This window comes from Talpa occidentalis, unplaced genomic scaffold (genome assembly GCF_014898055.3).
Source record: "Talpa occidentalis isolate TD23 unplaced genomic scaffold, MPIMG_talOcc4v2.1 talOcc4.3, whole genome shotgun sequence".
Classification (NCBI taxonomy): domain Eukaryota; kingdom Metazoa; phylum Chordata; class Mammalia; order Eulipotyphla; family Talpidae; genus Talpa; species Talpa occidentalis.
Window position 1 is genome coordinate 62,688,391 of NW_023603184.1, and position 576,716 is coordinate 63,265,106.

The 576,716-nt window shown below is 43.1% G+C and overlaps 4 protein-coding genes, 1 long non-coding RNA gene, 1 other non-coding gene and 1 pseudogene across 8 annotated transcripts; 4 read left to right on the top strand and 3 right to left on the bottom strand.

Annotated features, from left to right (window-relative positions):
* Positions 1-84,980: 84,980 nt before the first annotated feature.
* TSN (translin) lies at positions 84,981-93,125 on the bottom strand. Of its 2 annotated transcripts, XM_037523195.2 has the most exons (6): positions 92,950-93,124; positions 91,748-91,841; positions 89,482-89,578; positions 87,198-87,313; positions 85,751-85,830; positions 84,981-85,664 (listed from the first exon to the last, which is right to left on the bottom strand). In XM_037523195.2, the coding sequence occupies exons 1-6, from the start codon at positions 93,013-93,015 to the stop codon at positions 85,431-85,433; spliced, it is 687 nt and encodes a 228-aa protein (XP_037379092.1). In that variant the 5' UTR covers positions 93,016-93,124; the 3' UTR covers positions 84,981-85,430. The 2 variants fall into 2 exon arrangements, with proteins under 2 accessions (XP_037379092.1, XP_037379093.1); XM_037523196.2 differs by lacking the exon at positions 85,751-85,830 and having other exon boundaries at positions 85,591-85,664; positions 92,950-93,125.
* A 3,653-nt stretch (positions 93,126-96,778) lies between these two features.
* NIFK (nucleolar protein interacting with the FHA domain of MKI67) lies at positions 96,779-105,740 on the top strand. The gene is made up of 7 exons (XM_037523197.2): positions 96,779-96,926; positions 97,577-97,714; positions 99,792-99,900; positions 101,827-102,038; positions 103,275-103,340; positions 103,459-103,527; positions 104,003-105,740. The coding sequence occupies exons 1-7, from the start codon at positions 96,816-96,818 to the stop codon at positions 104,189-104,191; spliced, it is 894 nt and encodes a 297-aa protein (XP_037379094.1). The 5' UTR covers positions 96,779-96,815; the 3' UTR covers positions 104,192-105,740.
* Positions 105,741-108,241: 2,501 nt separating this feature from the next.
* LOC119255093 (ubiquitin-conjugating enzyme E2 variant 1-like) lies at positions 108,242-110,383 on the top strand (annotated as a pseudogene).
* Positions 110,384-162,396: 52,013 nt separating this feature from the next.
* On the top strand, positions 162,397-417,484 carry CLASP1 (cytoplasmic linker associated protein 1). The gene is made up of 39 exons (XM_054699624.1): positions 162,397-162,495; positions 196,227-196,706; positions 245,988-246,066; positions 247,558-247,661; positions 248,509-248,600; positions 249,624-249,699; positions 257,243-257,340; positions 272,348-272,415; positions 309,462-309,614; positions 312,653-312,726; positions 313,516-313,608; positions 314,516-314,661; positions 315,491-315,626; positions 316,588-316,658; positions 321,434-321,493; positions 324,209-324,286; positions 325,670-325,837; positions 326,408-326,457; positions 327,145-327,315; positions 339,989-340,096; positions 342,255-342,281; positions 343,762-343,929; positions 349,450-349,557; positions 357,224-357,327; positions 359,177-359,200; positions 360,537-360,781; positions 362,181-362,244; positions 364,661-364,824; positions 367,989-368,067; positions 369,297-369,440; positions 378,433-378,576; positions 379,096-379,202; positions 387,547-387,697; positions 391,475-391,721; positions 393,901-394,091; positions 395,736-395,864; positions 408,641-408,847; positions 410,219-410,335; positions 414,256-417,484. Exons 2-39 carry the CDS (start codon positions 196,512-196,514, stop codon positions 414,340-414,342), a joined length of 4,527 nt encoding a protein of 1,508 aa, XP_054555599.1. The 5' UTR covers positions 162,397-162,495; positions 196,227-196,511; the 3' UTR covers positions 414,343-417,484.
* LOC119256458 (U4atac minor spliceosomal RNA) lies at positions 245,306-245,430 on the bottom strand. Its single transcript, XR_005127788.1, has one exon. It is a non-coding gene; the product is annotated as a U4atac minor spliceosomal RNA (small nuclear RNA).
* LOC129146618 (uncharacterized) lies at positions 387,081-404,697 on the bottom strand. The gene is made up of 3 exons (XR_008553529.1): positions 404,624-404,697; positions 403,262-403,376; positions 387,081-387,424 (listed from the first exon to the last, which is right to left on the bottom strand). It is a non-coding gene; the product is annotated as an uncharacterized LOC129146618 (long non-coding RNA).
* Positions 417,485-450,774: 33,290 nt separating the features above from the next.
* TFCP2L1 (transcription factor CP2 like 1) lies at positions 450,775-510,972 on the top strand. Of its 2 annotated transcripts, XM_037523215.2 has the most exons (16): positions 450,775-450,880; positions 451,536-451,565; positions 454,713-454,864; positions 483,166-483,242; positions 483,761-483,866; positions 484,516-484,622; positions 485,738-485,890; positions 489,051-489,161; positions 491,347-491,438; positions 493,191-493,239; positions 493,326-493,419; positions 495,258-495,348; positions 495,866-495,969; positions 499,384-499,526; positions 503,915-503,966; positions 504,786-510,972. In XM_037523215.2, the coding sequence occupies exons 1-16, from the start codon at positions 450,819-450,821 to the stop codon at positions 504,830-504,832; spliced, it is 1,470 nt and encodes a 489-aa protein (XP_037379112.1). In that variant the 5' UTR covers positions 450,775-450,818; the 3' UTR covers positions 504,833-510,972. The 2 variants fall into 2 exon arrangements, with proteins under 2 accessions (XP_037379112.1, XP_037379113.1); XM_037523216.2 differs by lacking the exon at positions 451,536-451,565.
* Positions 510,973-576,716: the final 65,744 nt, after the last annotated feature.

Below are 576,716 nucleotides of genomic sequence, written 5' to 3' on the forward strand. Positions count from 1 at the left end.
ATGCCACCAGCAGAATACATTAATCACCAATAGTGCAACAGTGTGGCTGGTGGAGCTGGAGGAGTCCTGGGGCCAGAGGAGGGTTGCAGGGCAGGCTGCAGTCTGCGCAGAGAGGAGAGGCTGTTCCAGCAAGACAAATACAGAGGCTTTAACATTAGTCTGCAAATATTTTGCCCTTTGGTACTGTTTCTTTTTATTCCATTGAGTTGTCAAAAGTTTTTAAGAAAATTGTTTTGCTTTACCATTGGTTTACAACAATATATAAATTCCTGGAGTACCACTGCTCACCTCAACCTGGGCATATGCCTTTCCACACCCACCACCAAAGCTCGCGCACCCTTCACACCACCAGACTGACCACCTCTACCTTTGCCTCCTGTCTTCCTTCCCCTGTCCCTATGGTAACCACCATTTCTCAGTCTACGAGTCATTTTTGTTGTGTTCGGTTATTTTGTTTGCTTTGTATTTATATGCCACATAGAAGAGAAACCATCCAGTAATTATTTTTCACTTTCTGACTTATTTTAGCACATCCCCTATGTTTCCATCCATATATTGCAAATGACTTGAGCTCATCTTTTTTGCTAGCTAAGTAGTATTTCATGAGTCTAAATACCACAACACCTTTTGTCTTTATTAAATTTATTTATTTCTTACATCGTTGTTAATTTTTGCACAGTATTTGATTTCTCTCCTCAGGAATAGTCCCCATAGATCTTTCACAACCATAGCACCTATAATCCATCACCATAGTTCTTTGTGATTTTCCTCCCCTGTTTTGACCCTGCTCCATTCCTCCCCGCTGCTGTATGCTTCAGATCTATGCTCACCTTGCAAGTTTTGTTCTTTTTCTTGAAACTTTGTTTGGTTTCTCTATATTCCACAAACAAGTGACAGCATCCAATATTTATCTTTTCCCTTCTGACTTCGGCTAGCATAATCCCTCCCAACTCCATCCATGTTGCCACATAGGGCATGAGTTTATCTTTTTTGATTGCTGAGCAGTATTCCATTGTACTACCACAACTTCTTTATCTAGAGAGCTGTCGATAGGGGTTTGGGCTGTTTTCCATATTTTGTTTATTGTGAATAGTGCTGCAGTGAACATGGGGATGCGCAGATATTTCTGAACTGGTGTTTTCATATTCATCAAATAAATACCTGATATTGCTGGATCTTATGCTACTTCTACTTTCAGTTTTTTAAGGAATCTCCACACCTTTCCTCTGATGTTTTTAATTGAACTTCTCTTCCCTGTTACAGCTTCAGTTCCTTCTCCTGGACTCTGGGGTTTATTTTAAAGTCTGAACTCCTGAGTCCACTATGAGCCGGTCACCTCTTGATGGGAAGTGGGAAGAGGGGCTTGTATTAATTCTAGCACATGTCCCCATAAAAGCTCACTGCTGCCTCCCATCATCACGCATCACTCCCCTTCTAAGATAGCTGAGCTAACATCCCTCTGACTTCCCACTGCATGGCCTAAAGTTCCTGGCAACTTGAGTGAACAATTCCTGATACTACCAGTCTTCATGGGATTAATAAAACCATGCCTCACTGCATGATTCCTGCTGGAAAATGCAATGTAAACCGGACTGTGGCTTTGAAAGCACAGCCCTGATATCTTAGTGTTAACTGAATGGTCAACTTCAGAATTCCTGGAAGAAGTTTACTTTGGTGACAAGAAAACTGTGGTTTGCTTTGGCACAGCCTACTGGGGAAACTAGGTGGAAAGTAAAAGCAATCTACTTGCTAGGGCCTTTATAGACTCTTTCAATCTTCACAACAAGCCTGCAAGTTAGATAAAATTATCCATGTTGTACATTATTAGAAATAGATTCAGAGTAATTAAATGGTTTGTGCTAATTCATATTATGAATTTATATTCTGTTGGGTTATAGCTTCAGGTCTGTCTGATTCCCAAAACTATATTCGTTTTATTTTGTTATGATCAAGCTACAACTCATCCGACCTTATCTTTGATATTATCATTACTTATTATAAACCTTTCTGCTGAAGAAATCAATTAAAAAATGGTGATTATTATTATACTACCAGGGATTTTTCTTCTGGGCTGAAAGCTATGCCAGGAACTCCACTTGCATTATTGTTAAACATCAAAAAAGAAACCTGTCAGGGAGTGACCATTATTCCTGTTTTACTGCCATAGAAACTGAGGATTAATTCATGAGGTTGAGCTAGGTTCTGCTTCTATAGCAAATAAGCCCAAAATCTCAATAGCTTCCCCAAATCAACATTTATTCCTCATTCATGCTCACGTCCAAGAGATTTTACTCTCAAGGAACCAGGTGGATGGAGGCTCTGCCATCTTGTAAATTCACCATCTAGAATGTTGGCTGCTTCATCATCATGTCAGCAAGAGTCAAGCACAGCAAGCACACCTGTTCAGCACAGAAGGACTATAATGCCCACCAAAATGGCAGGAAATCAACCAGGATATGTGCAGGAGCACATAGATATTTAGTGGGCAATAAATGTCACAGCCACAGTCTCAATTAGGTTAAGAACATGTGTTAAAACCCCAGCACTGGGACTTGACACTGGTCTATGTCACTGGTGACTCACTGTGGAATCCAGAAAAGCAACTGCTCTAAATCCATCATAATTGCTGTGTGGAGTCAGTCCTACATTCCATTCAATTTGGGGTTTAGTGTCTAAAAGGAATACCCGGGTTGCAGGAGCTATAAATGTCCTTGCTGATGTCAATCATAGACTCATAAGGTCCCACAGACCTCCTGATTTCCCTCAACTCTCCAGCATGATGCTCACTCCTTTGCAGATTTATCCCAGCTTCTGTGGAACTGCATTTATTTCTGGCTTGTGTTGCCTCTGCAAGCAAAAAGTTTTATGCTGCTTGTCTCTTTATTTGTCTGTTTATATATCACCAATTCTACAAAGATTTGCCATAGCATAACAAAAAATGCATAGAAAATAAGTTTCGAAAAGCAAATATGTGAGAAAATCAGGGTTGAGAAAAGTAAAGATGGGAAAAATAAGATGAAGGTATCTAACACAGAGCAGACTGTTGGGTTCTATGCACTTTCTTGGGGCAATTCAAACATGTTTTCCTGAGCTTCTATGAGGCTCTAAAAAAGAAAGAGTGAAACTTGAAAGACATTTCTCTAAAGAGGAAATGCAAATGGCCAACAGGAATATGAAAAAATGTTCAACATCCCTGATAATCAGGGAAATGCAAATTAAAACCACATTGAGATACCACCTTACACCAGTGAGAATGACACATATCAAAAAACAAGCAACAACAAATGTTGGGGATGTGGTGAAAAAGGAACTCTCCTACATTGTTGGTGGGAGTGCAAACTGGTCCAACCACTATGGAGAGCTGTCTGGAGGTTCCTCAGTCTACTAAAATGGAGCTACCATATGACCAGGCAATTCCACTCCTAGGGATCTACCCAAAGAACACAGTAACATTGATTCAAAAGAGCACCTGTACACCTATGTTTATTGCAGCTCTATTTAAATAGGTAAAACCTGGAAACAACCCAAACGCCCAAAAATAGATGACTGGATCAAGAAGATGTGGGATAGTGCCTCCCCGGTACAGCTGTGGGATAGTGCCTCCCCGGTACAGTGGCACAGCTGTTGAGCGCTGGGTTGCGAAGCTGCCCACGGCCTCTGCAGCACCGGTTCGATCCCCGGCTGCTCCCCAGCCACCGGAGGAGGGTCCCACATGGCGCGCAGACCTCTCCTGCAGCCCGCTGCTCCCCTCAGCAGTGTACTTCGGTCCTTCTGCCTGCTCTGCTCCCTGCTCTGGCTCTGGTGAATTCTCTCACCCTCCCGCGCTTCTGACTGTACCCAGTGCATGTATAAACAAAAAAAACAAACAAACAAACAAAAAAAAAAAAAAAAGAAGATGTGGCATATATACACAATGGAATACTATTCAGCAATCAAAAAAGATAAACTCATGCCATTTGCAACAATGTGGATGGAACTAGAAGGAATTATGCTCAGTGAAATAAGCCAGAAGGAAAAAGAAAAATATCGGATGGTTTCACTTATAGCAGGAACATAGGGGAACCAAATAAGACATCAGTGTAAAAAAAAAATAATAACAGGACAAAACACAACAAAGCAAAAACAGACCATTATAAATGAGAGCCATCCTGCAGGGGAGGAGGCGGGAGAGGGATCAGAGGGAGGGAGGGAGGAGCACAGGGGACTGAGGTGATGGTGCACGGGTGCCTTGGGGAAGGAAACTCTATGGGGACTACACCTGAGGGGGTGGGGAAGCAAATATTGTTTAAAAATTAACAATGATGTAAAAATTTTTAAAAATTAATATTAAAAAAAATTTTTTAATGAGGATTCATTGGGAGCTTAAAAAAACTTGAAAAAAAAGACCCTACATAATCCACAAATACCCATAAGATAAAAATTCAGCCAAATACTCAGGAGTACCTCAACTTGTCCCAATACTCACACTTGAGAGAAATCTACCCCATGAAACCACCCAGAGAGAATATAACATTAGAGTGTATGTGGAGGAGGGGAGACTTTAAAAGCAATTCCATAAAATAAGTAATAATAACAAAACAAGAGCTCTGAACAAAACTGTGAATGGTGATGAGAACAGAGAGGACATGTGTTGACTGGGGTTAGAAAACATCCTCCAAGGACAGGAAGGAATCCCTTCCACCAGACGAGGGAAGCACCTGGAAAAAGACGTCAGAGAAGAAAGAAGAAACCAATGGAAACCTCAAGAAAATTTCAATAATGTAAATTTAAGAAAGTTTAACTTTATGATTTTAATAACTTAAATCATCCTATTGATGGACCAGGAATGAGTTTAGCTGCTTGAGAGATTCAGTTTGAAAATTAAAGGCAAGATAATATGGTGGTGTTTCAGGGCAGCCCTGATATGAAACGAGTTGCCTGACTGGGGGTCCTCACCCGCGTGATTAAAGGGGACTTCCTAATGCTAAACTGCAGACACACACAAAAGGTTGACAAAAGGTTTATTTATAAGGGAAGGGGAAATGAGGAAAGAATAACTCAGGGGGAAAAAGAGAGAGATAAATTCATAAATGCATCCCACCCTCTCCACTGACCTGACTCCCAATGACCCACGAGAGCTGGTGAAATGTCAAGCGCCATGAGGCCAAGAGGGCAACCCTAGCTCTTGTATGCATAAATAAATAAATCTTTAAATAAAAAAGCAAACAATGAGATCCTCTCCCAAACTCACATCCAGGGTTGCTCCCCCCTCACTATGCAGAAACCTGGAGCCTTGTTCTCTAGAGATGATAAAACAGCCTCTGGACCAAGGGTAGCAGGGTAGTCCAGGGTGGGGAAACTATTTTTGAAAGAAGTGGTTCTAGTACACTTCTTTTTAATACAATGTATTTATTTATACATATAAGAGCTGGGGTATAGACCAGAGGTGAAGGAGGGTGAGAGGATTCACCAGAGACAGAATGGGGAGCAGGACAGGCCAACTGACTGAAAACACTGCTGAGGGGAGCAGCGGGCAAGGCAGGAGAGGTCTGCTGCACCATGTGGGTATCTCCCTGGCCAGCCGGGGATCGAATTCATGCTGCAGGGACTGCGGATAGCTTTGTAGTGCTGTGCTTAACCCCTTGTGCCACCAGGGAGGCCCTCAAGTACACTCTTGCAAGTAGAAACTTCAAGGTTTGCAGAGAGGTGTCAGCTATGTGCAGAGACTGGAAAGAAAATTGCCAAAAGAAATTCCCAAAGATGCTGACATTAGACAGTGCCCAGTGGCCTAGTATAGTCAGATTAGCCAATGTTGAATACCACTCACCATGTCCTAACTACCTATCAGTCTCACAGCCCCACCACTGATTGTGAGTGAGCAGTAAAGGATTACCAGACAGCTGAGGAAAGCATCCAGCCTGAATGCCAGACACCAGAACAAACACAGAAAAGCTATTGTAAGAAACACCACCAGGCAAGAGAAGATAATATGAAAGCAGGTATCATTTATAGGCCCAGAAAAATAAAATTTTGTGTCAAAGAAACAAGAAGAAAGGGGTTTTTTTTTAAGCTATTCAAAAAACAAAGAGAGCTTTTAGGAATTAAAAATATTAAAACAGACATAAGAAAATCAATAGAAGAGCTAGAATATAAAGTTAAGGGAATACCCCAGTAAGAGTAAAAAGATAGAAACTAACAGATGTAAAAATACTAGGATGTTAAAATGAGCACATGTCAAAGCCTTTACTAATTTATTCATTAATGAGGAAACATTAGGATGGTTTAATGGAGAAATCAAAGAGCAGACACAGAAATAGTCACAGGAAATCAGACAGGAATGTGTTAATAGACGCAAAACATCTTGGGGAGAAAGAAGGATCTAGTTTGTATCTCTGTGGAAAAAAATGATTTGCATTACTCTCAGGTCCTTACAGAAGGGTAACATAGATGAAAGACAATGAAAGGTCAGGGTCCTTTCTAGAATCAGATAATCCAGAAAAATAAACTAAATAGGACACTCAATACTTTTTCCTGACTGAGAGAAAAGAAAATTAGAAGACCAATCCAGGATAAGCAACATTCAAACAACATAAATCCCAGACAGAAAGAACAAAGACAACAGTAGGGAAAATTATCAAAGAAATAATTCAAGAAACTGTCTCAGAACTAAAAAATTAAAAGGCTTAGTCTTCTATACACTATCAAAACTCATAAAACATTTTGTGTTTGCATTTGTCGTATACATTCAGTAAAGTTCACATTATTTTTTTTTTACTTTTTTTTTTTTGTGGGACCTTCACTGGCGGCCCCGGGAACGAACTGGCACTGCAGAGGCTGCGGGCAGCCCCACAGCCCAGCGCTCAACCGCTGCGCCACCAGGGGAGGCCCTCACATTATTTTTTTTTAAAGACCTGTCATAGTGAATGAACCAAAAACACACATGTATCATGAAATGTTAAATTTATGGATTCAAAGATTCTGGAAGCTTTTGGTGAATAAAAATCTCGTGTAAAAAAAATCTTTAAATATCAGTTTCAAACTTTTCAACAGGTAGAAGATAATAAAATAATGCCTTCAAAATTATGAGAGAAGGGCCTCCCTGGTGGTGCAACGTGTTAAGCACTGCACAATGAAGCAATCCACAGCCTCTGCAGCATGAGTTCGATCCCTGGCTGGCCAGGGAGCTACCCACATGGTGCAGCAGACCCCTCCTGATTCACCCGCTGCTCCCCTCAGCAGTGTTTCGATCAGTCTGCCTGTTCTGTTCCCCACTCTGTCTCTGGTGAGTCCTCTCACCCCCTGTGTCTCTGGCCTGTACTCCAGCTCTTGTATGCATAAATAAATAAATCTTTAAAAAATTATGAAAGAAAATTATTTTCAATAAAAATTCCATATGTGTTTGCTTCAGCAGCACATATGCTAAAAATTCTATACTCAACTGTCATAAATATATACAAGGTCCCCTCCCCTCCCAAAAAATGTCATACCCCCTTGTACCATTTCTCAGGAAGCTAATGGAGGTTGTGTTCTACCAAATTAAGTCAGAACACATAGAGAACAGGCTTGGGACCAGCACTGAAAAGAGGTAGGAGAATTCCATGGGTGATAGTGAGGAGACACTTCACAATGATGCTGTACACCAGGTGTCAAAAGCAACAAGTGCCCATGGGAATAGACGGGCAGTCCCCCAGGACAAAGTATTTCCAGGAAAAAAAAAAAAAAACACAGGTAGGAGGGCTGATTATTCGTCTGAACATCTAAAAAGAAATTTAGAAAATTGGCAGAGTTTTAAAGTTGAACAAAAGATGAACAATAGTCAACTAAGCAAGCAAACCACAAACAAGACCATTTCTAGCTCTAAGGGAAAAAGCAAAAGCAAACCAGGAAAGTAAATTTATTGTACTGTTTGATCAGTTCTAGACATCTTGACATTTGTAATGAAAATTCCAAATGATGATGTCAGTGAAATTCTAAAATAATTATATTAGGGACATGGGAGATATGAGAGTGGGGGATATGTTTGTATGCTAGGATCAAAGAGTCAAACCTTATCTTCCACAATGAAAAGTTAATAGATACCTTGAAGAGTTTTTAAATCAAAAAGCAACAATAGCAGTTTGTTATTCAGTGATGTGGTAGTAGCACCAAAAAAAAATGGCTACAAGAGTTTGGAATATTCACATATTCAGGGAACAAACAGAGGGGGCTCAGTATTCTAGGAAAAAAGCTGTTTTTCTTGAAGATCACTGGTCTTTTCAAGTTGTGTACTTGTACAACTTTGATAAATATAATTTTTCAAAATGAAGGAAGCTGTTTTTCTAAGTTTTCCACACCAGGAAAAACAGAATTTCCTGTTGTTGATTCCAAACATCCATCCACCAAGTTTCCAGAGGCACTCAGCCTTCATACTCCAGAGTATCCCCAAGCCATAGCTGGCCAAAAGCTGTCATGTCCCAAACAGGCAAAATAACCAGTTCTCTGAAATTTTGCCTTTAATAATACAAGGCACAAGCCCCTTTGGGTGGGAAGTAGCCTGATGTGTGATTCAGAACATCAATATTTCATTTCCCATTCATCAATCATTCACCACCTGCCGGCAAACAGTGCCTTCCAGGAGGTGTCTCCTGGTCTCCATCCAGCACCAGAACCATCAATATTTTATGACTGGGAGATGCAGTTGCTACACAGGCACATTATCCCTGCCTAGGCAGCACACAGAGAAAGCACTTCCCTTCTTCAGGCAACTCTGGTTAGCACAGGAAAGGCAATACCCTCACAAGCTCCAAACCCCCTCCTCAGTGAGCCCCAGAATCTGAACACCACTGGGACAAAAGCAGGGATACACACCCTCTGAGGTGCTCAGGGCAGTTCTACACCCCTCGTAGTGCTGTCCAACTAAAACATCATCCTCTCTCTGACCCCAGGCCCCAATCAAGATATAAACTGAAATTCTGGTTAATTTCTTTCATTCATCCAAAAGCATTTACTGAAGATCAGCAATATGCCAGCACCCAGAGAGGACTTGGGAATATGAGTATATTTGACATAAGCCTGTCTTCATGGCAAGAATGGTGACTCATCTCATTATCTGACCATTGTGTACCAGCCACTGTCCTGAGATTGTTACACAGGCCACCTGCAGTTTTTATATCAAGTTAAAGGTTATTAATTAAATTTCAAGGTAAATAATTAGTCTTCGGTAAAGACTTAATTTTTTCCTATCAAGTGTTTTGATAAATAATTTACAGCAATACACAACATCCATTTAAGTAATACGATTCCAGCTGACACAACCACAATCAAGGTCCAGGATAGTTTCATCCAAAAGAGGAAAATAAAAGATTCCTCATGTCATTATAGTCCACCTCTCCCACCTTTGTCCTCAGGTTATCACCGTCTGCCTTTTGTCCCTCTAAATTAGGTTGCGTTTTATATTAAAGGAATCATACAGAAAGAACACTTTTGTGTCTGGCTTCTTTCACTCAGCACGATTTTGACATTCATCCATGTTACATGTCAGTGGTTCATTCTTATTATTGCTAAGTGTTTGCCAATGTGCGGAGAGACCACTTCTTGAAGAAAGCTCAGACAGTTTCCAGATTTTAACTATGGCAAATAAAAATGGGAGCAATCATGTCCCAACTCTGTGTGTGGACATGGGTTTCATTTTCTTTGGTAAATATCTAGAAGTAGAATGGCTGAGCTAAGGTTTTCCTTTAAGTATTTTTTTAATCATAAGACATATGATTCTTTTAGGCTTTGTTTTTATTTAGGCAGCACAGGTTTCTACACCTCAACACCTCAACAACTATAAATACCACACCATGCCCACCACAACGTTCTAGCTACCATTCACCTCATCAACCCCTATACTTGTTCTACCCACCCCCACTTCTTTCCCTCGGGTAATCACCGTTCTGACGTCAGCTGTTAAAATTTTATTTTTTCTGTTCTGTTTATTTGCTTATTTCTTTATATTTCACATGTGAGTGAATTCAAACAGTATTTGTCTTTCTCTTTCTGAGTTATTTCACTTAGAAAAATGCCCTCATTTCACCCATGTTGTCACGAGTGGTGAGATTTCATCTTTATTTTTTTTTAAAGATTTATTTATGCATACAACAGCTGGGGTACAGTCCAGAGGTGGGAGCAGGGGTGAAAAGATTCTCCAGAGACATAGCAGGGAACAGAACAGGCAGATTGACCAAAGTACACTGCTGAAGGAAGCAGTGGGCGAGTCAGGAGAGGTCTGCTGCGCCATGTGGGTTGCTCCCTGGCCACCTGGGGATCGAATTCGTGCTGCAGAGGCTGCGGTTAGCTTCATAGGTTGCATCTTAACCCCTTGCACCACACCAAGGAGGCCCCGAGATTTCATCTTTAAAGATGACCAGCATTTCATTGTGTATATAAACTGCATCTTCCTCATCCAGTCATCTATCAATGGACCCTTTCTTTCTAACAGTGCACAAGGGTTTCCCTTTCTCCATACCATCACCAACACTTGTTGTTACTAGTCTTTTTGATGTAAGTCATTCTCCCAGTAGTAAGGTAGTATCTCATTGTGGTTTGATTTGCATTTCCCTAATGATAATTGACAAAGAGCACCCCTTCATATGTCTATTGATCATCTGTTTATCTTCTTCTATGAAAAGCTTATTTAGATTTCTTCCCATATTTTCATTCTAATTGTTTCTTGTTGTTTTTATGTTGGATAAGTTATTCATATATTTTGGATATTAACCCCTTTTCTGACCCATGATTTATAAAGTCTTCTCTAATTCTGTAGGTTGCCTTTTTCTTCCAGGGATGGTTTCTCTTATTGCGTAGAAATGTTTAACTTTGATATTGTCCAATTTGGTTTTTTTTTTCCTTTTGTTTCCCTTGCTGTTAGAGATGAATCTACAAAGGCATCCATAAGGTCAGTGTCAAAGAGCCTATCACCTATGTTTTCTTCTATGTCTCTATGGTTAGTCTTTAATTCCTTTTGAGTTAACTTTTACATATGGTGAAAGATAGTGGTCTAGTTTCATTCTTTTGCTCGTAGTAGTGGACATATAGGCATTGCAAGATTAATAACAAACTATTAAGGAACAAAAATAAACAACTCCATATGCAAGCCTGAATGTCATTTGTTGTTATAATAATGTCTATTGACATCATCAAGGAATACATGAATCCACATAAATAAATTTCCTACAAGCTGACACTTGCCATTTCAACCTTTTGCCCTTAAATTCTCTTAAGTAGTACATGTTTTTTATATTATCAGAAATTTTAGCCTTCCTAATCATCTGGAAAAGACTTGGAAGCTTCACTGCCCTACTAAAGTGTAGCCTGACCATGTTACAACTTAGGACTCAGAATCACTGTGCTGGCTGCCCAGCGTTGTCCATTTAACATGGCTAGTGAGAGTTTGCTTCCACACGAAGGAGCTCAGGTGGCTGCATAGGTCTGTCTGTTGCTTTAAAAAGTCCTACTTCTGATGTGTTCAAAATCCTCAGTTCTCTCAATCATCAATAAACCTATATAGTCAGAGACAGAGAGACAGACAGAGAAGGCGAGAGAGACAGAGAGAGAGAGATTTCTGCTAGGCTATGCCTAAATCTTCAAGGAGTCTAAGAAAGCAAATCAGTGAAAAGAAATATCTGCACTCACGCACAAAGATTTTTTTTAAAGATTGATTTATTTATTATACAAGCACTGGATACAGTCAGAAGCACAGGAGGGTGAGAGAATTCACCAGAGCCAGAGTGGGGAACAGAACAGGCAGACTGACAAAATACACTGCTGAGGGGAGCAGTGGGCGCAGCAGGAGAGGTCTGCGCGCCATGTGGGACCTCTTGCCCGGCGGCCGGGGATGCACCAGGATATTTTTTAAAGGATGTTCACAGTAATTCCATAGAGGTGGGAGTAAGCAAAATGTTTATTAATAAGGAAATTTACACACATGATCAATACTAAATCAGAAATTTTAACTGAGATGCCAAGAGATCATTGCTATTGCATAACCAGGAAAGAAGAATCATCAAAATAGATATATCTCAGACACTCACACCTCTCTCCAAACACTAAGGGAATATAAAGAGACTGAAAGAAGGATTTTGTGAGGAAGATATTTGGAGAGGCATTGAAGTCTAGGAGACAGACCCACACCCAAGGAAAGGGGAGTTCTACTTCCTCACCCTAGAAGTAAGTTCCAGAGAAAAGAAGTTCAGAGTGAACATTCTGAAAGCTTGGTAGGTGTCCCAGAGCTCAGGAAGCACATTCTAAATCCTTCCCAGAAATTGAGAAGACAAAAGTTGGCAATCAGCTGAAGATTGGGGAGGTGGCTGCATTGGGCTGCCAATGCTTCCAGTCATGGCAAGCAACGGATGTACAAGGACTTTGTGGGAGCTGGAAAGGGGCCATCTGAGAGACAAAGCAGCTCAGAGAATCTCATGAAAGGACAGTGGGTCTCTAACAACCCAGGTGGCAGGGACTTCTAGAAATGGGGACATAGATGTGGGAGAGCAGCCAAGAAATCCTACCCCTTGCCTCTGTCAGAGTGTTACAGTTGGAGGAGCCCAGGTCAGCTAGTCCAGAGCCACTGTGAGAGAGTGGATTCAGCAGCAGAACTTCATGTGCTTCCTCACACCTCTCATAGGAGCCCGGAATGAGATGAGCAAGAAAGAAAGAAAGAAAATGACCCCTCCCCTCTCACCCCCCCTCTCCAGAAATTAACCCAAGCCACACTCTGGTGGAAGTAGGAGACTGAAAAGATTTAGGAATCTACATGTTGGCCCATGCATTCAAATTGCTGAATCAAGACTGTTTTGCTGTTTCAAGTGACCTAGGAATGATTAGGCTAGATTTGGAACTGCTGAGATTTCGATGTAAGCCATGGAAAGAAACACTCCACTAGGAACATTTTAAGAGACAGTGGAAAATGAAATGAAGGTGCATTCTAATTCCATCCCTCTGGTCATGCTGGTTCAACATACTGCTTACATGCTATGGACTGGTAAGCAGTGCCTTAAAAGAATGAGTACCAGCATGGAAGACTTTAAGGCATATTATTATGTGGACAGAAAGTAAGTTGTAGGGCATCCCTGGTGGCTCAAGGGGTTGAGCACAGCACTGTGAGGCTGTCCGCAGCCACTATAGCACAAGTTCGAGCTCCAGCCAGCCAAGGAGGTACCCACATGGCGCAGCAGACTCTCCTGACTTACCTGCTGCTCCCCTCAGCAGTGTGTTTCAGTCCATGTGCCTGTTCTGTGCCCTGCTATCTCTCTGGTGAATCTTCTAACCCCCTGCATCTCTGGCCTGTACCCCATTTCTTATATGCATAAATAAATCCTTTTAAAAAAAAGAAAGAGCGGCCTCCCCTGGTGGTGCAGGCAGTTGAGCGTCGCGCTGTGAAGCTGTCCACAGCCTCTGCAGCGCTGGTTCAATTCCGGCCGGCCGGCGAGGGTCCCACATGGTGCGGCAGACCTCTCCTGTCTCGCCTGCTGCTCCCCTCAGCAGTGCATTTCATCAGTCTGCCTGTTCTGTTCCCCGCTCTGTCTCTGGCGAATCCTCTCACTCTCCTGCCCATCTGGCCTGTACCCCGGTTCTTGAATAAATAAATAAATCTTTAAAAAGAAAGAAAGTTGTAAAACAATCTGTATGTGTGTCCATGCATATATGTGTGAGAGAGAGACCAAGATTCTGCTCCCTCATCCCTTTTGCTCAATTCCATCATCACTGGGATAGATGTGTTTTAGTTCAACACCACACTGAACTTGAATTTGAAAGGCACTTGTTAGATCTGCCTGACATGTAGGTCTTTTCTCTGAGGATGAGATGGATGTAATCCACCATTACCACCCAAGGCAGAAGGCAGGAACTTATCTCCCAGCCTTCATCATAGTGTTGGTCGCAGATGGAGCATCCTAGTTAAGGGCAGGAAATAAATTGTGCAGGTAGGATTTTTGAGCACTCCACCAAGTGGACTGGGCTGAAAGACACTTCAATAGGAACAGCAAGAAAATATTTTGCACCATTCTCTGGACTTGGACTTTTGGGATCAATTACTTAATACCAATGAATCAGGGTTGGGGGAGCAGGCTCAGAGTCTGAGAACCCCAGGTGAGTTCTTTCTCATTTCTTGTCTTTGGCAAGGAAAGAATTCAACATTGAGACCAAAGTTACAGAAAAGCAAGAGATTTATTGATAGATAGAAAGGACAGGAAAACTCTCCAATCTAGAGGTGTCCCAAGTGGGTAGCCACTGAGGGCGCAAGAAACAGGTGCTATAAGGGTACAGTGGGCAAGGAGTGGGGATTTGGCCGACCACAGTCTCCACATTGTTTCTCTTGCTGATTGGCTGACCCCTGTGGGGTCTCCTAGACTACAGAGCTCCGCTGCGTCTGTGGGGTTCTCTAGGCTACCAAGGCCCACTGAGTTTGCCCACATTACCTAACTTATCTTTCCAAAACTACCTTTGGTCCATTGCTGTAGCATTGTGTTATTGTGTTGGTGTTCCGAACGTCCCACTCTTTATTGAGTTGGTGAGGCAAGGAGGCATCCTCCTGGTACGGGGTTGTTCTCCAGTCAGACTGATAAATGGACTTGGGGCTTGGGGCAACCTATTCCTAACTGACTGGCTGCACCCATTTCCTAACTTCCTCCTTCAATAATAAATGTGGTCCTCCTACATATTCACTTCCTACAAGCACTTGGGAGAAAAACCAACTTTCCAGTGGGAATTTCAGGAAGGATTGTGCAAGTAGGCAGTAGAATGGGGCTGGATGAGCCAAGGAAAGAACACAAGGGGCACTTTCACTCTCAGCCCTATGGAGGTGGTGATATAAGATTTATAGCATACATGTGAGCATATGTTGCTTGTGCAGTTTTATCACATGTCAAATTTTAATCAACAAATTGGAGCCTGCAAGCTCCTTCCAAGGCTGTCCTCTAGCATTTAGGGGCTGAGCATTTACTTCCAATCAAGCAAGGTTCAAATTTTCAGGTATCTCCGAGTTCACAGCTGTGTTTCAGCAGACTGAGTCCAGGAGAAATCTGACTTGGCAGTTACTGGGGCATTGCTGTGCAGCGCATTTGTACCAGGGAGCAAGTGTGCTGGAGGCACCTGCCAAGAAGAAGCAGGAAGCAAAGAAGCTGCCACCATCTCCTTTGAATTAGGCCCTTCTGGCACTCTGGGCCCCACTTTCAGAATCAAACAGCATTAAAGACTATGGGGGATCCAAATCCTCTCTTCGCTCTGGAAAGAGACTGGGCCCTGGGAAAGAAGCCCTCTCTTCCCCTGGTACTTTCACAATCAATAAGTAAATTCTGTTGAAATTGAAAGACCTTCCCTGGTGAAGGCACCACTCAGCCTTCCCAATGAATGTTCAATATATCTGACTGTTGAATTAATTCCACAGCACCCAGCACCAGCACTGAGTGGCAGGTCATTCAATCTCTTTGATTAAATCCCATTCTAACGTCCTGTATCTCAGAGAAACAAGTGGGACTGCTCTAACTTATATTAATCATAGAAAATCATGCATTTAATGAAGGGTACAATTTAAAGATCATTCAAGTCATGAAAAACCATTAAAATGGTTCACTCATTGTGGAAAACCATCTGACAGTTCAACTAAAGGTTAAATATACAGTTATCTTAAACCTAGCCATTCCTTTCCTAGGTTATATACCCAAAGGAAATTAAAACACATATTCACACAAATACTTTCCACTGAATATTCACAGCAACATTCTTTTGGTATTTTTTTAATTTTTTTTATTTTTATATTCCCCATACAATTGCACCCACCCCTTATTTTGACCCCAACCCCTCCTTTCTCCGCACCCCCCCATAGTGTGTCTCTGGTTCATAGTTGTTTGTTGATTTTGATTTTTTCTTTATTATAGTTATTCTTTTTCCTGATCCCTTATTTAGGTTTTCTAGATTCCTGCTATGAGTGAGACCATCCGGTATTTTTCTTTATCTTTCTGGCTTATTTCGCTGAGCATGATCCCTTCCCGCTCCATCCATGTTGCTGCAAACTGCATGTGTTTATCTTTTTTGATAGCACAGCAACATTATTTATATCAATCAAAAAGTGGAACGACTCGAATGTCCAACAAATAATAAGTGGATAAACAAAATGTGATTCCGCACAATGGAATATTATTCAACCATAAAAAGGGATACATTACTTATGCCTACTACAAAGTGGCTAAATCTGGAAAACGTGCTGAGTGAAAGAAGTCAGTAACAAAAGTCACATATTATTTGAGTTTGTTTGTGAAATATCCAAGATAGACAAATTCATAGACAGAAACATAATGGTTGGCAGAGGAAGAAAGAACTGGGAGGACTGGGGGATGATGACCAAAATGTCAGGAGTCTGTTTAGTGAACAATAAAAAAATGTTCTAAGAGTGACTATGGTGATGGTGCCACAATTCTTCAAATATACTAAAAATCATTGAATTGCACACGTTAAATAAATGAATTTTATGATATGTGAATTATATCTCAATAAAATTTGTTTAAAAGGAGAGAGTAAGTTCCAGCTTACTCACCTACAAGATGTTTTCCCTTAGGTAACAGTTAGGATGAAACCCAAGAGTTTTGCCATTCATGCATTCATTCAGTGACCATGTAGGAGGCTCCCACCAGGCAAAGTTCTGGTGCTGCACACAGCAATGAAAAGGATAAACAAAACAAACACTGTGAAGATTCGTCCTGTTGGGGAAGGAGGAGTTGAGAAAAAATGTGATAAATAATGTAGAGAAAAGTAAATAGGCCAAGCAGAGAGGGGCAAAAGCGGGTGTGGTGGCATTACTAGTTCCAAGTTGTCTGGAATTTTCCAGACAAGATGGCACTCAGAGTCCTGAATGGAATAGCCCATGCAGGTGTCTAAAGAAAAAGAAATTGCAATGGGGAATAGCAAGCATTGTTCCTCAAGTGGGAGCATATATCCTCATTTTGATGTAAGGTCGTTGAGGTAAATGATGTAAAATATACATAAATAAATTTTAAAAAATAAAGATCGTTGAGGTTAAGAGAGGTTAAATTATATGCTCAATCAGTGGTAATCTGATAAATGAGCCCAGTTACCGTTTAGGGGTGTGTAGGGGCAGGACTGGACACAGTGCAGGTTTTCTGATCCATGCAGACCGGGTAAAGGAGTCAGAGTCCTTAGTGGGTTTTTGCAGGTCTTTTATTGGGGTTCACCAGGCATATGGCAGGCTGGGGGGCTGGGAGGCTGGCAGTCCTCCCAGCCCCCAGCAAATTTTCACTCTATATGGGCTCTCCGGTCATCTCTCTCTCTCTCGGCTTCTCTGTCGGCTTTTTCTGCTTCTTCTCAGCTTCTGCTGGCGTCCTCATGACGCCGCCCTTAAAAGCAGTCTTAGCCCAGGTGAATCCCATCTACCTAGGCCCACACCCTACTCCAGGTGCCCGCCATCAGGCATGCATTCAGGACCGCAAGGATCCATCATCTATCCTGATGGTGGGAGGGCAGAAAAGCCTGACATTTTCTTTACCCTACAGGGTGGTTTGAATTCAATCCACCAAACCAAAGAGAATATTTTTCTTTTCTTCTCTCTTTCCCTTTCTCTCTCCCTTTTTCCCGTTCCTCAAGAAGCATTTGTTCATTAATCCTGATAAAGAAAGGGAGGACAATGAAAGATCAGGTTTGCTGCTAACACTTTTTCAGAGCATCTGACCTCAAAGGCACAAAAGAAAGGTCCTGATCTAATTATGGCATGTGAGCTCCTCCCCGATGATCTCCCAGCTGCCTTGATTGAAGGCTCATTACACCCTAGGGCACAGACTGTTTGAAATTTCAACACCAGGAATATACACCGATTGTTTGAAGATTCTTTGTTTCCCAAAATGGATTCACTTCAACATGACAGTTAGCAAAATTTGCCATAAGAATTCGTTTTACTACACAAATCAATTAACATGCAACATTTCCAGGAATATATGTTGAACCATATATTTGTGTCCCAGCTCATGTGTCAACATGAGGTGGCTTGGTTTGGTTTTGAGTTTAGAGAAGAGTTCTGATGCTGCTCTAAAATTTTCAAACTGTGAAACTTCTGGATCCCCATGTCTTCCTCTGTAAAGTGGGAGCTCTATAACCACTTCATGACACTCTCATGAAGACAGACATAAGCTTCTGTAAGTAAAAAGGGCTTTCCCTTATTGAGTTACTGTGTGCAAGACCCTGCTCACAACAGCACTTTGCCTTCGTTAAATCACATTATTCTGCTAACAGCCCTGCAAGGATATGGTACTGAGACCCTCATTTTATAGACAAGAAGCCGATGACTCCCCTCCAGTGGAGTCACCAGAGTGGATTATGGGGACCTAAGGAAAGAAAAGGACACAGATGGTAGTGATAGGGGCATTATTACAAGAGGAATTATTATTACTGCTCATTATTACAAGAGGAATGGGCACAGAGAAAGTCTTCTCAAAGCTCAAGTGTTTATTTTACCCTAAAAGTTTATGTGGGAAGAAAAGGTAAATATATACAGAGAAAAATAGATTACTGGTAGCCTGAGACTAAGGATTAACTGTGTAGATAGGCTTGAGGAATTTTATCAGGAGGAATGGAAAATTCCAGATTTGGGTTATGGCAATAGTTGCACAACTCAGTAAATTTACTAAAAATATTGAATCATATGCTTGAATGAACTGTATATCATATATGTTTTTTAAGTTTGCATGGAATGAAAAAGCAAACCTGGGGGGTTAGAGGGTATTTTTAAAACGTGGGAAAATTCTTTTGTTGCTTCATCCCTTAAGAGATGGGCTCCCTGTCCTCTCTCATTGAATCCAGACAGCTTTCTGATTGTGTTGACCAGTAGAAGATGGTGGAAGTGACACTATGTGACTCCCACCTTGTTCACAGGGATACCCCTTAGTGGCCACCAGGCTGTGAGGAAGTCTGAGCAGACATTCCAGGCAATAATTCCAACTGAACCAGCATTCAGGTCCTCCCCTCATAGACTCTAAGGGAAGAAGCCTCCAGATGGTTGCAAAATTCAGTCATCTCTCTTCCCAGCTGAAGTCCAAGACATTATGGACCTGTCCTTGCAGTGTCCCTTTTGAATTCCTCACCTACAATCTGTAGAATCTTGTTCGTGACTTATGACTGGTATTGGGCAGTAACAGCAGAGCTGCACATGGGCTGGATGGAGTCCCTGCAGCTGGGCCAGCATGTCCATCTTCATCACTGACAACATCAGGCAGAATCCTGGCCTAGCAGCCAGGGCAACAGGTGCTCCAGCCTCCCCCGAGAGGGGTTCCTTGTATACCTGCCATCCAATTATTTGTAAGACCTAAAAGACATTGGCCATTCTTGACTTGCCAATGAGTATCCCCATTTCCTTCCCTACAACTCCTTTAGCTACAAGTGGAATGAAACAGTCAACTTCACAATAAAGGACCTTGTGGCCATATACCAGGGACTGGGACATAGAGATGAATAAGCGGTGATCCTTACTTTTGAAGAGCTCACAGTCTAGATCATCTTTCTAATTATTATTTTTCTTTTAATATCCATCTTCCCCACTGGACTGTAAACTCCTTAAGGAATAGGGATTCTCTTACTCGCTTAGTTATCCCCAGTAGGCACTTGATAAATACTGAGTGATTGAATTAAATTCACAAGTGATAAGCTCTTCGTGGAGGTTTATACAAGACCCAGTGCAAATTATGGATTATGTCGCTGCTAAAGGCAACAGAAACCAGTGGAAGGGGGTTCGGAGGCGAAACGAAATACCTCAAATATGTGCAATCACACTGTTCCTTTCCAGGACCAATGGGTCACTTCTGCTCTAAACTCACTCATTTAGAAAGTCTACAAGACGCCTGGGCTCTGCTTCATACCCTTTGTGACCTAGAGAAATAAACCCGACCCACCTGGACACAGGTGGTACTGAAAACAATTCATGCTTTCTTACACAAATTCAAGGAACAGAGCCACAAAACCAAGAATTTATCTCCTAATTATTACTTACTTACAACAAATCTTTAAGTAAATATACTTTTTTTCTCATTCTAAAATTCCAAGTGTTTTAAGGTTCGTGAGAGCCCCTTTCAGTTTAACCTCCCAGAACTAACTCGAATTTATGAATTTATAATCCTCAATCCCCAGCCACAATCTCATAAAACTGAAGCCGCTTTATGCTGGCAGTCTGAGCTCTGATCGCCAGCTGTTGGCTCTCCTCCTGCCCTTCGATCATTTTTGGTTTTGTACCGAATTTTATAGACCTTGTCGAGATCAGAAATGAAGACTGAGGCCTCAAAGGTGAAGAAGAGACTCACATCTGTAGTCCTGTAAACTAGCACTCAGCCAAGGAGGTTCCCTGGGGTAGACGTAGTGGGGGAGGGAGGGAGTGTCCTGCATTTGAAAAGGAATCCTGAGGCAATTCTACCTGGTCCTAAGCTGACTCCAGCAGCAAATATACCAGCGCATCCTCCACCAGCCTGCGCTCCTTTGCCTTGCACCATTCGGTATATCTTCCTGCTATAATTAGATCACTGGAGACCTAGCCAATGAAAAAAAGAGATTTACTCCGGCTTCCTCTCCCTCCCCAGCGCTTCCAGGACTCTAGTTTGCTTCTTAATCCCCCAAATCAGGCCCCCCACCCTCTGGGCTCAGAGGGGAAAAAGCAGGGCCAGGAGATATTTCCTGCTGAAGAGCAGCCCCGGCTCTCCACTAGTGGCTCTAAAGGGGAAAATCTTTCTTATTTTGATGACTTTTTTCTTTTTCCTATTCTACATTTTTTGTAAATTTATCTCCTGAAAGAATTGTCAAATGGGTATTTGGGAAACTTAAGGAGAAGTTTAAAGAATCCTATACTCAGGTATGTAGTCCTGGTAAAATTCCCACCACCAATTAATCTGTGAACCATCACCCTAGTCCCCTTGTGTTCTTCCTGCCCCTCCACCCCCTGTTTTGATCCCTCTCCGTCCCCCTCCCCTGCAGAATGTCTCTGATTTATAGTTGCCTACTCGTTTTTTTTGGTTTTTTTTCTTCTTGATCCCTTATTTGGTTTCCCTATCAAGCAAGATGACAAGGGCCATCATGCACCTAATAAATAATCATAAAGTCATCTCCTGCTTCTCACAGCCCCAACCATATCCAACCATTTTAAGTGGCTCTAAAGCTGGATCCCAGGTATGACAACAACCCTGAAGCCAAAACCACAAACAGAAGGCAAAACAGTAAGGCGAGGAAACAACTATGTGAACAAGTGATTGTCACCTCTGGCTCCCAAAACTGTTTCTGCTCCTCCTAAAACCTTTGTTTCCACATATATATAAATGGGACCTACTTCCCCCCCGCATCCTGTCACCCATCCAGACCCTTGACTACAGAGATCTTGATCCCCAGCAGAGGTTACCATGAAGACCCCAAGCTGCCATCATGTAAGAGGAGGCCGAAAGAGGAAAGGTGGAGGGAAGGAGGGCGTATGCTGGCATCCCAGGTCACCTGGCAGTGGATGAACCTCAAAGAAAGCAAAGGGGAGACTCAGAGTTTGGGTAAGCTGGGAACATTCTCCAGTTTCCAGTTTGAGTGTAACATGACAGCGAAAACTTGAGAGTAACAGTCAAGAAGGTAGATGGAAGTGCAACCTGATGCCAGCAGGGAGAGAGTAGCTCAGAACAATTGTTCATCTCCAGGAAACTCTTTCCAGAAATCTCTTTCCAGAAATAATTTCAAAGTTCAGCTTTTTTAAAAAGTGAACATAAGAGCTTAATGATACATAATTTATGAAGAGCAATTTTGCAGTATGCAGCAAAAGCCTTTAAAATATGTATATACTTTGACCCAGCAATTTTACTTCCAAGAGTTTATCCCAAATATATAGTGATACCAAATGCAATCTAGGGACCTTGTTTGACTTCCGCTTCAAACACATTAACTAAAAAGTCATTCACGAAACAAGAAAGTTTGGATTTTGGCTAACTATTTGATGATGTTCAGAAATTATGATTAATGTTTTATTAACTAAACTCCACACTTTATTCATTTGCCTTGGTTTCTCCATTTAATATTAATTTTATTGTTAATGGTGTCTAAATGGGCCAAATGTAAAATTTACTATCTTAACCACTTTACCGTTCAGTGGAATTAAGAACATTCATGTTGTCATGGGTCCATCACCCCACATCCATCGCCAAACCTCTTTACCCCTTGCAAAACTGAAACTCCTGACCCACAGTTCCCCTTCCTCCAGCCCCTGAAAACCACGATTCTACTTCCTGTGTCTATGACTATGACAACTCTAGGTACTATGTGGACTCAAACTGTATTTTTCCTTTTGTGACTAGTTTATTTCTTTTATCATAGTGTCTTCAAGTTTGTGTTCAAAGAGAGAGAGAGGAGGGAAGAAAGGCTATTCCTAATAAAACATATAATAATAAGACAAATTTAATAACATTCTTTAAAGTTACCCAATCCCTTGTGGGCAAATCCCCAGCCAAACAGGCTCTGTCCAAAGTAGAGCAGCTGACTCGAAAGTTTGCCACAAGTCTAAGACACCTTCCAGAGGGGTACAACAAGAAAGGTGTTAGGGGGTAAAATAAAAATAATGCAAATAAGTAAATAAAGGGAGTTAAGCAGGTCCCAGAGAGCTAGGACGGAAGGGGATCTGAAATTCAAAATGTACCATGTTGTCCACCAGGAGTTCAAGAAAATAGCTGTTGGGCCTCCCTGGTGGTGCATGGGATTAAGACGCAACCTATGAAGCAATCCGCTGCCTCTGCACCACGAGTTCAATCCCCAGCCGGCCAGAGAGAAACCCACAGCATACAGCAGACCACTCCTGTCTCACCCGCTGCTCCCCTCAGCAGTGTATTTCAGTCAGTCTGCCTGTTCTGCTCCCCGCTCTGTCTCTGGTGAATCCTCTCACCCGCTCCCCACACCTCTGGCCTGTACCCCAGTTCTTGTCTGCATGAATAAATAAATCTTTAAAAAAAAAAAAGGTAATAGCTACCACCACCTCTGCTAAGGACCAGTAGCAGACATACGCAAGTGTCTCCCCCAAACATTTCTCCCAAATGTCTCCCCTCCAAGTGTCTCTCTCCCACGTTTCCCCCGGCCGTTGCTCCACCTCCAGGATATATACCCACCTCACTCCTTCTCAGCTGCTGTGAACATGAGTACACAAATATCTCTTTGAAACCCTGCTCTCAATTCTTTTGAGAAAAATTGTTTTTATAGATTGATAATGGAATTGTGGTCATGTTACTATTAAAAAGAGAGATGCATTCTTAAGTACTTGTGTTAAAATTGATAGGACAGCTTAGATTTCCATTAAATCTAGTACAGGCAGGAGAAGGTATAAATGAAAGATTGAATATTTTCATAATTATTGAAATGGGGGCGGGAGGAGAGGTAAGAGAAAATTCACCACTCTAGTTTCTATTTTAGAATTTCTTTGAAATTTTTCATTAAAAAAAATAGTTTTAAAGCAAACATGGTAATGGGTGCAAAGATGTATATTCATAGCAAAATAAAACACCAACTAAATGTACAATAATAGAGGTTTGTTAAATAAATTATGATACATTTGTATTATAGAATACACAAAACAGCTTTTCAAAACAATTTTATTGAAGTCTATGTTACTTACAGGGATATATTTTTGTAATATATTGTAAAATATTTAAAAGCAAGCCTATAAAATTATGTGCAGTATATTTCTACTTTTGTTAAAAACAAACATTTTTGTGCAAAAGGGGCTAGTCAAAATGTGATTACCTTGGGATTAAGGGTAATCTTTTCCTTTGTCTACTGGCATTTTCTGACTTTTCTGCAATGAACATGAATCACTTGTTTAGAGAAAAATATTTTTAAAAGAAAGCATGACACCTGCACTCTTGACCACCAAGACCATTTGACCAGTTTCTCTTCCTTTGTCCATGTGTATGATCTTTTTGTGAGTGTTTTAAGGCTCCTTAAGTGACTACCATTTACTGAATATCAGGAAATCAATAGATGGTGGTTGGGTGATGACTACGATCCTAAACTAAAAGATTGTTCTTTTATTCATAAACAATCGCAATAGGAACTGTTAGCAAATCAAAGCCATAGTCCTAAAACTGACAAGTCAATCACTGTCTTAGTCAAGACCCTTTGGTTAGTTACACAAGCCACTTCTGAAGAACTTGAGTTAGTTATTCTGCAAGTGCATTCCCTGAGATATCTGTGTAGACAAAACTGTGGTCATTAATTACTAAAACATTTGCTTCCCCTCATTCTCTCATGAGCAAATAGTGGAATTTTGCAAAGTCTACTTATTTTATGTATGGACATTGTAATGACCTGACTGAAGAGGTGGGGGCAATGGAAAGAGAGTCACTCAGTTATCAATAAAAAATAACCATTTGTGTACAAAGACACTGATAAACTGGCATGCAGAAGGCCGAGACAGACAAAAGCTGACTGTGCAGAGAGACCCTACCTCAATTAACATAGGTGCAAGGTGAAGTAATTGTCCCAATGGGAGTTGTTAGAGTTATGGCCAGTGGAAAGAAGTGCCACCTGGAGGAAATGGCATTGAATCCTCACTGTGATTTGGGCAAGAGAAGGACTTACACGGCAATGGAGGGAGGACATTTGTGATGGATGGGTAAAACCAGCAAGGGAGGAAGAAAGAACAACCAGTGCACCAGAAACAGCAGAGACCCATTCTCTGTGGCTTGAGTGTAGAATCTGGGAAGAGGGATAAGGGGCTTGTAGTGTTGTGTCCTGGAGATCAACTGCAGTGAGCCTTGACTATTAGGATTTTGGTATCAAAAGAGGACCATTCAAGGGCCTGATGAAAGCAATGGCTGTATTACAGGTTCAGTTCCTCTGTTCCAGACCATTACATTAAGCAAGTCACAGGAATATTTTTGGTTTCCCAATACATGTAACAGTTACATTTACACTGTCCCATAATCAATAGTGCAATAACATTATATTTACTGTATATAAAATATATACACATACCTTTAATTAATTGTAACACAAAGACAGGAATGAAGTTATATTGTTGGAAAAATGGTGCCAATAGACTTGCTTAATGCAGATTTGCCACCAACATTGAATTTGTGAAAAGTATGGTATCTGTGAATTGCAGTAAAGCAAAGCACAATAAAGGAAGGTGTGCCTGTAAAGTATATTCCTGAGTTCTGGGAGTCATGCTAGCAAATTATCCAACCTAGTGGTGGTGGTATATCTGAGGAGGTGTGAACCTATTCCCCTAAATCACATAGTAAATTAATGTTATCTCAAAAAAAAATTTTTTAAGGAAATGAGACAGGTACTACATAGCAGAAAATGAAAATAAATATCAATGAAGGCCCTTGAAATTCTCGGGATAGAAGGAACATACCTTAACATGATAAAAGCCATATACGACAAACCCACTACCAATATTATTCTCAATGGCGAAAAGCTGAAGGCCTTTCCTTTAAGATCAGAAACAAGACAAGGATGTCCTCTCTCACCACTGCTCTTCAGTGTAATACTGGAGGTCCTAGCCAGGGCGATAAGACAAGAGAAACACATACATGGAATCCAGATAGGGAAAGAAGAAGTAAAACTATCACTGTTTGCAGACGATATGATAATATACACAGGGAACCCTAAAAACTCCACAGGAAAACTACTCAAAATAATCAACCAGTTCAGTTAAGTGGCAGGATACAAAATCAACACGTAAAAATCAGTAGCCTTCCTATACACAATCAATCTGAAGAAGAAGAAATCAAGAAAACCATTCCTTTTATAATTGAAATCAAAAAAAAAATCAAATACTTGGGAATAAACCTAACAAAAGAAGTGAAAGACCTATCCAAATGAAATTCTTCCAAAAACACATTTTGCCTCAGGAGGAGGCAGCCAGGAGCAGGCCGGCCCCTGGCATCTGAAATGGGGACAATTTTGTGGGATTGAGCTCTTAACCTGTGGGGTCTGCAATAATTCCAGGAGTTAGTTTCAGAACTCAGTGGAATTGCTGGGCATGCAGTTGGTGTCGAAGAATTGCAGCATGAGTGGGGGGCAGGGAGGGAAACACATTTGTGTCAGAAGTGGGGTCACTCCACTTGTTGCCCTACAGCCTAGCTAATAGTGAAGGAAGTGGAATGGAGGGGGAAGTGGCACACTGTGCTGTGTTGATGGTGTGGAAGGAAATGGGGTGCAGATTCAGCCTTTCCTTATACTTGGGGTGACAGCGGGCAGGTTCGTGGTTGCTGTGGGCCTCACTTGTACAATGAAGAACTGAGGCCCAGCATCTCAGCAGACCCTTCACATTTAAAATGGGTTAGTTCCAGTCTTTGATTTTATGAAGCTTTGGAACTCGGGTCATTGTGAATGTCCCCCATTTATAGGATTGTATTTGATGAGCTGGTATCTGTGCCCAATAACTTAACGAAGGGGAAAAAGGACAACTGGGGACCTCCCTGCTGGTGCAGGGGGTTGAGCGCAGTGCTGTGAAGCTGTCCGCAGCCTCTGCAGCGCGGGTTCGATTCCCGGCCGGCCAGGGAGACTCCCACATGGCGTGGCAGACCTCTCCTCTCTCGTCCGCTGCTCCCCTCCGCAGTGTATTTCAGTCAATTCCCCTGTTCTGTTCCCTGCTCTGTCTCTGGTGAATCCTCTCACCCTCCCGCACATCTGGCCTATACCCCAGCTCTTGTATAAAAATAAATAAATCTTTAAAAAAAAAAAAAAAAAAAACAATTGATTTCTTGCCCAAAATCCAATTTTGAAAAAAATTACTAACAGTTTTTGAAACCACATAAACTTTTTAAAGAACTGTATTCAAATAGGGGGATCTTTTTCTCCTAAGGATGCCCAATATCTACTGGCTTTTCTTTTCTCCAGGCCAACTTCCTCTCATATGCTGCCCCTATATTTTCAGGCCTCTAATCTGGGAATTCTCTTGTCAGTTGTCCCCGCCGTGGCTCCCAAGGCTTCTGAGTTCAGAATAACCTGTGACTTTAACAAAGGCGCTGTTGGTCTCACTCTTTTGGATAATTAATAAAGTGGCTCAGGAAAGCAGGGGACCCTTGCCGCACCCAGCATGATGGATGACTGTTGACCCTCACCCTTTGCTGCTGTTCCTCTAAGTTTCTAACCATAAGATCGTACTCCTCCCGGAATCAATTGATCCATCATTTTTCAGGCAACTTCGAGAAGAGGCTCACCTTCCCAGCTGCATCTTTTTTCACCTGCACCAGTGTTCACTAGATCTCCCAGCACCTTCCTCAGGACAGTCTCTGTCCTGCCCTCAGACTTCTAAGGGTCTAGCCACTACCAGCTGGCCGGTTTGGAAAACTCCACTTGCCATTTTGCAGCAATAACCAGTTGTCTTCTCCCTTCGTCATCTGTCAGAAAAACCCACAGTCCATGCCAGAGCACTGGGTCTCCCTGCATCTCAGAGTGCCCCATGTAGCAGTGTGCACCAGAGACACAGCATGGACCAGAGTGACACTGACTGAGTGTGAGACTGGGCAGGAATGATAGCTGTGGCCCATGGGACTGACACCATGGTATTTGGAGTGTACTTTTATTTTATTTTGTTTTGTTTTGTTTTGTTTTGTTTTGTTTTGTTTTGTTTTGTTTTGTTTTGGCAGTATCAGTGTATAATATCATAAGTGATTCAGAGGTACAGAGTCACACCTCTTCGACGTGTCACCACACATCTACCACCAAGGCACTCAGTCCACAGTCCACCATGGCCCATTGGGACCCTCCAAACCCTGCTCTCCACCCTCCCCCTCTGGATGCTTTCATCTGCAGATTTCTGGGTTTGTTATTGGTTTGGTTTTGACTGAACCTTTATTTTGTGTCTCTGTGACACCATCTAATATTTGTCTTTCTCTTTCTGACTTATTTCACTTAGCATTTCCATCTATGCTGTCATGATTGGCAAGAGTTCAACTTCTCCTATCACTGCATAGTATTCTGTTGGTATATGGACCCATCCATCTTCTTAACCCACTCGTCTGTCCTCGGATACTTGGGTTGTTTCCATAACTTGGCTATTGTAAATAGTGCTGCAGTGAACATAGGAATGTGGGTATTCCTTCTAATTCATGAACACCGACGTGTTTTAGTGCCACAGTTCAAAAAGCCCTCTTGCCAGAGGACATCGGACCATCAGACTGGGAGTGTTCAGAGAAGGGGACAGCCAGCTCTACCTGCATTCCCCTCAGGAGACATGCTCCAGGAACCGGCCAAGGCATTCACCTGCCAAAAGGAGCACCTGCCTGATTTGCCCAAAGTCCAAGGGGGCAAGTGGGCAAGAACTGAACAAGCCTCTTACACCCCAGTGATGTCATCCTGAATTCCAGCATAGTTACATTAGGTGGTTACAAAGCTGCCAACAGCCAGGAAGTTCCCCTAGATTTTGAGGGAGGGGTTGTCCTCTACTCACCATGGGCTTCTCCTGCAGACTGAATTATAAGAGAATGACCAGCTATCACACAGCCCCAGCCATGCTGCCACTTGGGTTTGCATAATCTGTAACCTCCTAAATTTGGGTGCACAGAAGAATCTGAGCAGAGTAGGCCAAATTATGGCCAGCATCCAAGAGGCAGGAGGGGACACTGCATGTTCAAAGAGACTGAACCGTCTCGAAAGCCAGGTGTACACAGGTAAATACACCTACACTTGTGTGTGCGCAAGCACACACACAGGCTCTGCAGGGTATCCAGCTCTGCAGTCCTGTAGCATTAATTATCCTGTTCACTAGTCTAGTAGCCTTCTCACTCCACCATCCCTCAGCCCAGCTGTCAGCCCCAGGTGAACAAAAGATGGAAACTTCCTCTTGGATCCCCAGATGTCCTCAACTCCCTGGCTCCAACAGAGTCTGGAGTGATAGTGAGATGAACTGAGGCTTCAGGCACAGTGGCCTTTAGCCTTTCCTGCTCTCAACTCCCTGAATATTTGCTCCTTGGGGGAACACAACTTGTATGTCCCAACTGGGCTTCCTGCTGGCAGTACAGAGCTGCATGGACCCAAGTACACAGGGCAGCATACTGACAAAGGCAGCACAGCCTTGGAGAACAGACAGAGCTGGTTCAATCCTTAGATGAGTTTCTGAAGCTCTGAGCCTCAGCTTTATATATAAATATAATTTATATGCATATATAAATGTATATAAAATACATTGTGAAATATAATTTATATGTATATATAATTTACATGTACAGTTAGCTTTCTCCTCTCAGATGGATTCCCCATAGAATTCCCACCACCAAGCCTCAGCTTCTTAGCTGCAAAATGGGGTAGTGTTAAGATCATCTATCTTCCAGGGTTCTTGGAAGGACGTGAAAACACAGCACAACCCAGGACTTACTAAGTTCTGAGTAAGTGGCATTTATAGTTGCCACCATGATCCTCTCTTGGGATACACTTCCTGCAGTGTCCTATTCGACCACCCAACTCACTGTATGATACCATTTCATCCTCATCCCACGGACCACTTCCTTGGGGACAAGTCGGATGATCTCAGATGCTCTAGATTTCTGGGAAGCTTAGAGTTACAGATTTATCAAATGAAAATACAGGATGCTTAGTTACCTGTGAGTTTCAGGTAAGTGTCAAATAATTTTTTAGTATAAGTATATATTCCAAAGATTGCATGGTACATACTTATATTACTAGAAAAAGTATTTGTCATTTATCTGAATTTCCAAGATATCTGAGAGCTCTGTGATTTCTTGGCGACCCTAGTGAAGCTGTCATTTGATGAGATCTGACATTTGTCAGGCCAGTCCTATCTCATTTTGAAGCTCTGACCTATTCTCCATGACAAAAGCTTTCTAAAGTGATGGTGAGCAGTTTCCCAGCTCTCTAACTGGCTTAGTGAGGAATCTCAGTGCATTAAGGCATAAACAACCTTTCATCTTCCCAGTAGCTGCCACCTGCTGGGCTCACTCACAACCTCACTCCCATTTCCCGCTGGGGAGCAGCTTGCATAATGACACTGCAGTTGGATTCCATAATTCTGTGTCATTTTCAGTTAATTAAAGCAATCTCATTCTGGCTTTTAAGGTTCAGTCCTATTCCTTTTAGAACTTCAGGATCATTTTCTATTCAAAGCACTCCTTGCCCCTCCAGCTCAGGCCAAGTTCCTTGAGCTGGGGAGGGCAGGGGAAGAAATAAGGTGCTGACCTCAGTCTCCCCTTCCTGCTGTTCATCCCTCTCGGTCTAAGGTAGGAGAAGGCAGGACCACAGAGTCCCTGAATGACCCAGAGAGCTGCAGTCTGAGCTTAACTAAATGTTGCCCCAGTTAGGTAATGTGGAGCTTTTGTGAGCGGTACCCTATTTTCCTGCTGAACCCCAACTCTAAGTCTATCTCCCTCCATATTCATCTGATGACACCTCCAACTTGCACAACAAAAGCCCTGCAAGCCAAGTCCCTTCCATCCACTCCCACTAGATGAGCAGACAGACTAGGCAGGATCCAGCTCCCATTACCTCCCTGGCACTGGCAGTGGTCTTTGCTCCTGTCCACTGGGCACGCCCCTTCCGTCCACAAACTGCCATCTCTCTAGTCCAACAGCATCAGACACTATCATGGGTCAGGGTTCCCAGAAGCAGACTCTGAGATGAGGGTTTGTGAACAAATGAATTCTCAAGGAATATTCTTGGAGAAGCCTATTAGGGAGGGGAGGTGGAGAGTCAAACAGGGAAGGGGAACAGGCAAAAAATGTGTTATTTCACCTCGTGGGAGCTTTAGGGCCAGCAAATTAAGACTTGGAGAGTCAAGGCCAGCCCACCACCATATTATTTGGTCCACAAGTTGAGAATGGTTTTTGGATTTTTATTTGTAAAATGTAAAAAATGTAAAAAAAAAGTGTAGCCTCATTTGATTTTGTCTCTAGACCTGCAAAGTCTAGAATAGGTACTATCCCCTCCTTTACAGAAGTTTGCTAATATTGGGTCATATGGTTGAATCCTGGTTTGACAAACTGGCTATAAAATTTGTTTTGGGGGGCCTCCCTGGTGGCACAAAGGGTTAAAACACAACCTATGAAGCTATCCGCAACCTCTGCAGCATGAGTTTGATCCCCAGCCGGCCAAGGAGCAACCCACAGGGTGCAGCAACTGTCTCGCCCGCTGCTCACCTCAGCAGTGTATTTCAGTCAATCTGCCTGTTCTGTTCCCCACTCTGTCTCTGGTGAATCCTCTCACCCCCCACACCTCTGGCCTGTACCCCAGCTCTTGTATGCATAAATAAATAAATCTTTTTTAAAAAATTGGGGGGGATAATACAGAATTTTTAACCATGAATGGATATTAGATAATTTGTTAGAGATATAGGCTTAATTACTCAGGGTTGAAATGTCATAATGATTGTAATTTACTTTAAATACTCCACTAAAGTAGATGAGGCAAATATGATAAAATGGTGATGGATGGTGACGGATTTCATTAGACTGTTCTTTATATGGTTGAACGTTTTATAATTAAAAATTGACATTAATGGAGATTGTCCTCTTTTTCCCCCTCCATATCTAATCCATCATCTTAGTCTTGCCTATTTTAATCCTAAATTGCTCTCATATGTGTCGCTCTCCTTCATTCCAACTGCTATAGTTTCAGCCCAGACCATGATCAAAGACCACAGTACCACTCTACTTGAGAACTAAACAACAAACAGCCCTACCTGTGATTCCTCCTTTCAGTTGTTACTCCTTAAGTGGTTGCTACATTAGTTACTATGCTAAGACTGGGGGATACAGTAGTAACTATGGAAGAGTTGTGATCTACCTAGGAATCCCAATCCTCAGAAACCCACAACTAACCACCACTCACCACAACCACACATGATCATGATGATAACCCTGGGTCATCAAGAAAAGGCTTCATTATACTCAAAATATCCTCTGTGGAAAGACAGGAACTTGCACTTCTCACTCCAGGAAGAGTTACATGAAAATACTTTCATTTCTTTTTTAACTTTGGCTGTGGAAAGTGGTTCCTTCATTTTCCTGAAGTCATTCTGCCAGGACTGAGCCCTCAGGTTTCCCCCTGCCGCATCCCCTCCATGTCTGGTGCTCCCCAGCATACACCATGGTGCTACAAAGTGGTGCTAATTTTACAAGCTGGATTTCTGGAAAGGGAAAGAAAAGTTCCCATGGTGTAAATATTCCTATTTGCACCTAGCTACCGAAGTGATGTCTCCCAACACAAAGCTGGGAGGAGATAACAGCACAGCATTTCTAGTGCACAGTCACAAAAGACGGAAATCACCTGCAGAGCACAAGTAGTAGCAAAGTGTAGTAAAATAATAAGTGATGAGTTTTTTGAGTATTTATTAAAAATGTAGTTCATGTAACTGAAGTTTATATAACTTGATTTGTACTAAAGGCTGAATTTAACAATTGACTTGAGGATTCCTGAAAGTGTAACAATTGGTTCCCTACAGCTGGTGGATCCTGCTCCTATGCCCCCTAAGTCCTATCCAGAGACTCATCAAGGCACAAACTGAATGGTATGGCATGGAATTGACCTGACCTGAGTTCATTTGAACTAAGTCATCTAAAGTCAGCACCTCCACCTCCTGAATCAGAGCCAAGCCGAGGAGTATTAAGAGCGTGAGCCTCTCACCACCAGCGTCTCTTGGCAAGTTCCCTGATCTCTGCAGGCCCCTCCTCTGCAGCTTGCAGGCACACTGGGCCTGGCAGGGCGGTGTGAAGGAGCAGCTGGAGTGGCACACAGGAGCTATGCAGACACTAGCCCTCCTGCTATACAGTGCTCCTAAAAAGTCTTGGGTTCTGCAAAATTGCACACTAAAAAATTTTAAAGCAAAGCTTATGAGAAAAATAGGATTCAGAGAGGCCACTCAAAACCTAGAAGTCATCGTAACCAGAGCACTAATAAAAACAATAATGGCCTAATAAAAATACCCACAGTTAAATCCCCAGCTGGCATGTGCAGCCAACATCACTGTAACAGATTCCTCATACCCTGAAGCCCTGGGGCTAAAGCATCCACCTTCCATCAATGACCAGTTGCATCAGAATCAAACATCTGACGCAGGGTGTGGCCAGCTTGTCCATCATTTTTGACACAATAAGAGATGTGTTCTCAGTTTTATCTCAGCTGCCTTCATAACTTCACCTGGGAAGCTCTGTTTACCCTGGGAAGCGCAGGTTGCTGTCACTAATTGCACCAAAGGAAACTCTTCTGCAGGATTTTCGGGGGCAGGGGTTCTTAAGTCCTTCTTGTACTTTTACGACTCTCTTCTTCATCCTAAGAAAGCTTGCCCACCCCACTTCCTCAACATTTAACAGGCTAAGAACAAATGAATATGAGCTCATACATTTCACTGATTTCCCTTACATACCAAACTCATGGGAATTAATTCCGATCACAGGAACAGATATTAAAGCAGAACTTGCTTCAGCTATGGCTTAGAAATAGTTAATAAATGAAAATCATCCCCCCTCCTCAAAAGCCACACAATTGCTACAGAGCCCTTGAGAGGAGGGAGGCCAGGGCTTCAGGAATTATGGGAGCTAAAACATAGCCTTCTTTACTTAGCGAGATTCATACCTCATTAAGCAAACTAAATTTAGAATTGCACATTTCTTCAGGGTAAACACTTTCTGTGCACCTGCTTGGCATAAAGAAAGAAAAATGAGTCATTTTTTTTTGCAAGAAGGGGATACTCGGCACCATTTCCATGTAGACTCCCCAAACACACCCCTTCCACAGTGGCAATTCTCCCACTGACCAAGAAAAACATAAAGGCACAATACAGAGACCCAAACTTTACATCTTTAAGACTTAATAAAGGTCCCCAGTGCTTTCCAGAGATTTTTCCATCTGTAGATTTGTATGTTGTAGAACCATTTCTTCTCTTCATTATTCAATTTAATAAACATTCTTTGAGTGATTACTGTGCTAGAAGCTGGAAACCCAAGAAAGAGACCCTGTTTAGAAAGACTGGGATTTGTGTAATCCATTTTTCAGAAGATTTTCATTCACTTTTTTTACACTTTGGCTACAGGATGTGATGAACTCCTGGGATATTTTTCAAAGGACTTAGACCCAAGATTCCCTGGCCTCAAAAAGAATAAGGGAGACAGACACAGAAGAGAATTACCAAGCAGAAACATTCAACGATAGGCAGATAGAAAAGTAGGACAGAGGAGGGGCAGCTTTGTGCCCTCCGGCTATGTTGGTGACAGTACTGGGTGGTGGCAGATTCTTCACAAGCACAGCAATGAGAAACAGCCTCATTATTCTAGCAGCTCACCTCCATCTCCTGTGGTTAGTAAATGGGGTGCATTCTCATTCTCTCTTGGGGCACAGATCTCGGCCAAGCACCTGGGAAATAAGTGTGGCTCCGGAAAAGCATTGTATATGGCCCGGTGCAGGCAGCAGGGAGAGGAGATAGAGGTCTTTAGATGAGCAAACTTATGTCCCTGGGACAGAATCTTGAATCAAATTTCAAGGTCTCCGAGGGATCTAGTCTGAGGTACATGGCCTAACCTCCAGGGTCCTGGGCCTCTGTAGCCTTGTCTCTCATCTAAACCCTTCACAACCAAAGTTCTCCCCACCTACAAATGCTACTGTCCATTCCCAGAATGAACCACATCACCACACCTATGCCCACACTTCTCCCTCCGCCGTAAAGTCCTTTCCACTTGGCAAACACTGCAGAGCTTAAAAACTCTCCCAGAAGCTTGAGTCCCTCTCAGCCACTCCTCTCAGGAAAATTGTCTGTCAGCCACCAGGTCTCTCCTTGCTTTCTATCCTGTCCCTGTGTAGACCATGAAACCTCTGAGGGCCTTCACAGGTCTTTTTCGACTTTTGATTACAGAACCATGTATAGTAAAATGTAGAAAAGGTGCTCATGTTTTTGCTGAATGGATGGACTCACTCCTCACCCCCACCAGGGCTTCCTAACTCTACAGGAACATGGGAGGGGCCTGGCCAGCTCATCCACAACTGTGTCTGTGTGTGTGTATGTGTGTGTGTGTGTATGTGTACACACTTTCTTAGGCCTCTTTCAACTTCTGCTGCATCCAAGTTTCCTACTCCTTCATAGTCACTTTCCTCCAAGACCAACGAAAGCAACTCTTTCTACCTAAAGTGTGAAAGGCTATCAGTGCACATATTCTTACCCAGATGCATCCTCATGGGACCTTTGCCCAGAGGACTTTCCACAAGCATATGTGAAATGTGAGGTCCTTTGAATTGGAACCAAGAGATAGCTGACTGCAATTCTTATTTCCTTCCCTGTTTACAGGGAGTGAACAGGCTGCTTCCTGCAGCTGGTGGAATCTGGACATATGCTAAGAGCCATGGGAGAAAAAGTGCAGGTATTTTTTCTGGGCAATTAGAGTGTTTGGGGATTAAGATAGCACCTGTTGAATGATGAATGTTAAATGTTCCCTCTAGGAGTCAATGGAAGATCAAACAAAGATGATGTTAATGGCTTCCAGATCCAAGAAGACAAGAGATTTCTCCAGTGCCTGGGGAAACAACAGGACTACTTCCAGGGATTTTCAGTGAGAAAACCTGCAGATGCAATGTTTAATATTGGTTTTTTAAAATAATTGACCTTCTCTCTACCCATTACAAAAATGTATGAGTAAGAAGTTTAGAGCTCCCTAGCAGGACTGAGATCCCTGAGAAAAAACAATGGAAATAAAACAAAATGCCCCCAAATGATAACCTGGGGAGCTGGTGTCAAGGCATAATTCAGGAAGGCGATGGCAGGAATTTCAAATTGTGCCAGGATTAGGAGATACATGTTGTGTATGTCATAGACTCATAAATTCATGGAGTCAGGGATCCTGTCTTTCTGATTCATCACTAGCATGGCACCTGGCACACAGAAGGTTCTCCTTTTATCTATTAGTTAAATTAACTCATAAACTCCAAGTGATTGTTTGCCTATTTCACCTCTAAAGAAAGTTATTTCTGGGTCCTCCCTGGTGGCACAGGGGTTAAAGTCTCATTGCTATCAAGCTATCACCAGCCACTGCAGTGTGAGTTCAATCCCCTGCCAGGAAGCTGACCCACATGGCGCAGCAGACCTCTCCTGTTTGCCCTGCTGCTCCCTTCAGCAGTGTATTTCAGTAGATCTGCCTGTTCTGCTCCCCACTCTGTCTCTGGTGAATCTTCTCACCCCTTTTACCTCTGGCCTACATCCCAGTTCTTGCATAAATGCATAAATAAATCTCTGGGAAAAAAAGAAAGTTATTTCTAGCTGTAGGCAATGAGGTAGGGAGACGAGTGGACACTGTCATGGGCCTGTGGAAGGGAGTCCTCTGGTTTGGTTCCTTCCATATGGGAAGTTCGTACACATTGAGTGGCTTCAGACCTGGACAGTTCTGAAAGTATTGGATAAGGGTGCCTGCCCAATGCCCAGCCCCTCAAGGTCAGAACCAAGGACAAAGATGTCATAGACAAAGAAGAGGGGAGAAATATTCTAAATTGATAACAGGACCCCCATCGATGTTCATTTTATGACTACTTAAGAGTGGCAACACTCTTTCTGAAATATTTATCCAAGAACCAATCAAAGAACAGGAAGAACCCCCTAGTATAAAATACCGAGAAATGCTGGATAAATTTAATAACTCTCGTTTAAATCAGAGCCGCTAAAGTAGGAATGGAACTCCACAGAGGCCAGAAAGGAGATGAATTGCTGCTATCACAACCTGATCAGAAGGATGGGGCAAGGGAGGGTTTGGGAACTATCAAAACCTAGAGGGTCTGGAGTCTGCTATCTATAAGAGTGGAGTCTGAAAAAGAGAGAGAAAACTAGGAGAAAAAAATCTCACCAACTCAGGTTAATGATTTAAAAAAATCTTAGCTCAGATTTAAGGTGGACAAAAAAATAACGATAGATGATTGATAGATAAATAGATGGATAGATAGTAGATAATTAATGAGAAAGAGAAAAAAATCATAATAACAAACCTGACTTTGCATGGATTTGGGCCTCAAATTTATGCAACTGAAGTTAGTCTAGAAACCCCCAAGGTAAAAAAAGTAACACAAAATTTGATTCTGAGCTAATGATGCCCTGGGGGACTTGGCAGACACAGTTACTCTAGAGTTGGCTATATTAGTGGAAGACCTAATATTATAAACATGCCCATTTTCTCCAAGTGGTTTCATAGATTCAATGCAGTCTTAAACTTCTAGCAGGTGTTTTTGTGAAAATTGATAAGCTAATTTTAAAATGCAGACAGAAATGCAAAATGTCATAAATAACCAAACACATTTGAAAAAGAACAAAACTGAAAGTCTTACACTATAGAGATCAAGACATTTTATAAAGCCATACCTATTAAGACAATGCTATACTGGTACAAGGATGGCAAATAGACCAATGGGGAAAAATACAAAGCCCCAAATGAAACAGAATCCCCACATATACAGTTACCCAATTTATGCTGAAGGTGTCATAGCAGTACAAAAGTGAATCTTGACTCCTATGGCACACCATACCCAAAAAGCAATTCTGAATGCATTGTAGATCTTAAGTGTGAAAGGTAAAATACTTGTAAGAAATAATATAGGAGAATGCTGTATTATATGTAGAGGATTCTTTTTTCCCCCAAAAGGACAAGTTTATTATAAAAGGAAAAACAAAGGACATTTGCATAGACACAAGCGAGCAGAAAGGGCTGTGCCGAAAGGGATAGATTTTAAAAAAGAGAGATACGCATGGCCGCAGGAAGCAGACTTGAGGAAACCGGCCTCTGCTGAGGGAGGTCAGTGAAGAGAAGCCCCAGTATGGTACAAGTTATGGGCAGGCAGGAGAGCGGTTGCCCTGCAGAGGAACAGAGCGTTGGTTAAAAGGAGCACCTGCATGGGCTCAGGCGGACAGAAGAACTGTTGTTGGATTCTTTGAGATAGACAAAGATTTCATAAGCCAGAGTGGGATTGGTACAGCTCCTTTGGATAATTGTGTTTACAGAAGGAAAAAGTAAGTTTCACTTACAGGTGAAATATAGAGAAACCTAACAAAAAATTAGTCGGCCATAGCTCTGAGACATTCAGCAGAAGAGGTGGAGGAAGAGGGGCCAAAACAGGGGAGGAAAGAGCTCAGGGGACTATGGTGATGGATCAGGGCTGCTAAGGCAGTGGGAGAATGCTCATTCAGGGGTTCTCACACTGCAGACCCTAGACCAGCTGTATCAGCACCACCTGGGAACTTAGAGACCCAGCTCCCAGGTTCTCCCTCCAACCTACAGAGCCAGAAGCTGTGCGGGTATTTTCAGAGGGACTCCCAGTGGTCCCAATGCACTAAAGTGTAACAGTTATTTTTAAATCAATAAATCTTGATGCTTTGTGTGTTTTTCCTTAGATTTTATTTTAAAACGTTTCTGTCAGTATCAAGCAGTTACTGTGATTGTAGTGATTTCGTAAAAGACCAAAATGTGTGATAAGGAAAATAATGATCTCCCATTTTCCTACCAGTCAGATATTATCAGAAAGACTTTGGAAGGTCTATTTTAAGTGGTTACAGAAGGGAGGGGGGTGGGAAATTGGGTAAAAGGGGTCAATTGCATGGTGAAGGATAGAATTAAGCTTTTAGTCATGAACTTTTTTTTTAAAGATTTATTTATTTTTGCACACAAGAGCTGGGGCACAGGCCAGAGATGGGGGTGGGGGCGGTGAGAGGATCCACTAGAGACAGAGTGAGGACCAGAACAGGCAGACTGACCGAAATACACTGCTGAGGGGGGCAGCGGGCGAGACAGGAGAGGTCTGCTTGCCATGTGGGTTTCTCTCTGGCCGGCCGGGGATCGAACTCGTGCTGCAGAGGCTGCAGATTGCTTCATAGTGTAGGGCTTAACCCCTTGCGCCACCAGGGAGGCCCATTAGTCATGAACTTAATGTTGAACATGCAGGTACTGATTTATAATGATGCACATTTGAAACTAATATAATGTTATAATGCAATGTTATATCAACAAAAAATTTTAAAATGAATGTTTTAAAGAGAAAAGTGGGCACATCTTCCATGAACCTCACTTAACCTGGCAGTGGATTATCCAGCATCTCCTCTTCTCTTGCCTTGTGAGAGACTCTTGTCTCCCAAATATGCTTGTAAGCTTCTAGACAGCAAGAGCTGAGTCTGCACTAATAGAACCATAAGGACCCAGGCTGGGGAATCCTCTGGACAGAGCTATGTGCCAAACTTCTCATTTTAAAGATGACATAGCAGAAGCCCCCAAAGCTACATAATTCAAACAGTAAATGCAGAATAGTAGACAAAACCCAGATGCCCAAAGCTCTCCCTGCTATAGAACAACCCCGATATATAACGGGTTGCCTGACTGTGGGTCCTCACCCACGCTTAAAGGGGACTTACTAATGCTAAACTGCAGACACACACAAAAGGTTGATAAAAGGTTTATTGACAAGGGAAGGGGGAACGGGGAAATGAATAACTCAGAGAGAAAAAGAGAGAGACAAATTCGTAAATGCATCCTACCCACTCCGCTGACCTGGAATCCCAATGGCCCGCCGAGCTGGCGAAAACCGGAGCAGGCCTCCCGGCCAAGAGAGCGACCCCCGCCACATGGCCAGTTAAATATTCAAACCAAGAAGCTAGTTGCTTAACTCCTCGCAGCCCTCCCTTTGGTGATCCAGGGATCTGTAGTTCCCAGTGTCTTGATGGCGTGGGGGTGGGGTCCACAAAGCCTATATGGAGTTTGCTCATGACATCCTTGCCCCCTAACATCCCCAGTACAAGTGCCATGTGGCAGATACCAGCTAATGCTTCACTTAAAACAGTGTCACTGCACTACCCACTACCCTGGGCCTTCCCAACATGGCACCATGATACAGGCCAGCAAGGTGCTCTACAACTGGCCAAGAACAGTGTCCAAATAGTTGACAAGTCTTTGTCTGAGTTCTTCACCCACACGCACAACTGCAAGACTACACAGGTTCAAAGAACAGCAATAATGGGATTTATTTAACAAACCAGGGAAAACAAAGAGTCTGTGAGGCCACAAATGGCCACTTACCTCACCCGAAGCCATGTCCAGTGTTTCAAAGTCCTAAACACAAACGTTCCCGAGATGGCATCTTCCCATCACTGCAGGCCTGGGGCACATGACAGCCAGACTACAGGCCGGGATCCAACTCACAGAGACAGCAGAAGACACAGCAGGAGATGCTCATGGAGCTGCCGAGATGTCCCAGCACAGCACCAGACAAGCGACACTCAAAACAGCAGCTGCAGCAGCCAAACAACCTGACAAATGGCCACACTCATGCAGTTCAGTGAGGCACCAGATCAGGATCTTCGCCTTCCCTGCCAGGCAGTAACAGCAGCGAAACCGCAAACAGTGTCAGTCGCTCAGGTACTTGCAAAGCCTCAGAACTCTTCCTCTTTGAGGTTGGCTGCTGCAAGCCTCTCCACGTCCTTCAGAGGCCCGCAACAGCTTTCTGGAAGGTCAGCATGGTGAGGGCAGAAGTGGCTGACCCTGGAATTGCCGAAGATTTTAAAACACAGAAATCCCAAAAACTGAATCCCGACAGCTGAAAGCTAGGATCTGCTTCTGCAGCCCCTTGTATTTCTTATCAGCATCTCCACCTCCACTGATATTTTGTTTGTGTTTCCCCTGGGGCTATCCTTCCTCACCAGTACCCCCCTCCAGGGGTGGGTGTTCTAATAGCTTGCCAGTTGTTCTAATAGTTTGCCAGATCTGCAAAGCCTGGGTTTTGGTAGCAGCCCCCTGAGTACAAGGCAACCTGCCCCGTAACAGACTTCAGCTTCAGCCACGCGGGATGATACTCCACCTACATCAAGACTCAGCTGCCCTGAAATACACCAGACCCAGTGGCCTTGAGCCATGATGTACCTTGGTGGTGTTCTCAGAGTTTAAGGATAAACGTATTGTAGGGTAAAGAAAATGTCAGGCTTTTCTGCCCTTCCGCCATCAGGATAGATGATGGATCCTTGTCCTGAATGCATGCCTGATGGCGGGCACCTGGAATAGGGTGTGGGCATAGGTAGATGGGATTCAGCTGAGTTAAGACTGTGCTTTTAAGGGCGGCGTCACGGGGACGCCAGCAGCAGCAGCAGCAGCAGCAGCAGCAGCAGCAGCAGCAGAACCTGAAGGAGAAGCATGAGCAGAAGCAGAGAAGGCCAGAGAGCCCAGATAGAGTGAGGATTTGCTGGGGGCTGGGAGGACTGCCAGCCTCCCAGCACCCCTGCCTGCCATGTACCCGCTGAACCACAATAAAGACCTGCAAAAACCCACTAAGGACTCTGACTCCTTTACCCGGTCTGCATGGGATCAGAAAACCTGCACTGTGGCCAGTCCTGCCCTTTACACGTATGTTTCTCCTGCATGAATAACGGTGAGAGCTGAAGGAGAAACAGAGGGCAGGCTGTAATCATTTTATCTCATTTACAATTATCCGAAATCTAACACTATAAGACACTGAACCAAAAAGTGCTTTAATTTTCCTTGACTGGAAGCTGGCAGATCCCTAGCTGTGTCAAAAAGTACTTTAACTGCTCTGAACTTCCATGAAAGAGAACTGTTTTCTCAACTGTGGGATCCTGGTACTTACAGGTGTGGCCAGCCTCAGAGGCAGAGGTGAGCATCCAAGAAAGGGTGGGAAATCAGCCATTAGTAAAGACGCTGGGTGCCTGGTCCCTTGGGATGTTTTACAGAATTATCCATGTGGTGTCATTATCTATCCATTTCCTGCCTAGTGCTTCAGGGCTTCAGCTTGGGTCCCTGGGAGTGGACGGGCCCTTCCAGTCAGTGGGAAAAGAATGCAACGCCTCCAGTGTGGCGCCATGTTCAACACTGACCACACCCAGAAGCAGAGGTAGTGGATGCAGGAAGAGGCACAGGTTAAAGCTGTGTTGTAGGAGTGATGTAAAATCATGGGAACCATCCCCAGGTTAAGAGAAGTGTGTCCCACCTCTGTGAGCCTCCCCACCCCCAAACTACTGCTCCCCCTCCAGTCAATGGTCACTCCCTCTCATGCCCCGGGGTGGTGGGGGGGGTGTAGGGTAAAGAAAATGTCAGGCTTTTCTGCCCTTCCGCCATCAGGATAGATGATGGATCCTTGTCCTGAATGCATGCCTGATGGCGGGCACCTGGAGTAGGGTGTGGGCATAGGTAGATAGGATTCAGCTGAGCTAAGACTGTGCTTTTAAGGGCGGCGTCAGGGGGACGCCAGGAGCAGTAGAAGCAGCAGCAGAAGCAGAAAGAGAAGCCCGAAGCAGAAGCAGAGAACGCCAGAGAGCCCAGATAGAGTGAAGATTTGCTGGGGGCTGGGAGGACTGCCAGCCTCCCAGCACTCCAGCACCACTGCCTGCCACGTACCCACTGAACCCCAATAAAAGACCTGCAAAAAACCACTGAGGACTCTGACTCCTCCTTTACCCGGTCTGCATGGGATCAGAAAACCTGCCCCGTGTCCGCTCCTGCCTCTACAGGGTGTAACTCCATCATAGCCATAACTCGTTAACAGGAATAGTTGGCTTGAAAGTATCCCATATTGATATGAGCTTCCCCCATCTCTCAATCCCAGGGACCCAGGACAGTTGGAAGACAACACTGAGTCAAAAGGATCTGGGTTTAGTCCCCTTGTAACAGGGTGGTCCCCAGGAAAGGGGGAGGTTCCTTGCCCCACCCAAGGGAGAGTGGAGCTGAGCAGGAAGAGGAGAAGCTGCAGAAGAGACTAAGGAAGGAAGCAGGATGGAGCCAGGAGACCTGGAGGAGGCGCATGGAGCCTAGAGACACGTAAAGAAACTGCGCTTGTCTTTTGGTCGTAGACTGGGTGACACAGATGTGGGTGAGACCCATGGGGAGGTGAAAATGGCAGTTTTTATCTTGATGTTGATTTTGCTCTTTTCCTTCCGGGCTTGTCTGGTTATTTCTGACCCTTTGCTGTGGGTCCCCACTGGAAGATGCTTTAGACTTGTGGCAGGCTTTGGGGCTTTGCTCTGGGCCAATCCCATTTGGATGGACTTTTACCCACGAGGGGACGGGTAACTTTGAGTGCTTCATTTAGAAACTAGACTCTTTGCCTTACCTGTATTGTTTCCTAGTTTTATTAAAGTTCCTTCCCATTAAAGTCTTATATGTTTTGTGTTGATGCGGCGGATGGCAGAACCCATTTAAAATAGGCAGGTTTGCAGGGTTTGGGCTGACCCTCTCCCTGTCCTATAGCACCCTTCCTGTAGGCCTTATTTGCAGCAGCTAGCAAATAAGTCCCCTATTGAAGCTCAGTATCCAGTGGTAGAATGAGAATATCACTGGCCCAGCCTCGCAGGTTGAAGTTAAATAAAATTGTATTTTAAAGCACCCTGCACCCAGCCTGGCCCATGGCAAACACTCAGTAAATGTTAACAATTATTAATAGGAGTTATTAAGAGTTCGACAAATGTTTGTTACTGTTGCTGCTGTGGCTGCGGGCGTCTACCAAACAGGAGCAAATTACAGAGCATATCTGAAGGGGCAAACCTCCACAGGAATCAATAAAATCACACTTAAAGAGCAGCCCCAGCACTATCCCAAATGGGGACTTGGTGCAAATTAGAAAAAGATTCCCACAAGACACTTTAAGGCTATCAGCCCAAAAGTTGTTCTAATCGCTTGCCAGATCTGCAAAGCCTGGGTTTCAGAAGCAGCCCCCTGAGTACAAGGCAGCTGCCCCTGCAGATAACCTCTGGGCAAGTTCACAGTCAGGAAACAAGGGTGGGGCCTGGGGAGTAGTTTCCAGCAAGCTGCTGGGGGCAACCAGGAGCACAGGCTCTGCGCAGAACCTGCCCAAGGAGCCCTGAGGGCATCTCCCAGCCCCTCAATAGGTGATTTTGTACTGTTTGACTTGGGCCACCGTAACTTGGAGTGAAAGAAAAAGGAAATGCAGGTATTCTGAATTTTCTTACCAAATATTCTATACATTTCTCTCTTTAATAGAAACAAGGACTTGCTGGTCCAAGAAAAATAGTGAAATAAGCTAACACAAAAGTCTTCTACTACACGTCCACAAATAAATCGAATCTCTAGATGAAACAATACTATATTTTTTAATAAATTATTTTTTAACTTCTCCCGTAAGTCAGATACAACAGTCCCAAATGGTGCCAGGAGGGTGTGTACTAATGAGAGGTAAGGTACCATCCCTGAGGACAGGACAAGGAAAGAACCCCCTCCTCCTGTAAAGATCTAAATACCCCATGATGAGAAAAACACCCACCACGTGAGCAGAGGTAGGTGGCAGAGGCCCAAATCCTTTCTGTCCACTACACCCACATAATGGCCTCTTTTCCTGTTGAAGTGCCAGGTGTAAATAGAACACCATTTGGGGGAGCGAGGGAGAAGGGATTGAAATAGAGCATATGCAGATTTCCCAAGCTGTCCCTGCAGTCATTCTGCACACTGCCCCTTTCCACCTCCCCCGTGGAAGAGGGCTTTAATGAGCATTATCTCTGCCAAAAGGAAGGCAGGAGCCACACACTAAGGGAAGCTTAAAGGCAGCCCTAATCAACAATCTCCCTACCACCAGCCCATGGCAGCCTGAAATTTACCAACAAAAATTCGTTGTCTTGGGTGAAGCATCTGAAGGGCAAATGGAATACAAATATCTAATCCTTACGTTGTGCACTGTAGGGTAAGTGAAAAAGCATCAGGCTTTTCTGCCCTCCAGCCATTAGGATTGATGATGGATCCTTGCAGTCCTGAATGCATGCCTGATGGTGGGCACCTGGAGTGCCCTGGCGTGGTCCCTGGTCTGGGCACCTGGTGTGGGCATTTGTAGATAGGATTCACCTGGGCTAAAACTGGGCTTATAAGGGCTGCGTCACGGGGATGCCAGGAGGAAGAACCACGGGAAGAAGAACCATAAGAGAAGCAAAGAGAATGTGAGAGAAGGTCAGAGAGCCCAGAGTGAAGACTTGCTGGGGGCTGGGAGGCCTGCCAGCCTCCCAACCCCTCAGTACCCCTGCTTGCTGTGTACCTGATAGATCCCAATTGTTGGGTAAGGAAAAATGTCAGGCTTTTCTGCCCTCCCGCCATCAGGATAGGTGATGGATCCTTGTGGTCCTGAATGCATGTCTGATGGGGACACCTGGAATAGGGTGTGGGCCTAGGTAGATGGGATTCACCTGGGCTAAGACTGGGCTTTAAAGGACGGCGTCACGGGGACTCCAGCAGAAGCCGAAAGAGAAGCCGAGAGAGAAGAGAAGCAGAAGCCGAGACAAGGCCGGAGAGTGAAGACCTACTGGGGGCTGGGAGGTCTGCCAGCCTCCTGGCCCCCCAGCACCCCTGCCTGCTGTGTACCTGGTAATCTCAATAAAAACCTGCAAAACTACTAAAGACTCTGACTCCTCCTTTACCCGGTCTGCTGGATCAGAAAACCTGCACTGTGTCCTGTCCAGCCCATACATCAATAAAAGACTGCAAAAGCCACTGAGGGCTCCAGGACTCTCTCCTTCACCCCATCTGCTCGGGTCATAGAGAACCGGCTCTGTCCCTTACCTGCCGCTACAGCACCTATCTGGAGAGTAGGGGTGGGCTAAACAGTGTTCTGAACTGCCCTTGGGTTCTTTAGCAGCAGCAGGAGGGTGGAGGGGCATGGGAGGAGGCAGGAGAGGGCTGAGGCCAGTTCTGCAGGTTTTCCCACCTGACCCAGGCCTGTGAAACAGACACACCTTGGGAACCCTTGAAAGTGAGAGCCAGGGAGAGGCGTTATGAAGTCAAGGCCCAGAGTAAATCAGGAAAGAGAAAATTAAGAGGATCAATAAAAGAGTTTAATGAAACATAAACAGGTTCAGGGAGGACTTAAATAAATTCATGGCCAATCCATAGCAGGTTGTTAAGAAGCATCCCTGGCTCTTGGAGGTTGATGTTGTGGAAAACAGCCATGCCCTCCTCGCGGGCGTCCCCAGAGCTCAGCCAGAGGCCCGATTCCTGGGTCCAGAAACTCTGCGCTGAGCTCAAGATGGGGGAAGGAGGAAGTCTCTTGTTTGTTTGTAAATGTAGATGCATAAGTGGAGATGAGAGGCCTCCTCAAAATATTGCAAGGCCAGCAACCCTTGTCATGGCTCAGGTTACTGAGGATGCTGACATGGGGGAGCAGAGCCTGAACCTGTCCTGGCACACTTGTGATTGGCATCATGGCCTCAGCCCAGGAGGCAGATGGCAGATGTATGGCCTCTCAGTGACCCTAGGTGATCCCTCTACCCACAGCTCAGCTGCCCCTCTCATGGGGATGCAAAGGACAAACCAGAAACCTTCTGTTTACACTGACCAGTAGACATTTCACTTTCTGAGTGCCCGGTCCCCCAACACTAACAGAGGTGTTGGATGTGGGACTAGGGCAGAGGAGAGAAGCTTGGTCTTCCCAAGTAAATGTTTCTTTGGCCTTTCTGATCATTCCTCAGCCAGTTCAGGCTGCAGCAGCACAACTTCAGGTCACTCTGATCCCACGTAGATGTGGTTAGGCTCAATGATAAACAGCCCCAAGTTCCATCTCAGAGCTGGGGCAGAGGGTGCTTTGAGGCTGGAAGCATGGGCTGTCCCCTCTCCCCTGCCCTTGGCATGAGGAGCCAGAATAAGGAAAATGGCCCTTGTATAGGCAATTCCCTTTCTCAGCCACTGTTTTCTTCCACACCTCCCTTTCTTGTGGTGGAAGACACACACTATATGGAGGACTTGTTCTGTCCTGTCTCCAAGGCACAGGCAACCACAGAGGGCCTGCCACATCTTCTCCCCTCAGCCCCTGCTAGAAAGTTCATTCTCCAATCCTTTCAAGGAAAAGACTTTATCCCCAGGGCAAGCCAGGGTGACCCACGTCTCCTCCCTTAGCTAATCTCCACGTACGGAAACTTCCAGGTCCCTTCATGGTCCTCCCAGAACCAAGAAATACTGGTGGGAGGCTGCCCAGCTGCCCCCTGACAAGGGGGTGGGCACCTTACAGGTCTCCCTGCAAGCACTTCCCAGGACACCTCAGGAGGGAACCAGCCATGAGTACTAGTGTTGTAGAAATAAATTCTACTTTTATCCAGGCAGAGGATGAGCAAGCGGTACTTCAGGAATGGTGAGGTCAGGAGAAGCTTTATGACTCATGCATGAGGTCCCAGACCTGGGTAGCCCCATAAGGTCTGAGCACCCATTTAAAGACCAAGGGTTCCTTTTATACACAACTGCGTCCATGTCTGTTACATGGATAGCATTGTTTTCCAGCAGGCACAACCACTTGCGGCAAAGTCCCCAGACAAGGGGGCAAGGCAAGGGGGGAAAGATGCAGGCATTCGGGGATGGCCTTGGAGAGAGAGACCAGCTAGTTGGCGGCTCGACTCTGTAGATAAGAGTGCTGAGGCCCTGGCCATGAATCTTGACAGGGAAGGAGCTGTAAGTAAGCAAACTTGTTGCTGATGCCTGCATTGCAATGTTCATTGCACCTGGGCTGCAAGTTCTGCTGGAATCTTTATTCTATTCATTTGCTCAGTAATATATTTTCGCTTCAGTAGAAGACTAGCCCGTTACCCCCAGTGACCCTCAAAACCCACAGACAATTCTCTGGAGGCCTCTCCTCCAGTGGAATAGAGTGCTTGCTCCCCTACACACACACACACACGCACACACAAACACACACACACACATGCACACGCACTGCTTTGACTGGAATTAGGAGAGAGGAGAAGCAAAAATCCCTCCCCAACAAGGAAATGAGGAGAAAGTGTGCTCACTGCTTCCTAACTCTGCTCCACTCAGGAGACAAGTCCCTTCATCCCCTGGTACACCTCTCAAAGGCAGAGGAGAATTACTGGAAGGCAGCACTCCAAATGCAGAATGTGGAAGGCGCAGCGCTTCTGTCGTCAGCGTCAGCCATGGCTAGGTACAAGCACTGGGCTGAGTCAGGGAAGGGAAACAGAAACTGGGATTTGGCATCTTCATCAGATGTTGCCCCCAAGCCCACAGTACCCTGTAACCACTCCCCCAGGCTGGGGGCTCAGTGACCAAAAGTCTTTGCCCCATAAGGAGCCACTGGGTTCAAGTTGCCAGGCCATAATGGCTTCAGCCCATTTCAGATGAGGAACGGAGAGGTGGGTCAACCAGGCAATGGCCTGAAGGCTTGCACAGAGGAGCCAGCCCAGTGGGTGCCCTGTCACCAACAGAGACTGGAGATCAACCCCGCCGCCTCCTCCCACTGTGCTCACCTCCCTGCACTGCTCTCGTGGACTCTGGGACAGGAAAAACCCACTTACAGAACCTCAAGCAGCTTCACTCCTGCTATGGAACTGCAGGGAAGTTCTAGCCAACTAGAATCTACAGCCCCCGCCTGTTGGGACAGGTGACTATGGCCCAGTTTCCCTGGTTTAGCCCCATCCCCAGGGAACCACCTGCAAATGCAGGGAGAGTCTCTCGAGTCTTCACTTGCTTCTGAGGCTTTTGTCTCTTCTCTCCACCAGATTCCTCAACCCAGGTCTCTGTCACTACCTGACTCCAATATCCAGCTGGTACCAGCTCTTGGCCAACACAGACTTCTGTGAAGTCACGTACTCCCCCACAGACACCTGGCAACCTCTCTCCCCATTTCTGAGTTCAAGCTCAAGCTGAGAGAAAGAATCCAATGGATCCGCCTCAGCCCTTCATGACAGCAACAATCCTTCTCATTCTCTGATAACAGGGTTGCGGGCAGGAGCTATTCCTGGAACAGAGGTGAGGCGTGTGTCTCGCAGCTGGCATTTCCAACACACCTGAAGATTGTTCTTCAGTTTCAAGGAGATGGAGAACATGACTCCTAGTACCAAACCTGGTGCCTGCCTTGTCTCCCTCCCCCTCACCTGCCCAGCTTTCCATGGTGTGGCACCATCACTGGTGACCCTGCCCCCCAGTGTGCCCTCCACTTTCCCTCCCCCACCTGGGCCTCCTCACAGCCCTCACTGCTCAGCAGTGCTGGACCCTAAGAAAAGCAGTGAGCTGCAAAACTGGCGGTGTGCAGGCAGCACCTCCTGCGTCGCTCAGGAAATGCCAGACGCTACCAGCTTTGAGATGTGCCCAACTGAGCCACAGAGGCCTAATCCTCTCCCAATTGGCAGGAGGGCAGAGGGTGGTCTAATGTACCATTTTTCTATTTCCTGTCTCTCCCCAAAACCTCCCTCTTGTCACAATGTTTCTGAATCATCCCCAAAGTTTGCCTCTTCTCCCTGGTGGTGGCCAGGTGGGAGACAGGCAGATGACAAAGCAGAGAAAGGACAGAAGGAATGTGGTGAGAGTAGGGAGTGGAGATGGCTTGTGACTTTCTCAAAACGGTTCAGTCATGGTTTTCTCTGGCCCTGTGGGTTTGAGCATAAGCAACAGGAGACCAGCTCTCCCCCCATGAGAGCAACATTGCCTGGAGCTTCTGGAGCTGAATCCTGGCTTCTAGACAGACCCACATCCCAGTGGGGAGCCCTCCAGCAAGTTACATAAACCCCTGAGCCCTGTGTCCTCATCTGTAAAAAGGGGTAACTGTGTATCTAGCTCACACTACTGAGGCAAGCTCTAAGCAAAGAGCTGTATGGACAGAATCTGGCACAGAAACTGACATTCACTAAGCACTTGACACTTGAAGCCATTATCCACTCTATCAGAGAAAAGGAGCTCCATCATTCGCCCTGTCTCTTGACAAGCCTGCACTATGCCTGCACTGCCCCGTGCTGTTACAGGCTCAGGCCAGTCAGCTGGAGAGGCTGTGTGAAGCGAGACTGTTTCCTCATCCTGTCTGTTAATACTCCAGTCATCTACAAAAGGTAAGAAAAGATTGCTTTATTGGACAGCTCTGTCCTTTTTTGCCCCTCTCTCTTTGCCCCAAGGAACTTTCTGGTCTTTGCAAGCCAGGGTTTGTGCATTCTCCAATTCATTTCCTAGTGCTGCACCCAGTTCTGGAGAGTAGGCTCACCGAACATCTGAAGATTTGCATTTTCTTTATTGCTTCGCCTCTTCCTTCTCTGTTTTTCATATTCCTCTCCTCTTTTTGAGTCTCGCTTAAAGAGAAAACTTGAGTCTTATGAGCACGGCTGGCCCTTCACCATCACTGAGCACCTGCGTGTCAGGATACCATAACCTGATGTCACTCAAACCTCCCGGCATCAGGTGTCACTCGCACGGGGCTGAGTGCAATTAGAAGCCAGCGTGTGGATATCCTGCAGCAGGGGGTGCGGGAATGGGGGCTAGATGGAGGTACGAGGCAACTCCACCCTGGGCCCCCATTCCCCTGGCCTTTGTTGAAACCCCAACTTTTCTCCCTTAGCATCCCATTCGTTGGGAGGATGTCCTCCCTTTCTTCAGGGCACACACACCAGGCCGGGCCAGGAGGACAGCATTTACTGTGGGCAGCACTTTCAGGCCATGAGTCCATGGTCACTTCCTTATTGAGCCAGAGGCACCGGCCACTCAGTTCTATGTAAAGACAGCCGAGGCCACGTAGACCTCAAGCAAGAGAGAGGAAAGGAGAAGGAAGAAAGGAAGCAGAGAGAACTGAAGCGAGGCTCCTGGCAGCTAATGTCAAAAATTTACAGAAGGTGCGTACACCTGCAATTCTCCCTTGCCCCAGGGGTCAGGCGAGAATAAAGGTATCTGACCTGGGCCTGTCACATATGTAGCCCCCCTCCCCCCAGCAACATTCCAGCACTCCTGGGCCCCATCCAGAGCCCTACTGCTATTTGGTTTGTTTGACAAACATTCAGCAGGGGCCAACACTGCAATGGTCCCTGCAGTCCTGCCCCACCTCTGTCAGCTTCGTGGGCAGCAATGGAAACAGATACAACTGGGAGTCCTCAAGTCTGACTCGTCAGCAATTACCCTGGAGTGGCCAGGCTTGTCCAGAGCACAGACTTGGCTGGGTGATGGTGGCCTCTGAGAAGATGGAAGAGGGGCCCTGGACTGGGTTATAGGAACAGAAGTTGGAGCCGTGTTTCTGGGCAGATCCACGGAAGTTATGGAGAAGTTTCTAACAGAAAACCTTCCGGGACTGGAAACTTTGCAAAGTCTTGTTTAGGAGATCCAGAATGAAAACCTGTACCAGCACTACCCCAACGCCAAGATGCCTGAATTAGAACCTTATAGACTAAGCTGAGCACAGGGAGAAGGGGTGACGCTAATGCCAGCTCTTTGGGCGCAGGAGCCGGATGGCCCCCTCACAGGCAAGCACAATCCTGTTATTCCTTTGTTCAGTGTTACTTGATTTGTTGGCTTGCTTTCATTCTCTTTCCTCTCCCATTTTTGGCTTCCTCGTTAACATCATGTTCTACTTAGGATTATGTGCTTCAGATGCTTAGGGAAAGGCCAAGAAGTTCTAGCAGGATGTGGGTTTTGAAGCATCTCAGAAAGCAGCCGGGACCTTTAAACCAGGTTAATCGTTTGTGTCGAGTGCCACCTTTTGATCATTTCTTAAAACTGCAACTGATGGCTCCTCTGATGGGCCTACATGCTGATGTTTTTTTCTTTACTTCTAGTTTAGGGGAAAGGCCTGCCTAACTTATGAAAATGTCTGAATTGTAGCCCATTTGTGAGTAAAATAATGTTTCAATATTTTAAAGAGTTTACAGTAACAATTATTGGATCAGGATCAGGACCCTGTCTGTTCTAGGACCCTCTGAAAATGTTCTTCATAGCAGAGATTCAACGAGTAGCTAAAATCTAGTTTTTGCCAAAACCCAAATAAAATCAGTTTTGCATGGATAAATAACTCTGTTTTTTACCCTTTAGAAAAACTCAGTGGTGCACCTTTCCAGATCAGCTCTTTTCAAGGCCCCCACACTCACTGTTCTGGCCTTTTGTATACTGTCAGCCCCTCCCTATCTGAAACTTCCTGCCTTGGGCTGCCAGAGCAAAAAGCACATCTCCTCCTGCTCTGAGCTCCTTGCTTCTGTGACTGCAGGCATGTCCCGTTCCTGTGTTGCCTCTGGCTTTTCGTACCAAAATGTAATTCCTTTGCAAAATTCCCACCTCTCACCAGAACCATGAACTCAGACAGCCCAGACCAGACCCAACAATGTCACTCCTAGGAAATACATGAGCATGAAATAGTATTGCGTAAATTTAATCATATAGTGTTTTTAATAGCAAATTATTGGTGATAATCTAATAATTGCCTCTCAACAAGAGAATATAGATCTTACAATTGAAAATTAAGTAGCCATAAAAATGATTTGGAATGACCTTCAAGGTATATTGTTACATGGAAAAAAGTATACATAGCATACTAGCATATATAAATATATACATATATACATATACATAAATATACATATAAATATACACATACATATAAATATATACATATACATTTATACATGTAATATATGCAATCAAATGTTTCTCGAAGAATACATAAGAAATAAATAGTGGAGCCTTTAGGGAGAGGAACTAAGTGACTTGACAGGAATGAGAGGGTGATATCTGTATCTTTTAATTTTAAACCAACTTATTTTAAATGAATGTATTTACTTTTTTCCAAAAATGAATATATAAACAAATGGTATCTGTCACATAGAAATTGGCCAGGAGCTGAAAGGGAAGGATTCCGTGGTAGGCCATAAACAGAAAATGAATGATACATTTTTTCAGACAGATTAGCAAATTTCGTGCAATTTTGTCCTTGCTTCTTTTGTTATTGCAACAGGGTGGTCCCCAGGAAAGGGGGAGGTTCCCTGCCCCACCCAAGGGAGGGTGGAGCTGAGCAGGAAGAGGAGAAGCTGCAGAAGAGACTGAGGAAGGAAGGAAGCAGGATGGAGCCAGGAGACCTGGAGGAGGCGCATGGAGCCTAGAGACACGTGAAGAATCTGCGCTTGTCTTTTGGTCGTGGACTGGGTGACACAGATGTGGGTGAGACCCATGGGGAGGTGACAATGGCAGCTTTTATCTTGATGTTGATTTTGCTCTTTTCCTTCCGGGCTTGTCCGGTTGTTTGTGACCCTTTTCTGTGGGTCCCCACTGGAAGATGCTTTAGACTTGTAGCAGGCTTTGGGGCCTTGTTCTGGGCCAATCCCATTTGGATGGACTTTTACCCACGAGGGGATGGGTAACTTTGGGTGCTTCATTTAGAAACTAGACTCTTTGCCTTACCTGTATTGTTTCCTAGTTTTATTAAAGTTCCTTCCCATTAAAGTCTCCTATGTTTTGTGTTGATGCGGCGGATGGCAGAACCCATGTAGAATAGGCAGGTTTGCGGGGTTTGGGCTGCCCCTCTCCCTGTCCTGTAACAATTCCAGAACTTTTAGTACTGTTGGAACATTGCAAGTGTGTGTCAATCATGCTGAGGTATTTAGCTGGTAATACCAAAAATGCTAAGAAGTGGTTCCTGCCTCCAAGGTATTCACAGTTTCCTGAGGTCAAGAAATACTTGCAGTTAATAAATTTAGGTTACCTATTCTGTGCAATAAATTATCACAAAACAGTGACTTAAAACCTAATAATGGTAGGTGCACTATGATGGTAATACTCGATGGGGATACCCCAATATTACTGTTAAAAATATTTTTTTTTAAACCAGTCATTTATCAAGATTCTCTTGGGCCTTCCTGGTGTCCTAGCGATTAAGTCTTAGCGTTATCACTGCTATGGGCCTGAGTTTGATCCCCGGCCAGGGAAATAACCCACACATTATGCAGCAGACCTCTCCTGTCTCACCAGCTGTTCCCCATAGCAGTGTTTTTCAGTAGACCTACCTGTTCTTGTCCCCACTCTGTTTCTGGTGAATCCTCTCACCCACCCCACTTCTGGCCTACATCCAATAAAAAAAAAAAAAAAAGATTCTCTTAAGTCTCATGAGTTAACTGGGGACAGCTGGGAGGTTGTAATTCTGGATTTCACATGGCTGCTCTCTGAGGGTAGCTGCAGGAGCAGGGGGAGCCATCTGGAGGCACAAGGGACTGGACGCCAGACATGAATTTTCCACTCATGGGCCTGACTCCTTGGCCCTTGCTGATCCCATTCACTCTCTGTGAAACCCCTCCCGTTATAGTTGGCTTCCTCACAGCATGGCTGTAATAGATGGCAAATGGCTTCTCCCAGAAGCTGCAAGGCTTCCCATGAGGAGTCAGAAAACCAGTCCGGATTCCCAGGGATGGGATGACCCAGGCCATGAATCCTGCAAGGCACAGGTCATGTGGGGTTATTTTTGGTGATAGCCACCACAGTCTAAGGTAAAGACAAGTTCAGAATGGAACAGGAGTCCAGACCTTGATCCTGACTGACAGACTGTCCCAGAGTTTATGCCAAAACCCTTTCATGCTTTTGGAAAAAAAGGGTTTTTGGGGAGAGTTGTTAGTCATGAGTTTTGCTATGAGTTATTAGTCATAGCAAAATTGCAAGCCTAGAAAGGTGAGGAAACTAATCATAAAGATTATAAACTTTGTTTCTCATTTAAAGTATTCAAATGACACCTGGCCAAAAAAAAAACACCTGGCTAAAATCAACACATAATGAAACTGACTTTATCCAGCTCAAAACTGTGGAGTTTCTGGAATGTGAAGGCAGATGAAATCCAAGAAGCACCACTTTAGAGGAGGACACACAACCAGAAAGTGGCGGGGCCGAGAAGCAAAGCTTTTTAGCTCCAGAGACCCTGCATTTCACTATGATGCTATTTGACTCAAGGAAAGTCTTTTACTTGAGGCTCCTTAACTTCCTCATCTCTAAAATGGTGCTTTTCTTCATATGTAGGATATAATAGCACCTACCTATATTAGTTTCCTGTTGCAGCTGGAATCACAAATCTATTAGCCTAAAGCAACAAATATTATTTCACTTGTTGTGCAGGTCAGACATTTGGAAGGTGCCCTGTGGTCAAGACCAGGCATCTCCAGGGCTGTTGCTCCTGCTGGCTATAGGCAGAAGCCCTGCCTTGACATACTAGGTACCACTACCCAGCCCCTCCTCCATCTTCAGAGCCAGCGGTGTATCAGCTTCTCGTCTCCCTGACCTTCTGCTCCCCTCTTATAAAGAACCTTGTGGTTGCATTGAGCCCAATCCGATAATCCAGGATAATCTCCACATCTCAAAATCTTTAATTTAATTACATCTGCAGAGTCCCATTTGCCATGTAAGTTTACAAGTTCTCAGGTTCCAGGGATTAGTACATGAACCTCTTGGGGAGAGCCATTTTCAGGCTAAGAAGGTTGTTACAGCATAAATGAGTGAGCTGTTACCAATAAAATTCTCACATGTGCACTAAGCGATGTACCTAAATTGGACCCTGAGCCAAAGAGAAGCTCAGGATGTCTAAAGATCTATAAATCCCAAAGTAAGGGGGAATCCAGTTGGGAAAAATGTCTTCCCTGGCTCTGTAATAGATCCAGCACTGCCCACCTGGATTCCTTAGTTAGAAAGAACCCAGTATTTATAAGTCATTTGGTTTTTATCTCGATCAAGAAAATAACACAACACTGGAATTCTGGAATAGCCAGAGTGGAGGGACTTCCTTAAGAAGTACAGATAAACAATTAGCCCCCTAGAAGATGCTTTATGATCTTTGAATTATAGAAGTAAAGGAGAGACTCAGTTTTTACTGGGCCCAGTTCTTTCTGTGAAGCAGAAAGGCAGTTGAGCTGTAAACATAAATAGAATCACAAGTCATATCCGCCTCTCCTAGTCAGTAGGGGAGGTTCTACCATCTTTTGAAAGGGCAAGCTTATGGGAAAGTTATTCTTTATAAGAATAACCCAATAGGGGCATCCCTGGTGGCTCAGAAGTTAAAGTCTCAGTGCTATCAAGCTATCAAGCTATCACCAGCCACTGTGGCATGAGTTCACTACCCAGCCAGGGAGCTAACCCACATGGCACCGCAGACATCTCCTCTCTTGCCCGCCGCTCCCCTCAGCAGTGTATTTCAGTAGATCCGCCTATTCTGCTCCCCACTCTCTCTGGTGAATCCTCTCACCGCACCCCCATACCTCTGGTTTACAACCCAGATCTTATATGCATGAATAAATCTTTTTTAAAAAAAAAAAAAGAAAGCAGACTTTTAGTATGACAGAATTTTTAATAGAATTGGTGTGCAGAGAGAGAGAGAAAAAAGAGGAAAGAATTTCCCAATCAAAACTTACTTTCCATTCCCTTGTGGACAAATGCCCAATCAAGCAAGCTCAGCCTAAGCAGGACAACTGAGGCCCAGAAGCTTGCCACAAATCTAAGGTACCTTCTGGAAAAGAGCCATAAGAAAGTGGTTAGGCAGATCCCAGAGAGCTGGGACAGAAGTAGACTCAAAATTTAAAATATACTACGTCAAAACAACAGCTGCCATTGTCTCTGCCAAGGACCAGGAGCAGCCTACCCATCTGTCTCTCACCCATGTCTCTTCCAAGCATCTCCACATGCTTCCCCTCCAGGTATCCCCTTCCAGCAGTATCAGGATGCAAGTCAAAGCCAGAAATGCAAGAGAGCAAGAGCAACCATGTGTTCACTTATTAGCCAAGCATGGTTGCTTAACTCTGCCCCTACTTCCCAGTGTTCCTGTTTAGAAAGTCAGGTTCATGGCGTGCTGGGAGTTGTAATCCTTGGCTCCTGAGACCTCATTGGCAAATGCCATTCACTGGCTCAGAGTTTGCCCCTTACTGTTCTTCTAACAGGAGAGAGAAAGAAAGAAAATCCAAAAACTGCCACCAAATAGCCCAAGAGCAAAGGGATTCAATCACAAGGAAAGAAAAGCATCATTAAAAGCTATAATTTTTGGCTTTCAAGAAATTATACACACTTGAAAAAGTGTGTTGAACTTATGACTTCTTGGGGGAAAAATAAAGTTTTCTGAAGGACTATGAGATAATTTTATAGGAAAATTGAGTTTCTTAAATGTCAAGAGAAGTGATTAAAATATTTGACTTCGCCCTGAAAATACGTCAGCATCTGGCCTGGAAGATTTTCATCAAGTTGCTGACAGTGAATTTGGCTTCAGCTGAAATGGGCAGATAAAACCCAGGTCCCTCATGGCGTCAAGCTGGCAGCTGATCAAGCAGCAGAATGATGTCACCTACCTCAGGTGTCACCTTTCTCAGGCCTCCATCCTGCTCTCTCTCTTGTCACCCCACACGAGCGCTCACCTTTCTTCCTCACATGGAGAACAAACAATTTAGATGAAATCCACACTGAAAATGCTCTCTCTACATTTGCGTTGCATGGGTTTCTTTAATTTTAAGGTTAATATATGTCTATTCCAAACAGTTCAATAATATGAGACTGGTGGAGTGGCCTGGTGTCAGGGGGTGGAGTTCAGCCTCTTGTCTGCACAAGGAGGGATACACCTGCAGAGTGCCTTGGTCTGAACTCAGCCTCTGCCTTCCTGAGGATGGGGGGCTGCCTAGGAACGGGGCAGAGCAGAGCCTTTAAGAGGGAGTGATGCACATGTGGGCTTGCTCTCCCTTTCCTCAGAGCTGCTGTGGAAGGCAGCTTTTCAGCTGTCCTTCATGCACCCCCAGCCCTGCCTCAGCAGCAGAAGGCCGCTGCCGAACCCTGCTGGCTCCTGTAGCTGCAACTCCGCGTTGTGTACCATTGATTGATAACTGAAACTTCTCCCTCTCTTTCTCTTAGCAGGAGGGATGTCCTGAGCAAACTCCACACAGGTTCTGTGGACTCCACCCCCACTCCAGACCAAAGCCATCAAGACACGGGAAGGGAGGGTTGCTGGGAACTAAGGGTAGAGTTAAGCAGCCAGGTTTGGTATAAAACCAGACATGTGGGCCTTGGGGAGCCTCAGCCTCTTGGCTCTTGACTTGACTCTTGGCTTTGCGCCAGCTTCAGCATGCCATTGGGATTCCATCAGTGGAACTGGTAGGACGCATTCACCAATTTATTTTCCTCTCTTTTTCCCTGAGTTATTCATTTCTTCATTTCCCCTTCCTTTGTAAATAAACCCTTATTAACCTTTTTGTGTGTGCCTGCAGCTGAGTCATATTACAAGTCCCTTTAAGCACACAGGTGAGGACCCACAGTCAGGCAATCCATTTCATATCGGTGTTGCCCTGTAACATTTCTGCCGTGTTGTTTAGAATAAATCAGGTTTCTTTCTGTACTAAAGTCTCATTTGTTTTCATTTGTAGTGGCAGGTAGCCAGACCCAGAACTTAAGAGAGAGGTTCTGATCCATGACAGTTTTTCAGACCTTTTTCCTGATTAACACCAGCAAGGTATTTCCTTAGCATTACAAAGAATGTATTTTCCACCCCAAATAGGGCACAGTATTCAATACAGTGAAATGGTAAAGACATACTTCCCAAAGTGTGCCCCTAGTCCACGAATGCATGAGAGGTTTTTTCCCAAAAAAAAAAAAAAAGGACGCGAAAGGGGACCCTTGCCTATTATACCCACTTCCCAGATGCATAAGGAGTACTAGCATACCTAAGACTCAGAAATTGCAGTAAGTAAATAAATACATTTTATTTAAACAAGTATTACCCAAAAATTATATCCTGAAAACCCAGAATCCCATGGAACATACTTTAGAAAATGCTACATTTTTGATAAAATTAGAAGAAAAAAAAAGAGGACTACCTCCTGTGACAATTATTAGATATCCTTTTTCTAGGTTTTTCTTTTTTAGCCAATACCATAACACATAAAATAGAAATAAAAACTGGAACTTTCAGAATGGCAGAAGAGAATGACATTGTTGGCGGATGTTTTACTTATCTACAAATTACAAAAGAATAAGTTCTAAAACTATTAAAATCAGTAAGAACTCAGCAAAGTAGCTAGGGTAAAAACCATATATTCAAAATAATTGATTTTCCATAGCTTGACAATAACCAGAAAAGTTAAGATATTTAATAATAATAACAATTTTTTTATTATCTGGACATGGTTTTGATGAAAAAAACATTGACATTTCCATTAGGAAGATGACTTTGAGTAAGGCCCAAAAAGGTAATGTTTAAATAAAGGAATTAATAATAGTGTGAATTTAAGGCAGAAGTAAAAAAGCTATGGACAAATTGACCTTTCACTTGAAAAATGTGCCTCTGCTTTCTGGCATCCAAGTACATTTCAGTGGATCCGCTTGTTCTACTCTCTACTGTTTCTGGTGAATCCTCTCACTCCCCACACCTCTGACCTATACCCCAGCTCTTGTATGCATAAATAAATAAATAAATATTTTTTATAAAATAACAGGGCTCTGCACAGACAGTTTCATTAAATGTGGCTGGTGCACCTGTCAAAAAAATAAAATAAAATAACAGAAGTTGATTTTCTCTTAATACAGGAGGCTGAAGTCTAAGATCAGGGTTTGTTTTTTGCTGAGATGTTCACATCTCTTTCTTGTGTGCACAGGACCTTGGTGTCTCTTTGCATATCCAAATTTCCTCTTATAAGGACACCACTTAGACTGGATTAAAGCCCACCCATATGACCTCATTTAACCTTAATTATATCTTTAAAGGTTCTACCTCCAAATGCAGTCACATTCTGAGACACTAGGGCATTATAATTTCAACATTGAACTCGGTAGCATCATAATCCAGTCCACAAGACTCACAAAAAGCCAACCTTAAAATAAGGAGTTGCCTGTCTCATAGAATGAAATCTAGCAGTAGTTGCCCGGGGCTAGTGCTCAAAACTGTTTGTTCTGTTTTCCTGCCCTCCACCCTAATTTGGTTTTCAACCTCAAATTCACAGCTGCACTTTGACTCCAGGTGTGAGAAGCAGATGCAATGGGCCCAAGGCTATGCTGGTTAGCTCAGACCCCTTGACGTTTTCCCAGAAGTACCACCAGGTGACTTCTACTGCCACCTGTAGTGAGAATAGTGTCACTTGGCCAGCCTGAGCTGGAAGGGAGCCTGGCAAGATAAGCATTTTTCACTGTGTTCATTGCTGATAAGAATATCTGATAAGAATCTGCTCTCAGCCAAATGATTCCACCTGTCATTCCCCTCAACACACACACACCAGATACACACTCCCCATGTCTCCTCCTCTCTGTATTTTATACAGGATTTCTCACCATCTGACACAATATACATTTTACATATTTGTTTTTCCTCTCCCTCAACTCAAATAGAAGTTCCATGAGGGCAAGAATTTTGTTTGTTTTCTCCACTACTATGCCCAGCTCCTGGCACATAGTAGATGTTCAGTAAACATTATATGTGAATCTGTGACATTAATTCCCAATACAGTATTAGCTGAATACTGATAAAGCCTACACACTGTGTCCCTAGGGCCGTTTAATATAGCAATCCAGTAACTGGGAGCAACTTGAAGACTCAGTTTTTAAATGATAGAATCTCAGGCGAATTGGAACACTCTCATGGGAGATACAGGAGAGCAGACAGAACTTCCTGGTCCACCTCCAGTCACCCCATGGAATGGGTTATTTGCTCCATAGAGGTGGATTCATGGGAAATGTGTGCGGGGAGTTGAGTGAGGTGGGCCAGGGGGAGTTGGGACCCAAGCCCAGCCTTCTTGAGCCCTTGGGGTGGGGGAGGGGGTGGCTACCCTGCTTATCTCTCCAGAGCTCGCTAGCCCCACCCGCAACCCCAAGTCCACAGCTAGCAAGCCTCTGCATGGTGACTGCCTGAGACGTCATTCTGGGGGAGTTTATGGTGTTATTAATATGGAAATATGCAATAGTGCTGCGGCAAGCAGCTCACCCCTTTATTAATAACAGTTATTCACAGCCCAGGAGTCAAAGGCATTTCTGCTTGGGTGCTCATTAAAACTGGCCCCATAAAGAATAGGGGAAAGGTAATAAATCAGCCCCGCATACAACTGGCTTGTGTCCCTGGAGTTAGGGGTCCACACTACCGGCAAGCAGGGTGATCACCAGAGAATCTAGCTTCAGGTGCTGCTCAGAGCAGTTCCCTGCACAGGCTGCCCCACCAAGACCTCTGTGCCACCCTGGCCCTCACCCCACCCTGAGGAGGCAGATCTAGGCCTAGGGTCATCCTCTCAGATACTCTCCAACAAACAAGGGGTGAGGAATTCAGAGTGAAACGGAGCCACCTCAGAAACCCCAAATCCCACCAGTCTGCCCTGGCCTGCCCACAAAATCCAGTGATCCCTAAATTAGGAGTGCCTGTGCTCCTAGAAGAGTAAACAATGATTCAATACATGCTTCTTGAGGAAAAATGGGGGGGAGTGTATTGCCTCAAATTCTCTACAGCTAAAGAAATAAATAATACCCAAACGGGACAAAGATGTTGTTCGTTAGTTTTTATGATTTTCATCACATTTCACTCCAAACATATGGAGTCTTAACTCTGTATTATAACATGTTTACTGTTATTATTACTATAACTGTAATCAGAGGGGATTCTCTAGGTTTTCTCACTAGTAAAATAAAAATGCTGGTATCTTATCTAACCAAAGGGCCGTGGAAACAAAACCCTTTTTAAATTCGCTTTCAAAGCCATGAGCATACTTTACACCATCTCAGGCAAGATTACTTAGAGTATAATCAAAAAATGCATTAACATTTCCAAATGATAGTCAGCCATGACTTTCAGTCATCTATGGCTAAATGACAAAATATCCCAAGACTTGTTGGCTTGAAACAATGATTTGTTTGGTGTCACAGTTTTACAGTTGAATGCGTTTGGCTTCTTTACATAGCAACTGGATCCTAAGATGACCCATTGGGAGCTGCCAGGCCTCAAGGCCAAAGAGTCACACTGTGTCACCACCACATCCCACTGGTCAAGGGAAGTCCGAGGACAAAGCTGGATTCAAGATAAGAGGAACAGACTCCCTGTCTTGATGGGAGAGGTGGCATGAGCTCCCAGGGACAAAGAGTTGGCACTGTCTTGGCTGGGCATCTGCCACAGCAGCATAGAGAGGAGACCCACTTGTCAACGAGTGACCCAGTGCTCACCACCTACCAATACGGGCCTTGACTTTCTCACTATTAAAATAAAGATGTTAGTGTCTTATCTGACCAAAGGGCGCTGGAAACAAAAGCCATGAGTATACTTTCCACTATCTTACAAATGCTTACAATTAATAATGTTTTTAATTTATTCTTTGAACTTCAAGACATAAAAAATAATGGGGGGCCTCCCTGGTGGTGCAAGGGGTGGTACATAGTACACAGTACTATGAAGCTATCTACAACCATTGCAGCATGAATTCATTCCCTGGCCAGGCAGGTGATCTACATGGTGCAGCAGACCTCTCCTGTCTCACCTGCTGCTCCCCTCAGCAGTGTATTTCAGTAGATCTGCCTGTTCTGCTCCCCGCTCTGTCTCTGGTGAATCCTCTCACCCTCTGCACCTCTGACCTGTACCCCAGTTCTCATATGCATAAATAAATAAATCTTTGGGGGAAAAAATGATGGAAATTTCTTCCCTCTACTGCCAGGCCTTAAGTTTTAAAAGTTATGGTTAGAGATCTTTTACTTCCACTGTGAGCACAGAACCACCAGAAATAGCTGAATTTATTCCTCAGATTTCTCTTGGCCTTTTCTGTCTCAAAGGAAAGAGAAAAATCTAGACCAAGAGTCAAATATAAAGAAACTTCTACAGTATTTCAGTGGGAAAGTTTGAGACTAACAAGTGAAAGAAAAAATGTCATCCAACCGGAAGAAGAGAGATAACACGTGTTTGTTGAGCCAAAATAGACACGAATTACAGGAGAAGAGAGGAGTCTCCTTGACCCACCCAACTAAGAAAGTCATTCCTTGAAAAGTGTCCCTGTACTGTCCCAAGTGTACAACAACAACAAAATATTGCATTTCAAGAAAGGGAAAAATTATCACAAATATGAATTCCTTTATCCAACATACCAAATAGCATTGAAAAATTTATCCATGAAGCCAGCTAAACACTCCTTGAAAATTCCAGAATTTACTCACGTATATCACTAGTCTCATACTCCTCTGTACCATTTGCTTGAGTTTTGTTTGTTTTTTTGTTTTTTTTTTCTTTGCTTTATCTTCACATAAAATGTCATCAGAGCACATAATAAATTTGATTTGCAAATACAATGTGTCTCACACCAGTAACCCAGGCCATCTGCACACCAGCATCTCGACCTGCTCTGAATACATCTCCAGAACAACACCTGGAAGAGCTTGTTAACACAGGACTCATGGAGACAACCAAAGAATGCGTTATGAATAACTGAACTCACTATGAAATAGCAATTCCATGAAACAGAGCATTGGAGGAGACTAAATATAAAGCAGGATCTGATCATTTTCAGGTTTTCTACTAGAGGAAGCACTATAAACCCTAAACTGAGCCATTCTGTTCCTTTCCGCCTCTTCCTCACAAGGATGTAGCTTCCTTTTATTTATTTATTTGTTTGTTTTTTAAAGATTTATTTATTTATTTATTATACAAGAACCAGGGTACAGGGCCTCCCCGGTGGCACAGCGGTTGAGTGCTGGGTTGTGAAGCTGCCCGAAGCCTCCGCAGCGCCAGTTCAATCCCCAGCTGCTCCCCGGCCACTAGAGGAGGGTCCCACATGGCGCGCAGACCCCTCCTGCCGCCCGCTGCTCCCCTCAGCAGTGTACTTCAGTCCTTCTGCCTGCTCTGCTCCCCGCTCTGGCTCTGGTGAATTCTCTCACCCTCCCGCGCTTCTGACTGTACCCAGTGCTTGTATAAATAAATCTTTAAAAATAAATAAATAAATAAATAAATAAATAAATAAATAAATAAATAAATGATTAAAAAAAAAAAGAACCTGGGTACAGGCCAGATGTGCAGGAGGGTGAGAGGATTCACCAGAGACAGAGTGGGGAACAGAACAGGTAGACTGACTGAAATACACTGCTGAGGGGAGTAGCAGGCAAGACAGGTGCGGTCAGCCGCACCATGTGGGACCTTTGCCTGGCCGGCCGGGATCAAACCAGCACTGCAGAGGCGGTGGACAGCTTCATAGCGCTGTGCTCAACTGCCTTTTTAAAAAAAAAAAAAAGAAAAGAAAAAGAATTACTTTGTATATATTCTACATCATTCTTTTTAGGTATAGTCTCTGCAAAATTCCCATTACCAATTCACCCAAGCACCATCACCATAGTCCCTTGTAAGAACACATTCCATCCCGTTTTGATTTTTTCCCTCACCCTCCCCTGCAGAGTGTCTCTGATTAACAGTTGCCTGTTAATTTTGTTTTTTGATTTATTATAATTTTTTTTTTTTTCCTGAGTATTGGGAGCCGCGCTACTCATGTCGTCTGACAAAAGTCCAGGCATGGGGCAGATTTCTGAAAAATCAGGAATCTCGTTAGCTGACTCCAAGATTCTCCTCAGTTGTTTATGGCTAGTTTCTGCCATTGCTAAAATACACATTTAAAAGTAAAACTGCAAATACTGATCAATTACTAAATAACCAATTTGATGACAAATGGCACTGCATGATACAAATACTACATTTTTTATAGGATTAGTAGTTCTCTGCCAAAAGGCAGCAATTCAACATTTGGCCTTACATTAACAAGTAAAAAAAACTTCTGGGAACAAAAGGCTGTAAACATTTCTTGGCCAAAGTCCTTAAGAAAATTCCTGTTAAGCCAGGAGACCCATAGCCAGCTCCTGCTAAATTTTTCCTGTTTGTTTAGGGCTAATTCCCCTGGATGTAACAATTGATATGGTAGCTGTTAGAGTGCATTCGAAAATAGTCAACAACAATTTTGTTACTGGTTAAGCTAATAGACATGGCAGCACAAATAATGCATTTGGAAATAGTCAATGTTACAACTACTGATATGTCACATATTAAACATTTCGAAAACCAAAAGCTATAACCATGTCCGGCCCTGTCCCTGATGAAATATTTGTAGTTCCTTAAAATGACAACCAGCAATCTCACAGAGAATGGAAATTTCCCGTGATCTTCAAGTTAGATACAGAAACTAGGCCGACTAGATAAGTAGAGGAGTGATAGGTAGAAAACTCTTGTTAGATGAGGAAACTTCCTCCCTTAATCGAGAGCTGGGGGCTAGGGAAGAGTCAGTGCAGCTTGCCTGGCATTGACGCCCTCCAGGCCCTTGGTTCCTTAATATCAAATCAATATTAAAACAATATACTATAGATGATGATTTCTTTGTAATAGCCTTCTTTTTTTTGCTTTAATCATTTGGTTATATGCCAGCCTAAACTTCATAGCTTATTTAGAAAATATCCCTTTGTCTCCCTTCCCCCAGGTAACCTCTTGCCCTTTGTTTTCCTCTAGCCCATAGTAAATCGTTCACCATGGCAAACTTAGAAATGTTAGTTACAGACACATAGGCTTTTTGCTAGTAATATAGTAACTGTTGGGTTGTTTAAAGTAAATAACTATTTTTTTTAAAGATTTATTTATTTATTTATGTATACAAGCACTGGGTACAGTCAGAAGCACGGGAGGGTGAGAGATTTCACCAGAGCCAGAGTGGGGAGCAGAGCAGGCAGAAGGACCAACGAAGTACACTGCTGAGGGGAGCAGCGGGCAGCAGGAGAGGTCTGCGCGCCATGTGGGACCCTCGCCTGGTGGCCGGGGATCAAACTGGCGCTGCAGAGGCTGCAGGCAGCTTTGCAACCCAGCGCTCAACCACTGCGCCACCGGGGAGGCCCTAAATAACTATTTTGAAAATGTTTAGCAACTGTGCCTTCTTTAAGACAAAAAATAATAAATGTCATAACCTCTTGCAGGATGGCAAACAGACCTTTGGCTGCTCTTGAAAAAACGTGATGATTGTTATCTTCCTACCTTAATGCATATACTTGTGCACTCACGATTTGCTTAGTATAAATAAAGGACTGCGGAGACCCTCAGCAGGATGATGTCAGCACCCTGATCAAGTGTCCGCATCTCCTCATTCCCCTTCCCCTTCCCTTATCATTCTCTACAATTGCGCCGACGCCTTCCCATCCTTCAGGAACCCCTGACACCCAGACTGCTGCGGCTGGCTCGCAACACCTGAGCCCTTATTTGGTTCCTACATTCCTCCTATAAGTGAAACCATTTGAAATTTTCTTTTCACATCTGGATTATTTCACTGAGCATGATCCCTTCCAGCTCCATCCCTGTTGCTGCAAATGGCATGAGTTTGTCTTTTTTGATTGCTGAATAGTATTCCTTTGTGTATATATACAACCTCTTCTTGATCCAGTCATCTATTTTGGGGTATCTGGATTGTTTCCGTATCTTGGATGTAGCTACCTTTTAAATCACATTATTACTTGCCAGAAATCTCCATCAAGCGAAATGCAAACATTCACATATCAAGTCTATGCAGTTGCTAAAATACTAAGGGTTGCTTTGTCCAATGCAAACTACTACCACTCTGTACGTCCCTGGAAATGGCTTCCCACTCAATTCTGCAGCTTCATCATCACTTCGTGTTCACACTTATTAAAACAGAGGGAGAGTTTTAAGTCTCATCTTTTTTTCTGGCCAAAAGGAAATTGCACGTTAAGGTTCAAGGTAAAGCTGCTTACATGTCTTGCACTCTGTTACCATCTTCCAACCACTGTCACCACTTCCAAGGTCATCCTGGGGATACCTTGATCAAAGTTTCTCAAGCTCTCATGGAATGCATTTATAACCTCTGTCAGAAAGACCACAAAAGCACTCAAAGTTCACGTCACAGAATTTTCTTAGAGCTGGCAGAGACTCTAAAGATCAGTTCCAGACCTCTCAATGAGGAAACTGAAAACTAGAGAGAAAAGTTAACTTATTCATGTTTGCACAGATGAAAATGAGTGTAGGGCCTCCCTGGTGGCGCAGGGGTTAAAGTCTCAGTGCTATCCAGCCACTGTGGCAGGAGTTCAATCCCCTGCCAGCTAACCCACATGGTACAACAGACCTCTCCTGTCTCACCCACTGGTCCCCTCAGCAGTGTATTTCAATCATTCCTCCTGTTCTGTTCCCCACTCTCTCTCTTTTGAGTCCTCTCACCTCAGTTCTTGTATGCAGGAATAAAAATAAATCTTTTTTAAAAAGAAAAGAAAATGAGTATAACTTGAGCCTCCTAACTCTTTGAAGTCTCACATAGAACCTATTGATTCCAAACTAGCCACAAAGAGTTGGCAGTGAGTAGGGATCACTCTCTTCTACTGCGCCCACTTAGCCTATGCCTCCCATATCTCCCTGCCTTCTGAGTATCCCTTTGGATCTCTTCCCTGGGCATGGGAAGTATATCCCCAGGACACTAATGGAAGTGTCCACAGGCAGGGCAGCCTTGTGGGAGTGTGATGCATGCAGTCAGTCAGGATCATGTGCTTGGATGTGCCCCATGCTTGGTTTAAAGTTCCAGTGTCACCATCCTGATATTAGTATTTTTCGGACATTTGGCATTGGGTCCCGAAAATTACATAGCTACTCCCAGGGTACATATCAGTGAAACAGTCAACTCTGGTTAGCTAGCCAGAGACATAATGCCTAAAACTCTCCCTTGAATCTTCTGTGTAGGCAGAACAAGGAGCAGTTACAAAACTACAGTGACCTCACCCACATTTCTCCTTCAAGGAGAAGGAACAAGGGGATCAATAAGAATCATTGCCAAGTGTCTCCTTTCCTGTGCTGTGGGTGTAGATGAACAACCCTACTCCCTGGGCCCCAAATACCTATCTGTGAATATACAGCGAGTGCATCCTTGGGCTAATTAATCTTTCTAATCACCTATTTTTCTTCTTTCTAATTACAAAAGAAATTATTTAAAAAATGAAAAATGCAGAAAAATTGAAAAAAAAATCCTATAATCTAAGTACCGTCATTGTCAACGCTTTATGGTTTTCCTGCCTTTCTTCTTTTATGACTACGTTTCACTTTTTCAATATGTAAGAAAAACTCACCCCCTAAAAAAGGGTAGTGGTAATCTTTGGGACCTGCTACTGTTAGTCTAGAAAACCAATTGGAGCAGAGATATTGGAGAAAAAAAGAAGACAAAAGAACTTGGGCACTACCCATCCACCATGGTTCTTGGAGCCTTGCTGTGTCTGAATAGAGAAGAGTTCTATCAACTTAATATTTCAGGAGGCAGTTAAAATGGCAAAGTGAAGTTTAATAAGGATCAAAGAATTGCAGTTCAGTTTACACAGATTCAGGTAGACAACCTAGAATGTGTCCCAAGGAGACATCAAATTGGAAGTTTTATCAGTGGAAAAGAGTAAGATGAGGTGAATGGTTAAAGAGTCGATTAGTATTAACAATGATGAAAGAGGGGCCTCCCTGGTGGCACAGCAGGTTGAGTGCAGTGCTGTGAAGCTGTCCACAGCCTCTGCGGAGCGGGTTCGATTCCAGGCTGGCCAGGGAGCAACCCACATGGCACAGCAGACCTCTCCTGTCTCACCCGCTGCTCCCCTCAGCAGTGTACTTGGTCAATCAGTCTGTTCTGTTCCTCGCTCTGTCTCTGCTGAATCTTCTCACCCTCCCGCGCATCTGGCCTGTACCTGGGTTCTTGTATAAAATAAATAAATATTTTTTTAAAAAAACAATGATGAAAGGATTAAAAAGGAAACTGACTGATTCTATACTTTGGTTTTAAGTTCATAATCATCAGTTCTTTTGATCTGGATGCTTCCTCAAACAATTGTTTGCTTCACAGTTTCTCAAAACAATAAAACAATTGCTGCAGCCCAGTCCAAAGGTGTCTCTCTTGCCCAGGTCAAAGGAGACAGGTGAAGCAATTTCCCTGTAACTTTTTTTTTTTTTAGAGGCATGTTTATTTATTTTATTTATTTGTTTGTTTGTTTTTTGTTTATACATGCACTGGGTACAGTCAGAAGCGCGGGAGGGTGAGAGAATTCACCAGAGCCAGAGCAGGAGCAGAACAGGCAGAAGGAACGAAGTACACTGCTGAGGGGAGCAGCGGGCGGCAGGAGAGGTCTGCGCGCCATGTGGGACCCTCCTCCGGTGGCCAGGGAGCAACCGGGGATTGAACCGGCGTCGCCGAGGCTGTGGGCAGGTTCGCAACCCAGCGCTCAACCTCTGCGCCACCGGGGAGGCCCTCCCTGTAACTTTTAAATGGCTTTGCATTTGAATGGCTCCATCTTCAAAATAGCTTCACAGATGTTAAGTTCACAACCCCGACAAGCAGCCAAGTCCCAGTAGGGGACAAAGGCTCTTCTCTCCACCCCAGCAGCACCCTGCTCCAAAAGCTCCCACCACAGAAAGGCAAGTGGGAAGAAAAAAATCTTCAGTTTGGGGAGAGAAATTGTCAGTGGTAGACATGGGCTAGTAGTACATTCCTTCAAACTACAGCCTTTCTAGATTAACAGAAAGGTGGGAGTTTCTAAAACTAGCCTCCCTCCAAGACTAGAAGTAGGGACTTTCACGGCGGCTGGTGGGAGTGGTACCAGGCCGGGTGAGGAATACCCCATGAGCCCCAAACCTGCCTGATCTAAATAGGTTCTGCCATCTGCTGCTTCAAGGCATAAGACCTTTAATGGAAAGGAACTTTAATATAATTACTGTGCAATAAAGAGAAGGCAAAGAACATAGTTTCTAAATCCAGCACCCAAAGCCAGCCATCCCCTCGTGGGTAAGTGCCAGCCAAACAGGGTTTGCCCAAAGCAGAGCCAAAGCCAGCCATCCCCTCGTGGGTAAGTGCCAGCCAAACAGGGTTTGCCCAAAGCAGAGCCACTGAGACCCAAAAGCCTGACACAAGTCTAAGGCACCTCCCGGGTGGAACCCATGGGAAAGGGGCAGAAGTGGTCTTGCACGTCTGGGGTAAAAGGAGCAAAATCAAAATTGAGATGAAAGCTGCCAACATCACCTCCCCATGGGTCTCTCACCCGCAACTGTGTCACCCACCCAGTCAACAACCAAAAGGCAAGCGCAGTTTCTTCACATGTCTCTCAGCTCCATGTGCCTCCTTCAGGTCTCCTGGCTCCATCCACCTTCCTTTCTCCCTCAGTCTCCTCTGCAGCTTCTCCTCCTCCCTGCTCAGCTACACCCTCCCTTGGGTGGGCCAGGGAATCTAGAACCTCCCCTTTAGGAAGGAACTGTCTGTGTCCACTATACCAGATGAACCGCAGGCAGATGGCACCTGGGGAATAACAGAGTAGGCGTCACTGAATGTCCTGTTTTGTCATGCAACATTATATCGTGATTTTGTACCTTATGATTAAATCTCTCATAAATTTTCTAATTTTCTGGCACTTCATTAAATATCTTTGTAATTAAAATTTATCAATATTTAAGATTATTCTCTTAAGCTATAATGCCGAGGTGAGGGGGTAAACAGATTTAAATTATTATATATATCTAGGATGCTTCAATATATTGCTTCCCAAATCCCAACCTTTTGCAATCCATGCCATTAGATGATAGCCCTCTACATGGGAAGAAATATATAGAGGGGCCTCCCTGGTGGCGCAAGAGGTTAAGATGCAGCACTGGCCAGGGAGGTGACCCATATGGCACAGCAGACCTCTCCTGAATTGCCCGCTGTTCCCCTCAGCAGTGTATTTCAGTAGATATGTCTATTCTGCTCCCCACTCTGTCTCTGGTGAATCCTCTCACCCCCATACCTCTGGCCTGTACCCAGTTCTTACATGCATAAATAAATAATTTTTTTTTTAAAGATTTGTTTTATGCAAGCATTGGGTATGGTTAGAAATGCGGGAGGGTGAGAGAATTCACCAGAGCCAGAGCGGGGAGCAGAGCAGGCAGAAGGACCGAAGTACACTGCTGAGGGGAGCAGCGGGCGGCAGGAGAGGTCTGCGTGCCATGTGAGACCCTCCTCCGGTGGCCGGGGAGCAGCCGGGGATTGAACCGGCACTGCAGAGGCTGCGGGCAGCTTCGCAACCCAGCGCTCAACCGCTGCGCCACCGGGGAGGCCCAATAAATAAATCTTTTTTAAAAAAAGAAATATATAGATATGTAATGTTTGTGCAGCATCCAAATCTCCCAGTACTCTCCCCCACCCCCCAATCCAAGTCAATGGCACATGGTGAACTTGGCTACAATTTCTCCACCCACTTCCCTTTCATTCCTGCCCAGTTCTCTGGTTTCTTCAGGGTGTTACTCAGTAGACTTTCTGTTTAGGTTAGCCAAATCTGTTCCTGATGCTTCCATCAGGAAGGAACTGTCCTACTGGGCTGCCATTCCTCTCCGGTGGCCCTCACAGTTCTGTCTGTCACCTAATGGTGTTAGCTAGCACAGCATTTTAATTTGAATTAGTCACCAATATTTAAAACTTGGTAGCTGCCCTCAAGAATGAGGAGACCTGGTGATTTTGGGCTCCTACAACCACATGGTGACAGCCATCTAGACACAGCGTGTGCTCTGCAGTTGCCTCCAGACCCTTTCACTCTTGTCCCTTCCAGGGGACAAGGCTGGGGCCATCTCCCCACTGCCCAGTGACCACAGCTCCATGGCCTCCCTGATGGGGGGAGCTGTGGGACTGACTGGAATCCAGGCCTAGGAAGATGCGAAAGAGTCAGTCTCGTCTGTATTTACATGTTTTGTAGTCTACTTTTTTCACTTACCCATCATCACAGAAGCAATTAGAAATGAAGGAATGCAACCAAAATGCAATCAGCATTATCCCAATGGGAAATTAAGCCATAGCCAGAGGCTGAAATACTGTTAAGCCAACCCTTGTCCAGTACATCTCCTTACCTAACATAAAAAGACTGGTTCCCATAGCAACTATGCCCTGGGGCTTGGTTGGTAGTTCTGTTGCTGGTACTGGCCACTCTTTAGAAATGGGTGGGGGGAGCTACAGTCAAGCAGCAAATGTTGGCTACAAATGTTAAAATCTTGGGTTTTTTGTTAGTTCCTTTTTGTGGGCAGCTTTATGTTTGATTGAGTAAGCAGCGGTTTCCGAATTTTGACCTGGATTTGGGGTGTAGGAAAGGCTAGCTAACCCCACCAGAACATGAGTCCCTGTCTTCTCCCCTGTGTGTGTGGGAGCAGCCTTTCCTCTATCATTTTTGAGTAGCTGCCCACACTTGCATCACAGTCATCTTCCATTAAAGTATTGAACATCTACCATGAACAACAGACTCAGTCCCTTGTGGAGTTAAATTGTCACAATGGCACTGTGAAGGGGAACTCCAAGTGCTGTGAAAAGTATAAGGGAAAGCTTAATTTATAATGGAAGATCCTAGAAGTTCTCTGTAAGGAAGGGCCACTTGTGCTGAGAACAGAAGATGAAGTTAGAAAATGAGCATTTCAGGCAGAAGAGCAAATCCCAAAGTACATGAAACATGCTGCATTCTAGGACTGAACAGCCACCGTGAAGCACAGTCAAGGAGAGAGAGGCAGGGCCAGTTTTATGTGGCTTCATAGCCTAGGCAGTGATACTATCCTAAAGGCAATGGAGGGCCTCCCTGGTGGCACAAGGGGTTAAAACGCAAACTATGAAGCTGTCCAAAGCCACTGTAGTACGAGTTCGATCCCCGGGCAGGAAGTAACCCACATGGCGCAGCAGACCTCTCCTGACTCGCCCACTGCTCCCCTCAGCAGTGTATTTCAGTCGATCCCCCATTCTGTTCCCCGCTCTGTCTCTGGTGAATCCTCTCACCTTCCCACACCTTTGGCCTATACCCAAGTTCTTGTATGCATAAATACATAAATATTTTTAAAAAAATAAAGGCGGTGCAGATGCATTCAAGGATTTCAAACACAGTTGCTAAATGGAAAAGAGATCATGGCAGAACTAAGCAAGCAGTGGAAGGCAAGGCGAAGAGAAGATTCATCTCAAGATTTGAGATAATTATTTATGTGGATTTGACAAGCCTCTGCGACAGGAGTAGGGGGCAAGGGAAAAAGCGTTTGAGCTGACTCACTGTAATTAATAGGGGAAAAAAGGCAGAACGCTCTTATATATAAAAAAGATGCTCTACCAGCCTCACAACAAGTGAAATAAAAATTAAAACACAGGGAAATTCCATTTGCCACTTAGCAAATTAACAATCCAGAAACTTAAAACACAATAACGATAAGACTATGAAGAAATAGAAATTTTCTTGCACTGATAATGGGATACAAAATGGTTCAATTTCTGTAGAGGAGAATTTGGCAATATCTGGCAAAATTACATATGCACTTGTCCTTTGCACCAGGTATCCTACTTTTATCCCAAAGAAACACCACAAAAATGAAAAACAAAAATCTTTACACAGAAATCTTTTTTTTTTTTTTTATATATAGAGGCATGTTTTCTTTGTTTGTTTGTTTGTTTGTTTGTTTGTTTTGTTTATACACGCACTGGGTACAGTCAGAAGCGCGGGAGGGTGAGAGAATTCACCAGAGCCAGAGCGGGGAGCAGAGCAGGCAGAAGGACCGAAGTACACTGCTGAGGGGAGCAGCGGGCGGCAGGAGAGGTCTGCGCGCCATGTGGGACCCTCCTCCAGTGGTCGGGGAGCAGCCGGGGATCGAACCGGCGCTGCAGAGGCCGCGGGCAGCTTCGCAACCCAGAGCTCAACCGCTGCGCCACCGGGGAGGCCCTACACAGAAATCTTTACACAAAAATCTTTATAGCAAAAGACAAAAATTTTGAACATCCATCAACAGAGATTTAGTTGAACTGACTACAGGATATACAGTGGAGTGCTACTCAGTTGTAAAAAGGAATAAGGACCATCTCTAATACTAATGCGGAGTAATCTTGCTAAGAAAGAAGGTGCAAAGTACAAAAAGATAAAACAGCAAGCTATATTTTCTGTAAAAATAGATTTGTTTATTTACGTTTACTTATATTTTCCAAAAGAAATACAGATGTAGGGCCTCCCTGGTGGTGCAAGGGGTTAAGCACCGCTCTATGAAGCAATCCACAGGCTCTGCAGCACGAGTTCAAGCCCCGGCCAGCCAGGGAGCTACCCACATGGCGCAGCAGACCTCTCCTGTCTCGCCCGCTGCTCCCCTCAGCAGTGTGTTTCAGTAGATCCATCTGTTGTGCTCACCACTCTGGAGAAACCTCTCACCCCCCACACCTCTGCCCTGTACCCCAGTTCTCATAGGCATAAACAAATAAATCTTTTTAAAAAATGAGAAAAGTGGGGTGGGTTATCCTAATTGCTGAGCTGGGGAGCTTCCTATAACATCCATTCACTTTTCTGAAAAATGATCTTTAAAGGGAAAGAATCAAACAGTTGTCGGCCCGTCATGTAAAAACTACTTCAGGTGCAATCTCTACCGAGGTTCTTTTTTATTTTTACTGCCCCAGTCAGTGAAAGGGAAATGTTACTGAGGCTCCAGCGAGGGAACCAAGTTGATGTGGCTGCACTTCCTTCAGCAGCTGACTGTGCCGGGTGCAGAGAAGTATAAACTATCAGCAGCCCTGGCAGCATGAGTTCAATCCCTGGCCAGGGAGCTGACCCCCAGAGTGCAGCAGACCTCTCCAGTCTCGCCCACTGCTCCCCTCAGCGTGTACTTTGGTCAATCTGCCTGTTCTGTTCCCCCCTCTGTCTCTGTGTCTCTGATAAATCTTCTCACCCCCTGCACCTCTGGCCCACACCCCAGTTCTTGTATGCATAAATAAATAAATCTTTTTTTTAAAAAAGTAAGTTGTGGGCCTTCCCGGTGGCACAGTGGGTTGAGTGCAGCGCTGTGAAGCTGTCTGCAGCCTCCACAGCACTGGTTCGATCCTGGCTGGCCAAGAAAATTCCCACATGGCACGGCAGACCTCTCCTGTCTTGCCCGCTGCTCCCCTCAGCAGTGTATTTCAGTGAGTCTGCCTGTTCTGTTCCCCACTCTGTCTCTGGTGAATCCTTTCACCTCCCACACCTCTGGCCTGTATCCCAGCTCTTGTATAAAAGTAAATAAATCTTTAAGAATAAAAAATATGGGGCTTCCCCGGTGGCGCAGCGGTTGAGCGCTGGGTTACGAAGCTGCCCGCGGCCTCTGCCGCGCCGGTTCGATCCCTGGCTGCTCCCCGGCCACTGGAGGAAGGTCCCACATGGCGCGCAGACCTCTCCTGCCGCCCGCTGCTCCCCTCAGCAGTGTACTTCGGTCCTTCTGCCTGCTCTGCTCCCCGCTCTGGCTCTGGTGAATTCTCTCACCCTCCCGCGCTTCTGACTGTACCCAGTGCATGTATAGACAAACAAACAAACAAATAAATAAATGGATAAAACATGCCTCTATTTAAAAAAAAAAAAAAAAGAATAAAAAATATGGGCCTCCCCGGTGGCGCAGCGGTTGAGCGCTGGGTTGCGAAGCTGCCCGCAGCTGCTGCAGCGCTGGTTCAATCCCCGGCTGCTCCCCGGCCACCGGAGGAGGGTCCCACATGGTGCGCAGATCTCTCCTGCCGCCCGCTGCTCCCCTCAGCAGTGTACTTCGGTCCTTCTGCCTGCTCTGTTCCCCGCTCTGGCTCTGGTGAATTCTCTCACCCTCCCGCGCTTCTGACTGTACCCAGTGCTTGTATAAATAAATAAAAATTTTTAAAAATTACAAATAGGATACTTACATTTACATTTAAAAATGTTTAAAGTATTATTATTTTTTAATTTTCATATTTGGATTTTTATAATGACCATTATTACTGATGTAATTTTTTTTAAGATTTATTTATTTTTATACAAGAGCTGGGGTACAGGCCAGAGGCACAGGAGGGCGAGAGGATTCACCAGAGACAGAGTGGGGAGCAGAACAGACAGACTGACTGAAATACATGCGGAGGGGAGCAGCGGGCGAGACAGGAGAGGTCTGCCGCGCCATGTGGGTAGCTCCCTGGCCAGGAATTGAACTCATGACATAGAGGCTGGCAATAGGCTGACAGTGCAATAGACTCCCTGTGCCACCAGGGAGACTCAGTTTCCTTTTTTTTTTTTCAATTTACTGATTTTCTATTGTTTTTTAAAGTTGTGAGAATTCTTCTAAAAACGATAAGACAAAAAATGTTTGTTGTAGGAGTCCCCTTGTATGAGGCACCTAGAGTGGTCAAGTTCTTGGAGAAGAAGGTAGAGGTGTGGTTGCAGGAGGAGAGTTGGGGAGGGGTTGTCAGTGTTTAATGGGTGCAGTTTCAGGTGGGGAAGATGGAAAAGTTCTGGAGATGGATGGTGGTGATAACTGGCTGGCCAAGTGTACAGTACACTTCACTGTACAGTGAACTGTACAGTGAACTGTACAGCAGTGAAAGTGCATTTAATGCCACAGAACTGTACACTTGGAAATGGTTAGAATGGGCAATGTTATTGTTTATTTAAACACAATTTAAAACACACACACAATTTAAAAAGAACTGTAGTCCATAATCTTTTGAATAGCTTCAGCAAGCAGTTCCGACTTTCCAAATAAAATTCTTTTTTATGTTATGGCTTACAATTCTTCCATCTAAAGTCTTCTAAGCTTAACGAGTTACCAGATGGCCAACCTGCAGAATGCACACCAGCGTGTCATAGATGCGAATAATCTTTTAAGTTATGTGGACTTTTCCCATAGATTTCCCAGTAAATGGGAACAACGACCGCCCCAAGCTGCTGGATATATATAAGCAGAGTCTCAAAATATGCACGTGACTCCTTCCCAATGTCTCCAGTGCAGTGCCACGGTCAGCGCCAATCTAGAGCCTGAAAGGCTCACATTTTCTGATCTGATTCTGCCACCCATCTTTTCTGAGGGCAGAGGAACCTTCTGCAACTCCCTGGGGTCTCCTACCCAGCCCCTTCCTATCCATCTTCAAAACAACAGCCCACCCAACAATCCACCATGACTGCAGGAGAACAGAAAAGGCAAAAGGGGAGGGGAAGAGGGAAGAAATCAGGGTCCCCAGAAGCCAGCCCATGACTGTATTTGCTCTCTGCTTACAGAAAGGTGTTTGACATTTCAGGAGTTAGCATCCTATTTTATCTGTTCACCACAGACTAATATGTCCACAAAGAGTAACACTTTTTCCCTCGCTGAGATAAAATTTGCATTATGTACTTCATCTACTCATTCAAATCTAAAAATATTTGCTGAGCCTTTTTTACATGCCAGACATTGGAGTACGAGGCTGGCATTTAATGATGAGCAAGATGCAAGCCCACCTGCAAAGAGCTCAGACCTGGTGGGGGATGGAGACAAGCAAACAGGAAGTGTTAACACAATCACAGCTCCATTGCGCTCCTGTGCAGGGTGCCATGGTGCTGGGGGAGGGGCCTAGAGGCGACTGTGCACCTGGCTCCCTCAGCACGAAGCAATTAGCTGGTGACTGAGCTCATCCTCTGCTCAGCCCATCTCAAAATGGCCTTCTATATTGCTTTCTTGCTGATATGGAAGAATTTTCCATACAAATCTGAAATTACTTAGGTATTTTCATATATTCTTTTTTTTTAAAGTTTTATTTATTTATTTATACAAGCACTGGGTACAGTCAGAAGCGCGGGAGGGTGAGAGAATTCACCAGAGCCAGAGCGGGGAGCAGAGCAGGCAGAAGGACCGAAGTACACTGCTGAGGGGAGCAGCGGGCGGCAGGAGAGGTCTGCACACCATGTGGGACCCTCCTCCAGTGGCCGGGGAGCAGCCGGGGATCGAACCGGCGCTGCAGAGGCCGCGGGCAGCTTCACAACCCAGCCACTGCGGAGGTCCACTTTTGATATATTCTTTACCACATTTCAAGTGTCACATTATCTGCTTCAGCACACAGTTGCTCAGCCTTGGCACTACTGACATTCAGAACTGTGTAGAGCTACTCTCATCTTATAGGATGTTCAGCAGCTTCCCTGGATCCTACCCACTAGATGCCAGTACCACTCCCATTCCCCCATGGTGATGAACGTTTCCTGATGAGTACCAGTGTCTCCAGGGAGAAAGAACAGCTCCCAGTTGAAAATCACTGCTATTTTGTTACTCACAGATTAGAGGAGTCCCTAAGGCCTCTGAATGTTTCCCTTTCTGAATGTCAAGATAAGCCACACTCCTGAGTGGTTATCAGACTTTGGATTACAACCTCCTTTAGCTGTGCTTCCAAAAGCACAGTGAGTTGAGTCCAGGGTTAAGCAGGGGGTCATAGGCAAGGAGGCAAAGAGAAGCACTACTGTCAAAAACCTAAAACCTCAGATGCTGGTCTTGTTAGGGGGAAAAGGATGTCCCAAAGCTAATTCCATACAGGTTTTGTGGACTCCACCCCCACCTCAGGCCAAAGCCAAAGACACTGGGAACTCCAAATCCCATCACCACCAAAGGGAAGGTGGCTGGGACCTGAGGGTGGGGTTAAGCAGCCAGGTTGGTATAAAGCCAGACACATGGGCTTTGGAGCGGTCCCCCATTTTGGCTCTCCGCCAACTCGCAGCATCCGGCCAGCTCTGAGAGTGACTTTGGGTTTCCAGGTCGGCAGATCGGGTAGGACGCGTTAAAGACTTTATTTCCCTATTTTCTCCCTGAGTTGTACATTTTCCTTATTTCCTTTTCCCTTGTAAATAAACCTTTTATTAACCTTTTGTGTGTGTCTGTAGTGGAGTATTAATAAGTCCCTTTTAAGCGCGCGGGTGAGGACCCAAAGCCAGGCAACCCGCTCAATATCGGGGCTGCCCTCTAACAGTCTGAGCACATATACCAGTTCATTAGGGCACACGTGGTCTTTGCGGGTCTCAAAATCAGCATTTACCACAATCTTGTGGCACAGAGAACTGGACAGATTTTAAAGGAAGGACAGTTTGGAGACAGGAGACTAATGCGCTCTTGTAACAGGCTGGTCATAAGTGCTGGCTTTCTAATCTAGGAGTGTGGTGGAGTAGACTCAAAGTAGGAAAAAGGTACAAGAGATATCCAGGAAGCGTAGTCTACTTTGAACAGGTGTACGGCAGAGACAATAAAGAAAGAACCCAAGCTGGCTTCCCAGGTGTTGAGACTCAAGGGCTGAGGCAGAGGGTGGCATGGGAGGGCTTGGACTAGTCAGGCAGAGCTGGGTCAAAACTGTGGACTGGCTGGAGGCCGGCAAGCAGTGTCCCCTGTGTTCCTTCTCTAGAAAGAGATAATGACCAACACAAACACTGTGAGGCAGATTAAATGAAATCCTGCATGTAATCCCCAGCTCAGTATCTAGCATTTGGTGCTTTTCCCCACAGAGCCCTGGAGAGAAATCAGAATAAGCAATTTGGGAAGTTAAATAAAAAAACCAAAACTGATCTTGCCATTATGATATAATTCTCATATGATGCATCTTTTTAAAGGGTACAGTTCACAACTTTTTAGTATATTCACCTGGTTAGACAATAGTCATCCCTAATTCCAGAGTTTTTATCACTCCAAAAAGGAACTCCATACCCATTAGCAGCAATTCCTCATTCCACACCCACCCCATCCCAAGGCAACCACTCAACTACTTTGTCACTATAGATTTCCATAGATTTCCATATTCTGAACTTTCATATAATCAAATTATGTAATGTTTTCTTTTGTGTTTTTTTTTCCACTTCCCACATTTTCAAGGTTCACCCATACCATAGCATGTACCTGTACTTACCTTTTTTTTTTTTAAAGAGGCACGTATTTTATTTATTTATTTATTTATTTGTTTGTTTATACATGCACTGAGTACAGTCAGAAGTGCGGGAGGGTGAGAGAATTCACCAGAGCCAGAGCAGGGAGCAGAACAGGCAGAAGGACCGAAGTACACTGCTGAGGGGAGCAGCGGGCGGCAGGAGAGGTCTGCGCGCCATGTGGGACCCTCCTCCGGTGTCCGGGGAGCAGCCGGGGATTGAACCAGCGCCGTGGAGGTCGCGGAGAGCTTCGCAACCCAGCGCTCAACCGCTGCGCCACCGGGGAGGCCCTGTACTTACTTTTTATTGCCAAATAATTTCCCATTGTGTGGATGTAACACTTCACTATCCATTCATTAGTTAATGGACATTTAGATTGTTTGCAATCCACTCTTTGGCTAGACAAATATATTGCATGAACATTCATGCACAAGTCTTCATGTTTTCAACTCTCTACAGTGTATACCCAGAAGCCATACGGCAATTCTATGAGCTTTTTTTTTTTCCAAAGATTTATTTATACAAGAACGGGGGCAGAGGCCAGACTCGCGGGATGGTGAGAGGATTCACCAGAGTGGGTAACAGGACAGGCAGACTGACGAAGTACACTGCTGAGGGGAGCAGCGGGCGAGACAGGAGAGGTCTGCCGCGCCATGTGGGACCCTCACCAGCTGACCAGGACCGAACCAGCACTGCAGAGGCTGCGGACAGCTTCACAGCTCTGCGCTCAACCACCTGCGCACCAGGGGAGGCCCTTTATGGGCTTTTTAAAAAAGATTTATTAAAAAAAATAATAAAAAAGATTTATTTATGCATACAAGAACTGGGGTACAGGCCAGAAGTGTGGGGACTGAGAGGAGTCACCAGAGACAGAGTGGGGAGCAGACCAGGCAGACTGACTGAAATACACTGCTGAGGGGAGCTGTGGGCGATTCAGGAGAGGTCTGCTGCCCATGTGGGTCACCTCCCTAGCAGGCCAGGGATCGAACTCATACTGCAGTGGCTACAGATAGCTTCAGAGTGCTGTCTTAACCCCTTGTGCCACCAGAGAGGCCCCTCTATGTTTTTTTTTTTGAGGACTTGTCAGGATGTTTTTCAAAGCAGCACAGCAGGTTTTGAAACTTTGATGCTGAGGTGTCAAAGTGGTGATCAGAATTCTAGAGAAAGATGACCAGCTTGCAAGTGGATGATAGCAGAGAGAAGACAAGTTACGAAGTGAAACCCCTGGGAAAATTTTCTCTTTCATTTGTCAGAGCCTCAAACTCCTGAGGTGTCACATAGAATGTGTCACAGCAAGTTGGTGTGATGAATGTGAAAATTTTTTGACAAAGCAGAAAGTGGCATAAAATTTTTTTTCTAATTTCATAAAAATCCACTTTTATTGTTTCTTTTAATATGTCAGCTTTGTACAAAAGGTAATGTAAAATGTGCTGTAAAAGTTAGAAAAGGCATGAATGTAGAAGCTGGGCCTCTACATGGAGCTTGCTGAGAAGCTTGGGTGATGTTATCCATCTGTCCTTACGTGGAAGACGCGCAGGAAGAAAACATTCACTTTGGGGCTAGTGAAATGAGAATACTTCTGATCAAAAGTGAGTAGTAGAATTCACACTACCTCAATATAGTTTTGTTCGTTTAAGTCACCAGTATATTTAGGATAAACTGCAAAGCAAAAAATATATATATGCATCTTTAAAAATCTTTCACAATTTACCAATTTTCTACAATGATTGTATTTTATAATCACAGAAGTAACACATAAAAAATAGAAAAATATGTAAAATATATCATAAAGCAATGGTTTGCACATTTGTATCTTCCACTTATTGTCTCCATAGCCACTATCATACCTTTGACAGGCCACCAGGCAGGATAATTGTATTCCCTCCCGCCAATCTGTATAAGATTAGAATTAAAGTCAGGGTTCTTCTGGAGTTATCTCAAAAAAATCCTTGTGCCAAATTTATTTCCTTTTGTTTTTCCTCAGTGAGGGTCTTTTGAAACTGTATTTCTGGACTATTTTCAGTTCGAGGAAAGGTTTAAGCTGCTTGATAACACAGGCAGGCCCCAGCCCAAGAACACAAGTAGCCCCTTGGCCAGTTTTGTTGCACAAGCTGCATTCACGTCTTACACTCTGTGGGCTGGGACTGCAGTAGGCATCAAAGCCTCACACAACCCTCCTGGGCAGTCGCCTGCTGCTTCCTTACTAATGCCCACCAACCTGGTAGGTCCCAGGCTCTGCAAGGCAGTTAAAGAGAACCACAAGCTACGCTTCTGGTTCACTGTTTTTCTTCTTGAGAACCCTAAAGTTAACTTCTGGATGCAAAGGAATGAAGCCTTGAAGTTTATTGATTATACTTAACAATTTGGTAAAGTGTATTAGGTTCTGAAAAAAGTTTGATTGTAGTCTTTTTCAACACAGATTATGGATGTTTGTCTCAGTAGTTGTATGGGTTTTGGAGTTAAATAGCTGCTTACTAAAGCAAAGAGCCCAATCCACTGACCCTGCTCCCCAAACCACGCCTTTGTGATTAAAACAATCTCGCAGTCCCTTCCGCCTGAAAGTAAAACACCTTGCTCTTTGAATTCCCCAATCGTGAAGAATCATCTGGCTTCTCTTCAATTATCAGGGTGAGCAAAAAGTTTGTCAGTAAAAGGTTTGAAAACAGGGACATAGCCCAGCTGAAGGAGAGCCTTTACTGACTTCTGGTCTCACTGCAGGTCCAGCTGGTACATCCACGTAGCGAGGCCAGCGTTCTGTCACTGAAACACAGGCTGAAATGCATGAACACAGAACTCCAGCCAGAGCAGATGGCTGTGGGTAAATGTTAATTAATATTAAATGACACCAGATGATCACAAGTAACTGATATAATGGACAGAGTAAATAAGAAAAAAAATGACAAGGGCAGTAACTAAGAGCTCAAATTTCTTGTCTGGGGAATTCGACATCATTTTCATAGATTTTCCTTCAGTCAGGACATTCATGTTTTAAGAAAGGACTGCGATAGTGGCGGGAGGAAGCGGCGCACGTACAATTCCGTCAGTCCAGCTCCTGTTTTGACAAACCTGAACCAGAGGTAATGAAACGAGCCACTGTCTCCTCCCCCATCTGCTCCTCCACGTCTTCAGTCACCTTCACCGGCTCTGCAGGTCAAGTACCAGTATGATTTCTCCACTGTGCTTCCACACCCCCTACTTCAAAAAGCTTTTCTATGGTCAAATTCAAGTATCCCCGATATATTTTAAATATACATATTTTAAACCTCTCACCCAAAAAAGCTTTTTAAAGACTCCACTCCCCGGGCCCCTGTAACAATTCCCTGTTCTCTGTCAACTTCTTTATTCCTCCAGTAACTCATAGACTCTTCTCAGTCTAACTCACTAAAACATGCTCTTACCCAGAGTTTTGTCTTCAGCAATTTATCTTTTGTAAAATCCTGGAGATCTTCCTTCTAAGACCTACCACACGTAAACTAAAACTTCCCAAAGTCATGTCCACTGTAGCTCTCAGCTTTCCTTATATCCAAAGTCCTATTGTCCACCTAGTTGCTCCACAAGTATAAAGCCAATACATCCCAAAGCAATGGCCTCATCCACCCATCCCCCTCCAGAAACGTGCTTCCTCCTACAATCACATACCTTGGTTAAGAAAACCTAAATATACTCCGTCATCCAGACCAGAAACCTGACAGTTGATTCCTCCTTCTCCCTACCCCATCTCATTTAACCAACCGGTGTGGTCAATTTCACCTCCCATACATGTTCATTGCTTTGTTTGGAAGAGGGAAGAGAGTTTATTTTTATTTGTTTAATGCTTAATACAGTGGATGCTAAGAAAGAAATTATTTCAGGCTCAGGGAAGTATTCTGATCTCCGGCATGACAATGACAATGATGCCCTACCTCAAGGACAAATGGTTTGGGCAATACCAAGAAATGAGCAAGCTGTAACTTCTGAGCACAAAAACTGCTATTAGCAACTTGTACACTTGTCTCATCTTTTTAGCCACTTGCTAAAGGTCTCAAAACACTACCAAAGCAGCTTTAATTCTTTATTAAAATTTCTCACCAAGCATTTCTTGTATAATTCAAATTTGAGACAAACCTTATATTGTATTTATGTGGTTCGCTGTTTATTCTAAATAAAGCTTTAAGAAGCATCCACTAATTCAGCTCTACTTTCTGTAATCTGATCATTTTCTAAAACTAAGAAATTCTGGTGTAATAAAACCAGAGTCAAGATTTCTGAACATATTCAAATACTTTTAATTTCCCAGTCAAGGTAGATTACACAAGTATTACCTGCACTTACAGTAAAGAATTCTGAGTGATTCCTATTTTTTAATTGTTGTTAACTATCACAATAGCAGTATATGCCTATAACCCCAGTCTTCATCAGCCTCAATTTATTCTCCATATAGAAGAGCTCTTGTGGTAGCAGACTAAATTAAAAGCAGACCAAAAAAAAAAAAAATTTTATTGCTTTACAAGCCAGCAACAAACACATTTAAAATATTGTAAGTATGACACTTATAAATTCTCACATGGAGTTATGAGACCCGAACGTGCTCCACTTAAAATGCAATTGTTGAAACTGAAATTCACAATTTCTGCCAAGAACTTTAATATTCTACAGCAGATCAATATTTAGAGGCAAAGAAAACTACTATCAAACTTACTGCATAGTCTAACCACATAATTAAAGTATTTTATCTAGGCAGTACTATTACTGCTCATTTTAGATGACTGTCTCAGCTACTTTGAGACCCTAACACATCTTTTCTCTGTCTACAAACTCTTCTGCAGAGAGAGCTGCCAAGAAATTTATTCTAAAATCCAACAATGTCTCAATTCTACTTCCTTCATGATGGAAAGTATAGTCTGTCCTTAACTCAGCCTAATAAAAGTTCTGATGGCAATGTCAAATACTCCTCCATACAAATAGGAAGCCCAAACCAGCATCAGGCATGAAAGGGTGGTACTGCTATATAACTGATTATTTTGGAGACGTAGCACCTTCTGTTCTGTGAGCTCCAGAACCCTGGATAAGTCACCATTTTAATAAGTGCAATTCAATAGCAAAAGTCACGTTATCGGTATACTTAGTACTTCCTGAAACCAGAGAGAGGAGGGAGGGTGTCAACAGATTAACATGACTTTACCAAAATTGTAACTCTAAATCTCAATTGTTGGGATAGCCATCAACAACCTGAAATTGCATATTCTTAAAAAAAAAAAAAAAAAAAATCACCCGATCAGCTGATTTTTCTTAATCTAAGACTGTATCTTTTCTCCTGACAAAACACAGCATTTTTCACACAGAACCCACTAGTCAGGATATTGCTAATTAACTCAACTGGGTTGCTTTATATTCCCAGACCTAGGCAGCTGCTAGGAAAAAGCTTTCATAGCTTAGAAATATCACATTGTTTTGGTTCAAGATGTGTGTGAAGACAATTTTTAATTGCTGCAGTTGCAGAAAGTTAAGGCAACGTCAGAAAACAGAGGTGTTTTAAAAACATTAAGCCCCTTTCCACCTTGTAAATAGAGCCAAACAAGATTATTACTAAATCCCCTACTACAAAATCTTCCCAAAATAATGTTGAATTTGACTTTGCAGTTTAATTTTTACATTTTGGTGGCAGTGAGAGACTCCTGGGGTTGTAACTTCTTTGCAAAATATTTCAACATCTGATTTACTCACAAGACTTAAAATTAGGAAGGAAAATATAAAATAAGTAGTCCTTTGCTTGGCAACCATCCCTTTTAATTATGTAATTTTATACTGTAACCAGGTCACACCTGGGTATGGATGGCTAATTTGGATATAGAAAACATCAAGGATAGCTCTGGAAGAATCACAAACAAGACAATAAACTGTCAATCAGTACATCAACAGCATTAGGGTAAGCATGAAAAAGATTTTACCAAGAGATTGACATTTACACTTCTGACAGAACTGAAATACACTAAAGTACAGAGCAAATTCACTGAATAAAGAAAAATCTGTCCTTGTAAAGGCTATTCTTGTACCCTTCCCAAAAGTGTTTCAATTCTGATACTCACACCACACAACTGGTTAAGAAAGTAAAGCGAGCGCGGTGTTTAGCAACGGGCATCCTAACTACTGTGAGAGGCACAGTGCTCACCCTCACTGGCAACCACAGGGGTCAGCAGGGTCAGGTACAGGGAGAGCCTATTTCTCTACACAAGCTGCTGCTGTCTCCTTATTGAAGCCACGGATGGACAGATCATAGACCACCTCCTCTACTTTCTTCACGTCGTACTTCAAGCCATCATAGCGCTTTCTCAGAGAGTCGTTTTTCAAGTTGAGAAGGCGGAAACCAGAATCCAGCTCATTGATGAAGGTGGAGATATGAAGGGGTCGGGAGTAGTCTCCAGCAGTCACACTGTTGACAGACAGCCTTGACTGCACAGGAAAAAGAAGAGAGCATGCATTTGAAAAACTCATAGTGATCAGAAAAAAAGCAAATAGCAAATTATTGAGCTTCTTACCAATTCACTAGCAAGAATTAGAACTCCTGAGAGATAATCTTCAACATCCAGATGAAATCCTTTCTCCCGATCTGGCTCAACTAAAATATATATATCAATGTGAAAATGAGCTCATGATATGAGTGCAATGAAAGCCTAAAAAGGTAAAATTTTTATATACACAAGTAAAATTTCTCTCACTGTTGAAAAAAGATAAACCATGTTAATGTGCTGTCACATCTGTGGAATTTTTGGGCTCCTAACAAAGTTCAAATTTTCCTTCCATTCTTTTCTCAAAAAACATTATCAGAGGTACCTAGTTTTGTCAGAGATTATCTTTGTTTTTCAAACATGCATACTGGGGCCTCACTGGTGGCGCAGGGGTTAAAGACAGCTCTATCAAGGTATTGGCAGCCACTGCAGCCCAAGTTCGATCCCTGGGCAGGGAACTAACCCACATGGAGCTGCAGACCTCTCCTGTCTCGCCCGCTGCTCCCCCCAGCAGTGTGTTTCAGTGGATCTGCCTGTTCTGCTCCCCACTATGTCTCTGGTGAATCCTCTCATCCCCACATCTCTGGCCTATACCCCAGCAGTTCTTGTACAAACAAATAAATCTTTAAAAAAAAAAAAAAAAGAACATGCATACTGAAGCATTTAAGGGAAAAGCCATGCTATCTGAAACTGACCTTCAAACGGTTCACATGCACTGAACACATAATAAAATTAAGCAGGTGTTGTACAATATTAATGAGTGCTGAATAAAAGCAGGACATAAACTTTTTCAGTGTGCACTCTGTCAACTTTTCTACAGGCTTAAAATTATTTCAATGTCTAGTTTATCTTAATTATGTTCATTGAAGCAACAATGGGTTATAAGTAAATTAAATTTTAAAAACTAAACAGGGTCCTGCCTGGTGGCACGAGGGGTTAAGCACCGCACTAGGAAGCGATCCGCGGCCCCCGTGCACAAGTTCAATCCCTGGGCGGCCAGAGAGCAACCCACATGGCGAAGCAGACCTCTCCTCTCTCGCCCGCTGCTCCCCTCAGCAGTGTATTTCAGTCAGTCTGTCCTGTTCCCTACTTTGTCTCTGGTGAATCCTCCCTCCCCCCACACCTCTGGCTGTACCCCAGCTCTTGTATGCATAAATAAGTAAATCTTAAAAAAAAATAAAAATAAAAACTAAAGAAATACCCAAAGTGAAGCTATACTCCTAAAATGTATTTTAAACCACTAGTAACTCAATTTACGCATTAAAGTTCTTTTTTATTTAATAATTGAATTTAAAAATAAAACCTGAAGCACAAAGAGCAAGTGACAGCACATTGTAATTTTTGCACTTTCAAGTAGCTGATTTTCCATTTAGTTCCCCTTTATTTTAATAAGCAGAGAGAACAAGCACTAGTCCTCCCACCAAAAATTAAGCTCCTATGCCTGATTCTGCTGATCAACATTAATAAAGACACTCACTGCCAAGAATTTCTGTAACTGCTTCTCGTGTCACTAGTGTTTCTGATTCCAAGTACACAACAAATGCTGCCAAGAAGACCAAGCGCTGCAACACAAACCTCCAGTGCTCATGGAATCTGCATGGAAAGAAGGCTAGGTTGAGGGATTAGAGGCTCTAGGAAAGAAAAGTTGACTACAGTCATGTTCAAACATTTTAGAAAAAGAGTCATTTTTCAAATGAAATCTTACATGAAACCTCAATAAACAAGCCAAGTAAGAATAATAATTTATTTAAATATGTTAGTTGTAGTATATATTTTGCAAATTCAAATATATAACATTTACTTTGTAAAGTATGACCAATTCTGATGACTCAAAAATTTACAAAGATTATTAAGAATGACAAGAGCAATTGTGCTTTAGAATTTAACTGATAAAAACAACAAAGAGGGCCTCCCCAGTGGCGCAGCGGTTGAGTGCTGGGTTGCTGCGAAGCTGCCCGTAGCCTCTGCAGCACTGGTTCGATCCCCGGCTGCTCCCCAGCCACTGGAGGAGGGTCCCGCATGGCGCGCAGACCTCTCCTGCCACCCGCTGCTCCCCTCAGCAGTGTACTTCGGTCCTTCTGCCTGCTCTGCTCCCTGCTCTGGCTCTGGTGAATTCTCTCACCCTCCCACGCTTCTGACTGTACCCAGTGCTTGTATAAATAAATAAATCTTTAAAAAAAAAAAAAAATGAAGAACAATTCTGAGGAACAATAATTTCTGAGAAAATTAACTTACAACTGAAGACTGATGAGAACTGTCACTGTACATCAGCCTCAAGATCAACACTTCTATATTTAGAATTGAGTGTAGGATACAGAGAACCCTTGTTCACACACGTAAACAACAACCGCCAAAATAGCTAAACAGATGGACTTAAAACCTCAGGACACTGCAATTAAACTGAGCTAGAGGTTTTACGAACTCTGTTTATGCTATACAGAGTTTTCCAATGTGTCAACAAATTAAAAAGAATGTCTGAACACAATGCAGACAAAATAAAATCTGAGGGTCAAATCAGCCAGAATGCAGCCAAGACATGACCACCAAACCACATATTTCTGAAGACCCTGCCACATCTATTGTCATAGTTCTCTACGCTTCAATTGCTACTGTACAAGAGAGCAGCAAATCTTTCCCAAAAAGAGCAAGATAGTATAAGCATTTTAGGCTTTGCAGGTCACTTTCAGTCTTCGTCACATGTTCTTAAACGTGTTGTATGTTTCTCTTTTTTCAACCTTTAAGTTTTTCTTGTGAAGTTATACTACCCAATGACCCATGTACACATGCTAGCCATTTACTGCCCCATCTGTATCTTAAAAGAACACTTCTTAAAAAACAGAAAATAAGTCAAAATTCTACATTCTTATTTACAAGATTTCATCAACACTCAGGTATAGTTTTTCCCAGTTTAATATCTATGAAACCAAAAACCACCTTATAATTTGTATTTCACAATTAAGATTGGCAATAATTTTTCTTCCCTACCATACATAAAAGAATGGTGATTCAATGCGATAGGGCATAAAATTTTACCAAGATATGTTATTGGGCAGTGAAATTCAAGCTTTTTTTTTTTTAAAGAGGCATGTATTTATTTATTATTTATTTATTCATTTGTTTGTACATGCACTGGGTACAGTCAGAAGCGCGGGAGGGTGAGAGAATTCACCAGAGCCAGAGTGGGGAGCAGAGAAGGCAGAAGGGCCGAAGTACACTGCTGAGGGGAGCAGCGGGCGGCAGGAGAGGCCTGCGCGCCATGTGGGACCCTCCTTCAGTGGCCGGGGAGCAGCCGGGGATCGAACCGGCTCCGCACAGGCTGCGGGCAGCTTCGCAACCCAGCACTCAACTGCTGCGCCACCAGGGAGGCCCGAAATTCAAGCTTTGATATAAAACTCAACTCATTATATACAATGCCACTAATTCCATAACCTTAGTAGCACAGATACATTCTTATAAGGAACTGGAACATACTCAAAAGATTTTCTACATTTTGACCTTCACACAGCAGATATTTCCTTGATTACTTTTCCAATGCAAAAACTACACTAGTTCCATAAGAAAATTTTGATGGTAACAAGAAAAAAATTACCAATTCTGTCACCAGTGAAATACCTAACTACATTAAAAGTTTTGATTCTTTTCCTTTTTGTTGTTTCTTCTACATAGATTTATACCTAGCTTTATTTAAGTAATTATTCAATACATACCATTTTTCTTCTGCCTTGTTAACATTATAAAATAGTGTTGCTTTTCTTACAAACCTGTAATACTGTTCAGCAGGGAACTTGGTCTTCAAAGATGTTAGATGTGTTTTTACTGTACCAAAATGTTCTCGAGCTTTCAAACATCTCTTTGGAACTGATCATAAAAAGATAATCAAATGTAATCATGAAAGACCAATTTCAAATACAGTTCTTACTTAATAACCTATGCAGTATACCCGAAATACATCAACTTAAAAACAAAACAAAACTCTTGAGCAAATATGAGAACATAACTTTTCAACAGGGCTTTCAAGATATGGTCTCTAATTTCCCTATTAACCAACACTGAAAAATAAACTAGCTTGCTTAAAGGGAAAATGTTAGAAAATACTTCATGTCATAAATAACCTAATCATAAAGGACTAGGCACCAAGTATCATTTTGATTCCATCTTCAAAGAATGAGTAAATCTGGACTGCTTCTAAGCTCTCATATTTGGTGAGAAAGAAGTTTTATCAACTATTCTCAATTAAGCTAACAAAACTCCATATTGAAAAAATAACTTGCTTTTGACACCTTTTAATTATAGTCTTTATTCAAAAACAACTTTCAACTCTTTTTAGTTGTACTGCCTCTATGTCACATCTTGAATAAAGGGTCAATGTCTGAACTTACCTTATTTGATCCCCTTTCAATAGAGACTATAAACATATGTAGAATAGTTTAACCTAACCATTTGTATCTATAAACGCAGACTGAGGCAGATTCATTTAATAAAAGGTTGGGTTAAAAAATAACCTAATGGAGAGCCTCCCCTGTGGCGCAGTGGGTTGAGCGCAGCGCTGTGAAGCTGCCCGCAGCCTCTGCAGTTTGGGTTCGATTCCCAAACAGCCAGGGAAATACCCACATGGCACAGCAGACCTCTCTTGTCTCACCTACTGCTCCCCTCAGCGATGTTTTCGGTCCTTCTTCCTGTTCTACTCCCCGCTCTGTCTCTGGTGAATTCTCTCACCCTCCCGCGCTTCTGGCCTGTACCCCAGTTCTTGTATAAATAAATAAATCTTTAAAAAAAAAAACCTAATAGGGGGCCTCCCTGGTGGCGCAGCGCTTGAGCACTGGGTTGCGAAGCTGCCCGCAGCCTCTGCAGCGCTGGTAAGATCCCCGGCTGCTCCCCGGCCACCGGGGGAGGGTCCCACATGGCGCGCAGACCTCTCCTGCTGCCCGCTGCTCCCCTCAGCAGTGTACTTCAGTCAGCCTGCTCTGCTCCCTGCTCTGGCTCTCACAGTCCCGTGCTTCTGACTGTACCCAGTGGTTGTATAAAAAAAAAAAAAAAAAAAATCTTTAAAAAAAAGAAAACCTAATGGGGCCTCCCCTGTTGGCGCAGCGCTCAACCACCTGAGCCACCAGGGGAGGCCCTATGCATAAATAAATCTTTAAAAAAAGAAGTTGCTAGATACACAGAAGAGCTATGAAACTACATTACCATTAACTACTGCATTACCATCAGTAAAATTCCATAGAAAACTACTGTACTTAAATGATACTATCTCCCAGTAGAAAAATCAACCAAAAGTAACATAATACTGGGCCTCCCCTGGAGGCGCAACGGTTGGGTGCTGGGCTGGGAAGCTGCCCGCAGCCTCTGCAGACCTGGTTCAATCCCTGGCCACCGGGGAGGGTCCCACATGGCACGACAGACCTCTCCTGTCGTTCCCGCTGCTCCCCTCAGCAGTGTTTCGTCAGTCTGCCTGTTCTGCGACCCGCTCTGGTGAATTCTCTCACCTTCCCGCGCTAATGACTGTACCCAGAGCTTGTACAAATAAATATATCTTTAAAAAAAAAGTTACACAAAACTGTAAAACAATAAAATGATCAACTGACCTATGTATCCAATTTTTACTCACCATAAAGCATGAGACATTTTTTATTAATAAGATGACACATTTAATGTGTCTTTTTAAAAAATTTTTTATAGATTTATTTATTTATACATACAGGAACTGGGGTACAGGCCAGAGATGTGGGGGGTGAGGGGATTCCCCAGAGACAGAGTGGGGAACAGAACAGGCAGACTGACTGAAATACACTGCTGAGGGGAGCAGCGAATGAGAAGAGAGGTCTGCTGCGCCATGTGGGTTGCTCCCTGGCCAGCCAGCGATCAAACTCATGCTGCAGAGGCTGCGGATTGCTACACAGTGCGGTGCTTGCTTAACCCCTTAAGCTACCAGGGAAGCCCTAACGTGTCTTTTGAATGGAAGTTAACTCTAGAAATGAGAAGTCATTAAGTTGGATAAAAACTTCAAAATCAAAACAAAGAACTTACTGTCCTGAAATCCAGCACCCTGATGGACCCCTTGCAGTAGAGTTAAAATCTCCCGAGCTGTTTGTTCTAAGCTCTGAACAACTTTTCGGATTTCCTACAAAGAAATAAAAATCACAGTGTCATATAAATTCAACCTAGTTATTATTATAGCTTTGAATCAAATACACTTGATTGCACAATTAATCTATGACACCGAGGTTCAAAACCCTCGCAATCTTTACAGGGATTGAATTGGTACACAACATATCTACATCTGAATTGATTTTCCTACTTACTTCCTCTGTGAGAGACCTTCACACTAAATAAAAGGCACTAAATAAAAGGTCTTAAGACTTCTCCTTCCAGTACCCCTCAAAGGATAAAAGTCACTCATTCACCCCAAAATTCAATGGTATAAAAACTAAAGATGAAGTATCTGAATGCAATGTGTAAACAAAGGAATGAAATGCAATACAAGGGTTAGGCCTTTTTTCATTCACTCCTTTAACAAAGCACATTTACGTGCTAAGCATTGTTTAAATAGTTGCAACCCAACAAACAGTACTTTCCTTCTTGCAATTTTGGGTACAATCTTAACAGCACACAGTTCTCTTAAATATTAATGTCCTACTAGAAAACATTTAGATTGTTAGGTCAAGGAAATGAATATGTGATTACCAGAAACAGCATTGTAGGAAAAGCCAAAGAGTACAGTCAAAACCCCTGAGTCAGGAAACTATTTGGGCAACTGGAGACACGAAAGGGAAGCAAACTGAACTTTTATAAACAGAAAATAACGTAAAATGACATTGGAAAGCGACACGGAGACCTGCGGGACCACAGTCAAGGCTGAGTTTTTGTATCCACTTTGGAATGAGACCCCACGAGAGGCCGCACGTGCTTCTAAGACGCCAATAATACACGAAAAGCGCGTGGGTTGAGTCCCAAGCGCCAACCTAGTCTCTGACATCAACAAAAGCTTGAGAAAACCGACGAGCAAAGGCGGTGGGCAATGCCCAGGAGCGAGCCCCAAACACATGAATGAGGGGGTGGGGCGCAGAGTCGGGAACAGAGAGAGGAAGCCCCGAAACTGACTCCAGCAGGAAGCAGCCCACCCACGCAGGCGTCCCCATGGCGAGCGCCTGAACCCCACAGGGCCGGGGGGGGGGGGGCGGCCCGCTAGGAAAGGACAAGGCCAGGGGGCGGGGGGAGCGGAGGCTCGCCTCTCGGATGTCCTGCTCGGCAGCCAGAAAGCCCTGCAGCTCCACGAAGATCTCGCTCACGGACATGGCGCCGGCTCCGCAGCAATCGGCCCGCGGGAGAGGGTGGTCAGCGAAGCGCGCGCCTGGACCAGCAGCGCACTCGGTCGCTACGCCCGCCGCCGCCGCCGTGCCCAGCAGGTCCTTCGCTACGGCAGGCGCTGGGGTCCTCCGGTGCCCGCGGCGCGCACAAGCCGGGCTGCCCGCCGCGCCGCCTACGCCGTCGCCGCTCCTGACGCCAGACGCGCGCCTGAGGGGGCGGGGCTTGATTGGCGCTCCCGGGACAGGCAGAGCGCGGAACAGCCTGCGCGGGGGCCTGGGAGCGCGTGGGCGAGGGGCGGGGCCGGGCGCGGAGCTGGTGCGACCCGGCGCGGCTGCGAGGGTGTGTTTTATACAATAGCAGCGTGGGGAGTTGGGGGATTGGGGGGGGGGGCCTGGTGGCCCCCGGGTGGCCCCCTGGCTCCCCGCTGATGGCCCCCTGGTGGCGCAAGGGGTTAAGCAACACTGTGAAGCTGTCCGCAGCCTCTGCAGCCCTAGTTCGATCCCCGGCCCCGCCAGGGAGCTACCCACTTGGTGAGGCAGACCTCTCCTGATTCGCCCTCCGCTCCCGTCAGCAGTGCATTTCAGTCAGTCTGCCTGGTCTGCTCCCCTCTGGTGAATCCGAAACCCCCCCACACACACACACACACCCCGCATCTCTGGCCTGTACTCCAGCTCTTACATGCATAAATAAATAAATCTTTAAAAAAAATTAAATAATAGCAGTGCAGGGCGTATGGCGGCGGAGGGGAATGCCCCTTTACCAAAGAGTACGCGAAAGTAGCCAAGTGCATTTATGGGAGGCTATGGAGAGATTGCAGTCTGTTTAAAGATGTCGGGGGGGGGGCGGGGGGGGCGGTGGGCCTCCCCGGTGGCACAGCGGTTGAGCACTGGGTTGCGAAGCTGCCCACAGCCTCCGCAGCGCCGGTTCGATCCCCAGCTGCTCCCCAGCCACCAGAGGAGGGTCCCACGTGGCGCGCAGACCTCTCCTGCCGCCCGCTGCTCCCCTCAGCAGTGTACCGCGGTCCTTCTGCCTGCTCTGCTCCCCGCTCTGGCTCTGGTGAATTCTCTCACCCTCCTGTGCTTCTGACTGTACCCAGTGCTTGTATAAATAAATAAATATATAAATCTTAAAAAAAAAAATAAAACTTCCAGAAGATTTAAAAAATAAAGAAAGAAAGAAAGATAGGAGGGTGAACATGGATGGAGCTGGAAAGGATCATGCTCAGCGAAATAAGCCAGAAAGATAAAGAAAAATACCGGATGGTCTCACTCATAGCAGGAATCTAGAAAACCTAAATAAGGGACCAGGAAAAAGAATAACTATAAGAAAGTAAAAATCAAAATCAAACAACTATGAACCAGAGACACACTATGGGGGGGAGGCGGGGAAAGGAGGGCTTGGGGCAAAATAAGGGGGTTGCAATTGTATGGGGAATATAAAAATTTTAAAAATAAAAAATAAAGATGGGGGTGTAAAACAGTGCGTTTGTGATTGCAAAAGCTACGAGAGCAAAATGTAAGTGAGATTGTGGATGAGGGATTGGAACAAAAATTTTGTACCCTTTTTGTATATTTTTAAATTAAGTTAAATTTTTAAGGGTGTATTACTGTGGGAAGTTTTATCTCCACTCACTTTTTTCACCAGTTCTCTCTTGAAGCAAGCACTGTAGCTGTTTCTTGTTTGTCCTTGCAGTTACTCCTTAATCCATCTTCCAAATACCTGTGTGTGTGTGTGTGTGTGTGTGTGTGCGTGTTCGCACGCGCGCTCAGAGCATGCACTTCCCAAATGATATTAAAGGATTGCTTGTGTCAACTCAATGATAATTTGATGTTTGCTTTGTGCTGGACATAATTCTAAAGTGTTACAGGAAAGATCGTATTTTATCTCTTCAATACTTCTGTGAGATTGATATTTTATAAATGAAGTGACTATGGTCAGAGATTATCTTGCCTATATTCATTTACACATAGTAGATGTTAAAGCTGGGAACCAAAAGCTTTGTCTTAATCGCGGTGTTATTATCATCTTTCCACTAGGTGACAGTAAGTTGCAAGGGGCTTGAAATACCTGACCTAATGAACCCTTAAAACCCTGTGATGTGGTGCCTCCCTGGTGGCCCAGGCAGTTGAGCGCAGCACTGTAAAGCTGTCCACAGCCTCTGCAACATGGGTTCGAGCCCGTGATGAGTGTCTGCCTCCACTTTGTATTTCCATGGCAATTGCAGAGGCACATATAAGCCACTAGAGAGCAGTTGTCCACTTTTCTGTTTGGAGGATAAGTTACAGGGACAAGAGTAGGTGGGGTGACATCAGTGTGCTATTGCTGCACTTCCAGGAAGAAATGGTAGTGACTTCAACATGGGTGGTGACAATGGATAAGTGTGGTTGCTCCTGAAGGCCTGTGTCTCACCAATTTTTGAACTAGTGGAAGCCATGAGTGGAGACATATAAAGAACAGGTACCCCCCCCCACAAGATGTCCAGAACACCTTCCAAAGATTTGTTACTTTGGCATGTGGATTATTTCAAGTTAATGTCAATTGATACCCTGCAGGCTCAAGAGATATCTTTCAGTACTCTCTTAACTACCTAGAAGCATGAAAATTAGCGATGTTATCTCCATAGATTTAGGATTATCTACAGAAATAATATTTCTAGCAGAAATATTTCTGTATGGCAGGGTCTCTCTTTTAAGTCACAGGTCCTATCCCATTCCTTAGCTCAGGACAAATACCCTTATTTGGCCTGTGCCTTCTTTCATGTGCTAAGGACGCTGCTTGCACTATCATAACCATGTACTTGGTAGGCTTCTAGGACCTCACATGTTCTTTCTCAATTCAAATGCCCCCACCTCTAGGAAGCCCTCCTTGGCCACCAAGTGTGCCTCTACTGTACAAGGCTTTTTCTTTTCTCTTTTTTTAAAACTTTATTTTATTTATGCATATAAGAACTGTGGTGTAGGCCAGAGGTGGCAAGAGGGGGTGAGAGGATTCACCAGAGACACAGTGGGGAACAGAACAGGTGGCTTTACTGACTTCACTGCTGAGGGCAACAGCAGACGAGACAGCAGTTGTGCCATGTGGGTTAGCTTCCTGGCTGGGGATAGCTTGATAGCGCTGAGACTTTAATCCCTGGGCCACCAGGGAGGCCCATTTTTCTTTTCTCATAGCACAAATTCCACCCACAATGTCATTTATACAGGCCTATAGTCTGCTAGTTCTCTAGGGGCAGCAGCACAGGGATACACAGTAAGGGCTCTAAGCAACAAATGAAAGGAGAGAAAAAAAAGAATTGAATGGTTAGCAAGACTTCAAGGCCACCGTTTATTTTTTTAACACTCCCGCCTTGATATTGTCCATGATACGAGAGGCTGATGGGAAAGCAAGACAACACAGGGGCCTGCCAACAGGGGGCGCCGGAGTCATGTCGACCCGACCGAGGCCGCCGTCCCCTCCACCCAAGCCCCGCCCCCAAGCCGCGCCCCGCCCCCAGCATCACGGCTTCTCTGGCCCCGCCCCCAGCATCATCGCGCCTCTGGCCTCGCCCCCAGCATCACCGCACCTCTGTCCCCGCCCCCAGCATCAAGGCTCCTCCAGCCCCGTCCCCAGCATCACACCTCCCCTGGCCCCGCCCCCAGCATCACGGCTCCTCTGGCCCCGCCCCCAGCATCACGGCTCCTCTGGCCCCGCCCCCAACATCACGGCTCCTCCGGCCCCGCCCGGCACCCGCCTCGTCCGGAGCCGCGACTTCCGCTTCCGGGCGGGCCGCGTGGCGTCACCGGCTGTCGGCATGGCGGTCTTCTCTGGCCCTGCCAAGCCGCTCCTGTCCCTGAACCCGCAGCAGGATGCCAAGTTTCAGAAGGACGTGGCCCAGGTGCGCCGACGCCGGCGCGCCGCCCAGGTGAGTGGGGTGGCCGTGGGCTGGGCCCGGCCGCGGGGTCCCCTCCAGCCCTCGCCGCCCGCCGGCCCGCCCGGGGCCCGCTCACACCCGGCCGGCCCGCCGGCCTCGGGGTCCTCGTGCGCGACAGGCGGAGTGTCGGGGGGGGGGGTGCGCGAGGCAGGAGAGGGGCTCGCACACCGCCCTGAACCCCAGGTGAGCGCTCACGCCCCGCTGCCGGCGGCTCGGGAGACCTGCCCGAGGTGTTCCTGAGGGTTTTAAAAGACAGTGTCTGCTGTGCTCCCTTCGCCTCCCGTGGCCCGGGAGTGTAAGTGACGGTGGGGACAGCGGGGCCCGCCCTGGGGCAGGGGACTGTTGGGTGAGTCCCTGCGCGTGAAGGGGGTCGGCGTGCAGCATTGGGGGGACGTTTGTGGGGAATTGTGTCGTTACTGGACACTCACATCTGCGGGCACGAAGACAGTCTGCTGCCCGGCCTTTGTCCCCCTGGGGAGATGGGCATTAAGCAGCTGCATTTTTAGTGAACTGTGCTAACTGGAAATAGGGAGCGGGTTCTTGATCTTTTGTCTTGCACTGAGAGAGAGGAGTTTTTCAAGTCTTCTTGTAATGTGGTTATTTTTATTTTAAAAAAATTCACCTCGTCTTCATGTGTCTAGCGACAGGAAAAAGAAAAACTGACTCCTGGAGTAATCTTTGTGGGCCACTTACCTCCAGCGCTTTATGAGACCCAGATCCAAGCATATTTCTCCCAGTTTGGCACTGTTACAAGATACAAACTGTCCAGAAGTAAAAAGGTAAGGTTTGTTTCATTTTTTAAAAATTAATGGCTTATTTATCTGTTATTGCTGATCACATTTCACTCCAGAAAGGGGGGTGTGGGTGAGGTTTAAAACCTTGAATCACCCACAGGTGTATAATCGGTATCACTGTAAATGTTAGCTTTTTTTTTTTAATTGCCTCAAATCCTTAAACCTCTGGTGTAGGCATCCTTATACTAGCAAAAGTTTCTATAGTAAACAGTTACAAATGAGGACACTGGAACCCCGGTTTAATACCTGACTGAGATTACTGGTTGTTTGACCTTGCATAAGTGATATAACCTCTCAGTGCTGCGGTTTTCTGGTTTGTAAAATAGCATTAATATAAAGTTCTTTGAACAGAGCCCAGTGTCATACAGTAAATATATATACCTCCTAATAAACAAAGGTCAGAATTAGAGGGGTGGTGTACTTTATTTTCTTCCCAGGCACATGCACTTCTATAGGTTGTAAACCATAGTCATTGCTACAGTCTTTTTTCTTTTTTTAAAGATTTATTTATTTATGCACACAAGAGCTGGGATGCAGGCCAAAGATGCAGGGGTGAGAGGATCCACCAGAGACAGAGTAGGGAACAGAACAGGCAGACTGACTGAAATACACTGCTGAGGGGGGCAGCAGGCAAGACAGGAGAGGTTTGCCTCGCCATGTGGGTAGCTCCCTGGCCGGCCGGGGATTGAATTCATGTTGCAGAGGCTGTGGACTGCTTCATAGTGCGGTGCTTAACCCCACCCCCCACCCCCGCGCCACCAGGGAGGCCCTACAGTCTTTTTTTCTTGACACAACTTTTCCCCTTCCCTACTTAAGTTTTAATAGAGCCAAGTTAAATTTTACATTTGATTTGGCATGTAAGAGGATAAGAGTGTGCAGCCATCATCTGCTTGTTACCAAACCTACTGCTATTGTTAAAGTGACATTTCAGGGCTTCCCTGGTGGCGCAAGGGGTAAAGACACAGCACTATGAAGCAATCCGAAGTTTCTGCACCATGAGTTCAATCCCCAGCCAGGGAACAACCCACATGGCGCAGCAGACCTCTCCTGACACACCCACTCCTCTTTTCAGCAGTGTATTTCAGTAGATCCTCTGTTCTGTTTCCCACTCTGTCTGTGGTGAATCCTCTCACCCCATACACCTCTGGCCTATACCACAGTTTTTGTATGCATAAATAAATCTTTAAAAAAAATAAAGTGACATTTCAACATTAACGGGAATTTTAAATTTTGAAGCTTCTGGTATTCTGTCTTAACCAAGTAACATTTTCTTTGTATTGCTCCCCCTTTTTTTCCATTTGTCTATTTATATTGGTTGCTTTATTATATGGGTGAAACATTTCAGAAAACCGGAAGTATACTAGAGAATGATTTCATGACTACTCAGGTGTCTACCACTCACCGTTATTCATATTTTGTTCCTTAAGAAATAAATGATAGGCCTCCCTGGTGGCATAGAGGTTAAGTCTCAGCGCTGTCAAGCTATCGCCAGCCACCTCAGCACGAGTTTGATCCCAGCCAAGAAGCTGACCCACATATGAAACAGCAGATCTCTCCTGTCTCGCCCGCTCCTCCCCTCAGTAGTGAATTTCAGTAAATCCGCCTGTTCTCCTCCCCACTCTGTCTCTGGTGAATCCTCTCACCCCCTGCACCTCTGCCCTGTACCCCAGTTCTTATATGCATAAATAAAAATAAATCTTTTAAAAAATGAGATTTTTTAAAAAAGAAATGATAGGTACATTTGAGGAGCTTTTTGGACCCTTTTCATGTCCTTGCTTGCCTACAATGATATTTGTTTTAAATCTGTGTTAATTACATAATCATTATGCAACTTAATGTTTTCATTAAATGTAAGGTATTATGTAATTAAAACACCAGGAATACCTCAAATCCAGTGGCATGTACAGATCTTTTCTTTTCCCATAACAGTTCCCCATACTGTGAGTTGAAGGTGGATTTAAGGTATCATAATGTTATTCAATAGTGGTGCTAATATTTGGCACTGAGAGGCACAATAGAATTTAATTATTCTACTTTTTTTGTGGTGGATTTTCCATTGCAGACTGGAAACAGCAAAGGCTATGCCTTTGTGGAATTTGAATCTGAAGATGTTGCCAAAATAGTTGCAAAAACAATGAACAACTACCTTTTTGGCGAAAGACTCTTAAAATGTAAGTACTGTTCTTTTCTATAGGATTGCATAGATGCCTACTGCTGAGGGACAGCCAGGGAATGAAAGACTGATTACTTAGTTACTGGGACACGCTATTTCATCTCAAGGATGATTCTCTTAAGGCGTGGTACAAAGATTTAAGAGCATTTTCCAGACAGAGTCTAATTGGAATTTTTAAATCTTTCAGAGAGAGAGCAGTTTTTGTGCTGAGATGGAATTAGTTAAGCCATCCTTAATGGTATGTGGAAGGGTTCCCTGAGGAAGTATCATTTAAAGAGAAACCTGAAGATTAAACAGTGAGCCAGGTAAAGGAAACAGGAGTGGAGGTTGAAACCATTGCTGCTGAGGGGGATAGCAACTGCATAAGTCAAGGTCACTAACGGCGTTTGCCTATAAAGAACTGAGAATGGCAAGAGATGAAGGAGCAGAAATTGAAGGGAAAGTGCTGTTAAGAGTTCATTTGGGGGCCTCCCCGGTGGCGCAGCGGTTGAGTGCAGGGTTGCGAAGTTGGCCGCAGCCTCTGCAGCACCGGTTCGATCCCCGGCTGCTCCCCGGCCACCGGAGGAGGGTCCCACATGGTGTGCAGACCTCTCCTGCCGCCCGCTGCTCCCCTCAGCAGTGTACTTCGGTCCTTCTGCCTGCTCTGCTCCCCGCTCGGGCTCTGGTGAATTCTCTCACCCTCCCGCGCTTCTGACTGTACCCAGTGCTTGTATAAATAAATAAATCTTAAAAAAAAAAAAAAAATATCATTTAAAAAAAAAATTTAAAAAAAAAAAAAGTTCATTTGGCAGAAGCTAGAGCTGCCAACTTTGTATTCCCAGGCCGTCCCTATCAGGAACCCAGGGTCCTCCAGAGATAGTTAAATATCAGGCCTTTCTGTGTCTGTGATAGATGCGACCATCCCAGGTGCTGAGTCACACACATCTGCTTAAGCAGCTGATGAGTTGTCCGTGGAGATCTCTAGTTCTGTTGCTGTGAGAGAGAATCCCAGTAGCTTCACTGGAGTCATGGGTTCATTTACACATTAAAAACAGTTTTTGCCAGGAGGAGTAGGTGAAGTATGCCTTGCCAGGGAACCGCCCTAGCCCTGTAAGACCTAGGCTGTGCTGTGTCTGATTTTTGAAAGATTAACACAGAGTTCTAAGCTCTGATGAGTGAGATTAGCTTTAACATCTTCAAATTTTTTATCTTTTTGTGGAAGTAGTTTATTTTGGAGGTAATCCCAGGGAAATAACTTACAGGGAGTGGAGAAGTAAGACGGGGTGGGGGAGGAAGTCAGTATGAGTTTGTTGGTAAGCAAGTTAGTGCTTAGGCAACTGGTTTCCTTGCTACTAGGTAATAGTGGGAGACAGAATTATTCCAGCTACTTGGCAAGGAAACCTGCGGCATCTGTCTACCAAATTTCAGTCCATCATAGCTTGAAGGTTGGTTCTAGGGTTTTTACCTTTGTATATGAGTCAGATATGTTTCCATAATCAGAAAAGACCCTAGGGCAGACAGATGCAGATAAGCAGTAAGCTGCCTTAGACCAGTAGCTGCCTGGAGGACATGAGCTGGAAGGTGGTCTGTCTGCTCTTGGAGATAACCCGGTATAAGTAGGGATCCTTTTAGCTGCAGGACCCCCAGAGACTTGATGCCACCAAGCCTGTCCTCTGTGCTTATTTTGTTCACTTATCACCTGCTCCTGGAATTTTTTGAGCACATAGTAGGTATTAACAGTCACTTCTTGACTGTTAATTGACTATAATTGACTGTTAATTGACTATAATTTTACTTTGGGGATCAGCTTTATTCTTTCAGGTGTCATGATGTAAATGGAATACATCTTGAGTATGATACGTTAAGTGACGCTGGGGAAATTCTGAAGTTAACATTAAAATCTTCCCACTTGGTTGAAACTTTTTGTTGTTTTTGTTATATATAGGTAACTTTATACCTCCTGAACAAGTACATGGAGAGCTTTTTAAAGATTGGAACATCCCATTTCGACCCCCATCATTTCCAGCAGTGAAACGGTATAATCAGAATCGGACACTTCTTCAAAAGCTACGGATGGAGGAACGATTTAAAAAAAAAGAACAGTTACTCAGGAAGAGATTAGCTAAAAAAGGAATTGATTATGATTTTCCTTCATTGGTAAGTATTCCTTCATTAAATGTTTTCTTGGTGGTGGGTTTTCTGCCACATTATTTGTAACATGTATATTTTATTGGGTTGTTGGAAAAGTCCTGACACATTTTTTTCTGTTTTTTCTTTTTTTTAAATAAGATTGATTTATGCATACAAGAACTGGGGTATGAGGCCTCCCTAGTGGCTAAGGGGTTAAGCACCACTCTGTGAAGCAATCTGCAGAGGTGTCATGAGTTCGATCTGTGAAGCAATCTGCAGAGGTGTCATGAGTTCGATCCCTGGCCGGCGCAGGAGCAACCCACATGGCGAAGCAGACCTCTCTTGTCTCGCCCGCTGCTCCCCTCAGCAGTGTATTTCAGTCAGTCTGCCTGTTCAGCTCCCCACTCTGTCTCTGGTGAATCCTCTCACCCCACCCCACCCCCCGCATCTCTGCCTGTACCCCAGCTCTTATATGCATAAATAAATAAATTTTAAAAAAATAAATAAGAACTGGGGTGTAAGCCAAAGTTCCTGGGGGTGAGAGGATTCACCAGAAACAGTGGGGAGCAGAACAGGCAGATTGACTGAAATACACTGCTGAGGGGAGCAGCGGGCGAGACAGGAAAGGTCTACTGCACCATGTGGGTAGCTCCCTGGACGGCAGGGGATCAAACTCGAGCTGCAGTGGCTGGCAATAGCTTGATAGTGCTGTCTTTAACCCTGTACCACCAAGGAGGCCCTTTTTCTGTTTTTCAAAGAAAAAATGTGTCACCACCTTTTCCGACAGCCCAGTATATATAAGGGATCCAACCCAATGCTTGTCACATACTAGGTTTGACTAAATTTTTGACACACTGAATTGTTGGTTTTTCCTCAGTTTGTCAGAGAAGATCCTATTATCTCCATTGTACAGAAAGAAAATTCCTGAAAGGGATTAGCTGGTTAGCAAAACTTTTATGATTTTTTAAAAATTATTGGTGTTAAACCACTGTTTAACAAAAACTATAATGTCTTTAGATTACTATTGAAGGTGTCATACCAGAATTATGATGGTCAGTTTATTACATGCTATCAGTAAATGTCAAGGCTGTACATAACTCAATTATACACAAATAGTGTATTTGTGGATTTTGCTTTTTAAGTGGTGTGTCATTTAGGAGGATTTACTGATAGTGTGTCTAGAGTCTAAAGGTAAGTTTAAAAATTAATAATTTGTGACTGCCAAATTAATAACAGTTAATAACTTCTTTGTGTTTATCTAAGATTTTACATAAAAAGGAAGCAGATGCTTCAAAGCCTCGTCGTCGTAAGAGAACTACAAAGAGCCAGGTAAAATTTTTCTCATATTACATGCCAAATGTTAAGGAAAGGTAAATGGGAAAATATATTCAAGATTATTGTAGCTGTTAAGTAGCAGATTGATAACATCTTCTAAAATTTATTGAAGGTTTTACCTAAGAAGACAGAAGAAGTTTTGGACACTCCCAACACTCCTGAGAAGACTGTGGATAGCCAGGTAAAATTGTGCTCAACATTCTTGAAATGGTATTATAATTTGAAAAAAGAAAAGTAATTTCTGCTATTGTTACTTTGTTAAAATTTCATATTTAATCTGGTGATTTTTCGTAAACCCTTACTGGTGGTTTAGCAGATGTGAGTTTAGCAAAATTACTGTGCCCCTGTTGAAATTTTTACCCTTTCAGCAAAGTGACTGAGTGAGGAAGAAATGAGGCTAGTATTTTTATAAATGTAAGGTTTGAGTTTTCTACCTAATGCTCTATAATGGAACATATTATATTGCGAATGATTGTGAATCTTCATGTTAAGTTTGACGAGCACTTCGTCTCCACTGTGTGTAATGTATCACTGAAAGATGGAAACAGACCTAAAATAACATGGTCCAGCTTGTGTAAAAAGAGAGGATGTACTTTGGGAGGCAGTAGTGTAAAGTTGTTCCTAATATCTTATAATCTCTCATTTGTTGAATCCAGGGCCCCACACCAGTTTGTACTCCAACATTTTTGGAGAAACGAAAATCTGAAGTGGCTAAAATGAATGATGATGATAAAGATGATGAAATAGTTTTCAAGCAGCCCCTAGGTGCTGTAAAAGAAGAAACACCAGAAACGCAAACACCAACACGTTCTAAGAAAAAGAGGCGAAGAAAAAACAATCAGTGATTCTGAAAGTATTATGTATGATATTTCTTGTAGAAAACATGGTTTTATTACGATTTTTTGTATTTTAGTTGGATAGAGTGGAATGAAACTTTGATAGATACTTTGAAAGAAAAACTATTGGTTCAAGTCAGTAAGGACTCCAGTCAGTAACTGCCCTTGCTGAAATAGAGGGTGCACACCAGCTTGCAGTAGCCAAACTCAAGCTGCCTCTTCATCCTGGTGCCTTCTGCTTTTCTTTGCCTATTTCATAGCTGTCTTTAGTTACTCCACCTGGATAGAAGGGTCACCATTGATTATGGGTTTAAGCTCTAGATACAGCCTTTGTTAAATAAAACCTTGCCTGACCAACACATGATTCTCTGTTTTAGACTGTACACATTTAACACAGGCGGGTTAGACTTGAATATCAGGTGGTTGAAACGAAGTTACACGGAGAGTGAGAAGCTAGTATAAATATTAACACGGATTTATGTGTCTGTGACCATTTCTACCAATGTTCAACTTGTTAATGTGAGGTTGCTATGGATGAATAGCTACCATTTTGTGTCAGTAATTATTCCATTGATGTGGAATTGTATTTCAATATTCAGTGAATAGTAAATAAACACCCACACAACTTACTGGTATGCAAATGGGACTTAGGTACCTTGTACGATAGGTTTTTGCCTTCTCAGCTATTCACTTTTCAACCTCAAAATGTAGTTTTATACTAGCTAATTTAGATTGATTAAAAATACTTATTGCCACCAAATACTTTTTCATTCAGTATTTGTTAAGTCTTTTAATACAACGTACTGGGCTATGTGTTCTGATACGAAGTGGAATTTAAGTGTATGAAGAGTACGTTTTACCTCTAAAATTACCTAATGCCAAATATGCTCACTATTTGTTGAATGAATAACAGAATTGCCCCTCAACCCATTTTGAACTTTATGGATCTGCTGTACCTTTGGTTTCCCCATTTGGGAAAGCTTCAGGTAAGTTTATCAATACAGTTCTGTTTTGTCTTCTGGAGGGGCAAAATATATATATTAAGATGAGCTGAATGTTCCCCTCCCTTGCCTACCATCTGCCCACCCACCCTACTTCAGCATAGTGCCATCATTAATGTGTAGATTTTTTTAATGGACCTGGAGCTGTGAGGTGATTTCATCTTTAGTATATCATGGCAGTGGATATTTTATGAGGAATAGAGTTGACAAAGAATTTTTCTGTGAAGCAGATTTTAAGAGAATTGAAAGTAGTACATGTTTGATTTTCAGATTTTCAAGGGGAAAAATCAGGCTGGAATCACCTCAGCCAATAAAAGGAAATGTTAGTAGTAATATGGAGCAAACAAGGTGAATAGAGGGTACAATTAAAAGTTGAACAGTCAGTATGACCACAGCTACATAAAAATACATTTTTTAAAAAATGGAAGATAAAAATACTAATGTAAAAGTATAAGAATGTTGCTATTACATTCTTTTTTCTAGAGGCATGTCTTATTTATTTATTTATTATTTGTTTGGTTGGTTGGTTTATACATGCACTGGGTACAGTCAGAAGCGCGGGAGGGTGAGAGAATTCACCAGAGCCAGAGCGGGGAGCAGAGCAGGCAGAAGGAGCGAAGTACACTGCTGAGGGGAGCAGCGGGCGGCAGGAGAGGTCTGCTCACCATGTGGGACCCTCCTCCGGTGGCCGGGGAGCAGCCGGGGATCAAACTGGCTGCAGAGGCTGCAGGCAGCTTCGCAACCCAGCGCTCAACCGCTGCGCCACCGGGGAGGCCCTGCTATTACATTCTTTTTTTTTTTTTTTTAAAGATTTATTTATTTGTTTATACAAACACTGGATACAGTCAGAAGCGCGGGAGGGTGAGAGAATTCACCAGAGCCAGAGCGGGGAGCAGAGCAGGCAGAAGGACCGAAGTACACTGCTGAGGGGAGCAGTGGGCCGCAGGAGAGGTCTGCGCACCATGTGGGACCCTCCTCCGGTGCTTCGCAACCCAGCGCTCAACCGCTGCGCTACCGGGGAGACCCCCTGCTATTACATTCTAATCTATGTCCTTGCATCCTGCATCCACGGATGCAACCAACCAAATATATGTACTAGGAAAAAAATGGTTGGATCTGTATTGAAGGAATACAAAATTTTTCTTATTCCCTAGACAATAGAGAGTAAGAACAATTTACATAGCATTTACATTGTATTAGATATAAAAATCTAGAGATGGGGCCTTCCCAGTGGCGTTGTGGGTTGAGCGCAGTGCTGTGAAGCTGTACGCAGCCTCTGCAGCGCGAGTTCAATTCCTGGCCAGCCGGGGAGATCCCCACATGGTGCGGCAGACCTCTCTTGTCTCACCTGCAGTGTTTTCGGTCATCTACCTGTTCTCCCCACTCTGGTGAATTCTCTCACCCTCCCATGCCTCTGGCCTATACCCCAGTTCCTGTGCAAATAAATAAATGTTTAAAAAAAAAAAAAGAGATGATCTAAAGTCTATGGGAGAGTGTGTATAGGTTATATGCAAATGCCATACTGCTTTATTAAAAGACTTGAGCAGCAGATTTTGGTATCCATGATGGCCCCAGGCCCAATCCCCTGCATATACCAAGAGGCAACAATATAGAAGAGAGGCTATGCAGGAAATAAACAAGGCGAATGAGTTTCAATTTTTTTCTTGATCCTTGATGAGTTAATGTGTTATTAAACATTGCTTAGTTGATTTTTCAGGAAGTCAATGCCAAGTTTGATGTGTTAGAATAATCAGCTCGTTCAGCTTGCCCAGAACCTTTCTGGTACTCACACTGGAAGTCCATTGTTCTGAAAACCTCATTCTAGGGTAACCAATATGGTTTATCCCCCTACAAGTGGCTGAAGAATTAGTTTCTATGTAATCTGTGTAGCTCTACTATAAAAAATATTTTCAAAATTGAGAAGAAATTAGTTCAGTACAAGCTGAAGTGGTATCTTCCACAATATGCCACTAGTGATGGTGTTTATGTTGAAACACAAAAAGGTTTAGCAAGACCCATTTGCAATTTGTGAAAATATGAGGTGTTTATTCAATGTAGTAGTAGTATCAGTAGTACTTAGCAAAAAATATATGAACCACTTATGTGTTACTGAACCAGTAATGTCACTGGTATGCTTTATTTGTTATGGACTTAGCCATCATCAGTGCCATGAAGTCTTGACAAATATAGAAGCTAAATACCCTGACTTGCCCTGCCACACAGCAATTTGATGGCTTGTCAGTTGTAAAGTTTTTTGAGTTTTTTTGTGAGTTCAGGGCCAAGATGGCAAATTTCTCAATGAAAAGAACCTCCCTCATTATCAACACTGAGGGAGGATGAGGGGAAGAGGAGGAAACAGGTGAGAGGCGGACAGGGTAGGGAGGAAGGAGGAGAGAACGATGGACTATGGTGGAGGACAGTGGTGGTCACATCTGTGGGGAGAAATCCTATATTGTGCAGTCAAATGCTCTACCACTGAGCTATACCCCCGCGCAATCCTATATTGTGAAAAAACAACCAAGGATGTTTTTAAAATAAATAATTTGGGCCTCCCTGGTGGCGCAAGGGGTTGAGTGCAGCACTGAAGCTGTCCACAGCCTCTGCAGCTTGAGTTTGATCCCCAGCCAGCCAGGGAGCTACCCAGATGGTGCGGCAGACCTCGCCTGCCTCACCCGCTGCTTCCCTCAGCAGTGTATTTCACTCAGTCCTCCTGCTCCCCACTCTGTCTCTGGTGAATTCTCTCACCCCCTGCACCTCTGGCCTGTACCCCAGTTCTTGTATACATAAATAAATAAACCTTAAAAAAAAATAATTTGACGGGCAAAAAAGATGAAATCTTGCCATTTATACAACATGGATGGAACTGGAGTGGAAGATACTAAGTGAAATAAGAAAGACAAATACTGGATGATTTCATTTATAGGTGGAATATAAGAGAGCACACAAAAGGAAAACAAACTAAATATTGAGCTGCAGAAGTGAGACAGCTGAAAGGGAGGGTAGGGAACAGGGTGGAAAGGTGGGAGAGTCCAAAGGACTAGGGTTGCCGCTGTCCATGATGGGTGCCTTGGAGGGTGCGGCAGCATATACATGAAGAGGTGGGATCTCATTTGTGAATCATACAGAGTTGTAAACCAATGTTATCTTAATAAAATATTTTTAAAAATCAACACTAAGTGGCTTTGGGAATTAGCTTTTGCTGTAAACTTCATGTTTCTTATGAAGTCAATTCAGTTAGAATTATAAGTTAAAGCACCTCAAGGCCTCACTGGAGGCACAGGGGTTAAAGTCAGCGCTATCAAGCTATCACCAGCCACTGCAGCATGAGTTCAATCCCCAGCCAGGGAGATACCCACATGGCACAGCAGACCTCTCCTGATTCTCCCCCTGCTCCCCTCAGCAGTGTATTTCAGTAGATCAGCCTATTCTGCTCCCCACTCTGCCTCTGGTGAATTCTCTCACCTACTACACCTCTGGCCTACACCCCAGTTCTTGTATGCATAAATAAAAGATTTTTTTTTAAAGCACCCCTTACATGGTGCTGAAGTCATTCTAATGACCACTAACATATGAATATATTTTATATATTGCCATGCTGTTAAAAGTTCAAGAAGTGAGATCTCCATAACCCACACAATTTTGCAGCAGATATATTTTACAGTCTCAAACTACAGTTCAGCAGTGTTTTTCAGACCCTCCATACAAGTGCAAAAGAAATTTCCATATTTTGAAAGCCATTTACGTGGATTTATATCACTTCCACCCATTTTCAGCTGAGAGTACAATGTAATGAATGACTTGCTAAAGGGCAAAGACCATGATGGAGCTAATATCGTACAAATAACTTCCCAGTGAGACATTTACTCACAATCATGTTGGGGGATTCGTGTCAGTATTTGACAGTACCTATCTGTGTGAAAAGACATTTCAGAAGATGAAGTACAATCAGATTACAGATCAACATTGACAAATTGAACACTGGGGCAGTGCATGGGAGGGAAGGAGCAAGCAAGAGTTCCATTCTTTCATGCTCACATTTGAAATAACAAAACAACAAAACACTAGGTGGCGATAGATCCCAGGTATTTAAATCCTACATTCAACTCACTTCACTTAGAGGTGGCAAAAATGCAAAATTGTTAAAGGAATTTATCCCCTAATGTTAACATGTTTTTAAAAGACCTCTTTGCGAAGCATCATTTACACACACACAGAACATCAATTTCTCAACAAGTAGAGGGCAGAAATTGTCTCTATGCAATGACTTGAGCAACTGGATGCTTAATAAAATCCTTTGGATAATTATTGTTGAAAAATATATTTGCCAAAGAATTTCAGATCACCAGCAGTAGAACAAACCAATGAAATGAATCATGAGTTTTTAGCTTGTGAAATTTCACGTAGTTATAATTAAGTATACCTTAAAGCAATAATTATGGGCAAATAGTTTTATAATTTGGTGTTCTCCAGTATATATTAGAAATTGGAGGCGCAATAAGATTTATTTACTTATATAAGAACTGGGGTACAGGCGAGAGGTGCCGGAGGGTGAAAGAATTCGCCAGAGACAGATCAGGGAACAGAACAGGCAGACGGACCGAAAGCACTCCTGAGGGGAGCAGCGGGCGAGACAGGAGAGGTCTGCCGCGCCATGTGCATTTCTCCCTGGCTGTCCGGGAATCAAACCGGCACTGCAGAGGCTGTGGACAGTCACAGCACTGTGCTCAACCCGCTGCACCACCAGGGAGGCCCTAAAGGTTCAATTTATAAAGAAAATTTCAGCCAGTCTTCAAGGGACAGTGACGCAAGATGGCAGCCACTATGGGCTTGGACAGTTTATGAACACTGAATATACAGCCTTAGAATATAGACCTAACTACTTAGAAGCACCCCCCTTTGTAAAATTTGTAACCAGAGTTAATATGAGAGAAGTTAATAGTTGTAATGAGTGGTGGACCCCAGAGCCGTATCAGTATTAGTAAAATGGTAGAATTCATACGGTGTCAAAGTTGTCCTATAAGAGCTGTGGGGCCTAATGATGTCAAAGAAAACATGAGACTCCCTCAGCCCCTGGAAGGACAGCGTTACAGCAATTAAGCAAAGAGAAAAACCACTGATCCTCCTCTTCACACCCCACATTCAATTTAAGCAGTCTTCATCTTCCACAGTAGAAACTCTTCTAGTTATGTCTTAGCTTGAAGTCCCGAAATGTAAGCTGCCATCTAAAGGCAGTTTCCTTTATTTATTTTTAATTTTTTTAAAGATTTTATTTATGCATACGAGAACTGGGGTACAGGCCAGAAGTGTGGGGGGTGAGAGGATTCGCCAGAGACAGAGTGGAGAACAGAACAGGTAGATTGACTGAAATACACTGCTGAGGGGAGCAGCGGGGTCTGCTGCACCATGTGGGTAGCTCCCTGGCCAGGAATGGAACTCGTGCTGCAGAGACTGCGGACAGCTTCATGGGTTGCGTCAACCCCTTGTGCCACCAGGGAGGCCCAAGGCAATATATCATAAGATATTATAAATGATAGTAATTTTTATTCATTTGAAATACAAAAATTTTAATATTTAAGTTCTATTACAACAAAAATAATGATACTAGCAATAATAATATGTAAAAAGAAAATGTCACACAAGAGAACTTTGCTTTAAACGAACATAATTGCTCTAAACACAATCTTTTTTTTAATTGATTAAACTTTTTTATTTTCTTACACATTGTTGTTCATTTTGTACAATGTTTGATTTCTCCCCTCAGTGTAGTCCCCCTAAATCTCCCACCACCACATTACCCGTGAACCATCATCATAGTCCCCTATGCTCTTCCCTCCCCTATTTTGACCCCTTTCGCTCCCTCCCTTGCTGTATGCCTCAGATCTATAGTTTGCCTGCAAGTTTTGTCTTTTTTTTTTTAATCTTTTGCTTGGTTTCCTATATTCCTCCTAAAAGTGAAACCAGCCAATATTTTTCTTTTACCTTTGGACTTATTTCACTGAGCATAAACTCTTCTAGCTCTATCCATGTTGCTGCAAATGACCTGAATGTATTGTTTTTGATGCTGAATAATTGCATCTTCTTGATCTACTCCTGTATTTTTAGGCATTTAAGTTGTTTCCATATCTTGGCTATTGTAAATAGTGCTATAGCAAACATAGGAGTGCCGGTTTCCTTTCGAATTTTTGTATCCTTCAGAGGTATACATAGATGTGGAATTGCTGGGTCATATGACATACATCCAGTATCTCGGTGGCCTATGCAGAATCTACTTGTGCTAACAGAAAGAAGGAAATAAATTTGTAGCAGAAATATGGAAGTTACTTTTCTGTGCTGATAAGTGGCCAGTTTTAGAATCTTCCTAGTTATAAATAAATACTGTCAACTCTAGGATGCCCAGGAAAAGAAATTCAGACATTTGATACTTTCCAAACATAGTTTCCATAGCAAATGTCCTCTGAGTAATGCTGTTAGCCTCTGGCAGCTTCATTCACAGGTTCTCCTACATGCTGGGGGTATGCTAAGAGGAAGTGATCTAATAGCAACTTGGGATAAAGCAGGGTTTTTGCAAGAGAAACCAAAGAAAAGATCTGAATTATCCATCCTAAACAGAAAAGATTCAGATGTTTTTTGGCCATGATACAGGGTAATCATTGGCAAGGATTTTCTTCTGAAGGAATGTCTCAAATTTTCTTGTTTCTGCTTGAACACTCAGATGACAAATATTGTGACTTTTTAAAATTAGCTTTCTAAAAAAAATAATCACTGCCAGTGCATACCCAGTATAATAAAAAATGCAAACAAGTAATTTAATTACTGAAAACTGTATAACTTTCCTACCTTGCAAATTTGTACTCAGCTAGTTGTTTGATTTGATGTTAACATAGAAGCAGATGTACAAAGGCACAATTTCCTGGTCTGGCTCATTGTGTAGGATTTTCTGGTGGCTTTTTCCTTTTCCTTTTCCTTTTTCAGTGTAACTGATTACATTGAAATAAATTATACACATGAATTTATTAAATAAATTATATACATTAGTTTATTACATTAATAGGTAATATATGCAATAGCTACAACAATTCCTAACGTCCTCAAAGTTATGAGTGAAAAGTCAGTCTCTGGAGTGTCAATTCAGTTAGAATTACAAGTCAAAGCACCTCTTAAGGTCTCATTGGAAGCACAGGAGTTAAAGTCAGCACGATCAAGCTATCACCAGCCACTGCAGCATGACTTTGATCCCCGGCCAGGGAGCTACCCACATGGTGAAGCAGACCTTTCCTGATTCTCCTGCTGCTCCCCTCAGCAGTGTACTTTGTCAGTCTGCCTGTTCTGTTCCCTGCTCTGTCTCTGGTGACTCCTCTCACCCTCCCGCGCATCTAGCCTGTACCCCAGTCTTGTATAAATAAATAAATTTTAAACAAACAAATAAGTAAATCTTTTTTAAAAAAAAAGTAAGTTCTTCTCTAACCTTGAAATTCTATAATTATCATTTTAGTTTAAGTAAGTTGGTATATCTTCAAATCAAACAAACAATGAATAAAATCAAGTTAAAGTGGTCCCCTCATCAGAGGTGACTTGATACCTCCCATATTGCAAAACACAGATAGGAAGTAGGGAGCCCTCCAGCTGTTTCTGGAAACTATTACTGCCCTCATTATTCCCGGAGTCATTAACACTGCTTAGAGACTCTTTTTTTTTTTTTTAAGGTTTATTTATTATTATACAAGAGCTGGGGTACAGGCCTGAGGCGCGGGAGGGTAAGAGGATTCACCAGAGACAGAGTGGGGAGCAGAGGAGGCAGATCTACTGAAATGCACTGCTGAGGGGAGCAGCAGGTGAGACAGGAGAGGTCTGCCACGCCATGTGGGAATCTCCCTGGCCAGCTGGGAATCAAACCCACACCACAGAGGCTGTGGACTGCTTCACAGAGCTGCGCTCAACCCGCAACACCACCAGGACTTAGAGACTCTTACTTGAAGATTGCAGTTTAGATTCTAACCCAGGTTAGTCTGATTCCAACATCTTTCTAATTACATTTTTTTCTTTTTAGAGCAAACTGTTTCAGCACTAAAACTTCTGGAAATTACAAATCGGCTTCCATGTTCATCTTTTGCTCTGATTTAGAAAAATTTGACACTGTTGTGGATGTTATTTTTAGTCACCTCCAAATATTTTTGTACCGCTGATTGGTCTGAAAAGCATCATTCCTATAATCAATAATTATGTATTTGAGAATTTCATGGACAGATTGAGAAAGAGGATTCCACTGGCAGGAAAAAAGCAACAAGGACCTACATTCTGGAAGAATGTATTTGTATTGCTGATTATTCAGGTAGCCTGTCTCCAGCCTCCCTTGCAGTGCCTGGAACAAACACTTGTGTGACACAAATCACCCCTCCCATTTGAGTCACTGGCCTGCCCTCCCCCAGGCCTCCCTGGCCTGACCTGTAGTTACTGTTCTTACTCTCTTTTGGGAGTTCTACGACATGCTGTGACTTTGATCGTGGTCATTGATCAATGGTGTATCAGTTAATGGGCTGAATGTTCTCTTTCTTTTTTTTTTAAAGATTTATTTATTTATACAAGCACTGGGTACAGTCAGAAGCGCAGGAGGGTGAGAGGATTCACCAAAGCCAGAGCAGGGAGCAGAACAGACAGACTGACGAAATACACTGCTGAGGGGAGCAGCAGGCGCAGCAGGAGATCTCTGCGCACCATGTGGGACCCTTGTCAGTGGCCGGGGATCGAACCGGCGCTGCAGAGGCTGAGGGCAGCTTCACAGCCCAGAGCTCAACAGCTGCGCCACTGGGGAGGCCAATGAATGTTCTCTTTCTTAATGATGCATAAAATAATGGCATGTCTTACAATCTGCAAATGTCTCCAATTCAATGAACTGTGACAGAAGCCACGAGCAAGTTATCCACTCAGGGCTGCAAGGCTGCTGTGAGTTTCCCTTCCCACATGCCCCATGGCTTACTGATTCTGTGTCTTTCATCTTAGCTCCCAGCACACCATTCCCCCACCCCATCAATAATAGCTATTTATTATTTTTTTCTTATTTCTTCTATTGGTACAAATGAAATATTTCTTAATAACTCATTTTTCCTTTTTTTTTTTTTTGGAAAATGGCCCTCTGTAAACCAAAGGCATTGTCATCGATTTGTTTTTTTTTTAATATTTATTTTATTTATTTATACAAGAACAGTGATACAGGCCAGATTCACGGAAGGGTGAGAGGATTCACCAGGACAAAGCAGGGAACAGAACAGGCAGACTGACAAAATACAGTGCTGAGGGGAGAAGCGGGTGAGATACGAGAGGTCTGTTTTGCCATGTGGGTAGCTCCCTGGCCTGGGCTTGAACTCATGTGCAGTGGCTGTGGACTGCTTCATAGGTTGTGTCTTAACCCCTTGCACCACCAGGGAGGCTCTGATTTGTTTTCTTAATTCCTCCCTCCCACCCCCAAGCAATTCCAGCCCTTGCACAGTGTAAGCGTGCCTGTCGGATTAAGGAAAGGAAGCACCTTGTTAGCTAGTCTCTGACGTCCTTCTTGCTGTAACTTCTGGAGTTCTTCATTTAAATCCCCCAGCCAGAATTTGAATCACTGGAAGGGAAGTTCTGACTCAGCAGCCTGCCCTGTGAGGAGGACTCTGAGACCACACTGGCTGAGCGCTCTGTGCTATCTTGGCTTGGGGTAGAATCTCGCTCTGGTGACACCCCTTGCCACCCAGGTCTCCCCCAGTCACAGATTGGTGCTAACCTCCAGAAGCACGTAACTCTGAAGTGCACATACTAGGAATATAGAAAAGTGAGTAGTGATTAGCCCTGCTGTTGACTGTTGACAGATATGCAGAACTGGACTTTATTTGACTTTGTGCCACCCACTCTGCTCTTCCACACTCAGCAATTAGGTGCCAGAACTGCTACCCAGGTAAAAGCCAGCAAGCAAGTGGCCTTTAACAATAGCATAAGGAGAGCAATGCCCAATATGCTGAGATACCTGGGAGGGAGTGCAGCAGAGGAGGAGATTGTCCACAGTGCAGTGGGGCACGGGGAGACCTTGACTCAAACACTGAAAGCCAATGTGCCTGGAAATAATTAAGAAGCAGAAAAAGGACTGTGGCAGGTTCCATTGATTTTGCTTGCCAAGCGCCCTTACCTTATGTGCCAGCACCCCCACTTTTACTTCTTCCCACTCACAATCCATGTGATGTGAGCAGAATGATTTTAGCCCAAGGTCTTGCAGGTGGTCTCAAGTCCCAAGCCGCAGGGACAGGCCTGGGCAGAACTGCACACGCTTTCCGGACTCCTGCTCCTATGACTTCACATAAGCATGCTTCCCCTGGGCCTCTGAACTCTCAGCCCACAATCCCTGCCGCCACTACCATGCAGCCCCAAGCAAAGAACCAAGAGATGGAAGGTCATTTGTTGGGACCTCTGGTTCCAGCCAAGCTGACATGCCTGGACTTTTCAGTAAGGTGTGCCAATAACTTTCCTGTTTCCCCCTTAGCAGGCCGCCTGCTAGGCCATTTTGAACTATGTTTTTGTCACAGTCAAAAACATCCAACTACAAGCAAGTTTTTTTTTTTTTAACTGACAGATTTGAAGGAATAGCAGACTTCAAAGACTATAATCTTCACAAAGAAGGCATTTAGAATGGTACTGTCAGAGATGGACGCCAGAGCAGAGCTAGGAAAGAACCAATCTTTCAATGCATCCCCTGGTCCTGCTGGGCAGACATGCCTGGAAGGCAGGGGCCATGGGGGCTGAAAGAACATTCCTCTCATCCCAGTGAATTCAGGATATAGAAACAACACTCTGTGTGTCCTGTTAGCAGGTGCTGTTGCTTTCAAACTGCTTCCAAAAGTCTCAGCAAGCTGAGAGCCTGTGGGGGGTGGTTGACACACCTGTTTTACTAGTCAAATGCAAGGAAACCCATATATACTCTGGCCACCCCCAGTGTGGCCAATGGGGGGACCCCCTTCACATTGTAAACATGTCTTGCATAATTTCACCTCTCTTTTTCTAGTTAAACATTACCCACAGCTGCCTGCTAGATGGAAAAAATGGCCAACAAATCACCAAGTCGGTATGTGTCAGTGAAGAATTTCCAACTAACCAGTAGGGGTATTGACCCTTCCTTTAAACAGGCCGGGGATGGAAACCCATAAAAGTCACTGTGCAGAGGGTATGGAGTTGCAATTAAATGTTCCTTCCAGATGCTACATAGGTCAGGAAGCCAGAACTTTCTCTGATGTTATAACACTCTCACATGCTTTCAGTAGCAGATCTTTTAAGCAGACAACATAGGCCCAGTGGCAAAGTTTTTTATTTTTTTTCTTCCAAAAGGCATTTTTTCAGACAAGATTAAAAATTTGTTCTACTTTCCAAAGTGCATTGAAGTTTCCGAGCTATGCCTCAACATAACAAAATGTCAACACAGAAACAGGTGTCAAATTACATACCAGGTACTGGGAGACACTTCAATGTACTTATCTCAGATATGGATCCATTAAACACAAATGTGCTCTCTTTTATTATATTTTATTTTTTATTTTTTTAAAGATTTATTTATTTATTTATTTATCATTCATTTATTTATACAAGCACTGGGTACAGTCAGAAGCACGGGAGGGTGAGAGAATTCACCAGAGCCAGAGTGGGCAGCAGAGCAGGCAGAGGACCGAAGTACACTGCTGAGGGGAGCAGCAGGCGGCAGGAGAGGTCTGGGCGCCATGTGGGACCCTCCTCCGGTGGAGTAGCCAGGGATCGAACCGGCTCTGCAGAGGCTTCGGGCATCTTCGCAACCCAGCGCTCAACCGCTGCGCCACCGGGAAAGCCCCTCTTTTATTATATTTTAAATGCAAAAGTATTACACAGATAAGCAAACTTAGGCTCAGGTAGGCTAAGCAGCTAGTTGAAGGACGCAGAGTTTGATTGTAGGGGAAAGGGTATTCGCTGAGTCTGTTAGACCAAATTCCCTGAAATGTGTCTGTCCACCTTCTACACCTCCAACCTCATAAATGAAGGAATCACAAAATTTTAATTTTAAGTAAGGAACAAAACTCTAAATCGCTTTGCCCCTTCTTGGTAGTCTAAAAGCACTTACTGTCTTTGTCCTTCATTTTTTTACCTTTAAAAATCAGCATTAGGGGCCTCCCCGGTGGTGCAGCGGTTGAGCGCTGGGTTGCAAAGCTGCCCGCAGCCTCTGCAGCGCCGGTTCAATCCCTGGCTGCTCCCCGGCCACCGGAAGAGGGTCCCACATGGCGCGCAGACCTCTCCTGCCGCCCCGCTGCTCCCCTCAGCAGTGTACTTCGGTCCTTCTGCCTGCTCTGCTCCCCGCTCTGGCTCTGGTGAATTCTCTCACCCTCCCGCACTTCTGACTGTACCCAGTGCTTTGTATCAATCAATCAATCAATAAATCTTTAAAAAAAAAAAAAGTTCAGTTTAAAAAAAAAATCAGCATTAGTGAAATATAATTTATATAAAGTTTACTTTATTTAAAAAAAATTAAGTATACAGTTGAATGACTCTTCACAAATGCAAAGACTTCTGCAAACAGCCCCACAATCAAGATACAGAATATTTCATCACCCCAAAAGTTCCCTCATGCTCCTGTACCACCGAGCTCCTCTGGTCACCCCTGGCTGCAGGCAACCACAGATCTCCTCTCTGATCCATCACTTGCCTGGGCTTTATTTTCATATGCATGAAATCACGTACCCATTTTTATCTGTTTCTTTCACAGAATGCAATGCATTTGAGATCATGTGGGTCTCAGGAGTTTGTCCTCATTGCTGGGTAGTGTTCCGCTGTGTGAATGCAGCACAGTTTGTTCCACTACCAGCTGATGGACATGTGGATTGTTTCTATTTTATACTATCATCAAGCAAACTACTCTAAACATTCATTACAAGGCTTTGGATGAATGTATGTTTTCATTTCTCTTGGGTAAATATCTAAGAATGGGGTCTCTCCGGCATAGGAGTGTGCTTTAACATTATAGGACCCTTCCAAACTGTTTCCAAAACAGTTTCGTATTCCATGGCCAATGCATGAGAGTCCCAGTTACTCCACATCCTTGCCAATACCTGGTAGAGCCAGTCTTTTACATTGTAGCTGTCCTCATGGGTATTTAGAGATAACACATTGTTTTAATTTCTGCTCATTTTCACAGTGAATCAGAGGCTAGTGAGTCAGAGCTGGGCATGGGAGGTGGGGGGGGAGACAACTCTTAATGATCCAAACAGAAATAGCTGGAGAGTGGGCCTCCCCAGTGGTACAGCAGTTGAGCGCTGGGTTGTGAAGCTGCCTGCAGCCTCTTCAGTGCCGGTTCGATCCCCGGCTGCCGGGTGAGGGTCCCACATGGCCTGCAGACATCTCCTGCCACCCGCTGCTTCCCTCAGCAGTGTACTTCATTAGTCTGCCTGTTCTGTTCCCCGCCTTGGCTCTGGTAAATTCTCTCACCCTCCTGCTTCTGACTGTACCCAATGTTTATATAAATAAATAAATCTTATTTTAAAAAAAAGAAAAAGTTCAAGAGTTTCATCAAATATATGTAGTTGTAAAATCACCATCATTTCAAATAAGTTCTCTTTGCCCCCTAGCAAATGATGCCCTTCTACTCTGCACCCTGGGAAGCCACTGATCAGCTAGTTTTTCTATAAATCATATAAATGGAATGAGATAGCACAGTCTTCTGTGTCTAGCTTCTTTTATTTAGCATAATGCTTTCATGCATTATCAATAATTCATTCCATTTAATTGCTAAGCAGAAGCCTACAATTTGCTCACCAGCTGATGGACATTTGTTTTGTTGTGTGGCTATCATGAATAAAAATTTTCTCTGGAAAACAAGTACAAGTCTTTGTGTGAACACATTATCATTTCTCTTGGGTAAATACTCTGAAGTAGGATTGCTGGGTTAAATGGTAAGTATATGTTTAACTTTTAAGAAACTGCCAGACTATTTTCCAAAGCAGATGAACCATTTTGTATTTCTACCCAAAATGGATGAAAATACCAGTTCCTCCACATCCAGACCAACAACTGTCATGCTAGTCTTCTGATGATGGTCTTTTCAGGTTGTGTCTTAATAAAATCTTTCTTTCTGCAAAAAGACAATGGATTGAAAGTAGTGGCTTTCTGGTGGTTCAAGGGGTTAAGCGCCAGCACTATGAGGTTATCCTCAGTTACTTCAGCACAAGTTTGATCCCCAGCCAGGGAGCTACCCACATGGATCAGCACACCTCTCCTGTCTTGCCTGCTGCTCTCCTCAGCAGTGTATTTCAATGGCTCTGTCTGTTTTACTCCCCACTCTCTCTCTGGTGAATCCTCTCACTGCCCGCACCTCTGGCCTACACCCCAGCTCTTGTATGCATAAATAAAATAAATCTTTAAAAAATATATGGCACACAAACATTTTGGTTCCCAGTACTTATAAGAGTTATGTTTACATTTTGCTGTAGCCTATTGAGGGTGTAATAATATTGTGTCTTTAAAAACAATGCACACAGGGCCTCCCTGGTTGTGCAGGGAGTAAAGACAGCCCTATCAAGCCACTGCAGCACGATTTCAATCCTCAGCAGGCCAGGGAGCAACACCCATGGTGCAACGGACCTCTCCTGCCTTGTCCGCTGCTCCCCTCAGCAGTGTGTTTCAGTAGTTCTGCTTGTTCTGCTCCCCGCTCTCTCTGGTGAATCCTCTTACCCCCTGCACCTCTGGCTTATACCCCAGTTCTTGTATACACAAATAAATCTTTTAAAAAAAAATGCACATACCTTAATTAAATGTGACAAGGTCACATGAAGTGAGCACGTGCTAGTGGAAAAACAATGCTGTGAGACTTGCTCCACACAGGGCTGCCACAAACCTTCAATTTGTAAAAGCACAATATGTGTGAATCACAATAAAATTAAACACGATCAAATGAGATATGCAATTTATGAAATGGCTGATCTTGAAGGGCACCATCTTGTCCAGTGGCACAGACTACTCCCCACTCAAGTTGCTCATAAGTTTAGTGAGTAGGGAATGGACACGCAGGACAACCGTGTTTCTCTAACATTCTTAGAGTGTTTCTCTAACAACCGTGTTTCTCTAACACTCTCTAACACTAACACTATCGATGTGTAGCTTCTTCCTGAGTGGGCCTAACACATGCAAAAGGGCAGCCAGATAGCCAACATGACCGCAGCTCTGTGGGACAAGGTGAAATTCATTGCTCTGACTTTGTAAGGAGTCATTGGCAGAGTTTCTGTCTTCCAGGATTCCAGTAGGACATGCTGCTAAGACTGAGATTCTGAGTGGGCTCTGTCCCCAGCTGTCTCCCAGAGGGTGCGCAAGCACCGGTTTTCACCCTCACTGTCAGAACATACTGAAATGGGGGTCCCCGAGAAAAGTGCTCTGTGAAGACTGAGTCATTATAAAAGTATGCTGATCGACCGCACGCTCCTGCTCACCAAATTTGTCAAGAGGCCAATCTGCTGTAAGCCTCCCAGGGAGAAATACTCATTTATTGGTAGAACAGAAAGTGGTGCTTTGGCTGGAACCACTTTGCCTTCAACAGCAACTTTTGAATCCCTTTGTCTGGTGCATGAAATCAGTTCCCAGAACACAGGGGTTATTAATAACTGTGGGACATTTTCCCAGTCTCCAGATCAATTGGCAGAAGCCTCTGCTTACTTTCTTCTGGATGCTTCTATTATTTAAGGCTGGGAATCTCCTCCTCCTTGAAACTAGTAGTTTTTTTTTACCCCATCTGGGAATTGTACAGCACCCCCCAACTCCTAACCCACCAATCTGAATCACCCGGGAGGTATTGCCCTCTCTTACACCTTCCTGCTGGCCATGCGCCGAGCTGGCGTCCTGCTTTGCTGAGGTGCTCCTGCAGCCTCCAGTGGAGTGAAGTGTTTCTCTCTTGCCACTAGCTCCTCCCTGCTAAATGCAGTCCTGAGTGTTGACAGAGATCCTGGAGCCTGCCTGATTTAGAATGAAGTCACTTTGAGCTGACTCCTCTCCTGTGTTCAGTGGAAGCCCCAGCATCAGCTGCTGGGCAGGTGCTAAGCAAGGCCCAGATCTTAACAGGGGGATATTGGGGTGAGCACTTCTCCTGGAGGAGATCTGATCCAGCTGCCCCCAGGCAGGGAGAGTATCATCAATGGAGGTCGTCTTCCAGAGCTGCCCTCAGCTCTCCTCTTCCTCTTCACCCTTCTTAGGGGCCTCACCAAATCCTTGGCTTCCCAAGATCTCACTCAGGAAACTGCTAATCCTGGGATTGTCCTGCTCCAAGCAAAACCCCACCCACCTCTGCTGGTCATGTGACCAGAGTTGGCGCCCTGCACACTGAACCTGCTCAGCTCAGTAGGACCAACGGGACCTGAGTCACCGCCTTGCCCCATACCTGCCACCTGATCCATGACAAAACTACAGCAAGAACACCTACCCCCTGAGGATTGGAGACCGTGGGAGCGCAGCACACAATAGGTACACACTAAGGACCACCAAGAGGTGACGTCATCCTCCCCACGTACTTCACTTCCTGCCTCAGCCACTGAGCATCTGTCTCAGTCACTGAGCTTGAATGAAGGCAGCTTCCTCAGACACCCTTCACTGCTCTGTTTTTTTCTTTAGTGGTAAAATATGTATAATGTGAAACTTAAATTTTAACTAAATGTATTCACACGGCTGTGCAACCCCCAGAATCACTCCTCCCAGGCCTGGCGCCACCGTTTCACCTTTTCGTCTCTATAAATTTAACAACTCTAGGTGCCTCATGTAAGAGGAATCATAGGTGCTTGAGTCATGTTCCCCGCAATCATGACCTCCAGGTCAGCAGAGCACACCAACCTCAAGTGTCATTTGTGTGGCCTGCACCAGAGTCCTTCCTCTTTAAAGCTGACAGACATTTCATTGTACCTACAGACCACATTTCAAAAATCCATTCACTGCTCTGTTTTTGGAAGGTTTTTTTGGAGAGGTTTTTACCGTTTTAAAACCCACACATTTACAGACAAGTATGCAGTGAAATCTGGTGTCCACCTAGCCCAGGACCTAGGGTGTTGCTCAGCCCCCTGATTTCCCTCATCAGTCACCTTCCAACTTACCTTCCCTTCTCACCCCACTTCCCAGCCCTCACTTCTGTCCTGATACTTTCCGAGTTCTCACTGGTTTCTCCATCCAGACTCTGCCTTCTGGAATGTCCTGCATTTGTAGCCAAAGGGAATGTCCGAAGACGAACCCTTACCCTCATGCACCCAGGCATGGCCTTGGAGACTCTCCACTGGCTGGTCCCAGCTGACCCCATGACCCGGTGCATGCCCCCGTCACCAGGGTAACTTCTTCCCCAAAATTCCTGGAGAGACTTTCTTTCTCATAAGTCAGCACAAACATCTCCTTCCTGAGAAAATTCTCAGAGCTTCTGATTTCTCTCTGTCTCTCCTTTGTTCTCCTACACAGTGACCCTCTTCTGACTCAGCTCTGGAGTCACTTGTTTACTCTCCAATCTCTCCCAAGATAAGTAAGCTCCTGGAAGGAAGAAAAGGAAGCTCATTCATTTTTGAGTATCCCTAGGGCTGGCCAATGCCCTGCATAGAGGAAGGGCAATCAAGCATTTGTGGAATGGAGAGGAAAGCGCAGTGGATGACTCCTTCACACAGCCTTGGGTGCAGACACTGGTCTGTAGGAAGATGCTTCTCAGAGTCTCAGTTTCTTCAGAGCTCAGGATAATGTTTTCTCATTACTGAGAGGACTCAATCAATGTAAGTTAAGCACAGGTGGTGTTTAATAAACGTGGGTCATTCTGGAGGCAGCAGGACCGGCTCGTAGGTGCCAGGTGTCTGTGACACTTACCCACCAGGACAAATGGACTCTGGTGCAGTGCCAAATGTCCACTTTCCTCATAACTGAAGGAAGGGACGCTGGCAGCTTTGGATGAGGGAGGCCAGTCCTAGCAAGAGGGAAGGAGGGAGAGTGAGTGCTCCAGTGGTGGCCCCAGTCCTGGATATTGCCTTGGGGGTTTCCAAAGATGCAAAAGCCCCCTGTGGAATTTGGTTTAGGGGCAAAGTCATATGCTGAGGTCTGCATACAAACTGCAACCCAAACTCTCCTCCCTCTGCTTCCCCCTTCTCCCTCCTTTCTAACCACCTCCTGTGGTACTTTCTGTCAGGCCCAGAGCAGAATAAGAGACAGCTGCAGCTGCCTTGACAGAAGGAAGGCATAACCAGAGGTCTTGCCCAGAGGATGGGGTGTGAACAAACTACCCCTGGACCCCCGGGACCCCTGGACTCCAGTTTCCCACTGCCATAATGCTTGGTTCACTGTGGCTTCACTTCTACATGGAAGAGTTCTTCTGGTGCTTTCTCACTTGACTGGGCAGCCTGAGAGGCCTCGGTTCAAGGCTGCTCCTTTATCCATTTACCTCTTCACCACCAAATATTTCTGAAATAGCTACAAAGTGTCAGGTGCCATTCTAGGGGGTGTAACTTGTTTTTATACAGACTTGCAACCACTTCTGTTGTCAGATCCATCCCATTCTCCCCCTAATCTATCCATTCCTGTTCCTGAGACTGGACGCTCAGACTACTACAGCCTCCCAACCCTGCAAAGTCGAGTTTTCCACTTCTGTATGTAATTCTACTTTTCTCTTTTCTCTTGCTTTTTGGCTACCTAAATTTTTGGGACCTCTCTAATTTATTGTATTCTCACCTTTGTTTCTTCACTTTTTGCATTCCTGCCAGTTTTGAGCCTTTTCATTAACTTTTAGTGGAGATAGGTTTTAATGTCCTAGCTCCCACACATAACTACAATTACCTTTTGATTTAATTTTCACTTGAAATATTTTTTACAATAATGTATGAATTTTGAATGTTTTCAATTATAAAGTAGTATTTATTTGATTTAGAAATTTGGGAAAATATAAAAGCATAAAGAAGAATATAAAAATCACTCATTATCCCAGGAATCCAAAAATAGCCACTTAATATTTTGCTGTATATCTATTCTTTTTTATAAAAGATTTATTTATTTAGGCATACAAGAACTAGAGTGTAAGCCAGAGGTGCAGGGGGTGAGAGGATTCACCAGAGACAGAGTGGGGAGCAGAACAGGCAGACTGACTGAAATACACTGCTGAGGGGAGCAGCGGCCTAGACAGGAGAGGTCTGCTGCCTGCACCATGTGGATTGCTCCCTGGCCAGCAGGGGATCGAACTTGTGCTTCAATGGCTGGCAATAGCTTGATAGCACTGTGTCTTTAACACTTGCACCACCAGGGAGGCCCCTGTTTATCTATTCTTTAAAGGGGAAATAAAAGCAACTTCTTACCTGTTTTCTTGAAGTTCATGCTAACACTTGCAGGCTGCTGACTCCATTGAAGGCTTTTGTTGGGCGGCACTTGCCAAGACTCTTTTTGGGATACCCCAATATTCATTACTGATATGGGTATCTCTTCTACTCATATGTCCTTATTAGGCACCCACACCCCTCACCTAGCCATTTCCTTCAGTCCTCACTACCCAGTTCCATGGGGATGTTCATCGTAAAGCCATTTGCAAGTCAAAACCGTGGTTTCCATCTGTAGTACCTGAAGGAGGATGATAAGAGAACCTAGAGGGTCCCCTTTCTCCAGCCCTGTCATCTCCAGAGAACATTCTGCCAGGTTGTGAAAGAACCAAGACAGTGTCTGCAATGACCTTGTTGCTTTCCAAGGTCTCCTGCAGTGAGGAGGTGTCTGACCTAGGAGATCCCTGACAGGGGACTTCCTCTGGGAATGGCTGGGCAGGGATGGGGTGGGGGACGACGACACTGTATTGTAAATTGGCATCTGTTTGATATACCAAAACAAAATGACCTATCTCTGAGCCTTACTTAGCACACTCAAGTTCTGAGTTTAGAACTTGGACCAAAAGGGATGTGTTCATGCCAAAGATCAAATAAATGCAAATGAGAAAAACAATGAGACACATTCTCCCACCCTCCATTAATAAATTGCAGACATTTTCTTTTTTTTTTCTTTTTTAAAGATTTATTCATTTATTTTACACAAGGACTGGGGTACAGACCAGATGTGTGCGAGGGTGAGAGGATTCACCGGAGACAGAGCGGAGAACAGAACAGGCAGATCGACTGAAATACACTGCTGAGGGGAGCAGCAGGCGAGACAGGAGAGGTCTGCTGTGCCATGTGGGACCCTCGCCAGCCGGCTGGGATAGAACCGGCCCTGCAGAGGCTGCAGATAGCCTCACAGCGCAGTGCTCAACCACCTGCGCCACCAGGGGAGGCCATCTTTTTTTTTTTTTTTTAAAGATTTATTTATTTATGCGCACAAGAGCTGGGGTACAGGCCAGAGATGTGGGGGGGGGGGTGAGAGGACCCACCAGAGACAGAGTGGGGAGCAGAACAGGCAGACTGACTGAAATACACTGCTGAGGGAAGCAGCAGGCGAGACAGGAGAGGTCTGCTGTGCCATGTGGGTTTCTCCCTGGCCGGCCAGGCACCGAACTCATGCTACAGAGGCTGCGATTGCTTCATAGTAAGGTACTTAATCCCTTGCACCACCAGGGAGGCCCAATTGCAGATATTTTCGAAGAGAATCATGGATCAAACAGGGACTTGTGTGACTGGTAGGGGGGTCCAGTGGCTAAATGCTTTTAGAAAGTAATTTCTCATTAGCATCAAGAGCTTCATAATGTTTACACCTTTTGATTTAGTAGTTTTACTTTTCAGAATCTAAACTAAGAGAAGAATTCTCAATGTAACAAAAGTTTTCTCCACCAAAATAGTAATTGCTACTTTATAAGTAATGTCGAATGGGAACAATCTAAATACCCAAGAAGAGAATTGTGTACATAGAATTGTACCCATGAAGTTTACTATTATATGATCAAATGATTGCTGTTGAAATAAGTGAACATATCCAAACCAAAAGTTACTACAGTTTGATGATGATTGTGTCAATATTTTAGTGATGTATACACCGAGAAAGGAAGAAAATACACTCATATTTTAATACTTTTTGTTTTTGTTTTTTTGTTTTGTTTTTTTTTTTTAAAGATTTATTTATTTATTTTTATACAAGAACTGGGGTACAGGTCAGAAGCACGGGAGGTTGAGAGGATTCACCGGAGCCAGAGCGGGGAGCAGAGCAGGCAGACTGATGAAATACACTGCTGATCGGGGAGCAGCAGGTGCGGCAGGAGAGGTCTGTTGCACCATGTGGGGGTCTCCCTGGCCAGTGGGGAATTGAACCGGTGCTGCAGAGGCTGCGGACAGCTTCGCAGCATGGCGCTCAACTGCTGCGACACCTGGGAGGCCCTACTATTTATTTTTGGATAATGAAACAGATAAGATTTTTTTTTCTTACTTTTCCAAATTTTCCAAATTTTTCTTATCCAGTATTACTTTATAATTGAAAAAACAACAATAAACCTTTTTTTAAGGAAAAATATAAGCCAGCTGTTCTTATTAGTCAGTCCTTCTGTTTGTTTGGATTACAGGTTTTTTTTTAGAAAAGGGATAAACTTGAATTCTAAATTTTGAAATTATTATTTTACTGGTGAGAAAACTGAAGTTTAAAAAGGGCTATGGCTTTGCCTCCACCCTGCCTCCTGACCCTTTGTCTGTTCCCCTGTCACACAGCCTCAGAGAAAGAGTGGGCATCGTGGGCATGACTGGTTACATATAACCTCTCAGTAAGGCAGAGAGGAGATCAAACTGGTGCTGGGGCATGACAGGCTCTCCACATGCTTGTGGATAGAGGGCAGGAGTGGATGAGGAGGCTCACCCAGGCCCTCTGGTCCCAGTTCAGACCCTCTGGTCCCAGAACTGCCTGTGTCCTGACCCCCTCTCCTCATTGCAGCCCGACCTCCACTCCTCCACCCCGCCTCCGGGCACTTGCATTCACTGGATGTCCTACTGGGAACGCTCTGCCTTCAGCCCACAGAGCTCTGTACCCGGTTACCTCAAGCCTAGCCTCCAGGCCAGGATACAACCCCAGTCCCTCCTCAGAGGAGTCTTCCCTGCCCTCTGTAGAGAGGAAGAGAGGAATCTTCTCCCACTACTCTGGTTCGTCTCAGCCGGGTTAAACAAGTGAATTAATATCAGACCAATTAAGAGAAAAGAACAAATTTTTTTTAATTATATATATATTTATATATATATTTACATCATTCTTCATTTTTGCACAATGTGTGCATATTCATCTCGGTTACAGTCCCCACCCACCTTGTTTTTTTTTTTTTAAAGATTTATTTATTGATTGATTGATTGATTTATGCATACATACATACAAGCACTGGGTACAGTCAGAAGCGCGGGAGGGTGAGAGAATTCACCAGAGCCAGAGCGGGGAGCAGAGCAGGCAGAAGGACCGAAGTACACTGCTGAGGGGAGCAGCGGGCGGCAGGAGAGGTCTGCGCGCCATGTGGGACCATCCTGCGGTGGCCGGGGAGCAGCCGGGGATCTAACCGGCACTGCAGAGGCTGTGGGCAGCTTCGCAACCCAGCGCTCAACCGCTGTGCCACCGGGGAGGCCCACCACCCACCTTGTTTTGATACTACTCCCTCCTCCCCCCGCCCCCCACACCTCGTAGTGCGTCTGGTTTATAGTTGCTTGTTGATTTTGATTTTTACTTTATTGTAATTAGTCTTTTTCCTGGTCCCTTATTTAGATTTTCTAAAGTCCTCCTATGACTGAGACCATCCGGTATTTTTCCTTTTCTTTCTGGCTTATTTCGCTGAGCATGATCCCTTCCAGCTCCATCCATGTTGCTGCAAATTGCATGAGTTTATCTTTTTTGATTGCTGAGTAATATTCCATGGTGTATATGTACCACATCTTCTTGATCCAGTCATCTATTTTGGGGCATTTGGGTTGTTTCCACAGCTTAGCTATTGTAAAGAGTGCTGCCATAAACATAGGGGTGCAGGTGCCCTTTGGAATTAATGTTTCTGTGTCCTTTGGGTAAATACCTAGGAGTGGAATTGCTGGATCATATGGAAGCGCCATCTTTAGCAGGTTGAGGAATCTCCACACAACTCTCCATAGTGGTTGGACCAGTTTGCACTCCCACCAACAGTGCAGGAGAGTTCCTTTTTCTCCACATCCTCCCCAACATTTGTTGTTGCTAGTTTTTTTAATATGTGCCATTCTCACAGGTGTGAGATGGTATCTCATGGTAGTTTTGATTTGTATTTCCCTGATTGCAAGTGATGTTTTTCATATGCCTGTTGGCCATTTGCTTTTCCTCTTTGGAGAAGTTTCTTTTTAGCTCTTCTGCCCATTTTTTGACTGGATTATTTGCTTTGTTTTTTAAGAACAAAAATTTTTAATTAATTAATTTTTCTGACATTCTTATTCATTTTTGTGCAACAAATGAATAAATCCCCATAAATCTCCCACCACCTTATCACCAGTGAACCATCACCCATGGAGGTGTATATGCAAGAATGGGATGGGGCCTGGGCCTTCGGGAGAGAGGAGGGGGACTCACATGGTAAGGAGTGGGTGATTTACACGACACAGGTTAGGTGCTCTGTGATTACATGTTTGCTCTGCCACAGAGATAGGATTTTCTGTTAGAAAGGTGGTTTCTGGTAAGAACCTCAATTCTGGGTATCCTCAATTTTCATTTTTCTAGGTAGTTAAGGGGGTGGTAAAATGTTTCTAATGTACTTGTAGGACCTTGGTTAGTTTCAGCTCAAAATCATCATTCCAAAGTTGCATGTACTGGGAAGTCGTGTCACAGACATCTGGGGAAGGCCTATCCCTCACCACCAGAGCAGTTTGTGCTCTGTTCCTTTCCTGCAAAGAAGGATCACCACTGTGATTAAATAGCCATCTACCTATTGTATGTTAAGGGCTGCCTCCTCCTCCAGTCCACGGGACTCTGACCCTGTGGCCACAAACTGAACTGGTATTGGGAGCACATGAAAAGAATAAATGAAAAGGGAAGTTTTCTGCCAGCTTAGCCAGAGCATAGGGGCTGTGGGTTCCTTCTCTTGGCTTCTAGGAACCCTCTACTCCATGGCACTGGGAAAAAAATGTGCTTTTCTCTTATTTTGTAAAGTTTTCACTCATTCAGTAAGTATTTATTGAGCTCTTGATCTATGCCAAGCACTATTCTGGCATCCGGGTGTCCTATCAGCAGTGAGCATAACATCACACTTCTGCTGCCATGAGATGACATTTTCTATTGAGGGTGACAGACGTTGAGGAAACCATGCTGTGGGCTGGGGTGGAGCAGGAGGGGTTTGGGGAGGAGTAGAGTAGGGGTGCAATTTTAAGTAGAATGGTTGGGAAATGGCTTCATGAGAGGCTGAGAGTTGAGCAAGGACCTGCGTGAGGTAACAGAACAAACTGTGTGGTAATCTGGTGAAGGAGTTTGCCAGATAAAATGCAGAACCCCTAGGTAATTTTGAATTTGTAATAAACATTAAATACTTTTTTAGTGTATGTCCCCAGTATTACATGGAAGGTTCATACTAAACATTATTCTTTAGTGACATGAAATTCAAATATTTGCATGAAATATTTTACTTATTATAATAAGAAAGTGTAACTATTATAATTTGAAAAGCATCAAACAGGCCCTCCCTGTTAAGGGGTTAAGTCTCCGGGCTATCAATGGTATGGCCTCAGTTCCATCCCCAGCCAGGGAGCTATCCACATGGCACAGCAGACCTCTCCTCACTCACCCGCTGCTCCCCTCAGCAGTGTATTTCAGTCAGTCTGCCTGTTCTGTTCCCCGCTCTGTCTGTTGAATCCGCTCATCCCCTGTACCACTGGCCTACACCCCAGTTCCTCTATGCAAAAAAAAAAAAAAAAAAAAAAATCTGGAAAAAAAAGAAAGGCATCAAATAAATTTTGAGCTAAATGACCAGGAAACATTCTCTAAAGATCTTTCAGCCCAAATACAAATTTAAAAAACACCCCCCCCCACAACAGAACACCCTCTGAGGTAACTTCCTACTTCCTGGATATCGCCCTCTTTCTCCTCCTCTTTTCTTTTTTCCTTCTTTCTTTCTTTTTTAAAAAAGATTTATATATTTATGCATAGAAGAATTGGGGTACAGGCCAGAGGTGTGAGGGGTGAGAGGAGTCACCAGCGACAGAGTGGGGAGCAGAACAGGCAGATTGACTGAAACACACTGCTGAGGGGAGCAGTGGGCGAGTCAGGAGAGGTCTGCTGTGCCATGTGGGTAGCTCCCTGGCCGGGGATTGAACTCATGCTGCAGAGGCTGTGGACAGCTTCATAGTGAAGAGACTTAACCCCTTGCACCACCACAGAGGCCCATCTCCTCCTCTTGCACATGTGTATACATGTGTATTGGTTTCCTAGGGCTACCATGAAAACGTTCCACCGAGGTTTCTTCTCTCACAGTTCTGGGAGCTAGAAGTTCAAGATCAGGGTGCCACCAGGACCATGTTCTCTCTGAAGGCCTCTTCCTGCTCTGTCAGCTCCAGGCACTTCTCAATTTGTAGCAGCATAGCTTCTTTCTGTGACTCCTTCTTCATGTCCCATTCTTGTTCTCTCTGTGTATGCCTGACCAAGTTTCTCTCATCTAAAAAGGACCCTAGTCATTAGATTCAGGTGTAACCTGAAGGATAGGTCACCACTCAAAAAGTTCAGACAGGTTTTTTTCAAGTTGTCCAGAGCAGACTTTTCCCAATATATCTTGCCTTGACATGTGGAACTCAGGTCAATCAAGAGTCTGAAGAGAAACTGCTACCATTACCTTGAAGAAAAATATTATCCAGGCTAAAAAGTGTCATCTCTTTTTTTTAAAAAGATTTATTTATTTATGCATACGAGAACTTTGGTGTAGGCTAGAGGTGCGGGGGTTGGGGGGGTGAGAGGATTCACCAGAGACAGAGTGGAGAACAGAACAGAAAGATGGACTGAAATCCACTGCTGAGGGGAGCAGCGGGGAGACAGGAGAGGTCTGCTGCACCATGTGGGTCACCTCCCTAACCAAGAATTGAACTCATATTGCAGTGGCTGGCAATAGCTGGATAGCACTGAGACTTTAACCCTTGTGCCACCAGGGAGGCCCCCAATTGTTATCTCTTTTAATAACCTTTTTCTCAGAGAAATCTATGTTATGAAAGGGCCAACATCTAGAACACCTGGTTTTGTCATCCACTACTTATAATGTGAGACACTCCGCCCCCTTTGGTGCTCCAGATCTCCATCCCATTCATCAGTTCAAGGATATAAATCCTTCATCTGTCCCATTTACTCTAGAATTCGTAACCGTGAAAATTCTTCATTTGTGTGTAATTAAGTTCGCTTATTTTTTTCCCTCCTACTAATGTGTCTGATGTTAATTTGTTTGCTCCACCTGCAAAAGAAGCCAGAGGGGTGGGATAATTTATTCTCTGTGCCCTACAACCCTAACCCAGTGTGACTTCATCTTACCTTGACTACATCTGAACAACCCTATTTCCAAATCAGGTCACATTCACAGGTACTGGAGTTAGGACTTTGGCATTTCTTTTTGTGGGACACACTCAGTTTATAGCACTTAGCTTCAAGGATTCCAAACCATTCTTGGTTGTTTTTTTTCTTTTGTGTTTTGGTTCCTTAACAATTACTTTATAATATACACAGTGGATGTCCACAATCGGGAAAGGAAATAGAATATAAACCACCCACAGGGCCAACTGCTCAATAACCAGTTCATAAGGCCACTGGTGAAGAGACAGATGTGTAAATAAGTGAATGTTACTGGCTATTGGTTTGAGGCAGAATTTGTCTGCAAGATTTTTCTGTGTGATGTTCTACCCTACCCCCAAAATGCCCTTAGGATATTGAGATAGTAGTGCCAGGGTAAGTGTCATAAAGGGAATAGGAAGAAAGGGGAAGGAATTTTCCACAGTTAAAAAAATAACTGTGTGCAGTGGTTGGGGAGGGGGAGGACTAGGGGTTCTCTGAGAAACAAGGGCTGGGTCCTGGGGAGGCGGCTAGGTTTGGAGGAAGACCTCTGGCTGGTTCTAGGTCAAACAAATACTTGTCCAAGAAGCAACATAGCCTGTTCCAAAGGGACCCTTGCAGAAAGACACCAGGAGTATTCCTCGTATGGTCACTTAGTGATGCATCATTAGCTCATTTCTTCTTTGTGAAAATGTCACAGAGTTTAACAATCACTCACACTTAGGTGTGCTACTTAGGGTAGCACACCTGGCCCATATGGTATAGGTTGTGGGACCACCTTTCTTTATTCAGTCCTTTGTTTACTCAAACATTGTTAAGTAACACATGACAGCCGTGCGTGAACTGATCCCCAAAAGGGAATTCTCACGTGTGTAAAAGGAAAATGGCAACAGTGCCAGCTGCCGTGAATGCGGTGTCACCGCTCTGGGTGCTAGTCAGTCAGTTAAAATTGATAAGGACAAAAACTTTGAGTGAACCGGGGCCCGGGAACAACAGATGGCAGGACTTGCTTTAGCCGCCTGTGTGCAGAATGTGGGTTTACACTGTTGTCCAGGATGCCAGTTTTCAGTGTTCACTTATCTTTCTACCAGATAAGCCTAGCCTTTAAAACCCCTGGTATTTCTCTCTCAGGGAAGTGCTCAATGAGTTTCTTCTCTGGTGTTCCCTCACCAGGCATGCTAATAGATTCATCTTTGTAATCCCTTCACCTCTTTGGTCTTTATTTTCTTCTTTGGTCACCTGGAGGTCCTACCAAAATTGCCCTGTTAGGGACTCCCTTGTGGTGCAAGGGTTTAAGTTTCAGCACTATGAAGCAATTAGCAGCCACTGCAGCAAAAGTTCCATTCTCCGGCCAGGGAGCAGCCCACATGGCGCAGCAGACCTCTGTTGTCTCCCGGCTGCTCCCCTTAGCAGTGTATTTCACTCAGTCTGCCTGGTCTGCGCCCTGCTCTGTCTCTGGTGAATCCTCTCGCCCCCTGCACCTCTGGCCTACACCCCAGCTCTTATATGGATAAATAAAATAAATCTTTTAGAAAAAAACAAAACAAAATTGTCTTGATAAAGTTCATTCCCTAGGGCTGGTGTTTTTGGACTTTTGATCCAGAACATGAACTTTTGGAGACTTCTGAGCTCAAGATTGGTCTTGGGTGTGGTCTCAACCTGACTGGCAATCTTTATTTTTTTTTAATCAAGTGTGTCCTAGTTACCACCTCTTGTGACATTTTGTAACTCCAGCAGGCTCCTGTGAGACTGTTTTTACTCTTGAGTTGTGTCAATTGAGCTTCCAGACCTGGTTTTGTCATCTGTGATTTTCTTCAGCAGAGTAGTAACCACTGCATTTTTCTGAGACTGCCCAAGTCTGTTTTTCAGTTGCAGAAGGTATCCCTTCTGTCTGTTCTGTGTCAAATTGAGAAATACCATGAGAGAAAAACTTCATACCATTCCTCCCAAAGGAAAGGAGTCAGTCTGTGGCCAGCAGCCCTTTGCGTGAGGCACGTAGCCTGTCCTCATGTGTGTACCCAAGGATCATCCAGTGTAGCCAGACAGCCTTAGCCTTAGGAGAAATTTCATGAGTTAGAGTACACGATTCTTAAATTCTGTGGGGGAACTCATGTGCTAACTACTGGCATACAGAAAGTTATGAGTCTATATGCTAATAAAAAAAAAACAAAAACTGGAGAATTTCCAGAAGAAAAACTTTATTTCCAATGTAGTAAATGTTTCGGGTCTTCTTATTTACTTATTTATTTATTTTAAAGATTTATTTATTTATGCATACAAGAACAGGGTTTGTGCAAGCCAGAGATGCGGGGAGTGAGAGAATTCACCAGAGGAAAGTGGGGAGCAGAACAAAAGGATATACTGAAATGCACTGGTGAGGGGAGCAGTGGGGGAGGCAGGAGAGGTCTGCTGGCGCAGGGGTTAAAGTCAGCGCTATCAAGTTATCAAGCTATCACCAGTCACTACAGCACCAGTTCGATCCCCTGCCAGCCAGGGAGCAACCCACATGGTGTTTGGGTCTTCTAAGGCAATCTTTCCTACTGAGATGCTGCTCAAAATGGAAACAAAGATTTTGGTTAATGACTTTCATTATTATGTTACCAATAGAATATTGTGTCTCAAATAACACCATGGAAACACAATGGAAAGTGTTAACAGTTACATAAATATAAAAAAGGGGAAATTTCTAATCAAGGTAAATTCTTGGGAAAAAGCACTTTTTGATGATGCCCTCCTATTTTATCACAGTATAGAAATACTCATAATATTCTAGTTTATGGCAGAATTGATTTTCTCATAAGAGGCCTAATCAGTGCAAGCTACATATTTCCTTTCTTGGCTTTATTGGTGTTAAGCTAACATTGTTTTTAAAAATCTTCAAAAATGTGAAAATGTAGGGTCTCCCTGGCGGCACAAGAGGTTAAGATGTAACCTATGAAGCTGTCTGCAGCCTCTGCAACACAAGTTTGATCCCCTGGCAGGCCAGGGAGCAACCCACATGGTGCAGCAGACCTCTCCTGACTCCCCCGCTGCTCCCCTCAGCATTGTACTTGTGTTAATCTGCCTGTTCTGTCCACCACTCTGTCTCTGGTGAATTTTGTCCTATCTGTGGTAAATTCTACTCTTTGTTTGTTTGTTTTTAAATTTTTTTAAAAAGATTTATTTATTTTTATATAATAGCTGGGGTACAGGCCAGAGGTGTGGGAAGGTGAGAGGACTCACCAGAGACAGAGTGGGGAGCAGAACAGGCAGAATGACTGAAACACACTGCTGAGGGGAGCAGCGGGTGAGACAGGAGAGGCCTGCCACACCATGTGGGGTCTCCCTGGCCATCCAGGAGTGGAAGCCGCGGGGCAGAGGTGGTGGACAGCTTCACAGAGCTGTGCCCAACCCTCTGCACCTCTGCGGAGGCCCTCTACTCTTTCATTTGTAACACTGTTTATTAATGTTTTCTCTTCTTTTTTTTTTTGTTAGTCTAACTAGAGATTTGTCTATTTTGTTGTTTTCTCTAAGAACCAGCTTAGTTTCATCAGTTTTTTTTTTTTTGTATAGTATTTCTGATCTCTATTTTATTTCTTTCCACTCTTATTTTATTATTTCCTTCCTGTTACTAACTTTGGGTCTTGTTTGTCCTGCTTTTTCAAGTTGCTTTAAGTATGATATTAGATTGTGTACTTGGGATTTTTCTTGTGGGCTCTATTGCACTTATTTTCCCCTTTAAGACTGCTTTTGCTGTGTCTCACAGTTTCTGGTAGCTTGTATCATCATTTTCATTCATCTCAAGGTATTTTTTAATTTGTTTTGCTTTCATCTTTTAACCAGTTGCTACTAAGCAGCATGTTATTTAGTCTCCAGATGTACATACTTCTCCTGTTTTGTTTTTTGTTGTTGTTGATTTTTAATTTTATGGCATGAATGGGTCACTGCCTATTCTGTTCCTCACTCTGTCTCAGGTAGTCCTCTCACCCCCTGCACATCTGGCCTGTACGCCCCAGTTCTTGTGTGCATAAATAAATAAATCTTTTTTTTTTTAAAGTACTTTAAATATCTCCTTCCATTTCCTTCATGTTTGTAATGTTTCTACTGAAAATTGCCTACAGTCTGATTTGTGGTCCCTTATAGGCTACCCTTTTTTCTCTTAAAGTTCTTTTTTTTAAAGATTGATTGATTGATTGATTGATTGATTGATTGATTTATACATACAAGCGCTGGGTACAGTCAGAAGCGCGGGAGGGTGAGAGAATTCACCAGAGCCAGAGCGGGGAGCAGAACAGGCAGAAGGACCAAAGTACACTGCTGAGGGGAGCAGCGGGCGTGGCAGGAGAGGTCTGCACACCATGTGGGACCCTCTTTCAGTGGCCGGGGAGCAGCCGGGGATCGAACCGGTGCTGCAGAGTCTGCGGGCACCTTCGCAACCCAGCGCTCAACCGCTGCGCCAACGGGGAGGCCCTTTTCTCTTAAAGTTTTTAATATTCTGTCCTTATTGTCACTGGTTTTCAGCAACGTTATTATTATGTTTTTTTTTTCTTTGAAGATTTATTTCACTTATTTATACATACAAAAACTGAGATGCAGGCCAGGGGTAAGAGGATCCACCAGAGACAGAGTGGGGAGCAGAGCAGGCAGATCCACTGAAACACACTGCAGAGGGGAGCAGTGCGCAAGACAGGTGAGGTCTGCTGTGCCACATGGGTTAACTACCTGGGGGATCGAAATCATACTGCAGAAGCTGGTGATAGCTTGACAGCTCCAAGACCTTAATTATGATATAATTATAATAGTATATAATCATATAAAATATTATATTATATAAATATTATTATATAGTATATTATATTTATAATATAAATATCATATTCATAAATATAATAAATATTATATTTCTTGATGTGTCTGCCTGGTATGATTTTGTTTGGAACACTTTGTTTGCAACCTGGATCACAATATTTGGTTCATTTCTCCAGACTGAGCTGGTTTTCAGATCATTTCTTTAAATAAATTATCTGTGCCTTTCTCCTTTTCTCCTTCATGGACCCACATTATATGGTTTGTACATTACTTCCCCGCCCCTTTTTTAAAAGATTTATTTATTTATTTATTTATTTATTTATTTATACAAGCACTGGGTACAGTCAGAGCGCAGGAGGGTGAGAGAATTCACCAGAGCCAGAGCAGGGAACAGAACAGGCAGACTGACAAAATACACTGCTGAGGGGAGCAGTGGGCATGGCAGGAGAGGTCTGTTGCGCCATGTGGGACTCTTGCTGGTGGCCGGGGATCGAACCGGCGCTGCAAAGGCTTCGGGCAGCTTTGCAGCCCAGCGCTCAACTGCCTGCACCACCAGGGGAGGCCCGATGGGTGTTATATCTTAATAGAACTTTCTACTTCCTTCCATTCTGTGAAATTATCCAGAGCCATTTAGTCTTATCAACCACACTTTGGTTTCTGTATTTTTCCCCTTACATTTTTGCCTCTGGCCCTTTCTAACAAGCTACAGATCAAAGATTGAATTTTCTGGAAGACACATCAAAGTCTCAAAGTATTTACCAGGTAGTGTTGGTTATGGATACTATAGGGAAAGAAATGACAGATTTAGTCATAGCAGTATAAAAAGCATTAACACAGACATGTGGCTGTCAGACTGTTCAAATAGTTAATTCAGGATTTTCAGCATCTTTCTCATCAGAGCAGAGGGCTTTATAGAAATAGGGTGCTTAATATAAGCTCTTTGGATCAAATGCCAAACCTGCAAATAGGGTACTAATTTATATTTTAATTTGTTAACTACCTTTAATCACAAAATATATTGCTTTTGTTAAATGACCATTCTAATTCTCCTAGTTCTAGGATAAACTTTATACAGATGACACATTTGTTGATTTCAGTAAGGCCATGACTAATTTAGGAAATTCAACTAGTTTTATCACCCATTCTCTGGGATAATTGGGTGGTCCTTCTACTCAAGTTTTCTGCTAAAAATTCTACTGGCTCCAATTATTTTTTTAAAAAGATTTATTTATGCATACAAGAACTGGGGTACAGGCCAGAGGTGTGGGAGGGTGAGAGGACTCACCAGAGACAGAACGGGGAACAGAACAGGCAGATTTACTGAAATACACTGCTGAGGGGAGCAGCGGGCAAGACAGGAGAGGTCTGCTGCGCAATGTGAGATTCTCGCCAGCCGGCTAGGATTGAACCCGTGCTGTAGAGGCAGGGGACAGCTTCACAGTGTGGCACTCAACCTGCTGTGCCACATGGGAGACCCTGGCTCCAATTATGATGAGATTCAGCCATCAAAATTAAATTTTGCTTCTGATTGGCTTACCATTAATAACCTCATTTGTGAAAATTATGCCATCCAGAATGACAGGTTTTCTGTGAAGCCATACCACCTAAAATTTTGCTGCTGGTATCACAACAGAGGAAATAATTATAGCACTCATTGTCTTGGCTAAGTAATCAAGGAAAATCTTTCTGTTGCTTTCTGTTGCAGTCTGAGTCATATTTGGTTATAACAGCTCTCGGACACCAGATAAGTACATTTATACAATTTGCCAAAATTAGAGGTTGCAGCTTTCATGACTTTATGTATTTATGCCACTGTACTATCACCCCATATTTGAGCCTTGGAGAGAAGAAGAGGTGCGCTATTTGGGAAAGGGCCATATGCTTTTATTGAAATTTATTTATTTATTTAAAGATTTATTTTTTATTTATACAAGAACCAGGGTACAGGCCAGATGCATGGGAGGGTGAGAGGATTCCCCAGAGCCAGAGTGGGGAGCAGAACAGGCAGACGGACTAAAATACACTGCTGAGGGGAGCAGCAGGCAAGACAGGAGAGGTCTGCTCACCATGTGGGTTGCTCCGAGGCTGGCGGGGATGGAACCGGCACTGCAGAGGCTGCAGACAACTTCACAGTGCTGCGCTCAACCTACTGCGCCACCAGGGAGGCCCCTGAAATTTTTTTAAAACAAGATTTATTTATTTATGCATACAAGAGTTGGGGTACAGGCCAGAGGTGTGGAGTTGTGTGAGAGGATTCACCAGACACAGAGTGGGGAACAGAACAGGCAGATTGACCAAAGTACACTGCTGAGGGGAGCAGTGGGCGAGTCAGGAGAGGTCTGCCGTGCCATGTGGGTTGCTCCCTGGCTGGGGATCGAACTCATGCTGCAGTGGCTGCGGTCAGCTTCACAGGTTGTGTCTTAACACGGAAGGCCCTGGGCCATATGCTTTTAAGGACTTTTACTGCCTCTAACTGTCCCAATGATCAGCCTCTCATCTATGTACCTGGGGATACTGGGTTCATTATCTGTGTGGAGTTTCTCCCTTTGGCTTAGGATCCCTGATTTAGGATGTTGTATTTTAAACTGTCCTTTACAGTGGCAGTGATACAAGTGAAGCAATGTATACTGTGTCTATTCTACAGACTGTGTCTATGGTACTAACAAACCCATCCATCCTGCTTGCTACGATAGTACTACTCAACAGACTCAGTTAACACTGACAAAGTTATGTACTTTTTGAGTAATGGCTAACACCTTTTACATTTGAGGAGGTGCTTCAAGATAAGATAGTGTTTTCTTACAAACATCAAGTGGATAACCACGTGACTTCTTGCATGGTAAATTCTTTGAGACTTCAATGTTTCTTCCAGAAAATTCAATCTTTGATCTGTAGTTGCAGCCTGAACCAGGGGGCAAGCCAGATTGGATCACCTGTATCTCCTCATGGAACAGGCTATTATTTGCTCCTGAGGCTGTGATGTTTGCAATACCTGCCTTACCCCCAGGGCCAAAACTGAGATGACTGAATATTCTTGCTAACCAAAATGTAAGCACCTGGACCTTAGTAACAGGAGCAAGCGCCCCAGGGTAAAGTGTTGTACTTCAAAAGCAGGGAAATTAATTCCGGGCTCATGGTTCTGTGTCAATGATAATCTTTACCCAGCTCTGCATAGTGTGCAGCCATAGCCTAGAAAGTGAGGCTGGCACTAGACTGAGGCAGTCTGCCTGAGGACATGTGTAGGGGCTGGAATGACACAGGGCAGGTTTTCTGATCCAGCAGACCGGGTAAAGGAGGAGTCCTGGAGCCCTTGGTGGCTTTTGCAGGCTTTTATTGGGATTTAAGAGTACATGGCAGGTAAGGAGCTGGGGAGCTGGGAGGTTGGGCTTCTCTCACGTTCTCTCTGCTCTTCTCGTGGCTCTCTCTCTCTCAGTTTCTGCTTATCTGCTTCTTTCTCAGCTTCTGCTGGCGTCCCTGTGACGCCACCCTTAAGAGCCCAGTCTTAGCCCAGGTGAATCCCATCTACCTATGCCCACACCCTACTCCAGGTGCCCGCCATCAGGCATGCATTCAGGACCGCAGGGTTCTGTCATCTATCCTAATGGCAGGAGGGCAGAAAAGCCTGATACTTTTTACCTTACCCTACAACATGGCATCAGGGAGGGCTCACTGTGGTTCCCCACCACACAGCCTGGGTATCTGCAGCACAGTGGAAAGCTGGAACACCTGATGCTCAGCGGAGGTGACCTTGCAGTGTCCTATAGCCCTGCTTCCTTTCTATCTATGGTCCCTTGCTGGCACCAGTGCCCTGGCCACCTTAACAGATGCAACAGCAGCAGCCAGTGAACACACACCCGGAGGCCCTGGGGAAAAACCTAGCATGACACCCAGATTTCTTCTAAGGTGGTTGTAGGGTAAGGAAAAATGTCAGGCTTTTCTGCCCTCCTGCCATGAGGATAGATGATGGATCCTTGCGGTCCTGAATGCATGCCTGATGGCGGGCACCTGGAGTAGGGTGTGGGCCTAGGTAGATGGGATTCACCTGGGCTAAGACTGGGCTTTTTTTTTTTAAAGATTTATTTATTTTTATACAAGAATTGGGGTTACAGGCCAGAGATGTGGGGGTGGGGTGAGAGGATTCACCAGAGACAGAGCAGGGAACAGAACAGGCAGACTGATGAAATACACTGCTGAGGGGAGCAGCGGGAGAGACAGGAGAGGTCTGTCCCGCCATGTGGGTTTCTCCCTGGCGGGCCGGGAATTGAACTTGTGCTGCAGTGGCTGCGGATTGTTTTATAGGTTGCGTCTTAACCCCTGCGCCACCAGGGAGGCCCAAGACTGGGCTTTTAAGGGTGGCATCACGGGGACACCAACAGAAGCAGAAGCAGAGAACGCCAGAGAGCCCAGAGAGAGTGCAGATTTGCTGGGGGCTGGGAGGACTGCCAGCCTCCCGGCCCCCCAGTACCCCTACCTGCCACGTACCCGCTGAACCCCAATAAAAACCTGCAAAACCACTGAGGAGGGCCTCCCCGGTGGCGCAGCGGTTGAGCACTGGGTTGCGAAGCTGCCCGCGGCCTCTGCGGTGCTGGTTCGATCCCCGGCTGCTCCCCGGCCACCGGAGGAGGGTCCCACATGGCGCGCAGACCTCTCCTGCTGCCCGCTGCTGCCCTCAGCAGTGTACTTCGGTCCTTCTGCCTGCTCTGCTCCCCGCTCTGGCTCTGGTGAATTCTCTCACCCTCCCGTGCTTCTGACTGTACCCAGTGCATGTATAAACAAACAAATAAATGAATAAAATACATGCCTCTAAAAAAAAAAAAAAAAAAAAAAAAAAAAAGAAAAAAAAAAAAAAACCACTGAGGACTCTGACTCCTCCTTTACCCAGTCTGCATGGGATCAGAAAACCTGCCCTGTGGTCCTTCCTGCCCTTTACAATTGGCGTAAGTTGGCAAGATCCATGCAGACGGGTATTGGAGCCCTCCGAAGACCTGGAGGGACTAAGGAGTGACAGTGTTTGACTGTGACGAAGCTGGAGGCGCTATGGCGGCACAGAAGGTGGACACCTTCCGGCAGCTGCGGGATGAGACCTCAGCTGGAGGAGGAGATGCCCGGGAGGACCAGCCAATGACCCCTGAGGCAGCAGAATCATCGGCGAAAAGTGGACCACGATTCAGAGCTTGCCAGTGCTGATGAAGGGAGAGGCCAATGGACTTCGACTGCTGGACATGGATTGATGAACTTGGACTGACAATCCCACCAGAAGGCGGAGGCCCTTGCAGGTTGATATGTTTTGGGATCCTGGGGGTGGAACAGTTTTGTTTGTAAACCCCAGGAGATGGGAATCTGGGGGTGGCCAGTGGGTCTTGATGGCCAAAAGCAGCCTGTGTATGCCCAGCAGCCAGGTGGAGAAGAAAAGCCAACTGAGAAGGCAAAAGCTGGTGCTGATGCTAAGTGGAGAAGCCCTGAGTGGCTGTTAAGCACTCTGAGTATGCTGAAGACCTGTGAGTCTCGTAAAATCACCTGGGGTGATGCCCTGCTCATTCTTGAGTGAGGAACCCGTCCTTGGGGGACAGGTGGGGAACGTGGCTTAGGGTGGAGCCCAAGCCGCATGTAGAGTTTGGATCCCCAACCCATGTGCTTGTGCAGTGGGTTGGCCTGAGTGCAGGGGTCTGCGAGTCACATTGGTGGCTATGAAGGCTAGTGTTGGAGCGACTGCAGACAGAAACCCTGAGGGTTGGCGCTTACCCCCAACAGAATAGAATCGCCAATCCCAGAGCGAGTGCATCCTAGGGGTGGATGCTGTGTGTGGCTTGTAGCCGAGACTACAGCCAGAGAAGGCCAGGAAGCCTGACGGCTCCTGGTGTGTTATAGTAGATGCCGTGAGTGATTCCCCTCCCTCGTATGAGCAGTGCCTTCGGCAGCAGATTTGGTGGCTCATCTGCTGGTACCAATAATAGTCTTTTGCACTAGGTTGGGGCCCTGCCTGGATTTATTTGTGTTCTGTTGTATTTTGTTATATTGCGATGTATTTGCTTTTGTGGGCCATGGCTGCATTGTTTGTGTTTGCTAAGAGACAAAATTGTACATATGAAGACTATATGGCAGAAAACCCTGAGGGGGTGGACTGTAGGGTAAGGAAAAATGTCAGGCTTTTCTGCCTTCCCGCCATCAGGATAGATGATGGATCCTTGTCCTGAATGCATGCCTGATGGCGGGCACCTGGACTAGGGTGTAGGCATAGGTAGATGGGATTCACCTGGGCTAAGACTGGGTTTTTAAGGGCGGCGTCACGGGGACGCCAGCAGAAGCAGAAGCAGAGAACGCCAGAGAGCCCAGAGAGAGTGCAGATTTGCTGGGGGCTGGGAGGACTGCCAGCCTCCCGGCCCCCCAGCACCCCTGCCTGCCACGTACCCGCTGAACCCCAATAAAAACCCGCAAAACCACTGAGGACTCTGACTCCTCCTTTACCCGGTCTGCATGGGATCAGAAAACCTGCCCTGGGTCCTTCCTGCCCTTTACAGTGGTATAAACCTAATTTACAAAGATTCGCATAAACCTATTTACATTTAACAATCGTTAATAAATTGGCACATGTGCTTCCTCTTTTTTGTTGTCAAGGTAGTTACTGAGCCATGAGGTTGCTACCCAATAGAGAGCTTGACACCATGGCATCAGATTTTGAGAAAAGAAGCTGTACTGAAAATTGATGGCAAGGATGTGGGAGATAAACTCATATCTACCTCCCCAATTAAGAAAGGGAATGAGGACCTCCCTGGAGGCACAAGGGGTTAAGAGGCAACTTATGAAGCAATCCACAGCCACTGCAACGTAAGTTCGATCTCTGGCCAGGGAGCTACCCACATGGCACTGCAGACCTGTCTGGTCTCGCCCGCTGCTCCCCTCAGCAGTGTATTTCAGTCAATCTTCCTGTTCTGTTCCCCACTCTCTCTCTGGTGAATCCTCTCACCCCCCCAACACCTCTGGCCTGTACCCCAGTTCTTGTATGCATAAATAATAAATAAATCTTTAAAAAAAATGAAAGGGAATGAGGACTTGGCTGTCATGGTGAATTCAGGACTGTTCTTTATACCTGAAGCAACATGAAGAGACCTTTCTGCAAATAACTAGAGTTTTGAATTTGTTGGGGGTCTTCTTGCCTCTGGGTTGCCCCCTCCTCTGGTTTGCAATCTCCCAGCTCTAGCTTGCCTTGTTGCTCAGCTCCAGGTTATTTGATAAGCTTTCAGGCTCTACTATGTCTATAAAATCAAGTCTCTGAGAAAAATTTAGATAAGATTTTCTCCCCCTCTTGTTTGTGCTATTAGGATCTGAAAGCAAGCTAATGATTCAGCGTTATAGTATTTTAAGATAAATTACAGGCATACTGTTTTTAACCTTGAGATAGTCCAGTGAGCATCTCCAAAAAAAAAAAAAAAAGGTATTTTCCTACATAAGCATAATACCATTTATTACAATGATATTTAACACAAATTCTTATTTAGTCTACTGTAACATCTCCCAAATGGTTTCTATGGTTGTTTCTTAAAAGTCCAATATGTGTCCAATCAAGGACATATATTACCTTGCTAGAACTCTTAAGCTTCTATCAATCAAAACACTCTGCTTCTCATTTGCCCATGACAATTTCTTGTTGAACGGGTCAGGTAAGTTATCTTGGAGAATGCCTCAAATTCTAGATTCATCTCCTTGTTAAGTCTTTATACTGTTTATCTTTTCCTCTCTTTTTCTATTTCCCATGAATTGGAAGTTATGTCTAAGTCTTGGTTGGAACTAATTTAAATATTTTGACAAGAATCATTTATAGGTGATGCTGTTATTTCAAACCTATCACACCAGGAGGGACACTGTGGGTGGTTGCTGCCCTATTAGCAATGCTGAGTGATTGTGTTGTTAAGTGGTAACAGCATCCACAGAGCAATTATGTTAATGTTGGGATAGTAGTTATGCACCTACAAGCATAAAGTTCACCATCAGACTTTCCACTAACTAATGGTCTTGGCATCTTCTATAGTTGTCTGGGTCAACTATTTCATGAGGGGTTCATAAAACAAAACTTTTTCATTCTATGATGTGTCTGATATTTATTGGTTAGCATTCTTCTCTAAAGAAGACCTTCCCCTCATCACTTGAATATGTCTCATTTCTCTGAAATCCATTTCTTACTGGACAGTGAGAATCCATTTTTTACTGGACAGTGGATAAATAATTTAATTCCTAATAATGGGTTAGTGAAAAGGTTTTGACTGGCAGAAGCTCCCTTGCTCCTTTCTCTTTTTGACATAAAGTTGTCTTTGAAAGATTCTTTACTTTTTTTTTAAACACAAGTTTTCCCAGTCTTACCATGTATATTTCCTGCTCCAAACTTGGAGTCAGCCATTTTTCTAAGAGTCCCCGGTTCCTTTTCATAAGGACTGGTATTTAGAGATCACTAGGTAAAGCGGCTTGCTTGGATCATCACTCTTTTGGGACACTCATTTAATCTCCAAATAAGAACAACAATATTAGCTTTTGTTTACTTAGTGTTGCCTACACAAAAGGCATTCTGCATACATTAATGCAACCAGTTTATCAAGAAGTGTCAGGTCACTAAAACATACAAATGATGTGATTTAATTTCTTGTATCATCTCCACCTTCAATTGTACCCAGGCAAGTTTTCCTTTCCCATGCCTAAATGACATTAGAGGCACATATTATTGCACTATCATGGCTTTCAGTTAGTAAAACAATCCAGTTTAGTTATTTATTGTTTATATGCAAATCAAAGTAATCTCCCTTTCTTCAGAAGAGGCTGCAGAGATCTGTGTGTGCCCTGCTGCGCTACTAACTGGCCCCAACCATTTGTCCTACATCGAATTTCTAGCTCTTTGGGTACTGAAGAATGAAAACAGATGTTGAAAAAGTGCAAATGTCTTTTGTCTTTTGAAGTGCTTTATTTCTTTACTGATACATAGTCCACATTCCATAACTCTCCATTTCAAAGTGTACAATTATTTTTAGTATATTCACAAAGTTTTGCAACATTCACCACTGATTCCAGAACATTTTCCTAAGCCTAAAAAAGGAAGCCCTATCTGCTCACCAATATCTCTTCATCCTTCCATTCTCCTTCTGCAACAGGGTGGTCCCCAGGAAAGGGGGAGGTTCCCTGCCCCACCCAAGGGAGGGTGGAGCTGAGCAGGGAGAGAAGAAGCTGCAGAAGAGACTGAGGAAGGAAGCAGGATGGAGCCAGGAGACCTGGAGGAGGCGCATGGAGCCTAGAGACACGTGAAGAAACTGCACTTGTCTTTTGGTTGTGGACTGGGTGACACAGATGTGGGTGAGACCCATGGGGAGGTGACAATGGCAGCTTTTATCTTGATGTTGATTTTGCTCCTTTCCTTCCGGGCTTGTCTGGTTGTTTCTGGCCCTTTTCTGTGGGTCCCCACTGGAAGATGCTTTAGACTTGTGGCAGGCTTTGGGGCCTTGCTCTGGGCCAGTCCCATTTGGATGGACTTTTACCCACGAGGGGACGGGTAACTTTGGGTGCTTCATTTAGAAACTAGACTCTGCCTTACCTGTATTGTTTCCTAGTTTTATTAAAATTCCTTCCCCTTAAAGTCTCCTATGTTTTCTGTTGATGCGGCGGATGGCAGAACCCATTTAGAATAGGCAGGTTTGCGGGGTTTGGGCTGCCCCTCTCCCTGTCCTATAACACTTCTATCTCAGCTATAGGCTAATTTAGTTTCTGTCTCTATGGATTTGCCTATTCTGGATATCACACATAAGTGGAACATACAATACAACCTTTTAATTCTGCCAGCTTTCACTTCATATAATGTTTCCAAGGCTAATTATTCGTGGTTGAACATTTCATTGTCTCAAAACATCACATTTTATTACTCCATTCCCCAGCTGATAGACATTTCTTGGCCATTATGAATAATGCTGTTATGAATCTTTGTGTACAAGATTTTATGTAGATATAGGCTTTAAATTTTCTTGGGCATATACCAAAGAATTCCTGGACCACAGGCTAACTATACACTTAGCTTTTTATGAAACTTTCAAACTGTTTTTCTTAACAACTACATCATTTTATATATCCAGGATCATTCCATAATCCAAGGTCATGGACATGAAGACTTGATCTTTTATTTTTTTAAAGATTTATTTATTTATTTATACAAGCACTGGGTACAGTCAGAAGTGCGGGAGGGTGAGAAAATTCACCAGAGCCAGAGCAGGGAGCAGAACAAGAAAAGTGACGAAACGCACTGCTGAGGGGAGCAGGAGAGGTCTGCGCACCATGTAGGACCCTTGCCAGTAGATGGGGATCGAACCGGTGCTGTAGAGGCTGCGGGCAGCTTCACAGCCCAGCGCTCAACCATTGCGCCACCAGGGGAAGCCTAAGACTTGATCTTTTTTTTTGTTTTGCAGAGTTTTATCATTAAAATCTTACATTTAAGTCAGTGATACATTTTGTATCCTTTTAAAAATCTTCAATAGACTTTTTTTTTTGAGCAGTTCTAGTTTCTAACCAATTTTTATATATGGTGTGAATTAGGTGTCTAACTTCATTCTTTTACATGGAATGATCATTTATTGAGAGGACCATTCTTCTTCCCATTGAATTGTATTAGCACCCTTGTCAAAAACCAACTGAGCATAGACTCCATCTTGACTCTCAAGTCTATTCCATTGGTCTATATAACGATCCTTAGGCCAGCACCACAATGTTTTGATTGTTGTGGCTTTGTACTAAGTTTTAAAATCAGGAAGTATGAATCCTCCAACTTTGATCTTTTTTCCCAAGTTAATTTTGCACTTTTCTTGGCCCCTTACATCTCCATAGGAATTTTCGGACCAGCTTGTTAACTTCTACAAACAAGTCAGAGAGGGGTTTGATAGGGATTGCCTTTAATCTTTAGATCAAGTTGGAGAGTGTCTTAAGAATATAAAGCTTTATGGTATATGGACATGTGATGTCTTTCCATTTATTTAGATCTTCCTTGATTTCTTTCAACAATGTTCAATTGTTCCATTGTTCATTGTTCCATTGTTCCATTGATTACTGACTACTTTATTCTTTTTGATGCCTTATAAGTGGAATTCTATTCATAACTTCATTTTCAGAGCAAATGTCCTTTTACTTCACTGGGAGCAATTGGAATCCTATGCTGGTTGTTAATGCATAAAAAATTATAAACTGGGGCCTCCCCTGTGGCACAGCGGTTGAGCGCTGGGTTGCGGAAGCTGCCCGCAGCCTCTGCAGGGCCGGTTCGATCCCCGGCTGCTCCCCGGCCACCGGAGGAAGGTCCCACATGGCGCACAGACCTCTCCTGCCGCGCAGACGTCTCCTGCCACCCGCTGCTCCCCTCAGCAGTGTACTTCGGTCCTTCTGCTCCCGGCTCTGGCTCTGGCGAATTCTCTCACTCTCCCAAGCTTCTGACTGTACCCAGTGCTTGCATACATAAAAAAATAAATCTTTAAAAAAAATTATAAACTGGAAATATACAAGCAAGTGTGGCTCACAAGCTGTTGGTAATTTTTTAGATCACCTAAATTAAGATGTGCATACACAAAGATCATGTAAATGTCACTAGAGAATCTTTTTGCACATGCACTTCAGAAGAGGGTTTTATAAAAATGCTTATAATAGCAAGGTTGAAAAATAACAGTAAACCAAACCAAGCAAAAACCTTGGAAAGTCCTTAGGTGTCTGTTGATAGGAGATGAGATGATGTTAAAACATTCATACAGAACACCGGAGTAGTTTAAATGAACTGGAGCTATCCTATTTGTCCACAGCATAAATCTCAAAAACTTAGCATTGATTGAGAAAAAAAAAAAACTGAAAGAGAACAAACTGCAGAAAAATATAAACAATAAACGTTTACATAAAACTTAAAATATGAAAATACTAAATATCACTTAAGGATACATCCACATATAGGAAAAATACAAAGCAGGTCTGGAAATACAAGAGGGTGGTGGAACTACACAAATAATTCATCCTAGTTTCTATTTTTTATTTGCCTGAAATACTTCATTAAAGCAGTGTTGTGCAAGAATTCCAAATTCAATTTTCTATATTCTCTTTTTTTCAGTTCTAATTTCAGCTTACTGCTTCGATTTAAAAAGGTTGTCTGCTTTTAGCCTAGTGACACAATCAGTTTTTAAGTTAACCTCATGACTAAGGTACTCTCTTATCTTGGAAAGACAAATACTGCTTCCAGGCAGCAAGTTTGTACAGGTAATCTTCCCACTCTACAACCAGCATTTTCTTTTTAAAACATTACTACGTGCTTAATTTCCAGATGGGGCATTCGTGAACTACATATAGGATACCTTTTTGAACATGGATTCAAAGTGTGGGTTTTCAAATCCTGAAATAGAGTCAGGATAATCCAGTTCAAGTTTTCAACCTGTCACTAAAAAGGATAAGAGAGCTTAAGTGAATCCCTTAACTGCTTGCCTTCCGTTTTCTTACGATCAAAATAAGGCTGTGGATTAAGTCATCTTGAAGGTACTTTCTTGATACAGCTTTCCATCATTCTAAGACAGAATCTGAGGCACTGTCAAAAAAATTCCTTGATTTGATTTTGAAATGTTTCTCTTCTAGTAATTCCATAAAACTGTTTGGATAAATATTATTGATCTGAAATCTTTGGGCAACTTTTAGGGGTTTATTTTTCACATGCCCAAATTGAATACACAATTTACTCAATTTACTTAATTTACTCAACCTGCCAATACACAAATGCCTTGGCGGCTCATCCAGGTAGAAAAGGATAGTATTGTCTTTGTAACTTAAACCAGCACTTGTCTGGTAAATCCCTTGAAGTGACTGGCAGTCTCTTTGAGGTAAAAGTTTCCTACTTTTCCTTTGCTTGTCACAAAGAGGAATCAAATTTATCTCAAGAGGTGTGGTACAATTTTTTTTTTAAGAGGCATGTATTTTTATTTATTCATTTGTTTATATTTATTTTTGTTTGTTTGTTTATACATGCACTGGGTACGGTCAGAAGCGCGGGAGGGTGAGAGAATTCACCAGAGCCAAAGTGGGGAGCAGAGCAGGCAGAAGGACAGAAGTACACTGCTGAGGGGAGCAGCGGGCGGCAGGAGAGGTCTGCGCGCCATGTGGGACCCTCCTCCAGTGGCTGGGGAGCAGCCGGGGATCGAACCGGCGCCTCCGAGGCCGCGGGCAGCTTCGCAACCCAGCGCTCAACCGCTGCGCCACCGGGGAGGCCCGGTGTGGTACAATTTTTGCTGAAATTGAGATATTATGCCATCAGCACACAAAAAGTACCCATTGATAAGAAAAGTATAGTCTTGTTTTTGAATCTAAATAAATCTAAAATATTAAATTCAGTGGGAGTATGAGCATCTAGTCAAACCTGCTGGTTTCAAGAGTTGGCAACTACCTGATGTAGTCAGGAACTACAGGTTGAAAGCAACTACAGTTTAATTCACCTGGTATTTCAATTCAAAAGAAAGGAGATGGACAAGTAAATTTAAATATTACACAGTTAATAGCAGGGAGGGTGCCTAATCCCAGATGACTCAGTTCTCAGTGCAGTGTGCTAAATGATGGAGAGAAATGCAGTGTGGTCTCATTCTGAGAGAAGACTTTACCAGGGAAGTTAGATCACTAAATTATGCATGAGAAAGGGTCAATTTTGGGAATTGATAAAGTCAAAATACATTTGATGGTATTAGTTGAGTGACTGCACAGGCTAATATTGTGTGCTCTATGCTTTTAAAGGAGACACAACAATAACGAAAACTAGAAAACATGGCACAAAGCAGGTAGATTATGTGAAAAGAAGAAAAAGTGCTTGAGTTCTGCAAACAGAAGGCAAGAGAATTTAATGCAGGAAGAGGAAACTAAGACTAGCTAGGAAATATGGCAAATACAAATCTTAGTTTAAAAACGTGCTGATTTTGTAATGCATCATTTAATATACTAAATTGCATGTTGGCAGGGTGACACACCCCACCTTTATTTCAAGTACTTGATTATATAATTAATGTGGCAAAAACAAATACAGAAGAGAGACAATTGTGCAGTTCTGGAGTAGTAAAGATACCCATGCATGACAATTAGATATTACCCTGAGATTTACAACAGCGCAATTATTTAATCCTTAAAGTGTACAAATATAGATAAGGAGCTATTATTTTTACTAAGGCAGGATTGGTCTGTGTGTGTGTGTGTGTGTGTGTGTGTGTGTGTGTGTGTGTTAGTCCACATGTCAAAACATGTTTGCTTTTGGAAATATTCTTTCTACAACTCTAATGGGCCTTGTTAAAATGGAAAGACTTAGAGTTGCTTGAAACTATGAGAATAAATAAACTCTGTCCAAGTGGGAACTAGTCTAACTCATTTAGTTCTAAAGTCTGAATAATGGGGTTTCTGTTTTATTTGATTTAGCTGAAGAACATTACCTTCATTCTTCCTCAGCTTTCATTAGTCCACCTCACCAGTTAAGTGCACCCTTTTTATGTTTCAGCACAGCAGTGACTGTATATTCCAGTAATTTCTGTTTCCTCTACTGACTTCCTTGAGTGTAAAAATTCTATCTTCTCAGTTATGCATACCAGGTGAAGTTCTGGTAAAGGAGACTATCAGATAATGTATAAATGAAAGTAACTAAATCCCCCTTCACTTGGTTTTGAATACCTCTCAATGGTTCTTTGCATTTGGAGAGGTTGACTGGGTCATTGACACAAGAGTCCAACTGTGAATTGGCATGGAACAATCAACCTTGCTTGAGAGACCTCCCTGATGGCAGTTCAAGAGGAAAGTCCCAAACTAAAATTCTTTATCAGGTTACTTATTTTGGCTTTTGACTTTTAGGTGAAGGAAAAGTCTTCAAAAAACCTGAACTGATTCAGATTATGATGCAGTGGGCAACACACCATATTTAAAGGGCTATTTGATCACCTGTTTTGCATCAGAACTGTCCATAGAACCTCCTGGACCTGTCAGGCTCATGGTCAGAACACTGACTTTAATTCTGTCTTTGTTACTGAGAAGTGGGTTTTTTCACTATGAATTTCACTAGTTGTGACAACATTGTAAACTAGAACTCTCCCCATCCATTAAAGATGAGGTGACTGACCTTGGTGCTTATGATGAGGCTAAGTGACTTGTCTGGGTCACATAGTGGGTTGACAGTTGTGAGGGAACCCCTAACTCTACCAGTTCTCCAGTAACTGCCACTCTCATTTTTTAAAAAGATTTATTTATTTATGCATACAAGAGCTGGGGTACAGGCCAGAGATGCAGTGGGTGAGAGGATTCACCAGAGGCAGAATGGGGAACAGAACAGGCAGATTGAAGTACACTGCTGAGGGGAGCAGTGGGTGATTCTGGAGAGGTCTGCTGTGCCATATGGGTTGCTTCCTGGCCAGCCAGGGATCAAACTCATGCTGCAGAGGCTGAGGATTGCTTCATAGTGTGGTGCTTAACCCCTTGCACCAGGGAGGCCCTGCCACTCTCATTTTTAAAGAGGGACACACCGGTGGCCTAGCACCTTGCCACATGAGGAAACCCATGAGTGGTAAGCCATTGTATTGTCTCATTCAGTGGGTGATTCTTTCCAGGTAAGTCAAGTAATGAGAGTAATTGTGCTCCAGGGAGTGGTTCTGTACAAGATTTAGCAATCTAGTTTCTAATCTCCTGTTTTCATCATATACAAGATGTTCTCTGCCTTTGCTTACACATTTAAGTAACACGCACCACTTCTCCAGCAAAGAAACTACCTGTTCCAGTAGTACAAGCCACATGGACTAATACACAGATGTTGATAGTAGGCACTGCTACTCTTTTTCTTGAATTTTAGTATCTATCAGCATAAAATGCCTTGTTTTTCACTGACCCTCTAATCTAGATTATTAATGATTAGGTAAAGTTAGCTAGTTAGATGTAAGTACCTATTATGGAAGTATTTAGGCTAACCTATGTTGGAAAATTCTGCCTAACTGAATCATAGGAAGAGAAAGAAATCTTACCCAGTGTTTTGTGATTTGATAGGGCTTGCTACCAAATCCTTTAAGAGTGACTTTTAAAAAACTATAAATATCTATGTTCATACAATAAAATGAACAATAGATATAAGAAACAATGACCAATACATTTACCACCCATTTACTGCTTGTTAATATTTTGATATATTTGCTTACATAAAGTTTTCTGTGTCCCAGCTGAATTCCCTATGTGAACTGATATTTAGGTCAGACACCAATCAGTTGCTGAGTAAAATAATCAGAAAGCAGGTAAAAACAGGTGGCAGCGAAGATACTAATAAAAACATTATCTTTAAAAATGGGGGGGGAGGCAAGAAAAGGCAAAAAAATCATAAAACTTGTGTGCCTTTAGAGTGTAATCTTTTACTCTGATCAGCTGAGAGCAGGCACAGGTAGATCTAGAATGTAAGAATCAAAACTTTTGGCCTAATCACCCTGCTTTTATGATGCTTTTAACTGACTTGTTAATATAAATTACTGAATGTAATAATTGGTAAACATTGGCATTGAAATGAACATGCCTGGTATGAAATGGGAAGAACATTTAGCAGATCCTTTATAACCCACTCAAGTGATATTTACGAAAAACTAAATTCACTACTTAAGTGCTTAAGCTAGAGAATGTGAAAATAGCAAAAAACCTTAGAGGTCCTGGATAGTTTATTCTCATTTCTTTAGTTCGAAAACTGAGGTCCAGAGAGGGAAGAAGAGGGCCTCCCTGGTAGTGCAAGTTGTTAAGATGCAGCACAATGAAGCTATCTGCAGCCACTACAGCACAAGTTTGATTCCTGGCCGGGGAGCTGACCCACGTGGCACAGCAGACCTCTCCTGACTTGCCCTCTGCTCCCCTCAGCAGTTTATTTCAGTCACCCTGCCTGTTCTGTTCCCCACTCTGTCTCTGGTGAATCCTCTCACCCCCCATACCTCTGGCCTGTACCCCAGTTCTTGTATGCATAAATAAATAAATAAATAAATAAATAAATCTAAAAACAAAAAAACAAAAAAAAACCCCCAAAAAACAAAGAGGGAAGAAAATTTGCCAAGGAGATTCAGCTACTTTGTGATTGAGTTGGGACTAGACCCTGTTTCCTGACCCCATGGTTCTAAAAATAATGTAGAATGCAGTGCCCATGATTATCAAAGAGAATTTCCAAAAGATCTCACATACTCTGGATGACTGGTGCCCACTTATTCTGTCTTCAACTGGACTACTGAATTTGCAATAGAGAAATGAGGCAATGATCATCAATGACTGCCAACTTCACAAAATGAGATAATTGGAAATTATGTGCCTCATGACAGAGGTATGAAATAGCTTTGCCAAAAAAAAAAAAAATCTGATTCATAATGAAGCATATAGCATTACTGAATTTGTAGGCGTAGCAGAAGAACGTATTAGAAACTCCCAGGATATAATCAGAAAACTCTATAATGCAGGAGATCTATAGGACCAAGAACTTGGTTTGTTCAGTAACATTAGGAAAAATGACACTGAGGATGGCCTCCCTGGTGGTGCAGGGGTTAAAGATACACTGCTATCAAGCTATCTCGAGCCATGGTGACAAGAGTCCCATTCCCAGCCAGGGAGCTGAACCACATGGCCCAGCAGACCTCTCCTGTCTCACCGGCTGCTCCCCTCTGCAGTGTATTTAAGTAGATCTGCCTGTTCTGCTCCCCACTCTGTCTCTGGTGAAACTTCTCGTCCCCATGCCTCTGGTCTATAACTCAGTTCTTGTATGCATAAATAAATAAAATAAATCCTAAAAAAAAGAAAAAAATTTCATTTACAAAAAGAAAATATATTGCAACAGATTTAACAAATAAAGAGCAGAACATACACTACAAAAACTAAAATATCTCTGAAAATAACTAAAGATGATCTAAATAAATGGAAAGACATTCCATATTCTTTTTTTAAGAGGATTTATTTATTTATTACTTTTTAAAGATTTATTTATTTATGCATACAAGAAGTGGCCAGAGGTCTGGGAGTTGAGAGATTCACCAGAGACAAAGTGGGGAGCAGAACAGGCAGATGTACTGAAATACACTGCTGAAGGGAGCAGTGGGCAAGACAAGAGAGGTGTGCGGTGCCATGTGGGATTTTTGCCAGCCAGGGCCAGGATCAAATCGGCATTGCAGAGGCTGCTGACAATTTCACAGCGCTGTGCTCAAACGCCTGCGGCACCAGGGGTGGCCCCACAGTGGTTTCTTACATAACAAAAACACAGTTACAAAAGAAAGAAAAAGATCACTTATAATAAATTCAAATTAAAAACTTTTATCCTTTGAAGGACATCATCGAAAAAGTAAAAAACAACTCACTAAATGGAAGAAAATATTTGCAAGTCACATATCTAGTAAGGGACTAAAATCCAGAATATATAAAGAACTTTTACAATTGAAAAATAAGAGATAACAGAATTAAAGAATGGCAAAGGAACTGAACAAACATTGCTCTAATGAAATACACAAGATGGCCAATAAGCACGTGAAAAGATATTTGATATCATTAGTCATCGGGGATATGCAGATCAAAACTGTAGTGAAATACCACTTCATACATGGTAGGATAGGTCTAATAAAAGAGATAACAAGGTGAAGAGGTGGAGAAATTGGGATCCTCATACACTGATGGTGGAATGTAAAATGGCAACTTTACTTCAAAACATTGGTCATGGGCCTCCCCGGTGGCACAGCGGTTGAGTGCTGGGTTGCGAAGCTGCCTGCGGCCTCTGCAGTGCCGGTTCGATCCCCGGCTGCTCCCCGGCCACCGGAGGAGGGTCCCACATGGTGTGCAGACCTCTCCTGCTGCCCGCTGCTCCCCTCAGCAGTGTACTTCGGTCCTTCTGCCTGCTCTGCTCCCCGCTCTGGCTCTGGTGAATTCTCTCACCCTCCCGCGCTTCTCACTGTACCCAGTGCTTGTATAAATAAACAAACAAACAAACAAATAAATAAATAAATCTTAAAAAAACAAAAAAAATATTGGTCATTACTAAAAAGATCGAACATACAGTTACCATGTGATCCTGCAGTTCCACTCCTAATTATCTGCCCAAGACAATGGAAAACATATGTCCACAAAAATGCTGTAATAGAATATTCATAGTGTCATTCGCAATGCCAAAACACTTTTGGGAACAACTCAATTTCCATCAATTAGTGAATGCATAAACACAATGCAGGATATATACATTCAATGGGATCTTATTTGACAATAAGTAGGAATGAGGTACTGTAACATCCTATAATACAGATGAACCCTAAAACATGCTCAGTGAAAGAAGGCAGTCATATACAGTAATGTATGATTCTATTTATTTGAAATGTCCAGAATAGACAAATTCATGAACACAAAAATGTAGCTTAATATTTGCCTGAGGCTGGTGGCTTTCGGGGAAAGGGGTAGCAACTATTAATGGGTATGTGATTTCTCATTGGGATGGTGAAATGTTCTAACTTGGATTGTGATGACTGCACAGTTCTTTGAATGTACTCACCATGATTGAGTTGTATAATTCAAATAGATGAATTATGATAAATTTAGTAGCAAATTATGAAACAATAAGGAAAATTTGAGAATTGACAGAGTAGATGATAGTAGGAAATATTAATATTTTAGGTTGGATAGTAGTATTGAAGTTACATTTATAAAAATGATCTTTTAGAAATACTAAAATATTTATGGACAAACTGAAAACTATTTTTTTAACTCTCCCTATCTGTTGAAGTATCACCCCAATTCCTGCCCCCTACTTTTACAACCAGGCTCCTCTTCTAAATGATCTAGCCTCCTGATTCTTCTGCTAGTTTTCCTTTAAACCATCCTAATAAGGCTTTCATTTTGACCATTCCAAAGTTTTAGTTAAAGGTCAATTATGGTCCATTAACAATTGACTTGAGGGCCTCCCCTGGTGGCCCCGGTGGTTGAGCACTGCACTGTGAAGCTGTCCGCAGCCTCTGCAGTGCCAGTTTCATCCTGGCCGGCAGGCGAGGGTCCCACATGGCCCAGCAGACATCTCCTGCCGCGCCCGCTGCCCCCCTCATCAGTGTATTTCGTCAGTTTGCCTGTTCTGTTACCACTCTGTCTCTGGTGAATCTTCTCACCCTCCTGCACATCTGGCCCATATCCCGGTTCTTGTATAAATAAATAAATAAAATCTTAAAAAAAATAAAAACAAACAGATAAACAAAAAAACAATTGACTTGATTGCTCTTCCTGGTCTCCTACCACCTGAGTGGCTGTGTCTTCTAATCTCCTTTGCTGATTTCATTACCATCTTCGTATCGGGAAACCAGGATTCAGTTCTTAATGTTTTCCTTAGATGATAACATGACTGTAAATATTCTCTAAGTGCTGAAGTCTTTGAAATTTACATATCCAGCCTGAAACTGTCTTCTGAATTCCGGACTCATATGTATATAGCTGCCTTCTTGTTATTGCCTTGTATTAATAGGAATTTCACACGTAACCTGCAGAATTGAATTTATTTCTTCCCATTCCCAACCTGCTCCTCCAAGTCTTTTCCATTTCAGTAAAAGAAACTCCATTCTTCAAATTGCTCAGGTCAAAAATCTTGGTGTTATCCTTGACTCTCCTCTTTTTCTCACACCCTTTATCAATGAAATTCATCAAATCCTGTGTGCCCTCCTATCTGAATGTATCCAGGTCTCACCCCTGCACTCCTTGCACTTTCCTCACTTGGAGTATTGCAAGTCCCACCTCCCCCTACCTTTCTCCTCTAATCTATTCTCAAAACAGAAGCCAAAGTGATTCTTTTTTTTTTTTTTTTTTAAAGATTTATTTATTTATTTATACCAGCACTGGGTACAGTCAGAAGTGCAGGAGGGTGAGAGAATTCACCAGAGCCAGAGCGGGGAGCAGAACAGGCAGAAGGACTGAAGTACACTGCTGAGGGGAGCAGCGGGCAGCAGGAGAGGTCTGCGCACTGTGTGGGACCCTCGCCCAGTGGCCGGGGATAAAAGTCAAATCATGTAACTCCTCTGCTCAAAACCTTCCAGAGGCTTCTTATCTCACTCAGTAAAAGTCAAAGTGCTCACCATGCCCAGCAAGTCTTTACACAATTTGGCACCGTTACTCTGACCTCTTTTCCTACTTTTTCCCCTTCAATACTCTGCTTTTGCTGTTCTGGCCTCCTTTCTGTTCTTAGAATGTAGTAGATGTCCTCCTTCCTCAGGATGATTTCTGCCCTCAGCATTCTACCTGGCATACTCTTCTCCCAGGTAAAGGACATTTCTTTCTTCCTTCCCTCCTTTAGGTCTTTTGCTTAAAGTTGGCTTCTAAATGCTGCCCATCCCCACCTATTTAAACAGAAATCTCTTTCCACCTTCAGTGCTTCCTGTTCCCTCTCACTGTTTCATTTTTCCTACAGCACTTATTTGGACATAGCACATATTGTAATTACTTTATTTTATGTCTCCTCTAAGAATACTATTTTTCCTGCTTTGCTGAGTTTGGTACATATTTGGTTTACAATCTTTTTAAGTTTATAAATGCCACATATAACATTGTCTGTCTCATTGCTTAACCAACACTTTAATGGAGGTAAATGATTAAATTGCTCTCAGACCTTAAAGAACTCAAAAAAAAAAAAAAAACAAAAAAAAAACCACAAACCTTTTTTCTGAGGCTTGTATATACAAATTAGTAATAGCGACAAACTTGAGCTGAGCTCCAGGGCTATCTAGAAACTGAAAACAGAGAAAGAAGTGGCTTTCCAGAGGAGAGGCAACTTAAAGAAATTGGATATTGGTCCTGGGCTACCATTATAGACAAAGTCTTTTCTAATTGGTTTGGCTAGATTAATGGACTCATTCGGTCCTATGGCTACTGTTAGAAGAATATGCTTCTTTTAGTCTTTGGTTCTTGCTTCTGAAATTACTTAGTTCCCCCACTCCTTTTGTTTTTAAAGATTTATTTATTTATGCATACAAGAACTGGGTTACAGGCCAGAAGTGTGGAGGGGGGAGGAAAGGATTCACCAGACAGAGTGGGGAACAGAACAGGCAGACTGACTGAAACACACTGCAGAGGGGAGCAGTGGGGGAGTCAGGAGGTCTGCTGCGCCATGTGTGTAGCTCTCTGGCCGGGTATCGAACTTATGCTGCAGTGGCTCTATAGTGCTGATAGCTTCTTAGTGCTGCATCTTAACCCCTGCACCACCAGGGAGCCCCCCCCCCACCTTCTTCCCCCCAAAGGATGTAGAATTCAAGGGATATCAAATCCATGGGACTGGCTTACAGAATGGTGACCTTGGGTCTCCTCACTCACTGAGGTCCAAAGTTACTCTCATTCTCCTTAAACATTACAGGGATCTGAATGTTGCAAATTCAGAGTCTCTCTCTTAGGCCAAGACAGAATTGCATTCCTCATATCTGCAGGTAGGAACTATACTCATGTTCAGCAGGGAAGTAGCTACAGAAGACTGAGACCACAGATCCTTTACTGTTCAAAGAGGATGAAAGATATTTCAGGGGGAATGAGACAGGAAGGTTCTCAGGACAGAGACAGAGGGACAGGACTCAAGGACAAAACTTTGCTCTTCCCATTGTTTTCATCTTACTGGTAAACAAGAGCTTAAATAAATACAGATGGGGCCAAAATCTCCGAGTAAGGAGTGAGATAAATTGCAGCCCTCACCTCCTAACCCATCCAGCAACTCTGGAAAAACATCTGTGCACATTCCAGGACAAGATGACCCAAACTCTACTTGTTTAACCTCCCTCTAACTTGGTTAACCTCTGGGGTCATGTTATGTCTCAAATCTTGCTAAACAAAAAACTGGTCAGACCCAGTTCTGGACTCCATCTGTGAACCCCCTCACAAAAAATACACATATATCTGCAGGCTCAAGGCCCAAGGCTTGCTTCTCTCTTGATCTGTTTGCATTCCTTCTTGAGTGTATACTACTGCTTTACATTTTTTAGTATATGTGCTGCCGAAGCGAGCACACTACTGCTTTACATTTAAGACTATTTCTAACTCACTTACTCTGATGAGTTCTTTCTTGTGCCTACGTCAGGAACCTCGGCAGTGAACCTGTCATCCCCAACTCAGCACTGGCTTCTTCGGAGTTTGGGCATGCGTCTGAGGAAGTGGAGACTGAATAGAAACTTTGTCCGCTCAGAATACGGTATCTATCTTTGTAATGGAATCCACAGCAGAGTGGGAATTCTGGGGTGATTGAGGTTTCTAATGCAGCCTTGTACAGATCAACCATATGGCATTTGTCATTTTTTTCCTTACTAGCCCTCAATTTCTTCATCGGCCAAAAGATCAATGCTTTAAATGACCTTGCAGGATTTTTGTAAAATGCAAAGTGTGACTTACTAATTTCTCTATTACATACAAAACTTACCTGGCATTTAATTTTTTTTTTTTTTTTTAAAGATTACACTACTGAGGGGAGCAGCGTGGGAGACAGGAGAGGTCTGCTGTGCTATGTGGGTTGCTCCCTGGCTGGCCGGGGATTGAACTTCATAGTGCGTTGCTTAACCCCTAGCGCCACCAGGGAGGCCCAGCATTTGTATTTTTTTAAAGGCAATGTACAGATCTGGAATCAAATCCGAGAATCCTTTTATTTTTTAAAAAAAGATTTATTTATTTATGCATACAAGAGCTTTGCTGTAGGGCAGAGGTGCCGGAGAGGGGCCGTGAGAGAATTCACCAGAGTGGCGAGCAGAATATGCATAGTGACTAAAATACACTGCTGAAGGGACAGCGGGCGAGACAGGAGAGATCTGCTGCACCATGTGGGTTAGTTCCCTGGCTGGGGATTGAACTTGCTGCAGTGGCTGCCAGCTGCTTCATAGTGCTGACTTAACCCCTTGTGCTACCAGGGAGGCCCAGGGTCCTTTAAATGACCTTAGAAGATACTGTTTTGCCAAGTTCTTACAACATATCAGCACTTGAACAGTGAAAGCTTTAGATGTCAGTCTATTCATTCTCCTGTGAAAATGCACGCTTACATGTGAATTGCTTTCTTTCAATATCCTTTGTCCAAACCAGTGAATAGTCAGTGCCCACGGATGCCTAGCTCCCATGGGATTGTTTCTGAATCACTTGTGGTATGTGTGGTTAATGACTTCCCCTTAGTCAACAGAATAACAGGGAACCTTGAGTTTTCCCACCCATAAAATGTGACAAATGACAAGTGCTGTGTTTATTTTGATGGAATGAAAATGTAACGTTAATTTACATAAAGCAGTACTATGATGTCTGACATATCTTAAAAGTCTCCATAAATGCTTTATGCAGATGGAGTATGCACTGCACTTCCACTGCGAGGGTCACTTTCTAAAAGTTTATTCACCACGTACTAGAAACCCTACGCTTTTCTCTAGTTGGTTTCAAAGCCTTCTCCATCCTATTGAAAACAGGGTCTTAAAAGAGATGACTGTACCCGCTGTACAGCATTATTCATAACTGTCCAAAGATGGAAGCAACCCAAGTGTCCTTGATTGTATACACATAAAATGGAGCGTTAATGAGCATTAAAAAGGAAATTCTGACACGTGGTGCAACCTTGGAGACATTGCACTAAGTGAAATAAACGCTTACAAAAAGACAAATAATGTATAATTCCACTTATATGAGGCACCTGAGTAGTCAAATTCATCGAGACACAAAGCAGAATGGTTGCTGCCAGGAGTTGGGGGAAGGAGAGACGGGCGGGCCCTCGCCCGGGCCACGGCACGAGTGCCGCAAGACAGAAGAATTCTCAAAGGATACTGAAAGAAAGCCATTCACATGCAGGCGTGCATTTTCACAGGAGAATGAACAGACTGACATCTAAAGCTTTCAGTGTTCAAGCGCTGATATGTTGTAATGCACTTTCCTCATCTGTGCACTTGGAACACGGCGACCCGGGAAAGTGGTGCCACGCGCATTTAACCACAATTCAAAAACTTACCCTATTTATCAAACCCACAGTCCACTCTGCGCGGGCTCGCCGCTCCCCGCCCGCGGCCCCCCGAGGTCAGGTCCGAGCTCGCGGCGCGCCCGCTCCCTCCGCCGGCCACGCCCGGGGCGCCGGGTTCGGCCCGAGTCCGCCGGTGAGAACCGAGCGCACCGGGCGCTGCTCACTCCGCGCGGCCGTCGCTGACCCGCGGGGCAGCCCCTCCTGCGCTCCGCGGCGAGCTCGGCCTTCCCCCTCCCGCACGCCCGCCGCGGCGCGGAGCCAGCGAGGGGCCGGACGGGGCGCTGCTCGCGGAGGCGTCCGCACGGAGGGGTCTCGGGGGGCCGCCCCCAGGAGGCCCGGCCGGAGCGGCCCCACAGCGCACAGAGCCGTCGAGAAGCCGCGCTTCCGGCTCCGGGACCGGCTCCCGGACGGGCGGGAGCGGGGCGCGGACGCCGCCCGGTACGGGAAGTCGCAGGGCACATTTCCTGCAAGCGCTTCGCCGGCGGGGGCGGGGCTTGCGTGACCCAGAAGTGAAAGGCCTTCCCCCGTGTGGGCTCGCGACGGAAGGAAGTGTGGTCGGCCGGCCTCATCCCGCTTTCCCGCCTCCTCAGCGCGCCTCACTGCAGTGCCACCCTGCTGGCGCGCCACTCCTCCTTGCCCGCGTCTGAACCGTGCCGCTCCTCGGGCCCAAGCCCTCCTAGACCCTGCTCGTAAAGAGTCTTTACTCTACGGGTCCCCATCGGAGTCAAATGACGTCCTCCGCGCAGGCGAAAGCCCCAGGGACCGGCGGCTCCTGGAAGCCGGCTCAGCCGGGCCAGCGCCTGCGCGGGGCGTTACCCTAGAGAGGCAGCGGCCGCTCTGGTTTCGCTCCCCCTCTCTATGGTCCGGCCGGGTCGGTGGCGGCAAGGGGCGTTACCATAGAGAGGCAGCGGCCGCTCTGGCTTCGCTCCCCCTCTCTATGGTCCGGCCGGGTCGGTGGCGGCAAGGGGAAAAAGGGAAACCGCACTGCGCAGGCGCCCTAGGCGGCTACCTTTTTTTTTTTTTTTTTTTTTTTTTTTTTTTTAATCCCCGCACCGAGCGCTTAACCTCATTGGGGTGGAGAAGGCGGCGGTCCGTCCGCAGCGGCAGCAGTAGCGAATAATACGGCGGTAAGTCCCGCGCGGGGGGAGCCGATCGCGGCTCCGGCGTCCCCAGGCCTGCGCCCCGCTCCTGCGGCGGCGGGCGCGGGGTCCGGGGGGGGCGACGTCCCGCGCTGTCATCGGCTCTGGGGCGCACTCGGGGGGAGGGGGCGGCCTTGGGGGGGCGGCGGGGAGCGGGACGGGGGGCTGTTTTCCAGCCCGCGGCTCGCGGGTCCCAGGCTGCTCTGCAGGGAGCGCGGGGGAGGGAGGCGTGGGGTCCGCCGGCTTTGTGGGCTCCCCCCGACCCCACCCGGCCCCTCCCGACCCGGGGCTCCCGGCCGGGGGCAGCCGGGGTCGCGCCTGAGGAGCCGGATCGCCGGGGCGGGGGCGAAGGGGGACCCGCAACTAGTCGCGAGTGCTGGGCGTGGAGAGAGATCGGAGGGTCGGGGGGCGCGGGGGGCCGGGGCCGGGGGGCGGACTCCGGGCCTCACACAAAGCTGGCCCGGCGGGGCGCGGGGGGCGCGGAGGCCCGGGCCTCGGGGCGCTGGGGGACCCGGGGAGGCCGGCCGGCGCGCAGGGAGCCCAGTGCAGCCTCCCCAACTTGCCTTTGTTGTTGGGGTTTGCAGAGGCGCCCGCGGGGCCGGCACAATGCAGCGATCGAATTTTGCTTTCCATTTCCAGCCGCTCAGATAAGTGTGGGGTTTTCCAGAGCCCAACTTATTACATAATGCTTTTAAAATAGTTAGGTTTATATCCGAAAATTAAACAAAACATGAGGTGCACCCGCGAAGCGTGCGGTGTCTCCCCGGGCGAGCTTCTCTGCGGAGGGGTCGGGGCCCGCTCGCCGGGTGCTGGCCCTCCAGGAGCTGCAGGCGCTTTCAACTTGGTGCTTTGATTTGGGGATGGGGCGGTGAGAGCTCCAGAGGCTCCTCACCCTTTGGGAGGCACTGGTGCTGGAGGCGCAGGACGGGGAAACGTTTGCACGCTGCCATGTGCCTTTCCCGGGGTGGATTTTGGCTTTGGGAATTGTTATTGTTGTTGTTATTGTTACTCCTGTGACATTTACTGAGGCCTGGGTATGAGGGACCCTGCTGTGTGGGCTCCTTCCTTTTGCTCCTCCAGCGTGTGGGAGAATAGAAACATGGATGCAGATATGAAAAATATCACCAGTGTCCCAGAGTTAGAGGGTTATTTATCTTATCCATTTGCTAAGAAAGATTTAAATTTTGGTGAACTCACTGCTGATTCATCTTTGTAAAATTGTGTGATTGCATCCCTTTTAAAAGCACTTGTTACTCAGATCTGGTTTTATAATAATTCAGAGTTTATTGGCTAATGTTAGCAGTGTTTTAGATTTTGAAAGTTTTATCAAGGAGTTTTCAGCCTTTGTAGTCTCTCAACTACGGTTCACTAAAGTCGACTCCTTTGAGGAGACCGATGGGGGCGGAGATGCGGAATATTCTATCATCATGTTACCATTTAAGCTGTAAATGCTTGAAAGACCTTAGTGAAATTTACACCTTAAATTAGTGTTTGAACTGAAACTCTGATAATGTGTCTGCCGTTTGGTCACAGATTGAAATTTCTATAAGAAGAGGTAAGCAGTTTTTTTACAAATAGGAAGCAAAAATCTGAAGCTTGGTGTGTTATGCTTCAGTAACTACTGCGATAGAATCTCTTAGTGTAGTTCAGATGATGGGACTTGCTTTTTATAGAGCAAGATTTCAGATCCTTAAAATAGTTTGACAAGGATGTTGGGAAATGATTGGCCAGCAGAACATTTCAGTTTATCATTCAAATGTGTTATATTTTGTTCATTGGCTTGGGATTTAAGAGTTTCTGCTTCAGCCTTTTGTTACTTCTATTATTCTATTTTTTTAGGTAATTTTTGATTATAAGTTGAGTGAGGTAGTTTCTTGGACCTGAGAGTTATTGATTGGGTTCTCTTTATTCTTAATCTTCTACTTAAAGTTGTAGTTTCTTAAGATAATAATAGTGTTTTTTATTTCTCAGTACTCATCATAAATAAGGGATTGCAAATATTAAGCTCAGAGCTATTATTTAAAACTGTCAGTTTTGCTAACTCCAAGTAGGATTGTCAAATTTAGTAGAAAGAGTGGACAGTAGCAAAAAATAACAATTGTTTAAAAACAATCATTTAAAAGATTTCTTAAAAGATGAGGGAAAGATCTAGGAGTTTTAGAAACTAAGCAAGAAGAAATCATTGATGTTATAGTATTTGGTTTATAATCTGCAATTAAAAAAAGTAAATTAACCTTTCTTTCCTCAGTGCTAGTAGGGCACCATCTCTAAAGTCTGTGTGTGTTTGACTAAGTAACCTCTAAAGCCTTTTCTTTTTAGCACCAGAATTTACTCATTGTTTCTAGCCAATTTGTCATCACCCCAGGGCTTTCTAGCCTCTCCAGCTTAGACCGTTACTGTCATTCTTTGGAAGGCTTTTCCTTCCCACATTCTTAGGTCAGCCTCAACCTGGTTCCCTCCATGGACCCCTAAAGTTTAAGTTCAGTTGTGTGCAAATGATGGCATTTCTTGCATAACATCTTTGTCATTCCCTCTTGTTTCCTACCTGCAAGTCTCTGCCTCACTGCTTGCGGTTCGCTCTTTATTACTGCCCTCATGGGAAGATTGACTCCTGCACATTTACTCTTCTCTGAATCCTTGAGGGAACTGGGAGTTGGTTGAACACTCTTTGGTCTCCTCTGTTGCTTATTATTTGGGACTTTGTTAGTCAATGTAGAGTGATGAAAGAAACAAATGCCATAACTTTGAATAATAGAATATGAACGTTGGAAGAGCTCCAGAGGCCCCATAGTCCAACATTCTATAGGAGAGAGAAGTCTCTCCTAGATTCTGGTCATCAATCTCTAATTGCAGACTTGTTTCTCGGCTACTGGGTAGATCTAGGATCCTAGTAGGGTATTTCAGACCATCAGAATCTTCCCCTTCCCTTTTACCTGTTGATTTTAGTCTTGCCACATGACACAACACGAATTGTCTGTTTCTTCTCTACATAATAGTCTTTCATTTCCTAGGGCAGTTATCAGATCATTTCTGGATTTATTGATTAATTCATGTCTTAAAATCCTCCCTTAATTAGGCATCAGGTACCATGAAGGTACAGTTGAAAAGACTTATGATCCCTACACTTTCGGGGTTCATAGTCTAATAGGGGAGACATGAATTGATGTGATAATGCTGAAAGTATATAATCAGCCCTAGATCCTTTGTCCCCTTCTGATTTAATATGATTTCACCATGCTTACTTTACAAAATCTGTTTTGCTAGTGACCTTTAAATGTAATATCTGAGATAAAACAGAATTTGCTATGACCTCACCAGAGTATGCAGCCATTGTCTTAGATTAGGAAACTATCAATGAATTTCAGACTTTGTTGTGCAGTTTGGATCTGTCACTTACAAGCCCTGTGACTTTGGGGCAGAGGCCACTTTGATGATCTCTTTGTTTTTTAATGTTCTCATCTATAAAATGAGAGTTAAGGGAACGTTAATGGTAGTATCTACTTAGAGGGTGTTCTCAGAATTAAATAAGATAATATATGTAAAATGCTGAGAAAAGTGACTGGCATGTAGTAAATTATACTTGGCATCCCTACCATGTATTCATGGTAGGAGTTAATATAAATGGCATGGTAGGAATTAATAATGATGTAGTAGTAGCAGCAGCAGCAGCAGCAATCAGTCATCAGAATCACTTAGGGAGCTTATTATACAGATGTTCTGGCCTTATTCCTGTTTACCCCGAGATTTGGGGCAGTTAAGGTTGCATGGAGCTCGGGCAGCCACAGTTTTTTTTTTTTTTTTTTTTTTTTTAATTTTATTTTTATATTCCCCATACAATTGCAACCCCCTTATTTTGACCCCCATCCCTCCTTTCCCCGCCTCCCTCCCCCCCATAGTGTGTCTCTGGTTCATAGTTGTTTGTTGATTTTGATTTTTTTCCTTCCTATAGTTATTCTTTTTCCTGGTCCCTTATTTAAGTTTTCTAGATTCCTGCTATGAGTGAGACCATCGGTATTTTTCTTTTTCTTTCTGGCTTATTTCGCTGAGCATGATCCCTTCCAGCTCCATCCATGTTGCTGGGCAGCCACAGTTTTAATCCCTAGGTGAATCTTAAAAATTCAAAGTTTGAGAGCTTTGTACTCTATATTAATTTTCTCAGTGATTGCATTTACTCCTACAAATTAAAAAAATTACCAAGTAAAGATAGATTCTTCTTCCAAGATTTGAACAAATGCAGAGAAAGGGAAAGGTATGACCTCATGTCTCAGGCCCCTTGGGAGACATACACACTTACCAGTTTGGAATGTATCTTGAACACTGTTACTCTCCTTTGTAGACATATGTACATACACCACACACAAACACACATATTTGTTTTCTTGGTATGAGGACATTGATTATAGCTTTATTTGTAGAAATGAGAAATTGAACCAATCATTTAAAATCATGTTCTTAATATTTAAGAATATGAAAAATGTGATCTGTGTAAGTAGGAAAAAAACTAGATTAAATTATAGCACATGTAATTTTGTTGGAAAGTACAAAACATAACTCTATGCACATAAATTTTAAAGGCTATAAGATATAGAAGTGCTAATGGCACTTCTGCATTAAAATTTGATTTATTTTGTTTCTTTGTAGTTTTCTCCCCTTTTTCTCAATAAACATGCATTAATGTTATATTCAGAAAAAACAAATATTACACATTTTAAAATTATCAGAATTGTAAGACATTAAATGGGTCTGATAAGATATATGTAAAAGCAAACTATTGCTATAAGGCTATATGAATGTCTGCAATATAAGTCATGTTTAATCCCATCCCCACCCTTATCAAAGCACTTTTACGTCCATGATCTTATTTGCACCCCTTCAGAGTCCTCTGAACTAGGCAGGGGAGATACTATCATCATCCAATCAGTTTACAGATGAGAAATGAAGACCTGCAAGTTAAATCCTAATATGTGCTAGAACTAGCATGAGAATTCTCAGGTTAATGTTCTTTTCATATTAAGCCTCTTAGCTACAAAATTTTGTTGGTTTATATTAAAGTTACGGTTCATGAACTCTTCTGATCTTTTTGCCATATTAATAGCTGCCAGAACAGATTTCCTCCTATCTGTTGTGTTTATACTTGCTTTTAAAGAAATGTAAATTCAGTGGTTAATAGTTACATAGATCTGTTAATCAAGATTTATCTTTTTGTGAAAAAAAATCTAGAATTGACCTGCTGGCCCTCTAGAATTGACTCTGCATGACCTGTTTGGATGAGTTTATCTTCTACAGGATAGCTGGCTCAGTTACTTTCCACCTGTCTTTAACTTGTTCAGTTAACTTTGCAAGCATAATTAAAAGGCATAAAATTACTTATAATCACATTACAATGAGATAACAATGTATAGGAAATTGGGAGTCTAGAGGAAGACATCCCACATCAAACCTTCCTAATAGAAGCTCTTATTTCTTGATGTATCACCCTTGAGGCTGTCTATATGTCCATACTTTCTATTGAGTAATTTTAGGTCTTATATATTTTATGAATGGTTTCCATGTAACTACATAGTATGCATCTTTTTAATTTTTAATAGCTTTATTATGAGTTGAAAGGGCAAATTTGGGAAACTGGGATCTTTGACATGAATGTGTTTTGTTGTTTTTTTGATAGTATATAGACTGTTGATACAACAGGGACTTTCTTTTTGCATGTAGTTTCTTTTCTGTTGTTTCCTCAGGGTAAATTAAAAGGGAAATTATTGGTTGACTTCTGATACATATTGCCTACTTGCTGACCAAAAAGTTATGCCACTTAATTATTTCCTTTGCAATCTAAGAATGAACCAGTTTCACAAAATTTTGCGAACTTCTGATAATTTAAGTGTATTTTTTGTTACTGTGCGAGGTATAGAATGGTACATTATTTGTATTTTTCATTTCTTTGTATTTTTAAGAATAAGCAATAATGAAGGACTTTCAGTTGAATATTACATACAGGTGCTCTTTTTTCTTTTTTAGGTTGCTGCTTCTGACCTCCATCGCAAAAGTCACTGCTTTTCTAGATAGACATGGAGGAAAAGGCAGCCTTTGCTTTGTAGGACATACCGTCTATTTGTTAACATTAGAATGTAATCTTAATAACATTTTTGCCACCTACCTTCAAGTATTTCTTTAAACATTAGGGCTCAAGGGCCCTACTTGAAATTTATTAGTTATGGGAATGTCTGGTGTTAGAGGTGAGGCGTCTGTAACAGATTTCTCAAGTGATTCTGAGGCCACCAAAGTTTGAGAGCTGGGGTCCACCTGGGGTCCACCTTTGAGTGGATTTTCAAGTTGATTCCTTTACTGTGTGTCTTTTCTGTGGGTTGAGTCAGACTTTGTTATGAACAGTTTCTCAGACATGCTAACAGAGGCCGGTTGTATTGAGAGAATGAATTGTGCAGCAAGGCCCTTCCTAATGGAGAGGAGCTGAGTTCATTCTAGAGACAATAAGCCAGTCTTTCTATGAGTAGTTGAACTGCATAAAAACATTTTCTTCTCTGAAGTCTTCACATGGTACCATGACCCTGTTTTAACTTGTGATAAGTCACAGTTCTCCAGACCCAAGCTGTGTCCCTGCTCAGCCTTTGTGTGACACAAGGGTGGAAATTAGACCTTTTGTCCCAGTAGCAATAGCTATCACAGATGGAACACCTAACATTTGCCAGGCACTATCCTGGGTGCTGTAGGTATACTTTCAGCAACATTTAAGTCAGATGCTATTTTCATTTGAAAATGAGAGAAAATGGAGGCTTAGAGAAGTGGCACAGTTGTCTACAGCTTATAGTTACAAAGTAGCAGCGTTTGACTTTTAGATTCTTTAGCTTCCTTTCCATTAGTTTTTGTTTTTGCCAGCACAGGTTATTCTTTCTTCATCAAAAGTCAGTGGCTGCTTTGGGAGAAAGTATGCACCTGGCATCTTGGCAGCATGTGAAGATACAAACTAAGCGCTAGGATTTCCATCAGGGTTAGATCAGGTGTGACAGTCCATTTCAGAATTTGATCCCTAACTGGAAATCTATCCTTGGGAAGCATAGAACATTAAAGAGCTGATAGAAACTTTTACATTTAGTTTTTATTGTGACAAGAGATATAACATTAAAAATACCATTTTCAGTAGAAATTCAGTGGCATTAATTACTTTTACACTGTTGTGCAACTGTCACCACATTCTGCTTCCAAAACGTTTTCGTCACCACAAACAGAAACTCTGTTAAGTAATAAATCTGCGTTTGTCCCTCACCCTAGCTCCTGGTAACTCTAATCTGTTTTCTGTGTCTATGAAGTTGCCTATTCTAGATATTTCATATAAGTAGAATCATACAATATTTGTCCTTTTTTCACCAATTAACTTTACTTACACAGTGTTTTCAAGGTTCAGTCATGTAGCATGTAAGGAATTTGATTTATTTTTAATTGCTGAATAGTATTTCATTACGGATGTACAGTAATCCTTTTTCTGCTGCTTTATTTTCCATGGTTCAGTTGCCACAGTCAACAATCACAGTTTAATAATGTGTATAAAAAGGTATTTGAAGAAACCATATTCACAAAAATTCTATTATAGTATATTGTAAAAATTGTTCTATTTTTTAAGTTGTTGTTAATCTCTTACTGTGCCTAATTTAGAAATTAAACTTTATCAGGAGCGTGTATATGTAGAGGGAAAGAAACATAATTCATGTAGGGTTCGGTACTGTCTGCAGTTTCAGGCATCCACTTGGGGTCTTGGAATATATCCCCTATTGAGCAGGGAGGACTGCTGCACACCTTTTGTTTATCCATTAATCTGTTGATCATATGGTTTCCACTTTTTTAAAAAATTAATGATTTATTTTATTTATGCATACAAGAACTGGGGTGTAGGTCAGAGGTGTGGGGGAGGAGGTGAGAGGATGCACCAGAGTGGGGAGCAGAACAGGTGGCTCTACTGAAAGACACTGTTAAGAGGAGCAGGGGGCGAGGCAGGAGAGGTCTGCTGTGCTGTGTGGGTTAGCTCCCTGGCTGGGATTAGAACTCATGCTGCAGTGGTTGGGGATAGCCTGACAGCCCTGAGACTTTACCCCTGCACCACCAGGGAGGCCCTATGGTTTACACTTTTTGACTGTTGTAGATAATGCTGTGAGGAGCATTGATTTATACATTTCTGCTTCAGTCTCTTTGCAAGTCTGTGGGATATATAGCGAGGGGGGTGGAATTGCTGGGTCATGTGGTAATTCTTTGTTTAGGTTTTTGAGAAACTGCCAAACTTCTGCATTGTCTATACCCAATAGTAACGTCAGAGGTTTTTTTTTTTTTTAATGTCAGAGGGTTTTAATTTCAGAGGATTTTAATTTCTCCATACCCCTGGCAACACTTGTTATTTTCTGTTTTTTTTTTTTTTCAATTATTATCATCCTAGTAGGTATGAAGTAGTTTTTCATTGTGTTTTGATTTGCATTCCCCTATGACTAAGGTGTTTAGTATCTTTTCATGTGATTATTGCCCATTTGTATGTCTTTGAAGAAGTAACTATTCTTTTGTCCATTTTAAAATTGGCTTGTCTCTCTGCTGTTTAGTTTTAATATTAAACTCTTACCAGATATAATTGCAAACATTTTCTCTTGCACAGTAAAAAAAAAATTAAAGGTCCACTTGGTTTTTTCCAAGTGATTCAGGAATTGGGCATCATCCTATCTAGCAAATAGAAAGGAGCTCCCTCTTTTGCTTTTTGTAGGTCATCTTTTTATTTTCTTGATAATGTCATTTGATGCACGGAAGTTTTTACCCTCGATAAGTCCAAGTTTTTCTTTTGTGCTCATGTTTTGGTATCATATCTAAGAATCTGTTGTCAAATCCAATGTTGTGAAGATTTGCTCCCGTGTGTTCTTCTTAGAGTCTTACAGTTTTGACTCTTACTTTCAGATTGTTGATCCATTTCGAGTTAATTTTTATTTATGGTGTGGGGTCGGAATACTACTTTATTGTTTTACATGTGGATATCCAATTTTGCCAACACCATTTGTGGAATAACAGGCAGTTTGTTTTTTTTAAAGATTTATTTATTTATGCATACAAGAACTGGGGTAAGGGCCAGAGGTGTGTGTGTGGGGGCGGGGTGAGAGGATTCACCAGAGACAGAGTGGAGAGCAGAACAGGCAGACTAAGTGAAATACACTGCTAAGGGGAACAGTGGGAGAGGTCTGCAGCACCATGTGGGTTTCCCCCTGGCCGGGGATCGAACTCATGCTGCAGTGACTTGCGTCTTAACCCCTTGCGCCACCAGGGAGGCCCATGATATCAGTCTTTACTTACTTATTTGCGGTGTCACTTATGGCATTCATATTTTACTTTGGGTTTTTGACTCGGCTGTCTACCATCCTCAACCTCACTCTCTCCCCTTGTATTGTTTTCTTTCCTTAATACAAGATAGGTGGATTGCTGCACCTCCCCCTGCAGTGACCTTTAGGGTTAACATTCCCTAGGTCCGGCTGGGCAACCAGCGCGCAGGGGAAGAACAGCAAAACCCTACATACCTGTTGCACCTCCCCCCGCAGTGACCTTTAGGAATGGCTTTCGCCACGGTCCCTAGGTCCGGCTGGGCAACCAGCACGCAGGGGGAGAACAGCATAACACCCTGAAGCAGAGGAAGCACAGCGGAAGTTCCCTGAAAAGACAGAAGCTTATCAAAAGATAAGGAACCAGGATAAGGTCACCAGGAACCACTACAATGCTAAAAATCTTATCCCGTCTTTCTAGAACTACAAACTTTAATCCCTTATTTATCTTTCTAAACTTCCTTCTTTCTTCTACAAAAGTCATTGCTTGTTATGTAGATCACCTCCCTGATGGTGATAGACTGAGCCCATGAGCAAGCTGATTTCATTGATATTCATTGTCCCTGTGCCTTTGGAAAACATATATATTGGTCACAAACTCAAAGAAAATTACACTCAGATTTTCACTCTTGAAGTGTGTCTGTTTGTCATTTCTTTCACCGACGCCCTGACCACCCTGCACGCTTCTCTCAACCCTGAGGTGGCCTCATCGTCTACTGCTGTGCTGGTCCACGGCAGTGGATGTTTAGTGTGTGTGTGTAGCTCTGCTGCTGGATACTTAATAAATATTATTGCCTTTCCTTTCTTTTAATTTTGTATAATTGTTTTAAGTGGTTTGTGTTCTAAAGTAGTTTATAATGACTTTCCCAATTTCCAACACTTTCATCCCTTTCATCACTTCAGTGCCCAGTCTAGTACCAGGCAAATGATGTACTTAGTTTAGATTGATTGAATTATGAAGGTAAACATAGTTCGTTATGAATATGTTTGGGCAATTACAGAAAATTCTTCTTAAAAGATTGCAGAGTTCTTCAACATTTTAAACTCACCTCCTTCTAAGTAATTTTCTCGAATATGGGGATTGATAGTATTTAGGTATTTAGGTCTTTCAAATGTTTTAGGAATTTTTTTTTTATAGGACCTAAAACATTTTGATAAGCCCCACTTAGGTTGCATAACATGGAGCCCCTATTATGAGTAAATGAAAAAAATTTAACTTGTCATTTAGTTATGAACTTCACTCACTTTACATATAATTTTATATATCTATAATCTGCCTTTCCATTTTTGACAGATGCTTTTAGTTTTAAAAATTATTTGGAGTTTGTACAACAGTGTATATTACTTTTCTAACAAAATGTTAAATATTATTATCAAATTCTTTTTTAGTTCTTTTGCCTAGAAGTCCCAAAAGTTAACTAGCAAAGGAGTATGTGATCTTTCTCAGTCTGTATTATCAGATTTCCCTCCATCACACTCTTTAGTGTTCAGTTAGAGTCTAATGTTACTTGTCCTAAGTGATCAGAACTCCCCTGGGAGTCATTTTGTAATCTATGGTCCAGATGTCAGTAAAAGGAAGGCTCAGCTTGAAGGTTGGCCTTTTGGTTTTGTTTTCCATTCGGTTTTAACTTCTAAGTAGATATTTCTAAGTATCTTGTTTTATGAGCACTTTTATCATCTGATATGCCGGTTATTCATTCATTGCTTATCTTTACTTACAGATCCTTACTTAAAATGAAAACAAAGAAAGGGATTTTTATTTCTTTTATTTTTTACGTCCAAGCACCATAACAACATCCGATTGGTCAGAACAAATACAGTGTTTCAGATGCTTTCAAAAATAATTGTCAGCTAGCAAGGTGACTCAACAAGAACTTGAACTCTCTTAGTAGGAATAAGAGATGAAGATTATTTTCTTTCTCTGTCTCTGAATTGATTTATGGAGAAGTTGGGCCTGGTATATATCAAAATCTGTAACTGTGTTTGTATATATTTTATCTAAAAAGTTTAAGTATTTTTGTCATTTAATGTATAACTTCAGACATAAGATTCCATTCTGAGGAAGATGGCCCTTTGAAAAGAAATGCTTGCAGTGCTACATTGCCCTTTGTGGAGCTGATTTGGGCTAATGGGTATATGGTATTTTAGCCTGTTTCGGGTAGAGTTTATCTGTTGGGAGTGATGGGCATGCCAAATGGATTTCCTGTGGCCCGTGACAGCATTTTAAAAGTGAACATCATGGGAAAAGCTTTCCATTTTCTCATTCATTTCAGAACTTGGAGTAGATTTTTGAAATTGCCAGAGGACTGTTTATTTGGTCGCTGTAAAGATACTTAACTGGATTACATAGTGTTGATTTTATGGAATCATGAAAGAATGATTAAGTACTGGAAAATAAGGAACATCTCTTTGATTACTAGACCTCTTTTGCATTGGGATGGGTGACTGCAGGGGATACAGAAAGGGGTATACATAGGTGTTAATAAGAAATGGACCAAATACACAGAACCTTTGAGGAAAATTGCAGTCTTTAAAATGAGAGAGTTAGTCTAGGTATACCTGGGGAATTAGTAAAATGCTCTAGCTATATGCATTGATTAGAATCTTCATTCAGCAAACTATATGATCATGCCTCAGAACAGGAAGAGGCTTTCAGTTTTGCCTCTCAGTGCTCAGCTCTCAGCTCTCCCAAAGAGCTCTATCTAAAAGGAAGGAAGACAAGAGAGAGTTATGATTCTTGTGTAAAGTGACTGATGTGGGCAGACTGAAGAGAAAACATTTCTTAATGTGTGGTGTGTGTGTAGGGGGGAGAGAGAAGTATCTCCTTTCTATTTGACCTGGAAGGTGTGAGCCCCTGAACCAGGTACCCGCCCCCTGATTGTGTATTCTGGGTCCTATTTGTTGCCTTCCATTTATGCGAGAGCTGTGTTGGCTGGAGCCTTAGCTTGTTACCATGGACCATGTGACTGGGGACCTAGGATGACTCTTGGCCATATTAACATTATGTTCTAATTTTGTGAAGTGGCCGCAGACAAGAGTGGCCTTGCTGAGAGAAGTCTGTGTGAAAGTCACCTCTTGTAGAGAGCCCTAGGTCTTGATAAAACCAAGGTTCTTCTATTTTCAGATCTTTACTTCATGGTTTCATCAACTGATCAGTGATAAAGTTTGGGATATTGGTGGGGTTATGTATTGTCCTTTGGGGAAACTGGTGCTTTTGAGATTATTCCTGGATAGTTATGACATACACACACACGCACACACACACATGCACACATGTATATATACTTTCTATTATAGTCATAAGCTTATTATATGTATTATTACCTGTAGAATTTTTTTTTAAAGCTACCTGGGGTATATCTTTATATCCTTTTTATTATGAATGAGCTTAATTCTGCTGTTGTAGATGAAGATTTTTTTCGTCTTGTATAAATTACATAGAAAGGAGAAATGGAAATACATTAAATTTTTTATTATAAAATATTTAATTTTTGAACAGGTAATGCTTATACCTGATTCCCCTTAATTGCCATCCATGCAGTTTTCCTCTCGGGAGAAACCAGTGTTATTAACTATATGCGAGAAAAGTGCACGTATTGTCACCTCCCTACCTGTATTTGGTTACTGATGTTCGCCCAGTATAGACCACCTTGCCTTCTTTCATTCTTTTTTTACTTAAGATACCTTGGAAATCAGTCTATGTCAGTAGATTAAAGGCTTCCTAATTTTTTTTTTTAATAAAAAAGGGATGGCTGAATAGTATGCTGTTGTCTGGCATACCATAATTTAGCTGACTTTCCATTGTAAAATATTTAGCTTATTTTAGTCTTTTGAGTTATAAACAATGCACAAGTTAGTCTAAAATAATTTAGTTTGCACATTTATGAGTAAATAAATACCTGTAAATTGACATTTTATGTTGAAAATTATGCCTTTAAAATTTTGAGAGATAATGGCTGCGAGGCTGCCCGCAGCCTCTGCAGCGCCAGTTCCATCCCTGGCCACCGGCGAGGGTCCCACATGGCGCGCAGACCTCTCCTGCCACGCCCTCTGCTCCTCTCAGCAGTGTATTTTGTTGGTCTGCCTATTCTGTTCCTTGCTCTGGCTCTGGTGAATTCTCTCACCCTCCCGCGCTTCTGACTGTACCCAGTGCTGGTATAAATAAATAAATAAATAAATCTTTAAAAATTTTTTTTTTGGAGAGATATTGCTAAATTATCCACCTTAAGAGGTTTTAACAAAATCCACCTTGCAATATGAGAATCCTGTAATGAATACGTTTTTAAAATGTAGTTTCATGAAAGTATATGACCCAGTATTGTCATTGCCTTTTTTGATTTAAAACGTGACTATAGTTCAGTGATTGAAAACTTGTCTTCTTCTTGTTAATTTTTCTAATTTTGACCATAAGAATTCCTTAACTGGAAGAGAGGTTCAGAAGTAAATTTTGTTTCCTTATAGGTGTCATTATTGCTGCCTTTTAGAGATGAATACTAGGGGTAGACTGTTAGCCGAGTAATTGGCTCTTTTATATTATTCAATTTTTGGTATAGTAACTGATGATGGGAATGCTATCAGGATTTTAATTCTATTCAACTTTGCAAACAACTTTTTGCTATTTATTGGATACAGTATAGTTTTACTTGAAAAAATATTAATATACTTTTCAGTGTTTTAAAATTTTCATTTCTTTTAAGTAGATACTGTTTAAAACGTTTAAAATGTATACAAGGTCTTCCAGATAATTTTGTGCATATACAAGCGTGTTAGTACCACTATTATTTTTATGTGCTATTTTTTATTATATATGCAAAACATTTTCATTGTAGAAAATACAATGTTAGCATTTTGGTTTATTTCCTTCCATACTTTTCCCATGCATAAAGAATGTAAGTGAGTACTTTTAATTTTATAAATAAAATGACATCATAAATATGCTCTTTCCTTCTCTCCGTCTTCCCTCCCTTTCCTTCTCCCTTTCATTTCCTTTTCTTTCTTTCAATTGCTTATAACTATCTTTCCAGTTCAGTAAGAACCTGTTTTTACTTCGTTCTCAGTGACCGCATGGTATGCCGTTGTTTGGGTGTATGTAACTTCTTTCCCAGTTCTTGAACATTTAGGATTATTTTCATTACTAATATCTTATGAATAGCCGCAAAAGACAAATATATAGACTTATATAAATATATATGTATGACAAATTACTTCCTTAGATAAATTCTTCGAACTGGACTTGTTGGATCAAAAAATATATTTAAAAGTTATTGATAGATGTTGCCAATTTGTCCTACTTAGGAATATTATTCTCATCAACAGTGTATTCAGGCCTGTATTTTTTATTTTATTCAGTTACTTTCTTAAGTGTTCTTTTTGTTTAAATGTAGGGCTAGAGTGAGAGGTCTGATGGTATTTTAAAGGGAGCCATATTAGTGATGACTAGGAATAGTCAATTTTGGAAAAATATTGAAGAATTTGCAAGTCAGTTTGGAAACTGAGCATCTGTATGTACAATTCAGTATATACTGACATCATTAAAGTACTGATCTCTTTCTGTGCTTTTCTTTTGGAAATTTTCCCTGGAATCCATAAAATATGAATATAAAAATATCATTTTAGTAATAGCGTTCTGTTATAGTTGATGTGAGAAATATGGCAAAATTTCCTACCTTGATCTATTGCAGTGGAATAGATTGTTTATCTTTCTCTCCCTGGTGAACCTGGAGAATATTTTCTAATTTTCCTTGTGATTTCCTCTTTTACCCATTGATGATTTAGGAGTGTATTTCCACGTGTTTGTGAATTTCCCATATTTCCTTCCATTACTAAATATTAACAATTATTCCATTGTAGTCAGAGAAAATACTTTATATGATTATGAATCATTTAATTTTTTTTTAAAGATTTATTTATTTATACAAGAGCTGAGGTACAGGCCAGAGGTGTGGGAGGGTGAGAGGATTCACCAGAGACAGAGTGGGGAGCAGAACAGGCAGACGGACCGGAAGCACTGCTGACTAGAGCAGCAGGCAAGACAGGAGAGGTCTGCCGCACCATGTTGGTATCTCCCTGGCTGGCCAGGAATCGAACATGCGCTGCGGAGGCTGTGGACAGCTTTATAGCACTGAACTCAACCCGCTGCGCCCCCGGGGAGGCCGGTATCATTTAATTTTAATGTGTCATTTAACTTAAGTAAGACTTGTTTTATGATATAGCATATCATGCATCCTGGAGAATGTTCTGTATGTACTTGAGAACAGTGTGTATTCTACTGTTATTGGGTGCAGTGTTCTATAGATCTGTGTCCCTTAATGAGTTAAAAGAATCTGTCTGCATCTGGACCACATTTAGGAAAAAAATTGTTTTAGTTACCTAATCTTAAATTTTTCATGTTGTCCCCCCACATTTTATATTGATTACTTACTCCATATGTATTTAAAAATTTAAATCAGGACATTTCATTAAAAGTGAGTATCTCAGTTTCTAGAACTGTATTAGGAGTCGGTTTATAACTGTGAAATCTGATGAAAAGGTAAGCAGAAAGATCGTATATGTTAGTGTGAGAGATTTCCTAACAGGTCTCTGGAACATGAAAGTCCCCAATCTTAGGTGAATAAGAAGAGGGGAGAACACTTGAGATGTCATTTGATAGCTTGACAGCTGACACGGCCATCCCAAATTTCCCAAGGGAGCTGGGTCACACCCGGTTGAAAAAAAGAAAACCATAATAAGCACTGGTTATTTAATGTGAAGATAAAAGGTATAGGAAGGCTTTGGATAAAAAAAGCAGGGAGAATTTTTCTCTGTGAATAAATCAGGTTCTATAGAGAGGTAATGCAACAAATTTAAAATTTGACTTCATTTTCAACAATTTATGCAATTATAAGCATGGCTGTGTTACATTTGAAACAGTACTTTCCATTCACTAAGTGGTTATAGAAATGCTACTTCCTTTATCCCCCCACAGTACCATTATGAGATTGTTATACATTCTTTATAAAAAAAGAAACAGATTCAGAAGAAGAATGACTTTCAGGGGTGCACAGAAGGTTATGAAGTATAACCTGAGGTTCCAACTCCAAATCCAGGGTTATTTTGCACCATTTCACACTGCTGCTTCTCATCAGCAATACACACAGGTTGTGTATGTATACACATTAGATGTGTATGTATAGTTTTGAAAAATATCTAAAACGCAAGTACATATTTACCATTGTTAATGTTCCCCAAATAAGAACAAAGAGCCTAAATAGAGAGCAGCGTGTAAGTACCTGGTGCTGCACCACATTTGAGGAAGTGTCCCATGCAGAGCAGATGAAATGGAAGAACCAAGAGCATTTCCATTAGTAACCCTACAAGAGTAATCAACAATCTTTAGTTCTGAGGGTTTGGTTGTTCCCTCAGATACTGATGGCAAGCCAAAGACATGGATCATGAAGAGAGAAAAAAGGGTAATGAAAGGAAAAGGAGGAGCAGAGCATCAGGAAAGAATCAGGGAAAACACATAAACACATACACATAGACACATATGTGTAAGCAAAGGGGAACTTGGATGAGGGGTAAACAGCAGCTCTCTGTATTATTTTTGCAACTACTGCGATTCTATAATTATTCCAAAATTAAAAGAAAAAGAAAGCAAGGAAATACACATGATGTGGACAAGGTCTTGGATCTAGTTTCCTAAGTTCACTGACTAGCCACTGTGCCAGCCAATCTGCCAGGCATTGCCTTTAGTGATCTCTAGGATCAAAGAAGATTGGCTAGGGAAAAGAGGGGGCAAGACTCAAGTTGCTAAAATCAGGAATTAAAGAGAAGACCCTACTACCGACCTTAGCAGAAATAAAGAGTATAAAGAATAACTAGGAACAATTACATATAAGCCAACAAATTAGATAACTTAGATGGAATATATGCATTAGTAGGAAGACACTACAGAGATGGACTCAAGAAGAAATAGGAAAGTCTGAATAAACAAGAGGTTGAATTAACAATCAAAAAACATCACAAAGAAAAGGCCAGCCTCAGACCACTTCACATTTGGTGACTCTACCAAATGCATACTATTAAACTATTTCAGAATGAAAAATAACATCCTTACTGTTACCAAACCTTACAAATATATCATGAGAAAAACAAATAACAGATTCCTATTCTTTTTGGATATAGATATAAAAAATCTTGAACAAAATATTAGCAAACTGAATCTAGCACTCTATCAGAAGGGTATACACTATGACCAGGGAGCATTTATCTCTGGTCAGGAATGTAAGGTTGGTTTACTGTCTGAAAAATCAATATAATACACCATATTAATAGACTTAAGGACAAGAACCACATTATCATTGCAATAGCTACAGAAACAACATTTGGCATAATTCAATGTCTTTTCATGACAAAATACTCAGTAGACTAGGAAGAGAAGGGAGATTCCTCTATGTGACAATCAATGAATGGCCATAGCTAGTGTCATACTTTGGTAATAAAGGTTGAATGCGTTCTCCTAATTTTGTGCCAGTTCTAATAAATAAGGTACTGGATATTGTAACCAGTGCAGTTAGGCAAGAAAAAGAAAATAAAGGCAACCGGATTGGAAAAGAAGTATGACATTTACAGATGACATGATCTTGAATATAGGCCATACTAAAAAACTGTCAGAACTAATGAATTCATCAAGTTTACAGGATACAAGAGTCAGCTGTGTTGTTGTATACTTGTAGTGTATAATCCAAAATGAAACTAAGAACACAGTTCCATTCACTGTAGCATCAAAAAAATAAAAAACTTAGGGCCTCCCCGGTGGCGCAGCGGTTGAGCGCTGGGTTGCGAAGCTGCTCGCAACCTCTGCTGCGCTGGTTCGATCCCCGGCTGCTCCCCGGCCACCGGAGGAGGGTCCCACATGGCGCGCAGACCTCTCCTGCCGCCCGCTGCTCCCCTCAGCAGTGTACTTCGGTCCTTCTGCCTGCTCTGCTCCCCACTCTGGCTCTGGTGAATTCTCTCACCCTCCCGCGCTTCTGACTGTACCCAGCGCTTGTATGTATGTATGTATCAATCAATCAATCAATCAATAAATAAATCTTTAAAAAAAAATAAAAAACTTAGAATAATGTTAACAAACAAGTATAACATTTATACTCAAAAAACATTGAACAAAATGACAGACATCCTATGTTGATGAATCAGATGATAATACTTCCCAAATTGATCTACAGAGTCAACATCCCTGTTAAAATCCCAGCTGCCTGTTTTATAGAATTTTACAAGCTAATTTTAAAATTCATATGGAAATCAAGTGATCTAGGATAGCTAAGGTGGTCTTAAGAATAGCAAAGTTGAAGGACTTTTTTTGGTAACCTAACTACAAAGTTGCAGTAATCATTACAGTCAGGATAGACTTATAAAGTGGTAGATAGATTTAAGTCCAGAAATAAACCCTTATATTTATTATCCGTTGATTTTCAGCAAGAGTGAAGACAATTCAATGGGAAAAGAATAGTCTTTCCAACAAATGGTGCTGGGACAAGTGGCTATCTATTGATAAATGCTGAAGAATGAATTCAGACCCTTTCCTCATTCTTACATACAAATTAACGTTGTGTTCATCACAGACCTGAATGTAAGATCTGAAACTGTAAAGGTCTTAGAAGAAAACATAGATGTAGATCTTCATGACCTTAGATTAACCAGTAGTTTTTTTGTTTGTTTTTATTGTGCTAAAATAAGCAATGATTTCTTTGGTGTGCCATTTAAAACACAAGCAACAAAAGAAGAAATACATGAATTGGATGTCATTAAAATTTAGAAATTTATCTTTCAAATAATACTATTTAAGAAAATGAAAGCACAGCCCACACAATGAGAATACTTACACATCATATATCTGATAAAGGACTTTAAACCAGAATAAAAAAAATCTTAAACAATGAAAAGATAGTCCATTAAAAATAAACAAAGGATTTATTAGACATTTCTCTAAGATGATGCCCAAATGGCCAAACAAGTCCATGAAAAGAGATTCAACATCCTTAGTCATAGAGATGTGCAAATTGAAACCATAGTATCATGCCACTCCACACCCACTGGAATGACTAATAAAAAAGATGGACAATAATAAGTGTTTGTGAAGATAGAGATAAATTGGAACCCTCACATATTGCTGGTCGGAATGTAAAATGGTGTAGGCCTTTGTTAAATTTGGCAGTACTTCAAAAGGTTAAACATAGAGTTGCCATATCTTATATTATAGTTTATACTCCTATTTGTGTACAAAGAAAATTGAAAACATGTCCATGTAAAAACTTGTTCAGTCACCATTATTTATAATAGCCCAAAAGTAGAAACAGTTTAAATATTCATCAGTAGATAAATGCATGGACATAATGTGGTAGGTAGAGCAAGACAATATATTATACAGCCACAAGAAGGAGTAATGTGCTCCATGCTCTACTATGGGTACACACTGAAAATAAGATGCGAAGTGAAAGAAGGCACGCATGAAAAACTACATACTTTATGCCTGCTTATATAAAATGTCCAAAATAGGTAGATCTTTCTGCCAGAAAGTAGATTATTGGTTTTCATGAGTTTAGGGATGAAGGGTTGAGTAACTGCTAAAAGATACAGTTTCATTTTGGGGTAATAAAAATTTCACTAATTATATAGTGTGGTTGTACAACTTTGTAGGTATAATAAAAATGGTTGAATTATATGTACTTTGAAAGGATGATAATTATATGTGAATTCTATTTCAATAAAGCTGTTACTAGACATTCATGGAAGGAGTTGTCCAGGCTTAGTGATCTGTTTTTCATTAGAAAATAGACAAGTGAAAAAAATGGTGTTTGACTAAGGCTGTGAAACTATAAATGCAGCTCTCTGACAAATACAATAGAAGTAAGTGTTGCTAGACTGAGTGGAAATTTAAATCCCCTTTTTCTAGATGAGCTGACTGTTGGTCACACCCTGTCTATAACAGGTTGGGCTTCACTCCAACCTAATGGGCTGTTCTCTGTTGAGGTCTCTGGTCTCCATGGATCCTTGCTTGGGAAACTAATCTATGTTATTCTCTCCTGTCTGGAGTTGCTGCATTGATAATGTAACAATTTGGTATACTGATCGTAACACCATCACCACCATGTACTGTTAAGTATTCTGCACTGGGAGAAGAAACGTGAGTGGTGAATACAGTAAGATGTCTTTTTCAGTTTGGGTCTAGCAGTTCTTGTGTCAGTAGAATGATTAAATAACTGCTTTTCTATTTCAAGACTTTCAAAATCTTTCTTCTTTTTAAGAAACTATGAAAAGTCAAAATTATTAGAGTAGAGAAACTTATGAACTTATTACTGAGAGACTGAGCTTCAATATTATACATACTTGGTTTTATTGTGTACTTTTGTCCTCATGTATTATATACACATGTATACATACATATATAATGCATTTTCACATGCTGATTTGCTTAGCTAACCATTTCATTACAGTTATTTCTTCATATTTTTTCATCACATAGACATACTCTTTTTTTTTTAAAGATTTATTTATTTGTTTGTTTGTTTGTTTATTTATTTATTTATTTATACAAGCACTGGGTACAGTCTGAAGCACGGGAGGGTGAGAGAATTCACCAGAGCCAGAGCGGGGAGCAGAGAAAGCAGAAGGACTGAAGTACACTGCTGAGGGGAGCAGCGGGCAGCAGGAGAGGTCTGCGCGCCATGTGGGACTCTCCTCCAGTGGCCGGGGAGCAGCCGGGGATCGAACTAGCGCTCAACCGCTGCGCCACCGGGGAGGCCCACATAGACATACTCTTTACGATTCTTTGAATATGTTTAAAAGATGTTTTGGGTTTTTTTCTCCCAAACAATTTTATAAGTTTTTTTTTAATAAGTTTTTTTTTTTTTTTAAGATTTGTTTATTTATTTATTTATACAAGCACTGGGGGTACAGTCAGAAGCATGGGAGGGTGAGAGAATTCACCAGAGCCAGAGCGGAGAGCAGAACAGGCAGACTGACTAAGTACACTGCTGAGGGGAGCAGCGGGCGGCAGGAGAGGTCTGCGCGCCATGTGGGACCCTCCTCTGGTGGAGTAGCCAGGGATCGAACCGGCGCTGCAGAGGCTGTGGGCAGCTTTGCAACACAGCGCTCAACCGCTGCGCCACGGAGGAGACCTGTCCCAAACAATTTTAAACATATAAAAGTAATGAGAACAGGGTAACAAACCCGCCCGTGTGTACTTATCACTGAGCTTCAGCCCTGAGCATGCGCATTTTTTTTCATCTTTAAGGAAGTTTTGAGGAATAGACAAACAAAGAAACAGTTCTTAACCATTTTTTTTATAAACTTGACCACAGTGGAAGCAAAAATAAAATTAATATTGTGTTTACATTCAGTTTACATTTAGAGCAAAAATATTTAGTACATCTAAAGGATTTAAAAATGAATTACTTTATTAAAATATTAGTGAAGGCTTGAATTAACATTATAAATATCTTTCACCTGCACAATATTTTCTTAAATGTACAGCAGCCCTTTTTTTGGTGCTTATTTGTCTTTATCAGCAAGTAGGTTTTCATAGAGTATTTGTGGCTGATCCAATAATAACTTTTCTTAGGAATTTATACATTCTTCTTGATTTATACTTCATTAACAGTTACACATTTCATTTCATTCCATTCCATAATACAAGGGAAAATATTGAAGGGGAGTGCCTGTTTTTTTGAGTAATATCTTTCTATTTGGAATTATGAAGGTAACATTCGTTATAGAAAACACTTAGAAAAGCAGAAAAATCTGTACCCAAAGAAAAATCTAATCTTACCAAAATTAACCAACATAATGCTTTTTTTGCTATTTATGTGACCTGTCCTCTAATCCAATATAATGAACCTTCTTATTCATTTTGGGGCATTTACATTATACATTATGGGGGGTGTGTATGTGTGTGTGTGTGTGTGTGTGTGTGAGAGAGAGTGAGTGATGGAGTTACTGTAGATGACAGGCAGAGAGAGAGGTAGAGAGAGAAAGAAAGGAGGAGAAAGAAGTTTGGACTTTTTCCGTTACTGCTGAATATTCTTGTTATCACTTGAATAATTCCAGATTTTATTTTATTTTATTTTTTTTTAAGATTTATTTATTTATTTATGCAAGCACTGGGTACAGTCAGAAGCGTGGGACGGTGAGAGAATTCACCAGAGCCAGAGGAGGGAACAGAACAGGCAGAAGGACCGAAGTACACTGCTGAGGGGAGCAGCGGGTGGCAGGAGAGGTCTGCGTGCCATGTGGGACCCTCCCTGGTGGCCGGGGATCGAACCTGCGCTGCAGGGGCCCCGGGCAGCTTCATAGCCCAGCGCTCAACCGCTGCGCCACCGGGGAGGCCCTAATTCCAGATTTTAATGATCTTTCTGATGTAAAGAATTATATGGCCCTGCACAGTCTCCGGACTCTGCTGTTGAAAGATCGAGCTCTTTGAAGGCCACAGTGCTGGTGACTTATGGTGCTAGAAATCAACTGTTGGGCTTTGTGGGCCCTTTGTCCAGTCTCTCTGCCCTGTGCCTGACTACTTATTTCCAGACTTTTTTGAGAATGAGAATTCTTTTTAGTGTCTAGCATCACAGAGCTGTACATAAGTGGCATGTCTAGTATCAGTTAATTGAGAAAAATGGCAGCTGAAAATAAGAATTTAGAAATTCTTTCTACATTATCTTTGCATTTAAAAATTCATAACTGCCTTTACATAAGTTTAAAAAATATGGATATAAATACTGACCCAGTTCACGGATAATGCTTGGAATAGTTCTCAGACATCCTATTAATAACTACACTGTCACCCCAAGAGTTGGGGTCAGAAGTGTTTCCTGTGCTCCGGTTTCCAGTGCTCCAAGTTGCCTTCCTCTGAAGGGTCCCAGTCTCTTGTATGTCTGCTTTGCCCATGTGTCTGTGTGTTCCTTTTACCTGGAATTATTTTCTTTGCACTCTTTATATCCTTCCTATATTCTGTTATTTCCACTCCCCAGGAAGAAATTGAACTCAATTAATGATTGCGAGTGACTGTTCATCTTTTGATTTTCAACTTAAGCAGACTTCATTCATCCAACAAGTATTTCTCGGTTGCTGTTTGTAACAGACATGGTTATAGGCATTAGCTGAACAAAATAAACTAGTTCCCCATCCTCATAATTGCTGACAGTCCTGTGGGAAAATCAGACATAAATAGATAAGAAACATGGGCTAGAATTAGTGCTTGTTGTAAGTGCTTTGAAGGAAGAGAACAGGATGCAGTGACAAGGCATCCTGTCCCTTCTGCCTCACCCCCATCCCCAGTGCTCTTTGAGGAACTTGCTAAAGAGGTAACATATAAACTGAAGGAAACAACTATGGCATCGTAGGCATATGGAAGAGTGTTTCAGGCAGAAGGAACAGCAAGAGCCAAGATCCTGAAGTATTAATAGTTCAAGTTCAGAACCAAAGTTAGGAGCCATTTTATAGGCAGTTTTAAAATTTATGGGAATGAATGCTTTGGACAGAGCCCACCAACAGAAGTTAGAAACCAAGTAAAGATGGTTACGGAAACTTGAGTAAATGCAGCCAGAGAAATAGCAGGAAGACATGATCATTTGTTTTCATGGAAATTTTTGAAGAAGGAAGGAACATCAACTGCGGAATGCTGCTGAGAGGAGGAGTTAATGAAGTACAGAAAAATATTCCTTGGATTTGCTGGCATCACTGGCGAACCTGAGAAGAGCAGCTTTAGTGTGGGGTGGCAGGGGAAGCCGTAGGATGAACAGGAAGTCCATCCATTGGTGCAGACAGCTGTTTACAGAAGCTTCACTGTTAGTGCTGTCATTGATGAAAGGCATGTGAACACTGGAGGGGAGCTTTTGCAGATAGAGGATTTAGAGGAAGTTTATAAGCCACTGGGCACAGTCTTTGGAGAAGGATAGCTGGCTGATGGTGGAGAGCAGACAGCTGAAAAGCCAAACGTCTGAGGAGCTGAAAATGAGAGTGCTTTCTTCATGATCAGAGGAGGGAGACAGATGTGGGTGTGGCATGATGTGGTGGTGGAAGATCGAGATGCTCTGATACTGCGTACTTTATCAGCCAAGTGGGAGGTTAGAGTATTAGGAGAGTTGCAGGGTAGATGGGTGTTTGAGCCTTTTGGAGAGAAGGGCAAGCAGACTCACTCGAGAACTTGAGTTGGAAAGTGGGGTGGTATTCAAGGCCTTTTTGAGGTTTGAGATTATCAGTATAAAGTGAGACTGTGTGTGTGTGTGTGTGTGTACGTGTGTGTACATGCCTACATGTCTTCCCTTTAGCATGATAGACTGTTGTAGGTATGGAGAAAGCAGCTGACTGTGTTGTGTTCTTCCAAGGTTTGGGTTTTACTAGGCAACTCTTACAGAGAAAGAAAGTGGAGGGTAGTTTCAGGCTATTACCACTCCCATGGAATTTAATCCAAATTAAAAGGAAAGTGAAAAAGAGAAGGAATTTATGGAATCGAGGAGGTGGGGTGATGTGCTGGAACAGGAGCTCGAAGTCCTCAGTTGTGGTTGGAATGGGGGATTGCAGAACACATCCAGGAACTGAGAGGAAGTAAGAGAAAGGAGGGTGCTGATGCTTAGTCCTCGAGAGTGGACCACTGAAAGGTTAAGGCGTGAGGAAGTGGAAGGGAAAAGTGTTGTTTGCTATGTGAATGTCTCAGCCACGAAGGAAAAGGAGCGATGATTGAAAGGAGGAGACTCTTGGGGGACTGGAGTCTGAGCCTGCGGTCAAGAGGAGTGAGCTGCGGGCTGGAGGGAGTGCCTGCATGGTGTGGCTCAGCGCCCCAGCCTTGCAATTCCCGGTGAAGCCTTGCTGGGTTCTTGCAGCTGCACTTTTTCTTTCTCTGCCACCTGTAGCACCTGCAGACCTCTGGTTTACATGTCCCCATGCAATTGCAACTGCTTACATTTCAGTCTCTCCCTTTTTCTGGGCAACAGCTTCCTTGCCTTCTTGTAATTTCCAGTGGTTAACATAATACAGCACTTGTCACATCATAGGCAGAGTGAATATTTGTTCAATGAGTGTGTGCCTGGGCTTAAAAGTGAGTGGGGCTGTGGGAAGGAAAACAGGAAAGGAAAGAACAGAAGGAGCATGTAGAGTAAGAATATAGACATTGCTGGCAGAGCTTCTGTCTTTATTTCAGACCATACGATAATTACAGAAATGGTTACAATGTGAAAAAGATCATCTTATTGATGGAAATGCCACTTTTGATTTTATTTAAATAAATTCTGATATTTGGTTTCCAAAGTTGGCTTTCAAAATACCATGCCTGGGCCTCCCCAGTGGCGCAGTGGTTGAGCTCTGGGTTGCAAAGCTGCCCGCAGCCTCTGCAGCGCCGGTTCGATCCCCGGCTGCTCCCCGGCCACCGGAGGAGGGTCCCACACAGTGCGCAGACCTCTCCTGCCGCCCGCTGCTCCCCTCAGCAGTGTACTTCGGTCCTTCTGCCTGTTCTGCTCCCCGCTCTGGCTCTGGTGAATTCTCTCACCCTCCCGTGCTTCTGACTGTACTCAGCACTTGTATAAATAAATAAATAAATAAATCTTAAAAAAAAAAAAAAAATACCGTGCCTGCTCTCTGTGTATTTTCTGGGGAGATTTTTGATTTGGTTATTGTTGAACTGGTGCAGGTAATTTAAAATGTACTTCTTGATACTATAATGTAGAATATTGTTCTGTTGAAGCTTCCTGAGTACTTTGTGACTTGATTTCTTGTTTTTTAATCCTCTACTCTTGTGCCCATAATGCTATAGGTATTTAACATTTTCATATTTCAGTTATTAAGCACCTGTGCTTTGAACTCTAATATGTCTGGTATATAGTGTTGTAGTCTAATGGCAAGAATACAGACTTTGGGGCTAGGTAGATCTGGGTTTGAATTACTGCATGACAGTTACAACTTTAAAACCCAGTGAGGTTGTTCTATTTTTTTTTTTTAATTTATTATTTATTTGTTTGTTTGTTTATACATGCACTGGATACAGTCAGAAGCGCGGGAGGGTGAGAGAATTCACCAAAGCCAGAGCGGGGAGCAGAACAGGCAGAAGGACCAAAGTACACTGCTGAGGGGAGCAGCGGGCGGCAGGAGAGGTCTGCGCGCCATGTGGGACCCTCCACCAGTGGCCGGGGAGCAGCCGGGAATCGAACCGGCGCCGCAGAGGCCGCGGGCAGCTTCGCAACCCAGCGCTCAACCGCTGCGCCACCGGGGAGGCCCTGTTCTATTTTTTTTTTAAGTTAACCTTTCTGGGCTCCATTCCTTATCTTCAAAATGGAAATAACAGTGCTTGTCTATCTTACAGGTATATGTTAGTGTTTCTGCTACACTTCTTCTCTCAACCATTTGTTAAGTTCTCTCTTCCCTTACTTATCTCCTCTACTTAGTACCATAACTGATGGGCACACATCCTGTCTGCGTTTTAAGACAAAGCTCAGTCTGATTCTTGTTTGTATCATTTTACCTTTGTCATTCCAGGCCTTCTTGATCCATTTCTTCTCTGCATTACCATAGTACTTATTCATACTCTTTTATTTGGCAGGTGCAAAATTCTGCCAGTAAAATCTACTAGTCATTCATGCCATGTTTGTGTTGAAATCTTACATTGACAGATTTATTCATTCTACAAATATTCATGGAAAGCATGTGAGTTAATTGAAAAAAAATTTTTCAAACTATTTTGTAGCTCCTCTTATTCATTGGTAGTATCTAGTCTCTCATTTTTAAAATCTGGATGGACCTTGTGACTTTCTTTGACCAACAGAATGTGGCAGAAATGATCTGCATGTTCTGGATACCAGGCCTTTCAGAGGTCTGGCAGCTTCCCCCTGTGTCATCTCAGGTTGCCCAAGCCACTCTATAATGAACTGCAGGCTGTGTTACCAAATGGTTAGCGAGCATGTGTGACAAGACGCCCGGCCCACAGCCAGCATCAATGCCACAGATGTGGGACGATGCCATGGCAGACTCTCCAGACGCAGTCAGGCTGCCAGATGACAACAGCTGCATGAATAATCCTGGGCGAGATTAGCAGAACCTCCTCTCTGAGCCCAGCCAACCCAAAGACTTATGGGAAATATTAACTCATTGCTGTGTTAAGCTACTAAGTAAAAGTGACTCTCATTTGAATTTCACTTATGGAGAAGTCTGGTAGACTTAAGAAGTTGCTGAGTCTAGGGTTGGTTCTGTTTCCTATGCCCATCTTGCATTGTTTATACTCCTCTATTCTTGTATACCTCGGTGCTGCAGAGTGGTTATAATAAGTAAAAGGATATAATGATAGGAGCTTCTAAAAAAAAAATCCTTGCAAGCCCCTTTCCATCCCTAACCTTATTTAATATTTGTGGAGTGAATATCCTTCCCACTGCCATTCAGGAAGTGGCAGAGTCAGAACTTGGTGGCTGGAATTCTCAATTTTATTGTTCTTTTCATTAGATCAGAGTATCTTATTGTGTGTTTGTTCATTCTTATTGAAGCTGGTATTTTTAAACTTCTTCCTGTTGGCCTGCAGCAGAGTTGGGCTATTGTTCTGGTAAAGGCTGCTCTGTGAATTTCTACTTTCCAGGGTGCTGTAAAGGAGAGTGACTAGGATCATTGTCTTAGCCTCTTATGTTGTGCCCTTGTACACTACGCTGTTGTGACAGGAAAAGGTTGAGATGCTTGGAACCTAACTACTGTGGTGGGAACAGACAACATTAATCTTGAAGAATGGGAGGGTGTATTGCTGGTTTAGTTGGCACATTTCAGAAATACCTGAAATATGTCCCCTTTTCCTGGTGACTGACACAGTAAAAGGGTGAGCCCCAGGGAGCAGGTTCCCTGCTCCACCCAAAGGAGGGTGAGCTGCGCAGGAAGGAGAAGTGAAAGAAGGCAGAAGAAAGGAAGAAGATCAAGAAGACTTGGAGGAAGCACTTGGAGCACAGAGGCATGTGAAGAAGCTGTGCTTGCTTCATGGCCTTGGACTTGTACCAGGGACTTGGGGGACAGGGATGGAGACATTTGAAAGAGACAGAGATGTGGGTGAGAAACCCGTGGGGAGGCTGACAATGGCAGCCTTTACCATGACTTGTGTTTTGATTTTGCTCCTTTTGTACCAGACTTGCCTGGTCCTTTTGCCCCTTTTCTGTGGGTCCCCACCATAAGGTGCTTTAGATTGTAGCAAGCTTTTGGGCCCCAGCGGTTCTGCTTTGGCCCAACCCTGTTTGCCTGGGCATTTACTCATAAGAAGATAGGTAACTTTGGTTGTTTCATGTAAGAACTAAAATTTTAGCTATTCTTTTGCTTCTTTTCTCTCCATTGCATGCTAATAATATTTAAGTTTCTTTCTGTTGAAGGTCTTACACAGTGGAGTATGTTTTATCTTGATGCGACAGATGGCAGAACCTGTTTGGAGCAGGCAGGTTTTGGGGTCCTGAGATGCCCCTCCTTCTACCCTGTAGCAGTGCAGCTACATTCAGTGTGCTTCATAACTTTCAGAGTGAAATCTTGCTAAAGGAGAATAGTAGCCTGATAAGAAGAGCAGAGGTGCTCAACAAAACTAATTGTCAGGGAAATACAAATCAAAATCACAGCGAGATAGCGCCTCATACTTGTAAGAATAGCTGTTAATAAGAGACAAAAAATAACAAATGTTGACAAGGATATGGAGAAAGGGAACTCTGGTGTGCTTTTTGGGAATGTAAATTGGTATAGTCACTATAGAAAATAGTATGAAGGTTCCTCAAAAATTGATCATGTCTCTGCTCTAGGGTCCATCAATTCCATTTCTGGGTATTTATTCAAAGGAAATGAAAACACTTGTCAAAAAGGTACCGCACCCCCATGTTCATTACAGCATTATTTCTAATAGCCAAGACATGGAAGCAATTGAAGTTTTCATCTGTGGATGAATGGATAAAGAAGTGTGGCTCCTGGAGTAGGAAAGCATGAAAAAAAGAGAGAAAATTTGGAAACACATGTATAGGAATATTAGCCATAAAAAGAAGGAAGCCCTGCCATTTGTGTCAACATGGATGGACCTTGAAGGCATCGTGCTAAGCAAATGATGAGAAAAAAACAAATACTATATGATTTCACTTGCATGTGAAATCTGAAAAGAAATCAAACTCATATAGAAAACAAATTGTGGTTACTAGAGGTAGTGGGGATGGGTGAAACAGGTGAAAGTAACCAAAAGGTAGAAACTTAAAAAAAAGAGAAAGGATGCTGGATATTCTAACCTCATCTACTGTTTCTTCTACATGCATACCTAGTTTTAGTGCACTTTGCTTTATTGTGCTTCACAGATAATATGTTTTTCACAAGTTGAAGTTTTGTGGCACAAAAGTTAGGAGTTGAAGGCTCAGATGGCAGTTAGCATTTTCTAGCTATAAAGTATGTTGAAATTATGTTCATTGTTTTTTAGACATATGCTATTGTGCACTTAATAGGTTATAGTATAGTATAATCATAACTTTTATACCTACAGGGAAACAAATAAAAAAAAGTGTGACTAGCAGTATTGTGATGCTATATTAGACTAGCTTTATTGTAGGAACCAAACCTGTCAGTTTGGTTAGGAATCATATCTTCAAGATGTACCTGTACATTTTTTAATAGTTCTCTTATTATTTTGGAAAATTTGTGAAAGTTGAACCATTTTTTTTACTTAGAAATAGTGTTACTTTCTGAGTAATTTTTCTTTAGCGCTGCTGTAAGATACGCCTCTGTGTGATGCCAGTCTTTTCAATGATGGTTGCAGAATTGAAGCTGGGATTGTAAGCATGCCCTGTACTAGTCTGTACGCTCACTGCAGGCAGGGACTGACTCCTGTTTATTCTGTGTCTATGCCTTTATAATGCTTTATACATGACAAGACTGTGACTGCAGGTTCCAGGTTAACTTCAGCCCTCACTTTCCTTGATGCAGTCTTCCTTAGAGAGGCTGGGTGGGATGTGGGTGAAGACAGTTTTAGGTCTTCCCCCATCAAGTCCTCTTCCTTGTTCCTATTCCAAGTCCTCCAAGTCCGCTTCTTGTTTATTTTCTTTATGTGTTTTTAAATATGAAATTTTTAATATAACTCTTGCTATATGAGCTTTTACTTGTATTTTTTGCTGGTTTGCTTTTGATTTCTCTTTCTGAGTTAGTTGTTCATCTTAGGGAACAACTCCTGAGGGCTATAGGGGGAGCATGCACTTGGTTGTTGGATAGCTAAAAATACTCTGAAAGAATGCTCGGGAAGGGGACTCCCTGTTGGTGCAAGGGGTTAAGAAGCAACCTATGAAGCTATCTGCAGCCATTGCAGCACGAGTTTGATCACCAGCCTGGGAGCTACCCACATGGCACAGCAGACCTCTCCTGTCTCACCCACTGCTCCCCTCAGCAGTGTATTTCAATCAGTCTGCCTGTTCTGCTTCCCACTGTGTCTCTGGTGAATCCTCTAATCCCCCACACCTCTGGCCTGTACCCCTGTTCTTGTATGCATAAGTAAATAAATCTTTAAAAAAAAATGAACGCTCAGGAAATGAGTGCCATTATTTGCTTTTAAGAGGGAACCTAGATGTCTGGGGGTCAAGTCAAGAGTGAGATTGTCTTATTCTTTGTGCCTTGTGATATTCCCTGATGACACTATGAAAAAATAGATGGCAAAAATGATCAAAAGTATGGGGAAAAGGTAAAAATATTCCAGGTTAGTAGGAATAAGTGAGGATAAGGGATGTCATCAGCTTTTTTTTTTTTTTTTTTTTTTTTTTTTTTAATTAAGAAGAAAAAGAGAAAAGAGAGGACTCAGTCTGCTCAGTCTGCTTAATTGCCCAGGGAACTTCCAGCATCTTTTTATCTTTGGGTTTCCCACATAAGTTTGTGACCTCCTTTTGAGAATGCAAAGCCTTTATTGCACAATTACTTTCAGTAAGCATGTGCTCATTTATTAGGAATCTTATACAATTCCAACTGAAGGGGAGGCTTTTATATAATAGGGGTTTTTGAAATCATAGTAGAGAAACTTGAACAAATGGGATCTTTCCCGTGTTGACTTAATGAATGGAGACTTTGCTCTCTGCCCTGTGCTTCCTAGCTAGGCACGAAGTGTGACCTCCTTTCCTTGAGTCAGAACAGAACTAGGCCAGATGTGTAATAACAGGAGTTTCAAGGTGGGGAAAGGAAACTGTTGGCCATACAAACTTGGAAAATTACTTACCCTTCCTTCACCTGTTTCCTCATCTGTAAGATAGCAATGTGTTAATAGCTATTTATGGAGTTGGTTGGAGAATTAGACAGTTTATATAGATCATCTAGCATACAGCCTGACACCTAGTGTCGCGGCTTAAAAATGGTGTTATTATCATCATTATTATTAGTTAGTGTCTGTTGATTTTGGGTTCCTTAAATAAGAGAATGGATGATATGTGATTCTTTCCATTGAGAATGAGCTAGATGTGTAGGGGAAGGAGTGTACCAGTTATGTGGTGATGTATAACAAGCCACTGCAAACTTGGTGGCTTAAAACAGCAGTGAAGGAGGATTTCTCATAATTCTGTGGCTTGGCTGGGTGGTTTTCTGCTGGTCTCCTTATACTTATTTGGATAGCTGCAATCAGATGGTGACCGAATGGCCGAATGGTCTCAGCTGGCCGCACTGGCTGGTCTGGCAGTGGGAACTTGCTGATTCTCCTCCACATGGCTTCTCATATCTCAGGAGGCTGGACCAGCTTTCTTACAGCCTGGCAGTCCCCAGGTAGCCTTCTCAGAGGGCAGGCTCCAGAGCTTGCTAGCAGATCTCTTCTTGCCTTGTGGTTGCTGGTTTCCCACTGGACAAAGCCAGTCACAGGGCCCACAAGGTCCATGGAGTGGAGTAAGGCTCTGCGTTGGTCAGGGTAGAGTAGCAAAGCATTTGTGGCCATTTTTTATCCACAGTAAGCTCAATTGGGCCCAGAAAGAGTCTCATGGCTTCTCCTCTTTTCCTGTATCATGGGTATCTTCGTTAATCCAGCCTGTCAGCTGGTTAAGGAGTTGGAAATATCATGTTGGGACTAAACATTACTCTGAAGGGTAATAGCTGCTTTGATGTCTTTTGAATATCTTTCTTGTGAAGGAGAGACTAGTTCCAGTGGAAATGACTGGAACACATCTATCTCCTTCATTTAAGGAAGGATTGTTATTTGAGATAGCGAGTCTTCTAGAATGCCTTCTAGCTCCCAGTTGCTGCATTGTTAGAAGTAGTAAAGCTAATGATGGGTAGATGGGTAATCTTGTGCCTCGGGCTTATCCTTGTTGACTGATTTCTGTTGGTTTCAAAAATATCATTGTAGAATTCAGAAAGAACATTGCTCTTTTATGCTGAGATTAGGGATGGGGCGAAAGAATTGCTTGCTTAGGCTGGAAGAATTACTCTGCGTTGAACTTTAGTTTTGCTTAATTTATAAATTCAGATGTACCTGCTGGAACTCCTCAGGGTTGGGATTTATTGTTAATGTACAAAACATTTCTATTTAGTGCAGTGTCAGGCAGGTAGGTAGATGTGGGTCTGCTTAGGCTAATGAAAGGAGCTGAGAGAAGAAATTGAAGTAAGAAGTACATCTGTACAGTTGTACCAGCAGTTGTCATTTTTCTGATTAGCTTGCGCAGTTTGACAGATGAAAACGATTTTGGTACCTTTCCCATATCACGTTTTCCCCCTATCCTAACGTGACTTTGACACCTCCCGATTTTATACCAGGCCCAAATGGTGCACTGTCAGCTAGTATTCTAGGGTCAGAATTTGATCCTGATGGCTTTTGTCCTTTCTTCACTCTCTTTGTTGGGGGCAGGAGGAGGCAGCAGCAAGGGCTCCTCCTCACCCCGTCTTACAGCTGCTGAGCTGGAAGCTTGATGAAGGCGCTGCCTGGGACTTTATTCATGTTACCAAGGCAGCGTTTGGGTCAGCGGTGTTTCTGTGGAATCTGCCCCATCTATAGCACCTGGTTTTTTCAGAAAACTGAGTGTGAGGCCCGTTGGTTACATTACTCCGGTGATTCCCACACGGGTTAGTGTTAGGTTTTTGGTGGGATGCAGGATTTGAGTTATAAATAAATATGCTAGCTAAAGCAGAAGACGAAGATTGCTTTCCCTACTGGCACACTTATGAGCTGGGAAGTTGTGATAAACATTAACTCACCAACTCTCATTGACTCTTTGCTTTGGGCGTCGATGTTTCCTGATTAAAAATAATAATTACATTCTTCTGATATGGTTGCCAAGCATTCATGCTTCTCACTCCACTTGTGATTATAAAGGATTCTGCAGAGTGAATTGCTTTGTGGTTGATCTGATGTTTTATAACATTCGAGTGTTACATTATCTGTGCTGATTTGTCTCTCTCTTCTCTTTTCAGAATGGACTGCTGAATTATGAAGTATTTCAGAGCCAATAGTAGAACATCACTCTGCCACTCACTCCTTTATCTCCTACTAGTTATTTAAATTGGACTTTTAATATCCTACCAGCTGCTCTTCAGACACACATGGTGCATTGTTGCCATTCCCCGGATTGTATCTTTGAAACACAGACTCTTAGTAACCTTCAGCGAACAAAGAGGCAACCTCCTGGGTAATTTTACTGGGAGGGTGTCACCTTGACTGCCCTCTAGCTTTTGCTGGAACTGGATTTGAATTCCACCATGGAGCCTCGCATGGAGTCCTGCCTGGCACAGGTGTTGCAGAAGGATGTGGGGAAACGACTGCAGGTTGGCCAAGAACTTATAGACTATTTTTCAGACAAACAGAAGTCTGCTGACCTTGAACATGACCAGACCATGTTAGATAAACTTGTGGATGGACTTGCTACCTCTTGGGTGAATTCTAGCAATTACAAGGTAAGCTGTGCTTTAGAAGGCCATTGTAGGTGTCTGGGCTGCCTTGGATCAAAATTGATCCGTAGGGAACAAATCCTTTGTGAGCAGTCAGCATGATTCCTTGGCTTTCAATAAGAATCTCAGTCAGAATGTGACATTTGGACTTTTCATTCTAGAGTGAGCAAGTAGAGTTTTCTTTGATTTTTCTTGGAGGTCAAAAAATCCTTATTCTTAGGACTCGGACAGAAGGCCAAGTGGACAAACAGTTGCAAAGTTTGCAAGCATCTGCAGCCTTGAAGTTAAAGTGAATGTTGTGTCTTACAGTAAATGGGTTATGAGACATTGGTGGTGCCCCTTCATGAATGAATGAAAAGTGTCTACTGACTTTCTCTGGGGATAGAATTGGGAATGGAATGTGGAGCATTTTACCTTCAAATTTTGAAGTCAACCGAGGTGCCTGGCCAGATATAGTGTGGGATCTCAAGGCCTCTTCTGTGACCTGTGTGAAATACCTGGAGGCCATCCTTTAGGTTCTAAAGATCAAGGCTCTGTAGGATCTAAAGATCTTGGTGGATGGGAGCACCAGGCGGGGTCCCATGGCCCAAATGAGTTGTGAAGTTTGACCATTTTACCATTGAAGGGCTGAGCGCTATGAATAAAACTGAACTTAAAGAAGTGTTGTTCTCTTTCCTTGACTCTCATCCCTTGCGCCCTCCCCCACTGCCCCTTTTAAGAGGCTGGACCCTTTGGATCAAAGTCGAGGTGGAAAGAAGAGTGGGAAGTTTGCCTGACCACAAATAAATGTGGTGTAGGTACTGTGAGAGGTGCTTACAGGAACCCCATCTTTGTGTTTCTTTCTTTGATCCAGTCTACAGAGATTGCTTGGGACTTGGAAGCAGATACAAGACACCTTTGTTTGCTCTAGTATAGACTCTATTTTCTAAATATGTTAAACCTCATCTGAGAATTAGCAGGCTTTATTTGTTAAGGATGTTATTTAGTACCCTAGTATTTTACTTACAATTGGATTTATCCACCTGTCTGTGAAAGCTGAGCTTAAATTCTGTTTGTTCCTTTGCCGAATGAAGTTAGCTAGTACTTCTTATGATCTTGGCACTGGTGCTGGATGGTGGGAGTGGCATTTTCAAGGGCTGTGAAGTGACCTTGTCTCTGTTAGAGTCACGGCCCCACCACTCCCGTACGTACATCAGGATGCTCTGGCGAAGAGTAACCGAAATGGGCTCAATTGACTTAAAGTCACTATAGGGAGATTTATTATTCTCTTTAAATTTAAGAATTCCAAAGTAAGAAAGGCAGTTACAGGGAAGAAGAGGGCTTGTGTTTTTTGCTTAGAAGAAAACCTTTTTCAGAAGCTTCCCGACAGACTTTTCTGAATATGATGCTTGTCAGAATGGCTTCGCTTGCCCACCTCGGACTCACTGGAAAATTGACAGGTGCCTGTGATTCCTAAACCTTCTTGAAGAAGGGGTTCAACTTCCCCTGAATGGTGTATGAAGGAGGGGGACACTTGAGCAATGTCAGACTCCTGTTAGGGAGGGGGAGGTTAAGGATGGGGCTGAGGTAAGATGTTAAATAAGTAACCGACACTGGTTGACCTTTCCTGACTTCTCAAGCTTTAGTTTCTCCATCTGTAATGTTGGGGTAATCAAAATGATAAGCACTAAATAAGACAGTGTGTATAAAGTTACACTCTAAGTGCCACCGAGTAAGCACTTAGACATTAGCAGTCTTTATCAACGCTTGGTTCCTGTCTTCAAGGAGTTCGTAGTCTGTGGGTGGAGGAAACTGATAAACAAGTGGTTACAATACAGTATAGTGAGCAGTAACAGTCACAGTTCTGTGGGAAGGCAAAAGAAGAATAGTAGTAATACTGCTTCGAAGAATCCAAGGTCTGGAAGACAGGATAATTTTTCACAGAATAGCACGTTCAGAGTTACAAAGGATTGAAAGATTAAGACTTGATCCTTCAGTGAAGTCACTTCTAAGACAAAGAAATTTCTTAGAGAAATTTTCTAAGTCATTTCTTCTGCAAAGAAAAGTGAGGAAGACAGAACTTGTGGGACTTGCTTGTAGCCACTGGCAAGTCGCTTTACCTGTGCGTGCTGTGCAGGTTGGCTTGATAATTGCTTGGGAGGTGTCAAGTTCTTTTATCTCCTATGACAATATATTTGGCTTGGCAGTCAGGGCCATGTTTTGTGGTTCTAATCTTACACTTCGCTGAGATACTCCTTCCCCTCCTCCTGTTTCTTATGAGCTCTGTAAGTGTGGTAACAACTTGCTTTCTTTACACCTGGGGCTCAGAGCTGGAATGTAGTAGGTTCTCAACAAATATTGCTTATCTGGAAACTTACCTTTTAGGGCCCTCACCTCCATTTTTTTCTTTTTCTAAATTGTATATCAAGTTTTCTCATTGAGAGCCTGAGGCCTATTTTAGGTTTTATTTGGCATGTTTTGTATTTTATGGATTGAAGGGATTCACTTTATATTAAACAAAATTTTGGGCCTGGCTTTTAAACATTATTTAAATTAAGGACTAAAATGGTAAGAGTATATAAAGGAAATTATTTGTCCTTCCAAAACAATACTACTTGGGTATTGTTTTTCTTTTTCTTTCTTTTTTTTTTTTTTTAAAGATTTATTTATTTATTTATACAAGCACTGGGTACAGTCAGAAGCACGGGAGGGTGAGAGAATTCACCAGAGCCAGAGCAGGGAACAGAACAGGCAGACGGATGAAGTACACTGCTGAGGGGAGCAGCTGGCGGCAGGAGAGGTCTGCGCGCCATGTGGGACCCTTGTGGGCAGCTGGGGATTGAACAGGCGCTGCAGAGGTTGCGGGCAGCTTCGCAACCCAGCGCTCAACTGCTGTGCCACCGGGGAGGCCCTGTTATTCTTTTTCTTAACAGAATGTAGGTGAATGCCAGCACAATGTCTTATTTAAAAACATATTTAATAGGGCCTCCCCTGGTGGCGCAACGGTTGGGCGCTGGGCTGCGAGGCTGCCCACGGCCTCTTCAGTGCCGGTTTGATCCCTGGCTGCGGGTGAGGGTCCCACGTGGCGCGCAGATCTCTCCTGCCGCCAGCTGCTCCCCTCAGCAGTGTATTTTGTCAGTCTGCCTGCTCTGTTCCCCGCTCTGGCTCTGGTGAATTCTCTCGCCCTCCCGTGCTTCTGACTGTACCGAGTGCTTGTATAAATAAATAAATTAAAAAAAAAAACCAAGTTTAATTACTTGAAAAAAAAATAAAAACATTTGATTGGAGTGTGAGTCACCTTACATTTGATTCTTTCCTGACATGGTAGACAAATTTGTATTTGATATTAATTACAGTTTAATAGCTACCATGTATTGCTTGCTATGTGTTAGGGATTTTATCTGTCTTAATCTTAATATTCATAATACCTCTGCAAAGTAGATGATGATAGCCTTATGTTACACATGAGGTATAACCAAAATTACCAGGAATTATGAGGTAATTTCTATTAGTGATTATGAAACTGGGATTTAAATAAAAGTCTTTCTCATTTCCTAGCCAGCGCGCCTTCTGTAAGGCAGGGATCATCAAACTTATTAAATGGCATGTGGTGAAAATTCTAGACTGGCTAGGCCATACTGTCTCCTTGTAGATACTCAGCTTGCAGAAGCAGCAATAGACAACATTTATATAAATAAATGGGTATGGCCTGTTCTACAAACATTTAATGTATAGAAACAAGTGGAGGGCTAGTTTGGCCCATGGGCTGTGCTCTAAAATATTGTAATACATAAACATAATAGATAGTCGGTGGTGGGACCATTTGCCATTCTGGGGGGAAGAGCAAGCCTTGTAATTTGCATATATTTGGGAATGAGGAGTTCATTCATTTAGATTAAATAGAATGTAACTTGTTTCGGAGCACCATATATGATGTTTCAGGAAAACTTGTCCTTTTTCAGCTGACTCATCTGGACTCGTGTTAGGGCCAGTTTGCATTCTGTTAGCCTTCCATCGATCATCCACTATCAGCTGATTTTGGACTTCTTTGCATAATAAAAGTCATGGTGGGGATTGAGTAATTGCTTATTTAAATAATGCCCAGAATACAACAGGGTTACTTTTGGGGGGTGCTCTTCAAACCTCCCATAGGCTCAGAGGAATGCTGGAAGGATTTAGCAGGTGTTCAGAGTTCTCACAATGACTGTGGGAGACTTGGAAGGAAACTAAAGACTATTTCACAAAGCTGCTGCTGCTTTTTTTTAAAAAGATTTATTTATTTATGCATACAAGAACTGGAAAACAGGCCAGGGGTGAGAGGATTTACCAGGGACAGAGTGGGGAGCAGAACAGGCAGATTGACAGAAATACACTGCTGAGGGGAGCAGTGGGCGAGTCAGGAGAGGTCTGCTGCGCCATGTGAGTAGCTCCCTGGCTGGGGATTGACCTCGTGCTGCAGTGGCTGCGGATAGCTTCATAGGTTGTGTCTTTTTTTTTTTTTTTAAAGATTTATTTATTTATACAAATATGGGGGTACAGGCCAGAGGCATGGGAGGGTGAGAGAATTCACCAGAGACAGAGCGGGGAGCAGAAGAGGCAGATGGACCGAAGGCACTGCTGAGGGGAGCGGCAGGCGAGGCAGGAGAGGTCTGCTGCACCATGTGGGTATCTCCCTGGCCAGCTGGGAATCGAACCGGCACTGCAGAGGCTGCGGACAGCTTCACAGCGTGGCGCTTAACCCACTACGCCACCTGGGAGGCCTCACGACGCTTCTTTTCTAGGTTAATCAGACATTAAAAGTAAAAATACAGCTAAACTTTTGAGTCTGGTTGTTCCCATTGATTTGGTCTCCTTGTATCCTTGAAGGGAAGAATGGTGGAGTAGATTCCTCCACATACCTCCTGCCTCTTGGTCCGCCTTTTCCCTTTAGGTGAGAAGGGGTAAAAGGCAAGAGATCTGAGCTGGAGAGGCTGCCTGTGCTATGGCAGCTGGAGGGAATGGATGGAGACTTACGTATTTATGCTGTACGGCTTTTCCAGGGAATCTGTGTGATCTTTATTTGGCCAAACAGCACCGCACATATCCCCATGGTCAAGCACTCTGCACATGTAGTGGACTTAGTGGAGGTAAAGAATTCTACTGGGGAGTCAGGTGCTTTTCTTTCTCTGCACTTCTAAAATCCAAAAATTCTGAAACTTAATGTTTTTCATAACTCATTTGTCATTTGACCTGATGTGAACATAGAGTCTTTATTTACCTGCTTAGGGCATGTTTCACTGCAAAAATATTAATATGTTTGATTGTAGGTTGCAGCCCCTGACTCTGATCAAGCCATATATACGTGTATGTGTGTGTGTCAATGTGCACAGTTTACTGTTCTAAAACCTGAAAAATTCTGTATTCCAGAATGTACATCTGGCTTCCAGAGTTTTGGATAAGTGATTGTGGACCTGCATTTAATATTGCAGCATAATAATCATAGCCCATAGTTAGGGGACATTTGCTATGTGCCAGAAATTGTGCTAACTATACATTCATTTTTAACCTAGTTACCATATGGGGGAGATAATGTTATCCTCATTTTATAGATGAGGAGACTGGTGGTCAAATTAAGCAAGTAACTTATTCTGGACAACAGAGGTAGTGATTAAGGTTTATGGAACTGGAACCCAAGTGTTTATGTAACAACTGAAGTCAATGAAGCACTTAGGTTATGCCAGGTACTTCAGGGAGGCTGGGTAGACGGTAGGGGAAGGATAGGCCAGTCCCCTCTTCCTAGCAGTGCCTGGCCAGCACTGAGGTAGTCTAGCTCCATTTAAACCTAATTTGTGTGCACTTTGTCCCTGTGCAGCATTGTCGCAAGGGCCATGCTGCCTTGATTTGAAATTTATACCTTCCCCACTAACCTAGGGCTTCTTTGTCTCTGCCCTAATGGTCTTTGTGGTCTAATTGGGGGGACAGGTAGTAATGTGTATGGTGGACTATCTGAAGTGTAAGATAGGTAATAATTATTAATTGCTTCATAGGCGTGTCTGTAAATGCTGTAGAGAAGAAAACAAATGTTAGGTTATACTTAGGAGTCTTGACAGGAGAGGCTTTGTCAGAGTGGGTAGAAGAATTAAATAGGGCCTTGAAGAAGGAAAAGAATTTGAAAAGTTTTCAAAGAAACCTCACTTCCTGTCTTGTTACTCCCGATTTCTGTAGACTGCAGAATCAGTCTCTCCTTAGGATCCTTTATAGAGTACAGTGTTACCCCTGCCCTGGATCAAGTGAACTTTGTGTGGGAGGGGAAGGTGTTGACAGATAAGGGAGGGCCGGCTCCTTTTCCTTGCCTATCTCCCAAACCCTGGCTTTCATTGAGGTTTTTGTTTCTCCCCTTGTGTCCTTGACAGAGGAGCCAGAAAAGATTATTGGATTCAGATTAAATGACTTCTGTTTCTTTTTCTGGCGATCTGCTTGGTGCTGCCATCAAGTGCTGAATCCTTTTGGGGTTGTTCATCACTCCCAGGTTTTCCCTGCAGTGTTATTCTGGAGCTTGCAGGAGATGACCTTTTCTGGGTGTAATTTAAAAAAGACAGGTCTCGCTATTGTAAGTAGAAAAACTACAGTGAGCAGTACCAAGCAAAAGCAAAAAACCTCAGGAAAGGTTATTTCAAGAAAGCTTATAGGATTGTTGGGTAGACATGGTGTCCTTGATGTATGTAATTAATGATGTTTCTTTCTAAATGTGTGTATGCAAGGGAAGCAACATATATTGGAAAGAATTCAAATTTGAGTATTAATAATTTAGTTTTATGTTCTGGCTCTGCCACTTAGCTCTTTGAACAGGTAACTTTCCTCACCTGTAAAATGGGTGTGATGATGTTATTAAAAGGAGTGAGTCAGTGTATATAAGGTGGCAGTGTACTACTTAGCGTATAGCATGTGGTCGGGAAGTATGTAGTTTTGGGGCAAAATGGTAACAAGAGTCGTAGAAAGTTCATTTTACGTGGGGTTGCATGCCTTTGTAGGCCTTGTAGGCCTGTGCCCTCGAATGGAGGGAGACCTTGGATCGTTTGTAATTAGATATTAATCCTGGAGTTGTGTGTTCATTGTTGATAAGAAAAGTTCTTGAGCAGGGCAGTAGCTGGCTGAGAATTTAACTGTAGCTTTAAAATCTACTGGTAAAAGCCAACACATTGATTGAGGACCTCGTTTTAGGAGGGGTTTGCTTGTTCTTTATAACACTTTCTTATACTTCACCTTGTTTCAGAAAGCTACAGTTTAAGTGAGGATACATGTAGTAAAAACAAGGAATTGAATGTCAGAGCTAAAAGAAAAAAAGTAGCTGGGGTGAGAACAAGAGTAAACAGCCAGGCTGAAAGTACATGATAGCTATTGTGTACTAATGGCTACCATTTATTAAGCACTCGTGTGCCAGAAGCTGCTAACTGCTTTGCATTCATTGCCTCCCTTAATCATGAGGTACAGGTACTAGATGGTAAACCTTGTGATTATTCCCATTTTACAGCTGGGGAAATCGCCTAAGAGAAATTAAGAAACCTGCCCAAGGTTACACAAATTTTAATCTGGATAGTCTGACTATATCTGCAGCAATGTGCAACACTACTATTCTTACAATGTTGCAAGAATATTAATAGCCTATTTATTATAGAAAAGAGGGTAAGGATACACTCCACTGTTAATGTTTACTGTCGTAAGAAAGAAACAACTCATTTTGTATTTTAATAAATATTTAAGATCAATGTATTTAAAACAGTTCTTTGTTCCTGCTAGAATCATGACCATATGTACTGTTCATAATTTTTATTTTGGAAAATATTGAGACCTACAAGAAAGGGCAGGGAATTTTCATGCATGTTTCACCCCAGGTGTTTACAGTTTACACATTTGTTATTGTTCTTTTTCTATGCATGTTATTGTTTGTGAACTCTTTGGATGTAAACTGTAGACACAGTGCTTCGTTGCTCTGAAACACTGAGTGTAATTTCCTAAAAACAAGGACAGTGACTTACGTAATTGTAGCACAGTTATCTAAAGAGAATACTTATATCTAACCTATGTACCATGCTCACAAGTCACCTGTTGTTCTCCTAGTGCTCTCCTAGTAGAGAAGTATTTTTCTTCTGGTCGTGATGCAATCCAGGGCCGTAGGCTGGTTCATTTCTCACCTGTGCAATCTCCTTTAATCTGGAGTAGTTCCTCATCTGTCTTTCTTTCCTTACCTTCCTTGGCTTAGTGCTTCTGAAGAGGGCAGTTCATTTGTTTTCTATAATCCTTCAATTAGAGTTTATTTGATGTTTTTCATGATTAGATTAAGGCTGTGCATTTTGGGCAGGAATATCTTGGAAGTGATGTATCCTCAGGGCATCATATCAGGAAGCCCAGGGGACCTCCTGGCCCACCTGTAGAAAGAAGTATTTGCCAGGTTGCTTCAGAAAGTTGCTATTTTTTCCTGTTGTAATTAATGGGCATCTTAGGGGGAGATGCTTTGAGATTATATAAATAATCTGTTTCTCATCAAATTCTCACCTACTAGTTTTAGCTCCATGGATGATTCTTGCCTAAAACAGTTACTACTCTTTTGACTGCCGAGGGGTGGCTTTCTAATTCCATCATTTCTTCTTTATTAGTTGGCTCCCTGTGTCATCCATCCATCTGTCTGTCTGTTTACCCTCCCTGCCCTCCTTCCTTCCCTCCTATCCTCTAATTGGATTATTGGGTTTTTGCTGGCTTAGTCCCTCCCCAACCACTGCCACATCATCCTTACACCTGTTTGACCCATTTCTGTCTTAACTTCAGAAACCTCACTTCATCAGTGCAACTCCATATACTTTTGAAATGTGTATCTTATGTCTGGTTTTATTTTTAGCGGGAAAGATCTTTAATTCATGTGGGGGGGAGAGAGAGAGAGAGAGAAAGAGAGAGAGAGAGAGAGAGAGAGAGAGAGAGAGAGAGAGAGAGAAAGGATATTCCTAATAAAACTCCCAACATTACCCATCCCCTTATGTGCAAATGCCCAAGCAAATAGGCTTGGCCCAAAGTGGGGTGGCCAAGGCCCCAAAGCTTCCACAAACCTAAACCTTCTTCTGCCAGAAAACCACAAGAAGGGGGCTAGGCAGGGCCCACATTGCTGGGACGGAAGGAAAGACCTGGAATTCAGATGCACCATGCAGTCTACCATGAGGTCAGGTTAACAGCTGCCACTGTCTCTGCCAGGGAGCGGGAGCAGCCTCCACAGATGTCTCTCACCCACGTGTCTCTTCCAAATCTCTCCTCCAGGTGTCTCTACATGTCTATTTGTGTAAGAGGAATGAATTGTATATTTTGATAGTTACCCCAAAAGGAACTACTGAGAAGAAAGAAAAGAATGGCCTAAAATTCAGCATTTGGGTATGTTTATATTTGTAAAGAATGTGAGGCAACCTAATAATGTAGTGAACAGATAATAAAATAATGCAGTGAGCTTTAATTTGGTGTCTGGGCTTCCTAGCAGATGAAGTACACATGGAGAGATGTGGGCCATGCATTTCTATTATAATAGAATGGCCAGAGAAAGGCAGATGGTAGCGGAATGTCTTGCTGGATTGAGCAGGATGTTAAAAAAAGACATGGAAGGAAGGGAAAAGTGGAGTTTGGAGACAGGTGGCATAGAAGACAGTACTTAGTGAGGTCTAGGTTGCTCAGCTGTACTGTTTATATAGCAGAGCTCACCAGCTTGAGCTTTGGCCTAAGGGAGGAGTTGTCACCCAGATCAGGTGAAAAGAAAACCAAGAGCTGGCAGACACCACTGAGTTATCTGTTCAGTAAACAAGGTAGAACAAGAGTCTGTGACAGAGATCATGGCCAAGAAACCAGAGAAACTGGATGCAAGTCTTCAAGCAGAGAGTGGGAGGTCAGGCTTGGGGAATTATCTGGGCTGTTGCGGTTTTTTACATGTGTGCCAAGTAGATGGGCGGCAATAGATGGGAAGGATATTCTTTGTGCCAGGTTTGTTGACCATGAGAATATCTCTTTGTTTAATTATTCTTAAAGACTTTGTGGAAGGGATGGCCCTTAGGACTCTTGGATGAGGGAGGAGAAACCGCTTAGCAGACACCACAATGGATGATGTTGTAGGCCTCATAAACAGAGGTAATGCTCTGAGATAAGCAGGCTGGTACACCAGTGAGGCAGAGGAGCCTGCAGGGGCAGTGGAGAGAGACTACCTGTGGGACATTGGAACAGTCTGGGAATGTTTAGCCACATTTCTTTATCTGCACTTGGTTGCTTAACGTTCTGGATGGTTTAGTTTTTGTCATAAACATCACTGACCCAGTAAGAGCTATTGAAGAACCCCAGGAAAGCACAGCACGGGAGTGTTGGTGCTGAAGATTCCTTGCGGCCTTAGGGATCTGATGAAGGTGGTGTGGACATGGGAGGGTGAGGAAGAAGCAAACAGGAGTAACCTGGTATGAGGGAAGAGGGGAGTGGGTTTTGTTATTAGTTTATATGTAGGAAGAACTAACATGTATTTGAGAATTCTTGTTTTAAGATTTCAGGCTGCAGGATACAGTTATTGGACATGAATAGCTTTGTAAAAGAGATGGCCAAATTTTTTTCCTGAAGGATGCCTTTGTTTTTAGTTTAGAGACAGCATTTAATGAAAAGCTATCAATAATTTTGATGAGCACTCAGAAATATAACTATGGGGATATTCTTCGAGGGTCCTAAGCCTTATGTGCTTGGTGATTTATTATACATATCTTGGGAACAGCCTTTTCAAACAGTTCTTGAGGCTGCCTAATTGAAGTATTTTTGCAAATGCTGATTTAAAAATTTTGCTTTTTTATTATAGTATAAGTGATATGTGTCTGTTGGATACAAACACAAACTAGCAAACCTTTTGATAAAGTTAAAGTGAAAAAATTGAAAGCCACTCAGGCTTTTGCCCTGCGATAACAACTTTTTAATATTATATCTGCAGAAAAAAGATGGAAAGTGGGCCTCCCCGGTGGTGCAGCGATTGAGCGCTGGGTTGCGAAGCTGCCCGCAGCCTCTGCAGTGCCGGTTCGATCCCCGGCTGCTGGGTGAGGGTCCCACGTGGTGTGCAGACCTGTCCTGCCGCCCGCTGCTCCCCTCAGCAGTGTACTTCATCAGTCTGCCTGCTCTGCTCCCCGCTCTGGCTCTGGTGAATTCTCTCACCCTCCTGCACTTCTGACTACCCAGTGCCCGTATAAATAAATAAATAAATCTTTTAAAAAAAAAAGGTTGAAAGCATATTTATGTTAGATTGATCATACTCCCCCCCCCTGCTATTTTGTCAGCTGGTTTGTTATTTTTTGTGACATGCATGTCATGATTACTTTTTTTTTTTAAATAGAGGCATGTTTCATTTATTTTATTATTTATTTTATTTGTTTGTTTGTTTTTATTTATACATGCACTGGGTACAGTCAGAAGCGCGGGAGGGTGTGAGAATTCACCAGAGCCAGAGCGGGGAGCAGAGCAGGCAGAAGGACCGAAGTACGCTGCTGAGGGGAGCAGCGAGCGGCAGGAGAGGTCTGTGTGCCATGTGGGACCCTCCTCCAGTGGCCGGGGAGCAGCCGGGGATCGAACCGGCGCCGCACAGGCCGCGGGCAGCTTCGCAACCCAGCGCTCAACCGCTGCGCCACTGGGGAGGCCCTGTCATGATTACTTTTTCCAAATTAATAATTGGATTACTTACAACATGATATAATATGATTTTAATATATTCTTTCCTTCTGGGAATGTTTAGCCAACATTTCTTTATTGTAGTAGGTTGCTAACATTCTGACTGCTTTAGTTTTTTGTCATAAGCATCATTGCCCTGAACATCCTGCACATACACAGGACCATGACTTTGTGTGTGTGCATGTGTGTGTGTGCGTGTGTGTGCACATGTGTGCTATAAACCCTGGAAGGTTGAGCTGCTGGGCTGGAGCTGGCAGGTTGCCCGCCTGTCAGTGGTACATGGACACCTTTTTATCATCCCTGGGTGGTGTTATTTCTCTGAATATTTTTCCTTTTGGATGGACAAGAAATATCTCTGTGTTGCTAGAGCACTATTGGAGAATCTTTCCTCCGCTTCTAACCTTTCCGATAAGAACAAATTTTAGAGTATATAAAGTAAGTTTATTTTTATAGTTCCCATTTCCTCCTTAAATAATTGATGAAAATATGTCCTGTTAGGGGTGTATTAAACATTAGCAGAGAAGGGTTACGAGGAGGAAGCCCTGAGAGCTTGATAAAGTTCACTTTGAAAGGAAATTGCGTCTCTCTTTTTATTATTTAATCCCATTAGTTTACTTTTTTCCCTATGCAGGATGAGAATAATATTGATTTATCTCTTAGTGTGTGTGTGTGTGTGTTGGGGGGGGCATCATAATCCATTTCTTTGGAATGTTTCTTCCTTTTTCCAAGTGCTTCCAACCCACTGCATGTAACCTAGATGTCAGCTCAAGTGAGCTGGGCTAACATGGAAGATGCTTTGTAATGCTAAGTATTTCAATAGATAGGAATATTGTTTTGGTTGGGCAGTGAGGGATAGTTGTATGATCTTGTTTGTTTTTTCTTGTGATTCTAACCTAACCTAATGAATGTTTTTAAAAAGCATCTTTGTAAAGAAAATGACTCTTAGTAAACTTTCTGATCATGGGGCGAAAGTGAGGGACTCAGTTCAAACTAGTTTAAGCTTAAAAAAGGCATTATTGGGACAGAGGACTGGCCAGGGTGGTGGTTGACATTACTGTGGAGACTGCATGGACATTGTGAGCCTGGGCAGGGCTGTGCTTCTGTCTGCCCAAGGCTTTGTTCCAGACACGAGCTTCTCTTCAGTCTTGCATTCATGTCCACTGTGGCCCTGGTTCACAGCTTTCAGCTCCACATTCCAGGGAAAGAGGCTCTCTTCTCTTAGCTTGGGGATAAGATAGCCATACACCCCAAAATAAATCTCCAAGCCCTTGACCCATGCATGGCCAGGGAGAAGTGGCAGTGCAAGAAAACTGGTGTCCCACACAGAAAACCTCATGTCAAAGGATGGAGTAAGGAAGACTGGTTTCTCCCAAAGAAAAAGGGTGTAGCTGGGGTAGTGGCCAAGCACAACAGCTTGGGAATTAGGGACTTTGGCTTTTAGATGCTTTTAGGTGCTTGAGCAGCACTCCAGTGGCAAGGCTCAGATTTTGGGGTCAGAGGCCTGAGTTTGTATCACAACTCCACTGTTTGTATGGTCAGAGGCACACTGTTGGGACACGCTTCCCCAGTCCCCTTCCTGTGCTCAGGAGGAAGCCATCTGAGGTGCCTGGGTGTTCCCCAATGCTTGATGTGGTGCCATCTCCCTGTTTATTTCTTATTTTGCTTCTTTTCTCTTCTGATAACCCTATATTATTTGGGTTTTTAGCTCTGGTGTCCAGCGAGAACTTTTCTATCTTTTCCATACACATTAAACTGACAACTTACTTGTAGTGATTATTACAGTGGTTTTTGGAATTCTGTACCCAAATGCCAATATTTTAATGGGTATAATGTTATTCTTTCTGTATTTAACAATCTGAAATGTGAATCATCTATGTGTTGATGTGCACTGAGAGTTAGATGTTTCTTTAACATTTTACATCTGTACTTCATGCCTGCCTGTTTAAAACTATTTCTGGGTACTGGTAAGGGAACGGGGATTAGAACTAGTAAGGTTAAGTCTTATGTTTATTCATCACTTACCTCCTTCGGAGAGATTATTTGGGCTCGTTACTTCTCTGAGAGCCCCCAAATGGAGTAATTTTATTTTTTTTTAATTTTTTTTTAAAGATAGGGTATGCTTTTTTTTTCAAAAAGGATTTATTTATTTATCCATTCATTCATTCATTCATTCATTCATTCATTCATTCATTCACACAAGCACTGGGTACAGTCAGAAGCGCGGGAGGGTGAGAGGATTCACCAGAGCCAGAGCGGGGAGCAGAGCAGGCAGAAGGACCGAAGTACACTGCTGAGGGGAGCAGCGGGCGGCAGGAGAGGTCTGCGCGCCATGTGGGACCCTCCTCCCGTGGCCGGGGAGCAGCCAGGGATCGATCGAACGGGCGCCGCAGAGGCTGCGGGCAGCTTTGCAACCCAGTGCTCAACTGCTGCGCCACCGGGGAGGCCCAGAAATGGAGTAATTTTAAAATGAGGCAGGCAAGGCAGCTGTAAGGACATTAGGAGGAGGGTAGGTTAAGGGGGATTTCGGAAATGGAAAGCTTCAGACCTAATTTCCAACCCTCCCCTGGGTCCCGGCCTCTTCCTTGTTCCCAGGGACTGGATTCCTGTTCTCATCTTTTTTCCCCTGTTCTCTCAGGGCCAGACCTTTCCCCTTCTAGGATGACTTACTTTAGCCAGAATCAGCCTTCCTGGCAAATCATGTAGCTGTGGTCTGTTCTGAGTGGGTGAAAGCCAGTGAGTATTCCTCCCAGCAAGTATTGTGTGGGGGCTGACCCCAGGCTGTCAACCCAACCTCAGGGACCACCTGTGGCTTCCTGGAGCCCTGGATTCAGTGTGGAGCTCTTCATATAAAATGGATGAGGACCTAGACAGAATTACACCACATGGGCGAATGTGGGCACAGTGGATACAGGCACACACACAGGACGCTGGCAATAAACTGACTTCAAAGAAAACCTGTTAAGCACAGTATAGTCAGGAGAACTGTATGCAGCATTTATGTATTAAAGTGCACACTGAGTTATATGCTGCTTTAATGTTTATGTTTTAACTCTGTGTCTATCGGTACATGAATGATTCAGACTTCACATATTTAAAATGTAGAGAGGATGGCATTATGCCCATGAAAACACTGGTATTTTGGTACTAGAATTCTAAGGGAAAAAATCTGGTATGACACGTGCCAAACTGTGAGAGTATTTTTAAGGGGGAGAGAAACATTACAGGAATGTTTAAGGACACTTTATTGAATTTTTCATTGTTGGAAATTTTTTCTATAATACGACTGGCATTCTAAAAGCTTCTTCTTCTTCTTCTTCTTCTTCTTCTTCTTCTTTTAAATAGAGAATACTACAGGGCCCTAAAAAGGTTAGTTTTGTGCCCGAATCAGCTTTGCTCAGACTGGCCATATGTTTGCTTTTTGCCCAGGATACTTACCCTGAATAAAGGAGCTAGGGGAGCGGCAGCTTGAAGCTGCAGAGCAAGGATGCCGTCGCAAACTTACCGCAAACTTACCGTTCTTTTCTGCGCTCAGAAGAGAGACCTTGAGCATCTTGGCAGAAGAAATGATTTTTATATACCGAGATTCCCATCATGTCTTTAGGGAAAATTGATGTTTCTTTTGCCTTCTCCAGATCAAGACACGCGCTGATTAGGGTCGGGGATGCGCTGCTGGAAATGGGAACCTTGACAAAGGAGACCTAATGTGCTGACTGGTCACCTTACTTTGGTGACTGTGTTTATATTCTCCGCAGTCATGGCCTACCTATGCCTATTTCATCTATTGTTTTTTGTCACTTGCTGGCAGAAGCTCCCAAGCTGCAGAAATGTTGGGCTTCCACTCATCAATTCCTGGTTGATACTCGTCCTCCTTCCTCACACACCCCCGTCCCCTTTTTCTTCAAAGGTGGCTCCAGCTTTGTTAAATAGATGATTTATAATGGGAAGGTTGCGTCTAGCGTCTGGGGCCAGGCTGCTTTCCTTGTACCTTTTTCCTTATTTCCTCTCTCATAACTCTGTGAGTCTGGGTAAGTTATCTACCTGCTCTCAGACTCAGTTTTGTTTTGTTTTAAAGATTTATTTATTTATTTATACAAGCACTAGGTTACAGTCAGAAGCAGGGAGGATGAGAGAATTCACCAGAGCCAAAGCGGGGAACAGAACAGGCAGAGTGACGAAATACATTGCTGAGGGGAGCAGCGGGCTGCAGGAGAGAAGAGGTTTGCGCGCCATGTGGGATCCTCCCTGGCGGCCGGGGATCGAATCAGTGCTGCAGAGGCTGTGTGCAGCTTTGCAGCCCAGTGCTCAACCACTGCACCACCAGGGGAGGCCCTCAGACTCAGTTTTTCATCTGTAAAATGAGAACAATATGGGGCTCACAGGTTTGTCATGAAGATGAAAGGGCACATGCATAGACTGCGCTTGCCAGACAGTGCTGCAGACTAGTTGGCTTTATGATTATTTCACAGCATCCCATTCTTCATTTCTTTGTGGTTGGTCTGGCACTATCACTGCCTTTGTGTGCCTGTGAGGGATGTACTGAACAGTGGCAGAAAGAGAGCACAGAGGGTTAAACATTCCGGTTGCAGAGCAGCCTCATTTCAGCAGCTATAGTTGGGAGAGCATTGACTGTAGGTCTTTGCAGGACAGTGGGTGTTTATTGACCCTGGCCTCTCAGTGCATTTAAATGTGTACTTAGGGCCTCCCTGAAAGTGCAAGGGGTTAAGACGCAGCCTATGAAGCTGTTTGCAGCCTCTGCAACATGAGTTCCATCCCCGGCCAGGGTGATGCCCACATGGCGCAGCAGACCTCTCCTGCCTCGCTCGCTGCTCCCCTCAGCAGTGTATTTCAGTTGATCTGCCTGTGTGTTCCCCACTCTGTTCCTGCTGAGTCCTCTCACCCTCACCCCCCACACCTCTGGCCTGTACCCCACTTCTTGTATGCATAAATAAATCTTTAAAAAAAAAAACCCTTCCATTAAAAAAAATAAATGTGTACTTAAATGGATTGTGTGCTGTGTGCCCCACCTTTCCCTGCCTCCTTCCTCCTTCCTCCTTCTTCCCACTAGCTTTGGAAACAAATAAGCAAACAATCATTTCTAGTGGGGCCTATCAGAGTCCCCTGGGGGCATTTACTCTCCTCCCTCCAATAAAAATCACATGTTGATTTACCATAGGTGTTGGAAGAAGTGGCACCCACATGAGCATGAAATTGATCCTAGTGAAGAACAAAAAGTTACGTAAGTGAGCATGAGTAGGAAAAGTCTTGGTTGGGGAGATCCTGGCCTGATGGGTACTCTTTGGGTACTTGGTGGCCTCTTGATGAAAAGAGGATGATTTGCTTGAGTGAATTTGAAAGTGAATGAGAACTTAACATACTCTGCCAAATAAATAGTGACAGAGACTGTGGAAAAGGAGCTTGTCTGAACATTCTAAAGATAGTTAGCAGCTATTTGATCTCCTGCTGTGTCAGAAATCGTGGTTTTTGATGCATTATTCGTAACTCTTAAACCCATTTCCCAGAGTTAGCTCTGAGATGCCTCAAGGTTAAATAATATCTGCTCGGGCACATCGCCAGCATTTGCCTGGCATTTGAATGCAAGTCTAAAAAACCAAAACTTTTAGGCCCTTATTCCGCCTCTGATTGATGCATAACTTTGCTCTGTAACCACCTTGTTTAAGGAGCATGGTGAAAATAAAACGAGTCTTGGATTTCCTGCTGGGCTAGTGATAGTGGATGATGAGTTTAAATTTTCAGTGGAAGAAATAAGAAAGTTGCTTGGGAGAACACCTGTCTCTTACTACAGTGACTTGGTGTCCACAGGTGAGTAAGACCATGACCTAAGGATTTTAGGTGGTCTAGCAGAATAGGATCTATTACTTTAGAACCAAGTCTAAGAAGAAAACATTCATTTCTTTTTTTTATATTTTTAAAGATTTATTTTATTTATTTATACATACAAGGCCAGAAGTGGTGGATGGGGAGGTGAGAGGATTCATCAGAGACAGAGTAAGGAGCAGAACAGATGGATCTACTGAAATACACTGCTGAGGGGAGCAGCAGGCAGGACAGGAGAGGTCTGCTGCACCATATGTGGGTCAGCTCCCTGGCCAGTGATCGAACTCGTGTTGAGGTGGCTGCAGATAGCTTGATAGCGCTGAGACTTAACCCCTTGCGCCATCAGGAAGGCCCACATTCATTTATTTCTTACAAAGAACAAAAGGGCCTTTAGGAAGGAGAAATGGTACTATTTAATAGTACCCGAGAGCGGAAGGAAATGGACTCATATGGTCAAGGCAGATAAAGTAAATAAGTCTTTTAAAATAAAGTTTATGCCAGGATCAGATTCATGTTTTTTTTTTTTCTTTTTGGGCTTATGTGGACTCTGAAAGCTTTCGGCAGACAAGTTTGTTCTATGTTAATTTTAAAAAGCAGTGTGTTCTTGGACTGAGGCAAGGAATTGGAAGTTTCTTCTTGTATTTATTTGACTGAGTAAGTGACTAAAAATGGACCTGAAATCTTCTGTCCCTCAAGCCTGTGCTGCTTGCATGGTTTGTCCTGCAGTTGCGGCAGACTTCTTTCTGAAGTGGATCCTTTGCTCATAGTCACCTTTGTGAGATGCTGGTCTGCCCAAGAAGAGTGTCTAAAGTAGAAATTCAAGGTCAGCTATATAAGATAGCCATTGCAAAAGTGACACACAGGCAAACAAAATGAATCTTCCTGCCTCACGTTCTTGGTTTTAGAGGCCAGACCAAAGATCTGATTTTGAGTTGAGCACAGGAGAGAATGCTTTTTCACTGATTGAGGGCATGGCCTTTCATTTCTAAGTGGTTTAAGGAATTTATGACCCATTGTTTGTTCATTCCAAAGTCCTAATGTTATGGATGATATTTTTTCTCAGACAGGAATGTGGCTTTTGGCAATGACTCTGCATGACAATTGTTTGAAAATAACCAAGACGTTTGGTACCAAACTCTGTAGCCTCTGTGCGTGTTATGTGTGTCCATGAAAGAAATGAATGATTAATATTTGCTTGAAATTAGCTTTAAAATTGTGAAAAATCTCGAATGTCTGGTATTAGGAGACTGTAAGATAAATATGTGTAAGTATTTCCAGAAGGTGGTGTGCTTTGCAACAAGCTTAGTTTATTATGTTTACAGTGATACAGGACATTCTAATGTTAATTGTGAAAGGCAGGTGCAAAACATAAAAAGCATGATCTCAATCCTATACCAATGTGTACAAAAAATGATCTATAAAGAGTATGAAAATACTAATGGTATTTTGAAGGATGAAATTATAGGTGGTAGGTTTTCCTTTTATCTTCCTTTTTTTAAAAAAATTTTTATTTATTTATAGAAGCACTGGGTACAGTCAGAAGCGCGGGAGGGTGAGAGAATTCACCAGAGCCAGAGCGGGGAGCAGAGCAGGCAGAAGGACCGAAGTACACTGCTGAGGGGAGCAGCGGGGCGGCAGGAGAGGTCTGCGCGCCACGTGGGACCCTCCTCTGGTGGCCGGGGAGCAGCCAGGGATTGAACCAGTGCTGCAGAGGCTGCGGGCAGCTTTGCAACCCAGCACTCAACCGCTGCGCCACCGGGGAGGCCCCTTTTTATGTTCCTTTGCTTTTTAATTTTCCACAGTGGGCATATGTTGTTTTTATAAGCAGTAAGTTTTTTTCTTCAACAACTGCTTTTGAGAAGATATTGGTCAGATTATGATAGAGGTGATATTATATTTTCTGTAACACAAAGAGTAAACAGATGTGGGATTTGTTGCAAAAAGCAATGCCTTTGGTAAGAGCAGTGCTTATCTGAAATTTAAGAAGGATCACTGAGAATTTACAGTATGCCTTAATTTTTCTCTTGGAACTTTGGTTGAATAAAGTAACTTTTCATATGTAAAATAGGGCAATAATCAAGCAATATTGCAGTTAGCATCAAGAATCCATGAAGCAGATTTAGCTGTGTCAACCCTACTTTTCCCCCAGACTTTCATCGAGTTACTTTAAAAACATTAAAGAAAAAAATCTGTAGAAAATCTGGTACTACATTTAATACGTGAACTGTTTTCATAAGTTTTGCCAGCTAAATGAGCAAACATTGCTATGAATTTAGCTTATTCTAATGACTTAATTTCCTACTCTTTTACATTTAGTTTACTTTTTTTGGTAACTGCTAGATTTAATTTTGTTTTCGCCTCAGAATTTTGAGATAGAAGATTGTGAAATATGCCACGGCCAAATGTTCAGAGTTGATTAGCAATGCAGAGTAAGCCCAAATCTGGCTGTTAGATTTGATTTCTGCTGTATAGGAGGAGGAGGATTAATTCTAGAAGAAAATGCTTATTTATCTTTACCAGTGCATTATGGTGCATGTGTACTTGAAGCATGTTCTTTGTATATTTCAGTTTGTAGAATGGTGATCTTTTGACTGATGAAGGATGTATTGAATCTTTTTATCCCTTTCACTAATAAAACAGCCTTAGAAATAATTATTATTGTATTAGTGATTATCAGGGACTGAGAAGAGACAAAGAGGGGAGTGACTGCATATGGGTAACAGGATTCTTTTTGGGGTGATAAAGATATTCTGGAATTAGGTAGTGGTGATAGCTGCAAATTCTTCTACACATACTGAAAATCACTAAATGGTATGCTTTTTTTCTTTATAACATGTGGCTTATTTCTGATCTTACAAAGGGGTGATGGACAACATGTTGTATCAGATTTTCTTTATTTTGAATTGTACACTTTAGACAGATTATATTTGTATGTGAATATCTCAGTTTTTAAAAAAGAAGCAAGAGGCCTCCCTGGTGGCTTAGCAGGTTGAGCGCAGCACTGTGAAGCTGTCCACAGCCTCTGCAGCACTGGTTCGATTCCTGGCAGCCTTGGAGATACCCACATGGCAGACCTCTCCTGTCTCACCCGCTGCTCCCCTCAGGAGTGCTTTCTGTCTCTCTGCTTGTTCTGCTCCCCGCTCTGTCTCAGGTGAATCTTCTCACCCTCCTGCGCCTCTAACCTGTACCCCAGCTCTTATATAAATAAATAAAAATAAATCTTAAAAAAAAAAAAAGAAGACAGAAGGGCTCTGTATGTGAAGGAATCCATAATCCACACATGTCCCTCCAAACCCTTTAGTCTTCTTAGTACTAAATTACAGAGACTCCTGGTCCTGGGAGAGTATTTAATTTTTACAGGGATTTGATATGAGAGTAACAAAACCTCTGTGATTAAATGATAGTCATATCTAAAATGTTATGATGAAAAGACAATCTGACATGGTTAATACTGTGCTTATAAAAAATTGATTTCAAAGGGAACATTATGAGATTGTATTAATGAAGACTGAAATGTTTTAATTTTTGAAATGAACATTTTATTGGGTATCAACAAATAACTAAATGAAGGAAGAAAAGGGAAGTATGTGGGTGTTTTTGTTTTAAAGAACAGTTGCTTTATTACAGCTTTAAAATGTGAAAAATAAAAAGAAGAGCTGTAATATTTTTTGACTAGTTATATGCCAGTTGTTGTGGTAATTGCTTTTAATATTTATGCCATAAATATTCACCAAAAGAACCTTATTTTCAACTCCATTTTAAATTTGGGAAACTAGAAATAAAAACATTCACCACTCCCCTGCCCCTAAACATTTTTAATTATACCAAGTGAATGTCTTATAAGAAGGTCCCAAACAACAGTGGGGAAGGGAGCACTGACCTGATATTTTACCACCCAAAAGTGCCCACACTTTGGCGGGCATCCTTCTGGGCACTTATCTGTGTACATATTGTTATAGAGCAACCCCGATATTAAACGGGTTCCTGGCTGTGGGTCCTCACCCGCGCGCTTTAAAGGGACTTATGAATACTCTACTACAGACACACGCAAAAGGGTTAATAAAAGGTTTATTTACAAGAGAAAAAGAAATAAGGAAAATGTACAACTCAGGGAGAAAATAGGGAAATAAAGTCTTTAATGCGTCCTACCCGATCCGACGACCTGGAAACCCCAAAGTCACTCTCAGAGCTAGACGGACGCCGCAAGCTGGCCGAGGGCCCCAAAATGGAGAGACCCCCAAAGCCCACGTGTCTGCCTTTTGTATCCACCTGGCTGCTTAACCCCACCCTCAGGTCCCAGCCACCTTCCCTTTGGTGGTGATGGGATTTGGAGTTCCCAGTGTCTTTGGCTTTGACCTGGGGTGGGGGTGGAGTCCACAAAGCCTGTATGGAATTTGCTTTGGGACTGCCTTTTCCCCCTAACAATATCACACTAGAATCATGCTGTACATGCTCTTTTCCAGCCTCTCATTTCTTGTCTTGTTTTACTTAATGTAAAAATCAGTAGGCATACATTTATAATGCTGTACATCTGAAACTGATAAACCAATTTACTTGAATAAAAATATTTGTGAAAGGTTCGGCGTGGTAAAGAAAAGGAGAGCCAGGCTACATTTCTCAAAGGGAGGGAAAGTTTATTGCGCCCCGGGCGTACCTCACAGACCCAAGGCGGGGGTCAGTGGAGTCGCGCACGTTGTTAGGGGGAAGCAGGGTTTTATAGGGTGGGGAGAGGTCAGGTGGGTAGTTGGGCTCCTACGCGAAAAAAAAAGTTTGTAGGGCAGGTAGAGGTTCTTTGTCTGAGACGAGACTCGTAGGGGGAGGGGGGAGGCTCATTGCTTGAGTCCTCCAGGCAGGTATCCGCATTCCTGCCCCCCAGGTGGGCTTCAGGGTAGGCTTTTGCATTCCGGCCTGCTGCATGGACCTTTCAATTTGAAATATGATCTTTTCTGTGGCCTCGTGATACTCCTTTTTGTGTTACCTAAGTTGTCTCCCATCAAGACTTATTTTGTTTGTAATTTTCTTCCACTTAAACAAGGAAATGCATTAATTTTCTTTTATTTTCAACATTTTGTTGAAGTTTTAAGAAATACATACATAAAAGTAAAAAGAAGAGAACAATGAATCCTCACATACTCATAGTCCAGCTTCAACACACTTACCATCTGTAAGGCCAGGAACAGGACACCGGGCAGGTTTTCTGATCCCATGCAGACCGGGTAAAGGAGGAGTCAGAGTCCTCAGTGGTTTTGCAGGTTTTTATTGGGGTTCAGCGGGTACGTGGCAGGCAGGGGTGCTGGGGGACCGGGAGGCTGGCAGTCCTCCCAGCCCCCAGCAAATCTTCACTCTTATCTGGGCTCTCTGGTGATCTCGGCTTCTCTTCCACTTCTTAGCCTGATTTTTTACCTTACCCTACAGTCCACCCCCTCAGGGTTTTCTGCCATATAATCCACACATACACAACTTTGTTTCCTAGCAAACACAAACAATGCAGCCATGGCCCACAAAAGCAAATACATCGCAATATAACAAAATACAACAGAGCACAAATAAGTCCAGGCAGGGCCCCAACCTAGTGCAAAAGACAATTATTGGTACCAGTGTTATAGGACAGGGAGAGGGGCAGCCCAAACCCCGCAAACCTGCCTATTCTAAATGGGTTCTGCCATCCGCCGCATCAACACAAAACATATGAGACTTTAATGGGAAGGAACTTTAATAAAACTAGGAAACAATACAGGAAAGGCAAAGAATCTAGTTTCTAAATTAAGCACCCAAAGTTACCCGTCCCCTCGTGGGTAAAAGTCCATCCATATGGGAATGGCGCAGAGCAAGGCCCCAAAGCCTGCCACAAGTCTAAAGCATCTTCCAGTGGGGACCCACAGAAAAGGGTCACAAACAACCAGACAAGCCCGGAAGGAAAAGAGCAAAATCAACATCAAGATAAAAGCTGCCATTGTCACCTCCCCACGGGTCTCACCCACATCTGTGTCACCTAGTCCATGACCAAAAGACAAGCGCAGTTTCTTCACGTGTCTCTAGGCTCCATGTGCCTCCTCCAGGTCTCCTTGCTCCATCCTGCTTCCTTCCTTAGTCTCTTCTGCAGCTTCTCCTCTTCCTGCTCAGCTCCACCCTTCCTTGGGTGGGGCAGGGAACCTGGAACCTCCCCCTTTCCTGGGGACCACCCTGTTACACCAGCAGATGAGCCACCAAATCTGCTGCCGAAGGCACTGCTCATACTAGGGAGGGGAACCATTCACGGCATCTACTATAACACACCAGGAGCCGTCAGACTTCCTGGCCTTCTCTGGCTGTAGTCTCAGCTACAAGCCACACACAGCATCCACCCCCAGGATGCACTCGCTCTGGGATTGGCGATTCTATGCTGTTGGGGGTAATCGCCAACCCTCAGGGTTTCTGTCTGCAGTCACTCCAACACTCGGCCTTCATAGCCACTAATGTGACTCGCAGACCCCTGCACTCAGGCCAACCCACTGCACAAGCACATGGGTCGGGGATCCAAACTCTACATTTGGCTTGGGCTTCACCCCAAGCCATGTTCCCCACCCATCCCCCAAGGACGGGTTCCTCAGCTCCTCACCCTCACTCAAGAATGAGCAGGGCATCCCCCACAGGTGATTTTACGAGACTCACAGGGCTTCAGCATACTCAGGCTGCTTAACAGCCACTCAGGGCTTCTCAACTTAGCATCAGCACCAGCTTTTGCCTTCTCAGTTGGCTTTTCTCTGTCTGGCTGCTGGGCATGCACAGGCTGCTTTTGGCCATCTAGGCCCACTGGCCACCCCAGATTCCCATCTCCTGGGGTTTACAAACAAAGCTGTTCCACCCCCAGGGTCCCAAAACATATCAACCTGCAATGTCCTCCACCTTCTGGCGGGATTGTCAGTCCAAGTTCATCAGTCCGAGTCCATCAGTCCAAGTCCATTAGGCCAAGTTCATTGGCCTCTCCCTGCATCAGCACTGGCAAGCTCTGAATCGTGGTCCTCTCCTCCCCGACGATTCTGCTGCCTCAGGGGTCGTTGGCTGGTCCTTTCAGGTGTCGTTGGCTGGTTCTCTTGGGCATCTCCTTCTCCAGCTGAGGTCTCGTCCCGCAGCTCCCGGATGGTGTCCACCTTCTGTGCCGCCATGGCGCCTCCAGCATCGTCACAGGGAAAGTCTGTTACTCCTTAGTCCCTCCAGGTCTTCGGAGGGCTTCAATACCCGTCTGCATGGATCATCTTGCCGACTTCGCCAATTGTAGAGGGCAGGACAGGACACAGTGCAGGTTTTCTGATCCCATGCAGACCGGGTAAAGGAGGAGTCAGAGTCCTCAGTGGTTTTGCAGGTTTTTATTGGGGTTCAGCGGGTACGTGGCAGCGGGTACCTGGCAGGCCTCCCAGCCCCCAGCAAATCCTCTCTATCTGGACTGTCTGGTGATCTCGGCTTCTCTTCCACTTCTTAGCTTCGGCTTCTGCTGGCGTCCCCATGACGCCTCCCTTAAAAAGCACAGTCTTAACCCAGGTGTACCCACTCCAGGTGCCCACCATCAGGCATGCATTCAGAATCACAGGGTTCCCTCATTTATCCTGATGGCGGGAGGGCAGAAAAGCCTGATTTTTTACCTTACTCTACACCATCCTACTGTTGATGTGCCCTCCCTCCACATTTTTACCCTGTCATATTTGTTTATTTATTTATGCATACAAGCACTGGGTACAGTCAGAAGCGCGGGAGGGTGAGAGGATTCACCAGAGCCAGAGTGGGGAACAGAACAGGCAGACTGACGAAATACACTGCTGAGGGAAGCAGCGGGCGGCAGGAGAGGTCTGCGCGCCATTGGGACCCTCGAGGGTGGGCGGGGATCGAACCAGCGCTGCAGAGGCTGCGGGCAGCTTCGCAGCCCAGCGATCAACCGCTGCACCACCATACCCTGGAGTATTTAAAGGACTATGGGCACGTCCTATCACTTTACCTGTAAAATAAGTATCACAAACAAAGGGACTCCATAGTCCCATGGGACTCATAATACCATATCCCATGCAACAGAATTACCGAAAATTCATTAAAATTATGTGCTAACTAGTCTATCACCAGTTATCCTGTTGGTCCCAAAATATCTATTTTAGAGTTGATATTTTTTCACTCTGGAGCCAAGCAGTGTTACCTGTTACATTTAAGTTTTTCTTAAGCTTGGTAACAGTTTCTCCTTCTGTAGGGTAAATGGAAGTGATCAGGTGTGTCATCGTGTCTCCCCCCCCCTCCTTTTGCCATCAATGATCGACACCTGTGGGATCACACGTGCGCCTGATGGTGGCTCCTGGAGCGTGGTGTGGACGTGCGTGGGTGGGCGCACCTGAGCCACCAGGCGGAGCATATAAGGGCAGCGGCAGAGGACCATGCAGCAGAGTGCAGTAGAGACCAGTGGAGAGACCACAAGAGAACATCAGAGAGCCCAGGAAGAGCAAAGATTTGCTAGGGGAGCGGGTGGGGTGGAGTGTGTGTGTGGGGGGAGGGTACTTGGAGACCTACCAGCCTCCTGGCCTCCCCCTGGCCTGCCCAGCACCTGTTTGCCTCACAACAAATGATGTAGAAAGATCTTAAAAGCCTGAAAAAGCCACTAAGGGCTCCAGGACTCTCCTACCCGTCTGCCAGGATCCATAAAGAACCTGCTCTGTGCCTTACTAGCACCACACCCCCACTCATCTTTTTATGATATAATTTATTTGTTGAGGAAACGGTATTATTTATGCTGTAGAATCCTCATTCTGGATTTAAACTGATTGCATTTTTATGTGTCATTGTGTCATTTAACATGTTCTTCTATTGCTGGAAAGCTGGTAGTTAGATTAATTCTACCAGCTTGATTAACATCCGTTTTTCTTTTTATACCCCTGTTCCTTAGGTGCTGGGGTGTTCATCCATCTGCAGCACATTAGCAACCCATATTGTCGGTTGTCCCACTTTTGGTGATGCCAGGATTGATGAGTGGGTTCACGTGCTGTCACTGATCCCTAGGATGTCCCTCCAGGCTTTCACTTAATGGTTTTAGTAGCAGTTGATGATTGTTGCCTAAATGGATTGTTTCATTAGATAGCAGTAGGACGGTTTTCTGTTATTTCCTGTAATTCTCTTAGTGATTTGCTGTAATTCTTCTCTAAAGAACTCTCATTCATTAACTAGGAAAGGCAATTTGTTTTCTTTTTCCTTCGATTTATCAATTTTCAGAATAAGAGATGGAGCCTACCAGGCAAAGGTGACCAAAGAGGTTGGTTTTTTTTTTTTTTTTTTTTTTTAGTATCAGTATATCTAATGAATTGAAAGATCTGTGTTAAATTCAGCCCATTACATTTGGACATCTTCTTCTTGTTCTGTGACTGGCCAGGAAGAGCCCTTTTAAGTCAAAGGGTCACAGAGCCAATGTGAAAGCGCTGTTGCCCATAAAAGGGGCACCTTAGAGAAATGGCTGATTTTGCGTCTTGACATGAATCCGGAACATGTTATACGTGAAAGCAAGGAAGCACTTTCTTTCACCTGGTGCCACACTGTATGGACATGACCTATTTGTGTACGGCCTCCCTGCTAGATTACTAGCTTTGGAGGCCAGGGACTGTGCTTTGTTTTTGGAGTCTATCCCTGATGGAGGTCCTGCATCCCACTCCCTTCTCCCCGACATATAACAATTAAACCCATTTGAGAAGTGTGTTCTTGGGAACTCTAGGAAGGCCTGTCTTCTCTGTCTTAATGACAGTCATAGTTTCCCCAGTGGCTTTCCAAGAGTTAATGTATTTCTGGGTTGACTTTTTGGTACATTCTAGAATCCAATCTTACGACCTTCTTTCCTCTATCCTTTAACAAGTACATGTAAAAGTAAGAGTGTGATTGCCATCCTGCCTGGACTATAGATTGCATAGATCGGTGAAGCTGTAGGCTCCAACCATGCAGTTGGTCATGCAGTTTGATTAAAAAAGTGGTGCGGTCTGTGACTCAGTACTGTTGCTCTGTTCTTTTCAGTCAGCTCTCTGTTTCTCTTGCATGGGGTAGTCAGTTTGTGTTAGAAATTTTATTCCATATTTAACAGCATTGTTCTTTCTTCCTTTTAGAACTGATTTTCTGATTACTTACCTTATGTTCCACAAATTTTGATCATTCACAGAATATTATTTCTTGACTGTCAGACTAGAAGAGACCCTATTTATAAGCCTCAGGATTTTCCTTGTAGAATTTATCACAGATTAATTTGTGCTATGGTGATATGTTTACTGTCTGTCTCTCTCAGACTCTGTGTACTTTTTTTTCTTTAAATAATTTAACCTGTAACACCTTGGCACACAGTTGCTGCTTGGTGCATATCTTTTTTTTTTTTTTTTCTTTTTTTAAAGATTCATTCATTCATTCATTCATTTATACAAGCACTGGGTACAGTCAGAAGCATGGGAGGGTGAGAGAATTCACCAGAGCCAGAGCGGGGAGCAGAGCAGGCAGAAGGACCGAAGTACACTGCTGAGGGGAGCAGCGGGCGACAGGAGAGGTCTGCGCGCCATGTGGGACCCTCCTCTGGTGGCCGGGGTGCAGCCGGGGATCGAGCTGGCGCTGCAGAGGCTGCGGGCAGCTTCATAACCCAGTGCTCAACCGCAGTGCCACCAGGGAGGCCCGGTGCATATCTTTTTCTAATAAATGAAAACCCCCTAGCCTGCCCTGCCCATGGTATCCCATGAGATTTTTTTGACTGCCAAGTGAGGAAATAGGCGTGAAAGCCAGGTCTCATAACACCTTTCCAAGATATAGAGAGCTTCCTGTCCGGGCTGCAGGGGTTTGCCTGGCCTGTGTTGGGCATTTTCACCCTGTGGTGCTGGGCAGGGTTTTAACTGTGTCTCCCTCTCCTTAGCATGTAACATGAGTCATTCAGTGGGTCGTGAACCTTGGTTTGTTTATTTATGCCACCGAGATGGCATGTGTTGAATAATATTATTTTGGGTGCATTTAACTTCTACCTTCCTCACATTCCTTCTCCCTCTCCCCTTGCAATAGGAAGCTAGACTTTTCCTTTTGGCATTTTTATGCTGAGCTGTCAACCTTGACTTTGCTCAGCTCCACTCAGGTGCATAGATGTGGGCAGGATCACTTTACCTCTGACCTTTATTTCCCAGTTGTGAGATGGAAAGTAGCCATGGCCTTATCTATTTACAAGACTTTCTGGAAAGCCGTAGACAGAGGAATTAACTCTTTTTCTCTTATTTTCCCCTTTTTACTTTGTGGTCACTGAGATTTAGAATCTAACACATTTCTGTACTGACACATTTCTGTGTAAGCAGCTCTAAAGCTTCCAGCTTTTGTTTCATAGGGTTTCACAGGACAGAGGTGCCTGTTATTGTTTTGTTTTGTTTTTTTGCTAAGGATTGATTCCCATATTTAAAAAATAGAGATTATTACATAATTATGGATTCATGAGGTTGTCAGAAATAATAGAGATTTCTTGTACAAATGCCCAATTTTCCAAAAATAATTAAATTTTTCCAGGCTGTGCTACAATATTATAACCAGAATATTGACGTTGATACACCCCAGCAGTCTCACTCAGAATTATCCAGTTTTATTTGTACTCATTTTATGTGCGCCATTGGCTTGTGAACTGAAACATTTATTCCCTAATCCAACATTACAGGCTTGCAGTGACAGGATAATAGGGATAATATCATACTTAATATCAGAATTAATTAATGGGTTAAGAGGAAATGTGATATCCTTTTAATTCCAGTGAATATGTAATACAGAACATGATAAATTTTGGCCAAATAGTGCAATAACATCTAACAAATGTTTTAAAGCATAGGGAACAAACTTGTTAGCATATGCTTTCTTGGTGTGTCAAAGACACTTTAAAGATGATTTCATATATTCTTAAAAATGGTTTGATAATTATATCCCATTGTCATTTTGTTTATACAGTTTCTTCCTCTACCTTGGTCCTTTGCTTAAAAAAACAAACATGTTTTTGTGAGCCCTGCAGAGTAATTGTAGTCCGACTTTGGGTTAGTGGAACCTGAATTAGATTTAATATTGTTGGTTTTCTCTTTTCCTTTTGTAAATTGTTTGGAAGATGGTGGATAAATTTTGCTTAGAATTTTGCTTCATATTCCTCCTCCGTTCCTGTTTTGGTTTGTGGCATAGCCAGGAACCATCAGTAGAAATTTGGAGTTAATTTTCAGCTTTTTTTTTTTTTTAAAGATTTATTTATTTATTTATACAAGCACTGGGTATAGTCAGAAGCGCAGGAGGATGAGAGAATTCACCACAGCCAGAGCGGGGAGCAGAGCAGGCAGAAGGACCGAAGTACACTGCTGAGGGGAGCAGCGGGCGGCAGGAGAGGTCTGCACGCCGTGTGGGACCCTCCTCCGGTGGCCGGGGAGCAGCCGGGGATCGAACCGGCGCTGCAGAGGCTGCGGGCAGCTTCGCAACCCAGCGCTCAACCGCTGCGCCACCGGGGAGGTCCAATTTTCAGCTTTTTATGTCACAGTGCCTTCTTTGCCATCACACACAATCTGGTTGTCATTCAATTTTAGTGGATTTTTCCCCCTAGAATAATTCTTTTTGTATGTCTCCCATCCCCCGTATTTAGGAATACATGCCTTTTTTGAAAATAACAGAAAAAAGCATAAGAAAATTTCACCAATTATTTTATCTGAGGTGTCATTCAAACTTTTCCCTTCCTTTTCCTTCCCTCTCCTTCCCTCTGCTGTAGGATTTGGGCACTGCTTTTCACTTCCTTTGCCTGTTGAATCAGCTCGTACACTGGTCTCCCTTTCCAGTTGAGGATTTCTTATGTTCATCCCAGCCCAGAAGTTTGTATTCTCTGCTGCCTGCAGAAGACACCTGAGCCCTGAGCATGGTGTTCAAAGCCCTCTAATTAATTTTCCTTCCAAACATACTGTTCTTTGCTTTTCTTCTGTCTTCCTTCCTATAACATAGCTTCATCGAACTTGCAACTCTTCTCTCCTGCAATCATTCTCTTTCCTCTATATGTGCCACCTTTTTTTCTGGACCACGTCAAGCTCCTTCATATGGTTGAAGGCTCAGCTTGAAGGCAGTGATATCTTTAAAGCCCATGCTGATTTTTCCCACTTGAGCTTCCTGGTTCAATGGCAGTCATTTCAAATACAGGCAAATAGGACTACAGGCAACAGTTACTACACTGTTGAATATACTCAATAATTAGTAAGCAGAGATACAGAGATAAAGAAAATGTCCTCATCTGCAACAATATAATTGAAACAAATACACAAATGGCCACCATATAAGATCAAACACAGACAAAAGTGAAGCTTGTTCTGAATGTCCTGGAAGCACTTTTTCTTTGTATTTTTTGTGTTTTTTTTTTTTTTTTTTAAAGATTTATTTATTTATTTATTTATTTATACAAGCACTGGGTACAGTCAGAAGCGCGGGAGGGTGAGAGAATTCACCAGAACCAGAGCGGGGAGCAGAGCAGGCAGAAGGACCGAAGTACACTGCTGAGGGGAGCAGCGGGCGGCAGGAGAGGTCTGCGCACCATGTGGGACCCTCCTCCGGTGGCCGGGGAGGGGATCGAACCGGCGCCGCAGAGACCTTGGGCAGCTTCGCAACCCAGCACTCAACCGCTGCGCCACCGGGGAGGCCCTATTTTTTGTGTTTAACTTACCTTGTTGTTTAAAAAAAAAAAATCACCGATAATTTCCTCTCTTATACTTGTGTCCTAATACAGAGGAACTGACCAGAAAATGCATTTGTAGAAATGGTCCCTGTAAAGCATTTGTGCCCCTGGAAGGGAGGATTTTAATGGGCCTCCAAAACCCATAGGTGACTCTCCTCTCTCGTGAGATGAAGTCAGGCGGGTAGGCAGCGGGAGGGACACCTGGGAATCAGCCAGAAATATTCTTTGTTTTCTTCCTATCCAATAAATCCGGAAAATGAGTCTTGGTTGGATGAATGCCTTGGCATCCATCCTACTCTTTGTTAGTCATTTAACTATTTTATAGTGTGATTTGTTTCCAGAAAATTCTAAATGGAAAAAAACATGAGTGTTATATATGGTGTCAGTGAAGGAAATTTAGGAATATAAAGTGTAGTTTTGACCTTGTGAAAGAAATATCAGTATAGTCACCACCCACTCCCCTTTGAAGGGGGATGCTAGGCTTCCTGATTGTACTCAAGACTATGTATGCTCTGTAACACAGGATGCCTGGCCGGCTGGAAGCCCCAACAATCATTAAGGTTCATTAGATTCTGTCTGCAGCTGTTAGAAAATGAACAATTAGGCATGTGGGACTCTCCCATGCTGCTGATGCTTAGCATGAGTAACTGTAGCCGTAGAGCTATTTTTCATTTAGAGAAGGAAACCCTTTGCTAGCCAAGGGAAGATTGTCTCCATCTTTAAGAAACAGTGTTTACTGGAGGATACATTAAATTCTGGCTCACATTTTGGGCCTACTCCATCCTCCCGCCATAGTAGTAGACCCCAACAATCAAAAGGAAGTGCATGTTCTACTTTGTTAATAAAATCGTATCAACTGTTCATTTCCTTTCTTAGAGAAACAGAGAGAAGCTAATATGCTAGAAGCTTCTTTGCTTTTAGTGCTTGCATTATTTGTGATGTTTTTAGAAACTTGGATACCTTAAAAAAATTTTTTTTGCTTTTGCCCTTAAAACTGAAACTAAAACAACCATTATGATATACTCATATTTAGCCCTGTTTTACAGACAAAGAAACTGAGACATTCAGAAGAAATACTCTGCCCCAAATTACACAACTATTAATTACACAGAGTCCCGAGCCTGCTCTCTTAAGCACTGTGGAATATTGTCCTATCAATACAGATTGGCCCTAGTGAACCTTTAATTCATACAGTACACGGAATAATCTTTTAAAATCATAACTTGGATTCTGTCATGTGTCATCCTAACCCTCTCTAGTGGTTTCCCATTATACTTAGAATAAAACTAAAACTTATAGTGTAAATGACCTTGTGCCCATGGCCAGGCCCTCAGGCTCTTGACTTTCTCCCTACTCTGCTGTTTTTTGCGTTTCAGCCACCCTGGCTTTTCTGTCTCTAGAATTTGCTTTAGAGGTCTTTCTGATGGTCAGTTAGCTTTCCCATGGGTGTTTGAGTTGTGAGCTATGTCTTATTTGAGTTGTAACCCGTAATCTTACTTTTTAGAAGCTTCCTGGCCTTGAAGCCACTGACTTAGTGGTCTCCACCCTCAGTCAATTAACTACTTTATCCCTGTTGGAAATTCTCCCCCTTGAATGTGTGTTTCCTGCTGGCAGGAAGCCCTTACTTGTTATCTACAGAATCTCCATTGCCTAAAATAGTGCTTGGGACATGGTGAGTGCTTATAAATATTAATTGGGTAGATGGAAGTAATGAGGGGTTGAACAGTTATGAGGCTGGAAGGCCCATGGCTTTCCTGAGACTATTTAGAACCCTTGGGCTTAAAGGACCTTTGACCCTAGCTCAGGACATCTGGAGGCTACAGTAAACATTTCTATCCCTTCAAACAAACTCTGCACCTTCCAAACTAAAACTTGTGGAGAGAGTTCATCTCCTTCATTGTCTCAGTAGCAAGTAGAAGGTGGAGAGGACAGTTAAGGGCCTGAAAAAGTACAGGAGGCTTCTGACTTGCTGCTAGGCCTTGTAGAAACCTTGTAGAAAGAACTGGGAGAGAAACTCAGCACAAAATCTCAGCACAGTGTCTGTTTGTTTGCAAGGAGACATCAAAAAAGGATAATTTCACTAGAGCACCGAAGCTTTACCAGCCCCATCTTTGAAGACAAAGGCAGTCACAGAAAGAAAGACACTGGAGCTCTTAGCCAAGATGAAACTTTGAATTCTTGGTAATATGTGGGACTCTGAAGGTGTCCTCCCTCCTCCCTCCTTTGCTGACACCTTTTCATAGTCCAGAGTTTGCTCTGGGTTCCTTGTCTTAATTATAGGATGATGAGAGGGTAATTAGGTTAGAGATTTATTTGCCCATTTCACCTTTTTTTTTTCCCTTAGGGAATGAGATGTGCAGTTGTTTAGAGAAAAATGGTATTTGTAGTAGAGTAGAGGTGGTTTGCATGAGAGGACCTGTGCAGTCTGTGTTACAGCTTTCAGAGCGATGGAGAGCGGGAGTAGCCTTCAGTGGGAGGCTGCTGACTGGGATGTGCTTCCTGGAAGAGCCAGCCTGGGAGCTGCATCTTAAAAGATTGCTGCAGGTAGAGTGAACATTGGGGATGGAAATGGTGCCTGAGCAAAGCGGCGGTGACTGCAGGAGTTTGGGGAGGAATCCACTTTGGGTGTGTTTGGTGAAGCCAGGGAGCGCAGCCCTCCCCTGTGCAAGTAGAAGCTCAGAACAGCAATATTTGGGTTCGCTCTGTAAGGGAAGTGCTTGAACAGGGCCTGGCCTACAGTAGTTCTGAAATATTTGTTTGATGATTGAAGTTGGGGATAATGATAATAGCTGTTATTTGTTCTACTTACCAGACCCCTACTGAGCTCTTAGGTGCATTGTTTCATTTAATCCTCACACCATCTTGTTGCTGTTGTACTTCCTCTGTGACAGGTGAAGATTTAGTGGTAGAACTGGCATCTGAAATTGGGCTCTCTGGGTTCAGAATCCTTACAGGCAGACAGTTACTGTGCCATGGAGGGTGTGAATGCCACCCCAAGGCAGTTAAGCTGTTCTTTAAACAGGCAGAGAAGAAGCATTGATGGTGTTTGAGCAGCCCCCTCAGGTGTCCCTGACTGTACTTGCAAAGTTGAAAAATTATGCCTAAGCTGATTTGGAGATGAGGAAGAGGTTACTAGAACATAGTTCAATGAAATGAGAGGCAGTCGGGTTAGGAGTGGATTATTGGAATGTTGGGGGAGAGTTGGTAATAATTTGAGCATTTGGCTTGGGAATGTAGCTATTCTTTTCAAAATCAGTAATGACATCTGTGGGTAATTTAAGACTTGATTTTGTGCATGCAGTAAATTCTCAAAAAGTAAACTGATTTTGTTTTCTCCATCGTGTTAACTGCTTTGGAACTTTGAATCTCCCTGGCCTAAGAAAGTCTTATCTGCAGACATCTGAGGGATTATGTCTATAAATGATCCTTCTTTAGCTCTCTGTCATGGTTCCACTGGCAAACGGAGCCTGTTTTAGTAAAAGAAACCAGCCCGACTAATTTCCTTCACATGTTTTCATTTAATAAACTAGTACTTTTCCCACAGAGTAGAAAGTAACACAGAACATGTGACAATACAATATAGTTGCATTGTCATTAAATAATTCCAGGGTTTATTAAAATGAAAACTCCTATTATCTCCCTAGCGTGTGATCTGATAATGGGACCCAAGAAATGCTAGACCCTTTGATGTCTGGCCAAAGATTCCATTGGTTTCCACTAGTTTCTCATTCACTCCCCACCTCTATCTGCATTGTGGGAGTACCTTGGAACAGTTGCTTCAGAGGTACCTGAATAGTTTTGGAGTTTTGGGGTTGGTCTCATGAGGATCATTTGGTAGCTTGGATTTAAAACTAGTGAAACCCGAGAAGGGTGCTGGAGATCCAATAATAGGACTCACAGCTGCCAATCTCAAAGAGAAGTGGAGGCGCTGAGCCCAGCAACTCCTCCTGCAAATTTGTTTCTGGTCGGCCCTGCATCCCCTCTGCAGGAAATCTGCACTTGTGCTTCTGGGCACTCAAAAAAAGTAGCAGATCCCAGAGGTCTTATTTCCTAGCTTCCCTCTGAAAGACTTATGACCCACTGACCCGAAAAGGAAAAGGACTTTGGACAAGTTTTGGGGATGTTGTGACTCTTAGTACTGTTGTAAGCGTCTAGACTGGAGTTTGCAGATCTACTGGCATCACTGGTGATCTTTGGATTTGCTCAACAGGAGCATGGCCGAGGGAGAGCGCCCTCCAGAGAAGGCTCTGGCTGGAGGCAGGGGCTATCAGCTGTCGCAGCCGCTCCCGGCGCTCTCTGACAGCCTTTCCCAGTCGTGGGCAAAGTGAACTGGCAAGGTCACTGGGGAAGGGATTTGAACAGAGCTTTGGCTGTGAATGTGAATGAGGTTCATTTAAAAGATAATTTAGAGAGGGTTTGGCTTTTTAATTAAAAGTTCTTTTTAATGCACTGAAGTGCTCCTGCCTCAGATGGCTACCGCAGCGCCTCCTGGAGTGGGCAACGAGGCAGCTTTGGCAGGAAGAGCACACAGGTGGTTTTTGGCAAATTTGGAATGAAGACCGCTAGAATCAGTTGTTCAGCCCACATTTCCTGAGCGCCTGCTTGGCCTTGGGAATAGGAGCAGAAGGTAACATAGCTCTTGCTTTGAGGTACTCCTGTCTGCTGGGACCACGTGTCCATTTTGCCCAGGTCCAATTTTGCCCTGATGTTTGCCTGCTGTCCTGGTGTACTTAGGAAGGGCACTCACTTTGAATCTTGAAGTTCCCCAGTGTGGGTGACACATTATTTGGTTATTCACTCATTCTCTTGTGGTGAGAGACAAGCATAGAAATGTGTGTCACAGGTTTATTGTAGAACTGAGTCTAAGTGCAGGGGGACCCAGCCTGTCCTGTTCATAGATGCTTCTCCCCTGCCTCCCTCACCTGTTTGCACAGCATCTCTGTCTCTGCTTTTCTCTCAGCAGCTCCCTGTCCATCTTTACCTTATTTACTCCAATGTCTCAGTCCTTTCATGCCTCACAGCTGCCCTCAGGAACTCAGGTTTTAGGAGCCTTATCCCCCCACTGCTGCCCCATTCTCTTGGAGCATATTCTGGGTTGCAGCTTGCCTCCCCCACCTCTTTTTTAAATCTCAAGCCTAGAATTTATTTTTTTATTTTTAAAAGATGTATTTATCCATGTACGCCATAGCTGGGGTACAGGCCAGAGGTGCGGGGGTGGGGGTGTGTGAGAGGATTCACCAGAGACAGAGCGGGAAACAGAACAGGCAGACTGACGAAATACACTGCTGAGGGGAGCAGCGGACGAGTCAGGAGAGGTCTGCTGTGCCATGTGGGTAGCTCCCTGGCCGGCTGGGGATCGAACTCAAACTCAAATTGTAGAGGCTGTGGACAGCCCCATAGTGCTGTGTTTAACCTCTTGTGCCACCAGGGAGGCCCCTGCCCTCTCTTGTCTTCTAGAATTGTGTTTCACGAAAATTTCACTTGCTACAGGCCACTTGATTTCCCTTCCTCCCCATTTGCCTAGGTTGTTTGGGTATAATCTTCTGTATTTGCATACTGTCATGGGTTCTCAGCAGTACAGTTTCATGTAAATGTATGTTTGGTTTTCTGTCTTCAACTTTGGGTTCTTTGGATTCTGATTCCTACTTCTCTCCACCTTGGGGAGGAAATAGTGCCAAGGAAAGAGCAGGGCTTTGGAGCTCCTCAGACTTGGGTGAGGGTACAGATGATCACCCTGTCGCTAAGGCTGGAGATCAGGCACAGGATTGGGATTGAGGACCTTTGTGCTTCAAATCTTTGATAATTCCTCTGCTATGGTTTTGAGTTAGGGGCATGCCCTCACTGGAGGAATCAAACCTCCTTAGGGTTATAATTGAGCTTGTCCAGTGCTTGGCCGGAGAGATTAAGTGACAGTCTCAGAATAGAACAAGGCTTCTGATAGAGCCCTCGTAGAGGAATGGATAGATGTCAGGGCTTCATCATTGCCTTTGGCTGGGCAGTGAATTCCTCATTTGAAATAATTCCATCAGGAACTTTCACAGTTATCCTTCACCCATTCTGTTTTGCTTATTTTCCCCAAACGTGGACCTGCCTACTTTTTGAAATTGGAAATCAGAATTGGAAATCAGTAGGAGGGAGTACAGAAGATGCTCGCCTTTCAGAGCTGAGAATTTAATTGCAGTTCCCAGGCCCCTGCCCCTTTTTTTCCCCCAAGAGGATAGAAGTTAGGAGAAATGAAAATAACAAATTTATTTTCACTTCTCTATGCCCTGTTAAGCTTTCTCTGTTAGAACAAGTTGGCATATTTTTCTTAAGTGAATTCATTAAGTGTGTAGGCATGTACATTTTTTTTTTTTTTTTTTATTTTTTGGCAAGGCTATCATTCATTGTGTGTGTAAGAGCATGAATGAACTTCTGGGATGGAGGAGGAGGGCTCAGCCCACAAGTGGATTTTTTGCTGAGTCTTTCTGCCTCCTCCTTAAACGGTTACTTGCCCTCTTTGGATAAGATCACATTGCTTTTACCTACCTCTGTTTTCAGGGTGATGTAGGTACCGCCAACAAATCATCTTCCTTTCACAAGGAAGGTACAGATACTTGGAAGGTACAGACAGATACTTAGAAGGTACTGTGACTCCCTTTGTAGATTCTGAAAAAACAAAATCAAACTCAGTCTGCGGCGCCACTGTCATTGAAAGGTAGAACCTAAAAACAAAAACCTGAACAGCCACAAAACCCCAGGTGAGGTGATACCTGCTGGTTGTGTTTCTGTGCTTGTGTTTGATCCTCTAGTAAATAATTGAAGAATTTGGGATTGCTCCCAAACTGAAAAGTTTCCAAATGATATTTATCTGAAAGCATTTGAGGGAGATGTTCTAAACTGTTGATTTTTTTTTTTTTTTTTAATGGAGGGGTCAAAGGACTCCTTTATGCCAGAGTAGTTCTGTTGTGTCCTAGCGTCGCGTGGATCTGACATGCTTAGTTCTTTGCTGGGGCCTAGATAAGCTAGCGAAGGCAGAAGACAGGCAAAGAGATGAGAGACGAGACGTCGGGGAAGCAGATGTACTGAGTGCTTCATGCTTCCCCTGAGTTGGTTCTCCAGACTGTGAATTGCTCTTCTCCAGCAGATGTTTAGTCAGTGCAGGCGCAAGGCGAGCGGGGGCCTGTGTCTTGTTCAGTGCTGGCTCTGCATGGAGGCCCAGTCAGTGGCTCTTCTGCTGGGGCCCACAGTGAGAAATCCATTTTATGTCCATTGGTCAGAGGTAGAATGTTTCATCAAGCCGCAGAAAACAAGAACACCTCGCTTAACACTACGCACTAACAGGAATGACACCTTGAGCCCCTTTATGTGAGTTGCTGATTCTCTCATGAAAACCACTTGACTTTGATATTAGCATAACTTGCGCCTTTGGACACGGCACGGCCCCCTGCCGAATATGGTCACCGTGGGAGGAAACTGATCATTTTCCACATGCGAGAAGAGTGAACATATTAGTCATGACATTTTTTTTTTTTTTAGCCATTTAAATACTTACCCTTTATGTCAGAAGCCCAATGTTTGAGGAAGATGAACGTGCCCTCCTCTCAGCTCCAAATACCTCTGCTGTTCTCTGAGTTTTCCAGGACGGCAGCGGTACTCAGCAGTGAGCTCTGGCTACCCTGCTAAATGTCACTGGCGTGCTTAGGGTGCATGGTAAGAGATTCTTCTTTCCAGAACATTTGTCGTCTTAATCCTGGTTCCTAGGTAAATTAGGAGAGACGAATCCGAAAGATCAAAGATACAGGCACCTTATTTCTTTTACTTTGTTTTTTAAATTTTTATATTAATTTTTAATTTTTTCTCAACTTTTTATCAATTTGCCAATTTTTTACGTGACTGTAATTTGGGGAGTATACCCTTGAGCTCTTCAAAGAGTTCTTGAAAGTTCTATTTGGACCCTTGGTCCTCACAGGCTGTATTGCCCCCTCTCAGTTCTCAGCTCCCGGCCCTTGGCCTTGCTTCCTTCTACAACAGGCACTATTTTCGGATAGATAAATACCTGCTTTGGTGGGTATAATGAATTCTTCCATGACCAAAAAGAACAGAGAAGAGGGAGTTCTTACAAGCCTAGTAACTGATTTTTTGTTGGTGTGCAGTTTTACTGGGGTATACCTTACAGTCCATAAAATTTACCTGTTGAGTGTACAAGTCACTTATTTTTAGTAAATTTATAGAGTTGTACACTCATTCCCACAAGCCAAACTTAGAAATGCTGTCATTAAAAAGCTCGCTCCCACCCATTTGCTGTCAGTCCTCATTCACGCTCCCAACTGTAGTTAACCATTATCTATTTTCTGTCTCTGTAGATTTGCCTTTTCTGGACATTGCATATCAGTAGTTGCATACAACATGTGTGGAGGCTTTTGTGTCTGATTTCTTTTACTTGGGTCATATTTTGAGGTTCACCTGTGTTGTAGCATGTATCACTAGTTCTACATTGTTGAGTGGTATTTAATTATTTGCGTGTTCACTCATTAGTTGAACATTTGGGTTATTTCCATTTTTTTTGGTATTGTAAATACATTATATTTTTTGCTGAAAGTGCAACCAGTGGACAGAGGGTTCTTAGTTACCTGTTTTCTATACAGTAAAGATATTTATAGGTGTGGTATGTGGCTCAGGGTATTGTGAGGACTTAATAAGATAAAATAGAGAATGTATGCCAGTTGCCCCTCCCTCTCACCCAACTTCTTTTTTTCCCGAGGAAGTAGGTGAGGATGGAAGAGTATTAGAAACTCTGCCTAGAGTATTTTATGGTCTTTTGGAGAGATGCCTGGAATGCACATATAAAGGAGTTAGAGAGAAGTGCAGGCTGGGGTGGAGTCAAGAGGCTGGAGATCTTGGGGACCGGGCTAACTGGTGTGGTCTCTAGCGATCGCCGCCTTGTTGGGGTGAGTGCCACGTGGGTATTTGTGCCCTTTGACTTCTCCTGCTGCACTTGCTCAGTGTAGATATATTTGTCCTGTAAACCTGGACGGCTTTGCCAGTCTGCTGGCCTTTGTGATGTTCTCAAACAATCCAAGTTTCATCATCTTTTCAGATGGTCATGGATTGAACATTATTCTTCTCTCTCAGCTCTTTGGAAAGAAGGGAAGATGCAATCTTCCTGTGGATATGGGACATTACGTTGAAATGGGTTTTGCAGTTCTTGCTCTGGTCAAGGGACTGAACTTCACTTTGATTGTGGTGCATCAGCAATGTAAGTTCCTTTCTAATAGTAAAATCCTTGCATCTAGACAGCAACAGATAACCAGTCTATAACTTCATTAGTTCCATTAATCTAAAATCAATTACTTATATTTTAACAGACTTCTGCAGATTATCTCTGTATTATTATCTGTGAAGATCATTCCAGAAGAGGGACTTAAAAAGTAGACTGCCTAGTAGCATCATTATTGGGATGGGTGTCCTAGGACTTCCTCGGTGGTTGCTTTAATGGAAAAAAAGTATCAGTGAATAATTATCCCAAATATTTGTGAAAACACAAAGTTGCTGACTTTATCATGCTGTTTTTGGTATTTGCGTTGTGGTCCTGTTCTTGGAATTGAAAGCAAGTGCAGTACAAAGTGTTAATTACTTTCCTCCTTATTTAATAGGGTCGCAGTTTAGAGACTTTTTAAAAGAGCTAAACGTTGTATAGAAGTGGGAGCAGCTCCATAGGGCACCTAGTGCATCGGGTCGCAGTGGTGCTGATGAAGTGCACAGTCTGTATTCTTTTTGTCCTTTTCAGAATTTGTTCTATGGAAATTTTTTTTACACACATGTCTGGAAGTGTATACCCATCATACACTGTTTAAAAATAATCAGAAATAATAAATCTGAATGTCAGTAGGGATTTGGAGGGTTGGTAGTCATTGTGATGCCTCCATACAATAGAATATCACACAGCCATTGAAAATGGGGACAATCATCTATATTTATTGGGAAGATTTCCATGGCAATTGAGTGAAAAAAACTAAATATAATTAACAGCTGTTTAATTGCTACACAAGACAAGAAATAGAATATTGCCCAGTATCTGTAGATACAAAATGACCCTGTTTATGTAAGATTCATGTGTGCACACATTGATGCGCACGTGTGCCAAGGTGTGTATTGATGGATGTTAATCAAAATGTTAACGGGGTTCTCTTCATGCGATGGGATTGTTGGCACTCTTATTTTCTTCTTTGGATTGGTGTCTGATTTGATTCTTCTTCTCCCCATAGCAAGCCATGTTTTCCCCTTTTGTTTAAATTGCTCCTCATTATAAAGGCAGCAGGCACTTCTGAGCACTGAAGCTCCTTGTTAAAACTCTTGCCCTCGCGTGTATTTTTTAAGCAAAATGTATTGTCACTTCTGTTTGTTGAATTGATGAAGCATTTGAAGCTTGGGGATTTTGTAGCTCAGCTAGCCAGTCAGATCTCTGTTTACAAAATTCTGTGCTTTCCCCTATACTGGGCATTAGTAAAACTGTGACAGGACAGGGAGGGGCACCCCAGAACCCCCAAACCTGCCTGCTCTAAATAGGTTCTGCCATCTGCCGCATCAAGACAAAACATTTAAGACCTTTAATGGAAAGGAACTTTAATACAATTAGTGTGCAATACAGAAAAGACAAAGGATATAGTTCTAAAAAAAGTGGCTGAAGTTACCCGTTCCCTCATGGGTAAATGCCCAGCCAAACAAGCTTGGCCCAAAGCAAGGCCCAAAAGCCTGCCACAAGTTGAAAGCATCTTCTGGCAGGGACCCATAGAAAAGGGTCAGAAACAACCAGACAAGTCTGGGAGGAAAAGAGCAAAATCAAAATCAAGGTAAAAGCTGCCATTTTCACTTCCCCATGTTTCTCTCACCCACATCTGTGTCACCCAGCCCACGACCAAAAAGCAGGTGCAGCTTCTTCACATGTCTCTCTGCTCCATGTCCTCCTCCAGGTCTCCTTCTGGCTCCATCCTGCTTCCTTGCTACCCTAGTCTCCTCTCCAGCTTCTCCTCTCCAGCTTCTCCTCCCTGCTCAGCTCCACCCTCCCTTGGGTGGGGCAGGGAACCCGGAACCTCCTCTGTTCCTGGGGACCACCCTGGTACAGAACAGCATAGGAGTTCAGAGCTGACACTGACAGTAGGGGTTTTCTGGAATTGATAGGAAAGTACCATGACTTGCTTTAGGGCTTAAACTAGCTAGAGAGAGATGAAAATGACTGTAATGTGGGTTTCGTGCCCTGTGCCTTTACTGTGCTGAAAACGGCCTTGACGTCAAATGTGTGCTGCTCCAAACTTCATGACTTTAGGCAAGACGTTTTGCCTCTTGGGTCTTCTTCCTCATTCCCAAAGTAAGAATAATATATTCTCTATTTCAGATTATTGTGTAATTCTGATTCATCTCAAAATGCCTTAAAAACAACAAAGACTAGTCTGTTGTGTTTACTCCAGGCAATCCAGCCTTCCAAAGGTCAAGCAACAATCTTTTCTTCCTACCTCACTTGTCCCTCATGGCCATTTTTGTGGGCAAAGGACTTAGTAATTCTTTCTTGGACCCACGAGCAGATGTCATAGTCTGAAAAGAGAACTGTGATGGGTTCTACACTGGCACTTTGCTAGTGGCTCAGGAAGTAAGAAAAGCAAGAGACAAGGTCTAAACCACTGGTCGCAGACCCACAGGTGCAGTGGAGCGGGTCCTCCCACTGTTGTAGTCCCTAAAATTTTTTAAAAGAAAAATTGTGTGCTGTCTATAAAAAGTACATATGATGCCAAGTTAGCGTTTAATTAGTCGTTGTAAAGTTAACAACTGTTTAATCACGTGTCAGGACAGCAAACAGCACATTGCAGGCTTCCCGGAAGTAACCCTTCTCCTGACTTCGTGGTGATCAATTTCTCGCTTTTCTTTTTAGTCTGGTCATCTAAATGTGTACCTTAAAATTATGGTTTATGTTTGCTTGTTTTTGAACTCCATACAAATACGGATATTATTAGTTAGTTTTCCTTCTGAAAACCACAACTTAACGCATTCTGCAATGGATGGACTTGGACTTGTAGTTTGGGGCTCTTGGCACGGTGCCACTCTGGCCTGGGTGTCCTTCTCACGTGTGATGGCCGTGCTTTTCCACTGGGCATATTCCCAGCACGCAGTCGCTGCACGTGTGTGTCTTCAAAGTTAGCAGCTAATCCCCCAGCACATACAAGAGTTCCTGTGTTATTATGTCCTCGGTGACCTTTGGTCTCCCGGTATTTTCAGTTTTGGCCATTCTGGTGAATATGCAGTGGCGTCTTCTTATACTTTCAACGATCATTTCTCTGGTGATGAATGGAGACTCACAACTTTTCATGTACTTATGACCTGTGCCTGTTAAAATACTTTGCCCATATTTCTACTGGGTTGCCTGTTGATTTGTAGAGGAACTATCTATATATTCTAGAATCAAGCCTGTTGCTCATTTCTTATATAAATGTCTTCTTCCAGGTGACTTTCCTGGTACTTTATAGAGCTTCGGTCAATGAACCAAGTTCTTATTTTTAATTGGGTTCTTTTCAGCCATCTTTTTCTTTGTGGTTTGTGTTTACTGTGTCCTGATACTTTCTCCCACCCTGCGCTGTTTCCTATGTCATTTTCTACAAGCTTTATTGTCTTGCTCGCCGCACTCCTGTTACCATTCATTGTTGTGCATAGACAGGTGCAGTGAGGGGCTCATATATGACACTGCAGCCTGCGCGAGTGTAGCCTGAGCCACCTGGCTTGTCACCTCCTTCTGGGACGTTCTCATGATGACTAGATCGGCCGAGGAAGCAGTTCCGGGAGTGCGTACCCTCGTGAAGCCGCGCAGTGGAAGAGGAGTCAGGCTCTTTTTATTCCCTCAAGTCCCCTGACCCAGGGGCATTCATTTAAAAGAACCCCCCATTCTCACTGCCCTGTGGTGACCACGTCGTCACAGAGAAAGTGCCCATGGGTGCACTCGCCCTTCCTTGTTCTGTTGGAGATGTGTCTGTCTCTGAACCTTGACTTCCAGAGGGGGGGCAAAGCTGTCTTGCTGTTTACATTCCGCAAACATTTGGGAATCGGTTTATGAGGCCCCTGAAAAATAGTTGGGATTTTGAGTGGAATTTTATTGAATTGTGTAGATCGGCTTGGGGAAAAATGAAAGTTTTGTATAGCCTTGCAGTATTCCAACTTGTAGTTTACCTCTGCATTTATTTGAGTCATTTTTAATTTTTGTTTTTTAAAAATTTTTATTTATTTTTTTAAGATTTATTTATTTGTATACAAGAACAGGGGTACAGGCCAGATGTGGGGTGAGGGGGGGGTTGAGAGGGTTCACCAGAGACAGAGTGGGGAACAGAACAGGCAGACTGACTGAAACACACTGCTGAGGGGAGCAGCGGGCGAGACAGGAGAGGTCTGCCGCACCATGTGGGTATCTCCCTGCCGATGGGGAATCTAACCTGTGCTGCAGAGGCTGCAGACAGCGTCACAGCACTGTGCTCAGCCACCGGCGCCACCAGGGAGGCCCCTAATTTTTAAAAATTGCCTCAAAGCTTTTTGAGTTAGATATTCTGGCTAGATTTATTCCTAGGTGTTTATTTTATGTAATTAGAAAAGGAAACAAAATTTCCATTTTGACTTGTTGGGATAGAAATGAAATTGGTGTTTTTGTATATTGACTTTATAATAGTCTTGCAGCTTACTTCCTAATTTTATATTAACTTGTAGATTTTCTACTTACATTTTCCATTAATAAGACAACTTTGCTTTTATTTTGTGTTATAACTTAATTTTTTTCATGCTGTAAAGCATTAGCTAGGACCTCAGATGCAGAGCTGAAGAGAAGTTGTAGTGTGTTGTTCCCCATGTCGAAGAGAGCTTCCTGCATGACATTATCAAGTGTGATGCTTGTGATGCTTGGAGACTGGGGCTGATTCTGCCTTTTGGCTTGTGTGAATAGGAACATGGGTGTACAAATGTTTGCTGGGATCCCAGCTTTTACTTCTTTTGGGTATATGCCCAGAAGTACAATTACCCAATCATATGGTAATTAATTCTGCTTAAATTTTTGAGGAATTGCCATGCCATTTACTACAACAGTGGCACCCTATTACATTCTGCCAACATTGTATAAGAGTTTCAATTTCTCAATATTCTCACTGTCGTTGTTGTTATTTTCTTTTTGGTTTTTTTTTTGATAGTAGTGATTGGAATGGGTGTCAGCTCTTGCTTTTTAGCTAGTCACTGACCGCTCCTTTTAGCACTCATTTAAACTAATATTAGTTCTTCTCTCTTAACTCTCTTCTTCTGGATTTTTCCATCCTTTTGCTTTTCCATGCTTTTCCATCCTGTGCTTCAGTCTGTATTTTTCCTTCAGGTTGGGTTCCTGTTGTTTAATTCTCTCTTTATCTATGTTCAGTGTGCTTTTAAAGCCTATTCGTTGAATACTTAATATTGGATATTGGTTCTTTTAAAAATATGTCAATTTTCAAAAGTTGTCATGTCCTCCCTCCCCCACACCCCGTTTTAGTTGTGTTATATACATAGTAAGAATTGTTGTTTTACCGTGTGTGTTATTCTGATATCTGTAGTTCTTCTGGGTCTTGTTTCTGCTAGTTTTTATTTATTTTGCTCTGTGTGCCTGGTTCTCCTTAGTCATGTGGTGGACATTGTATTTGAAAATTGTTTACAGAAATAAATGAAGACTAGGGTAGGATGATGTACCCTCTGTCCAGAAATGGTTAGGGTTTTTATCTGCCATGGGCTTTCGGGCACCAGTTATCAAAGGTCACTTCCATCAGACATCAAGGATCGGTATTTTTCTTGACCACCTAAATTCTTGGAAACTGGCCTATGGTCTGTCTGAAGAATGCTTTATTTCCAGTTCACTGTCCTATAGCCATTTCGATCATCAGCCTAAGTTGTTGGGCATTACCCTATAATCTTTGAGCACTTTGCAATCTAACTGTTGTTTTCCTCACCCCTAGTGGTTATCAAAAGCAATATTCATTGTTCTGGTTGCCCCTTCTGGGTATATTTATGGTACCAGGGCAAAAGTGGCCCCTGTGTTGCAGGCTCATCCCTGTGGATTTTAGTCTTCTTATGTTTTGTGACCTACTGGTTGATTTGTGCTTTCTTAGTTCTCGGATACTTGCAAGCAGGTGTTCTTTTACACTTAGTCAGCGTTTTTAGTTGTTTTCGCATGCGGGTTGTAGGTAAGGGGAACTGTTACACCTTGAGAACGCACCTGTTCAAACTCATTCCTAACTACTCAAGTCAGGGCTTAGTGATGCCCTATCATGTACCTAGTATTATACTCTTCATCATGGAAATTTTGAGGATATTGAAGTAGTTTCGCTTGGAAGCATACAATCAGAAAATAATGGGGAAGTTGGAAGAAAATAATCGGAATATTTCTCAAGGTTAGTGCAGGGTTAATCACTTAGTATAACTACAGGCAGTAAGTGTTGGTGTGAGCCTGACGTCTTCCTGCTTACACCTGCCTCTCCCTTCAGGCCGTCTTCCCATGTGCTCATAGGGTCTTGTCTAAAAGCGCCAGCTCCCCTGAGTTCCCCTTTCACTGATTGTAGCTCTTCAGCACCTTCCCTACCGTGTTCAGGAACCTCCCGATGACTTCTCAGCCTTCCGCTGCTTGCGGGCAGCTGCCACACTTGCACCTTTGCATGCCCTCTCCCCCGTGGGGCTGCTTTTCTTCGGTGTGAGGCTACCATTTCCAGATTTAGCCTCATGCAGTGTTATCTTTGATGGGGAGATGTCTCTGACAGTAATCATTGGGCTCCCCAGGACCACTCACCAGCACCTGTTGCCCATGCTGATGGCAGCCCCTGTGATCTGGCGATCAGAGCTGGCGCCCAGCGCGGGTCAATTAACAGCATGCACTGGACCCTCCGTGAGATACTTGTTGGCATCTCCCCCATTTCCACGTGAGGAAACACAGGGAAGCTTTCTTCATTCATCCCCTTCTCTAGTAGGGAACTGGAAACACAGAAGTCCTGAGGAGTGAAGAGAAACGTTCCTGGCCTACGATTCCCTTCCTTGCCCCTGGGGTTGTGACCATGGAGTGCCCTCTGCTTCCCCAAGTCCAGTTGTTTATCCCGCTCTGAAGGTGCCTGGGGCTGTGTCTTTTCTCTCCAGCTGGCACTCTTGGCCTATTCTGTGCTATTTTTCTGGGGCTTAGCTGCACCTGCCAACCTAGTCTTGGGGAATCGCTGGGCTCTGTGGTCTACTGTGGGAGATTTTTTGAGACTTCACTTAGTGGTTATCTATGTCCTTTATTTGTCCCAGGATCCCACCAGGATCACACACTGCATTTCACTGTCATGTCTCCCTAGGCTCTTGAGGGCTGGGGCAGTTTCTGACTTTGCTTTTGATGACTCAGTTTCGAGGAGTATTGGCAGATATTTTGTAGGCTGTCCCTCTATTAGAATTTGATGTTTTTCTCATGGTTAGACTGGGCTTATGGGTTTTGAGACAGTAAGTTTAATCACATCACATCAATTGTACATTCTGTCAACATGATTTACCATTGATGTTGACCTTGATCGCCTGGCTGCAGTAATGTATGTCACTTTCTCCACTATAGTTACTTCATTCTGCCTCGGTACTGTATTCTTTGCAAGAAGGCAAAGTGTGATGGCTAATCCCATTTACCCCACAGAGTCATCATTTTAAGTGTTCTTTCTTACATCTTAAGAAAAATTGTCTACAAATCAGTGCTCCCTACAAAAATTAAAAAAAAAATTATTTTCTTTAATATCTTCACGTCACCGATTCCTTGTAAGGACGGTTTCTGTATTGTGCTGATTGTTGGGTGAGTTTTGGTTCCTTCAGTTTTGAGGCAGTGGATTCAGAGATGCATAGAACGTCTGCAGTTTTTGCTGTTACTGGCTGCAAAATGCAGGGAGAGGCAAGATGCAAGGAATTATAATGATCGCTGCCTGATGTTCACCTGACAGTAGGGCAGTCGTCATTATTCTGTATGCACCCCGCGCTGTGCCTTGTTTTGGAACCATGTTTAATTTAATAAAGCTGCACAACACAAGGTGCTCTCTTCCGAGAAAGGGCTTGCAGGGAAAACATTTTAATGACTGTTGGATCATTCCACAAATGACTCATTCTAGATCACCTTTTGGTGGAAGGGGGTATATTTGTGAACTTAGCGCGGTGGACTATGTATTTTGAATACAGGTAAGCAGTAACAGTGCTGACAAGTACCAAGAAAGTGAAACGCCTAGGAGGTGAGAAACCAGAGTCTTTTGCTAGAGTCACCTTCCGGGAACAGAGCAGTACAGCGCAGCGTTCGCGGGGCCCTAGCGCCTCCTGTCGGCGAGGGCGCATACTGCCGTGTTGGGGGTCACACTTGCTTTTTAATTGACAAGTCGTGGAAAAAATGTTTTTTCTTTTTTCCAAAAATTGCACCAAGATAAAGCAGAGCTCTAGCTGATGCGAGCGTGTTGTGAGGCGTTAGCAGTACTGCCCTCGCTAAACGCTCATTGGACAGTAGCGCAACCCCAAGAAAAGGATGGTTGCCCGCGATTGGGCGTGCGCGGCGAGCCGGAAGCACCAATACCAGGTTAGGTTGTGGTGACTAATTCTCAAGTCCCGCCCTCGCCGCCCGGTAGCTCGTGTACCAATGCTCATCACAGCTCCCGAAGCACACCGCGAACTCCTCGTTTTCCGAGGCTTCTGAAGGTGGCATAGAGGCCTTTTGGTTTTACCCAAAAGACCTCGCGGCCGCTGCGAGATAATTTGCATACGCACAGCTCGCCGGGGCGGGGCTGGAAGGGGGCGGGGCCACGCGCGGTTCTCACACTCGCTGGCGGCGCCGGGGAGGTGGCCATGCTGTGTCTGCATTTTAACTCGTTTCTGGTCGCTGACTTTTCTGTGTTAAAATCGTGAACAGCCCTTTGCGTGGGGGAGCAGGCCCCTCCAGATGGCCAGTTCAGCTTCCTCAGCCGCAGGCTTCCCCGGTGCTCGCAGACAACGTCTGAGCCAGAAATGTGGGGGCCCCTTGGGAGCTGGGGGTCGAGAGCTCGGGCCCCCCGGCCTGCCTCTCACCGCCCCCCTGGTATTTACCATTGCAGGTGGTTCTTCTGGGCATGGACATCCTGTCGGCGCTGGTCACCCGGCTGCAGGATCGGTTCAAGGCGCAGATCGGCACAGGTGAGCTGGGGTCGGTGTGGAGCTGCCCCCGGACTCCCCACCCTCCCACCCCTCTGTTTCCCCGGACTCCCCAGATCCTTCACTTAACTGCATCTGACCCTCCCAGCCAGCCCTCCTGCTTTCCCTTCCCAGCCACCCAGCCAGGGCTCCTTTCAGGCTTCCCTCGCTGGGAAGGGCCACTCCCCCTCTCCCCCAAGCTCTCCAGGCTCCCCCAGATCCGCTGGCCTCTCTGCACCTGCTGGCATCACACACCCTCACAAGCAAACAAACCAACCAACAACCTTTTCTTTTGCCTTCTCCGAATGTTGTGTTCTAATATGATGTATTGCTGCTAATTCTTTTTTTATACAGCTTAGCTGTCACAGTTCAGGTGCCGGCCAAGTCATATTTGTTCCTGACACTCCCTTTGGAGACACACTTTCTGGGAGAAGTCCTGAAAATCCCATGAAGCTGTATTTTCCCCAGATTATTGTTGGCGTTTTTTTCACTTTGATTGGAAATGTCATTGTAAGAGTGAATGCTCACTCTTATTTTGAAGGGAAACTGTCAGCAAAATGAATAGAAATAGCTTCAGTTTTCATAGGTGAGATGATTTAGGTCATCTCTAAAGTCCTGGCTTCTGAGATTTCATAATGATAATGGAAATAGCAGGCAGCTGTGTGTGTGCAGGCGTTTCCCTCTAGAATTTCTGCTTTTCAGTACATACATGTGTGCTTGTTTTTTTCTGTTAACTTTCTGGTCAGTCAGTGCACCCCTTCAGATAAACTCATGAACTCTTTTCCCTTACTGGCACTATCTTCAAATAAAGTCTCCCTTGTTTTCAGGAATTTGTTATTTTAATAGTATTCCATTTTCCTCTTAAGTTAGCTGAATTGCTCACTCAGGATATTTCTTATAAAAGAAAGATTTCTAGACCCTTAGAAGTAGCAAAGTAAGCTGACCTCTGCTGTGCAAGTGCCCTTGAAGCTCTAGCCGATGGTCCTCAGCCCAGAGTGTGGAGGAAGAGTGAAGAGCAGGGTTCCGCCTGATGTGTGTGTATGTGTGTGATGTGAAATTAAAAACATGCAGGGTGGATGAAAGATAGATTGAACCATAGTGCCCACCCCTTCAGCCCACAAGCAACTATGCTGAAGGCCCTGTCTCTTACCTAATTTCCTTTTGTGTTGACCCTTGCTGCCAAGGTCTTCTATCGATATATAGTTGAATAATATTTCATCTGCTTAAAAATCTGTTGGGAGCTGGCTAGAGGAAGGCGGCGTAAGGAAGAAGACACACTGTATGTATGCCTATGCAGAGGATTTTGCAGATCCTTATAGTAACTCCTGTGGATTTTAGCAAGGAAAATAGAACTGTAGAATTTGAGAATGATATACAGCACTTAGACCAGGATTTTGTCTTTTCAGGTACTGAAATTGCAGGACCCCCCCCCACCCCCCCCCCCCCCCCCCCCGCCATGGATTTTTATTTGATTGGTTTCCTTTTGCTTTCCAGTGCTGCCAAGTTTAATAGACAGACTGGGAGATGCTAAAGACTCAGTGAGGGAGCAAGACCAAACTCTGCTGCTGAAGATCATGGATCAAGCTGCTAATCCTCAGGTAGGGCCGAGAAATTGCTCTGCAGCTGGCAGGTGTCTTGGCACCCGCGTCCACCTGTGGAGACGCCGTTGAGAAAGACTTCATTTCTTTCAAGCTGATGTGTTACAGAGAAATTTTCATAGCATTTAATCTGTGAACCTCTCCTCCTCCACACAGGATATTTAAATAAGGAACAGAGAGCAAAGGGTTTACTTTGACTAAATGAGTGGACATAAACCAAGTTTTGTGTGCTTGGTTTAATCCATCAGATTCCTGAGTTCATTTAGGTCACTGACTCTCCACATCTCTGAAAAGAGGCAGCCTTGGCATCTGGGGAGTCAGGATCTCTGGTTGGGGCCCTCATCCCTGTCTGGGAGGGATAGACAGAGGGATACAACTCTGCCTTCTAGGGTCCAGCTGGAAGTGGATGGGAAGTGTAGTCAGAAAACACTTTCCCAGAGAAGGTAAAACTTAGACTTATCTGAAAGGATGAGCGGATGTTGGCGTTTTGGAGGAAGCGGACATCACTGTAGGCAGAGAGAACAGTCTGAGTAGCTAACCTTGGCCGGTCCCTAACCGCCTTCATTGTTACGCTGCTCACCCATAATAAAATAGGGACAATCACCCCTCACTTTCAGGCTTGAAAGAGAATTAAATGAGATAATATGTTTTGAAACATATTCAAAATGTTTTGAAAATTTTAAGTTGATATATAAATAATAGAGCACATTTTCAGTGTGCTCTGGGGAGGATGAAGTGCCTCAGCAGGGGCTGACTCATTTCGTACCAGAGACATTACTGGCCCTGGGTGAAAGGAAGGACCAGCGAAGCCTCCCCCTCCCCTTTTCACTGTTCTTTGTCTCTACAGTATGTCTGGGACCGAATGCTGGGAGGCTTCAAGCACAAGAATTTCCGGACTCGGGAAGGCACCTGTCTCTGCCTGGTCGCCACACTCAACGCGTAAGTCTAGACGGGCCCAGAGGGTTTTCTTGGCTCAGCTCTCCTATTTTTAACTTTTACTTTTGAAATACTTAGAGATTTATAGGAAGTTGCAGAGAAAAGTGCTGGAAGGGCTGCTGCTCACCCCTCAGCATGTCCTGTTCCTCCCCACCTCATGCAAACATTGTGCCACTGTGTGACATCTGATGTCTCTGTAGCTGAATGTCACTATCAGGAAATGGGTGTTGATATATTCCACAGAGCCTGTTCAGACCTTCCCTAGCACACACATTTGTGCGTGCGTGTGTGTGTCTGTGTGGCTTTGCCCGTGTGCAGTTCTATTACTTGCCTAGCTCCTTGTAACAGGACTGTGACCATAGTCAAGGTTATAGACCTGCACATCACCCCTGGCTCCCACGATGCCCCTTTAGAGCTAGGCCCTAATCCCGGACCACCACTAATCTCTTCTGCATCTCTATGATTTTGTTGTTTTGAGGATGCTGTATCATTTAAATCATATGGAATAGCACCCTTTTAAGATTGGCTTTTTTTACTCAGCAGAATTTTCTTGAGTTTGCATCTATGCGGTTGCCTGCACAGTAGTCCATTCCTTCTTGTTGCCGAATCTTCTGCAGCCATTTTATCAGAGTCTTTCATTTAGCAGTTGACTTAATGTCTGTGGTTGCAGAGCTGTGCACAGATGCAGAATGCAGTGAGACCCCACAGAGGTCTTGCAGTTTAGTTGGATAGATCGAGTTGGGTGAAATAGGAAGCATTATGTGATAAAACAGCAATTCCGAGACAGCCCGATGTGGGAATGGCTGGGATTTAGAGAGAACCCAGTGCAAGGATGAAGTACTTACTATAGGTTTTGAACTCTGCAAGGGCTCATGGTGTGTTTCTTTTGGAAACATCTAGGAAGGAGAGAGCCTTGGTAGGAGGCAGGGATGAGGCCCAGAGATGGAGAGAAAGGGTGAGTGTGGGCAGAGGAGGTGTCTTTCTTTTTCCTGTTCCCCAGTAATAAAACACTCCTTTTGTTTGCAGCTCCGGAGCACACACTTTAACACTAAACAAGATTGTGCCACATATATGTAACTTACTTGGAGATCCAAACAGCCAGGTGAGTGCATTTTAGTGAGGTCAAAAAACACCAACTGTAGACAATTAAGATGCATTTTCATGTTTTGTGCAGGCCTGGTAGGTGGGTGGGACCTTATTCATCCTTCCAGAGCACTGATTATTACTAAAGTTAGCTGCCCGTTAGACTGCTGAGATACCATGGGTAAGTGTGGTGGCCACTGTTTCCTCTCTCCATAGCCTGTAAGGTGAGCTCATCCAGACCATCGCCAAGATACCGCACTGATCACCATGTTTGCAGCCAAAAGGGAGAGTAGAGTAGTCAGTGCTGAATGCAGTCAGACAGTGGTTCTTACCTCTCAGGGTGGGGGTAGAATGATTGGAGTGCCCTAAGGGAAGTTTTCTGAGGTAATGGTCATTTTTCATAGTTTGCTTGAGGTAGTGGTCACACTGACGTGTAGCACTGTGGAAACTTCTGAAACTCAACGCTTACGATCTCTGCATGTCAAATTTATGTAACCTTTGTCTAAATTAAAAATAAAAACGAAAACATCAAGGATTACCACTTCCTCAATGTGAGGGTGAGAGAGGAGTTGGTCGTCTGTGAGGGTCTCCAGGTGGGCTTGAAGTGTTGCTTCTCTCAGTTCTGATGATCAGTCATCAGTTTTATTCTATGAGCTCCTATTACTGAGAAGAAAAACACTTCATGATGTCAAGGAGCCCGAAGCTGGGACAATAATTTACAAAGGAAATACAGATGGTAGACAAGCATCTCATTTCGAGTGCTGAGTGCCCCCCAGAGAGGCGGCCCACTTTCCGTTGCCCCTTCCAGCCTTGGGCCCCTCCAGTCTGAGCCCTGCCGCCTCACCCTTCTGTGTCTGTGCCCTTGAGCCCAGTTGTGTTTCTCACCCTCTCTGGCTCTGTTCTGCTGCTGCCCTTTCCTGACCCAGCTCTCTCCTGCTGCTGTTTTCTTGGTCTCCTTGGCTTGCTATCTCCTCCTGTCCACGTAGTCTCTTAGCCAGCTTTCCTAAAAAGTGTATGACATCTGAAATGTAAATTTTTAGGTATTTTCATTCATGGAGTAAGACATACTTGGTCTTCAATGTTAATTAAAAAAAAAAACTATTAAAAATGATTTTAAATTACCAAATTGAATATTTTGCCTTTTCCCCCCTATTGGTCTTGTCGCCATTTTTGTTTTCTGTTTGAAAAAAAAAAATTTGTGGGCCTCCCTGGTGGCACAAGGGGTTAAGCACAGCACTATGAAGGTAATGGCAGCCTCTGCAGCACAAGTTCGATCCCCAGCCAGGGAGCTACCCACATGGCGCGGCAGACCTCTCCTGTCTTGCCTGCTGCTCCCCTCAGCAGTGTGTTTCAGTCAGTCTGCCTGTTCTGTTCCCTGCTCTGTCTCTGGTGAATCCTCTCACCCCCTGCACCTCTGGCCTGCACCCCAGCTCTTATATGCATAAATAAATAAAATAAATCTTCAAAAAAATTCTTTATAGAGGTCATCCTTTAAGGCTACCACAGGGCGTCTTTTAGTAGAACAGAAAGGCCAGCTTGGCTAGTTGGTTATTTGCTCCTCATTCAGGTGCCTGCACTGGCCAGGCAGGTGGTAGGAATAGTCACGCTCGCCTGTGGGAGACAGCACTGGGCTTGAAATGAGCTTGGTGCTTGGTGGGCATCTTTCACTATTCCTCGAGCTATAGTAAGGAGTATATGTAGCCAGAATTCTACACTGAGCACTCGGAAGATAATCCAGATGTTCACATCTCCTGTAGGAATATTCCTGGAGTGTACGTTGGCACAAGCACACACGACCCACACCTCCCAGAATCCTTGCACCATCTGCTTCTCTGATATTAATCTAGTTATTTATTCCTCCTCCTCAGGTGCATGTGCTTTTGTTCTTGGGTGTATTTTAATTTTTCCCTCGATTGTAAATGCTGGCTTCTGAGCCTTGAAGCTCAGGACTGTCACTTGTTCCTCTTAATTCTCCCAGGACTGCCTTCTAGTGCATTTGGGATTGAGTAGATACGCAGACTTGTTTAAATGATTTTCTCTGTGTGGCTGTTTGCCTCTCAGGCCAGGCGGACGGCACTCCTGCCACTACTGTTGTGCTCCATGCCTGAGGCTGTACTCCCATTCTCCACAGCCTCATGTGCACAGTGCTCTCCCAGCTCTGCAGGCTGCCCCTGACATTGACTGCATTGCATTTAAAGTCAACTCTGACAACACTCCTGCCTTAGAGGATGGAAAATATTTTTGCATTGGTCTTACAGGAGGGGAAGCCCCTGAGAATCTCAGAGTGCCCACATATACGGAATGTGTGGACTAGAGGCTTTTGGCCTGAAAATCCAGTTCAGAATTGTGATAGCCATGGAGCAAATGTATTGGCCCATGTAAAGACCAGTACTAAAGTGGGAAGACTCCAGGTTTGCTGGCAACCAGGCCAGTGCTATCTCCAGAGACTTACTAACCTTGTACTGCCTGTCTGTTTCTTCTTGGCTGTCCTGGTGCATGCTGTCAGCACTGTGCAGCACCAGGCAGGCTTGGGGGCTGAGAGCCGGGGTTTACTGTGTTCTTCTCCTGTTTCCAGCTTTTCCTTATCAAGAGCTTCAGACTTATATAGTAGTGAGAATGACATAATGTATCCCCATGTCCACTCTCCAGCTCCAGCAACAAGATAAAGCTGATTTAGTGCCACCTATTATTCCTCCCCAGCCCATTATTTTGAAACAAAGCTGAGATCATGTTGAAGCAAATCTTAGACATTTCACTTAATACTTAAATACACTAGGAGATATACCCAGTTGCTGTTTACTTTTCCCTAAGTGTCTTGTGTTTTTAAGAGTTCTTTTTGTTTCTCTTTCCAAAAGTAATTTTCCAGAAGCTTTTTTGTGGTCCTCCATTGCATCCCATGGACCTGTCCAACTGAGTCACTGGGAAGGGACTAGGATTGTGTGGTGGCTGTGCACTGAGGACATTTGGCCTCTGACTTGAGCTGGATTCCAGATAAGGCCTGTGCTTGTGGACAAGGAGGATGGGGCAGCCAGCAGTCTGAGACTTCCCACGTAACAGGAAGTCCTTTTGCTAGACAATAGCAACTCCAGTTCTGCCTGAAAACCTTTGATTTCATCTCTGTACTTCCTCAGCTAGCCGAGGGCAGTCAGTCAGGATTGCATCCTTAGCTGAGTTAGGTACACATCTTTAAAGTCCAGAAACATCGTAAAGTGTCTGGGGACTGCTGTTTATCTTAGTGTTCTCTGCAGCTGGACCTATGCTGTGCTAATAGTGCTCAGAAGTGTGGCAGGAGCACATCTGTTGAGGGCCTGGCCCCTGGAGGAGGGAGGTGGACTTCGGGCCAGGTGGCTGTGTAGGAGGATGCCCTGGTAAGCGGGCAGGTCTTGCCCCCACTCTCTCAGGCAGGCTGGCTGCAGACGGTGCCGCTGCTGTAGGGGGACAGCGCAGGGCAGGGCATGCTTCCCACCAGTTCACAGCTGACCCCCACCCAGAGTGAGCCCTCCTTCGAGTACTTGTTGCAAACTCTCAATTTGACACCCATGTTGGAATGTGGGTGGTGCAGCGAGAAGAGTGTGGGCCTGCATTCAGGCAGATGGAAGTTCAGGGCTTCCCTCTGCCGCTCATCTGCTGTGGGCCCCGGAAGGGGGCAGCTCACCAGCCTTCACACCGCCTCTGTGTCACAGTAAACAGTGGCCCAGTGGCGAAGATCATAGACCTGAAGCTCATGGGCCTTATAAGCATTGAGCTCAGACCCGACAGGGTGTGCCTAGTCTGTGTGGCGCTTGTCTTCTGTAGTCCTGATGGCCTGAAACATTGGCTTCCTTTTTCTGGTGAGTCTGGGGGCAGCAGAGGCCTTGTGGGACCCATGTAAACACTACATTGACCCTGCAACCTGAGCTGAGCTATATTTACTGAAACTTCCCTTCTCAATAGGAAATTTGTAGTACCAAGGAAAATCTTTTTTTCTTAACTCAAGGGTGGTTTAGACCCTCCAATGCCTTCTGGACCCTACAGTTTCCTAACCCTGAGGGATGATTATTTTAAAGGCTAAGAATGTATGTTAGGGCCTCCCCGGTGGCGCAGCGGTTGAGCGCTGGGTTGCGAGGCTGCCCGCGGCCTCTGCGGCGCCGGTTCGATCCCCGGCTGCTCCCTGGCCACCGGAGGAGGGTCCCACATGGCGCGCAGACCTCTCCTGCCGCCCGCTGCTCCCCTCAGCAGTGTATTTCGTCAGTCTGCCTGCTCTGCTCCCCGCTCTGGCTCTGGTGCATTCTCTCACCCTCCCACGCTTCTGACTGTACCCAGTGCATGTATAAACAAACAAACAAACAAACAAATAAATAAATAAAGCATGCCTCTATTAAAAAAAAAAAAAGAATGTATGTTAAATGAGGTAGATGACACTGCTTCCACCAGCCACCGTGTCAAGTGCTTTATACATACAAACTGCAGGCTTGGAGGCTAATTTTACTTACAGTTTAGTGAGTGTGCATGTGTACTTGTGTTTGTAGGTATTTTAATTTCACAATTAGAGTTGAGATATTTTATATTTGGGAGGTTTGTATTTCTGACTTTCCTGGAAAGAATAGAAGATACGGCAAAGCTGTGCTGCAGTCCTCTGTGGCTGGGCAATGGCCTGTTTGCTGCACCTATGTGTCCCCTTTTCTCTCTGCCAGTGGGGCCCCACACCAGGCCATTTGCCATCCTAAACTCACCTTGCTCTATTCCTTTACTCCGTCACCTACCTGGACGTGCAGGTGCTTGCTCAAGGATTTGTTGAATGAATTCATTATTTATTTCAGTCTTCAATCAGTGTTCAACTTTACGGAGAAGGAAATTGAGACTAAAGAGTTTAAAGACTTGGAGGCTACATCTCGAGCTTTCAAGCTATCACCAGCCACTGCGGCATGAGTTCAATCCTTGGCCCACCTGGCACAGCAGCCCTCTCCTGCCTTGCTTGCTGCTCCCCTCAGCAGTGTAGTTCAGTGCTTCTCCCTGTTATGCTCCCCACTCTGTCTCTGGTGAATCCTCTCGCCTCTTCCCCGTCTCCCCCCCGCACCTCTGGGCTACACCTCAGTTCTTGTATGCATAAATAAATAAAGTAAATCTTTGAAAAAAAGAAGAGCTTAAAGACTTTGTCCAAGGTTACATAGCTCCTGAATGGCCAAGTGGTTCTCAGGTTCACTTCTTTGGCTCTAAAGCTAGTAACTTTCCCGCTAAATGTATTCAGCTCTTCATCACCCAGAGTTTCTGCATAACGGACAGAATATTGATTGCTCGTTGAGATGATCACTCAGGGTGATCGGTTGGGAGCAAAAGTCATCACTAGAAATTAGGCACAGGTGATTCTCTTAATACTATTTTTCAGGACACTGTAGGATCGATTACTTTTTGATGATGTAGGCAGGTATCAATAGAAAAATGTTTCCTAACATCTGAAATATTTCTTTTCTAAAATAAACTTATAATGTGAGTCAAGTTGGGCTGCCATAAACTGATACCCAAACCATGGAAATATATTGCTTATGGCTCTGCAAGTGTGAGGGTCAGGGCGCCAGCAAGGATGGGGTCTGGTGAGGAGATGGCCTCCCTTATCTGCGTGCTCACCTGGCCTCTGTGTGCTTACGTAGAGAATGGACCGAGCTCTTTGGTATCTTTTCTTCGAAAAGCAGAAATCTCATCATATCACAGCCCCGCTCCTAGGACCTCATTTAATCTCAGTTATCTTCTTAAAAGGTAACTGTCTATAAATACATTCACACTGGGGTTAGGGTTTTAACATGCACTTGGCACTTGGGAGATATAGTTCAGTTCAAAATATACAGTTTGTATGAGAAGATAAGGCCTCGGATTTGCTTTTTTCCACCATATTAGGAATAATAAATAAAATTACCTGTTATATAATACAGTTAAATCAAAGGGTAGCCTCCTGTATTCAGAATTATAAATTTTTATTTGTATCTTTTATTCCTTCCTCTCCTTCACTCTCTTTGATTTCATTGCTCAAGAACAAATCTAAAATCATGTTTTACCTCTATACTATTAAATTAAGTACACATCTCTTCCCATCCTGACTCTTTGTACCTGTCACAGACTGGCATTGGTTCCATTGTGTACTTAAATTTTCATCCCACCTTTTTATTTGCGAGTTTTTAAACCTTTGGAAAAAAATTCAGAGTAGGGCCTCCCCGGTGGCGCAGCGGTTGAGCGCTGGGTTTCAAAGCTGCCTGCGGCCTCTGCAGCGCCGGTTCGATCCCCGGCTGCTCCCCGGCCACTGGAGGAGAGTCCCGCATGGCGCGCAGACCTCTCCTGCCGCCCGCTGCTCCCCTCAGCAGTGTACTTCGGTCCTTCTGCCTGCTCTGCTCCCCGCTCTGGCTCTGGTGAATCCTCTCACCCTCCCGCGCTTCTGACTGTACTCAGTGCTACTTTGTGTAAACAAAACAAACAAACAAACAAAGAAAACATGCCTCTATTAAAAAAAAAAAAAAAAAATTCAGAGTAATATAATGATTACCCATGTGTACTAGTTGTCATTCTGTCATATTTGTTTTCTATCTTTCTTATATACACGTGTGCTTTTCCCCCTTACACCATTTGAAAATATATTGGTCATATTTTTGCTCCTAGATGCTTCCTTATGTATCTCCTAATAACAAGAATATTTTCTTAATCATGTCATTTTCACATTTAAGAAATTTGACTTTGATACAGTGATAATACTTGATGCAGTTTAAATTTAAATTTCCCCCAATTTTTTCTTTTTCTTTTTCTTTTGTTTTGATCCTGTCTCTTAGGCCTCATTTACTGCCTCTTAGTTCATATTTGTGTTTGGCCAGACTGCTTGCCTGCTCCTCCTGAAGCATATGCCCTGCTTCTCTGCTTTCACTCCTTTGCACAGGCCTACCTTGTTTGGAACCTGTCTCATCCCATCTTTACCTGGTAAAAGGCTGTTCTTCTAAGCACATTATAAGTGGTTCCTTCTTCTTCATAAAATGTTTTTTGGTGTCCTCCAGTGTGCTTGCTCCCTTCCCTAAACTGAACTCTTTGTGTTCTGTAAAGCATTTATTATATCCTGCTCCGTATTTACTCTAGAATTCATGGACATACTCCTCCCCACCTCCTGTTTTTGGAACTTGTTGAATAATAGTGTAGTCTACAGTACCCATTCTTTTTTTTCTCACTACTATTTTATTTATTTAAATACACAATGCTTTACATGTTTCATTTTTGTATAATACATTTATTTGTAGCATTTTCTGTTTTGGGAAGATGTTCTAAAAATCCTAGTATCGTGACATCATCTTAAAGAATGGAAAGAACTAAGGGATATGGATTTTTACAAGTGTGCAGGGGTGCAACCTGAATTTTTTCGACTCTTTGGAATTGTGTCTGGAGTTAAAACTATCACACATGGCCTGATCTAGTCAAATGCCTAAGGGGTTATATTCACAGTTGCATTGGTAAATTGGTGATAAATTTGGGGTGCTGTGTAGCCTATTGTGTCCCAGCAGGAAGTGCTGTGGACTGACACAGAGCAGCTGTAAGCTCTCTTCTTTTACATCTAGGTTCGAGATGCAGCAATAAACAGCTTAGTGGAAATTTACAGACATGTAGGAGAACGTGTGAGGGCAGATCTCAGTAAAAAAGGATTGCCACAGTCTCGGTGAGTTTGGACTTTTTCCTTTTCTCCTGCTCTTCCCATGCCCCTACCCCCTACCCCCTGACTCTTTTTCAGCTAACATCTTTGATTGTACTACTCATTTTGTTGTGGTAATTTTATTCCAAGAATGTATGGTTAGAGGATTGGTGGTTGGAGATCTTGACCAAAGCAAATATCCAGGGACTCGTTACTCCCCATTCTGCTTCCTCCGAAGAAAGACTGTCTCTCTCACCCTGACACTAGCCATGTCCCTTGACATATTTTCAGCATCCGTGAGCCTGTATAATAAAGTGATTGGTGTTGAAAAATTCAGCATTCTTAAGTCCTTATGGTTCTTTATCTTGTAAACACATAGTACCTGTTGTAGTAGCTTAGAATATATTTGAATGAAGTGTTTCTGGAATGGGTCTGGATAGAAATATATAACTAGTAATTCTGAAAAACATCTTTGAAACACCAATTTTCTATTCATTGAGACCAGTCTCCATGCATGGAAGCCAAAATAAGGGAATCAGCATTTTGTCAGATCTAAGCCAACTTGAGTCTACAAATGTCTTTCTTGTCAGAATTTTAAAAATAATGATCAGCTTTCTATAGCTTACACTATGATGGAGAAACCTTACACTGAATTAGTGTTCGCCCCACCCCATTCCCTTAAGGGAGAAAGTGGTGTGAAAGTCCTGGGAAGTCAGACCTCAGCAGGACCTGGGGCAGCTCCTCTCGGCTTCCTCCTTGTCCCTGGAAACAGCACAGCAGGTCACTCTCTAGTGCCTTGAGAGATCAGATAGTGAGAGTCGGCGCTAAGACAGAGCCCCACTCTTCTGACTCGCCTCGTAATTTTCTCTACCCCATTTCGCAGGAGAGTTTCCAGAGTGTTGGGTGTCTACAATAAATATGCGATGGAGGATTGAAATACACAGGAGCCTTGGTCTTTACCTCCCTTCGTAGGGCAGCACAGCAGCCGGCCCTGTAATAGGGGTTTGGTGAGCAGGTGTGTGAGGCAACTTTTTATTGTCAAGAGTCATAGCCGACCCCTGTGTTGCTTTCGCCTTGGCCCCTGTGCTGTGTACACGTGACAGATGAGAATAAAACTACTTGTCATGTTTTACAAGAGATACTCTTTAAGAACCGAGTGGTTTTTTTTTTTCAGTCCTATGTTTTATAAACCTCAGCCTTCTGGTCTTGAACACTTAGGAGAAAGGCAAAAGTAACTAAACATTTTCTCAGGAAAAATTGGAGGGTCCAGATAAGCGTGCAGAGCAGGGCCGGAGGGAGAGGACTTTTGATAATGAAGTCCTCATCACTGTCGTGCAAGTAGATATTGAGCAGTGAAACCTCCTGCTCTAAGGATGCCCTGGCCATGCGCTTTAGTTCACAGCCCTCAGCCATGAATGGACCCTCTCACTCAGTAGGATTCCTATGTAATATTTGAAGCAAGCTAATCACTTGGGGGAAATGACATGACGAAACTGAGATCTAGAGAGGTGAGTACCAAAAAGAGCTAATACAGAAGGTTCGAGACAGCTGTCCTCGGGCCTGCTTGCAGGTTTGGCCCTGGTGTGGTGTCTGGGAAGTTGAATTTGGGGAGGGTTCCTACCACTCCCAAAGAGTAAGTTCAGAGTGGCCCAGTGTGCCACACTATGCAGATGTTACGCTGAAGTCTTGCTTTCCTCTGGGAGTCTAGCATTTTGGTGTTGAAGCAGAGGGGATCCCCAGTAAAATCCTGAACACTGAGACTTCTCCACCTTCCCTGGTAGGCAGTGTTGTCACCACCTCTCCCCACTCCACCAGGAGAAACTAGGAAACTGGTTTCCTCTGGACTTCAGCTCACACACCTTTTCCCTTTGCACATTTTTCTTTTGCTCTAATAGTCATACGTGTGAGTGTGAATACACATGGAGTCCTGTGAGTTCTCCTAATGAATCACTAAACTGGGAGGTGGTCTTGGGAACCCCCAACACAGAAGGTGAATTGGGTAAGGAACCAGAGGCAGTTGGTGCTAGAGCTGGGTTTAGAATCTTCTAGACTTGCAGCAATGTTCCCAGTTCTTTCTGTACCACCTTCCTTAAAAAAAAAAAAAAAAAAAAGTGTATTGAAAATAAACTATTACAAAGTTTGGGTCTCTGCAAATAGGAATGAGAATTTTTGCCATTTCATGTTACCTAAACTCCTGAACAATTTTAGAGCAATGGAGTGAGTGAGTGTAGAGAAATGGACCCAAATCCTCTACAACCATTGTTGCGAAGCTTTGGCAGACATGATGCTTGGAGAGCTGGGCTGTTCATTCCTTAAAACTATACTCTAGTCAAAGGAGCCAGAACTTCAAGTTTCTTTATATTTATCACAAGATAGTTACCCACAGTGTAACACTATGAGGGTCAGTCTCAGACTGTCCACCTAATTTTGTCAAGTATGTGTCCAAATGGAATAGACTTTCAAAGAATCACACCTTTGTTGGGGGAAATTCAGTATCTACTATATGTGATTCTCAGTGGCAAAGTGGAATTCTTGAATATTCTAGATTCTGTTACATTATTATAGATCTTTTGGTGATTGTAGATTGTCATGTGAGTACAGAATTTTCATTTCAGCAAGATTCTATGATACTGGTAAAATATTGTAGAATTTGCTTAATGCTCTCTGAAACCTGGATTTAGTCCTGGAATAAAAGTGTCCTCTTAAGAGTTTTTTCGTTGAGTGAATTTTATCTTTGACAAGATTAATTGTATCTCTAAGAAATACACGACGAAAAATAATATTGTAATATCAGCTAAAATGCCTTAAATGACAGGAGTAACCCCCTTCTTTGACCAGTAGTTTTCTATGACCATTTCACAGTTGGGAAAAGAGACTTGTGCATTCATCAGCTTCATTTCGGAAGAGCTGGAATTATTCTTTTGGGTCATGTGTTGTGATTTCAGTCTTGCATCTGGTGGTTAAAATCACATGGAGCCGGATCATAAAGTGGAGACGCTACAAAATCTTGTTACAGGCTTTCTCCACCCACACATCTTCTTGGCCTAGCTGAGCTGCAAGCTTCAGCAGCATAGTAGTTGGTCATTTTACATTTATGATTTAACATCTATTTGCACTTAAAACATTTAGCATGTATAGTTTTCACAGTTCATGCACATTTGGAAAGTAAGTACACAACTTTGAGCCATTGTAAGGGGTCATAGTTGTGTATCTGTGATGCCTGCTTGCCACCTCAGTGTCATGTCACTAGATCATCTTCTAGTGACCTTCATGGCTTCTTTTTGAAGACTTACACCTTCAGCATGTTTTGACATTCACCGACAACTCATTGTGTATCACAGAAAACATTTTTCATGATGTACATTTTGGATTGCAAAGTTTTAGCAAAAAGGCCACTGATGTTAAATTTCTAGGATCATTTGGGAACCAAGCTGTTTAAGAGCAGCTGCTTTAAACCTAAAGATAATTTATAGATAGAACGGATACATGCCATTGATGCATTGTAACTATTTGGCAAGTTTACCTTGTGATTCTTGACAGTTTTGAAAAGATCTCATAATAATTCAGCTATATCAACCTGTTTAAAAGGTATAAATGTTGACTGTAGATGTGTAAATGCTTGTTTGTCAAGGGGCAAATTGAAACTTTTAAATTTAATGTGCTTAATAAATTTCTCGTGTAACAGAGGACCAAAGTGGAAGCATATGAGGAAAGTACTCTCTCATTTTAATATTTTATTTTTTTGTCATTTATACAGAGATAGTTGACTTGATAAGATGCATTGAAAAATCAATCTTTATCCCATATGCTGTTAAGTATTTTCATTGATTTTTTTTGTCACTATAAAAATTTTACTTTCCATTATGAAGGGTGAATTTCCGTTGTCTTTTCTCCTAAATTTCCCCAGGTGTACCTACTATCTCTGTATCCACCAAATATAGTCATTTTTAAATTTTGAACTGTGTTTGCTATTCACAGCTCATTGTAGTTGAACTGAGTACTTTTTTCCCCATAATCTTTGACGTTAATAATTGTCTTACTTTGCTTTGTATGTATTTGCATACTTATGTATAGTGTTGCCTATGTACTGCTGGTTTGTGTAAGTCTCTTGAGCCTGTTCTAGTCTGTACTAGCTGCCTTCACTGCCTTCTAACACCCTCCTGCCATCTCTCTTTAGCATCCTCCTGGACTTTATCTTTGTCTGCAGGTGGATCTTTCTTAGTTTTTTCTCTCATTTTAGCTTGTGTATCCTTCAGTAGCTTTCTGAGAACAGAGGTAGAGAAGGAGCGTTTTCTTGAGTTTGAGAATATCTCTATCTCTAGACTGACATTTTGTCAGGATTTAGAAATCTGGATTAGAAATCATTTTCATCCAGAATGTTAAAACTGCTGACCCATTGTGTTTGGGCTGTCATTGCGGTTGTTGGGAAATGCAAAGTCATTCTGATTCGTCATCCTTTGTAGATAACTGATTCTCTGAAACTTTGACATGATAGGTCTTACATGAATTTATTTTCATTTCTTGAAGGGCCTTTCAATCTGGAACCTCTTGTTTCATCTGGGAAGTTTTTCCTAAAAATACATTATGACTGCTTGGACAAGTCTTTTGATTTTCTTTTTTTTTTTCCTCTCCCATTTATAGGTTCACAATTTAGCTGTCTTCTGGAAGAACTTCTCAAATTTATCTCCCAACCCTTTTATTGGGTACTTGACTTATAAAGTTTTCCTTTCTTTTTTTTTTTTTTAACTGTATATTCCCTTTTATAGCATTATTTCCCTTTTTTGCTTCTTGAAATAGACTTCATAATTTCACCTTTTAAAATGAACAGTTGAGTGCTTTTTAGTATATTCACAAAGTTCTGCAGCCCTCAGTACTATCTTGTTTTAGGGCATTTCATCACCCCAAAAGTAACCCAGTATCTATTAGCAGTCACTCCCCACGTCTTCCTCCCTTCTTACCCCTGGCATCCACTGGTCTTTTTATTTCTATGGACTTATCTACTTGGGACATTTCCTGCAAATAAACTCACACAAAATAATCTTTGATTTCTTTAATTTACCATAATGTTTTCAAGATCAAACCATACTATAACCTGAGTCATTCCTTTTTATTGCTGAATAAAATTGTTACACACACACACACACACATTTTATTACTCTCTTGATGGACACTGATTTGCTTCCACATGTGGCTGTTGTGACTAATACTGCTATGAAAATGGGTCGACAACCAAAGAATATGAAAACTAGTACAAAATCTTCATAGCAGCGTTAGCCACAACCACCAAGTCATAGAATCCCAACCTAACTGCCCAGTAACAGACAACTGGATAATGAAATTGTGGAATATATACTCATTGGAATGCTACTCTGCTAAGAAAAGATGAAATATTGCTTTTTAAGACAAAATGGATGAATCTTGAGGTGATTATATTAAGTGAAATAAGTCAGAAAGTGAAAAACAGGTAGCCAGTGGAATCACTTCTTTTTGTGAAATATAAATAACCAAAACACATGTCGGCAAGCGCAGCAGAAATAATTCTTAGACTCTATAAAAAAAAAAAACACTGGTTACCAGAGAGAATAGGGAGGAAGGAGGAGAGGGTGGGGAAAGAAAGGGATAGTCTTTGGCACAGGAGATTTGGTAGAGGGTGAGTGAAGCCTGTGTACATAGAGAGAGGTAAAGATGTACCCCTAAAGTTATGTAAAAACTGACTAATAAAAGAAAATGGTTAGGCAAATGTTCAGTTCACTGCTTCAGTTCTTTTGGTTATATACCCAGAAATAAAACTGCTAGATCATGTGCTAATTCAGTCCCAGTGTTAAGCACTGTTTTCCAGAGGTACCATGCCATTTTGTGTTCCTGCCAGTTGTTTTTTTTTTTTTTTTTTTTTTTTTTGGTATTATTTTGTTTTGATAATAGCCATCCTAGTGGGTATCTTATTGTGGTTTGAATCCTTATAGAATTTTCATAGGATCTTTGTTGAAAATTAATTAACCATAAATGTAATGATTTCTTTCTGTAAACTTTTATTTATTGGCATGCCTATTCTACTTATACCACACTGACTTGATTCATGTAGCTTTATAGTTGATTTTGAAATCCAGGTTTGTTTTTTTTAAAATTGTTTGACTTTTTTTTTTAAAAGATTTATTTTTTATTTATACAATAGCTGGGGTCAGGCCAGAGGCATGGGAGGGTGAGAGGATTCACCAGAGGCAGAGTGGGGAGCAGAACAGGCAGATGGACCAAAATCACTGCTGAGGGGAGCAGCAAGCATGACAGGAGAGGTCTGCCGCGCCATGTGGGTAGCTCCCTGGCCAGCTGGGAATCGAACTGGCGCTGCAGAGGCTGTGGAGAAGTTCACAGCACTGTGCTCAACCCGCTGCGTCACTGGGGAGGCCCTTGTTTGACTATTCTTGGCCCCTTGTCCATATGAATTTTAGGACGAACTTGTTAATATTTGCAGGAAAAAGAAAGAAGCAACTGGTGATTAAGTATTGAAACATGTTTCATAATTAAATTCAAATGTTTTAATGATACATCATTTGCTATATCCTTAGAGGACAATTGTAACTCAATAAAGAAGTTCCCATCTTAAAAAAAAGAAAAAAGCACAGCTGGGATTTTGGTAGGAATTGAATCTGTAGATGAGTTTAGGGACTGTTACCATCTTAATAATATTCAGTTTTCTAATCTATGAACATGGAGTGCTTTTCCAATTTTTTTAATGATAGTTTGGTAGTTCTCAGTGGACAGGGCTTGCATTTCCTTTGTTACTTTTATTTCAATGTTTTTTCTTCCTATTCTATTATAAGCAGAGTTTTTTCCTTTTGATTTCAATTTCAGATGGTTCATTGCTAATGTATAGAAATAATACAATGTTGGTTTTAGATTCTGCAACCTTAGATGCCCTAGTTCTCCCCCCCCCAAATTTTTTTTTTTAAAAATATCTGGACTGTTTTCTTTTTTTAATTGTTTATTTTATATATTTTTTCATCATTTTTCATTTTTGTACAGTGTATGCATTTGCATCTTGGTTATCGTCCCCGTAAAATTCCCACCCCCCGACCAGTTATTCTACGCAAAAAAAAAAAAAGAAAAGAAAAGAAAAGAAAAAAGAAATGGAACCTAGTTCTTTTTTTTTTTTTTTTAATTTATTTTTTTTTGCGCAGAAGAACGGGTGTATAGGCCAAAGGTGCAGGAGGGGAGAGGATTCACCAGAGACAGAGTGGGGAGCAGAACTGGCAAATTGACTGAAATACATTGCTGAGGGAGCAGCGGCTGAGCCAGGAGAGGTCTGCTGCACCAGTGGGTTAGCTCCCTGGCAAAGGATCCAACTCAGGTCATAGAGATGATAGTGCTGAGACTTAACCCTTAGGCCACCAGGGAGACCCCCATGCCCTAGTTCTAATGGTTTTGGTGTGGACTTGATTTTTATGTACAAGATATGTCATCTTCCAGTAGAAATAGTTCTTTCTTTCGAATCTGGATGCCTTTTATTTGTTATTCTTAAAGCCTTAGCTAGAACTTCCATTATGGTTCTGAATAGAAGTGGTCAGAGTGGACAGTGACCTTCGATGTCTTATCTTAGGAGGAAAGCTTTTAATATTTCACCATTAATTATAGTGAGCTATGGGCTTCTTTGTGTGTGTGTGTGTGTGTGTGTGTGTGTGTTTATGACTTCATGAGCTTACATAGTTCTAGTACTAGTTTTTAAGTGTTTTTTTTTTTTTAATCATGAAAGGGCATTGAATTTTGTCAAATACTTTTTCTGTATCTATAGAGATAATTATTTATTTTTAAATTGTGTTGCTATGTTGTATCACATTAATTGATTTTAAGGTAGTAAATCAAGGTGGCATTCCTGGGATAAAGCACGTTTGGTCATGGTCTATAGCTCTTTGTACGCTGCTGGATTCATAGGGATTGTTGGTCTGTTCTTTTTTTTTTGGTTTTGTTATACTAGCCTCATATAAGAAGTTCGGAAGTGTTTCCTTTTCTGTTTTTTAGGGTTATATATTTTTTGTATAATTGATTTTTTTGGGGGAGTTTTAAGATTTATAGAAAAACTAACTGGAAAGCAAAGAGAATTACTTAATTATGCTTCCCAACCCATAGTTAACCCTCATCTGTATTTTAGTAGAGTTTGTGAAGAATTGGTGCTAGTACTTCTTTAAATATTTGTTAGAAATCACCAAATGTGAAGCCATCTGGACCTGGACGTTGTTTTGTGGGATGCATTTTGATTACTTAATTCAATTTCTTTACTTGCTGTTGCTCTGTCAGATTTTGGCTTTTCTTGAGTTGGTTTTGGTAACTTGTATCTGTCTAGGAATTTGTCCATTTTGTCAAGGTTATCTAACTTAATAGAGTTGTAACATCAGTCCCTTGTAATACTTATCTCTAATGATAGTAGTAATGTACTTTCTTTCACCTTTTAATTTTGTTAATTTAATTTTCTTTTCTGGTCAGTGTTGTATAGGTTTTTCAAATTTGTTGATCTTTTTAAAGAACTCAACTTTTGAGTTCTCGTCTTTTGTCTTTTTCTATTCCCTATTTCATATATTTCTGCTCTAATTTTTATTATTTCCTTACTTTTGCTTGGTTTGCTCAATTTTCCCCCCAGTTTTTTTAATGTTGAAACATTGATTTGAGATCTTCTGTTTTGATGTAGGAATTTACAATTACGCATTTCTCTGTAAGTTTTGCTATTTTTTTCATTTTTAATCCTCTCAAGGTATTTTCTAATTTCTCTTTTACTTTTATCTTTCATTTGTTTGTGATTAAGAGTGTTTTGTTAAATTTCCCCCCATTTTTCATTGGTTTTCAATTTTATTCTCTTTCAACCAAGAACATAATTTTTACATTTTATAGTTTTAGTCCTTTGAAATTTACTGAGGTTTGTTTTGTGGTAACTTGTGGTTTGTCTGGGAGAAAGTACTATGTGCAGTGGAGAAGAATGAGTATTCCATTGTCCATTATTGAACATGGGGTATTGAAGTTTCTAGTTAGTAATGCAGAGCTACCTATTTTGGCATTCTGTCACTTTTTCACTTTGGCTTCATGTATTGTGGGGTTCTGTTCTTAAGTATATGTAATTGTCATGTCATCATGATACACTGAGCCTTTTATCCTTGGAAAATATCCCTTTTTTGTCCCTTGTGGCAATTTTTAGCTTGAAGTCTTATTTTATGCTGTCTGATAATAGTATAGCCAGCTAGTTCTCTTTGGGGCACTGTTACCATGCAGTGTCTTTTTCTATCCTTTTACTTTCAATTTTTTGTGTCTTTGTATCCAGAGTCAGACTTGTAGATAGCACATAGTTGGGTCTTGTTTAGTCATTCTGACAATATTTTCCTTTTAACTAGATTGTTTAATTCACCTATATGTAATGTATTGCTGGGGTAAAATTCATTTCTGTTTTGCTGTTTGTGTTTGTATATGACATGACTTTTTCCTCTATTTTGTGTTAAATAGGTATTTTCTGGTGTGCCATTGTAACTTTCTTATTCTTTCTTTTACTGTTACTTTTTGGGAACTATTTTGCTTAGGTATTCTCTGAGAATCTCAGTTAACATCATAATTTATTACAGTCTAGCTCAAATTATTACCCTTATTCTCAGTATTAACTTTATCCCAACATAGCTGTTTTCTCCCGTCCCCTTTTTCTGTTATTGTCATGTAAATTGCATCATTGTACATTATGAGCCTGCCAACGTACGTTTTATAATTATTGGTTTATGCAGATACATCTGAAGTCATGTAGAACAAAAAGAGTTAGAAACAATAGTATGCTTTTGTATTTACCTATATCTTTCATATTTATCTTTTTAATTACTTTTCCTGGTATTCTTTATATCTTCAGATGAAGTTGGGCTATTATGTAGTGTCTGCACATCATTTTAGTCTGAAGGATTCTTACATTTTCTTCATCTAGTAATGCCTTAAATTCACCTTCATTTTTACTTTCAGTATCTTCCCACCCCATCTCTACTTTATTATATTGGTTGTATGGACTGATGTAAAGATTGGTCTGGAGAGGATTCTCTCCATATTTGGAGGATAATTTTGTTGGATATAGCAACAAATTTGTTGGAGATTTAAAATTTTAGGATTTTAGTATATCACCCCAATGATGATTGGCCTCTTATTTTTACAAGAAATGTATCATCCTTATTGAGGACCCTTTGTCTTTTCTTTTGACATTTTGGTTATCATATATTTTGGTTAGGAACTCTATCTTATTTGGAATTTGTTGAGCTTCCTGAATATGTAGAATAATGTTTTATATTCATTTAGGTAATTTTTGGCCATTATTTCTGCATGCATGTGTCCTTTTTGTGCCTTTTTCTTTTTCCTTTCTTGGCAATTCCCATTGTGTACATGTTGCATTGCTAGTACTGAAGAAGATCTGAAGGCTCTTTTCACCATTTTTCTCTTCTGTTTATCAGACCAGGTGTTGTTGGTTTGGCCCATCTTCAGGTTTGCTGACTCTTTTCCCAACTCAAATTCACTATTGAACCCCGCTACTGAACTTTCAGTTTAGTTTTTGTGCAGACAGAGTGGGGAACAGAACCGGCGATTGACCTAAATGCACTGCTGAGGGGAGCAGCGGGTGAGTCAGGAGAGGTCTGCTGCACCATGTAGCTCCCTGGCAGGGATCGAACTCGTGCTGCAGTGACTGCAGATATGTTGTATGTTGAGATATGTTGTATCACAGTCCCTTGCGCCACCAGGGAGACCGAGACAGCATTCTTAGACTTTCCTTTAATTCTTTAGAAATAGTTTCCTTTAGTTCTTTCCATATATTTGTAATAGCTGACTTCAACTTCACTTAGTAAGTCCAGCTTCCTGTAAGTGTAGTGTCTGTTGACTGGTTATTTCCCCGGCATAGTTTCTTGTTTCTTTACATATATGTTTTTTTGGTTGAAACTGATTTAAAATGGTACATTGTGGCAACTCTGGAAATCACATTATTCTTCCCCTTCCCAGATTTTTTGTTGTTAATGTCCCATTTAGTACAATGAATTTGTACCTTGTTCATAATCATTATTTTTGTTTTGTGTGACTGGTTTTAGTTTGGTGGTCAGCTAATGATTGACAAATTTCTTTAAATGTCTTCAGTTGTTCTCCCAGCCTTAGCTGAAAAACTGTGCATATGTTCAGTGTTCTGTCCTGTCCTTTATATATACTGTCTTCCACTTACTGCCTGCTCTGCAGAACCTGAAGGTCAGCCAGAGGTCAACATTGTGTCTTCTTGAATATTTCCTGGGCACATATAACAGCCTTTTAGAGTCCCAAGAATATGTCAGGGCTTTTCAAAGTTCTCTGGACATTTGATTTTCCAGGTTTTCCTTGTAAGCTTTTTGTCAGTTTCTTTGTCCCAGTAGTTAATTGCCATCTCAGGTAGCTGCATGTTGAACACTTTTTGCTGATTCATTTTGATCATGACCTCAAGAGAGAGAGTCATACACTGAGAATACTCTGAATCAGCTCAAATAAAGATAAACCTGTGAATGGGATTTCCAGGGTTATGCCAGACAGCTGTGATAATGACAATTCTCAGGGAATGAGGATTTTCTGGAATTTCAGATTTGTCCAGCTTTTTCCAGTGACTGCAAGACTGCTGGTAGTTTTCAAAGTGCCATGATTTTGAGGCTGTTGGTTTTCAGCTGATAAGTCAGAGATAGAAATAGGATGGAGCAAATCAAATCAAGATCAAGCGGTTTTTCTGGAGAAGGCTTTTCAGGTTATTGTAAACCTAGTTTCCAGGATTTTGAAAAAGTTGATTTTGACAGATTTTGTTTCTTTGGAGAAACGGATTTTCAGAGATCCTTATTTGGCCATCTTGAAGGGTGCCATTTACTTTTACAGTTGCAGTAATTTTCTTAGCTCTTTGGACATAGTAATGATATTTTTAAAACTTTGTAGTCTCTTCTTTCCTCTAAATTGGGATTTTGAAGTATGTGTTTATTTTGGTCTCTCTTTTTTATGTTAGGAAGTTTGTTCATATGTATTATAATCCTTGGTTGTCTGCTCGTAATGAGTAGAGGACTAACACATGATCACAAGTTTAAAAATAAAACTTGAGAAACTACCTTTGAGGCAGAGGAATTGTTTATCAAAATTCATTGTACTAGAGAAGTTTTACTGTTAGGTGTATTTGAATGTAGGTTCAACAGGGAAATTCTTCTCCCTTTCCCCAAATTATATTCAACATTTAAAGCTGTTTGTAGCTTGCCATCAGCATTTTTTTGGTAGGCTTTTAAATGTGTTTTTTAAAAGTTGCTTAAAGTTTAATTTTTAGGATAGATAAATTCAGATGTGTTATCAGGTATGTATTTTGCACAGTGTTTTTGGTTGAAGAAATTTGTAATTACCCTTTGTTTTTGACTGTCTTCAATTACTATGATAAAATTTTCATTTTCTTATCATAATGATCAACAGAGGGAGGGCAGACATTGTGAAGTTATTTGTGAACATTAATATGAAAAATAAAGCAACCAAGTTTAACAAGAAAGAGTAGTGGACTGAGATGCTAATTAAGAATTCTGATTGTATGTGTGGGGCTTGAGATTACTAGTATTGCTTCCAGGAAATTATTTTAATTTATATTATAAAACATTGTAGGAAAAGATAATTTGATCTTAATCTTACAGTAAAATAAACATCAGTTGGCTCACAGAGTTGAGTATAAAATTGAAAATCAGAAAAACTGGGGAAGAGGTATTAGTAATTTGTCAAACTATGAAAGAACTTTCAAATTTAAGATCCAAAAAGTTAAGATAAGAAAGTGGGAAAAAGTCAGTGACTTCAGAGGGTGATCACTAGTTATGTGCTCACTGTCCTTGAATGTATAGGCCTCACCCTTTTACACTTGTACAAGTTGATAGCTCCAGAGAGAGGTATTTTACATTGCTGTGCTTAGAATCAGTAGACAAAAGCTGTTCATGAGGAGTATGTTGTTGATGTTAGACCGTCATACAGCAGGTTACTGATCTCTGAAGGTGGCTACCTTAATAGGATCCATTGTTACAGGTATTGTTGTCAGAGAATGAGAGAACGATGAGACAGGAATATAAAAGCAGTGGGAAAGGCACACCTCTGAGAGAATTCTGAATTAAGGTGCAGGTGCCAATGACAGATTTTTTTTTAATGTTCTCATTCCTAGTTATTTGGGCCTGTCAGTTGTGGTAATGTGGCCACAGTGAGCAGACATTCCCCCATATAGATAATCTACCAGATAGTTCCCCACTGTTGTCATTGCTAATGGCAAACACCTTCCCAGGAATGGAAGGAATACTTGCACCCTACCAGCAATTTCAGAAACAGCCAGACTAGAGAGAGGTTGGCCTTAACTTGGGAGGGTGCAGGCATGCTCATGTCAGAGGGTGTGGTTATGATGCAATAAAGTAGTAACTTGGGTCAGGGCATGCCTTGGCAACCTGTACAGTGAAATTATTTATGGGCCTGTCAAGCCATTGAAGATCTTTGTTACTTATAAAAGGGACGGTGATGGGAACATCCTAAGAAATTGACTCTAAGACATCTTTCCAGATTTTTAGTAACCACTGAATTTGAAAGTGAGTGATAGTTTTACTGATACCTGGTCCTGAAATGGCAAATAGATTTTTAATGGAATGCCAAATTTGATTAACTGGTAGTTGCTGCCCACAGCAGTTTTTAGAAGGATTCTGAGCTATCTCTAGGCTTAAATGAAAAGATGGGTTGCAAAGGTTATGGCAGCTGCCATGAAAGAGGAAGGGGGAGAGGCTGTATATCAGACTAGGTCATCCCCTTTGTTTTTAACTGTATTTGCTGTTGTGTTTGAGTCCCCTTTTACTTAGAATGTACCATTCTATGTGGAATAGAATGTCATAGAAACAAAGAGCTGTAGAGGGTAGGAACTTTATACATTCCACATCTAGCTAGCTCAGTGTTCAAACCAGTGAATAAACTAAGACCAGAATATATGAAATAGCTAAAGTTTTCTGGAAAACTTTAATACGGTTAGACTTCTGCTCTCTCACATAGTGATGTAACTGTCCTGTATGACACAGTGCTTGGTATCCAGAAAATCAAAGGAATATAATTCCTGTCTCTCCTCAGGAAGCTTTCTTCTGGTTGGAAAAACAAGGTTGAAATCATTAGAACTTGTATGGCAGGTTGCTTTATAGTATTGGTGCTAAAATATCTCACCTGATCTTTGAAGTGGACCCTAGGTTTGATTGGAGAAGTGCATTGCTTTGGAATCTTACCCTTTACAACCTATTGCAGTGAATCTGTATTTTTGCCCAGGAAAGCCTTTTTTTCCCTTACTACCTCACTCCCAATTTTCCTCTCTCTTTTTGTGTCACTAAGATGGAATATTTTGACTGGTTAAGGAGTTTTGCTTCAATTTAAATGTCAAGAGAAAACGACCCATTAATCGAAAATGAATGTCATGTAGATTTGTTCAAGCTGAAGATTATTCAGTCACAAAATTTGTTTCTAGAGAAATTATTTATAGCACTTTTGAATTAAGCATAGGTCCCAGAAAAGCCTTTGTATTCTAATACCACAGCATTTTGAAAATATCCTATCTAGTCTGTGCTTAGAAATAGGGGAAGTCTGTACTTTTCATAGTGTATATGTTTAGTATGGAGAGTTTAATATAGCGTTCTGTATTCTTGCTCTCAGGGCTGGCATTGTCACCCTAGCTAACAATTTAACTGTGTTGGTTAATCTTAATGAAGTTACGAGGTCTTGATTTTCTCATCTAAAATGGGCATGAGACTTCCTTAGAAGGCTGTTGAGATGAAATAAGATCTTTGAGATCAAGCCTTTAGGTCAGTGCTTGGTTCGTAGTAAAAGTTCAGTTATTGTTGGCCATGGTTAGTGTTATTAATGTAATTACTATTTTTATCTTTAGGTGGACTTATATCACTGAATTTATTTTGGTGGGGAGGTGAGACTCAAGTTCACATTAGTGTTTTAATGTAAGTGACTGTAAACAACAATGGATAATAATTTATATGTATTTTTAATACAGGTTGAATGTAATATTTACAAAATTTGATGAAGTACAAAAATCTGGGAACATGATACAATCTGCAAATGGTGAGTAGAGAAAGTAATCCCTCTATTTTTACCTTTTCAGTTTTGTGACAGTCATGCCTATGTACTTTCTGAATGGCTGAATTTGATATTTTTGTAAAGTGTGTAGGTCTTCACCCTTAACCTCATTTACCCACTTCCTCATGCCAGAACATAGAGCGTCATCATTGACTTTCTTTCGTAACTTACATTGAATCCATTAGCTGATCTTGTGTTGACTTTACTTTTAAAAATACAGATAGAATCCTGGTCATTCTTACTGCCACTGCTGCCCTCTTCCGAGTGCAGACCATGTTGGTATTTTACCTGTGCTGTCATGGTGTCCTCTAAACCAGTTTCCTTGCCTTTCCTTTCTCCCAGATACATAAAGTCTACTTTTCACAGAGCGATGAGAATGATCCTTTGAGAATGTAGCGCAAGTGAAGTTAATCCCTGTTCAGAATCCAGAGGTGGTTTCCCACCACACAGAGATCCAGGCAATTCTGTGGCCCCCCAGGTCCTGCAATATCTCAGCTGACCACCATTCTGATGTCTTCTAGGATTGCTTTTTCCCAAAGTTCTCTGGGGTCCACTCTCATTGGTCTTCTTGATAATTTTGAACATTCTTAGCTTCTCCTGCTTCAGAATCTTTGTGCTTATGATTCTTTCTGCTTGAAATACTGTTCCCAAGTATCTTTATGTCCCTTTTTCCCATTCCATCTAGATTTTGACTGCTGGATTACAAAGGCCATGCAGTACTCATCCAGCGTTCCAAGGGAATTCATTCTGTGTGCCTTCATCTGGCTTGATTTCCCTTTTTAGCACATATCACTACAAAATATTTTTTGTGTTTATTCATGAGGGCAAGACTTTTGTTTTATTCGCTTTACTTCAAGTGCTTCAAAGAGTCCCTGGCATGTAGTAGGAATGCAATAAATATTTTAAAATAAGCAAAATAGCAATTGGCACTTGAATTGTGATTTACCATCTTTCTGTGTTGCTTCCTTTCATTTTACTTAGTGATGCTATTTGAGGACAAGTGGGTAGTTCTTGGGACTCTAGCAGGGAAAGAAAAGAGTGTATACCGTATGAATCAAGTCATCCAATAGTCAATTGCCAACAATTTTTCTAATTCTGGATACCTCATTATGTAATAGCTATTTTAGAATTGCTAAGGATCTTATATCTTAGCATACCTTTCGTAATTGGAATATTTTGAGTAAAAATATTTAAGTGAATGATTTCCCCTAAAGTGATTTAGTACGTACATAAGGGCAGAGCAGGGACAAAGTCCAGATCTTTGGGCACACACACTGCTGTATTGCTACCATCATCAGTAAGGAATTTGACTTTAGAGAGGATGCTTTTATAAAATGCTTGACGTGTTCTAAAATGCCATCATTAATCCTCTGTATTCTTCTTCTATTTCTTTTTCATGTTTGTAAAAACATGATATTAAAAGAAAAAGTGAATAATATTTTTGGATTCAGCCACTACCACCAAATCAGATTTCATATTCTCTTGTAATTCATTTTCCTGTGACTATATAATTTATATCTAATTTTAACCATTGAATAATTTCTGTAATTCCCTCACTACTTTAATGTATACTTTTATATATGCTTTTGAAAGTGCATCATTGGTACAGCTGGGACCACAACTATGGCCTTGGAGTTGTGCTCCAGTGTTGAGTGGGGTTGACCATGAGCGTGGGCAGAGCGCCCCAGTCCATTCTAAACATATGCTGTTACTTTTGAGTGTGTGTGTTTGGGTAATTTGTGTTGTTTCCCAGTTTAAAAATTGTTGGCACTAGGATACAATGTACTGGGCCAAGGAGATAATGTTAGAACATTAGGTTTGTGCTTTAAAGACTGTACTGTAACTCTGAAACAGAACCTCAAGTTAATGCTGACCTTCAGAGAAGGACCATATCTAATGTTGAAGGCCTTGCATAGAAGGTATATATGTATACACTCTGACATTCAGTGATCATGAAAAAATATAATTTGATCATCAATAATATTAAAATGCTGTGGCATTGGATGCACCACATTTTATTCTAAATGTTTAGGTATAAACATCACCCAAATTTCCTCACTTTTGCGTATGTCGGTATATGTGTTATGTATGTATGTATGTATGTATGTATGTATGTATTTGTGATAAAGAGGTAGGGTTGAGGAGGAAAGCTGTTCTTTCAGACATCTTTGTTGAAATAGTAAAATGGTAAGGAAGCCTCAACTAAAATTTACAGGCTTATAATTTCAGCTTTTTACTATATCTATGCAGTAATACTATAGAAATTGTTAGTAAATATAGAATAATCTAAAGACATATTAAAAATTTAAGAACTTCTAACCCAAATAATATTGGTCACTTTACAGTAACTTTGAAAGACCAGTACAATTTTTCCATAGCTGTCAAAATACAAATCACCTAACTTCCTTCTTTGCTAGTCACTGAATTTTTTCCATGGCACAGAGAAACTGCAGTAGAAGTGGAATAAAACCAGTCTAATTGCTCCCCTCAACCCCCCATGATTTCCAGTGTAAACATTCTTTGAACGCTTCTGGACTACTCATCTTTTCTCAACCTATCTACCCTCTCTCTTCTTCCTCCAGCTTGGTCTTTATACAGGTTAAACTGTAAACTTTCTAAATTTCCTTATTAATTCTAGGAGCTTTTGTAGATTCCTTGGGATTTTCTGCAGACAGTTACATCATGTGCCAATAGGAATAGCTTTATCTTTCTCAGAACTGCATACTTTTTTTTTCTTTTCCTTTCCCTATTGCACTCGTTAGAACTTCCACCACTGTGTAAACTTAGAAGATAGCAAGAGCAGACATTCTTATCTGGTCCTGTCTTCACTACTAAGTTTAACTAAACTCTTTGTTTAGTTGTTCTTTAGCAAGATAGTATAGTTCTCATCTATTTCTGTTTTTTCTTAGTATTTTTGTTTGTTTTTCTTATCACAAAGGGGTGTTGGAATTTTGGGGGCAGGAAGCCACCACATATTCTAAATAGTGAGATATAATTCACTTACAAAAAGTTATTTTTTAAGTGTTTAAGTCAGAGGTTTTTCATATATTCACAAGATTGTGCAATTACCACCATTCTGTAAGTCCAGATTATTTTTATCATCCTCAAGAAAACTGGTATATCCATTAACATTCACTCCCCATTTCCTTCTTATCCTAATCCCTGACAACATACTCTCTGTTCCTGCAATTATACAACATATGGCTTTTTGTTTATGATTTCTTTCTCTTAGCATAATATTATCAAGGGTCATCCACATGGTAGCAAGTATGTGTACTTTATCCCTTTTAATGACTGAATAATATTTCATTATATAGAGTATACCACATGATATTTACCCACTCATTAGTTTTGATTGTTGTGATGACTGCTGCTGTGAATATTTGTGTAAAAATGTTTATGTGGACATTTGTTTTTATTTCTTGTGTATATACCTTGCAGTGGAATTGTGAGGTCAGTGGTAACTTTTTGCTTAATCTTTTGAGTTACTGCTGCATTATTATAAAAAATACCTGCATCATTTTATATTCTCACCAACAGCACATGAGACTTTAAAAAGTTTTAATGTAGATGTGAATAAATTTATTGTTCATCTTAGTCATTCTAGTGGGTGAAAAGTGGTATCTCATTGCAATTTTGATTTGTGGTCCCTAATGAATAATGATATTGAACATCTTTCACGTGCTTATGGGCCATTTATATATCTTTTTGGAGAAATGTCTATTCAAATTCTTTCCCAATTTTCTAATGTGGTTAATTGTTTATTGTTGAGTTATAAGAATTTTTTATATATTCTGGATGAAAGTCTTTTATCATTACATGATTTAAAAATATTTTCTCCCATCTCCGGGCTTTTATTTCACTTTCATATTGCTGTTGTTGATAGCAGAAAAGTTTTAAATTTTGATGTAGTACAGTTTATCTGTTTTTTTCTTTTATTATTTGTGCTTATACTGCCATATCTAAGAAATTTAGATATGGTCTCGCCACTTTGAGGTCATGAAAAGTTACACCTGTATTTTCTTCTAAGAGCTGTATTGTTTAAAGAGCTTACATTTGTGTCCTTTTTTTTTAAGTACTACTGGTCTAAAACATTATGCAGGGCCTCCCTGGTGGCGCAGCAGTTGAAGGCTGGGTTGCGAAGCTGCCCGCAGCCTCTGCAGCGCCGGTTCGATCCCCGGCCACCGGGTGAGGGTCCCATAAGGCGTGCAGACCTCTCCTGCTGCCCGCTGCTCCCCTCAGCAGTGTACTTTGTCACTCTGCCTGTTCTATTCTCCGCTCTGGCTCTGGTGAATTCTCTCATCCTCCCGTGCCTCTGACTGTACCCAGTGCTTGTATAAATAAATAAATAAATAAATCTTAAAAACAAAACAAAACACACACAACATTATGCAGATTCAAATTGTACAATATTAAAATTTGACATCTGTATATACTACAATATGATCTTTACCAAGAGTCTGGTTTCCATCCATTTGATACATTTTGAGTTAATTTTTGTAGGTGGCTAGAGGTAGATATCCAACTCTGTTGTTTTACATGTGGCTATCTAGTTTTCAAGGCACTGTATGTAGCAAAGACTATTCTTTCCTCCATTGGATTGTCTTGGCATTTTTCTCAAAAATCAGCCGATAAGTGTGTGGATTTGTTTCTGGACTATAAGATCTATACCCTGGGTTAATGTGTTTATTCTTATGCCAGTACCACTCAGTGTTGATGATAAGTTTTTTGTAGTATGATTTGATATTCAGAAGTTAGAGTCTCAGTTCTTTTCAAGATTGACTTGGCTATCCTGGGTACATCTCCGTAAAAATCATGGGATCAATTTTTGTAAAATGTCAATGTTTGCAAAAAGGAGCAACTGCAAATTTGATAGGGATTGAATCTGTTTATCAGTTTGAGGAGTATTACTGTGTCAACTATATTAAGTCTCTCAATTTTTTAACATACAACCCCCTTTCAACTTAGGTCTTTCAGCAGTGTTTTGTAGTTTCAGTGTACAAATCTTGCACTAAATTTATTAAATTTATTTGCGCAAGATTTTTGGTTATTTTGTATATGGAATTATTTCCTTAATCTCATTTTTGGATTATTCAGTAGGGGCCTATAAAAATACTGTTGAATTTTGTGTTGGAGATCCACAGTGATCCGCTCTCCTAGGCTAGCTCCTTAATGTTTCTTGCTGGCTTCGTCCTCCAGGCTGTGGTTGAGCATCATGTAGAGCGAGGTCAGGATGACAGTTCAGCCAGAACCACAAACCAGGAATTACTTTCTTTGCTTTTCCAGAATGGAGCCTTATTTTGGGGCACTTGCTACTATTACTAAGTTCCAGGTGCTTGAGCTCTGGCCAGTGAGAGTATTTAGTTGTCTTGGTTTTGGTCCTGTGTAGGGGTGAGGCTGGGGTTTCAAATATCACAACCTCAAGCTAGAAATGAGAGCATCTTCTGTGAGGAGACACAGGTGATCCAACCTGGCTCTTCTCACCAGTTCAGGCTCCAGTTGTTCTGTTTTGGGGAGGCTTCGGAATCTTACCAGTAAGCATCAATCTATATCCCTGCTATAGTTCTCTAATAGTGCACCCCCTTTTCCAGCCCAGTGCAGTATCTCCGAAGTTACCAGTGTGGATGGGACCTCTGAGGCAACAACAGCAGTATGTCTCCATGGCTCTTTGCAATCCTCCTCTTTGTCATCTCTCAGTACCATGGAGTACACGTGTGAGCGCTCCATGTCTGGGCTACCCAGACCCTTTTAGTTTTCTGCTTTTTCCCCATGGGCACTTATGTAGCAATAGGATGTGGAGTGAGAGGTGGAACAGAGGAAGGACTGAGTCACAAAGAGAATGGCAGCGTGAGACTGGTTTCCGGGTTCCCAAATATCCTTCGGGACAGGGGTTCTGATGAGTTGAAGGCTGCTTCATTTATTAGCACTGTGATAACCCCAGAAAGTATCTGTTAATGTCTTTCAATGTTGTTCATACACCCAGTTGTGGAAAATTCAGTGGCTTGTCATTGACAAGTATTCATTTAACAAATGATAACTGTTTGGTAATGGTGGTAATAGTTACTTTTGCCATGTGGGTGTCTACACCCCCACAGGAAAGGGCAAACTGTGTCAGGGAGAATTTAAAATAGGACTGCTTTGGAAGTAAGTGTGGCCATCTTTTCTCCTTAGGAGAGAATTCTCTGCTCTGTCATTTAGCTGTGTGACTTTGTCAGATTAACTCCTGCGAGCCACAGTTTGTCCCCATGTAAGATACAGTGACCACCCTGTAGAGCGGTGCAAAGTAAATGAGGTTGTGTGTAAAACTCCTCGCACAATACCTGGGGGTGGAGTTGCTCAGAAGGATAGGTTTTATCTCCAGTTGTTCCATCTTAAAGTATCTATTCACTTTTGAAATAAAAGCATTATTAAGAATAACTGTCATACTTGTATTTTTTTAGAGTTTTGGGTTATTTTAAGGTGAGCATTTAAAATTGAATGTAGGGCCTCCCTGCTGGTGCAAGGGGTTAAGCACCGCACTGTGAAGCAATCCACAGCCTCTGCAGCACGAGTTCGTTCCCCGGCCAGTCAGGGAGCTACCCATAATGGCATAGCAGACCTCTCCTGTCTCGCCTGCTGCTCCCCTCCACAGTGTATTTCAGTCAGTTTGCCTGTTCTGTTCCCCACTCTGTCTCTGGTGAATCCTCTCCCCCCCCCCACACTCTGGCCTGTACCCCAGTTCTTGTATGTTTAAATAAATAAATCTTTTAACAAAATAAAATTGAATGTACATTAATTTTCTTTAAATTAACAATAGAATTATTTTTAAAAGACAGATTTATTGAGCTATGATTCACAAAACATACCATCACCCAATTAAAGTGTATAATTCACTCATTGTTAGTTTCTTCACAGATAAATGTGAAACCATTCCCACTATATTTGTGATCTTTCACTCTTATTTTCCATCTCTCTGACCTCCCCTAAAGCCACCACTCACCTCTTTTATCCATACACTTGCCTATTGTGACATTTCTCCCAAGAAGTCTTACTGTGTGGTCTTTTGTGACTGTCTTCTTTCACTACCATTAATATTTTCAAGGTTCATACACGCTGTTGCATGCACCATCACTCCATCTCTAATGGGGCTCCATTGTGAGGTTAGACCACATTTTGTGCATCTGTTCATCTATTGGTGATTATTATTTCTACACTTTGGCTATTAGAATGGTGCTGCTATGAACACTTTTGTTTGAACACCTGCTTTAGGTTCTTTTGATTATATACCTGCAGGTAGGATGCTGGATCGTATGGTAATTATGTTTGACTTAATGAGGAACTGCCATACTCTCTTCCACTGTGGCTTCCCTGTTTGATATTTCCACATTTTGTCCAACAAAACCCCCCACAAAAACAATTTCCATTTTTAAATTTATAGTCATCCCAGTGGGTATGAAGTGGTTTCTCATTGTGGTTTTGATTTGCATTTCCCTAGTAACTAGTGATGTTGAACATATTTTCATTTGTGTTGACCATTTTTAGATCATCTTTGGAAAAATTTCTATGCGAATACTTTGCCCATTTTAAAACTGGGTTACTTGTCTTTTTGTTGCTGAATTGTGCGTGCTTTATAACCCTGGATATGTGATTTGCAGTCCCCCCACAACCCCCATTTTATGAGTTATTTTTTCACTCTTTGGTCTTTCAGAGCTTTACATTTTGATGACATCTGTTGTCTATTCTTTTGTTATTTGTCAACAACAGTGCTCTTATGAGTAAGAAATAAAAACTCTGGATTTGTGCTAAGTTGGAAGAAAATATAATGACAACTCTTAGGGAAGAAATGGTGTTTCGTCCTGGGTTGTGTTTCTTGTCAGGTTCAAATTATGTTCTAAGGTGTTTAATGGATTATATTTATATGAAACCCTTGGGCTTGATTTTTTGTAAGTGTAAAAATTGTGACTAAAACAGCAGTGACAAAGCAGCTGAGTAGCAGTTGTCAGTGAGCATTCTCTCTCGAATTGAACACATCATCTCTGTATGATTCTTTTGTGTTGCTAGGTTACCCAGAGGCCTTCTGGCTTTGAATGGCAAGAATATGGAGTTAAAAATATGTTGTTTTATAGATGTTTCTTTTTCTTTCTTTTTCCCCCCATCTCCATATAATTAGCAAACCCCTTGAAGCAAAAATTATAGTTTTGCCTTCCATGGGTTTCAAAAAGCAAATTATTTTCTATGTAGGTTTTTCTAATCATGCAGATGTGCTTATGCTCAGGGGAGAATTGGATTTTCAGCATGAAAGAGCCTGTAATTACAGACTAGTCATGTCCTTTATCTGCAGCCACTTAATGATATTTAATTGGTTTTGATTGATGTGAGGCCCATGGACATTAATTTGGTTAAAAATGTGCATGTTTTTGAGTTTTTTAAGTAAAGCTAATGTGTTTATGAGGGGAAGATGAAAATATCATGTTGGTACAGTCCATGAAAATTGCAAAATAAAGACACAGTATTTATAGATTATTATCTATAAACCAGACATCATTGGTCCTAATGCATTAGGGTATCTAGGGTGTCCTGCTGCTGCCCATACACATCCTGCCTTACGCATTTTTACTAAAAAATTTTATAATATGAAAAATATCAGATACCATTTCTAAGCTGGAAATGAGAGATACCTGCTTAAGCTGAAAGCAAATAGAATTGCTAGGTGAGGTCTAAGTAGTTGCCTAGTACTAAGACTGAACAGTCACTGAAAAGTGAACTGTCTTTCCTTTACTAAGAAGCTAAGCCATTATTATCTTGCTTAGTCTTTACAAACAATGATTGTGAATAAATGAACCAGGTTCTAATAATAGGTCTTCTCCCCTGGCCCCCCACCCCACCCCAATAGACTCTGCATATTACAAGGTTTGGGATTCTAGTTCAAAATCTTTTGAAAATGTTTCCATAGTCACAGATGCAGGAGACCATGTTACAGCGTTGAAGGCTGGCACCATGCTGTGCTGTTAAGACCACCTAAAATAGCCTGGTAGAGACTGTTTCTGATAGCAGCTTTGGCTGTGACTGAGCGTACTTTATCTTCCATGTGGGAATAAGATTGCTCTTTGGCATTATTCTTATCTAAGGTTAGATAATTTAGACAATTCCAAAAATTTTATATGACAGTTTTAAAGAAGGCTCTCTCACATGAGTAAAGTCAGATGGAAAAAGCTCTTCAAACCCAACCCCCTTAAAAAAAAAATCACTATTCTATATATTCTAGGCTTTTATTTTGGAACAGGGTGGCAGTTGTCATTGGTGCTGGATCACACCAAAGAAGTCATGTGGGTGGAGAGTTTGCTGATGCTTAAGTTGCTGTGAGTAGGTATAGCTTTCAGAGCAGTGTTTTTATTTGTACTGAGATCACTGACAACCATGACTACTGGCAAAGGTAGGCTGATCTAATCTATTCTAGAAAGTATAATTATGACTGCTTACCTAGAAAATAAACTATTTAAGATATTTTATAATTGATGTGAGAACTAAAAATTGTAGCTGAAACTAAGGAAAATTATTTGCTATGACTATTTGCGTTCAGGCAGGGAAAACTGTGAACACCACTGATGTTTCCATGAATGTTCACCTTTGAGGAAAGTGCGCGTAAGTGAGTGAGCTTAACTGTGTTTTCATCAGCCTTTGTTTCATGTGCTTTTAGTTTTCTCTGTCTTCCTGTGTTTACAGTATGTATGTTTTTGAAAATAAACTCCTTTGTAATTAGAAGATATTTGCTAATAAATATAAGCTGGCTGTCTTAAAAGGATCTTGCTGGCTAGAAATCTCTTAAGGTTTCCTGAAAAGGATATAAGAGGGAAAACACACATAAGCCATAGCAGTGCAGGGACGCTGCTTCTGTCTTGAGAATCCTTATTTAAAATTCTCCGTTCCCTTTTAAAGATTTACATTTTTAAAATGCTAAAATGGAACTGGAAATGAAAGATGAAGTGTTGTTTACAAGTCTTATTGATGAGCCTTCAGTCTGTCCATGGAGGTTTCACCAGTTGTGATCAGCAGTTGTGGTCAGCAGAAATGATGTTGAAAGAGCTCCATGTGAACAAGGTTTGTGTTTGAAGGACGAATGCAGTGTTGTGATGGGAGCTACTTGTGTCACTGCCTTGCTTTCCTATGGGAAGGGCTTCCTGGCAGGCTTTTAATTTGTTGATTTTAAAGGGTATTTCTAAATCTTTCAACTGAAGATGGGTATTAGAGAGTTAAATTGTGCGCAGTATCAAGTGTTCATTTGTCGTTACTCTGGGGAAATTGACACACATTCAGTTCATTTGTTCTGTTTTTATTTTGTAGTGGATTATTAAGACATGTATATCCATCTTTTTAAACCACATTTGGTAAAGTTTACTGAAAATGGGTGCACTGGAAAATGCCATATTTCTGTTAGATTTTCAAATTGAGAATTTAGAGTTTACATTGATAGTATTCCTTTTGATTTCATCATCCCTCATTACAGAATTCTTTATTCAGATTAGCTGCTGCAGGAACTCAACACCTGGGCAGGGGAATTAAATGATTAATGTTCTGAAGTGACCTCTTTTAGAGCCCTTCTTTTGGGGATTTGAAAGTGTGTTACTTAAAAGTAGTATTTGTCTTAAGTTATTGTATTTGGAGTATGTTTTTTTAAACTACCAGGCAAAGTAAATATGGGAGTTGACTGTTTATATTAAAGGCCATGGAGAAAACCTGGAGGATCTGAGTTTAAAATAAGCTCTTTCTCTAATTCCTTTCTAATCACCTGCCTCCTTGGTCACTGTTACCTGGAACTCAGGTTTACAAGCATTTAGAATTTTTACTCTAATTCATAGCAGGAAACACGAATTAAAAGCAGCTCCTTGTGGTGTCATATTTGAATGTTCCTCTATCAGTCCATCAATAAAAGGGCCCATTAACAATCTGAAAAATGTAATACCGTGATTGTGTGTAGAGTGTTTTAGTAATTTCAAAGCACTTTCCTGCATGTTTTTATTTTGTCATCTTCTTGGCAACCTCCTGAGTTAGGCAGGGCAGCTTTGGATTGACAAGGAAGATTTCAGGTTTCCTCTTATTGGGGTGGTGGCTACAGAGAGAGGCAGAGCCTTGGACGCAGACCAGTCCTCCTTCAGGCAAGCTGTGCTGTCAGCCTCCTGCTTCTGCCCTACTATTAGGATAAAACTGGCTTTTTATGTTCCTTTGGTTGTGAAATTGTGCCATTTTTAAAAATTGCCATAGGGAATAATTAAAAATGGAAAGCATTTAAAGAGATATTATTAAAACATGAATTAGAACTCCATAACCCAAGTTTTAGGCTCTTTTTAAAAAAAGTATTTTTTTTTTAATTGGGGCAACAGTGGTTTACAACACTGTATGTGATTTAGGGGAAAGGGTTCATAACTCCTCAGATGACTGTCACTAAAACAGGGCCAAGAAGACTGACAGGTCACTGTGGGGTCTCACTCATGCAACAGCATTGGGGTTTTATTAACAAGTGGCGGGGTGGGGAAAAGAGAAGAGTTTCTAAGGCCACAAGTTGCCAGCCCTTTCACCCCAGATTGTGCCCACTGTGTCCAGTATTCCAAAACAGAGACCTTCCAAGCCAGATGGTGATGCCCCGATGAGAGCCTGGAGCTGGTGGCACACTGGTAAGCAGTGGGCCTGGATTCAGCTCATAGTGGCAAATGAAGGTGCTCACAGGTGGGGTTGCTGAGGTGACACTGCAGCAGCCCACAGCAACTGTCTGAAGGCTGGACTGGACAGCACCACATGCCAGACTGGACAGTGCTGGAGGCAACAGCACCAGGAGGCAGTACCAGGTGATCAGAAGCTGTGGACATTTCTTTAAGTGGCTGGACACAGTGCCAAACACCGGTCAGCAGTGCTGGTCAGCACTGAGCAGTTGTACCAGCACGGTCATCACCAGGAGGTGGTGCCAGGGACATCAGTGTTACAGCTGTTTGTGGATTGTTAGCTTAAACCATTAGCAAACAGCTCTTTTAGAGACATGGAACCCAGGTCAGTGGTGCTCTTTGCAGGTGATGCCAGAGGCAGGTGCAATGGCTAGGTGTCTGCAAAAGTCTGTGGAGGTCTGAAGGTGTACAGAGGTCTGGAAATATGTGATGCTCTGTGAAGTCCTGGAGGTTGTCTGCGGAATGAATCAAGGTGGCTCTTGCTCTGCCATATATCCTTTTCAGGGTCACCACCCTGTAAGCCTGATTACTTACGCCAGTTATCAATCCTATTTGGGGCTGGTTAAGTACCAGTTAACTTGCTCCATTTTCAGTCTGCATAATGAACTCTCCCTTGGAAGTACTAGAGAGCTTGAACCTGATTGGTTCATTTGTGTTCTTAGTATCAGCTTCAAAAGGGAAAATCCCAACTCCTGCTCAGACCCAACCTGCATTGAGGTCAGCCTCATGGGCCTGGATGAGCCACTGCTGGAGCTGACTCAGTGGAGTCAGGTTTAACAATGCTGGGGGGCCTCCAGCCGCACTGGGATACAGGTCCCAGGAGTTTTATGGGTGCTGCTATTAGGACCTCACTTTGTTGGGCTGGTGGGCCATGGCTCCCTCTGCTCAGAGCTGCTGCAGCCAGGTCCAGCACAGCTAGCAGCCCCGAACCCCAAGGCTGGCTTTTTGTGAGCCAGGGAAACCACTGCCAGAGCCCAGGGGCCAGCCCACATTGGGGGCAGGGTGAGCCTTCCTGCTGCAGGGGGGGCCTGCATGCTGCCTGTAGGCAGCAAGCTTGGGCTGGCTGCCAAACCCAGCTGATAGAGCCCCAGTGGGGCTGTTTGCATTAGGGGTAGCCCACAGTAAATGGCCACCTCCACTGCCATTGCCAGCTGTGACTTTCAGAGTAGACACTGACCACCAAAGCATCCATAGTCCTCTATCTTAGTGGAAAACCTTGACCATTGGCTTCCCTTCCAACTTGTCTCCCTCTCCACCCCCTCACTATCCTGATCAGTTGCTTACCCAGTGATTGGGGGAGAGGGATCCAGTTCTGGGATGAGTTAGTTTGAAAAAGTAGCTTGGTATTGCTGCCTCCAGTGCAGAGGAAGATGGAAAAGGGCTTTGTGTATACCATCCTAAGAAGCTGAGATTTTTATTGTGGGCTATTCTCAGAGTTAAATTTGAAAAGCCATGTAAGGGGATAGGGAGATTGATACAAGGTGACCAATTTTAATTTTACCAAGTGTAACAACAATAATAACCCCCCCACCATATCTCTTGTTATTTCATAAAACATCTTATTAGGGCCCCCCCTGGTGGCGCAGGCGCTTAAGCACCGCGCTGTGAAGCTGTCCACAGCCTCTGCAGCGCCAGTTCGATCCCTGCCGGCTGGCAAGGGTCCCACATGACGCAGCAGACCTCTCCTGTGGCGCCCGCTGCTCCCCCAGCAGTATATTTCAGTCAGTCTGCCTGTTCTGTTCCCCACTCTGTCTCTGGTGACTCCTCTCACCCTCCTGCGCATCTGGCCTGTACCCCGGTTCTTGTATAGAATAAATAAATCTTAAAAAAAAGTCATATTAACATCCATAAAAATATGTAATTTAGAATAAAGGCTAGTCCTTTAAAGGAAAATAAATTTAGCCGTATGTAAAATTTGTAAGTTTTTCCTCATAGTTCTCTGTTTGGTGCAGATAGTGTATATCATCTGGTGTGTCACGGGGGTTTTAAATGTTTGGGGTGCAAGTAGATAAATGAGTAAAGGGAATGAGTACGATTGTGGAGTTTGGAACCCTCAGGCTGTGTGTGCGTGTTGCCTGCATGAGCATTGTGTGACCTGGGGCAGGCGACTTGTCTGTTGGCCTGATTTCCTCATGTGTGAGTGGGGGACAGTTATAATTTCTGCACTGCTGAGAGCAGTGAATGAGATGATGCACGTGGATAGCTGGCCCATAAATATCACCTACGGGGACACACTCCACTGTGGCAGCGTTAACGGGAAGTGAATGTTGGAAGGTTTAAAGTGGTCTGCTTGGTGCTTTTCTTTATATATGGGAAGCTTGCTTATGAAAAACAAGCTGCAGAATTAGATGTATAATAAGACCTTTTAAAAGAAACTCCCCCTCAGAGCCCAGATCTTGATTTCCAACACCATTAGAGCTCCATGGGTAAATGACTTATCTTAGGACTAGGGCAGAGAATTTACCTGATGAGCTTGGTGCATGTTGAAATGACAAAAGGAAAGGAAATCCTCAAACAACAGAACAATGGATACGGGAATACACTGCAAGATTCCCAGTGGCCAAAACTGGAAGAATTTAGGCAGTAAAGTAGAATAGTACTGGATTATAACCCAAAGTGTAAAATAGACATTGATGAGCTCATCCTTGTAAAAATGAGTGATTGAATAAATAGATAAGCAAGGGGGGAGAGACAACTCTCCCATGACTTGAAATCATCTTGTAGCTGCTCCAACCTAGTGGGGGAGCGTAACTTCCTGTTGTGTGTGATGTGCCTAGGGACTTCCTGCAAAGAGCGCAGTATGGAAGGATGAGAGAGAGTAACTTTACGGTGGAGAAAGCTAATAAACGCTGCCTCGTGATCAAGTCAGACCAGAAGTCTGACTGATAGCCTGTACTCTCCATATAATGTGATGAGAACGGCATTTATCTCTTCTCTCCCAAACTCACAAGCTCTGTCTAGACATGACAAAAAACTCAGGCAAGCCCAATTTGCAGGATATTCTGTCAACTTTCCAACCAGTACTCCTCAAAACTGTCAAGATCATCTAAAATAAGAAAAGTCTGAGAAATTCACAACCTAGAAGAACCTGGGGAGACTAGATTGATGTCATGTGATAATCTCACTGGGAACCTGAAACAGATAGAGGGCAGCAGGAAAAAAGTAAGGAACGCTAATAAACTGACTTTAGTTAGTAATAATATATCAATATTGGTTCATAACAAATGTACTCCTGCTGTTAGATGTTAGCCATAGGGGCACTGGGAGAGAGGAGTGTATGGGACGCTCTCCACAACCTGCCTGTCACTCTGCTACGCTTCTATAAAAAATTTGACTAAAATTTAAAAACTACAAACGAATGGAGTTGAGAGAGAAATCTTTTAATCTCATGTTTTCTTCTGGTAATATTTAAATTATTTAGCCATGTCTGTCCATGCATTAATTTTGTATTTGTAAAAAGTTCCACCACCTTTTGGGTGGTAGAATTCTGCAATTTTAGTTTTTATATTTTTTAATTGTATTTAAAACATCTAATGTTATTGATTTTATTTTATTTATTTATTTTTTTTTAATTTTCTAGAGGCATGTCTTATTTATTTATTTATTATTTGTTTGTTTGTTTGGTTTATACATGCACTGGGTACAGTCAGAAGCTTGGGAGGGTGAGAGAATTCACCAGAGCCAGAGCGGGGAGCAGAGCAGGCAGAAGGACCGAAGTACACTGCTGAGGGGAGCAGCGGGCGGCAGGAGAGGTCTGCTCACCATGTGGGACCCTCCTCTGGTGGCCGGGGAGCAGTCGGGGATCGAACCTGCTGCAGAGGCTGCAGGCAGCTTCGCAACCCAGTGTTCAACTGCTGCGCCACCGGGGAGGCCCATGTTATTGATTTTAAAAAGGAGATCGAAGGGAAGAGGACCAGTTAGGAGACAATTCTGGTAACAGAAATCCAAGAGATGAGGAAGACCTCATTGAGGACAGCTTCAGTGGGACAGGGCAGGAAGTGGGAGTGGAGCTGTTCAGAAGCAGCACTGGCCACCTTGCTCACTATTTGGGTGGGTGAGTGAGCAGGAAATGGTAGGTAGTGGTGAGGGAGAAGGAAGTGTTAAGAACAATTTGGTGCTTTGACTGTACCGACTGGGTGAAGGCTGGTAGAACAACTGAAGCAGGAAACTTGCAGGGTGAGCAGGTTTTGAAAGTAGAGAGATATTACAGAATTGTGTTTGTGTGTGGGTTTGATTCAGGTGTGTTTGTAACTTGGAACAGAGATGGAGCTGGTTTTAGAGGATTAAGATTTATTAGGATTAAGATTTATTTAAAATTGTCATCTTATTTCTGTCTTATGCAGAAGCATGGCTATTTGCCTCTCGGGTTCTTGAGAATGATTTCTTTAAAGCAGGAATGGGTGATTTGCAGGATTATTGTATAAAAAACAAATACTTCTTGGTATGTCTCTTAAGCATGAGAAAACATGCTGATAGGAATTCTTTTCCAAATTTGACTGAATTTTCCCACCTGATTTACTTTTGTACCTACACAGAGGTACAAAATTCTTCTTATCAAGAAGAATTGAGTCAAGATTGGTACAGTGGGGTCTCCCCGGTGGCGCAGCGGTTGAGCGCTGGGTTGCGAAGCTGCCCGCAGCCTCTGCAGCGCCGGTTCGATCCCTGGCTGCTCCCCGGCCACCGGAGGAGGGTCCCACACAGCGTGCAGACCTCTCCTGCCACCCGCTGCTCCCCTCAGCAGTGTACTTCGGTCCTTCTGCCTGCTCTGCTCCCTGCTCTGGCTCTGGTGAATTCTCTCACCCTCCCGCACTTCTGACTGTACCCAGTGCTTGTATAAATAAATAAATAAATAAATAAATAAATCTTTTTTTTTTTTTTATAAAAAGAATTATCAAGGGACACTAAAAATTCATTTAAAAAAAAAAAGATTGGTACAGTGATAATTAAAATGACATTTCCAAAGGAATGCAAGTTGTAGATCTGATATCTGTGTGATTTGGGTTCTGGCATTTATTAAAGTATATGCCTCTGCCCTTTCAGGAAAAGTTCAAAGGTAAAATAAGTACTGTGGTCAGAAGGAGAAAAAATCATTTGTGAAAAGATGCACTGTTATTTTTGTTAATGACAGTCAGACATGTTGAAATAATAATTTTTGTTCCTAGAAGTTCATTTTTAGTTTTCAGTTGTCAATATAAAAATTTTGCTCATAGCTCTTAAAGTTGTTTACAATTCCCTCTTTTCTAATGAAGTAGTGAAAATGTAAGTCTGAATAGGGTTAGTTAAGTATCTGCACTCTACTTTTTGGCTACTTTTGTAAAGCATAAGTAGCAACTTAAATACCCTACTGTTTTCTAATTACCATGGCAAATTTTGAGATTGGCATTATGATTGTTAATCATGCCAGCTCTCCTGCTAAGCCTGTCTGTGTGCTGTGCGTTCCTGTGCATCCTTCACAGCTGCTTGGTCTTTTTTGGCCAGGGGGCTTCAGACATGTTCCCACTAGATACACTTCACTTTACTCATTACCCTACTTGCAGTCTGTTCTTTTTACAGGCACTGCTTTTCATGGGGCAAAGACATGCCTTCCCTGGCTCTCTGTCTTCTAGGAATTTATTTTCCAAAGGTTCATCATTCTGACTGGGTGTTCCTGCTGAGGGTAGGGCCGAAGCACTGACCTGTTTTCTGAATTGTCAGCATCCGGCTTAGGGCTTGGCACTGAGTAGGCATTAAAAAAAAAACATCTTCTAGATACACAAAGTATGTGAATGATTTTTATTCTGTACATGAGAAACAGACTGAGAGAAGTCCAAGACTTACCTAAACTATGAAATGTTGGCAGGAGTTTTGAGGCCCAGAGAGGTTTTTAAAATCTGTATGCTTTCACCACTAGCTGTGCTGTCTTCCAAGATTAGTCATATGTGGAAGATTGAACTCCAGGTATTATTTCATTTTCTCAGTGAAAATACATGCTAATTCATTGATTTGCCCCCTGTGCTAGGAATGCCAGATGATTATTCAGCATGCAGGAATCTATCTCTGTGGTCAGGGTGCTTTCATTCTCCTATTTCCCTCTTGTAGCATAGGATGGGCTTTGTGGGTTCTTCTTTTAACCAGGTTCAAGGTAGAATAGCTATATATACATTTGTTTAAAAAAAAAAAAAAAAAGAAAATGGAAAACATCCACACTTGAAAGGACCCTCTTTTCTATCTTAACATTCACTTTTGGAGTCTTCTGGTTTACATGGTTTCTTTTTGCAGAAATGAAAATTGTATTTGAGTGTGGCTTACTGTATGTAGTTCCTGGCAGTTAGCTAATAATTGCAGCTATTTAGTTCTAACAGCTATAATAAACTAAAAGCTACCTGCAATGTGGCCACGAAGCTAGACCTACAGGGTCACAAATGCATAATGCCTTTTCCAAAGTGAGTAACCCCACTGTAGGGCCCCTTTTCCTGCTGAAAAAGCAAGTCCTGCCCTGCTACTTAAAGGCATTCTTTTGTTTCATTGTTCATAGTAAATTAGAACTTTCCTCCTACCCTTTGTCTTCTCCTACTTTTGAATTCTTGGTCTGTGACAGAGATGTCTGAGTAATCCTTGTCCATATAGGTGAGCTTTCTATCTTTGGTGAAAACCATCCAGCATGATTTGGTCATCCCCAAACTACCTCATCCAAAAACATGCCTCTTGTTTTCCTCTGTTACATTATACTGTTCTTTTCCTGCAGTATATATGTCATGTATTTATTGTTACATCTGTGTTTACAAATCTTGTTTTGTCGTTTTATACTGAAAGTTCCCTTTGGCATGTAGCATGCATGCATGCTTTGTTCTAGGGCCTGTCTTTCAAGCAGCAGATCTTCATGCATTTATTAAAAGGATAGATAAAGAAGATAGTTATCTAAGTCAGGTAGCAACTAGCTTGCTAGTCCTTCCGTAAATTTCCTTCACTCTTCTTTGAGTAAATCAGTGCTTTGCTCATGAACTTAGTAAAGAGAATCTGTTATCTTTGTCATTTCCTTTTCTTTCCCCTTTTGTCATTCTTTTCCCTTTCCCCTTTTATCCTACCCTCTCCCCCCATTTTCTCCGTATCTTTCCTTTGTGACCGTTCCACTGCCTTCAAGAAGTCCATGTACTATACTGAGAGAGTATCCTAACCATCTGGGCCAGAGTACATTTTTGAGCTGGTCAGAGGGACTGTGATGGAGCCTGGAAGCCTAGCCCCCATCTGGTGTGCTCAGAAGTGCCCTGTTGGTGGTCTTTAGTCCAACAATGCTGACTTTTGACAGCTAGACAGAAGTGTGTATAGGACATTAGTGCTCATAAATTGGTCTTATTTGGACCATGTAGTTATTTTTGGGGAATTGGTTTGGGAGATAGGGAGTGCTGCAGGAAGCCAAAGGTAATGGTAAACAGGTGTCTGGTTCACCAAGTTGATGGAAATATGAAGTGTGGCACATTTGCTCTTTGAGCTAGAAAATAAGCATAAGTATGAAAGTACAGTTATCAAACAAGTAATTTCAATAATATGCCTATAATTTATCAAGAACTCTTTGCAGCTGTCCTATATACTATACTCTCTCCCCTTATAATATACAGTTTACTACCTCCCATTGACATGTCCCCAAGTGTTACTTTGCTTGCTGCTGCTTTATACCCAGCAGTTGTATGGCCACACATCATAATGTCCATCTTAGCAGCCTTAGTAGACAGAGACTCAATCTGGATAAAAACCAGAATACTATTTGCATTAATGGTACATAAATGTAATTAAAAGGATTTTTGAAAACTAATTACTTTGACATTTGGAAACAAGTTATTCTTGGTTTATGTTGCTGTTTGCTTTGTAATTATGTAAATAATTACAGCCTTGTGAACTCCAGCACTAGGCTCAATAAAAAATAGTAAGGCCATAGCCATAGACTTTTTTTAATTGTATGTGTGTTATATTTATCCAAAGGCCTTGTTCTTATTAAAACCACAGAAAACCTCAACCTACTGACTTTTAACTTTTCAAACTGTAAGACTGGAATTATTCAGACTCAAATGAACCATGTACAAAAGAAAGAAGGTGCAGTGATAGCTGGAGAAAATAATAGACCCAAACTCTTGGTATGTTTACTTAGAAAGATTTTCTAGGAAATAACTCCAGGTTCTAAAATAGTGATTTAATTTAATCTTCACTACAATCATTACTTCCTTCTTAAAATTTTTTTTGAGCTATCTTGTTTCATTGGATTCAGAATTCAATACTCTAGTTTTTAAGGAGAAAGCTTGAAAGTAGCTAAAATTCATGATAGGAGTACAAGAGTTAATAGTGCATTGATTTAAATAGCTAATATACTAAATGGTGAAAAAAGGAAAGCTTTTCCTTGAAGATCAGGAACAAGACAAATCCACTCTCACCACTACTATTTAACTATGCAATGGAGGTCTTAGAGAAAGTAGACAAGAACAAGAAATAGAGGAATCCAGACTGGAAAAGAAGAAGCAAAACTATCACTATTTGCAGTTGATACAATATAATGTATATATAAAACCCTAAAGACACAACTAAAAAATATTAGAAACAATAAATGAGTACACAGTAAAGTGACAGGCTACAAAGTGAGCATACAAAAACTGTTGCATTTCTATATACAAATAGTGAGCAAGAAGGAAAAAAGTTAAGAAAAGTTTCATTTACAGTTGTATCTAAATAAATAAATGGGAATAAATTAAATGAAGGAGGTGATAGACATGTACAGTGAAAACTAAAAGCAATTATTAAAAGACGTAGACCAAGACACAAAGAGTTGGAGACAGGTTTAAGTTCACAGATGGGGAGAATTGATATAATCAAAATGGCTGTCTTCTGCCTCTGTTGGCGCAAAGGGTTAAGCATCAGCACTGGTGAGGGAGCTAACCCACATGGTGCAGCACACCTCTCCTGTCTCACCTGCTGCTCTCCTCAGCAGTGTATTTTAGTAAGTCTGTCTTTTCTGTTCCCCACTCTGTCTCTTGTGAATCCCCTCACTCCCCCCCCCCACCCCTCTGGCCTGTACCCCAGTTCTAGTATGCATGAATAAATAAGTTAAAAAAAAACCAAAATGGCTATCTTATCAAAAGCAATGCATAGATTCATAATAGCCCTTGTGAAAATGGTATTTTTTAAGGAAACAAGAAGAAACATTAAAATTCATACAGAACCATGGAAGACCCCAAGTAGATAAAGCGTTCTTGTAATAAAAATAAAAAGAAAGTGGAAGCATTATACTACCCAATTTCAAACTATATTACAAATTGACAATAATTAAAGCAACATGGTATTAGAATAAAAATAAACACATGGATTAATGGAATACAATTGAGAGCCCAGAAATAAACCCACATATGTATCAATACACTCTGTGACAAAGTAGTCTAAAATAAACAATGGAGAAAGGAGCATATCTTTAAGTGCTACTGGGAAACCTGGACAGCTAGCTCCATGCAGAAGAATGAAAATGGACCACTCTTTAGCTCCATACTCAAATAAATTCAAAATGGATTTAAGACCTGAATATAGACTTAAAACCATAAAAATACCTAGAAGAAAACATAAGTGATACATATGTTCCTTCATATCAACATTATAAGTGTTCTTGGGAACTTGACGCCAAAGTCAAGGGAAAGGAAAACAAAACAAATAGTTGAGATTATAGCAAATTAAAAGCTTGTGCACACTGAAAGAAACTATTGGCATAATGAAAAGACAACTTGCTGAATGGGAGAGGATATTTGCACATCATGCGTCTGACAGAGGGTTAATATCCAAGAGATACACAGAGGGCATGCAACCCAATAACAGAAAAACGAATGACCCAATTTAACAATGGGCAGTAGAACTGAATAGATACGGATGGCCAACAGGCACATGAAAAAGATGCTTATCACCACTTACTATTGGAGAAATGCAAACCAAAATCACAATGAGAATAGCTTACATCAAAAAAACTGGTAACAAGAAGTGTTAGTGAGGGTTTGTAGAAAAAAGAACCCTCATATACTGTTGGTGGGAATGTAAATAGATGCAACAATTTTTGGAAAACAGTATGGGGGGGTCTTCATCAGAAACCTAAAAATAGAGTTACTGTATCATGCAACAGTAGATCTTTATGATCTATGACTTTTGGTTATCTATGCACCACAATATGCGTTATTTTCAATAACTTAGATATAGAAGGGAACTAAGAATAGGAAAAAATGTCCATTGATAGGTGATTAGATAAAGATGTGACATACACACACACACACACACACATACACACCACAGAATACTATTCAGCTATTACAGTTGAAATTTTGCCAGTTGCAGCAATGTAGGAGGAACTCAGGGATTGTGCAGAGTGAAATAAGTCAGGAGGAAATGAAATAATGGATGATTTCACCTATATATACAATATAAGGAAATAAAACAAATGAGCAGACAAAACAAAAACAAGCCAGCAGACATTGACAACAGAACTGAGTTTACTAGAGGGCTGGACATATGTACAAGGATGGGGTGGATCTAATGGATGATGGTGGGTGTTTTGTTTTTTTATTTTTTAAAAAGGAAAAGACAATAAAGTAGGATACCAAGATGTGTGAGGATTTTCATCTACCCCAGGGCATCTTGACATCTAGAAGACAAAGTCACACAAATGACCACTTGACCCGCCTCTCCCTTCCTTCCCTTCCTGCTGCTGAAGAACCTTGGGTTCGATGGCTAATGGAAGGGTCGGGGTTCTCCTGCTCTGAGAACCTGGCAGGCAGTAGAAGCAGGAGAGGTATTCTTGGAGAAAGTACTTTTTCTCTTATCGTGGAACTGTGCAGTTTAAGGCACTCAGACATGTCTGGGTATGATGGTCCTTAACAGGATGTAAAGCCGAGTTTATATCATAGCTAAGACTTCCTGTGGCTCTCCAGGAGTTATTAATGTGGAATCAGTTCAGGTTTCCCAGCTCAGTGGCTGCTATTTCAGCAGGAAGGATAGTATACAGCCATCTCCCTCTGGGGAGCCCTTTGATACTTAGGATATTTGAGTGGCAATCGCTTCATATTCCCTTCCTTTAGCTTTTGGTTGGTCCCAAGGGTGAGTGTATAATCGGAGGTGTGTGTTGTTAGATATTCCTCAGCACTGATCTGTACCTATATTATTGCCGTGTCACTGTAGGTTCTTTTCTCTGGGGAAGGTATAGTATTAACAGTATTATTAATTTAAATTGGGCCTTCAGATTGGTCAGAAGATGCTAACTTCAGCATCCTAATGGCTGCCTATGACTTGGGGTCTTTGTCTACAATCTTTTGCTTCTTGGTGCCCAAGATGGGAACAGTCCCAGAATAGTGGGGTTCCTGGACCACTCTGCGTGCAGAGGGCAGTTGGCTAGCTTGTGATTCCTGTCTGAAATTCTTTGCCCCTCATATACTGTCCAGGAGAATCTGTTCCCGGAATTTGTTCCCCCTTACTGTATAGCCCTTCAGGATGGTCGTCCAAGGCAATCTGAATTATGTGGGATGTAGACATGTTTCACCATCCCAGTTAATGTTGTGGACACAGTAGAGTGAGTCACATTGAGAAGTGGGTAGGACAGTGGGCCCTTTTTATGTTTATGTAGCCCTATTCTGTATACCTCTGTTTGGTATTCACATGACTGATCTTGTGTGTGCTTTCAAAGCATCATACTGAATCAGAACTGCCGCTGCTTATGGCTGTATGTGCCTGTTCCCACGCTGGCTTGGAGAGCTGCACATTGAAAACCATGGCCTTCCTTCCTGCTTCCCAGCTCCCAGCAGAGTAGCTGGTAGACAGTTGTGCTTGATAAAGAAATGCTGAGGGGGTGGAGGAAGGAAGGTGTCCATGGTATGCTTGTTGTTAGTGTTTAAAGGAGATGTCCTCTAGAGTAGCCCCCCGGGAAAGGAGGCTGGTGCCTCTAGGCATCCATCCAGCTTTGTTAGAGAAGTAACAAAGAGGGGTTACTCTGAGACCAAGTAACCTTTCACATGACCATATGCCTTGTACTTGAACTTCCAAGTTGCTGAGAGGCCGTAAACAGAATTTAAAAAAAAAAAAAAAAAAGATGCCAGACCTCCCTGGTGGCACAAGGGGTTAAGACGCAACCTATGAGGCTGTCTGCGGCCACTGAAGGGCAGTTCGAATCCAGCCAGGGAGCTACCCACATGGTGCAGCCGACCTCTCCTGTCTCACCTGCTGCTTTCCTCAGCAGTGTATTTTGTCAGTCTGCCTGTTCTGTTCCCTGCTCTGTCTCTGGTGAATCCTCTCACCCCATGCACCTCTGGCCTTACCCTGGTTCTTGTGTGCATAAATAAACAAATCTTTTTTAAAAAAAAAAAAAGCCACTTGGTGCAAGCCTATTTCTAACTGAACATTTTTTTTCTTTTCCTTGTAAATGACAAATTTCTTTTCTTTGACCTTAAGAAAGCTGTCACTGAGACCATCCAGGACTTCTTCACAGGTGAGAGGGCAGATGGATCCATTCTTTTTAGCCCCAGCTCTGTGGATGGTAGTGTGTGCCTTAGTGACCAAAAAGGGAGTGTTTCACCCAGGTCCCTGGCAGTGTGAGTGCTGCTGCAACCCGCCATTTACTTGCTGGGAGAGGGGAAGTCCTGGCCCAGGCTGAATGTCCAGAGGAGCCTGGTCAAACTGGCACTCCGTTCCCCTAGAAGAAACTTGGGCTCTTGAGTAGCTCTAGATTAATATTACAATTAGGTTGAGGCATTGGTTAAAGGAAAGGATTGTTAAAAAGTGACAGAGCAAGAAAAAAACTTCTAGGGAGAACTTCTTACGCAAAGGCTTCCTAAACGAAGGCTGGCTTCAGCTCCTATTGCATTACGATAGTGGTGGCAAAGAGGGCGGGCTGCATTCCATAGATTCAGGATGATGTGTGCACAGTGTCACATCATGTGGCTTCATATATCGGATGTTCGGCGAATGGAGGGCAAATCCCACCCAAAAGTGGAGATCTTAGCATTATAATGAGTCTGTGGGTACCACAGGTACTCAACTCCTTCTTTGCATGTTCCCTTGCATAAAACCAGTTTATGCTGATTGTGCTCAAGGTGAAACCTTCCCTGTTTATTCGGGTCATAGGAGTTTGTGGGCTGTGGATATAGCTCGACATACAGTGAGATAGGCACTTTATGGTATGGACACCTGGAAACTTCTGTATGATACTGATCTAGTGCTATTTGAAACTACTGCTTAATTATTTTAGGATTCCTGTGGTCAGTTCTTTATTTTCAATCTTCTTCATTTTCTCAAACATGTCCATAATTTTTTTTTGCTGTATAACCTGCATTAGTTGTATGCCTTATAAGGACATTTATAAAAATTTCTGATCCTAATTCTTTAACTCCCTCCGGGTATTTTTGAAGGATTTCCTTTAGTTGCCATTTGTTAAGTAGCTCCAGTTTTCCTGTCTTCATACTGAACTATTCTGTCTAATCTGCATGACATCACTTTAATGTCGTAAAGTCTCTTGGTTGTAAGTGACACAAGCTCCATTCCAAGTGTATTAGTACAAAGGGGAACGACTTGACTTGTAAAACTAAGACATCTTGAGTAGATCTTGCTTTACTGTTAGGGCAGTAAATCTGACATTGGCCTCAGCTCTCTCCCCACCTCTTACAATGAGTCTGCTCTGTTTTTTTTCTGGTTTGTGTCACTCCTACACAGGTACTTCTGTTTTGATGGCTCTGGCAGCTCTCGGCTTGCAGGTACACAGCTCCAAGTGCAGAAGAGAGAGACTCAAGGACCAGTTACTCGGGTGGGTGGGATTGGGCCTTAATGCTTTGGCCAGGCCTAGGTGCCACCATTTTCTGAGGCTGGGGAAGAGGGCGTTGCCTAAGAACTGTTTGGTGAGGTGCTGTCAATAGAAGGGGCTTGACTATTGCGCAAGCAGCACTGGGTGTTCCCTTTAGGTCGGCGGTATACATTTCTTCTTCATAAAGGAAACAGAAGCCTATTTCCATTTTCTTTTAAAACCTTGAGGTTGGTCTTGATGAAAGTGCAGGCCTGTGACTAATAGCCCCGCCTTAGGATGCCTCACTGCCCAGTGCATGCTGGCCTTTCCTCGCCCACAAAATCGCCCTTGAATTCCTCCCTTGTAAGCTTTACCTGCGTCTCTCCTGCGTGTACTCACTGATACTTGTTCATAAACTGGAGGCAGCAGGCAGAACATTTTCCCTCTGAGACCCAAAGAAACGATGAGCCCCAGCAGAAGCTTTCCTCAGTCCGTCGCCTGTGTGAGCTTTCGTTCCCGACGGTGCTTCTGAGGAACAGGTATCTGGAGGCTTGCTGCGTGCCCTCCTTACATTTCATTTCCCTCTCCGGTGTCGGGTGGCATTGCCCCTGGGCTTCTTTCCTTGTTAGCTCCCCCTTTAAAGGATCAGTAAAACCGAAAGTAAGTTTTGACTTGTAATCCTGTCTTTACTCCTATTCTCTCTTCACTTGGGCGCTAGGGGTGTGATGATTTAGAGAGTCTTAAAATGCCAGCAAAAACTTCCTGGCAGCAAGCTCTTGGCAGAAGGAACAGAAAATGATCCTTCACGGGGAAGCTTGATGGTGTTTTCCAGTGGTAGAGAGTGAACTACCAGGGACAAAGGGTATTGAGAGCACTGGTTAGCGCCTTTTAGCTTCCAGAATGTCTTTTCTATTTTTATACTATGAAATGTACTGTTTCCAGCCAGGTAAAACAAAATTACACTCCTTGTGTTCTGATAAAAGCATTTCTTAAATTTTGTAAAGAGGGGGAAAGAATTACTCCTTCAGAATATGGATGTTGAAGGTGTTTTTCACAGAGCACTCCATAGTTTGCCTGATCCATGATTTTACTGTCCAAAGTTTCTGATACTCTTGGTCAACCAATGTCTGAAAATATTACTTAAAATAAAATGAGAGAAACCTTATTCACATTAACTTTTTATTGTTATTTATAATTTAAAATTATTCTATTTTATTGTTAATCTTCTTGTGCTTAATTTATAAATTGAACTTTGTCATAGGAATGTGTGTATAGGAAAAAAACATACATTATGTATGTGTATGTATGGCTTGGTACTGTCTGTGGTTGCAGGCATCCTCTGCGGGGAGGGGTCTTGGAACATATCCCCCACAGATAGGGGGAGACTATTGTATTAAATTGAACTGGGTCTAGTCTAAATGGACTGGATTTGGAGGAATTCTCTGTACCTCACTGTTATATGTTGATGGGGGAGGGAATATAAAAACCTTTGAAGAAAAGCTCTCTTACCCAACTACCCAGTTCAGACAGTGTGGTTTGTCCTTTTATGCTTCTTTAGACACCACCTACTTTGGTTAAAAAAAAATCTTCTGATCATGAAAATGGGATGGGTTTTATTTATTAGGTCTTCAGACTCTTTCAACAGTATTATGTTGTTTTTATAGTTACAATTTTTTTTTTTGGGGGGGGATAGGAATTTTTTTTTTTAAAGATTGATTGATTTATTTATACAAGCACTGGGTACAGTGAGAAGCGCAGGAGGGTGAGAGAATTCACCACAGCCAGAGCGGGGAACAGAACATGTAGACCGATGAAGTACACTGCTGAGGGGAGCAGCAGGCGCAGCAGGAGAGGTCTGCGCACCATGTGGAACCCTCGCCAGTGGCTGGGAATCGAACTGGCGCTGCAGAGGTTGCAGGCAGCTTCGCAGCCCAGCGCTCAACCGCTCTGCCACCAGCGGAGACCCTATTCTTAATCGAACGGTTTTCTTCATTTTTGAATTGTTCATTGCTAATGTGTAGAAATACAATCTTTTTTTTTCCTATTATTGGTCTTAATATTACTGAACTCATTTATTAGTTTTCACAGTCTTTCAGTGTTTTCTTTTAAGCTTTCTTTATATACGATTGTAACACTTTCTGTGACTGTAAAGCTGGGCAAATTTTGACATCGAATCTCATCCTCCCATTCCTTTGATCCTCCCCTGAAACCATAATAAAATGGATTGATCCCACCCTCCTGCCAAAAATGATTACATCACATCATCTCTGAATAGAAAGTTTTAGTTCTTTGTACCTGTTCTTTTTCTTTCTTTAGTTATTGCCTTGGCTAGACCCTCTCGCACAAAGTTGAAGAGAAGTGGTGAGAGCAGCCACCTTGTCTTGTTCCTGATCTTAGGGGGGAAGTTCCTCGTCTTTCACTAGTACATGTCATGTTTGCATGTGGTGTTGGCATTTTGTAGATGGTCACTATCAAGTTAAGGAACTAAGTTCCTTTCTAATCTCCATTTGTAGTTTTTTTTTTTTTTAGCATGAAATGGTTTTGTTTTGGAGATTATTAAATACTTTTACTGTCTCTCTTGAGCATGTTATTTTTGTCTTTTCGGTCTATTAATATGGTATATTAAATTGATTGATTTTTGTATATCAACATTACATTCCTGGGATAAATCCCACTTAGCCATGATGATAATTCTTTTTATATATTGTTATATCTGGTTTGCTAGAGTTTTGTTGAGGATTTCTAAGATATTGATGATTCTATTTAAGAAATTATTTATTTTAAGTAAATAATTTTCTTAAGAAACCATGTTGTAAAAATTAAATAAAATAATGCACAGAAAGTACTAAGTGCTTAGCACATAGTACTCAGCACATAGTAAGTGGCCACTTTATGCCACTTATGTGAATTGTTTTTCTCGAGTGGTGGTCATTTATTTTCATGATTGAAATCATAGGATCAGTCATGGATTTGAATCCTGTTTTCATCTACTTTCTAGTTGGCCATGTGACTTTGGGCACATTATATGTGGATGAGTGATGTTTTTTTCATCATTAGGAATGACGTGATAATAGTACTTCCCCCTTAGGGCTGTCAGGATGACTTAACGAGCATATGCAAAGCACCAGACACAGGGAATGGCCCACAATTAGGTACTGTTGTTACTTTTAAACATATCAGCTGCAGTGGTGTTATGGGATGAAAAATTCGAAACCCTAGTCAAAGTATCAATAGGTGATTGATTATATATAGTATGTGAGTGATGTAGTAATCATCTTTAAAAAAGTTTAGACTAATGTTGATGTAGAAGAATATTTGCAATATTGGTGTGGACAGAAATGTAATCTTTCTGTGTAGATATATAGTGATATGTTTCTGAATATATTGAATTCCAGAAATGCATGCATATATGTGTGTGTATATATCAGTGTTAGTAGTTTCATTTTGAGGGGATTGTTTGTTTATAGGAGAACTGGGACTTATAACTTAGAAGTAAGCATATATTTTATCAAAAAATATTTTGAGGGAAATCAGGGAGGTTAAAAAATTAGGGTAATATATGCCTTTATTTTTATAGCCTTGTTTGATTTTATTATCTAATGAAATGTTATTCATTTTATTTATTTATTTATTTATTTTCATTTTAAAATTTAATAAATGTCTCTAAAAAAGATACCTGAAGCATGACATGCATCCATTTACAAATTTTGCCTTACTTTATACAGCTTGTGAGAATTAATATTTGAATGCCTGTGGTATGTTCACCAGACTCTGCTTTAGGTACTAGGAATACCATGAAGAATAACGAAATGGTCCCAACTCCAGGTACAGAGAAACAGACCAAAAACAGCTAATTAAAGGGGGAAACGGAGTAGAAGCACCCATGTGGTTATATAGCACAGAGAAAGCCACGGTCAACTTTCTGGACAGAGTTGGGCAAGATCTCAAAGGAGCTAATGTAGGCTAGTGCTTTTTAAAATATGCCGGAATCTGTTTGGCATATGAGGCAACACTTAGACTTGGAGCTGTGAAAGATCAAGAAGAAATTTGTGGATGGTTTTACAAAGCAGCCAGCCTTTGGGCTTATTATGTCTCCATGCAGCCTCCTCTTGGGGATGCTAATTATACTTTAGTAACTAGGCTGCTACGTTTCTTACGCCCTTGGAGGAGAATTTCAGTAACAGGGAGTGGGTGAGTCTGTGAAAGCTGTCAGGAATATCAGTTTCCACAAAGTGACCCTGATGCGGTGAAACAGGGAAGTAACTGGCTTTCCTGTGTAGCAAATGTGACGTTTTCTCCCCTTCGGCCTTCACCCACCACAGCCTGCCTCAAGAGATGGGAAAGAGGAGAATCTTTGTGGTTTAGTTTCTGGCTTTCCTGTTAGATGGACATCTCTCAGTTCATGTGACATTTCGTTGGTTCTCACAGATGAGTGTATAAATTCTCTCAGTGGACAGTATCCAAACGTATAATTCTAACTTCCAGACGCTAAACTTAAAGTCTTTAAGTAGATCTCTGTTTCTCTGCCACCCAGTACCCAAACCTGTAGTCACAGTGATGTATGATGATTCTTCCAATCATTTGGAACCACAGAATGTGTCTGTAGCTTGTTGCTTTATGTTGTCCCCTATATAGTCTGTGTAAAGTTCAATTCTGAGCCAGCTGGGGCTCTGCTGAAACATCCTTAAGGGATCTGGGAATGTGATTAGTTGAAGCTGCTGAAGGGGGATTGGGTGTGTCCACCCAGTGCCAGCCCTTGCGTAGGGTAAGTAAATGATATCAGGCTTTTCTGCCCTCCTACCATTAGGACTGATGATGGATCTGCGGTCCTGAATGCATGCCTGAGGGTGGGTACCTGGAGTGGGGTGTGGGCCTATGGAGATGGGATTCATCTGGGCTGAGACTGGGCTTATAAGGGCGGCATCACGAGAATGCCAGCAGAAGCAAAGAACGAAAGAATGAAACAGCAGAGAAGCAGAGGCCACGAGAGAAGGCCAGAGAGCCCACAGAGTGAAGACTTGCTGGGGGCTGGGAGGCCTGCCAGCCTCCCGGCCCCCTAGCACCCTTTGCCAGCTGTGTACCTGGTAAATCCCAATAAAAGCCTGAAAAGCCACTGAGGGCCCCAGGACTCCTCTTCACCCCATCTGCTCGGGTCATTGAGATCCTGCTGTGTCCCTGTCCTGCCGCTGCATCTGGTCACTCTCCAGCCTCCATCCAGGGCTTGGTCAGGACAGGGTCACAGACTTGTTCAGCTTTTAGGGTTCAGCTGCTTTGCTTTTGAATCCACAAATGACTGTGTTTGTGCCTGGTCTTTTTGATTTTTCAAAGGATACTGTCTCTTTTATGTTTTAAAATCTCTTTTGTGTTAGTATTCTTTTTTGCCATGTGATTTGTTTTTTCTCTACATTGTGTCTGCTACCTGGGTTTCCAGGAGTGGGGTCATTGAGAGTTGGAAGAAAATTATACTGTCACTCTAAAAATTTCTTGAGCCAGTTTAAAATGTCTTGTCCAGGGCTATAAAAGGAGGAATGCAGTTTAGGTGATTTTTTTTTTTTTTAAGATTGATTTATTTATTTTTACAAGCACTGGGTACAGTCAGAAGCGCAGGAGGGTGAGAGAATTCACCAGAGTCACAGCGGAGAGCAGAGCAGACAGACTGATGAAGTACACTGCTGAGGGGAGCAGCAGGTGGCAGGAGAGATCTGTGCGCCATGTGGGACCCTTGCAGGGGGCTGGGATCGAACTGGGGCTGCAGAGGCTGCGGGCAGCTTCCCAGCCCAGCACTCAACCACTGTGTCACTGGGGAGGCCCAGTTTAGGTGATTTTTAAAGAATTAAAGGAAGTGCTGGTGGCTGGGAACTAAAGGCTCCCAGCAGCTCATTCCAGGCTTCTGCCCTAGTCGAATGACACTACTTAACAGTGGCGGGTGGAGATAGTTATTTCTTTGGACTCAAGGAGAACTTTTGTAAGACCATTTTCCATGTAATATATGTTGTCATATTGTGTGAAAGATTTTATATTGATGTAGTGGCACCTGCATAAGTAAAAATATTCATTTTCACATGGTTTTGTCTTAAAGCTCTAGCAAAAGAGGTTATATATCAATCAGTACTAACAGATGTGTCTGCTTAGCTGAAAGGCCTAAAGAAAATGGGAATTTAAATGATCCGTAGAACTCAGCATGGATTGATTTAGCTGAGAAATACTGAATGACATTAGAAGCAGGACTGAGGATTCTGATCCTGGCCTGTCTATGGATCTGCTCTGTAACCACCACCCATCAGCAGATACTCCGGTAAGGAGTGGCACTTCTACATAAGAAAATTTCTCAGCTAACTGAAGCTGGGTACCTCTCTGAAAGCCGTTTACATTTGATTTTGATTTCTGAGTGTTCACAAAGCTGGGACACATGGGATAAACTTACTTGTAAATAACATGCTGGTTTTCAAGTAATAAGCTCAACCGGCTTTTATCCTCCAAATTTTCTTTTAGGTGAAGTATCTCTAAACTTAAAGCAGTCTCGAATCTGGAAAACAAATAGATTTTTTCATCTGTGTCCATGAATTTCCAATTCAGATAGAAAATACGAATTTTCTTCATTTCTACACAGATCACATGAAAATTAATGTGGTCTTGATGGCACAAGTTCCTAGTTACGAGCACCTGCTGTCATGGCTGTTAAGTTGTGTAAATGTGATTTGACCTCTGTGCTGGCGCTGACATTCTAAGCAATTTGGGTTTGGGATTTTTCCCCTATGTGTGTTTGCTTTTTATAGTTTCTACTTAGCTAATAGGTTTCAGCTGTCACTTCTCATTAGCATCACTATGCTTAACTCTGTACCTTCGCTTCTCACTATTCCTATATTTAGTTGCTTCTAATCTGGTTAGAATATCAGATAAGCAAGGCTCTTAGATTTGTTTCCCAAGGACAAGTAAAAGACTGAGTTGTGACTCTTTAGAGTTCTGTTTTTAAAAACCCTGCAGTGGCTGATGCATCTGCCTTTTCCCTCTTCCCTTGCTGGGGGTGAGGGTTACATAGAAACTGATGCTGAAACATGTTCCTTTTCAGTATTACTGTGTGACATCTTCAGGAAGTTTGGACTAATGGTAATGAACTTTAAAAAAGCACATTCTCTGTGAGGACAGAAACTGAACTAACAGCTTTCATTTTCTTCATGCTTTCCCAGTTTTTTTTTTGTGTGTGGCATCTGCTACAGCAACATAAACCATAACTGCAGTTTCTTTACCTGCACATAACATAAGGATGTAAAAGGAATGGAAATGAATGCTGTGTTTTGCTTTAGACAGTCAATGATCTTTTATAGAAATTAAAATGAGAAAGTCATTCATCCACGATTATCTTAAGTAATCATTTCTTCATGTAAATTCAAGTTTCTAGTTAGTATCATTTTCCTTTGACCTGAAGCTCTTCCTTTAACATTTCTTGGGGTGTGGGTCTGCTGGTGATGAATCCCATTTTAAAAAGTTTGTCTGGGACCTCCCTGGTGGTGTAGGGGTTAAAGTCTCAATGCTCTCAAGCTATCACCAGCCACTGCATGAGTTTGATCTCTGGCTAGGGAGCTACCCACACGGTGCAGCAGACCTCTCCTGTCTCACCCGCCGTTCCCCTCAGCAGTGTGTTTCAGTGGATCCGCCTTTTCTGCTCCCCATTCTTATCTGGTGAATCCTCTCACCCCCGTATCTCTGGCCTACATCCCAGTTCTTGTATGCATAAATAAATCTTAAAAAGTTTGTCTGAATAAGTATTTGGCCTTTATTCTTTAAAGATGTTTTTGTTAAATCTAGAATTCTAGGTTAATATTTCCCCTTTACCATTTTTAGCATGTTGTAGCTTTGTCTTCTGACTTTTGAAAGAAGTCTACTATCATTTTGTTTTTCTGTATGTAATGTGTCTTCTTCCCTGTGTCTCCTGTTGTTGGGAGAACAATTTCACATGTGTTAGACTGCTACACATTATCCCATTCCACAGGCATTTAAGACTTTAGTCCTCATTTATTTATTTTAGCCTTTTTCTTTTTGTCTTTGTGTAATTTTGGTTAAGTTGTGTTGCTATGTGTTTAAATTCCCTGATTTTTTTTTTTCCTTCTGCAGTGTGTAATCTGTTAATCCCAGTCAATGAAATTTTCCTTTCAGATACTGTATTTTCTTCAGTTCTAAAAGTTCCATTTTAAAAGATTTTTTTAAAACCTTTTCTCATTATATGTTCCTTAATAATTGAACATAGTTATGTTAATATTCTTACCTGCTAATTCCATCACCTCTGACATTTCTTAGTTACTGGTTTGTTTGTTTGGTTTTTTTTTTTTTTTTTTACTTTTTTTCCTCTCCTGATTATAGCCCATGTTTTCCTGCTTCTTGTCAGGACATTTTGATTAGATGTTGGGTATTGTGAATGTTACATTCTTGAGTGTCTCAGTTCGGTTGTATTCCTTTAAAGATAGTTAAGCTTTGGTTTGACAAAGTAGTTATTTGTAAATCTCTCTGACCCCAGGTTTAGTGTAACCTTCACTCCAGAAATAGGTTAAGTCCCTTCCACTGAGCTCTCCCCTTTCTGGGGCATTTCTGCTGAATGTTGGGGAGTCTCTGAGAACATTCAATTTAGTGCCAAAGCATCTCTTTACTTTGTGTAAACTTTGGGAATTACTCCGTTTACAGCTTCCTTGTCATTATTTCCCCTGCTTTGTGAGATTTTACACACAAGGATGGCCTAGTGAGCACTGTATTTCTTGAGCTCTTTTTCTGTGTAGCTTTCCCTTTTGTGGCAATCTGTTCTTTAATTTCCAGCCACCACAACTTCCCCGCACTATGATACTCCTTTTCAGTTTATTTTTTTTTAAAGATTTATTTATGCATACAAGAACTGGGAAACAGGCCAAAAGTGTGGACGGGGGGGAGAGGAATCACCAGAGTGGGGAACAGAACAGGCAGATTGACTGAAATACACTGCTGAGGGGAGCAGCGGGCGAGTCAGGAGAGGTCTGCTGTGCCATGTGGGTTGCTCCCTGGCTGGCCGGTGGTTCAAACTCGTGCTGCAGAGGTTGCGGAAGCTTCATAGGTTGTGTCTTAACCCCTTGCGCCACCAGGGAGGCCCCCCTTTCTCAGTTTAGCAAGACTGCCCGGTTCAATTTCGTATCACCTTTCTTGTACTTAGTCGTAATGGAAAAAGCAGAAAGTTGGGGTGATTGTATAGCTCACCTTGTTTGTTTCCTTTCTGTCAGGGACCCACAGTTCCACACTGCCTGTTGTCCTGTCTGAAAGTAGTTCTTTTATACATTCTGTCTGGTTTCTAGAAAGCTATTTACTATAAGAGGTTAAGTCTGATCCTTGCTAGTCAATTGTTGCTGCAAGCAGAAATCCCAGGAATTCCAGTGAAATTGGTTCATTGAAAACTCTCAGTAACTGAATGTAGCTATCAATGGTGTGCCCCTCACTGTGTTAGAAGGACTAAACTACTAACTACCATTTACATAAAATTTTGAGTGAAGCATGATAGTGTCCTCATTTCCCCCCATTTGTCATTTACCTGTCCACAGACTGGGATTATTACTGTTCTGAACACAGTAATGGTTATAGTTATTCAACATGATTGATTCATGACAAAGGTTCAATTGCTTTTGGGGCTTGCTTGCCAGAGGCAGTTAAGTGAAGATCAGTCTTTATCACTGCTAATGATGGCAGTGACTTATTTTTTTTTAAAGACTTATTTTTTATTTATGCATACAAAAGCTGGGGTGTAGGCCAGAGATGCAGGATGGTGAGAGGATTCGCCAGAGACAGAGTGGGGAACAGAACAGGCAGATCCACTGAAATACACTGCTGAGGGGAGCAGTAGGCGATACAGGAGAGGTCTGCTGCGCCATGTGGGTCACCTCCCTGGCTGGGGATCGAAGTTGTGCTGCAGTGGTTGTGGATAGCTTCAAAATGCTGCATCTTAACCCCTTGTGTCACCAGGGAGGCCCTGGCAGTGGCTTATTTGGGTTCTTCTTGTCCTTTGCACCACACTGAAATTTACTCAGGAAGGACCTTGTTATTGTGCCTTGCACTTTAAGAATCACCTTTTGAATTCACATGTCAAGTCTATGCTATAGACAATAAGAAAGTGAGGATGGGTTGAAAGAACCATCTGTGAATCACCATAACTTTGATACAGAGGTGTGGAAGATTTAAAGTCTGCTGAAGGAAGTTCGTTTGCACAAAGATGTGCTTTTGTAAGAATACATTTCCCTTCCTTGATGTTGAAAAAAGAAGCCATGTAATTTGAAGTGGATTGTGGTGAGCACCAAGACTAGTAGGATCCAGAGTAGACACCAGATTTGGCTGTTGATAGTTTAGCTATGAAAGAAAAACAAGGTGCTACTTATATCTGTTTTCTGGTCAACATTTATTTGCTTCAGACATCTTGGTAAAGAGCTAATGCCCCTTTTCAGAAATCATGAATATTGCCAGCCACAGAAGTTAGTGTTCTTTTTAATTACTCTGCAGTTCTTTGTTTAGCTTCCTGAATGACTCACATTTGCTCTATATGCCCTTGGCACTCTGTACAGTGCATCGTGAAAGCTTTAATTTTGTGTCACCTAAATGGTTTCTAGAAATATGTTGACTTTTAACAGCTCAGCAAGGTTTTTTTTTTCTTTTTAACTTTAAATGCTACCTGAGGCGTATTAATTGGCTCCACTGCTGCTTAGAAAATTTAGAAATTAATGAACTTATGAAAAATGCTCAACCTCACTGAAAGGAAATACAAGGTTGAAGAAGCATTTTGGGTGGGTGTGGGGAAAAGCATATTAAATTGGTTAAAGTTTGAAAGTGACAATATTCAGTGTTTTGTGGCAAGGGTGTGGCAAGATGGGCGCCTCTTTGAACTTCCAGGAAAAAAATATTGATATGGCTTTTTCTGAAGGTATATTCATCAGAAAACTTTTATACCTTCAACCCAGTAATACTGCTTCTAGGGATTTTTTTTCCCATTAAAATTGTTAGAAATTCAGTCAGAATGCAAGTAGGAAGGTGTTTGTTGCAATATTATGTCTAAGGATTGGCTATTAGCACCATCTTTTTTATCTAACAATAAGAGAATATTTCAGTTGTGACATTTTCAAATGATAAAGTACTGTGCTTTTGTAATTCAAATGGTATTTAGGAAGAATATTTCATCAGATGGAATAATGGACATAGTTGGAATAAGCAATATTCCAAAAGTTCATAAAGTCTCATGTCAGTTTTTATTAAAACATGCCTCCAATAGTCAGAAATGTACCAAAGTGTTAAAGTAAGTTTCTATTGATAGGTGGTGATTTTATGAGATTGCTTTCTTCATTATCCTTTGTTTCCCAAAATTGGGATGGGAGAACATTTTAGATATGTGGAAACACACATGATGTAGCTACACCATGAACTTAACCTAAGCCTTTCTAGACCCTGGACGGATACCTCAGATCCCAAAAGATTTGTCAAGCTATTCATTTCTAAGACTAGTTACTGCTTTAAATTTAGGTGAAAAAGTACTAAAACAACAACAACAACAAAAACCCACAATGATTTCTGTTCTTACTCTTCAGATAAGAATTTTGATGATGAAGAATCTGTGGATGGTAATAGACCTTCATCTGCCAGTTCCACTTCATCTAAAGCTCCACCAAGCTCCCGGAGGAACGTTGGAATGGGGACCACCCGCCGGCTTGGGTCATCCACTCTTGGATCCAAGTCTTCAGGTGAGACCAACCCCCACATGGTATTGTAGCGCCCTCTGTTTCAGCTTTAAAAACCAGATGTACTTGGTACTCACCTTCTGTGTCCTTCAGAAGTGAAGTAATCCTGTTGGTGGGATATTTCTGCTTGCTTTTCTTTAATTAAGTTAGTACTATGCTGTCCATGCTGATCAGCTGGTAAGATGTAAGTCTGAGCTGCTGAGTCGCCACATTTGGGTAAGACAGAGCATATAGGAGCGTACAGCTGACAGAGGAAAGCATGCCCAAGAGAAGGAGAGTGAAGGTGCCCCCTGATGTCATTAGATGATTGGGATCCAGTAATACCATGGTGTCTTTTCAGCGAGTTTTCTTTATTAAGATTGAGACTGTCCAAAAATCAGATTGTACTTTCTGGCTTTAAAGTACACATTGTTCTTGTACGTAGCATTGTTCCTTATGAGACCAGTATGGATGTTGAATTAAAATAGATAGGGTAGGGAGTAGCCCTTCTCTTCCCCCCACCCCACGCCCTATTTTGATGGCTTCATTTTGCTGTCACATTTTAAATTTACATGCACAGTTCCCACTTTTTACTTCAAAAAAATTGCATAGCCACTTCTTTTAGGAGTCTGCTTGTTGCTAACCTTGGGCTTTTGAGCTAAGCACTGTATGGACTAAGTAAAAGCTGGCCTAAGTAGCAGCATGGGAATGCATCTTCTACTGGTCTCGCCTTCTGAAGAATGACCCTAGATTGCCAGTGTCTTGACTCCATCCACGTGGTGTCACTGCATGCCCTCCACCACCAGCATCTGTCTGTGTTAAAGGCGGTTTTTTGATGGGGAGAGTGATGTTAACATCAGGGATGACAAAAGAGAAAACTGAATTTCTTATAATTGTTGCTATTCTTGGTGCTTTCTTTATTGATGCATTTTTTCAAAAAAATTTCTTTTATTATTGAGCTTAAATTCACAGAACATGAATCATTTTAAAGGTGACAATTCAGTGGCATTTAGTATATTCAGTGTTGTGCAGCTGTCCTTTCTATCTAGTTCCAAAACATTTTGATCACTCCAGAGGAAACCCCACACCCTTATGACAGCGTCTCCCCATTTCTTCCTTCCCTGAGCCCCTACAATCAGCAGTCTGTATTTTCTCTGTATGTATTTACCTGTTTTTTTTTTTTAAGAAATGGAATCATGCAAGGTGTCATCTTTGTGCCTCTCTTCTTTCACTTATACATTGGTTTTGGAGTTCCTTTACGTTGTATTATGTATCAGAACTACATTTCTTTAATGGCTTTTTAGTTCTGTTCCTTCATCTGTTATTGGGTAACATCAGTTCCACGCACAAGACATGACATTTTCTGCATGATGAGACTGCTTTTCCTTCTTGTCCCTTACCCATACCCCTACCCAAAATCCCAGCTATTTAAATTAAGCAGTGATATCTGCCATGTCTACACCTCATTCCTTTTCTCTTCCTTTTTCCATTTGTTTAACATCATAGTTATGCATTTCATTGTTGGCTCCTTGTCAGATTCCTTGGGCTCAGGGACTGTGGTTGGTCTTTGAGACCTCTTCAGTATGTGACACAGTGCCTGGCACAGAGGAGGTACTCGGGACCCGTGTACTCAGTGTGATACGGCCCTCACATAAAGCACTGCATCACAGTGTTATACAATTATCTATTTGTGGTTAGCTAGGATACATGGAATTAGTAATCTGCATCAGGTCTGAGGACACACATTGCTACCAATTAGAATTTTCTTGAAAGCCCTTTTCCATCTAGGTACTCTATGTAGACCCTGAATACCCGATAATTTATCTGCTAAGAAACTCTAGCAAAGTACTGAGACTAAGCGATCTAAGTCATTTTACATTACAAGGAATGAGCATAGACACCCATTTAGAAACTATTCATGAAAAAAAAAGGTGTTAAAATGTCATCAGACTTTCATGAGTGAAGTGAAGTTCGTAGTAGGAAAAAGAAAAACTTCCTCCCAAAAACTTCCTCCCAAATGATAGCAATTATTTTTTTAAATGTACAAAGCATCTCACAACTTCATGGGGAAGAACTTGAAATGGATTCATAAATGAAAGAGTGACACGGGTGTCATGAACTCATAGAGATGGAAATGTTTTCAGACTGGTATAAAGTTGAGGTGGAATTCTTTATAATTTGTATTTCATAAATTTGTTGTGCTAGCTTCCTAAAAATAATATAATCTAATTTATTGCTTGACAATAATTTTTTTTGATCAGGAAAACAACAAGAACAACTATAATAAAAAAAAAATCTAGCAGGCAACCATAAATCAAGAGACATTCTGTGAGGGAGAGGGAAGAAAAGGGATCAAAACAGGGGCGAGAAGAGCACAAGGGACTACGGTGATGGTTCATGGGTGAATTGGTGGTGGGAATTTTACGGGGCATACACAATGATGTAAAAGAAATAAATTAAAGAAAGAAAATTTTTTTTGATAATATCTGTTTATTTAGGAATCTTTCAAAAGATTTGTACATTTATATAGTATAGATCATCGGCACAGGTGGTTGAGCGCAGTGCTGCAAAGCTATCCTCTGCCTCTGCAGCACAGGTTCGATCCTGGTTGTCCCAGGAGCTACCCACATGGCGCAGCAGAACTCTCCTGACTCCCCCGCTGCTCCCCTCAGCAGTGTATTTCAGTCAGTCTGCCTGTTCTGCTCCCCACTCTGTCTCTGGTGAATCCTCTCACCCTCCTGCACATCTGGCCGGTACACCAGTTCGTTGTATGCGTGAATAAATAAATCTAAAAAAAAAAAGGCTAGACTGCCAGCCCCTCCATATTTCCCCCCCACAAATGATCTCTTTAAATGACTGAGGTAGTGTGTACAATTTTATAGAATTACTAGGCTTCATTTTGATATTGAAAGTAATGTTTGTCAATTCCACCACAACTTAAAATTTTATTAAGCTGTTAGAAAAATGATTGCAAATCTTCTGACATGTAACTTTGATTATATAGTCAGACTCCTCCTCCAATGCACATTGTTTGCATTTTAAAAATTTATCTTTTTTTACAGCTGCAAAAGAAGGAGCCGGGGCTGTTGACGAAGAGGACTTTATTAAAGCATTTGATGATGTACCTGTAGTACAGGTAAGTGAGTATATTTGAATTTGATTATAAACGATAGGCTCTCTTCGAATTTCATTTTTCCAATCTGTGATATGTGGAGTTCCTTGCTAGATAAGGTAATTTTGACTATCAGGATTATAGAATATCTGAGGTTGAAGACTAGGAAATGTTGGAGCCTTTTATAGCTGAAATGAAGAGCAGAAGTCAAGGCCCAGAAAAGGTCTTTCACTAAGAACTAGAGAGAAGTTGCTTGCTTTAAAGTTTGAGAGTCAGGTCACACTAAGGAGAAAATAATTGATTAGATGAGAGTACTAAGAAGTATGCTTATTTAGGAATTTTTTTTTCTTATAAGAAAAATTCATACATTTGAAGGACTTCAGTGATCTGTGAATCGCTTGTTACCTGTTGCTTGATTGTCATCTATGTATAACTCAGGTAACAGACATCTTAGGCTCAGGTTCACCACTAAATCTTTGACCTTATCACAAGGGCTCACCTGTCTAAGATGTGAGGATGAATGAAAAAGTAAATTTGAAAGTAGCCTTCTTTCCTTTTTGTACATGAAACTTTCTGTTATGTTTATAATAAAACTGTGTTTGAGGGGAGGTTATCCATATGTGGGTATCAAATCTGGTGGGTATAGATTCATAATGGGAAAGAAGCTGATTCGAAGACAAATCTGTCATAAGTCCTTCTGAAAAATGAAATAGTTTCTTTTACTATGCTTAATGCTCTTGATTTCATGTATAAAGAAATAGTTTTTATTATGTAACTTTTCTTATATTAATTACAAATTAATTTTGCTTATAGATTTATTCCAGCCGAGACCTTGAGGAATCCATAAACAAGATTAGGGAAATATTATCTGATGACAAGCATGATTGGGAGCAAAGAGTAAATGCTGTAAGCTGTTTACTTCATTTTAAATATAAATGATCATACTTTCACTTTACCTTTTCAGTGCAGTATTTCAGATCTATATCTATTTTTATAACATGCCAAGTTATATGTTTGTGTACCTCCTATTTTTTTGGGGTTTTTTTTTTTTTTAATTTTTTACATCATCGTTCACCTCCTATACTTTTAGCAAAGACTTAACTGAAATGTCTCCACCCTTTACTCTCATCTACTAAAGATTCAATTCTGGGTCAGTAAGTTGACTTTTAGTGGCATTTTTCAATGAATCTCCCTTTATTCCCTTCTTCATATTACTTATTAGGAAGTTTTACCCCCTCTATTTTCCAAATTGGATTAATGAAAATAAGTGACTAAACATTCAAGTGAGACTGTGTCCTATCTGAGGAAAGGTGTTTTGTGTTGGTTGGCTGGCAAAAGAGAGGCGGTAAATTGCTGCTATCTCAAATTCAAACTAGCCTTTTAATAATGGTAGCAGATACTATGAAAAAACTGTAGGCTTGCATCTTTTTTGAATTCATTAAGTAAATGTTAGTTGGAGTGAGGTGTAAGGGAAGATAGGCTTAAGAAAAGAGCTTTCACAATCTAAAATTAATATTTTAGATATTTTCTCATTAGTATCATAGACTATGAAAACACTAAAATGTTTCCAAATTAAAAAATACATTCTGTAGAATTCTAATGTACCCATCCCACAATGCAGTATTTAAAAAATTCTTTGTTCTTATTTGTGCTATGTAGATTTGCTCAGTATATTAGCTAATTGGCTGAATTCTTTTAAGAAAACCATTTCTGCATCATTTATCTTTGATGTTGAGTTCTCATATCTAATAGCATCTATCATCTTGATATTCTGTCTTTAAGTTTTAACTCTTAATTTTCTCTATTCCATTAGCTAAAAAAGATTAGATCTTTGCTTTTGGCTGGTGCTGCTGAGTATGATAGCTTCTTTCAACATTTGCGTCTTTTGGATGGAGCCTTTAAACTATCTGCTAAGGATCTGCGGTCTCAGGTAGTGCGGGAGGCTTGTATCACATTGGGGTAAGGATTGCGATGCTCTGGATTCTCACACATCATAAACTACTCATCAGAGTGCTTCAGAGATGATTCATTCATCCATTATGTCTGCTGTGTCTCTTGAGTGTAGCTTCTGACTACTTTCTGAGACATATTCCAGTTATACTTCTGTTAGTTTTATAATATTTCCTGCCCAATTATGTAATTGGGGCACATTTTTTTATTTTATTCAGTGACTTAACTCTGAAGCCTCTGTTTATGTGAAGCAGTTATCAATACAGAAAAATGTAACTTTATAAACATGTTTCCTTTTCACTGATTTTGCTGGCAGGATGTAGCATTATTATCAGAAATCAGTATGTAGAACAGTACTGTAGCTATAATGTTAAGGCATGTATTGTAGTAAAGTCTTAATGTACCATAGCTGAACCTGTATCAATGTTTGAAGCTAGAATCTGTGTGTTAGAACATATGTCAGTATTTCAAAGAAGACACAACAGGAAGAATGCACTTGCTGTTCTGGCTGCAGTGAGCTATAGAAGCATGAATATTATTTGTTAAAAATACAAGGATTTTTGTTTTATTAGTATGTGATTGATATACACACATGCTCACATATATATTTGCAATTTAAGACCAATCATTTACAAATTATTAAAGGAACAAATTCTTGGAGTAATGATCATTTTCATGTCCTCTGCATGTACATTGGACATATTTTTAAAATATTTTACTTAGATCTTTGTTCTTTATCTCTCAAAAATGTTAAATTGTTGAAAATGTTAAGAGGTTATATATGCGTCACTTTTTGCAAGATATATAACTACAATGTAGTCTTCATTTCTTATTGTAGGCATCTGTCATCAGTTCTGGGGAATAAGTTTGACCATGGAGCTGAAGCCATTATGCCAACTATCTTTAATTTAATTCCAAACAGTGCCAAAATTATGGCCACTTCTGGTGTTGTAGCTGTTAGGTTAATCATTCGGGTAAGTACATTTTGTGACCATACGTAGAATAAACCAGTGGTAATGTTGTTGATTGATAAACAATATGAGAGGCATTTTTCATCAGAGCAATTATGTGGAGCTGGAAACATGGTCTAAATATTGTTCTCCCCTCTAATGATAGTTCCATCATGTGCATTAAGGATGCATTATGTAGTTCTTGACATGTTGATCATTGATTCATTGTTGGTTTTAAATATGTGACCATCTGCTTTTCAGTTTGTATATTTTATGTCCCCGTATGTGACTCTTACTGTTCCCTCCAGTCATTCTGTTTTTATGTATTTGCTTGTGGTCTTGTTATTCACCTAAAACTTTTATTTAACTAATTGCATGTAAGCCCAGAAGCAAATTATTCTCTTCAGTTAAGTTTTCTAAACACTTCTTTACATTTAAATGATTAACCTAATAATTACATAAGAGTTTCAATAAAACCTTAGTTCACACAGGCTTGAAATGAGAGTTTTTCGTATCACCACCTCGCACTTTCAAGTCCCTTTTCCCCAGAGGTAACCCTTGAAATTGGGGCTTGGTGATGTTAACTAAAATTTAGCTAGAATATGCTGATCGAGTGCCTTACTTAGTATTATTTTCAGTTTCTACTGCCAACTTCAAATATTAAACCTAAAGCCTATATAGGTCCACTGATCCCTTATGAACTCACACAGATCTGTATACTGTTTAGATGATTTAGACTTCATGCCAGTGATTTGTTTTGACTTTATAGACGCAGTTATGTATCATTAGGTTGCTTGTTTTGGCTCTGTCAATATATTTCATGGTCTATGGCAGCACTAATGAAATACATTTTCCTGTTAAAATTGAATGAAATTCTAATTTGAATATATATGTGCTCTAAATAGATTAATATGAAAGTTTTCTTAATTTTGTTTTATTTTTATATTTTCATGTGTTCACCTCTGTTTTCTGTTCTTCTCTACAGCATACACACATCCCTAGGCTAATACCTGTCATCACAAGCAACTGTACCTCTAAGTCTGTTGCAGTTAGAAGGTAAATTTTAAAATGGTTTCCACAATATTTGAATTATTTAGAAAACCAAAGCAAATTCCAGATTTCCCTCTATGGGAAAAAAGTTCAGGTTTGAATTGTTTGACATTATTTAAAATCACTGCGATAAAAGCCTTTAGATTGAAGGATCATAATCTAAATCTGAAAAGAAAATTTGCATGACTTTCTTTGTTGTTCATGTGTGTGTGTGAGAGAGAGAGAGAGAAAGAGAGAGAGAGAGAAAGAGCATGATTGTGTGCACATGCGAGCACAGGGAATTGGGTGGGTAAGGAAGAGGAAGAAAGGACCCTCACCACTGCCTCTACCAGCCCTGCCCCGTACATGTTTTCCTTGAGTAGTTCTTCTACCTACATCAGTGCTCTGTCCCCATATCTGAATGAAGATAGTAACTATATGCAATAAAAGATATTGTAAAAATTAATGGTAGTTATTTAATGTTAACATAATTAGGAGGAGATGCATGTTGTTTGCATCTTCTGATAGTGATTTCTGGAATTCTGTATCCTGAACAATCACTTCTCCAGCATGGTTATGGGAAGATATACCCAGAAGAAAGAACCTGGGTAGCTAGCAAGGACTTTGTTCCCAGGTCCTGGTCTTGTGTCCTGGTCAGTTTCTCCAGAGCCCATGAGAGTGTTAAGGCACTTCTCTTAGAGATGTGTTATTTTTCATTGTTGAATCAGTGTCTTTTGAGAATCTCTTAAAATCTGTGGACCCCTTTCCCTGGAAGATTACAATGCACAGGATAGTTTTCTATAGACTTCTGTGTGATTCATGGGCCTCCGAAAGCCACTCAATGGACTATATCAAGAACTCTGTAGGATAACTTAATGGCAGACCTGGGAGTAAAGAAATATCCATTTTCATAGTTATGATTCTTGATCCAAGACCAGTGAAAGCATCCTTTACTCTAAGGCTTAGAAACCTCTACTCTAGCTGACTCCTTTCCTAGGGTGTCACATTGGTCCTGCCAGATTTCCACAGGTTTGAGAACTTTCTTAGCATGATACTGCCCCCTGTCCATTTTATTAGCAACTACATATGAGAGGAAGAGGTAGAAAAAGGGGAATAATCAAATATGTAAAGCTAGGAAAAAGAAATTTGCTCCTTCCACTAAAAAGTCTAATTTCTAACTGCATGTCTCAATTTTTTATTGCTAAGGGATGCAATTTGCCCTTGATTCATAGTTCAGCTTCTCCTTGGGAGTGGAGTGGCATTAGCCCCCTGCTCCCCACCACCCTAAGTGAGGGTGTAAAATCAGCAAGGTAGAGGGATGATAGTGAATTTCAGAGCACAGCAGACATCTATTGATGCATTACCACTTCTCAGCTACTAATTACTGGACTGTTAGGATTGAGAGTACAATTGTGTACAGTTTTTTTTGTGGATTTAGTCATTTAAGTAAGACGCCTCGGGCACTTGGTAAAAGCCTAATTAATGGTAATCATTATTAGAATTTGTTGCGGCTGCTGCTTTTATTATTTTCCCTATTGTTTTAGGTTTCTAAGAGATATTTAGAATGTGTTTTCCCTCTGAGTAAGGCAGAGTTCCAGTGAAGTGACACAGATCTTTGTTGTGGAACGTTGTAGGATGTTTAGTGTGTTAGTTGGCTTGGGCTGCCATAACAAAATACCACACATTGGGTGATTTAAGCAACAGAAATTTATTTTTTCACAATGCTGGAGGCTGGAAGTCTGAGATGGTGTTTGGGTTCTAATGAGGGTGGCTTGCAGAAGGCTGCCTTCTCGCTGTGTCCTCGCATGGCAGGGGCGTGAACAAACTCTGTAGGATCATTAATCTTAAGGGCACCAATCCCATTGTGAGGGCTCCACCCCCATTACCTTCTCTGACCCCAATTACCTTCTAAAGGCTCCATCTCCTAATATCATTACATTGTGGGTTAGATCGTTATAGAGGCAGGACTGGACATAGTGCAGGTTTTCTGATCCCATTCAGACCGGGTAAAGGAGGAGTCAGAGTCCTCAGTGGTTTTGCAAGTCTTTTATTGGGGTTCAGTGGGTACGTGGCAGGCAGGGGTGCTGGGGGGCTGGGAGGCTGGCAATCCTCCCAGCCCCCAGCAAATCTTCACTCTATCTGGGCTCTCTGGCATTCTCTGCTTCTGCTTCGGACTTCTTCTCTTTTGGCTTCTACTGGCATCCCCATGACACCACCCTTAAAAAACACAATCTTAGCACAGGTGTACCTACTTCAGGTGCCCGCCATCAGGCATGCATTCAGGATCACAGGGTTCCCTCATCTATCCTGATGGCGGGAGGGCAGAAAAGCCTGATTTTTTACCTTACCCTACAATCGTCAGCCAAAGAATTTTGGGGGAACACTCCATAGCATTTAGCATTTCTGGATTCTGGCGCTAAATAGGAGTGATGACCTGTAATCACTGGGATAGTGGAAATGCTACTTTCTTTAACAATTTCTGAACCACATACCAAGACTGCTGTTCTTGTATTTGTTAGAATATTAGTCAGAATTAGTTGCCTAATAGTGAGAGAAATAATAGGGACCATCTGACCTAGTCCTTCTGTCTTAGAAAGGTAAGAGAGCCAGCGAGTGCAGTGTAACCAAGGCAACATACTTTCTGTTATATTTTCAGTGTACCTATTTTGCTTTGAAGAATTTATAAGAAATGTATTGGACAAATTCCCCACTTGTTTTGAAACATTATCATTTAATTGGGAAGATTAAAAACAAGAATGTAAAACAGTGTTAAGTATAAGTGACAACACATGTATTGTGGATTTAGGAATTCAGGGGGGGCATTGCTGATATTTTCCCAAGAAATTTCGTGGTCAGAGTTGAAGACTGAGTTGTTTTGAATGACAAGTAGATGTAGGTGAAGAAAAGAAACAAAAATCCAGCCTAGGAAATGACTTGGGCAAGAGGGTAAATTAGAATAAGCATGACCTAGGTTGGGGCAGGGTAGGATAAATGAAGATTGCTTAGACTTTTGCACCATTGTTCTCTGTGGCTATCACCTGTGGCCTTGAATGCAGGAGGTGCTTAGAAGCATGGGCTCAGGTTATACATGCCTGATGGTGGACACCTGGAGTATGGTGTGGGCATGCATCAATGGGCACACTGGAGCCTGGAGGCTGAGCATATAAGGGCGGCATCACAGAGGACAGAGTGCAGCAAAATGGCGGCAGAGAATGGCTACGTGAGAACATCACAGAGTGCTCAGAGAGAGTAAAGATTTGGCGGGGGCTGGGAGGTCTGCCAGCCTCCTGGCCCCCTCACATGCCCTGTACCTGGATGCCTCAGTACAAATGGTGTGGAAAGATCATTAAAGGTCTGAAAAAGCCACTGAGGGCCCCAGGACTCTCCTTTACCCATCTGACCGGCCTTCTTGCCTGCTCTGCCCTGCTGCCTGCCTGCACTACAGGCAGGATGGGAAAAGTGACAGAAAAGGAGGTAGGCATAGAGCAGGTTCTCTATGATCCTCTGCAGATAGGTAAAGGAGCAGAGTCCTGGAGCCCTCGGTGGCTTTTTCAGGCTTTTATTGAGTTTACCAGATACCGGCAGGCAGGGGTGCTGGGGGGCCAGGAGACTAGGAGGCCTCCTAGCCCCCAGCAAATTTTCACTCTTTCTGGGCTTTCTGCCGTTCTCCTTCTCATAGTTCCGTTCCGTGACACCGCCCTTATAAGCCCAGGTGAGTCCCATCTACATATGCCCACACCCTACTCCCGGTGCCCGCCATCAGGCATGCATTCAGGACCTCAAGGATCCATCATCAATCCTAATGGCGGGAGCGCAGAAAAGCCTGACAATCATTTTCCCTACACTCTCTCTCCTTGGAAAGATTTCACTTGATAAAGCTCTGTGTCCCCACTGTTACCAGCCCAAAGCATGAGTTGAACAGCTTGCCTGCCTGCTTCTAGAGGCAGGCACATGGAACCTGTTTGTTGTCTTACTGGAGTGTCTTGGTTACCACCATATTTTGGAATTTAGCATAGGATAAGTATGGATTATGAGGTTTTGAATTGGAAGTATCACAGGAAAGAGTTCTGGTTGTGAAAGATTACCTTGAATGGGTTTCCAAGACTAATCAGGATTTACTGCTACAAAGAGATATCCTGGACTTCACCAAAAAAAGAAATTATAAAGAGGTGGCACTCAAAGTGGTGATGTAATACAAAGAAAATGAGACCAAAATTGTTGTGTGTACAGATCAGACCAAGGAAGAGCTCTAAAGTGAGACAGCTTGATAAGATATCGAGAGATTGAAGAGCGGAAACATAGGGAAGTAATTAGAGAAAAGCCTCATGTTAAGTTCCACCTACTACCTTCTTAGTAGGGAAATGTGCAAATTTTTAGGGTATTTTCAGCTGTTTTTGTACAAGGCAATTCTGTGAAATTAATGCAAATACCCTGATTCTGTAATATGTGTTGATTTCTTTTTATATACATCCTGTACTAATGTATTTGAAGTAGTATAATAGCAAATGACAGTGACAACCTTTCAATAGTTTTGCCTTGAAGCTCAAGTGTCTCATTTGAAGGGAACTTTTGTGTCCTATATCTGTATCGGTGATTTTTCTATATGAGTCATTGTAGGTAATTACATTTTCTTTGGTTTTCACTTAATTCTAATGTATGTTCCATTGTTCAAGTCATAAAAATTAGAAGAAATGTACCAATTGTAAAGAGAAATGTTGGGTTACTTAGGAAGAGCAAAGCTGTCATTTTCACTAGCATGCAAATTTTACTACATTGTGTATTTTTTTCTTTACAATTTTCAGGCGCTGTTTTGAATTTTTAGATTTACTTTTACAAGAATGGCAGACACATTCACTGGAAAGGTGAGCTTCTATTTTGCTGATTTTTATCTCTGCATTGAATCTTGAAGTTTAATGCCTGCATGAGTGATCTAAGCCACTTCCTATAAGAAATGGAAGAATCTAGGCTATTGTTCGCATGACTGTTTTTATGATTTCTGATGCTGTGAGGCACATAATATTGGCAAAAGTTGTTAGTGAATTTCATTGATTGAAATATTAGTGTGTCTCTGGTCTACAGTTGATCGTTGATTTTGATTTCCCATTATATCACTATACATTAATGCAGTATTAGTAATACTGTACTGTATGTTTGAAAGTTGCTAAGAGAATGAATTTAAAAATTCCTATTGGCCTCCCAGTGGTGCAGCGGTTGAGCATTGGGCTGCAAAGCTGCCTGCAGCCTCTGCAGTGCTGGTTTGATCCCTGGCCGCCGGCAAGGGTCCCACATGGCACGCAGACCTCTCCTGCCGCACCTGCTGCTCCCCTCAGCAGTGTACTTTGTCAGTCTGCCTGTTCTGCTCCCCGCTTCGGGTCTGGTGAATTCTCTCACGCTCCCGTGCTTCTGACTGTACCCAGTGCTTGTATAAATAAATAAATCTTTAAAAAAAAAAAAATTCTTATCACCAAAAAAAAAAAAATTGTAACTATCTGTGGTGATGAATTTTAACTCGCCTTAACGGTGATCATTTCATTATGTCAATATATACAGTGATCATTTCACTAAATAATGATATAATATATGTAGTGAGATATATATGTCAAGTTACTGAACTCTGCACCTGAAACTAGATAATATAATACTCAATCACATCTTAAAACAAGAAAATTTATGAAGAATTTAGCAGGAGACATAATATATAGAGTTGTAGTAAATTTTGGTTACTTGTATCTACAAATAAAAATGATTTTTGCATTTTGTTTTTGTATCCTAAAACCTTATCTAAATTTACTTATTTCAGTAACTTTTTTGGTAGATTTCCTAGGATTCACTGTGTACACAATCAAGTGACATGAATAAAGGCAGTTTCCCTGTTTAAAAAACAAAAAAAAGAAATATTAGTGTGACTGGAGATGTAAATTAATGGGCACTCACTCTGACAGTTACAAAGCCAGGATTGACTCTTTATTGACTGATCCTGCTGCACGATGTTCCTGTGCAGTTCCCTTTGGTAAATGTTTTAAGCTGCTCTTAGTGGAGAAGATATAACTCAGAGGTCCTTAAAGGAATTTCACTCACTTGAAAGTTTTCCTGATGTCTGTATCAAAAAGTCAGCATTTTTTTCTGTATTCAGGATGGTATGAGGTAATTTTCCATTATCATGACGAAAAGGAATTTGGCAGCATTCTTGAAGAAGCATGTCCTTTATTAATTTTGAGATCTATTCCTTGACATTTCCTGTCAATTTGGGGACAATAGATGATGATGTTGTACCACCCTGGGGTACAGGCCAGAAGCATGGGAGGGTGAACGGACTCACCAGAGACAGAGCAGGGATCAGAACAGGCAGACGGACTGAAAGCACTGTGAGGGGAGCAGCGGGCCAGACAGGAGAGGTCTGCCGTGCCATGTGGGTATCTCCCTGGCCGAGACTTGAACCCACACTGCAGAGGCTGTGGATAGCTTCATGGTGCTGCACTCAACCCGCTGCGCCACCGGGGAGGCCTGCCATTTTTTAGTAGTATCTAGTTTGGGAAGAGCTTTACAGCTTAAGTAATGTTTTATTAGTAGTGACATTTTAATAAATTGAGTACCCCTGGAAATCCCATTCCATACCCCAGTGATCAATGATGAAACAAAGCCAAGTTCTTCTACAGGTAAAATTTTCTCCAAAAATAGGAAATTTCATTTAGATTTAGAAAATAGTCACACTTTTTTCCCCTAATACTTTCTTGTCCATTAATCTCCTGGGTATTCTCTTTATTTGGTAAGAGTTTTGAAATTTAAAGGTAGAAAGTGGAATTTGGGATTTAATGTAGGGACAAGTGAGTAGAACAGACAAGTGTGAGGAATAAAGAACTCAAATGTGACCTCATTCACCTGCTTGCTCAGCGTCTACCACTTAGTGAGTGTTACTAAATATATATTGAATGGATGAAAGAATGAGGCAGAATTTTTGAAGAGCTGGTAAAATTGGTAACTACTCTTTTTTAGTGTAATTATTCATTCCAGTCATTTCCCTTTTTAAAAAACTGTTAAATAATGAGATATTTTGGTAATTTCTTCTCAGCTATGGTAGAATATAACTAGAAAGAATACCTATTTGTAAAATCATTCATGGTAATCAATAGTGGAACTTGAGAAAAACGTTCTGTTTCTTTATGGAAATGTGATACAGATAATTATAGTCTTACAATAATCAGTGTAAGATTATTATCTCTAATTTTTACAGAAACTAATTCTGGCCATGGAAAAATAGTTTTATTGTTTTGGTTCACAAAAGATTGAGCTAAATAAGTGAAGCCTGAAAAAAAGCAGCTGTTACTGAAAATATCTCATACAAGAGTAGGTTATCAGGTTACTTAGGTGGGGGAGGGATTGGGTACTGGCCCAGAATTAGAAGTGCAAAGATCTAAAAAGAAGAGTGTTTGACTTTCTCAGCTGCATATTAGTCAGTTAACTGTGGCATAAAGCTTCTACCTTCTACTTTGCTTTTGGAAGTTATTTTTCACACCTGTTTTAATCCTCATAACCCACATGTCAATGATTGTAACTGCTTTCTTTTCTAAATAATCTAGACACATATCAGTATTAGCTGAAACAATAAAGAAAGGAATACATGATGCCGATTCTGAAGCCAGGATAGAGGCCAGAAAGTAAGTGTTTATTGTAAACCACGTATTTTATTCACTGCTTTTATATTTCAGCTGCATTGTCTAGATCGCCGTATTTAAAAATCATTTTGTTACATGAACATGTTTCATTTGTCATTACTTTTAAATATGACCCTTGAAAGGCCATCTTGGACTGTTTCTTGAGGTTTTTTGTTTTGTTTTGTTTTGTTTTTAGTATTTTGTTTTAAAGGTTGTTCACTGCCCAGGCCTGAAAAATGGGATAATAGTATTTGAACACAGACGAGACTTAGGTAGACAGGAGAATGCTTATTTTCAAATTTATGAGAAATTATGTGAATCAGAAAAGTACTTGTGTATTCTCTGACTTTGCAAGCTCTTTTAAAAGCCAGCTGATCATCTGAAGTGACTTTGATTGAATTGAGAAATCACTATCACAGAGATCTTCTCCTTGTGATCACATCTTTGCAAGCTTCAGAAGTTGCTGGAGATCTGTGACTCATGTGCAGGGACTAGGCTTGAGCTGATGTTTGGGCTTATCAAGGTGCTAACCTGATGTTGTTATCTCACCTCTGTGGGAGTGTGGCCCTAGCCTGGTTATGCGCTAGTCCTACAGCTTCCGCCCCTACATTCAGTACCTCCTGAGAATAATTTTGCCATTGTAACTATAAATACCAGAAGCTGGAGGTGATACCATTTTTTTTCAGGCAGCGGGTAGACAAGTACTGTCAGTTTTGCATCTGTATCCGACTGCTTCATAGTTGACCGATTCTTTTAATTGATGTAGGTTGAAATTTATTCTTACTGGTCACCCAGAATATTGTTTACTTAACTGCATTGATACATCCTGCTCAAGTATTCATGGCTCTTTGTTCTCTCAGTTCAATTACATTTTCTTGGTTTCTGAATTTTTTGGAGGAAGTCACGATAACGCTGAAGTGCTTACAAGCTTATGTTGGGCAATTCCTTTTCTATATCTTTAGTCATAGATTTCTAGTAACTCTGAACATCTTTCCATTTTCTATTTGTGTGTTTTGTAAAGCAATTGCAAATATTTCAAATGAGTGAATGCCAAATTGCATTTATAAATGCTATCATTAATGAATGACTCCTTCCAAGGTTGTAGGTGTAGTTCTAGATGTTTCAGCTCCATCCTCAGAATTGTAAGTTAGGCCTTTTATTTTCCATTTTCTAAATGACACTGAGATTTAGCAAAGTTTTGGAGTCAGGATTCCTACCAGGCCTCTTTTGTCCATACTCTCTTCCTGTACCATGTTCCTTCTATCAATAGTATCAGGTAAACTGAGAATTTTAGTTTTTGACGATGTTATATGGTATACTCCAGAGCTCAGCAAAATAGCTCTTTTGATCTACTGCCTCTAAAAGGAAGCTGTTTGTCTTCCCTAGGTGTTACTGGGGTTTCCATAGTCACTTCAGCAGAGAAGCAGAGCACTTGTACCACACCTTGGAATCCTCCTACCAGAAAGCTCTGCAGTCACATTTGAAGAACTCAGACAGCATCGTGTCTTTGCCGCAATCCGATCGCTCATCTTCTAGCTCTCAAGAGAGTCTGAAGTAAGAAATTCATCCGTATTTTTTATTAGTGAGATTTTATATTTAAAAAGTTGCTGCACAAGAAAACATTGCACATAAATTTAAGCTATGTTTTTTACATATTGTGTGCCTATCATAATTCCCCTTTACCTCAGTTGGATTCTGGCACTAGGTTGAAGTAATAAGAATGAAGTGGCATTGGTCTCTACCACAGGAAGTTTTTAGATAAATTTATATGGCTGTCCTAAAATACAGTTTTAGAGTAACATAAGTGAATTAGTCAAAATGTCTTCTAAAAGAATGTGTTAACTTGAAGATTGGTTGGACAGGAAAAGCATTCAAAATCTGGGACTTACTGTTTTATCATCTTCACTATTTCCCTTTTCCTAGTGATGACTCCTTTTGTGTGTTTGAAAGATTAGTCCAAAATCTAAAATTTTTTGTGAAATTAGGGGTTTAGAAGATTGTGCTCCAAATTACCTGTATTCATTTCTTCACTATCACAATTTCCTGTTGTAAATTGTACTTGTATTAATGCAGATAACATATACATTTGAGGAAAAAAAACCAGATGTATACCTTTATTTTTAGCCGGCCGCTCTCTGCCAAAAGAAGTCCTACTGGAAGCACCACCTCTAGAGGTAAGAACATAGCTGTGGGCGGGCAGTCAGGACGGCTGAACCAGTGCCCTGCTTTCAGGGCCCTCTCAGGTTGGCAGAGGGGTTGGCTCTGCTCTGTGCTCTGACTGTCCCCAGCAGAGCTCCCCTTCTTCAGAGGGCAGACCCTGCGAGGAGTGTCAGGATAGCTTAGGTGGAAGAATAGAGCTCTGCCACCCGCCTCACCCCTGAAACATGTGGCTAGAACTGCTCCTTCACTCTGATCAACTGACAATTGAGTGACACAACTGGGATGCTTTCAGCAGCAGCTTGGGGGCTATTGAGGTGGGAGAGTGAAAAGATTCCTGAAAGGGGAGGGCATCTGGGTAAGAGTGTACATTTTTGCCACATCATGAGGAAATTGACTAGATGTCGACAGTTTTTCATTCTTTCGCTTTTCATATGAACCAGAAATGTGATCCGTTCCTCTGGGGTTAGCAGTCTGTGATGATAAGGAAACAAATGTAATTGGTGCATATAGTTGCTTATAATTTCCTTCAGCATTGCCTGACCTGTCTTCAGTGACCTCTAAGAGAAACCCAGTGCTCTTAACTTTAATCAACTTGTTTTAAAACTCGATATTGTTTTCAAGAAATTCAAAACACATTTTGACAATGTATGTGAGAATTCCAGGATGATCCTTACTAATGTTTCCTCCTTCAATCGCTGAAGCTTCAACAGTTAGTACCAAATCTGTGTCAACGACTGGGTCCCTCCAGCGGTCTCGAAGTGACATTGACGTGAATGCAGCAGCCAGTGCCAAATCCAAAGTCTCCTCAGCTTCGGGCTCTACACCTTTCAGCTCTGCAGCGGCCTTGCCTCCAGGATCATACGCATCCTTAGGTAACTACAGAGCCAACACCTTTCCTTCCCAGTCCTGCTTTAAAGAGAGACAACGCTTAATCTCTGCTCAAATTTACCTATTTAACAAATTACAAAAAAACTGTAATTGAAAAAGTATAAATGCATGGGTGATACTTAAGTATAAGTAACTTTGTCCACTTACTGTTGGCCACCAGTCACTCTCTGTTACGTATGTCCTCTCTCTGGGCAGTCATCCTTTTGGTGATTAAGGAAGCACACTGGTGTGCATGTGCTGTGGCGCTGGGCACACCCTGCCTTAGCTTCACCTCCCTTTCATGGTAACCCAGTCAGTACCTGAGACACCTCCTTTGTCACCAAAGCTGGGGTTTCTCCCCTGCTAACATTGGTGGGAGCAGAGCCAGAAGATGTTAGTGAGGGATTCACCAAAGACAGTCATTGCAGCTCAGTAGTTCCCACTCTGAAAATGTAAAAGGAGTGGGAGAGTTTGGAGGTTGGAGTAGGGGGTTCTCTCAAGGGGAACATGGTGGACTTATTAACTATCGTGACCATGTCTGTGTGAAAGAGCAATGTCCCCTTAGGAGGAGCATATGCTGACTCTCACTATAGCCCAAAAGATTAAAAAAATTATTTTCAAAAGAATTCTTATCTGGCAGAGTAGTAGGTGAGTTTCTCAGCAGATACTTAATACCTACTATGTAAGGTCGATAGTTTATTTCATTGTGTTTGTAAGAGTCAGGTTGTTCAAAATCAAAATCTGGTAATTTATCTGGATTGGTTTTATTTTGGACTTTATGGAAACGAATACAATTTAAACTTCATGAAATAATGAGACTGAATAAAATACTTAGGTATTTTATAAACAAATTCTGAAGTCTAAAATGTTCTAGAAATGTTTTAAGCATGGAAACATAGTGAGGTATTACAAAGAGAAGATGCCTGGATCTCTTATTTACGAGCTTTCTGACCTTGAGCAGGTCATGGACTGTTTGATTCTGTTTTTATTATGGCTAAACAATTGTAATAATAGCCACCTATTTCAGATTCATGATAGAGATGGGGATCAGTGAAATTATTTTAAAGTCCTTGGTGTACCTTATTATGCTTTGAAAACAAAAGAAGCTGATTCTGATAAGAACATTATTAATTTAAAAGGTATATGATCTAGAAAATTTGTTAAATCAGTCAGTTTTTCTCCCTGGGAATAACTCATACAGCCATACATTTCAGTTGGGAAGAAACCCAATGAAACCTCTCCTTTTCTCCCCTTTAACTATTGTAAAATGACCTAGGAGTGTTCATGATATTATGTTAAGATATAATCACTGAGAAAGGGAGAAGTCAAAACTTTTCTGTCCTATAGTGAAGTTCTATTAATTTTAGTTAAATTTTTAAGTATGTATTTGTGTTTCAGTATATTTGATCAACTTTCAGTACCTGTAATTAGTATTTGTTTCTAGTCTTTAACTGTATTGAAGACAAGTAAGAACCAGCTTCTATAGTAGTCAGTAGTCTTTGTTTTTCTGTGCATATGGGCATGTTTTAATATGGACCATGCAGACTCCCTTCAGTGCTGGTAATAAGCACTGAAGTCTCTTGGTCTGATTATTAAGAACTGACCTTTTAAACACACTGATGATAAAGTCAGCCCAGAGTTACCTCTTCAGATAATGAGATTAGAATATTCTAATTCTTCACTGTTTCTTGAAAATTCTCTACTTTCCTTTTGTCCCAAAACCCAAAACCCAAAGACCTGAAATGTAACAGTCCTATTGAGAAATGTTTACAGTTAACACTTAGGCTGACAAACTACATCTGTGCAGAAGAGTACCGTACCATTAAAGCTGATGATCCTTTCCAAACTTCTAGAGTCCAGACACATGAGGGAAGATTTGGAGTCCATAGGCCTTGATGCAGGTACCATGCTGTCCAGCTTTTGCTGCTCGACGTGTAGTGGGAAGAGGTGTTGTTAGAGCCAGCTTCTTCAAGCTTCTTCCTTGCCTGTCCTTTGGGTGACTCTTTAGTACTTTAGTTTCTGGTCTCCCTTGCCCCTTCTGCTAATACTTTGCCCTAAGAAGAAGGAACCTGGAAGAGGATGGTGGTTGGCGAAACAAAAACTGCTTGTAGCCACTGAGGCTCTCCCTGGTTGCCCTTTCTCGTTTCCAAAAGCACATTGTAATACTAAGCTGATTTTGAGACAAGGCACACTGACTTGCTTCAGACTCTGCTTTGCTGTCGAACTTGTTTTCCTTTTAATTTTATTTTAAATTGTACTTTTGCTTTTTTCAGTAGCTAATAACATTGTGCTTTTTAATTCTTTTAATGTTACTAACTGTTCCCTGTTATCCCTTCCCTTGTTTTTTAATTTGCTTAAAGATGGTTCTGCCACTAAAGCGGAGGGTAAGCGGTTCGTTTCTGTGACTGGGGTGTGTCTCCCTTCCCTGGTCCCTGTTCTCACTGCCGTTGCCTGGTGTCCACATCCTCGCCGAGGCCCCTGCATGCGACGCTGCACGCTGCCACCGCACTCTTCATGGCGTCTCCCTCCCCCTTCCTTCCTCAGTCGTCGTTTTGTGAGCTTGGTACTTGAGTGTGCGTCTGCGGTTTTCAATCCCGAACCCACACTGGGAGGGAGCACTGGTGTGCCGTCTGTGTGACTGTCCTCTTGGGCTGCTTGTCTCAGATTTTATGACTTCTGAAGCACCACCTGAGCTTTCGTTTCCCATTGTGTCCTTCTTTTTTGTGCTTTTGTGGGCCTCTTACGATTTGCCTTTCCTGTTCTGAAAAGAAATTTTCAGCGTCAGTGATTCAGGTTAAAGGCTGTTTGAGGTTTTCTACCAGGTAATTTACAGAAATTTTAAAAATGTAATTTTCTCTCCAGAAGATGCTACTGAATTACACCGTACCATTTTTATCTCTATTACTGACACATTTACTTACTGTCATTCAGATAAGAAGAGATTGCTTCACTGGGATCAAAATATGATTTTGGATACTCTTAATTAAAAATTCAGGCAACACATTTGAATTCTGGCAACTTCATTATTGTAGTTATTTATTGTACACATCAAGGAGTCAAGGAGTCCTTCTAATATTTATGACTGATGAGAAATATTTTTTTTTTTTAAAAAAAAGATTTATTTATCTATTTATTTATTTATTTATTTATGCAAGCATTGGGTACAGTCAGAAGCGCGGGAGGGCGAGAGAATTCACCAGAGCCAGAGCGGGGAGCAGAGCAGGCAGAAGGACCGAAGTACACTGCTGAGGGGAGCAGCGGGCGGCAGGAGAGGTCTGCGCGCCATGTGGGACCCTCCTCCGGTGGCCAAGGAGCAGCCGGGGATGGAACCGGCGCTGCAGAGGCTGCGGGCAGCTTTGCAACCCAGCGCTCAACCACTGCGCCACCGGGGAGGCCGAGAAATATTTTTTTTGTAAAGAACTGACAGCTTCACTTTTGGATAAAGCTTATATTCAGGTTCCCTTTCAGTGAGGTATGTTCAGTAGTATTTGAGATTTGGAAGAAGGAAGTATTTAGGAAATGTGTTATTTACAGTGCTAGAAGGACTTTAGAACTAACAACCACTGATAGTTTCCAAGAGTAGAAAATCATTTGTTTAGTGTAGTCAAAGGTTAACTATTGGTGATTTTATTTATTTATTTTTTTAAAGATTATTTTATTTATTTATCCATATAAGAGCTGGGGCATAGGCCAGAGGTGCAGGGGTGGAGGGAGGGTGAGAGGATTCATCAGAGACAGGGTGGGGAGCAGAACAGGCAAATCTACTGAAATACACTGCTAAGGGGAGCGGCGGGCAAGACAGGAGAGGTCTGCTGCGCCATATGTAGGTTAGCTCCCTGGCAGGGAATCAAACTCATGCTGCAGTGGCTATTGATAGATTCATAGTGCTGATACTTAACCCATTACACCATCAGGAAGGCCCTATTAGTGATTTTAGTTAAGATTACACAATAAAAACTCAGTAGTCTTGTCTGCTTTTCAGGAAAAGAAACTTTAGAGTTTAAGTTTTAGTAGGAAATAAAACATTTGCTACAGTTAGACATATTTATCTAAGAACTCTGAATTTTAAGTAACTGACCTTTCTACAATGAAAAATATATGTATATAGAAGTGAAAGTATTAAATATCCTTTATCTTTGGCTTTAAACAATATGGAGAAATTTATTCTTTTGGGACAAGTGCTTGTAGGCAGCAGCAAAATTTACATATGATCATTACCCAAATTTTGATTTTATCAAAAATGCCATGTATGAGAGAGGTTGGTTTAGTTATGTCCCCAAACTGTGAGTTATAAAAATATGTATGTATGCGACTGAGGTCACAGCTGAGATATACCTAGTGGACCTTTTAGTTATTATAATCTCTAAATTGAGAATTGACTACACTGCAGTTTTTCAACATGGGAACTGAAAAGCTCTAGTGATGTGAGACTATTTAGTGATTTTTTTGATAATTGTTTTAAGTTAAACTGAATGTGGGAAAACCATGCCTACAAGTTAAACCCCATGGTTAACAGGTTCAGTTTCCTGATTAGGGAATTTTCCGGAAGAATGGCAGTGTGATTGGAAAGAATTCTTTAGCAGTCCTGTTTTTAAACAGTGAGATGAGGATATTCTTTATTTCATGAAAGTCAAAATCTGTGCTCCTCTCCTGTTCTTTGTTTTCCTTTGGCTCTGCTTTTCTCTGGCGAGGTAGTCTGCTGGGTTTGTTGTATAGTTCTCTAACATCTCTTATTTCTATTTCTCTTAGTTAAGCTATTTTCTTCTTTCATATCTATCTTTTTCTTTGTTATAACACAGTATAAAAATATGAATATCATTAACAGGTCATAATACAGAACTGAAATATATTTTTACTGTTTCTGTTTTTACTGAGTAGACTGTGTTTTCACAAAAGGCCATAGTATTTTGTATCATTTCTTTAAAACATATATAAAGGCACTTAAAATACTATCACCAAATTAATAGAATGAAAAAAAAAACCTCAAACTCCCTTCATATAAAAGAATATATAGCTGAATACAACACAACAGAGACCCTTAAATCTTCCATAAATTGATTTTAAGGGTACCTGAAGAGCTTAGCTACTAAGTTGTATGAGTTACTTGGGCAGACCAGAAACAAGCCTGTGAGGTCACCTGGGAAAGAGAATTAAAAGTTGCTATTAAGCCAGTATTGTTTAAGTGCTATATATCCATGAAGAAGTGGAGTGGGAAAAAACTGTCTTAAAATTGGTATGAAATCTCTTGACTTTGTCCTGGGCAAAGGGAAAAAAATATCTTCCTAAAAATTTGTAACTATCTTCTCATACAAGCTGTGGTTTCAGTTTTCTTATCTGTGGTATCTGGGAAACCCAAGCTGATGAATTAAACTAGTCTGCTTTGTAGTCCTCAAGGTGACTGACAAAAAGAAATATTGAATTTCTACAAAGGAAGCCACTCTTAAATCTAATTCTTCAGATTTCTCTCATACAAAATATGCCAAATATGACCTCATAGCTTGAAATTACATCAGTAACAAGGGAGAGGCAGCAGGGAAAAGGAATAACAATTAATCCTTTAAAAATTAAGGATCTTATATTTAATGTAAAATATATTTAAAAGTTTAAAAATACTAGAAAACTCACATTTTTAGCAATATGTCCACATATTGCTAATACAAATGATCCTCTTAGTTAAGAACATAATACTGATCTGTTATAAGAGCAGTGAACACTTGACTCTCCAAACTTGAGTAAAAGCAGGACCCTAGCAGGCAAGGACCAAAACTGGTTTACACACTGAGCTTTTTATTTTTTTATTTTTTTAAAAGATTTATTTATTTATTTACATAAGCACTGGGTACAGTCAGAAGCGTGGGAGGGTGAGAGAATTCACCAGAGCCAGAGCAGGGAGCAGAACAGGCAGAAGGACCGAAGTACACTGCTGAGGGGAGCAGCGGGCGGCAGGAGAAGTCTGCGCGCCATGTGGGACCCTCCTCCGGTGGCCGGGGAGCAGCCGGGGATGGAACCGGCGCTGCAGAGGGTGCAGGCAGCTTCGCAGCCCAGTGCGCAACCGCTGCACCACCGGGGAGGCCCCACACTGAGCTTTTTAGCTGAATCTTGGAGACCTTGGACAGTTGCTGTGATAAGTGTGAAGGACAGGAAGTAAACTGAATCTTATTCTGAGACCTGTGTCTTCATTAGTGAACAAGAAGTTAATTTTTCTAAACTGAAGAGAAGAGGAAATTTTGCCCATCTTAACCTTTATGCTGGGTAGAGGGAGAAAGTAATTTCTCTTGAGGCTCCCATAAATTGGGCCTTCATGCAGTTTTTGATCAGAATTTATGCCTCTTTTCTGGTCTAAAATCCCCAAATATGTAGATCATTTCAAGTGGCTGTGGATGGCTTGTGCCCACAAGATACTAGAATAAGCAAATATAGATCTCCTTTGGAGGTATTTAACTTCAATCTAGATCTTAAATAATTTCCATAAAGTTTCAAGTAATCATTTTATTTCTTAAAATTTAAAAAAAAAAAAACTTTGGAAAGACAGCTAGGAAGTAATAGACCATTTGGCAAATGGAACTTCTAGGTATGAAAATATGTTAATACTCAATAGGTAAATTGACCGGCAAAATCAATGTGGCTGGAAGAACGCATGTGTTTAATAGGAAAAGAAATTTGTAACATAGTGCAGAAGAATAAAATTGAGAGATATGATAGAGATGTTAAGTTACATGTATGATAGTGAAAAAGCTTAACCTACCTAACTGAGATTTTAGAAGAAGAGAATAAGGCAGAGACAGTATTTGAAGACCTAATGATTGAGAATTCTCCAGAACTGATGAAAGACACTGAACCACATGTTCAAAAAGCCCAGTAAGTCCCAGGGCAAGACAAAAATAAGTCCACAACATAGTGGAATTATTGAACACCAAAGACAAAAAACAAAACAAAACAAAAAAAAAACCCCAAAGATGTTTGAAGCAGCGAGATAGAAGAGACACTACCCACAAAGGAAAACCAGAGTTTAACTACAAATAGAACTGGGGAAGTTTGAATAAGGTTGATGTATGTCAATGTTCATGTCATGTTTCTGATTGCGCACTGTAGTTTTGTAAGATGTTATCACTGAGAGAAACTGAGAACATGCATAGACAATCTATCTTATATTTGAATCCAAACCTACAATTATCTACAAATAAGTTTAATAAAAGGGAACCCTTAAAACCATCTACCTCCCCCAAACTATGATTTAACAGTATTATTTTTACCTATAAGACTTACCTGTAAGATAGTAAAGCACATCTTTAAAACACGCCAAAATAATGAAACAAAGGAGGGTAAAAGGAAAATGAAAAATCAAGACAAATAAAAGGCATACAATAGTTTAAAAAAAAAAAAGCTGGAGACTTTTTGATAATAGACAAAATAAGGCAAAAAATGTTCCTTATAGAGGATTGCTACATAATAACAAAGAAATACAAAAAATCACAAAGATTGGAGAGCTCTAAATTCTTATGGACCTAAAAAAATAACCTCAAAATAAATGTTTGGATTTTGAATATAATTATGAGTTTCTGAAATGGTATTATAGTCATGTAATTCAAATCTCAGAAAACATACAGTGGTATGCAGCTAAAATCTCCTCTCCCAGCCTTGTCTTCATTTGCCCACTTACCACCTCTTCTTCCAACCCCAATATGATATTACTTCTAGTTTTGTTTTTATCTAGTTTCTTTGCATATAGAGGCATTATTAAAATCATATCTCTTCCTCTTTTTTAAAAACAAAATGCATATTTTACACACACTACTCTGGATCTTGAATATTTTCTCTTAATACAACTTAAAATCCTTCCATGTTAGATTAGAGATCGCCTCATTCGTATATTTGTATGTGTGCCACTAGATGGTTTAGCCATAACAAACCAGTCCCATTTTGATAGACACTTGGGTTGTTTCTGAAATTTTTTTTATTACAAAAAAATTCCATCTGTCTATACAAAATAACTTTTGTTATGGATATTTTGCATGGGTGCAATTATGTTGGTAGGATGAATCACCCAGTATGGAATTGTTGGATTGAAAAGTACATGCATTTGTAATTGTGATAGATAATGCCAAATAGCCCTTTGTAAAGGTTATACTAATTTTCACTCCCACCAGCAATGAATGAGGGTGCTTATTTTTCTACACTACAGGATTAGAATGTTAGCACATTCTTAGCTTTTTGTCAATCTAATAGGTGGTAAATGGCATTCTCAGTGAGTGAAGCTCATTATTGTAAAATGAGACTGAATGCTGTTTCATACAATTATGAGCGGCTTCAATTTTCTATTAACAGACCATTTCTAGCTTTGACCAGTCTTTACTGGGACGTGGTAGTGGTATGCTGGAGTGGTCTTGAGCCAGTTAAGGAGAACCAGTTGTTGAATTTTTGACATCAGTAACCTGAAATTAGCCATGGTGGGAATATTTACACCAGGGAAATTGGAAAACACAAATCAGCAGGACATTTCCCCTCCACCAGATAATTGCTAAACATTTACTAGTACACCACTCATTATTGGGCTTCTTGTTAATTCCTAGGAACCTTTTATATATGAAAGAAACTAGCTCTTTGTGATATGAATTATAAATAATTTTTCCCAATTTGTCATTTTCTTGAACTTGCCCTAGTTTTATTTTTGCCATGTGGAGATATTTAAATAAATTACATAATCAAATTTATCATCTTTTCTTCTAAATATCTTGTAATTGTAAATCATATTGGAATGGGCTTTTCCACTCCAGGCTACAAAGGCATTTGATCTTGTTTTACGACTTTTGTTATATTTCACACTTTAATCTTGGGTCCATTTGCTTTTTTTTTTTCCATGTAAAGTGTGAAGTATGAATCCAATTTATTTTTTCAAAACTAAACAGCAAATGAGATCCAATAATAAGAAAATAGAAGCAACATATATTATGGAGTGAAGTGAAAGCAATACTTAAATCATAGGCTCAAGTTTATATTAGAAGACAGACTCAATTAGGAATTTGTTTCCAATTTGTTAGTAAAAGAATACAATATGTCCAATAGGAGGAAATAATTAATAAAAGTAAAATAAAATTAATGAAATAGGAAATAAATATTTACAAGAAAGGATTAAGAAATATAAAATTTGGTTTTTTGAAACTACTAATAAATATGCAAAACTATTTGAAAGTTCAGTTAAAGGAGAGGAAATACAAGTAAACTATTAACAGTGCAAAAGAGGCAGTAAAGGAAAAAATGATGATTTTGTGTTAACAATTTAAAAATAGGATATACATATTTCTAGAAAAGCCAAACTGTTTAAGAAGAAACAAACAAAAAAACCTGAGTGGTTAAAGACTACTCAGTATATAATTTCAAATCAGTAATTAAAACCCCACTCTCTCCTCAATCACCTACCACCAAAAGGTAATTCACTAAAATGGAAAAGATATCCCAAAATCCCTACCACACTCAGATGGTATTTTTTTAAAAAAAGATGTATTTATTTTTACATACAAGACTGGGGTACAGGCCAGTTACTTTAAGTATGTGCAAGAGGGTGAGAGGATTCACCAGAGACATAGTGGGGAACAGAACAGGTAGACTAGCCAAAGTACACTGCTGAGGGGAGCAGTGGGCGAGACAGGAGAGGTCTGCCGCACCATGTGGGTATCTCCCTGGCTGGCCGGGCTCAAACCCACACTGCAGAAGCTGCTGACAGTTTCACAGTGTGCGCTCAACCACCTGCGCCACCAGGAAGGCCCAAGATGGTTATACATACAAGTTGTATGATACATTGGATAATCCAGTCTTGCATAAACTCAGAAAGAGGGAGTACTTTCCCTTGATGTTTCATTCATTCATTCATTCATTCATTCATTCATTTACATTTGGTATGGCCTTACTACTAGAATCAGGTAAGGTAGAATGCAGATACTTTGTGTATATGTCTATATGATGTCCGTGGCTTAATATTTTAAAACTTATTGATGCGGTTCAGCATATATAAGCCAAGAATTCTCTTATCTCAGGAGATGCAGTCAAAGCATTTTTAAAATTCAGTCATTTTTGGCAAGAATTCTTAATAATTATGAATAGAAATGAGTTTTTTAATCTTTTGAAATTCCATAGTTTTTGTGAAATTGTAAGATTATGTATATTTTTTGATGTAATTCAAAACAACAAAACCTTATACTTTTTCTGCATTGTACTCATGTTCCAAGACAGCAGCGTAGGACAGAGAAATCAAAGGGCAGGATTTGAAGGGAAAAAGCTGAAATTTTATTTATAGATGATGCTTACAATGTACATACAGATTAGTAGAATAAAAGTTAGGAAAGTTCCTGGAGTTAGGATCAAAATATAAAGATTAATCACTCTTAGAACAATAGTTAGAAAATATAATTTAATAAAATATATATAATAAAAAGGTACCTCTGAACAAGTCCATAAATATTTAGTAAGAGCTTTGCAAAAAATTGAAAGCTTTATTGAATGACATTGAAAATAGTGAAATAAAACCCAAAAAATATTAATGGAGAGATCAGTTTCATAAAAGTGTCTTTCCCCAAAAAGTATTAATCCAAAATTTCACATGCCAAGCAAGATTTTAATATCTTTTAATTGTGTCTTCACATGGATGTGGAAAAGAGCAAAGGGCCTTAGGAAAACATGGATTGATTTGCCCTATGAATAGTAATTTATTAAGAAAGCTAATCATAAAAGTATGAGCTTCACTGGTGTAGATACATGTACTAGCCTGGGCAGCTGAGAAATAGACTATAGTTTGCACACACATACACACCCACACACACACATATGATGAAGCTGGGATTGTAGATCAGTAAGAAAAGGGCTAAGTAAGTTTATTAGGACATTGGTTAGTCATATGGGAAAAGTAAATCATCTCTCCTTTACCTACTACAGAAAAATCACTTTCTATAAGTGACTTCACAAATAAAATTTGGGCAAAACAGTACATTTTGGGAAAATACACATCCTGTGATATCATTTTTAAAGATAAAAAAATACCAAACAATGTCATCTATTTCTTGATTTTATGTTAAAAAATATAAAGATGACATTGGGTTTAGGATTGTGTTACCAAATGTTGGAAAAAGGTAGATTATACAGGGAGATTAGCAAGGATTTTTTAATTTTTTAATCTGAATATGTGTGAATATTCATTAAAAATTCTTTATGTGACTTAGATATTTTATAAGTTTAAAATAAATTCAGTTGTTTTTTCAAATTGACCTTGTCTGGGTGGACTGCCTTGATTCAGCTTACTAATTTCCTTTGGAAAGTAAAATGTCCTCACTCATACCCCAGCCAGCCAACCAGCAAGATAGGCACAGGCATCTGAGACGCATAGTGCATTCTGGGATAGATTAGTTAATCCCATCTATGTCTCTGTCTCTTCTGTGTAATGGGAATAATTTATTTTACATATCATTAAGAAGTTTTCTGAACCCACACATATATAATTCTTAGTATATCATATGGTGTAGCTTTTAATTCCAGTATAGATTCTAGAATTTGTATACTTCTTTACTTAAAGTGCTGTTAAATGTCATTGATTCTTTCTAGTTTTAATTTTTCCAAATATACCATTTTCTTTTATTGCTCCTCTGTCCCTTTCTTGAACCTTTTGCAACCCTTAGGATTCGTTTTTCTGTATTACTTTTCTGCAAGCTGCCTCAGCTGATGGGGCAGAAGTCATTTTGAACAATATAAGAAGCCAATGGTAGTTCAAATTCATTTGTGATTTTCCTGTCAGATTGTTGTTCTGACTGCTTTATGGTTTCTTTGAAACCACAGAAGTTTAAAAAAAAAAAAGTTTACTCCCTAATCATATTGGTCTGATCATAGGTGATTTTATAATTTTAAATTCATTTCTTTAATTGGCTTCATGTTACTAAACTATCTTTGACCTTTTCTTATTCCCTTCACCTCTCCCCACCCCACCCCCACCCCCAGGCCTCAGAAACCTAACTTTGTCTATTAGTGTCCCTTCGTTTTGATAATTGGCAGTAATAGATTGCTTTACTGACCTTGGCAAATTCTTTTCATAAATACCTGCAACGTTGAGTTATTTAGGCTATCATTTCTCTGTCTACTCCTTATTTTGATTCTTTTTCTCTTCATCTTTTGCAGTGTACTTTTAAAGTATGTCAGCGTGCATACTTTAAAATAGAATTTAATGCTGTACATCAAAACACCTTTATTCTCTAGGGTGCTGTGGCTTTGATAATTGCTGAATTAAGGTTTCCTCTTTTGCATTTTCTTTTTTCTGTTGTTTTTTCCTTAAGAATTTCCTGATTTGGGAACTTTCAGATTTTTAGACAATAAAAAGAAAAAATTTAATCTGAAAATAGTTATGGTAAAAATTCTTCCAATGGATATCTCAACTCAAAATATAGTATGGTGAGATCATCGAAACATCAGCTCCTGGTAGGTTTATGACTCACTGTCAGGAGTTCCTAACCTTTCTGTAGAATCGTATGTACAGATGTGCACGTGTGTGCACACAGAGATGTGTCATGACCATGTGTGGGGTGGACCTGCTCTCCTTGTAGGTGGCCCAGTCAATGCCCCTTGCTCATGGTGTGGGTTTTTTACTTGAGTAGGTATCCCATGTTGAAAACATAGAAACACTGTTTTTGCTGTATCCTTCAGGTCGAATCCGCACGAGACGGCAGAGCTCTGGGAGCGCCACCAACGTCGCCTCCACACCTTCAGATAATCGAGGCCGCAGTCGCGCTAAAGTGGTTTCACAGTCCCAGCGTAAGAAGTATATTTTATGCTCTCTGTTATCTGAAATTTTATTCAGCAGCTGAAATCTTTGCAGTATGTATGTTGATATAAGGGGAAAACACACTTCTCGGACTAAAATACCATGAGTAATCTTGGTATTTGTTGGGTAAGCTTACAAAATAGAATACTTAAATGTACTTTGTCTCCTGTCCAGGTGATTTAAGTTTTGTATCATTAAACATTAAAATGTAGTTTTTCTCCCTCTCTTCAAGCCTCTCCAGTTGAAGCATATCTGGAATGTGATCTGTTTTTGTATCGATAAAGAATCCTTCTGGTGTAATTTCAGAGCAGTACCGGGGGAGATTACTATTATTGCTCAGTTCTGTTTCCAGTGGTAATAAGTAAATCCATTGAAACTCTCCTCTCTAACCCTCTGTTCTCATATTTGCAATCTGCTTCTTTCCTCTTACTAGTGTGGGTGCTCGCCTTGCCCTGCTGCCCTTGCTTCCATTATTGCTTCTCTGTGTATGTTGAGTCAGTTGGTTTGACAGCCTTAGCCATGAAAGCAGCCGTGGCTTGGATGAATATCTTCTGATGACTCTTAGGATCCAACACTGGGATCTTACTTCCCAGCTACACATAATTCTGTCACTTGTACCCTCTCTGTGCATGGACCATATAGCTGGGTGTCAGAGTTCTGGGCAAAGTGAACATGGCAGAGAAAGTCTCCTCTTCCCCAGGAGCTGCATGAGTTCCCTCAGCACAGCACTCCAGCTGGTGTGGCCCTGAGGGCTGTCTGGGGTGTGTAGAGAGCACTTAGTGCAAGGCTAGACCTTAGGTTCTTCCTTAGTCTTCCCAGTGTCTTTCTCAGCCTCTTTTAAATTTAGATACATGTAGTCTCCTTCTTCAAAAGCTTTTATCTTCTCTGAGAAGGAAGCATAAGATTTGTCTCATTGATGCCTTCAGTGGGGCTATAGAACCTGGGCTTGTCTGACATAGAAGCCCATGCTTTCAGTGCACTGCACGGCGCAATACAATGTGGGTTGTATAGATAAGTGCCCAGAAACTTCTATTTTGGGAGCAGCCTGATTCTGATGATTCTTTTGAACTCTAACGCAGCCTGGAGTCACAGATAGACTTAATACTCCAATCATGACCTCACATATGTGGGTCAGCTCTATTGCAAAGAAATTCTTGACAAAAGTGCCCATGACTCAGAATATAGGTCAGATGTTGAAATTGAGTTGACTAAAACATGTCTAGACCTTTAGCTGTGTGGTGTTGTTTTCTTTCTTGGAAAGTAAGGGTAGAACAGTATTATATCTCTTTGTTTACATCTGATGTTTATTGGCCTCTAAGGGGGGTCTCTGCCCCTACCTGACTCCTCTGTTTATTAAGTAGTGAAGATTAAAGCTTCCTTCTGTAGGGGGTTGGGGAGAGGCATGGATGATGATAAAGCTTTAATTATTCAGGTTTATAAAACCACTGCACCCTGCCTTGGGTCTCCACTTTAAAAACACTTCAGTTTTACTCATTGAATTCCACCCACAAAGGGGGGAAACAACACCAGCAAATGATAAAGCCTGGGTCTTAAATCTATGCATGTAAATCATTTTTAAAAAATTATTTTAATAAGAGCTGTTTGCACATACACTTCTAAGTGTACACTAAGCATTCATAGTCCTGGTTTAATAAGTACATTTCATTAACATTGGACTTAGGATCCTTTAGTGTTGATGTATTTGAAATATTTGAGAAATTAGCACATGACATTCAGGTGAACCTAGTTAATAGCAGTTTTAATTTACTGAGCACTTTTTTGTGGTAAGCACTGTTCAAGGTGGCAGTGATACCCAAATGGATGAGATGTAATCACTTCTCAGGTTGCTCAGAGCTAGACAGTCATGTATTCCTGGAGCGTAAGGCCCAGCTCCTAGATGTAGCATTTGCCTTGATACAGGCAGGTTTATAAGTAATATATGAACAGATCTGAAGCAGATGCTAATATAGTATGATAAGTGTTAAGTAAACATAAGCATAAAAGTAGTCTAGGAGGATAAAGACTAATTTTGCCTAATGTGTTTGTGAACAAAGACATTTGTGTGGTGTTGCATGCTGACGTTCTGTATTGTGTTATTGTCTTTTAATCTACTTTTTGCCTGTCCTTTGGTCTGCTCTCATAATCAAGGATCCAGATCTGCTAATCCTGCTGGTGGTAAGCCATTTCTCTTCTTGCTTATTTTGCATTCTTCCTTGCCCCATATTCCTTGCACAGTATTAATTTTTCTTTATTATGAGCTTAGCTAATCTTTCTGCATTTTTTGTTGTTCAAATTCTAGCATTTGAAATGGATTTCTTTTCTTCTTTTACACAGACTATGGTAATATGTACTGGTGAATTTTGCAATGAATTTCACTTTAAATTGTAGTTAAATTATAAAATACTGATTTTTGTGGGTAGTCACCTTAGTTTATGTAAATGATGGTGGTATGTGTGTTATTTTGTTATTTCCAGGTAAGTGTTATTTCAAAGGTATTTTTTTTTTTTTTTAAAACATCTGGGACATTCAGTTCTAGCATATAATGTGTATTCTATGTTTTAGAATTTTGTTGCCTTCTCTGCTAATGGCAATCATCTAAATAAATGACTGCCATTAGGATCCTTAAAACTTCGCTGTTTTCTCTACAGGAGACTTTTGTCCCATAAGAAATGGTCTTATAGCCATTAATAAATGTAGTTAACCATATTGTTTGTTTTTAATTTCTGCTTGCGTATATCACAGGGAATATGGTCTATGAGATTTCTATTTCTGTAGATTTTGGAGATTTCCTTTGATGTTTAACACACAGTTGATTTTTATAATATTCATATCTGGAAAAGTGAAAATAATGTGTATTCTGTTTGTTGGTATATATACAGATTTTTATGCTTTATATTTCAAAGCTATGGTATTTGAAGCTTAAAGAGTTGATTACTGACGCTTTATGGACAATTACTTTTATCAAAATGCCATATCCTTGCCCCTTTTTAATGCTTGTTTATTATTTTTTGTTTAGGTATGAAGTTCATTTCATTTTTTAAAAAACCAATCCAAGAATCTCCGTCTTATGATAGGTTAATTTAATCCAACCACATTTGTCATTACTAATATATTGCATTGAGCTTATTCCTGCCATCTTATTTTGCGATTTTTATTTGCCATTTTTCCAGTTATTCCATCCCCCCTTTTCTTCCATTTGTTGGATTAATGGAATTTTCTTGGATCCATTTTCTTCCACTACTGTTTAATCAATTTGTTGTATTAGTATTTCTGCTCTTCTACCAGTTACACTTAACTTTTTGACCATATTAACTCATATAACAAAAAACAAAACAATAAATAAGCACCTTTGTGATTATTTGTAGAAATTTGCTTTGAAACAGGGAGTCTTGTACTTAGTCTGCCCTTTTGAATAAGAAATTTTGCATGTTTATAGAACTTTCCTAGTAATTCTATGTAGATTCTTTTATAATTTGATATTTTTCTATCCTTGTGTGTTTCTTAAGAATTAGCATTGCCACCAACTGAAAAGCTATTTTCATAAAAAATTCTCTTAGTGTTTGGGCCAAATTAATGTTTATAGAAGCTTCCACAATTACTGTATTTATTCCCTTGTTTACATCCGTTGTTTATATTTGTTTCGCTTCACTTTTAGCTGGTAGCCGGTCAAGTTCTCCAGGGAAATTGTTGGGAAGTGGTTACAGTGGCCTTGCTGGGGGTTCCTCAAGAGGCCCACCTGTGACACCCTCTTCAGAAAAACGAAGCAAGATTCCCAGGAGTCAGGGATGTAGCCGAGAAACAAGTCCAAACCGAATAGGACTAGGTAAGGATTCTCAAAGATCTCGGAATACCATTCCCAACTTTGTCATAATTTTGATTATAATCTAATGACTTTGTCTTAATGTAGGAAACAGAAAATCTACTTTGAACTGAGTTAAAACTCCGTTTCATGATTATGGCATATTCAGGTTTCAGTTAAAACTGGAAAATGTGTGATACTTGCCATTCAGATTCATGGGAATTACATCACTGTGGAGCTTTTTATTTTTATGGTTACTTTGCCAATATTACAATTGGGAGAGTGGGCAGGAGACTTTTTTTCTTTGACTAATTAGTATTAATTAATTAAAATCTCTATAGACATTTCAAGACCAAATTGTATGATCCACATTTATTTTGATTTTAATCTTCTCTAAACTGATTGATGAAACTTATAGCCAAAGAATAATACGTACAACTCTTTTGACATAATATTGTTCAAACATAAAACTAAGAATAGTTGAAAAATCAAATATATTGTATTTGTTTTTGTGCTGTAGTATTTAGTTTCTTTGTAAGTGAATAAAACTATATGAATTACCCTCAGTAGCTTAAGGACCTTTTACCCAAAATCTAATTGGTATGCTATCTTTTTAATACAGATGTTGGAAGTGTTTTTATCATACATTATGAAATAACTATGTTCACCTATTTTGTTTCCTAATGATAAAAATCTGTTAATGTGAAGTTGAGTACTTTAGTTCTGTTGGCTTATCTTTCTTATTTATTTATCTTCTCAACAATTTTTACTTGAATATTTACTGTGATATACCAGACCTTAGAATTAGAGAATAAATAAATTTAGCTTCTGACTCTGAAAGAGTTTGTGTGCTTAGAGGTAGAAATGTGACAGGGTGCTCTGGGACCATAGAGAAAGAATTGTCTTAGATTTCCTACTAGGAGAGACTTTCTGGCACAGCTTCTGTTTTGATAAAGTACAAGGTGGCATTAGGCAGGGTTGGGTAATGAGGGAGGAAGGTGAGCAGTCAGACAAGAGGAGGCAGCATCTGCATTCTGGGAGTCACAAATAATTTATCTGGTTTTGGCAAAAGAAGTTTGTCAGGGTACCTGGGAGAGTAGGGCAAAAGAGACTGAAAGTTTCAGCTCATGAAAAGCCCTTGGAGGTTGCTTGAGCTACAAGAAGGCAGGGACAGGTATTTAAGTAGAATGGTTTGACTCACATTTTCTAAGCAAATGAAAACTATAATCAAGCAGTGGTTTTGTTAATTCTTTATGATGCCAATTTTCTGTTGATTTTACATACCTGTGAACTGATACATTTTTGGATACAACCGAAGAAAATAATCACTGAAATATCTTAAATTTCAAATTTGATATTGTAACATATCTGTGTTTAGGTTTGGTTTTGTTTGGAAAATTTATTTGATTGGAAATGTAGGCATGAGGTTTCAGCTATTCTTTTTCCATAGTTAATTGTTGAAGTTTATAGACTTGTCACTTGTCAATCCAGATTAGGTTAATGCTGTTAAAAATTCTTTTTAGGGATTTTACTTTTTATATTTACTCAGATTACATTCGTACTTCACATTGTTAAATAAACCAACTTTGGTTGTCTAACATAACTATAAGTCCTGATACTCCAGTCTTAACTATGGAGTTTGTGTTGTAGGTAGTTGAAAAGGTAGCATTTAATTAGCTTTTAAAAGAGGCACTGTGAAACATCAGTAAGAACTAAAGAGAAATGTATTCCAGATTTTTATTACAATTAGTGTTTTGCAGAATATGATTTCCTCAATGCTCATTAAGGGGATTGGTTATGTGTAAAAATTTGAGGTCATACATACAGTTCTGATTAATGAAGATATAGCTATACATTGTGAGAATATATGTATATACAGATAAAAAGAGTGTGTGTGTGTGTGTGTATAAATATGAATAAAATAGCGCTGCCATTTCTTCCCATAGTACTCCTTAGATATTCCATTTTATGTGATGTCAGATATATTAGTATTTGTCAGCAGTAGATTATGTATGAATCTAAATATTTTTTCATTGCATGGCAACTTTCAATGTAATTGTTCAAAAGGTAGAGAATGAGAGAGCATCTTTCAAGAATATAATTCCCAAACCAATGAATAGTTTATAAATTAGGCTGGGGATTTGCACTGATAATTCTAACTTTCTATAGATTGTGTTTGCTTCAATGATGTAGTTTGTTTGAAATAATTTGGAATTTCCTAATGAAATTTTCCTTTCTCACCTGTGATAAAAACACAAGATTCTTCTTCAGTATTTAAGATTTTTTAAACAAAATGGGATATAATTACTGTTGGAGAGCCAAGATATAAACAAAACTCTGTGACTCTTTTTTGTTTCTTGGCAGTTGATTCCTTCATAAACTGTTCAGTCAAGTGGAAGAGTAGATTTGTAAATTGTTTCATTGTTGTATTTCATTCTGGTTTTGACTGATAATAAAGTCACATAAATAGCTCTTTTCTATAACAGATATATTTTACAAGTTTGCCTTTGGTTCCCTTTTTTCTCCTAATCATCTATTAACAACATTATAAAAAGCGTTTTGCAGCTTACATTCTGTGGAAATACATTTAAAATGCTTTCAGATTAAAAATATTTGGAAATAATTAAAAATTAATAATCAGCTTCAGCTATTAATTTGGGCTGTGTGTACAAGACCAAAACATGAAACTACCTGGGTTAAAGAGACTTCTTGTCTTTAACTTCTGTTAGTTTTCATTATTCCTTTTTACTGCATTTTGACATGAGTTCTGATAAGACCCTTCCTTAAAAGGCAAAGTCAGGATTTTTACCTGAAAATGCTATAAAGATAGTGTCTCTCTCAGGAAATGAAAACCAATAAAATTGTTTTCAAGGCTTCCCAGTACTTTCCAGCATTTTAAGTTCATGACTCCAGCGCTACCTAGGAATACTGTTTTTAGAAAGTTCAAAGGGACGAAGGTTTTTTTTTAAACTCTCCCTCTTCTGGCATGCCTTCTTCCCACTGACATATTCACGTGTAGAACACTCCTTTTTGCCACGCTAAAGAGACAGGTGGATCTGTTGTATTGTTTTTTTAGTTGTGACCACATTATTTGGTCTTTGTCAGTACCTTTATTTCTATGCTTATCTTGGGGTTTCCTTGTAGATTGGTGTTTTGAAGTGTTGTTATAAGGCAGTGTGTTTTTTTCTTGTTGCGTTTTAAATTATCCAACATTTGAATTATTGGTATCACCACCACACTAGATGTACTTTTATGAGGTTTGGTGCAACGAAGGGCTAATTTTTACAAATTATAAACAACTCTTCTTCCATGGGTTACTATTTGCCTTTATGTTTAAGAAGCTAGTCCACAGGAACATGGGTGAATGAACTTTCTCTAAGGGAAATACCACAAGGTAAACCTTGTTAAGAATTTAAACATACTTTTACTTCAGCTATATCTCTTTATCCCTCTCTATGCTCTTTGTCTGCACAAAGCAGGCTTAGTGTGGGGAGAGAACGGAGATAGCAAGCATGGTAGCAAGCGTGTTAATTTAAGGAAGAGTGTGTGAGCTGGGGAAAAATTCAGAAACAACTTGGTAACAACTGTTAAGAAAATGCTCAACTAACCAGACACACATGTGATAGAACCATCAGTACTGTTCTTACTGCTTTCTGATTATTTGTTTGTAGTGGGCAGTGAAATAAGACAAGATCTTCATGTATACCCTTCAACAAGGAACTCAGAGTTAGTTAAGTGTGTACACTATCTTACAATTCCTTTCTCCTTTAAATGATGGGACTCCTTCCTAATCTTGCCAAGCAGAGGCTGAAAACCAAAGAGCCTGAGTGGCTGAACCATTGAGTTAGTGTGGAACTGGAGAGGTCATTTCATCAACTAGATGAAATGCTGATGAAAAGCTGTATTGCTTGATAGATTCTAGGCAACGTCTCGTCTATTGGTGTTAGTCACTAGATACTCCCCTCCTTTTGTCCTTTTGCCCTTATTGTAGGAGCTGTTTAGAATGTTACCCAGAATTGCTGATTAAATAGTTGCTGCTGCTTTGAGTGAATACTCAGTGCTTACATGTCACTATGACAAAATGAAGGCATATTTAGGACTTACACAGGAATCCCAAATAAAGCCCTGTTTCCACTGATTTATTTAGATGATAAATTCCTGCTCTTAATCTTTCTGTGTTTGCGAGGGAAGACTTAACCACTCAGACCTACTCATACACCTTTATGGTCAATAATTCAGCTTCTCACACCCAGCAGGAAGTTGGTTTGATTTTTTTTTTCACTTCTATATTCCTCTTTAGCAGGGAGTGTCATTGTTCTGGTTTGTAAGACATTGTGTTATGTAGTTTGGCCGTACAGTAAATCTACCTTTGCTCTGAAATAACAGGCTGCCCTTGTTGCAGTATAGTAAACATGACTGTTGTTACATCAATGAATAAAGTTTATTTTTCCAGAATTTCCCGGAAAGATATTTCTGTCTAGAAAAAGTAGCTCCTCTCAAGATGGAAAATATTTATTGTCCCCATTAACTATTGCACATTTAGTATACAGAGTTGTTTTGGGGTATTTTGCCAGTGCTGTTTTTAAAGTAAATTTCAAAAATAAGGGCATCATGGCCTTTTCTTAGCTTCATAGCCACTTCTAGTAGACCTTAGACTATTCCTGTGACTCTCTGTGTTTTATGTGAGAATAATCGAATTATTCAAGAATGACAAAATAATTGGCCAGTCTCAGGTCAGTGGAGGGATCTTTTGACATGAACATTGGAATTATCAGTGCACATTATATAGACTCATGTGTAAGGCCGGGTAAATGAGGATACTCAAGTGGGGAACACAGGCAGATCTTTTTGGATTCCGTGAAAAAAGGAGGGATTCAGTGTTGGGACCAGTAAATGAAGGGATAGCAGTCCCAACTCTTGTGTCTGTGGTATTACATCACTAAATGTTTGAAACATCTGCACTTGTACTTGTGTGGGTGGGCTCAGTAGCCACGTGAGTACTATGACTTCTTTGTAAAGAAGGTTAGGCTGAGAGGGGGTGACCCTCTTCCTTCTGACTAGGTAAGTTCATGGACTTCAGTGACCCTAGAGCCTTTATTCTGTTTTTTAATCTAAATTTACTTATCTCTCTAAGAATCCAGCCTATATGAAAAATGGCTTCGGTCTTCTGTGCTCTTATTGAGAAGTTTGCTAAAGCCATAAAAACGGATCATTTTGTAAGACGTTAGATCTTGTATTTTCTGATGCCATTTCTGATGATCTTTGGAAAGCTTTCTTTTCATTTCTTACGTTTTGATGTTATTTCACCCTCATGCTAAAATTCAGCAGCTTTCTGAGGCATTGAGCATAATGGAGTGTCTCTCTAAAGCCTCTCCAGTTGCCATGGCAGTCCGTGGGAGCTCAATGTGGACAGGTGCTCGGTCTTCAGAACTCACATAGACCGTGTCATGATTAGATTTACAGAATGTAACTGACCTTTTGTGAGTTTTTCTGTCTTCATTAAACTTGTTCACCTTCTCTGAAACCCTTCATGCTGCACGCTAGCACGGAGCAGCCGTATCCCTCGACCCAGCATGAGTCAGGGGTGCAGCCGCGATACCAGCCGTGAGAGCAGCCGAGATACAAGCCCTGCTCGGGGCTTTCCTCCACTTGGTGAGTACACGTAGGTGCTGACTCGCAGAGCCAAGACTTCCTTTCCCTGCTCCAAATGCTTGTCCACGACACTGCTAGGTGGAATGACCCGCTTTCCCTCTCTACTGTCCTTGTGATCCTTTCTTCTTTCTCTCCTCTTCCTTAGTTACCCTTTGTTGTCCCCCCTCTGCATGCTTGAATTTTGGCAGATTTCAATTTTTATATATTAGAGGAAAAAAGCACCACTTCACTCTGTACTGTTGTCGTTAATGGCCACTTGCTACCACGCAAGCCCCTCTGTGTGGTAATGCCTAACAGAAGGTGAACCTAGCCAGAGTCAATTGCTGCTTAAAAGTAGAGTTATCCTTAGTCATGGAATTTCTGCAGTTTGTTTTTATTTTACCTGAGATTAGTCATATGTGATTCAGTTCAACCAAGGAACAAAATCACTCAGTGCGCTCAAAAGCATGATCACATTTAGGAAACTCAATGTGCTTAGTTTAGGGGCGATAACAATCTGAAAAGCCGCATGAAGGAAGATATGAACCACGCAAAGCTTTCTTCAAAGCAATCTAAAAACTTTCTGATATACTGCTGAGGTGTGCAGCACAACACGAAACTTTGACATTCATTGTTAATTATTCAGATATTTTCATTCTTCCTGGGCTCAATAGGCTATTTAATGTCTGTGACCTGATACCATCCTAGGACAAAAAAGATGTAAATATTTGGATACTATGAGGTGTTGTAAGTACCACATCTCAGCTCACCAGCTGAATGCCAATTGGGGCTGTTCATTCCCCCCACCAGCAACAGTTGTTTTATAGCCAAAACTTGTATTTTAATAATATCAGGGATTCAAGAAAATTAAGCCAAAAAGTGAAACATGTATCCTTTTTGAAATATTATGTTTATCTTTTTAGTTCGAATACATTTAATATAGGTCTATTTTAGAAAAGTTTGCACTTTCACCTGGTATAAATAATCTTCAAAGACAACTATCTCACATGCTTTTGCAAGAAGGAAATGTTTTATATTTGTCAGTAGTAGCATATTAGTTCTTTGGCATATTAATGGCTATACAGCTATATATTTTTCTCTTGCTAAGTGTAACAGGCACACATACAACGGTGGAAGAAAAAAAGTACTTCATCTTAAATAAAAATGTTTGTAACAATTAGGCCTCTAGCTGAAATTATATGGAACTATAGACTGCAGCAGTGTTATTTTGGATCTAATTATGTGACTGGTATTTTAAATGTAAAAATGTCACTACAGAAGATGTATGTTAACATCAAAAGAGTATGGTCTTCATTTGCCTCTACCTCCTTCTGATGTTACACACTTCTTCCCAGTACCTTTCTTTTTCCTCAATCAGTATCAGTAGTTAAAATCTAGATAACTTTATGACTTTCTGTCCCTTATGTAGCTCTGAGGAAGGACAGGTAAAGAGACCCAGAAGCCCAGTTAGAAGAATTGCTTGACGTAGTGAAAAGATACCTGTGTGAGATAGTCTGTCTTGTCAGCATAACCTGAGTGGGCAGCGTACCTGGTGCATGTAGCAGTTCCACAGCAATCTGAAGCATTTGAGCAGAATTCTCAGCAAATCAGGGGTGGCAATGATGATCTTTTTCTGATTGAATTGGTGATTTTTCCTTTTAAGTAAAGGCTGTATATCTATGCATCCTTGCTCACTATTTTACCTTCCAAACAACCTGTTAATATAAATGAACAATTCTATCTGCATATTGGTTATTTTATCTCTTAGAAGCAATTCAGTGTCTGTATCTCATACATGTATGGGTATTTTCATTACTGTCAATGAAAGCAGCTTTTGTAATCCAGCATGTGGTCTATGGACCCTGTGAGGTGTGCTGAATTTTGGGGGTCCTCATTGAACCCTGAATCGTTCAGTGACCTAGTCTGTTTTTCACTCTCTGTGGTGAAATGAATCTGCTAAGTGTCTGCTTAAGAATGTTGCCATGTAAAATGCTCCCGAGGCAGAAGACGCGGATGCACATTTCTTCCTAACAAGCTCCAGCATCAGCATGTGCCTTCTGTTGTGGTCAGGCAATTGTTAACATCTTTTGGGCTGTTTTTTTATACCATGCCTTTCGCCCCCTCCTCGGGTTAAAGCTGTGCCTGAAACTGTTGTCCAGCAAGAATAACAACAGTGCTCCTGTGTACCTGACACCGTTCTGAGAAATCATTAGGCATAATCCTTTGTGGTACCTGTTCACCTTCTGGGATGGCTATTGTCATCCCTCTTCTACAGATGACACACAAAGCAGAGACTTTTTTTCACTTTTATCATGTCACACAGTTAAGTAGTAGAACCAGGTTTTGAAACCAGATCTGACTTCAAAACCTAGCTGTTGCCTTGCCTCATTGAAAGCAGGTCTGTTAATTCCATGTCTTTCCTTTATTCCTTTTAAATGTAAAAAGTGCTCACTCTGACTCAGTGCTCTCTTCTGACTATGGCACATAGAAAGTACTGGTAGATTGTGTAAGTCATGAGTTCTAGGTTCAGAATTAGGACCTGAGGATTCAAAGTTAAGTCCTCTGAGAAGGTGGTTGTCCTCAGAGGAATTTACTACACCCTTCAGAGAATGTGTGGCATCCCTTTCATTCATCTTAGTAATCACTTTTTACTTCCTTTATAAATTAGTGAGATTGTGTATTAGTGCCCTTTAAGGCAACTTATATAGCCATCCTTAACTTTATAAAAGGATGAAGTTGTTTCAGTTTATATATATCGGTACTAAGGTTGCATTTTTATTACAAGAGTGTTTTGGATCTTTTAAATGGTGTGAGTATATGTTAAATGGTTATAGTGATAACTTTTAAATGGAATTACAGGTTCTAAGACTGTTATTAATCAGACTGTGGTGTAAGTGAGTCTGCCTTGGATTCCATTGTTGGGTACTCACCTGCACATATGACAAAGGACTACACAGTTTTACTGTAGAATATTCTGGTGAAACAGAACCAGTGGACAACTTTATAAGGGGTCATGATGTCAGGTATTAGTTAAAAGCTATTTTCAGTTTTAAACTATGTAGATACATACTGATAAGCTTATATAATAAATGAATAGTTTGCTTTAAGTCTGAACAAAATGTCTCTCCAACTCCTTCACTTAAGGCAAATGATAATTTTATAGTATGTTTTAGAGATTGCTGATTTATTTTTGTGCATCTTGAGGAATGAAGACTTTTCTTATTTTCTTTACTCTTTGTAAGTTGGTAAAAATTTGTCCCTGTCCTTATGGGCCAGTAACTGTTATTTTTTAATAACGCATGTACCACAGGTGTGTGCATTCTACAAAGTGACATGAGCTTTAAATAAGATTATATTGAAGAGCATGAGGTTTTGCTATTTTATGACTAAACGTGCAAAGAGTGTACAGAATCCTAGTAGTGTGCATAGTTTGGGTGAAGGTAGCACTGCTGAGTGTAACTTGGTTAAACCTACAAATTATTTCGGATATGGTCACCATCTTTTCAGAGTAATGAATAGAAGCATATTATTATATACTTTTCCTGACGTAAAGAAAAATCATATCACATGGAACTCTGGTCAGTAAATCAACAGTTTGAACCAAGTATATATTGCACAGTTACTTTTAACAGTTATTCTTTCCACACAAGGATGAAGGTTAGCATATATTTCTTCAGACTTAGGAATTTGCTTGTTGTGACTACTTGCGAAAATAATCCTTAATGTCTGAATGTAAATGAATTTCCTTTTAACCAATCCTGCTGCCAACAGCACCGCCAGCCCTACTATGTTACTGCCACTGTTTCCTTTGTGCCTGTCACCATTTTATGTGCTTTATATACGGTCTCTTAATTCTCTTAACTTTCAAGAGGTAGGTACCAGTATTTGTACCATTTTATAGATGAAAAAACTGAGAAACAGAGCAATTTAGTACTTTGCCCAGTGTTCTGAAGGTAGTGGCACTCAAACCCGAACTTGCCCCCAGTGGTATTACCAGCCAGAGTACTGCTCCGACCAGAGACTGAAAATGCCTCTGGAAGGAAGGTTATCAAGCTTGTTATGACTCAGTTTCCAATACTGAAGTAACATATTCATTAGTAATTAGGATATTCATGCAACGAAACAACAGTTTTGACTGGGGGAAATGGAATCCAGTTGTTTAGCCCCCTTCTTGTGATTTCATTCTATTTCTGTTCAAATAGCATTATGAACTTCTATGCTTTTGTTTTTGGTGCATGGTTGCATATGCATCACACACTGATGGGACATCTCGTGAGCTGAGTTAATAATCCATCCTCCTGTTCCACTCTGAGGTGTAGACAATGCTCTGTGACTCCTGACCTTCATGTTGCATATTTCCATAATGGCTGCTAGAGGCTTCGTGGTGTGAACGTAAACCTGGAGTCTGTTAGGGAATGCACACATCGTATGAAACACCTGCAAGAGTGCCTTTGTTGTGCCTGTGTGTTTAATAGCTGTGTGAGAGCCAGCAGGCTGCCATGGAGTTTGGGGATTGGCACTTGCTTCCATTCATATCCAGCACCATTTCCTCTCATGAGAAAACATGCCTCGCTGGTAGCAGTCTCTGCATTTCCTTTGGACTGTGGCATTTTCTGTCTCAGTACTTCTGTGTTAACCCAGTGGGTGTTGCCGTTCCTTTTACCTGCAGCCTCTCGACGTCATTCCAGGTCCACTAGTGCTCTCTCCACTGCTGAATCTGTTGGGCAGTCAGGTGAACAAGTGCTCACTGCATGACTTGGCTTCTTCATATGTTCTAGTTTCACACTCATTTTAACATTTGTTTTCATCAGTGTTGGTTAGCACTTGGCATGTATGCACCTCATTTTTTTCTTCCAATGTGCTTTTGTTTTTTTAAGTTGTTGAATGTTTATGGTTCTGTTAATAGGCTGTAGATGCTTTATAGCCTGTTTCACAACCTCATTACTCCAGTGTCCATCTTTATGTTAAAGCAAAACAAAGCAAACAAGAAAATGGGCAGGCACATCTTCCCCTCTTCTCATTCCTTGCCCAAGGAAAACCACCACTAGAAGTAGGTATCTTGGAGGGTTCCTGTCAGGAACTGGGGTATGAATATCACCCAACAGAATCTTTTAGCTCTGAAGTGTTTGTTCCCAATAAAATGTTGATTTTTAATGTTAGTTGTTAGTGTCAGTTTCTAATTATTTAAAGGTACTCTTCAGTTACCAAATGCTCCAAAGTATAGTGTACATAGTTTCATATATTTGAAAATAACTGGATTGTGCTAAAATTCCTATGGAAAGACAGGATCACCATTCAGACAAAAATCAAATCAGGCCAAAGGTAATTTTTGCAGCCCATGCCCTCCAACTTTCCATCTCATCTCCTTTTAACATAATCCACTGCCTTTGGGACAAAAAGCAAGCATACAATAATGCAACAGTTTGCCAGTTTTAGCTGGCATTTTGATATGATATTTGTCCCCAATAATTAGTTTTCTTAATTGATTAAGCACAACCTATTAATATCACAGATTGTTGATGGTGACAACTGTGACCAATTCACTGAGTTAGGTATTTTCTTTTTTTCCCCTGTAAACAAAGTCAGTTCTGAGTTTCACTATGTATCCTCTGATTAGTACATTCCCTTGAAGATATGGGCCAGACCAAGGGCACAGTCATATGCATCCATCCTTTGGAAAATGGAATTTCTTGATAGTATCAGAGCAGTGAGAATATAGAATAGCTTTTGGCCTGGTGAAGACAAAGGCTTATAATTTTGTTTAGATCCAGACAAACATTTGCCCTTAAGATTTGAAATTCAAGTTATCTATGATCTACAGTAAATGATTTGTAGTCACTCTGTGTGGCAAAGCTGTAGCACTTGGGAAGCACAGAATAAATGCATTTTTCTTACAGTTTTAATTTTGTGTTGAAAATCAGTTATCCCTGAAGCAAGCAAGAATTGCTGGCATGAGATCTACTTTATTTTTTTTTTTTAGAATATTTTATTTAAGTTTATGCTGAGTAATTTTTAAATGGCTTATAACTGAATTATTTTCATTTTGTTATTCATAAAACTTTACTATCTACCCTTTTTTAATGGGAAAAAAAAACTTGAACAAGATCATTAATCAAACTATGTGTACAATAAATCTCAAATTTACACATTCCTTTATTTCAAATGATAAATTTATAGATACATGTAGATATACATATTATAGTTTTGTTGCTTTTTTCATTTATAGGGCACACTAAATCACCATGTAAACATAATTGGTGTATGTCATTCAGTATGATCAGTAGTGCATTAAAAAAGGGGATAGTATAACATACAATTTTTGTTTCTTTATGAAAATTCATTACTGTATATAACTTTTCTGATAGCAGTATTTAAGCTTTTTTCCCTTTTTATGACAATGGAAGGTGTAATGTTTTGAAACTGACATTTTAAAAAGCTGAAATAACTCTTCACGTTTAAAGATCACCAGTTTTATAGGTCATGCCTTATTACATATCTAAAAATTTAAATATATCACTTTATAGGAGAGATTAATTCATGTAAAACAAATAATAGTTTTCCTTTTACTTTAAATGCTTTGTTACTTGAATGTGAGTAATACAGAGATTTCCTTGTCTAAAAGGTCTTATGTGTTAAACAGAGATAAAATACTGTACCAGAGTAGTTCTCTGCCAGAGATTCTTTAAGCTTTAGTATTCTTTAAACCATCTAAACTTTTTAAACATTACCTCTTAAATCACAACTTTCTTATCCTTAATTGTGGTCCATTGCGTTTATTTTAAATAAGAAACTTTTTCCAGTAGGTAGTGGGATATAATTGTAGTTTATATTGACTTTCTCCTATTTCAGTTGCAATCTCAGCACTTCTTAAAGAAGGCTGTTAACTGACTTAATAGGGCTTTAAAGAGTGAGTATTCATTGTCCTCAATCTGAGTTACTACAATTTGTTTTAAATTATTTGGGTAAGATCCATTTCATTGATATGTATAAAGATTATCATTTAAAAATCCCTGGAGGGACTCAGGAAAAAAATTACACTAAATTAACTGAATGATTAATGTTTTGCAGTGAAGATGTTAGCTTTTTGATTATTAAAGGTTTTTAATTGATATTTAAATAACCTTTGGTGACAATAGACATGATGAATATCTAAGATTAGGTGTCCTTAATAATAGCTAACAAGTAGTGTTGCTAATGAACATCAGCACAAAGGTAAATTTAATACATTTGCTTCAGATGTTAACTTTTTTTCTAATTACATATTGCATTAGAACTCATTTATCAAACCTTCAGGCTTTCTAATCAATTTGCCCAAATATCAGGACCACTTGCCTCTACTGGGAACACTAATTAGATTAAAAGATTTAATTTATAGCCCTGATTCCTTCTATAATAAGTTTCCCCCTCTCCCATGTCTTGAAATTTGTCAATAATAAATTATTATTAAAGAGCCATTTAAATTGGCCGGATGCTTAGTGACAGGATAATATGAAATGTGAATAACTTAACCTCAAACACTGGTAAACAAATCAAGCGCAGTTAGAACTACAAGTCAGGCATAGTTAAAATTAACTGGAGATTTTTTCAGTGCCTCTGCCCAGTAGGTGGGAAGAGGCAGGAGCCCTTGCAGAGATTTGAGAAAATTTGAATTAAAGTGACATATCCTTTGCTTTTGTTTTTCAAATAGATCGATTTGGACTTGGCCAGGCAGGAAGAATACCTGGTTCTGTGAATGCCATGCGAGTTTTGAGCACAAGTACTGATCTTGAAGCTGCTGTAGCTGATGCTTTGGTAAGAGTCAAATGTGTGTAAGGTCTCTGAATTATTCACCTGCATTTTTCTGTCTTAGCAGGAAATTGTTTCAAAATCAGTTACTATATAAATTATCTTTGACACTCCTTAAAATTGTGTGAATAGTGGGTACGTTTATTTTATTATTGCTATCTTCTTAAACTTTTTAACATCTTTTTACATAAGTGAAAATTGGTCTTGCCCAGCATATCACCTTCAAGTGTTTCTTCTGTGTTCAAGGAAGTTTTGATGACATTGGACTTCTCTGATGTCATTGGGCTTCTTTTTTTCCTTTTATCCACATTTTTTCCAGTGTTTCCCTTTTCTCATTCTCTTGCTTCTATTGCTTTACAGGGTTTGATGGCATAACCTAAATATATTATTTTAACAGTGGGTAACAGAATTTGTGGTTTGAAAACCTTCTGTTTATCCTGTTACATCACTGGTTGTTCCATATGATTTTATGTTTCTTTATTTGTTTTAAATGTCATTATTTAAAGAAATTTTCCTGAATTTTGACATTAACTCTTTGAGGATGTGGAGCACTGATGGAATATGTTTTCGTTTCATTATAATGTAATATCTTTTTTTTAAAACAGTGGCTAGCTGTCCTTGAATTTGTGGTTTTAGCAAAAAGTTCCTTGGTAGAATCAGCCTGTGGTCATTTTGCTTTTAAAAGTACATTTCAGCTAGTAGTAAGACAGTTTCTTGCATATTCTGGTTGATGTGCTCAGCATTTAAAATAGATACTCTTTGGAACTGTGATTTGTGGCCTTGCTTGTGCTCTTTTACGATTTATTCTTTCCTAAGGGAAAGGTATTCTATATCCTGCTTTTAGACCCTGAATTTTAAAAACTTAGCCATGTTTTGTCTGCTCACAACTTTTAGTCTGTGTGGCTCCAGTGATTCTTTCATCCCTCCCATCTGTCATTTTAGTCTTGCTCAATCAGATTTCTTTGACAAAAGTATGAGCCAGCAGTTTGCCTCTTACATAATGCTTTTCCTGTAAGCAAGGTCTGTCTGCCTGACCAGCTCTATTCATCAGCCTTTCAATGAGAAGGGCTTTTTTCCTGACAGATACAGGAGTTCAGGATAATGGTTCTAACCATGACCTTAACTTAAGTGTTAGAAGCTAGAATAAAATTCTGTGAAGCTGTTTTTCCTTCCAAGTTGCATCATTTAGTATCTGTCTTATGTTTGTTCAGAGCCCCTAGGAATGGAGGTGACAGGGGTGGGCAATGATGAATGTGCAAAACCCTTTGCGAAATGGGATTTCTAGTTATGGCAGGAGAATTTCTTAGTTCTTTCAAGAAGGGAGGGTGTAAGGGACTGTATGCAAAGTTCTCGAAGACAGAATGGGTTTTGAGAGTTTGAGCCTTGGCTTTCCTTCACTTGGGCTTTGCTCTGAGCTCTCGCTCCCATTGCACTCCAGCTGCCCGTACTACTTTTTGCTCAAACTTCTAGTGCTCTGAGTGACCAGCCTCAGCCAAGAAAGCCCAGGAATGGTACAAGATCTCCTTGCCTCACAGGATAGAAGCCCAATAGGAGCAGACAGGTGGATCTTAGGAACAGACAACAGGATTAGTGGTGACCTTAGAGATCTACCTCAGTAGTGTGAAGAGCATTTTAGCCAGTCCTGGAAGGTCTGTTAAGTGATTTAAGAGGGAATGCCATTGTGAAAGCTTGCTTTATTATTATTCGCTTGATATGAATCGCTTGCTAACCTATATTTTTGGTTTGCTAAGATATGTTTTGCTGTACACTTTTGTTGCAAGAACAATCCCCACATATGCTTCTGACATAATTCTCTATGCTTTTTCCCCATCCTTCAATATTTTCCTGCCTACAGCTGTTAGGAGACTCCAGGAGCAAGGTACCAGTGCTTTAACTTTTGTTTTATAACTTTATTTTTTCTGTTGCAAGTATATTTCCTCTAGGAACTAGTGAAATCAACAAAAAAAAGTAGCATAGTATGGAAATTCTGATCTGAATTACGATTTTGTTGAACCTAGTGATGCTTTTATTAATGATGGAATCAGTCACCTTTCACTTTGTTGTAATGTTTATTTTGAATGTCAAGCTCTGCTCCTTCTATTAGTGTTTTGTTTTATTTATTAACCCACTGTGTGTCTACTGTGTCATTATTATTTCGTGGATGAAATTTATTCAACTTTTTTTTATTTTAGGAATCTAGTTTGTATGTAAATATGATGATTGTATAACTAATTTATGATCCTAACAAAGGATACTTCTGAGAGTGAAAGAAGGTGATAATAATCACAATGCAAAATAGGCTTAATAAGACAAAACTGTGCTGAGCAGATTGGGATGTCCGTAAAAGCCATATTATTAGAAAATTACACAGTTTAAGCTAATATCAATAGCTTCAATTTTTCTTTAAAAAATTATTTTTTAAATGTTATCATTTCATTTAGCCATTGCTATATTATTTCTGTATTTAACTTCCAGTCTTACAATCAGGGTAAATGAATATATTCATTATATTCAGAGAAATTAATGAAGTTGGTGTTACAGTCTGCGGGGAGTCTGTTTTGTTTTGTTTTGTAAAACTTTCAGTAAATCTTAATGAAAGTGACTCAGATAATTTAAGAGTCCCCTTTACATAGGATGTTCTGCCACTGGCATTTCAGTTTCAGACTTTCTTAAGGAAACTTGACTATTTAGACAAATTTGCCTGTCGACCAAGCTCAAAATATATTACTTTTGATTGAGTAAAGGCTGGTGGGCGCACTTACCTTGCAGTGTGTCAGGTGCTGAGCCAGGTTATTTAACATTATATTCTTAATCCTTACGCCAAGCCTATGAGAAGTAGAATTAACTTCCTGAAGCTGGGGAAACTGAAGCAGAAAGATTAGGAGACTTCTGAAGTCGCATAGCCAGTCAATGGTGGCAGCAGGATCACAACCCAAGTTAGCCTTACTGAAGAGTCCACACATTCTGCTAGAGACCTCACTTTTTTCTTCATTATACCTTCTGGAAGACTGTCTATTCCTTATTACACCTTCTGGAAGACACCTTCTGTTTTTATTTCCTTGATCTAAGCACAGGAGAGTGTGGTGTGTGCCATATGTTGTGTGTGTGTTACTTTTTACATTTAACTCTGTTGTTAATTTTGTTTGTATGACTCATGGCCATTTCGCCTTTCCATTTCTTCCTTGATCACCCCCATCCCCCATTGGATCTGGCAGAAGAAGCCTGTGAGGAGGAGATATGAGCCATATGGGATGTATTCTGATGATGATGCCAACAGTGATGCCTCGAGTGTTTGCTCGGAGCGCTCATATGGCTCCAGGAATGGTGGCATTCCCCATTATCTGCGGCAGACCGAGGACGTAGCAGAAGTTCTCAACCACTGTGCTAGTTCAAACTGGTCAGAGAGGAAAGAAGGGCTTCTAGGCCTGCAGAACTTACTGAAGAGCCAAAGAACACTGAGGTGAGGCCAAGGTTGTGGATGAGGATTGAGTCCCATATCATGCTTACCAGATACTTAAATGGATTCCCTGCCATCTGTGGAGTCCTCATACAGTCAGGTGCTGGGACAGGCCTTCCCGAGACTTTGATATAGGCAAATACTTTATAATTTATTAGATTTATAAAATAACTGGTTGCTTGGTCTCACTCATAGCAGGAATTTAGAAAACCTAAATAAGAGACCAGGAAAAAGACTAATCGATATAAAGTGAAAATCAAAATCAGCAAGCAACTATAAACCAGAGACACACTGTGAAGGCGGGGAGAGAGGGGCGGGGAAAGGAAGGACTATAGTCAAAATAAGGGGGGGGGTGCAATTGTATGGGGATTATAACCAAAATGAAAATGCATACATTGTGCAAAGATGAAAAAAGATGTAAGAATTATATAAAATAAAATATTTAAAAAATAATAACTGGTTGCTTTATGGTTCACATTTGTTTAGTAGGTATTATTTGAGAAATCTTGGTATAGCTTATGGTTTAGATTAAAAAAAAAAACCTGCAGATTGATATGGTTTGTTAAACTTTAGAGTTGTGGATAAAATGATGCAAGTCTCAGTCTAAAATTTTTGAATGCACATATCCATATATACATATATAGCAATAAATATGCATAGTACAGACATTAAAATAGAGTACTTTAGAATAGTAATACGTTACCTCCAGAAATATGTTGATTAGCATTGGTCTAAACTAGATTGCCTTGTTAAAAATGTTAAAAGTAAAGCGGTAGCTACTCATGACCCAACTGTCTCATCTGTATGAGGGGGGAATACTCAGGGATGGTTTGGGGAAGAGATGACACTTCTATCAAACCTTGAAGTAAAAAACGGAATTCAGTAGTAAAGGATGAGAAAAGGAAAAGGGGCACTGATGTGAAATAAGTGTTTGCTTTGTTTCCAACACATTGTCTGCAGGGTGCATTCTCTAATCTTCTCAGCAGCCATGTGAGATAGCTCTTATCCTGTTTGACTAACATGGATATAAGGATATCAGTATTTTGTCTGTGGCACAAATGAGATTAAAATCAGGTCTCACTGACTCCAGAACCCATGCTTTTCACAGTTTATCCTATTATCTTTCATCTGTGGCAGAGAAAACAGACCTAGAATGAAATGATCAGGATTCAGCTAATGGCTATGAAACTTCCACAGATGTGAGCTTGGGTAATACCTCTCTGACACTCGGTTTTCTCATCTTAAAATAAGAACAAAACTATCATGGCTCTTTAATTTCATCATGAATTAAGACAGTTCATTTATGAAAGAAATTTCATTATATGAAAAGATTTCTAAAAGGACAGCTATAACTAATCTTAGTATTGACTTACTAAATTTTGTTTCCATTTTTCCCCTCCAGTCGAGTAGAATTGAAAAGATTGTGTGAGATCTTCACCCGAATGTTTGCTGACCCTCATAGCAAGGCAAGTGTGGGAATCGTGCCTTATTTACATCCCTGTCTGCATGACTGTGTGAACTGTGTAAAACACTGCTTAAGAATGAGAGATAATCCCCCATAATGAAGGTTAGACCTTAAAAATTTAACAGCAGTTCAGCAGTAATTTGTGACATCTTTCAAAACTGGAATTCTTGGAAACTTTACATGTCCGTAAAGCTTCAAATGAAACACTGTGTTTCAAGTTAAGAGTCTTCATGGAGAGAATCAGATGTAGTCTTTCCTCAAATGATTTTGAGGCCCTCATATTAGCCAGACAGTGGGCTGGGTCCCAGAATATATTATTGTATTATAATGTAGTACCTTTAAAAAAAATTAATGAAAAAAACAAACAAAAAAAAATATATATATATATATTGTATTCCAAGAAGAATTTTTTCCATACAGGATAAGATTTTAAAAGATTAATGGATTTCTTTGTAAACCAGGTTAAATTATTTCCCCCTAGAACTTTTTAGATAGTGGCTGCTTCACTGGCTCTTGGGGGCCAAGAGAACACTGAGGACTGTCATTTTAACAAGGAGTGCCCGCTGAGGGGAAAACACCCACAAGTATGGGACCACTGAGTACCGAGGGGAGTCCTTTGCAAAAGTTTTCTTGGATCTAGATTTTGATTAAATACCATTCTTTGGGCGGTTCAGTTAGTTTGCCCTCAGAAGCTGTTAGATGATAAAGAAAACAGGTAATAAGCTACTGGGAAAGTTAAAGTGTGAATAAAGAACAGGAACAAAAGGAGAAATTGATAGAATCTCAGGTCAGTAGAAGCAGATCTTAAATATTTGACATGTAGGATTTAAGTAGCTAAAATGCAGTTTTCGTAGTTCAAATGACCCTTTTTACGGTCACACTGGAAGAAACAATCAGAGCCAGGGTTTGTGATCCAGCTAGTTACTGTGATCTCCATTCTTTTCCTACTCTTCTTTCCTCCTGGGAATTGTCCTTACAGTGTCAAGCATCCATCTATCCCTCCATTTATGAAACATTTACTGAGTACCCACTAGGCTAAGGAGACAGAAAGCAAGATGGAATCCCTGCTTTTTGAGATGTTCATGGGAGTGTAAGAGAATGAATGCAGGCCTTCTCTCTCTGTTTTATTTTATTTTATTTTATTTTATTTTATTTTATTTGGTGGCAGTTATTCTCACTCAGTATCAGTCTTGAAGCATGTCTTAAAATTCTTGATCCTCACAAAGTTAACATTGACGATATTAATAAAATCCAGGAAGGCTGAGTTTAAAGACCACACATATACAAAGATAATTATCAAGATATTTTTCTGAGGTAGGATTAATTAATAGCAGTTAAGATTTAAATCATACACCTACGAGTCATAAGATTTATAGCATAAGGGATATTAGATGGCTTTGGACATTGATGAAATTTCTGTTACCTGTCACCTCTAGATTGCTGACTCAAAACCAGAATTTGAGGATAAAGAAGGAAATTTGTTTCCATCAGAAGGCTCTTGTACAGTGAGTTTGGAGGTCTCAGTTTAGTTAACATTTGCTCGCTGCCTATGAGCTAAATCAGGAATCCCACAACTGGGGCTCACTGACTTTTTTTGAGTTCTCTATCGGGAGACCCCTGGTGGTTAATAGTTGCTGTGCTAGATCTAAGGAGGTATATGATGGCTGGGTTTTCCCAGTAGAGCTAGACTCATTAACCAAGTAGGTAACACAGTGCTACTTAGCTCTCTGAAATTGCCGCAGATATATTCTACTGTAGACTCTATCCTACCTTCGAGAACAGTAATGGTTACACAGCAGCATGAGCATTATGTGAATTATCAGTATCTTTTACTCTAAGGCATAATCTTTCATACTTTATAATATTGGAATTGGTATACCTCAGATGACTGAAATGAAAAGAAATATATACACAAGTGTTTTTTCCTCATCCTATAATAGAATTTGTTGAATGCTAGGTAATAAACAATAATAGTATAGCATTATAATGTTTAAAGTCCTTTTTTTGAAAGAGAAAGAGGCAGGCCTCCAGTACTAAATGAATACTTTTCAGCAAAATTAGTTTCTCTTTGTACTGAATTTTAAAGGCAGATTGAGGGAGGGGATAGTGTTTTATCAGTTTGTAGTCTCTTCAGGTCTTTTAAGAAACTGCATGAAAATGGTATTAATTCACAGTGGACTAACATAGAATTTGTTTTGTTGCATGGCCTGGTTTGCTGTGGAATTCACAACAGAGAGTAAGTTTCAATCCTGTTTTTTTATCTATTTTATTTAATATATTTGCCTTCTATGCTATGACCAGTTGTTAACGTGTTCTGAGAGTGGGAAAAACTAGTATGGGCACTTTTAATGTTTTATAGACTTTGGAGGAAATCATGAATTAAATATGTGAAATGTTGGGTTGTCATTTGTGTCCAGGTTTTCAGTATGTTTTTGGAGACTCTTGTGGACTTTATAATAATTCACAAGGATGACTTGCAAGACTGGCTTTTTGTTCTTCTCACACAATTACTTAAGAAAATGGGAGCAGATTTACTTGGATCTGTGCAAGCAAAAGTTCAGAAGGCTCTAGATGTCACACGGTAAGTGTGTTAGTGGCCAGGCCATTTATAACTTGATAACTGTGTCTTGTAAAGGATTGTTACAGTGAGGTTAATTAACACATCCTTCATAATTACCTTTTTGATGTAATGGGGGTGAGAACATTTAAGATGTCCTCTTGTAGCAACTTTTAGGTATTGAATTATTGTTAACTATAATTGCTGTGCTTTACCTTAAATCCCCAAAACTAACTAATGTTATAACTAGAAGTCTCTATCCTTTGAATAATGTCTCCTTTCCCACATCCCTCTAGCCCATGGCAACCACCATTCGACTCTTTCTATGAATTCATCTTTGTTTTTTCAGATTCTGTATAAAAGCAAGATCTTGCAGTATTTCTCTTTCTCTGACCTACTTCACTTAACATAAAACCTCAAGCCTCGTCCATGCTGTTGTTATCAGGATTGCCTTTTTAATGACTGCGTAACATTTTATTGTATACATACACTACATTTTCTTCTTCTGTTCCTCCATCAGCAAACACTTAAATTATTTCCATGTCTTTGCTGTTAATAAATGATGCTGCAGTGAACATGGGAGTACAGATAGCTCTTTAAGATAATGATTTCACTTCTTTTGGATATATACTTAGAAGTAGAATTGGTGGATCATGTGGTAGAGGAACTTCAAGGAACTTCCATACTGTTTTCCATAGTCACAGTTTATATTCCCACTAGCAGTACATAAGGGTTCCCTTTTCTGTACATTCTTGTCAGCATACTTAGCAGTGACATTTTGGCACCAGCCATTCCAGCAGGTGTGAGGTGATACTGCAGTATGGTTGTGATTTGGATTTCCTTGTTGATTAGTGATGTTCATCTACCTTTGTGTAAACTCGAGGACCATTTGTGTGTTGCCTTAGGAAGAATGTCTGTTAGGGCATGGTGAGGGCTGAACTGTTCTGATGTTACAGGACTCTACAGGTGGTTTCTTTCCATTCTCTTCTGTCACCGAGGATTTTCATTACCCCCTTAATTATCTCCTCTCTAACTTGATTCCCATATTCTTTTTTTGACATGTTAAATGCCCCACCAACCCATGAAATGAAATACCCATATCTTCCTTAAGTTGGTGTTACTTTTGTGAATGACTAAGACAAATATAAAGCTTTGAACATTGATTTTCTTCTCTTTAAAAAGCATTTGAGAATATTTATATCCTTCTGAAGACCTTACTTGGTGTTTCTAATACTTTAACTTCTTACAGTTCATCCTAGACATTTTTCTATCCTTGTATTATGTAGTTTTCCTGTTCATCTGAAGAGGTTTATTGGCTCAAAGATTGATAGCACACTTACAACAGTTGTAGTCCTTCTAGCTGTTGTAAGAAAAGAAAAGCTGCCCAGACTCTAAACAATATGCAAAAGACTATGTGTTGCTATTATTTAGAAACCTCTTATCTATTGCCTCTAAAATTTTAAGTGCCCATCATATAAGCATTTGAAATTAAATGATCTCAAAAGATACTTTGTAGTAATGTGTTTATGATTTGGTGGAGGATGGAGAAAAGTATGTCAGATCAGGTAATTTTTAAATGAATTAACAATGGCTCCTACAGCAAGGGAAATAATTGCAAAAATAAACTGTTGGGGTCACCTTAAATTAGAAAGCTTTTACACAGTGAAAGGAAATATAAATAGATTAAAAAGATATCATACTGAATGGGAGACAATATTTATACTTTTACACAACCAACAAGGGGTTAATATCCAAGACACACAGAAAAATTTATTTAATAGCAAAAGAACAAACAATCCAATTAATAAATGGGCAACAGATATGAACAGGAAATTCATCAAAGAGGATGTCCAGAAGACCAGTTGACATATGGAAAAATCTTGAACATCACTTTTAATACGGGAGATTTAGGTCAAAACTGCAATGCAAAATCATCTCACACCCATGAGAATGGCACTTGTGAAAAAGACCCACAAGAACAAGTGTGAAAGAGGATGTGGAAAAAGAGGACCCCTAATACATTGTTGGTGGAAATGTAAAATGGTGCAGCCATTTGGAAAATGGATATACATTAAAAAACTAAAAATGTGAATAGCATGACCCAGCAGTTCTACTTTGGGGCTTCTACCTAAAGAATATGAAACCATCAACTCAGAAATATCACATGCTCTATAATGTTTACTGTAGCATTCTTTTCTTTTCTTTTCTTTTTTAAGATTTATTTATTTTTATGCAAGAGCTGGGGTATAGGTCAGAGATGCGGGAGGGTGAGAGAATTCACCAGAGACAGAGTGGGAAACAGAACAGACTGACTGAAATACACTGCTGAGGGGAGCAGCGGGAGAGACGGAAGAGGTCTGCTGCGCCATGTGGGAATCTCCCTGGCAGGCTGGGAATCGAACCGGCGCTGCAGAGGCTGCAAACAGCTTCAAAGCGTCACACTCAACCCTCTGCGCCACTGGGGAGGCCCTTCTTTTTTTTTAAAAAAAAGATTTATTCATTTATGCATACAAGAACTGAGGTACAGGCCAGAGGTGTTGGAGGTGAGAGGATTCACCAGAGGCAGAGCGGGGAACAGAACAGGCAGACTGAAATACACGGCTGAGGGGAGCAGCCGGCGAGTCAGGAGAGGTCTGCTGCGCCATGTAGGTAGCTCCCTGGCGGGGGATCAAACTGGTGCTGCAGAGGCTGCAGACAGCTTATAGGTTGTGTCTTAACCCCTTGTGCCACCAGGGAGGCGCTGCAGCATTATTTTTCAAGCTCTATACCAAGTAGAGCTCATAAGCATTTACCCAGCTAAAACCAAGGGGTGTAATACAAGCAGCTTAAGCCAAGTCAGGATATGAAAAGATTTTGGAATTGAAAGTGTTTCTTGCATAAGCAATATTTGGAAAGGTATCTGGATAGAAAAAAGATGAACAGACTCCTAAAAAAGGCTCATGGGATTTTTTTCCCCTAGTTTATGACTTAATTTTAACATAGCATACTCAAAGTAAATTTAGTATGTGTTCTGGGACTTTCAACGAGACTTTCCTTTCCCTACATTTTCTGTATAGTATTTATATAAAATGAAAAGTACTATTTTTAAAAATGTGAGCAGTCTCACTTTTATATGCACTAATCTACAACAGTATATTTTGGCTTCTTATATTATTGCATAACAATGTATACTTTTTTTTTAAACCTAGGGACTCCTTTCCCTTTGATCAACAATTTAACATTTTGATGAGATTTATTGTGGATCAGACTCAAACTCCTAACCTCAAGGTCAGTAACTTTTTGTCGCTAACTTCATAGTGTCGCCTCTAGAGGTTTAGATTTGCTTAAATTTTCTTTTTACATTAATCATATTTGATTATTATGAAAATTCTTCTGTGGGCATTCTTGTCCATCTCTTGTGAACATGATTCCATTTCTCTTTGTTCAGTATCTAGTAGAGAAATTGTTGGTTTACTGGGTAGGGTTACTTTTAAACTGCCAGAAAGGTGTACTATGTCATATTCCTACCATCAGTATATGAGAGATCCATTTTTTCTGCATCTTACTGGCATTTGGATATTACTACTCTTTTTATAATTAATTTTTAAAAAGATTTATTTATATAAGAACTAGGGTACAGGCCAGATCTGCGGGAGGGTGAGAGGATTCACCAGAGACAGAATGGGGAGCAGAACAGGCAGGCTGACTGAAATACACTGCTGAGAGGAACAGTGGGCAAGACAGGAGAGGTCTGCTGTGCCATGTGGGTTTCTCCCTGGCTGGCCAGGATCGAACCCGCGCTGTAGAGGCTGTGGACAGCTTCACAGTGCGGTGCTCAACCACCTGTGCCACCAGGGAGGCCCTATAATTAATTTTTATACTAGAAAAATGTTCTGTGTTGTTTTTTTTTTAATATTAACATTCTGACTCATGAAAATGAATTGGTACATCTTGTAGAAAATCATACCGATAATAACAGGACTAAATTTGAGGGAAGATGTGTGTTAATTTGAGGTAGGTATGTGCATCTTCTGTTCTTTGATCATTAACTTTGCTTGGTGTTTTAGGACAGACCCTTTTTTCTTGTGGTGAAAACTAATTGAAACATCACTGGAGAAGTTAGGGCATAATTTCAGATTTATGGTTACTGAAAATGTTCCTATAAGACATAGCTTAGAATGCAGACAGAACTTATTACAGAGTTGAATTTGCTCTCCCAGAGCTAGAAATCCCACAGGCCATCCCACCTGAGCTACTGCCCTGTAAATATCTTGCAGCATAAGTAAGGATACCTTCTCTGCAGTCTGAAAATGAAGAGAATGAGTTGCATACTTTTCTTCCTGTTTACAAACTTGCTAGTCATTCATACTTTTCCCCCAGTGGGTGCCTCTCAATGTGGAAACCTAAATCCAGGAGAAAAGAGATGTCCCCTCAATAATGTTTTCTTTTATCCTTGTCATCAGCTCAGAATTGTATTCAAAAAGTATACTAATGTTTATAATTATTGCATACTTCAGGTCAAAGTTGCAATCCTGAAGTACATTGAGTCTCTCGCTAGGCAGATGGATCCAACAGATTTTGTAAACTCCAGTGAGACAAGACTTGCTGTTTCTAGAATTATAACCTGGACAACAGAACCAAAGAGTTCAGACGTGAGAAAGGTATGTACAAGAGAGCTAAGGCACGACTTAAGTTACAGAATGTTCTTAGAATACTGATATTTTTATTACTAGGGAGTATTCTCCTTATAAATCTTTATCATGTCTTTCCTGTGAAAGCCAAGACATTGCTATTGCACCGTTATCTTCTCTCTAGCTCCACCTACTTCTAGTCTTTGAATAATAAAATGAAAATCTAAAATCTTGTAGACTGGGCTATGGGTTTTCTTAGATATCTATTTCACATTTTTATAATGTGAAAGCACCAGTGGGTTAGTTTTTCTTCAAGCACATTGGTTTCCCTTGTGTCCATTTTGTGACATGTACTTGGAAGGTGGCATTACAGATCTGAGCCTACCTCACCACAAGGGACCTGGCAGTAAAATCTAGTTGAAAATTTGCTAAAAAGTAAAATGAATTCTTCAATTTGAAAAGGGCAAAAGTTTCCGATTATACACCACACTTGGAACATACTTTCTTTGATTTGGGGAAATTAGGTGGGAAAGCCCAATTCAGATTTTTGAGACACTGTAATAGCAAGGTGGTGCTTTATTGTTTTTTTTTTTTTTTTTTTTAATAGGCTACTTGCTTCTAAAATAGCACATTGGGAGGCCTATAACATAGTAAAGAGTGATGTGTACTATTATTTCTATTACTGGGTAATACTCTATATCTAGATAGTGTAAGGTTTGGTTAATCAATATATGCAAAGGCATTTAATCAAACCCTGACACATTGTAATCCCCCAAAAAAGTATAAGTAAGCTGTTGTGTTTGTATTATTCTCTCCTGTCAATGTTAAATCCTGTGCCCAAGTTACATGTGTGCCTATCATTCTTTTTGCTTTTTATGTAAGCTTACTAGCCTTCAGTATTCTAAAAGCCAGATTTCTCAGTTCTGCTTTCAAACTAAAAGCACTTGATTTTGGTTGTTTGTAGTTGTTGAATATTGCATTTTTTTCTTCTATACTAGACTCCTTACACAACCATCCCTACTGATATAATCCTTTGGCTATGTACCGATATAGTCCTTTCGACTACATTGACAGAAAAAATGGAAAGGATGATCCCAGCATATTTAGTGAGGTTGTCGTATATCCAAGGGTATATGAACACTTAGCTCCTTCTCTAAATGAAGTTCAAGGAGGAGAAATGAAGAATTGTCTGAAAGGTTTCTTCAGGAGTAAACTAAGATGTTCATGCTCTAGGAACACTGGCAAATCTTAGTAAGACACTTATTCAGATATCACTAGTATTTTTCAATTTGTGGTTCTTTTCTAAAATTTCTCAGCATTATCCAAAGAACATTTCAAAGGTGGCTTTTAGTTAAACCATTAAGCTAGTTTGGATTAGGGAGGTGCAATAGCGTGGCTAAATGATCTGGTTAGTTTGAAATTCAGAAATAGTAATTTTGAAACTCTTAAGATCAACCAAAAAATATAAAAACCTCACGTGCAGCTTTCTATTTTTAGTCATAACACATGAGTTATGTGCTTCTGTGTGAGTATGTGCTTTTGTGTTAAATGTTATGTAAGTATTCCTTCCTGTGGTGCTAAAACATGTTGTTGTTGTTTTTTTTAAAGATTTATTTTTTTATACAAGAATTGCAGTACAGGCCAGAGGCAGGGAGGGTGAGAGAATTCACCAGAGACAGAGCGGGGAGCAGAACCAGGCAGACGACTGAAAACACTGTTGAGGGGAGCAATGGGCGAGACAGGAGAGGTCTGCCTTGCCATGTGGGTAGCTCCCTGGCCAGCCGGGAATCAAACCCACACTGCAGAGGCTGCGGACAGCTTCACAGCACTGTGCTCAACCCACTGTGCCACCGAGGAGGCCCCTAAAACATGTTTTAGACTTGCACATTAATCTGATTAGAACCTGTGTGGGAGCAACTAACTTTGATAATATCCATTTTTCATCGACATGCCTAATAATAATTTGAACTAGAATTTATAAATCAGGACATTTGAGGAAATTTTTCCCTTAAGATATCTTGCCTGGGCTCTAAAAGCCTTAACTAGGTCAAGTCAAATATGGTTAGAATTTTAAATTTATTGCTGGAAACCACTTGATTCATTTGCTGCTTGAATAATCTTCAATATTTAATTTAATCATTTTGGCTTATCTATTGCTGCTTCACAATGCCTGTCATCATTGGCATTTTACTTGTGATGTTTGCTGTTGCTCCTTCCCTGTCGCGATCATAAGGACTATTTAATACCTCATCTTTACACTGTCCAAGATCTTGCCAAACCAGCCAGGGTGTTGTTTGGCTCTTGAATCTCATCTACACTGACTGCTTTCTTGCTGACTGTAAACAGAGAATATTCTCAGTTAATAAAGGCTATCTGCCATCCCTTATCAGTTTGCTTCCTCAAAGACATCAGAATATTTGAAGAAATAATGCCCCAAAACCCCACAAATTTTATGGAAAACAAGTATCTAAGAAGCTCAACAAACATTAAGTAGAATTAAAAAAAATACTATCCATACCTAGACACATCACAATCAGAGTACTAAAAGGCAAAATAAATAGAGAATCCTGAAAGCAGCAAGAGGGAAGTGGCTCCGCATATCCAGGAGATCCTCAGGAAGAAAAGTAGCTGGTTTCTCTTCAGAAACCATGGAGGACTGAAGATAGTGGGGCAACATTCAAAGTGCTGAAAGAAAAAAATAATCAGCCAATAATCCTCTGGTTATAAAAACTATTGTTCAAATGTGAAAGAGAAGATAAAGCCATTGGGAGGCTCTCACTTTCAATTTTCTCGTCTCTTAAGGATTCACCTGATTAGGTAAGACCCACCAGGATAGTCACACTTGAGTCAAGTGATTAGGAAGGGACTTAATTCCATCTGCAAAATACCTTCTGCCTTGTAACATAATTTGGAGTGATCTTCCATCATATTTGGGGGACCTACTTATTCCCAAGAAAGGGGTTATGTGGGACTCATGGGGGATTCTTGTGGTACCATACTGAGAGTTTGTCTGCCAGGAATCTTGCATAATTATTTGGTAACTCCTTAGCTTTTATTCAAATGGGGAACTTTTTTACTTGACTCTGCAAATTGTGATGACGGTCAACTTAGCAGTTGCATCTTTTCATTCTAGGTGTTCTCTGCATTTTTTTTTTTAATCCAAGATATTTGTGACTCTAGATTGTTTCCATTTCAGTTGTACACCTCCTGCACTAACTAGTAAGGCATGGCTGTTTAAGTCAAATTGGTGTGTTAAAGTATAGAATTCAAATATTTCTTTTTTAAAAAAAGATTTATTTATGCATACAAGAACTGGGGTAAAACCAGAGGTAGCGGGGGGTGGGGGGGTGAGAGGATTCACCAGAGTGAGTGGGGAGCAGAACAGGCAGATCTACTGAAATAAGCTGCTGAGGGGAGCAGCAGGCGAGGCAGGAGAAGTCTGCTGTGCTGTGTGGGTTGCACCCTGGCCAGCCGGGGATCGAACTCGAGCTGCAGTGGCTGGTGAAAGCTTGATAGCACTGTCTTTAACCCCTGCACCACCAGGGAGGCCCTCAAATATTCCTTTTGTACAATTAGTATATTTAAAAATTATGACATGGTATATATCAGTCTGCTCCAAGGTATGAAATTGCCCTTATCATCTTATTTTTTACACTTGATCTTAGCCTAAAAGCCAAGAAGTGATTATTATTCTTTATTTTTTATTAGCTAATTAATTTTTAATTGAGGTAATACTTAGATTACCCCCATCAGGTATAGCCACCATAGTGCACCCACTACCAAATCACCCTTGGTCCACCCTACAGTCTATTGTGTGTCCTTATCATTTTAAAGTTGTAACAAATAAATCAAGGACCATTTTAGTCTAGAAAAATCAAATGCACTAAAGATGTCCTTCCTTACTAGTCTTTTAAAAATACACGTGTTTGTTCCTTATCTTTCATTTTTAGACTTATTAGAATGTTATATCAGGTACTAAGGAAATATTGATAATTTAAAGCACTTTTGATCATGAACCACATTCTCCTGTTGGTATCCTGCTTTAAGAGTATGATAGCCCTGGAGAATACTAATATTATGCACACTGTACTTCAGGAATTTGCAGACAGTGAAATTAATTACCCATATTTTTAAGATCAAAAGCACTTTTGAAACATTTTAAGCTGATAAAACGCTGTTTTTTTTTAACATTTTAAATGTTTCCCTTTTTATCTCAGTGTTTTGGCGTAATTTACATTGGAAAAAAAGAGATTCTAAATATTTAAGATACTTTGAAAGGAGGGAAAAAACACTACCAAAACTAGACCACAAGCCACTCACCAGGCAGGTGTGCCTACCAGGTTGGGGCTGATTAGGACTAGGTGAAAAGCCCCACCTAGGTTTTTTTTAATAGGCCTACTTTATTCCAAGAGGAACCTTTTTCATTTTTTGAGTGTGGGAATCCTGACTAGTGTGTTGATCAAGCTGTACCAAAGTACATTAGACCTTTCTTAATGCTCTGTATTTGATTCTAGAGAAAAGGAAATGGATTTTTCTAGAGTTTAACCTACTTTCACTTCTGCCTCTGCCACTTGTTAGTGGAACAGTAATTTAACCTCTGATCCCTTGTTTTTGTTATGCAAAAAAATCAGAATGCTTGCCTCAAGTCATTTTGGGGAGGGCTAATTGTAATAAAGGATATGAAAACATAAGTAGATGTTGCCTCATTTTCTGTTACAACTCTTGCTGTATGCCTTTTTTTTTTTTTTAAAGGTGAGGAGATATTTATTTGTTTATTTATTAATTAAGATTTATTTATTTATTTATACAAACACTGGGTACAGTCAGAAGAGCGGGAGGGTGAGAGAATTCACCAGAGCCAGAGCCGGGAGCAGAGCAGGCAAAAGGACCGAAGTACACTGCTGAGGGGAGCAGCGGGCGGCAGGAGAGGTCTGCGCGCCATGTGGGACCCTCCTCCAGTGGCCGGGGAGCAGCTGGGGATCGAACCAGCGCTGCAGAGGCTGCGGGCAGCTTCGCAACCCAGCGCTCAACCGCTGTGCCACCGGGGAGGCCCTCTTGCTGTATGCTTTTGAGGATTATTTTGGTTTTACTGCTGCTGTTTGTAGAACCAGATTTTGTCCAGCATTATAAAGATTTTTTTTCTCCATCAATCAAAGGGAGTATGGTGATGGAAATAGAATTTTTAATGTTATGTTTGTATTTTGGCATTCAGAATTCCTGTATGTTTGCTTATCACATGTGATTCTCTAATATTGTAGCACCTACTTTATCAGATGAAGTAGCAGAGTTAGCCCCCAACTGTCATTTTGAGAAATGTAGGAAATGAAGGCATGACAAAGTCTAGAAAATAGAAAGATACTATTACCTGAAGCAGGAAATATGTATAAATAGCCTTAAAAATTGAAATTGAAATTTCTAATTGATTGTTTTTTAATCTGATTACTATGGCTACTTTGCCTAATCTAAAAAACTAAGGGTTTCACCATCAATTAAGATTTGAATCTCAGCTTAACTCTGACTGCCTCATTCAAGTCTCTTATTGTGACCTCTTTGATCTTCTGTTTCATCATGTAAAGCAAGACTGCTGGACTTCCAGGAAGGATTATGATTCTTAAGGACCTAACAAATGACTAAGGTTTAAAATTGGTAGTTACTGTTATTATTCTTAACTTTTAGATTATATGTGCCTGTGCGATTTTATAAAAGAAGCCAGATACACTTTCAGCTTAACCATGGTTTAAGCACGTACCTCTTCTCTCTGATTAAATCCTACCACTTTTCCTGTTTGTCAGTCCCCTCTTCAGCGTAGTCGAGTAGGTGAGGATTTCCCCACTAGGTCAGCTTCAACCTGCTCTGGGCCTGGAGAAGGAAACTTGGAAGAAAATTGTAAACAGGTAGATTTAAAACTGTCTACTAATTTGTAAAGAGAGACTTTACTGTTTGCATTTTAGATTATTAATCCTGATTACCCTTGTGAAGACACTGGAAAGATTTTGAAGAAACCTAAAATAAAAATAATACTTTGTGAGAGTGTGTATGCGTGTGCCTAGTACATGTTTGTGTTTTGATTTATGATTAACTACCTTTCTAAAGAATTAGCTATGCTGAGTGCAGGCCTCCACATATTTTAATGGAATAGTAAGGAATACTAAATAAGAAATGTCTGAAGGTTTAAAATACCTTCCCTTTGGGTGACTCTGCAAAGCAATTTTAATGATTGCCTAAAGGGGGCAAGTAGTCATTCAATAAATTCAAAAACTACTTTTCCTTCCAAATTTTAAGTTTTCCCTAATTAATACCAACACTGAAACATTTGTTAAAGTCTCATGGACCTCCGGTCTGGAAAAATTCTGTTGTAAGATACATGGTTTTCAAGTTAGTTGAGTTCTGGAAGTTCTTTTCAAACAGCGGTAGTGAAATTTGAAGAACCTTTTACCTTTACAATCCCCCCTACACAGACACACGGGCACACACACACACACACACACACACACGAGTTGTATTTTTGGGGCATGAGTGGGATTCGTTTCCTTTAAAGTTGGCACTTAAGCATTAAAATAGCAATAAATTGCCCTGGGGTTGACTATTAGGAAAAGCTGTACTCAGCGTTTTTCTGTCTAACTGCTTAGTGGACCTGCCTCTTATGGAAGACAAGAGTTCAAAGATTGGACAAGAACGATGATAGTCCACTTGTTGATTCATTATTAAACGTGAGCCATGCCCCAGAGTCTTTAAAATGAATCTCTTCAACCCTTCCCCAAATTTGGAGTTCTTTTTAATGAGAATATCGATGGCATTGACAAATATAATCTAGTTTTTTCTTCCTTGCTTGGAGTCAAGTGTTCTGACTTCTCACTAACACAGAAGGTTGTAGACAAAATATTTTAGGACTATAGACTCTGATTCCTTTTAAAACTTTGATGTAAAATCTTTAAAAATAATATGATTAAATGATACTTTATCCATTTCTGGAGCTTGGATCTCATTAGAAAAAGATTTTTCTTTGAAAACAACTTTAAGCCAAACTGATTTTTGAAAACTATATAAAATCATTTACATTTATTATTTAGAAAATCTAAAAATCATTTAGATGTATACATCACACACATACACCATCTGTCTGACTAATTACATTTCAAAATCCCCTTTATTTGATTTCTAATCATAATTCATTTTAGGATCGCTAAGAAAAGGTTTCTTTTTTAGTGTGTCGGAAGTTAAAGTCTGCTAATACTTTTTTTCCTCATGACTAAAAGCCACTGATGTTAATTAGCAATGAATCAGCACAATTTCTAGGGTATCATCTTGTAGCCGTCTTGTTCCTAAAAGACCTCACTAATTTTATAATTTTCTTCATGAAAAATTTCAACTAAGTTTGTAGCATTAAATACCATGTGATTTGGGGAAGAAATATATTCTTTTAAGTAAAAATAATGGCATATTTCACATAAAAAGAGACCAATGAAAAATGCAGCCCTACATTTTATAATTTTCAAATGCCATGTTCAATTAACAAAGTTTCTAAACTTTCTTATGTAATTGGTGACTTGATTTTTTTTCCCTCCTAAAACTCAAGTCTGCTGCTTTCTTCTTTCTTTCTCTTTAAAGTGCATTGTTTTCTGCATGCATTTCTCCCCCTAACAGCTAATGTTTTTTTGAAAATGCACTGATTACTTTGCATGATTTTTGGAATTTGCTTTTATGTAAATAGGCATATCATGGCAACAGAACATGAAATTAGTAGTGGAATAGCTTCCTTCAGATAATTTATTAAGAATGTTTCAAAAATGAAATGTAGGATTATGTATCTTTGTGTAATGAATAAATTTGTGATAAATTTTTACTGTGGGTTTAAAAAGTTTGAGTCTGTAAATTTTTCCCCCTTTTTTAAGCACAAAATAGTAGTTTTGTTTTAATTAGATCTGAAATACATGTTAATATTGTGAAGCATTGAAATATTTTGTGGTATATATTTCTAAGAAATTTCTCAGAAAATGTTTTCATGTAACATTCTAAATATAGAAAAAAAATACTCAATAATTACTGCAATCCTAAAAATTACAGTCTTTGGATAAATGTATGCTTTTAGTCAAAAGATTTTCATAATGTGTTTTCTTTTGACTCTTAGAAATTTGTAACAAGTATCAGTTTAGTATTTACTAAAATTTTCTTTAGACATAGCCTTTCTAAATCAAAACCTTTGTAACTAATTCCTCAGGCCTTATTTTTAAAACATGGATTACCTGCTACTACTTTAGTATGATAGAAAGCACATAACTAAGGCTGGAGAAATCTCAGTCTCCTTTGGCTACTGTTGCTTCAGCTAATTGCTTTTATACAACTTGCTTCTAGTAATTCCAAGCAGTCCTGCCTTATGTTGTCTCAATTCATAAAGAAAAGTAGACCATGTTCCCAAAAAGGCAGAAGTAAATCTTTCATTTCTACCATAGAAGTCTGGTTTGCTTCCCAAAGAATGCCTCTCTCGTGAATTCATGGGTGTAAAATTAGGGGTTTTTCAGTTGTGTTTAAATTCTGTCTTTTTCTTTGTCACTGCTGGCAGGGTTGAGGAAATGTGGTTTCTCAGATAACGCAGTGGTAGGTAGTCCATTTAGAAACTTGTTCTTTCCAGGGTGATCTGAGAATCTTAAACCTTCTAATTTTTTAATTATTTCATTAATTTACCAGCTTCATAGACAACAAAGGAAAAGTAATGAGAATTATTAATATTTTCAGAAATCCAAAGCTAGGGTATGAAAATGAAACCAGGGCTTATTTTCTAGATTGTTGATAATTGTCAGACATTATTGATAATAGTCAGACTGTTGATAATTGGTGACATTATTTTCTCCACATGCTTCTGGGTTTTGTTTTATTTTTTTTTTTATGTTGAAGGTGTCCTCTTGTTATTTATGGTCCTCATACAAAAATGATTTCTTTTAAAAATCACTATTAATGATTTAATCACTTTGACCAAGATTCGCTATTGTACATACCTAAATTAATCATGTCCTTTTTTTCCTAGGCAGCACAAATTGTGCTAATCTCTCTGTTTGAATTGAACACTCCTGAATTTACCATGTTACTTGGTGCCTTGCCAAAAACATTCCAGGATGGTGCCACCAAACTTCTACATAACCACCTCAAGAATTCTAGTAACACCAGTGTGGTGAGTGCTGTGGTCTTGGTGCCTGCACAGATCAGAACCTCCTCTTTATGTACTTGTTTACAGTTTGCTCCAATAGAACTACCAACTTCCTTGTCCTCTTTTAGGAGTTTGTGTGTCCATGTCTGACCCTGCCATATTCCCAAAGGAATGAATGAACCTGATATTTAAATATGACCTCTTCCTTGTGTTAGATTGTTCAATCAATTCAGTATTTTACTAGGTCATTTAGTCATTCATTCATTCATTGAGGTTTTGTTGTGTTTTTTTTTTTTTTTCCCCCACACTGTAGGGTAAATCTTCAATTGTGTCTGTCACTCTAGCACAACTGACATCATTCAAATGCAGGGCTACCTATAAAACATCATTTTTGGTTTTTATGTATTTAAAATTGACTGGAAAAAAAAATCACTATGCAATTTCTTTTCACTTATTTACATGTAAGTTAAAAGACCAAGGGAAAAGTAGGACTGTTCTACATTTAGCCCTTCAATAATGATGTCTGTTCTACCTTGACCTCAGGGTTCTCCGAGCAATACAATTGGCCGTACTCCATCCCGACACACCAGCAGCAGGACCAGCCCCCTGACCTCACCCACCAATTGTTCCCATGGGGGCCTGTCTCCAAGGTAATACCATTTCCACAGAAATGCGGAAACTAAATCACCCCAATGTCTGTCTAGCCTATTTCTATATTTTTAGACCAAGCTTAATACCAAAGAAATGAGTGTGGGTATCAGGAGACTACGGGTTCTAGTCCTCACTCAGATCTTAACTCTTATAACGTCGGGCTAAGCAGTTAGCTTTGTATAGTGAAATGAGTAGTCTGTGCTGAATGTTCTCTGAGATTCTTCTAGCTCTAAACTCTGTCTAGTACCTTACAGATTTTAGAACTAACATAATTCTGTTTCTTATAGAAACCATTTAGAAATTTACCACCTGCTTAGTAAGTGATGAAAACATTTGAAGATATTTAATCATCTACATAAGTCCTTTATAGTTAGTCTGTACTAATTCTGGGGCAGTTTTCCACCAAGTGACCATTCCTAGCTGAGCTGCTATTATTATGAGCTCACATTTGAAGTAGAGTGCAGCTCTGAAAGAGGGATTAAGAACCTGAGAATTAAAATTGGATCAACATTTCCAGATTTTTATTGGGCTCGTGTGAGCATTGGCCTTCTAGTCTGAGGCAGTAACTCAAAAGGAGAAAACTGCTTTGTCTAGGGTTCTTTATATAATCAAAATAATGGCCGGATAGATTAGACTTTTTAGGAAGGAGCCAGTGCCTTAACTTGTAAGGGTTATACATGCTTTCTTTGTCTATAGCATCACTAGTAAGAATCAAGGAGCTGTTGTCCTAAAGTTTGCTGACACCAAGATCTTAAAATTATAAGAAAATACCTAAAGTATGCCATTTCTTTTTAATCATAGAATGATATCAAAACCTCTGCTTTCAAATTTAGATCTTTAAATGACTGAGACTGCCAAATGCCTTCTTCCTTCCCACTGAAGGTCTCTTCAGTTTCTCAAGTTATCCTATATTTTGGAAAATGTCAAATTTGTGTTTTTCTCTTGGTGAACCAGACTATTTTATATACTTATTGTAATCTACTCTTTTTATTGCCTTAATTTAATTCCCCAAATGCTCCCACTGTACTATATTCAGATGGCATGAGATATGATGTTAGGTCTCCAAATTTGGTCTTTGTTGGCATGATTTCAACAGGCTATTATAATTAGTTGAGGCCAGAAACTAATGAAAGTATGTCTGACTTTCGCCGGGTTTGATTGAGGCCCAGCCAACTATTTTTTTTTTTTTTTAGTTTGTATCTCAAGTATATGGTTTGTCCTAAATGACTGGGGTCCAGGTTGACAGTAAAATTTTGGAGTTCTTGTTCCTGGTGAGAGAGAATTTTATGGAAAACTTGCATTTGCTGAAAATAGCTGCTTTTGTGTAGAAATCATACTTTCGTAACATTAATTGGGAAATCTGTTCTTCCATAATACACAGTCCATGCATCTTTCAGTTATTTCATTATTAGGATGGCATATTCTTTAGGTAATAAGCAAAAGGTAAAACTCAATTTTTGTTTGTTTGTGCCAGTAGTTTAAGTAAAAGATTGGTGGGGTTTGCTACCATGATCCATCAGAACTAAGAATTGCCCTGGTATTAATCTTCATGAATTCTCAGATGATTAAAAATTTTATTTTTCTGGGTTGCCATTTATTCATAATTGACCAGATTTACTTTTTACAGTTAGGGTTATAGGTCAGTAGAAGAAATGAAGATATTTATTTTCAATATTAAAAAATCCAGTGTGGTCTAAATATTTTCTTGTCAGAAAAATCTTCTTTAGGGAATTATTTACTGATATAATTTTGTTAGATCTTTAAAAATAAACCCTCAGCAAGTGTTTAAATAACCAGATGGCTTTAGCTAACTTGAGCTCAACGGGCGAAATGATTTTTCTCAGAACTAAAACTCCCCAGAAATAAGAAATACTACCTTCTGTCATGTTATCACTAGGATATTCAGATCGTTTGCATACGTTCTAGCAGGAAAGTTATTTAAAAAATGAATTCTTGCATTAAATAGGAGAGTGAACTAGGTCACCACATTCTAAGGAGGTGATAGGCAGCTTCCGTAGTACATAATCTCAGCTATATTTTTGAGCAGTGCTCTTGAAATATTAATTTGTGACCTGCCATTCTTTAAATCATTTTGACCCTATAAGGTTAGCTTTTTATTCCTAAGGGGAAAGTTATTACCCATTGTTTGTTCTGAGTATCAAAATCTAGTTTTGAGTATCAAAATGAACCTGTATTTTTTTTTAGTCCAGAAATTCTACACCTGGATTATCTTGATAAAAAGGAAATATTCTTAATGATGAACAAATCTAATTTTCTAATTTTGGGTTTGTTTTTTTTTTCAATCACTAGGGGAAAAATCATTTCTATCAACCCAACAGTATTAGTGAAGCTGTAGCTCACAGGTTAAACTTTGGTGAGACTTCCATTAACCATTTCTGTGTGAGGGAGGAATCACTGTAACTCCCAGCTAGTTAAACAAATATTACTTGGTACTTGGAGGGGAGATTTATGACCTAGAGTTCTTCATGATTAAGCTCATATTTATATATTCTGACTGATCTTACCAAGTGTGATTTGTGTTAAATGAAAAACAAGAGTTGCCAGGGGGTTCAGAAAACACATGATGTCCATTCCCTTTAAGATAAATATGTCAATGGCAGTCTTTACTCTCATCTGTTTTATAGTCTTGGCAAAAAGGTTGTAGAGCAGAATAGCACTACACAGATCACCTCTGTTATCCCTGGTAATAAAAGATAATTTTAAATCCATCTCATCAGAGAATAGCAGTATCCATAGACTCAAAGTGGAGATTAACCGGGGGACCCAGACTCCCACGGTGAGGTGGTAGGGCATCTGCTTTGTACAAACTCTGCCTGTTAGCTGAGCTCCAGCCTGAGATGGGCGCCCCCATACTCATCTTGTGCCCCACCTCCAACTAAATGTGTAACTTAGAGAAGGTCATTAAGCCCTCTATACCACAGTGACCTCTCATCTTCACACTTGATTTTCCTTATGAAGTGCCTTCAGGTGAAGACGTCTTCTGTACAGATCAACATGCACACTAGTGGCAGGCAGTACTACTCCATAGGAACGCGGCCTCTGGTTTGGTAGACTCAAATGTGTGCCTCAGAACACATTTCCAACCACTTCAGCTCAGTCCTTTTCCAAAGTCTTTGGTTCAATTAGTTTGGATTGCAGCAGTAGATAGAAATCTCGGAGGGCCTCTGAAGGGGGCCCTCACAAGTAAGAGGGGAACACTTGTGTTCTCGGGGAAATATTAATTCTCATATTAGGGGATATGAGTGGAGGAATTTGACTTTTGGTTCTCTTTCTCTGAGCTGACCTTCTGAGATGTGGTCGCTAGCCCTGTATAGTTGCTGTTACAGTTTTGAGGGGAATTGCTGTAGCAACCTCTGAACTCTCCGTGACTGGAGCTAGGCCTCAAGAACACACTGTCATGCTGGAGAGCTCTGGTCTGAGTGGCAGACTCTCTGCACCTTCCTGGTGCATTCCCTCTGGTCCTCTGTGAATTAAGGCCCATAGTTTCTTTGTGTTTTTCTAAATAATTGATTGTGTTATCTGAAATTGAGCATCCCTATTTTCTTGTGTGTTTGCGCTTATAATGTCCTTCTCAGTGCATGTGTGTACACACACACACACACACACACACACACACACTTGGGATCTCAAGTTACTTCAAAATGTAAATACATGATTGAGAGGGGAAGGAATAAAGCAGTTTTATTGATGACAAATTGTAAACAAAATATGTTCTTTTTCTCTGTATGGTTAAGTATTAACTTTGCTCCAATGAATTTTGATAGAACTTTGTCAAAGAAAGAGGAGACTCTAAGACACTTAGACTATAGCGTCTTCCTCTCTCCTCCTCCTGTCCCCCTCCCCTTTGTCTTTTTTTGTTTCTCTTTCTGATTTTCCTCTTCTGATCACTACAGTCGGTTATGGGGTTGGAGTGCTGATGGGTTATCGAAGCACCCACCTCCCTTTTCTCAGCCTAACTCCATTCCTACCGCTCCCTCCCACAAGACTCTCAGGCGCTCTTACTCTCCCAGGTAACACGCTACCTGTTAAACTTGTCTGAGGTGTCACAATATTATTGCATTTCCAAGGTCGTCTCAGGTCATTTGGAAAGCCTCTCTGCTGCCTCCATCGTGGCCCTGCTTTGGCTTAAGCTAGCAGGAGTAGAGCCTTGGTCAGAAGTGTGAGCAGGTGCGTGATCTCATGAGTATGGCTCCTACTGTGTCTCAGTGACATCAACTGAGCAAATTATCAGCATTTGCTATTGGGAGCCTCTCCGTCCAGTGAAATACTCTGTCCCTGGGAGGTACTCAGGCAAAGCTGTAGAATCAAGGCAGGTAATTGTGGGCAGTTTCCCTAGCACTGTTCATAAGTGTGCTAGGCATTCCCACCGAGAAGCAGCTGAGACCTGCTCTTTCCTAGACTGCATCTGCAGCTCAGTCCTACCATTGGTTATGTGGACTGAATGCTCTCACAGTGTCTTGCCATGTGGTGATACTCTGAGGATACAGATCCAGAAAGGCAGCCCTGAGAAGTGCCTTCACTGCTACAACTCCCTGAAGGTGCCCTGCCTCTAATGGAGGGTGCTCGGTACCCTCGCAGGCCCTGGGGCACTGTCCAGAAGAAGGGGCTGGGGCTTCCTTCAGATATGAAGACAGATGGTAAGTCTGTGTACAAAGTGAGGTCTGTGTAACCCTACAGATACCTGTTTGAGGGTCTCTTCCCCTCTTTCTGTAAAGGTCTGAAGAAAAGAGCATCCCTCCTCAAAAGCCATTGTGCTTTGTGAGATGAGATCATGCCCTCTGTGATGGGATGCAGATAGAAATGAAAACAGCCTGTTGCTTTTGAATGCTTCAGAGATAGTTTTGCATAGGTTTACATTCCTATTTCTGTATCCTCAACATGGAAAGCTGTACAGAGTAAACAAGTCAGCTAAATGTTTTAACAACATCTTCCCTTTGAAATTCCTAGAACTCCAAGGTACTTCTGAAATGTACAGGCGTGTACACTCCTATCATAACTGTTTCTAGATACACAAGGTTAGGCCAAGGGCACCCCGACACTGAGACACCTGTTGTCTTCAGTGTTGATAAAGCATGTCACCGCTCTACTGCTCTTTTCCTTTTTTTAAACAGTAGCCATGCCTCAAAATATAAGCCCCGTTTATTGACTGATTCTCAGCATACTGACCTGTGTGCCCTTGTGGGCACTAAGCTTCACCCCTGAGTCAGTCTTCCCAGGCAGAGGACATCTGTCCCCTGTGTCAGTCGTCACATGTGCACAGTAATAATGCTAATACTTAATAAATCCCTGCTGCCTCTGTCAGCCATCAGAGGGGGAGAGAGCTGACTAGAGATTTTGCACTTAGAAAACCTACTGAATACATAAAGCCAGGATGAAATCTATGTCTGTTTGTTTCTTTTGTGCCAAATCCCTAATGATTTCATAATGAGGAACAATTATCTATATTCCATACCTAGTATTTTTGAGAAAATGACAAGAAAATCTCAGCAGGCAAAACTTCCTGTCTCTAGTTTCTCTTTTCTAAAGACCTGACCTCAGGCACCTCCCTACCACAATGCAGATACCTTGCAACAGGCCAAGTCCAGAGCTTTTTTCTACTTGACTTTTGGGTGACATGGCCTTACCTTAGGTCAGTGCTATTCACTGATTGAGCAACTCCTCCTAATCTAAAGTATCCTAAGGAAACCTTTCTGGAGCCTAATCCTAGTGTGATGAGGATGTCCTAAAGGATTATGCATCAGAGCTGAAACAGGACAGGGTGTGGGGGCACATGATAGATTGGGGTTAACCGAACCAAGTTCCTTGTACGTAAAGCTGTTGCATCCCCTTTGCAGTTCCCTGTATATTGCTTGTTAGCACCCATGGGAAGTTCCTTTTCCCCTACAAAAACTAATGTTTCATGGGTATTAATTTGGGGGAAAAAAAAAACAACAACCAAGAAAAGTAGCATTATCTCTTTTTCATGAGAAGAAAACCAAAATGTCTCTCACCTGGAACTCACAGTTTTAGCTTCATACCAAGGAAATACTTCAGACCTTAAGCTAGTGAGTCTAAAAGATACATTGCCACAGCTTGTACTGGGTTATGCACATCTGCTCCTAAATTGGAAATCTGTGTTAGTTTATTAACTGAAAGTAAGAAGGGGAAATATTAACTGGCAGAATCCTTTATTTTCTTATTTTTCAAAGAGGCTATTATAGTGCTGAAGTTATGCGAACTGAAATGAAATATTTTAGGAGGTTCGAGTCACTGGGATGAATTATGTGAAAGCTAACATCATCTGAAGCGACATATGGAAAATAATATTGTGACATTCCTTAAAAAGCTCAGCGTTCCGCCAGACTTCCTCTCGTCCATCTCGTCATTCTTTGAGTTGTCGTTCCTTTTGCATGGGCTGTGCTGTTGTTTTTGGTTGTTGTGGTTAAAAGTATTTTAAGGCATCTTTTTACATCTTGTATGCATATTTTTTGTTTAAGTCATATTCCGTCTTTACATATAAAAATTAGCGTACTGGTCAGATGTATAAATGCCTTTGCTCATATATAAGCACGCATTGTGGGGCTCTATGGTGGAGGGGCCAGAGAGTCCCCATGCTCCTCAGTCATGCTTCCTTCACATTAAAGGGGTATTGCCTCATAGACAACCTTCTGAACTTAGAAGGGGTTGAAAATTTGAATGCTGTTCAACTTTTTATTCTACCCCCTGTTAGTAATATACATGGACTTTTACCTGTAAACGTGTTCATGTTCACATATCTTTTTGTTTGATGCCAGAGCCAATCTTTGAGTTGGCGCATAGTTTTGTGAACACTCCAAGTACAGGTGGGTGTGTATTTTCTTTCATCAGAGAAGAAAAAGCTTCCCTCTGGGCCAGTTTTGTAACGTTAGGCAAATCTCTTCCATCTCTAAGAGTCAGTTCAGATGTTGTGCTCAAGCAGCCTTTGAAAATGTGTGGATCATTATAACCTCTAGCCCGAGAGGTCTGGCTACCCCAAGTGAGAGATGTCCAGCTCTTGTCTTGCTTATCTGCCTAAATTGTGTAAAAAAAAAAAGGAAAGGTAGGGGAGAGGCCTTAAATAATGTTACCTGTTTTTAAGTTACAGGAAACTTAAGTCCTGTGTGATGTAGGAAGAGTTTCCCCCCTGCCGTGGGCATCTCATGTCAGTTATTTCTCTTTAGAGGGACAGAAAGATTGTTTTTATTTTGCCTTTAGTGTTGAGCAGATACTTACATATAACCAGGGAAGGCTCTGTATAGCTCAGACCTTCTGCAGGTAAAATTAGACCAACGATTTTAATCTTTTCTGGAATCTTTAAAGCCTTCTGAAACAAATGGCATTTAAACCAAGATAGTTTTTGGACCTGTCCTTGCTTGACTGTTGCTTCATGTTTTGCTTACTTTGTACTAGTGTATCCATCCCATGCTTCCCTTGATATCTTTAGTGAGGGATGGTGATGGGTTTTGTTTTTAGGATCTTCTCTCTGTTTCAGTGCATTGTGGGGCATCTAAAAACCACTTGTTTACACACTGCATTGTACCAAAAGGCTATTTAGTATTTTCACTTCATGTTTTGCTATCCTAAATATGATGTGTTTGACATCATTTTTCTATAAGGGAAATTACTTCCTGCTTTTTGAAGTGCTTTTAAAAATCCATCTAGGAATGTGACTCATGATAAGATTGGCTTTTATTATAAAACTCTTAGTATAAGCATCTAGAAGGGTTTTAGTCACAATAAGCTGCTGGGCTAGATGACATGAAAGACTCAGAAGCCCATCGATGGGGTGGATGTGAATTTGAACCATTGGGCTGGTTTTTTAGTTTTTAATAATAGGGTTGTATTTTAAGAGTCTCTGATATTGGTGAGCATAACCTGGGCTTGTTGCAATGGTTTGCTTTGTTCCTCTGAGATTTGTAAACTAGCTTTATTTGAAGTGTCTGTCTCCCTTAAGTTTGTACATTTGATACCAGTAACAACCAAGCAAGTTTTTTCCATCTTCAAGAAATGAAAGTTATTTTCCACTTTCATTACCTCGTGCATTCAGTCACCACTTGTCACTCTTTGAGTTCTTGCATTCTTGTGGTAATTGTTGTTTCCACTGGTTCTCACTGAGTGTTTGGAACCAGATTGGACTAAGAAGATGTGTAATTGTCCAGTGGTGGTACTCTAATAAACCTGTCTCCTTTTCATTCCAAATCACCTAAAGAAACAGAGTTATAAGTACATCTTAATTTGTAAATTATTGCCAATAATATATGCCCACAACTCAGTTTTATGCCTATATCTCAATTTTTGATCAAAAAAAATATTTTTCGTCTTTAGCATGCTGGACTATGATACAGAGAATCTGAACTCTGAAGAAATCTATAGTTCTTTACGAGGAGTTACAGAAGCCATTGAAAAGTTTAGTTTTCGAAGCCAAGAGGACCTGAATGAACCAATTAAACGAGACGGCAAAAAGGACTGTGATATTGTGAGTATCCCCAGCTAATAGAGCACTATATATGAATTCAGTGATAATTACTGACTCTTTAGTGATAATTACTCTGATTACTGTGTTTCATCATTTTTATCCTGTGATTAGATTAAAAGTAAGAGACCCAAAAGGCAATTTCACAAAACTTCGAATGAGCCTCACCTGTCTTTGAGAAGAATGCCAAATACCCTTTTTCTCAGTTTACGCTGATTTATCTAGAACACATTTTTATTCCTGGAATACAGTAAATAAAAATAGCCTGAATCAGACACCTAACATGACTCTCTGGGAGCTATAGTTTCATGCAGAGGCAGGCAGATAAGCAGGAGATGGTGATACACTGCATTTGGTCAGAGTTCAGCACTGAGGAGACTTGCTGCGCCAGTCTGGTGCTTGGGAAGAATCGCAGAAGAGGTGGTTTCAGTCTCTGAGCAGAAGCATGAAGGTCAGGTCAGGCATTTGTCAGGTCAAGTAGGAAGGCTGCAGTTAAAGGCAGGCCTGAGAAAAGGTGGAAAGATGGAAATGAACATAGTATGATATCCCCTTGGCTGAAGTTGAGGGAATGGGTATGTTGTGTCAGTGAGGTTCAGGAAGATGCTGCAGATGTCAGCTTAGAAAAGGTGATCACATGGGAGGAATTTCCAGCCAATGTCTTGACTTTACTCTGCAGTCGCCAGCACAATGGCTAATTCAAGTCCTCCAAAATATCCTCAAGGATTTTTGACCAGGGAAGTGGCGTGGTCACAGTTACATTTTAGGAAGATTGCTTATCACTGAGGCAGAGAATGTTTCTGGAGGAAGTCGAGTTTGGTTAGACATGAACAAAAATGGAAGAGTCAGAAATCTCTGAGTAGGACTATTAAGTAGGTGCTGGTACATTTCAGTGAGATAAATATAGAAAGAGAAAAAAAGTACATGTCAGCCCCTTTGGGATACAGTGATCTCAGTTTATAATATATGGGTTTGCGGGAACTGTGAGATATCCAAGCAAACGTATCCATTAGGACTTTGGATATGCCATTCTGGAGTTTAGGCTGTCAATTTGGGCTAAAGATAGAGATTTGAGAGACATAGACTAGTTCCTCGATGATAACTAAAGAAAAGTGAGTGAAATTATAGTTAAAAAGTAAGGACAAAATCTTAAGGCATATCGACAGTAAGAAATACGGGAAAAAAAGGAGTTGGGGAAAGAGCTAAAGATAATGATAGGGACACCACGATAGTGTGGGCTTATAGAGAAGTTCAGGGAAACTTTTAGGAAGGATATTCTAGCCGAAGGGTCTAGCTGCTGAGACGTAATCAGTCAGACACAGAGTAAATGGGCTGCATTGAATTTTTTTTAAAAATCTGCATTAAATATATTTAAAAACATAAAACACAGGGCCTCCCTGGTGGTGCAAGGGGTTAAGAAGCAACCTTTGAAGCTATTCATAGCCACTGCGGCACAAGTTCGATTTCCGGCCAGGGAGATGACCCACATGGCGCAACAGACCTCTCCTGTCTCGCCCATTGCTCCCCTCAGTAGTGCATTTCAGTTGATCTGCCTGTTCTATTCCCTGCTCTGTCTCTGGTGAATTCTCTCACCCCCAACACCTCTGGCCTGTACCCCAGTTCTTGTGTGCATAAATAAATCTTAAAAAAAAAAACAAAACATAAAACACACACTTATTCGCTGATATTTTAATCTATTGCTAAGACATTTTCTTTGAGAATGGGCCCAAGTTTGGACCTTCATGCTTTTCTCATGTAATTTTTTTTTAAATAAATTTTATTTTTATATTCCCCATATAATTGCAACCCCCTTATTTTGACCCCAATCCCTCCCCTCCCCGCCCCCCACCCCCCATAGAGTGTCTCAGGTTCATAGTTTTTTGTTGATTTTGATTTTCACTTTCTTATAGATATTCATTTTCCTGGTCCCTTATTTAAGTTTTCTAGATTCCTGCTATGAGTGAGACCATCCAGTATTTTTCTTTTTCTTTCTGGCTTATTTCGCTGAGCATGATCCCTTCCAGCGCCATCCATGTTGCTACAAATTGCATGCTGAGTAATATTCCATTTTCTCATGTAAATTTTATATAAAGTTATAAAACTTGTATGTATGTAGAGCATATCTACATGCTCTATCTTTGAGGAAAGCAAAATTTCTGATAGTATGTACACTATGATTTCCACTCTATAAAATCTATGTGTAGACAAAGACCTGGGGAAATAATATACACAGTTTAAAAAGTAATGTATCTTTTGTTACAGGTGATTAGAATTAGGATAATTTATATTTTTTCAATGTCTAAAATTTTGAAAACACTTTCTCCTCTTATAGATAGTTTTTTTCATTGTAATAATACTTGTTTTACTTTTAGAAAACTTACAAAGAGAAAAAAATTAAAATCATCTATGAGTCATCCTCCAGCAAGAGAAAACCCCTGTTAAGTCCTATTTTGTTCATATCTATGCACGTATTATGTATTCTTTTTACATTTTAGCAGTTAAATTAGTATACAACCTTGTTTGGGGATATTCGAAACCAAATGCATCCCAGCATTGAATGAAGGGACTTGAACAGATATTTGTAAACCTCTGTTTAGAGTAGTGCTACTCACAATACCTGGAAAGTAGAAATAGCCAAGGTACCCACTAACAGAGAAATGGATAAATGAAATGTGATATATATAGGGAGAATTACTGATTAGGTAAAGAATTTTGTTGGAGAAGATGAAAAAATTTTGCTCAATACAGCATAGTGGCAATGGTTATACAACATTGTGAATGTATTTACTGCCACTGAGTAATATACTTAGGAATTAGATGATTAATATGACCTAAGTGTATTTACCACATTTTAAAACAAACACATAAACTTGAAATGACATAGATATTTCTTATCAGCAGCACAAGTAAAAAATTTATCATAGAAATAACCAGTGTTGTAGCTCCCTGGAAATGTTTCCATATTTATCATTTAATGAAATGTCTGTGATGAAGAAAAGAACAGTTTTGCTCTGTTCCCAGAAGGCAACCCACACTTGCTCTGTTATAGTGTCCCCCTGTAAAGAGAACCAGACAGGTCATTGTGCCACAGAACAAAGAAACCAGAGAACATAGGGATGCAGAAAGCTGACTCAGGGGCCAGAGGGCCCAAATTTTAATCTCTTTAATTTGGAACTCGGAATATATTTAGAAAAAATATTCGTAAGATATTGAAAACCTGCTTTTTGATCCAATATAAAGACCAGAAATAGCCAAAGGAAGAATGTTTTCCCTAGAAAAGACTGAGTTCTCCATTGTAGGGAGGATAGAACATTGTTTGGCTCACCACGTGGTGGAAATTCATACAGGGGATTCAGGGATGGTTGGACCATGTTAGACCCTGTGAGGGTCATCCATCTGCTGTGTTGTATTGGGGTGTCAGTAAGAAAACCGTATAGTTTGTGATGACAACGGTAGGTGAAGTGCTGGCATCAAGATTCCAGAGGGGCTGGGGTGGGAGACCTGTGGCCTTTGCTCTCAAGGGGACTCTTCAGTATTGCATGTTATTAATCTCTTAAATTACAAAGCAGTATAGACTTTACATGTAAATTAATGATTAGGTGAAAATGTAAGCACATTCAGTTTCCTTTAAAGTGTTTTGTGAATTAGGTATTATAATCTCGCTATCTCGTCAATGGCGAGATTCCAAGTGTCTAATCTCTGGTTCTCCCAATACTTCTGAAAATTTAAAGGAAAAGTTTGTTAAATGCCCTTAAAAAGGACTGATGGTATGCTGTGCTCTAGGTATCCCGTGATGGTGGAGTTGCCTCCCCTGCCACTGAGGGCCGGGGAGGCAGTGATGTGGTGGAAGGAGGCAGAACGGCTCTGGACAACAAGACCTCCCTCCTTAACACCCAGCCTCCACGCGCCTTCCCAGGGCCACGGGCGCGAGAGTACAATCCCTATCCCTACTCAGACACCATCAACACCTACGACAAGACTGCCCTGAAGGAGGCTGTGTTTGACGATGACATGGATCAGCTTCGAGATGGTTTGTCTTTCTTTGTTTGATGGCACCCCCACCTTCCAAATGTACTTTCCATGGACTTCCCCTTTGGTCAGACCAGCTTTGGTCACACATTTGACATACCAGTCCAATGTCAGTGCAAACATGGGGTCTGTTCTGCTTAGTCATTTGCTTAACAACTACTTACTGAACGCCCACTGTGTGCTTAGCCTCAGAAGACACAACAGTGATCAAAAGTATGTACAGTCCCTGCCCTCTAAAAGCTTGTCTCATTGTGAAGGCAGTCGTAAGAAAAGCAGTCATACAGATGACGTAAAGCTGCAGCTGTGACCTCTGCAGTAGAGGAAGGCTAACCATTCCCCTCAGGGAAACTTGAGTGGAGGTCTAAAGGATGAGGAGAGTAGGCTTCCTGAGATGGGGAGTGAAGGCACAGCAGTCCCAGCCCAGGGCTCCACATTTATAAAGGCCTCTGTCATATACTTTCCCAGTTACTGAGTCTAGAAGTAACATCCTGAAGCCCTTCTGGAGGACTTGCTTCTCACACCAGTGTTTTAACCAGGTTTCGACAGAGCTGTTTATGTTGACTTCTGCCCTTGGGAGAGAAAAGATAGGATTGGCATACTGATCTCTGATGTGTGCTTGGTGCTAAACTGAGTGTTTTACATCTATTGTTTTATGGAGATATAGGGGATTATTTTACTTTACAGATCAAAAAACTGAGGTGCAGGCAAGTTAAGTTACTTACCCCAAATATTATATTTGATATGGAACAGTCTGGTCTTTTTCTGACTCTCATGTTAAGTAAGACCAGTGTCATGATGGTGACTAGTGAGTATGTATTGAAGGATGGTATTTGAAGGTATTTTATCTGGAACTTAATTTTTTTTTTTTTAAACCTTACTGCCATGCCCACATTTTGGTTTATTTCAACTTAACAATCATTTTTTAAAGATTGTATCAAGTCTGTTTTGTTTTTCAATTTTGAATAAAGACTTACATTTGAACCCTGCATTGGAACTCTCAGACAAATAAAATTCTCTGAGTGCCCACAGTGTGTCATGAAATGTATGGTCTGCTGGCACAGGTGGCAAATGAGACACGGTCCCTGGCCTCAAAGAGCTTAAGGCCTCGTTGGAGACAGATGCCCAGTTCTGTGGTGGCACCAGTGGAGGAGCAGGCAGGATAGACTCTTGAGATGGAAGAGGAGTCTTTAGTTGTTTGAAAGCAGACATACCTTCAGAAGTTTGAAAGCATAGTTCCTTGGCAATTAACTGCTTCTTGCTGGTGGACAGCAGCTGAGTAGATACCAAGTAAATACCGTCTATTTTTATGGCGGTAGGCATTGCCAGAATGCTTACTAGGACTTTCACTCTAGGAAGAGTGGGCTCTTTTCTTTCTTTGCTTATAGAATCAGTAAGTCATTTAACTTATCCATTCGTTGGGCAGATACAATTTAAATAGCTCCGAATGATTTGCCTTTGGTTTTTCCATCCTTTCTCTTTAAAATGGATATTCGGGGTTGAGGTCTTTTTAACAGAACTTGGAAAGAGAAAGATGTGCCTTTCTGCCACCTAACCTGGTACAGGTCCCTGCAGTGGTTATGCTGGGAGGTCTTGGCAGGTTCTACAGCCCGTGAATGTGCCACACTTGACTGGCATTTGTTTACTGTGCTGACTGCTAAACTTTGGCTGCTTGAGAGGAAATTGGAGGCTCATTGATCAGATGTGATAATGAGGAGGGCCTTGAAGACTGTGTGTACTTGAGTGGATTTGCTCCTGTAAGAGACGTCCAAGTAGTAAGGCCTAATGTAGGCCTGTGGCTGTGGGAAGAGACTTTGGAAGAACAAGACAGCCAAGGAGGGACTTTCGGAGGCTTCCCCTCTTCGTGTGAAATAGATAGAGGAAGCAGCACTTTCTCCTCTGTCAGAAATAAGGGGGACAGGATGGGAAGGAAGGGAAGGACATGGAATTTGGGGACTTGATGCTAATCTTCCCAATTAGTTTGGGGAGAGGATGTGCTCAGAGGGTAAAGGGCAAGGTTGGGGCCATAGAGAGACACACGGGGGTGGTGGGATGAGAAGGGAGAGCAGTCACCTTTTCCTCTGGGGGAGGGGAGCGCCATGGTGGGTGGCTGAGCACCTCTGAGGTGGCTCCTGCGGTCAACATTGCCTTAAGAAGTAACTTCTGTCTGTGTGTCTCACTAGTGCCCATTGACCATTCTGACTTGGTGGCTGACCTTCTGAAAGAACTGTCCAACCACAACGAGCGGGTGGAGGAGCGGAAAGGTGCCCTCCTGGAGCTGCTCAAGATCACCCGGGAAGACAGCCTGGGCGTGTGGGAAGAGCACTTCAAGACCATCCTGCTCCTGCTGTTGGAGACGCTTGGAGACAAAGATGTGAGCGCTTTCTGCGTCCTTCTGTGTACTGGGGCTGAGAGTCCTTTTCTGCCGGGTTTGGCTTCTCCTTCACTTCCTGTGCTGCGCTTACTCTTCACATCAAAACTGTTTTCAAATATTTTCTGAGCGCCTATTTTAGTAAATAAGTTTTTTGTCGGAGATAGGCCCCGTCCTAGCTTAGATGCAAGTTCTCTTTGTAATTGGGTTTGTGGTAGTTGAGGGAAGTTTGTTCCTGTATCTGTTTACTTTTTTAACACAAAAATTTTAGAACTTCAGAAAAGTGTTTTTATGGCAAACATTTTTCCTTGTGAGTTTATGTTTCACGTGTAACTAGGAAATACATGGGCTTTTTTTTTTAAGATCTTTCTAAATACTGAATTCCAGGAAACTCTGTGTTGGTTTAACCCCCCATATGTTAACAGTTCCAGTCAACTTAATTGGTCAAATGGTCGGTTCCAGAAGTGTGACTCTTATTATTTTTAAAATACAATGCTCTCCTCACACCATGAGATCGGGATGTAACAAACTGGCATCTGCGCCAGGTTTGGTTCCATACATAGGGCATATAGCTCTGAAAGGAGGGAATGATCTAGCCAGAGTCCTGCTTTCTCCTACCAGGCAGCTGATACTTTATACAAGGACAGGAATCAACATTGGAAATTACCCAAATTAAGCTCTTGAAGTAAAAAATCCATCTCCCTGCTTTAGGCTTTGTGTACGCTAGAAACAAAAATGAAGTAAAGTAGGGTGAGATAAGGAAGGTATGGTGGAGTCGAGGGGCAGGATCAGGCGGATTGTAAAGTTCCACACAGCCTGTGGGCACACTGAAGGTGACTCGGGTGGAGGGTGGGTGAGGGGAAGGCTGTGGATTTCATGGGGGCTCTTAACTGCTCTCTGATGCCACGGTTGATGGTTTGGCATTGGGTGGGGGGGAATAGAAGAATCTGAATTAACTTTTCTTTAAACAAAATATGAGCTGCTGAAGCACTTCTACTTGTTTGGGCTTTGCTAGGAGATAAAATGATGTCATGTAGAGGGCAGAGAGGTGTTCGTGTGTGAATTGTACAGATGAGTGGCAAAGAATCAGGATGTGCTTTTGGGCTGTGTCTGGCGTAAACTCCATTCTCTTATATTGAGATTAGGAGTCTGTTTGGAATGGCTGTCCTCCAGATTCATGACTCGGCCTGTGCACATTCCCCTCCTCCATGATCTCATCATAGAAGGTCAGGAATAATGACAGGTCTTCTGCTGTCCTTAGGGTGTCCACAGTCTTACGGGTCACATTGATGAAATGTTTAGATGCTTTTTGCCTATCCTTTTGTACACTTTTCAAAAGGGTAATATGTACTTAAGCCTCTGGAAAGCCCTAGGAAATTGATCAGATTTCCGGCACCCAGATATACCATCTTCATTTAGTCTCACTTGGTCCTCTTTTGGCACGTTCAAGAAGCCTTCATCACCTGCCTCTAGTGGCTAGATCCTAGGACTGCCCCACTGACACAATACCTGTCCTCATGGAGCTGACCACCTGGAGGGCAAGTAAATAGTGTCATCTGTGTCTACGTGTGTGCAAGGTGTCAGGACTGGTCTGCTTATCAGTGCTGTGATTGTCTACTGATGCCTTCCTTTCCTCTTAAACTGCAGCATTCCATCCGAGCACTAGCACTGAGAGTGTTACGGGAAATTCTGAGAAACCAGCCAGCAAGATTTAAAAACTACGCCGAGCTGACGATCATGAAGACTCTGGAAGCCCACAAAGACTCCCATAAGGAGGTGAGCCGGGCCTGTGGCCCAGGGGTGCTTAACAGACTGGTCTGGGGTGCAGTGTAATTAGGGTAGAGAGAGAGAGAGAAAGAGAGAGAGGGGGGATTTGTAAATCAGTGTTTGAGCTTTAAACACCGTTGCAACCCCATTGCTGTCGTGGCTGATGAGCAGCAGTGCCACTCTAGGTTCATGATGCCCTCCATGCATACAGCTGGCTGACCTGTCCCAGGGATTTACCATGTCAGCAGTTCCCATGGCTTTGGTCAACAAGAAAGGTCTGCTTTCCTTCTGGCATTCAGTGCCTGGCAATATAGTCTAGTGTGGGTGGGAGATTGAGATTGGCTTTGGTAACAGAAGTGTGAGTCCTAAAACCAGCGCTTCCTTGCTCCAGAACCTTGGCCAAGTTATTTCACTTTCTGAGCCTTGGTTTTCTTGTGTGTAAAATAAAGGTGGCTATTATCACAGTTTCTTGGGACAATTGCATGCAGCCATCAGGTAAGGTCCTGGCCCAGCACTTGACCATGGGAGGTGCTGTACTTTCTTGGCCATCCTGCCTCCCCTGGCTGCTAGAGCCTCTTCCACTAGCTCCTGAACATTCCAAACACTAGCCAACTGCCTGGGTGGTTCTGGCTCCTCATATGTTTATCAGAGAACAAGCAGGAAGTGTCTGTGTCCTACACACAATGCAGACATTGGGCACTCAGTAAGTTCTCATCCCATTGTGCACTTAGTTCTTTTAGCCCTGAGAGCCCCCAGTCCTTCAAGTATCCAGAGGCCCACAGAGAGAGGGAGGTGGAGAGAGCTATTGTAAATAAAACGCTTTCAATAACACCCTTCCAGTAAAGGCTGTGTGAAAAACACATGTGTACTTAGAAGTTTAGAAAGCTTTCCAAATGGTTGGCTTCTCCCCAGAATTAGACCTAACCACCTGCTTAATTCAGTGGCAGTCTCTTGGCTCACATGGGACCCTTTGACCATGCTCACTAATTAAAGGAATTGTGATTTAAAGCAACTCTTATATCTACCCAGAGAATTGTACCCTAAATCATTATTTTTCTCTGTTTAGCAGTTGGGTGGGTACTAAAAATTCAGCAGGTATGTCACCTCAGATTCCCCACCATGATTGCAAGCTCAGTAAGGGCGAGGTTCTCCTGCTCTTTCTAGAACTTTCCCCTGAATAGTACTAATTCAACACAGGCTACATTGGTGACTGTGTGTGTTTTCAAACCAACAATCTGCCTCTGAAATCAGGTTGGTTGTATGATTGTAATAGTCACTCATGTGTGAACAAAGCACTTTCCATTACAATAACTCCTGTTAAAAATAAGAGGGCCAAATGAGGTAATATGACCAACTTAATTATTCCTGGGTGAGGGGAGAGGGTCCAAGAGGTGCTGTGATTTATCAGGTGATGCACAACAATTAGCTGTAGAACCAAGATGAACCAGGTCATGTCTTTTTTTTTAAGGGGCAGCTTCTTGTACTGTGTATTATATCCCATAGTCGCTTAATGAGTATGCATGATCAAGCAATGAAGTAGAATTGATGTTCTTTTACATATGACACAAATTGTTTTCATGAGAAGGACATACTTAGAATATGGCATCAGGGCGAAAGTTTGGTACTTCCTTACTATCTCTTTGGAGGACGTCTGTCTTTAAATTAAAGGGGGGCCCCTGATCTTAAACTTCAAAGTTCTGACAGTAGACCTTAAAATACTAGGTAACGGAATTAATGAATCCATTTGCTGTTTATGTTTTTTTGAGGGATCTTGTTTTTCCCTGTCCACTGAGAAATTTAGGAGAGAAAGTTCTTAAGTGTTAAGTCCCAAGAGCAGAAAATATCTGCTGCTTAAAGTAAATTGAGCAGCACCCTGTTGCCATGGAATTCCTGTGACCCAAAGATCTTCACGCTGCTGTCACTGATTACCTGATAAAGCAGGTGGAGGAAACATTGTGTTCCAGAAGGAGCGCCTTGGCAGGTCTTCTGTGCTTTGCATACTTTCAGACTCACCTTGACTCGCCCTTGTAGTTTTCTTAACAAGACTTCATTCTGTCACTTTGCCAGCAACTCCCTACTCAGGCACTAGTATATTTGATTTTGTTAAATTATTCTTTTTGGTTTTTTTTCCTTTAAAATTTTTCTAGTTTTTCTCTTATTTTAATCAACCTGCTTCTCCACCTTGTTTGTGTTTTTTTTTAGGGCAGAATACTTAGATGCAATAAACTTTGTGTTGTGTCCACCTTGTTGACATATAATATTGCTTATAGTGGTATGTAATGTTTCTGTAGTCATTACATTTTTCTCATCAGTACAGTCAAACATTTATTTAGACACTATTCGGGCATTTATTGGAAGACAAATCAAGAACATTTCTAGACTGATTAAATTAGTCCTAGAAAAGCAGAGTGTATTCCTGTCTAATGAGTACTTCCAGAGTGTGTTCCTCTTGGGTGAATGTTTCTGGAACAATCCAGTGGTTTTGTATTCACAGACAAAATCCCGGCTTCCCCAGAATTTGCAGCATGTGAGGACTCTGAGAGACTGGCTCCGTGGGGCCTGCTGTGGTGGTGGCAGCACCAGTGTGCATACTCTCCTCCTTGCTGTGGGACTGTAGCATGAAGCTTCTTGAAATGCAATTTCTAAAAATTAAAATTTTTCATATTTTTAGGGAAGATGAATAAGGCAGGACTGATGATAGATCACTTGTTTATCATTTGGTAAGCCAGGGTCTGCTGTTTCAAGGGCTTTTAAAAGGAGCTGTGCCTGTAAAACATTTCTCCCATTTACTAAAGATGTTTCAGGCTGTGTCTGGGTCAGGCACCATCCATCCTATGCTAACATAGATTCCTACAGTAAGCAAGATAGAAGATTTAGGTACTAATTTAGCACTTGATTTTTAAGTTGGTATTTGTCTGTTTAGACATAATGTTTTCATATTTACTACTGAAATTAGTGAATTTCTCATTATTTAAGTACTTGCTACTAAATAGTTCTTAGTAAATAGATTCCAGTGCTTCATTAATGAAGTTATGGTGACTTACAGAAGCATTAGCATTTTGTATACGTCTTAAAGGGGCTAAGATCTTGATTAGTGGCCTTTTAAAATCTTCAGCCTGTATTCTGTTTTTCAGCAAAACTCCATTAATTTTAACTGTTCTCATTTTAGAATGTATAATCTGTTTGTTAAGGCTGGTACAGAATCTCTCATTCATTAATTAAGAGGGGATTTAATAAGAGAATTGATACTACCAATGAGATCCTGAGGCCATTGTGAGGTATAACTCTGGAGACAGAAACCCTCCTACCCACTCAGTTTCTGCTGTCGCTTTATAACTTTGATAAGCATGACTGTTGTGAGAAATGACAGTGAAGTAGAAATTCACTTTTAAAACGGTCCTATGCTGTACAAATATTCAAACTTTTCAAAATTCATTTTCTTGGTAAACAATTGATACACAAATTACAAATCCTCTTGTATTACATTTAATGCATAAATACTTGTTGCTACCAGCATTGTCTTGCATGTAGTGCCCAAAATGCTGAAGCATTTGGTAAATATTTTGCTTAAACTTGAAAGGAGCACCGACTCTATTTCTTGAAGATAAAGAGAGACTTAAAAGGAGACATTTTAATTATTTGGCTTAGCTCTTCCTGAACTTGTCTACAGTAGTGAATATTTAATTGCATTTGCCTATTAAAAGAGGGAAATGTCGACATTTTTTCATATCACTATACTGGATCACCAGACATTTCTTGCCAAACACAAAAGTCTTGGTGTTTGGGGCATCAAAATCCAGTCTCAGGTGGTTTAGCTTATTTGAGGAAGTTTGTTTCTTTAACTTTATATTTAATAGCTTCAAGGAATTAAAAAAGCAAAACCAGATGAAAATTATTTTAAAATCAAAGACCTTATTTTCTGGCTTCTGCTTCAGTCGCCAGCATGGTGTGTCTTTATCATGGCCAGAGAAAAGTGGGAGTGTGTCAAACAGAAGGCATTCTAGTAAGCTGATGTTCTGCTTCAAATACAAATTGAAATCATTAGTTGGCCAGGTCTTCACCGGCCCCCTGCACTCTGGAATGCCCCCTCATTTGGTTCTAGAGAACAATACATTGTGTGAATCCAGAGAATTACTTCACCTTTCTGGACCTTGGTTTTTCTTATCTGTTAGTCCAGGGAGTGAACTAGATTATTATCTGTCTCATCCAGCCTCAAGATAATAGAAGTTACTACTGAGTAACAAAACCTAAATCTCCATTTCTAAATCGCCAGTTTTCCATAGGTCCAATCTGGGAATGTCGCCAAATGCCCTACTTCCTTTGTTAAAGCCTTTGCTTTTTAACAAAAAGATAAAACCGGAAGCCTGTATGGTCATTCAGAGGTTCATAGTTGCTGAGCCAGCATTCTGACTGTAGTAGCACATACTCTAGTAAATGTTTTCTTATGGAAGGCAAGGGGCGGAAGCACTCCAGTCTTCAGAGAGCTTATGGTTTAATTGAGATTCAAGCAAAGGAATCAGCATGGGGTTCATAGTGAAGTGCACTAGGAATTTGGAACTGATATAGGTTAAGGAAGAGTGCTGGAGGCAGTCAGAATCTGAAACTAGCTAAGTAGTTAGGGAGGGAATTCTAGCAGTGAGCCAAGGCAGCATGACCGGTGGGAAGGAGCTTGGACTTAGAAGACACGCCTGGCCTGAATCCCAGTGAACCAAGACTGCATTTGTGTTCTGTATGCCAAGTGGAGGAGCTGTTTCCCGTCTCATGGGATGGGTGTGAAATCCCAAGCATGGTGTTACTCAGGGCAAGGAGAAATGGCGCCTCTTCTCTGGTGAACTTGCCCTTTTAGAAACCAGTTGTAACTCCTGCCCTTTAGCTTCTGGAGCTTCAGAAAGGATAGAAATAGCTTACAGACAGAAGACAGTTGAGAGGGCCTTTCTTTAATATTAGAACCTTTGAGTTTGAATTTGGAAGACCTGGGTTCTCATCCTACTCTTGCCACTTCTTTGGCTCTGTTTCTGTGTCAAGTCACAGAAGCTCTCTGGATTGCTAAAATCCTTGTCTGACAGATGACTTGAAAGCAGGGATGCTTATGCCCTGCAAGGTCTGTCCCTCGGGGCTGATGTTGAAGTCAAGTGAGGTAAGATGTCTCATATTGAAAACTGAAAATATTATTTTTTTTTATCCTCTTCGATTCTAAATAGAATAGTCAAGGTTTCTGAATTTTCATAAAGCAGCTTTAACTGCATTTCTCTAAAGATATCTAAGCAGGCTACTTCAGTTCATTTGAATGAACTTTAAAACTCCACTGAAAAACACAGCTTGCGTCTTTGGGCAGCTGTGCAGGCTGACTAGATGCCTGTCCTGGCATGGCTGTCCACTGTCATGTAGAGGTGGATGTTGGGGAAGCAGAGTAGTTGTTGTCTGTGGGCTGCCCCGCCTCCCATTCAAGATTTAGGTTGCCCCCAAAGCCCCCCTGAGAGGCCACCCAGCCCTCCCTCCCCAGGTGGTGGTCTCCAGATGGGGACAAAGCCACTTTCTTGGCTGCCTGCTCTCTGACACCTCAGCATTTTCCCCTGTTGGCTCTAATCCTACCCCTTGGGTGGGATAGCATAAGTTTCTCACCTAAGAGCCTTACCACATTTGACAATAAATAGTGTTTCCCTGAATTCTGCTTTTCTAAACAAGGCTGTGATGATGGCTGTCTTGTTAGAGATCCTTTCATTCAGACTGTGCCTCTTGAAATTGTGTGGTGTGTGGTACACTCGTGTGCACTCACGTGTGCATTCTTGCACACACACATATTTCAGGGGAAAACACCGATCAAGTAGAGCTGAGGGTTTGGTAATACAAAACACTGTAAAAATTCTTGATTAAGATTCCCCTGCTCAGCTTACTGATAGAGAAACTGAAGTCTAGAAAGTAGAGGATGCTTTTCCCAAGATCACCTCACTAGTTGATGACAATCAAATCTAAAACTCAGGCTTCCAGACTTTGAACCTGGACTTTCCGTCCTTCCTCTGGGACCTAGCCTAGCTGAATGATGACTAATCCCAGGCTCCGGCCCATATTTGCCCTCCACCTTATGTTCTAGAACTTCCAGCAGTGCCAGCAGTTTCCCCACGCCCCTGGTGAAAACTAAACTCAGCCCAGAAGTGTGCACAGTCTTCCCAGCTTTTTCCAGAAGGTGGCGCCAAGCTTTTCCTTAGCTTCCAGATAATGAAGGAACTAAAAAACTAAGTGAAATACTGAGAAGAATTCTTTGATTCTAGTCGTTTCTTAACGTTTGCTTGTTTGCTTGATTTAAATTTTTTTATTCACCTAGTTATTCTGATATGTCTGTTACAGAGCCAAATCAAACTTTGCAAACTTAAAAACATGCAATCCAAATTTTGACAAGTTCTATGCTCCAGAAGAAACCTTATCTTAAAGCAAACATTTGTCAATATTCTCAGTAATGATCTCATTTTTTTAAGCCAGGTGAGGAAATTATACTTTTCCTAGCTAGACACTGTTATTTCACTAACTTTGAAAAGGAAGAATTCCTATGTTTCTAAACTAGACTGCAGCAAAATCAACAGAATTGGGACAGTTTCGCTGGCCTGAGGGTGGATTATAATCTAAAAGCCTTCTTGATTCTGCTGTCTCTCAGGAATATGCCCCACCTTCATTCTAAAACCCTTGCTTCTTCTGGCCACCTTGTCTACTGAACAGTATTGTCTGCCTTCCTTTCTGCTGCCCGTGTTTACTTTTGCTCTGTTTGCTTACATTTATAATCTTTGCTTCTTATGTTACATAGAACACAGGGGCAAAACCTAAAGTTCACCCTGATTCAGGCAGCTTGCCAAAAGCTGGGGGCTTGGCATATATAGAGAGGGGAGTCCAGAATACCTACTTGCCTTGCCGCAAATAGTCTCTGTCTTGGGAAACCTTCTCTAGCTCTGTAAAGGAGAGGGCCTCAAGCGCACCCTTGTGAAGTACAGCTTCTGTGTTTTATTTTCAGACATTTTCCCAAAACCTCCTTGTGGTTAGGTACATTTCATTAAATGCTCCAAGCAGGAGACAGCTAGAATTCCTGGAGTTTTGTAAGTGGAGCTTCTCCCGGGTTCTGGGTTACCCATTAGATCTGAAATAGTCCATTTACCGAGCAGCACACTTTAATTTCCATGTTTAAAAACTAAGACCCAAGGATTCCTCACTTAGTTTTACTTAGCTTCTCACCGGTATGTCTTCCTTGTGTGCAGTGATTTCTTACAGTAGAAAGACATGGGTATTACAGCACTGTCCCGGTGTGGAGCCAGATTTAAAAAGGGATGAGCCCTTTCTTTTCCTTATCACCACCTGCTTAGCTGTATTTCACTCAGCCCCATGCCAAACACTTGGTTTTCCCAAGTACGCCATGGACTTACAGCGACCTTGGGGGTGGACATGGACTGAGGCAGGAAAAGCACTTCATCTTAGGTAATTCATTGTATGGTGCAGCTCTTCTAAGAAACATGTTCCCCCTCTTCAAACAGCTGATTTCTGAAAAAATTAATCTGAACTGTAACATCTCTTTTCCAAAGAACAGATCTGTTGTCTTTCTTTGTGTCACCTAGAAGGGGACACTCTAGTCTGAGTTTGGTCATTTGTAGGTATCCTGCCTTCTTGCTCATTTTCTGAGCTAGCTCCTTAGTTGACTAGGTAAAGGCAGGTCAGTGAGGCATGCCCAGAGGGGACTTCACCAGTCTTGAGCATGAAAAATATATATATACGCTGTGGGAAAATAGATTGGATCCAACATCTATCAAGCACATAGTGCGTGTCGGACACTGTGCTGGGTGTGGACAATAGAAAGATGACTGGGCTGGGAGCTTGCCTTCAAGGAGTTTCTTATGCAACAGGAGAGACAATTTAAGTATTAGGTGTAAGTATAATGATGAGGTGTGTCCATGAGGTTTCCTGAAGGTTCTTTTGAGTGGGTGAGCCCTGAATGAAGAACACAAGTGAGTGGCATTAAGGAAGAGTGAGAGATGACACAGGGGCACTGCCATGGCTGGTATCCCTCTACTCAGTCAAGAAGGATGGCAAGGAAACACCACTGGACATAAAGACGGGAGCCAGGCCTCTTTGACCTTTCATGCTGTTTCAGAGAATGTGAGCCTGGCCATAAGGCTAGTGTTGCAGAGAGGTGATTGGGGAGGGCAGGCCCACCTCATGGCGGCTCTAGGCCAGATGAGAAGAGTTTTCCGGATACTGGTGAGGACAGAGCTCTGTTCCTGGCAGCTTGGGAGTTCCCGGGCTCCCTGCTGTCCCTCATGGTAGCGTCTCTGCTGCCAAGCCCTGCTTTGGGCCTCCACCAGGGTGACCCAGAGACGTCCTGTGCTTTGTAGTTATAGTCATCTGTGCACTACCTCTCTTGACCCAAGTGACTGTGTAGGTAAGTGTTTTTAAATCTCCACTTTAGAATTTTTAAAAATTGAGGCTCAGGAGCAGTCTTTCTGCCCACCTGTGACTATGCAGGTGCTTCCTGTCACCAACTCTGTCCCTCTGCAGGGCAGCAGCTTCTTACCTGCCTGGGCTTCTCTTCCCTGACCTCCCTCAGTGGAGGCAGATCTCCTCAAGGCTTCCCACCTGTAACCATGCAGGCCTCTCTCAGCAACCCTGTCCCTTCGGGGCAGCTCTTCCTGCCCGCTGGTGTCTATGCAAGTGTCTTTTACTCTTTTGTCCCTTTCCCTAATAAACCTGCTCTTTAAACATAACTACCATCTCTGTCTCATGGGGAAACTCACCTGGAAAACTCACCGCATGCTGCAGAAAGGGGAGCTTTGGTGACACCTTTCCCAGAGTGAACCCAAGGACTCCGCACTCCAAATCCATTGATTCCAAAAAAATGACATCACACAGGCCATGTCTGATGGCGATCTGACCTCTCAGACATTCAGAATGTAGTCCACTCCTCCTTAGATCCCTCATGCCTATCACAATCATCAGCAACACTTGTTGACCACTTTTGAAAATATGTCCTAAAAAAAATTTGAGGCTCAGACCAATTAATTTGCCACAGGATTGAACTGAGGTTTGTCTGCTGCACTGTTCTCAGAGGCTGGAATATGTTCATCCAACTCTGGAAATGGCTTTTCTTGGGGTGAAAGGTTGAAGGTCTTATATGCACATCAGAGTCAAAGAGCTTTCTGTTGTCAGGGCCTGTGTGAAGAAAGGTGCACTTGGCAGGAGATTGAGTTGATGGTCACAGAAGCACAGTGGGCTTCATTTACTAGTCTCCTGTGCATACATGTCTGAGGTGGGGCAAGGGACCATAAATGTTGTAACTAAGTTAATGCTTGCTGACGGGGACATCTGTTCACTTAAAGTGCCATTTGGCTCACCCACACCACTGGCTTCCCTGGGGGAAAAAGCAGGCAGGGTGAGTTGTCTATAAAACCCGGGACGTGGAGCTGGAGGAACCCCGCAGAACATCACAGAAGCCTTCTGCAGACATTCTTTCTACTCCTGGCCAAGTTAGGAGACACCAGCTAACCCCTGCCTGTTTCTGTGACCTCCTCAGCCTCTTCCTGGACCTTTGCATCCTCATGCTGCCTCTCTGCTTGGAACACCACCCTGCCTGGCACCACGGGGTGGGGACAGGGCGGGTGGATCTCACCTTGTGGCTGGAGCGCTTAGCTCAGACCCCAGCACTTTGTGTGCATGGGCACAAAGAGCACAAATGGAAGGCGGGGAAGGATGGTGACAAAAAATTAGTGAGACTTTGAAGTTCCTAAGAATCTTACCAGCTTCTTGAAGTAGCACGAGGCTCTTTTCAAATAAAATGACTTTTTACCCAAACCTGACCTTCCCCACATATATGTAAGCATGACAACTCTTGGATATGTTGACACCGGTTTTCTTTTATGTATGAAAACATAGTTTTTGCCCTTGAACCAAGTTTGTCCAAGTCTCCATATTGTCTCTTGAGAAGATTAATCCATAATCCCAGTGTTCACCCCCACAGGTGTCTGCGCTGTGTCCTCCAGCCAGAGGGTGATGGGGTGGGGGTCGGTGGGGGGCACATCTTCCTTAATGAGATACCTTAACTTTGATCATGCCTTAGGGAGATAGCAGGTCTTCCCAGGAAAGTTTAAAGGGCCCCCAACAAGAAAGAGATGTGACTTTCAGAATTTGGGAAGGTTGGGCTTCCTTAAACAAGGACATGTGCTCGGGCAGACAAGGGAATGAAGTCTAGTCCATCAGTAAGACTGGGAAACGCCCAGCCTTGCTCGCTACATCAGGTCAAAAGAAACATTCCAACCCCTGCCTGCTAGGCCTCTGTGGATAAGAAGAAACAGCAAATGTTAGCAAGGATTCAGAGCAATCACTCTGGGCGCCAGACTTAGAGAACGGTTCTGGGAGTTGAGGGGAAATAGCTCATTCTGCTAGTTAGGGAGGCCTAGGGAGGACACTGCTCCTGTGTCAGCCACATTTATTGGAAGGATAGTGAGTTTCTGCTTTAGCAGAGGGCAGTTCACAGAAACAGTGGGAGATGAGCAGATACAGTAATGATTACTGTAATGCTAATGTGATACTAGCTAACACTCAAGGAGTACCCACACTTTCCAGGGCTTCAGTTCTGTTCAAGGGCTGCACTGCCAACCCTTGATCTCAAAGGGACATTTAGAAGAGATTTTTAGGGCCTCACTGGTGGCCTAGAGGTTAAGTCTCAGTGCTGTCACCTCTATGGCCTGAGTTCTATCCCCTACCAGGGAGCTAACTCACATAGGGCACAGAAGACCTTTCCTGTATCGCCTGCTGCTCCCCTTAACAGTGTGTTTCAATAAATCCACCTGTTCTGTGCACCACTCTGGTGAATCCTCTCACGCCCACTGCATCTCTGGCCTGTACCCCAGTTGCATTATGCAAAAATATTTTAAAAAATAGATTTTTTATTAATACATCTTCCTTGCTATAAATGTTGATGTAATGGCTGCTGCAGTTTTTCAATATGAAGAAAATAAAATGATCCATAATCTTACCACTGTGAGATCAGGATTATTAGCATGTTTGTGCTCTCCTTTCTGGGTTCTTTATCATGTTAAATGGCAGGTATTGGAGCGCGAGTAGCCAAAGTGAAACTTCTTAGTGAAGAACCCATTATTAGTATGGCCCATAACATGACGATTCTTCAGTGAGATGAATTCAGCTCTCAAGTGTTGGAAGAATTGCCCTTTACTGTTCCAGAGAGCAGAGCAGACATGTGGGCCAATGATGCACACTCTGAAAGTGAGCCCTGTTCACATGGCAGTGTCGCCAGGGTCGAACACAGGCTGAAATACATCATGTCGCAAGCTGTGACTACAGAGCCCTGGGATCTAATCCTGTTCCTCTTAGAGAGATGACCTAGAGAGGCTCTGGGCGACAGTGCTTCCATCAGTCCCAAAGTGCCCCAAAGCCACCCCGGTGTCCACCATGCAGCTGAGGTTGCCTTCGTCTCCCACTCACCCTGACTCATATGGACTCATTATTCTTAGTCTGCTCGAGCCCAAGACACTTTCCAGATGGCCTATGTGCTGATATTGTTGTTCAATCTTTGCTTAAATCAGAAGCTTGTTGCCATGATTTGGAGGCCTGAGCTGGTAGATAGCCTTGGACTTCGTTGCTGAGTTAAAGACAACTGAGTTATTTCGAGTAGCTGAATCCAAAGCAGAGAAGAATCTGGGTGTAATGACCAGTCCAGGGCTGGCAGTAGGACAAAATATTAGCTTTTCTTTGTATTCATAGGAAAATGCACATCTGTTTCTAGCCTGGTATTCTCCTGTGCCACTAGTGGCGGTAGTTATCATTTACTGAATTACACCTTAAACCACCCATCAAATTGTGCCTGCAAGATATTCCCATTTTATAGATGACAACATGGGGGTTTACTCTTATGGCATGACCAGCATCACTGGAATTGAATTCCAGCTCTCAGCTCAAGGCCTGTGCTCTTTCTACCACTTCCGCCATGCTTTTTCTTCTTCACTGGGGTTTGCCTTCTACCTTTCCAATAAGCTTTTGCATGGCCTTGCTGGCATTTCTTGAGCACATGCTTCATATAGCTAGTGCATGGTCTCCTAGAGGTTAAAGGCTGCGCCTATGGCTGTGAGGGCTGTTGTGTGCACTTCCTTAAAAGTGCCAGGTGATAAGACAGGAGCCCAGATTCCTGGAAGAGGAGGCTCCTCAGGAAAACACTCAGAGAACTCCCCCAGAACCTGCCCAACTAACGGCTTTACGATTAAGTATCTCCACGGAAACAGAATTGAAGTCATTCTGATTTTTTGTTTTTGCAGATTTTCCTCTCTAGTTAATCAGTTGTAGGTGTCCCGTGGGTTATTGGAAAACATTTTTTATACATATAAGAATTTTGTATATTTAATTTTTCATATGTATAAGAATTTCCTAAGTCTTTATGAAAACACCTTGCTGAGCTCCACCTCCACATTCTCTGATTTAGTGACTCTGGGGTGAGGCCTGAGAAGCTGCATATTTTGCAAGAAACTTGGTTGCTGCTGTGAGGGGAGACTACACTAGAGAATCACTTTTCTGAGACTTTTACCAGAATCTTCCTTAGTTGCCTTTTCATGTACCCCATTCCCCTTTAACCAAACCTTTCTGCTTGTACTTTATTTAACAAAATTAGCCAGTGGAGGTAATCGCTGCCAGGCAGCATTAAGCAAAGTTCTGTCATTTGGTCTCTGAAATAAGGCAGCAGTGTTCTTTGATTTTTCTGTTCCTGGAACTTGGGCATTCACTCACTGGGGGACCTGGTGTTGCAGGTGGTGCGAGCAGCAGAGGAGGCTGCGTCCACACTGGCCAGCTCCATCCACCCAGAGCAGTGCATCAAAGTGCTCTGTCCCATCATCCAGACCGCTGACTACCCCATCAACCTCGCTGCCATCAAGATGCAGACCAAAGTTGTGGAGAGGATTGCCAAGGAGTCATTGCTGCAGCTCCTGGCTGACATCATCCCGGGCTTGCTGCAGGTAGGCCCCTCGTGCTGGCTGTGTGGGCCTATGAGACCAGGAGCAGGGGCTGCTCACCTCCCAGTGACATGGGGACTTGGCTGTCCTCATTCACTTGAGAGGGTGCCAAGAAAGCAGGTGGTGACCTTTGTTTTAGGACCTATGAAACTGACTTGCACACCTCATATCTCCCTTGTTTTCTTGCCCACCCTCCCCTGAATGAAGCAGGAAGATTTTCCTGGCAGCCTCGAACTGTGGCTCGCAGAATGAGCTTTGTTTACTATAAACATATTTTGATCTTTTTTGTTGCTGTTCATTCCCTCAACAAACCGTGATGCACATCTGTGGGCCCCAACCCTGGGCAAGGTGGATCATGGGATCCAAAATCAAATAATGTTCCTGGCTTTCATATATCTAGCAAATATTTGTGGAAACCTTTCCAAGCAGGAGCATCAAGTTAGACAGACTCTGGAAGATAAAAGATGTTTTGCACTGTTCTAGCACAACCTCGAGGATTTTTTCAACCCACTGTGGGACAAATACAGTCCAAAGGACTACCGTAGATGACAGCTCCTGTGCTGAGTTACTGTAGGGGGTGCAAGTGGAGAATTCAGACCCAGAGGTAGCAAGGTAATCTCCGGGCAGAAAGAGCAGAGAGAGAAGCACTCATTGAAAAGGTGGTTTAGAATTGGGTGGGCCCTAAAGAGAGTTTTCAGTAGGAAAGGGATGAGAGCAATGAGTTTTATATTACTAAATGGTACTATTTGCTAAGCAGTTGGCTTGGGAATTTAATACATGCTGTTGAAGACTGGATTATTCCAGGCAGAAAAAAAAAGACGCAGAGGCTGAAAAATCCTGAGGCCTGATTGGAGAACAGCAGGTAGTCCCATGTGGGCGTGGGGGTGAGGCTGGCATTGAGGTTGAGGTCCAATGTGGGAGAGACATGAACGTGAAGCTGTGGGACCAGATGTTCCCCAGCAGTCTGTGGACGGTGCAAAGGTTTTGCCCACAGAGTGAGTGATGCAGTTCTCATTTCTTTAATGCACTTTCACACATGAAACTTGCTTTGGGAAAAATGTGGGAGAAGCAAGTTATTTTTCCCCCTTAATTCCTTTTCTCATTCTGATTCTCAGTGTTTTGGGGGTGACTCTGCTGTGGCAGCTCGTTACAAAGCAGCACCCCGAGTAGAGTCAGATGGATATGCAGCTCATGGCACCCCAGGAAGCAGCTCACTTTGAGACGCGACCTCTCTGGGTCAGGAGCTGGGTCTGTCCTGGTTATTGACAAGCCCAAGGTTGAATCATGAGGACAATTGTGGAAATATTGATGAAATGTTGACTGTGAAACCAATCTTTGATCTCATTTCCTTTTTTGTTCCCCTCTCGACTCTAGGGTTATGACAACACTGAAAGTAGTGTGCGTAAGGCCAGCGTGTTTTGCTTAGTGGCAATTTATTCCGTAATCGGAGAAGAGCTGAAACCTCACCTTGCACAGCTCACAGGGAGCAAGGTATGTATAGTGTTACAGGGGCTGATACACACACCTGCGCTCTGCCAGCTTGTCAGAAACCCGCTCGTCTGCAGCTCTGGCCTCCAACAGCTTTTTCGCAACGTGCTTGTGTTGCCTGGGCCTATTTCTCTAAAGATCAAAATGACCCTTGGTTCTGTGCAGTCACTAGACTGGGCGCTGCTGCCATCACGGTGTACTCTGTGTGGTAACGCCTGTATTTAATGTGTTAACTATAAGCCTCTACTTTACTCTCAAAAGAAAGATGACTTTGTTTAGAAGCCAGCTCATTTTCTCTCTAGAAAAATTTCCTCTCTAAGGAAATTTACCTGCTGGCTGAACCAATTGCTGTGAGGGACTGAGTTCTTCTTGGGCCTCTGCAGTGATGGTAGCTGGCCCTCCCTCCCAGCACTGCTGTCTACACTGGGTGTGTGTTGAGTCATTTGTTCAAGGCAGCGTCCCCGTGGGTTAAGACAAGTTTCTGCCATTTTACCTACCCTGGGCATGGTAGTTTTAAGCCAAAACCAGACTTCTCACTCACTTTTTGCATATTCCTTTAAGAGAATTCTGGAGTCAGGGGCAGAAAATAGACCAAAAAGACTCTTGGCTCATGACAGTGAGAGTGGCTAGAGGGTGTGTGTTGGTTCAAAAATAAACTCAAGTCTGATGAACCTGCCAGGGCAGAGCAGACAGAAACCCCTCAAACTCAGGCAGGAGAGTCAAGAATGGGAAGGAGGGGCCTTGAACTCCCTGAGGACAGGCCTTGGGAGACCTCAAGCTGTGCTGTGAGGAGCCCACTCCAGGGACTGCCTGTGTGGGGAGGGCATCGACATGGAGAGGTGTGGATAAAAAAGATGAATTAGAGGCACCCGACCTTGCTCCTTTTGCAAGAAAGAATCAGCAAGTGATACCCAGTTTCTTTTCCAAGGTAGTTAGTTCTCACTTAACTTTGCTGTTAACGATGTTCACAGTGCTTAGCATTAGAACCCGAGCGACTGTAAGCAGGATGGTCTATTAGGGAAACAGGTCCTCTTTCCATCCTCAATGTTTTAATGAAACATTGTTTGAGGACCCGCTGCAGGTCTCTTCTTTCACACAGTCAGCGACCATCACAGCCCAAAAGTTATAGGCAAAGCCGGCTCTGCTCCCCTTTGTCCAGAGCAGGCCTCAGCACCACTGACACCTTGTTTACGGGGGCTGGGGGAAGTCTAGCAACCACCTGGAAATTATAATGGTGTATCACACCCCTCAGTTGTGACAGTCACTGATGGGTCCATATATGACCGTATGTCCCCTCGGGGCAGAATTGCCCCTTGCTTAACACCACTGCTCCAGAAGAAGATAATTTATCCTTCCTGCAAATAGCAGCAGTTAGGTTAGAAGTTGTAAATGAAGCAAACGTGGATACATGGTTTGGGGCCTGCTTTATTTGTTCTCATTTTCCAGTCTCTCTTTTACTTTTCTGCTCTTACTGAAACTCTTCCTTACCCTTCCCTAACCACAGTCTGGACAGTGCTGAGTCCAGTCACAAGCAGGGTGCTAGGCCAGGAACCCTCCTCCCTCTCCCGGCCTGCCACCATCAGCGATTTCCAGGTGGTTTCTGGCAACAGCAAGGACCTAGAAGACAGTATTCACAAAGGGAACTGGATTTGTTAAATGGAAAATTCATCCAAAAATAACATTACCCCGACCTTGGTTTTGCCAGGCACTTTTACTCTCCTGAGTAAGAGAGCTATACTGTCCTCTTGTGTGACCCTCTATAAGACACTGAGAAAACACAGGCATTTCCTCTTCCCTCTGGTGCGGTCCACTTGCTGCTGCCCCTCCCAGTGGTGGCCTTGGGTCTCATGCTCGCCTTCTGATCAGGAGCCAGGACTTCCTCCCCAGCGACTACCTCAGCCAGTTCCGAGGAGTTACGGAGTCTGGCCTTAACACCTTTCTGCTTTGGTGTTACAACTCTTCGCTGTGATAACTGGTGCATTAATAAGAGCTTTGGTAGACTCTTGTACACATCTGAAGCAGACAAGCGACCTCCTAAGCCCTAGACTCATAGCTGACAGACATGGTGCTAAATGTCTCAATTTCTTAGTCCAGAAGCAAAGAGAATCAAGCTACAACTTCCCGTTTCTCTGTAACCAGGCCTGTCTGAACACTCTCCACTGCTTAAATGAGATTCATAAGTACTATCAGGTTCTGCAGGGAAAGACCTGATGGAGGCGCAGGGATGGAATCTATGGGGCGTAGTTTGAGAGCTGCCCATTGCTGTGACAGCAGCATTAGCTTTGGAGTCAGACAACCTGCTGTCCAACCTGACTTTCACTTATTAGCTAGATGACCTTGAGCACGCTTGCTTGCTTTTTCTCAAAATTATTTAATTGTGCTAAAATATACAAATATAAAATGTGACCTTAATCATTTTTAAGTTTAAGTTCACTGTGACTAGGAACATTCGTGTCGTAACGCCATCACTGCCATCCATCTCCAGAACTCGTTCATCTCGGAAAACCAAAGCTAATTTCCCTTATAATACTGCCACGTTCCCCCTACTCCCCAGCCCCTGGCCACCACCATTCTACTTTCTGCCTCTATGAACTTCACTACTCAGCTGCCTCATAAAGATATAATTTATCTTTTTATGATTGGTTTATTTTGCTGAGCATCAAGTACTTAAAGATCGGTCCGTGTTTTTAGGATATATCAGAATCTCCCTTTTTTAAAAAGATATATTTATGCATATAAGAACAGGGTGTAGGCCAGAAGTGTGGGGGTGGTGAGAGGATTCACCAGAGATAGAGTGGGGAGCAGAACAGGCAGATTTATTGAAATACACTGCTGAGGGGAGCAGCGGGCAAGACAGGAGAGGTCTGCTGTGCCATGTGGATCACCTCCCTGGGTGGGGATCAAACTCATGCTGCAATAGCTGGCGATAGCTTGATAGTGCTGAGACTTTAACCTCTGTGCCACCAGGGAGGCCCCTCTTAATAGATTTTTGTGGGCATTCTGCTTCTACAAAACTCTGTTATTATTAATGTGATCAGGCCTATTAATATAATACCTTAGTGACATTCAACAAGTAAGAACATACTATGGTACATGCTGTTTTGTGTATTTGAGGATCTGGGGGGCTTAAGTTGAAAGTAAATAAGATCTCAAATGTAAAGATGTAAAAACCCTTATAGTAACATTATGCCAATCCAAGGTGGTGGTAATTAGTGATGCTGTATTAGCTATCAGCCCAAAGAGGTGTAATTTTGCCAGAAGGAGCAAGCAAGTCAACCACTGCTGATTGTACATGAGGCAGCATGTGCTAAATCAGGAAGGAACAGTGGGGGATGGGAGTGCTACGGGAGTGAAAGGAAGGTATGAGTAGAGGGGGAAGGCTACGTGGACATGGCCTCTAAGTTAGGTCTCATATCCACTCACTAGGTTTCAGTAGGCAGAAATGGGGGTGCAGAGAGAAGGCATCCTAGATGGAAGATTGAGCCTCAGCAAGGAAAGAGCCTTCGCCACTCTCTCCTCATGGAATATGGGTCATTACCCTGCTTTTCTGCCAGTTTGGGTGGTGCCATTAGCTACAACCACCCCTAAGATGTGTGGTCGGCCCCTCGAAAGTCACCTTTTCCAGAGAGCCCTGTAGGCCACCTAGTCATAATACTTTTCATTCTCGGTAATGACCCATTGGGGTTATTCCATTCTCTGTAAAAACCCATTTGTTCTCTCTTGCCCTCTGGACTCTACCTCCTCCTGTGGCGGTGGCCTCAGCACCTGGCAGATGTGCCAGATGAGTAGTGGGCACTCAGTAAATGTTTGTAGAAGGAATTACTCAACTAAGAGACTTTTTTTTATCACCTGGGTTTTCCCTCTGTTTTCTACTTTCTGATTGCTTTCCCTCTTGCTAATTTATTTGTATCTTCTCTTTGCAGATGAAGCTACTAAACTTATACATAAAGAGGGCCCAAACCACGAACAGCAACAGCAGCTCCTCCTCCGACGTCTCCACACACAGCTAATGGCAATGCCAGAGTCTCTTTGTGTAGCCCTAGTAGAAGCAATCGGTCGGTGCCTCTCAGAGACCTTCCCCACCCTCCCCCTTCATCGGCTGCCCAGTCAGTACAAGGAGGCCCAAAAATATTTATTGCAATCAGTATTTTGGTCCCTTCCAGCTTTTGTGTAGGATCTTACTGGTGTTGAATGTAAAGGAAGCAAGGCCTGTGTTGGAGACTTCACACAAAGCAAAAGAAAAGAGCCATATTTAAACATGTCTGGTATAGCCTGCTGAACCTGTAAAAACATGTGTATGGGGTGCAGTTTTTCAAATTCAGAGCTCTCTAGCCGATTTTCTTCAGCTAACAGTAGATTTGAAGAGGGCAGGAGGAGGACACATCCATTTGTCTTTCTCTTTCATCTTAGCTGACTTTCCTCTGAATGTGGCCTGTGTAGAGCAGAGCCTACCGCTTTCACCACTGGCACTATGAAAGGGGTGTACGTCTTTAGGTTGTATTAAAAAAAAGGTGAATCAGGTTCTTGGCAAGAAAGGGAGAAATGCCTGAAGATGGCCTTTTAACAAACATGAGAAACTCTGCTTGTTGTGTCTGGACTGGAGGTGGTGCCCTCACTTTTAGTTTAGAAGGGCGCCCTGTGCAGCCTCCTCCCAGGACAGGTCCCCGGTACCCCCTGAGCAATTCCTCTGCTGCTCTACCTACTCCAGTTTCCACTTGATGTAATTCAATTTAAATCAAAGTTTAAGTCCAAACAAAAAATCAAGGTAAATTTATAGCACCAGTTAGCAGATACTGAAAATGGCATTTCCTGAAAGCATAGAAGATGTGAAAGAAGCGGCCCGTCGTGCTAAGATCTTGGGGAAATACTTGGAACAGGGCTTCTCCCATGGCCCTGGTGCTTGGTGACTGGTACAGCACCATCCTTTTTCCTCTCCCCCAACCTTTTCCTAAGCTGCTCAGTCCTAAAATGTCTTCAGTTAATCTGGTAAATGGCAACTCTACCATGTCAATTTTGACTTCTCTATTTAATCTGGTATTAAGATCAAAGAAGAGTCTAGAGAGACCAGATAGCAGAATTTTTTTGTTTAATTTAATGGACTGAAGTACTTCCTTGATCAGCTGTTGAAATAGTCATTGTTTAAGGGAAAAGTAATTATGGTATCAAATTACAGAAAAAATAGAATTTGAAATAACAACTTTAAAGTCTGTTTCCTTCTCTTCAGTGAGAAACTATCAGAGAATCTACCCCCTTTTTAAAAAAAAAAAAATTATGGATTTGATCACTCCAATAAAAGAGACTATAATTTGGAGTTCTGACTACATAAGTTTTGAGTAAAATTCTTAAAGCCAAATGGAAATTCTTAATGCAATTGTGAAGATTTTTATCATCTCTTACTATTTTATATTCTCTAAATTGAACTAATTTTTCCCTGAGGAAAATACGTCTTCTGATGTTGATGTTAATTTTTAATGATATCATTAAAATTTTGCTGTTCCTGCAGAGGGGGGGCCCTCACCCACACTCCCCCCCGCCCCCCACTGAGAAGCCTTGTTCTCTGGTTTTCCTCACCCAACTCCACCCCTTTCTCCTGCCCTTTAGCTTTGATGTTGAAAGCTGTGAAAGATACTCTAGCAAACATAATTCATTTTCATTCAGAATTTAGTTTAGATACTTTATTTGGAAATAGGCACTGAAAATAAAAGGCCAGGACCAGTGATGCAAGGGCACCTTCTCTATGGAGGGCGTGTGTGTGTGTGTGTGTGTGTGTGTGTGTGTGTGTGTGTGTGTGTGTGTGTGTGTGTGGCATTATCTTGCAAAGGTAGACATCAGTACCCCACTGCTGCTGTTGAGGGAACTTCGGGGGTGCATTTTTAAGTGGTTGACTATTATTGACTTACTTTTGGCTCAGAATATTGCAAGACCAGGCCTTACTTTCATTGATAAATACCATTTGTCTGTTACTTCACTAATGGAATTTCTTTTTTACACCATACAAATGAGTGTCTTTTGATTACTCTGTTGTAGAAATGTGTATTCTGACTAGGTTATTTATGAGTTCTTTTATGCCTAATTCTTTTAGAAAGACCTTTCTCCTTCAGCTCTGACTCCCAGGTCACCATGGTCCCTCCCTGCCCCATAGTTGGAAGAATCTTGAACATTGCCTGATGTCCTCATAGTACTCACAAAGGGCTAGCCTTGAATGTCACTTGCCCAGCCTTCCATCTCCCGACTAGAGAGATACAATCACTCACAGGTCTCTTGGCCTCAATCAGAACTGCTGCCTGCTGCCGAGGAGACTCGCATGCCGTCACCACCTCACAGAGGGAGGCCGCGTCCACGCCACCCTCCAAACCCTGACAGCTGCAGCTGCCTTGCCTTGCCGCCGCCTCCCTGCAGGGCTGCTGTTCCGACGACACAACAGAACACAAAAGAGCAAACACCCAAGACCGTGTTGGCCTCCCCTGTTTACCTGACTGTCCGGAGCCCAGAACAGCCCACTTCTCCGCTGGGGCCAGTTCGTCAGGATCCCGCTTTCCCTCAAGCTGCTGCCATCTCTCCTCCGACCCCCCACGACCCTGCAGGCTGGGGGCGAGGTGAGGCCTGCAGCCCTCCTCAAGTACACTGTGTGTGCTTCGCTGGACCGGTGCCCGCAGACAGCCGAGGGGCTGCCTTTCTGTGGCTCATCACTAGCTTCCCCATACCCTGTGCAGGTAATGCAACGGACTTTTGTCTCATAAATCTTTTTTCTTTCCCTGCCACACCCTTTATTTATCAAGCATAATACTACACATTAAAGAACAGCAAATAAGAACTATAGGATCCCATCAGGACTTTGCTAACAGTGATGTTTGGAAACGAAAAAAGAAATGCCCTGGAAGATATCAGCCACCAAGATTAGTTTTGTCAGCACTGTGTTCACACGCATGGTCCCCACATCCCCAGGTTGGGTTTTTGTTTTTTGTTTTTTTGGGGCTTTTTCATGTTACATCCATATCTGTATTTATATCTTATTTGTTTCACTCTCAAGTGTATCATGGCAAATGTACAGATTTTTTTTGTTAATAATGTGCTAGGATTTGCTAAAAAAGAAAACAACAAAAAAAATCCCTTTGAGTTTGCCCTAGAATAAATGAAACTTAATTCAATTTCCTGCTTTGGTGAAGTCTTTTTCATCACCCTGCCCTGCAGCTAGTTTACCCCATCTCCCTGACGCCAGGATGAGACCACATTTACAGGGAATCTGAGAAAACTGCATTAGAGAGCTCTTCTTAATCAGGTCAAACCCTAGAGAAACGTCCTCCGCAATCTGGCCCTGGGAGCTGCTGCTGTGCAGTGTGGAGTAGAAGCGATGGGCGTGAAGAAGCTGGGCCTGCATGAGGGGCTCCCTGTCTGGGCCCTTACTTGTGAGAGCATGGGCTCCCAGGAATTCTGAGACCAGCCCGCGAGCTGCTGGGAGCAGGCAGGGCTTTGGGAACCCAGGGAAGGCCTTGGAAGTGGCTGCCTGAAAGCCTTGGACAGGAACGTGTGCATGACACCTGGGGGATCAATCTGTGTTTTTGAAGCCTTTATAAAAATACCTTTGAGTTCCTCCATTGTGTTCCATGATGCAGCTCCAGAGTTGCTGCCCGTGGCCGAGTGCCCTGGTCCCGCCAGCCCTGTGGACCTGTGATGGAGCAGTGTTCCAGTCACAGATACCTGGGCTCACGTCCCAGGTTCCCCTTTGGCAAGTCGCGTCACTTTCTATCTATCGCAGGCTTCTCATTTCTAAATGGGAGCAAGAACTACCTCGTGGAGGTACTGGGTTGGTTCCGCTGGTTTAACTGAAGCAACTGGCACAGTAAATGTGGGTGGCCCCTGCCCTGCCTCCTGTTGTGGAAATACATGGATGGGGAACCCCCCCACACGCCTGCCTGTAGAGCCGGTATGTTATTCATTAGCAAATGTGGAAAACCCCGGGGGGTCAGACCAAGTTCAGGCAAGGCAGACCTCGCTGCTTTCTATATTTGGGCCTCTAACCCTGGGTGCTGTTGCCCTTCCTTCCCCAGGGGCTGCCTGGAAGGCCTTGCTGTCTGTAGGAGGGTCACAGGCCATGGTTGTGGGGGTGGAAGTTGCAGAGGCCCCTTGCAATCAGCAGTTCTTGAGTTGGGGGGATCTAAATGATCTCTCCAGAAAAATGCATATCTCCAGTCAATCGTCGAAGGTTCCAGAACCCCCTGAAGCTGTCCAGGGGCTCCACTGCGCTTGATGTTCTTGGACCATCAGTGGAAAGGGTGTGGGGAGGGCAGTTGGCAGGCAGAATCAATATTATTGGTGAGGTACTTAGACGTTAAAGATTCTCACTGGGGCATATTGCTGATTTTCCGATCTGTCTTGAGATACAATGTTCAATGTGAGACATAAGGACTCAGTAATCAGTGTATTTTTAAGTTCATAATCTGGAATTGGATGCCCATTTACATGGCCTTTGTCCACTCGCCCCTTTGATCATGATGAGTGGAATGGAGAGTTGAGCCCAGGCTCCTGCCTCTGTCTAGTGGCTCTCTTCCCCGCCCCCAGCCCTTTGCACATCTCTCCTGACATGGCAGAATCTCCTGGAGGGCTTGTGAAGCTAAGACTGGGTACTGACTCTGTAGGGTTAAGGAGGGGCCTGAAAATGTGCATTTCTCACAAGTCCTTAGGTGATGCTACTACCGGTGATTTGTGACAGGCTTGTGACACACAGTGTAGGGTGTTTTGCTTCAAATGTGACCTGGTTTGGTCCCAAGTTTGGGGACCGTCCTTGAGACAAGTGGTGATAGAAAGCGCTGAACTCAGGAAATGTCGACTGGACCATTATGGCAGTAGGTGTGGAACTTTACTGTCTAATTTAGCACCTAGACTTGGACTTTCGAAATGGGAATGGGGCGTCATTCACAGAGGAACCTTCTCGCAGAGGGGACTTATGTCTCCCTCCCACCAACATAGTTTCCTCCAGCCTCCCACCCCCAAGCCCCCAGAGGGGAACTTCCCCACAGAACCTGAGCACTGACTCCACCTGGCTTTCCATTTCCTCCAGTATTTATTAACTTACACTTCAGTGGCTCCAGGCAAGAGCGGACAAAGGTCATGTGAATGAGCATCTAATCCCAGATTATGTATTTAAAAAACATTAAAATGCTTCCACACCAGTGCTCTCCTCAGCCACCAGACCTACTGCCTGCTCGGAGGCCTGAACGTCGACTCCATCAGTCCCCTCAGGAGGTGCTGTGTTCCTGTGCATATTCCCAGCACCCCTGGCAAGCCCCTGCCTCCCTCAGTGCCCTGCCAGGGAGGCAAGGTCTGGGGCGGGAAGGGCTCACAGACCCAGACCACGCTCAGGCAGTACCACACATGGCAACAGCTTGGGCTCTGTGCCTCCCCGGCCTCCTCCACATGTCAGGGCTTCGAAGACGCCCACGTGTGTTAACACCAGCACCCATTCAGTGCCTCCTCCTGCCTCCCTGGTCTACGGGCTGCCATTCCTCACAAGACATTTCCTGATCCTTCCGTAGCCAGGGCAGCGGATACTGAACACTACCACGCGCCACTTTCTGTTCCAGCACAGCACTGCGTTGCCGGGTTTAATCACAGCTACTCTGTGAGGGGAGTCCTGTTATTCCCAAGTTAAGATGGGAACAGGCCCAGCAGAGTGGGAAGCACAGAGAGCCTGGGGTCACGCAGCTACTGAGGGCAGAGCTGGGGTGCAAACCACGAAGTCCAGTGCCACACTGAGCCAGAGACTCGCTGCGGCTGCCGTTCTCTGAGCCTCTCTTCACTTCCCGTCTGCTTGGCTCATGTTAGCAAACTCGGGTGGGCTCTAGTCACAGGCCTCGGAGCTTTTTTTTTTTTTTTTTTAAATATTTATTTATTTATACAAGAACCAGGGTACAGGCCAGAGGCGCGGTAGGGTGAGAGGATTCACCAGAGACAGAGCAGGGAACAGAACAGGCAGACTGACTGAAATACACTGCAGAGGGGAGCAGCGGGCGCGACCGGAGAGGTCTGCTGCGCCATGTGGGATTCTTGTGGGCCAGGCCAGGATCGAACCCATGCTGCAGACTGCAGACAGCTTCACAGCGTGGTGCTCAACCACCTGCACCACCAGAGAGGCCCCTAAGAGCTTTTGACACCAAACTCCCAGTGAGCATGGAGCACCGGTGAGGTACTGTTCACGGGGGAGAAAGACCTGTTTGGGTGCCAGGAAATTGGGTCTGGAATCCAACTCCGTGGTTCGGGGTCTATGACTTTAACCAGGTGACTCTAGCTGAGGATGACCTCAGTTTTTGCCTCTGTAAAATTTTAGAGGTCAAGAATTAAGGTGGGGTGTGGGGTTGAGTGGAAAACATGCAAATGAGGATTACACACTTTGTGTAAAGTTCCTAGACCCATCATCAGAGGTGAGCGATTGTAATTCTTACTATGATTCCTATTATCGAGGCGCCTACCTCAGTTTCTGACACACATGATGCTCAATAAATGTTTGGACCAGTGAAAGGATGTTTCTGCCCCTTAAAAACCCAGGTCCTGCGGGATGACCACAAATTGGGAACTTCAGGTGCTTTTTCATGAGGCGATCAGATGGAGTTGGTGAGAGAAGAGGAACTGAGTGTCCTCTTCTATTTATTTAAACTGCCTCCTGCCCCTCCAGCTGCTCTGACCCCTTGCAGCATCTCTGTCTTCTCTGCCCTTGCTCTGCCGGCCCCTCTCCTCCGCAGGGTGCTAGTTGCCCCACCCACACCTCCCCCACGGTGCTGTGTCCTGCAGCTTCATCTCCTTTGAGCTCCAGATTCACACACCCATCTGCTTGATGTTCCATGAGGAAGTCGCAGGGGCTGCTCAAATGGAGTATTTCCAGGACAGGACTTGTGAACTGGTCTCTCAAATCTGCTTTTCTCCATTTTGATGCTAATGGCAGACCTTATCCTCCATTCTCACCTTCACCACCCCTAAGTCCTATGAATCCCACCTCCAAAGTGGGCTTTGCAGCCCTCCACCTCTTTTCCCCACCACCTGGCCCAACCCCCCTTTAATATCGGCATTGCCGCCAAGGGACTACTGGGAGCCCCTCCTGCCCCTCACCCTCTGCCTTCTGTTCTCCTTCCAGAAGGTACACAGCTTTTTCTTTTTTTAATCTGCATCTGATCTATTTTCCCTTTGCTCCCAAACTTGCAGTAGCTTCACACTCACACACACATGCACGTGTGTGCATGTACCCTCAAGGATAAAATTTGAAAAGACTGCCAATGACATTACCTGCCCTAGGGAATTTTTGTAAATCACTTACCAATAAAGAAAGAGTACCCTGGACACCGCCTGGCATATTGCCCTTTACCTTTTATACAGTCATCACTTAAACCAGTGGAGTCTGAGAGTGAGCTTGGCCTTTGGAGTTGGCCCTGGGTTCCTGCACTGTCTTCCCCATTTTACCTGTGTAAATGCAAGTCGTTTGACTTTCATTAGCCCAGCAATGATGAGGCAGCATGGCAAATGAAGAAAATAGTTTGACATTCTCTAGAGAAGGTGAAGATTCTATGCCTCACAACCATTGTTTCCTCCTGTGGGCACACACTCAATAAGACCAGGTGTAAGTGTTGCAGAAAACGGCAGGGGGTGTCCAAGCAGCAGGACTCCTAAGACCAGAACAAGCTCAGCCCAGTGGGTGCCCTGGGAAGGGGATGGGTGAAGACTGGAACATTGTCATGTGGTAATCTGACACGATAAATCTTGCAACTACCATTCTGAGAGAAAACAGTCATAGAAGAATGTGTAGAGTAACTTTTTTTATTTTTTTAAGGTAAACTTGACCAAAACCTATGCATTTTTTAGAGATAACTATGCATGTTGTAAACTCTCCAGAGTAAGTCAACATGTAACAAGGGAGAGTGATGGTTTGTTTGAGGGAGGCAGGCATCAAAAATCCTTAATAGTAACAGATGAACTTTACTATGTAGTAAGAGTTTATTGAGCACAAAAAACGGTTTGCACACTGGGAGATTTCAACCCCAGAGCTGATGTGAGGTGTGAGGGCATAATATTACAGGACAGCTTATCACGAGAAAATGAGGATGCTTTTTAACATGATTAGTTAAGATAATGGGATTTCCAAACAGCAAGGGAGTGGTTAATTGTGACTACCTCATGCCATTTTAGGAAGATGACGTAGGTTTCTTGTATGATTATCACAGACATTTACAAGTAATAACCTAAGTTAAATTTTCCTTATGTTCCCAAAATAAACTAGAATTAGTTTTGCTGACAGGCTTCAATGGTTTTGTCTGCCTGGCATTTTCAAATTTGGGCTCCATTTTGTACTTTCATGGGGAATACGCCAAGGAGGAAGATGTAGCCATGGTCCATGAGGTTTAAAATGTTGTTTGTTATATGCGTGTTTTCCTTTGTATGATCGACTTTCACAAGATGTTTTAAGATGTTGTTTAGATGTTGTTTAGATGTTTTAAGATGTTGTTTAGACGCATCTAAACATCTCTTATTCTTTGCATCATAGACCTAGAAATCCCAAACTTGAATTCTTGGAGAGAATTTACAGCACTGCAATATACCTGTGGACCCCAGTCTAGGAATGCCGTGATACACGCGCCTACGCAATGTCCTAACAAGCCTGTGTGTGTAGGGCCAGCCCCAGAACAGGACACCATCACCCTTCGTCGTGAGACACCTCTCTGCAGGTGGCACTGAGGCAAAGGGGAGCGATCTGCTTTTTAATCACAGTTTTCTCAGCCCCTTGGCCCCCTGAACATTAGGGTCTTCGTCCTCTTTGACTCCTTTCTGGTGCTCAACTCACTCCTCCATCACCTGGTGTTGCCTCCTAATAAAGGACAAAGAAGACAATGGTTCTGATGTCTAAATTTTTCTTGATCACAAGGGGATTCTGCTTCTTAGCCAAATCTGAGGTCCTGAATACTTTTGCAAGACAATCTCCCAAAGGACAAGAAAGAGACCCGGCTGATCATGAAAACATGAGGTTGGAGGGGAGAGGCAGTGAGTCTGAGAAGGGTTGTCTTGTTAACACCTCTCTTAACCCGTTCAGCGTGCTCTTTCCCTCGGGGGAGCCGAAGTCCTGAGGTGCTGGATTCTGACTATAACTAGGTGTTGCCAAGAAGACGAGCCTCACAAGGTGAGAACATGGACAGCGTGTTTGGTTCTTGGGGCCATAGACCTTTGGCTCAGGTGCCGGTTCTAGCTGGATCCCAGTGTGGTACCTTTTAAACATCAGGTTTGTCTCCTTACCTGAGAAGGAAGTGTCCCTGCTGTTGTTACTGACTGTGTGGCCCCCAGCCCTGGTCCCCAGGCTCTCCCAAAGGTAATACCTACTTCTTACTCTGTAAGAAATATATATATATATATATATATATGCATGTGTGTATATATAAATACATATATGAGTGTGTGTATATACATATATGAGTGTGTGTATATACATATATATGGACAGGGTTTTTTTTCAAGATTTATTTATGCATACAAGAACTGAGATGCAGGCCAGAGGTGTGGGGCAGGTGGCAGGGGTGTAAGAGGATTCACTTGAGACAGAGTGGAGAACAGAACAGGCAGATTGACCGAAGTACACTGCTGAGGGGAGCAGCGGGTGAGGCAGGAGAGGCCTGCTGCGCCATGTGGGTTAGCTCGCTGGCAGGGAGTAGCTGCGGATAGCTTCATAGTTCTGCTTCTTAATCCCTTGCGCCACCAGGGAGGCCTCATGGACAGGTTTATTATGGAAAAGGGAGAGAAGAATGAAGGACACTTGCATAGACACAAGCGGGCAGAAAGAACTGCCCCAAAATAGACATGTTTGCTGAAAGAGAGGCCTGCATGGTCACAGGCGGGCGGCCTTGAGGAGAGTGGCCTCTGCTGAGGGGGTCAGTGAAGAGAAGCCCCAGCTTGGTCATAGGTCATAGACAGGCAGGAGGGCGGCTGCCCTGCAGAGGGAGAGAGTTGGTGGCAAGGAGCTCCTGCACAGGCACAGGCAGGCAGAAGGGCTGCTGCTGTTAAGAAACCTTTGTAGTAGAGAACCCTGAGCAACAGAGAGCTCAAACAGCTAAGTGAAGATAAAACAGCTAAAGACGGCATAACTCAGTCTTTTGATGAGAAACTATCCAGCCATGTAAAAGCGTAATCCCCCACATTTTCAAAGACATGGGGGATGCACACAAATACAGTTAAATGGAAAATAAAAAGATAGGGAGGCTTGCATCTTCTGATAATGGTGCTAGATATTAATGATTTTGGATGAACACTTCTGCAAAAGTTAAATTTGAAAGTTAGATGAAATACTTTGAAAATTTGATTAAATGCATCAGAGTTAACAAGGTAGTGAAAAATTACTGGAGAAGATGGAGATCTGGAGAATGAGCCTAATATTTAGGGCAACTTGTATCCTAGGGATGTTTGCTGCTCTAGAAGAGAAAAGCTAGACAACCGACATGCAGGGCATGGCTTTTAATAACTTCATTCCCTTTGGTAAGAGTAACATGTTAAGGGCCTCCCTCGGGGTACAAAAGGTTAAGACATAGCACTGTGAAGCTATCAGCAGCCACTGCAGCAGGAATTCCACCCCAGGCCAGGGAGCTACCCACATGGCATAGCAGACCTCTCCTGTCTTACCTGCTGCTCCCCTCAGCAGTGTATTTCATTAGATCCACCTCTTCCGCTCCCCACTCTGTCCAGGGTGAACCCTCTCTCTCTCTCTCTCTCCACACACACACACACGCGCCTCTGGCCTACACCCCAGCTCTTGTATGCACAAATAAATAATATCTTTTTTTAAAAATCCACAAGGGCTTTAATGATTGGAGTCATCAAATACAGACTTCAAAACAATTATGTTTATGTTTAAATGCTACCACACTGGGATCCAGCTGGAACCGGCACCTGAGCTGACCCCAAGAGACAAATGTCACCAGGAGGGTGTCCATGCTCAACAAAAACTATTTCTCATCTTGTGAGGCTCGTCTTCTTGGCAAAACCTAGTAGTACTTGGAACCCAGCGTCACAGGACTATCTCCGCAGAGGGGAAAGCATGCTTTAGCCCTAAGCCCGCCAGTAAGGATAAAAAAAATCCAAACTTAGGTACATTATAACTTATTTTTGAAAAAGAGAAAATATCTTGAAAAGTAGAGAAGAATGAAGATTTCGAAGAAGCACAGATGAGGCTGTCATCTGATGGCTCAGCAGAAATAATAGAAAACAAGATAATGAAATCCTATACCCAACAACAAAAAAATTCTTCCAGACATATGTGAAAAAAAAAATTCAGACAAACAAAAACTAACGCAATTCTTCATATGCAGACCAATGTTTAAGAAAAATATTAAAGGGGTTTCACTTAAAAATAAACAAATTTGGTTTTGTTGTGTTTTGTATTATTATTTTTCCCCTAATGTCTTATTGGGTTCCCCTATATTTCTCCTATAAGTGAAACCATCTGATATTTTTCTTTTTCCTTCTGGCTTATTCCACTGAGCATAATTCCTTCTAACTGTCCCTACCCGCGGGATTCGTAGGCACGAAAAGAGAAGGGCTGAGGATTGAAATGAGGGGCTTGAGACAACTTGACGCTAGTGTTTGCTTCTTTATTTTTCCTTTATCTTTCTTTTACTTTTCCCTGTCTTTCTACCTTCCCTGACCTTCTCTCTGCTCCTCTCGCAGTAACCCCCTGACCTTCTCGTGGTTCTCTTCTTATATCCTGGTAGCTCCTCCCATCGGACCTCCCAGTCTCATTTGATTAACAGGAAAAACCTGTGGTTTCTCAGCAGGCGAAATGGTAAAGCGAAACTTAATTAATGGCACGTGTGTTGCGCAACACGGCGCATGCTCCAGGTGGCTCTGGACACTAACACCATCCATGTTGCTGTGAATGGCATGAGTTTATCTTTTTTGATTGCTGAATAGTATTCCATTGTGTATATGAACCACATCTTCTTGATCCAGTCATCTATTTTTGGGCATTTGGGTTGTTTCCGAAGCTTAGCTATTGTAAATAGTGCTGCTATAAACACAGGGGTGCAGGTGCCCTTTTGAATCAGTGTTTTTGTGTCCTTTGTGTAGATCCCTAGGAGTGGAATTGCTGGGTCATATGGTAGCTCCATTTTTAGTAGACTGAGGAAACTCCAGACAGCTTTCCATAGTGGTTGGACAAGTTTGCACTCCCACCAGCAGTGCAGGAGAGTTCCTTTTTCTCCAGATCCTCACCAACATTTGTTGTTGCTAGTTTTTTAAATATGTGCCATTCTCACTGGTGTAAGGTGGTATCTCAATGTGGTTTTAATTCGCATTTCTCTGATTATAAGGGGTTTCTCTTATAGCAGGAACATAGGGGAACCAAATAAGACATCAATGTAAAAAAATAATAACAGTACAAAACACAGCACAACAAAAATGGACAATTATAAATCAGAGCCATCCTGCAGAGGAGGAAGCGGGAGAGGGATCAGAGGGAGGGTAGGAGGAGCACAGGGGACTGAGGTGATGGTGCACGGGTGCCTTGGGGAAGGAAACTCTATGGGGACTACACCTGAGGGGGTGGTGGGAAGCAAATATTGTTTAAAAATGAACAATGATGTAAAAAAATAATTTAAAAAAATGAACAATGATGTAAAAAATATATAAAAAGATGAACAATAAATAAATTTGGGGCCGCCCTGGTGGCTCAAGGGGTTAAGCGTCAGCACTATGAAGTAATCTGCAGCCACTGTTCCATCCCAGGCCAGGGAGCTACCCACATGGAACAAGCAGACCTCTCCTGCCTCCCCACTGCTCCCTTCAGCAGTGTGTTTCAGTCAGTCTGCCTGTTCTGCTCCCCACTCTGTCTCTGGTGAATCCTCTCACCCCCCCCCATACCTCTGGCCTGCACCCTAGCTCTTGTATACATAAATAAATAAATCGTAAAAAAAATAAGTAAATTTATTTTTTAAAAAAGAAACAGATGACCCCAAATATGGTTGTTGGCATGAATGACCAATTGAAATGGAAATTACAAAAGCAAATCTAAATGAGCTTGTCTGTATAAAACAATAGTAAAAATGTCTTGTGTTTAAAATGTATGCAGAATTAAAGTTTATAAGAATGGCAAATAAAGAGGGAGCCAGATGAGGTTAAAGTGTCCTAAGGAAGAAAACAGAAATACTGATTAACATTAGACTTTTAAAAAGTCAAGAATACCTTTTGAAACTCTAGGGAAAACTTTAAAATATAGTTAAAATAGATTGCAATTTCCAAACTAATAAATGATGGAGATTGGGAGACTGTACAATAAAAAACAATCCAAAAGAAGGCAAAGAGAACAGGAAAGAAAATAGAGTAAGTGGGACAAATAGAAAACACAGAGCAAGATGTTAGATTCAAGATGTTATCTTACCAATTGCATAAAGTACAAACTAACAGAAAATACTAAAGAAATGACGAGAAATTTTAGAGTGGATTTTTAGAAACCACCACTACATGCTGTTACCAATAGGAAAATCAATAAGGATATAAGTATTCTAAAAAGTTGGGGAGAAAAAAACCCAGACAAGCACTATATTTATCAGTATACTTCTAAATAATCTTGTGGACAAGGAAGAAATAATGATGAAATTACAAAATATTTTGAACTGCATGATAATGAAAATAATACCTATCAGAATATGTGAAATAAACCAAAACTAAGCTTTTTTTAAACTTTTTTTTTATACAAGAACTGGGGTATAGGCCAGATTCGTGGGAGGGTGAGAGGATTCACCAGAGACAGAGTGGGGAACAGAACAGGCAGACTGACTGAAATACACTGCTGAGGGGAGCAGTGGGCGAGACAGGAGAGGTCTGCCACACCATGTGGGAATCTCTGTGGCCAGCCAGGAATCGAATCTGTGCTGCAGAGGTTGCTAACAGCTTCACAGCGCTGCGTTCAAACCGCTATGCCACCAGGGAGGCCCTAAAACTAAGCTTTGAGGAAATTTTACCCTGGGATATTAATAGTGGATGAAAAGACAAGCTGAAAAATTATAACAACCATTTATCTCAAGAAGTCACAAAAATTGGGGCCTCCCTCGTGGCACAAGGGGTTAAGCACAGCACTGTGAAGGTTTTCACAGACTCTGAAGTGAGAGTTCGATCCCCTGGGACCAGGGAACTACCCACATGGCTCAGCAGACCTCTCCTGACTTGTCCACTGCTCCCTTCAGCAGTGTATTTCAGTCAGTCTGCTTGTTCTTTTCCCCACTTGGTCTCTGGTGAATCCTCTCACCTCCCCCCAACATCTAGGATACACCTATGCATAAATAAACAAATAAATCTTAAAAAAAGAGAATATTCTGGAGTTAGATAGTATTGATCATCTTACAACTTTATGGATATATAAAACCACTGTATTGTAGACTTAAAAATGTATACAATATAATAACATTAATATTATGCATTTTACATAAACAAATTGAAAAATTATAGAAAATGCAAAAATCCAAACTGACACAAGAGAAAAAGAAATCGTTACTAGTAACAGCTATTAAGGAAATTGAACACATAATTTTAAACACAAAGAAAACTCCAAGCCCTGGGCCTCCCTGGTGGTACAAGGGGTTAAGTCTCAGCACTAACAAGCTGCTGGCAGCCGCTGCAGCATGAGTTGGATCCCCGGCCAGGGAGCTGACCCACAGCAGACCTCTCCTGACTTGCCTGCTGCTCCCCTCAGCAGTGTGTTTCAGTCAATCCAAGTGTTCTGCTCCCCACTCTGTCTCTGGTGAATCCTCTCACCACCATCCCCCACACCTCTGGCTTACACCCAGTTCTTGTACGCATAAATAAATAAAAGAAATCTTTAAAAATATATAGAAAATTCCTAGGCCCAATGAATACCTTCGTCTTACCAAACATTTAAGGAAGAAAAAGCCAATCCCACACAAACTCCTCCAAAGAATAGAATAAGAGAAACAATGTTTGACTAGGTCAGCCTAACCTTGATAGCAAACAAGATAAGACATAAGAAAGGAAATTTACTAGCCTATCTTACTCATTAACATAGATGCAAAAATCCTAAACCATATATTAGCAAACTGAATCTTGTAATGACTAAGGAGTGTTTGCTCCAAGGTTGTTTGGTTTAACATAAGAAAATCAATTTCATCACATGAAGAGCATAGAGGAAAAAATCATAATCTTAAGTATAGAAGTAACACTTGATAAAATTTTAAACATAGTTTTAGAAAATTTAGAACAGAAGGAAACCTTTTCTTTTACTTTTCTTTATATATTTTTTTATTTTAATTTTTTAATTTATTTTTTAAAGATTTATTTATTTATTTTTATATAAGAACCGGGGTACAGGCCAGATGCACAGGAGGGTGAGAGGATTCACCAGAGACAGAGTGGGGAACAGAACAGGCAGACTGACGAAATACACTGCTGAGGGGAGCAGCAGCCGGGACAGGAGAGGTCTGCCTCGCCATGTGGGACTCTTACCTGCTGGCCGGGATTGAAATGGCAGTGCAGAGGCTGTGGACAGCTTCACAGAGGAACGCTCAACTGCCTGCACCAGCAAGGGTGGCCCTATTTTTTATTTTTGTGTAGAAGAACTGGGATGTAGGTCAGAGGTGGAGGACATGGGGTTGCTGAGAGGATTCATCAGAGACAGAGTGGGGAGCAGGACAGGTGGATCAACTAAATTACACTGCTGAGGGGAGAAGCCGGTGAGACAGGAGAGGTCTGCTGCTCCATATGGGTCACCTCCCTGCCTGGGTATAGAACTCATGCTGAAGTGGCTGCGGATTGCTTCATAGTGGTGTGCCTTAACCCCTTGCACCACCAGGGAGGCCCGAGGCCCTCTATTTTTAAATGTGGTTAGCGTCTCTTTTATAATTTTTTTAAAAGATTTATTTATTTATGCATACAAGAACTGGGGTACAGACCAGAGGTGTGGGGGGTGAGAGGATTCACCAGAGACAGAGTGGGGAGCAGAACAGGCGGATTGACTGAAATACACTGCTGAGGGGAGCAGTGGGCGCGTCAGGAGAGGTCTGCTGCGCCATGTGGGTAGCTTCCCGGCTGGGGATCGAACTGGTGCTATAGTGGCTGCAGATAGCTTCATAGGTTGTGTCTTAACCCCTTGCACAACCAGGGAGGCCCCTAGAGTCTCTTTTAGTTTCCTTAGTTCCAATTGTAACAACCTCATCTGTTCTCAGTCTTTATCCTATACACACAGTAGATGAGTATTGGGGCACTAGGAGAAAAAAGAATGATCATAAAAGCATCATTTATGCTATGTCCCCCTATCCCAAAAAGTTAAAAACTATAGAAACAATCCAAATGTCTACATCACAATGGATAAATTGTGATGTATTCATGCAATATGAAATTTCATAGCAATGAAAGTTAACACAAAGCATCTCTCAAACATAATATTCACCAAAAGCAGATATAAATAAGCATAAAAGGTATAATTGTATTTATATAAATTTTAGGAGTCATTGAAACTAACCTATAAAGGCTACCAAGAAAATTAAAGAAAAGATTACTGTCCAATCAAGACAACAGTTTTCTTCAGGGAGATAAAGGGGCCATGACTGGTACGGGGTGGATGGATATGTCCATGATGCTTTCAAAGTATGATTTTTTTTAAAGTTTTATTTATTTATACAATAACTGGGGTACAGGCCAGATGTGCGAGAGGGTGAGAGGATCCACCAGAGACACAGTGGGGAACAGAACAGGCAGATGGACTAAAAACACTGCTGAGGGGTGCAGTGGGCGAGACAGGACAGATCTGCCACACCATATGGGTATCTCCCCGACTGGCCAGGAATCGAACCCACACTGCAGCTGTGGACAGCTTCACAGCGCTGCGCTCAACCCGCTGCACCACAGGGAAGGCCCAAGGTATGATTTTTGTTGCAAGTGATAGTTGCATAGTTGTTAACTTTGTAATCATTTATTAAGCTATATGCTTATATTTCATGCATTTTTCTGTTTATTTTTCTTTATTTATTTTTTATTTTTTACTTTTTGTTGTTGTTAACAAGGTACATGATTTAGGGGCACAGGATCACACCTCTTTAGATATGTTACCACACTACACTCACATCCCCACTTTGCTCCCTGCCTCCACGCTCTCCCCCTGGTAACCGTATTCTGCCGTCATATTTCTGGGGTTCGTTTCAGTTTCATTTGTCTGTTCCTTTCTTTTGTTTCTCTACATTCCACATTTTAAGGGGTGGACTTTGAGTGATAACCACTTGCCAGTGTGGGTTCATTGAATGTAACAAATGTACCACCCTGGGCCAGGCTGCTGATGGTGGGGGATGCCTGCACACACGGGGGTGTACAAGGTATCTGTACTTCCATTCAATTTTGCTGTAAACATAAAACTGCTCTAAAAAATAAAGTCTTCACAAAATTAAAAATAAAAAGAAACAGCTTTATGTTTTCACATGCTGCATATGACAGAAGCAAAAAATGACAGCTTATACGAGAGAGCGTCAATGCCTTCTCGTGGCTCACTGCTGGAGGAGTCGTTGCACAATCATCTGAAACAAGGCTGTTCCCAGCATTCTGCTTCACAACCCCCTATGCTCTGAACATCCTCGCCCAAGATGGTGTCTGCCAAAAATCCATGTTCCCGGCAGAACATGGAGGAAAGCAGTGTTTAAAGCATGGACCAGAAATGACACATCAACTCCTCTCAAGTGTCAGTGGTCAGAACTCAATCACATGGATTTCCCTAGCCACGGGGAGATGTGTTCACCCTCTGGACATCTGTGAGTCCTATTAAATATTGGAGTTCATAGAAGAAAGAGAGAGTAGTTATCATGGGGCAGGTGACAATTTTTTGTTACAACACAACTGGTGGCTTTCCTCTTCTGGTCTACCTTTCAATGAAAGTAAAAAGTTTCCTAGATTCCTGTGTCTCAGATGTGCTTTGCTCCTGGCCCTGTGTGTCGATTCTAATTTGCTCTAGAAAAGTGGAACACAGTGACTTAGCTATAAAAGGCACTGACATCTCCCACCCAAAGAATGCAAAATGCTTCAAAAAATTGCAAACTCAAAAGTAAGAGTATTAAAATGTGCTGAATTATTAGGCAATATTTAAAATGTGTCACAGAAAGTGAAGGCTAAGGACCCAATTCAATTTGAAGGCCTGGTTGGTGGTTTTTTCTCTGTCTTTTGAAAAAAGATTTATGGGCGCTTGTGCTGAGGATAGCTTATGTAGTTAGCTATACTGTTGCCTTCAAACAATGAGCAGTTACTAAACCAACAAAAGGGGCTTATTCAGAAACAACAAAAAAAGCAATTTGGAAAGTATAGTCTTATGGTGAGACACACAAGCACTTACTTCATGGAGAGCCAGCATCTCCTTAATATAGCTTTTGGAGGTTGGGGGTGTGAGAAGCAACATTACTTCTCATGGAATTTGCAAGGCATGTTTGTCCTTGTAGCATGCTGATTGCTGAAGTGCGCAAACTCTCTTCTAACCTCCTGCCCTCATTTAAATAGAGTTTCTGTGAATTAATTTTCATAATACCCTTGACTTTTACATTATACCAGGGGTGAATTCATACAGAAAACCTGCATTGCTGAATCTAGCTACTCTTTGCATGTTTACTCAGACCCCTGATTATTTATTGACATACGGTGACATCTACCTTTATTGGAAAATGGTGAGTTAGTGTGTAGGATTCAAGTTCCATGGTGACATATGATACATATTCATCTGTGATATAAGAAAGACTCTAGTCTTTTCTCCCAGTTCTTGGGACTGTTTCAGAAACACTGGGAATCGATTCCTCCTGAGTTCTTGGAGTGTCTTTTGTTATTCATTATCAAGCCCTTTCTGCCACTCAGGTGCCAGAACATCTGAGTTATGCTGATGAGGTGGGCCATGAGATAGTTTTTTTTTTTTTCAAAGATTTATTTATTTATGTATACAAGAACTGGGGTACAGGCCAGAGGTGCAGGGGAGTGAGAGGATTCACCAGAGACAGAGCGGGGAACAGAACAGGCAGATTGAAATACACTGCTAAGGGGAGCAGCAGTTGAGACAGGAGAGGTCTGCTGTGCCATGTGGGTAGCTCCCTGGTCAGCTAGGGATTGAACTAGTGCTGCAGAGGCTGTGGATTGCTTCATAGTGCTGTGCTTAACCCCTTGCGCCACCAGAGGCCCCCATGAGATAGTTTCAAGTGAAGGGGCTGGATACATCAGAAAGATCAAAGGTGTGATCAGAGGGTTGGAACATTCAACCTCACCCCCTAACTTTTGGGGGACTCAAGACAGAGCTCAATTACATAACTAATGATGTAAAAAGACCCCAATAAAACTCTGGACAACCAAAGCTCAAGGAGCTTTCAAGTTGATGAACACATTGATGTGCTGTGAGAGTGACATGGGACAAAAATATTTTAAAAAGAAAGAAAATATAAGGTGCCACCTTATATCTGGGTAAAACCAAAACAGATCAAGAGGCTATAGGAGGGCCTCCCTGGTGGCGCAGCGGTTGAGCGCTGGGTTGCGAAGCTGCCCGCGGCCTCTGCAGCGCCGGTTCGATCCCCGGCTGCTCCCCAGCCACCAGAGGAGGGTCCCACATGGCGTGCAGACCTCTCCTGCTGCCCGCTGCTCCCCTCAGCAGTGTACTTCAGTCCTTCTGCCTGCTCTGCTCCCCGCTCTGGCTCTGGTGAATTCTCTCACCCTCCCGCGCTTCTGACTGTACCCAGCGCTTGTATAAATAAATAAATAAATAAATAAATAAATAAATAAATAAATAAATCTTTTTTTAAAAAAAAAAGAGGCTATAGGACCCAGGCTTGGCCAGACACCCCGGTTGCTCAGGCAGGCCCAGGGGACCCACCTCAACAAGGCAAGCTGTCCCAGACAGCCCAGATTGAAATTCGACCAATCACTGCTTGACTGACTCTTGACCCAATTCACATATTATTGCACCAATTGGAACTTGACTGACTTCCAGCCTAATTTGCATGGACCTGAGTGTCAACCAGCCTGCCCTTTTTTTGTGCATATAAGCCTTCTCCACCCCCAGCAGCTCAAAACAGGATCTGGGGGCTTTTTAGGTCTGTGCGTCCCAAATCCAACCTAAACCCCAAATAAATAGCTTTTCCTTGTTCTAGCTCAATCAGGCTTTGATTTCTTGTTTAACATGTGCATTGACTCTGTGGGGAGAGGGCATGAAGCTCACATCTGGGGCCCTCCCAGAGCTTCCTTCTGTGTCTTATCCATTTGGTTGTTCCTGCGTTGTAGCTTGTATAATGAAACTCTATTGTAAGTATGGTGTTTTCTGTGAGCTTCAGCGTTTGTTCCAGGGAATCACTGAATTTGAGTGGGTCACTGTACCCCAAACTTACAACTGCTCAATCAGAAGTACAAGTGGCCCCTGAGACTTGCAGCTGACATCTGCAGTGGGAGAAGTCTTGAGGAGAACTTCACCCTTAAAAGGTCATAGGAGGAGTCTGTGCTAAGTCAGGTAGAGTCAGAATTAAATTGTAGGATATCCAGGTGGAGCTAGTGAAATGGTGTCAGAGCAGCTTTAAAGTTTCATGATAAAATACAAACAATATATCTTTACATCCTTAATTTGTGGTTTTGGAAGGGGAGGTCCCCTTCCCCCATTTATAAGCCACCACCTTGGACTAGCTACTAGGAGCTAGTGGGGAGAAAGCAAGCGGCCAGGTGAAGCTGCACAACCCAGAAGGCAGGTGGGCTGAGAGAGCTACATGGAGAAGGGCTCTCTGGCGTCTCACCTTTGGACTTGCACGAGGAGCTTGTGAGACCTGGAGGTGAGACCTGTAGAGACACCTGGAACAGACATGCGGGAGAGAGTCACATAGAGGCTGACAGTGGCCGCCGTTATCTTGACATATATTTTGATTTTACTTCCAGACTTCCCTGCCCACTTTTGCCCCACTCCTATAGTTCCCTGCCAGGAAATCCTTAGATCTGTGGTGAGCTTTCAGGCTTCCCTGACCCCACTTCTGGCCAACACTCTTTGGCTGGGGATGGGTAACTTTGTGTGTTTTATTGGGAAATTATTATTCTTTCTTCTCTCTCTCAGTCTCTCTCTATACTAATCCTACTAAGGTTCTTTTACAAAAAGTATGTTTTGTCTGTGCCCACAAATGGCCAGACCCCTTTAAAGCATGCAAGTTTGGGGGCTCCACCATACCCCTCTGTTTGCCCACTGAAAGTTTTAAAGCATGTCCACAAAGTCTTTGATATTCGTCCCTCTTACAAGATGGAGCCTAGTTCCCCTTCCTTGGCATAGGCTGGACTTAGGGATCCACTTATAATGAGTAGGATGGAGTGAAAGTGACCATGTACAACGTCTATGACTGGGTCACAAAAAGCGCTTCTGACTTTCTTTTGTGGGGGGCCAGCTGCCGCACTGAGGGGATATGCAGACCACCTGATGTAAAAGTCCCATATTGAGGAGTTAAGGCCTCCATCAACAGCCTCCCAAGTGAACTGTCTTAGAAGCAGCTTCTTTAGCCCAGTCAGGCCGTCAGATGACCACAATTCTATTGACAACTCAACCACAACATCATGAGAGATCCTTAGTTAGAACACCTGGTTGTACATATGAGATTTTAAAAAAAAATGTTTGTTATTTTAGTCTGTTATTATGCAATTTATTACGTGACTATAGGTGTGTTATAAACCCTATAATATCAGTGCAAGGGCCAAAATGTGCCTTTCTTTCCCTAAGTATATTCTGATTGTTACACAGCGATAACATGGCCTAGCGCCTAGAGTTATTATGTACATGGCCTTAGAGTTACATAGAGCTCATTAAACAATGGTGAGGTTGTGGAGTAGCTGTGCCTCCTTCAGTAAATGCTCAACGTCTCTGAGCTTCTGTTTCCTCATTTGCAAAATGGAAATAAGAATTGTTCATCAGAATGATGCAAGGGACGCAATAATGTAGTTGTACTATTATTATTTCTCTGTGTTCTTCTAAGTACAAAGAGATTTGCTTCCATCCTGACCTGTTCCCTTTTTGGATCTGTTTCCACCAGGTTCCTGGCCTTCAATTCCAAGTTACAGCTCTTCTTTGGACCTGGCATCTGTGTTTATTCTGTGAGTGGGCTGGGGAACTGGTATCATCAGAGAGCCATGTGGTTAGTCTGCGGCCTTTGTGGGCAGTTGACATTTCTAGGATGAGGCTCTGGCAGGACCATCAGTGGCCTCCTCTGGGACTGCCACGCTCCTTGGTCATACCCTATACTCTGCCAATGTTCACTGCCACCTCTGCCTCTTGGGATTCATCTCATGTGGCTCCTGAGTCCCTGTGTTATACTGGCCTGTGGGTAGGTACCAAGTACCAGGGATAAGCCAAAGCTCCTGCCCTCTGGGAGAAGACAAATATGAACATGTCTGTGGCATGATGATTCAGCATCAGGGAAGTGAGACCAGAAGAGCCTAGAGGATTCGGGAGCCCAGAAGACGGAGCTCCATCCAGTATGGGCGTGTGGAGAGGAAGGGAAGCAGGAACAGAAAGTTCCTCAGAATATTACTTGAACTGAATTTTGAAACATATACAGGGGTGTGAAAGTTCTGGGTGAGGAAAATGTTTTGGTGGAAAGTGGCGTGGGGAGAGGAAAGAACAGTGATGCCGCCTTCCCTCATGTCTGACCCCAAAGCAGACATTACTAGATATTCGGGGTCTTATTTTTAGCCTTATTCCAAAAGACTATTTACCTCATGAGGGAGTCATGACTCAAAATTTTATTTCTGAAGAATCTGAGCTCTTATGATCCTGTTTGTATTGGATTATTTTCCCTTAATTTTTATCATTTTACATGTTCATACCAAGAAGTCTCTGAAGATTCCCTGTGTGCAGCAGTCACTATAGCTCCTCCTGAAAATTAAGGCCAATTACGCAAGTCTTGCTTTTTTCTAATCATATTACTCAGATCTGTTTTTTCTTTTTTTTTTTTAATGTCATGAGGAACCCCAAATGTCATGTGGGAGCCTCAACCTTAATTTATACCAAAACTTATTTCTTATAGTGAATACATTCATTGCTTGAATTGCCAAGACAATGTAAGTAATGGAGTTCAAAATGGTGGAACTGGAAGATCTTCTCAGGACTTTCCTAGGCTTCTGTAATTTTTTGGCATGTCTATGTTTTTTTCCAATTCCCTCATATGTGTAACTGCTTTTAAATGCCTTGAATTCCCTCAGAGTCACACCCTAATTCCTTGCAGTGTTTTAGATGCCTTATTGTATCCCTCAATCAGTAATCATTTACCTTAGGGTTCTGCAGATTTGTAGCCCCCCTGTAGCTTTCATAAGCTGTGCCAGCCATTACCTGTGGTTTTCTTCAAACTGAAAGACCCAAGCTCTTTTGACCATCCGAGTTCCAAGTTAGAAGACACAGAAACCAATATCTCAGGCCCCAATACAGGTTAGAATATTGCAGTTTGGTTGGTTATGCTTTTTCTGGCTTGCAGAAAAGAGCTGGGAAACAGGGCACCACTTCCTTCAAAGTGTGCCACGTGAGAGAGTGACTGAAAATGTAAAGTAAAAATACCATGAAATCTCCTCCTGTGAATGTGCCTCTTTCTAGTTGGACAGTCACTTGTTTGCTCTGAATCTTGACTGGCTTCCAGAGTTCCTATAAGTTTCTTTGAGACATCCTGTAGTTGTTTATTTAATGTTTCTATGGAATACTAAATCCTGGAGTTTCCCAGCTAGCCATCTTGCTGATAACTAGCTTGCATCAATAAGTTTTGATATGTTGTGTTTTCATTTCCATTCATCTTAAATTACTTTCTAATTTCCCTTGGGACATCTTTGACTCATTCTCTATTTGACCTATCTTGGAATATATTGTTTGATTTCCACATTTTTGCAACCTTCACAATTTTCTTCTTTTATTGATTTGTAATTCCATTATGGTGGGAGAACATGTTTTTAATGATTCCAATCTTTTAAAATTATTGGGCCTCATTTTATGGTCTAGTATGTGGTCTATCCTGGAGAATGTTCCTGTTGTACTTGAGATAATGTGTTTTCTGCTGTTGTTGGGTGGAGTGTTCGATAGACGTCTTTTAGGTCTGGTTAGTTTACTTTATAGTGTTGTTAAAACTTTATGTCTGTCTTATTGACAGATCTGCCTTATTGAAAGTGGTTGGAGTTGCCAGATAGTATTATTGAATTATCTATTTTTGGTTCTTTGGTTCATTGCAGAATATTTTGATCTTTTCCATCTTTTCTTGCCACCATCATCAACACATGGCTTCTATATTAGTCAGCCTGCACTATCATAATAAAATGCCATAGACTGGCTGACTTAAACAATAAAGAATTTTTTTTCATAGTTCTAAAGAATGAAAAGTCTAAGATCAAGTTTCTGGCAGAGTTCAGCATCTGGTGGGAGCGTGCTTCCTGGTTTGCAGAGAGCTGCTGTGCCCTGACTTGGCTTTTTCTCTAAGATTCTCTGGAGAGAGAGAGAGAAAGAGAGAGAGGGAGAGAGAAAGAGAGACTCATAAGACATTAATTTTATCAGATTATCACCTTTACAACCTCATTGAACCTTAGTTATTTCTTCTTTACTGAAGATATAGCTACACAGGTTAGGGCTTCAACATATGAATTTTGAAGAAACACAAACATTTAGTGAGTAACAACTTTTATCCTCAAGGGTAACTCATGATCACAAGCTATCTTCTGCTGTTCCAATATTTATTTCTATGATCAGGAAACAGAAAGTGGGCATGAGCAAAGGCAAAAGTGCCCATGCTAGATGAGTGAGATTTTAAGAGGTTTTCCTAAATTGTCACTCAAATTTCACAGTGGCACCTACAATCCTGATTTTGTACATATTTATGCATCTTTTTACAATATATGGTTTAGTTTTTGTACTTTTTATAAATAGAAAAAATTCTGTTGAAAGTTTTTCCTTTCAACATTATTTTGAGGTTTAATCATGTTGATACATGTGGCTATTTTTATTTCGTTTTCACTGCTCTATGACTTTCTTTGTTAAATAATTTGTTAACCCAAAATCTGTTCATCTGTTCTCTAGCCAAAGATGGCTACTACTCCTATTTTTTATGAACTTGTAGAGTTTGAATCTTCATGCACATTGTCAAGAGCTTCCCCAGGGAATCAACTCAGGAGCAGAATTGCCAGGATATGGGATGTACACAGTTTTAACTGTCTCTCTCACACTCTTCTATAGTGATTTGTCAAATTTCACCACCCTCAGCACTGTTCCAATATTACCCAATACTTGGTGTCTTCTGAATTTAAAATTTTTTGCCAAGTTGTGAAATTTTAATCTCATGGCCAAAATTTGTCTTTCTCTGATTATTAATTAAGTTGAACAGTATTTCATATGTTTGTGAACCATTTGTGCTTTCTATTCTGGGCAATGCCTCTTCAATACTTTTGCCCTTTATTTAACTGAATGGTTTGTCTTATTCTCATTAATTTATAGACCTGTTTAATGTATTCTTGACTAATTCCATGACAATTATACTTACTGCAATGATTTTTTTTTTAATCTGAAAATTTTGAGCTCCATAATTGTTGACTTCTATGCTCTATCAGCCCTTCCCCTTTACTCCACCCCCTAACCCATCCCCCTCTGCCCCTGCCTTGAGGTCATTTGAAATAACAGGGTGGAAAAACAACATCCTTAATCTGATCTTCCTAGTGGGCTTGTCCTGTCCTTTGGCAGAAAACTCTCACTGAGAGGACATTGAAAGACCCAGAGGCCAGTTTTATTAACCTCTGATAAGACTGCTTCTTCACATTCATTCCACATACATAGGGAACTGGAGTAGCTGAATCAATCTCTGTAAGACTCCAAATTCAGGTCAATCAATCAATTTAGAATACAGGCTAGACACAAAGTGGTATTTCTTTACTTCTCTAAACAGCTGGTACTTGCTTAGATTTTCTCTTTCTTAGGGGACTTAACTCAAAGCAGCCTGAAAAATTGAGCCAATACATACTAATGTTCTGTCTTTTTTATCACCACATGCCTTAATCTGTCATAGCCTTGGTGTTATAGTGTCTGGTTCCCAAAGCACCAGAGGTGACATTTTGACCAAATGTTTTACTATCAGATAATTAAAGGTAATAACACTCCAGGCTGCCACATCTTTACTTCAACCCTCAACCCTGTCCAGTCAGATAATTCTAAAATTTTAGATTCTGTAACTTGCAGCACCTGCTCTGAGTTACTGCACTAGTATCAATTAGCATCTGCTCCACAGTCAGGGTTGAAATGGTGTCTTCATGAGGTTTTAGGGCTTTAGTTTCCTTTTGTATCTTTGCGCAATGTTAGCATGGGCATCTACTTTCCACAAGATGGCTGCCTGACCACCAGCCTTCACATCTTTCTTTAAAGCACCAGGGAGGATTCAGCTCCCCTTCCCATGTTTCTGTGCTGTGTTATTTGTTTACATAAGTGCTCAGGCACTTTTTAGGTGGAAAGGTGATACTCAGATTTCACTATTAAGTTCATCAGAATTACTGAGTTCCTCAGAATATAATGTTAAGTGCTAAATCTGTTACAGGGCAGCATGAGGGGAACCCCAGTACCCCAAACTTGCCTGCTCTAAATAGGTTCTGCCATCCACCACATCAAGACAAATCTTACTTTAGTACATTAGACCCTTAGTAGAAAGAAACTTTAGTACAATTATTGTGCTATAGAGAGAAGATAAAGGAATATAGTTTAAAATAATTTTCTTTTTTTTAAAGACTTACTTCTATGTATTTATGCATATAAGAACAGGGGTACAGGCCAGAGGTGTGGGGCAGGTGACGGGGGTGTAAGAGGATTCACCTGAGACAGAGTGGGGAACAGAACAGGCAGATTGACCAAAGTACACTGCTGAGGGGAGCAGCGGGTGAGGCAGGAGAGCTCTGCTGCGCCATGTGGGTTAGCTCGCTGGTTGGGGAGTAGCTGCGGATAGCCTCATAGTGCTGCTTCTTAATCCCTTGTGGGCAGTCAGGAAAGGTCTGCTGCGCCGTGTGGGTATCTCCGTGGCCTGCTGGAATCGAACCCACACTGCAGAGGCTGCAGACAGCTTTGCAGCACTGTGTTCAACTGCCTCCACCACCGCCAGGGAGGCCCTCCCAGTCTTCTTAAGCTTCCAGTCCCTGCTCAGCTCAACCCTTACTTAGGGTGGGATGGGGAACCTGAACCTCCCCTTTCCCTGAAGATTACCCTTTATATAACTAGTGTGGAATGGGCAGGGGCACACTGAAACAAATGCCAAACAAAAACACTTAGTCAGCAAAGATGTGCCACCATACCATACCAATACTTCTAAATGTCATGAGGTAGTGTTATTCCAATTTAAAACTAAGAAATATAACCGTCAGGAATACAAGATCAATTTTTGAGGGTAATGAAAAGGATATAGGACAAGCAAAGAAAATTGGCACTTGTTAAGAATATGGGTTTTTAGGGCTTCCCTGGTGGCGCAAGAGGTTAAGGCACAACCTATGAAGCTATCCACAGCCACTGCAGCTTGAGTTTGATCCCTGGCCAGGGAGTCAATTCACATGGCACAGCAGACCTCCCCTGACTCAGTCGCTGCTCCCCTCGGCAGTGTATTTCAGTAGATCTGCTTGTTCTGCTTCCCACTCTGTCTCTGGTGAATCCTCTCACCTCGCCCCCACCCCCCCACCCCCCACCTCTGACCTATACTCCAGTTCTTGTATGCATAAATAAATAAAATAAATCTTTAAAAAAAAGATTACGTGTTTTCCATAATAAGGACATTAATTTCCCCCTCCCCAACTTTGTTGAGGAATAACTGGCAAGTATAATTGTATATATTTAAAGGGTACAGTGTGATGTTTTGATATACTGATACACCATGGAATGATTACCAAGATCAAGATAATTAACACATCCACCACTTCACATAGTCAAGAATAATAATTATGTTCAATGACAAATCTTGCAAGTACAAATAAGTAAATTGAAACCCAAATCAGTGGATTGCCAAATTCAAAATTTACCCATGAAAAAAGGCAAGGCAATAATAGATTCAGGGATCAGCCTATCAAATATTTCCTACACTAGTAAGATCTCCAAAATCATTTTACCAATTTGTGTCCAGCAATTCCTTCAGTAGCTGACTGGGGTTTGGACACAGTCACACTAAGCGCAAACTTTTCACAGAGATGAATGAGCATTTCCCAACCCCTGAGGCAACAGGGGCCTAAGCTTTCCTCTCTGTGTGGCCTCGTCATAGTTCTAAACATGCTTATCAGGGTGTGACTTGTTTGTGAAGATACTTCCCTTGAGTATGTGTGCTATGCTTACAATTAACAATAAAAAAATAAAATCTAGTTTGGGGAGCTGACCCCCACCACCACATCTGAGGGACCGTACAGAACACACTAAGGTCAGGTCACCTTTTGAGGAATTTTTCCAAAAGCTCAGTCTACCAGCTTCTGCTTATATCACATTGATCACAATTTAGTCATGTTTAACTAAACGTTTAACCCTCTTTTTGAGGGGTCATGGGAAATGTAATTTTTCAGCTGGGCACATACTGGTGAGGTCCAAGTAAATTGGAGTTTTATTAACAAAGATAAAAGAGAAAATATATTCTAACGAGTTGGGGCAAAAAGCAATGTGTCACCTACAGAATTGCTAGAAGGGATGAAGCAAGTCTAGACAATGTTCCCAGAAACAGTCCTACTTAATTGGTCTGATTAACCTCAGAAACCCCACAAACCTCAGAAACACGTTTCCTATTGCCACCCATGCCAGCAAAATGGACGACCTTGGCCCATCCAGTTTCTTCACATCCTTCCAAAGCGGAGCCTTCAAAGGTGCAGCTTATTGGTGTAAACTAGATCACAGATCTGCACAGGAGACTGGGAAATAGAGTTAAATTTTTTTAATCTTAAGATGATGGGATTTGCACTTGTAATGAGCTGACTCTAAGACACACATTTTGTCTCCACATTTTCATATCCTTAAAATCAGGATGCTTCTGGTAGCTATGATGGCTCTTGGCCACTTGGCAGTTTTGTGAGGGAGTTGACATTGCCAGCACATACGTGAAACTTCCCTTTAAAGTCGGGAAAGGCTTGCCATCAGATAGAGTATCAGTGATTAGAGAGAAGATTCTGGAGCCAACAGTGAGACACTCTGCTCAGAAATGCTGCATCACCAAAGCTCCTGATGTCCCAATAGACAGCGCAGGGTACAGAACCTGCAACACAGACAACTCTTGAGTTAAAAAGGGATCTAGATTTGTACATAAATATTGATAGCACTTCCCTAATAAAATCCTTAGAAGTTTTGTTTTATCTCAGCATCTGTTTCTTGGAGGAAATGATGAACCTGCTCTCATTTCAGAGAGACCTTCTGCATGGACAGAGAGGGAGGTTATAAACTTTATCTCTTCTTAATAAATTTCAACCAGTCCTTCTTATCACTCTCTCCCTGGGGGAACAAAACTGCTGATTCCATCCTCTGGGGGAATCTGACATGATAATCTGATTGCTCCAGTGTTTTTTCCCTCCCTGGATTGGCTTCTCTCTCTGCAAAGTCTTTTATCCTTCCTCCTTCTATTTTCCAGATTCCAAACATCTGTGCCTGTGGTCTCTTCCTCTTCCATTTCTTTTATGCATTTATATCCTAAAGGAAGTCTTGGCTAGTTTTAGGTAGGTGCAATGGTAGATGCAATGTTCGGCTCTTCCGCTTTCCAGAATTGGGATAAATGAGCAGGAAGGAGAGCGCCCTCAGGCAGGATGACTGCTGAGTGTAAAGGCAGAAGCCGGTGGGGACAACCTCTCCACAGAGAGCAGGAGAGGAGTGGTCAAGTCTCAGTCCCGCTTTTGAGTCCCACTTCTGGCCGTCAGGCACCAAGGCTCTGCAACTTTGTCTGGCTCCTGCCGTCCTGGGGAGATGACCCCATCTCATCCCCCCAGGGCTCTCTCCTTCTAGGCCTACAGTGGACAGGGCATGGTGGCCCCATCCTGGTTCCAGCGTGCTCCAGCCGTGCGAGTTCACAAGTGGTTGAATCCCAGACCCCATCAGTGAAGCGGGTGTGCTGCTATGAACAGCCCTCGCAAGTGCGGAAGGCCAAGGGGATAATGAATGGCAAACTACCACCTGGACTGTAAGGGGCGGTGCATGCTCAGACACAGGTTGTCACGGAGAGGGCAGAGACCCCTAACTCCCCCAGCTTTTTGGTGCTCAGCTTGCCCTGACCTAGGCTGGGGATTGAGGGACTGAGCCAGAAGAGGGGACTGAGCATGAGGTCTGGACCCTGATACCTAGGTTCTGATCTTAAATCTTGGCCACCTCGTGAAGGGTGAGTCACTGCAGCATTCAGAACCTCGGTTTTCCCTCCTGAGGCAATTACACTGACCTGTGCAGTGGTGGAGTGGGGATTGCGTGCATTAATTATATCACTTCCCATGAAGAGCCTGTACTCAGCTGATGGATGCTTCCTACCTGCCCCCTCCATGGGACGCTGCCCTTCCAAGGAGTCAGGGTCCAGGGTGCTGTCAAGAGGAAGCAGTGTAGGAGGACTCCCTTTACTTGCGCCCAGCCCGCCCTCCTGCCAGGGCAGGCCCATTCCACTCTGCCGGGTAGCTTGCACGCAGGGAGGGCTGGCCCAGCCTCCACCCTGAGAAGGCTGCATGCTCTATGTTTTGGCAACTCACTGTCTGCCAGGCTTGTTGGCATAACAGGGTCCCCAGGAGAGGCGCTCCCCAGGAGGAAAGCCCTGTCCATGTGCTGGGAAGTGGCCTTCTGCCCCAAGGAGAAACTTCCAAGAAGCTGGAGGGCGTCCCTCTGGGGAGGGCGGCGTGCCAGGCGCTGCCGTGTCCACCTCCTCCCAGCCCTTTGCCCTCTTTCTTCCATCTCAGGACCTTGCAAATTTCGGCAGCTCACTTATTCTCCTGAAGCCTCAGCTTCCCCATCTGTAGAGTGTCCCTACCTCTCTGGGTCCCTGTCGAAAGTGCCCAACCCGGAGCAGTTATTCCAAAAATAACAGCTGACATTTCTGTTCCATTGCTTTTTAGGGATCCCAGGTCAGAAACACCAGTGGACTCTCAGACTCCATCTCTGTTGAGGGCCTCCAGCCTCTTTCTACCTCCCCCAAATAAAACAGTCCCTCCCATGTGTGGGCCCCTGAAATTGGGAGGAGGAGGTCAGACTATGCAGCACAGGGTCATGGTAGCTGGGCACACGCCAGCTGCCCACCACCTGCAGATTCTTGGGGGCACCAGTATTTGCCGTTTCAAATTATTTTAATGCAATTTTTAAAAATCATTTTTTATTTGAGGGAACATGGGCTGATAACACCATATATGATTAAAAGGTATAGGATAAGCTACGACATGCTTTGCCAGAGAGGATGCAACCCCATCTAAAACAACTGGAAAAGGCACCAGACAACAAGTGTGGCAAAAAGGAACACTTCGATGTATGTTTCCACACCGCACCCACCACACAGGCACCCACAGTCCCCCAGCACAGACCGCTGGCACCCTCCCCAATTCTCCTATATCCCCTTCTCTCCCCTCCATTCCCTTGTCCCTCCTAATAGCCTCAATTTCATAGTCAGATTTCTAGGTTTTGTTTGGTTTTGTTTTGTCTGCCCTTTTTTTTGTTTCTTTATATTCTACATGAGTGAAACCATCCAGTATTTGTCTCTCTCTTTCTGACTTACTTTGCTTAGCATAATCCTCGCCAGGTCCATCCATGTCATTGCAAATGGCAGGATTTCATCTTATTTTTGTAGCTGAGTCATGGTAGATTGTTTTTATGCACCACATCTCTTTCATCCACCCGCTGTCATTGGGCACTTAGGTTGTTTCCATAACTTGACTGTGTAAACAGTGCGGCAGTGAACACAGAGGGCCTGTATCCCTTGGAATTAGTGTTTTTGCATCCTTTAAGTAGACACTGAGGAATGGAATCGTTGGGTCATATGGCAGATCTATGTTTAATATTTTGAGATGCTTCCATGTCTTTCCATAGGGGCTGGACACACCCAGTGTACCAGGGTCCCAACACTAGTTGTTTGGTGCCTTTTGTCTCTGGCCTTTATATACACTTAAAAAGAAATCTATTAACAAAATATTTCAGGTTGACAAAATATTTAAAGAATGTTGTAGGTACCATCATGCCTAAGAAATAAAATTATTACCATAAATAAATCTTATAGTTAAATCTCCCATGTGAGTTTCTCTTCCAAAGTAACTTCTGCTCTGGGTGTGTTTCTGGAGTACAGACTGGGCCTATCTGTGCTGCTGGAGTATAGGCAGGCCATAGGTATTCCTGTTCACACAACCTGACTCAGATGCATTCTCTGTGGGCATTGCCAAGTCCCACCCTCAAGAGGGCCAAAATCTAGAACAGAGGGAAGGTCCGCAGTTCCTAGAATGCACTGAGGGATTTGGTCATTCCCAAGAGGCTACACTTATCAGACCCTAAACTTTGTCACAGCCTGAGTCTATGCCTATTCCTCCCATTTTACCAATAGCAAACTGAATTTCAAAGGGCTCAGTTTTCTGTTGGTATAAATAAACGATTCTACCACTTAGTGGCTTAAAAACAACCATTCTTTGCCCCCAAGTCTGCATTTTGGGTAGGGCTCATCTCTGTTCCTTGTGGTGTCTGCTGGAGCAGATCCATTCGTGCATTTAAGATGGTCTCTGTTGATGGTTATATGGCCAGGGATAGGGGTTGCTGGCTGGGCCTTGATCTCCAACTGAGGTGGGGGATGTATGGAATTACACTCTTCACATGATGTTCCAAAACTCCTGGGGAGCAGAGGTGAAGACTGGCACAGTCACAGCATCATTTCCACTGTACTCTGCGGTCAAAGCAAGACACAGGGCTAATGCAGGGGGGAGCAGGGAAAACAGACGCCATATTTTAATTGAAGAAGCAGTCAGCAGTCAATTAGCCCCACTCAGGGTTGTACATCCTGATGGCTGAGGGGTCTCTGAGGCAGTAAGTCAGGTGTGAGCCAAAGTAAGCTCCACTCCCCATGTTCCCTGCCTTTCTTCCAGCCTCTTGCACATGCTGTATGATCAGCTGGAGACCCTGCTCCATCCTTCACTTCACAGATTGGCCTAACTTCCACTCCCCTGTCCTTTACAGGGAAGTCTTTCTAGAGCTCTAAAGCACTCCTTTGGATTCTCAGAGCAGCCTCTACTTCCCAGGTCACACTGCCTGCAATGCACCCACCTCTCCAGTTAAGAGGCAAGTTTGTATCTCAACATTCAGCGCCATGCCAGGCACCTGACAGGTGCACGGGGAGTATTTGTCTGGTGAAGGAATCCAGTGAAGTAAGTGTTCTCTCCACCTCCACACCCCTTAAATGCTGTGCCTGTCATCCATCCCGAGACTCAGCTGGATGTTCAGCATGTTTATTAGGAAGTTCTGAGATTGACACCTGCACAAAGAATGGGAAAGAAGCAGGGGTGGCTGCTGACTGGCCCCACAGGGAATCCATTGGGAGGTGGACAGAGGATTACACTCTTGCCCTGATGGTCTTTGGGATGTGGACCGTGCAACAAGAGTGTGAGCTTGTGCCAGGTGGCTGTCTGCAGCAGACAGTGTCTGAGAAGACTGATGGCCGAGGGGTTTCTGCTCACAACACTCCTTGCGGCTAACGTAGTAAGTTCTTTCTTGAAGGGGGATCAGAGGGACACACTTTATTTTCCTCACAGGACAGAAAAGCAGTGGGTCCTGGCAGTCCCTGAGAGTTGTTCAGAAAAAAGTGGTTTTCCAGCTGTGACCTGGGTTGGAGGGAGGCAAGTTGGGAGAGCAGAGTGAAGGGAGGGTGGACACATTCATGCTTGAGGGAGCTCGGAGGTCCAGGCCTGGGCACTGTGGGACTTGACTCCATTTAATTACCACTAGGGACAGAAAACCCAGCCCTCAGTGCCAGGCACTGTGACATATGGGTGGGGGTCTGAATAAGGCCTAAGTGTGGGTCATGGCTATGTGACTTTCACTCCCTCTTGACTGACTGCCCCCTCCTATGACCCACTGTCCACACTACTTCCAGACTGAGCTTTCCAAAATCACATATGTAGCTCTTTGCCAAGGACTGCCAGCCCCTCAATGGCCTGCCCTACCCACTTCTCTCGCCTCATCGCCTAAGGTCTCCCCTGGGTCACCCAGCCCCCTGTCATGCCAAAGACATGCCTCAGTGCCTTGGCAATTACTATTGCCCTGCCTGGAACCACTTTACTTACAGATGTTTTCTCTGCCTTGCTAAGGCCCCAGCTCAATGTCACCTCCTCCAGGAAGTCCTCTCTAATTATCCACTTGATGAATTGCTTTTTTTTCATTTATTGAGTCCTTACTATGTTCCAGGCACTTTTCTAGGCAGTGGAAGATAACACAGTGGGTTAAAAAGTACAGGCAGGCATTGCTGCCTTGTACATACTAGTGGGAAAAATAACCGGTGCACAATTAAATAGAAAAATACTGGCTTCCAGTGACCCCCTGTTGTCCACAGATGCTGCAGTTGCCATCAGCCGTAGGACATCACCGTCACCAGAAGAACTGGTTTAGGGGCGATACCAAGAGGACCGAGGAGAAGGCAGAAGAACAACACAGTGAGGAGCGGGACAAGATTCGTCAGAAACTCTGATGGAGATGTTTCCAGGAAGGGGCCCTGAGCTGCTGGAGCATTCTTAATACATCTTTCTTTGGGACTCAAAACATGCACGCATTTTCCAGGGCTTGCGAATTGGGACCTTTTCTTTAGCATCCTGGCTCTTCCCGCTGTCTTCGAGGCGGAGAAGTTGTAAGTGGAGTCCCAGTAGCGGCTGCAGCAGCTTAAAGCCGGCGGGGGGAACGCCCCGGCTCTGCCTTCCCTTCCTGGGAAGATCTAGTTTGCGGCTGCGTATTTGACTGGTCTTGGTGGGAGAAGTTTGCAAAGTCAGTAGTGTTGGAACTACTGATTATTTGGATGATTTATTTATTTATTTTTAACTTGGGCACGCTCCTTCTCCCCACACTGTCTCCAGGAGAGACTCCCAACGCGCAACAACGATGCGCTTGACGCCGCGCGGGCTGCTCCTGCGCTCGCCCGGACACCGCGCGCGCGGTGACCCCGCTCGGCTCACCCCACCTCTCCCTCTCACCCTCGCGGGAGGCTTTTCTCACGGTCTGCTGTCCCGTGGTGGGGCAGGGATGGATGTCACAGCAGCAAGGATGTAACCCTGACCAATAACGACTGTTTTGTTTTTAAGAATGGATGGAGCTGGAAGGGATCATGCTCAGCGAAATAAGCCAGAAAGAAAAAGGAAAATACCGGATGGTCTCACTCATAGCAGGAATCTAGAAAACTTAAATAAGGGATCAGGAAAAAGAATAACTATAAGAAAGAAAATATCAAAATCAACAAACAACTATGAACCAGAGACACACTATGGGGGTTGGGGCCCGGGGAAAGGAGGGTTAGGGGTCAAAATAAGGGGGTTGCAATTGTATGGGGAATGTAAAAATAAAATAAAATAAAAAGAATGAAGTTGGGGAGGAACAGGCACAATAGGAAATACAAAACGCATATGAAGCTGCTGCAGAGAATTTCCTTTTTTTTCCCTTTTTTTTTTTAATAATACACAAGCTTTATTTTAGAAGGAAAATTGTATATATATTTATGGTAGTTGCTTCTTGAATATATCAAAATATCTAAAATAATTGTATATGTCTTACCCTTCCTGTTACTATCTTATATACTGCTTTCAGAAGTTCTGCATTCTTTTCCCTCAATATAATCTCAGTGATGTCTCTCACCACCGAACCCAAGCTGCATATACTCCAGTTTAAATAATTAGTACTTGGATGGGAGAATTTCTGCCCATGTTGGAAGGAGGGGGAGTCAGCAGCAGCTTCCAGCACAAGAGCAGGACTGTGGAGCACGGCGGGAGCGCACTCCCTCTGCACACTTTGGCTACTAGACCTGTGTGTGTCTACAAGAAAAAAACTCAGTGCTCACTTGTTGCATTTAAACATTAAACACGATTCCAGCTGGGGGAAAAACACCACACTTCCGAGCGTGAAAGGCGCGCCGAGCGGAGCCAGAGCCAGGTGAGGGGCGCAGCGTGCGGCCAGGCCCTGACAGCTCGGCTCGGCGCCGCTCCCCAACCTCGACGCGCCCGGGGTGCAGGCTGGAAAGGAGGCGCGGGGCGGCGTGACGGCGGCGGGGCCACCTGAGCCCCACCCTGGGGCGGGGCTCAGCCGCCCTCGGGCGCCCCAGGGGCGCGCTCGCTGCCGGGAGAGGCGCCGGGGCGAGCCCGCCAGGTGCGGCCGCGCGGCCGCGGGCCCCTCCCCGGGGCGGGTCCGGTCGGGGCGCCGCCCCCCAGGCCGTCCTTAAATGCGCCGGGCGGGGCCCCGCGAGCGCGGAGCGCGGCTTCGGTGGCGGCGGAGGGTCCGCGCTCGGCGTCCTGCTGGTGCGCGGCGTCCTGCTGGTGCGCGCCGCGGTCGGGGCGGGCTCGAGCTCCAGCCATGCTGTTCTGGCACACGCAGCCGGAGCACTACAACCAGCACAGCTCGGGCAGCTACCTGCGGTAAGGCCGCGCCGCCCCCCGCCCCGCGCGCCCCCGCGCCCCCCCGGGCCGGGGTCGCGGGCGAGGCGCTGTCTGCCGGCGGGCGGGGCGGGCGCGGCGCGGAGCTGCGGGGCCCCGGGCCCGCGCGCCCTCGTCTCCTGGCCGCCTGGCGTTCGGGGGTGTGAGATCGAGTCCCGCCCTGAATGCCTCTTGGGGACTGAGGATGCCCCGCGGAGGGTCCCGGCGCGCGCGGAGTTGGGGGCCCTCCGGGCAGACCCCGCGGGGCTCCTCCCCGACCCCCGCGCGGGCGCAGGCGGTCCTGCCGATCGCGCCCCGCCGGGCTCCTCACCCCCGAGGCCTCCCCTCCCCGGACTCGTGTCGGAGCGGAGGAAAGTTCTGTCATCCGGCCAGTGCCTGCCCCGGGAAGTCTGGTCCTGCTCTTTGCCCCTGTCCGCCCCGGTCCCTCTCCGAGCTTCGCGCCCTCGCGGGTGTCCTTGGAGCAGCCGAGGGGCGAGCGGGCGGCGGGCGCGCACCTGCGCCCCTGCCGGGCGGGCGGGCCCGCGGGGTGCCGGGCGGAGGCTGGGGGGCGGGCGGCCCTCCTGCCCGGTGGTCGTCTGTGCTTGGGCCTGAGGCCGCACATTTATTGCCCTTGATGGACGTCTTTCTTCTTCTGCAGGGATTTGACTAGTGCTCTTCAAAGGGAAAAGTAAGTTTTGACTCTTTTGCAAAGTCCCCTCCCGTCTCCTTTAAGAAAGCAGGACCCCCATTTGCCTCAGTTCCTGGAGGATTATTTTCCCAGTTCTGCAGCTAGCCGGGTACTAATGGGCAGTCTCTTCACTTTCTGAACTCGCCTGAACCAGCTTTAGCCTGTCTTTATTTCCATCCTAGTCACAGTTTATGAAATGTGTCTAATTTAACCCAAAGGGCATTTGGTATGGGCTCAGAGAAAGTGAATTGTGAGCCCAAGGGAGTCGCTGGCAGTGGCAGCTCCAAAGTGAGAGTCGCTCTGAGTGCTTTTTGGGGAGGGGAGGCGAGAAGTTCCCACTGAGATTTAATAGTACAAGTTATTTGTTGAATCCTCACTCTGATAGACGATTATTTGTCCAATGGTTCTCCCTAAAGACATCCCCCTTCCAGAAGGCAAAGGAATGATTAGGTTTAACAGATGTGCCTGCTGTTTTTTATTCTTGGGCCAGAATAGTAGGAGATGGTATAATTAAGGACTGATCGCTTCCCCGCAGGCCGCGGTGATGTCAAGGGAGGGAAGCTGCCCTGGAGATGTGGGAAGCCCACTGGGCAGATGTTAATCCTCTGCGGAAGATTGTGTCCATTCATTTACACAAAACGCTACAGATACCTTTTTATTGTTCCGTGTATTGCAGTTTCAGTTGTTTGTCTAGATTTCAGTTTGTGACCATTAAACTTGTTGCCATATCTTAAAAGTGAGTTTGAAGGTGACCCTGAGTGGAGAGCGAATGTATTTAAAACTTCCTGGAAACCTAAAATGTCATCCAATTAAGAAATAATTCTCCCCTTATATGGGAGGTGTCTGTTACCGATAACATTTGTCAGTGGAATACATCAGGTATCTTTTAGGATACTGGCATTGCAGTAAGGGAGGGAGAGGTGGGCTATCAGTCCTTAATTATACCATCTCCTACTATTTTGACCCAAGAATAAAAAACAGCAGGCACATCTGGGGTGAAAGGTACCTTAAAGCCATACTGGATTCTGGGATTATTTTGGGACCATGGATAATGTGACCATGCCCTTTTTTTTTAACAGAAGTAACAGGTTTACATCCCTGTATATGTTTCGGGAGTAGAGGTTCATGTGTTGTTTTTTTTTCCTTTAAATTTCACTTTTTAGAAGCTGTGGTTTTCAACCTTGAAGAGGTTGACCTCAGTGAAGGCCAAGGTTGGGAGTGGCTTATACCCCAGGTTTCCCAGCTCTAGAGTAAGGGTCCTGTCCTTTTCCTTGTTTTTTTTTTTTTTTTTTTTTTTTTTTTTAATAGAGGCATGTTATTTATTTATTTATTTATTTTGTTTGTTTGCTTTGTTTATACATGCACTGGGGACAGTCAGAGGTGTGGGGGATGAGAGAATTCACCAGAGCCAGAGCGGGGAGCAGAGCAGGCAGAAGGACCGAAGTACACTGCTGAGGGGAGCAGCGGGCGGCAGGAGAGGTCTGCGCCCCATGTGGGACCCTCCTCTGGTGGCCAGGGAGCAGCCGGGGATTGAACCGGTGCTGCAGCCGCGGGCAGCTTTGCAACCCAGCGCTCAACCGGTGCGCCACCTGGGAGGCCCCTTTTCCTTGGTTTTTATATTTTATTTTTGGATGTCTCCTCCCTTTGCTGAACTTCTGCAAGTTGCCTGACCTCACCAGGGTGGTGGCTTTTACACGCTTCTTCCCTTTTTCTGTTTGATGTTCTCGTGACTTTTATTCCTTGGCAAATAAGGATGACAGGCTTGAAACAAATTACTGTTGAGTGATGGCTCTCCTCCCCCCACCCCTTTTTTTAAATTTAAAAGCAGCAGCCCATGGATTATTAACTTAACATGGTCTGGGCAAACATGGAATTATGCAATCCCAGGTGAGCAGGCCTACCTGCTTCTCCCATGTTCCTCGATAACCACTTGGGTTGGGAATGCCCCAGTTTGGTGAAAGGAAGTCAGGATGTGTGCCTCTTGGGGTGGGGGGCAAGACAGCTCTGCCCTCTCATCTTTGGGCAGTGATGGGGGTGCCCCCACCTGGAGGTTTTCCAGGTGTTCTCCACCGCTGGTTTTTCCTTCTGAGAATTGGTTAGACTTTGTTGGGGTGTGTGCTGGGTTTGTGTTTTAGAGACACTCATTTATTGTGTTGTGCAAGGAACAGACTGTACCATTGGACGGCTGTTTATTCAGTGAAGTAGGGTTAGTGAATCTGATTCATAACCTAGGACACATGGAGGGCGGAGAGTTATCAAGATAAGGATTCTGGCACTTTTGGGCACCTGTTTCCTTGCTGCTCATAATGTAAAGATCTTAAACAACTTTCAGATCATTCATGTTCTCTAGGATTTTTTTTCCCTTGCTAGGATATTTAAAAAATACTAGAAATAAGTTCTCTAGTCATAGGCTGAATTTTTTCTTTTTTTTTTTATATGGCAGGCAATTTTGTTTTGAGGTGGAAGAAAAGAATCTTTAAGCATCTCAGTATTTTCCATTTGGATAAGATTTAAAAGTTTTTGCATTTAGGACGCAATTGTATGACTCTTTAAAAAAAAACTAAAAATAGGGGCTATGAGTCAGTTTTTTTTTTTTTTTAGAGGGGGCAGGAGAATGTTTCAGCCATTGAATGTAGCACTTTCTGCATTTGCATAGTTTGCAGAAGAACCCCAAGGGCAGGCTCTACTGATCTGACAAGTAGCCAATAAATAGAAGTCTATTTAAAAATTGAAATTTTTGGTTCAGATTCATACTCTAAAAATAAGACTTTCTACTGTACAATCTCCCCAGTATGAAAACCATGAGCTAGGTCCTCCATTGCTGCTAGTTTGGTCCTTTTATCACAGGGAAACGTTTTGTAATCACAGATATTAGGTAACTGCACTTCTCACTCCTTGATGGTTTGATTGACTAAACCTCTTGAGGGCCATTGAATGAAACTAGTGCCACCGAGGATTGGTTCCTCTCTTTGGAAGCATCTGCCAGTGTGAAATGAGTATGAGAAACTACCCTGTAGAAGCTCTGCCCTTGCCTTTGGCCGTGTAGGCTGGTGGCTTAAGTCTGCACTCCACTCTCCCATTAGACTCTGTCTTTGTGATCCTGCTCCTAGGACGCCGCTCCTGACTGATTCCTCCTGTGTATTGCAGTGATGTGCTCGCTCTGCCCATCTTCAAGCAGGAGGAACCCCAGTTGTCTCCTGAGAACGAGGCCCGCCTGCCTCCTCTGCAGTATGTGCTGTGTGCCGCCACTTCCCCAGCTGTGAAGCTGCATGAGGAGACACTGACCTACCTCAACCAAGGTAGTGGCTGGAACACGGGGCCTGGGGAGCCTGCGGGCTGCCAGAGGGAGCCGGGAGCTGACCCGAACCAATTAAGGCCTTTTTATCTTGTCATAGAGGGAATGGTGAGGTTGGGGAAGGAGGCTGTGGTGTCACATAATCTGTATCTTAGCTGGGAGACTTCTCTGAGCTTCATTTTGTATCTGAAACATACCATATCAACTGTGTTGTTATTAGGGCCGTGCATGGGTAACAGGAATGTTCCTGCGGGAGCGTCAAGGAGCAGTTTGTTCAGTGACTGGTAGCCACTGTTGTAGGTAACACTTAACTGTGGCCATGACTGGTGTCCTTCCTGGACCCAGGTGGAGCACTTTTGGTATACTAGGTCTGTTGTCCTTTTTGGATGTATGGCTGGCAGTAGTGGGAAGACCGGTCCTGTTTTCTGAACACAGCACAAGGGCTGGATTCCATATGTGCCAGACAATCCTTTGTGATGACGGGGCCTTATCCTTAGAGGAATGGCATGGGCTTCGGAGTTTGAGTCCCCACTCCGACATTTCCTAGCTCTGTGACTTTGAGCTGCCTTTTCTTTTTCTGTAAGCCTCAGTGTTTTCCTGTGTAAAACGAGCAGTGTAATTTTGTAATGTTGGAAAGAATGCAGGTGTGTGAGGTGGCTGGTATGATAATGGCTGTTCAAGTGCTGATTCCATTTATCGAGCCACGTGGATCAGTGTCCCCAGGGATGTTGTTTTTGTGGTCTGTGACTGTTTATTGCACTTCCTTCCTGAGTTACCTTGTAGACACCTCCCCCATCAAGTGGATTAAGTGCCCCTCTAATTTGAGGGAGACTGGAAGGGATGTGCAGTGGTTTCTGGAGGCTTGTGCTAGATCACTGGGGAGCAGCCTGTGGTCATGGTTTGTCTGATGCGGCCTGCCTCTTTTCTGGACAACTTTAACTCAATTTGGGGAGCCAGCGGGGGTGCAAATCCCACCTGATCATCAAGTTTTCCTCTGACTGTTGAGCTTGCCAGCTCCTGCACCAGGGACTCCACTTATGCCTCTGGATGGAAACTGCTCCTCTTATGTGTTGATGTGGGGAGCCCAGTGGAAGTGCATGCTCAGTTCTGTGGGTCACTTTGTGTCTAGGCTGATCCTCAAGCCAAACTCAGTCAGCTGTAGGGTGCCTGACCTGGGCGGGTGGGCACTGGCGATGGGCAAATATCCGAGCATGCTTCCGAGCACAGCACCCTGGCTGAATTTGTGGAAAGGCTCAGCCATTTTCCTTTCTTGTTCATGGAAGGTCGAATGCTACTAACTTGTGTAGCTGGGAGTGGTTGCTTTCCTCTCTGGGAGTCAATGTAGCAGGAAGAAACTGGATGATGTTTCCAGTGTTGTTCTTGGCCCACCCCATTCATGAGGAATGAGTGGTCTGCAGGCCTGAGGCTTGGCCAGGACTGCCCCTGCCCCCATATGGGAGGCCCTTGACTTCCTTCCCTACCTGCCCTGCCCCCCTCCTCCCTGTTAATTTATCAACTGTGGACCATGTTTGGCTGTCAACAAAGTAGGTCTTTAAAAAAAAAGATTTATCCTTTGCCCAATATAGATAAGTTAAAGACAGGGGAAAAGGTTGCCCCAAGCGCTTACCATCCCTGTTATTTTGGTGTGTTTACTTCAGGGACTTTTAAAATTACATTTTCCTGATTACGAAGTTAATACATATAATTATAGAGATTATGGATCATCTAGAAAACTATAATGAAGGAAATAAAAGAAAAATAAAATTGAATTGTCCTCTATTTTCACCCGAGAACCATTGCCAACCTTATTTCTACATATTGTGTGTATGTTTTAAAATTAGGATTGTGCTATAGACGTTACCTGTTGTCTTCATGTATTCTGTTTGTGATCTTTTCACATGTCATTAAAAATCTTTTGAGAACTTAAATTTCTGTAATGATTTCATTGTTCTGTTTCTTCACCCAGTTTCATTGTTTGGGTGCTTAGTTTTCAGTTGTTGTCTTTGTGTGAACTGTTGATTATTTTTAGATAAATAGCTTAGAAGTAGAATTACTGGATCAAAGGGGTTGAATAAGACTTGATATATTTTACTAAATTGCCTTTTCAATTTGCATGTTAGCTAGCAGAGTATATCAATTTGAATGTTAGCTAGCAGAGTACTTTTTACTGTCTCTTTTCTAATATTGGCTATTATCATTTTTCATCTGATTAGGAAATAATGGGATTTAATTTTAAACTAACATTTCTATTGTTAATGGGGTTGAATATTTTGAAATATATTGATCTTTTTAATTTTTCCCTTGTGTTGACATGCTTTGCACATTTTCTATTTGAATGTTTATATCTTATTGGTTCCAAGAGTAGAATATAGGTGAAGAGTATCAGCCTTGTAGCTGCCATGCATTACAAATATTTCCCCCTGTTGGTTGCTGGCTATTTAGCCATATTTTATTGTGTGACAGCTCTATTTATGGAATGAGATCTATATTATGATTTTTTTATTATGTAGAAATTTATTTTAAATGTCTGTTGTTAAATCTTTGTCTTTTAAAATGCACCTTAAAATTTTACGCTTAGAATGTCTACTTACCCCAAAATCAGCTTAATTTTCTAAATTTCATTTATGGATTTCTAAATTTTAACACTAAAATGGATTTTTTTTTTTTTTTGAAATCAGTAGAAACTCATTTCATTATATCATTATAAAATTATATAATTTTATAAAATACTATAATTATAATATTTTGCATTATTGCTACATGAAATATATGTATTCCTCCCTGCCCCTAGCTTTACCAGTGAGATTTATACTGTTATATATTGCATTTGGAACTTATGATGTGATATGAAGGTCTAAATTTGTGTAATTTCCTAAATTAGTTACTGCCTAGCTTATCCTTTTCATATTTGTATAAAATGACACTTTTAAAATGTTAAAAAATATTCTATAATATTAGCCCTGAAACAGATCCTTGTGTTGATTTTTGTCCCGTACCCTGGAAAATAATTTTTTCTTGTCCCATTATTGTTGTAGCTTGGAAATATATGAATATTTCCCTGTTTGGGAATAGAAGTTCCTTTCATCATTCTCCTTAACCATTCTCATTTATTCTGTTTTTTTTTGTAAAAAGATTTATTTGTTTATGCATACAAGAGCTGGGGTATAGGCCTGAGGTAGGGGGTTGCTGGCCTGAGAGGATTCACCAGAGACAGAGTGGGGAACAGAACAGGAAAACTGACTGAAATACACTGCTGAGGGGAGCAGCAGGTGAGACAGGAGAGGTCTGCTGCACTGTGTGGGTCAGCTCCGGGGGCCAGAGATTGAACTCATGCCTCAGTGGCTGGCGATAGCTTCATAGTGTGGAGACTTAACCCCTTGTACCCCCAGGGAGGCTCCATTGTCATTCATTCTTACAGATGGATTTTACAGGCATTATGTCTTTCTTTCCTACCTTTTAAAAAACATTGATGAGATCATATGCTTTATAAAATTGTTTCTTACTTTTATTAAGTACTATTTGTGTAATAACTTTCTATTATTAAAGCCTCCCAAACATCATGTAAATGTCTGAATGTTATTTTATTATTTCTATTTCTTCATATTATTTAAGTCAGAATATTCTCATAACTACTTGGAGAAAATTTCCAATGGAATTATTTTAGTGTCTGTATTTTTAACATTGTATATTTAGCATTCAGCTTGGTTCCTTGATAGTAGGCACTCCATTCAGAAAATTTAAAAAATAGACAATTTATTTCCATTTTATTTTTCTACTCATCCCTCTCTCCTGCATCCTTTTGTACATTAATGCTGTTATACTGGATGACAGCATGCCTATTTAATATAGCCTATACTTATGTCATATGACAAATCAGTATAGATTAGATTCAGTTAAAAAAATTGGTTTCGACACATCAGTCAAAACCTTTTCAGATAATGTTTACTGCATTGGATTTATGTTTACTGTACTATTTCTGAGGCCATCTCATATCTTTTCTGTAATGACTTGTGTCATGTCTGAAACATGGGAGGTGTGCTGCACCTATAAATCAAGAAGCCACTTAAACTGTTTGGATCCTCATTATCCAAGTGCGGTGTTAAATCATGCTTTGGAGATCCTGTACCTTGGATAAGGTGGGTTACATATATGTGTCCTATCACTGAGTCCGGTGGTTGATTTTGGATGTGGTAAAAATGACCCGAAGAACAAAATATATTCTTTTCCTCCAAAATGGAGTTCTGAAGGAGAGAGGTGGATAGCTCTTGAGTAGAGGTCTGCAAATTAACAGATCCACCTCTTTGTGGGCAAAGGTCATGCTTTAGGAAGATCTTTCCTGTAGGTTGGAGCCACAGGGAAGGGATGAAGTGGTTTGTGGGGGAGGGGTCTGAGAGAACAGAGGAGAGAACCCCAGGCAATGTGTTGGAAATTCTGCTTTGAGATACCAAACAACTTTGCAAGAGTGACTTGTTATGGAGAAAGCTTTGGTATTTCCTGCCAAAGCAACTCTTGAATCTTAAACAAAGGAATGGATTTTTACAGGATTCTTACTTGGATTCATAACAGAATAAAACCATCTTATCCATTGGAAGGAGAGGTTCAGTAAGTAGAGAGAAAAGTCGAGTAAATGACTGGGAAAAGAATGGAGTAAGGGGGAGGGGCAGTGCAGTTTAAGCATAACGTCTATCCTCAAACTGAAGTGGTTCAGGATGACTAGGGTTTGGAACACCATTATGAATGGTGTGAATGATTTGGCTGGAGAGGTAGACCAGATGGCTAAGATCTTCAGCTACTTTGCTGAGGCTGGACCATGGGGCAGCCACTTAGGCAACTCATTTAGCCTCTAATTCCTCATCTGTAAGATGGAGAAAATAAAAATTCCTACAAGTAGGTGGATAAAAGGAGTTAATTGATATAGAACACTGAAAACAGTGTTCTGAAAGTGAAAACCAGCACATAAGAAATCATATTAGCCAGTAATAATAAAGTGGACACATGCTTCCTCTAGTCTCTTTTGGAAGTTAGCAAGTTCATCAAATTGAAATTTGGATTATTTTTACAATTTTTGATCTTCTCCCCAACTCCAGGAATTGCACAGGGTTGGTCCTAAAACTGAGAATTGCTCCTCTTAGATAGAATTGAATTCCTAAGATAGAATTGAAAAGTGGTAGCTTTGGGGTAGATTAAAGGCAAGAAGGTCTGCTGAACTTTTCTCTTTGTTCTTCATTTACTCTGAGGAGACATTTTCCATGGAGGGTGTTAAAATACCATCTTTAAAATTGTCACTCTAGACTCTTCAGTGATGTGAGCTGCTGTAAAAGAAAGGGATACTTTACTGCATGGAAGGTAGGGATGTCAGTCTTTAGGGTGATACTTTAACACTTTACAATTACAAAACACTTTCTGGTGTTCTCTTTTGAGTAATTCTCCCCAAATCTATTATTCCCATTTTATTTTATTTATTTTTAAAGATTTATTTATGTATACAAGAATTGGGGTACAGGCCAGAGTTGTGGGGGAGGGGGTAGTGGTGAGAGGATTCCCCAGAGACAGAGTGGGGAGCAGAACTGGCAGATCCACTGAAATACACTGCAGGGGAGCAGCAGATGAGACAGGAGAGGTCTGCTGCGCCATGTGGGTTAGCTCCTTGGTGTGGGGATTGAAATCGCGCTGCAGTGGCTGTGGATAGCTTCATAGTGCTGAGACTTAACCCCTTGGGCCACCAGGGAGGCCTTATTCCCATTTTATACATGGCAGACTCAGTGGTGAAATCAGATTCCTCCTCCTGTATCACATAATCTTGAAAGCCTGGGGCATGGTTGAGCACCGATGTAATAATGGAGTTCTGGAACAGAAAACACCCATGCTTCTGGCTGTTTTTCCTAGAACTTCCTACAAAGAGGCAGGATTCTAGGCTACGCATGCCCATTAGCTGTGCTTGTCCCATGGTACAGCTGGTGTACTCTGAAGGAGGGTGTAGAGAACTTGCAGGGGAGAAGACCATGAAGGAATGGAGTGAGGACAAAATTCCTCCATGGAGAAAGTCATGATCAGTTGCTCCCACCCACCCCAACCCCGGTGACCTGAGAGAACAGCCAGGGAGATTAGAGTGGAACTTGGGCCTTCATTCCCTGTGTTCCCAGTCCCTAGAATCCAGACAGAATGGCAGCTCTCTCTTTACCAGTGTCTGCTCTAGGGAACTCACTTAATCTCTAAGCGTCTCTCTTTCCTTATCTGTATTGGAATGATTTCATTTTGTGGGTTGCCTTGAGAATTAAGTCAATGGTAGGCATACACTTACAGTCCCCTCCCACCCCTATTGTATCAGTGACTTTGAATTTAAAGAGTGAGTCGAAGGATTATTGTGATAACCTATTTTCCATAGCTGAAGTTTTCTTTCCAGATTAATTTTTACCCTGAATTTTGGGAATATAAGCTGAGTAAACCAAATCACCCTTAAATATGTTTAGGTTTTAAAAAATATTTTCTTTCTTTTTTCCCCCTGAGTATAAAGCTAGCACATACTTACAAAACAAAATAGCCAAGTGCAACAGAAATTTGTCATCTCGAAAATCTCCATAATCCCACTTCCCAGATTTTTTAGTTTTACATTAACCCATGTCTTAATTGTATGGCCATATGTTAACCCATGTATATTTATACAGATGTAAACACTCACACAAAAGGCACACATGCACACTTACAGGAATGTGTGCCTTTTTCTAAGAGAAATGGGATCATATTATATATCCTATTTAGCAACTTTTATTTTTTCAAATGAAGTGTTCAGTCTTTTTACCTGAATGTGTGAAAAGAAGAAAAACAAAAACAAAAGATGTTCTTTAGTGGTTTCATCATGATCTATTGTTTGGATGTTGTAGAATTTGTTCTCTTGAGGAAATTTAGGTTTGTTTCCATTTGTTTCATACTTGTGCCAGCACCCAGTGAGCATCTACCTACACAAATCTTTGTATGTAAGCAGGTGGGAGAATATCTGTGGAATAAATATGTAGAGATAGAATTGCTGGCACAACGTTTTTATAGCTACTGCCATTTTTCCCGACAGTGAAATTGTACTGATTTGTAAAACAACTATCTCAATAATTGTTTATTTCCTCACTGTCATCCATCCCTTATCGCTAACCACTTCTGAAATATAAACTTCTCAGACACCTTGGGTATCTTGTTTGTTGCTAGTCCTAGCACAGTGCCTGGTTCTTTGAATAAATATCTAATGCTTTTTAAGCCTTTGGTAATTAGTGGGGAAAATAAATTATTCCTGTTTAATTTTCATTTTTTTCAATGTTGAGTGTTTTTCATATTGGTCATGTCTATTTTTGCCTTTCATGTGATTTACTCATTTTCCAAATGGGATTTTCATCCTTATTTATTTCTGAGGGCTCTTTGCATATTTGATATAATGTATTAGAAATATTTTCACTTATTTATTTGCTTGCTCTTTTATATAATGAAAGTTTTTATCTTTTTATCTTCTTTTTGTGTTCCTTGCCCTATTTAGGAAAGGCCTTCTCCACTTCAAGATTTTAGTAGAATTCCTCTGTTATTTAAAAATTATTTTTTCCCAGTTTGGACACTTTGGACTTTATTTTGGCATGTAATGAGGTAGGAATTCAGTTCTATTACTTTTCAAGTGTCCATCACCTTAGCTTATTGAATATGGGGCCTTACATTTTAGGTTACAATGCAGCCATAAAAAAGCATGGGGGAGGTCCTTAATGTATATCCACAAGTTATATCTAGCATATACTGTTGGTAATAACAGTTTGGATGACACTATTAATTACCTTTCTTAGAAGGTAGGTGGCAGATCAAACGCCAGGAATTTTGGAGTTAAATACATATAAGTTTGAATTCTGTTTCTCTGTTTCCCACGTTCCTGAACTTGTCAACCTATGTGTTCTGTAAGACGGACAATACCACCCACTTAATATGTCTTAAGTACTAAATGAGTTATTTGCTGTTATTTTTGTTTGTTTTTCCCCTAGAAAGAGACTTGATTTAGTCTATGTAAAGTTTAGAAATGTTTGACCAGCAAAGAATTTTATAAGCCACATAAAGGTTGAAGAGAGAAAACAAAATAAGGAACAAATGCTTTCCCAAATGTCAACTTCCCATAATTAATTTATCAATTAGTAAACTAATGAGCATACTAATAAATTGGTTGAAAGTGTGGTTGTCATTGATTGGGGTTTTTTGTTTCTTTCTTTGTTGTCATTAAAACTAATCCACATTTACTGAAATAAATAAGAGTTTACTTGTATAGCATGCTTTATTACATATTAGTCATGAAACTTCAGTTATATTTTAATAGTGGACCAAAAGCTAAAATATTATCTTATGATCTAACTTTAGAGGTTCCAATGAACTATGAATGATATATTCTAAAGAATTATATTAGGGGCCTCCCTGGTGGCACAGGGGTTAAAGTCTCAGTGCTGTCAGCGCTATAACCACTGCATCCTGAGTTGGATCCCTGGACAGGTTGCTAATGAGCTAACCCACATGGTGCAGCAGACTTCTCCTGTCTTGCCCGCTGCTCCCCTCAGCAGTGTATTTCAGTCAATCCATCCACTCTGCTTCTGGTGAATCCTCTCACCCCCACCCCCGACCTGCACCCCTGGCCTACACCCCAGTTCTTGTATGCATAAATCAATAAAAAAATAAAAAATAAAAAAAAGAATTATGTTAAATCATCTATAGTCTGAAAATACTATATTAGAAATTGAAATTATTAATATCCCAGTAAGAGCAAATGTAGCATCAGTTACACATGTTAAATGAAACAGGCCTGGGTCAGGATAAATGTAGAGAAGACACTTCAGATGTCCAGCCATGGTTAGAGGTTGGACATGGTAAGTCTGGATCAAAACTGCCCACTACCCTGCGTCCCCGAGTCCTCACAGCTCACTCATCTTCCTCCTCTGGGGACCTGATGGTGCAGGGGATGACCTGATCTCCTTTAAATGTAGGTTTTATTACTTTTCAGGTGTTATGAAACCAACAGGTAAGGAGATAATTACCGCTGAAAAAGTAGTTTGTTAGAGTTCCCAAGAGAAGGGACAAGCCACATGCCTCAGGGCCACATGGAGAAGCACTGGGACCAGTCAGGAAGTAGCAGGATTGAGGGAGGTCAGGGGCAAGAGCCTTTATTGTGGTCCCCCTGGGATGGAATGGGTGAGGCAGAGTTCAGTGGCTCAGGATTGACTCCAGGGCACAGGGGCTGTCTCAGGTTGTGTAGACTCTGACTCTGGAGTGACGAGAGAGGGGATAGTGCTCCTAAAAGCCTAAGGTAAGCAAGGCCCACCGTTGTCACTTTAATACATGGGTTTTAGGGGCACTGCTTGGGCTGCAAGTGGAATAGCAGGCACAAAAGAATCACTTCCAAGAAAAGCTGGATTTCAAACCTTCATTCAGCCATGGCTTTTTTTTTCCTTGTGAGATTTTTCCTACTTAGCTCACTGCCCTTTATCTCAGTCCAAACAATCTCCAGCAAACCCACCCGGAGCTGTTGTCTCATGAGAGCCGATTCACCTGCTGTGATTTCTCCAGGCCTTCCAGCTATCCTCCTTTTGGAATCAAGGTTCTGATGTTTTTCATACACTTTGAGAATCTTCTGGTTCTAAACAGTAAATTCCCTGCTTCATTGGTTTGCTGCAAAGTTGCTTGCATTTTCCTTCTGTAATTAGGCAGTGTCGTTTGAGCTGTAGCGCTTGAACATCACTCTCTACATATGCTTTTTCTTTTTTTTTAAAGATTTATTTATTTTTATACAAGAGCTGGGGTACAGGCCAGAGGCGCAGGAGGGTGAGAGGAGTCACCAGAGACAGAGCAGGGAGAAGAACAGGCAGACGACAGAAATACACTGCTGAGGGGAGCAGCTGGTGAGTCAGCAGAGGTCTGCCGTGCTATGTGGGAATCTCCCTGGCCAGCCGGGAATCAATCCCATTTTGCAGAGTCTGCAGACAGCTTCACAGTGCGGTGCTCAACCCGCTGCACCGCGGGGGAGGCCCTCTGCATATGCTCTTTCAAACTGTAGAGACACCCGCTCTTGTTGGAGTCTTGGTTTAACCTGCAAAGGCTGTGTGCATTGGGTTTTCTTCACATAACTTAAAATACTCCCTCTCTCTCAGGACGTTTTAAGGAAACGTTTAAGTTACCAGCATTGTGGGATTTCTTCATGATGTCCTCTGGCTTGGCCCGTTTTCTTAATATTTCTTTTTAAGATTTATTTGTTTATACAAGCACTGGGTACACTCAGAAGCACGGGAGGGTGAGAGAATTCACCAGAGCCAGAGCTGGGAGCAGAGCAGACAGAAGGACCGAAGTACACTGCTGAGGGGAGCAGCGGGCGGCAGGAGAGGTCTGCGCTCCATGTGGGACCCTCCTCCGGTGGCTGGGGAGCAGCTGGGGATTGAACCGGTGCCACAGGGGCTGCGGGCAGCTTCGCAACCCAGCGCTCAACTGCTGCGCCACCGGGGAGGCCCAAGGCTTGGTCCGTTTTCTGACTGTGTCAAGTTGCCATCATTCTTGTCCTCTTCCCTGAAGAGAGCAGGTGAGTTTAGCAACTCCACACTGTTGCAGTCAGAAATGTGACCTGGCTTCCTTCATCAGTGCCCCGCTGTTCCTTTTCAAGGTGTTTGTTAAGCACCTCCATTATGTCCTCCCCTGTAGCATCTTCTTGGACAAGCATCAGTAGGTTTCCTTGAAGTTCGCTCTTTCCATCTGAGGCTGTTCTGTATTCTTCCTACATGTCTGTAAGATGGTTTTCACCTCAGCACGTGGGACTGGGAGAATTTGGATGCCTTTGGCCATGTCCTTCCAGAGGAGCTGTCTTAAAGCCATGAGATGACATTTGAGGACACTTTGTTCTCAGTCACGGAGGGTTGTCATTCCCCTCAGGGACAAGGTGTGCCTGTTTACCTCTCTCCTGAGTGCCACCAGACAGAGTATGTGATGGCAGAGCACTGTCCCCACTGCAGACACCCAGGGCTTTGAGGCTCCTTTGATGAGTCTAATGTTCTTACTGACTCTTCAGTCTGGGCACAAAGGCTTTGGCTAGCTTGTTTGCCTTCAAAGTTCCATGGCTTTTTACTATTAAAGCAACTGAGACCATGTATACCAGAATTGCCAGGGGAAACTTGGATGTGAGCCAGTGCCTGTCATTTGGACAGCCTCACAGGAACACCTGGTCTGGAGAGCTTTGCCCCTGGCCAGGAGACTGGGCTCTTGCTGCCTGCCTACCCCCGTGAGTGTCCTGCTCTTCAGCCAAACAAGTGCCTGACAACCAGGGTGACATGTGTGGGGCGGGGGGCCGGTTTAATAGACTGTGCTCTGCTCCCTGTGTGAATACAAATGGTTATATGATTTGCAATGGCCCGCTGAGGGAATGTAATCATATTTCAGTGCCTGGTATATCAGCAGGTCTCAGTAAATGTTATTTCCTTTCTGTTGTTACGTTTGGATGTTGGAGGGAAGGGGAATCTGAAGGGAGGTCAGGGGTAGGGATACCCACTTTGCTTTTTTTTTTTTAAATATATATTTTTAAGATTTATTTATTTATACAAGAACCGGGGTACAGGCCAGAGGCGTGGGAGGGTGAGAGGATTCACCAGAGATAGAATGGGGAACAGAACAGGCAGACTGACCAAAGTACACTGCTGAGGGGAGCAGCAGGCGAGATAGGAGAGGTCTGCTTCGCCATGTGGGACCCTTGCCGGCCGGCCGGGATCGAACCCGTGCTGCAGAGTCTGCGGACAGCTTCACAGAGCGGCACTAAACCACCTGCACCACCAGGGGAGGCCCCCCACTTTGCTTCTTTGTAAATGGGTTCCTGACTCAGGTTTCAGGGGCCACTGAACTGTGGTTAGAATTACTATTTAGAAGAATGTGCTCATAATCTCTGCTGTGAATGAGGAAGGTGTTTTGTGTTCTGTTTTAAAGGAGCCACTCTACACAGGCAGTTACGTGCTCTTTCCAGCCTCTTCATTTCAGAAAAGAAAGAAACGCCAGAGTAAAGATGGAGTATTTCTGGGCTATGTGGCTTGCTGGGGGGAACAGCTATGAGCCTGCGGCTGGACAGCTCAGGGAGAGGGACAACTCTTTGTGTTAGTTAACAACTGATGTTCCCGCCTGACTTTCCTCAGGACACTGTCCCTTTGTGGATCCCCACAGCATGCCTGTGTTTGCAGAGCTGTCCAGCGAGGACCCCCATTGCTTAGGCTGGACTGTCCCCTTTTTTGGAAGATAGGGATGGAGAGCTAGCCTCCCTTTCTACCTTCTGCTTTGCCTCTTTGTCTCACAAAAAGAGGGGCCTCTCATCCAGTCCCCTGTATTGGTGGGGAAACCGAGTTTCAGATGGTGGAATCGACTTGTCAGCTGTGTTTTGGCTCCTCGCAGTCTCTTGGAGCACATCTCTGTCTTCTTCTGGAGGGCTCTAGGGCAGCACTGGGCCCATGGACTGCTAGTACCAGAATCTCCTGGAGCGTGTGCTTCCTGCTGTGTTAGAACTGAGACGGTCCGGAATCTGTTTTCACTAAACACCCCCATGATGCTTAGGCACTTTGGGGTTTGCCAGCCACTGCCTTGAGGGTACTGCTCTTTTCTACCTTTTCCCGAAAGAAAGGACTGGACTTTGCAGAGAAATGTGGGCCCTGCCTCACTCAAGACTGTTCTTTACAGGGTGAGGCTCTGCTGTGCCTGGCCAGGAGCTCTGTGCTCAGGCAGATTTGGTTTCTTGACCTTCCTATGTCACTCTAGCTAGTGGCCATGCTTCCGTCTGGGTAGTTAGCGGACCCTGAGTGTCCTGAAGGGAAGGAGAGGCCATTCACATTGGTAGAAATTCACAGAGGTGGATAGGAGTAGATTCTTGAAGTATTAAGGCAGCAGGGGAGCTGACTTTTCTGTTGGGGATACCTGTTGGGGAAATCAAGAGAAGGTGATTGATTGCCTGTTGACTGGTGAGCTGGGCCGGGGCAATCGTGGGCTCCTCTTCCCACCCCAGTTTCTGGAATGCGTGCAGTGCTTGCTCTTCTGCTCCCGCACGCTGCTCAAGGACATAACTCTGGGATGAAATAGATTGTTGAGGCCCCCTGGACGGTGTACATCCAGTTAAAACCTCTGTGTAAACTTTTTAAGATTTGGTGGGTGGGTATCAAAAAGTACTTGGGGCTGCCCAGGACAAAGCGTCTTAACTAAGTTCTTTTTACTAGAGTGAAATCCAGTTGACCTGCCTTCTTCTGCAGTGTCTCCTTGCCTTCTGTGTATGAGGGCTAGTTTCAGATTATTATACCTGGGTTCTCCTGAGATTGAGACCCCACAATGCCCTGTTATTGAAAAATGTTGGTCCATGGATCAATATCACCTGCAAGATGTTAGAATTGCAGAAATCTGTGCCTGCCGCGGGACAACTGAAACCCAAACCTGCATTTCACCAAGGTACTACTTCATTTCTGAACACAGTGAAGCTTGAGAAACATTGGTCTAGCCTATCCACCCCCCCAGCCCACTTCCCTTTTATTGTAGGTAGCTAAACTAAGGCCCACGGAGGCTGCGTGTGTGACCCTAGGCCACAGAGTGGTATTTCAACCTGATCTCTCTTTCTGAATAGTTTAATTGGGATACAGTTCACTCACCACACATTCTACCCATTTCAAATGTATATTCATGTGTCTTGGTATATTCAACTAAGCATATTAAACCACTAATTTTTATCTCTTCTGAAATAAACTATACCCCATTTAGCAGTCAATCCCTGTTTCCCCCCGCTCTCCCATACCCCCACTCCCAGGCCTAGGCAACCAATTCTATATAAATTTGCCTATTCTGCACATTTCCTATAAATGGTGATCTTCTGTGACTGCTTTTTCAAGGGGTTTCCATGTATCAGAACTCTGTTCTTTTTCATTGCTGAGTAATACGTGGGTATATCCCGTTGTTTTCATTCTTTAGTTGCTGGGCATTTAGATTGTTTCTGCTTCCTGGCTACTAGGAATATACTGCTATGAATATTCATGTACAGGTTTTAGTGCAAACTTATGTTTCCATTTCACTTGGGTATATTCCTAGCAGTAGAATTGTTGGGTCACATGGTAACTCTATTTAACTTTTTGAGGACCTGCCATACTGTATTCCAAAGCAGCTGCATTATTTTACTTTCCCACCAGCAATATAGGAGGGTTGCAAATTGTCCACACCCAATACTTGTTATCGTCCATGTTTTTGGTGGAATAAAAATGGGTGATGAAGGCTTTTTCTGGCCATTGTTGACTATCCACTGGTGTCACATAAAGTGAGAGACTTGAGGCAGGGTGTGACTGTACCTCAAGAGCAGACTGAAGCCAAAGGCTCAAACACTGAGGATTCTCTGAGTCTCTTCTCTGTTCTTTTTTCGAGATCTGCCTAGTTGTCTCTCTGCCCACCAGCTTCCCTGCCTCTGTGGGCAGACTAAGGCACCCAAAGCTCCTAAGAACATAGTTTCCCAGAGGAATGGCACAGTTGGCCTCACTGTTGAGTCATATGCTCACAGAGACCCGATGTGACCACCCTCTTCTTTTCTCCTCTGTTGGCAGAACAGTTCCCTGAGAGGGTCCTTAGTTGCACACTCTCTGGGAAGACCTAGGACTGAGGGGAAAAGGAGGCTTTGGTTGCCTCGGGGCTGACTGACCTGCCCTGTTTACCCCAACAATGACTGCCTCAGAAAGTCCTTCATCTCAGCAAGGGCTCAGACAGAGAAGGGCCTACACAGAGGTGGTTGGGATACCAATGACCAGGAGATCTGGCTCCTACCTCTAACATGTTGGTTGATCAAGTGCACGTGAATACCCTTAGCCCCTGAATACCAGCGAGGCTGGAGGGGAGGCGCCCAAGTGAGTAAATGCTCTGACCTTATCTTTGATGGTTTGTCTTACTATCTCACCTGTTTAGGCCTCTGTCTCCCATGTAGGAGGGTGCCTGTTCTCTACATCCTTGCCTAGATTTTGTGTTGTCAATCATTTTTTAAAGATTTATTTATTTATGCATACAAGAACTGGGGTACAGGCCAGAGATGTGGGGGGGTGAGAGGATTCATCAGAGACAGAGTGGGGAGCAGAACAGGCAGACTGACTAAAATACACTGCTGAGGGGAGCATCAGGCGTGACAGGAGAGGTCTGCTGTACCATGTGGGTAGCTCCCTGGCCAGGGATTGAACTTGTGCTGCTGTAGCTGTGGATAGCTTCATAGAGCTGACGCTTTGCCCTTGCACTACTGGGGAGGCCCCGAAGAGAATAATTTCAACTTAAAGAGTCAAAAATAGTCTGGAGAGTTCCTGTGTACTCTTTACCCAGTCTTCCATCATGCTAGTGTTATGTATGTAATGATACACTTATTGAAACCAGGTTATTACACTGGCATGGTTCTATTGCCCCTACCACGGTCTATTTGAATTTTTCTAGTTCCTTCACTACTGTCCTTTTTTATTCCAGACTGCAGTCCAGGACCCCACGTGGTGTTTCGCTGTCATGTCTTCTTGTCTCCTCTGATCTGTGACAGGCCTGCAGTCTCTTCCCTGACCAGCAGACTTAGTACTTTCTGGTCCATTATTTTGTAAAATCCCCTCAGTTCGGGTTTGTCTGATGTTTTTCAATGCTGAGATTGAGGTCATGCATTTTGGGCAAGAATGACATGGTGCTCGTGCCAGCACATCCTGCTGGAGGCTTGGGAGTGCTCTGTCTTCTCCTGCTGGTATAGCCAGCCTGTTGCTTCATTAGCATCTGCTGGGGTCTTCACTGTCAAGTTACTGTTTTCCCCTTTGTAATTAATAAATATATTGGGGGCCTCCCTGGTGGCACAGGCGCTTGAGCACAGTGCTGTGAAGCTGTCCGCAGCCTCTGCAGCACTGGTTCGATCCCTGCCGGCCATGGAGATACCCACATGGTGCAGCAGACCTCTCCTGTCTCACCTGCTGCTCCCCTCAGCAGTGTATTTCGTCAGTCTGCCTGTTCCGTTCCCCGCTCTGTCTCTGGTGAATCCTCTCACCCTTCCACGCATCTGGCCTGTACCCCGGTTCTTGTATAAATAAAAAAATAAATCTTTAAAAAAATAAAAAAATATATATTGGGGCGGATGTGATACTTGGAAATTCTGTTGATATCTTGATATCTAGTGGGCATCTTGATATCTCGGTATCTATTTACTGCAGTATCCACTGGTGTTCTTGTCTGTGCCAGTTATTGCTGTAGTGTTTGTCTATTGGTGGTTTACTAGCTGCTTCCCTCTTCTTTTTACATTGAGCTGTTGGAATACAAGAAAGAGCTTGTTCTCCCTACCACTAATTAATTTATATGTTTATTATTTCAGTATAGATGTCTTGAGTATTTTATCCCGTGAATTAAAATTCAATACGGTTTTTTCTATTTTGTTGCTCAAATTGTCCCAAAGTGGCTATTGGGGGTTCCTTCTGATTGACCCTGTGTCACTCTGACAGGCCTCCATCCTGTTTTTGGAGCATGTTTTTCCCCATTTTGGCATTGCAAAGGGCATGATACAAGCATCTGTACAAGAGCATGTTGTGTTTTCCCTGCTCCAGTCCTGGAAACAACCTTTTCTCTGAGGAGTTGCCAGGACATGATCTACCTTTTACTTTTGTACATATAGTCACACTTACTGCCTTTCAAGTATTTCTTGGGGATCTCTTGTGTGTCTGTGGGACTTTTGATATTCACCACTCCTGTGAGGAGGTTAAATGCCCCGTCCAAGGTCACAGAAGCAACAGGCCATAGGGCTCAGGACCTGGGTCTGTTGATGGCAAAACCTTTTCTGAGAAACATGCCTGGTGTGTAGTGTTCTGTGTCGACACAGAAGTGTGTTGACACACTTTGATACTGCACTTATGCAGGTGACAGGACCCATGGCATGTGCCTGACACAATGTGTGTGGTATTATGCTTTCTCCATCTGCCATTATCACCGGATTGCTGGCAACCAGCCCTCCTTTCTCTGAGGTAATGATGGCCTCCATTATGTTTTATGTGGCATTAATTACCCAAACCAGTAACTGTTGGAAAGTAAACAACCTGTAAATCTTGGCCAGCCCAGGCAATTGCCTCCTGTACTTGGGAACACCGTGATCTGGGCAGGAGGCCCTTCACTGGGTTCCGCTCACTGGGCAGAGCTGGTCTGTGGGAGCGCCTCATGGGCACTGCCCTGGGGAGGCGGGCAGGGGTGGGCCTGCTCTGGGAAACGCCCTTGATGATGCAGAGGGGGTGTCCCCGTACAGCTCCCATTCTCACTTGAAGACAGTGACGAAGAGCCAGGGAGCCCATGGGAGTCTGCTGTGTGGAGGGGCCCTGTCCCAGCCTGGAAGCCTCCCGGCTCTGTGACCTTGGGGGCCTTGGGCGCTGGGTCACTCAGTGCGTGGCGCTGTTCTAAGGGTTGGAGGAGAGTTTGTTTGTACAGCGCTGGGTATAGTGGCCAGTGCAGAGGTGGGGCTTGACTTGTTCAGAAGTAGTAATTGTGACTTAGGAGTACTCTTCACAGACCATACTGCAGCTACATTATTTAATTTAATCTTCATAATTCTTCTGCAGAGAACATTTTGCAGATGTTGAGAGTGAGGTACAGAGAGGGTCATAAAGTTTCCAGGATGTGGGAGGCTCTGGACTTACCTTGGACACCTTAGCATCTTCCCCTCCAAAGTGGGCAGTCACAGTGTATGTGGGTTCTGAGATTTCTCCATGATGATACATGCATCTAGTGTGCTCATTTTAACTGCTGCTTGTAAGTGTGTGTGTGCACACATGTGTGTGTGCATACATGCACATACACGTACAGTGGTATTTTTCCTGTCCGTGGTGGATCTCAGTCTGCTCAATTATTTTTTATAATCTCAATTTTAAAGGTATTTTAAAACTTTTATTTTTATTTTTAAAAAATATTTATTTTATCTATGCATATAAGAACTAGGCTATAGGCCAGAGGTGTAGGGGGTGAGAGGATCCACCAGAGACAGAGTGGGGAGCAGAACTGGTAGATCCACTGAAATACACTGCTGAGGTGAACAGCAGGCAAAATTGGAGAAATCTGCTGCACTATGTGAGTTAGCTCGGATTCAACTAGTGTGGCATTGCTTGGGCATAGCTTGCTAGCACTGAGACTTTAACCCTTGCGCCACAGGGAGGCCCTATTTTAATGCTTTTAATTTCAAAGTAATTTTAAATTTCAAACTGGAAGAATTGAAAGATTAGTATAATGAATGTCTGTGTACCCTTCACTAGACTCACCAGTTTTAAATGTTTTGGTACATTGCTTTATTGATGTATTTTATATGTGTCTTCCTCTATGAATCATTTGTTAGTTGTAGACTTCATGCTCCTTTATTCCTAAATGATTTAGTGTGTATTTTCTAAGGACAATTTTTACATAACCACACTCCCATAATCAAATTCAGAACATTTAATATTAATGCAGTGCCACTACCTACTGTACAACCCAATTAAAATAGAGCCAGTTGTTGCAATACTGTCCTTTTCAGCACTTTTTGCCCTGATTCAAGATCCAGGCCAGAAAGATGCATTGTATTTAGTTGTCTTTGCTTTATGCTCCTTTAATCTGGACAGTCCTCAGTTTTCCTTTATCTTTCACAATATTGATATTTTCAAAGCATACCTATGGCCTAGAGATTATAGACTTTCTCATTTTGGATTGCCTGATATGTCCTTATGATTAGATTCAGGTTGTGCACTTTGGGCAGGAATACGATGATGTAGGTGATATTGTGTCCTCTGTACCACATCAGGCTTGTGATGCTAATTTCAATCACCTCGTTAAAATATTTTACATTCTTTGTAATGGCTGTGTAGTATTCCACAGCTAGGTTGTAACATAACTCTTGACCATTTTGATCATTTGCAATTTTAGCTGTAACACCTCTCCTGCATTGAGTAGCCTCTTACAAATGATTTTAATCATGTTTGTTGGCAATTCAATCAAATAGACCTGGTCATGGGGTGTTTGGGGGGTCACAGACTGTGCATAGTCAATACTGATGGGTATATTCAAAATGCCCAATGGTCTGTGACACAATACCTCCCACCTGCAGCTTGTGTGAGGGCTGATGTCTCCACATATTGTCTTTGTAGGATATTCACAATGTATTAATTTTTTCCCAATCTGATGGATGAAACTGGCTTTGTGTCTTTTTTCAGTTGGCATTTCTTTGCTCACTAGTGAGGCTGAGCTGCTTTTCATACTCTTCGTTTGGCTGACTAGTTTTAGCTCTGCTTGTTTGCTTTGGGGAAATTAATATCAAATCCTGCCACCATTAGTTAAAAACCTACCCAATGCCAGTTCTGTGCAAGGGCCTGTGGGGTACAAAAATATGGTTCAGATAAACTGTAGATTGGCTGCTCTAGAGTTTTCAGTCTAGCTGGGGAGTCAAATTCTCCCCCACGTACGGAAGCTGAGGGGCAAGGTAAAGTGCTGACAAGTTTGGAGGAGGGAAGAAGTCAGGAGGAAGAGTGAAAATTAAATGAAAATTCATGTCTCAGTGTCTGTAATTAAGGTTTTATTGGAACACAGCCACATTCATTACGTTCACATTGTCTCGGGCTGCTTCCTTATTACAATGGTGGAGTCTTTAATAGTTGTGACAGATCTTATGGCCCACAGGACCAAACTTGGTTGCTGTTTGGCCCTTCATAGAAAAAAAAAAAAATCGGGGGTTGTAGGTTGCAGAGGGAGGAGAGAGGAAGCACATGTTTGGAACAGTGCCAAATGCCAGGCATAGGTATTTTATTCATCTTTGGAAAAGACTTTCTCTTCTTTGCCCTCCTCCCCCCATTTCTGCCCCTCCCTGTGTGAGGTGGAGTTGGGGACTGACAGTGGGGTGGAGGCTGGGCCCAGTTGGGAGTCTGGGATTGAGGGAAGCTTCCACACCCTCTTAGGTGACTTCAGGGCTCTTTGGACAAGGTCCAAACCGTTCTTCTGGATGGTGACCCAGGCTACCAGCAGAGCTTCAGATCAGCTGAGAACCCCTCTCCTCTGCCCCCTTTCTACAGGTTATAACAGGCCCCTAAAGTGGGGTTTCCAGGACTCAGCGGACGACTACCCTCAGGGGTGAACCTGTGATGCTCCTCCAGCTCCCACAGTCTGGACCCTTGTGCTCCTCTGGGCTGGGCTGGCAGCCACCTGCTGGAGGCTGGTTTACAGCACCACATGCTGACCCTCGAGCTCCCTGCTCACTTTTCTTTTTCTTTGCTTTTCTTTTTTTTGGCCTTTAACAGCTCCAAAATAGAGCATGGGACCAGGACATTGGAAGATATTGTCTTGGAGGCTTTGTCAGGGCTGCAGAAAGATTGCTTTTTTTTTTTTTTTTTTTTTTTTTTTTTTTTTTTTTTTTTAAAGATTTATTTATTTATGCATACAAGAACTGGGGTACAGGCCAGAGGTGTGGGGGGTGAGAGGATTCACCAGAGACAGAGTGGGCAGCAGAACAGCCAGACTGAAATACACTGCTGAGGAGAGCAGGGGGCGAGTCAGGAGAGGTCTGCTGCGCCATGTGGGTTGCTTCCTGGCAGGCTGGGGATCGAACTCGTGCTGCAGTGGCTGCGTAGCTTCATAGGTTGTGTCTTAACCCCTTGCGCCACCAGGAAGGCCCCAAGATTGCTTTTTCTTACCACCCCAGGGCACTGGATACTGCATTTACCTACTGCCCTTGCTCATACTGTAGGGAGTGTTTTGAAGTCCAGTCTTTGTGCTTCTCTCTACTGGATATGCCTTCAAACCCCAACAACCCTCAAAGTACCAATATTGTCCACAGTTTGTAGATGCAGAAATTGAGGCTCAGAAAATATGAGCCATTTACCCATTAGTATGTGATGGTCCTAGATATGATCCCAGATTTCAAAGTTGGGTGCTAATCAGGTTCCCAAGATAGTTTTAGTGGTATGTGAGAAGAACATGGTAGTTGCATAGCTACATACTTTTTTACAGTTAACAATTCATTTATTTATTGTATGTGACTATGACTTTCTATATACGGGCATGATACCCATTTAAAAAGTTAGTTTAAAAAGTGAGTTAGTGAGTTAGTATGTAAAACTTCCAATGTCCTGGCCCCACCCTCTATATTGGAGCTGTTAAAGGCCTTTGAAAGGTGAGCAGGAAGCTCGAGGGTCAGCATGGGGTGCTGTAAAGCAGCCTCCAGCAGGTGGCTGCCAGGCACATTGCAGGTGGTTTTTAATTTCAGTGGCAAATCTTGGTGGTGGCTTATGAATGCGCATGGTGAATGCTGCCCTACCCATGCTTGCTTCTTTAGTGACCTGCACTCAATGTGGGTCATAAATGGGTCAATAGTTGGTACAGTAACTGCTGAACAGTGCAGCCCAAGGGACCATCCTCCCTCTGAGGTGGAAGTCAGGAAAACACCATAATGCAATGCAGAATGGCAACTGGCTCCAAATCTTCTTACCCCACTCAAATATTGTGTGTGTGTATGTGTGTGTGTGTGTGTGTGTGTGTGTGTGTGTGTGTGTGAGAGAGAGAGAGAGAGAGAGAGAGAGAGAGAGAGAGAGAGAAAGAGAGGAGAGAATACACACTACTTTAATTTCAGGTTGATTAAATGATACTTTTCTCAGCATTGCCTCTTTTTAATCCCATAGCCTTTCTCCTCCCTCCCCAGAAGAAAACCCCTATTGTGAAATCAGTGTTGGTAATCCCTTTGTTCATTATTCTTAAATTCATCACCATGTGCCTCTTTTTGTTTATTATTGTTTCTGAGATTTCTCTGTGTTGATATTTGTCTCTAGAGTGCTCATTTTAAGTGCTGTGTGCTCCGTCATTGTAAGTCAAATAATGGAAATTAAAGTAACTCTTTTCCTGTTGCTGGATCTGTAGGTTTGTTGATCATTCTCCCTGGAATGAATAATGCCAGAGGGAGCAGTTGTCCAAGTCTCCAGTGTACCTCAAGTGCTTCTTCAGGCTGTGCCTCTGGAATTGGATCTGCTTGACTGAAGGCTTGTACATCCTTAGCCTAGCTCTTTTTTGCCAGACTGTTCTCCAACATGGCTATATCACCATGATACACCTGTCAGCAAAACTGAGAATGTCCATTATCCATACTCTCACCTACGCTTGACATTGCAAAACTAATTTTTGTCCGTCTTAGGGCAAAGATGGTAAATCATTTTACTTTGCATGACCCTGCTTACTTAGGGATGAACATCTTTTCATGTATTTGCTGACCATTTTCTGTGTCCATAGGGTGACCATAAGCCTTAGTTTGCCAGGTCAGTCCCTAGTTATAGGGATATAATAATTACTAAAAGCATTCTGGCATTATCAAAAGCATCGCGTATCAATTTTAACATGGTTTCCTATACGATGTAAGTGATATAATTTTCCTGCATGTGTTTCCAGTTAAAAAATCCTTTCTGTGTCCTCTCTGGTGGCGCAGACGGTTGAACGCTGCACTGTCAAGCTGTCTGCAGCCTCTGCAGCACAGGTTCGATCCCGGCCAGCCAGGGAGAAACCCACATAGCGTAGCAGACCTCTCCTGTCTTGCCCGCTGCTCCTCTCAGCAGTGTATTTTTCAGTCTGCCTGTTCTGTTCCCTGCTCTGTCTCTGGTGGGGAGACACTTCTGGCCTGTACCCTGGTTCTTGTATAAATAAATAAATCTTTAAAAAAAAAATTAATTTAAAAAAAGCCTTTCCTACTCTACATTCATAAAATAGTATTATATTTCTTTAGAAATGTTAAGGTTTTGCTTTTATATCTTCCATTCACCTTGGCTAAATGCATTATGTGTGGTGCAAAGAAAAGGGATTTATTTTTCTATATTGATGCCTAGTTATCCCACACAATTGAAAACAGTTTTTTTCTCACTTCCATAGATCAAGTTTCTAAGTCTCTAAAAGTCTAAATCTGGGCTCTTCTTTTCTATTGGCCTGTTTGTCCCTATGACAAAAATGACATGGATTTAGTCACTGTAACCTTTTGATATGTTCAGAGCTAATTAAATGAGATAGGAATATGTGTTTCAGGCAACTACTTTAGCATAAGGAAACCCCACACTGTGGTCCCATGTCCATCAAATTCCAACACCCATCTTGGTTCAGAGAATTGAGGTCATGGGTCCTAAGGGTTATTTAGCCTTAAAGAGAGGGGTGGATTTTGGTGTGTGGAAAAGAGTCATGAAATAAAATGAGTGTCATGGAGTTCAGGAGAAATGTAATAGATGGATTCCTTGCATATTAGAACCAGGAGGAACTTGGAAGTAATATACATTATATAGAGTAGTTTGGCTAAGTGATCAGTTTTGGAGTCCAGCATACCTGAATTTGATACATAACTGGTCTGGATCTTAATTTCCTCATTGATAAAATGGGGCAATGATGAATTTTCCTTATGGGATTATTGAGAGATCTAGATGACATCATACACAGAAGGGTCATAGCAATGTCCTTTCCTCATAACTGGATGACAACTAAATGATAGTTTTTTATTACTCTATTCTGCTTGATTCTAAGGCCAACTTTTTTTCTCTTTTTTTACATTTCAAAATTATAAAATTAGGGCAGCCTTTCCTATCATGTTCGGCAGCGGTTTTTCCTCCTGCATCATTGCTAAGAATTGTTTCTAAGAAATTGGAGTCCATATGCTTTATCCAGTGTCACCCAAGTTGAGTTGCTTTTCCTAAGAATCATCTTTATTGTCTGCCCTAAAGGGGAGAAGGCATGAAAAAAAAATCTTACCTTGGAATGGGGATGTTGGGAGTACCTTAAATGCTATAAGATGCTGTGAGCAAACTTTAATCAGTGCACAAAGTGGAATCAGACTACTACTCTGCATCCCAGAAGAAGTTGAGAATACCTAAGACTCTAGGTGTCTTCAGCTCAACAAACAACATATGCCAAGTAGGATGTGGCAAAGAATGTAGTATGTTCTGGAAATTTAGATTCTGCCCTTGGCTATGCCATGTACTGTGCTTGCTTGCCACATCAGGTAACCTCTCTGAGCCTGTGTTTCCTTCTATGCTAATTCTAAACTGCCCTTCTTGCCTTTGTTCTGAGGTTCAGGTGTGTTAAACCTCAGCATGTCTTGCCATTGGGCAAGTGCCCAGTGAACTGCAGCTGATAGTTATTATGCCCTAGAGACACTGCTCCCACTTTGCTGTGCTTTTGCTTGGGATACCTATTAAATCTTCCTCTCAGCTCTGGACATCCAGCCCACACTTCAACTCCCATCTCATTATTTAAACCTTTTCTGACCCATATCCCCTCCCCATTCTGGATGAATATTACCTGCTTTTGGATCTGTGTTATCTTTTAGTGGGATATTTCAAATTCTGCCTTCTATTTCTGGTTTTACAATGCTGTTTGAAGTACCCTAGAAGGCTGCTAACCCTGTGAGGGCAGGAGTAGGTTTTACTTTTTTTTTTTTTAAAAGATTTATTTATTTATACAAGAACCGAGGTACAGGGCCAGATGCGTGGGAGGGTGAGAGGATTCACCAGAGACAGAGCGGGGAACAAAACAGGCAGACTGATGAAATACACTGCTGAGGGGAGCAGCGGGCGAGGCAGGAGAGGTCTGCTGCGCCATGTGGGATTCTTGCCATCTGGCCGGGGATGGAACCCGCGCTGCAGAGGCTGCAGATAGCTTCACAGTGCAGTGCCCAACCGTCTGAGCCACCAGGGAGGCCCAGGAATAGGTTTTACTTTTGCAAAACCCCTGTAGTGCTACAAAAGAATATGAGATCATAGTTAATTAAACTTTTGCTAAGTAGTGCCTGCTGGGTGATAAGCAGGACAACAGTGAGCAAAACAGATGCAAGCTGTGCCTTCCCAGAGCCCACTTGCCAAGGCTCCCACCATGTCACAAATGATGCTAGCCAATCAGAGAAATGCCCGTGTCACCCATCTCAGTTGAACTCTCATGATTTCACTATCAGCTCATGTGTGACCGTGGATGATGGTCTCCTGGATGGTACTGTGAATTTGGGGAAGTCAGTCTGGCCCCCATATGTTGATGCTGAGGCAGGCTTAGGAGGGAGGCTGGATGCCCATCTGAGGCCTGAGCAAGGGAGGTGTGCTGTGGCTAGGGAGGGGCTCCAGGGGATGTGTGTGCAAAGGAGGAGGGCAAGAGGAAGAGGGATCCAGTGGGGAAGCACATCTATCAGGTCTCTGCTGCTGGTGGGGGCGGCTGTGACTCTGGGCCTAGAACTCCATTAATGGCTCTGACGTCTGAGTTGCTGTCCTTATGCTCAGGCTTGGAAATTGCTGCACATGGGACAGGGGGTGCTTCCTCCTGGGCCTGAGCTGAGGTTGCCCGCACAACCTGGGGTCAGTGTTAACTGGGTCCTGAGATGCCCATAAATCCATAGTAATGACCACTTGGTCCTGGGCCTCACACTGGAAATGGCTATATTCTTCCTCAGGGAAGGCAGAAAAACCTGTTAGGATATGTGAGCTCCATTTTGTGTTGTTGTCGAGGGATTGTTGGCTCATAAGCCTGGAAATGTATGTTAAAAAATGTTAGATGTGTCTGTTAGGTCTGGAAGACCCTTCCATGAGTTGGGTCTTCTGAGCTGGCAAGTGGGCAGGATAAGAGTTTGGACTTCATGCTTTTACCTCCCACAGGAAGGGTGCCCAGCGCATTCTCATGAGCAGCACTGAGGCTTCATGAAGCGTTTGCTGGTCCTGTAAGACAGTCTGCTAGAAGCGCTTGATAAGGGAGGCTCAGGTGGCATATCTGTGCAGGGCCAATATCATTTCCAGGTCTGGCAGGACTCGAGGTACTAGACTGTGACACGTGATGTGGTGCCCATTCTGCCATCTCTGAGTCCATAGGATTTGTGGCATTGGGCACATAATTGTTGCTCAGCAAGTATTTGGAGTGTATAATTTTATATTCTTTACCCATTCTATTATTCATCAAACTGATCCTACTGTTTTAACAAATTATTGCAAACATGTTAACTTAAAACAATAGAAGTTTATTCTCTAATGGCTCTAGAGGCTAGAAATTGGAAATCTTCCAGGGCCATACTCCCTCTGGGTGTTCTTTGCATATTCCAGCCTTTAGTGGCTCCAGGCATTTCGTGCACTACGTGGCATCCTTCCAACTCTGCTCCCCTGTTCACATTGCCACCTCTTCTGCATCTCCTCTGTATGTCTCTTATATGACACTTGTCATTGAGCCTCCTGAATAATTCAGGATGACGTTTTCATCTCAGAATTCTTTGACATCATTGCATCTGCAGACTTCTTCCAAATATAAAGTTCTGGAGATTAGGGTATGGATATATCTTTGGGAGGATACAATTCAGTTTGCTGTAGGGGGGTTTATTATCTTTCTAAACATGGCTTTTTTTGGTCACATAGACTATTAGCCACTGAATTTGTGCTGTCCCTAGTTTGTTGTTTGCCTTGAAAGTTTGTGTGCGTGTATGTTGTGTGTGTGTGTGTGTCTTTGAGTTTATTATAGTTAGATTTCCCTTTTCCTTCATGGATTTTGCATTCAGAAAATCCTTCCCTAAACTGTGCAGAGTTTCCTTAAAACACTAAAATGGATCTACCATATGAGCCAGCAATTCCATTCCTAGGAATCTACCCAAAGGACACAAAAACATTAACTTGAAAGGAAACCTACACCTTTCTGTTTACTGTAGCACTATTTACAATAGCCAAGACATGGAAACAACCCAAATGCTCCAAAACAGATTAATGGATCAATATGTGGTATATATACACAATGGAATATTACTCAGCTGTCAAAAATGGTAAACTCATGCCATTTATGGCAACATGGATGGGACTGGAAGGGATTATGCTAAGCAAAATTAGTCAAAGGGAAAAAGAAAAATATAGGATGGTCTCACTTATAGGTGAAACACAGAGAAACCAAACAAAGAAGCCAGAAAAAGACACAACTTGCAAGCTGACCATTGATCTGAAGCATACAGCAGGGGTGGGGGAGGGGTGAAAACAGGGAAGTTCAGCGTACAGGGGACTGTGGAGATGGATCACGGGTGCTGTGGTGGTGGGAGAGCTACAGTGACTACACCTGAGGGGAGAAGTCAAATGCTGTCCCAAAACGAATGACAATGTAAGAGAATAAATACATTAATTATAAACAACGCAAAAGAAAACTGTTTCCTATTTAGTGTCTCATAAGTAATTATTCATGTTAAAATAAAACTGCAGGAAACTGACTTTTAAATCCAGTGGTAACTTGTTTTGATTTATGCTGGGTGGTGCGGGTCTGTACTTCAGTAACAAATAACAAGTCTCTATGTGTGATGATGCTTTTGTAGATCTGCCCATAAACACATACAGTGAGGTCTGTGAGGTTTAGCTCACGGTACTTGCCATCTGCTTTTGATAATGTGCACAGTTACCCCAGATGTTGCCCCTGGAGGTAGGGGACTAGGCACCTCTCTGTACTGTTTTTATAAGTTTTTGTGCATCTATTATTAAAAATTTTTTAAACAACTAATCAGATTTACCAGTACCAATTATTAAAACAATTCATTCCATCTTATTTGTGAAATATCCTTTATTGAGTTGTGATATGTGCTATGGTGTTTCAGAGTTATGTTAAACTTACTTAATTTGGGAAGAATTAATTGGACCTGATTTGGTATATGGTCTCCCCATCTAGGAACATGCTGTATTTTATGTCCCAATAAAATGTGTACACTTTTCCTCGCGTTATTTATAGATACTTTAAGGTTTTTTATTGTTATTAGGGATGTACTTCTTTTTTTTCCATTTATAGTCTTTAACTAGTTTGTACTGTTTACATGTCATCAAATAGAATCTCCACACCTTTCAAATACATGAAATTCCTTTAACTTGGGAAAATGCTTTTCATTCTGCAATTAGAGACAATGTTTAACAGGCTTGTGTTTGTTCCTTTGGGCCTGTTCTCAGGAAGGGTATGGGCAGTTATTTACTGTAATGTGGGCTTAAATAGATGTGTTTTCCAACTAAGTGAGTGATGGGTGTTTTTTAAATTAAGAAACATGAAATAATTATTGCATAGATTTAGTACTAACTATGTTTTGTTAAATTCTATTTGCTTGCAAGTCACAGAGGTACTGTCTCTTGAGGTATCATGTGGTGTGTGCTCTGGCATGCTCTAGGCCTAAGCAGGCCATATAGACAAACTGGGGTGTCCGGTCCAGAGAGCAATCTGAGCTGGCCATGGACTATGCGCTTTAATGATGCCTGGGTAGGCATGGAGGATGCTGAGCCCCAAATTTGAAAATACTCAGAAATAGAAAATGCACTCTTGACCCCTCTCCAGGTCAGTCTTATGAAATCCGACTGCTGGAGAATCGGAAGTTGGGAGACTTTCAAGATCTAAACACAAAATATGTCAAGGTAAGGCTGCGGGGCTGTACTCTTAACCTGGGGGTGCTGGTTAGGGTCTGCGCCTGGGCTTGCCCTCAGGGGTCAAGACTGGCTGGATGGTTCCAGGACGGCTTCTGAGGAAGAGCTGCACTCCTGTTGCCCAGTGGGCTGGGCCAGGCCTGCAGGGCTGACAGCCAGAGCGGTGGACGGGCTGTGGATTGGACTGGCTGGGCTCAGGCATGGCTTTGCTGCTTACTGGACTTCGCTGAGCTTCAGTTTGTTTGCATGACAGAAGGGCCCATAAGTTAGCCACTTACAGTAGAGGGGGTGGTGGGGAATGGCGGTTGTCACCACTCGGTGCTGTTGTGTTGGTGGGGTGCGGAGGTGGGAGGAGCTCATGGAGCCCTAGAACTGGAAAGGAAAACTACAGGAGAAGGGAGAAGGGACCTTGCGGGTGGGGAGGCTTGTGCTGAGTGGAGGACCAACTCCTCTTGGGCCGTCTGAGCCCCTACATTCAGCTTTCTCCCCCGCTGGCCTCCCCTTCCCAGAGCATCATCCGCGTGGTTTTCCATGACCGCCGGCTGCAGTACACTGAGCATCAGCAGCTGGAGGGCTGGCGGTGGAGCCGGCCTGGGGACCGGATCCTGGACATTGGTGAGTCCCCGGCCAGGAGAGGCCCAGCACGCTTTTACTACATTGGGGTTCTTCCTGGTTGCCACAGGGACCCACGCCTATCCAGGGCATCTCAGCTCATGCCTGTCTTGTGTAAAACCCCTTGGGAGCTGGCAGATTTCAATATACCACACAGCCTGCCCTCAGGGAGTTCCCTTTCATTGGAATTCAGAGTTGCAGAGATCCTGCCTAGAAGATTTTGATAAGTGAGGAAGGGGAGAATGGGTATCACGGAGATGGGCAATGGAAGAGGAATTTGGGGGACTCAGCTACCAGTCCATAGTCCTTTAACCACAACCCTTGGGACCAGATGGATTTTGGAATTAAGAAGGTAGAATGACAACAGGGTGCGCCGACCCATAGATTGGGTAACACCTCCAAAAGGCAATCAAGCGCAATAATATTTCTGCAGGAAAATAAATGACTGTTCACATAAAATGGGATAAAGTCTCTAAATAGCTTCATGGCAATTCAAGTTGGGCTTTCTGCCAAATGAGTTATGCAAACCTAAGTTTCAGAACTTTTGGCATTTCAAATTGTGCTTAAGGAATTTGGACCTGTAATGAGAGTGCTTCCGTAAATATCTGGGAGTGGCTGACAATTGTACTTTTGTGTGTGTGTATGTACACAGATATTCCACTGTCTGTTGGTGTCTTGGATCCCAGGGCCAGCCCAACCCAACTGAACACAGTTGAATTTTTGTGGGACCCTTCAAAGAGAGCCTCTGCCTTCATTCAGGTAAGTGAGTAAGGGGCAGGGGTGGGGAGGAGGTTGACCTCCCTGGGGCAGCTACAATTCAGGGGCCCACTTGTAGTATCTCAAAACTAACCCTGAGGGATTGCTGTTCTCTGTTGCGGGGAAGGGGGCCGAAGGGAGGGGGTAGACGAGCGTTGCTCAAGCCCAGAGCTAGTCCATCATCATGGTGGGCAGCGTGCACGGAATGTTTTATTAGAGTCCTGGGTCAATTTTGCTTATGAATATGTTAGTGTCTTAAAAATAATTGCTTCCTTGCATAAGTCATTTGAAGTAAATTATTTTTTCCATGACAGTTTCTATTATTAAACTAGTTATTTAATTATCAAGCACCTGGGGTGAACCCAGGCTCTTGTCAAGCACGACAGATGACCTAGGTTCTCCAGGGCCTGGCTGGTTGCTCTGCTCCTGGGCTCTGCCCTGCTCACTGACTTATGCATGTGCCCCCTTTTTGAGTCCTTGTGTCCTTATGCCTTCCTTGTAAATCAGATAATGAGCATAAAGCTATTACTGCAGGGTCCAGTCCCTAGTACTTATTCAGTAAAAGTTAGTGATTTTTTTCCCATTGTAATTACAATACATTCTTAAGTTTAAAAAGTATTACAATATTTTTGTATTACTATAATAATAATATATACATTATTTCAGTATAATAATAATAAATATATGTTTAGTACATTCCATACAGTAGGTACTTGGCAGAAACACTTAAGTGGTTCCAGTCTTTTGTTGTGCTTCTCGCCTGGCTCAGGTAGCCTGGACACCAGACTATCAGGGACTAAGCGTGGTCCTTGCTCTGCAGACTGTAGTAGGACTTGTCAAAGCAGAGGCCTCTGGGTGAGGCACAAGGGTGGGGCTGCTCAGGTCAGCAGGCACAGGGCAAAACTTTCAGAGGTCAAAGGACAAAGGTAGGGAGGTGTAGCCTTTGTGGTCAGGGGCCAGGGTGGCCACTGACCTGCTGATTGGCCAGTGTCATGGGAGAGCAGGGAGTTGAGGCCTAACCAGGCAAGAGGGAAATCTCCATTTGGAGAGGTGCCTGGGAGCATCCAGAGCCTGCCCTCACCTCCTTCTTGTGACCGGCCCCCTCTCTCCCCTTCCAGGTGCACTGTATCAGCACAGAATTCACCCCTCGGAAGCACGGGGGTGAGAAGGGTGTGCCTTTCCGAGTACAGATCGACACATTTAAGCAGAACGAGAATGGGGAGTACACGGAGCACTTGCACTCTGCCAGCTGCCAGATCAAGGTGTTCAAGGTAGGCAGGCCTCGCATACTCCTGCTGCATCACGTGTTCTGGTGGTCTCGCCTCCTGTGCCACCTGCATGGGACAGTGACACCAGATGTCAACTTGCTTGGAGACCCAGCGAAGGGCCTGCATCTGGGCTCTTGATGGGCTGCGAGCTGCACGGCTGGGATGAGGGCTCTGCCACCATAGGCTTCCTGTCTCCAGGCCTTCTTCTCGGCTTCCTTCCCCACACGTCAGGCTAAGATTGATTGGACTCACATATTTTTAGAAAAAATTTTTTTTTCTGAAGCAATTGTGGTTGCACATAGATTCTGTGGTTTCCCAGAGACCCTCTGCAGGTTCCTGATCTTGGATCTTAGTTAGGGCCTAAGGCCATTTTAGCTCTGCAGTGGCTTCCTGTTGGACAAAGAAACATTTTGGATCTATCTCCTCTCTTCCCCTTCCTTGCCTCACCTTCTGAAGTCATTTGTCACTGTTTTCCGTGCACCTTTATGGGTTAATTGCTTCCTAAAGATGGAGGCAGCGATGCTGCTCAGGTTCTTTGTGGCCTCAGGAAGCAGGAGAGGGGTTGCAGCAAAGCCTGCATGTCTCAGGGGCGAGGGTGCTGTGCCTAGCAGGACCATGGTCCCGTCCCTCTTAGGCAGACCTGCCCCACATCCTGGGGGAGTCCAGCAGGTGCCTGGCCCACTGTCTGAGACCCCTGCAGAGGGTTCTGAGACCCCTGCAGGGCTGTGGATTGGGAAGCCCTGTCAGTTAGTGATGCCTCCGGGTGAGGATGGCCAGTGGTGGTAGGAGCTGGTGCTTGTCTCTCCGGCTGCAGCAGAGCACCCTGCAGAAACCTGCCTTAAGATGCCAATGCTTTGAATGACCTCCAGAGGAAGCCATGCTTCTCTAGTATATTTGCTTCCTATTTATGCTGGAACAAATTGGGAGTTTAATGGTTTGAAACTGCACACTTTTATTATCTTTCATGACTGGAGGTCAGAAGTCTGACATGGGTTTCAGTGGCTAAAGTCAATGTGTCTGCAGGCTGCATTCCTGGAGGCTCGGGGGGAGACTCACTTACCCTTTCCAGCTCCTAGAGGTCGCTGCATTCCTTGGACATGGCCCCTCCACCCTTGAGGGTGCAGAGTCCTTACCATCACTCTGAACTCCTCGACTCTCTCTTCCACTTTAAAAGGGCCCTGTGATCACATCGGGTCCACCAGGATGACCCAGGATAACCTTCCTATTTCAGTCTCAACCTATTAGCACTGCTCCTTCCAGCTGCAGCCTTGCCCCTGCCCCTCTTGCCATGTGAGGCGACCTCCTGGGGATCAGGACACATGGCGTATGCTGTAGCCTCTGGCCTTGCTGCCTGCTCCAGGCTCTGATTTTGATTCCCATGGACATTGTCACCACTGTGGTGCTGCTGACCTTTGCTGGCCCTCCAGTCATACCTCCTTCCCTATCGTGTGCAGACTGCATCCCCATCCCACTGGCTGTGTTCTGCTCTCACATAGCAGCTCACTTCTTGCCCAGTGGGTCCAGTGTAATTCTACTGCTTGGAGTGAGCGCCCTGGGTGGGGATCAGATGTCTTGCTACGTTAGGAATGAGGAACAGGGTGGGGTCTCTGTACCCATGGAATGTCCAGTCCTTCCTGAAGTTCCCACTGGCTCCCCATTCTACACCTTGAGGCAGAAATTCAGGAGTGAGGACCCTGTTCACAGATACCAGCCATATCCCAGATGCTTCTTTTCAACTGGACTAGAATCTGCCTGAGTGGCACAGGAAGGCCTTGGTGTCTCCTGCAGGGAGTGTGGGAGTCCTACCTCCCAGGACTGGCTCCTCAGAATGCCTGGGGGGGGGTGTGGTCACCTTGCCCCTGGTCCTATTCCCAGAAGCAATTAAAACATGGGCACAAGCATCATGCCAAGTCCAGGCAAAGTGCCTGTCATGCCTCCCTCCCCCAGTCACTGCGGTTACTGCTAAGCCTATGGCTTATTGGGCCACATCCTGGGCCTGTATCCAGTCTTCTGATAGGAAAGACGGGGTCCCTTTCTGACAGCCCCCTCCTTGCCTCACAGGCCCCAGTGCCTCACTCATGCAGGCTCCGCCACAGTGGCCTGGAGGTAATATCACCTTGCCCCATGGGTCTGGGCAGAAAGGAGGGCCCTTCTCAGGCATGGGGCATGGAGGTGGAGCAGGGAGACCAGGTGCCAGGGGTAAGGCTGGCTGTCCCAGTGAGCACTGGATCTGCCATTTGTGTCCCCACATGACCCCCTGCAAACCTACCTTCTCCCAGCGAGGGCATCTCCTTGAGGCTGTTTTCGAAAATCCCTTGAGCTGGGAGGAAAAGCCATAGCCTGAGGAAGGTGTGTATGGAGGTGAAAATTCCCAGAGGTGCCACTGAACTCGAGAATGAAGTACCCTCCATGTGTGTTCTGCTTTGTACAGAGTAAAATGTACAGTTCCGGGGCTGCTGGGAGTTTTGTTCTGAACTTATTGACAGGCCATGAAATCAATAGCAGGTGAAGGTCACAAAGGTCCTGTGAGTGAGGGGGGCTGCTGGGCCCAGCTGGTGGTGTGCCCACCTGGGCACTCTTGCTGGCATCCCTGGACCTGGTTCCCCCTGATTTGATGAATCACTTGCTCAGTTTTCTGACCTGCCAATGAGAAGCATAATAATGCCTTTGAGGCTCCTTTAAGCTTCTCGGGTCTGCTGGGTGCTAGGTCAGGTCGGCCGTGTCAGGATGCAGGTGTGTCCTGTGAATGGAGTGCCAGCTGGGAGTGTGGCAGGAGGCCTCATGGTGTCTGTGATGACACCCAGCATCCTCTGGTTCTTCCACCTCCATCACTCTCCACAGGTAACTGAAGGGGATGCATTGGGACTTGTGGCTTCCAAGGGTTCTCCCCTCAGGCAGAGATCTTTTCCATGAGCAGCTGAGTGGCAGGACCCACAGTGGCCATGAGTTCCCTTGGGGCAGGGCAGAGCTGTTGGCAAGAGAAGCACCTGCCTGATGACTGGGAGGTGAGAGAGATGCTGTCCTGTCTGAGATTCTGCCTGGGCTTCTGAGCCTCAGTGAGCCGGGGAGTGCGTAGGGCGTTGGATTGCTGCTGGCCCTGAGTCTTCTCTGACAGCAGCATCTGCCCACTCTGGACTAATTGCATCCCTGTGCTCACTTGCAGCCAAAGGGAGCTGACAGGAAACAGAAGACCGACCGGGAGAAGATGGAGAAAAGAACCATCCAAGAGAAGGAGAAATACCAGCCGTCCTATGAAACCACCATCCTCACAGAGGTAAGCCAGCCACAGCCGGGATGAGCTGCCCATGCCTGTGGCAGGCGATGGCGCTCTTGGTTTAGATTCTTGGAAAATTGCTCATCTTGGCGATTGCTGCTTTGGAGAGCGCCCATTACATTGGAGTATGTTCCCATGTGTGGCTCGTGTGTTCCTCTAAGATCTAGCGTTGAGGAGGTATTTCAGAAATGACCTAGTTCTCTGTGCCATTTGCACTTGGCAAAATTAGGTTGTTTTAATTTTTTTTTTTTGAACAGGAAATATATTTACATGGTCAGAATTCAAAAGGTATAAACGCATGTACATCAGAACTCCCTCCTAACACTGTCCCAGCCTTGTGGTTCTCTTCCCAGGACAGCTGGCGTCTCTGGTTCTTTGTATATCTGGCTTGAATTTCTCTGCAAATGAAGCCATTCCTATACTTTTGCCCACACCCACTTTTTTACACCAAGAGTGGACACTGGCCTTGCTGTCTTTATTTCATAGCATGCCTGTTCCCTCTCAGGTCACAAAGAGTTTCTCATTCTTGACCTGGCTGTATAGCCTTGGTGCATGGATAGCTGCTTGGTGGGCATTTGTTTGTTTGGCAGACTCGCCCTTTCTGACAGAGTGCAGGACGGGAGCATCTGCCAGGGCTGCTCTCCATGTGGGGCCGCTGGGTTGGAGGGCCTAATAAGCACTTGCTATTTTGTTGTTTGGGTAGATGTTGGAATGCATTTCCTTTTGGCTGATGCCAGTCTGTCCAACCATCCTCTGTCCAGGGCACTTTGGAGATGCTCAGTGTCACAGTCTCCTTTCCTCCTGTCATGGGTCACTGCTGGTGCCGCTTCCTTTACGGTGCTTTGTTTTTTTGAACAACTATTCCCCTACCCCCTCCTGCCTTGTTCTGCAATCAGACCATTGGATAATTTGACTTAAAGAAGCCTCCCCACCCTCACAGCAAAGCAGCGCTGCTTGTGCTGATTGCATGGACTAGAGCTCAGACCAGAAAGTTCTTTTCCTGCTTCCCTGCCTGTGCTGACCTTGCTGCCCAGGGTACCCTTCCTGAACCCCCCTGTCATCCTTCTGGTGACTCCCTCCTAGTGGCCTGAGCCTCAGCCTCTCTCCTTCTGACTCTCTGACTTTCCCTGGAAAGGAGAGGCTCAGGTGTGCTTCCTGTCCATGTCTGTCCAAGCCCTGGTCAAAATGTGGTATGGTTGGTTGAAGTCCCCACCTGGCCCCTGACCTTGTATCAGCTCATCAGCTTTCCTCCTCGGGCCATAGGATTTAGCACCAACAAATTCCAGCCCACACTCATAGCAGAGTTAAATATTGACCCACCCTGTGGTGCAGTGGGTGATAGTAACTCCTTAGGAATGCTTCAGATTGGCCCTCTCTGAAGAGGTATCATCGCAGGGGGCGAGAAATGAGTACTCACTCCACTGGCTTCCCCCAGCAGGCAAAACCCACGTGCGTCTGCTTTCTTTGGGAGACTCACACACATGTTCATATTTGGCTTCTGTACAAGAGGTTCCTTGAGCTCAAGGGTCACATCTTCTATGTCACCCTTAGCTCCTAGCAGGGTGCCTGAAATGTAATAAAGATGCATGTTAAGTAAGCACAGAAGTTTGTGCAGTGGTGTACAGGCTGTGTTGAAGAGGGGCTGCTCTTGGTGGTTGTGAAAGTGCTTCTCCTGAATCTCCTGTGGGCAGATGCTCTTCAAATGGCACAGGCTTTAATACTGGGCTTTACTGATGCCTTTTGGTTTGGAAGTTGTCTGCAGTGCAGTGCTCCCTGTTTCATGCATATGCACACCTTCGGCTGCATTAGGAAAGCCTGCCTCTAGGCAACTGGCTTCTGTGGTTTTCGAGTCTTTTCTTATGGGCCCAAGAATTAGATGAACAGTGTTTCCCTCTTTGCTTTGACTGTTAGGAAGCTCAGCAAGATACATGCCACACTTGGCTGGCTCCAGAGATGACTACTGAATGCTAGGTCTCTTCTCTGCCATAGCTGAGTCCTTTCATGTGCTTCCTAGTAAGGTGCCCTTCCCTTTCATGGGGGCACGGTGTACCTGTGAGTTGGGTGCTACGGGTCAGTGGTATCATGCATCTGCTTTGATGGGTACTTACTTGGGAGGGTCAGAGGACCCAGATCCTCCTGAGTACCCCTGTCCTCAGTCATGTTGCCCTGTGCTCTCTCCCTGCAGTGCTCCCCATGGCCCGAAGTGGCCTACCAAATGAACAGCGTTCCGTCCCCAAGCTACAACGGTTCTCCAAATAGCTTTGGCGTTGGCGAAGGGTATGTGCAACCTTTCTCCCTTTGGAGCCTCTGGGTGTTCCTTTCTAGATCTTCTTCTATGTGATGTTCCTCCTTTTGTAACTTGACATTGATGCAGGTTTCAGATTGGCTAATGCTCATAACCATTTTTGGTATTTGCATTGCTTTTGGGTAAGTAGATGCACTTCTGTGAACACTGTCTGGTGGGGAGTGGCCCAGAACACCCTCTCCCCAGTAAGAGTAAGGTTGGCCTATAGGTCAGCCTCCTGAGATGACCTCCGAGTCAGGTGGGGCCTTAGGAAGAGGCTTTGTGGATGGGTGCAACAGCTCTGAGGGGCCCTCTTGTATCTCTCTGTAGCCCTTGTGCACGGTCATGGGTAGTGGGAATCGGCTAGGGGTCCTCCCTGCCCCAGAAGGCTTTACTGCTCTGCAGATGCAGAGGCCTCACCGATGCCAGGGAGATGGAAGTGCACTGCATGTTCCATTTATGGGGATAGTCAGGAGGGAGGGAGAAGGCCAGGTAGATTTAACAGGCGTATGTTGAATCTTGAAGCCACTGCCTGGCAGAGAACTTGACAAATGGGTGACAAATGGGTGAAGTCCAGACTTCATGTACTTGGTTTTACAGGGTGAGGAGAGCCTTCCCGAGAGAGGCGGCATAGAAGAGGAGTCTTGATTAGATTCGGGCAGCTGTGGTTTTAAATCTATACCTTTCTGAGGGATCCTTAGCCTCTGTTTCCCCCCTCCAAAGGAGTAAGCATTGCATGCACGATCAGAGGAGGGCGTGTGAAACGGTCATACTTAGGGACACTTGAAGTGCCCTTGTTGTTAACTGGTGACTGCAGTAAGCATCATCCCTGCCAGGGTCTTTTATTTATTTACTTATTTTTGGTAGTGAAATATGCATAATGTAAAACTTACCATTTTAACGATTTTTAAATGCGTCATTCAATGGTATTAAACATACTTATGTTGCAGTCTCACCACCTTCCATCTGGGAGGTCGGTTGAAATGTATCTCAATTAAAAAGCCCAGCTGTCTGGATTTGTGCCTCCTGCTGAGTGAGCCCCCAAGGAGGCTCAGTGGCCTCCCTCTGTGGAAAAAACAGGAAAACCAGGAGAATATTTTTTTTCTTTTATGTATTTTTTACATCATTTTTCATTTTTGCACAATGTATTTTCATCTAGGTTATAGTCCCCGTACAATTCCCACCCCCCTTGTTTTGATCCTCCTCCCTCCTCCCCTACCCTGTAGGGTGTCTCTGAAAACCAGGAGAATATTTTTGTCACGGATGATGGCAACCTGTGGGCACTTAGTCATTGCAGAATAACTCCCTGGGTTCCCCTGCCTTCTTCCATTGCCACAGAGGAGAGTGTGTGGTTGGCCATGTGTGTAGGCCCTGGATCACTCTGAGGCTGGGTCTCCTTGCTCAGCTGCCTTTCCTCAGGCTGAGACTCGGAGAGGAAACTCTGAATGGGAGGTAGTTCTGATCCACACAAAGCCAGACCTTGGGTGGAAGGGCTTGGTCTTCGCCAATGTATCTAATCAGAACTTCCTGTTCACACCAAAGGGTTACTTAGGGATTTTGAGGGAGAGAACAGTGGTTCCTGCCTACATTTCTCTGATTCTGGAACTTCTCAAGGACCCATTTCATTTAAAACCAGTCCCGTACCTGAGGGGAGGTAAAAGCAGTGAGGATCTCACCACCACATCCCAGTCACCAGGCCCCAGGAAGCATCCTCCCTCCTCATTGCCCCTTGTCTTCCTTTGCAGCAACAGCTCTCCAACGCACCCCGTGGAGGCCCTGCCCCTGGGCAGTGACGTAAGTGTTTGCGGCCGGGCTCTTTGGCTGCCTGTCCCTTTGCGGACCTCACGTGGTCACCTAAGGCCCCTTCTCTCCGCCTGCAGCACCTGCTCCCGTCGGCCTCCATCCAGGATGCCCAGCAATGGCTCCACCGCAACAGGTTCTCGCAGTTCTGCCGGCTCTTCTCCAGCTTCTCGGGTGAGTTTCTTTATATGGTGTTAAAAACCCTGTGGGGTCTTGGCAACACTCGGCAAAGCCACTTTTGTCTAGGATTTGGCATCAGTGCCTGTGGGACCGTGATCTTGTCCTCAGAACCCTGAACAGTGTGGGTCACTCATGTATGCTAAGCTGAGGTCAGCCACTAGGATCTGAAGTCTTGTCCCTAGAAGTTGTCTGTTGAGTGTGGCTTTGGGGAGGACCCTCTGGGTGTCTTTATCCAGATGTATGCCAGTTGTGGGGGTGCACTCTGATCTGTCTGAGCAGGCCAAGTTGGCCGTTGTAGCTCAGCAAGCCTCCTGGCACCTTTCCTATAAAATATGCTGCTTGTTACACCATCTCCAGGGCTATGACCTGAGAGATGGAGGTGAAGCTACAGGTGAGAAGGAAAACTGGTTCTTCCTTCAAAAGGTTTTTGAATCTTTACTGATGGACCCCTTGCACAGAAGTCCTGAGCCAGGGGCTGTGGGGTGCAGTGACACTTGTTGCCAAAGCTAGGGGAGCTGCTCCCAGGGATGCCTGTACCCATGGGACATGTAGCGCCTGGCCTTCTTGCAGCTCAGCTTTCTGAGAACAATCTTTGTGTTCAGGGTGGAAGGTACGAGAAGGTCATACAGGGACCCTGTCCTCAGAGACCTGGAGCTCCAACTCCGTGCAGACATGTAATCACATATTTCAGTGCCGGGAGGCTCAAGGGAGGGTCTGGCCTGGCCTGGGCAGAGGGTAAGGGCTGGCTGTGCTCTTGAGTAGTTTGGTCAGTGTTGGCCTGATTGAGAAGTGTCCTGGAGTAGAGGTGAGGGAGCAATCCCAGGGGGTACTAGGAGACTGCTTCCCAAGCAAAGAGAAAGTGCAAAGGCACAAGATGGGCACCATCCTGGCCTGGCCAATGAGCAGAGAACCCAGGTAACTAGGGTGGGATCAACCAGAGGAGAAGGTACAGTCACAAAGTCCCGGAGGGCTCCAGTAGGACAGTGGAAGGACTTTGACTCCACCTATGGAGAGGGGCCATTGTGCTGAAACTTACATTAACTGGAGGGAGAGTGACATTGTGGCTCCCGGTCACATGGCTGTTAGTATTTTCTCAGGAGAAAGTTTCTATCAAGCTTGTACTCTAGAGAGTCCCCATGTGGGGACTCCTTGGACTTTGAGGAAGGGGCCACACCCATGTATAAGAATATTCATGGAGCCTTATTCTTAAGATCCCCAAACTGGAAACATCCAGATGCCCATCAGCAGAGAGGATACATGGATTACGGTAGATCCGTGCAGTGAATAGTGGCCACAAATGATTAGGAATGAGTCCTTAAGCAGACCTTGGAGGAAGGCAGCCAGGGAAGAGTACAGTTGGTTGTTCAATTCCATTTATATACATTTTAAAACAGCAGCAAAACTCATCTGAATTGTGAGAAGTCAGGGCACTGGAGTGGCTGGCATGAGGGGCCTGTGAGATCTGAGTGTTTAGCCTCTTGATCACGGGGTGCATCCTGAGAACTGGATGCTTTGCTGTTTCGACACGTGCACGTGTATCCAGCACCATGTGCCAGTAAGATATTTGCACATACCTGATATGCCAATATGGTACAAAGGGAGGGGCAGGCAGGCATGGGCAGTGGGCACCTACTGGCTTCTGTGAATGTCTGTCAGGTACTGAATTTTGTGAATACTAGTCATTTAGCTTCTGACTGTGGTCTTCTGATATTTAGCCCATTGAGGGTGAGGCTGGTTCTTTCCTGTCCCCATCTTTCACTGCAGGTCTGCAGGTGCTGAAGGAAGGAACTTTTTCCGGCTCCCACATAATGGCTGCCCCATTTACTCCCTAGGTGCTGACTTGCTGAAGATGTCTCGAGATGATTTGGTCCAGATCTGTGGGCCTGCAGATGGAATTCGGCTCTTCAATGCCATCAAAGGCAGGTGAGTGACACTTTCCAACTGGAGGCAGGCTGTGGCAGGAAGCTCATACCCTGGGCCCTTGGCCCCCAAGGCGAATGACTGGTAAGAGACTACAGGGCTGTAGCAGGGGAATGACACACTTTGTTGTGAGAGGCAGCCAACTGTACAGAGGCCTGGAGGCCCCCCTCTGACTTCTTGGTTTGACAGCAACCTTAGCCTCTGGATCTCATCCCTTTTGCCATGTCCCTGGGTTCAGACACCTGCATGGTCCTGGGTCCTAAGCTACCTGTGCTGAGGGGAAGCCATGGATGCCACTATTCAGCTGTGCGGTGGTTTCAGTGCAGACAATGGAGCAGTGCTGTGTCTGAACCACATTCTATGCCCCCCCCCCCAAGTGAAAGATTCAGCATTCTGACATCCTTCCTTCTCCCTGAATCCTTCCCAGTGCTGTTTCTACCCTGTGCTCTGGAATATTCTGCAGCAACAGAGAACTTGGTCTCCACATGTGTCTTCAGTTTATTTCCTCTCCCCTTGCCAGGAATGTGAGGCCAAAGATGACCATCTATGTCTGTCAGGAGCTGGAACAGAATCGAGCTCCCCTGCAGCAGAAGCAGGATGGTGGTGGGGACACCAGTCTATGTGGTAAGATGGGGCTGCCCTCCTCCCAAAGCAGTTATAAGGCTGGAGAGTGACCCAAGAAACAGAAGCAACCCCAGGCCTCCCACTGAGACTGCTTCGCCTGTTCTGTCTGGTTCTGTGTTGAACAAGTTTTTGATAACTATCATCCTGGGACAGAAGTATTCACAGCGGACCAGGATATCTGGTCCAGTTTACTAATTTTGCATCCAGGGAAATAAAGGCCCAATGAGGGGAGGGGAAGTGTCCCTCCAAGGCCTCTCAGCTACTGGTGGCAGAACCGGCAGGTGGACCTTCCATGGATGTGTTCCCGGGAGCACTTTTCCTGAATCTTTCCCATTCTTTGGTTGCTGCAGGAGAGTGAAGGAGCAGAGCTGAAAGATCTTCCTTGGGAGTGTGTGACTTTTTGGGGGTGGCAGTTTTGATATCATTGGTGAGAGGAGGCATAATTTTTTTTTTTGAGACCATGTCATCGTTTATTTTATTTTTTTAAAATTTATTATTTTTTTATTAATGAAGCACCGTTGTTTTACATCTTTGTTAATATTTTGACAATATTAGATTTTTCCCAACGCAGCTCTCCCACCACCAAAACACCTTTAGTCATCTGCCATAGTCCATTCTGCTCTGCCTCCCACCGCCTCCTCTCCCCTCCTCCCCTCTTGGGAATGCCTCAGATCTGTGGCCAGTTTTCAAGGATTCATTTTAAAGTTTGTCTTTCTTTGACCCTTTGTTTGGTTTCTCTATTTTTCACATATAAGTGACACCATCTAGTATTTATCTTTCTCCTTCTGGCTTATTTCGCTTAGCATGGTCCCTTCCAGCTCCATCCATGTTGCTGCAAATGGTATGAGCTTATTTATTTATTTTTTCTGATCACTGAGTAGTATTCCGTTGTGTATATATATCACATCTTCTTGATCCATTCATCTGTTTGGGGGCATTTATGTTGTTTCCATATATTGGCTTTTATAAATAGTGCTGCATAAACATAGGAGTGCAGGTTTCCTTTCAATTAGTGTTTTTGTGTCCTTTGGGTAGTTCCCTAGAACTGGAATCACTGAGTCTATGGTAGATCCATTTTTGGTGTTCTGAGGAACCTCCACACAGCTTTCCACAGGTGCTGGGCCAGTCTACATTCCCACCTGCAGCGTAAGAGGGCTCCTTTTTCTCCACACCTTTGTCACATTGGTTTTAATGTGGGCCAGTCCCCAAGTTTGAGGTGGTATCTCACTGAGGTTTTGACCTGCATTTCCCTGATGATAAGTGATGGTGAACATTATTTTATGTCTTCTGGCCATCTGTACAATCTTCTTTGGAGAAGTACCTGTTTAGCTCTTTGCCTATTTATGAGTTGTATGTGTTCTTTATAAATCCATGAAATCAGTTCCTTGTCAGATATATGATGTGCAAATATTCTCTCTCATTCTGTAGGGTGTCTCTTTGTTTTGATTATTGTCACTTTCACTGTACAGAAGCATCTCAGTTTGCTATAGTCCCAGTTGTTTATATTCTCCTTTGTTTTCCTTGCTGCTGGGGATGAATCCACGTAGGTATTTCTGAACCTTATGTCATGGAGTATTTCCCCTATGTTTTCTTCTACGTATCTTACTTCTATGTCTTTTATCCATTTTGACTTGATTTTCAGGTATAGTGTTAAGTTGGTGGTCTCGTTTTATTTTTTTGCCTGGAACACAATCTTTGAGCTCAGCCATCCTTGGATAAACAGTGTTGACCACACACCTATTGACTCTTGAACCTTGGGCAGGATACCAGCACCTACACATCAGTTTCTATGTGTGTAAAATAAAGATAGCAACAGAGGTGCCAGGTTCCAAGGAGAGGGTTCATACAGAGCTCCTTGTTTCTGAGCATCTTGAGTGTTGTGAGTCTGACATCTGCATGGTTGTGCTGTAGTATTCTCTGCAGAGAGAGCAGGAAGCACCTACCTGCCTCTGCCGGTCCCTCCAGATCAGTGAGATACTCAGTAAGTCCCCGTCCTAAGGACTTTCCATGTGTTCATGTATTTGCTTCTCATAGTAGGGACTGTGGTGAAGGTTCTTTCACCCTAGGGGAAGCTGAGGCTCGGAGCAGTTGACTAGCCCAAGATGACAGCATTGTGTCAGAGCCAGGGTCCAGACATTTGGATGTACGTATGCATGATCCCTCGTTTTTAAAATCTTGGGCTTTTGGTAAGCTTTCCACTCCCCCGCCCCTCCCGCCCCAGACTAGAGTTCCTTAGTTAAATAATTAGAAGTCTGGGGACCTCCAATTTAATACGGTTGTGTTTTACTTTTGAGGACACCTAACAGTGAGTAATCCAACCCGGTTTGCCCACGGATTTTGTGTGGTAGGATTTGGATAAGGCCACCGTTATCTTCTCATGGGCTGATGCCACTGCTTGTGCCCTCCCCCTCTGTTCGGGGTCACCGTGTTCCAGCTGACTAGTATTGGTGCCATGGAGAAGGGCAGGAACTCTACTCTCGTCCGTGGTCACACAGCTATTGTCTTTACAGTTCAGTCTTTGCCACCCGAAACCATCCACTAACTCATCTTTTAGCCGTGGGGAGAAAGGACGGGGGACACAGGATTCCCTCCTGCCTCCTACAGTGGGTGCATCTGCCACTCAGCAGAATCCCTGGAACTTGTTAGATATGCAGCTGTCTGTCAGTTGTTGCCTCTCCAGCCTGCATCCTTACATGGGTGTCACTGAGTCCAGTGTGGCTCTAGGAATTCTGCATTTTACTAAGTGTCCCAGGAGAGACTGGCAGAAAAGAGAAAGTTAGCTGTAGGGTCAGGAAGACCACAGTGTGGATTTTCTGATCCAGCAGACCGGGTGAAGGAGGAGTCAGAGTCCTCAGTGGCTTTTTGCAGGTTTTTAGTGGGATTTACCCGGTACACAGCAGGCAGGGGTGCTGGGGGGCCGGGAGGCTGCCAGGCCTCCCAGCCCCCAGCAAGTCTTCACTCTATCTGGGCTCTCCAGCCTTCTCTGCTTCTCTCTCGGCTTCTGCTGCTTTTTTCTCAGCTTCTCTTTCGGCTTCTGCTGGCATCCCCGTAACGCCGCCTTTAAAAGCCCCATCTCTCAGGCCCGGTGTACCCACTCCAGGTGCCTGCCATCAGGCATGCATTTGGGACCACAGGGTTCCCTCATCTATCCTAATGGCGGGAGGGCAGAAAAGCCTGATACTTTTTCCCTACCGTACATTAGCCTGATTGCTTTTCACCTTTCAAAGGTTTGCATAGAGGCCTGGACCCACATGCTTAGCAGTGTGGCTTCTGGGCACTGCTCATTCAGCCAGATGTTGTATGAATTGAATACAAGCACCTTTATAAACAAGTTATTGGCTTCTCAGGGTGCGGCTGGATAAGCTCCTTGAAAAGCTGAGGCTTGTGTTTAGAAGGAACTGTTCCTCCCTCCAGTGTACCATGCCATCTTCCTGGAAGAGCTCACGACCTTGGAGTTGATTGAGAAGATTGCCAACCTGTACAGCATCTCCCCCCAGCACATTCACCGAGTGTACCGGCAGGGACCCACGGGCATCCACGTGGTGGTGAGCAATGAGGTGAGCACAGCTACTGCCTGACCTTGATGAGCTGGGGCTTGAGCTTCAGGGAGGAACAGGAAACCTGCACCAGAAATACACCCTGGGAGGTTTGGGGGTCACCTGAGTTCAAAGATAGCAAACAGGTTTCATGTGCATGCTGCCTGCTCTCTGCTGTAGTGGCCCCCTGGATACCAGGAGAGCTTCCTGAGGCTGCAAGTAGACTGAATGGCTTGAGTATCCATTCCTACTCCTCAACTAGGTACCTTGCAGGAATACAAACTCTACCCCTGCCCTCAATGTGTTTATAGGCAGGACTGTTGAAGTGAGGAGAAGCGGGCAGGCAGCAGGCTGCAGGGCAGGAGAAACATGCCCCGGGGAGAGGCGAAACAGATGGAGTTGAGCAAAGGAGAAGATGTGGGTCATGGGAGAAGTGAGCAGAGGCCTTCGCTGTTACGTGGTGATGGTGCCATGGCCCTCCTGGCTCCGTCCCTGGCTACACAGACTTGGAAGAGGCCAAGCCACCACTGCTGGGAGCACACGTGTTTGCACAGGGCCCATGGCCCTGTGTCCTTGAGTGATGTGATCCCACTCACGGCTAAGGAGGGGATTGGTACCCAGCTTTGCTGATGTTTAGATATTCCTGCACACAGTGGAACAGAGGCATTTCAGTTTGTTCTGTCCTGGGCCTCTGCTCCCCATAATAACAGCAAGGAGTGCTAGCATTATTGAGAGCACACGGTACCCCGGCTACTGTGCATACACAGTGACTCACTTAATCTGACAGCCTCCCTGTGAGGTGGGTGTAATTATTATCCCACTTCACAGACAGGAAACAGAGGCACAGAGAGGCTGTAGTGGCCCCAGCTGGTAGAGTTGGTAAGGGTGGCTGTGGTGGAAGCTAGACAGGCTGAGAGCCAGGCTGGGAGCTGTAGGCTCCCACTGCTCCTGAAAGGAAGCCTTAAGAAAACAACTGAGCTAATGGAGCAGGGGTGGGGCCCTGAGTCCCAGCAGACCCCAAGTCCACTACAGGAATTCTGAAAGCCTCTGTAGGGGATTTGGGAGAGAAAATGTCATGGTGGCTGGGAAAATAGAGAAAATGTGGACTTTGGAATTGAAGTGGGATCCCCCTGGAACTGGTCTTGGACCACTTAACCTCTTTGAACCTCAGTTTCCACATCTGGACACTAATTATACCCATTTGATAGGTTCCGGTAAGGATAAAATGAGACAATGGTATTGGGTCCCAGAAAGGAGTCCGTAACGGTTGTTGTCATTAACTAGTGCTAGGCACTTGGTATTTAGGGGAATAAGTAGTGGAGAGATCTTAAAATTTGGCAATGTAAAAAATGTCAGGCTTTTGAAAGGTCTGTATATTGCATACATGGTAATTACTCATTATAATTCCCCCTGTCATTATAATTGTCAGAACCCCTTAAATGGGAGTTCCCCATTTCAAGGGAGTTTTATCCTGGAAGTGGGCAAGGTGGTGTTTTCCTTCCTTTTCAATTAAAAAGTAATTCACAATTAGTGTAAGAAGTCAAGCAAAATAGAGCGGCAGCAGGCAAATGTGAAAAGCACTTATCTTGCCCCCTCTTCCTCCTAGAGGAGTTTGTATTAGGGTTGATGTGATTCTGCCAGGAAATTTTGCATCCGAGTGTGTCCAGTGTGGGGTTTTAAACCATCCCACAAAGATCCAGCTGTATATTTATCTGTAACTTGCTGGGGTTTTTTTTTTTTTTTTCCCCCACTGATTCAGACAGAATGCCTTCCGTAGCAGTGCGTTCAGATCTCATTCAGCTGTTTTGTTTAGTCCCGACTCACAGATAACGTTCCTCAAGCCCACAGTCCCTTACCTGAGAACTTTGGAATACCCAGGAAGGTTGAAAGGGCCCTGAGCAAATGGGCAGTTGTAGTGGCGTGGAAAACTTGTCATTTTGCAATTCAGAATGAATTTCTTTTTGAGAAGACAAAGGCCAAGAATGTGCGGAACCCTTGCAATTTCATGGTCCCTGAAGGAAGTTCCTTCCCCGGCTTGCCCTGTGCCCCCAAGAGTAGGCAGTTAAGCAAGTGAAGCAGAGAACAGAACTCAAATGCCACCTCAGCTAAGTAGGTGATTCTTATTCCCCAAAGTCTCCTTGCCTCTTAACCCCGAATCAATTGGAAACCTTTGGTTCTTAATTGCCCGGAGCACTGGAGGCAGCCTGGCCAGCCACGGAGCCGGCCCCTGGGGTGCAAGGGCACTTAATTAAACAAGGGAGTTACTGATTAAGCCTGTGTGGGCTCTGCTTAGGGTTCTGCATGCCCAAGTCGCTGGGCTGCCAAGACTCCTAGAGGGAGCAGGCCAGCAGTATAGAATAAATGTACTTCATGCATCATTAGGCTGTGGGGAGGAGCAGGGGGCGACAGGTGGATGGATGGGGGCAACAATCCAGAGCAGGCAATAAAATGTTGGTTGCAGTTTTTTATTTAGAAAGGGATTTGCTGTTGTGTTGGCTGGTATGTGTGTGTTTTGTGTATGTTTATGGGTATATTTTTAATACTATTTAAGTTGATATTGCACAATACAGCATACATATGCAAAGAGTATATAAAACTTATTGTACACTTTACGGACTGCAGCACCCATATACCTGCACTCAGGTTAACACAATGTTGTGAAATAAGCCCTTCCGTGGGCTAATTTCGTTTTCCACTCCACATCTCTACCTGCTGCTCTGAATTTTGTATTATTCATTCCTTGTTCCTCTTTGGTATATTAATTTTGCCTACTGAAATGTTTCATGTAAGCGGAAGGCTAGTGTATTCTCCTGTGAACTTCTCTTCCATTCTATTTTTTGAGACTAACACATATATAGTTTTTAAGATTTATTTATGCATACAAGAACTGGGGTACAGGCCAGAAGTACAGAGGGTGAGAGGATTCACTGGAGAGAGTGCAGAGCAGAACAGACAGATCTGCTGAAATACACTGCGGAGGTGAGCTGCGGGCAAGGCAGGAGAGGTCTGCTGCGCCATGTTGGTTGCATCCTGGCCGGCTGGGGATTGAACTCATGCTGCAGTGGCTGGCAATAACTTGATAGTGCTGTCTTTAACCCCTGCGCCACCAGGGAGGCCAAGATTAACACATATTGAGGCCAGGCACCTCTGAGGAGGAGAGGGTGGGACTAAGCCATGCTTTGATCATGCTGCTTCACTATTGATTGACAGGGGCCGTTCCTATTTCTCCCTTCTAGAGGTGATACCCCTAGAGCTGGAGTCTCGGGGCCCATCTGTGGGAGAGATTTACATCTGTACTAGGCCTCATGGGTGTCTGGTCCCATCACCCCACATTCTGGCCACACACACACACACACCCCTTTTATCATTAAAACAACCCCATTTTACAGATAGGGCATGGAGGCTGTAAGGGGCAGGAAGGCAACGGAGCAGGATTTCTAATCCAGCAGACTGGGTAAAGGAGGAGAGAGTCCTTGCAGTCCTCAGTGGCTTTTCAGGTTTTTATGGGGATTTACCAGGTACACGGCAAGCAGGGGTCCTGGGGGCCCAGGAGGCTGGCAGCCCCCAGCAAGTCTTTACTCATTCTGGGCTGTCCGGCGTTCTCTGGTGGTCTCTCTGCTTCTCTTGGCTCTCGTGCTTCTGCTTTTCGGCTTTTACTGGCGTCCCCGTGACGCCGCCCTTAAAAGCCCAGTCTTAGCCCAGGTGAATCCCATCTACATGTGCCCACACCCTACTCCAGGTGCCCGCCATCAGGCATGCATTCAGGACCACAAGGATCCATCATCTATCCTGATCCATCATCTATCCATCATCTATCGGGAGGGCAGAAAAGCCTGATACTTTTACCTTACCCTACAGAGGCTGAGAGCAAAAAGAGTGACTTTTACCAAGGTCACCAGAAAGGTAACTGGTAATAATAGTTCTCGTTTGTACACACAGGGTGTGTCTGTTTATATTCAATCCCCCAAAATTCTGATAGGCAGGGTGCATTCATTACCTAGGTTTTCTACTTTAGTTTTTTCTTGAAATCTGTTTTGTTTTTTCATCTGTTGCCAACACACACACGCACACCACGCTGGGAACAGGTGAACACAATGCTCACTGCTGTGACATGTCCCTTCTAAGAAGACCGAGTAACTAGGGAAAACAACAAAAATGTATCCCATATCAAATGTTAACATCTTGCTTCCCTTGCAGCTTTCTGTCTGACCTATATGTTCAGTTTTTGTTACTTAAAATTGTAATCACTTTGCACATGTATTTTGACCATGTTTTCTTAGTGAAAGTTAAGCATAACCATGGTCCTGCACACTGTAGTTTCTGAGGGCTGCAAGTGGCCTGCGAGTGTCACCGAGCCTTTTCATGTTATGGACTCGTTGAGGGAACGAGGTCTGTCTTGTGCCTTTCAGATGGTGCAAAATTTCCAAGATGAATCATGTTTTATCCTCAGCACCTTAAAAGGTAAGCCCCCGGTCTTGTCTAATTGAAGAATGCCAACTGTGCCCCAGGTAGTGGAGTGAGGAAAGAGCCAGGCTGGGGAGTGGAGCCTGCCTGTGCTGTGGCCCTCTCCAGAGAAGGGTACTAGGAAGTCCTCTGGGAAAAAGCAAACAAACTTCCTGCGAAACCTCACCCTGGAAGTGGGGGAACTACAGAGAGTGACTCTGAGGTCAGTCAAGGGAAACCCCAGCCAGCAATGTGTTCCCTGTGAGCTTGGGGCCAAATCGAAGTAAGATGTGTTTGAGTTTTCTAAAATGAGGGTTTTGAAGAAGAGCAAGCTGGGAATAGGGCAGCAGAGCCTGGAGGTCAGTGGTCGGGCCTGGGTGGGGGTGACATGAAGGCCCACCAGAGGAAGCCACCTGTGTGGCAAGAAAAAGGAAAGACTAATGTGACTGCCTGCGGGGTGAAGGTGAGTGTGTGGGTCACACGCCCTGAGCCTCGGAGAGACCACTCCCTCCCTTCTGTTCTCTGGATCCGACCTACTGGCCCTGCAGAAGCCTGGGGTAGTAACAGCTGTCAGCCACACTTAGTCCACAGCCTCCTTTAGGCCTTGGGCTGAGGGCTGTGGTGGAAGGCCCGGTGTCGGGAAGAAACTCAGCATGGCAGATGCAAAGTCATGTGTTGAATCTCGCTTTTGTCAGCACACAGTGCTCTGTGCAGCCTTGTCTTGGTGGTCTCTGCCAATATGCATGGCCGGGCTTCTGCCTGCACCCGACTGCCGTGCCTTCCATGACTTCCAAATGTCTTTCTTCCTGTAAAATGCCCAATGTTTCTCTTTTGCAGCCGAGAGCAATGACGGCTACCACATCATCCTGAAATGTGGCCTCTGAGCAGAAGTAGAGGTGCAGCTGTTTTCAACTCTCAGCCCCACGGACCCCTTTGGATGTAGAGATTGCCCCACTGTAAGCTGCGACTTCACCCAGCAAGCTGAGGCTGGGAGGGACCTTGCCTGACCTGTGAAAGCTACAGACCAGCAACCAGCAGAAGCCCTCGGATGCACAGTCTCTGGAGCATAGAAAGCCAGTGACTCGTCTGTCCCTTCCTCTTGGCCTCCAGCTTTGAGCGGTCCCATGTTCTTCTCCCCAGCCCCGCCATTCTAAAGAGGCAAACATGGGAGGCAAAGATCTCTAAGCCCCCTCACACCCTTAATTGGCAACTAGTTCACTGGGTAACTGGGTGCCGCCGGTATTGGTTCCTTCCGACCGCTCCTACCACCGGAGAAGAGCCTGTCTCGCCCCAGCCTTCGCCTGCTCCGGGCGCGGGCTCTGTGAGCACACTACTGCCTGGAGGGGGGCAGTTGGCCCCGTCCTCCCGTCTTCATGTTGCTGCCCCCTCAGTGACCCTCTGCGCACCTGTCTTTCCCAGACTCGCACAGGTTGATGGGCGTGGCTTTACTCCGTGCCTTCTGCTTCTTTCGCTGTTACCCATTCCCTAGGGTCTGTGTGTGCAGAGCCCAGAGGTGGGCTCACATCTCTGTGCTGGAGGGACACACAGCACAGGGCCCGGCAGGGACAGCCGCACAGACCCAGTTCTCCCAGGCCCCCGGGCAGGAGAGGGGCTAGGAAGACTGTCTTCAGGCACATGCTCGTGAGTCTTAGAGGGATGGGAACAAAATGATTCCTCTTGAGTGCCTTTGGTATGTTTCCCCCCCACACACCCCAGTCACCTTGGGAAAGGAGAACTAAGAAATGGGTACCTTGTTGATCAGCTGATACCACTTCCTCTTGGAGGGCCTGCGCCAAGTCCTGCTTAGGTAATCACTATGAAACTTGCCAGGTTTCCCAGGAACATAGATTTCCTGTGAGGACCCCACCGCATTTACACGCTTATCTTTTTTCATTCATAGTGTGCGTGTGAAGGGCATGTCTGTGTGGCCACGTGGGGTCACCTTCCTTCCTGTTACCAGCTGGGGGTAGTTGGTAGGCTCCAGGGTCACTCCTGGTCTTGCCTGTTACCTTGCCAGTGATCCATCCGGGACCAGCAGGGATCGCTCAGCACTTTCTAATTTGGGTTCATTTTCCAAAGCATGGTGAAGTCATATGACCAAAGAGCAGGATTTCCTGGCTCCTGGAGTGGGGCTTTTGGGGAACATAGTGCTGGTGTCAAAGACCATCAGAACTGGGAGACCTTGTTTGATAGGCGGGGAAACTCAAGTCCAGAAGGCAAAACCAGCTGCCTGATGTCACACGGCGACAGGGTTGTGATGGAGACCTGTCACGTCAGCCAGGACACTGCGGAGAGGGCGGGCGCCTGTTGGTGATGGTGGTGGGAGACAGGTGTGGTGTTTTCACAGTGTAATCATAGGCTCTTAATATCTTCTCCTCTCTTGGAGGGTGGGGTGGAAGGGCGTGGGTGACAGCTATACTGAAATATAGTTCACATCCATACAGTTTACACATTTATAGTATATAATTCTATGGCTTTTGATAAACTCACAGAATCAGCAGTCAGTTTTAGAACATTTCTATCACCCTCCACAGAAACCCTGCACCCTTTAGCAATCACTTCCTACCTTCCTTTCTGCCTCCCTTAGTTCTAGGCAACCGTGAACCTACTTCCCATATAGATTTACCTATTCTGGACATTTCATTTATATGCAGTCATATAATGGTCTTTTGTGCTGGCTTCTTTCACTTTGCCTAATGTTTTCAAGGGCCATCCATGTTGAACATGGCAATCTTTTTTATAGCTGAATAGTATTCCATTGTATGGATAGGCCACATTTTGTATACCTACTTGTCAGTTGAAGGCTATTTGAATTGTTTCTACTTTTTGGTTATTATGAATAATGCTGCTATGAACATATTTGTACAAGTTTTTGTGTGCATATATGTTTTCATTTCTTTTGGGAATATGCATTGGAATGGAACTGCTGGGTCATATAATAATAACTCTGTTTAACATTTTGAGGAATTGCCAGATTATTTTCCAAAGCAGTTACACCATTTTACATTATTATCGGCAGCGTCAGAGGATTCCACTTCCTCGACATTCTCACTAACACTTGCTATTATCTGTCTTTTCCATTAGACCTTAGTGGGTGGGAAGTGGTGTCTCATTGTGGTTTGGATTTTCAATTCCTGATAGCTGATTGTGTTGAGCAGCTTTTCATGTGCCTGTTGTCCAGTGTCTTTGCTGTGGGTTCCGAATCCAGAGGTCTGGGCCTCATGGGCCAGGCAGTTCCTCCATCCCATGTGTTGTAGGTCTTCTCCATGGCAGCAGCAATTTAAAAAAAAAAAGTGATCCCCAGAGGACAAGAAGATATTGCCCCGTCCTCAGGCCACCTCTTGAACCAGAATCCCTAAGGCCATCATGCTTCTTTGTTGGGCAAGAGTTGCAAGGTTGTGATGAACCTTTTCCTGTTTACCAAGTTGCACCTTTATAATCAAGACATGAGGCTTTTGAGTGGGAGAGCAATAGGATCAGGTGATCAGATTGGGCTGGGGAGTTGGAAGTCTTGGCTTGGGGTCCTAAGCAAAGGTCAGGGAGTGCCCTGGTGACCTGCCCAGGCAGCCTGAGGCCCCTTGGATAAAGCTGTTAACCCAATGGGAGTTTCACTGGCTGCGGAGTGGAGCTGACCGAGCAGTGTGCCACATGTTTCCAGGTCCAGCGTGGCTTCAGGGGCTGGTCTGAGTAACTTAGGTCAGAAAATCATTAACAAGTTAGTGGGGGGAAAAAATGCAAAAGCCTATTTTGCAGTTGTCAGTAGAGCAGAGGGAGGAAGCCCTAGGGCATTTGAGAAGGTAGAAAAGCAGAGGATGGGGGTGGGAGCCTCCAGTGGCATTGATGATAAAAGGTTGATCCCCTGAGGTGCTGGAGATGTTGACAGGGACAAGAGTCACAGGTCCTAGGGCCCCAGACCAGTTCTTTTTTATTTTTTTTATTTTTTGAGACCAGACCAGTTCTTGACATGAGTCTCTGCCTCTGGGTCAGCCTCCTCTCCTCCCTTAAGATAAGGACACTGGGAGTGGCTCAATCCTGTGGTGAATCTGAGAGCTGAGGAGCCTTTGTCATTTTCCCCTCCATCAAAGTCTTCCCATGGACAGATCATGTGTGTGCACGTCTTGGTTGTACATAGATCCACTTATGCGTTCCGATCAGCCGGGATGCGCACTGCAAGACTGCGTGCATCTTGACACAGGCATAGACTCTTGGTCATGTCTTTAAGAAGCAAGTCTAGCTCGGAATAACTGGGCTGAATATTGCATTTGTATGTTTGCAGTGGCCACAGGGCATTCCCGGGTGACCTGAGGGTGGAAGCTCTGTTGTGTTGAGCAGCTCTGCAGCAGCGATGCTGCTTGGGGGTTAGTGTGTGCACAGGAGCCCCACCGCTCCTCGGTCTGGGATGTGCTCAGTCCATCTTGACTGATGTGGTCAAGCTGTTCCCTTAGGTGGCACTCCTAGTTCAGGCTCTATTGATGAAGCTATTTCGGGTAAAGGTGCTCTAGTTGGGGGGAACCTACAACTTAAGTAAGTCCAGCTCTTCCAGGGAGGGGCACCGGGCTGGCAGCTGACATCTGACAAGGACTAAAAGCAAGCCCATGGAGGTGTCCTCACACATGCACCTTGCATCCACTTTCTCCCCTCTAGTCACCACTCTGATTCTGTCAGTCAGTAGGAAATGTTTGCACACCAACTCTGGTTGCCAACCAAGCCCCTTCCCTTTGCCCTTTGGGAACAGAGCAGTGGGAGCTTCAGGCAGGGCCTGGCGTAGAGACATGAAGGTTCAGTGAAACCTGCTGGGACCTGGGGGCAGCGAGGATTCTGCTCAGGGCCCTTGGGCCTCCTTCCTGGGATCCACTCAGGGACGTTCCTAGAGCTCCTTCCTGCTTCTGCTAAACTGTCCAGACCTCTTTGCAAAGACTCCTGGGCTTTTCTCTCTCCCCTCCCCTGAGGGTGGGAAAGCAGACAGGTCTGAATGGTGTGTCAGTGGCCCAGGGCTGGACCGGGCATGACCTCGCCTTGCTCGCCCCCTCTCCAACTGCCATGTTAGGAACCTTCTGGGGCAGTGTCTCCATAGCTTTGAGGGGTGGATTAGCTTCTCTCCAGGGCAGCTGATGGGATGGAGGGGACTGACTGGCTTGCCATCTGGGCAAGCAAACTAGTCGCCTTGCAAAGGGGCAGTGTGGGCAGCCATTCTCAGGCCCCACATCCCGAGGAGCCTTGTGGGTGAGCTTAGCTGCAGAGAGCCAGAAGGTGACAGGGAGCCCTTTTAGCAGAACCAACCCCACTTGATCACTTTTTATTGCCCCCCTGACGGGTCTACACCCACTCATCAGGGTCCAGACTGCAGCTACTGTCCCAGCTTACTCCAGCTCTGTGGTCTTCTTCGTGATAGGGAACATTACCTTGAGCCCAATTAACTGTTGTCCCACCCCCCAAATTTTTCTCAATAGTAGACCTGTCTTACAAAGAAATATATTCAATTATTATCAACAAAAAAGTTACAGAAGTTACTCTTATGCTGATAATAGTTTGCCTCTTTACCCTGAAAGCCTCAAGTGTCTGCTTTCCAGCCCTTTGTAGATAACGTTTGCTATCCGCTGAGCTAGATCTCCGCCATCTCTAGCCCTACTAGATTATTTTGAGGAAGATCCCAGACAATAAGGATTTCTTTAAATAATAAAAGCATTTTGTCTTGAGCTTTGGAGCAGGAGAAGCCTTCTGCTTAGCAGTCCATGAGTCTCCCCTGCCTGTTCGTCTTGCTCTCATTTGTCTGGAGGGACCTTCTCCAGCCCCAGCCCCTGTGGGTGACCGGCAGAGCTGATCTTTCCCCCCCTCTTCCTGCCTGCCTTCCATCCCTAGAGACAGGAGGGCCTTTGGGCTGGACCTTGCTCAGGGAGCCGCATGTGGGGAGGTTCTGTGCTGGTGTTAATGGGTCACTGAGTTGTGCTGGATCGTGGCCTTCTTTCTGACCTGGGTGACCGCGACTTTTTGCCGTCCCCAGACATGCCGCCTGACCTTCACCTCTTACTGGCACCTTGAGAACCTGGGATCTCTTGGCTCCTCTAGGGTTCTAAAATTCCTTCCCTCGTTCCTGCTGCTTTTCCTCCTGCGAAGGGAAAGGCTGGTGCTGCCTCAAGCTCGTGATTGGGAGCTCCAGCCTTCCCTGATGGTGTCACAGGCTCGAGTTGAGTTGCTGGGTCTGCCCTGGGGAGAAGCTGGCTACCTCCGATGCCCTCCCCCTTGTTGAGGTCCAACTTGCAGCTGGGTGGTCCCACCCTCTGTTAGTTGGGTCGACCTTTTGGGGCCCTTGCTCCTTCCCTCCTGTGCAGGTGGCTGGGCGCCGCAGCCAGTCCTCCATTAGAGACGTCCGTCGGAATCAGCAGCGGCAGAACTGACTGGCCCTGCTGCTCGGGCCTTCCTCAGTGCTTTTGCCATTGTCACATCTGATCCCCCACCCTGCTCTGGGTGTCCCCCAGCCCGGTTTTCCAGGTAAGGAAATCAAGCCTGAGAAGTTAGATCTGTCCATCCCACACCCTCCCAGATACGTGGGGGCGGTCCTTCATGCTCAACTCCACTTTTCACCCTGAGACTCCGGTCACTGGGCTTAGTGCACCCCGGGAGCAGGGGGACATCTGTGGAGCTTGGTTGTTAAAAGACAGAAAAGGGTTGTTTTGTATGTCACTCCCCCCAGCCTCCCCCTTGCTGGGTAAAAACTTGGTTACTGTTTCCTCTAATGTCATGTATTTAAAGTGATTTCTTTCTTAAAATACGACTTCCCCACCTATCTCCAGATTGGGTGACTTTTCTAGAGGTGGTGGGAGTATCTTTTGGGGGTATAGCCCTTGCGTGGGTCAAGTGGGCACGATAGGTCACGGGAAGGTGGGCGTCAAGACAAGTTGTCACACTGCCACGTTGTTTTTGTACCTGAAATAAAGCATATTTTGCACTTGTTACTGTACCGTTGTGCAGACGAGCAATCTGTATGTGGGATCTGTGTTTGGGTCAGAATGCAAATAAAAATCATTTGTAAGAAACCCCTGTGCCTCAGGTCTTTCTCTTTTTCAAATTGTGAGAAGCATATGACATGAAATTTAGCATCTTAATCACTCGTAAGTGTACAGTTCGGGGGCATCAACTATTGAATACATTTGTGTTATGCCACCAACATCCACCTCCAGTATCACTCATCTCTCCCAGCTGAAACTGCACCCGTTAGATTTGTAATATCCCAGCTTCTGCCTTCTACTTTGTCTTTGAATTTGAATTTAACTCATCCACGTACCTTGTAAGTGGAATCATACAGTATTTTACCTTTCGGGACTGGCCTGTTTCGCTTTTAGCATAATGTCCTCAAGATGCATCCAGTATTGTAGCATATGACAGAATTTCCTGTTTAAGGCAGAATAACACTCCACCGTCTACTCCATTGTGTTTATGTCTACTCCATTGTGTTTATCCGCGGACACTGGGTTGCTCCCTCCCTTCTGGCGCTGTGAATAATGCCACTGTACGCAGGGCTGTGCAGGTACATTTGCATCTGCCCTCACTTCTCCGTGCTTGGAGGTGGGATTGCTGGAGCGCAGGGCAACACTGTTCTCCCATTGGCTGCACCGTCTTGCATTTTCACCAGCTCTGTACACGGTTTGGGGTTCTCCACATCCTCACCAACACGGTTCTCCTTTTTGGATAGTAGCCTTCTTCTTGGGAGGTCTTGGGACATCAGTGCTTATCAGTGGCTGGGCTGTGCTGAACACTGGTGTGCACACCTGCTGTGCCACCACTCGAGACCCTTGTCACCAGCTAGGGCCAAGGTTGCAGCCTTGTGAGGCATTCACCAGCCTTCCTAAACGAGCTTGGCATTTTCCTACCCAGACCATACATCTTCCAAGCTCTTCTGTTCTTAGGGTTCCATTCTAACCAAATGAGGATGCTCTGCACCCAGGGCTGTGACCTCCTCCTCTGGAGCCCCCTCCCCACTGCACTCTCAGCATGCCTGTGCCTGAGTTTCAGAGGAAGCTTCTTAGCCTGTCTGATGGTCAGTCTTTTCATCTGTGAAACAGGGCTTGCAGGCTCATGAGGCTTACCTGGGATCTTGCGTGTGAGGCAGCACAGGGCTGGGTACTGGAGGGGATGCCCAGTGAAACCAGGAGTGATTCTGAGATGGGAAGCAAAGGAGAGTGGGGCCATGTATGGGCAGGTCAGATGAAGTGGTGAGTCTGAGTTTTCCACATGACCTGATACACCCACCTAGTAATGGGTTTCACAGAACAATACTCCAACTATTCCATTTCATGTTTTCAGCAGGACCTGATCTTCCAAGTTGAGTTACTGGCCCTCTGGTAGGCTGTGCCCTGCACTTTGACAATCTGGACTCAGGGCCTTGCAGGTCTTGGGGGTGGGGGTTCTGGTGTGTGTTCTCAGTGCAGTGCATGGGATTGGCTCCAGAGCTCAGTACTGAGCTAGGGAGCTTGTCAAGGCCTCCAAGCCATCAGGGGTCAGGCCTGGGAGTCATCTCACATCTCTCTGTCTTTCTGGCGTAGCTGCTGGCTGCCCAATGTATATTGTGGCCACTGCCCCAACAGGGACCTCAGATGTGAATAGAAAGACCGTGAAGCCTGAAGCTGTGTACCCCGAGTCCTTTCAGCCCACCCTGGGTAGGCCCTCCTGCCAGTGGGGTCTAGAGTGTCGGGGGGGCTGCAGAGGCTGCCCTTTCCCATCAACCATGGAGGGAACTGGGCAAGTGGCGCAGCTAAGTCACAGCTCGTGGCCCAGAGGCCTTCCATGGGCAGGGGCAGAGCCACACTGCAAGGCAGCCTATTTCCAGCACGTTCCCTCAGCCATGACATGGGCAAGAAGCCTTTAGGATGAATTCCACGTGATTCCTAGTTTCAGTCAGCAGGGTGAGATGTGTTCTTTAAATGGCATCAGAATACTGGAAGGCTTGTTCCTCAGACGGCGGGGCTCCCTGCCCGGAGCTTCTGACTCAGTAGTTCTGAGCTGGGGCCTGAGAGTTTGCCTTTTTTTCTAAAAAGCCCCCAGGAGATGCTGATGCAGCTGCTGGAGGGAGCACACTAGGAGAACCCCTGGAGTAGTGCTTAACAGTGCCTTGGGGCAAACCTGCTTCCAGCTTCCTGATCTTGGGCATGGTGACTTAACTCTCCCAGACTCACTCTCCTCGTCCGCAAAACGGGAATACTGCTTATGCCTGCTAGGTAGGGCTGTGCTGTGGGCTAAAGGGGTTAATTTACTTAAGAGTCATGTCCTAGAACAGCAGAGTCAACAACAGGGTGGGCGCCACCTAGAGGCTCCATTCAGCGGGGAGAGGGGCTGAGAATGTGCATTTCTAACTGGTTCCCAGTCGGAGCTCTTTGCTGGAGGGGAGAGGACAGTACACTTTGAGAACCTTTGGCCTGGAGGCACTGGCTGTTTTTCTTAAAGAAGCCTCTGGGAGTTTCAGACCTCAGTGGGAGCTGGAAGTTCGGTCCTTTGGAAAATGTTAGGATTAAGTCGACTCCAAGGTCACCCAGAACCTGAGGAAGGGGTTGGGGATGGGGTTGTCTCCTGTGGGATTCCCATCCTTACTTTAGGGGAAGGTGATTTCAGTTGTGAAATCTGTTGACAGGGGCCCCTGAGGGTCCTAAAGTCCTTCTGGATGCAGGTGTGGAGGCCACCAGCTCTCCACCCCACTGTCTGCCCTGTGCCATGCCCTGCGCCATGAGCCATCCTGGGCTGCTGTGGATCCCATGTGACTGGCACAGGCAGTCCACACAGATGACTAGAAAGTCACCAGTGGGGAGCGCCCACTGTCTGGGCCTCGGCCCAGGAGGCTCCAGATTCCACTGGGTGTATGTTAGACAGTGTGGGCCTTACAGGGCTGATTCATGAGGACAAAACTCCCAGGAACCTGAGGGAATCAGCTGGGGTGAGGGAAAAAGCTACTGGAGGAAAGGGATGTGGGCACATTCTCCCAGGTGAGTGCAGTGACTGAGCAGAACTGGTTTTCCTTCTCACCCTTCCCTGGCTAGAGTATTTTACCCTTTCCAAAGCATCCAGTCTTCTGTCTTCGCCTGGTCCTTGCAGTGGGAAGGGCAGGCCCTGGGGCTTCCGTGCTCAGCTTGGAGAGGGTCTGAAGAGCCAGCACTAGAAAACCCTTGCCCCTGTCCCCAGATGAACATGCTTTCTAGGGAAGGCCGCACCCTGCGGCCCCTGGGCTTTACTCCGGGAAAAAGCATGATGGCCAGGAGCTCCCAGAGCTTGGTGGGGTTGATTATTAACCTGCCTTGATTGTGTTGGATCAATATTTAAACTCAATTACAAGGGAAAGGGGTTATCTGGAGAGAGCTTATCTGGCAGGAGCAGCTATTGGGATATCTGGTGATCTGGGGCCTGAGATGGAGTGAAGGTAGGGGCAGGCCCCAAATAAGTACAGAGAGGAGAAAGGCAGATGAGGGAAGGAAACCAGCCAATTTCCTTCCTTCCTTCCTTCCTTCCTTCCTTCCTTCCTTCCTTCCTTCCTTCCTTCCTTCCTTCCTTCCTTCCTTCCTTCCTTCCTTCCTTCCTCCCTCCCTCCCCACTCCCTCCCTCCCTGCTTTCCACAATCCTTCCATTCCCTTTGTGGACCCAGCTCTTTCCTGGCATCAACAAGTCACAGAGGTTGAGAGCCCCTGCTCTTCCTTAGAACCCCCGGGCTCCTGGCATAGGCAGAAGTGTCGGTTTGTCTGTCTGCCTCTCTCTCTTACTAGGCGGTGCTCTCAGAGGAAGGCGCTTGGCTGCTTGATCAGGCCACTCTGGAGTCCAGCGCAGGCTGACAGGGAGACTCTGTCCAGAAATGTGTGCTGCATGGGCCAGGACTGGCTGGTGTGCCCCATGGGACACCCACTCATTTTTTGCTGAGAGCACAGAGAACAGAGCTATATAGTAGCAGGTGACAGGAAATTTGGGTGGGAGAGAAGGGGTTTGAGGCACCTCCCAAGCATGGGACAGAAGGCCATGGGGTGGGTCAGCATGGATTGGCCTTCCCCACCAGGTGCTTGCCATGTCCAGAACCTGACAGCCTTCTGGGGGCTCCAGAACACCCCACTGTGAGAGCCGACTTGTTTGTTGTTTTGAACACTCCTTATCTGCCTAAAAGCAGAGCCTCCCAAAAGAATTCAAATGTCCTGAATCTCCTTCCGGGAAGTGTCGCAACCAGGACTGACTCCTATCTCCAGAGGGAAGCTGAGGAGCCGCCCAGGGATAAAGCAGGTAACAGACATAGTCGCAGAACTGCTATCTTTCCATCTCTTCTCCTAGGGGTCTGTTTATCTTTCCTAAGAGTCATGGGTGCCCTCTCCCCGCCCTCTACTAAGGTGGTCTCGAAGGCCCACATTCTAGCTGCCTACTTGACTCATGTTTCTCTGTGAACCCTGCCTACGAATGTGAATAAAAGTCTGGCTTTTCTCTTGCTAATTTATTTTCTATCAGTTTAATTCTCAGGTCCCCAATCACTGAACTTAAGCGTATAGAGAGTTTTTCCTCCCTGACCCTTTGTGCTCTCAGCACATTTTGAGGCTGGTGTGAGTTTCCACGTTGCCCGTGAGGAGACAGACTCGACTCGGAGACGCGCAGCTTCTCACTGCGAGGAGCTTGGCTTCTGACAGGATGTTCTCTATGGCTCCAGGAGGGGGTGGTGGGACTTGTTCGAAGGGAGCAAGTGAAGGCTGGGCCAGGTACTGCTCTGAGCTGGAAAGAAGGGTCAGGATGGTCAAGACAGGTTGGGCGATGCCTTTCCTTCTGTGGTCCTGCCTCTCCATCTTTGCACATTCGAGCTGAGCCCTTGGGGCCATGCAAAGGGGTGAGCCAGGACCACCTCCTCCTATCCAACATGGTACCAGAGCCCCCAACTCTCACTTGCCTTCCTGGGACAGAGAAGGCGGTGGTGGTTGAGAGGGGCAGGAGGTGCAGTCAGGGGTCAGGAGGTCTTTGACTCAAAGCCCAGTCCTAGCCAAGGCATCCTGGGGCCCCATTCAATTACGGTCACTGAGTGGGCATCTCCCCTAGAGTTGCAAACGTCCCTCCGCTGCCCCTGGGAACGTGCACCCCTGGAAAGGCAGCCACTCCCCAGGTTCCCTCTTGTGAAGCTCTTCCTTGGGTTCCTGTGAGGCTTTCCCAGTGTTCATCTCAGCACCTTTTCCCCAGGACACCTTCTGTGAAACCCCCTGAGCCCCAGAGACCCCATCTTTGGCTGACCCAGTGTGAAGTCAGTACAGTGTTCTCCCAAGCAATAGAAGCTGCAGGGGCTTTGAGTGGGGCTGTTGGAAGTCTGTCTCAGGCACCCCTGGGTGGGCCTGGCTCTGCTTGTCATACAGCTGTGCCTCTGGCAGACCATAGATGCTGGCCTGCTGCAGATGTGTCTCCTTTGGGCTGGAGGAACACCCCAGTCACGTGGGAGCTGAAGAGTGTGTGCCCCATATTAACACCCGGGGCCCCGGAGCCCGGTCAAGTTTTTGAAGGCTCCAGTCTGACCCTGAACCTCCCTGAGCACCCCTAACAGGAGAGGCCTCTGAGTTCTGAGAGTAGTCTGACTCTAGGAAGAGGGTAAGGTGTTCTGGGTACCATTTTGTTGTTGGTGGTGACCCAAGAGTCAATGGGCCTATAGACCATCTCAACTGTCTGGAAAGTATTTTAAAGGTAGTATTGAAAAGAATACTCCAAGAATAAAAGACAACAGCACTACCATATTAATTATTAAAAAATAAATCAGTTGAAAATATCCTCAGAAAAATTAAAATCATCTTATATTATGGTCATGTTAGGTAAGTAAAACTAGGCCCTCATAATAGATCAAAAATAATAACAAAAAAAAATAAAGAAAAATTGGGTTGATCTTCTAGGTCAATTTTTTTTTTAAGTAAGAGTGGTTCTGAGCCTGCAGAGCACTGGGTGGGGGTGTAGTAAGGTGATTGACTGGCCCGCCTACCCCCCCAACTTTCATCCTGGGTAGGAGCTGAGAAAGTGACAGTACCCCCCACTCCTCTATCTAGATTCCTTTAGGGCCAGGACTGGCCTCCCCACCCCAAGAGTGTGAGCCTGTGCCTTTAAGACAAATAAAAGGGCATTGTTGTTGGAAAGACAAATCAGCCTGCAGGTTTCCAGTGCCCCATCACGCATGTTTGTGTACAAAACACTGGCTGCTGGGGGTGGCAGGGGCCCTGCGGGGTGCACAGAGGTCCCCTGGGAGCAGCCTGAGCTCCTGGCCTGTTTTGGTCCTGCATGTCTCTGGCACAGAATATAGAAGAGAAGGGGCGGGAGGACCCCAAAGAGTACCCCAAGGAGAGTCAACAATGCTGTTTCATTTAGGAGATAGCAGTGTATCTCACTCTAAGAACTCCTCTGAGAAAACAGAATTTGGGGTGGCTGGGGGCCATGGACTCATAACAGGGGCTCTGAGGACACTCCCAGGGCTGTGTGAAGCAGGATGTGGAAAATAGAGCAGGTCTAAACTCTCTTGTCACTGCTGCTACTGCTCGGGAATGTGAGGCCCACGGCATGGAAGGAACACTCCGAGGTCCTCGGGAACTTGTGACCCATCCAGGTGGAGCAGGAACCCAGGGGCCTATGTCCTCAGGGACCTGCCCTGAGGCTCAGGCCCTCCCCTCACCAGCTATGCCAGAAGTGTGCTTGGGACTAGGTAGTTCCTGGGACGGAGTGGCCACTGAGGGGGCTGCCCTGGCACGGGGGGGTGGCCTTGGACCCAGAGAGCTGGGGCGAGGTGCAGAGAGCTGCATCAGGGTGAAGTTGGTAAAGGAGGGCCCAGTGACCAGGCCCTGCAAGAGTGTGAGGCTGACATCACGAACAGTGACTGCCTGCCTCGGAGGGGGCCAGCTGCCACCTTTCCTCTGTCAGGGGACAGTGAGGGGAGACAAGAGTGTTGGGGCTGAGGAATCCGCTGCAGACACTTGTTGCCGCAGGCTTGGTTCCGCCACACCCTGTGACTCAGGGCTGTTGTCTTGTTCTCCCAGGAAGAACCTCAGGCTTCAAAAAGTTGACTCTCTTGTGGTAAGCTACTGGGTCAGAAACTGGGGGGAGGCTTAAAATGTGGGGTTTCTAGCTGTCCAGTCAGGGATCCCACCTTTTCACACTCTCTCCCTTTGGGGATACCACCTGTGCTCAAGACAGTGCTTGGGGAGCTGCATGCTGACCAGTACGTAATTTGGGTACAAACTGCTGCCAACATGGGCTTAGATTTTAGGGCCCAGGGGCCAAGGGGCTCGCTTCAGTTTAAAGAAAACAACTCAAGCTCACCTCTCCAGTTTGACCCCTTTGCGGTCCAACAGAGACATAGGGCAAGAGTGACATTTGGGAACGCGGGTGCAAATTCCATTTCTTTAAGTCATGGGGACTTAGTGGGACTTGCACCCTGAATGAAATTGCAGATTAGACAATACAGGTATAAAGTGTCCATGTGTAAACAAGCACGTTGCATTTCATTTCATTCACTTATTTTTGTCACTGTCATTTGTATTTTAAAATTGATTTCTACCTGGCCAGGATTCTCAATCCCTTGACTTCAAAATGGGTATCCTAGCTGGGACAGACTCAGGGGCTAAGGTTAGGCTAGGGAACAGGGACACAGCTATCTCCCCAGGTGCCAAATTGGCTTCCAAATCAGGAGGTGACTTGTTCTTGGCAGGGCAACATGGTGAGGAAGAGAGGCCGCCCAGGGTAACCCAGACTCAAGGGCCCTGTCCCCAATCCCACCAGCCAGGCTCTGCCCACAGTTCTGGTTGCCGGAATTTTCCAGAGATGTCACCTTCAGTCTGCTCTTTTCTCTGACACTGGTGCATGTTCCTACAGGAAGAATATCCCTCTAGGGTGGGTCTATATGGCAGAATGGTCACAGCACAAAGGTTTCTTGTAACATCTTGAGTAGACAGCCTTGCTCTGGGCTAATGGAATCCAGGGGACAAAGGCAACATCTCGAGGCCCAGTGAGGCTCTTGCTGGCACAGGACTTGAGACAGCAGCTGGGTGCAGGGCTTCCCCTACCCAGGCAGCAGGCACTTTCTTCCTGTTTCCTTCAAGCACCGGGGGAACAGGCTGGAGGCAGAGAGCGCTTTTGCAGAGGGTGGCCTGTGAGGCGGCATTTCACATACACCATCACACCGTCAAAGAAGCGTCCCTCTTACAAGGGTCCTTCTTACCAGCAGTTGTCTTATAAACAACATGTCATACAGAACATTGTGTTGGGGATTTTAATGACTTTAGGAAGTGGTATTTGCCATGAACCTGCATTTACCCAAACATCCTTAGTTCTTAAGACCGTCCTGCAAGGTGAATGTTGTTATCACCATCTTTCAGAGGAGAAAACCAAGTCTCAGAGCACAAGTATCATGTTCAAAATTACACAGTTAAAAAGTGGTTAGAACCTGGATTCCAACTCAGTTCTGGAAGTCTTCAGGTGAATGGCACTTTCCCAGGCCAGATCAGTACACAAGAAAGAGGTCCTCCACTGTTTGTCCCTACGTGCATGGGTGGGATGGCCAGGTGTGGTGGGCTGGAGACTAGAAGCCAGCCAGTGGACCCCAGAGGCTGCGGGTATCCAGTGTTCAGGATGGAAACATCAGCACATGACCCTGTCACCCGGGAGTCTCAGGGTGGCAGAGAGTGGAAGAAACCAGAAAGAAGGCACATTGCACAACTTCAAGTTCGATAAGGCAGGCACACCTAAGCAGAGTTTGGGGATGCTTAGGTGGTTAAGTTGTATAGAAGGCAGGGAAATGATCCTCATAGTGCCAGGCTAGCGGTCAACTTTTCCAGGCAGGGCAGGGCAGTGCAAGAGGATTCAAGGCTGGGGGTGGCTCTAGGAGGCTCCAAAGCTTCATGACCCTCCCTGTGGGGTGACTTAATGGGTGCTGGCTTTGTGATAAATCATTGAGCTGTGTGTCTGTTTTGTGCCCTTTTCTGCATGCACCTTGCACTTCACAATAAAGCAGGTTTAAAAAAGAGAAACACTCAGCAAATGGAACGGCTCATTCTGCACAAGAGGGACCTGCCCCTGAAGTGCTATGGGCTGGAGTGGGCAGTTTCTGTGGACCCGGGGAAGGTTCTGTTGTCTTCTTTATTTTACACACTTGCCTTTCTTCCATAAACTGGAGTTGGCAAGTGCATGTTTTTGGTTCCTAGTGCTGGATGGACAGAAGATGCATCCCCTGCAGGCACCCCCACCCCTTGGGACAAGCCACCCCACATCCCAGCAATCATGCTAGGCAAAGGCCAGTGTGGTTTTTCATTGTGCTTCCCATCAAAGCCGCTGTGGATGAGAGCTCTGAAAGAGCTGCATAGTGGGGGGAGCAGAAATGGCCCTTGGTGTCCTTGGCTACCTGCTGGCACCAGGTTTCTGCCTGCTCGGAAGCCCGCCCTTGGGAACAAGTGTCAGCTGCCTACCACCAGGCATTTCAGCTCACACCTGGCCAGCTGGTGCAGGGGAGGACTTGGGCACATCGGCCCCTGACCTCTCCTCTGGGCCTTGGCTTCTGAGTTCATAGAATAAAGATGATCAGAACCTATCACCTAGGAGGGTGGCCTGGTTTCAGTGAGATGGCATGGGGAATGAGTGCATGCTTGCCTGGAGAGGGTCCAGTTTTGTGGCTTCCTTATGAAGGAGTGCCTTCCCTTCCTGGAGGTCTAGAAAGTGTCTTAACTCCACACTGGTCGTGCTGCTGTCTGGCTTGACAATCTTCAGTCCTCTACTGCTGCAGGGAGCCCTTCTTATCTCTAAACACAGATGGGGTGAGACACCCCTCATTCAGCAACCACAGCTCCAGGGCTTTTCCCAGCAATGGTGCTTAACTGTTCTCCCACTAGGCCCATAGCTCCTGGAGAGCACAGGAACTTATTACGTTCAGTTCCTCATTCCAGGTGCCCTAGCCCAGCCCAGGTCTGGCACACAGCAGGAGAAAGATCCATGGATTTCAATAGGGGCCCTGGCGACCTAGTAGCCCCAGTGAGTTAAAGGCAGCTGACCAGTTGTCTAGAGCAATTCCTAACCAGTGTCATTGGTTCTGCAAATTAGAAACAACTCACTTCAAATAGTGGCCATTTGCTGAGGTCAAACATGCTACAAGTCAGGTGCTAGTTTAAATGTACCAGTGGGACTCACCGTTTAAAGAAAGCTGAGTGGCAACATTCAAAAAAGATAAACACATGCAATTTGCAGCAACATGGATGGAGCTGGAAGGGCTCATGCTCAGCAAAATAAGCCAGAAAGAAAAAGAAAAACACCGGACGGTCTCACTCATAGCAGGAATCTAGAAAACCTAAATAAGGGACCAGGAAAAAGAGTAACTATAAGAAAGAAAATATCAAAATCAACAACTATGAACCAAAGACACTCTATGGGGGAGTGGGGGACAGGGAAAGGAGGGATTGGGGTCAAAATAAGGGGGTTGTAGTTGTATGGGGAATATAAAAATAAAATTTAAATAAAAAATTTTTTAAAAATTAAAAAAATTAAATTCATAAGGAAAAAAAATAAGGAAAGCTGAGTGGCATAAGAATAGACACATAGATCAATAGAACAGAAAGGAGAGCCCAGGAATAAGCCCACATATATATGGTCAATTAATCTATGAAAAAGGAACCAAGCATATACAATGGGGAAAGAACAGTCTTTTCAATAAATGATGTTGGGAAAACTGGACAGTCACACACAGAAGAATAAAATTGGACCACCTTCTTACACTGGACACAGAAATTAACTCAAAATGGACTAACAACTTGAATGTAAACCTCAAACCATACGACTCCTAGAGAAAAACATAAGCAGCAAACTCCTTGATATTGGTCTTGGTGATGATATTTTGAATCTGACACCAAAAACAAAATAACAAAGACCAAAAATAAATAGAATTACATCAAACTAAAAAGCTTCTGCACGGCAAAGCAAATCATCAACAAAAGGCAACCTGCATTGGAAAGGTAGGAAGAAATGTGAGAAAACATTTGCAAATCTTATATCTGATAAAAGGCTAATACCCAAAATATATATATATAAAAGTTATACGTCTCAATCAAAAAAGTCCAATAAAAAAGTGGGTAAAGGTGCTGAATAGATGATTTTCTGAAGAAGATGTACAGATGTCCAACCAGCACTTGAAAAGGTGTTCAGCATCACTAATCACCAGGGAAATGCAAATCCAAATCACCATTTACAGTCCCTCGTATCTGTTAGAGTGGCTTTATCAAAAAGACAAGGGATAACAAGTGTTGGTGAGGATATATCAAAATAAATCCTGGAGGAAAGGGAACTCTCGTGTGCTGTTGGGGAGAATGTAAATTGGTGCAAATAGTGTGGAGATTCCTCAGAAAAATTCAAAAGCAAACAATCATATGATCCAACAATTCCACATCTGAGTGTTTATCCAAAGGAAAAGAAAACACTGACTTGAAGAGATGTCTGCACCTCATGCTCGCTGCTTTATTTATCAAGACAGGGAAACAACGCAAGTGTCCGTGGATGAATGGATACAGAAAATGGGATATGTGTGTGTTTCTGTGTGTAATGAAATAGTAGTCAATCATACAAGGAGGGATTTCTCGCTGTTTGTGACAACATGAAACTTGAGGGAATTATGCTAAGTGAAGTAGAGAAAGAAAAATACTGTATGGTCTTGCTTGTAGGTGGGATTAAACAACAACAACAACAAAAACAAGCTCACAGATACAGAAAACAGTTTCATGGCTGCCAGACGCAAGAGGGGGACATGGACAAAATAGACAAAAGAACAAAAGGTACACCCAGTTATAAAATAAAAAAGCTCTGGGATGTCATGTCCAGCATGGTTAAAATACTGTGTTGTATATTTGAAAGTTGCTAAAAGAGTAGATTTTTTAAAGGTTTATTTTTATTTATATATGTATACAAGAAGTGGGGTGTAGGCCAGAGGTGCAGGGGGTGAGAGGATTCAACAGAGATAGAGTGGGGAGCAGAATAGGCAGATCTACTGAAATACACTGCTGAGGGGAGCAGCAGGCGAGACAAGAGAGGTCTGCTGCACCATGTGGGTTAGATCCCTGGCCTGGGATTGAAGGCGTGCCACAGTGGCTGGTGATAGCTTGATAGCCCTAAGACTCTAACCCCTGCACCACCAGGGAGGCTCTAAGAGAGTAGATCTTAAAAGGTCTCATCACAAGAAAAAAAATGTAACTATATGACGATGGGTGTTTATTAGACTTGTTGTGATGAGCGTTATACAGTGTCTACAAATATTGAATCACATTGTACACCTAAAACTAACGTATAGTACATGTCAATAATATCTCAATAAATAAAAAGATGGGAGGACTGTTCTGGATTAAAATAGACTAGAAGAACATTTTTTGAAAAGTCAATGATGAATTAGTTTTTTAGAGGAATAAATGATTGTTTTGTAATGCACAAAGCTTACTTAATATTTTTTCTGATATAAATTCAGATTTGAGACTTTGGGGAGACCAGGGACCTCAAGTTTCTCAAGAAGCAGACTGTGAATAGGAATCCTCTTGAGGTCAACAGTGGAAAGGGAGGTAGGGGAGGAAGCAGGAGAGGGAAGACTGAGATGTAGTTTGGGGAGTGCTGGGGGTCCAAGAGGTGGCCCGGACCTTATATGCCCTGCCAGTCAGTCACTGGGTGCCTGTCACTCTGGAAGAATCTGGCAATCCTTGCAGGGACTGCAGAGGCCGACTGCCGCCATGCACACCCTACATGCAGCCTTTCGGGAGTAAGTCTTTCATCCCAGGAGGGAAATTGGGGTGCTCATCAGTACCCACCATACTCCATCGCATGAAACTTTAAAAGAAGAAATAAGGGCCGGCAGCCCATGAGGCCTGGCGCACCATCGTCTCTGCAAACCCTCACCATTGCCTTCACAGGGCGCGTCTTATTACTCTGGTTTCCAGATGAGAAAACAGAGGGGAGAGAAGGTAAGTTATCAGGAGTATCAGACCTTCAATCCCCACCTCCTGTGGCCTGGGTCCCTGCCAAGCACCCCAGTGCTCTCCATGCTGCCCCTACCTTGTGGGGACTCAGCTAAGGGCCGCAGAGTCAGCCCTCTGCCCTTTACCCAAAGCTGCCCCTTCTCTGGAGCCGAAAGGGTGAATCAGACCAGGGGGAGGAAGCTCCTGTGACTTCCCTTCAGAGATGGGACCCAGGTGCCCCTAAAAGGAGGCAGGGGATTCACCCGGGGCAGCCTGGGATTCTGCTAGAGGTCATTATTTCACTGCTCAATCTCTTGGGGCTGGACTGGCACCTTCTGTGGCTCCTGGAATCTCACTAAACAAGTCATTTTCTCTGCCACTAGGGCATGCAGAGCTTTTCTCCAGAGACACCCTTCATTGGGCAATTCTTCTGCAGGGACCTCGCTCCTCTTCTGCACCATCTGTCCACATCCTCCTCCTCCTTCAAGGCTGTTGTTGATAGCTGCAGTCCAGCACCACTTCTTAAACATTGCACCCTGTCTTAGGCGGCTTGCAAAGTGCTTTAATGGCAAGAATCAGAGATGCATTTAGAGGGGCTCAAAATGTGGGCACCTTAACCCTGCAGAGCCTATTACTAGTCAGGAGAGGGACAGATGGGGCCCTGCATGCAGGTGGCATCCTGGACCAGAAGCACAGTGCCCGGACACACTGCTCTGTCTTCATGTGGCTGATAATGTGGGAGAACTTGAGCTTGGAGCTGGGGACAAGCCGAGGTTCAAAAATTGGCCTCCTGGCCTCTTTCCCACAGCTTCTTCTACCTCCCAAATTGGACCACGTCTCCCCTGGGCATGGTGGGCACCATGCCCAGGGCACACAAATTAGAAGAAAAAAAATGAACATGATAGGGGCCTTCCTGGTGGCGCAGGCTGTTAAGCGCCATGCTGTGAAGCTGTCTGCAGCCTCTGCAGCGCCGGTTCTATCCTGGCCGGCCGGCAAGAGTCCCACATGGCTGGACTGACCTCTCCTGTCTCGCCCGCTGCTCCCCTCAGCAGTGTATTTCATCAGTCTGCCTGTTCTGTTCCCCGCTCTGTTTCTGGTGAATCTTCTCACCCTCCCGTGCATCTGGCCTGTACCCGGGTTCTTGTATAAATAAATAAATCTTAAAAAAAAATGAACAGGATAATAAAATAATATATACTCATTTTCACACCAAAGTAGCCGTAATGCATACTTAACATTTTTTTTTTTTAATGGAGGAAGAGGTCCATAAAGACAAAGGTACCTGGGGTCCCTAAGAGTTGTGACGTGGCCCTGGGGCGCTGCAGTCACCTCCCACGTCTCCTTGCCGCCACGCTGGCCCTGCCCCCGCCTCCCACTGCAGTCTACTCTCCACCGAGCAGCCAGAAGGATCCTCTGGACAATGTCGGTCTGATCATGTTCCTGAGACCCTCCTGGGACTCCCAATCTCCCTCTTGAAGAGCCTCCTTCCTCCCTCCTCTTCACCTGCCCCAGCCACCTAGCTTCCGGCTGCTTCTGGAATGCTCTGTTTGTGACCTGCTTTAGGTCCTTTGCACTCTGCCTGGGAGTCTCCTCCCGTTCCCCCTTCAGCTCCCCCAGGCAGGGAAGATGGGGACAGCTCTCTGGCGGGTCTGGAGCAGAGTTATCACTTCAGGCAGGAACTTACTCCCTTCCGCATTGTATCGTCCCCCTGCTTATTCTGCTTCATAATATACCAAAGAGGACCAGATAGTTCTAGATCCCTCAGGTATGTGGGGCTGACCGTCTCTGCAGCAAGATGGCAGCTCCATGGGGGGTGGACTTCGTCTCCCTCATTGCTGTGCCTTTTGTACCGGGGCGGAGCCCACACAAGGAGGTGCTCAGAGAAGATCGAGGACCCAGTGCAAGAGGATCTTTCCAAGTGTTCTGCCCTCTGCTTCTCCACCTGTCAGCTTCTGCATCACCTATGTCCACTGCAACTCCACCTTACACAGACCCTGACAGCCCAGGCCTGACATCTTTACTCCCAGCCCCCACAAACAGACCTTTGGTCCCTAGTCTTCAGTTGCCCGGCCTTTCCTCTCTGCTTGTTTCCTCCCTCCTCCCTGCAGGAACGTTGGGCTCTCAGCTCTGCAGATCCTGGCCTCAGGCTCAAGGGGGCAAGTGGCCAGGGGGTCTGGGGTGGGGGCTTCAGGACAATGGTCCTGGCCAAGGTGAGAACCAGGGCCCCGTGGGGCCTTCACGCTGCTTGCAGGCTAGTGATTCTCGTCTGTCTCTTCCCGTTCCTCTGGGAGCTGCTGAAGACAGGGCTTCTCATCTCGCTGTAGTGTTTCCACGGCCCTGAGCCCAGAGCTGGAGACATGCACAGCGTTTGAATATGGATCTGAATTCGACACTGTCCTGGTTCCAGGCATGCGCTGTCGAACGTGGGAAGCAGCCCTTTAAAATGAAGGAAGACCCGGGACATGGAGAGGCTGGGGGTGGCGGGCGGGCCTGGTTGGAGTCTGGAAGGGCCCCACACCCGGTCTTGAGGTTAGGGGTACTTTTTGGAGAAGAGGCTTGGGGGGAGTAGGTTTGGAAACTTATTTTCCCCTCAATTTTTTGCAATTCTTAAATGATTTCAAATTATTTAAAATGGTTGCAAAAACAGTACAAAGTATTTCCAATCTCTTTCACTCAGATTCCTTAAAATGTTACCATTTTATCACAATTGGCTGTCTCTCTCCCTCCCCCCATATCTGTCATCTATCTACCTATTAACTGGTATAAATTTATCTAACAGTGAATTAATTTTTTTTCCAGAGGAAGTAGCAGAAATGACGTTCTTTACCTCTAAATACTGCAGCCCAATATTTCTTGAAAGTAAGGTCATTCCTGGTCAGCACCAGGTGATCGACCTTAGGAAGGTGTGGGGGTTGTAGAGGCCGTCCTGGGTTGGGGGCTGGTTGGGGTGTGTGGAAGTCTATGCAGCACTTCCATGCTGAGCCCTGCAGGTCAGGAGAGCAGACTGCAGAGCAGGCAAGGCTGTGGGGCCAGCTGAAGCTTGCACTTGACCCAGAAAGTGATGGGGGCAGAGTGCAGACTGGCAGGCTGGGCTGCAGGCTTCAGTGTGCACTTTAGCCCATTTCTCTTGAGTCCTGCTTGAGGCTGGACCTGGAGCCGATGAGCCCAGGAAGCCGAGGGCCTTCAGGCTGCAGGAGAAGAACCAAATTGCCCTTTCAGTAAAAGTTCAGTAGGAACAGAATGTACTCAAGGAGCCTAAGGAACAGGGAGTGGAGCAGCAGAGAAGGAATGGAAATAAGTGAATGAGAGTGCCTGGCATGAGTCGGGCCTGTTTTGTGTCCTGGTGAGTCATTGCTCTTTGCAGAGGGCTCGCTCCTTCCCTGTTCACCTTCCTGCTGCTTTCCTGCTGCAACTGCCAATGCTGTCCCCCTCTCTGCCTGTGATGTTCCCAGGTTGGGCACTTGCAGTGATTCGGAACTGGGTTTGAATCCCACCATGGCTGCTGTGTGAGCTTGGGCACATTGCTTGACCTCTCTGAACTCAGTTTCATTTCTCTAGAGTGAGACTGGCCGTGCACACATTGCGGACCGTGAGGAGAGTTCTCCAGGACAGTAGGTGTTCTGCACAAAGCCAGCTCCTCTGAGAGCTCAGCTCATTGGTTGTATGAGTCTCTTTGCTGGTGAGGCCGGACAGCAACCAGGTGCTTTTCTTCCTTAGCTGTCAGGTGGGCCCTTGCTTGGCACTGAGAGCCTTGAGAATAAGCCCAGATCAGACAAACATGAACAGGTGTGTGACACAGAGTCACGGCTGAAAGAGGCTTGTGGGAGTCATGGGGGAGATAAACCTAGATAGTGCCTGGCGTGTGGCAGATCTTTGGGAAGTATAGCTGTCATACATGAGGCCTTTAAACCATCCACAGCACGTAGCATCTGTTCCAAGATAGGTAATTGGGTCACCAAGTTCAAGCGTGGAAATTGATGGGCATCCATGTAGACTTGGTCCCAGCCAGCCTCCCTCCCCAAGTGTGTGGCCATTGGGCGGAGAAGATCCCTGCACGTGGAATTGCTGAGGGTAAGGAGGGGAGAGGTGAGAGCAGCAGCTAGGGAGTCCAGTTGGGGTGCTGAAGGGACTCGTAGACAGGGCTGCTGAGGCCCATCATGCAGGCCCTGGCATCCAGGTGAAAGGAGTCTGCCTCAGCCCTCAATCCTGCCAGGGCTTTCTCTGCCTCTCTGCCCTCCAGGGTAACCTGACACCTGGCCAACCTCCTGTGGGCCTGCACATCACCTGCCTCTCTTGGCTGCTCCAGGAGGTTTGAAGGTATTGCAAATTGCTGTAGCATGTTCTGGAGCCAAACCATGTCCCTGGCCCATGGCCCAACCCCCAGGGCTTGGCATCAGCTGCGTTGTCCCTGGAAGACACGATGCCTTTGAGGGTTTGGGTTTGGAGGGCTAGGTCAGCAGCATCTCCACCTGGCTGGCAGTGGGTAAGGCTGAGTCCAGGTGGTCAGAAGACACTGGGCTGCTCACACGCAGGCCCGGCCATCCAGAGGTGCTTCTGTGATGAGTGGGGTAGAGGGTAGGAGCATGTGCTCTGCAGCCAGACAGCCTGGGCGCCGCTTACTAGCTGCATGACCCCTGACAACAGATCTGCACCGTCTGTCTGTTTCCTCGTCTGTGAAGGGGGTGGTAATAGTCCTTATCTCTGCCGTGAAGGTGAAATGAGCTAAAACAGATAAACTGGTGCAGCTTGAATACCTGAGTGCTGACAAACAGGAGCCATGAGGATGAGGAGCAGAACACCCTCAGATCCCTTCCTAGGGATGGAATGAGGTCAAGCCTCCCTCCCTGACCCTGCAGCCCATTGAGATCCAGGCCCATCCACGTCTAACCTCTTTTCTCCCTCTGCTGCTGTCGCACACCGCCTGTGCCTCCCGGGTCTGGGCCGCTGCAGGTAATCTTCTCACCTGGGCAGCTTTCCCCATTATGTTCTGACCAACCCCCAGGCCTGACTTCCCTCACCATTCAGCTTAGGTGTCTTCAAGATGGCTTCCCATTGTCACCCTGATGTGCTAACCTCACCAGAGTCTGCAGGTTGAAGAAACTGAGGGTTAAGGTGGGGACCTGCTTGGTCAGGATGAAACTTCATATCTGGTCCGCTGCAAAGCTGGGGCTCTTCCCTCCAGCCGTTCTATTTCTTGCTATCAGGATTTGTGTGGGACATTGGCACAAGCCACCCCAGTCCTGCCTTAGGACTTAGGGTGGAGGCCCCCCAGCCTCTCTTGGCATTGCCTCGGTTGAGAAGGACCCCTAGCTGCCTATAGGATCAGCCAAGTCCTCCATGGAGATGGCATCACACCCCAACCTCCCCACCCCTTTACCCCATTTTCTACTCACCCTCACTCCATGCTGATCCTCAGAGAATTCCCTAATAACTGTCCTACAAGCCAATCATCTGCCCAGAGTTGGCTTCCAGAAAACCCAATCCTCAGCAGGTTCTTAGTTGCAAGCATTTAAGTCCTGGCTAGGAGATCAGGGATCTTCCCAGAACCCCAGGAGGGCTGGTCATGGGGGCTAGGTCCCTGGGAACACTGCCAGGTTACCCAGGATGGTTCGGGGAGATTTTTCCCTCACTGCTGAAGTTGGTCCCTCACCCAAGCTCTGTGATGCTGTCCCAGACTAGTGGGGTGCCTTGAGTGCATGGGGGAGAGCTCAAGGTGTGTGTGTAAGAAGGTCTAAGTCTAAACTAAAAGTGGGGAATGTGGGGGTGGCTTGAATAGGGGCAAAGACTCAAACTTTTGCAAGCAAACCTGCCTCCGTCAGAGAGAGAGAGAGAATGTTAGATCAGCTAATTACAAACCCCCGAGGGCAGCATAACAGCTGGCTCATTTCCAGGGACAGATTCTGGGTTGGGAACTTAGGGGCACTCAGTATCAACTGAGTAATGAATGAAACAAAATGAGGTTAGCCTGTCCCACTGGAACATAAGCACCGTGAGGGCAGGGACATGTCTGCCTCATTTACTGCTCCCTCCTAGTATCTGGGCCCAGGGCCTGACATATTTGTGAATGAGTGAGCATATGAATGAGAGCTTTATTTCTTCCTACGTTTCCCAAACTGTAGTCCACAGATGGCCTTAGACTTTCACAGTCAGTGTCCAAATAATTTGGGAAAAGCGATGCACGGGATCGTCCTGGCAGAATCACCCACACATGGCACACTGCAGGCCCTAAGCAGGTCTGCAGGAAATGGATTCTTTCACCTTGTTTTATCCAGTGTTTCCCAAGTTTATTCACCGCCCCCCACCACTACCTCACAGGCACGAATGTACCTCAGAAAATAGTGTGGGAATTGCTACTAGTCTAAGCTGAGAAGCTGAGTTTGAGGCCATCCAACAGGGCAGTCAACCATTTGCGTGGAAAGGGCAGGGATGGCTGTCCAGCGCAGCGGCAGGAGAGAGGCTTCTTCACAAGGGCCTGGACTCCCCCTTGGAGCCGGGTCATCACTGTGTGGGCAGAAGGTGCCCAGCGGGAGAGTCTGTGGGATGTGATGAGGACAGAGAGACAAACTGTTATGGGAGGGACTTGGGGCAGGGTAGGCAGGAGCCAGCCCTCCAGGCCTTTCTGAGACCAGCTCCCTGTTCCCACACTGGCCCTCTGCCCTGCTGCCAGCTTCCTCATGCCCCTTTCAGTATGTCTCCATCACGCCCACTGTGCCCTGGGGTGGCAAGGGACAAGGAGGAATGAAGGAATGAGAGAGGAGAGGGGGCTTGCGCCTGGCCTGGGGACGTCTCCTGGTCTCAAGGGGTGGCCAGCGCCCCTGGCTGTGAGCACCTGGCTGACGGATGGGGGCCTGTCTGTAGTGTCTGTGGTGGGGCCTTCCTGGGATGGGAGGGAGGAGGGACAGTGCTGAAGACTCAGGCTGACTTTCTGACCCCCCTGAGGTGATGACACAGGCTGTAGGGGCCAGGAGCTGGGCAGGTAGGTCTTGGGAGATGCCAGAGGGAACACCAGTGACTCATGCTGATGACCTCTGGGGACGGGGCCTCAAGTCTTGCCCATGACTCATAATCTACACAGGGAAGCTGGTCAAAGAGAGACAGGGCAGGGGCCTGGTTGCTGGGTGGACCCCAGCATGGAGCCAGGGACCCCTGTCTTTCAACAGGGGCTGTGAGGAGTCTGGAGGAGGGGAGCTCTGGAAGGCTTTGTGGGGAAGGTGGCCCTGAGTATGTGAAGAGGGATGTGTGGATGTCTCCATGAGGAGCAACAGCAGGGACTCTGCAGACTGACACCAAACTCTGGCCTGAGGACCAGGAGTGCCTGGTTCCAGAGCAGCCAGGAAGCAGCTCTGAGAGGGGAGGTTGTGAGGTGGTAAACACGTGTCTCTGGCCCTGTGCAGGCCTCTGCACAGAGGAGCAGCCTACTGTGTTCTCCCCAACAAAGACTTAAAAGTATGTGAAGCAGCAGGCCTCTAAGTGCTTGAAAGTGAGGTTGGCACCTTTGATTTGAGAGGAGAGTTACAGTCCCTGGACACCAGCATATAAGCAAAAGCCCCCAGGGAAGGGTGAATTTTGCCAGGAAGAAATCTTAGCTCTTCTCTTATTTTTTCTGACTGGAAGGTTGCTGTGCGACTTGGAGGGGCGACAGCCATCTTGTCATCTTGAGTCAGTAAATGTAAAGGAAAAGTTTCTCAAAATACTTGAAGGTGGCTGCATTACTATCTGCTGCTACACCTGCAAAAGGGAATATTTCTGTCTTTGCCACTCAGAAAGAGAGGGTGGCAGACAAAACCCAGAGGCCCAATTGGCAATGCTCAGGAGGAGAGGGAGGCTTTTTAGTGAAGGTACTTTTAGAATTCTGAACCATGGCAGCACTGCTCAGTTTATCCAGCTCTTTCTGGGTAACCCGCCATGGTGCTGGTGCTCTGATGAAGGTCGTCTTGGGGGAAAGGTATGAATCACAGGCTAAGAGTGGTTTCCCAGCTGTTCCCAAACTGCTCGTTATAAACACAGGCATCAGCCATCCAGAGGGATGGAGCTGCAGTGTAGTGTTCCCCACGGCAGATCCCCAGGCCCTTGGGATGCAGGGCACTTACTCCGAGAGCTTGGCCGCTACAGGAGATGTGCAGTACACTTGTGGAATAGAGGAAGGAATGAACCTTGATTCCCCACAGGAGGTGGTGCCCCAGGGCAAGATCTGCATGTGCTTGTGCTTTATCCCTGGGTGCCTAGCATGGGGCCCTGTACCTGCAGGGGGTCTCAGGTGTGTGTCCAGGTGAGCGGCTGGCAGAGGGTAGACAGCGAGGTTTACAAGGTGGAAGAGGCACCCATGGGAGAGAACTCTGTAGTTTCTCTCTGACACTCCATGGTCTGAACTAACCCCAAGTGCAAGGAGACCCTCAAATGAAGGGACAAATGTCCCAAAAACCTGAGTCGCAGGTGCCTTGGGCTGTGGTCACTGGTTGGGGCTGCTGGTGAGTTTTCTGTAGCGGAACTGCTATTTATTTATTTATTATTTTTTCAACCAATTATTTATTTAGAAATTTTTTTAATTATTTAATTTTTTTTCTTCATTGGAGTCCCCACACTTCTCCCGTATCACCTGTGAACCATCATCATATTCCCTTGTGCTCATCCCTCTCCTGTTTTGCTCCCCTCCTACCTTTCCTTTGCTGTATGCCTCAGTGCTATGGTCAGCTTCCTAGTTTTGACCTTTTGTTTGGTTTCTCTATATTTCACATGTAAGTGGGACCAATCTGTCTAATTTCGCCTAGCATAATCCCTTACAGCTCCATCTACATTGTTTCAAATGGCATGAGTTAAAAAATGAGCAGGGCCTCCCTGGTGGCGCAGGCGGTTGAGCGCAGCGCTGTGAAGCTGTCCGCAGCCTCTGCAGCGTGCGTTCGATCCTGGCCGGCGGAATGCCACACGGCACGCCAGACCTCTCCTGTCTCGTCCACTGCTCCCCTCAGCAGTGTTTTTGGTTCCTCTGCCTGTTCTGCTCCCCACTCTGTCTCTGGTGAACCCTCTCACTGTCCCGCACATCTGGCCTGTACCCCGGTTCTTGTATGCATAAATGGATAAATCTTTAAAATAAAATAAAATAAAATAAAAAATGAGCCAAAAACCTAAAAAGACACTTTCCAAAGAAGAAATGCAAATGGCCAATAGACATATGAAAAAACATTCAACATCACTATTTATCAGGGAAATGCAAATCAAAACCACAATGAGGTACCACCTCATTCCAGTCAGAATGGCCCACATTAAAAAAAACAACAAAACGGAGACAACAAAGCTGGAGAGTGTGTGGAGATAAAGGAACCCTCTTCCCTGCTGGTGGGAGTGTAGGCTGGTCCAGCCACTATGGAAAACTGGCTGGAAATTCCTCAGAACCCTAAAAATGGATCTACCATGTGACCCAGTGATTCTACTCCTAGGAATCTACACAAAGGACACAAAAACACTAGTTCAAAAGGAAATGTGTATACCTGTGTTTATTGGAGCTGTTCTTTGAATTTGCCCTCCTTTTGGAGTATTTCTCACTTCAATTTGGTTACTGTCATATAGGAGTTTCTTAAGCCCCCTGTGTCAGTAAAGATTGAGATTTGGGTTCCAATCTGACCCAGTTAGGGTCCCAGTCTAGGTTAAGGTCAGGACCAGATTTAGCCTCCTGGATAAGGTCAAGGTTTAGATTCAGGTTAATTTTAGAGACAGAGCTGGAAGTTTTGGGTCATCTTTTTGTTCATCTCCTGTGATGTGGAAGTATGAGTTAGACTTCTAAACAAGTTGCGCCTCCACACAGAGCGGCTGTGGGTGACCTGCTGTGGGCCAACCCCCACCCCCCTCCCCCGCCGCCATTTGGCACCTGCTGCAGGTGCTTGCAGAGGACTATGGACACTTGTGCATTATTCTCAGATGTGTCTAGTGAGTTTGGCCAATTACACCAATTTCTGCCAGAAGGGTCCTGTCCTTCCACTTGCTGACTTTTCTTCCTACTTCAGGAACCCAGGAGTCTGGGAGAAAAAGGCTTGCTGATTGCATGAAGACCGAATCTCAGGGACAAAACTCTCCCTCTGGTGGGAACTCTTCAGTTTAATCTAGTGGTTTTCAATGTTTTTAATTGATAGCAGGGAATGTAAGGAAATTTAGAATCTTTGTGCTGCTTTTATGTATCCATTATCCATTTATTCATTCACCCATCCTCCTATTAATCCATCTATCTGTCCATCCAGCCATGCACTCATCCATCTACCCATACACCTGGCATCCATCCATCCATCCATCCATCCATCCATCCATCCATCCCATAAACATTCTTTTGAGGTCTAGCATGTTCTGGAACTTTGTTGAAAGAATGAAGATCTTGAGACAGTCTTTAAAGAACTCAGTCAGCAGATAGAGTCAGAACTGTAAGCAGATGACAGATATAAAAGAAGAGATTTCAAGTTCTGTGGGCCTCCAGCCCAATCTAGAAGCATCTAGGCAGGTTTCCTAAGGAAGAGGCTGAATCCCCAAAGTGAATAGGTGATTGTAGGGTAGGTAAAAAGTATCAGGCTTTAGGATAGATGAGGGAACCCTGTGGTCCTGAATGCATGCCTGATGGCGGGTACCTGAAGTGGGTACACCTGGGCTGAAAGACTGGGCTTTTAAGGGTGGCGTCATGGGGAGGCCAGAAGAAGCCAAGAATGAGTCGAAGCTGAAAGAGAAACAGAGAAGCAGCAGAAGCCGAGAGAGGACGCCAGAACGCCCAGATAGAGTGAAGACTTGCTGGGGGCCGGGAGGCCTGCAGCACCCCTGCCTGCTGTGTACCAGGTAAATCCCAATTAAAAACCTGCAAAAAACCACTGAGGGCTCTGACTCCTCCTTTACCAGGTCTGCATGGGATCAGAAAACCCACACTGTGGTCTTCCTGCCCTTACAATTGGCCTAAGTCGGCAAGATGATCCATGCAGACAGGTATGGAGCTCTCCGAAGACCTGGAGGGACTAAGGAGTAACAGACTGTGTTTGTGACAACGCTGGAGGCATCATGGCGACAAGAAGATGGACGAGGTCCAGGAGCTACAGGACGAGACCTCGCCTGAAAGAGACCCCCGAGAGGACCAGCCAACAACCCCTGAGGCAGCAAGAATCATCTGCGAAGAGAGGACCACAATTTGGAGCTCGCCAGTGCTGATGCAGGGAGGGCCTAATAGACTTGGACTAATGGACTTGGACTGACAATCCTGCCAGAAGGTGGAGGACCTTGGCAGATTACGTTTTTTTTGAGGGGGTCGCCAGTGGGCCTTAATACCCAAAAGCAGCCTGTGCATGCCCAGCAGCTAGGCGGAGGAGAAAAGCCAACTGAGAAGGCAAAAGCTGGTGCTGATGCTAAGTTTGGGAAGCCCTGAGTGGCTGTTAAGCACTAAGTAAGCTGAGGAAGGCAGTGAGTCTCGTAAAATCACCTGTGGGTGATGCCCTGCTCGTTCTCGAGTGAGGGTGAGGAGCTGAGGAACCCGTCCTTGGGGGATGGGTGGGGAATGTGGCTTGGGGTGGAGCCCAAGCTGAAGAGGGAACCCGAGAGAGGCCGCATGTGGAGTTTGGATCCCCGACCCATGTGCTTGTGCAGTGGGTTGGCCTGAGCGCAGGGGTCTACGTGTCACATTGGTGGCTATGAAAGCCGAGTGTTGGAGTGACAGCAGACGGAAACCCTGAGGGTTGGCGATTACCCCCAACAGTAGAATAGAATCGCCAATCCCAGAGTGAGTGCATCCTGGGGGTGGATGCTGTGTGTGGCTAGTGGCTGAGACCACAGCCAGAGAAGGCCAGGAAGCCTGCTGGCTCCTGGTGTGTTACAGTAGATGCTGTGAGAGATCCCCCCCCGCCCTTGTATGAGCAGTGCCTTCGGCAGCAGATTTGGTGGCTCATCTGCTGGTACCAATAATCGTCTTTTGCCACTAGGTTGGGGCCCTGCCTGGACTTTGTGTTCTGTTGTATTTTGTTATATTGCGATATATTTGCTTTTGTGGGCCATGGCTGCATTGTTTATGTTTGCTAAGAAAATTGTATATATGTAGATTGTATGGCAGAAAACCCTGAGTGGGTGGACTGTAGGGTAGGTAAAAGATATCAGGCTTTAGGATAGATGAGGGAACCCTGTGGTCCTGAATGCATGCCTGATGGCGGGCACCTGAAGTGGGTACACCTGGGCTGAAAGACTGGGCTTTTAAGGGTGGTGTCATGGGGACACCAGAAGAAGCCAAGAATGTGTAGAAGCCTAAAGAGAAACAGAGAAGCAGCAGAAGCCGAGAGAGAACGCTGGAGCACCCAGATAGATTGAAGACTTGCTGGGGGCTGGGAGGCCTGCCAGCCTCCCGGCCCCCCACCACCCCTGCCTGCTGTGTACCAGGTAAATCCCAATTAAAAACCTGCAAAAAACCACTGAGGGCTCTGACTCCTCCTTCACCCGGTCTGCATGGGATCAGAAAACCTGCTCAGTGTCATTCCTGACCCTGCAGTGATCATTGGTCAAAGAAGTTGAGAACATCCAAGGAGAAGAGACAGAATGTATCCATGGTGGGAGAACATGGTACAGACTTTAGGGAACTCTATGAAGTGGGCATAGTTGCCTGGACTTGGGGAGCTTTATCCAGAAAGCCTTGGGAGCAAAGTGTCCACCTCACAGAACCAACATCCTCGAGTCTTGTAGAGGCTGGACAAGCTTGGACCTTGGCGTTCCTCTGCAAAGACACAGCCAAAAAGAGGAGGAAACCATTTGGGATAGATGGTCCTCAGAAGTGCTGGGTAGTCAAGTTGGGAGGGCCTGGGAAATGCTGGAGTATATCGCATGTAGCCCAAAGTGTGGCTGACTAAGGGACCCCTCTGCTTCAGTGGCTCTAGCGGGCTGTGTGTAGCAGCTTGCAGCTCCGGCCAAATGCCCTGGGAGCAGCGTTAGTGTGTAACAAGCTGACATGCGTGCTCGCCTCCTGTAGAGCAGGCACGAGGTCCCCGTGCTCCTTTGCTGTCAGTCTCTCACCTTCCTGGCCCTGCCTTGACCTCCAGGGTGGAGGCAGATGAAAGGGATGCTGTCAGAGGTTCCACCAGAGCCAAGTTCCCTGGGGGCCATGTGACCCTGAGAACAGAAGCTGGCTCAGGGCACGGAGCAGAGGCTCTGGAAGGGCAGACAGTTATCTCTGGAGCTTGTCATACTGAGTTGGGCCTGCCACTTTGACAAGTGCCTCCAAGCTGCACTCAGTTTGTTCGGGCGGGTTGGCCAAGACAGTTGAGGGGAAACCTAGGGCAGAAGGGTTGGAGGGCATCAGGGTGACAGAGAAGCCTGAAGGCTGGGTTCTGTGCTGCTCCCCCCTTCTGGAAAGAGGGAACATGTTGTACGTGCATGACCTCAACCAGGAAACCTGAAGCTTGTTGATCTTGAGCTCCTGCCGGAATCTTGGCCCTGATTCTGGGCTCCCTACCCAGGGCGTGCATTATCCAGCCTGCGAACGCTGGATTTGGGGTTGGGGGAGGAGGGAGGCGAGGTGGAGCATGGGTGGGATCTAGGTGGACGTGGCTCCCTCTGCCATCGTGGGCAGCCAGGGAAGCAGCGCCTCCTGGGGGACAGCTGGGACTTCCCAGGGGCTTTGCTGCCAGCTACTGCCTTACTTGGCACTCTGCTCACACCTTGGGTTGTATTTGTTGGTTGGTTGATTTTTTAATTATTGAGCACGTACTGGGAAGCAGACCTTGCACAGAGTGTATTACACGTGTTGTTGCATTTTGTCCTTGGAACAATTCTGCCAGGGGTCAGCCCCATTTTACAGAGGAAGGAATGAGGGTCAGCAAGAATCAGTTACTCAGCGAGTACAGCACGCAGAGATACAAACTAGTGTGAGATGAGTAAAACCAGGCTTTGACATTTTTTTTTTAACCTAAGAAAATATCCTTCCTGTGTCACAGAATAGAGGTCAGACAGGTGTGACTGTCTTGATCTGAGCTCACCCAAGCAGAGCCTGAGGCTTTTGGTCTCAGTGACCTTTTTCAGGCTGAGTGATCCTGGGGACATGAGGGATGGGTAGGGAGTGAGTGGGGAGGGATGGAGAACTGATTTGGGGATGTGGCTGATGGCAGATCCTGAGGCCAGAACGCCCAGAAACTATACAAAATAACCGTGGGGGAAATATGAGGAGAACTTATCTCTTAACTTCTGCCTCTCACCCTTCAGGCTGTGGTCTCCAGGTGAGGGCTGATTGACAGGCAAGAGCAGTGTGGGGCCTGCAGAGGAATAGAGCTGTGCCAGCGGGAAGGTGAGGCCCGGAGGTCTGAGTTAGTACAGAGCGGTCAGTTGGTGGCTTATTCAGGGCTGGTTGGAAGTCACCTGACACCTGACTAGCAGACTCCTTAGGTGACCATGGTGAGGTGCCTGGTCTGTGTGTATGTGTAGACTTTGTGTGTGTGTGTGTGTGTGTGTGTGTGCGCGCGCGCGTGTGTGTGTGTGTGTGTGTGTATGTGTGTGTGTTAGAAATAGAAAAAGAGACACAGAGTGACATGAAGGAGGCCAGGAAATGGAGTACAGATACAGCTTTTTTCTAGAAAGTTTTCATGGGTGTGTACCCATGTTGTTGCATTTTGTCCTTGGATTTTGTTTGCATTGCATTTTGTTGTTGCATTTTGTCCAGGATAGAGAAGGATGTCCCCCCTCTAGGACTTGGAGGTCCCATCCCAGAGTGTCTAGGCCTCCATCTGCCAGGCTAGCCAGGCCCAGCCAGTGCAGTAGTGCTGGTCACTCCCAGGGGAGGGGACGGAGGGACAACACAGGGCTGTGGAGCTGTTCCTGCTGGGTCCTTGGGCAGCCTAGGGCCCAGGTAGAACAAGTAACTGGCTATGAAATCCAAGTAAAACCCACCCCAAACCCTAGAACAAACTGCCTCCTGAGGCTGCCAGCTACAGTTGCCAGAATAATCAATACCCATTGTTCTCCTAGACAAACGTTCCTCTGCACTTTCGACCACTGTGTTCCGGGGAATGACGAGGTGTGGGCTTACATTGTGTGGACAGACACAGCTTAATGGGATTCGTTCCCCAACTTGCTCCACCCACAGCCTTCCACAGCAGGGTCATGGAGATGGCAGCGGCAGCCGGGCTGGATCAGGGCAGAGAGCCGGCTCCAGGCCTAGGCAGACTTCAGTCCTTGAAAGCTGGCTGACCTTGGCCTTGGGTTCCTGGACTATTCAAGGGAGTAGTCACACATGGCTTTTACTGTCTCATAGGTTGGCCTGAAGGACACCAAAATTGCTGGGCAGAGCATCCGCAGGAGTGAAATGAGGAGTTCCTGCCCTTCTGCAGGAAGCCTCAGGTTTAGGGCCAGGAGTGCGGGTGTCACGGTGGGACAGGCCTGGGTTCCCATGCTGGCCTCTCTCACACCCGGCCTGTTATCTCTCTCAGGTGCAGTTTCCTCATCTGTGCAATGGAGCCAGTGAAACTAGCTGGCAGGAAGGCTGGGAGATTGGGAGGTGGTACGTGCCTACCGCTATGCACTGTGCTGGCTGGTCCTAGGACCGTGACATCGAAGTGGCAACATGGGCACTTCGAGTGCCCTCTGAGTAGCTATCAGAGGGACACCTGCAAAGCGACTCACCAGGTCAGGCCACTCACCGTGGTCAGAGAAGAGCCCTTCTTCTCTGTGCTGAAAGGTTGATGTCCATAGAGGTTCACCACCAAGCCCTCTTGAGTTCTTTCAGCTCTCATGGAGTGCCTAGACATCTAGATCCCAAGTCATTCATGCCACTGGCTTTAGCTCTCAAATACCACAGGGAATATTTGTTATTGGGGTGGGGAGGGGCTGCCCAGCAAGTTCATCCTGTCCTTATTTGACAGCAAGTTCCCTTTATATGAGTAATGGCAGGAGATAAGCCACCCACTGTGGACCCTGGTGGGGACAGATGCTCCCTCACCCAGCACCGGGCTAATGGACCCGGCTTGCTGGAAGGACATCCTATGTCCATAGTGGTGATGTCAAGCAGAAGGGAAGTTGGACTCCATCCCCCAAAGTGGTGTGTACATCCCCAAGGTGGCGGTAGCAGTCTGGGGCTTCTGCTGTGGTGGGGACAGCAAGGAGACAGTGGACCTTGACCAGAGGACCCTGGGGCATAGGACATGGCTGTGCTCTTTGCTCCCAGCCTCCCTTGACTCTGCCCACTTCCCAAGCCTGTTCTCCCATTTTCCTGTCAATTCTTAGCTCCCTGGTAGCCAGATTGGGTTTCTGTTGTTTACACTCAACACACATCTGCCTGGCAGGATACTGAGTGTTCCAGGTGAGCAAATAATCTTCACCGGCTGGACTTCACCCCTGTGGTGGGGCAGGCACACTGCTTATGCTCTGGTGTCTGGTCTGCCTTATGTTTCCTGGGGCTGGCCACGGGGGCCACTCAGAATGTCAAACTGACCTGGGGTAAGTGCCAAGTTCTGCCACTATGGAGTTTAGGACTCTGGACGGTTATTAAAATGGCACAAACCTTGGTTTTCTCATCTGTAAAATGGGTACAAAGTTACTTACTCCTAGTGTCGGGGGATCAGGGAGGAGAGTATAGAACTCCTGCTGCTCACAGATCAGCTCCTAATGCTGGGACTGGTGTAGGAGAGGGAACAGGGGGCTGTGGGGAGGTACCAGGAGGGCATTGGGAGTCTAATTCTAAGTAGCTATGGTAGGCAGAGGCAGGGTATCTAGTAATTTATTCCTTTTTTCTCTTTGTTAGATTTTCACTTCATCATCTTTGTTATTTAAAAATTAAGCAAACATTGTAAAAAATGAAAAATGAATATATACGAATAAATAAATTTTAAAAATACACTAAAAAATAAAAAAGCACATCATGAAAAATAAGAGTGTTGTATAAACTCGGAAAAAAATTATTGTTTTTAAACCTTCCAAAACTTTTGTTTTTGTTTTCCCCAAACAAAACATGAACTCCTTGAGGAGTAAGGCTTCATATTTTCATCTTTTTATCTATCACAAAATCTAATACATAGTAATTACTTAATAAATATTTGCTAATTAGATTCTAATTCTGCGGGTTTTATAGGTTTCATGCTGCCTGGACTTTTTGACACGGGTGTCTGGGACAGTATCACCTTTTGGAAGGTATAGACTCCAGAAAAATCCAGTTTCCTGTCTGTTGCAAGCCTGTGCTAGGAGTGGAGAATAAAATGAAGCCATGGTCCTCTGAGGAGACACATGGTGTTTACTCTCATCTGTGTTAAAATAATATGCATATTATAATTTGTTTACTATGTCCTTTGAGCCAGTGCACAATCTAATTTTAATTATCACAAACCCCTTAGTAAGGAGGTGTTATTATCAATCTGATTTTGTAAGAGTGAAATTTGGGATTTAGGGATCTGCATAAGGTCATATAGACTCAACCATAAATAATGGAGTCAGGATTTGAATCCAGTGTCTTTGATCTTCAAATTTACCCCCTTAACTACTGCTTTGTGCTGTTTTGATAAAGACAAACTCTGGGTGCTATGGAGACGCAGAGGAGGAACATGTCACCTAAATTGGTGAGAGAAGTCAAGGAAGGCTTCCTGGAAGAGGTGGTGCTTAAACTGATATTTTTAGAGAAACCAAAGTTTTGGTGGAAATTTTTAAATACAAAAGTAAAAGAGTGTATGATCTGAATCTTTAAGAACTGGGAAAGAAGGGAGGGAAACACGCCTGGTGCAGCTTAGGATTTTCAAACCATCTGATGACTTGGAACACCCACTGGAGGAGGGTCTTGTGGAGTATAAAGTGTAAGGAGATGTAGCATAGGGAGATGTAGGGCTGGGTGTGTCCCTGGATTTTACAGTCAGGGTTCCTAGGCACTCACTTTCCTTTTGGCATGGTGAGATAACAGAGATGGTTGTTGCTTGGACTGAAAAACTGCTTCATAATTGGTTATAATTTCTGCCATTGGAAATGTCTCTAAGTGTTAGGGGGCCCCTTTTGGGAGCTGAGTCACTTAAGACAGAAGATGATTTTTCCCTCTCTTGAGATTTCCACCTCCTAATTTAGGGCAAAAAGGATTATCCTCACTTGGCAAAAGTTTTGGGATTTCTCCAACAACTGGTAGATAAATAATTATTTTCACTTTGGTACAGTTGGGTGCAATAGTGAGGACTTGAATCTTTCAGTATTGATGGTTCTAGGCAAGGGATGGGAATCTGAGTCATTCCTGTAATCATAGCATCACAGACCAGAGGATTTCACAGGAGCTAGAGCATGTGACAGAACTGGACTCAGCTGGTTGTGTCCCTGGATTTTACAGTCAGGGTTCCTGGGCACTCACTTTCCTTTTGGCATGATGAGATAACAGAGATGGCTATTGCTTGGATTGAAAACATGCTTTATAATTGGTTATAATTTCCACCATTGGAAATGTCTCTAAGTGTTAGTCATCGGAAATGTCTTCACATCAGAAGTCAAAATTCCTGAAAAGCAGAGAAATTCCCTGGGGTGTCCATGGCAATGAAGTGGCCACTGTGCCAGGCCACAGCCAACATCACCACGAACCCAAACTACAGACTCTGTTGTAGTGTTCAGACTAATTATTCATTCATTCATTCAATCAGTTTATTTTTTCTGCTTATTCATTCCGGATTTATGATCCTGTCTTCTCACCCTTCTCCTGATCTTAAAAACTGGATAAAGAAAAAGACAAATAATCAAGATGGAAAGTTCTCCTTAATTCTTTCCTAATTTCCGGTGTCAGTTTGTCTTTCTCAGGTTTGTCTTTCTTACCAATATTTAAATATTGGTAAGCAGGGAAATGAAACGCAAAAGACATAACATATTTAATTTCACCAGGATGTGTGGTAAAATCCCTCATATCTTCTTGTAGACAAGATGGAGAGAGAAAATATTGTGGGCATTTTCCTTAGCCCGTAGAGTGACAATACATTATATATTGTTAATCTATTATGTATTTTGTCTCTAGCACCTGCCAGAGTCTCTGGTGTACTACATGAGCAATCTGATTTTGTATCACAACAACCATTTGAGGTTAGTACCAATCTTTTCCTTTTTTTTTTTAATTTTATTTTTATTTATTTTTGTGTAGAAGAACTGGGATGTAGGCCAGAGGTGTGGGGTGAGATGATTCATCAGAGACAGAGTGGGGAGCAGAACAGGCAGATTGACCGAAATACACTGCTGAGGGGAGCAGCGGGCGAGACATAAGTGGTCTGCTGTGCCACGTGGGTAGCTCCCTGGTGGGGATCAAACTGAGACTTAACCCCTAGGCCACCATGGAGAGCCTCCAATCCTTTCCTTTCATAGAAGAGGAACCGGGGAACCTAGGGAGTTAGTACTTGTTGCTGGTCACATGGCTGGTTAATGGTTGAACTGGGATTTGAACATACATAGTCTGATTTCAGAGACTTCTGAATCCACTTTCTGGTCTTAGGAGTATTTTGAAGCTGGGATAATCTTGTTGATGTAAAGCGCTTGGCATAGTGTAGTGTCTAGCTCCTAGTAGGTGCTCAGCTCATGTTAGTTTTGATCTTGCTAAGTGTGTGGGGACACCACTGTCATGACCTCACTCGGGTAAAGAATGACAAATGACTTGGGGATAATTCTGACAGATATCTCTGTAGACAGGCTATCCACATGCCTTGTCCTTGTCCCCTTCCTGCCTATTCTATTTCATGGCTAGATGAGATTAATATCTGCACTCTCATGAGCTCTGTGTGAGTCACAAAGCTGGTTGGCACTCAGGGCACAACATAGATGATAGAATGTAAGTCCAATAAGACCTCATCAGGCAGTAATGAAGAACCAACTCTACAGCATTAAATTTAATAGGGATAAATGGGCTCTCCCTTATAGTTCAGTTCAACTTGATGAACACTGAAGATCTTTCTTCCCTGTAAAAGGTAATGTAACTGGAAGGCCGAGTTTGGGCCACCTGTCACCACCCAATGCCCATAAAATAGAGACAGGAACTGAATCCTTTAAAGTGCACTTTAATCAGACAGCTGGCAATCTGGAAGAAGGGGGGTTAACACCCTAAAGAAACTGCCTTAACATTTCATTTCCAGCTGCCTTTTTATAGTGAGTTCAACAAAGACAGTTCAGCAGTAAGAAGTCTTCACTGCTGCCAGGAGATTGTGATCTCCAGCCCCCGGACCTCCTTATCACGCTCCTGGACACCTGGCTTCAGGCTCGTCCCATTGTGCTGATGCCAGTCTTCAGATAGCACTTGTTCCCCACGCTCCTCCAGACGTGTCCTTGGGCTGGAAAATTAACTCAGAGCACATAGGCCATAAACAACATGTGTGTGCAGATTTCCCACTGTACCAGCTAAGTGTCTCACCAATCTCCTCCCCCTCCCTAGCTCTATGAGTGAATCCCCAAGTAAATATATGTCTTTGCAATCTTGTCTTCTTCACCAAACTCCCACCCTCCCCAGTCCTTGCCCATGTGGGGCCCATTGACTGCTCAGCCTTCACACCAGACTAGACTGGACATTGATGTCCCTGAAGCAGCTTTCAGGAAAACACACTTAAGAATTCTTATGCTATTTGTCTTTTGGGGAGGGCTAACCAACGCATGGAACCCTTCCAGTTTGGGATGAAATTGTTACTTTATGACTTTTAGTGGGGGAAAAATTCATGCTCAAATTGTCCTATTTTTGGCTAATGGGATCTAATTCATTGACTACTAAAATTTTTTTAACACGGTCTCGGTAGTTTTTAAAATTAAATTAAAGAGCTTCTGCACAGCAAAAGAGACAATAACAAAAACAAAGAGAAACCCCACCAACTGGGAGAACATTTTTGCACCCAACACTAATGATAAAGGACTGATCACAAAAATCTGCAAAGAGCTGATGAGACTCAACAACAACAAAGAAAATAATCCAGTCAAAAAATGGGCAGAAGAGCTAAAAAGAAACTTCTCTGAAGAGGAAATGCAAATGGCCAACAGGCACATGAAAAAATGTTCAACATCACTTGTCATCAGGGAAATGCAAATCAAAACTACCATGAGATACCATCTTACACCAGTGAGAATGGCACATATTAAAAAAACTAGCAACAACAAATGTTGGCGAGGGTGTGGAGAAAAAGGAACTCTTCTGCACTGTTGGTGGGAGTGCAAACTGGTCCAACCACTGTGGAGAGCTGTGTGGAGATTTCTGGACCTACTAAACATAGAGCTTCCATATGATCCAGCAATTCCACTCCTAGGTATTTACCCAAAGGACACAGAAACATTAATTCCAAAGAGCACCTGCACCCCTATGTTTATAGCAGCACTGTTTACAATAGCTAAGCTTTGGAAATAACCCAAATGCCCAAAAATAGATGACTGGATCAAGAAGATGTGGTACATATATACCATGGAATATTACTAAGCATTCAAAAAAGATAAACTCATGCAATTTGCAGCAACATGGATGGCGCTGGAAGGGATCATGCTCAGCGAAATAAGCCAAAAAGAAAAAGAAAAATACCGGATGGTCTCACTCATAGCAGGAATCTAGAAAACTTAAATAAGGGACCAGGAAAATGAATAACTATAAGAAAGTGAAAATCAAAATCAACAAAAAACTATGAACCAGAGACACTTTTAGGGGGGCGGGGGCGGGAGGGGAGGTATTGGGGTCAGAATGGGGGGGCTGCAATTGTATGGGGAATATAAAAATAAAATTTATTATTTAAAAAAAAAAAAAGAAAGATTTGAGACACAATGATGGGTACAGAAGACAGACACAGAAAGTCATATATATATATATATATATATATATATTGGACTTTATGCATAAATAAATCTTTTTTTTAAGATTTATTAATTTATACAAGAACCAGGGTATAGGCCAGATGTGCGGGAAGGTGAGAGGATTCACCAGAGACAGAGTGTGGAGCAGAATAGGCAGACTGACGAAATACACTGCTGAGGGGAGCAGTGGGTGAGACAGGAAAGGTCTGCCACTCGATGTGGGTATCTCGCTGGCCGGCCAGGGGATCGAACCCACACTGCAGAGGCTGTGGACAGCCTCACAGTGCTGCGTGTAACTGCCTGTGCCACCAGGGAGGCCCAAATAAATAAATCTTTAAAAATTTTAAATAAAGTGAAAAAATAAACTTCTGTCACAAGTACTCAGCAACTACATGTAGCTATTGAGACATGACACAGAGGCATTGTAGTTATACTGGACAGCACAGATTATAGAAAGTTCTGTCAGATGTACTATCATAAGAAAAAGATATCAGATTGGTATCAGACATTTTGTCAGAAACATGTTAGGCCAGGAAACAATAGATAAACATATTTAAGGCATTAAAGCAAACAAATATGAGTTTAGGATTTTATTTCTTGCAAAATTGACCTTCAAGTATAAAGACCAGGAACTGTTATGAATTTGTAAAAACTCAGGGGATACAAATCACATGAGCCCTGCCTCTAAAACCTACTAATATTTGAGTTTCAGACAACTGAAATGACTGGACTTAACTCAACACAAGGGCTAACAGTGAGCATTAATGTATATCTGCCTGTAAATTTAAGACTGAATCATGGTTATAAGGAATATGGTATAGTATGTAGCAGCTGTATGTTCTAATAATGTAGACACAGTATATTCATTAAAAAAAAAAACTTCACTGATACTAGGTAATGCCATGAACCAGACTCAACTCCTGCAGTTGAACAGGAAGCCAGTGATGCAGAAAAGAACTGTGAAGCCTTCTTTTTGGCAAGAGGGGCAGCTGCTGAAACTGAGTTACCTTGCTGAAGTAGGGGGGACAGTGCCTACTATCAAGTATCTAGAGGTGGCACCAGCAAAGTAGACTGCAGTTCTGTGTTTGGTGACAACTACTGTTCTCATGGACTAGTTCTGGGAGAGTTGTAGGTGAGGGTCATTAAGCAACATGACTTGCCCACCCAGTGGGCCCATATATTACATAATATGCTCCTTCCTTTTAAATTATTTTTTAAAAAAGTTTTTGTTATAGACATTTTCATATATCTACAGACAGTGATCTTGATTGACCCATCAATAATTGATATTAACAATTAATATTAATTCAATAATTAATATTAATATAAGACCAATTTTGATTGATTTTTTTTCCTCTCCACTTTTCACAATCCCTTAGATTTTTTGGAAGTAAATCTCAGGTTTTGCAACATTTCAACTGTGTCTCAGTACTTATTTCAAAGAGATAAAGACTCCTGAAAAAAAACAACCATCATACTAGTATCATACCTAAAAGATTAATTTCACAATATCATCTAACATCAGGTAAGTGTTCATGTTGCCTCTTATTTTACAAATGAGTGCTTGAATTGGAATCCAAAAATGTCTATAACTTGTGACAGGTTGATATCTTTTTTAGCTTCCATTAATGCATAGTTCATACTAGTCCTTTAAAGTTTACTTGCACGCCTCCCAGGTGGTGCAGCAGGTTGAGCGCAGCTCTGTGAAGCTGTCCGTAGCCTCTGGAGCGCCGGTTCAATTCCCGGTTGGCGGTGGAGATTCCCACATGGCGTAGCAGACCTCTCCTGTTGCTCCCCTCAGCAGTATATTTCAGTCAGTCTGCCTGTTCTGTTCCCCACTTTGTCACTGGTGAATCCTCTCACTCTCCTGAGCCTCTGGCTTGTACCCCAGCTATTGTATAAATTAAAAAAAAGTCTTAAAAAAAATAAAGTTTATTTGCAATTTATTTGTTGAAAAAGTAGGGATATTTGTCCTGTAGAGCATTCCTTAGTCCAAATTTCACACATATCTTTACGTTAAAATCTACTTTTGTGTCTTTCAAGGGTGCTTTATAGTTTTCTCTTATAGATTTTGGAAATTTACTCTAGAAATTTCTTTTTCTTTATAATTTCTTAAAAGGAATTTTTATTATTATTTTTTAAAGATTTATTTATTTATGCATGCAAGAACTGGGGTACAGGCCAGGGGTGTGGGGCCTAAGAGGATTCACCAGAGACAGAGTGGGGACCAGAGCAGGCAGACTGACTGAAACACACTCCTGAGGGGAGCAGTGGGCGAGACAGGAGAGATCTGCTGCACCATGTGGGTAGCTCCCTGGCTGGCCTAGGATCAAACTTGTGCTGCAGAGGCTGCAAATTTCTTCAGAGTGCTATGCTTAATCCCTTGCGCTATGAGGGAGGCCCTTCAATAACATTTTTTTAAAATCAGGATGCCAAAAATATTTTTTAATAAAGTCCAATGGGAAAAAAAAAAGTCCAATGATTTTACTAGCATCTATATTGATATTGGCCATATAGGTTACTTCCCTAGGACTGTGGTGTGCTCATCCACTATGTAGCCACAAATTTCTTTGATTTCAGGGATAGTTTCTTGAATTATGCCTTTTTTTCATTATCTTCTATTTCTTTTTATGCACTTCTTGAAAAGTTCTTTACTATATATGTGTTAATGCTTCCTTTCCTTTATTTTATTGCTACCACTTTTTGGAATCCTTTTTCTCTCTTTTTAAGAATTTTAAAACACATCTTTCCACCACCAGTTTATCTAAAAGCTTTATTGTGTTTGTTCTTTTTTATGTTTCTCCAATTTCTATTATGTCAAAATTACTTTCTGGTTTTTTTTTTAAATTAATTAATTTATTTATACAAGCACTGGGTACAGTCAGAAGTGCGGGAGGGTGAGAGAATTCACCAGAGCCAGAGTGGGGAACAGAACAGGCAGGCTGACAAAATACACTGCTGAGGGGAGCAGTGGGCGGCAGGGGGGGTCTATGCACCATGTGGGACCCTCGCCCAGGCCGGGGATCGAACCGGCGCTGGAGAGGCTGCAGGCAGCTTTGCAGCCAGCGTTTAACCGCTGCGCCACCGGGGAGGCCCCACTTTCTGTTTTTTTTTTCCTATAACATACTCATTTTCATCACTTCTCTTTTCAAATATTCATAGTCTCTGATCATCTCATTTGGAAGGTTTTCTAATTTTAATTTACATTTTTCTTTAATATTTTAAAATCATTTTCATAATACATTTTCTTTTGCTTTTAACATTAGATTATAATGTCTTTTTATATGTGTCTTTCTGGTGTGTTTTATTCTCTGTGAGAGATATCTATTCTCCACTATTTCTACATTTTATATAAAATTATTATGCAGTCTTAAATACTCTATTTTCTTATTGTCTCAAGATAAGATTCCTGTGCAGCTAGACCAATTCTTTCACATTGCTCACTTTTTATATACAATGCATTTTGCTTATTTAAACACAGAAATGTGTGCTAGATTAGCTTTTCTGGCTCCATTCCTACACAGCTCATCTTATGTTGTTTTCACAGTGATTGAAAACATGGGCTCACACTTTCTGAGAGTTTCCTACTCTCCCTCTCTCCTTTTATCTTCACCTTCTTTTTCCTTTGCTTCAATTGTCTGTGTCCTACTCAGTTTGGCTTCTCTTCCTATGTATCTTTTCAACATATCTTTGTTTTGTAAAAGAGATTTGATTTAGTTAATTTTATATTTATGGAGCCCATACTACTTCAGCACCATCACTTCTCTCATATCATGGTCCCATTGCATTTACCTTCAAAAGCTTCCTGGTTTTTGTGTTCTTTGGGTAGATCCTTCGGAGTGGAATTGCTGGGTCATATGGTAGCTCCATTTTAGTAGACTGAGGAACCTCCAGACAGCTTTCCATAGTGGTTGGACCAGTTTGCACTCCCACCAGCAGTGTAGGAGAGTTCCTTTTTCACCACATCCTCGCCAACATTTGCTGTTGCTTGATTCAAAAAAACACCTGTACCCCTATGTTTACTGCAACACTATTTATAATAGGTAAAACCTGGAAACAACCCAAATGCTCAAAAATAGATGACTGAATCAAGAAGATGTGGTACATACACACCATGGAATATTATTCAGCAATCAAAAAAGATAAACTCATGGCATTTGCAGCAATGTGGATGGAGCTAGAAGGAATTATGCTCAGTGAAATAAGCCAGAAGGAAAAAGAAAAATATTGGATGGTTTCACTAATAGCAGGAACATAGGGGAACCAAATAAGACATCAATATAAAAAAAAATAACAGTACAAAACACAACAAAGCAAAAACGGTCAATTATAAACCAGAGACATACTGTAGGGGAGGAGGAGGGAGAGGGATCAGAGGGAGGGAGGGAGGAGCACAGGGGACTGAGGTGATGGTGCACGGGTGCCTTGGGGAAGGAAACTCTATGGGGACTACACCTGAGGGGGTGGGGGGAAGCAAATATTGTTTAAAAATGAACAATGATATAAAAAGATTAAAAATTAATATTAAAAAATAAATAAATTTTCAAAAAAAAAGAAAAAACAAACAAACAAAAAAACCCCCAAACTTCCCAGTTTTGATTGCTCTTCTGGATTGGCCTGTAGTGCTTTCCAGTTAGTTTGTATTAGTGACTTTGGGGTATTCTGTCCTTATGGCCACCAGAAGACCAGTTGCTCCCTATTTCCTTCTGTACAGATGTGGAAACAATGCAGTTCTTGTTACTACCAGTGGGTTATTCCCTCACACTCATATTAGGTGACTCCTGGGGAGACCTTGTCACCCAACTTTGTTGTAGATATTGCCAATGGTCTTCAGTTTTGTTATCATAATTACTCTATTTATATGGGAAGATTCAAAAACACCACTTCCATCTTCCAAGAATTCCATTGTGTGTTCATTTTTTATTTGTTTGCATAATTCAACTAGAGACATTTTTAACTGCTCACAAGTAAGAACTGGGACTGATACAAATGTTTTAATTGACTTAAAGTACAAAAAGAGAGGCGCATGTCTCTCACATAAAGTGGTCTCAGACTGATGTTAGTCCCATATCCAAGAAAGGGGAGGCTGTTGACCTCTAGAGGCAATTATCTTACCCCCTCTGCTCTGGATCCTTGGGTGCAGCATTGCATTCTGCTCTGGGCACCAAGATTTTTAAAGCCCCTGCTCTCTGGAGTGTGTTAGGAGGAAGAGGCAAAGTGCAGTACCACTATGCAAGGAATGGTTGTGGGAACCACCAGGAACATTTAGCTGGGAGGAGACCCAGGAGCAATATAAGCTCCAGTCAAGGGGCAGACTTTATGAGGAGATAGATGTTCAATTCAAAATAAAGAAGAACATTTCTAGTCAGAGGCCGCACACACATTTGGTGGGTACAGTGTGAGGATGATACAACAGCTACCAGAGTCCCAAAATTAATTTGAAATTTTAAGATGAACTTTAGGTTTTTTTCAACTCAAAATGTCTGTAATGCTACTTATTAAGCTTGAAATACATGCCTAGCACTGTACTAGGTGTTGTTGAGTCATGAGGTTGGTTCTGGGATCATAGAAAAGTAAATGACAGAACTTATTCTCGAAGAAGTTATTATTTAGTTGGTAAGACTTAACTCATGCATGCAGGGAATAAGCAGAGAAAAGAGTGAGCAATTGTAATTTTCTGCATTCTGCTATATGCCAGAAACGGTCTACAAACACTGTCTCATATACTCCTGACAGCAACCCTGTATCTGCTGTTATCATCTCCACTGATAGACGGGGCTTCTAGGGGTAGAGAAAATTGTCCAAGTTAGTAATCAGCTGAGCTGGGATTCAAACTCCATACCTGTGCCCTTAAACATGGCAGTGGGAAAAAACTTGAAGATTTTAAAAAACATGTTGATGCCATATGACTGTAAGAGTCAGGACTAAGGACTAAAATAAGGAAAGGACTACCATGAATTGAAGACTTCTAATCTGGCAGGCTTTCCTGAAAGCCATCTAATCTCATCCTCAAATAAACAGTAAGAAGCACGTTTCATTAGCTTAAAATATCAGTCAAGAAACAGAAACCACACCCATTATTTTCACAAAGAGAAATTAGAGAAATTAATAGAAAAAGTGTTAGCTGGTTTTTTTTTTTTTTTTTTTTTAAGTAACTGAAAAGGCAAGAAGAAAACTTGCATAACTGCTAGGGCTGTGGGAATGAGGGCAAAGCTAAGAATTATTAAAACTTGAGAGCCTGGAGGAGAGGCCCACAGAGCAGAAGCTCAGTCCTCCAGGAGTTGGGAGGGGGAGATGCTGTTCTTCTGGGGCTCGCGTCTCTGGGATACAGCACCAAGAGGCTGTTACTAAGAAAGTTCTGGGTTCCATTGCTGCTGCAGGGAGAAATTGCTTCAGTCAGGTTCAGAAGTGCTACTGGAGAAATGCACATAGGAACAGAAAGCAGAGGAAGGGCAAGCACTGAAGTCTCCATCTAGCGCCCCCTGTTGGTGGAGCCAAGTAGAGCCAGCCTGCAGTGCAGAAGTTGGTTGCAGAGTCCCAGGCCCAGTTTCTTATGCAGAGGATGGGGCGGGGGTGGGGTGGTGGTGGAGGTGATGATGTTTTGGTAGTGAGGAAATGAAGTCATAAAGAACTGAAGCAGTATACTTCATGTCTCAGGACTAGGAAACCACACAGATTCCATGACCCCCTCCCTGCCCCAGCCTTCAGCTTTATTCAGGGGTTGGCTGCTTTTATGGCCACTTTGCTCATTTCCAAGGTTGTTCTGTGGCCAACCTAGCCTTCTGTCACTTTCCTGCCCTTGACAGAAGCTCTTACCTTAATGGCCAGCACAAGCTCACATGTGAACCTGGAGCTCAGGCATGCTTTCAGGAGCCCCGAGAACACTCTCTGTGTCCTCCCCCCCCCCAGAATCTCTCCTGACACATTCCCTGGCTTGGCTTGGCCCCCCTGTTCTGGCAGGCCCAACCTGGCAGTGAAAACTGCCAAGCAACCATTCAGCCTGCCTTGATGCTGGGAACAAAGAGACCAGTTTAGCCCAAGCTGTCACCTGCCTCAGAGGCCTCAGGCTCCATGGCTGGGGCAAACTTTGGTGGCAGTTTCCCAGAAAACAGGCCTGGAGGGGTGCTCAGACATGCCTGGCCCATGTTCTGAGGGAAGGGAGTGCTGTTCTAAGGGACAGGGAGTACTGCTGTGGGTGGTGGGCTTGGGGGTGGGGGTGGGGCGGCATGACAGTGTACCTATTCTTTGCAATCACCCCACCCCCCAAAAGAGTTACTTAGTGCAGACTGTGTGCCAGGCAGAGCCACTGAAAATGCAGTGGTTGTGAAAGGAGCAGCTTCTCAGACTTATGGTCAAGCGCAGTATACAGAACAATGCTGAGTAAGGAAATGAGACAAATCTGAACTTCATGCTCTCCTGGGTGTGCAAAAAATGAAACTTCAGCTTTTTATAATTCACATTTATTTTGTTTTGATACTTTTATTCTATTGAGGGAGCAAATTCCTTAATGAATCACAGTTAGTTTGGGATTTCTTTTTCTGGGGTTATGTCTAGGTTCTGTAGCTCCGTGAATACCTTATGGTGTGGGGGCCTTGGGGGACGGCCACAGTCTGGGGCCTCTGTTCAGAGTCCTTCCTGGGCTCTGTACCTCCTCAAGCTCTGTCCAAGAAGCAGCGCACCAGGTCCTTTCCAGAGACCTTCCCTGCACCAGTTCTCCTCTGTGTCTTGGTGAATATCCCAGAAGCACAGTTTTACACACAGGCACATAAACTCCTGCCTACAAAATATATCAGAGCTGTGAAGGAAATGAAGCGGGCACTTTGAGGGACAGGGAACATGTTTTAGGAAGAGCCCCCTGAGGAGGTCATGTTGTAGCTGAGACCTAAAAAAGACCAGGAAAGAGCTGGAAAGATCAAGTGGACAGAAAACATGTGAAGACGTGGCGATAGGCGTGGGGCCCGTGGGCTGAAGAGCCATAGCAGCTGTTGTGAAGGAGGCTGACCCACTGTCTGCTGGTGAAGTTATTTGGGGTCCACCCAATGAGATTTTCCTCTGGGCATCCCCGAGAGGGGCTCTGACCCCGAGGAACAGCTGTATGCACCGTGGCCATTCTGAGGCTGCACAGGCTGCGGAAGTGCTACAAGTTCACGGCTCACACAACAGCTTCAAGTCATCTGCTGGCAACCATCTTCCCAGACCCTGGGACGGGGTCTCCTCATCTGTGAGGAGATGAGGAGAGAGTATCCCCAGGGAGAAAGTATCCCAGATTCCCATCCCTATACCTGAGTGCCCCCTGGTGAGGCTGGCCAGGCTTATTTTTCTGCAACCATCCCAGGACGGGTAGGTTCACCATTACTTCTAGCGATTTGAAAGAAAATCCTGGAGCCCTTGGCATCATTTTCACAGGTTTTAATGTCAAACAGGGGAAACAAGACAGCAGAGAGACAGCAACTTGAGCCTCCCTGTAAGTCACTATACACTCTTTTCACTGGGCTTTCTCTGGTGTTCTCGTGGCCTCTTCTCATAGCCATCACGTATCCTCTCATGGCTATGCTTCTGGCATAGCCGTCTGAGTAGCATTGTCCCTCTATCCCTGAGCTCTAGGCTCAGGTGTGCACCCTTGCACATGCGCACACAATCATGCTCAGGTGTCCAAAGTCAGGCATGCGTGTCCCACACCCACACCCTTTACATTAACAAGATCAAGGCCGCAGGTGATAACCACCAAGGCCAATAGCATAAAAAGCCTGACCAACTTCATTTACCCCACACTTACCTTCTGCACTCCCCTCTTGCCTTGGACCTGTCTCTCCGTGACCCCAACCCCAGTCTCCTCCGTGTTCCTTTCACTTTCATCACTTTTAGGGGGATGAGGCAATTAAAAACAATGAAAACTTCCACACTTAAAGTGTGAGGGGATTTGATTTGTTGTCCCTCCCAGGAACTTCCTCATTTTTAAAAAGATAGCTGAACTCAAAAGAATGGTGGAATCTGGGGCATTAAGTCAGGCAGAAACTCTCTTTAGTCCTTTCATCTGTATCCTGCAGGCCTCCTCTGCACACACACATATGCACACACGCGTGCTTGCACACTCTGTAGTCCCTTCTCTCCCCCGACTCCCTCCTGGAGGCATCTCCCCACTAGCAGAAATGTGGCTGAGCAGACCATACACCAGGACACGCCCACTCCTTTGTTTCCTGAAAGGAAGCCACAGGCTTGAAAGTCAGATAAGAGGCAGCCAGGGATAGTGAAGGCAAAGATAAACAGCTGGGACTACATCAAATTAAAGAGCTTCTGCACAGCAAAAGAGACAATAACAAAAACAAAGAGAAACCCCACCAACTGGGAGAACATTTTTGCACCCAACACTAATGATAAAGGACTGATCACAAAAATCTGCAAAGAGCTGATGAGACTCAACAACAACAAAAGAAAATAATCCAGTCAAAAAATGGGCAGAAGAGCTAAAAAGAAACTTCTCTGAAGAGGAAATGCAAATGGCCAACAGGCATATGAAAAAATGTTCAACATCACTTGTCATCAGGGAAATGCAAATCAAAACTACCATGAGATACCATCTTACACCAGTGAGAATGGCACATATTAAAAAAACTAGCAACAACAAATGTTGGCGAGGGTGTGGAGAAAAAGGAACTCTTCTGCACTGTTGGTGGGAGTGCAAACTGGTCCAACCACTGTGGAGAGCTGTGTGGAGATTTCTGGACCTACTAAACATAGAGCTTCCATATGATCCAGCAATTCCACTCCTAGGTATTTACCCAAAGGACACAGAAACATCAATTCCAAAGAACACCTGCACCCCTATGTTTATAGCAGCACTGTTTACAATAGCTAAGCTTTGGAAATAACCCAAATGCCCAAAAATAGATGACTGGATCAAGAAGATGTGGTACATATATACCATGGAATATTACTCAGCATTCAAAAAAGATAAACACATGCAATGTGCAGCAACATGGATGGCGCTGGAAGGGTCATGCTCAGCGAAATAAGCCAAAAAGAAAAAGAGAAATACCGGATGGTCTCACTCATAGCAGGAATCTAGAAAACTTAAATAAGGGACCAGGAAAACGAATAACTATAAGAAAGTGAAAATCAAAATCAACAAAAAACTACGAACCAGAGACACTTTTAGGGGGGGCGGGGGTGGGAGGGGAGGGATTGGGGTCAGAATGGGGGGGCTGCAATTGTATGGGGAATATAAAAATAAAATTTATTATTAAAAAAAAAAAAAAAAGGCAGCCAGGGAGCAGACATGGGGCCAGGCACTAAATCTGTTTCTCGTTCATCCTAACCAAGGCCTATTTAAGTAGGTATTATTATCATCCCCATTTTACAGATGTGGATATAGAAGTTCAGAGATACTGACAGTGCAGACTCTCTCAGGCCCCAAATTCCTTTTTCCACTGTCACGGTATGTGGCCTCACTGTGTGTCCTGGGCCACAGAGGGTCCAGATCTGGGAAGGATGTGGCAGCAGGGCTCCATGTTCTTCTAGGACAAACTATGAATGATTTTTAGAACCTGGGCTTAATCCGGGGCCTGACCTCCTAGAGCAGATGTCATGTTTGCTGCATTCTGACAGCTCCCAGGTGTTCAGTGACAGCCTGGTGGAAACAAGCAAGCTGGGGGAATAGGCCCTTGGCCAAGGCATCTGAACCAACTGAAAATGGAAAGGACTCAAGTCTGTGGTTTTTCTGATGCATGAGTGGGCAGAGCTGGGGGAGCAGCCGACAAACCAGGGTTGGGATGGGGGTGAGGTAAGTAGCACCTGGGCAGAGTCCACCTGACTCTCAGGGGAGGACGGTGACCCCCGCCTTCTTACCTACCCTGTGCCCTTGTGACTTCCCTCTGCCCCCACCACGGATGGCAAAGCTAGAGGGGGACAAAATCCTCTCAGTTCCAATACCTTTGTTGCAGACATGATTAAAGAAAGCTGGTCTGCAACCCCCAGGCACAATCCCTCTCAGGTTTGCAATCTAGAAGATCCCCAGCTTGGTAAGTAAGGGGTTAAGAGCATCAGCAAAATGTCAAGAAACATGTACTTTTTAAAAACTTACTTTATCTTATGTTTTTTTACATCATTTTTCATTTTTGTACTATGTGTGCATTTTCATCTCGGTTATGGTCCTTGTGAAATTCCCACCACCCATTCTCCCGCGAACCATCGCCATTGTCCCTTGTGCTCTTCCCATGCCTGTTTTGATCCTACTCCTGTCTCCCCCCTGTAGAATGTCTCTGAAGAACCACGTACTTTTGGTACATGTAGCTTTAGAGAATATATGACGAAGTAAATAAAACCTGGCATATAGATTTTTAAAATGAGTTGATACCTCTTCACTAAAATAGCATTCAACTACTTTGGCTGGAAAAAATAGCAGTGAGTAAATGGTTTGATCTTATTTTTTCAGACTGGAGACAATTTGGGGAGCAAACATCGATTCACAGGCCATTAGCAACAACTGGGTTCCCCTTCCACAGGAAAGCCTCTCTCCATGCTATGTGATGTCCCCTTAAGCCACAGCACCCCAGGTTGATGGCCCATAAGCCAGGAGGTTTGGATTTGGGAGTTCTGGTGACATATCTCCCTGAGCTCTTGTGCAGCCTTAGCCACACAGCACTCCCGTGTGCTGCAGTTTCCTCATTCTTATCTGTTCCCAGAGGTGTGGCGATGGAGTGACATACTGGCCAGGAACATGTGACTGGGAAGACACAAGCCCGTGGCATCAGGAACTTATTGTTCCAGATGAGAACACATCATATGTCTCCTTCCCCTCCCCACATCATTATTAAACCTTCAGAGTTGGAAGGGGAAGGAGAAAAGCAAAGGCCACTCACAGAAGAAACTCCATGGCTGGGATATGTTTGCCTTGACTTTCCCAGAACTTTATTAGGGAGAAAGTCAGTCACATATCAGTCACTTTCCTGAAATTTGGGCTGTTAGGCTTTCTTTTCTACTTTCTGAAGTGCGGTCAGGCCCCAGGCACTTATTTAGATCAGATAGTTAAATTACCCAGAGCCACAGGAAGCTGATGGAGGCAGAAGATGAAGCAGAAGACTCAGGTTAACCTCTCTCCCTTATTTCTCCATTCACTCCATTACCAAGCTATCCAGTATCTTTCCTGCTTCTCGTTCTGGGCTGGCTGTGTACTCAATGTGGAGAATGCAAAGTATTTCAAGACCTATTCCTGTCACCATAGATTCTCTATCTGGTGTGGACCCAGACATGCCCATAGCTGATGATATGCAGAGCAATAAATGTTATGATCAAGTGAGGCATGGGAACTGTAGGAGTGGAAGGGAAGAGTAACACCCAGACAACAGCAGAGAGGGCCTCCTGGTGGAATTTACAGTGCAACTCCCCATAAAGGATGCATGTGGTTCAAGACATGGGTGCAGGAAGAGCATGAAGGTAGGAAGTAGCAGGAGGACCTAAGGCTTTGCTCATAAGCTGGGCTTTCCTTTGGGCTGTGGCCTTGTCTCACACAATGGAGTCTTCTCAGATTGAAAGGCCAGTGTCAGAGCAGACCACAGTCCTCAGGCATATAGCCAGTGGGCCATGGCTTCTTGTAATTTACTTCCTCAGAAAAACAGGTAGGAGTACCCTAGTTGGAGCAGAATGACTTTAAAACATCAACAATTGGCGATCTTAGAGCCCCCCTCTCCTTTCTATTTTGTGCTTTTTTTTGCTCTCCTTCAAAGAATCAACAATTGAAAATTTTTCAGAGATTGTATCTATCATTCATTCTTCTGCTTAAGAAACTTTGTGGTACTTTTGTTTCGGTCAAGATGAAGAAACAAGAAGCAGATCTATCAAAATGCCTAAAAAATCTGATAAAATACTTGAAACAATAGTTTTAAAGACAATGAATATCAGTGAACAGAGGTCAGTGATTTCTTATAAAGGGGAAACAAGTGAGCTATGCCCTATACCTGCACCTGTTTACCACATTAAGAGAATGTCCAGGCCATAATGCAGAGATAAGGAATCTAGAGAGAGTCTGGAGGACCCCCTGACTCAAGTTGGAGGTGAGAGTTCAGGGAAATCAAGTTCACAAGACAGAGCAGCAGTCTAGAGAGAGCTACACAGAGAGAGAGCGCCATAGGTATGTGCAGAGGGTCTGCCTTGTGTTTTCAGCAGAGTAATGAATGCTTTTGGGGAAATGATCCCAGCTCAGGGAACAAAGTTAAAACAGTACCCTCAGGGGATACACATAAGTTCAGGAATAGTACTTGCTCAGGAATAGTACATGCGGAATGGAAAACCTCACAATTTACAACCTATTGGGTACAGCTCTCAGAAAGGCTGGCCACAGTAGTAGGGGAATACTCAGAATTCAATTAAGCATGGCTCCACCTAAAAATCATAAAAAGCAAAAAAAGCAAGACCTTACCTAAGACTGTTCTTACATTTCAGAACAAATTTCAAGAATATTTATGGGAGTATTAAAACACCCAGAACCTACAACAAAAAATGAATGTTGTCTAGCATCTAATCAAATATTACCAGGCATGGAAGGAGCAGAAATGCAACCTATAATGAGGGAAAACAATTAATCAACTGAAATAAATTTAGAACCAATATTAGATATTAGAATCTATGGACAAAGATATTAAGGCAATCATTATAACTGTCTTTGGTTATATATTCAAAATGTTCAATAACTTTGAAAAGTTAATTAGAGATATAATGGGTATAAGAAGATCCAAATTAAGCTGTGGAAATAAAACTGCAATGTGGGAGATATTTAAAAAAAGAAAAAAGCAACAGTGGATGGGATTAGCGACAGATTAGGTATTGGAGAAAAAGGGATTAGTGAATGTGAAGACAGCAAAAGAAACTACACAAAAGGAAACAGAAAGAAAAGTAAAAAATGAAAAGATCATCATTGTCCTAGTAGGACAACTTCAAGTAGTCTAACATAACTGCAGTTGAGGTTACCAAAGGAAAGGAAAGGAACATGAAAAATTTTATCAAATAACGGTTAAGGAATTTCAAAGCTTGATTAAAACTCTAATTTTACTAAGCCAAGAATCTCAATAAACCTCCAATACAAAAAATAGAAGCAAAACCACAAAAATGTAAGTCATAATGAGGCCTCCCTGGTGGCACCGGGGTTAAGTCTCAGCATTACAAGCTGTCTCCAGCCACTGCAGCCTGAGTTTGATCCCGCCCAGGAGCTACCCACACAGCACAGCAGACCTCTCCTGTCTAGCCCAATTTATGACATAGGTATAAAAATATTTGACAGTGAAATGAAATCTGGGAGCCTGCAGTCTGTATGTTACGTAAGCTAAGTATGGCTTTTTTTTAAAAAAATGATTGTTAAAAAAAAGGAAGGAAAAAAGGATTCAGAGAAGGAAGATGAATATGTGACAGAGGCTGTATTTAGTCCCTTAGCCTAAAATATTTACTTTGGGCCTCCCTGGTGGCGCAGCGATTGAGCGTTGGGTTGCGAAGCTGCCCGCCGCCTCTGCGGGGCCGGTTCTATCCCCGGCTGCTCCCCGGCCACCACCGGAGGAGGGTCCCACATGGCGCGCAGACCTCTCCTGCCGCCCGCTGCTCCCCTCAGCAGTGTACTTATGTCCTTCTGCCTGCTCTGCTCCCCGCTCTGGCTCTGGTGGGTTCTCTCACCCTCCCACGCTTCTGACTGTACCCAGTGCTTGTATAAACAAAACAAACAAACAAATAAATAAATAAATAAAACGTGCCTCTATTAAAAAAAAAAAATCTTTAAAAAAAAATATTTACTTTACCATTTGGCCTTTGACAGGAGTTTGCCCACTCATCCTGCTGTGTGCAGGCATGGCAGTTCTCTAGCTCAGAGTCCTCACCTCTTTTTCAGTTCATTGCACACATGGCTAATCATGACCATGCTCTTTCCTAAGTAAACTCCAGGCACCCGTTCAAAGTCAATCTGAGTTGGCATGTGAGGTGAAATCTATTTGCCATCCGTAGATTCTAGACATGACTGAATTTTTTGATCTTCAGGCCAAATGACATAGAATCTAGAGTTATATTCAGATTAAGTGTTTTAGTATGAGGGTTACACCCAGGAACCTTACAACTCGCTTAAGAAAAGTGAATAGAGAAAGGGATATTAGTGCAATCATAAAGACCAAGAAGTCTTTCTTTATGTGCCAATCCTCCTGGGGTAGAGGCAGTACTCTCTAATCCATGATTAACTAAGAACCTACTATATTAATACTTACCTTTAGCTCGAAGGACTCCTTTAAACAAGGTTCTCTGTGCTTGACTGTGATCTGTGAGATTATCATCTTCCTTTGGAATAGAAATTATGGACAAATTAAAGACAATATCACTTGTCACGAAACTGGCTGATTCTAGGTGCTATGAAGGTGGATGCAGGAATGAAGTAATAGCTGAGAAGTAGGACTTACTGAAGTTAATAGTTGTTTGCAAGATGTAGTTCAAATATTATCCCCACAACAAATATAGAACACACCCACGCACCATCCACACTCACCTCTCACGACATCTAAAATATTTTCACTGGAGGTCTTTCATTTACATTGGCATTCTTATATTTTTAAGATTTATTTATTCATATAAGAACTGGGGTGTAGGCCAGAGGTGTGGGAGGTGAGAGGATACACCAGAGAGAGTGGGGAGGAGAACAGGTAAATCTACTGAAATACACTGCTGAGGGGAACAGCCGGCGAGACAGGAGAGGTCTGCTACGCCATGAGGGTCAGCTCTCTGGCTGGCTGGGGATCAAACTCATGCTGTAGTGGCTGACAATAGCTTGATAGCACTGTATCTTTAACCCCTTTACCACCAGGGAGGCCCCTACTTTGGAATTCTTTAACTGTGATAATAATAGCTGATTCGTATCAAATGAAAATTACATGCCAGAATTTTCACATATAAGTTCTACTCTTTATAACAATTCTAATAACAATTCTAATAACTATAAGTTAGAGTCTATTATTCCCATTTTATAGAGGAAGGAATCGAGGTTAATTGTTCATGCAATGGGGTCAAAGTCACATTAACTATAAATACCTGAATAAAATCTTATTCCCAAGTCAGCATGGGGCCAAAGCACCGATTTCTCCCTCACTGGCTGCTGGAACAAGGAATGGGGCACTGAGGGGAATCTGAACAGACCCAAGTTCCTACTCTGCAAGCTGCCCAACTGGGCTAGCTGGTATCCAGAAGGCCATCAAAGGAGATTCTCAGCAAAGGCAACATCGCTCTTCACTCCAACCAAGCGGTAGGCCTCCACCTACTGCAGGTTGACACAGCCAAAGATTTGGCAGAGTGTGCTGAAGTAAATCTCCTCATTGGGCTACTTTTTTTCAAGATATAATTACACCATCTGGTGTTTCCACATACTTTCCCTATTCCAAGCAGGATGATGGTGTTTGGACTTGCACAGTGCTTTGGTCAAATAAGAGATGGCCAGTGAATTTTGAGGCAAAACAAATGTGTGTCATGGAATTACCACTCATGTGGATCCAGAATTAATTTTCTCCCAGGAAACTTGATGGTTCTGAAAGACTGAGGTGTTTGGGTGCAGGTACCATTTCCTTCACCCCTCCCCTTAAAAGCAAACTGCAAAAAAACCCTTCTTGACCTTGCCTCCTACCATCAACTTCTCTGGGGAATGGTGAGACAAAGAATGTGTTAAAGTGTGGGGCAAGGTAAGGGAGTGGAAAGCATTTCATTATAAAGAGGGACTGAGACACGACAAGAAAGATGTCTTGCACATAGAATATATTCCAGTTATGTGCCCTCTTCCTTTTTCTCTCAGTAAGTGCGACTAAAAAAACCCTGGGCTTTAAACATAAAACAAACCTGCAAAAACTTTGAGAGGTAGAGAGAAAGGCAGATTGGTCAGGGACTTTGGGATCCAGGAAATGACAGTGACAAGCCCCTAGGTGTGTTGTTTGTTTATCTAACATATCCTGGACTGGGTGTTGGCAGAGTCAGTAACCCGAAATGTCAAGCACAGACAAAATCATTCTCAACAAAAGCTTGTTCTATTTAGTCAAAAGACTGGAAAATAGGCATTCTAGCAAAACAGAGAACTTTTATTTATTTATTTATTTTAAGATTTATTTATTTATGCATACAAGAATTGGGGTACAGGCCAGAGCTGTGGGGGGTGAGAGGATTCACCAGAGACAGAGTGGGGAACAGAACAGGCAGACTGACTGAAATACACTGCTGAGGGGAGCAGTGGGCAAAACAGGGAGGTCTGCTGTGCCACGTGGTAGCTCCCTGGCCCCCTGGCCGGGGATCAAACTCCCACTGCAGTGGACGCAGATAGCTTTATAGTACTGAGACTTAACCCCTTGTGCCACCAGGGAGGCCTAGGACAGAACTTTTATTTTATTTTATTTTATTTACATCATTGTTCATTTTTAAACAATATTTGCTTCCTCCCACCCCCTCAGGTGTAGTCCCCATAGTTTCCTTCCCCAATGCACCTCTGCACCATCACCTCAGTCCCCTGTGCTCCTCCCTCCCTCCCTCTGATCCCTCTCCCTCCTCCTCCCCTGCAGGATGTCTCTGATTTATAATTGTCTATTTTAACTTTGTTGTGTTTTGTACAGGACAGAACTTTTAGATAATAATCACCTGACTCCATCCAAATATTATGTGGCTCCACCATCATACCCTTCAACGATGGCCATGTGGGAGCTGAGAATTTTATTTAGGCTATGCTGCATCACCCAAACATCTTACTGGGGTGGTGTTAGGGAAGGCCAAGTGGGGAACTCAGAGCTTCATTCTTCCCTGCCAGTAAGGAGGCACCCCTGCAGTGTCATGACAGAAGTAACAATTTGTTCCTCTCCTACTAGTCAGGGTGGTGTCAGAGGAGTTCTGATAGGGAGTCTGAGTTCTCTCACCCATAACAAGGCATCCCTCTCCCAGGTGTCAGTGGAGGTCAGGTGGTGACGCTGAACTTCATCCTCACCTGGCACTAATGAGGTAGCACCACTGCAGTCCTTTTCTGCACTGGAGTAGCATCAGAGGAAGTCTTCAAAAACATAAATAAAAATTACTATAATGTACAAAATGGTGAGGGTATAATAAAACATCATTTGATATTCAAAGAAACCAGGAAAAAATCACCTTGAATGAGAACAGATGATCATCAGATACCAACACAGATGACAGAGAAGCTGGAATTATCTGAAGTGAATTTTAAACCAGTTATAAAAATCCTTCAACAAGAAATTACAAGCATCGTTGAAAAATTTAAAAAATGAAGTCTCCACAAAGAAAAAAATTGTCTCAGCAAACAGAAAAGTTATAAAGAATTAAATGGTCATTTTAGAAGTGAAAAGTAAAAAACACCGAAACAAAAAACGATCTGGATAGAGTCAACAAAAGAATAGAGAGAATTAAGAAAAAGAACAAATGAGCTTTAAGGTAGAGCTACAGAAATCATTAGATTTGAACAACACTGAGAAAATAGACTTTAAAAAATGACAAGAGTCTCGGACTTATAACAAAAGTCTAATGTTCATGTGTTCATAGTCCCAGAGGAGAAGAGAAAATGTGTGGAACTAACTAACTGAGATAACATAAGAATTAAAGCTTTCCACAGTGACAGTAGATATTAGCAGACTAACAAGACAGATGACTGAATGGTAGAAAATATTTGCACGTCATGCATCTGTTAAGGGGTTAATATTCAAGGCACAGAAAGCACTTTCCATTTAACAATAAACAACCCAACTAAAAAATGGTCAGAGATCTAAATAGACACTTTTCCAATGAGGATAAACTGAAGACCAAGAGACAAATGAAAACATGTTCATCATCACCTCTTAGCAGAGAAATGCAAATCAGAACCACAATGAAATATCATTGTGAGATATCAACCTCACCTGTGAGAAAAACTTACATTGGGGGCCTCCCTGGTGGCACAAGGGGTTAAGTCTCGGTACTATGAAGCTATCCGTAGCTTGAGTTAGATCCCTGGCCAGGGAGCTGACCCATATGGCACTGCAGACCTCTCCTGCCTCATCCGCTACTCCCCTCAGCAGTGTATTTCAGTAAATCCACCTTTTCTGCTCCCCACTCTGTCTCTGGTGAATCCTCTGGTGGATCCACCCCTCTGGCCAACACTCCAGTTCTTGTATGCATAAATAAATAAATCTTTTTAAAAAACTTATATCAAAGACTGCTAACAACACATGTTGGTAAGGATGTGGAGAAAGAAGAACCTGTAGACACTACTGTTGGGAATGCAAATTGGTACAATCATTTTGCAAAGTGGTATGGACCTTCCTCTAAAAAGTAAGAACTATTATATGATCCAGCTAATCCCACTTTTGGGTCTCTACACAAAGAACACGAAACCCTTAATTCAAAGAGTTACATGCACCACAATGTTTATTGCAGCAAAAGGGAATTCTGTAAAATACATTTTGTTCCAATGTCTTGGTTTTTAGACATGAAACAGTGACCCTGTAAGCGCCCACCAACCACTCTAGGGCTTTGGGTCCAGGCTCTGGGTCACTGCACCTTGCACCTGAGCTATTCCGGATGAGTGGGAAAGTGGGGGTGGGGAAGCCTTGAGGAGAAGCCTTGAGGAGTCCAGGCCTGGGACATCAGGAGGCAGAAGGTTCTCAGGGAGGGGGCACCTGGGTAGGCAGGAGGAAGCTGTGAAGCTGATGGCGAAAGATGCTCCTGGCTGAGGGAATGCCATCAGCAGACGTGCCAGGCTTGGTGAGATCAGGGCATAGTAGGGCAGCGAGTCCAGACAGACTCAGGGCGGGAGCATCCATGTGGGAGAGATGGGCAAGTGCTTATTTCTGAAGGGCTTCACACTGATGTGAGGGCAGCTGAACCTTAACCTGCGAGCCCTGGGGAGCCCCTGAAGTTCGCGTGAGAGCGAGGGACACGGAGACTCTGATTCTACCATGAGGGACTGGGCATGACAAGACTGGGGGCCCTGGGCATGGGTGGGGGCTCACAGGCCCCAGGATGCTCCAGGCCTTTCTTAGCCCCATTTACAAAATTACAAACTCTGATTTGGGATCTGGAGGTGAGCAGGCAGGCTCCAGCCTCAGGAACGCCCCTTCTTTGAGTTACCTGCCTGGCTTCAGAGTCAGGTCTAAGGCCTGCAGTCCCAGTCACGTTCAGGATTATTTGTAGAAAAGGCCTTTGCTTTTTAAAACCCTGGCTTCTTTCCAAGTGCGGTGGATCATGTTAAAGGGAAGTCTCTTTAGTTAGAATGAGATCTAGCTGGCTGTGGATGGAGAGCAGGAGCTGACTCTCCACTTGAAAGACAAAACTCAGGGTTTCCTGGAGTGGACAAAGCAGCTGGGGATGCCAGGATGGGGGTGCCTGAGGCCAGTATGGGATGAGGCCCTGGTGGAAGTGATGCAGGTGCTGATGGGGCTGGCAGACTCTGAAGGACAAGCCTCAGCCCTCTGAAGAGGCTGGTGCTCTTTGATACTCTGCCTCCCCCCACCCACAGTATCTTCACAGCCGGGGCTGTCTCCCATGTGGTTTGAGGTGGGTCAAGCCTGAACTTGGGTCTTTGTGAACCTCATGGGTGACAAGATGGAGATGATCAGAAGGCAGAACTGACACAAATACAAGCAGGTGTTTGCAGCTCAAGGTGACCTTGAGAAGGAAGACCTTCCAGGAATTTGCAGAAAATTTGGGGAAGGCCTAGGAAAACCAGGGGGCACAGAATGGGGACCTCAAGGCTATTTGCCAACATATTTTCAGTGCTGCTTGAAAGTGTCCACATTTATTTTCAAATGAAAATATCTTCTTTGGTGACTGAACAGACACAGACCTGGGATGACCACTTGGTATAAAAGGTCTTCTCGAGTCAGGGCAGTGGCCTTAAGGCCCCCGGGACCCACAGTCTGGCCTGGGGTTGGAGTGGGATAGGGGTGGTGCTGTTGTTTTCCATTCTGGCCTAGTCCTGCTGGCTTCTGGCATTGACCAGGTCACGTTTTTCCCCCAACCCTGGGCCTGACCCAGCATAGCTCTGATGACAGAGGCACCCTGGGGCCCTAAAGCCTACTCAACAGGGATCACTTGGGGTTGGCAGAGCCCCCACAGAGCACACTAGAGTGTGGGCAGACCCTGCCCTCCCACCCCTTCCTCTGTCAGACAGGCTGCCTGAAAAAGGTGTTTGTTTCTACCCAGAATAGCATGTTCAGGCTCATTTGACTTGAACTTACCTGGCCATAGATTGACAGTTCTGATAGAGCAGAGAGGCCCATGGGGTCTGGCTGGACCAAACTGGCCCAGCGTGATTCAAAACCTGCCGGACTTGCTGTTGCACCGTCCTGGCCTCTCTCGTCCCTCTGGCTTGCTTTGGGTTATCCGAGGTCGTCTCTGCCTTTGTCTTTTTTTATCTTCCTTCTGTTTTTTTGCCATCCCATCTGCCCCTTTACTACCTACTCTTCGCCTTTCTCTCTGCTCCTGTCCCCTCTTTGTGGTCTTTTCTTGGTCATTTTCTTTTTTTTTTTATAGAGGCATGTTTTATTTATTTATTTTGTTTGTTTGCTTGTTTTGTTTATACATGCACTGGGTACAGTCAGAAGCGCGGGAAGGTGAGAGAATTCACCAGAGCCAGAGCGGGGAGCAGAGCAGGCAGAAGGACCGAAGCACACTGCTGAGGGGAGCAGCGGGCGGCAGGAGAGGTCTGCGCGCCATGTGGGACCCTCCTCTGGTGGCCGGGGAGCAGCCGGGGATCGAACCAGCGCCGCAGAGGCCGCGGGCAGCTTCGCAACCCAGCGCTCAACCGCTGCGCCACCGGGGAGGCCCTTTTTTCTTGGTCATTTTCTCTCTGTGTTTCTCACATTTTTTTCTCTGCCACCTCCCTCTTCCTCCTAAACCAAGCAGGTTTATTTGAAAACAAAGGGCAACTTTTCTTTCAGAAAAAAATAAGGTATTTTGTTCACAAACAAGATTCCCAGAGTCAACTTGCAGACCCTATCATTGTAAAAAAAATGATTGGGGGACCGAAAAGAGGGGCTCTGGGATTTGGGGAGGTAGTGTTAGAAGTGGATTTGGAGGGAAGATGTTCAGAAGGGTTTTCAGTTTCCATCCTTTGAACTTGCCACTCCTCTCACCTGCACTAAGAATAGATACATAATAACATTATTAAGATCAACATGTACTGAGATGTCAGGCACACATGGGTGAGCTGTTTTACATAAATAATGTCTTCAATCACCACAATAGTCCTACAAAATTGATTTCATTGCCCTCTTTTAGCAGATGAGGAAACCGTGGCTCAGAGGGGTCACCAGCCCCTCTGAGGCAGCCCAGCGCTGATGTGACAGACTTCACGGCTAGAAGGCTGCCAAGTGTCCATCAATTTTGCTTTAGTATTGGAGGCCTTGGGAAGGCTCTGGTACCACCTTGTCCTTTTCCAAGGAGGCGATGAAAGAGGGAGGAGCCCTGACAGGTCATTTAACCCCTCAACATGGATGGGGTGCAGTCCAGGAAAAGTAGGGAGACTTGGTGTAGGGCCATGAAACCCATGCTACATGATTAAGTCTGTCTTAGTCCATGAGGGCACAAAGGAGGAGGAAAAATATCTACACTTTTCTATTAGACTTGTCTTTATAGCCCCAGCCGAGCCTGGATGCTTATCAACTAACCTTGAGCAGAGCTACAAGGCCATTTGGAGTTGGGAGACACAAATAGAGTAGAGGAGTGTTACCTGGAGGTGAGGGGCCCACCACAGGAATTCAAAACTCTTGTATCCGAAGAAAAGCCTCTTCATGTTTCTTCATGTCAGAGCTGCCCTGGATTTGACCAATGAGCTTCAGTCAAGTATACATTTCTTTGTCCCAACCCCCTTTCAGTCTATAAAACTTAACTCCCTTTTCTCAACCCTGGTCCCCAAATTCTACATAATCTCACTACTTTCTTAATCATTTAGGTGGACTTGAGGGAGAGCTCCTGTGTCATGGTCAATTTATTATCAATAAAGCTCCTTTCTCTTCTCAAAGCCCTGGTGGCACAATCTGGCCTGTGCACATGGAATAGAGCTGTGCTTGTGATGCCAGGAAGCCTCTTTGTTTGTTATGTGACCCCCCCACCGCCCCCCACCACAGGCCTCTGCTCTTCTCTGAGCTGTTCCTTCCCTAGTGGAAAATGGGAACCCAAGAATAATCCCTTGGGGTTCTGTGGAGGGGCCTGGCTCTGGACTGGACCCTGAAAAGAAGTCTTTTTCAAACTTAAATTTCATCATCCAATTGACTTCTGCCTGAGATTTTCCTAGCTGGGAGCTAATCCTGTTTATGTAAAGGAATTAAACAAGATGATGTTTTAAAAAGAAACATCTTTGGATGTGGCCATAAGGAAACACGGGTCACAGGGTGTGTCTGCCTCTGACATAATCAGCCAATCCCCATGACAGAGGGGAGAATTCTACTTCCCTCCAGGTTCCCTGCCTGCCAGGCCACCCTGCACATAAGCTTCTCAAGGCTGGCAGGCCGAGACTTCTAGCACCCTCAGATAAGTGTTGGCTGAACACCCACTGTGAACCAGGGTGACTGTCAGCACAGGGAAACACTTCAAAGGAGATGAAAATCCCTACATTCTGGGGTCTTACATTTTGGGGGGAAGGCAAGCAATAAACAAGGTAAGTAAATTCAATGTTTACCTGACCTTTCAAGTGGGAAAGACAAGGGGAGTAAGGCTGGGAGAGTATTGACTTCCTGGGTGGCAGGGAAGTCAGACTGCATCACCCCAGGCTAAATTCCCCTCAGGGGCACCCCACTAGGCCCAAAGGGAAGCCCAGGCTCCTCTCCCTGGGGCTCAGGCCTTTCCTGTTCTGGCCTCCAGTCACTGCATGGCTTTGCTGCTTCCACTCCCACAAACAGAAGGGCTGTGCACCACCCCCTCTCCAGGTCTCGCAGCCCTGTCTCCATTGCTTTAGAATGTGTCTGGGATTTTGCTTTAATCAATTAAGATAAGCGACACAGAGACAAACGCCTTGAAGAAGAGTTTATTACTTAAAGTTCCCAAGTGAATGGGTCATGCCACGTGATGCGGGACCCCCTTGGAGAAGCACCAGCATCAGCGGGAGGCAGCAGAAATCAAGGGAATGCATGGACTAAAGCCTCTATTACTGACAGTGGCAGAAAGTGGTGAGGCGGGGTGTCCCCTTTTGGGCAGGAAGTGTAACACAGAGGTTGGCATTTGTGATGGAACCATTTGTTCATTTGATTATCCTGCATCCTTGAAAACCCCAGATCCAGAGAAGAGGTAAATAATTCGTCCACTCGTAGCCATGTGGCATCTGGATGCAGAATCCTCAGTTGCAGAATATCAAGAATGATTACCACATCCACAAGCTTTTACAATCTAATTCTTTCTAAGCTGAATCAAGAAAAATAAGTAAAAAAAAAAATTGGCTCAAGAGCTGCTCCCTCGGCACCCACAATCTCCTCCAAAGCCACCTGTGTCAACACCACCCCCTGTCTCCCTGATGACAATAACACTGATTGTATATACTGTATTGAAATGGTTTGTGGAGTTTTATTTTAACATGTAAAAACTGGACTTTTGTGTAGTATGGCTGTGCCTTCTGCATCTTTGGCATCCCCTCCCTCGTTAGGCACAGGGCACAGGGGAGGGGTGAAAGCTTGGAAGAACAACACTAATCCCAGCCCCTTCACACGTCACTTTTCTTTAAAAATTCCTTTCTGGACCTGGAGCACAGCTCCATTCCTACATTCAATGCAGCTGAAGTCCTGTTGGTGCTAGCCTCAGAATGCGCACCCCACTGCCTTTCCCTCTTGCCTCAACCGTCTGTCTTCCACAGTGCCACCCAATAGAAGTGGAATGCCAGGCGTGGATGTCATCTTGAAATTTCTAGAAATCATTACAAAGGTTAAAGATGGAATTAATTTTAGGTCTATATTTTATTTAACCCAACAGATCCAAAGTGTTGTCATTTTAACAGTCATCCATATAAAAATATTTTATGGGATATTTTATTCTTTTTTAGTGCAAAGCATTTGACACTTGCAGCACACTTCCCTGTGAGTCAGTCACGTGTCTAGAGCCCAGTTGTCACAAATAATGCAAATCGAAAGACCTTGCAGTGCCCTGCTGAAGCCCCTTCAGTGCCCTCCCATTGCACTCCGAGAATGACCCAGCACCCTGCTGCAGGCGACAAGGCTCTTGGTGTTCTGGGCCACCTCCTCCTATTCTCCCTCACCCACTGTAGCCACCTTTGTGGTCTTCTTGCTTCTGGTGAGTGCCCAGCTCACCTCCATGCTGGGGCCTTTGCTCTTGCCCTTCCTCTGCCTGGACCACTTGCCTCCCAATCTGGGCCTGCTTTCCCCATGTCTTCCTGTTCTCTGCTCACTGTCACCCCCTCACTCTCCCTAACCAGCTCCTCTAAAGGGCACCAAGGACACACCAGAGCATCCTTTGTCACCTCACCCTGCTTTACTCTCTGCATGGCATCAACTGCTCTGTGGAAGTAACTTATTGGGCACACAGGATCCTTGCTTTCATGTTTCTGTCTGTCTGGAGCAGGTAGCTCCTCTGCAGAAACACCCAGGAACACTCGACAATCCTGGCTGTTTTGAATTGATCTCAGAATAGTCAGCATATGTGGCCTCATTGACTGAAAATTCCCTTTTTCACCAAGGCATTGCACAGATGTGGAGGCTCAGGAGCCAGGAAGGTGGGTGTCACAGCCCAGCAGGGAAATCTAACCCCAGGGGCAGTCTGGGGAAAGCATAATTTCTTGCAAACTTTGGCAGAGCTTGTATTTATGAAGTTTTCCATCCTTGACCGCTACCAATCCCGCCTGAGGGCTCTGCATTGCTTACAGCCAGCCCGGGCTGTGTGTGCAGCGAATGCCCTCCCAATATGGGTGAGTATAAAACATTGAAATGAAAGCGGCCACTGTGATGCCATCTCCCACTCCCGCTTGGCAGGTTGGTGTGACCACCCAGGTAGGAGGCCTAGCACGTAAGCAAGTGCAGCACATGGAAGGACTTAGGAGATGGGAGAGCCTTTCAGAGTAATTCAGCAAATATTTATAGGGCACCTGACAGTAACTGGACACAGTGATTAATGCTGGAAATGCGCAGAGGAAGAAGGCCCATTGGCAGGTACCAAGGTTTCCTCCTCACGCCGATAAATTACCTTTCACCCTTGTCACTGGTCATCGCACAGAGGAGGTAGCCTCCTGCTCCACCCCAGGCCAGAGCCCTGACTTTGTTGGGAGGCAAAATCACCTTCCCTCCACTGTGTTGCTGAACACAAGCATCCTGCAGGTATCCTGAGATCTTGGAAAATGTCCAGCCCAATGGGGGCATTTCCAGACCTAGCTCGGGACTCTTGGACGGTCACTGAAAGAAGACCCAGCCAGGACCAAGCTCTGGTCCCGTGGGCAGTGTGTCCCCAGGCAAGTCTCCTGCCCTCCCTGAGGCATTAGGCAGTTAGGCCAGATGACAGGTTGTCCCAAGCTCTTTAGGAAGAAGACCTTGCCTTAGGTGAAATTTTCATGAAACTCCAATAAATAGGCAGAATAAGCAGGGTTATTGCGATGAAGAGGGCAGGACCCCAGAGCTTGCCCACACTGTCTTTCCCAGCTTTGCCCTTTCTGGAACCCTAGAGGTCCACAGAACTCAGTTCGAAAACCGTGGGCATAACCTCTGTGGAGCCAGAATTGGAGATTTGAATGCCAGTCCTGCCTCTGACTGTGGGATGTGCACATGGGCAATTTGCCCTCCTTCTTAAAGAAGTTCAATTTCCTCTCTGTAAAATGGAGCTAAGAATAAAAATAATCAGGTTGCAATGAGAAGTAAATTGAAGAAAGAAAACTCATGTAAAGCATTTAGTTAGCCTCATGCCCAGCAAGGTGACAGACACTCAAAAATAATCAGATGTTCCCCCCATGAATCTCCGCATTTTAAATCCAAATGCCAAGAGAAGAAAGCTTAACACACAGACAGAAACTGGAATGGTGGGATTTCCCCACAGTGGTGGGGGCAGGAGGGCAGTGTGGAGAGGGCTTTAGTCTTTTGATGTCTTTCTGGAAGACATGGTTTTGGATCTGTGTGTAGCTGGTCTGGTTTCCCAAGAAATTAATAAGACTGCTGAGCTCTTGATTTTGCCTGCACTCACAGGCAGAGCATTTTAGGATATTTAAGCATTCAAGCGCATGTATTTTTTGGGGAGATGTCTTTCCTTTGGTAAAAAGCACTCAGACCACACCCATCCCCCCTTGCTGGGGTTAAGAGCCCAGCCGGAGGTAGGCTTCAGGGCCTGGGGAGTGGGGAATGAGGTATTCTACAAGATTCTTTGCTGGGGAGGCTGACTAAGCAAGCTCTGCTTGGAAACAAGGCCCCTCAGATGGCCTATGGGGAGACTGGGCCTTGCTCTGTACCCCCAACCCTCCCCCCAGGCTTGGTCTCTGTTCATGTTCCAGGGCCCCTGAGCCAGAGTATGAGTTCAATCATTAACTGAACAGTTTGCTGAAAGGATTTGTTAAAGCCTACAAGTGTCAGGGAAATATACCAACAATCATCTGGGAATAGCAAGGCCCACCAGTGAGAAGCAGTAGGCCCAGGCCCAGGCCCAGGGGCAAAGATACTGAGCCAGGGAAGATGCCACCTGAGGGTGGGCAGCTGCTGGAGCTGGGGGCCCAGCTGATGCATTCACTCCCTCTGTGCATCTGGGTTTGTCCTGACAAGTGCTGAAACTTCAGGTGTGGCCAGAATCTCAGACCTGAGGTAATAGCCCTTCATTTAATATTTAAATGAAAGTGGATCTAGCAGATGGTGGCGTGGCCTGCCCTCTCACTCTTTCTTGGGCAGAGGGCGGCATAACTGTCAGGGTTTCATTTAGGATGCCATCCTGCTTCTACCATATCATTTCCTTTCCTTTCCTTAGATATTGGTGAGGGTGGGGGTGAGGCTTGAGGGAGACTGTGTTTGGGAAAGGCTTTATGGAAATAACTCTTAAGGACCACTGATCCGTTCCCATTTACATCTGGGGAACTTGAAGCTCAGAAAAGGGAAAAGCATCTTGTTCAAGGTCATGCAGGAGTTGCCAGGTATGGAGTCACAGAGAGCCCTGCCCAGAGACAGGGCCACAAAGACGCCTGTAGGTGAGGCCTACACCGCACAGTGGTCACGCAGTGAAGCACCAGGATCATAGTCTCCGGTCTGCCCGTCTCCTGTGCGGTGACATTCTCATTTTGTCTTCCTAGAGTCCTCTTTGCCCTCCTACCTGTTTCCCTCTCCCACATACTACTGGGTCGTGCTATGAGCACTGACCTTGGTACCAGGCCCACCTGGGTTGGTATCCTGAGCTGTGTGACTTTGGCCCAGTGATTTTTCATCTCTAGGCTTCTGTTTCCTCTCCTGAAGAGGATGATACCTTGCCAGGCACCAAGGTATGAGAGAGAAAGTCCCCAAACCTCCCTCTGTTCCCAATCCCACAGGGATATATGGCATAGATAGACATTTAATAAGTCATTTATTAAAAAAGTTTTCAATGACTAGAGATAGGAAATACTTATTTTTTAATCTGAGAGATAGCATATAAAAAGATAGTCGTTAACTCATTAGAGTACAGTGGAATTGCTGGGTCATATTGTAGCTCCATTTTTAGTAGTTTGAGGAACCTCCACGCAACTTTCCATGGTGGCTGGACCAGTTGCATTCCCACCAGCAGTATAGAAGACTTCATTTTTCTCCATATTGTTGCCAACATTTGTTGTTGCCTATTTTTTTTTTTAATATGTGCCTTTCTCACTGGTGTAAGGTGTATCTCATTGTGGTTTTGATTTGCATTTCCCTGCATTTTTTCATATATCTGTTGACCATTTGCAAGGAAATGTGTATGTATTTTTAAAAGATAAGACATCTCATAGGTTCATACTGATATTTCCAATTCCTATTCTAGACCATGGAATTTTTACTTCATTGGTCTTAAATCTGTATTTTTTTCAACCATGTTGAAAACTTCAGTTATGAGAATTGCAGCACAGTTATTCGTTTGATTTATCTTTTATCATACACACAGAATAGGCTCAGAGTAATAAGGCCAATAAGATTAGCCAAAGTGATTTAAGATTTTTTTGACATTTCTTTTTGTCCTTTAAACTATTTCCCAGTAGGAATGTATGTTAAATGACTAAGCTTTAACCTCCCTAGAAATAGTTTTTCTCTGGTTATGTCACCAATTAGATACAAGCTGGGGGCATTGATTTTAATTTGGGGAGTGTTTCTTTAAATTATTTAATTTTTTATCATGGCGTCTCCCCTGGTGGCTCAGGCAGTTGAGCGCCACACTGTGAAGCTGTCCACAGCCTCTGCAGCACCGGTTCAATCCCGGCGGGCCGGAGAGGGTCCCATATGGTGCGGCAGACCTCTCCTGTCTCGCCTGCTGCTCCCCTCAGCAGTGTATTTTGTCAGTCTGCCTGTTTTGTCCCCTGCTCTGTCTCTGGTGAATCCTCTCATCCTCCCACGCAGCTGGCCTGTACCCCGGTTCTTGTATAAATAAACAAACAAACAAACAAATAAATAAATCTTGAAAAAAATATATATAATTTTTTATCATGAAAATGTGATTTTGATGGTTTTCTACTCAAACTTGAAGACAAGCGACATTCAAAAGCCAATTTCTTTTTCATTTTATTCCTTCCCTTCCTATAGGAACCATTTTTAAAAAGGTTTTTCCTTTTTGATTATATTTTACTTATGTTTTATGCTTAAGCAAACAAACATGCCCTTTTTTTCTTAGCTAAACGGTAGCATAATGTACACACTTAGGTCTACTTTGCTTTTTTTAACTGAGCAGCACATCCTAGAGATTGCTCCAGAGTGGTCTATAGAAATTCCCCTTCCAGTTGATAGTTGTATGTTCCATAGTTTATGACACCACTCCCCTCCTAATGAACATTTGAATGCTTTCTGGTGTTTTCCTATTTTAACTCATTGTGGGTGGAACTGTGCTCCTCCCAAATTTACATATTGAAGGAGGCCACAAGGGTGGGGCCCTAACCCCATAGAACTGTTTTCATTTCAGGGCTGCATTGGCACAGGAAAGGCCAGGTGGGCTCAGCAAGAGGGTGGTCCTCTGCAAGGCAAGGGGAGAGACACAGGAGAAACTAAACCTGCTGATAACTTGATTTTGCACTTCTGGCCTTCAGAAGTGTGAGCGAATACATTTCTGTTTTTGAAAAAAAAAAAACACCCAATCTGTGCTATTTTGCTTTATCAGCCCAAGCAGACTAATATATAAATCAAGACACAGACATTTACAATAATTTCAACTAGTAAAAGGCTATCATCTAAAACTAACAGTGTGAGCTGGGGTCTCCCTGGTGGCACAGGTGGTTGAGCTCTGCGTTGTGAAGCTGCCCGCAGCCTCTGCAGTGCAGATTCCATCCCGGCCGGCCAGCGAGAATCGCACATGGCAAACAGACCTCTCCTGACTCACCAGCTGCTCCCCTCAGCAGTGTATTTTTGTCAGTCTGCCTGTTCTGTTCCCCACTCTGTCTCTGGTGAATCCTCTCACTCTCCCGCACATCTGGCCTGTACCCCGGTTCTAGTATAAAAACGAACAAACAAACAAACAAATAAATAAATAAATAAAACTAGCCGTGTATCTTGATTTTAGGGGCTGGAAAGGGCCCATTCAATTTCAAATTATTTACCCCCTCTGCTCCCTAATGTTGAGAATTCCCCGAAATCCTGCAGGATCTGGCTATTCCTTCTGAAACTAAAGAATGTAAGACTGATAGATAGAGGAAAACTTGAGGAAGGCATCTACATGACAGAGCAATAGCTGATGGGGAGCAGAGAGCCCAGGCAAGGAGGGAGAGACTCTGAGGCTCCTAGGACAAAGGCTTGCCAGCTTCCTGGCCGTGTGCTGAGCATGTCTGAGTCAGCCAGAAGGGGGATGGGGCATATATGTTGGGGAAGCTGAGAGGTTCTTGGAAAGTGTCAGTATTGCCAGCTTAGAAGTGGGCCTATTAAGCCATGCTGTGTGTAAGGAATTTTCATTTTGGTTCCCTCTCTCCCAGGAGATTCTGATGCAGTTTTCTGTGGAACCACCACTTGGGCGACAGCTCTAAAGA

What these genes read in the sequence shown, in the direction of transcription:
- TSN (XM_037523195.2), bottom strand. Translation starts at nt 93,015, where the DNA reads ATGTCCGTGAGCGAGATCTTCGTGGAGCTGCAGGGCTTTCTGGCTGCC. An exon ending in CCGAGCAGGACATCCGAGAG is followed by an intron (nt 91,842 to 92,949) that starts GCGAGCCTCCGC and finishes ATTTCTTTGTAG; the next exon opens with GAAATCCGAAAAGTTGTTCA. An exon ending in TAATTCTTGCTAGTGAATTG is followed by an intron (nt 85,665 to 85,750) that starts GTAAGAAGCTCA and finishes TTTCCTGTGCAG; the next exon opens with TCAAGGCTGTCTGTCAACAG.
- NIFK (XM_037523197.2), top strand. Translation starts at nt 96,816, where the DNA reads ATGGCGGTCTTCTCTGGCCCTGCCAAGCCGCTCCTGTCCCTGAACCCG. An exon ending in GACGCCGGCGCGCCGCCCAG is followed by an intron (nt 96,927 to 97,576) that starts GTGAGTGGGGTG and finishes TCATGTGTCTAG; the next exon opens with CGACAGGAAAAAGAAAAACT. An exon ending in AGAAGACTGTGGATAGCCAG is followed by an intron (nt 103,528 to 104,002) that starts GTAAAATTGTGC and finishes TGTTGAATCCAG; the next exon opens with GGCCCCACACCAGTTTGTAC.
- CLASP1 (XM_054699624.1), top strand. Translation starts at nt 196,512, where the DNA reads ATGGAGCCTCGCATGGAGTCCTGCCTGGCACAGGTGTTGCAGAAGGAT. An exon ending in AAGTCTGTTGCAGTTAGAAG is followed by an intron (nt 316,659 to 321,433) that starts GTAAATTTTAAA and finishes TACAATTTTCAG; the next exon opens with GCGCTGTTTTGAATTTTTAG. An exon ending in ATTCTAGTAACACCAGTGTG is followed by an intron (nt 378,577 to 379,095) that starts GTGAGTGCTGTG and finishes CCTTGACCTCAG; the next exon opens with GGTTCTCCGAGCAATACAAT.
- TFCP2L1 (XM_037523215.2), top strand. Translation starts at nt 450,819, where the DNA reads ATGCTGTTCTGGCACACGCAGCCGGAGCACTACAACCAGCACAGCTCG. An exon ending in ACTGACCTACCTCAACCAAG is followed by an intron (nt 454,865 to 483,165) that starts GTAGTGGCTGGA and finishes ACCCCTCTCCAG; the next exon opens with GTCAGTCTTATGAAATCCGA. An exon ending in GGACCGGATCCTGGACATTG is followed by an intron (nt 483,867 to 484,515) that starts GTGAGTCCCCGG and finishes GTATGTACACAG; the next exon opens with ATATTCCACTGTCTGTTGGT.